The sequence below is a fragment of the Mchenga conophoros genome, linkage group LG11, assembly GCF_057382185.1.
Source record: "Mchenga conophoros isolate Kocher_MC1m ecotype Shallow Benthic linkage group LG11, M_conophoros_male_GT1.1, whole genome shotgun sequence".
NCBI lineage: Eukaryota > Metazoa > Chordata > Actinopteri > Cichliformes > Cichlidae > Mchenga > Mchenga conophoros.
This window is the reverse complement of record NC_140536.1, coordinates 14,949,734-15,520,703: the sequence shown is the minus strand read 5'-3', so window position 1 is coordinate 15,520,703 and position 570,970 is coordinate 14,949,734. Positions and strand designations below refer to the sequence as shown.

The 570,970-nt window shown below is 39.4% G+C and overlaps 13 protein-coding genes and 1 non-coding gene across 25 annotated transcripts; 6 read left to right on the top strand and 8 right to left on the bottom strand.

Annotated features, from left to right (window-relative positions):
• Positions 1–69,460: 69,460 nt before the first annotated feature.
• Positions 69,461–71,107, top strand: LOC146563800 (uncharacterized). The gene is made up of 4 exons (XM_085291116.1): positions 69,461–69,860; positions 69,968–70,554; positions 70,654–70,983; positions 71,072–71,107. The coding sequence occupies exons 1-4, from the start codon at positions 69,461–69,463 to the stop codon at positions 71,105–71,107; spliced, it is 1,353 nt and encodes a 450-aa protein (XP_085147242.1).
• Positions 71,108–162,280: 91,173 nt separating this feature from the next.
• Positions 162,281–215,226, top strand: adamts16 (ADAM metallopeptidase with thrombospondin type 1 motif, 16). The gene is made up of 24 exons (XM_085291108.1): positions 162,281–162,565; positions 162,674–162,764; positions 165,768–166,126; positions 177,296–177,653; positions 180,247–180,449; positions 181,868–181,951; positions 182,608–182,767; positions 185,605–185,710; positions 185,906–186,043; positions 189,817–189,970; positions 192,239–192,334; positions 194,751–194,899; positions 196,351–196,523; positions 196,627–196,757; positions 197,096–197,219; positions 197,439–197,683; positions 197,782–197,923; positions 199,021–199,147; positions 210,084–210,288; positions 211,243–211,437; positions 211,538–211,594; positions 211,804–212,010; positions 212,124–212,271; positions 212,354–215,226. The coding sequence occupies exons 1-24, from the start codon at positions 162,479–162,481 to the stop codon at positions 212,467–212,469; spliced, it is 3,855 nt and encodes a 1,284-aa protein (XP_085147234.1). The 5' UTR covers positions 162,281–162,478; the 3' UTR covers positions 212,470–215,226.
• Positions 215,227–219,251: 4,025 nt separating this feature from the next.
• On the bottom strand, positions 219,252–219,323 carry trnae-cuc (transfer RNA glutamic acid (anticodon CUC)). The gene has a single exon. It is a non-coding gene; the product is annotated as a tRNA-Glu (tRNA).
• Positions 219,324–220,137: 814 nt separating this feature from the next.
• ice1 (KIAA0947-like (H. sapiens)) lies at positions 220,138–232,251 on the top strand. 2 transcript variants are annotated; one of them, XM_085291107.1, is made up of 20 exons: positions 220,138–220,386; positions 220,572–220,630; positions 221,695–221,806; positions 223,621–223,697; positions 223,938–223,975; positions 224,062–224,144; positions 224,279–224,355; positions 224,504–224,541; positions 224,652–224,734; positions 225,827–225,863; positions 226,004–226,060; positions 226,179–226,262; positions 226,374–226,723; positions 227,115–229,757; positions 230,062–230,224; positions 230,494–230,654; positions 230,736–230,926; positions 231,086–231,186; positions 231,282–231,380; positions 231,607–232,251. In XM_085291107.1, the coding sequence occupies exons 1-20, from the start codon at positions 220,297–220,299 to the stop codon at positions 231,786–231,788; spliced, it is 4,725 nt and encodes a 1,574-aa protein (XP_085147233.1). In that variant the 5' UTR covers positions 220,138–220,296; the 3' UTR covers positions 231,789–232,251. The 2 variants fall into 2 exon arrangements, with proteins under 2 accessions (XP_085147233.1, XP_085147232.1); XM_085291106.1 differs by lacking the exons at positions 220,138–220,386; positions 220,572–220,630 and adding exons at positions 221,138–221,175; positions 221,265–221,363.
• Positions 232,252–233,078: 827 nt separating this feature from the next.
• Positions 233,079–242,239, top strand: LOC146563796 (terminal nucleotidyltransferase 4B-like). Of its 2 annotated transcripts, none has more exons than XM_085291105.1 (12): positions 233,079–233,970; positions 234,079–234,202; positions 236,529–236,575; positions 237,312–237,432; positions 237,508–237,615; positions 237,725–237,853; positions 238,019–238,232; positions 238,547–238,673; positions 238,787–238,899; positions 239,020–239,204; positions 239,480–239,536; positions 239,674–242,239. In XM_085291105.1, the coding sequence occupies exons 1-12, from the start codon at positions 233,276–233,278 to the stop codon at positions 240,133–240,135; spliced, it is 2,382 nt and encodes a 793-aa protein (XP_085147231.1). In that variant the 5' UTR covers positions 233,079–233,275; the 3' UTR covers positions 240,136–242,239. The 2 variants fall into 2 exon arrangements, with proteins under 2 accessions (XP_085147231.1, XP_085147230.1); XM_085291104.1 differs by having other exon boundaries at positions 239,408–239,536.
• Positions 242,240–260,520: 18,281 nt separating this feature from the next.
• Positions 260,521–320,842, top strand: adcy2a (adenylate cyclase 2a). 3 transcript variants are annotated; one of them, XM_085291101.1, is made up of 26 exons: positions 260,521–260,921; positions 261,018–261,067; positions 267,200–267,397; positions 286,306–286,467; positions 298,939–299,088; positions 301,957–302,105; positions 302,278–302,389; positions 303,037–303,164; positions 303,525–303,683; positions 303,861–303,993; positions 304,089–304,265; positions 304,356–304,399; positions 304,595–304,675; positions 304,933–305,002; positions 305,135–305,232; positions 305,394–305,478; positions 307,973–308,110; positions 309,152–309,271; positions 309,379–309,563; positions 311,253–311,337; positions 314,423–314,581; positions 315,444–315,590; positions 315,761–315,871; positions 315,973–316,087; positions 317,167–317,291; positions 318,396–320,842. In XM_085291101.1, exons 1-26 carry the CDS (start codon positions 260,546–260,548, stop codon positions 318,546–318,548), a joined length of 3,510 nt encoding a protein of 1,169 aa, XP_085147227.1. In that variant the 5' UTR covers positions 260,521–260,545; the 3' UTR covers positions 318,549–320,842. The 3 variants fall into 3 exon arrangements, with proteins under 3 accessions (XP_085147227.1, XP_085147226.1, XP_085147228.1); XM_085291100.1 differs by having other exon boundaries at positions 260,521–261,067; XM_085291102.1 differs by lacking the exons at positions 314,423–314,581; positions 315,444–315,590; positions 315,761–315,871; ... (1 more) ...; positions 317,167–317,291; positions 318,396–320,842 and adding an exon at positions 312,630–314,414 and having other exon boundaries at positions 260,521–261,067.
• On the bottom strand, positions 320,835–409,304 carry dnah5 (dynein, axonemal, heavy chain 5). Its single transcript, XM_085291103.1, has 81 exons — positions 409,191–409,304; positions 408,932–409,039; positions 408,628–408,750; positions 408,304–408,519; positions 407,908–407,934; positions 407,086–407,193; positions 406,798–406,883; positions 405,893–406,100; positions 405,656–405,769; positions 404,474–404,680; positions 402,590–402,670; positions 401,537–401,627; positions 401,080–401,225; positions 400,686–400,863; positions 400,222–400,461; positions 399,910–400,106; positions 399,677–399,770; positions 399,063–399,205; positions 398,771–398,847; positions 398,565–398,689; positions 398,228–398,463; positions 397,822–398,040; positions 397,622–397,684; positions 397,080–397,318; positions 395,901–396,048; positions 395,689–395,781; positions 395,222–395,421; positions 394,923–395,076; positions 394,253–394,416; positions 393,873–394,029; positions 387,536–387,748; positions 385,752–385,976; positions 384,593–384,765; positions 383,308–383,378; positions 382,796–382,903; positions 381,780–381,967; positions 380,462–380,656; positions 380,050–380,184; positions 379,843–379,950; positions 379,115–379,268; positions 378,648–378,794; positions 377,384–377,625; positions 377,054–377,230; positions 376,551–376,755; positions 376,166–376,308; positions 373,908–374,042; positions 373,101–373,223; positions 372,779–372,992; positions 372,213–372,436; positions 371,568–371,766; positions 371,307–371,479; positions 370,839–370,969; positions 368,986–369,139; positions 364,076–364,343; positions 363,747–363,870; positions 361,794–361,901; positions 361,506–361,620; positions 360,699–360,875; positions 358,438–358,641; positions 357,781–357,960; positions 355,093–355,230; positions 353,286–353,421; positions 352,698–352,879; positions 351,359–351,493; positions 349,920–350,075; positions 348,256–348,438; positions 346,395–346,499; positions 346,015–346,153; positions 345,422–345,536; positions 344,911–345,101; positions 343,497–343,618; positions 340,068–340,217; positions 338,692–338,937; positions 338,317–338,536; positions 337,117–337,322; positions 336,680–336,883; positions 327,485–327,700; positions 326,558–326,770; positions 324,883–325,035; positions 322,615–322,846; positions 320,835–321,639 (listed from the first exon to the last, which is right to left on the bottom strand). The coding sequence occupies exons 2-81, from the start codon at positions 409,031–409,033 to the stop codon at positions 321,488–321,490; spliced, it is 12,843 nt and encodes a 4,280-aa protein (XP_085147229.1). The 5' UTR covers positions 409,034–409,039; positions 409,191–409,304; the 3' UTR covers positions 320,835–321,487.
• On the bottom strand, positions 409,057–420,358 carry LOC146563793 (dynein axonemal heavy chain 5-like). Its single transcript, XM_085291113.1, has 9 exons — positions 420,242–420,358; positions 412,447–412,581; positions 412,214–412,298; positions 411,808–411,986; positions 410,119–410,337; positions 409,819–409,956; positions 409,473–409,649; positions 409,191–409,304; positions 409,057–409,071 (listed from the first exon to the last, which is right to left on the bottom strand). Exons 1-9 carry the CDS (start codon positions 420,329–420,331, stop codon positions 409,057–409,059), a joined length of 1,152 nt encoding a protein of 383 aa, XP_085147239.1. The 5' UTR covers positions 420,332–420,358.
• Positions 420,359–430,116: 9,758 nt separating this feature from the next.
• On the top strand, positions 430,117–541,016 carry triob (trio Rho guanine nucleotide exchange factor b). Of its 7 annotated transcripts, XM_085291097.1 has the most exons (61): positions 430,118–430,417; positions 444,585–444,638; positions 471,931–472,005; positions 473,634–473,748; positions 476,180–476,372; positions 477,155–477,259; positions 477,440–477,880; positions 478,646–478,768; positions 484,579–484,770; positions 485,613–485,744; positions 486,698–486,928; positions 488,046–488,168; positions 488,425–488,616; positions 490,168–490,337; positions 490,621–490,795; positions 497,783–497,978; positions 498,332–498,498; positions 501,577–501,696; positions 502,686–502,784; positions 502,871–502,963; positions 503,252–503,401; positions 504,283–504,397; positions 505,186–505,301; positions 506,640–506,762; positions 507,091–507,285; positions 507,592–507,707; positions 508,430–508,496; positions 508,799–508,908; positions 509,050–509,119; positions 509,275–509,364; positions 509,563–509,655; positions 509,739–509,850; positions 510,107–510,297; positions 510,736–510,837; positions 512,532–512,671; positions 512,850–512,949; positions 515,515–515,767; positions 529,680–529,966; positions 530,047–530,217; positions 531,177–531,272; positions 531,600–531,748; positions 531,918–531,984; positions 532,084–532,187; positions 532,315–532,384; positions 532,481–532,570; positions 532,681–532,773; positions 532,854–532,904; positions 533,047–533,124; positions 533,383–533,574; positions 533,731–533,908; positions 534,041–534,939; positions 535,995–536,248; positions 536,371–536,500; positions 536,591–536,618; positions 536,732–536,894; positions 537,121–537,242; positions 537,372–537,450; positions 537,932–538,132; positions 538,236–538,374; positions 538,498–538,684; positions 539,372–541,016. In XM_085291097.1, the coding sequence occupies exons 1-61, from the start codon at positions 430,348–430,350 to the stop codon at positions 539,788–539,790; spliced, it is 9,456 nt and encodes a 3,151-aa protein (XP_085147223.1). In that variant the 5' UTR covers positions 430,118–430,347; the 3' UTR covers positions 539,791–541,016. The 7 variants fall into 7 exon arrangements, with proteins under 7 accessions (XP_085147217.1, XP_085147219.1, XP_085147223.1 ...); XM_085291091.1 differs by having other exon boundaries at positions 430,117–430,417; positions 536,371–536,618; XM_085291096.1 differs by lacking the exons at positions 430,118–430,417; positions 444,585–444,638 and adding an exon at positions 460,762–460,919.
• On the bottom strand, positions 481,678–482,615 carry LOC146563792 (uncharacterized). Its single transcript, XM_085290596.1, has 3 exons — positions 482,271–482,615; positions 482,109–482,189; positions 481,678–481,772 (listed from the first exon to the last, which is right to left on the bottom strand). The coding sequence occupies exons 1-3, from the start codon at positions 482,593–482,595 to the stop codon at positions 481,678–481,680; spliced, it is 501 nt and encodes a 166-aa protein (XP_085146722.1). The 5' UTR covers positions 482,596–482,615.
• A 5,333-nt stretch (positions 541,017–546,349) lies between the features above and the next one.
• On the bottom strand, positions 546,350–553,773 carry ccr8.2 (chemokine (C-C motif) receptor 8.2). Of its 2 annotated transcripts, none has more exons than XM_085291090.1 (2): positions 553,673–553,773; positions 546,350–548,679 (listed from the first exon to the last, which is right to left on the bottom strand). In XM_085291090.1, the coding sequence occupies exons 1-2, from the start codon at positions 553,699–553,701 to the stop codon at positions 547,596–547,598; spliced, it is 1,113 nt and encodes a 370-aa protein (XP_085147216.1). In that variant the 5' UTR covers positions 553,702–553,773; the 3' UTR covers positions 546,350–547,595. The 2 variants fall into 2 exon arrangements, with proteins under 2 accessions (XP_085147216.1, XP_085147215.1); XM_085291089.1 differs by lacking the exon at positions 553,673–553,773 and adding an exon at positions 550,270–550,449.
• A 771-nt stretch (positions 553,774–554,544) lies between these two features.
• LOC146563789 (C-C chemokine receptor type 2) lies at positions 554,545–558,595 on the bottom strand. Its single transcript, XM_085291088.1, has 5 exons — positions 558,442–558,595; positions 557,712–557,811; positions 556,706–556,860; positions 556,319–556,491; positions 554,545–555,622 (listed from the first exon to the last, which is right to left on the bottom strand). Exons 3-5 carry the CDS (start codon positions 556,848–556,850, stop codon positions 554,906–554,908), a joined length of 1,035 nt encoding a protein of 344 aa, XP_085147214.1. The 5' UTR covers positions 556,851–556,860; positions 557,712–557,811; positions 558,442–558,595; the 3' UTR covers positions 554,545–554,905.
• A 562-nt stretch (positions 558,596–559,157) lies between these two features.
• On the bottom strand, positions 559,158–560,851 carry LOC146563788 (C-C chemokine receptor type 2-like). The gene is made up of 2 exons (XM_085290316.1): positions 560,698–560,851; positions 559,158–560,549 (listed from the first exon to the last, which is right to left on the bottom strand). Exons 1-2 carry the CDS (start codon positions 560,825–560,827, stop codon positions 559,651–559,653), a joined length of 1,029 nt encoding a protein of 342 aa, XP_085146442.1. The 5' UTR covers positions 560,828–560,851; the 3' UTR covers positions 559,158–559,650.
• Positions 560,852–566,613: 5,762 nt separating this feature from the next.
• Positions 566,614–569,447, bottom strand: LOC146563787 (C-C chemokine receptor type 2-like). Its single transcript, XM_085290314.1, has 3 exons — positions 569,418–569,447; positions 568,288–568,437; positions 566,614–568,077 (listed from the first exon to the last, which is right to left on the bottom strand). The coding sequence occupies exons 1-3, from the start codon at positions 569,422–569,424 to the stop codon at positions 567,191–567,193; spliced, it is 1,044 nt and encodes a 347-aa protein (XP_085146440.1). The 5' UTR covers positions 569,425–569,447; the 3' UTR covers positions 566,614–567,190.
• Positions 569,448–570,970: the final 1,523 nt, after the last annotated feature.

The window sequence follows — 570,970 nt, the reverse complement described above, 5'->3', positions numbered from 1 at the left end:
TCACACAAATGAAAACCTGAACTAAACAGGGCAGGCCGGTCAAAAGCCAGACTATCTTGCAGTGATACTTTTCCCCTCTGCTTGAACTGGGGGCTCTTTCTTCATGCATACTGTTCCTCTGCATGGTAGTCAGTGTAACATGTCACGGAGTGCTAACAGAAGCTAGCTATGCCGCATAGTAACAGAAGAGTGTTAGATCAAAGTGTTTGTCATGCAAGCTATAAAAAATGACTTGAAATGAAAAATGACTCGAAATCAACCAGTTGCTGATTTTTTTATGCAGAGCTTAAAATATTATATGAATATGAGACATGTATTATAGGCAGTATCATGAACAAATGTAAAAAAAAAAAAGAAATAATAAAAAATTGCATGCGTGTATTTGTTAATCTATATGAATTTATATAATTTTTAACTGGCACTTTAAAGACTTTCTCTCTACACAGGCAAGCTTTTGAGGAAAAGTGTGGCCAAGTCAACATAGACGATGAAGTACAAAACAATGTTGGTTGGAAAATAACTAGAAACCCTTATGAACAATTTTAAAAATGCTGCTTCTGTGTGACACCCTATAATTAATTTTAAACAAGTTTGCGCATGTATTCATAAAGGAAGAATATCCCATAATCTTGTTATATCTATGATACCAACTGTCTCGACCACCAAATTGTTGTGCATGCTATTCCTTCTCTCATTCAGATATTCAATTATGCGTCCAACTGATCTTTACCAGAAAACTTATGTTGAGTAGAATACTAAATGTCCTGAGATCAACCTACACCATCACTGGGATACACACACACACACACACACACACACACACACACACACACACACACACACACACACACACACACACACACACACACACACACACACACACAAACAAAAAAAGTTCTGGATAGGCATACAATATGTATGAGCCCTGTTATTGAGACCATGCGAACCACAAGAACAAAGCGTTTTTTCATGGCAAATCATGTTCACATCAAAGTTTAAAAATACACATGCACATCTTGAGGAAATGCCATCACGTTTTCTTTGTGATCTGTCTGGGCACATCTGCAGCCAATACTGTCTAGCATGTGGTCAGCTCAGTTTTAACTGCTTTGTCTCTGCTTTAGTTCACAGGAACAATCGCTTTGGACTTTGTGCAGCAACTACACACTTGTATGCATCCATTTAGTTATGAACACAGTACAGATGCATATCACACCATTAGCTTGAGATCTGCATCTCTCCACAATCAAAACAGCACTCAGCATGCAGTCAATCTGGGTTTAAGTCTGCCGATCCATTCTACCCCCACTCATCAACAAAACTTAAAGGTACTGAAACTCCTCTACTAGAAGCAGCAATGCACCCCAGCCTGAGAGCTGGCAATACACTATTATTATTGGAAGAGAACCATGCCTTTGAAGGTGCGAATTGACAGGCCAGTCATACAGCTGAAAACTATCCCAGTGTCAGGTGGAATTCATTGCTTGATAAACCAACTTCTACACTTTATCATCTGGATAAATGAAACATGTGATCCTAATGTCATCAAACTCACCACTGTCCACCCTTTGGCTGCACCTATAAATTCTGTCCTTGAGTTATAAAAAGAATCATACCAAAGGGAAGTACTGGGTCCAAGGCACACCAGGAACAAGCCTAACTTATATTGGTGATGAAAACTAATGAATTGCTGTACAGGGACTGAATGATAATGATGGTCATGATAAAACATATTTTTGTACCACCCACACGTGACACTCCTGGTGATGTGGTCAGAATTTTAAAAGTCGTCAAAACTTGCATCAACTGGTTAGGCAAACTCCCGTGCCCACCCCACTCACTATTCTTGACAGTGAAAATCCCACAAGACAACCAAGCTCTATTTGGCCCCTACTCCAGGTTGACAGTTCTCTTTACCTGCAGTCCTTCTGAACCCAGTGATGAACCCATAAGGTCATACCTCCCAACAACTACCTTAATAAGGTGGAGTGGAACATGGCTAATATGTCTAACTGTTCTCAATCTGCCTCCAAATGTTGCCACTTGTCGCAGCGGTTGTAGCTCAAAATCACGAGGTCCAAATCTTCTGCCAAAGGCTCAAAGTATGCTCCAGCTATGCATTTATCAAACTCACCACTCAGTGGTGATCGGTTGATGGATGAATTCACAAGTGTCCAAGTCATAAAGTTGCAGATCTAATGACAAGACCACAAAATTAATTATCATTCTATTGGCTAAGGTGTCCTGGTTCCAATGGTTTTTGCAGACACCCTTATGTCAAGCATGGACATCACTATGGACAAACTGTCATTAGCATAGAAGTCCACTAATAGAACAGTCTGATTCCTATGCTGTGAGCAGCAGGCTGCTCATCCCAGTGAGAGCCCTTCTAATTTCACTGTCTGTGCTCAGATAAACTTTGTAGACCTCAAGTGGAGCAAAAAAGAATCCATCTTGGTAAATGGCCTGTATTTGTATAGTGCTTTTACTAGTCCCTAAGGACCCCAAAGCGCTTTACACATCCAGTCATCCACCCATTCACACACTGGTGATGGCAAGCTACATTGTAGCCACAGCCACCCTGGGGCGCACTGACAGAGGCGAGGCTGCCGGACACTGGCGCTCTGACCACCACCAGTAGGCAACGGGTGAATTATCTTGCCCAAGGACACAACGACCGAGACTGTCCAAGCCGGGGCTCGAACTTGCAAACTTCTGATTACAAGGCAAACTCCCAACTCTTGAGCCACGATCACCCGTACCTTCTAGCACTCTAACCATGGACTCCAAGAACTATGATGCTCTGAACAGGTGTTCATTGACCAAAAAAGAGCAAAAAAAAAAAAACAGGCAAAGCCCATCCCTCAACCTGAAAGTAGGCACAAAAGCAACCCTCATGTTCAGTGTGATGACGCCAACATTTAAGGATTCAGATCACAAGCTAGATGTTTGGCCACCAATTAGACCAATTTTTTTTCTTGTTTGTTGGTAAAAGTAGAGTTAAAACTTTGCCTTGATTCAAGATAGAGAGCAATACATATTTAATCAACATTTATTGATTAAATATTGTTTTTAACATTATGAACTGGACATACTGGCAAATATGGCTAGACACCTAACTCAGTGTTTTTATTTCATTATGACCTGTTTATGTCTGCCTATTGTTAGATCAGCAGCTGAAGCAGGTGGAGGTAGAATTGAACTGGAAAGCACAAAAGTGTGGCACTCGCAGACAGTTTGCATGGCTCACAGCCCCAAGCACAAGAAATAAATCAGTAAACAGTACAGCTTTTGGATACAGTGTATTCACTAAAATAGCAGCACTTCACAGTTTATCTAGTATACATTAGCTAGCTGGCATAAAGTTGTCGATTTTACACATGTTAATTACCTGCACAGTTGCATGTTTTTGCATCCCAACAATTTGCAGCATGGCTTGTTGGGCACCTAAGCAGGAAAATGGTGTATGTTCTTCTCTTTTTAACTAAAAGTAATACACACATGTATATATATATATATATACATATATATATGTATATATATATATATATATATATATATATATATATATATATACACACACATATATGTATGCATGTATATATATAGATATCTGATGCACTAAGTCTCTAAAATATGAATCAAAGCTGTTCAAATACCAGCAGTTGCTATGTAGGGGGCTGGAGTGGCAGTGGTTTGGATGAATGGAATTACCCTGACTTCCAAGTCCTCAGCAGGCCTCCTCCTGCCTGGTGTTGGCTAACCCGTTACTGCGATCACTGTTTTTTTTATACACAGAAAAGGGGGAAAGAGTGCAGTCAAGAACAATAGGCGAGATAGATAGGTAGAGCCACAAAGAGACAGATGGAGGCATGATAGTGTTGTGACTCTCTTGTCTTTAAGCAACGTCTGGCACTTGATTGACCAGCTAGCTTGCTCAGAATTCCTCTCTTCCTGTCTTTCTCATCTCATCTTTCTCACTTTCCTTGTGAAAGCACTTGCTGAGAAAATCTTTATGAACTCCTGGGCCTGTCGGCGTTGCTGGGGCTACTTAAAAACCTGCCAGTTTAACAGCTGTGTGCATGGGCTCGGCCCCGGATAAAGCACTTGGAAGTGGCAGGGTTTACACCATAGGGTGAGTCTTTATGAGGGGCCCTCCTGCGTGGCGGCCGCTGCTGGGGCTGTTAATTGGCACACTCTGAAGTGCTGTACAGTATTTCTGCCCTTCATAATACAGACACAGGTGGAGGCAGCTGGGAAAACCAAACGTTTATCCAGCGCTAAAGCCTCAAGCTCACTCTCCTCTCCTTCAACATGAGAAGTAATTTCTACATTATATAAATACATGACTTGAACATGTTTGAATTGACCTTAAACCAAATAACTAAGAAATAGGGCATTATTTTTCAACATCTGTACTGACACATCTACAAGGTTAGATCAAAAATATTTAGTCAACTGATGAAAGAGGTCAGGAAAAGCTCCTTTCCGGAAACTTAAAGACTATGTGCAGTTTGTTAAACTTTTTTGTCTTTTTAGGGTTGTATTTGAAGAGATATAATTTTGGTTAGTCCTTGCCCAGAATCTTTAGTTCTGAACAAAGAGAAAGACTTTTTAAAAACACTACAAACTTAGAGGGGGAAAAGACCATATTTTTATGAGTTTAGTCTGAATCCCAGTTCTTTGAAGCAATGAACAGATGAATATGCCTTCTCATGCATTCTTACTTCCCAGCAAACCATTTTAGTGTTTCTGCTTTTGTTTCTTTTCAGTTTCATGTTTGTTAACCTCCATTCACGTATATGAATTCACACACGTTTTCACATGTAATTTTTTAGGGAGCAGGCTTCATTGGAAATATTTTCAGGAAGCCCTGCTCTCTGCAGTAGACACTTCAGATAACTATCTTACAGCATTTTCTGCATATTGCACACTGTGCACTGATGCAAAGAGTCATTTTGCATGATTGGTGTCTCCTTTTTCAGTTGGGAAATCTTTCAATTTGGAAGGAATTACTTAATATCACCCCACTCGTGTATTTCTTCTGGAAGTGATCGGTGCCAATTCATACATTTACGTCACTAAAGTTAAATTTGTTACGTCAGTGTGGCATTACCTTAATGTGGCTTGTGTAATGTGATGATCTTTAATGAAAACAGGACACGATGTGTTTTAAGCTGTTAAATTATCAGCATCGGTAATATTTTTTTTTATTTTAACACAAACATTGCAAAAGTGGATCTCTGGAGCCATTTGGCATAAATTGAGACTGTCATGGGAGATAAGACAGAAGATGAGAAACAAAACCTGCTCGTGAACCTATGCACTCAGCAGATTTTGCTCACATGACAAACTGATTTACTTGAGCTACATCCCATTCCAGCCATTGCTACACATGATACACACATGAAAGACCTACTAAAACTCAGCCATCAGCGCATACCAGCAGATGACATGTATGACTGGAGACAGCTGATACAATGAGTGGTTTCATAAAATCAGAAAAGACATGTTGAGACTATTCAACATGGGGGGGAAAGCTGGATTAAGAAATAAACTAATGTAAAAAAAAATGTCAGAAGAAGAAGAATAAAACAGGAAAGAAGAGGAAATAAAAGTGAGAAAAAATAAGTGAGATAGAAAGACACAGGAGTAGAAGGAAGAACAGCAGCTTTAGCTTGGATGAGCAGCCCATAAGGTTGCCAGATGAGCTTCAGCTTAACCACAATCCTCAAAACGGAGACAAACATACGCCAGTGTCTCCTGTACGCCTTCCACAGACGCCCTAAATGATTGTAAACATTAGTTCTTGAGAAAAGGGAGGGTACCTCGGGGCCACTTTTCTGCATTGGATCACACTACCTCAGCAGTGGTGCTACATAATCACCAACAGATAATGTTTGGTTAGTACAGCGATTTCTGAGGACTGATTTCACTGCTGATTGTGACGGTACTGTGTTCAAAAAAAAAAAAAGACTTTGGCAAATTACAATAAATGTTTCTGCAAACCTGGAGCTCGTGTTATCCAAGTCTCATTTTGATGCTTGTGGTTTTAACTGAAGCTGAGTCAGTCATTCCTCTGTTATCACTGAGGAAAGGTTCCTACAGTCGGGCACATTTGCATAACCTGAAAATGGGCCATGTTAGGAAGACAGATTGCATGAGTACATTTTCTCAACAAAAAGATGGATATATCTATAGCTTGACTTGTCTACAAGAATATTTACGAATGGTTTTAATTTTAACAAGTCAAAAATAAAAGGTAGATATACAATGTCATTAAAAACACGATTTTTTCAATTTAAAAGCACATTTATGTTTTCAGTGTATATTGGATAATTTATTTTCTAAAATTAAATATGAATTAAAAACACATACACATAAAAACAGAAACAAAATAATAACAATCAATTTTAACTAATAAGGAAAAAACCTGGCTCTGCAACTTCACCACATCTTGCATCATTTTCCACCATTCTTTACTCCTAGTCAGTGGCCTAGTGTTTATACATTTTATGCTATTCTGGTCTTGGGGTTAGGTTTCTGAAGAACACCACATTGCTCTGAATCAGCTAATTATTTTCTAGATCTGACACCAAACAAATCTACCCTCCACGAGTTTACATTAAACAGGCCACGGCTCTCTGGCGTTTTTCACAGATGAAACATTGTGGGTGTCACACAAAGTGCGTCTCCCTTTGTGCCTTGTTTTTACCCTTCGAGGACTACTTCACTTTGTTTGAAGTCTCATTTATTTTACCTACATATCAGCTTCACAATTGATTAAGCTCTTTCAACACATACCCACCACGTGGTGTTAGTTTTATGTGGACATTTGGGGGCGAGCTTCTCCTCACATGAGCCATTAACGACACAGCACGTCCTGACATTATTACCATTTCCAAGCTTCCCCAAAGGGATGCGAAAGGAAGCAAAATGTAAACAGATGAGACATCTGAAAGGAGATATTTGATTCAAACTTTCACATCCTCTTTTCTTAGGTTGCTTGAAAATGGAAACCTGGAGTTTGTTTAGTTTTGATCCCCCTGAGACTGCTAACATTTGGCCTCTAAGTATTAATTGAAGAACTGGCAGAATCTCCACAGCTGCTTAAGGTCTCCGTAGAAATTCAACAATCTCTCAAATAAAATGTCGAAAACACAGTGGACAGTTGCATTTTAGGGCTTATCCTGACTCTAGACTTTAACATGAACTGCACATATGTCTTTGAAGATCTTTATGATGCTTTGAAAAGCAGCCAGGCCCCAGAAATGACCTTCTGACTTGCTGTGTGATTAAAATCCCTCCTCTGTAGACAAGTAGAGATACTTGAATTAAACAACCATCTAATTAGATTACACCCTTTATGTGTGACGCTGAACAGAATCTCTCATGTATTATTCTTGTTCCCATTTATATTATTTAGAGGTCTGATTTATTGTGCTTGGCAAAATGTTCATGGATAGTGGGATCAAGTTTAACGGTAGAATTTGTCACATATATTTACAAAAATAATGGCACTTGTTATTAGGTCACGTTTAGTAACCTTGTGGAAGGGAATTAATATCATAAAGTATTCAGCAACGTCAACAACTCAAGATTCAGACCGTCTGGAACGGCGGCCTATCTAAACAATGAGAACATTGTTATTTTCGTAAACCTGTTGACACAAGTCATTGAGTACCGTATTATATGGCAGACAGCTGTTTCGACATAAACTCAAGGGTAAAGACTGAAAAGAAAAAAAAAGAAGAAATGAACATGTAAAACCCTGACTGCATGATTACATTATCCAGTATCCCAGGCAGCATACTGTAATCAAACAATTACAGGGAAGCTATTTACTGGTTGACTACTGCTGCACCCAGTCAGCTGCAGTGTCAAAGCCACTCATATGTGATCTAAACAGAACAATTACCATTATTAGAAGATATGATCAAGTTTCACGGTGTGACCCATAAACATGAACAGAGGAGAGCATTTTCACAAGATCTGAGTATTATTTCTAAAGTGGAAGATTCCCAGGGGCCGATCTAGCTTATTAACCACAGCGGGGCAGGGCTGTAGGGAAGGGGGCAATCAGTGTGTAATCAGTTTGGGTATGAGGCCGTGTGGCAAATTTGTATTTTTGCACGAGCGTAATTAAACTGTATGGAGACTCCTTTCCTACTGCATAGCTTTCAGGCCGACGCTGGCTTTTTTTTTTTTTCCTTTACCCAGAAACAAGGAGAGAAAAAAAGACAGGACGGGGAAGGAAGACACTGATAGAAGCTGAACAAGAACTGTAGAAAGTGGCCCTCTCTTGGCAACCCAGAGCTATCCAACAGACATGCTTTAGGGGTAGCATTGGTGGCATTCTGGTAGAGAATCGGGGTAGCATTCATTGGAGCATGCCACACAGAATCTCTGTGGCCAATCCACACTGGAGGCCCTAGGACAGGGAGTTTGTGCTGCTGAAAGCTTGGGACGACATAGTTTGACAACATCACACACACACACACACACACACAAACACACAGTGAGAGAAAAGACAGGCTGGTTTCCCACAGGGCAGGGCTGAAAGCTACACCATGTTCAGCTGGTACAACATGATGAAAGTGAACTGGAACACATTGTGCTGGACTGCCACCGAAGGGACATTGCTTCTCTGGTGATCTTTTTTAAGCATGAAGTGGTGGGTTTTTTTGTGTGTCCGTGTGTGTAAACCCTATAACGTCAAGTGGAATTGTCGCAAATTCTGTTTCCATGTAGCTATCAATCGATTAAGTGAATTAAACTAGTGAAGCAAATCCTGGGCAGTGATGGACCCCTTTAAGTTTACTGTAAGCAAGTAGCGATGCATCCTTAAATATTTAGGGGCAGGCCATTTTAGTGCAACACAGCTTTCAGCAATGCAGTTTCCAAATAAATATACATCACAGTTTATTTACTCTATAGAAGCTTTAGATATGTTAGTAAAAAATTTTACAAAGTGTAGTAGCATGTATTTTTCGAAGTATTTGTGTTACTTTGAGTCACAGTTTTTATATATTTTTGTATTATGAAAAGTAAAACCTGAACACAAAACTGATTATCAGTCTTGATGTTGAGGGAATGAAGCGTTTCAATATACTTTTTCCATGCCGAATACTTAAACAGACACTGGACAGCAGCACACATCCCTCACCCACATGGGTACACTTTGTGTCAGCCATGTTTTGATTTTGCGTTGTAGGGTCAATGGCGACCTCTTGACACACGGAGTTTATACATGCTAATGAGGCTTGCACTCTAACCTAATCGCTAAGTGCATATGGTTAGCACGGGCTCGCCTCCTTGTGTTTATGTGGGATCAGTGTGTGGATCATTGAACCGAGTAGTGGGGAGCTTTCAGTCGGAGACCCTCAAACAAAAAAGAAAGAAAGAAAAAGAGAGAAAAAAGGAGCATGATGGCAAATCTCACAGAATAAATCTCCCATTGAACAAAGTTTGGAAAGCCATAAAATGCAACCTGCAATTGTAAAATAAAATAAAAACAATACAATATGTAGCATACACATTTGAATACTTTTTAATCATGATGAATTAATCCTGCTCCCTTTAATATTTTGCAATATGTTCTAAACATCATATAATATTGTTTTTACACCCATTCAAGACGGTGAACTTTATTCATGTTTTTGAAGACATATAGTGTGCACTCACGCACCCACCCACCCACCCACAGACACAGACACACACCCACACACACAAAGAATAATCATATGCTTTGGAAAAGTTGCAGCTTTGAAAACTCACTTTTCTCAGCCAAACTTCTTATACATATTTGCAAGAAAATCAAAGCGTCTTTGTGGGGCTCGCTCTAATCCTTTCTCCAGCACATAAAGGATGTACCTTTAAACTGGCTTTCACTCCACTGACAACCATGCAAATTGGTGAGAGGTAGGATGCCATCTCATTGACATTGTTTGTTAGAATAACATAGCACAGGGGAAAGGTCCTGTCTCAGGCATTCCACTGAAGCCCTCCCCTCTGTGAAGTTTCCTGATGAATTGTCACAAGCTTGTTATTTGCCATTAGTTTCTAGCATTTCTTCCTTCTGTTGGCCAAACTAATTCAATCTTTTTGGGAGGTAATCTCATTGAATCCCCCAGGAGGTTCAGGAGAATCTTTTTTTTCCTCCTTTCTCCCCTTTTTCTCCCTCCTTCTTTTTCTCCACATAGTGTTATGACCCAGTTTATTTTACAGTTTCCTACTTAGGAAAAACGAAGAAACTATGAAATGTTTATCTCAACGGATTTTTTGTAGAGATTTTCATTGTTTTATAGCGAGGATAACTACATTTAATATATATATATATATATTTTTTTTTTACATGTGTAGTATCTGCTTTCTTCTTGCGAACAAAGTTCACGCTGTAGTTGATAACTGCTGATTCAAGAAAACTTAATTTTAGCCATAACAAACTAGCATGATAAACTGTTAGAATAAATAAGAACCCTTTTCTTTATAGTACATGTACATATTTAAAAACATACCATGTGGATCAACATAGCAATAGAAAGAAAATATTCTGAAACTAAAACCTCCTTGCTTTAATTATTTATGTTTCTATGTGGCTATACTAGACTATCAAACTGTCTAGAAATCATATCAGATCATCAAAAATACTGGAATAGGTATGTTCACTATGATACACCCTAAAAGGCATCAATCAGAAGTCACATTATTGTAAAAAAAATAAATAAATAAATAAGAAAAGAAAGGAAGAAAGAAAGAAAGAAAGAAAGAAAGAAAGAAAGAAAGAAAGAAAGAAAGAAAGAAAGAAAGAAAACAGAAAAAACCAGAAAAAACCCCAGAAAAGCTCAAGTTTGCTCAGATGTAAGCAGTGCACTTCTAACAACCATATCTTTTTGATAGTGGTGTAATGAAGAGTTTAATTTGGAAGCAGCCATCACTTCAAAGGGAGATGCGAGTATTTTCCTGCTTATTTGCACCCCCAATGGGGCCTATACATTATAGTATAACAATGTCCCGGTCCTCCACTCATGCACTAATGCCATCTTGATTGCCTAATTTCTCATGTCAGCAACTTCTTCTGGGGAGAGAGAAGAGGACAATTAGGGGACAACTGAGCATAATTGTGATGGGAATGTTCTGTGCAGCAGCAGGCAGCCCACAAGCCGCCTCGCTGTAGGCTGGTTTTGGTTAAGAAGAAGATGCAATTTTTTTTCCCTTTTGCTTTTTTCATTCCATGTTTTTCTCAAAGTTCATCCTCAGGACACATCAGGAAGCGTGTGACGGGCAGGCAGTAAGCAGTCACAGAGGGAACACAACGGCTTCTTGCTAATTAAAAACATTTAGATACTCCAGAGCAAACGGGTGGAATCATGGGTGGTTTGGTTTCTTTGACGATGCATGCGGCTTTTTTTTATGTGTGTCACACCTTGCATTTAACTTGCTTATTTTATTGTTGTTATCTTGGAGCTATGCATAAAAATGATATCTAGTGAAATCACGTATTTCTCCATCTTAGCAGCTGCTTTAAAATGCTACAATAGATTTTTGTCAAACATTTGCATTAACACTTTATGGACATAAGATTTTGAATGTGCAGCCATTTTTGGAGAATAAACATTTAAATACAGCTAAGAAAAACAGATATGTAAAAAAAAAAAAAAAGAAAGTAAGAAAGAAAGAAAGAAAGAAAGAAAGTTAAGCCAACCAATGGCGTAGCATGTGTAAAGGTTTAGCTTGTTAGCTTGTTAGGAGACAAATTTGACCCACCAAGGTTACAAGTATCTAATGTGACTGTGCTCTAATGCTTTACATGCTATGGTTACTTAAAAGCATACATGTGGCAAGGGAAAGAGCTATTTAATACAGAAACAGTTGTGTGCTGTTTCAATCAAAGCCAAATGTTGGCACATGGGTGTACACAGTCGACTAAGCCACTACCAACAACTTTAAATTTATGAAGTCAAAAATAGACTGTATGTATATGTATATGACAACTGGAATACTTTAAAGCCACAGCTTGTATAGCGGAAAGCATTTTAAAATGTCAGAAACTTCAAATATTTTCCAGACAAAAAAATGTCTCATGTTTTACGGAGACGGTATGTCCTTTAGTTCAGTGTTAAATACACCATTATGACTTCAAGAAAACACAGCATCACGGTGCACTTACAAAAGAAACAAGAAAGAAAGGGCCAATAAATTTCCATCACAGCTCAATAGTGGCATTATCTGGTTGCGGGGCCATGCATTATCTTGTGTTAGTGGACTATTTGTCATAAGAGACCACTTCCCTTTGTTCAAACAAACCAGTCAGTGTTGCAGGTCCAGAGTAGGGAGCTGAGCGAATTCTGGTTTATCTTACCTCTGGACAAATAAACTATAATGCTGACTAATAACTGGCCTGGAATGTGAAGAGAGCTTGACTCTCAACTCAGTGTGTTGTTAAGCATAATGAATATTACAGGCCCCTCTGTATACAGTGCCAAGCCTTAGTTTACTTTACTACACATGGCTGGGGCCTTTAACTGAACACTGACCTCTGAGACAAGAGAATTCACTTACGCATAAACAACTGACTGAATTAGCATAATGAAAAAGGTGACAGCTCAACTTTTCAAAGTAAAGGTGGTGGGAAAAGTCATGTTAAGCATATTTTCAGTGTAAAAATGTACATGTAGTATAGACATATTTCAGAATATTAACTGTAATTGTACGCTTTAAGAATTTTTAGGAATTATGGAGGTGTGTGTACACCACTGTGCTATGTTATGCAGAATAGCACAGATCTGTAAAAAGCTGTAAAGACTTATGTTGGGGCAAAGGATTTATTCATACTGAAAACATTGCTCTTGTATTGCAGATTCTCTTTGGCCATGCTCATAAACATATCAAAGATATTTAATTTCACTTTAACACACAAAAAAGGAATTATATCTTTAAATAAGTAGGTAAGAGGTTCATGCCACTCTGTGTTATTAGGGAAAGAATAGCAGAGTAGCACGGCTGTCCCGCCTGTCTACAGTTAACAGCAGAAGCACAGCAAGGCCACTCGGTGCCTCAGCAGGCTGTAGCTGTCAGGCTTTCCAGTGAGTCGACAACCCCAGTGATAAGACCACTTTAAAGGAGAAATACCCGCCTCTCCTCCCCTTTAAAAGGAAATCTGCTTAAAATACCATGACTGTGTTGCATGTGGCTTATGGACGGTGCTATCTCTTGTGGCTGCTTTAAGAGTAATAAACTCAATACAGTGACTGTCGGGCTTTGTTCGTGGAACAGTGACTGGCACAAGCCATCAAAAACAGAGAAGTTGTCACTGTTTCTGTCTGACTATAGCCCATATATCTGTCTTGATGTCATCGAGACTCAGTAAAGAAGAATAAGCTTTGCACTGGGACATCAACTGCTAGGGTGCCAAGTAAGCAATCGGTACACTGAATGAATATTTCGAGCCACAGATCAATGTTTCTTTACAAAGCGATAATGTCCTTCGTGGACTGTTTTTCATACACACATATACAAAAGGAGATTTTATGAATAATGACGACAAGGTCTTAAACTGACACTAAGATCAAGGTTGAGAGGATCAAAAGAATGTCAGGGGTGAAGTATGAGGGACACTAGATAGGTTACAGTCTGACAGAGCATTTCAGTCCCCTCAATGTGTGTGTGTTTTCTGTGGCAGTATACAGTTGGAGCTATAGAAACACTGCCCAACTCCCCTGAGCCCTCTGTCTCTCTCCCATCCCTCCATGACCCAATTCCCCCGAGGTTTCCAACTGCCTGTCAAAGTTTTGCACCAACTATCGAAATGGGAAGGGATCTCTGTGGTGTGAATACCCTTTACGATCAACCTAGTTGTAGGTATCTGTTTTGCTTGGAGTTGCAGAACTGAGGCAATATTCTGATGAGGACGTGTGGAGGTCAACACCTCTGTGAAAACAATGACAGATGCAGTAGCACAATATAAATTCACCATGGCATCCACCCTCAACTGTCAGCAACATCAGAGGGCATCAGGGGAGCCCTCTGCAAAAATGAGGGGGGAAAACGAGCAGTGGAGAAAGGCAGCAGAGTTTGTAACAGTGTCTATTACGCTGCCGAAGAATTTGCCTGGGAGCTCAGCTTGACAGATTAGCCCAGCGCTCAGATGGGGCAGTGCAGTGGTGAAACAAGAGCTACTTTTATGAGGTACGTAACACAAGCCTGTGGTAGCCACGGCAAGGCCAGGTAAGCGATCTCTTGATGAAAGTGAGGGCAGTGCTCCACCTTTCATGTTTCCATAGGTTTTATTTGGAGCACGCACAGACGGGGCTGCAGACAGAAATGACAGACAATTAAGATTGCACAAAGGCAAGGGAAATTCAGTATCGGGCTACATGACCCCTGCTTGCCGGCAGTATTTCAATGCATATGGCTGCCTTTTGTAATGAAATTCTTAGGGAAAACCTGTGTGTGTGTCAGTGGGAGAGACAGTAAAAAAAAAGAGGAGGGAGAGAAAAGAGGGCCTGAAGCTCAAGCAATGGGTAAAACATGCAGTTATATATACCTGGCAGATTTCAGTTTCTAAACCCACCTTCATGCATCAAAGAGCCAAAGCAATAGACGGGTGTGGGGATTAATGTGGAAATAAACCTTGGGCTTTCTACATATCAAAGACCAGATAAGCTTATGAAGTTTAATTCATATGTTTTATTCCGGTGAAAAACGGCCATTTGTGATGATGGCTGGGCTGTCCCAGCGGAATGATAGCACGCCGATAACGATCCGGCGCCAACACTTCAACTGAATCCATTTCTAAGGAGAAAGGAACAGGTCTAAAAAATATAAATTAACCTCACTTTGCTGAGAGTGAGAAAAGGGGGGGATTCTCCCATGAATGTCCACTGACAGGGATTTCTTCATCCCATAACTAAGACATCTAGTTTGAGCCAATAAGGAACGATGCAGCAGACAGGCAGGCTGTGGCTCCAGACAGAAAAGAACATTTTTTTTGGTGGCGAGAGATGTCTAAATCTGGGAATGGATTTTATATTTCCAGCATAATATCAAGGGCAAGCAGGTGAGCTTCATGGGTTTTCATTCTGCAGGCACCTAATCTTGATCTCCCTGCACATGTGAATGCGGGAATGAAGTCAGCACTGAAAATATGCCCACACTGGGTAAGAATTATGATGGACTTGGTACGTCTTTTGCTTTGTTTGTTTTTTTCTTTCTTTCTCATAAAGTTCTCAGTTAAAATTCCCCAAACTAATGAAAATATATCAGATAAGTGTAGATTATTTTAAATATATGCTTTTATACACACTTCACATCTGCCTTAAAGATGTGGAATACCAACTACAGGTGTTCCTTAGGGTCATCATTTTCACTCATGTACAGATAGTTATTTTTTTAATAACTCTGTAATTACTGTATATATTGTTTCAAATATACAACATATTTTCCTTCACATGACATTGACCTGATGTCAATTTTTATGGCATTAAACATGAAACAAAATGTATGTATATTGCACTACACAAATAAAATATTGCTGGTGCTTGCTACTGAATAAGTCACAGTTTGGGATTATCACTGTGTGGTTGTTTTGTTTTTGGAAGACCAATAATAAAGAAACAAATTTATCATGTTTGAACAATTGGGCTAAGCAATTTTTTAGACAAAGAGTAATGCTGCGGGATTAGCTACGGGTTGTTTCCCTCCAGAGCAGGCGCCGCAACTGGAAACATTTTTTTCATTGAGCATGTAAATTATTACAAAATGTTCCTCTGCAACCACTTTTCAACAGTATCCCTCAACCCTGTAAAAAATGTGTTTATTTCTTTCGTTTGCTTTTTAAAAAAAAAAAATTCGGAGAGCTTCTTCACAGTACAAATTCACCCAGGAGGTTTTACAGGATTGTTCCTTTTAATGAGGCACTGGAAAAGCTTATTTTCCCATCTGTGGCCTCTCTCATTCCCATTCAGTTAATCAAATTACACGGCATCTTTAATCTTTCCTTATGAGCCACTTTATTAACTTAAATTCTTCAAACCCTGCAGCAATGAGTGGGTGAGATTCAAAGGAGATCTATATGCAGCACAAGAATATGATGCGTTTCCGTCTCTTTGACAGTCAGGCATAGTGATGATGACACCCCTGATGAATTTTTCAACACAAACACTTCTCAATTGATATTTACTCTCAAATGTAAGAGTAAACACATTTCAAAATGACAATCTACAAATCATAAAACCAGCTTTATTAATTTTTCCAAAAACAGAGATCTGACTGTAATTACAGCATACAGTCAGGGACTACTCAAACCCTATAGGGTGGAGTTATTAATGAGTGCAACTGTTCTGCCAATCCGTTAATCGCAACCACACTGAACCACATCATATATCACACAACCTCACTGAGACAGCCAGCCAGCGAACCAATCAGTCAACCAGCCAGGCACTGGGGCAGAAAGCCAACCATCAAATAAAACACTGATCAGGCTGTAAGGCAGTTACTTAGTCAGCCAGTCAGGTGGCCATTCAGCTAGCTATGCCTAGGTTGTCAAAGGCAACAAAGTCAACCCAACAAAGCCAGCCTGTACGTGAGTTAGTCACCCAGTCTGTCTGCCAGCCAAAGCAGCCTGTCTTGGCCCAAGCCTTGGAGAAAACAAGCAGTGTGCAATCTGTACACCATAAACACAAAGTGACAGTTAGCACCGGGTTGAGCAAGATTTATCGCACACATTCTTGGCTCTGCAGTTAATATACTGCAGTCTGCTTTGACCCAACTTTCACTTCAGACTGTAAGACAGTGATTTCGTGACACCCCTGCCCCTTAACATTAACATCGCCCCATTTCACTTACCAAAATAGTTTTCAGTATGACACATAAATATCTATCCATCCATTTTCTTAACTGCGTATACAATATAGGGTCACCATGGGATTGGCGCCTTATCCAGCAGCCACTGGGTCAACAGGTTGGCAGAATAGCACAGGACTAATATATAATTATTAAAAAATGAAACAGTATTTAAAATGAAATAGATGGCATTTGCACAAATATTATCAAAGCCAGACTAAATCTCTGCAAAGCAGGACAAATTTATGGTTCTAAGTTCTTGTTATATAAAATAGTGCTTTAATAGTGCTTTAATGGGGCCCAGTGAATGTCTTAGAAGCTCGATGGATACTTTGCATTGTTAAAACAATTGTATTTCATAGCAGCAAATAAAATTGCACATTTCACTATAGATGGAAGTCTGCACTGAAAATGACAAATTTTAATGTGTTACATTGCTAAATTTTTACCAGATCCCAACATTGTTCTGAAATGCCAAATATGAGAAGGCAAAAAAGCATGGCATGTTATTGTTATTGTATTAGGGACTATTTGCTTGTTCACAGCTTGCCTAGGTTAAGGTAATCTTTGAACAAGTCTATTTTATCCAAAAAGAAAACATATGATAGGATTATACTAAGTATTTCCTCTATGCAGTAGATCTTAGCTCTGTTCCTTATTTTGAAACTGAAAAATCCATGGGGGCAGCAGTTGTGCGACAGGTTGGTGTCACATAAGTGAGAAACAGATTGGGAACACATGCTTGGAGCTTTTGCGTTCAAGAATTTGGAACACATCATAATTCAAATGCTATATATTTGCTTTTTTGGGGGAAGCTTTCCAGAATAAGAATAGTCCAAATACCCTGTCCCCTTCAATTTGCCAGCTGAATATTCCCACTTCACTTGATGTATGATGGCTGCATGCTTTAGCTGCTTCCGCAGAAATAATCTCAGTGTCCCCTAGAGATCAACTGGTCAGTGCAAACTATGAAAAAGGGATTATGAAGACAGCTGTATTCATATTCTAAATACTCTAAAACCCATAAAAGTCATACACTGTCAGGAATAACCACAAATGTTATAGTTACATTTCAATTTAAGCGAATTAGAGTAATTAGCATTACTGATAATAATAATTATAATTTGTCTGACTAATTTGTTTAATACTAAGATCTTAAAATGAAAACCAATAAAAGATCAAGCACTTGATGAGCAGTTTTACTAAACAGTTACTATTAGATCAACTAACTCACAGTAGGCATAGAAGACTGGAAAACTGGTGCCCCGCTGGTATGGAGAAGTATTTGCCCCCTTCCTAATTGTTATTTTTAACACATTCAAGTCTGGTTACTACTAGACTTGGTGAACCAAGAAATCACTTGCCTAACAGAGTGAATTAAGCTAAAAAAATATTTTCAAAAGCTAAAATAACAAAAATCTGAAGAAATGCAGGCCTTCCTTATCTCGGTTAGACCAGTGTTCATGTTTAAACACTAAGAATACCAAAAACAGCATCCATGGGTGAGTTTCAAGGAAACTACTGTTGAACAAAAAGAGCACAAAGGTTCATCTCTTTTCGACCAAAAAGCTATGTTGAAGATTCCCAAGACTTTGGGAAAAATATTCTGTGGATTGACAAGAAATTACAAAAACTGAAAAAACAAAACTTTATGACGGTTTGAGTCCTGTTACAACTGACATAAAATTAATACTGCATTTCTTAAACTAACAGCATCCCAAAAATTATACATGGCTGTATGATAGTCCGGGGCTGCTTAAGGACCTGGATGACCTGGCCACAATTGATGGAACCATGAATTCCTGAAGGAGAAGTCTGGCCATCAGTTTGTGCCTCAAACCTCAGCAGCAGGATTAGCATCTGATGCGTCAAAAACAAAACAAAATGAACATTTCAGAGTGGTAAAGACCAATCTAGTTAAAGTCCAGATTTAAATCAAATGAAGATGTTTTGGCATGACCTTATACAGGTTGTTACATACAAAATCATTATGTATACATTAAAACAGTTATACAAAGAAGAATGGGCCAAAATCCCTCCATAGCAATGTGAAAGACTCACTGCCAGTTATCGCAAATGCTTGCAGTTCAACCAGTTAACAGATTTAGAGGGTAATTACTTTTTCACATAGGGCCAGGTATGTTTGGTTGGTGTTTTCCACTTAATCAATCATAATTTTAAAAATGCATTTTGTATATAATAAAAACATTTAAAAATTTTCATGAAGTGGGGGAGAAATCTAAGGGGAAAATGCTTTATTAGAACACTGTTCATGTTTCATTATCACCAATTATCTTGTAGGAAAGGTTTTTGTTATGATGTTCTATTTGCTTTTTTGTCTATTTTTGTGTGTTTTTTGTAATAAAAAGCATTAGATTTTATTAGGGGCATTTTATTAGTGTGTGTGTGTGTGTGTGTGTGTGTGTGTGTGTGTGTGTGTGTGTGTGTGGTGATGAGCATTGGAGATATTAGGTGAGATGCATATGCTTCAAGACAGCAATATGAAAAAGACAAGGATTTCTTACAACATATGAACCAGCATAAATTTAATCCAAGAGTATTTTGTGAGATAGGACTAGTAAAAAAAAAAAACCCCAAAAAAACCTTTTTGAATAGTAGATGAAGTACAATCACTCTTTAAAAAAAAAAATAAATCAAAGTGAATACTGTGGTTAAAAAAAAAAAAGTTTGTTGTTTTAATCTCCCTGAGATCAACTCACTCCAACAATAAGAAGCATCTGTTTTACCAAAGAGGGCATTGACCTCTTGCTGCAAAGTTAAGTATATCCATCAGTTTGTCAGTGCGGGATCAAAGGGATTAAGTAGATTACTGACATCAGTTTAACAGTATCTGTTGGGGTGATATACACCAGTTAGATTTGGTCACTGTAAGTTATTTAGTTGAAATGTAGTTAAACAATGACAATCTTTTTTTCAGGAGGTACAGTAGTGAAGGAAACCACACAAGATAACAAAGGATAGCTGGTGTTTGGCATCTGTTACTTAAATTTTAAGAAACGTCTCTTATCTGTTTTGTAAATCTAATACCAAAATGCCCAACTGTGCATCAGTCAGTGGTTGCGTGTCCAAAATACATCTTAACACCAGTGTTGACCCTCGATTTGTTTCCCACAATGTCATTTGAGACCAGCATGGAAAGAGTATCACTCTGCTGTTGATATGACAAATATAGAGTTGATCCTTGAGAATGCAGCATAAAGTTCAGCCAGAATACAACCGATAAGATTGTCTACATCCAAGACCATCAAAGAGCTTTAAAGATACCAGATGGTGGTAACATGTTACCAAAGCTGTTGCTTATACAGTTAAGTTAATTCTAAGCTATTCTTTGTGGGTATTGATGACAGTTGGAATGTGATACTTTATTCCAGAGTTACGTGTTTACTTATCAGTTTTTAAAGCTCAGTAGGTCAGTTCTTGTTTGAATGACCTTTGGCAATCTCATCTTCTTGGCAATGCCATATCATTGAAACATCCCTTCAAGTACCAGCGATGTAAACTGTAATTCATCAAACTAACCACAACCACAATTTGATAGTTACAGCCTGATATGTTCCAGATTCACAATCACTATCAATTTCATTTATTGCTGGGTTGATATGTAATTAAATGTCCTAAAAATGTTTTATAAAATGTCCATTGTGTACTTTTGTCAACCAGCATGAATGACAAAATATATAGAGAAAATGTTGGTGTAAGAAAAAAAAACATAATTGTGTAATGCAATCACTCTTTTTAAAAAATGACGGGAAAAAAGAGAGAATTCCTTCTACTGGGGGTTTAGGAAAGCTAACAAAATCTTGTCCAGGCAAACATGACAAAAGAATGCCAGAAAGCATATTTAATGCTATTTGTGGCCAGAAACCTACCAAGGCATCTGATGCAAATCTGCTAAATAAATGCATTTTTCAGGTAGAAAAGCACAAAGGTATTATTTCATTCAGATGAGCCAATGTACAGTTGCAGACTTTAGTTTCATTTGTTCTTCATACAGTATGTTTGTACACAGGCTGAGTTGGTCACCTGCCCCAGAGCATTAGAATGTTAACCAGTTTACATTCTGCCCACAGCTTTTGAAATGATTCAATTTTCCTAATCTTGTTTAGCTTTAGAGTATGTGGCTTTGAGGCAATATAGCATCCTTTTTCAATCGTGCATCCTTTTAGTCCATTTGCATATCTAAATTTTGTACTGAAACTCAGGACAGGCTCTGCTTTGCGGCCCTCTCAGAAACTGCAAAGCAGTGCTGGGTTAACCTGCAGGCTCAGAATATGTTTGATGGGTAGAGATAGTGACTTGGTTTTTTTTCTTTCTCTCTCTTTTACTCCAGTTTTCTGAGAAATGCTAAGCACTTTGTTGTTACGCTGGTCGACTGTTCATCATAACTCATATCCTTGTACACCCTCCCAAATGGATAACATTAATAGTGCTCTTTCTTTTCTCTCTGCAGGTAAAATGAATGCTCAAAGTGTTAGTACAAAAAACATATTCGGTTTGCTTGTTTTCATTCTCCCTCTTTATTATGTACAACATAAGAAATAAGAGCAATACCCTATGCAAAACATTTATTATTTACTGTCAGGAATTAAAAGGAATTGTAATTTTATGTAAGCCTCTAAACTACCTAGCTCTACAGACAAATTAAAAGTATTTGAAATAATTCAAGATCGCACATCGATGCTGCAAAAAAGCACACTCCTGTCTTTCACTGGTTTGTACTCACAGATGAAGGCTGCAATTACCTGCAAGAGTTAATGTCCACTGATGTGTAAAATATTTGTGAAGTGCTGAGAGGTTTTCCATTCTAAGTGGTCCCCAATGACTTGAGTGTTAAGTCCTTATGGCAAGATGATGCAGAAGACATTTGTTACTCAGATTTAGCCAGCAGGGAAGCAGTAGACTAAATGGAACCAGATTTCCTCCTCATATATGCGCAAATGCTCGGTTTACAAAGTGAGCTGCAAGTATGAGCTGTGTCTTAAGTGATATAGATGCACTGCACTAACTGACATGAAAATGAGTACATTTTGGAATGTAGTTTTCTTTTAATGTTTTAAATTTTATTGAAAAATGCAGTTAAAAGTGATAAATTACTATCAGACGAATATAAATAATCAACACTGGTTGACATTTATTTTTTTCTCCTTTAGAGAAATACAAATTAAAGATTTACAATAGTACAATAATTTATTTAATTGATAAGCAGTAACCCTGCAAATATTCTAAAATGCAACTTGTACACAGAGCATAAACAAGTTTTTATCAGTGGGATCATAGAGCTCCTTCTTGTGTAAAAGATGCACAACACAGAATATGAATATTGTTTCAGGTGCTTTAATATATGATGTGAAAAAAAAAAAAGATTAATCTTTCTAATCCCAAAAGACCATCTTGATCTCAGAGCTTGGATGCTCACTGTGAATCGAGCAGGGGTGGGGGGAGTATTAAAAAGGGACAAATATCGCTTCTCCATTCGCCGCCAGATGTATGTGATAAAGCGAAATGTCAGCCAAAATAGTAAAGCGGTATGTCAGCAAAGCCAGCTGACAGACGGAAGGGAAGAGGTAAAAATGTTCTATCATGTCCGACAAGGTGTTCTTTTTGAGATTTAAAGATCACTGCACAACTTTAAACATGTTTGTCACTTTTTACTCTGACGCAGAGAACTATCATGGGCTTCACAAGAACTTTATCGGCTCAGGCTCAAGGTAAGGGAGAGGAGAAAAAAATGTCCATTCCCATTTATCTTAGCCAGGTTCCCTTCAAAGGCAACAAATAAATTACAGTGTACATTTGATACAAATTGATTTCTTAACTCAAATAACAATGTTGTCCCCCCGGTCAGGGCCATGTGTCACTCAGTCGCCAGTCTGAGTGAAAGCCTCAATCTGTCTCTGTGATAGAAATAGAGCTGACACATCTCCACCAAGGAATGCTAATCACGCGGGCCTGGCCTGGCCCTTTGTGGGCAGGCCATGATAAGGAAAATCAGTTTCCCCTCCTGTCAGACAGTGGGGCCTGCGCCCTGATCGCTGTCTGGGAGGAAACAAGCCATGGGTCTGGAAGTTACTGTCCTAGTTGTTTTGTTGTCTCGGTGTAGCTACATGACGGTGGATAGAGCAGGAGAGAGAGGCGGAGAGTCGGATAGACGAAGAGGTGCAGTGAGAGGAAAAAAAAGTGAGGGAAATGGAACGAAGACAGGAAAAGGCAGAGGTGACAGGTAGATAGTGAGGAGCTGGGTAAAAGACAGAATGAGAAGGTAAGAGAATGAAAGAAAGAGAGAGGAGGGAGAGATAGAGATGCACAGCAAGAGGGAGAGAGAGCGAAAGCTCGGGACAGATGCTATGGTTTTAAAGTCTTGGTGGCAGCTGCAGCATCAGAGATGGAGCTGAAGTTAACCCCACTGAATATCTTGAGCCGATCTTATCAGCGCCTGGGAGAAATGAGATATTGGCAGGAGCTGTTGAGTGCTCTCACAGCTGAGCAGGTTAATAGGGTTGGAAGGCAGGCCACAGGCTAATTGGATTTGCCGTGGCTTGATAAACAGTGGCAAGCCTTTTTTTGCCAGCCAAACATACAGGTCGACTTCGCCACCCTGCTTTAGCCCCCCCCCTGACTCCCCACAGCCCGCATCACTTCCAAACCCTGTTGTAACCACAACAAGGGAAGGAGAGCAGGGTAGAGCAGAATGAAGGCTATTTTCTTCTTCTTATTCCCAAGAGACCATGCTAGGAGGGTCCGTTTGTGTATCTGTGCTTATGTGCCTGTGTGTGTCTGTATGTGTACATGTGTGAAAGACAGAGAGAGAGTGTGTTGGCCATCTACTGATTTTAATCAAATACCATTTAACCTGTCTGACCTCTAAGAGTCATCACACATGGCCAGATCAAGCTGCTTGTTCTTCTCGCTTGCTCGGCATTAGAGCTGCGGGTGTAAAGAGGTCGTCTGTGTGGACTGTTATTTCAACAGCTTTCTGTTTAGAAGAAATCCTAGTTTCCACGTCATCACCCTTTTCAATCTCAGACCAAAACAAGTGGTATTTGTGTGATAAGACCCAATCAAAGCATGGGGTTGGGTATTTGTGGATTCAAGAAAGATCACAGGCTGTTCTCAAAGCTCTGTGTAAACCTCAATATTTTAATCTAATCTAATATAATCAGTCATACTCATACAATGACACATTCATATTACTTATGTGCACAAAAAGCTCACATTTAAAACTACACTTCCCACTCTTCCAGCTAACGGGCATCCGTTAATTGGTCATCACCAGAACAAAATGCACACACGTTTACCAAGGTTCCTTATACTAATTTATATTCTCATACTTTTGACTGTGTTGATCATATCTAAATAGGTAGCCAGGGTTTCATTCTGAATCTTTGTTTTGCCAGAATGCTGTGTACACATACGCTAAAGTGAGTAGTATTTGTACTTTGAGTATGAGGGCAAGGAGGAAAGCGTGTCCATCAAAATCTATTTACAAGGCGAGGGACTCAGAGGAGCAAGTGACACAGACAGATTTAATTTTTTTTCTTCTTTTTTTGAAGGAATAGTACCCAGTGTGAAACACCCTGGGGTGTCACACTGTCCTCATTTATATAAACAGCCCCGACCGGTGGATAACTCCTCTGCATGCTTGGGTGTAGCCAGATTGGCTTAGTTAGTGAGCACCCCACACAAGACAACCCAAGGAAAAAGTGTTTGGAAATAGAGGGGGAGAAAAAGAGGACAGTACACCAGGCTGCCTCTGGATATCCATTTGCAAAAGCAAAAACATCAAGGACTCAGACAGCTTTGAAAGGAGAAACTAAAACGGTGATTGATGTGGAAAAGGATGTTGGATGTCGACTGTTGGACAGACTGCATTTGGTAAAAGTTCACAAATTTGCAGATAAGCTCCAATGTAAACGCAGAAAGAACCAGCCAAAAGAATGATAATGGCCTTTAGGGACAGACAGCCTACTATCTGTTTGAAAAGTCCATCTGGGTAAAGGTTGGTAACATTATACGAATAAGGCCAATCTAGACGTCCATGCGTATTCTGAGGAAGACATACTATTGGCACTTTCAGGGGGTTACAAGCACCGCAAACAAATCCCCATTTGCTCCTCGGGGTCCTTCTAAATGGACACAATCTTTACATTATCAGGAAAAGCAATTACAGTAGAAAGTATGTAGATGGAAAATTAGATTTAAAAAAAAGAAAGACCAAAAGGAGATGAAAACTAAAGAAAAGACAGAGACAATTTCTTCATCTTTTTATTTCAAGCATTGCAGGAGATGGCAAGGTTGAGGGAGCAGGAAGTTTGGCATGAGCCATCCAGCAGACTGAATTCATCAACCACCATAACTTCAACTTGCCCATAAAGAATTTATGAACCTTCTGATAGTAATCGGCTGCATCCATTTCCTGAAGAAGAAAGGACAACTGATGTATGTTAAACAGCCCAGAGGGACTGGCCTCCACAGAAAGAAGGCATACACACACACACACACACACACACACACACACACACGCACACACACACACACACACACACACACACACACACACACACACACACACACACAGGGATGTAAGCAGATATTGTATGAACAGAATGTGCACATACTCACATTCTGTATACACATACAGGGATACAGATACACACTCCAGAGCGAGGCAAAAAATAGTTGCACTCATTAAACTTTTGAAGCACTAATGATAACAAACGTTACTTTTCTTCTATGTGCAACAAAGTACTTGTAAAAAACAATACCTGACTTTAAAATGTTATTGATAGCAAACACAGATATGTAGTTTTGAAAATATTATGCTTTATGCATCCCTTATGTGATTAATTACTCTTTAGTTAATCAAAAAAGGAATGCATATTTTTTTAATTATCATTTTTTTCCCTGAATAGTCAAAAGGGGTAAATTTCAAGACATCGAAATAGTTAGTGTATAATAGAAACAATGTGCTCTCTCTGTGCTATCAGGAATGCTCCATAAATCTCATCAAAAAAAACCCTTCATATTAAAAATAAGAATATAGCATATCACATCAGACAACAACAGAAGTCGGAACAAGCAAAGAATTCTTCCACTTATTTTACTATTATCAGTGCTGTGTGAAGTGATTGATCTTCAACAGTACTAAGCTACATCTCTATCTTTTTTTCAGTTTGATTTTCCATTTGATTTTCTCTCATTAATTTGAATGTAATTTTTTCCAATTTTACAGTTTTATTCTACAGTGATCTTTTTTGATCAAGGATCATGGTAGACACAATCCTAGCTAAAGGGGGCTTTAAAATTTTCCTTCTTCTTTCCTGTGGTAACCGAACAATACGGCTTGAGAACCTCAGCAGTTCACTGTAGTAAATTGACCTTTCATAAAGTAATCAAGTAAAAAAGGGACAAAGAGAAGAGTAAGTAAATGAGCAAATAAATTGTTTCCAATACTTGTCCATTGTGTTTTACAGTTAATTATTGGTGATGGATTTCATGGATATGCCACTGAGAAAAAAATGTTGGGCTTAGTTTCCAGTATATCAATATATTAAGACATTTTGTTTCATTATTGTGGCAATTTAGCTTCCTTTCATACAGTTATCCACATGTCATATAAGCAATTATTTACACAAATCTATGTCCTATTATCTATGTCCTATCACTTTAGTATGATACATTGTTGATCCTTAGAGTTGTTGTTTATTCAGGGGTCATTCTCTGATGTAAAGATCAGATCACCCCATCCTGTAAATCTGGGTTTTAAATGTCCACTATCACTTATTCCACCCTTAGAACCACAGTGCTTGTAAAAAGTAGACAGCGTATTAATGAATAGTGCAAATAAAAGGCTAGTCCATTGGGTTAAAAACTTTTTCAGCAGTCACTGACAATATGACACATGGAGATCCATCAATGATTATACAGTTTGCATTAAAAGTTAGACTTACTCACAGCTACACATAGAAACATTTTCTTTGTCTTTTTGTTTTTGTCTCTTTCTCCCTTTGTCGGCACAAGTAAGTAGCAGATAATTAGCACCTTAAGTTGTTCTGGGCCCTATTCATGCTTCCAGGCTTGGGATCTGGCTGTATATAAAGCGGGCAGAACTCAAGCACCTTATCTGGTATTGCCTGTGTTTTCACAGCTGACCATTCCCGTCTTTTTTCCTGACTATCATCTTTCAGGTTGTGCTCAAATTCCATTCCTCACACATCAGAATGGGGACATCCATCTTAACGATGACATCTGTGGTGAATTTCTCAATAATTTAATAGTCATTTCGACACAGGAGGGGCTAAAGGAAAAGGTTTTAAAATGTAAGGAACAGGGGATTATAACTTATAAAATACTAAAACCTCAATAGGTGGGTGTGGGGTGGTTGTGTATAAAGTTCAGATTTGGTAATTCAAGTTAATGTGGTTTGGGATTCTCCAGAGACTGGACCATAATCCATGGCATGATACACTGAAGCCCAGTTTTACCAAGGCCATAGGTTTCACATAATATTATTATCTTGGAGTTACAAGAATATGGAGTCGAACTAAGTGTTTACTTTTCTCTCAAGAAAAGGCTGTTAAAGCCAAGAGTAACACCACATTTTACAGTGTTGGAACACATGTCATGCAATGAAATGCTTATGTTGGTCTTACTACCATGGTAACAGAATGGATTGGATTTCTTCTCTATTCTCATGCCAGACCCTTAGATCAGTTTTTATTCTTATTGTTTTAAATCGACCATTCCCAAATAGAAAACAAATTTACAAATCCGTATTATATGAGGCTGTTAAAAGAGCCCACTCTGACACATTTTCAAACAACAGTGTTTTATGAGAATTATCATCTGCCCAAACCACTATATACGATTTGTTTCTGCCATGGTACATATGGTGTGGATGATGTGCTTTAACAGGCCCATCAGTCAGTTAATCTTAAAGAAAATAGCAGCAGCAGATATCTCCGTCTCTTTGAGGCAAACCAAAGAAAAAGCAAAGGACAGAAGGGGATTCAAAGGAGAGCAAAATCAGGTCCTCTCAGAGATGGAGAGGTTGGTTTAGAGGGGGGATTAAGGCACTCTCTCACTGTGGAGCCTCCTTTTATAAGGTACATCATATTACTTCAGCTTCACACTTTCATAGATATACCATCATCTGCCTCCCACCAAAGTCAGGCCGTTATGCCTGCATAGTCTGTCTCAAACAAGATTAATACTTATACACTTGGCGTGTAAGAAAACACAGTGACAGTAAGCTGACAGTACTTACGGTATGTAAAGCTTACACTCAATTCGATATCTTGGTTAATGTGTAACCCTGCAGAGATCATACCCTAATGCACTTGTATAAAGTCCAGTATAAAAAACATATAATACAAGAAAATCTTGTTTATTTCAGATGTTCTCTTTACTCATAGCGTTCTAGCATAATGCAATCATTTGTTACATACGCCGATTAACTAGGACATGGACCAAGGCAAAGATCAAGCTGTTTCGGGTTGTTTGTTTTTTTTACTTCAGTTCCTGGGCATGAAATGTTTTTTATAACCACTAGTTTGCACAAGGTGTTGTTTGGCTTTCGGCCCGCAATGCATGAAACGTGGAATAATTTTCTACTGTAAATTGTAACGCATAGACATGTTGTACGCAGGTTTATTAGAAGCCAAACCAAACTCTGTGACTGACAAACAATACACTTCATCACTCAGAAAAGATTGGATGATCTTAGCATCTAATATTGTTGCAGCCAGTGCATCATATGACCAGTGTGCATATCTCTTAGAGGCAAGCAGGGTTCATGGTTCTTGAAATCAATCCAGCAATTTATGTAAAGCACGCTGAACAATGAAGAATAAGACACAAGACTTCCGAGACTTTTCTGCTTTTGACTTGACTTTATCTCCCAATAAACTGGGGAAGACTGCTCTTGATTTTGTACCAATTTTAAAACAAGAAACCAGACAAAGGTAAAATGTGAAATAAAAATTAGATATATACTCTTTCATCTCAAGTCAGTGTCCTAGAGTAAGATTAGGGCTGCTGTGAACATGTTTGACTAGTCAGTTCATTGCCTGGGGAGAGTCCCCAGGCAAAATCCATACTCCGAGTGCAGGGCTGCCTTTAGAAGTAAGCCATGGAAATGATTAGTGCTGCTCAACTGAGAGGCACAAAGGGGCCCGTTGGCTGGCCATAAAGTTTCAAAGTGAAACCAGTACACCTTGTGTCTGTGTTAATTGATCACAGAACCATTATCTTGCCTGTTCAAGGCTTAATTTGCCCTCTGAATCAACACCTTTTGTCGACTACTGCAGTCATTTGTTGGAAGGGGAAAAAAAGAATCACTACAGCTTAATCATTCCAAGCAGGTGTGAGTCCTGGCCAATTTTGTGCTCCCTTTTATCATTTACTTTTTTTCATAGATTTTGTGTTACTTTCCATAGAATACTGTTTACAGGATTTTGCAGTGTTAGCGTGAATATTTCAAAAAACAAAACCCTTTAATTTACATATATAACAGGCACACATACACATATTTGTATGAGTGGTGTTAAAAAAAGATAAAAACAAATAAAGCAATATTTTCTGCACAAAAATAAAGTACAATACAATCAGCACTTTTAGTTATTGTAATTTATTCCAGGCTTTTGACAATTCAAGCATCAGTGTTTAAGAAGATCAGGAATCCATGAATACATAAAGTCGGAAAAATAATATGAAAAAGAGTATTGTATCTTAAGAATAAATCTCATCGCTCATGTACCCCACTGCCAACCATAATACGTTTATACATTATTTGCAGCAATACATCCTCAACCTATTTTACTTTCAAGCCATAACAATGTCAAATGATGGTACATGATGCATGTTTTTCAAAGCTTTGTCAAATGGATATGGCTTGTTTTTATTCAGGCTGAAATAATATTGTCACCCTCATGGTTTTCAAAGTGTGGGGCAGCTCCCATTGGTGGAGAACAGTTCCACTGATGAACAGTTCCAGGTGATGAACATGATGTTTCGTTGGCAAACTAACCTAGAAAGAAAAAAAATGCTCTTTTTTTTTTTTTGCTCATTTCACATAAACTCAGCTTACTTTTTTAAAAAATTGACCTTTATCCTTCTATTTTCTTAATTCAATCGCAACTACATGTCATTTCTATAATAAACCACAACTCCCATACAAGTATATCTTATTTTATTAACCACATATATTTTCCCCCTAACACTCACTAGGTGTTTGACAAGGTGTTAAATGACGTTTGAAAAAGTGACTCATACCCTGATGTTATATGACATGGTTGACTTACAACAGTTGACAACTCGCCATGCATTTGCTTTGAGATAAAACCGCTATCAGCACCCCGGTGTCTGTGCAATGAGGGTGATTAGAAGACATATAGTACAAACACTTCCATTTTGACTTCAGAAACCGTACCTTCACCCATTTGTCGCTCCTGAAATCTATCATAGGAGAGGATCAGTTGAGGGAAATGTGTATTTCATTTCAGTTGCTGTCCCCATTCTTAATGGGTAGCCATCCAGAGAGAATGAAATGATTGATTTTTGTCACCCTGAATGAGGATAAATGAATGGAAGCTAAATCTTCCATGAGGAGGAGGTGGAAAAGGAGTTGAAGGAGATGGGGGGCTTAGCTTTCCTTGCATGTCGGCTAGACAGAAATTCAGCAAACCTGCATGGCTGTAACAGGGGAAAAAGACTAATGTGTGTGTGTGTGTGTGTGACTGAGAATTACAGCTTGTGTGTGTGTATATGTGTGTGTGTGTGCATGGACACTCGTGCCTGTGCGTGTTCACTTACACTTTGCTTCTAAGGTTACCTAATGAAATATTGATGGGAGATGTGGGAAGTGCGGGGGCTGGGTTGGCTGGGGGTTGGTGGTGTTGGAACTGTAACTGCTGCTTCCTGTAGCTTGGGACATCTCTGTCACTCTGGATCTCAGCGAGACAGCCCTGCCCTAATTTAATCTGACTTTGAATGAGTCTGTATCACAAGAGGTAAAAAAGGTGAACTTACTGCAACTCAAAAGGGTAATAGGGAGAGAGTGAAAAATTGCAAGACAAAGAAATGTTATGTTAAAACGTGCGGCCAAACATTTAAAACGCCTTATAATCATTTGAGAACAAACAATTGTGTGTCAAAAATGTCAAATATACACTTTTTAAATGTGATCTAACAAAAGGCTTGCCAGGTACAAATAAAGGACACAACAATGCTGAGGTTATTGTAATGGTTGCCTGGTGTTGTACGGCAAGCTAATGGTCTGAGCAGCATCTTGGGATTTATTTCACGATTAGATGCAGCTTAGCTAGGAGTTTACAGCAAAAGAAAGGAAACTGTGAACTGTGTGACGGTGACAAGCTGCTCTACAAAGCAACTGCTATATAATTAGCTGCCTCTGACACCATTAAGTATGACCATTTCACCACAAAAGCTGAGGCAGTGGTACTTTCAGTACATCATTGTTTGAATCTATGTCATTTTTTTCTTTACTTTGTGGTGTAAGACAACAAAGGCAGTAAGTTTTCTTAAAACTTAAATTTAAATTCATCTGTGCCCATGAAGGTACATTATGAATAAGTCACTCGAGACCTAATTATTTAGAGCTACATGAGTCTTTTTTTAATCTTTCAGATAATGTAATATAGCCACCTAAAGATAAATCACTTAGCTCAGGATTAGACCAAAATTGCTAGTACTGGCTTCAAAATCCAGTTTTCCAGTTCTCCGTGTTTTTAGGTAAATTATTTTATCCCACTGTATCTGGAAAAATGAGAGCACATGTGCCAATAGTTGACGAGTTCCCAAGTAGAGCTGGGAGTAACTAATGCAGCTCCTGTGAGTTCAACGAAAGGATATTAAGACATTTTAATAGGCTGAAAATGTAGCAAATGCAGTGCGCCACTGAAATAAGATATTATTGACCCGCCAAAAGCTATTCTGAATGAAATCCACAATAATTACACACCAAGTCATATGCAACTGCCAAACTAAATGAGACACATGCTTGCAAAATGTGAACAGGGTATTTTGATTTGTTTGGCACACACAAATGCCAAAAAGTCATCTCAGTGCTCATCTTTGCAGTTGAAATATCTAAATGTGCCAACCTGAGCAAAATTAGCTCTGTAGGGAATGAGAATGATTTTTATATAATATCCATCATTTTGTATGTAGCAAGCATTTGGAACAATCTGTTAAAAATCTACCAGCACAGAGATTTGTTGCATTGTATTCTCAAGTACTTCTCTATCTCAGCATGCCAATTTTAAAGGCTTTTAAGCTTCTTTTCAGAATAAACACATCTAACTTATCCGTTTTCACTCACACATCTTTTTTTCCTATCCAATACCCAAGAAAAACATAAATAATAAGTCAGATTTTCATTGACCATCTTATCAGACTGCTGAAATGTATTCAACAAGAGTAAACACTGTTTTCTCCTTGCTATCTCTGCTAATATGATGACGGCTAGCGTGCACTAATCTTGTAAAGCCAATCTTTTAAAAGGAAAGAGGAGGTGGATGGAGGTGGAAGAAAAAGGGCTGGACAGACAGCTATGTACAGGATTGTATCCGCACTAGGAGCTGCCCCTGTCCATATCCAATGTAAGGTTATAGGAATATCATAATCCCTCCTCTGAGCTCCTTTGCGCGGAAGATGATGACTAAATTTCCAGTGTCTTATCACACACTCCCAGACTGGAACTAGTACAAGGGGTTCTGAGGGAGGAACCCAGCATGAAAAGTGCTGGGGATGAGATGATCAGATTAGTAGTGACTATTGGATTTGTTTGTGGTGGCTGCAATCGTAGCGAAGCAGGCGTTGTTCAAAATGCCCATGGAGATGCAAAGCCTCCACCGATCCTTTCACCCATAAAAAAAATAAATAAATACTCTTCTTGGGGGTTTTTAGGAGTGTAATGTGGGGTGCTCCTGCAGGGCTAGGTGGGGGTTGAGTTGGGGGAAACAAATTTAACACTTCAGGGGCTTGGAGAGGAAGGGAGGAGTTGTGTATTTTATCAGGTGGGTGGATGCTGGACTACTTCACGCAGTGAGACAAGTGGGATTGACTGGCGGTATTCAGCAGAACGCAGGCTGGTTGAGTGCTGATGGCTGCCTGCAAGGCGGAGGCTGTTGTGGTAGACTCTTCTGAAACCTCACCTGAGGCACAGTGAGGCATTGTGGATTCAGAAACCTCTCCTATGCCATGCATGCCATGTGCATTGCTGGATTGGGGAGGAGACAACAGGAAGCTCTGGAGATGCCTTGGAGGGAGGCAGAAAGGAAGGGGGAGTGAAGCAGTGTGGACTGAAAGGATGAGCATCCCAAAACCAAGATAACAGAACCCAAGAAAGTGTGTCATTGTTCAAATAGACAGGAGGGAGATCTAAGTAAAGGGATATTACATAAAGAATATATGTCTTTAAGGTTTCGATGGAAGTATCAATCACTGTAATGACTGTGTGATAGACCCTTAATAATGATGAAGTAAATACTCTACACTGTACTGAGGAACTGTGGCTATTTTAAAAGACATTGTGGGACTCCCGGGAGAGGACTTAGTGGCGAAGAGCAAACAAATCTCGTGGTAGGCATGTATAATTTGGTAAATATATAACTTTATGTTCATCTATATGTTTTACTTTTTGGTAATTCTGAGGAATACATTTCTTGCTTGTATCACAGAAAAAGAAAGTTGCATCACCATGGTATAAAACAAGGCTGTTAAGCACTCAGTGTCAAATCACATATCTGCTAGAATTAAATGCATGACTCCTATAAGAACTCCAGTCCTGCAAGCTATTTTCCCACATATTTAATTTTGTTAAGTGATGCAAAAGGATGTCAATACTGGTCTGCACCACTTACCTTGAATGCCTTGTGTGGACAGCAGACAAAGACATGGCTCTGCTTATATGACATAATACAGTGGTGCACTTTGTACCCTTAAACCAGGTCATTTCAATAGAGAAAAAGCCACTGAGTCAGCTTGGCGAGACAATGTCGATAAGGTAATGGCACAGATCAATACCAAAGATTTGAGCCAGATCTTAATTAAAGAAACAGCTGCTGATACAAATGATGTTTTCAATGTATTGATATTGTGGGGGGCAAAGGGTGGTTTAGCTGTAGCGGGGCACTTGATCAATGTACTTAACATTAGCATTCCTTTTCATCATGTACCAAGATCACTTAATTCTCCCTCTCTTCTTGTTCTTTTACTCGATCTTTTTCTCTCTCTTCCCAAATGCCTTTTCAGTATCATCTGAGGCGACTCACATCCCCTCCCCCGCTTTACAAGGTGAACTTGAAGGTCTACAAGGTTGTGCTTTTATGTGCCCAAACTTCCTGTGGTCAATGTGTGTTAAACCAGAGAAAAATCAAAGACACTCTTAAGCACCACACCACACTGCTCGCAACGAGTCTATGAAAATCAATTGTCTCTCACAGGGAAAAAGATAGTTTCAGTTATTTAATGTTTATTTGTACAAGCCACCCATCTCTATTTAATGTACAGGTTAATCATGTCAAAAATGATGACATATAAAGATTATTTCTGGATTATTTTTATGGAATTTTGAGTTTATATTTAATCATAGTATTGCATTTATTTATTTATTTTGTAATGCTCCTTTATCTATTGTTGATTGGAAGAACAAGTTGAAAAGGAGGATCCTGTCATGGCATTGAAGCACTGAAAAATGAACAAGGAGAAATTTCCACACTCAAATTCCTTATGCAGAAACAAAGACAATATTTTCTGCTGTCAACGGGCAACAGTTTAAAAAAAAAAGTGCTTTGCTGAAACCTCCTGTGAATGGTAAAACAATAATTATTAAAAGGGAAGCAGAATTGATGGATCCCATTAAAGCTAACACAAAGTCTCCAGAGGCCTTGCAGCACAAACAGTCCAAAGTCAATAGTGTGATTCCCCAGGTATCTCTGACCAGTACCCAGTTTAAAGAGACATCAATCTAGCATGTCAGTTCCCAGCTAATAAAGCTACAGACGATCAATATTCAGGATCTTACTACTACTTTAAATGAAGTACTAATGCTTGTAGAGATTACACCATTTGGGTTCACACACTGAGAAGTCTTCTCTGAAGTTGCTAGAGACATGTCATAAAATTGTGAATTCCTCAGCTGTTAAGTAGAGTAAAGGTAATTTTGAAGGTATAAAAAGATTTTTTAACTTATAAATATTTCTACCTACTTATGCTATCAACAAAAAACTATACAAAAGTGGTAAGCAAATGAATAATGTAAAATGGAAAGCCTAGTTATCCCTTGGTGGCATACACCTTCTGCCCAAAAAACTATCTTTTTTTATTCAACCCTTTTCTCTTTCTTTTACTTTATGCATCACATGTTAATGCTACTGAAAGTTTTATTATTCCCTTCCATTATCCTAATGCATGTGATATGGGACTGCTCTTTAAATCATGTATTAGGGCATTGTGCTATGTAAAACAGACTGTGAATTAAACTATATTGGGGGATAACAAGGGCACTTGCCTTTGAACTTGGATGTTTTTCAAAAAAAGATTTTTTTTTTCATATAAATATACACAATCATTTCCCTTCAAACTCAATATCCTGCACCAAAAGAGAAAGATTAAAGCATCCACAACCTTTGTGAAATCAAATGCACTGCACATTCAGACAATGAAGGCAGTGTAGCAGATGTAGTAGCTTAGTTTTTACCAGTTAATAAGGGGACTAGGTGTGGTAGAGGATTGACTGACATCATAATACTGAAATAATTTCCACATTCTCACCGCCTCCATCTCACTAGCAGGGAATTATTATTATCACATCAAAGGCTTCCTTTAAAATTGGTATAAAAATCATTTAAACAGAGAATGGCAGTGATTATTCAAACTAGGTTATTTGCCAGAGTGTGTATGCAATATGGCATTGTCGTCAAGACAACTTCATTTCCTGCTAAATTGCTGTCTGTCACCAGAATAAGTAAATTTGCCACTGTTTTATCAGCATCATTGTGTCAAGTTAGGGGAATACATCAAACAGTCAATCTGATCAACAGGAAATGAACACACAGTGAATAATGCAATGACTGAAAGGAGCGAGGATTGGTCTGTTGGTGTGCCAGATGTAAATATACCCTGCTGTTTTTCACTATTACCATATTGTTTTTACGAAATAAAAGGAATGGAAAAAAAGCCCAGATGTTAGCTTACCACAGTGACTTTAAGACTGTATTTATTACCTGTTACCTTAATAGGCTGACATATACATTTAATGTATAAAATGATTATGAACCAAAACTATAGACATTCACACAATACAGACACGAATAGACTGAAGGACGGTTAAGATTCACGGAATCAAAGTCAATGACAACGTTAAAAGATAGTTTCAGTTACTTTTGCTATTCTTATTTCAAGCTAAGCATTCAATATACACAGTAAAAACAGAAAAGGCTGAAAAAATGCAAAATATCAAGGCAACATGACTCAATACCATTTTGAATTTTTTTCAACTTTTGACAAGAGCGCTGACAAAAGGAATTTTCTTTATCAACTAATGACTGTGTGAAGCACCAGTAGTATGTTTCCATTTAAGGAATACTAAATAAAAAAGTGAAATGTAGTTTTATTAAAAGCTGAAACATTGTTTATACTGTAAAAAAACTGTCTAGATTTTAAAAAATATGTGTTATACAACATTTTTAATCAGTTGTTGGATATCCTTAAACTGCTTCACCAAAAGAATTTAAATAAAAAACATTTTTGCATTTTTAGCAGCAATTAGCATTTGAAGTAAAGAATAAAAAAAAAATCAAAGCAACAGTTACCAGTTCACAGCAATGCATACATTGTAACAATTTTGAAACCAAAATGTCCTCAGTTTGTTCCATTATCCAAACCCAGGACACCCACATGGAGCTGTATTCTTTGCAGGTAACAAGTGAACTGGAAATATATAAAAAATAATGGAGTTCATTTTTTTTGTTGATGTTACTATCACGAATAAGTGACTATTAAGTGGAAAATAATAATAATTTCCTGTTTATACTGTACTATCCACTGTTTGAACCATTGTGTAAATCAGTACACAATTGTTTTTCAATGACAACGAATACATGCATACTGAAAATCAAAGTGTCTGGGCATGTGAACAATAAACAAGTCCTTTTATATTTATTCAGCGCTTCAAGTTTTATTACCAGTCAGTTAGGTCGGGCAGTGCTAAGGCAAGTGCAAACCACATGTGCACACACTCACAAAGATGAACACATGCATGATTCTGATTTCTTTGGGGTTGAGTCCTGAGAATATTAGTCTGTGGTAGCTGACACTCAAAAATCCTTCTACTGCAGTTTGAAAAAAACCTTGTTACACTTTTACAGTAACAGTAGGATGAAATCTGTTGGACTTGTAAGTTTTTGCTTTTTGCAACTGGCAAATCTTTAATTCAGACTCAGCTAAATTTAAAATGTTTACTGAGGTAAACAACTGCCAGTTCTCCTTTTACAGTGTGTATATATGACCTCAGTGTGATCATGTAAATACAAGATTCCAATACGCTGAAATTACCTTTTTTTTTTAACTCAAGAGGGAACGGTGATATTCTCCAAAAGATTGGACAAGAGAAGAGGAAGAAAAAGGCATAGACAGAAAAAAAAAGAAAACCATAATGGAGTTTGGAGGTCTTTTGTGGAGCTGATATTGTCTCTTAGTTTGATGTTTGCCTTCAGGATAAAAAGAGCTCCTTTGGAGTAACAATATACACCAAAATAAAGAATTGAGTTTGAAAGAAAAAGGGACAACAGCAATAACAGAACAATGGTGCACAATGGCAGGTATTTAACTGCCCTAGGAGAAGAAGGATGGGTTTACGGTCATGTCTCCAAGAATAACGCCTCACAACTAAGGTCACAAGTAATGTTTCCTGGCTTTTCAAAACCTGCCCGGATTCATTATATTTTGAGGGGATCAGGTCAGAGATTCATGAACAGTGGTTTAACCCCCCCAATTAGTCAAAGTCCCTCTGAGGCATTTTCTAGCTTGTGTTGATACATGAGGCTACGGTGACAAACCTACCCTGGGGTTAGGTGATTCAACTCCAAAGTGAGTTCAAAGGACTCTTGTTAAACTTGGAACACAATACTGTGTTGCCGTAGGTATAGGTACACCCTGAACAGGCAGCGATAGCCAGACGTGGTATTATAACACCTCAAAACTATGGAAGGACATGGATGATGGCGTCATCATTGTACTCAATTTTTGATTGACACCAATGCCTTTATGAATGCCATTAGACAAGAGAGGTAAATCCTAAGTCATAATAAAGTCTCTTTTGTCTTGTCATAGTTTTGAGGCTAATCTTTACAACCACTAGCAGACGAGATTTAGGGAGTATTTGCTTTGCTGACTTGTGCTCATTAGGTTAGCAAAGGACAATAATACAGTTCTAAATATGCAGCCATAGAACTTGGCTCGGTTTAAAATCTCTGTGTTAATTCATTATATAACCTTACATGAACCTCATGAGCTTCATGTATGTACGTTAATTATCCAGGTTAACTTTAACATTCTCAATGTTTTGTTTTTTTCATTGTTGCTCTAAAACTACATTTATACATTTTTGATTAAGCACATTACCAGTTCAGTATGTTGTTATGTAATTATAGCAGTCTGCTAAAAAAAAAAAAAACTACCAAAATTAAACACATTCAGATTTATCTCTATAATTTTGCTGAATCTGACAAATACCTTAACAACAGTTTATGACAAGCTTTAAAATGTACATAATACATTTATATTATCCTGTTTCTACACATCTTCCAAATTGTGACATAACAACACAATACTTGTTGTCTACTTTGAAAATAAGAAATATTGTGAAATTCTTAAAACAAAGTGGAAAAAGTATTGTTTCTATATTGCAGACACTGGAGTGACATTCTTCTATTTTTACAAGCATTCTTGCTAAGCATTTCTTATTTTTGTCTAGATCTAACAGTATATGAGTTTTTACGTGGCAGCTTAAAATGACTTGTTTTGTTATTTAGGAAAGAAGACCTTGATATAAAATCATGTAAGCTAATATATGGCCATTTTTCTCTCGTCTCTTCTTACCAGAAAGATTAAAAAAAAATTTAGTTTCAGAGAGAATGAATCAAATCCAACCCCATTTTTTTCTTCCTCGTGATTCTGTAATAGAGTTGTCAGGAAGCTGGAGATTTTTGCCATTCAAAAGTGCTTTTTTGGTTATCTAAATCTCAAAAGCTTTCTAGTCATCAGAGTAATTTCAAACTGTTTCAAGATGATAGGTGAGTGAATAAGAAACATTGCCTACAGCACATAAGGAAAGTGGTGGAAAGAGAAAGTAGAATATATCTATATATATTTATATATAAGGGGGAGCAGTGAAGAATGCAAGGAAGATAAATAAGACAGATACTTTGTTTCATTGTCAGTGGCACTCCGGGGTTATTTGAAGCACTTATTTATGCACTGTAAGCAGAACAATACCGGCAAGCAGAAATGATTAAATACAGACTCTTCAAGCAATAGACATCTCATTGTGGTGGGCCCTGGCTTGCCACTGGGCCAGCTTGATAAAAGCACTATGAGCTGATAGCTGATACAATTTGCCGGCGATTTGAATGGGAGAGGCTGGAAGGAAGGGTCTGCGGCTCAGTTGGTCTCTCGCTGACAGCCTGTATAAGCTATAATAAAATCATTAGAATGTAAATGCTTTATTGCAAAATAAGAGCCTCAAGCTAGGGTGACATTATCTGCCGCCACCCGAATGAAAGCGCCGATTAGCATTCCCTGATTCAATGATAGAAGCAACTTATCTTTATTAAAATTTTTCAAATCGAGTCTTCATTTTTCATGATTGAGTTTTAAGCAAATGTAATATCCAGTTCAGTTTGTGTATGAAATCGGTGAAGGGAGGGAGCAAGATGCCCCAGAAATAATTAGTGTACACATTTCTTCCCTACATGTGTTTCATAACCAACAAATTGGATTTCATATTTGACGTGTCACTATCTAATACATTTGCATGAAAATATGGGGCCGAGTTTACAGAATAATTACTGAAAGTGTACACCTCTTTAACATGTGTCTCATAAGAATGAAATTTGATTTGTTTGAATGTGACTATCATGGTGTTGCCAAATAATTGTTGCGGAATATGAGGGTTAGGCTCTGACTTGATTTAGATGTTCATATTCATGGCGCACACACATTTTTAGCTGAGTCTTTAAGCGGGCCATTGCTTAGTAGGCAGACAGTCAATTCTTATGCAAATAGCCCGGTACTGAGTGTGGGATATAATATGCTGTAGATCAAATGTCACACTGGGAGTAAAAGTCTGTGTGATATAAAAATGGCTGACTTATATAATGTTCTTATATATGCTTCCTCATTTGATATTGCTGTTTTATCTTTTTTAATGCAATCCTTCCAAGTGTACAGCCATATAGGAAAAAAGGGTGATGCAAAAGATAGTCGTTGAGTTGCTCGTGACACTTTTGAACAGCTAATAGCTGGTAAGAGTGATTATGATGAAACATGTCAGCGCTCTGACAAATGTTTTTGGTGTCATTCTGATCTATTACACATCTATTGTCCCTGGCTTATCTTCTTGTTCATTTCTAGATATTTTTGGTAGCAAGTAAAGTAACATGAAACAACCTCACATGACATGTTTTCATCTTGAAGGAAAATAATTGCACATATAGATAATGATGAAAAAAACTGACCTTGAAGAGACAATAAAGAAATAACTTGCATTAATCAGATAGGGATAAAAATAAAAGTGAGCAGATATCTTTAATTTTCAGCTCTTCTCACCACCAACCTGTTCAACTAAGTTGCCCTACTGTATGCATAAGATGTGCAATAAACTACCTCAATAAACCAGTGAGGAAGAAAAACAAAAATTGTGTATATAAAATTTTTACTGAGGTTTGTACAATATATATAAGCATATATATTGTACTCCAGTATATATAGCAATATATACTGGAGCTCTTTAACAACCTTTAACCATCTTCAACCACCTGCATTTCTCTGAAGAGTACCAATAGAATTCTTACAGATGCAACAAGGGGCCTTCCACACTGACAAGACAACACATTGCTTTCAGTTACACTCAGTGTCAAGGTTTTCACACAGAACATCCAAGATGCCTGCTTTAGAGTGGTATTGTTAGGAGCTTAGGGTAGTCTGACACAATGCACTTGTTATGGTGCACCCAGAGGATTTGCTGCAGAGTTCATGTGCGTCCTCTTATAGCAATCACTAGGTCATATATCTTGAGGAGTAAATTCAAAATCCCAGACCTCTGCCCCATTCATTGAAGACAAAAGGGGGGACACAAATTGGTCCGAAAACACAGTGTAAAAAGAAAAGCTTACATTAAGCTCAAGGGGGCTCAAGGGACCCAGGCCAATCATTGTATGCGAAGAAGAATGGTGCTGGAGTTAGGGACCGGGCACCACTAGATAAATCACTGCCATCATGCAGATTTACTGTGTTGGAGTGAAAAGATAAATGTGTGAAAGGGGTGTGTGTCAGAACCTGCGGTGCAGGGCCACACGGTAATGCTGTGTCAGTAATTGAACTTTGCTATAATTATCCTGAGGAGATAATATTAACTTATAGTCTTTGCGTGAGAAAGAAGCCGGTCCATAATTCATTTGTTGGATAGGGTGATGGTGCTGGATGGCACTCTCTCACTGTCTCTCTCTCTTTCCTTTCGCCTGCATTGTCCTACTGAAATATGACGGCTCCATTTTTATCCTGTCACAATGGCAACTGATGGGCTTATTTTCCTGTGGCCCCGGGGAATGATGAAATAGTAAGCAAACATTCTTTCTCAGGAGGAGAAGGGTGCTCCATCATAGTGGCTGGGGCTCCACCGCCGCTTGTGCTGTGTGGCAATAACAGGAGGTTATGGGATACAATACACTTGGCCTCCTCCTCCTCTCAATACAGCAGGCCTATACGCTGTCGCTCTGTCCCAGTTTCTTTAGATTCTTTCACCAACCTTGTGTCGTAAACAGCTCTCTTTTGGGTGAGTTAAAAGTCTTTTCTTAAAATTTCACACCACATTTGTCTGCAGACTGGATTTTCGTTACCTTTTCTGTAATGTCATTATTAGCATTTGTGGAGATCAGTTTTATTGGTGCTTTAGAGGAATTGGCAACTTTTAAGAATTCTACATAATTCTCACTCATTTACTCTTTTAAATGTAACAAACTTACTGAAAATTAGTCAGGGGTCAACGTTCCATGCTCAAATTGATGTCATGGCTGAGCTAGGCTGATTTATAGAGAAGCATCGTGTAAAAACCTGACACCCAAGGGCCCATTATTTACAGCAGGCATCACACAAGAGCCACTCTAAACAAAGGTAGGTTAAGGTTGTGACATCTGCAATAGGTCAAAAAAGCAATGCCACTTGGCTCTGGCAGTCTGATAATATTCCATTCATCTCATTTGAATAATGAGGGATATTGATAGACATTAGCTAAGGGAATGAGGCTGCATGCACCTAAGGGGGCTGAATGCTGTCAGCTCTTATTTTCCCATCCAGTTTATTAAGCAAGTGTGTAAAGCAGTGGCAATAAAAGCGATAAGAGCATTCCTGCAGCCACACTGCTGCTGCTCTAGAGTAAACACAATCAGACCCCAGTTTATCACCATGCTAACTGGATTTAGAAAAAGAGTGACAAAGGCAGCTTGAGCAGATATCCAATGACAACAATCAAACATTATAACAGCTCTCGTTGTCTGTGCAGTCATTTCCATTATTGATATTCAAAGGAGTTATTTTGAAGTATAAATACACAGCTCTAATCCTCATTACTCCATCTTTCTGTTGGTGGAATATAACTGCCTGCTGGAACACCCACCTTGGTGTCTTGTCAAGTCGCAGCCAGCGGGGGCTTTTGTCTCCTTGGTGTAAAGAGAAATGACAGTGTAATGTGATTTACAGGCGATCGCTTCAGCTCAATTAAATTAAGTCCCCAATAATCCATGATGAATGCACACCTACGCCAGTCATTAGGATTCAAAACAAAATATGGGCTTATCGTATCACAGCACCATGGAGGGAACACACCCTTTAATAGATGTGCTGATTCATTTAGTCATTTAAGTCACAGTGTGTAATGCATTCACTGTCTGTTGGCTGCTAATGACTAGTAAGCCTCTCAACACGTCTGTTTCACAAATCCTGGAAAAAAAAGGAGGAAAAAAACTGACTGGAAGGCAAGCCACCAACACACAGACAAAACATATCAAAAGCAATATTACTTAAAGGAATCTGCGATTTTAAACAACATTTTTGGGAGCAGTTTGGGAGCAGTTTAAACATACACATTGATCTCTCTGAATAAATAAAAAGCTGAAAATAACAATGATCAACGTAGCATCTTTTCTTCTGGGTGAATTGTGCATGAACTATTAAAAGCAGAAAAACAGGGCAGTGAGAGAACGCTTGGCCACTACACTTTGATTGACAGTGTCATATTTTTAAGAGGGTTATGAACCACAAAACAAGGGTTAAAGGGAAATTGACCCAGCAGTTGACAGGTGACTGATACACTGAACTGGTGGTCTTTAATCTTGCCGCTGAGCTTACATGAAGCTTATATAACAAATTACAATGCCTACAGGGTAATATATCACCTGATGCACTCCTGCTTTTCTGTCTCCTATCCTTCTCCTTCTCTGCCCATGAGAGACGTGATAGATTCACTGGAATATGAGTATGTGGGAATATACAGTGTTCACTGAATATCATCAAGATGGATGGATCTGTCAATAGGTACTAAAGTATAAAACAATGCATAGAGCTCATTTTTTAAATTTACTTCTATGAGACTTGGAGAATGCGTTAAAATGTGCTGGTTTGATATAGTGAAGCATATTTGACTGACTTTGAGTGACTGGAAATCTGAGGTTTTTACCCCACAAAATATATTGATCAACACTTTCCCTCCGCTGCTGTTGATGCTTGATGTTTTCTGATGTATTTACAGTCTTTGAAATTGTAACAGGTTCTATTTTCTGTCTTTTTGCACTGAAAACCCCTTTGTAGTCATCTTTAAATATAGTTTTATACGTTTAGCTCTGGTTGTACAATTTATTATCATACATCCAGGTTTAGCTTGTTGCTGAATCTGCTCTGAAAACCTCCAAAATAATTACCATTAATCTCTGCTTTATAGATTTTGACTAAACTGCCGATGTAATACTCATTTTTACTTGATTTTCAACCAAACAACAAGACTTTACATTATCCATCACACCAAGTTCCAGCGCCGTCATTTCCCCTCTGAATCCCTGGCATCAGACACCGAGATATATTCGTTCGATAAGAAAGACTCTGTCTGCCTTAAACCATGTCCTGGCTGCACCTGGTGAATGATAAAACGTATGACTTCTTAGATAAGCCCACAAGTAGAACAACACTGTCCAGGTGCAGATTATTGGTGAAGTATAAGCCCTGTCTTGGTATGCAGAAGGAGGCAGATTCTTCCGATAGCTCGGGAAAAGGGATTCAACTTCAGCACCCCAGCTTTAGATGTATTCAGCTGTTCTGATCTTCTCAGACTAGTGTTAGGTCAGAGGTCATCATGAGTGCTCGCTGCCGTTCAGAGAGCGATATACTGTCAGGATGTCAAGTTTTGATCATTGTTAATGCAGGTTTTCTCAAATATCGCAAATGTCTATGCACTCTGAAACTCTATAATTATAAACATCTCTACACCCTGCTCACAGAGTACAGGCTTCACAGTTATTACACCTTTTAAAAAAGGTTGGATCACACATTTTACAAGTCACGAGTTTAACTCTGTTCACAGCTCAACAAAGGTTGTAAAGTTACCTGTGAATGTAGCGAGCTGTCACAATCCGTACGCCCAAAGCATATTTAAGCATGACTACTGATCTCGGATCATAACCTCTCATACATTAATTGGTGGTCCTGTTTCAGGGCCATGCAGTAAGCACTTCTACCAGCGAATAAAGCTGTCTAAAGCTGTTCTGGGAGGCTAGCTAATCAGGCGTTACCCACAGCCAATTTAAGCGCATCTCAAAGTGGATGACAGACGCATCTTAAGTTTCTATAACCTGGGAATGAAAGCAATCAATTTAAAACAGTGGTTTTAACTTAGTGAATCTGCAGCTGTAATTTATTTTTTAAAAAGTGATAGAACTAAGAAAAATTTGTGGTGGTTAAAGTCTCAGTTTCCTCAGCGTCCATATTCATGCTCTGTGGTTTGTGGTTCTGTTTGAAAAAATAAACAAATAAAACATTTTAAGAAGCTATAAGAAAAAGTAGAAATAAAATAGAAATGAAAGAAAAACCTAATCAAACAGGATATGTGTTGCTTTAATGTGGCTGAATGTTGTGCTACAAAATTATTTTGGTCTGCAGACAAAGCCCCACATCTCTTGAAACCAAATCCCCCTCCCACCCAAGCACACAGATGCCCGAGACTGTCTCCTTTACCCCCGTCTCTCAACAGCTTTTGAGAGGTCTAAGTATAAAATAGCGAGGTGCACTAACAGTATCTGTCCATTGCAGGATACATATAGAGGGTACGTGAGGAGGCTCAGGTAAGAACTTGCATCAATCTGTCACTCGCTTCCCTCTGGGTGATAAGAGAAATTCCAACAGAGAGATAACGCTGGACATTCAACTTAATTCTGAAGGAAGAACTTTTCATCAGTGGGTCACATATTAGCTTTCAGAAAAACTGAGTGCTGTGATTTTTTTTTTCTTCTTCTTCTCCTTCTTTCCTGGTTTGGTCACATTGCACTGACCAAGTATGAGGATGACGTATGAGGATGATGTGAACCTGGTTGCTTACAATTCCAAACATGCAGTTTAGAAAACAGTTTTTTTTTTCATTATTTTCTATCACCATGTTTTCACACTTGAAATAAACTTGCTAGATAAGACGGTGATCAGACCCTTGGTAGTATCTCATATGCTCTAGTCCAAAACATAAAAACAAACTGTGTAAGAACTTTTGAGGTCAACCAAAGTCTCCTGTGTGTTTTTCTTGGTTTTCTGTTGGGATGAGTCTGTTTGAAAAACTAAAATCATTGCATTTCAGAACCAGGAGTTCCTTTGATTGTCATATATATATGTGATATATATTTATTTGCTCAAGTAAACCCGTGTCATTTTGAAGCTGTGGGAGCTAAGGCGTGGTTTTGTTTTTTTCTGTAAAAACCAAACCCAGATTTCTAAAAAAGCAGTTGAATTACAGAAAGCACAAAGGAGAGCATAGCGGCTCCCTAATTTGAGCATACATAGCTTTGGTTAAAGTTCAAAATGTCAACTAATTTGATTTCATGAGGCGCAGATGGCAACAAATGGAATGCTAATCATTCACAGATCTCTCTCAGTCATGCACATTATCCTTAAAACATGGCAGAGCACGCAGCTGAATGGCTGCCTTAATTTGTTTGTTTCCTTTTAATAACTTTCCTCTTCTTACTAAAATAGCTATGGTTTAGAGCCAGTTGTGTAAACACAGAGACAGAAGGGGGAAAAAAGTGCTCCGATATACATGTACTTTATAGCAATGATTTGTATTATATGCATCAGCACAAATACCAAAACGCCAACCAGCCCACCACCTGGGTATCATCATGATGCATTTTGCTAAAGTAAGATTCCACAATGGAAAAAAGGACAGTAAGAAAACACTGACATTGTGATGTGGGAGACAAGTCGTTTCATACAGAGACAATTGATTAGCTTTGTGGCGCAGCAATAGCCCTTACTCAGCTGGGGTGGTGTGTAAGTGCTAGTCTGGCTGTTTTTTCAGAAGGATTATATGGATCAATACGACATGGCACATTTAGGAGACCCCAACACCATACCCTGGGACATGAGAGGCAAGAATGGAGCCCCTCATTGCACAGTCCCACCACCACCACCCTTTTCTTTTGCTAGTTGGAAGGGGGTTGGGATGGTGACAGTATTAGCTAGCCCAATACCCCCATACCCTTGTTCAAGTGCATGGCCAACTTAAAGGATCTTTGATTGTGAATCTTTTATTTGGTATTTTTTACACGAGACTTGTCTCTCAGGTTTACAAAGAGGAAGTTTATTGAGGTAGTAAGTAAAATATGAATGTTGACCTGTGGTTTAATAGCTGTTTTTGTTAGTTTTCTTACAATCAAGATGTCCTCCTACAAACAAAGACTTGGGCAGGTGGAGAGGCGAGATAAGCAATTAAAAGTAAGCAGAGAAAAATACTCTGGTTGTTCAATATTATTGGGACTATTGTAGAAAAAGCACCCACGGCGGTTTCAAAAGAGAAAAATGACATAGACTGCAAGCTTGACTTTTGGAAACATAATGATTCAAATATATTCCCCAGATGACGGAGTTATTAATATTAACATAACAGTAGTGCCAAGAAGAGTGTTACTTATTTTTAAAAGATCAACAAAAAATAATTCGACTTTTTTTTTCTTTATAAAGACACTTTAATATAATAAGCACTGTGCTCCTCATGCTTGGCATCAGAGGCCGTACAAATGTATTGCTTTATCTTTTGAACAGTGTTAAAACCAGCTGTTTGGGTCTGTAGTAGATAATTCAAGTAGCTGGGGTTTTTCTTGTCTATGTGGGCTTGCAAGGAGACAATAGAGACCCATCGATTGGAAGGGAGCTCAACATCCTGGCTTCTTGTCAGCTGAATAAAAAGACCATTACCCCTTCAGCTCTGGTTTGAAATACACCGCAAAGAAGAAAGAATAAGGACTTTTACTCCAGTCTCATGAACCCATATCTTTTTTTTCCCTCCTTTTCTTTTTTTGTCTCGTTTTCTTCAGTTTGCCCTGTAATCATTGCAATCTTTTCTACATTACCCGGTTGAGTTTGTGAAACAATAGAGGGAGGCTAATAACTTTTCCTGGAGCTGCTCTTTCTTTTTTTTTGCCAAGGGGAAGAAAAGGGGAAGGACTGAGATGATAAAAGGACAGTGGCCTTGGTCAAAGGTCAGCCACTGTGATCTCATTGTTGTTCCTTTTGGCCCTTTCAAGAAGAGAATTTTGTATTTCATTACCTTGGGATGGAATTTAACCTTTTTCTTTGACAGCTTTCACAGAAGTAATGGGTGTTAAAAACACAGTTTTTTCACTTCATATACAGCGCATTTTATTCTAATGTCATTAACAATAAGTTAGTCATAAAACAAGCAGATTTTTATATATATATATATATATATATATATATATATATATATATGTGTGTGTATATATATATATGTGTATATATGTGTGTTTTTTTAACAAAATATAAACTGTAAAGTTTAACAATATTCATTCAAGCTTAACCATGATTATCATATTTTTTGACAAACAAAATAAAGATATTTTTATAATATTCATTTTAAAATATTTGGCTAATTCTGTTGATACTTGCAAACTTTATATGATTTAAGTCTGTCGTACAGATTCTAATATCATGTATATCCAGTTTTTACACTGGCTAAATCAGGTATGTTGCAGTTTGACTTCTGCCAAAGTGTAAATTACAGAAAAAGAGGCAAATTTAAATTAAAATTGCAAGTGAGACAAAAAGTGTAAATCAGTGGTGTACTCTGTTTTGGATCAATAGAAATACCTTGTAATGTTATTTAAGGATCGCGTTGTACGTCAAAACACAGAATGAGACCCCTACTTGGATACAGATTAAGTCTCAGACTTAAGTTCATCGCCATTTTGATTAATGCTCTCCAATTTTCGGAGAGATAGTTTTCTTACATAGAAGAGATCTATTTCGCCCGCAAGATCGAAAGTTAGAAGCCGCAGCATAATTGATGACCTCCCGGAACAAACGCTCTCATATTTATCACCACCTGACCTTTCCTCCAATCTCATCCATCATAAATTAAAGTTGTACAGCGGTGGCGTGGCCCTCTCTCCTCGCTTAGCACAACCTTTTGTCCAGAGGTCCCCTCCTTCGCTTCATTTGGAGCTGTTGGAAGGAGCAGCTTTAAAACCTGCAGTTCAGCACCTCTGCTGTTCAGGGCAGATGGTCATCACCGCAAGCATCTGTCAAACTCAGGCCCCCTTGCTAGTGGCCAACCAACATCCTCTTCCTTCTTTACCTTTTCTTCATCTGTCTTATTTTGTCATTTCTCTTCTATTCCTTTATCATCTTGCTGTTTATCCAGCTATTACAGCCTAGACCTTTATTCTTTCCTTTTTGCATGTGTTTAGCTCCTGGTATGCTTTCCCCTATTGTTTTTCTCAGGTTCATGTTCATGTTAGAGTTGCATGAAATTATGCACTGCTAATTTACATCTGTCACAGTCACCAGTTAATTGCCCCGTTTTCAAGCAAACACGGAGAGATTAAAAAAAATTGAGGAAGAAAAAAAATAATCAAGATGGCAAAAAAATTAAAGTGTGACATTTTACAAATAAAAGCACAGGATGACCAGCAGAAATGGTACTTCTTAAGGAAGTATCTTAACCCGTAACAGTTCAGCTGTTTTGTTTTGTTTTTTTAAATCACCAGTCGGAATCATGTGTCTCTCTCACGTCACCCTTTCTCCCTCTAAAGACCCCCCCCCCCCCCCCCCCCCCACACACACACACACACACTCCATCCCCTTACTAAAGGCTCCTTTTAATATTAATGAGAGGTAAGGCATTAATGTTAAAATTGAGCTTTGGGGCCAAGCCCTTATGACTCCACAGTAGTGATTAACACAAAGCAATGGAATAATTTATCATTTGTGCCATATTACCTGGGCAGATTTTCAAAATCTCCAATGAAAGGAGGTCGGTAATTATGGGCTAATATCTCTGCCAATTATGGATTTTATATGTCCAGCTTAATGAGGGGTAAAATCAGTATTGTATAGATGTAGAAAACATGCATTTTAACCATCTTGTCAGATCAACGGGTCCCATCAATAAATTACTCTTTCCGTATTGTTACTCTCTTGTGTTTATATTACAGCCTCTAGATCCCGAATAGAACATTTTCTAGCCAAATAAAGCGTTCTCACTTTATACGTGACCAAATGCAAAAGATGTAGCAACAATATTTTACAATTTAATAGTCCATTTTCTCTAAATTTTCGCTTCAAAGTTCCCACTCTTAGTGTCTTTCTCTGACCCAACTTAATTATTTCTGAGATGTTAAAGGATGTATCCTCTGCAAATTAAGATAAACCCTACAAACTTGCAAAGCTGCTCTTCAACAGCTCCTGAAGGGGAGCAACTGAGTCCGAGCAATTCATATGTTTATGCATTGTCATTCAGTGCATGACTACCCCGCACTCCCACCAGAGGCAGCCTACAAGTGACCCCTGAAAAGAGGGGGTCAGGGAGTAGGTCGTGCGGAATGGCCCGGCTGTTGGCTCTGACATTCTCTGACAGCTTTAAGTAGATCTCTTTTTAGCCATTTATTTGCAGCGTCTAGAGGGAGGGAGAGAGAGCAGCATGAACAAGAGCAGAGCATGACTTCCTCTTTAAAGGGGAAACTGAGACTATGATGGTGAAGTGAACTTTCCTTGAATGCCAGAACAGAATCCCGGAGTGAAGAGATTTGCACTTCCGTATCATTTTAACAACTCTACTGTTAAACACCAGCACTTGAATTTACTGTACTTATCAAACCTTAACTACTGTAGTTGTGTAACAATTCATCCATCAGTGTGACTCGAGCATACAGCAGCTAAAGCTAGCGGTTGCTACTCTAAAGAGATGCAATGACGTATTGAAAAAAGACTGTGGAAGACAGTGTGCACATATAATACTGACATTTTGCAAAAAGCATTTTCTTTAATTACAGACAAAGTGTAAAGTAAAAGTGACTTTAGTAGACATGGTAAGTGCATTTAGTATAACTGCTGTTCGAGAGACATTGCTTCAAGAATTAGTATTAGCATTCAATCATTCATAAATTTAAGTTAATAAAATAACTGTAAAACAGTCTGAGCACAGTATGAGCCTGCTTTGTGTAGTCACTGATCCGCCGTCCCTACACGTGTTTCTCCGCTACCTGCAACAACATGCGTGTTCATATATACACAAGTCACATTCTCTGATGTACAGGTGACGCCATTAATCTGCTAACTAGACTCAGCTCAGTAGAAGCTTAGGTTCATCCGTGTGTTAATCACTATTGTCTTATACAAAACCTCGTTCTTGGATTCCTTATCCATGCTCACAGATTTGTAAATTGTGGTCATGCATTTTCAAACAAACCTTTATTTGAAAGATTTTTCTGTTGCCCACAAACTACAAGGTTTTGGATTAAAAGGTTGACAAAAATACAACATTTTACAGCTGTCAAACGCTGGAAAATACAATAATGTGTGAGGAATACCAGATTTCTGTTCATTTGAATAGATCAGTTTCTAATCAAACCCTGTCTACCCTGTTAAATTAATTGTTTTTCTATTACAATGCAGTATTAATCCAGAACAGCAGTAACCCCGAAGAGCCTTCACCAGTGAGTGTAACAAAAACTCTTCAGGGCTTTAAGAATAAACTCTGTACAGAGATTAATAACTGACGTATTTGTGGCTGGATTCAACTTTTGTTAAAATGCAACTCTATCACACAGTATGTAGCCGGAGTGTGCTTTTAAAAGGAGTTAGATTTTTTCCCAAGGCTACTGTGAGTATATTTGCCCCCTATAGCTCTGCAGTACTTGTACTCACTCAGAAGACTCCAGTCCAATACTCACTGTCTTGCAGTGTATAATGCATTTTTTATCTCCACTGAACCAACAGGCCATAGATTAGCATTATAGATTCTAATTTAAAGTCTTGTCACTGCTTTCCTTGTCTAGAATTGTAAGTGCAAGGTCTGCCATCTGCTTGCAATAATGAGCCTGACAACCCTAGTAAATGTGCTTTTTACAATCATAATGGCTGGCGTATTGATCTTAATGGACGTAGCGTTGGCTTGTTCTATCAGTCAGAAGGAAACAGTGGGGCACGGTGAGCAACACTATCCGCATCTAACAGATTACTTGCTCCTAGGCAGCCCTCATGGCCACTTCATTGATATCATTAAGTCGCCATATGTTTTGCTAATGTACCGCAGTTTTCAGAGGCCATGCATATTAAGACACGCTCACCGTAAAGTTGCTTCTGACACTGTGACAGGCCGTAAAGAATTCTTACTTTCTCCTCTTTCTGCTCTTGTGATTGTGTGTGTGTGTGTGTGTGTGTGTGTGTGTGTGTGTGTGTGTGTGTGTGTGTGTGTGTGTTTAGGTGTGCGCAGATGTGTATATCTGGGTGTCAAAGGTAAAGATCCTATTCCTTTTCAGTGTCTCTTTTGCTTCATGTGATTGCATTTCCACTTTAGTAAACGCTCCCAGTTGTCATCCGTATTCATTGCTAATTAGAGTTTTAAAGAGAAGAGTTAGTGTAACTTTTTTTTAAAAAGTTTTTTCTGGTTGTTCACACTGAATTACGTATTATTAATCAACAACTTTTAATTTAGACAATGCATCACACTTTCTGCAGTGCCAGTAATTTCTCAATATCCAATCAGAAAAAAAAGAAAGACTGTGCATCATTTGTAAGCTTACGATGGGAAAAGATTTATCACATAGTCTCATTTGTAGCATAATTGACACGACAATAATGATCCTTTGGCAGTACAGAGTAATGGGTGGCTCTACCCTTTAACCTCACCGAATGAACACGTTTAGTTGTGGCTAAGGCTCAGTGATTTATTTCTGACAATATTACAGCTTCTGAAGTTGCAGAGCTGGACACCCAGCACACTGAATGGGACATTTATTAACTAGGCAGAGCACAGTTCACTTTTACTCTCATTCCATTCTGTGAAGGCATTTCGAATTTATTTGCCCTTCTGATTTCTACTGTTTAATGGAGTGAAACAAACGGTGCCAGATCATGTGTTCACAGCCAAAAGCGGAAAGTTATTTATTAATAATATATTAAACAGGTTCTTATCACTTCAGAAATAAGCTTATCAAGTTTTATAATACTAATTAGCTGTCAGATATAAAAGTACCACACCTTCTTTAAGCGCATATATCTGTGTTAATAGACATATTAACTCAAATACTGCTGATAAGTGGAGGAAGCCCATGATTTTGTTCTTCAAGAAGAATTTATTTACTTCCTTGAATTCCCAGATGGTATAAACGATTTATATACGTACAATCCTTCCAGCACTAGGTGTACAATATCGTGTGGCCCTGAGGCCGAGTTTGTGTCTCCTCCTGGTCTAAAACCAGCTAATCTTCCCCATGTAAGGTAAATGCATTAAACACTACACCACAGAGTTGATTATTTTGAAGACAGTGATTGTAACTGATGGCGTAAACAGTCACTGATAAACAGCTTTTATTTTATGCACAGAGAGGAGTTGAATGGTTGGAGAGAGTAGGAGAGGTTAGATAGAAGGGGGAAAAAAGTCATTTTGCAGACACAAAGAAGCATGGACAGACTCTAAGAAAGAGGACAGAGAGAAAGAACAGAGAATGGAATTAGGCTTCTATAAACAAATCAACACATCTATCACCCTGGGCCTCCTGTAAGGGCCATCGGGTCACTGGTGTGTTTGCACCAATCCCATCACTCACTCAGAGTCGACAGGCTGGCCAACCACAGTCTGCTTTTCCAATCCAGTCAACAAAGCCCAGGCCCTGGCACTGTCTGTTTAGCTAGAGGGGAAAACTGTCAGGAAAAGTAAGACGAATGAGCTGCTCTGATTGACTATTTCCTTAGATACTGAATCAATGGGCTTATTATCACCACCAATTACAGTACTAATACAAACAGATGCTTGGGGAAAGACATCTGCTTAGAGAGATGAGACAACTAGATTTTCAGTCAATAGAGTGAAGAAAGCTCTTCTCTCACTGACCCTCAACAGAGGTATTTGTATTCATGTGAGACCTAGAAGCAAATACACACCGGTGGAAAAGGACACACGAAACGCACACAAACAGTAATGATTTAGGAGATTTATTGCCGCTAGAGAAATAGTTTGTTTGAAATAATATGGTTTAATCACAGAGGACAACAAAGCCATCCTCCACCCCCATCTATTTTAAACATTATTGCTATTTCTAAAAATATGTTTCTTAACTGAAAAGAGTGTTTGCTGAATTTACAGTCAACAATATAGTTGTGTAAATTCAGTAAATTCAGTGTTATACAATGAATTAGCTTTAAATTTAAACTAATAGGTTAAAGCAGTGGTAGTTAATCAGATATAATATATATAACTGTAATTCTTATTTGCGTTGCTTTAATATTTTATTAATTTTATTGCTTTATCCTGTATTTCTCTTTACAAATCTCACATGTTCATTGGCTTCACTTCCTCAGATGACCTCTTTGTTTCAGCTTATTTGACCACAAGACCAAAACATGGCTGCCATGTAATGCCTTGTTGAAGGAGAATAAAAAAGGGACCTGCTCCGCTTCACTTCCTTATTATGATGTGATTCAGTCCACAGATCTCTCCACTGAGCCCCAACAGAGGCTCAATCATTTTTAACACTTTCCTCTCCCTCCTATTATCTGTCTCTAACAATAGCTGCGACTCAACACCTCTTCTTCCATTGCTCTGACACTGAAACCAACCATTGGAGTTTCAGAGGGGAGTGAGGCATATCATTGGAGCTCAGTCCATGCAACAGCAAGAGGGCCCTTTCAGAATGGGCTCTGATGGACGTGGTGCCACTTGAAGAGGACATGCCTGACTTGCCTGTCCCTGACAACCGTCTGTGTTTGCTAGGTGGAGCATTGAGAGGCTGTGCAGTCGTTTTTGTCACGGTCTGCTCCGTTACCGTTTCCACGCTGCAGGGCTCATGGCGTATACCACCATGGCTAGCTTGGTCACTAGCTCTACGCCTGAGCAGGTAGCCTCAGGAAGGTAGCCGTGCATAAAGGTCCATCCCCTTTCTCTCTTTCTATGCTGTTTCTCACATTTAATTATCTGATTTCTTCTCCTCCCGTGACTGAGAGGAGACAGGAATTGCTCCTCACGCTTTCTTGCTGTGGAGAGCTGTTGATTGTTCTCAAGAAAGCCCACAGTGGTGTGAATGAAAGGCCACCTTCTTGTTTCACATCAAATATTAGACCTTTTCACCCATGCCCAAGTGTTCGTGAGCACTGGACCTGTCTTCAGAGTCAATAAGGACAGCATTTCATCTAGGTCACCGCAGAGTTTCCAAAAGGGAAGGAAATCTTTATTTAAGATTTCTGGAAACTAGGCGTTACCGCCTCCTTTCTCTCTATTGAGGTATACATTGAACTGTGATACTGTTCTCTGTGAAACTGGATATCCTTTCTATTCATTTTTCTCTCCACTGTAATTGGGGATAAATTCTTAGTTTTATAGTGAGTATACACAAGGGATTCTTGCTTTGACTGGAGGCACATAATGCTGACAGATCACAAGAATTATATTCTATAACATATACCCACATAAATGTATTTTTACCCAGTTAAAGCACCAGATGACTAGCGTCTTTGTACATTTGACAGTTTAGTCTTGTTGTCACAAATCCCACCAAACAAGTCAGATCACTGCATTAGTGATATGACTTATAAAATCTTCTTAAATATCTTTATATGGGGGTTCAAGAAATGTCATACTATTATGAAAACACCAGAACTCAAATAAATAGTCCTTTTCGCCAACAACAGGCAAACTCAGTATTTAACCGTTTGCTTGGGCTTTGATAAAACAAGACAAACCCTCATATAAAACTAGAGGCTACTTGTCCTTATGTCTTCTTTATTTTGTTTAAAGGTACATTTATTCACAAAGTCTCAGACACAGTTCAACATGAACAAACAAGCAGCACATTTGTTAACATTTAGTGAATTTGACTAATGGTGAATTCCAAAAAGCTGTTTGCAACGTTTTACAGTTTTGGTGTTTTGCGAAAGACTTTCAGGCTTTCTTTAGGTTTAAAAAATCACATAAACAGTATTTCACAATCCTAAGTTTAATATTCATGGTTTAAAGTAACATACTGGCTGCTGAGCTTTTACTTCCACAGCACTATGGTCTGAAGGGCATATAACTGTGAAATCATAGTTGAGTATAGTAATGTTAAAGCAGCATTCTGTTATGTTATGCTGATTTGGTGTCATGCAACCTCCTTTAGTCTATTTCTGAACCAACACTGGTGGAAGTAGTGAACGAAAAACCAGCAAATCAGATGAATGGGCCGGGAGGAAAATTAACCCCCTGCTTATGTGGCGATTCCATTTGAAAATCACCTAATTACGTGATTATATCATTAGGAATGGGGGAGCGGGCATTTCAAAAGCCCCCAGTGAGTCTGTCTGTGAAATAAAAGACACAAAAGGACCTTAAAGGTAATTAATCCATTTAACTCCCCAGCTCAAACTCCACATGCCACAGTAGACAACACAGCGGTCCCACAGAACAGACCAAGGAGGGGAGGAATGCTAGTGGATTGCTTTACAGGAGTAGCCCTTTGAAATATATATACATAAATGACAAACGTACCATTCTCCTGAAGCATGAGACACAATGTGAAAGTCCATTTCGCCATCTCCATCTCTCTCTTGTGGGAATAGCTTTGCGACAGCAATTATAGGTTTATGTACTGTACAGGGAATTCTCTTTAACAAGTGACTGTACAATGGTTAATGACTGCACAGTTACTGTATTGTAGCTCGGGAATTCAAATTGTTGGTTTTTCAAGCTGACTGTAAGTTAGAATATTTAATCTCCAAATAATGTTTGTGGTCCCTCTTGAGGGATAAAATTATTCCTGTGGATATAGATTTCACATTAGAAGATGGCCTAACGCCACTATATTAAGTAGCTAAGCATTATACTGTAAGTGGATGTAAGAGACTGTGAGACTATTACACTCTTTATTGACTACTATATCTACATATTTAAAAGGCATGTACATTCATTAATAAAATTTTGTAAAAAGTGTTTTGTAGCCTTACATAATGCTATAATTTATGCAGCGTGAATTAAAAGGTATATTAGTAGCACTTTCTATTACACCTCAATAATAGAGCGGTAATAGTGGGGTAACAAAGCAGAGACAGGAATGTAATAATATAGAATTTCTAAGTTGCTACAACTCAATTACTAAAGCAATAACTAGTTAATATCCATGAAAAATCATGGTAACAAAAGTGGTTAAAATTAATACAGTAATATTACACTGAAATTTATGTAACTGGATAATAAGGGCCCCAAACCCAAACTTCTTTCACAGCATATCTGGATGACAATACATAACACTGTAAAAATATGTCATGGTAGGAAAGAAAGTGCTCATGGAATACATATTTAAAATTTCAACACACAAAAATTAGTTGTCATCCATGTTGTCCCACTTATCCAATTTAGGGTTTGGGGTGGGTGTGGGTGTCACCACATTCATCACTGATTGACCTCTAATCATCCAAAGATCCAGCCTCTCCTGCAGCAAGTAGCACCAAGCCGCCCACTTGCATACTAAAAGATTCAAAGTTATGAATGAAGAAGTGTTAAAGGAAGCATGACATAACTGACAGTCTTTGAGCAACAATTTCACAGATATTCCTTGTCTTATTTTTTTAAATCCACCAATTTAATTTGTGTATACAGTAAAATAATGAATTAATCTCTTTAATTTTCTTCCCAAAATAGCAAATTGGAGCACACTGGAATATTTAATGTCTATGATTAGAAATAAACCACTACAAAATTCACTGGGGGTGGACAGTTATATTCTGATTCTGATTCCTCGCCTAAACTGTTAAAACTGTAGTGCAAAGAGGAATCTAAAGTAGGATGACTTCAAGCATTATAGTAATACTATCCAAATGTGTTAAAACATCAGCCAAGATCACTGTGTTATTATGAGATTACACTTTATAAAAATGTGAAAATTCAAACTCGCAGACACTACCTTCTCAAGGTATAACGCTACCATTACTAATTGGTTTTGCCTCATGGGAAAGTCTTTATTGCCACATTATTACCCCCATGTTTGGGGACCTTATTATCCAATTACATAAAAATTACTGCAATATTACTCAACTGTAGCCACTGTTGCTACCATGCTACTTGGATATTAACTGGTTATTACTGTGGTAATTGAGTGATAATAACATAGAAATGACTATAGTATTACATTCCTGTTTCTGCCTTGTTACCCCACTATTACCACTTATTACTGAGCTGTAATAGAAAGTGCTACCAGTATATTTATATAGTACATGTTAATAAAGTATTATTATCTGTATAATTCTCAGTGTGCACTCCACTGCTTTGCACTAATACAAGCAACAGCAACATATTTCCTATTGAATGTAACTGGAATTTCAGTAACTTGCATAGATATTCAATATCTAATTCTCCAAATGCAACTGGTAGTTAGTATCCAGCATAGTTAATTAAACAGAGCTGATTTATAGAAGGTCAGACAACAGAATTGTGCCCTGTAAGGAAAATAACGATATAAGACTCATAATAAACTACAAACAGTTATATATTGCCACCATCGATAGGATTTATGATACAGGTTGCAATAAAATGGTGGTGGCTGATAAATTTTAATGGTGCTTGTTCCTAATAAGGCCTTGGGGGAGGAGGGGGCATTGTGTACAGTGGGATAATGTGTCACGAGTAAGTACTGTGGCTGCAAAACTAAAGTGCAGCAGCATATGATTGATTATTTAAGAAAGTATTTTTTGGACCGCTTTAATAAATTAAATGGATATAACAACAATGTTATGGTGACTGCCTAGGTTGTTGTATAAAAAATATTTTTGCCCTGTTAACGTACTGCTGCTTGCACTTAATGCAGCAGTATCCTGATACAATTTACAGTGAAGCCAAGTTTCCACTGAAGCCTACTTCCTGTGTACTGTAATAATTCACTGAGGCTGTCCTTGTCAAACCACCTAGCTCGCATAAATATGTCATTCTTTATGGCCCCCATCAAAGACCTGAACAGATTCATTTGAGAATAAAAACAGCATTCCTGCTCCTAGTAAATCCATCACGGTGATGAACAATCATTTAAAGTGAGTGCACAGTTCTTGACATTTGACTTTATGTGTTCAGCAATTCTGTTTGACATGGCCCTCACTGTAAGTCCAATACTTTCTGTTGCATCCCGAAAGTGGACTGAGCACTTTCAATCATTTCGCAATTGCAGACAATTGCAAGTGGAATTTCCACAATGAGTCTTCACCAAGTAGGTTCACGGAGTGGTTTATCTACTCAGGTACGAATCATAGAAATAAGAATGATGAAAATGTGGCTTGCCAAAATCTAGGTTTGAAATCTATTGGTGGAATGATAAAGCACCCCACCAACGGCCTGAGGATGTCCGCAGATGCATTTTAGAGCCAAACTCCAACAGATTGGCAGAACAGTGTGGTGTAGGCCATTTGGCACGGCATACAGTTCACTTGCTGCTCCATAGGGAGACACACCCTGACCTTAGTCTCACTCAAATCTCCAGATCTTTGCTTCTCTACTTGCATTAATTATAGAATTAATCCAAAGAAGAAGTAATAAATATTTTCTTTTTATTTCAATGTTGTCAGATTTTTGGAAACAGAAACCACACAGGCCATATGGGTGAAGACTTTTCAGAGCTTTACAGTAAAACCTATTAAAACTTTGGCTATGAATCTCAACAGGCTGCAAACTGGCAGGGGTGGTGCTGTTCTAATAAAAAATGATGCAGCATTCACCACATAGGAAGAACAAGCCACGAACCAAATGACTATGAGAGGAGGACAGGGTCATTCAAAATTACAGGTAGACAAAATAAAAGGCCTTAGTAATTAAAAGTATTTGACTGTCGTTTACTTATTTTTATTAACTTGTGCAGTGTCTCCATGAAAACCTGAGCAGTATGTGGACATAATGCTTCCTAACTTGTTAAGCATGACACCAGGACATAGGGCATGCCATGGATGTTGGAAATAATTTCTCAAACCTTTTTGAAATGCTGCGTTTTCCTTCTTATCTTCCTGCCTATTACTATTTCATATATGTTCATCAGTGCGCGAAAAAGGCTACAGATGGTTATTTTTTTTAAAAACAATGAAAAAAGTTAAAGAGAAGTGGAGAGGGGAGAAAAGAGGACTGGTGGATGAGTGGGTGAATGGTTGGATGGCACCAAATAGGGCCGGCACATTGGTGTGTGTGTAGTGTGTAAGAAAAGTAAGTATACTATTCTTACCCATCCCTCTCACCTTGCAGTCTCTTTTTATCACTAAATCGTTCTCTATCTCTTTCTAACTCTCTCTTTAACTCCTTTTCACTCACGTTCACCCTCCTGTCAATTCTGGCCCTACTTCAATCTCCTCAACCTCTCTCTCTCTCTCTCTCTTGCTCTCTAATACTCTGAAAACTACTCACTCTGCACCTCATTCTCTCCCTGAACACTTTCTCTTGCATTTACCAGGCAACCTTACTGACTGCTGGGCTGTAAAATGGCCATATGAGAGAGAAAGAGTAGGAGAGAAAGAGACTGAGAGAGAGGTGTTAGATTCTTGACAGCAGGGTCTCCCATTATCTCTGTAATCTGGTGATAATTAGAATTAGTGCTTCGGCACCCCCAGGGTGAGACTTTTAGTGCCTCACAATGTCTCTAAAGGACCTAAAGGTATACACCCACACATACACACACACACACAGCAATACACACACGCACACCAAATCCTTGACCTAACCTAACACTAGCCCTCAAACCTTTTCTTTCTTAGTTCCAACTATTAAAACAATATCAAATACCCTCACATACCATGTTCACCTTCAACCCCTAAATGAACATGGCCAAAGCCTCAATTCATGCACATACACACTCCATTCCCAAACCGCAACCCCCATTTCACCCCTCTTCTTCGCCCCTGGGCGGTGCACAGCTGAGGGTAACAGTGGGTCGCTGGTGTTGGTGGTGTGAAGCTGAGCCTTCACTGCCCATTAATCTGCTGCTAATTAGAAAGCTCAATAGACCCCTAAAATAGATGTTAGCTGTCTAATTATACTATCAGCCTGCTACCTCACTACTAAAGGGGATTGATATGAGTGGATAGGAGGCAATGAAAACTTGAGGCAGAGAGAACCTAAGCAGAGCGCGAGCGTCTTTGCGCTTTGCCCTGCCCTGTGGCTGCTGCTTAGGAAAAGACCGTTTAGTTAAAAGGTGATTTTGAAAATGGCGTGTCACCATTGTGTTCTACTGAGGGCATGTTTTTTGTTTTTGGCAAAACTGTAGCGCATTATCAGATTTCCACAGAAAAACAAACAACTTTACGATAGTGCCCTCATTTTCCAATCAACACAGGATTCCTTTTTTACAGTATATATAATATTGTTTTGTCCTTGAGAGATGACGAGTTTTTTGCAGCATACACCATGCAGCACAGATGGATAATATTAGCTATTTACATTTTAAACCTTTTTTTGGAACAAATGAACATGGGTAAAATGATGACAATCAGTTTTGTTCCACAGAGAAATAGCAGTAGTGCCCAATTTCAAGTGATTTACCTTAAGAAGGAATAGTTGGTGCTACTCAAGGTGTGGTCAGCCTGGCCACAGCCTTTAACCAGTGTCGTCTGCCATGAAATGTTGTTTTGGTGTCACTCACAGCCACTGTGACCCCTGCTGCATCAACACAATACCTCCAGTACACCCCAGCCCAGTGTGCAGCTCATTCAACCAGCATCAACGTGCATTCCAACCATTCACTTCCCCTGGAGACTCTCTTTTCCGCTCTCTCTCGCTCTCTCTCTTTCACCCCTTCCTTCGCTTTTGCATTCTTTCACTCGGTGTCCCTTATTCTCTCTTTCCTTGTCATACAATGATTCAGAAAAGTACGACGTACAAAGTGGCACCGAAGATCACATCAGGGTAGTGGAATAAAAGAAGAAAGACAACAAATCACAAGAAACACTGATGCTTTAAACAAACCTTGTTTGTTGTAAGACTTGTAAAATACTGATGTATGAAACATCGAAATAGAAAGGTTAAAAAAATTGAAAAAGCCATCCAAAAAGGAGTTATTGCTAATTTTATTTATCTGTTAATTGATTTAGTTTAAAGTTGAATTAAATGACTTGAAAACATTAAAAAAAAATTTGCTTACAAAATCCAGGAGTGGACTGAATTAGTAGTGTAACTATGACTTAAAAAATGTCAGTGTATTTAACTAAAACTCCTTCATAGCTACATTAATACACCTGCAATCATGCAAAACCAACATGAAACCAACATGAAAGTTCTTGCACTGTACAGTGGGCCAGCATATTGAGAGCGCTCATCTGTGTTTTGACATAAGAAAAAAAAATCTATTGCTTGTGTGTTATTCAAAATCTAATGCAATCAATACAAACCAGGTTTGTAAAGAGGACCATTAAAGCAATTTTCAGTGTCCGACAGACAATCAATTTACATGTTTGAAGAATCAAGTGCTGACCTAAACTAAAGTATGTCCAGGGAAGAGCAGGTTACTATTGATTTACTCCAAGATGAGCATGATGCCTTGTATATTTCTCTATGTGGCTTGTGTATAATGTGGACTCAAATTGACAAAACAGCCATTTAGTTAGAGGAGGCAGCGCTTTCTTTATGTTAATTGTGCATTAAACTCAAAAATGGAAAAGATTAAGTGCACACTGAGCTGAAGCAGCAGTATTCATTGTCTCAGTCTGAGTTAGTGCACATGTAGTATATCTATGTTGCGTTTGTGTGTGGTTAATAAATATTAAAAGAAAGAGGCATGTAAGTAAACAAAAACATAAAAAACAAATTTATATATTTAAGATTTTCTCTTTAATAGGTAAAAAATAAAGGCATTAATTTGAAACCTGTACATGTTAACTAACAGTGTATTCTAATACTTGCAAAAGTAAGTAAAAAAATATTACAAGGTTATATTTAACAATAGTGATGAAGAGAAAACAAAAACCTTCACCCACTGTCCATTTAGAAACATGCTTTCGCAGTCTTTCGCTCTCTTCCTGTGTGTCTCTCTCTTGCTGTTGTTTGGAGATCGATAGAGTCACCTTGGTTAGCTATTTGTAGCCTCATGGTTGGTGGGGTTATATGTGTGTGGGAGAGTGCGCTCCTGTGCGAGACATGGGGTGGGGTGCATTTGTGTGCCTGTGTGCATGAATGTACAGGAGCGAGAGCACACGGGGTGTGAGGAAAGCCATGGGGATCAGCATTAGCTACAGAGCCCTTTTTGCTCCTCTTTAAACTTGATCAAAGGCAATAGTAGTTGAAGCCTATTAAGCACGTCCCTCTCAAGTGTGGGATAAGAACACCACATATTCAGAGGGGGCCCATATTTTAATACTGCAGCCGCTGAAAGAGAAATGTAACGGGGTTTTTTTTAAATAGTAATGCCTAATAGTAAAAAAGAAGAAAAGAAAAGAAAGTGAATTGGAAAATAAAGAAGAAAGTTTTCTGAAGGGGTAAAGGCCTAAATTCAAAGCTACACCTTTGAAATCTTGAATGGCTTGATCCACACTTGCTAACTGGTTTATCAAAATCACCACAGCTATTTGCCGTGGTTGTCTGAGCTTATAAAAATACAATTTCAACTTGAGGGAAATGTTTTTGATGGCTTTTCAGTCACATTTTTATACAGTCCACCAGACACAATAAGTTATTTTCAGAGAGCTTTTGTCCCCTTTTCATCACCTTATATTATTGAAACTCAATCACATATCAATGTTTTCTTTCTGGGGGGGGGGGGTTTGCTGTTGAACAAATACACTGAAAAATACTGAAATATTGTTGAACAAATAGAAAAATTATGTAATGACAGAAAGACTAAATAACTGACTTTAAAAGCATCTTCAGTTTTCTTATTAAACTAAAATAATCTGTGCAGACAGCGGTGGTTTGTGGATGAAACAGATACATCTATTATGACTTAAATGACAGATTATGAATAGGCAAGCAGATGTTATGTGGAAAACTAAACAGTGTGTGAAGAAGTGAGGGGAGGTCCTCATGCCACTTATAAGTGGTGTGCCCGGTGCTTGGTTTCTTTGTATTTTCTGCAGTCCTCTAGAGGAATGAATTAGAATAAACATATATAATCAGATAATTAGGCATTCACCATAGAGCTCCCCACACAGAAGCACACATTTAGTTGCACGCCTCAGGCTTGGAAAGCCAATGAAAGCAGATTAGCAGCTGTTTAAAAGCATTAGTTATTGTTGGGGCTTGTGTGATTATTTTTGTGTAATGATCAATTTAACATTTAAGTCTTCTTACTTTTCAAGGGTGTAATTTAAGTGATGCACATGATTTTCATAATCATCTATCTATCTATCTATCTATCTATCTATCTATCTATCTATCTATCTATCTATCTATCTATCTATCTATCTATCTATCTATCTATCTATCTATCTATCTATCTATCTATCTATCTATCTATCTATCTATCTATCTATTCTCAAAAAATAACAAAATAAATAGCTGGTGGTATTTAAAGCAAGATTGAGTTGTTTTAGTACACTGCAAATTATGAATGTCAGCTACTTGTTCATTTTGAGAGGAACTCTAATCGAGACAGAGGCCATGCTTTCATCAGTAGTGGGTAGTGTTGCCCTTGCTCATCCCACCCTGTCAAATTAATTAGTACCCATCATTAATTTGGCACCGAAACTGGCTGTGACCTGCAAATCCAGCTCTGCATTGGTATCAAATCAGCCGTGTATACCTGTCAGATAAATTCTCATATCCTGTCCCATTTCTTATTCAGGAAATCTGTCAAAGTTACCTCAGCCTTACCCCTTCTTCCCACAATGAAAACAATCAACCAGGGAGGATTTGCATTTGACAGTTATGGTAAAGCACAGGGGGGCTGTTCTCTTTCAAGGTGGAATGACTGCACCCCCTAAAGGTCTTTGGAGGAATTTCACAATAGCTTCCCTACACCTCCAACGCCTGTCCACCCCACCTCCACCGCCAAGCGACCAGACAGTCACACAGAAAGGAAGAGGAAGAGTGAGGATGAGGAAGAAGACAGAAGGATGTTCATGCCACCAACATCATCCTCTTTCCACCATCCTCCTCTCATCTGCCGGGGTGCTTATGATCTATTTTCCCCCAGATATGAGAAAGTTGCTGCTCAGAGGAAGAAAGCAGTCAATCAATGCTACTGAAATAGCCCTACTCCATTAGCAGGAGGTAACAGGAGCTGTGCCCTTGCTTAGGGGACTTTGGTTGAAGCGGCTCCAGTCCCCCAGTCTCTCTTTCCTCTGTCTTTGACTTACTGACTCTCTCCCTCTCCTTTGCCTCCCCCATCTCTCTCCAGCCTCCTAAACTAAAACCAGATCCAGATAGTTTTACAGAGATTATGGAATATCATCCAACGGCTCTCTCATTTCCACCTCTTTATTTTCTCTTACCTCAACACCTGCCACGACATTGCACTTTGTATCATTTTAAAAGCTTGTTTGTGCCCGTCTAAACATCTTTGTCTTTATCTTGCCAAGTCAGCCCAGCAGTCAGTCAGTCAGTTAGTGCCCTGTTTTCCTGCTTAGCCCTGCTGCCTGTTTCTAAAGACCTCTAATTGTATTAAAAGTACTCTCCTCTGCAGGCCCTTACACCCCAATCTTTGTGTCACCGAAAGCTGATACCTCAAAGCTCCTTTTGTTTTATACAAGGAAATCGTTTGGGAGTGGACCCCAGGATCTCCACCTGGCGTGCATGCCTCTCTCAACTGCAGATTATTACAAGGAACATCTGCTCAGGGGTCACAAACAGTGTCAGCTGGCATAGAAAGATAGGCAGCATGGGTCATCCTCACTTAAGCCCTGTTTGGACTGTACAGGACAAATGGTTTTATCCCGAGGAGTAAAAAGGAGAAAGTTTGAATGTGTTATGAAAAGTTATATAGGATGAGATTAATTAGAGGTGGATTAGGGTTAATCCTCTAACAAAGATATATGGCTAGTGTGAAGGATATGGTATGGACAGAAACTGAAGAACTGAAAGTGTATATTATCATTTTGAAATGTTAAAAGAGGCCAAAGTGTGATAAAAGTCTGTGGTGAAATGTTTGCTGTTATTGCATGTAACAACAAAAATATGAATTAAGACTTATAAGAGCATTTTTATTTAAACTATTTATATAGTTTAAATGCAATACGCTGCCTTTCTTAAGCCACATAAACCCCACCCAAACCCCTGTCTTCTTCATCCCCCACCTCGCCAGTCCTATCCTAACCCAAACTCAGCTGGGTGGCACATAGATTGTAACTGTGTGTAACGCCATGTCAGGTGCTATTAGAGGCTGTTAGGTGGCAGCCTCCATCACTGTCTGCCTCTCTGTGTCCACTCCAGGGGTGAGGCAGTGCAATTGCCTTACATACACGCACACCACAGTGCAGTGACAGGAAGGCCTGATTGGCAGTGACATGACCATGTTGCAGTGGGATGGTGCAGGAAAAGAGAGAAAAAGCGAGAGAGAGTGGGACCCAGGTGGCACTGGAGCAGCTCCGCGGGGTGTTATTCTATCCAACAGGACCTGATGGGAGAATCTGTGTGTGTGTTTGTGTGTCCCAGGTCTTAGCATGGTCAGTTCCCCAGGTGCTCTGTTGGGACATATTACATATACTGTACAATGACAGAGATGGCCCTGGATGAGACCTGGTGTAAAACATGTGACATAGTGAAGAATGTACTTGTCTGCTTTAACAGAAATCTCTACACAACATGTAGATCATGAATTATTGTTTCAGAAATGTTATGGTTGTAAATTAAGGCTGAATATGTCCAGCCTGCACCACAGTGAGCACTGTAAATAATGGTTTTATTGCTCAAAATATTAAGGTAACACTCAAACATTTTTACATTGATTTTAGCTGCAATTTGGATTCTCAGCAAATTATACCATAAATGACAGTAATGAATATTGTCATTCATCAAGATCTGATGCGTGATTCAAGTATCGCCTTAATATTTTTTGAGCAGTATATATTAGCATACTGAACAGTTCCAGTGGACTCTTTAGATTTTACTCGCTAAGTGCTGTGACTTATATTACAGTGGAATAAACAAGCCTGTGCATGACAGAGACCAACACTCCCTGCTTTGTTATGGAGAGAAATGAAAGGTTCAAGATCGGAGTGAGCATTAGGCCCCCTGTGGGGTTGCCCTTGTCTTGCCTGATCCAGTGTGTTGAAAAGTGACGGCAGCTCTCTGGCAAGATGTCTCTCGTTTGTTTCAGCTGTTGCTCTCTTTACATATTGCCTCCATCTGCTCCACGTCCCCACCTTGAACTTCCTGTAACATTATTAAACAAATGCATACTGTTGATTTTCTGGGCCATTTGATATCTCTATATCAGGTCTTGGAAATGTATTACTAGTCGTCATTTTTCATTGTTTAATTATCCAAAATGTTATGATTAATTAAAGGTTGTTAAAGTATACTGAAACCGAATCACCATGATTCACTTTAATTCAGATTCATTTATATGGCTCCAATTTAACAACAGTTGCCTTAAGCCATTTCACATTGTAGGATAAAGACCCTGCAAAATTAGACAGAAAACCTCAACAAAAAGACTCCTATGAACAAGCACTTGCTGACAGTGGGAAGGAAAAACTTCCTTTAAAGACATAGAAACCTCAATGAGAGGCAGCCATCTGCAAAAGAAGGAGAAGAAAGCAGAGGGTGTCAAGATAAAAGATACACTATAGGAAAAAAGAGTCAGAGTTTAACAATAATGATTAACAGTTGTAGTGGTGTATAAACACAAAGAGACTGACAAGAGATGAGTAAAGAAAAATTGCTTTAAAGCCGTTTTGCGTAACTATTTTAAATCCCTGTAGAACCGGAACCGCATAAGCTAGCGCAATAATTTTTTTTGCATATGAAACCAGAGGAGTTGTACTTACATCTTATGCCATCAGCTTTGCAAATATTGCATAAAAAGCGCTTGCAGGAACAAAAACATAATATTCCAGAAACACGCTTTGCCAATCCGATCAGCTGTTCGTAACACTTCCCACATTGAAACAGACGAACGATCGCATGTCCGCCATTACCTGCCCGAAACCGGAAGTGACTTAATTTTCGCGGAAAATGTAGTTTTTTACTTGTATGCCTTAAAAGCCTATACTGGTGTTTTTATAAGTCATGTTTGACTTTATGCTTTTCTGAATAGTTGCTGGGATGCTTAGAACTCAAATTGCACTGCTTAAAATAGTTTATTTTGATGTACATGCTGTTTTCTTTGCAAATTTGCATCATATGATTGTTTTTCGTTTTTCCTGCAGTATATAAAAATTGGTGTATCTCAAAAATAAAACTATGAAGACACTCAAAATAAATTTCCCAGTTGTTGTAAACTATTTTTTTCAACTTTTTTGTATTTAAAGTTTTGAGGGATAAACCTCTTAAATTTCTATTGCACTTTTTTGCAATTTATGTAGTTACTATGGACTTAATGCATACATATTATTAAAATATGGGCTATAACAGTTGTATTGATGTATAGCAACCTGAAATGCTCCCAGAAATGGCACTACAGCATGCAAAAATATAAAGTAAGCTCTGACGGCCTTGGTTCTATGGTAGGTCTTAAAGGGTTAAGTGATGATGTATGAACCCTGCTTCTGCATCACAACTACTCTGGGTTTATTAAGGCTGTTCTATTTTTAACATGTTTTAATGCTTTGTATCTTTTTCTATTTAATCTGAACAAGCCCCTAAAAATGGCAGTGGTCACTGCCGGCCTCTCTCGGTTTTTATTATTACCACTATTCATTTTAAAGTTTCGTTTTAATGATGTAACTACAGCCCAGCCCGTGCAGCAGTATATTAACGACTAACCTCGTATTGTGGATGGATTATCTCAGTTTTTCTCTTGACTGAAGTTTGGTCCATTTACAGCATCCTGGAATGCAATCGCATCGGGAACCTGTTAGGATGCCTGGGTCATCGACCCAGGGTTTTTGAGTTTATGATATTATTTATACTGTCTAGTTTTTGGTTTCTTTGAGTTCTGTCTTATGGCTTAGGTCTCTGTCTTCTTTAGTTGCCCTGTCTCCCCTATCACCTGCATCCCCTTGTCTAGTTCGCGTCTATGTGTATCTTAAGTTCCTATATCCCCGTGTTCAGTCAGTGTTTGTGTCTGCCCTGTTCCCACGTCTCTGTTCCCTTTGTAGTGCCTGCATGTGAGTCTGTGTCTTTGTTCAGTCTGTGTTATGTGTTTCCTGTTTTACTTTGAAGGTCTCCGTCTTTTCTCAGTGTGTTCAGTTTACGCTTCTTTGGTCTCGTCAGTTCTGATTTGCCCCAGCTGTGTTTCCCTCCTGTTACTCATTCCCTGATTGCTCCCTCTGTGTATTTAAGCCCAGTGTTTCTCTGTGTCTGTGTCGCGATCTACTGTTTTCCTAGCTGTGTGTTCTGTCATTTCTCTAGTTTAAGTTTTTTTTTGAGTTTTTTCAGTTATGTTATATTTTGAGTATTAAATTAAAGCCTTTTTTGAGTTCACGTCTGTCTCCGGAGTCTGCACCTTGGGTCCTATTCCTGCCTGCACACAGCCTAAACCTAACAGAAGATCACGACCATACTATGGACCCAGCAGACTTTGAACTCCAGGAGCGACGCCGAGCAGCCTTTGCCCAGCTGGAGGAGGAACTCCGCTGGAAGCCATGGCTCACCCCTGACGTCGGGCGCATTTTCCATGGCACTCGGCTGGCTCTCGGCGGTCCCCGGAGCTGCCAGAAGTCTCCACCTGTTGCTCCGCTAGCACGCAAGATGCGGCCGTTTCAGTTGGGAGTCCTCCGCGTGGCTTCAGGCACTCACGCTCCGGCCTCAGAGTCACCATTCTGTGCACCGGAGGCTCAGTTGCTCACGCCGCCAGCTACCTCTGCCCGAAGGAAACGGCGCTCACGTCGCCGTCATATGGACACGTCTGAGCAACCTCAGGTGGTGGTCAAAAGGACTACACTTTCCAAACTCCACCTGAGCCGTTGAACAGTAAAGACTATGAACTCACCTCAGACACTTTTGGGATTTCTTTTCTCGACGAGGATTTGGATTGGGAGGCCAGTTTTGGTTTGAATCTTCCCACACTAGTTCATCGCAATAAGCATTCGTCTGAGATTTTTAGTTTGAGGTCTGCTCGTTGGGGTGGGAACAAATTAAAACCTGAGTTTGCCGAGTCTGTTTTTTCTGAGACTGTGAACACTGCTAAATCTAAGACTGTACAGACTGTTAAACGTGGTGGGGAAGGGTCGTCACCTGTTTTTGATGAGCCAGTTTTCAGTGAGCCTGCTCCTTTGCCTTCCGGTGCTCCTTTGCCCAGGGCAACTGCGGTCCAGCCATCTCCTGCACCTGTATCAGTTCCTCAGGTGAGGGGGGCTAGGGCCCAGTTTGTCCCTGCTCCAGTTTCCAGGCCAGCTGAGGCTCCGCTAGTCTCTGCGCCCGTGCCTATTCCGCGGGTGGGAGCGGCTACTGCCCAGCAGGCCACTGCACCGGTTTCTGTCCTCGCTGGAGGCTCGGGTGAGCCCGTCCAGCAGTTTTCCGTAGGCTCTGAAGACATAGCTCAGCTTAGTGCTCATCCACCACCTCACCCACCATTACTACCATCTTTACAACAGTCGATACATATTAGACTTCTCTCCATAGCTCAGACATTAGCTCACCTATCGGCTCAGTCACCTGTCTCTGCTGGAGGGTCCGAGGGGCCCGTTCAGCCACCTGTCTCCGCTGGAGGGTCCGAGGGGCCCGTTCAGCCTCCTGTCTCCGCTGGAGGGTCCGAGGAACCGCTTCAGCCACCCGTCTCCGCTGGAGGGTCCGAGGAATCGCTTCAGCCACCCGTCTCCGCTGGAGGGTCCGAGGAATCGCTTCAGCCGTCTCTTCCTGCTGGAGGATCCGAGGGGCCAGTTCAGCCTCCTGTCTCTGCTGGAGGATCCGAGGGGCCAGTTCAGCCTCCTGTCTCTGCTGGAGGGTCCGAGGGGCCCGTTCAGCCGCCTGTCTCCGCTGGAGGGTCCGAGGGGCCCGTTCAGCCGCCTGTCTCCGCTGGAGGGTCCGAGGGGCCCTTTCAGCCGCCTGTCTCCGCTGGAGGGTCCGAGGGGCCCTTTCAGCCGCCTGTCTCCGCTGGAGGGTCCGAGGGGCCCTTTCAGCCACCTGTCTCCGCTGGAGGGTCCGAGGGGCCCATTCAGCCTCGTGCCTCATCAGCTGGGGGTCCGGGAGGACCCAGCCAGCACGTCCTAGTGTCTGCTGATGGTTCTGGCGAGGCCGTTCAGCCACCACCGGCTCCACCGCCTGGTCCGGCCCCCGAGTCTGCAGCTCCGCCTGGTCCGGCCCCCGAGTCTGCAGCTCTCCCTGATCCGACCTCAGCCTCTGTAGCTCCGCCTGCCCGGCCTACACATCCTGCACGGCCTGCACGGCCTGCACGTCCTGTCCGGCCTGCACGTCCTGTCCGGCCTGCTCGTCCTGCACGTCCTGTCCGGCCGATGACTGGACGTCATTGCCGTCATGGACGGCCCCCTGAACTACGTCGCCGTCGGTGCCTCCCGCCTGGCCGGCCTCCTGAACTGTTTTCTGGGCTCTTGGACCATCAGCCTCCGGGCCGCCCCCCTGAACTGCCCGGGTTTGGACTATCGTGCTGTCAGCCTCCGGGCCGGCCCCCTGAACTTTTTTGAGACTATTGCCTGGGCCTCTGCGCTTTTCGTGAGCTCTTTTGTTTGTTTGCTTTTGGACTATGCCTGGGCCTTGTTGCTGTTGTTTTGGACTTTGTTCCTGTGTTTTCTTCTGTTGCTTTCCAGGCTCCGTTGTTTGTTCTTTCTTTTTTTGTTTTGGCTCCTTGTTTTGTTTCGAGCCCTCCATCCTGTTTCCCCCGCCGCCCACCCTGGTTGGGTTGTTTTTGTTTTTTTGATTTTGATGTTTTGGTTTGGGCTGTCTGGAAGCCAGCCCTTAAGGGGGGGGAGGGGGGGGTACTGTTAGGATGCCTGGGTCATCGACCCAGGGTTTTTGAGTTTATGATATTATTTATACTGTCTAGTTTTTGGTTTCTTTGAGTTCTGTCTTATGGCTTAGGTCTCTGTCTTCTTTAGTTGCCCTATCACCTGCATCCCCTTGTCTAGTTCGCGTCTATGTGTATCTTAAGTTCCTATATCCCCGTGTTCAGTCAGTGTTTGTGTCTGCCCTGTTCCCACGTCTCTGTTCCCTTTGTAGTGCCTGCATGTGAGTCTGTGTCTTTGTTCAGTCTGTGTTATGTGTTTCCTGTTTTACTTTGAAGGTCTCCGTCTTTTCTCAGTGTGTTCAGTTTACGCTTCTTTGGTCTCGTCAGTTCTGATTTGCCCCAGCTGTGTTTCCCTCCTGTTACTCGTTCCCTGATTGCTCCCTCTGTGTATTTAAGCCCAGTGTTTCTCTGTGTCTGTGTCGCGATCTACTGTTTTCCTAGCTGTGTGTTCTGTCATTTCTCTAGTTTAAGTTTGTTTTGAGTTTTTTCAGTTATGTTATATTTTGAGTATTAAATTAAAGCCTTTTTTGAGTTCACGTCTGTCTCCGGAGTCTGCACCTTGGGTCCTATTCCTGCCTGCACACAGCCTTAACCTAACAGAACCCTCACGTTAACTGTTATCGAGTGGAAAAAAGTTAGGGCTTTCCTCCAGCTTCACTGCGCTAATGTGTTTATATTATGCTAACCACAGTTGCGTAGCTAGCCGTCACATAGCACATCATTAAATAGCAGCTAGCCCAACTTCAGTAACCATACAAACGTCACTGCTGTTTAGTTTTCTGCCTTTATTTATGTCGGAAGTGACAGCAGAGCTTTAAGTTTTAATTTTTTTCAGAAATCCCTGAGTCAAAACATGGTATATTATGTTTAGGTGGAAACTAGCGAGCTAACTCGCTGCTAACTTCTAATTCCGTTAAATTTGATAAATTCTGTTTTCATGGATGCCTGGATTTTAAACTTAATTGTTACACCTGGTAGAGCAGCCACGCTGATCATTTTATGAAGGATGAAAGAATTTAGACAGTTCGTGACTCTCAGTGATGCCGCAGTATTCGTTTGGCTTTAGGACCTGTAGTGGAGTTTGGACCCGGGAAACAGCTAATGACGTCAGACTTAAAGACTGGATTGTAGCATAACTAATGGATGGTTCATGGTCACCTGATCCAGCCCTAACTCTAAGTTTACCAAAAAAGAAAAGTTTTAAATCCAATCTTAACAGTAGAAAGAGTACCCAGTTAGGGAACTGGTCTCACAGGTCAGGAGCCTGATAACTGAAAAATCAGCCTCAAATTTCCCTTATAGGACAAGGAAGTAAGCAAGTCTCAGAGCAAAATTTTGTGTTGGTACAAAATTCTAGCATGACCGCTTTAAGTTATGACTGGACCTGGTCATTCAAGATATTTTATATGAAGAAAGTGATTTTAAGTTCAGCTCTGGACTTAACAGGAACCCAATGCAGAGAAGCTAATATGGGAGAAATATAATCTCTCTTTAAGGGTTCCTGTGAAAATGCTAAAGGGGACCACAGATTAGCACTGAAGGATTTTTTGGGTATTAGGACAACTTGATAATAATGAATAACAATAGTCCAGCCTAGAGGTAATAAATGCATGACCTAATTTTTGAACATCACAAGACAGGATATTTCCAATTTTACCAATATTGTGCAAATGAATGAAAGTAGTCCTTTATATTTGTTGTTCCATTGACGGACATTATCTGGTCAAAAATGACTCCAAGATTCCTCACTCTGCTACTTGAGAACAAGATAATCCCGTCCAGAGCAAGTATCTGGTTAGTGTTTCTGAGGTTTTTAGGGCCAATTACAATAATTAAAAGTTGCCAGAAATTAAAGGTCATCCTGGGCTATATGGCTTGCCTGCTATATGCCTGCAGTTTCATCATTTTATTTTTGTCATTTGGTATGAATAAATAAATAAAACTGGTATTGCCTCTATAGTAATAACATGTTTGCAATGTTTTTTTGTTAGTTTGTTTTTAAATATTGCCTATGGAAAGCTTGTATAATGTAAATAGTCTTGGTCCCAGCACAGAACCCTGTGGATCTCCATGACTAACTTTATAGTATGTAAAGAAGATTTCCCATTTACATGAACAAACTGGATTATATCAGACAGATATAATTCATACCAGTGCAGCACAACTTCTTTAACGTCGAACACTGCACTGAGGTCTAATATGACAAGAGGCCAAAAGAAGGTCATTCGTAACCTTCACTAGATTCTGTGTGCTGTTTCTTTGTTATGATGAACTCTAAATCCTGAGTAAAACTCTTCAAAATAATGTCCAATGATCATCCAGCTGTTTGACAACTACTAATTCTTTTTCTGTATAAGGATATATAGCTCTGTCTCTTTGCCAGCCTAGCCACAGTGCTGAAAAGAAACCTTGTAGTTCCTGTTTTACGTGATCAGTGACAGTGTGCTAGCTTTACGGAGGGCTTTTTTTTTAAACAAGCATGCAAAGGTCTTTAAAATTAATAAAACAATTCACCATCGTATGAGTTGTCTACTTTAAGGTGTGTGCATCTCTTATTTGACACTTTGAGTTGTATGCAGTGAGGATGTAACAACAAAACAATCGACTTCTCTGGTAGTGAGGTTTAGCTAGCTACTCTGCATTGTGTTCTCTCACATAGTTTTCAGCATCTTGGTGGACGTTAAAATCACCTACAATAATCAGCTAGAAATGCTGTGTAAAGGCCAGACGGACTATTTTATCATTTTGCAATTTTTAATTTGGATTTTTTTTTTTAAACCAAACTGCACTATGGATACATACATTTCACAAAAACACTGTTTTACCAGTGTATGCACTAGCTTTCACGGACATGGTATATTGTACTCCATGTTTCACAGGTCACCAACAAATAGGATCCATCACACAATAATACCAACACAAGTAATTGCCTTTCTTCAGGCTATAAGGCCCCGAGGTCCTCTTGTCCAGTGAAAGCTTTGCTCATAAACTCCTGATTCTAAAATTTGATATTGTGGAAGCCCCGCTATTGTTGTTCCTACCAAAGCCTGGCTGATACTGTGTTAGTGCCAGGACTAAATCTCATGTTCTTCACATTGTATCTCATAACCCAGTTAGCTTTTCAAAAACACAAGATGTTTCCACAACGCTTAGAGGGAAATGACTAATATATCAACACTGACATGAGAAAAACTACAATTATGACATGAACAACTTGTGAATCATTTTATACTACAACAGCACAGTCATTTGGATACTAATGTGTTCCTTCCACCATTTCTAAATTATTTACCTGACCCAATTATCTTTACTTTTCCTGGCTCAAATTATCAACAAAACCAAAAATGCTTTGGGCCATCAACAACAACTACTTTACTGCCCCCGCTTACAAAAAAAAAAAAATGTCCCAATGACAAAGAAGGAACTCCAGCAAACAATAAAGACAATTTAACAGTAATGCTCAGTGTAATTTTTAGAATCAGACAGTGTGGTTTGTCATTTCTTATTTGATTCAGTCTCAGTAAACAACATTACAACCTTTGCTTATGTTGCTTTGTTGCCTTTGGCTATCTGCCAAATGCACCCAACAAATCAGGGCTTATTTCGTAAATGCATTTCTCCAGCTTATTGCATCGGACACAGGGAGATCAGATTTATTTAGGTATATGTGTACTACTCACTCATGACCGATGGTCATACAATATCAGTTATGTTATCACTAACACTCTGCTGATACCTGTCAGAAGAAATTATTTTGTCCCAGAACTGCAAACATTTAAAACTTTAATTTCAATATTGATATTTATTAAAGCATGTTGATTAAGAATAGACAAACAGGCAATTAAGAATACTTTCCTCTTAATATATACGGCCCAGCCTCACCAATTGGCCCTTATACCTAGTAGGGAGCTGTAGAATATGTTCTCTTTGAAAAGGGACAGATCTTATTAGCATTTGTTTGTCCTTTGCATTGAAAATGACAAGGGAGTTCATTTTCTAACATCTTTGAGCAGAACATGAAAGAAACTTTTTGTTAATTGGTATATAGTGATTAATGGTTGTCAGCAGCATAGCTTCTTAGGCTTTAATAAACACACACCTAAAAATACACCCTGTGTGTGAGAGAGAGATGGTCTTTCCACTTCCGCATTACTTTGTAGCTGCTTCAGGAGTGTAGAGCCTTCTTAAATTACTGACTACATGTGCATACTATATTTATCATTTATCTCAAGCTGTAATACACATCCATAAAGAATGCCATCCTCACATTCAAATATCAGTGTATTTTAAATAAGGTAAAGGAGTATACTAGTACTAGACTTTACGGTATACCGTACATCACTTAAAACGGTAGAGAGAACGTGTTTATTCATTCTTAAATTCAAATTGCTATCATTAATATTATATGTCCAGTAGTGTCTTTGTAGTTAAGACTTTCAAACAAAACTCATTTGGCAAATAGGAAAACATAAACAAATCCATGCTGGTTGGAGAAAATGGCACAAACACATATGCAATCGCACACAATGCATTAGCCCAAAAATCATTGCTAATTATTTCAAGAAACACAAAGATCAATCCTTCATAACATAACATCATTCCACATGTAGGTTCTGGGCTGCAATATATTTCTGGTAATGTTTTTAAGGCTCATATGTCTTTAGCATTTCTATTGGCTTTATGGATTTTATAGCATTGACAAAGAATAGCAATGCAATTCTGTTCTCAAGGAGTTTATCATAACCCATCTGAGTAGATTGGCAAAATATTCAATTGGATGCTTGTTAAAAATAATCTAATAAGAAGCCATGCAATGTTAAGCAAACTAGGTCTATTGTTGAGTCAAACAGTACATCACTCGATGATGTTTAGGCTTTTTTAGTTAAATCATATTTTTCAATTCTAAAAGAAAAATTGAATCAGTTTCTTTAGTTATATTTTGATGAGATTTTCCAGGAAAGCGCAGGTACAGTTAATAACATCTCTTGAAAATGTGCACTTGTGCACATTTATGAACTCCGATGCTTCTTCCAGCCTGGATTTCTCAGAGGTGAAAGGTTCCAAATCCCTCTTTAGATGGGTTGATCTTCTCAGGCCCATTATGCCCCTTCACTGTGACAGCCTGGAAACCGAGAGGCAGTCCACGAAGAACAAAGATAAAAGAAGGATTAAAGATGAAAACCGAACTCAACTTCAGCATTTGTATAACTTACCCTGTCTTACACCTGAGCATTAGCACAGTTCAGTTTGTATTCCTTCCTTAATGCCTTGTTTCCCATCATCCTACAAACTGCACTAAACCAGCTGACTATGAAATGTCAGGAACATTCAGGAACGGGAGACAAAAGTTTTAGCAGACTTAGAGAAGTGAATAATTCTTCAATGACACGATCCTCTCATGTTACAGTTCTTCCATAATGAACTACAAGACAAATTTGTGGAAAAACACATCAATTGTGACTTTCAAAAGCACTTTTAACACACTTATTAGGTGCAATATTTACATTATAGTATTGCTATCACTTTGTAAACATTTCATAACACTGCCAATAGAGCATTCATATTATTTTAATTTTTCATTTCTAATGCTATTATAGAATCACTGCAGGGCACTTGTCTTGGCTTGAGTAAGAGTATCTCATGACCGTAAGTTGACTGAGCTGAGGGCATCAGCTAAGTCTCCAAAGAAAAACCTGAGATTGACTGTTGGGAAACCTGGGACCCAACTCATCCCCTGAAGCAGTTGATCATGACACAAATGACAAATAATTGACTGGATGATGGATGATGAGATTAGATTTATGGGTTTAAACAAGGTCAAACATCTCACTCCCACCTGCTAAACCAGAACCCGGCTCCAACTGATGGAATCAGAGTTATGGCTATGTGCATGATAATTTTCCTATCCTTGGGAAGGTTGTTTAGGACTTGTGTAATATCCAGTAGGTGATGGGTTTAATAGCTGACCCTACTGGGTCAAGACATAAGGTCAAAGAAAAAATGACAGGTATCCATTTACTGCTAAGTATTTTAGCCTATTTTTCTGTGATATTCCCCAACAAATGAACGCGTACAACAATATTGACAGAAGCGCCCAGTGACCCTAAGATGAATCCCCACTAGTTAAATTAATTAAGCGAATAATGATGCATGGCATGCCCAATTTAAAATGATAGTCACAAACGTGCATGACAAAACATACATGAAAATTAAAATGTGAATTCATAAGAGGGGTTTTACATTTCTCTTCACCAACTATTCAAATTCATTTAAAGGTTTAATCTGACGATACTGGGTTTTAGTACATGTATTAGTTATTCAGGGCTCTCATCACAAAGGTACATTGAGTTTGTATTATATGAAAACATTTGAGATGAAACTCCTATAAGCAATTTATGAATACATGTCTGAGGTCTAGTCAGAGGCCCTGAATGATTTTGCATTTTAAAATGTGAAGGGATATCTCCATTTCATTTATTTATAAAGGCAATTTTCACTGCTGATTTAAAACCCTCACTTAAACTTTGCAGTGTTTACCATAAATCCCCTTTCTCTGATTAGATCAATCATTTGGTCATGAACTCTACACTTGAGTCACAGAATGAAGGCCACCTTCGCTTATATGGAGTATTTTTTTAAGACAAAATGGAGCTTGCGCTGCTGTTTACTTTGCCGTTAACTCGTGAGGAATAAATTACCCACTTTAAAGGTTTCCAGCTTCACTATCCGTGTAAAAAACAGCAGGAAAGTTTACTATTTATAGAAGGTAAGTGGTTAACTTTTATATGCACTTTGGTAGTTTTTCCACAGTTCGTCTCCTTCATCCTCCATGGCTCGAGGACAAGAGAGCTGTTAGCGGTTGAGCCAATAAAATTGTTATTGCTGCTATCTTTAACATGCTGTGAATGAGGTGGGCCTTAAACAAACTACACACTGCAGTGGACGAATGATTAACTCTTGTATTTATAATGTTCACTGTGTAAGGCAGCCAACCATATTTTCCAAATGGCTGGATTTTATTAATAAGACATAAATATTCTGAATCCTGCCAATACATTTTCAGTCAGCTGAAGGATGAGATAGCTAATGTGTCCCCCTTTTTTTTAAAACCGATCTCAAGTGAAACATCACTTTATCATGAGGACTTAAGAAACCCCTTTTGCTTATTAGAATAATAAAGACTTGAAATCACAAATTGGAGAACACAATGTTTGTGTAATAGTGAAAATGTTTTTGGTAATATGTATTTGTAATTGTCTGGTAAATAAATAAGTATGTATCATAAAACCAGTGGATGAGAATCACTACAATGAGCCTTAATGTGTCCATATTTTCTAACCATTGTACAAACTGCACATTTTTTATTCATTTACCTATTCCAATGTGCAGAATTGTTTTAGCCACATTTTTCATTCCACCAGTGGTGAAAATCCTGCATTATCTAATATGTAAAATTGTATTGCTAGAGTAAGCAAAGCAAAAGAAATTCACTTAATAGACTTACAGCAAGCCATCCATATGGATACGATACGTTATGTTTATGAGTACCGAGTGAATACTTTGCTGAAGACAGGTCATTACTTAAGTAGCCATTGAACACACTTTTTTTATTTATTTATTTTTTCATAATAATTTATCTGCGAGCAAAATAAATCAATGCATATTTACAGAACATATGTTACTAGTTTTGGACAAGCTGCAAAGCCCAGTTCCATTAATAAATTGAGAATGTGAGGATTCATTACCGTATGGGTTTTGAGAGCATACCCATGCAAATGGCAAAGAAATGCAAATGCATAAGCATCATCAAGCAGAGTGCTTTAAACAGATTGCCACAAGGTAATCACAGGGCACAGCACAAACATTTCCACCGGACTATGCTGGTCTATCAATTCCAAAATCACAATGTCCAATGTCTTAAACATGGGCATACATTATGTCATGGAATATCTATTTGATTTACTTGTTGATCTAGCACTAGAGCGTTACAGACTACATGCTTTCTCTGACAAATGGCATTTTAACTTCTAAGTGAAGATGTGAAATTGCTCTCCTTAATTGCCCTTTATGACTGCAGCACCAATTATTAATCAATGGGTGTCAAGGCAGCCAGGCCCTCTCTGTATTTAAAGCAATAAATTGCTGAATTATATTCATATTTATTCTAAGTAGGTCTTCATTGTAATTGGCATGTTATTAGGCAGAGGGCTTTTAGTCTGTATCAAAGTAATTCAATTAAAAAGTGAAATATAGATCTGTCTGGGATAAACAAACAAGCCAGCTGTAATATGACAGAAATGCGGTGAACAGTCTGGTTAAGTAGCTCATTATTTTTGCCCTTCCTTGAGGAAAATAGCTGCTTCAGGAGTGTAGAGCCTGTTTCCATTGCAGCAGCCAGGGACTATGGAAGCACCTCATCAATCCACTTATCCCAGTTCCGTTGGTTGGATAATCTGAGTGTCTGACACTAATGGTGAGGTTGCCTCAAGACTGAGAAAATATACAGAGGAGCCAGCTGAAACCCCTCCTCAGTTCTCTTCCTCTCGCGTCTTTAGACACATTCTCCTTTCTTCTCTTGCACACACAAACACACACACACGCACACACATTTGGACAAACATGTAGTGCGTACTCTGTCTCACCCACTCTTTTCCAATGTTCAGTCAAGAGGGTAATCCTAAGCTCCTTTACTTATCTTAGGGAAGAATTTCCAGCATTAGTCATGATAAGACACAGGTCCTACTGATAAAGCGAAGGAAAAGCTCTCCAAAGCTAACTAAGGTGGAGATACTTATGGAATGCAGTTTCTGTAAGAATCCCAGTGGATGTGGATGGAAGGCTGGTGTATATTGCTTTGCGTCTGTAAGGACCATCATATAATGTTAGCATATATAATGTTTTTACTAAAGAAATGAATCATTGTACATAAAAGTGTCACGCCATCACTACTGACAACTACTGAGAGGCTGGTTAGGACCTAGCTATGATATGGCACATGGCACCATATCATTCCAGGACTTTTGCTGAACTATTATTAAAATATTAGTTGCATTGCCATTCAGCTGTGTAACTTGAGCATATAGCGGAATCAGACATCATGATTCACACTTACGATATTAGGCAGCTATCAGCCGCCTGTCTGCTAAAACAGTGGCGTTTACTTTGGTGAAGAATTGCAATAAGTTATGTTTTGCTACACAGTGTTGAGGGGGTTTTACAGGTCAAAGTGATTTACACCTTTGGAGAGAGTCTGGCTTATGTGTGGGTGAGGTGGAGCTGTGGGGAGGAGGGACTGTGGGATGTAAAGATTTATCATTTCTATGAACTTTTCACAGGCCTCATGCCTTACCCAGAAACAACAACACAGGTATTTAACCTGTTCCTTGTCAAGCCCTGCCTGGAAAACCTCCATTCTTCTTTAGGGAGTACATGGACATTTGTTTATTTTAAACTTTGGCTAATTGACCAAACTATCTCTACAATTTTCCAGTTGCAGCAATATAACTACATGACTGAAATGTACTTTCTACTTCACAGAAACAGCATCTGATAAATGGTGCGGGTTCAAATGGAGGTTAGGGCCTACAAGCGTGGAGAAACTAAAACAGCCCCCCTCCCCTCCACTTCTGCACCCTGGATCCTGCGTTAAAGAAAGTGGCTCTGTCACATTCATCTTAGAAGCAAACTTGCAAAGCAATTTGTTGAAGGTCAGCAGAATATGTGATAAAAGTGTAGTCTTGTTAAGCATCCATCAAAGGCTGATTCGGATTTTGAGCAAAGATGTAGTGACAAAAATACACAATAGGTTCAGGGTAATGGGTTTAGGCAGGGATATTGGTTTGGGTAATAGAGTTAATAGGTCCTTGGATCTGGGGGCTCTTTTAGGCAGATATGAGAAGCATCACCGGCTGTCATATTCTCCGATGAGAGTATGCATTAGAGCAAACTCTATTTAGTAAAAGACAATTCAATTAGGGACTATTCAGAGACCCCGGATTATTTCCCTACGGGCATCCGCTCATTCGAGGCAATATTCAGATTTCATTGTGTTTTCAAAGTGGAGAAATGTCAACGGCTGGCTCCTGCAGTGGTCGGGGGGCCTGTATGGACATTTATATTTCGACGGTCAAACAAATGAAGACAAAATTTTCTCAATACAGCCCTAATATACAGTAGCAATATTTTATGGATTGAGTGGCCGCATTCATCATACGACACATCTCTATGCTATCTATAGCATAGAGAGTTTTCTACCTTTGTGCATTCTCCATTGAGGATAAATAATAACCCTGGTAGCTTAATTGTTCTGTATATATAGTGGTAATACTAACAATGTAGTTTAACATTTTTGCAAAATAAAAAATGACAACATATCTGCCATCTGAATTAGTTCATCAATAGCTACACAGAGAAAAATGGAGAATTTAACATGTATATACTCGAAGTTTACACTTCTCGTGACATGTTACGATTTTACACACCACATATGCTGTACACATTGTGTCAGGTGTGATCATATAGCTGGAGATATTCTGTATCTTCAATCATCAAGCATGAAACTTTCTTTCTATATCATACACACATATGTTACACATATCGTGTGTGTCAGCAAAGGGGCTATATACTTTAACATTCTACTATGACAGTACAAAAAGGCATATGTCTACAATGTACACACATGTGTTACACATATCATCAGACGTTGAGACTACACCTGTCTTACATGAAACCAGAGACCCGTGCCTGCATCCAGGGGCTATGCAGCACAGTGACAATGCAACTGGGTCACAGATAGTCATAAATCCAACCTCCTAAGGTTATTACACAAGAAACTGAGATGCCGGCAAATCAATTCACATTTTGGCACTGCGCTCATAAAGCGTCTTTACCAGCTCAACTAGATCCAATCAGCATGTTTCCTATGTAAACAGAGACGTACAGTATTTCATGCAAAGGGGCTTCCTGGAGATGACATTGCAGCAGGGATGTGTCGCATAAACAAGCAGGCCATTGTTGAACATTAGCAAATGTTAATCTAATCATTTCATTGTGTTCATTGGTGCTAAGAGGCGAGTCTGCTGTTTTGTTTTGACAGTTTCTAACTTTATTTTTACCAAATACTGGCAGATCAGGGGGAGCATTGGAGACCTGACAACTCCTTGGAAGACATAAAACTTCACAATGTCGGCGCAATTAATGAAGCGCTAGAAGAGCTCTTCCTAGAGCGAAGAAAGGCCAGACAATTTTAACATTCGAAACAAAGCAAGAGAGATGTCTTAGTAGATTAATTCCTTGTAGTCACAACAGTGTTATTACCGGGAACAGCTCCAGGATTTTTCTTTCATCATGAGGTTGTGTTGATGAAGTGCTCAGAGCTCAGGACATGAATCTGCCCGTACAAAACAAGTTGGGCAGATTTTTAACTGTGTACATTAGATATCTCCTGTGCCGACATATTGAATGACAAAAGACACGACATGATAGTGGCAGGCTACTAAGATTTATTTTGAAATCCAACCGTATCACATATCTGCTTCGAGAACAGTAAACTAAGTTCCTGACTCCAGCTGACATTCATTTTAATCCACACTGAATCATGTCCTTCCTGCAGCTCTGCTGCACAGATACAAAAAAAATGCAATGCATGCATTTTAACATCAGGTCAAATAACATTTGGCTTTATATTTTCCCTTTATTTATTTATTTTTTGATATTGTACACGTGCAAGTTTAATTGTTATCAGCTAACTTGTGACTGTCCGTCTGCGTGATGTACGGTGTTAAAATATGCTGGCGCTTCCATTCTTAAACTCTCAATGACAGAAGGACCTTGGTGATGAAGAGCGAATGTCCAGATTCACATGTAGAACAAAGGAGCTTGATATCAGCACAATGCTTAGCCAGTATTTCCACCACCACTGTTTGTCCCAGTGGGGTTAGCATTTCACCGTCAACCGATTGGCCGGTCACTGCCCCTCTCTCTGATTATATAGGCATTACTCTAACTTGTCAGCGGGAAAGGAGAAGAACTTTAGCAGTGTCCTTTCTTTTTTCCACTTGCCACAAAGATCTTTGCTTTGCCTTGGCAAAGTTTGACTGAACCCTTTGTCTGGGGGAGTTGGGAAGAGAGAGAAGAGAGAGAGAAGGAGAGAAGAAGGGGGGAAAGGGGACACAACAGCGACCATATGTTCAATGTGACCCTCATTATTCTCAATTAGGGCAGCCATCCATGGAATGGTCTTGCTGATAACAGCCCATAACACCTTCAGTGGAATGAAGCACAATCTTCCAGTGGCACGATGGACAAGCAGGGTTTCAAGCAGGCATGTGGATTCCTATGTCTGTGTGCGTCTGTAAATTTGTGTTCCTCAAGTAACTGTTAACATATTTCTTCTTTAATTTTGCTTTGCGTGTATCCAATCTTTGTCGTGTATAAATTTGTGTGTGTTTGTTCAAGTATGCGGAAAAGATTTTTTGCATGTGTTTGGTTTTCAATGTGCATATTTGAGAGACCCCGTGGGGTGGTTGGGCAAGCAGGCAGGCCCTGCCAGCTTCTGGAGAGCTTACAAGGGTTGTCCAGGGCCACAGCTCAGGTCCCCAGGATGTCTGCATGGATAAGTTGATGGAGAGTAATGGGGTCACATTGAGCATATGATGTAATGGCTATCCTTATGCCTAACCGTTAATGGCATTATGAATCTGGTCCCATAATTCCTCTTTGCCACTTAACGTATAACAAGAACAATATTTAGACTGGGGGAGGATGGTGAGGGAGATACATGCTGGTCTAATCTCTTTGTTCTTCATCCCTTACTCTCTGTCTTTCTCTGAAGCCATTATTAGAGCAAAGCTGAGCTGAAGGTGACCCCCACAAGGAGTGAAGTCAGTAAGAGAGTTTTATAGGCTCACGCTGGTCTCATAATTGAAAAGAAATGGCATATTTGTCATACATATTTCGTGACCAAAAGTGCATGTGTTTGCAATAAACTGCATCTTATAAATAATATGAATGTCTTTTTAAGTTTACACTCAAAGTAAATGAACTTTCCTCGCTAAGGTAGATAAATGAGGCTCATACTAGTCATCTGCGACTATTTCCCCTGGCCTTCTTCCAAAGCTCTTACTGTAACCCAAGGAAACGGTGACATCACTCATTACTCCTTCCACTGAATTAAAAATGGCCCAGGTGATTAAGTTCCCGATAAAGTGATGTGAGTCAGTGCGAGGCTGCGGCATTGAGCAGGCTCATTGATTAAAACCAAACAAGAGCCCTCAGCACTCCGCAGTGGCAGTAACAGCACAACTCAGAGTAAGTGGTCCACATTATTTGTCTTTGATCTCGTCATCCTTCGACTATTGTCTCTATTGGTCCAATTTTCTGCGCCAGCTGATATGTGCACACTAGTCCTCACATTACAAAAGACAACAAAAGTATTATGACTCCTAAACCCGAATCTGATCATCTCATCTTGAAGAGATTTCTAGACACAATGAGAAAGAGAAATGTGACTTATGATGAAGCACTTTCAGGTATTTCCTGCACTAATTAAGTTACTGTTTTAATATCACACTTTTTTGTTAGAAATGACATATACAAACTGCATGCATGCTCTGAAATTAAAAGACAAAATTGGGATGAGGTGCAAATCAGGGTAGGTGGACTAAAATTAACTCTACTAATTAACCTACTATTTTAAAAGCACAACATAAACCAAGCCTAAAAATTTAAGAGAAAAAAAGTCTCTGAAAGCATGTAGTGCTTCTGTTAAACCTTTTCAAAAGACAGAAGAAAAAACAGCATTAATCGTAATTAGGAAGAAACCTAATCAGTGAATTAGTGTGTGCCTATTCCCTTTAATTCCATCTATAGTCTATATTGTACTGGACTACATTTAGATATTGCAAAATGAAATCAAAATGCCATATACCCAGCCATAATCAAACTGCAACCTTCTCCTCCTGTGTATCTAAAACTGAACAAGCCCATACAAGTTTGAAATTGATGAGTGCACCACTACAAGTTCATGACTTTGACCTCCAGGGTATTTGATCTCTTGACACAGAGTTTATTTTTCTAAAGCTACAGCTTGATATTCTAGCACTTAATTTAAGAGTGCAGTTAAATCACAGAAGCCATAATATGTCAGGCGATCCCACTACTGGGGGTAAAAAGAGAGTGAAAACGTGGAGGGGGAGGGAGGGAAAACAGTAAGTAATGAAAAAGCTATGATTGCTTTTCTGTCCCTCCAAATGACAGTTAGCACCTCAATGACCTGCTCGGGGCAGGGCCATCTAGAAATGACACGCTAAGGCACAACGTCATCTAACAGGGTAGTTACAAAAATCAATACAAAACCCATTTCAAAGATGCTCAGTGTGTGTGTGTGTGTGTGTGTGTGTGTGTGTGTGTGTGTGTGTGTGTGTGTGTGTGTGTGTGTGTGTGTGTGTGTGTGTGACAGAGCAGGAGAGAGAAGGACCCGCTGTTATGTTCATTTATTGAGTAGGCCTGAGGGGCAGAAAACAAACTTTTCTGATATACACATTACCTCGTAAGCAAAGGAATTCTGAAGGCTAAGCAATAACTGCATTCCCAGTCTATTACTTAAGTCATGAAGAGCCTTCTCCACAGAAAGGGGTCTTTCATTGCATGTCAAGTATGGCTTAATTCTAAGCTCACTGCCCACAGCCCTCTTTATTGTCACACTTTTAACTAAACTAGGTATTGGCCACCAGAAGAAGAATGAGTCTTTGTGAGCTGGGAAATCGATATGCAGTCTCTCTGATATTCACAGAGAACACATGTAAACCAGCCAGGCGGCCGTGCAACTATCTTGTCTTGTTGAGACACTGGCAAACATCACCATATATTATCCCCTTTGATTTGTTGTCAATACCCAATCACGCTGAAGAGGTGCAGGTCTAGCGGACCACAAAGACACTAAGGAGTGTAAAACAGACAAATGGGCAAGGGTAACATCAATCCGAAGGGCACGTCAGGCCGGCCCCTGATGAAATAGGGCTCCATGTCGACGGCTAAAATTTATAGACAGTAACATGTGAAAGCGTTCACTCCTCACAGCCTCAAGAGAGGTCAATAGCTTGATGCCTCTGTCCAAATGGGTTTCTCATTAAGCCGATTCATTCAGTGAGTTTTTCCTCTCTTTTTTTATACAACTGGAAAGAATGGTTGTAGTTCAGGACACGTTACACTTACCAGCCTTTATCTTTCAAAAGTTTGACGTGGAAAGCAAATTAATGAGTATTGTTGTTTGTTTTAGACACTTGATTCCTTCTTTATCCTGTCTCCAGACTGTTCACCTACATTTGCTGTTTAACTGTCAAAGGTCTTCCTATAAAAGTTAAACAGGTCATGTTAGGTAATCAGACAGTTCTGATAGTTTGACTTTGCTGTCAGGGAAAAAAAGATGAAAAATCAAAGAATTAATTTGCAGAAATATGTGGAAAACCTACTAGTCTTAAATTCTGAGGGGGCACACCACAACATCTGACTGAGAGGTAGGACTTGGGGTCAGCGGTGTGCTGGATTCAACAAGGATATTCCTTTAGAAACACAATCAAACAGAGTTTTCACTTTGTGTCAGCTACATTTCCTGTGAGAACCAACAGTGCTCCAGAGATCTGATCAGTGTTCCTGCAGTTCTGCTGCTACTATATGTGGTTCCAGTAAATTACATACGATATGAAAGGCCTTGGCTCTTGCTGATGGACCTCAAGCAATCTAAGAGAAAACACTGGTACATTGTCCAGTCGCATACACTCACACACATATGTACACAGAAAATAAATTTAATGTTGTCACTTTCTTCAAAGCCATCAATGTCAAGAGAGGCTACTGGCGATTCATTGTAATCTGGAAGCCCGGGAACAAAAATAAATTCGGGGCTTGACACGCTGTCGGAAAAGAATGGCAATCAGCACATTTTATGCATTTCTGATGTATATTTAAGGCTCTGACACTAGGCCACAGATGTACATGTGTTGCGTTTCTATTTTGCAAAAGATATGGTCGGTGATAACCTATTATTGGACATCGTCAGCCTCCCCTCTGCCTCAGCCGCGGATAGGAAAAATTCCATCACTTGCTCTGTCCGGGAGATGTAATATCGAAACAAATTATAGCTGGAATTGAAAAGTCACAAGCTTATTCTGTCTTGATCAAACCACTGCCAAGAGCCTAAGTGCGGAAGTGCAGATACCCCCCAAAATGCTTTTTATTGCATTATCATCAGTGACATCTACGGCACTCCCAGTTCTCAGCTTCGGCAGTGAATATAAATATATATGTTTCAAGCTGTAATCCAACACAGAGATGCCCTGAGAAGTGATAAAAACCAGCATTAGCAATTAGATTGTTTTACTAAAATGCCAAAAAAGCACTATTATTTATAATTCCATATAGGGCAGCCTTCATTGTGTCTAATTTTTTAAAACATTAGTTTTGTTATAAGGTTCATACATTAATATGGAATACAAAGAGTATTTAAAGATTTCAAAAAATAACAATGTCATACTCTTAGCAATGCAACTCTAAGTACTGCCTCTGCTATCAGTCAGTGATACGATGTCTGGAGTCAGACCCAACAAGGAAACAAGCCATTAATGTGACCCCGCCGCACAGACAAATCTTATTTGGTGGAACATCGTTTGTAAAATGTAATGATCACATCTCAAAGTACATAACATTGATTGGATGGCAGGAGTTTGTTCTGGCGGCAGCAATAATAAAAGAAGTCTCATCTTGGTTTTATGGCGGAGCATATTGAACCATCTGAGTGCTGCCTTGCTCTACGGTGGCCTGGAGGCGCTAATTCTTTTCAGCAGTGATCAGTCCTGACACACAAGAGGTCTGCTGAGACCCAGTTAAAGATTTCTATTATCATATCAAATCGCACACCAGTGCTTTCATTATAATTGACACATCTCGAACAGTGAATCAAGGCTGCTCTACATAATACATAATTTGAAAGTTTTTTGATTTTTTTTTGCATATGGTAATGTAATAGCTGATGTTAAAGAGAATAGCCTTAGCGGGACATTAAAAGATATCATAGAAGTTGGAAGATTATGGTCGGGTACATTGACCTCCTGACCCGGCCGGATCCCTCTAGATGGCGGAGCTGCAGCGAAGCTGGGGGCCGGCAAAGTGAGGAGCCGATTTCCCCCGTCCTTGCCGAGACCTCGTTAACGACTTAGAAGGCCCATCAATATTTAACAACTCCATGATTGAAATTTCAAATTCATCTCCTCAATGGTAAATCACAAAGGAGAGGGAGATGGGAGCAGGAGAAGGCGCGAGAAGAGAGAGTATAGAGTGAGAGACTCATTTTATCGGCGCTGTTTTAAATAAAGACTATGATTTAGTGAGGCCAAACCAAGTCAATTAGGGGCAGAATATCTGAGCTCTGTTTAAATAGTTACTGAATCACCATATTGGATCTGACTGTCTAACAATCATTCTGATGTGAAAACATACCACTCCCGCAGCTGGGGACGAAGGGCGTACGCGTATGAGTGATTTTCTCCCCTCGCCTCTCTACATTTGCTCATTCCTCCCCTCACCTCTCTACATTTGCTCATTCCTCCCCCTTTGCTCCATCTCTCCACTCCTCTTCCTTGATTCCACTTCTTTTATGCATTTCTCAACCCTTGTGCCCTCTCCTGTTCACTCGACAGACTTGAGTCAGAGAGCAAGAGATAGTTTTATTATTTTATGAGGGGCTGAGGTTTCTCGGCAGTGTCAGACTTTTCTGTGTCCGACAAAGTCCGCTTGCTTGTGAAAAGGTACTGAGAGACTGAAGTCACATGTTAAAAATAACTAATAATAGTTGTAGAATGCATGTTGTGTGCTAGGTCCTCTTAAATCCATGGATTATGTATCTTGTTAGCAACAGTTTGAAAAAGATTGCGAATTAGCATTAGGGAAAAAATGTTAGGAAAACTTTGGAAATGTTTTGTTTTACTTTCACTAACATGCCTTTTCTTTAAAAATCAAAATAAATAAAAGAAGAAGGAGGAAAGAAAAAGAAAGAAAAAAGAAGGTTCACAAGTGCACTAAATACATTCCTAAATATCAGGTGGGGAAGAATATAGTATTTCCTTAAGCAACTGTTATCTTCTCTCAGTTTGTGCATTAGTCATCTTATTTCTAAGAGCTAAACAGAGCAACAGCGAAAGCAGAAGCATCGGCACTGTGATGCAGCCCAGTCATCTTCCTATGTGTATCAAAGACCAGTTTTGTGGGAGTGCCTCTGCCTACGCCTCTCATCCCTCCCCAGCTGTGTGTGGCTTCTGGTTCACTGGAGGTCAGGACAATCATTCACCCCAAGGCCTGAGGGTGCCCATATACTCTCCCCTTTATGACCACATAAAGAAAGCCAAGTGCTCAGGCGTGCCTGATTAGCTGCCCTAATATGCTATTTGTGACTAATTTCAGAGGCGCTAAGTCACAGGTGATGGTCCCAGGCTGTAAATCTAACTCGGCCAACCTTTGACAGAGTGTGCAAGTGTGTGTTTGTGCACTTGTGTGTGTCCTCTCCCTCAGGATGCACAAGTAGGTCCCGTGGTGAATATGCAGAGGCCATTTAGGTGAAAGGCAGGACATAAAAGTAATGGATGGTAGATAAAGCCATCTCGAGCTGACAAGTCAACGTATGCAGGGAGGAAGTGTGTGTGTGTGTGTGTGTGTGTGTGTGTGTGTGTGTGTGTGTGTGTGTGTGTGTGTGTGTGTGCGCGTGTGCGTGTTTGTGTGCTTGTTCGTATGTAAAAATGTGCTGGACTGAAGTTGTTTTGTTTTCCACAATCATTACTCTTTGCCTCCAGCACTGATACACGTTCACTGCTGAAATTTGGTGGTGTTACATTTGTACATTTTATGTGCTGTACTGATTGACTAGTTCACACGATGCAAACGAGAATAGTTAAAAATTAATCACTCAGTGTCCTTTGGTTATACTAGAATGGAACGAACTGTTACACAATGAAATGCTCTCAGTCGTTCGTGTAAAACAATATGAGGAATTTTTGGTAAGCTGTGACTGTAAACTGTTGATAATTGTCAAGTATTTCTGTTGATGTATGACCTACAGGCATTTAGTGTGAAAAGTACATAGCATAAAAGATCTTCACGCTTTGGACCTTCCCTTTACCTTCTCATAAAGTGTCATCAGTTCCCTGTTCCCCGGTGTTTTTGTATTATCTTTGCGATTGCTGCATTTCTGACCCCAAGAGGAGTTTTGACAGGTCAAGGGAGGAGAGGGGACATGAGCGTGTGTGTGTGTGTGTGTGTGTGTGTGTGTGTGTGTGTGTGTGTGTGTGTGTGTGTGTGTGTGAGAGAGAGAGAGAGAGAGAGAGAGAGAGAGAGAGAGAGAGAGAGAGAGAGAGAGAGAGAGAGAGAGAAAGAGCAAAATACAGACAGAGAGAGAGAGGAGACAGAATGACAGTGTGTATATGGAGGAGAGAAAGGGACACTGACAGTATGTATGCAGAGCTGCATTAGTCCATTTGTGCTTGTGTGTGTGTGTGTGTGTGTGTGTGGGGGGTGTGTGTGTGTGTGTGTGTGTGTACACACAATGTGTATGTGCTCCAGTGACCTCTGCGCTGGCTGTGCTGTGTCCTCCAAGCTGACAGAGTCCTCTCTTCCAGCTCCTCAGTGTTAAACACCTAGGGTCTGTTCCCAGATGGGCAACCTTAAACACCCCATGCTTGATACACACATACAAACACACGTGCACACACACACACACCTTTAGCAGCGTGAGGGCTCCCACTCTGTGCCCTAACATCGCTCGAGCTCCCAAGAGGTGGAAGCTATGGGTGGGGGGTTGAGAGAATGAGCGACACTCACCTCAAAGCCACATAACCAAGAGGTTAACAGATTTGCCAGATGTGGGGTCACTACCAGTAAAGAATCACATTATTTCTATATGAATGAAAATGTACAGCCTTGAGACATTTAGACTTGTATTTATTCAACAGAGCTGACAGAATATGGCACCCGAGACATTTCCTGATGAATTGCTGAGATATGCAGCAACAGGGCTGAGACGTTTTTAATCCGTTTGTATTCATGAGAAATGAATGACAATAGATTGTGAGGCATTTTGGGTAAGGACAATTATAGCTCAGCCACTCAGCGGGATATTGGTGTTTTCTTTTTTTCAGAAATTAAAAAAAAAATCAGTTGAATGTTCCAATAAAAGACGTTTTGTGGTATTATTTTTTTTCTAATCAGTCTGGGAAGTTTATGTTTCTTCACAATAGGCGGCACAATTTATTAAAAAGATAATAATTAATTATCACTGGAAGTTTTAAAATAAATGTAAACCACTATTAATAATAAATACATATTTATGTATATTTTAAACCATTAATTTCTTTAAAAAAATTTTTTTTAGAAGCCCTATCCTTGTCTCCCTCACACCCCTGGGAAACCTTACCCATGCAGGTCATAAACATCCCAGTCTCACACAGTTTAACAGCCAAGGTTAAAGAATATTCCAAATAATAAGATGCAAGCTTCCAAGTCTGGTAAATGAGTTTAAAAAAAAATCTTCCCTGCAGCCAAAATACTTCAACCTCCTGTCCCTGTTTTGAAATCATAAACAGCTCACCAGTGGTAATGAAATGCAAAACAGTGTGTAAGAAAATATCAAAACCTGCCTCAGCTCTGTGCCCCTTCATCGAAAACATTTCAGAAAAAAAAAAGCAGGCACTATCACATAGCACAAATGTGGATTCTGTCACAGCCAAATTAGGGACATTAAAAATCACAGGCTGAGAACTTGCTAATTATTACACCCCCTTACAAACAGAGACAGTCAGGCTAAACAATGATCCACTGGCTGACTCCCAATGTCACTTTGTCCAGGAAACAAATATCCAAAGGTCAAAGTGTGTTTCTGGGGAATAGGGAAAAGCTCGGTGGGGCTAAGTGGTGTGTGCATGTGCTTTTTTTGTGTATCTTTGAAGTAATCTAGCCTCTTTTGTCCTTTAAGACTATGCTGCCACCTGCAGCTCTGGGTACGAACAAAGACACTGGGGCAGCTAAGCAAAACAGGCACATACAGTCATTAACAGTTAATATGAAAATGTGATGACAGTTTTTTCAGATAAGCTTCTCAAATAAAAAAGAGACGTTTATTTATTTATTTATTTTGATATTGCCTGCATTTCAATCTGCTGTTGTTAGACAGTTTTTATACCTTAAAATTTCATTTCAGCAATCTTGCTAAAGTCGACTGAATATTTCTTTAAAAAAAGATGATAACTCCGTAGCTCATTACAAAATTATTAGTACGAAGATGCACCCTCTTACCTGGTAGGAATTCAATCACCGTGCCTCAGCTCTATTGCAGTCCTCGTGGGTGAACTTGCATGCAGTGAAAAATCCCTCCCCAAACACCTGCTTATTGTTTCACAACCCATTTATTTGCGAAAGACAGCAAGATGTATGACCCAAGAGTGATTAAAATATTAGATATCAAAGTATCAATGGCCAGGGACTGTTAAAGAAATGTGATATTGAGGATGAGTAATGACAGCACACATGACTTGTCACAAATAGAAAAAAAAACGTGAATGGTGGGGATGGCCTGAAATGCAAGAATTCTGTATAACAATATTCTGTTGCCTAACAATGAGAACAAAACATATTTTTTGAGGAACCCTCTTCCACAAAGAGCGCTGAACTTTGGACTGACACTTGTACAGACGTGGTAAGGCTAGAAGCCATGCTGTAATTAAAGCACTCACCCTGGGAAAAAAGGTGCGATCTTCTGTCATCTTTTGACAAGTCTCCGAGCAAACCAGGCAAAGCAATATAGTTACATGCTTGGTAGCAGCTGGAAAGAAGAATGACCGCGTGTTTGATTGCCTGATAGCCAGACTGTATCTCCAAGCTATTGTTTTTGGTGATAACGATCAAAGTTGTGTGTGCATTATGTGTCTGCGTGTCTCAGTAGACATGTGTGTTGTTTCCGCATGAAGTGAAAATTTATTAGCACCTCTGTAGCCTGTAAAAAAAAAAAGGCAAAAAAAAACAAACAATATACGTATGTTTCTCATTTGAATAAAGGGACAATAAAGGACATTTCGTGATGAGACATATTCTAAACCATAGAAAACCATATTGATATTTGATGTGCAGCATTGTAACCAAATCCCTATTTTAAGTCAATGAGCATTTCAGTAAATGTATCTTGACTTCGCTTCATTTTCCTTTAGAAACCTGAGACAGACACCATATATGCTCTGTCAGAATCATTAAGTCAACATGCCATCAGGTTCAGCTCACAGTCTCTCCTCAGAATTTGAGAATGATACAGCCTGACGCAGCTTGAACTTTACGTCTGCCAGGAGGGGCTATTCTCCGTCGACTTTGCCATTCTCCCATGGCTTTAAATATTGTAGGCATCTTGGGGATGTGGAGACACATTTGTCATCCTTGTTTGACAGGCTTGATGAAGGGGTTGTCTGTCAGTGTTTCACAAATCCGACCAGACCGCAAACCCGCTGGTGGCACATAGACAGTCACGAGCGCCGGGGAGTTCCCTCTCCTCTTGGCTTACAGGGTAATTGTGATAATACTGAGATGGAAAATTATAGAGGGGTGAGTTAAAGAGATACTTGAGTTAAATGCAGAGGCTTGACATGGTGAGGAGAGTGTGGGTGGTCTGAGCCTGTGAGGGCAAGTTGTTACAGTTCACTCTTAAATGCTAAGTTAGTTGTAGCATTTACTTGTACACTGGCATTAAATGTAATAAGGCAAACTTCTTACTTTTTTGGTTACTAGCAAAGGTGGTGAAAACTTCTCAAATTTTTCAAACACGGCGCTAAGTTGTTTCAACTGGAAAGCTTAAAGTGTCATTTCTTTATGCTACCTGTAAATGTCAGCCAGGTCATAGCCCCTGGGATTTGTAGGCTTTGCAGTGACTACTTTAAAAATAGTACACTTTCCAAGCTTTTGCAAAAAACACTGAGATGATCTAGTCAGCAAACAGTGTAACAGTCCTATAAACTAACTTCAGCTGGAAAGACACAACAGACACTTTCTTTCTATTTCTTTCCATCGCTATCGCTCCCTCTATCTCGCTCTGACATCAGGGTCAACCTAGCATATAATAGACAAACTTGGCAGTAATCTGGGGACTCTGAGAGAGGTCCGGGAGATTTATCAATCAACTGGCCACATTAAACGGATTTCCTAATGAAGTGAAGTCTTTACAGGGATTAATCCTCTACCACCTGCGAGGAGCCACCTGCTCGACTGCCATAATTGGCATGGATGGCACCGCCACGATCAGCAGAAAGAGGAGAGGCACAGAGAGAGAAAAAGAGGGGGAGTGAGAGAGAAAGAGAGTGAGAGAGAAAGGGGAAGAGAGACACCAGAGATGAACGAAGGGAGGGGGGGAGGAGAGAAAGAAGGAGACGGACAGAGAGGAAACAAGTTGGAGAGAGGACAAAGAAGCCAGACATTGGGGTGTCAAACTCATGCAAATGATGACACTCCGTGTGTTGCAACGACACAACGAGGGAGGAAAATAAATAAAATATTTTTAAAAAAGAGACGAGACAGCACCAGGTCTCTTATGACATGGCGATGAGCATCCAACCCTTAGTTTGTGCCAGTCTTGCAGCAATCCAAGACCTTGACAGCAGCTCCTCGCTACATCTTCCAGCTGTGTCAAATCTGCCTATGTGCTAATGAACGTGTCAGCACCCCAATCGTGCCATTGCTGTGTGTGTTTCTATTCACCTCTGAGCTGTGAAATTCCACCTGAGGTGCAGCTTACACAATACATTTACCCAAAAGTATTTCGGCATGAATAATTACATAGTCCTAACCATGAAGTTAGAATCCAAACCAGTGCTGTGCTTAAACCAATCTTTTTGTTTATTGTGGTGCTGATTTCATTCACTTGACTCATGCTGCACGTGCCATGTGGACACATATTTATAAAGTCCATCACAAGATTGATTATTCCAATAGCTTTATTATTCTGTTTGGCACATTTGATTGATTAAAGAGAGACACTTGTTAGCACAAATAAAAGTGTATTATAAAATGAATGTCTTACTCAGTAACTTAACAACAAGCGTGCACTAAGTGCACAAGCATATATTGTATACGTGCAGCTGTTGGATTAGCACAGATTTTAAAAAAAGTGGGTTGTTTTGCTCAAGTATTATAAAAGAAAATCAAGTCAAATCTTTTATGAAATGTGTGTGTTATATGTAGCATACTCACAGAAATTGCAAAATTACATTCACAACATTCCAACAATTAGATCTGTCTGAGTAATGGTAGACATACAGTTACAGTGTATCACCAATGACAACAGGCTCTATTCATGCTGACTGTATATGTTTTCACATCAATTGTAGACTAGATTGTAAAAGTCTTTTCTAACTGAGACAGGCTTTTCTGATAATAAAACAGCAACATCTTAGGTCACCAAATCATTTCCACTTCATTGCTGCTCCATCAGGATATTATATGAATATTCCTGTAATTCGAAAAATTGGAACATGAAGCAACTTAGAAGCTGTTTGAATTAATTTTTGTGTTAATAAATATTTGTGAGTCAGAACTGCTGTCTTTAGAAGTATGATTAACAAGATTTAACAAGGTTTTGGATCATGCAGTCACCTGATGGATCGTAGCTGCCCTTTGCACAGATTCAGGATGGAATTTGAATTTATGTAAGCATTGTAAAACCATTTATTTATGAAATTAATTTTCTGTCTTAAACTATATTTGAACTTGTAGTGTGTGTCTTTAATATGTTAGACCACAGTCAAGGAACCGAATAAGAAACTGTGCAACTGATGTTTTAATAAACTGCTTTTCTGTCGTTGTTGTTGTTGCTTTTTAAATGTATTTTGATGTTGTTACAATTTTTTTTTGACAAGATTTGAACCACATGTGAAACAAATACTTACTTAAAACTAAGAATGTTGAAATGTCTGCAAATACTTAATGTGTGCTGAAAATAGGAGTCCTGTTGTTCTGTCCAAAGTAATACAATTTTAGGTGTTGCAGCCCACTGTCATTTTCAGAAAACCCTTGTTTTTCTTTTGGTTTTTTTTTTGTTTTTTTAAATTTGGCATCTGTACTGTGACATACCAGGTTTAGGCAACAGTGAGAAGGCTCTCTAACCACCAACAAAGGTTCTTTTGGCATCATATTAAATGCACTGGGTAAACGTCATTTTTCAGTGTGCAGGGTTAATCTGGTGGGCACATTTCACCATCATTGATTCCTAAAGAAATACAAACTTTTGCCTTCTTTTTAATTTTAACAAAAACAGCTACTTTCACTTGCTTCCCTATCTGCCAAGGAGACAGCGAATGGATACACACATTTACCTGACACAGCCCTTCCATTTAATTGAGCTTGAGACCACTACTAGGAATACACTAGCTAGTTACCCACTAAGTGTCCTCCTTAAGAAAAAAAAACTGTGATTTTTCACATATAAAGCACATGTGTTAATATGTTAACCAATATGCCATGGAGCCACTTCATTTTAAGAAAAACGTATCATTAAATTTCCTTTATTTTTATTATTTTATTATTATTTTTAAGAAAACTACTATTAAAACTTAAGTTCAGGTGTAGTATTATATTAAAGAAATCCATTGTTTTATAAGGTTATCATGAACATTTTATAATGATGTTCCTTTTGAGTATAAACTGACTCTTCAGTGTTGGACAAATAGTTGTATAGAATACAGAAAAATGGCAAATGAGAAACACTTATGAATCCAGTGTTTGATTTACTAAATCAGATTACAACAAGGCAACAGTGTGAAGGCTGTCTTTGTGTGTGTATGCACACACACACACGTATATAATATTTTACAATATTTTTAGCACACTTCCCTTCTTGCAGTCATAACGTTGTTGAAACAGCACCATTTAGTATATCATGCCATTTGACAGTTTGTATCAGTGATAACCAAACATATCCTGTCTATCTGTACGGCTATCTCCATCTATCATTCTCACTCTTCCTGTATCCTGTGTCTATTTTTCTCTGTGTTTGTTGCATACACCACACTGAAGACCAATCTCCTCTGTTGCGCTTTTTTAAAAATAAAACTACCCGAGTAAACAGGACATTCAATTACTTCTGTTTGCCTTTTTTAATTCATAAACATTTGTACTTTTATATGGAAAAATAGTAAGTTACAACTGTATCACTAATGCAAAAAAGTACCCCATCCCCTATTTGCATCTGACTTGTTAATATAAAACTCAACTGGAAATTAACACCACTTAAATAAAATTTTTAAGGATTGTTAGAGAGAACTTATTATATGTTTCTTTTTTCCTGTCATATGTATATTTTTATGGTACATGCTCTTCTTAAACACGGGCAGTTTAAATAAATAATGAGGTCAGTGTAGGTACAAATAATCGCTGTGAGTCAAGAGGTCAGGTTTCAGACTGCTCTAAACACTTGGTTCTGGGTCATTTTGTCTACAATAGGAGCTGTATAATGTCAAAGAGAGGCAATATCCTTAATACCTTCACGTGACAAAGAAGGTTGTCAACACAGCCATCTTGATATTATTGCTTGTGAGGTACAGCCAATCAGAAGAAAGTAGACCAAGAAGGACGGTAGCACGCAACAGACAAAGTAAAAGTAGAAGGATTATTTTGAACTGTTGATCATGCAAAACAACTCCAGAAAATGTGTTGGGAAAGCATAACAGTTTTTCTTTAAGTTGCCCTCAATGTCTTACCAAGACCTTGTCTTGTTAAAAAAACAAGAAAGACTATCACTGAACTGTATCTTCTGACTCACTCCACCTCCACCCCTCCAACCTCCTAACTTAACAGATTTGTTTTTATTATTTTTACCTTGCTGTAAATGGCACCGAGGCTTATAAAAATCAGTTACACAATGTCTTAAGAACATGCAATTAAAGTAAGAACCGCGACCTGATTAAAAACTGAGTAACCTTAAAGTTGGCTTGGAGCTTGGAGCGACTTGTCATACTAGGTCAACACGGTCACATTAGCCACAACCTGACTCGTATTTGATGAGTGTGTGTCTGTGTTTCTGTGATTCCTGACTAATGATCGACTCTCACGAGTCACAACTCCTGGGAAGAAAAGATGATTTTGTGGAGTCTGCCAATGGACTGAGATTATTGGCACAGCCATGGTGTCCCTCATTTGTTGTGGAGCCATATCGCTACCTTGCCAAAAGAGGTGCCAGGCCAAGGACAAAGTACGTGTGAATGTGGGTGTGTTTGTGCCTGATTATGTGTGTCTGTGTGCGTGCGAATGGACTGACCCCATCCCCACAGTAAAACCTTGGTGACAAGCCATACTGGCATCTAAAAATATTCTAATGGAGCTATAAAGTGAGAATAGGCAAGGTTCTTGTGTTTGTTGTCAAAGACAAACAGAACTCCTGATACTGTTCTTTAATTAGGTGATACATACTAATGGAACGACTCCATTCTGGTGTGTTTTTATCTGATTTACTTGCCTGTTCATTGCCACAGGCCAATTTAACTCACTGAACTTGTCCAACTTCTCTGTATTTGGTAAACTAAAATAGGATGCGTAACCTACTTAGAGGAGCATAGGGTGTAGTCTTACTTCGAGGGAAACTATTTTTAGATTTGATGGGACAGGGCCTCGAAAACAAGCAAGCCCTGTTTGCTGACAGCTCCTGTATCATCCAGTCATTTTTGGCAAAGAAAAAAAATCACAAAGGGCAAGGTAAAGATATATTTGTGAGTGCGGTATAAGTGCTTACCTCTCAAACACAAACACAAGTAGAGCTTCACCCACCTCCCCATCTAACTCTTCAAGCTGTGTTGTTTTGAGTGAAAGAAGAACCATCCCTAATCCACTTCACGGATCAGTTTCACAGAGACTGTAAAGCCATTCTCCCTCCAAGCTAAAGCAATTCAGATCAGACACCTTGATGTCTCAAAGAGCACACAGTGAGCTCTTGTTTTCTGTTTTGACTGCTGGGAATCCATGCCAGACAGCACCCCCTGATTCCAGCTCAAAGATAAAACTAATGAGGTTTTCATTCAAGTCAGTTTTATAACAAAAACAGAGTCATCAGCAGACGTGGCTGTTTTCACTAGTGCCTGAGACTCTATGATCCCATAATCCAGGATTTGGGGGAGTTGGATTTCTAAAACTGAAGGTGAATGTTGTGCAGCATCTCAATGTAGTTGTTATTTCCTTTTTCTTTCATCATTACTTTTAAATGCTCTACACCAAATTCACCTGCACCATGAGAAAACTATGATTTTGAGTTCATTTGCAGCTAATCACTTTGCAGCTAATAATAGGTGGGTAATTATAGGGATCAGCTATCTGACGTATGCCTCGATACCTACCTGACACCTGAGAAACGTGTGGACACGCCCACTGCAGCTATCTAGCCCAAATATTCCCACAACCCCTCAGGTTTGTGCTGCACCAGGAGGTGACACTAGCATTAGTAGCTGACATAAACATCAAAGAGAAAGCCTTAATCCTTTAACAATAAGCCTGTATGTCCCTACAAAGACATTGTTTATATAGACATCTCAGGTCAGACACCTCTTCTAAACTTGCAGCAGATGCCTTGAGGTGACACTACTATGAGAATTCCTAAGACTACAGGTTTTCTCAGTGTTTTCGCATGCCAACCGAGAAACAGGGATTCAAAGAAGGTACTAAAGTCTCGGATAATTTCTAAAGTCCACACGGTGTCATCCAAACACTGGCCCTCCCATTCCCACCCAGACTTTCTGGGGTGGGCTGTTAGGAAGTGATGATTCCGCTCAAACGAGCAGCCCCTCTAGCTGTGCTGTTCATATCTTTTCTCTGTGACATCATGGTTAAAGGTAAACACTACAAAAGGAAAAAATGGCTCTACAATGTAACAAATGAGAGAAAAACTTTTATCCATAAAAAGCTGATGACACCATTTAGAAAAGAAATGTGTTTACCTTTCCTCTGTCCAGAGGCCTAATAACTTCTGTGAACTAAGAACCCATCCCCTGGCCACAGGGTCACCAGTAAACATAAATAACAGATTGTAGAGCTACTCGCAAGTGTTGGCAGGAGCTTAGATTGGCTAGATAAAGCAAAACTATAATATATAATACACAACTGGCAAAACAAAAAAGAGATTTGAACTCCTCTAATAGGATAATCAGCCATGTATTCTTTCACAGGTACTGTGACACAGTCCATCTTTTTCCACTAATGTGTTTCCCAGGAGGTGTGGATGCCCTAATAGACCCACCATAGACATTTGTGAAATTGCAGTTGATATTGTGGGCACTCAGCTTTTTTCTCCCACTCATCCCCACAGTATGCAGAACTTCCACACAATTGTGAGTACATCAGCAAGATGCCAGCAGCATTGTCTCACACAACACTTTAAGTAAAGATGGTGATATCGTGAAAGAAATGTCTGAAAACTCGATTAGGCACACTTGGCCTCAGACACTGCCGTGCACAGGTTTGAAGATCAAACTCCAGGCGTGACGGGCCTTTCCTGCGATGATGTCATCACATCAGTTTATAAGATGCCAGTCGACGTTTTTTTGCCCTAAACTGAATTCCTATCTATTTCTGCTGCAAGATACAGTGACAATGTATTCAATCACAGATGTGCAAGGAAAATTAATCAGTTAGTCCAAAGTCATGATAACGTCATTTCAGAGGAAAGCTCGTAATTATCAAATTAATCTTTTTTTTTCTTCAGTCGGTTTGTGCAGTACCATTGCACCATTGGTGTCGTTCCACTATTCTCATGTTACGTTAACGTTTCAAAGTAAAAATTCACCCTGTGCCCCAAATCAGAGGCTCAGTTAGCACTGACTTAAGTCTTATGTAACTCTGGGCTTTTGACAGGCAGACACCTCTACTGACTACAGATAGGTAATTTGTTTTGATCTGTGATTGTACCCCTCGTGTTCAGAGAAAGATGTAAACCCTCTTGTGAAGCTGTTAGGCAAATCCTCACAATGTGAGGAGAAATGCCCTTGGGGGTCTCAAGTTTTCACCCTCCTTCTTTGTCTTCTTCTTTTTTTCTCCGTCTTTCTTTCTTTCTCCTTTTCTTTTTTCATCTCGTATGAGAGACAAAGCCTCCTGCCAAACACCAAAGCCCCCCAGGAGCTCATCATACAGAAAACTGGAGCTCCTTGGAGAACACGGAGAACGGGCGAGGAGGCGTAAAGGAGGAGGGCAGAGAGGGATGAAGTGAAGACAAGGGTGTGTGTAAAGGTGGGAAAAGGATGTTTGCATATTTGTGTCTATAGTCTGTCTACGATGTTAGAGATTGTAAAGTGTCTTTCAAAGTCGTAGGGTATTTTGCACATCCTGCACGTCTCGCTCCTTTGACACACTCCCTGCTATTTTTCTTAACCTCTTTTGTGGCTTGCGCCAGAAGTACCTCCAAAATTATCTACTAATTATCTGCTAAATATGTTTGTTCATGTTGGTTGAACAGCTTACTTAATTGAAGGGGTGCTCTACCTTCCTTCTGTTCCCCTCCTTCATGCTCTCCACGTACGGGAGGTGGGGGGCATTGCAGGCTTAGGAGAGTGGCTTATCTCCAAGAGCTCGTTATATTAATGCCAGTAATTATGTGTTTTGCTTACTTTTGATGTGCCCCTGTTCAAACGGGGAGAGTTAATAAGAGGATGATGGCAAATATGTCGGGGGGCCCTCTGTGTTGTCTTTGGGCTCTGGAAATTCCTGTGTGTACTCGTGAAGGTTTAGAACGAGTGTGTGCGCGTGTGCTTGGGGAGGATATGAAGGGGTGGCATCTGACTCATAAGAATGTCAGTACACAGGTAATGGCAGGAGCTTATGATCAAATCTGGACTTCATTTTTATACTAGTGTTCTTCTCAGGAAAACACACACACGCACAGCTACCACCTTTACTCCGGAAACTAAAAAGGGCGGGGCGGTGCGAAGGGGTTCCACAGAGGGGAGTATTTTTTAGAGGCTTCGAAAGATAGCCGCTTGTGCCAAGACGAGCAAAGGGTCTCTCTGCCCTCCCTGAGGAAAATGTTGGCATGAAGAGGCACTTTCAAATGGACAGAAACCATCGCTAATGAGGGAAGAAAAAAAAACAAGTTCATATGATAGAGGAGGAGTGTAGAGGTAGAAGGGACAGTGGGAAGAACAAATAGTGTAAAGTTAAATTTGAATGATAAGCACATATGAACACAGTACAGACCCATGCATGCACTCAGTGGTGTTTAGCTGTCATTGCTAATAAGAGTGTCTTTGATGTAAGGATAAGAGCTTGCTGATGGAGATTCAGACAGACAGAATCACATTTTCATCTCCCCCTTATTGTTTATTGTTTGTGTTTATTCCTTTGTTTCCTCCTTTGTTTTAGTACGACGATTAATATGCTGAACATAACAACCTTTCTATTTTCTACCCTTTCTTCTTTGTTTGTCACAACCATTTGTAATGCAAGTGTGTGTTATTTAAAATAAAATCCACCAACGGATTGACAAAAATGAAAATGAAATAGAATAGATGGAAAAGTATGCTTCTTTAATTTTCAATAAAATATTACAGTGTAATTTTCATATGTATTAAATGAGTAAAAGTGATATTTCAGGGCTTGTTCACATCAAATCTGTGTGTAAATAGCAAATTCTCCTGAAAGCATCAAAATCTAGTCACACAAAATCACAGCACTTTCAATTAGTAGTGGTTGCATTTTTTTTTTTTTTGACTTGGTCTGCCTCTGCATTGGATTCTGCTAAATTTTTGAGACCCGGAAAGAAGAAAATCTTCAGCACTCCATACACATCCTGTTCTATCTCTGTGTGTCTTTTCTCTTTTCATCTCTTTGTACCTGTCTACGTCCTCTTGTTTCTCTGAGAGGCTCACTGCTTTGCGAATTCGCTCCCTGGGACTGTAAAGGCGGAGACAGAGACTGGTTGAAACACACTGCGGTTTGAACATTCACATTCCACCTGTGTTTTGACAACACGTCTCACAAGAGAGATCTGAAGTGGTTTTAGAGTTTCTCTCTTTGCCATTTGATATCAAAGAGTGATCCCTGCGATGGCAGAACACGCAGGACTCCATGGGAGGGATTAACTCAACATTAAAAGTAATCCCCAGAGGCAGACAGTACTTCCCTACCAAAAGAAAGAAACAAAGAGACGACGGCACTGGATGTCTTTATCGGAGCGGCGATAGTTCCCAGGTGTTACCAGGAACAGGAATGTCTTCCTCTATGAAATGTTTACACTGGTAATATTAAATAGGTTGACACTAGTGATGACAAGAGTAATAATTATCATTATTCGCATGACTGCAAGCTACCTCAAAGCTGAACATGAGATTAAGCAGGCAGTGATTACTGTCTTAGTTACACCAGTGTGCTCTCACAGCAATGGCATTTCTTAAAGAAGAAAAAGCTACTTCAAAAGTGTTGCTATTAATAGCTCATTAGCATGTTTTGAGACAGGAGGTCATGCCTAGCTCGTCAGCGTTTTGAAGGTATTATCTATGGGAAATGTCTCCTCAAGGACATGTATTTATTTTCCATAAAAAAGGAACTGCTAATGTGATAAGGAGCATGCATTTAGCAAATTAATTAATCATATATATATATAGATATATATATATTTATATATATGGACATTTTCTTAATATGATATATTTCAGAAAGTCTCCCATTGATGGAGTACAATGCAGACAAAGTGATAATCATTGCAGATGAAGATTGGAGTATATTACAAATTTCCCCACCATACAGGGCACTAAAGCCATGTACAGCAAGAAAAGAACTGCAAGTAAGTTAACAAAGGCCTACACCAAGTACCAGCATGCTCTGATCAAGGGAAATACTTTTACACAAGTTTCTAGCCTGAGATATGGCATTTCCCTTCTGCTTTCTGCTGATTAGCATATAATTCAGGATTATTTTCCTGTATGCTGATGACGGAACACTCTCTTCAAAACCCATTGCCCTCTTTTCTGTTAACCTCTCCCTGATACCACTCTGACTTTTAACACTGCCCCCTTTCTACACCAGCTAATGATGTAACAGTCTCCTTAAATATGTAAAGTAAAAGATTTAATAAAAACCCGGCCCAGTGTGATTATATATTAACTCTAAAACCCTACTCCTGGATATGCAGTTCTACAAGGTGATCCATTTTAAATCAGTCTCTTATCCACTGGAACAAGGGGAAGAAAGTTCATGTATAAATTACAGAAGTCGGTGTGGGGGAAGTTTTTCAATAAAAGAGTGCCCACACTCATAGTTTCTCAACTTTAATGTTGAGATATCAAACGCTCATTAAAAAGAAGGTGAAAAAAGGAAATGTCACAGGTGTCAAAAAGCAATTAGTCTCCCCGTGCTATCGCAATGTTAATCAGAGTGATGAAAACGGTGATATGAAGGTCATTATCATGTATTCAATAGCAGATACTCCTTTCATGCGTAATGACACAATGGATGAATAAAAGAAATAAGAGGAAATCCTGAGACTGTTATGTATCAGAGTCACTTTCAGTTGATTTTGGAGATGAAACCAGTGTTATGCTCCTTGAGGTCTGATTAAACAAGTACGTTTTAATTGGCAGTTAGACTTTTCTTCAAGTCAGGTAGCTTTATATGTGAAACAGTACACTCTGAACGCATCTGTTTTTTATGATTTTAGGAACAAAAAAAAAAGAATTTCTAACCTTAAGCTGATTAGTTTAAATTATAAGTGATACGATTGTGAAAACAAGCTGGATTGAGCAAAATGGAAACACTTTTGTGGAGGTATTTGAAAAAAAATCAGCTGTCACATGAACAATACTTGTAGAAAGATGGGCGTACGTTTTATTTACTCAGCTTAAAGTGTTTTCTGTTTGTAAGACTTCAACACTGATTCCATTCTGTGCCAGAGTCACTACAAATACAAACTGTAAGTCTGACCCCAGATACAGTGAGATAAGTCACCATATAAGTCAGCAGGGGTAGAAACCGAATTAGTTCAAACTTTTGCCGTGTTTAGAATTCATATTATAATTATACAAAAATTAGCCATTATACAAAAATTAAAACTAGTGTGTTTGTGTAGTAAAAGAATCAGCATTGTGTAAACATGCTTTCTCTCAATCAGTTAATGCACAAGTTTTGTTTCCTATGAACTTTATATGACTTGAGTTTAAGTTCAGTGTTGATTTAAGTTGGTTTAACCATGAATTAAAATCATACATATATCTACATTAGGTGAACTAAAAAAAGATGAGTTGCTTTACCCAGATCCATCTATGACTTTATACAGCGTACAAGCAGAGATCCAAAAATAATAATCTCACTTTTCGGCACTTATTTGGTCACAGCAAGCAAAGACAGATCTCATTATCTCTGTTTGGAAAAAAAATGAAACGTTATCTTGAAACAACAGACAAACTGAGATGAGCCACTCTTTCAATTTGAGTGCTTTTATGCCAAAACATAAACAGGGAAGAGGCAGTGGAAGCGCGAGACAGATAGAGATAGAGATGGGAGGAAAACAGACCAAGAATAAGAGGAAGCAAGAGGAGGAAAGCATAGCTAATGACATTGGTATCAGATTTATTCCGAAGAGGCAGCAGCAGAAGGAGGCAGCGAGGAAGGCTGGATGATTTCTTCGCCCCGTCTTCCCCTTTTCCTGATTATGAAAGGAGACATGGCGCGAGGTCGAGGGTCAAGCCAAAAGGAGACAGCATTGTGTAGAAACTGTCACGCACCGCCACCTATTTTGACATGCACAGGCCCGTTTGTTGTCTGTCGAACATGCAAATTGGCGAGTCCAGGCTGTCATATAAAGGCAGGCAGATATGTGCTGGTCGGGAAAATGAGAGACCACCTGTAACCAAGAGAATGGGGAGTGATGGACAAGCATTCAGTCAGCCTGCTCGTCATTTCCAGGCCCGCCATTCACCCATCAGTGGAGTATCCCCCAGCGCCCTCCTCCTCCTTCTTCTCAATCCTATCCCCAGCGCACACATATACATGTAAAAATCTATTCTTAATATTCAGAAGCAGGAAGTGAAGGGAAATAAATATATACAACTGACGGAGATTGGAGGGGGTCTGTGGTGGGGATTTCAACCTGCTGACTGCCTAATAGGATCCTGCATGGAGACAGCTGAGGGTCAGGCCCAGATAATTAGTTGTCCACTGAGGAAACATCACTCTTCCACAAGGAGTGGACAGGAGGGGGACCCTGTAAGGTGGCCTTAATGTTGTGAATCTTAAAAGAAGTCCAGGATGTGTCAGGTAATCAACATTTGATTTTGTCCCAGTTCTGTATGCTATAGAATAACAGGGACCGGCCACCGAGGCTGGACATTCACTTTATTATACCAAAACACATGACAGTGTCATGCAAGGTTGATGCTCCTGTGTAAATTATGTAAGGCTGACCAATAATTAGCTGTCCAAAGCAAAGAGGTAAGACAGAAAGCAATGAAAGAAGTGAACAGACATTTCAAATCAAGAGACGGCTATTAGTAGTAGTAGTAGTATTTAAAAGCTTAATATTAATTAATTAATTAATATAAATATTAAAAACATGTACACAAAATAATTTTAATATTCACAAAACTGACCCGATGAAGTACTTTTAACTCCCTAGACATGTTTTTGTCCTGTGTGTGTTTGTGGATGTGTTTGTTTTTTAACTTGTGATAAATTATTAACTTTTCAGGGTTAGAATTAGGCAAGTATGAGTTGACATAAGAGTAAATTTCCACAACATTAAGTCAGCCTAATGTCCTCAGAAATAGTGGAAACAAAGCTTTGTCTTCTGTAGTTCAGGTCACTTATTAACGTTAATCAGCAGCATCCTCTGCACATAGATTTAAATACAAATACTTTGTCCACAATACCACAGGTGGATGGGTACACATTCAAAAACACAGAGGCAAAACATTAAGATTTCAGTGACTCAGGCACTATGATGTGTGGTCTTGTGTTGTTTATTATGTTTTCAACCGAAAAGTTTAAAAGAATTATTTTATCCCCGTTATCCAAACCATTTGTGAACCAAGTCATCAAAACAAAAGGTTATCAAACATGTATTTTTCCCCTTACCGCTGAATTTAGGCAATACATCATTACTCATGTAGCATTAAGTTAATGACTACTGTCTGTTGTCAGTTCACCAGGCAAAACATTTTTTTTTCTTTAGCCAAATGAACCATTAATATTGAAGGATTAGGGTCTCTTTTCTGGTATGATATAGGGCAGAAACTGTCCTCATTATATGATTTAGTCCAGTCAAATGTATTCAAATGCCACCTTTATTACCCTGGAGGTGCTTTGCATAAATTGAATAAATCCAACGGATACTCTGCGAGAATCAAACATATCAAAGGTTTCCTGTCTTTGAAGTGGGGGTAGCTTCTAATTCCAAAACAGATTTTCATGATAAATAAATACATTATTTATGAAATATGGGGTAGTGGCGGTATAAGAAGACCAAGAAGAAGACCAAGAAGAACAGGGGAAAATAAAAACAACGATAAAAATGCATAAAACATTTTACTCTGCGGAAATGTCAAGAGACATTAAATGACATACAGAGTGGCGCGTGCAGACCAACTGGCTGCCTGATAAACAAACTGATTAGCATATGCACATTGGAGCATATGTTGTGCTCATTTGCTTACACAAAGTCTCAATCAGAATAAAACACTGCACTCGACGCATGTCATAAAAGTCTAGAAATATGTTGATGGGAATGATGAAGATGGAAACATTTCAATTATTTCATCTCTGACAATTACACCGACGATGTGACAACCTCGACAACCACCATGCAGCACGGTGCCTAATTGCCTACAGGAAATTTATGGAAAAGGGAAATAAATACAAATAAACTAAACTAACATGTTGACCAACTGCATCCGAATGTTGAAATGTTGTCATAACATTTGCACATAATTTTATAACTTGTAACATGAAATGGATTTTGTAAATGTGCAAAAAATAAATGTATTATTACACAGTTAGTCTGGAAAAAAACTGTAACCACATGCATATAAGTTTCTTGTTATGTTATTCTCCACAATTGCTTATGGCCAGAAGACATGGTGCACCAAGTATATACGAAGATGAACCTCTTCAAAGTGTCAGGGTGGATGTCATCATACTATAGCAGCAGGTTTAGGGTTGAGGTAGGACTCGGGCGGGGCAACTAGCCAAATTACTAACCTGCCTGAAAAATGAATAAGCTTTTAACCTCATACAAACATGACAGAATCATAGGCATGTATGATTCTTTGAAGTGTGCTCTAAGATTCAGATAGGAAAGCGAAAATAAATTATTTGAATAATTACACTTTAGCATATCTAAAACAGACATTCAGGATGGTCTTAGCACAAAAGATGGTCCTTAATAGACTTCAAAATATACCTGAGTAGATGGTTTCTCTTCACTGATGTATAAAATAAATAAGGGTTTTTTTTGCATTGCACATAATGAGGTTGCTTTTTTTGTTTTGTTTTTTTTACAGATATATTTTAAGATTGACCAGTTACATTAGCTCAGACAATTTGTTTTCTTATGTGAATAATTTTGAAATTTTAAAAAACATTTTATATTTGAATTTATGTATACAGAATATAGGCCCTACGCTGCGCATGATGCATTAGGGATTTAGTACAAAAGAAAAACATTCATTAAGGTGGACTTGTTTTAAAAATTTTCTTCAGTTGGTTGTTGTTTTTTTCCACAAGAAAATGTAAATTAGAAATATTACAAGAAAACTATATTGAACAAAGTGGGGTATTAATCAATTAAATCTTTGAATAAATAAGCACAAAGGGGAGACCATCGGGGGTAAATAATGGAGGTTCTGCACCTACGCAAACGTTCATTTAACCTGTGAACCACAAGGTTATTTCTGTTAGAAATGACATTAACACACACTTACACACACACATATATACACACCAGCCTGGAGGAGGGATGATTTATGTGGAAAGATCCATCTTCATCATCTTGCCTCTCACCTTGGTCTCCATCAGTGTTAATTAAAGGAAGGTCAGTGTCACCCTCCTTGCTCCCCCCAAACCAACCCTCTTTTACATAATAAATCACTCCAGACACACAAAGGGGGCTGTTGACACAAACAGAATGCTCATAGCTAACTAGCTAACTGCAGTTCGTTGGGTTGAGGAGTCAATTCAAAGTGTGCCATAAATAATACTGAATGTCACAGTGCTGTGTCTTTGTCTGGAAACAAAGCGTAGAAGACAAGGACAGGTTGTACTGGGACAAAATTAATTTGTGATGCACACAATATGTACAATATAAAACATACATATCCCAAAATGAAATACAAAGAAGCAACAATAAATTGCAAGTGATTTTTCAATTATTGCGCTATACAGCATAATACAACTGCTTTTAATGAAATCATTTTCATGTTAAACTCTTTAGTTTTTCAGATTTTTCCTACTGGTTAGCCAGAAGTCATATCTGGAAATCTGTTTAAGACTTTGTGGTAGGTTTTAACATTATGTCAACAAGTTTATGTAAAATCATCCATGACCGAAAACAATAAAACCCCAGAGTAGTTATTATGTGGGTTACTTGCTGCATTTGCTTCCTTTCTTTATCCTCCCAGAAAAAGAATGTCCATGTGAGGATAACTCACAAGAAATAGCCATTGCAATGAATACACTAAAACAGCACATCAGTTTGTGACAGAGCTTTGGTCAGCCTCACATTGTCTACACCATTACTTTCTTGAATCAATTTTCCTCCCCAAAAGAAACAAGAAACATATGCTTTGTATTGTGTACAATTTCCTAGGTTTTCTAGGTTACTGTCAGACTTGCATAATGAGGGCCATGGTGCTGCAGAGTTCCCCTCTTATCACAAACTAGCATGCATGGCCCTGCTGCTCTCTCCTCAGTCATCAAGCAATTGATGTAATTGAACCAGCCCTTTGCTGTCAAGCAAGCAGCGCAGCTCAATAGCATATGCTCCGAACACTCTGGACAATGAGAGCCACGCAGCCGGGCAGGAAGGCAGACTGGGTTGCTGCTGTTCTGTCAATAAATTTCAATTCCACTAATTGTCCAGAATTCATTAACAGAGCCTTTGAGACAACATGGTTCTATGGAAAACAACACCGCAATACGAGAGAAAAAGACGGGTATTCTGTGCATTTATATTGTGAATTGCTGTTTTTGCATTCACTGGCTGGTGTCTGAGTAGATGAAGTAAACAATGAGAATATGATGGGTATACTTTACATATAAATACAACTGGCAAGTTAATTAGGGAGTGACAGTGGAAGAGAAATGGTGAAGAAAGAAATTAATGGATAATAGAGTAGTAAATTATTATTATTATCATTATTGTTCTGTTTTAGAGAAAAATAACAGGTTGGGAAGTTTCTGCTGTGTACATTATTTTAGCTCTGATTGTTTCATTATGTAACCGTGTTTCTATAAATATAAATCACATAATTGCCTTCAACAATATTTCCTACAATTTTTTTAAAACTGCTTCTGAGAAGTAGTGTATCTATGATAGTGTCCAGTGGATTTTACACACACTTTTGGCACTTTTTACATTTTGTCTTTCAGTGCTATTTTATTCCTTTGTTTTGAAGTATGAGTTCAGTATAATAATCTAAACTGTTATTTTACTACAGTATTGCTTCCTTTGGGTAAAAACTCTGTAGCTTGATTTGCATTTATACTAACCTGTGTTTGTTAGTCTTGCTAGGTTCCAACATTTCACTTATGGTTGCATACTGACTATACAAAAGTGGAGCGATGGGAGAACGCTCCCGACACCATCTGAAGTCACAATAACAACAACAATAACTTATTTCTCCTCCTCTGTTTTCCCCTTCCTCTGAAATGGGCTGGCCTTGGTCTCTCAGAGTCCTTGTCGTCCTCCAACAAAGCCCTCAACGTCCCATGTACCTGCTTAAGTGACCAGCAAGAGTTCAAGGGTCACCAGGAGCTGCCACTTCCCCTGTCACAGGAAACAAGCAGCAGGAAGGAGAAAGGAGAAAGATTGGTGGGGAGGGAGGGAAAGGTGGAGAAGAAGGAGGGAGGTGGTATTAAAAGCAGAACAATGACAAGGAGGTGCCTGGAATTAGTGGTCTTTTTCTGTCTCTTACACACTTACACATGCACATACACACACATACACACTCGGTGTAGGGCAGAGGTTTAAGGTGGATAATAGCAGTGACAGGGAAATGGCTTAAAAGCCGTTCATTAAATTATGTAGGTTTGAAATTAAAGGGCCTTAGAAAAATTACAGTTTTTAGAGATATTGTACCAGTATAATGTGTAGTCAGAATTCCACAAAATGCAATATTATGAGCAACTGCCTCTCATGGAAATGCACACACACACTTCTTCACACACATATAAGGTCCCAGTGAGAGCAGGGTTATGGTCGAGTAAGCATGGAGCCTTTGCTGCTGTTGAGCCCTGCACTGCGCTGCTACTCAGGAGGGATCGCTAGATCACATTATCAATCATATAGTGCTGTACAATCAAACAAGCAGTATATTGTGTGTGCGTGTGTTTCTGTGTATTACAGTCACTCTTCCTCATTCTTTGGCTTGTAATGTGTGTTTATTTTCATGTGTTTCAGGATTTCTTCCAGTAAACCCCCAAATACTCCACATGCGCTTCAAGACGCTAAATCATTTGCAGGGTACGCATTATGTGCTATTGTTATGTACATTTAATTTTAATGGCGAGAATGTGACTGCAGTAAAAACTGTATTTAATATAAGACAGCACATAAACCATCTTCCAGTTTTTCAAACACGTGTGCACTGTGGTGCAGCAGCGGGGCAGTTACCATGTAAAAAACTTTAAACTCGGTGCAATGGCTTTTTCCGCAGAACCACTGATTCTTTTAGTGGGTACCAAAACACCACTTAGAGTGGCAACACTGTCATCTCTTTATTCACAAAAGAGCATAAGCGCGGTTCCATGAAATGAAAATAACTATTATCAAGACGCTTCCGCATGTGCAGGTTGCCACAGCAAAAAATGGTCCTTTGTGAGAGCAGGAGCTGACACACACATACTGTATATGAGTGCAGTTATAAAAGTTCTTCAAAATGCTATATACCTAGTTATTTTGAAGGCCGTCCTGTCATTATGTTTGATGTTGGTGCACGCTCCTCTTTTACCCGTCAAGCCTATTTGCCTTTGTTTCACGCAGAGCAAGCAAGCGAGTGCCTAGGCCAAGGAGGCACGGATATAAAGAGAAAGATAGAGTTTGAATGTGCGGCCTCACAGAGTCAGAAGGTTTTCCTTAATTGAGGGTAATTTAAAATAAAGAACATCTTGTAATGATAAAATGTACCCACTCTCCACATGTGCGCACAATATCCCAATAAATTACATCCTTGGAAATCCCTTTGAGGAAACCGTACACACAATGTTAAATATAACAGGCAATCAAGCCAAGAATAATATTTGTTTTTAGGACAGCCTGCAGTTGGAGTTGCACATATACAAAAGATATTTTTAATGTTTTAATACCATATAAAAAATGATATATTTCTAATGAATATAAAATTTGATATTTAATTTGTAATAATTACAAAAATATTAAAGAAATATTCTCAAGATTTGAAGTTAATGCACTTTATCTAAGTATGTAATAAGTATGTAAGACATTACTAAAAGAAATGAAAATTAGTGTTAGCTAAATGTTTTTTGATAGAAATCCATACATTCTTCTACATTTTTCTACACTCTACTTTCCCTGATTATATTTTGTTATATCATTTAATTAATTTGATACTACTCCTTTATAAGTACTGTAAATTGTAAATTAACTGTAAACAATTCCACATCAAGTGTGCCTATCAACCATACATTGTGTGCATATATGGCTGGTGATTTACACTACTGAAAGCATTTAAATAAGGGTTTGCTTTTATCCCCTGCAGAAAAACAAACAGAGTAACTAATTGATTAGTTCATACAAACAATAACACAAACCTGCTGTTCAGACACTGTGGTACAGAAAAAGTACATCAGCCTCTAAATTCCAATTTAGAGGCTGTTACCGTCCCTTTTTCTTTAACAAACCTCCTTTTAAAACTATAGATTCTACAGAAGAAGGTAAGGCAAAACTTTTACATCGTTCTCTTTGTTAAACCTGCCCAAAACATGCGCCAGGCACGTGTGTTTACCCAAAACCTTGAGACTGCACTGCCCTCAAATGGCACAATGAGGTCAATGCACACGACTCCTTCATCCCACTTCTCTCTCGCTCTCGCTCTCTTCTTATAACTGCTGCAGGACAAAGGAGCATTAATTAAGAAGCAACCATGAGCAGCCAAGGAGTCTAATGCACACAGATGAAACACACTTGTACGCACACATCCATGCACACACACATGCAAACACACTGCAGTGACTCACAGCTATTCTTCCCTATTCTCCACAGCTTCTGATAACTGTGAAATTCACTCCCTGCGCACAAAGACCGGGGAGGAAAATAATTTCAGTAATCGAGCTAATGGGTTTAAGTGAGACTGAAGAGCAGCCAAGAGCAGCTAAAGAGGAGAAGAAGGAGGGGAAGAGTCAGGGGCACGAAAAAGGCATGGTTGTGTGCACAGGCTTGAAGAAAAGAAGACAGTGAGTGGAAGAAAGCAAAAGAAATGCAGAGTGTCTTTTGCATTGTTCATGATTAGATTGCTGAAGAAGAGAAGGGGATGCTCATTTTCTCCTCACTGCCATGATACAGTAGCTGATAAGAGTCACTCTGTGTGCACAATGGGAGGATTTGAAATGGTGGTTAATTTAATTGATAAAGCCAAACAATGGCATAATGCTTGCAGACCGATTACTTTTCTGTTTGTGTAATCACCACAAAGGAAGTTAAACAAAAGAAAAGCGAGGCATCCCAGGCAATCTCTGACCATTGTGAATTCACGAATAAATACGCACACATAAACACAAATCTGCACGTAGAACAAATGGACACTTAGTACAGCAGGAGAAATGCCGGTCTCTCCTATTCACACAGCACTGTTATTTACACCAGAGCATATGAAGTGTTTTATGACTTTTCATACAGTCAATATTGAAATGATACGTATTTTATGGAAATAAAAGGAAAAGCTGATTTCGAAAGTTGAAAATAAGAAACTTTTACTTGACAAACATATAACAGACTTGTGTGGCTTTACTGACATAAGTATCCAGGGATAAATTAGGCAAGTTATCTTGTATGTTTTTGTTATTAATGACTAACAAATTATGTTAGTCATTAACCTTAATGATTTGAATACGTAGCAATGCTTTATTGTCAAAAGGTTACGTTTTCATGGTAAAGACAAGTTTAAAAACAATCATTAGGGTAATGCAAAGCCAGTGGTCCTACTTTATTATTTGACAGTTTCCTCTCTTTTTTCATTGTAATGCAATATTATCTGAAAGCCAGCATAACCCCCAAATGAGTTTTAGGCACTGACGGTAACTATTTGGAGATATTGACTCAGGATCTATTAGTTTACGTTGTGTCACAAGGAAGAAAAACCATGTGCTCCTCGGGCCTCCCAGCTTCTAGCCTCACTTAACTGTGCACTTCATTCTCTTTATTAAAAAAAGCATCACTAACAGTCAGTATACGTGTATTCATCTTTCATCGTTCATGCTTTATACAGTGACTGGAAAGAATTATGACTTTACGATATCGTCCCTATTATATAGATAACTCATCAAAAACAGAGGGGCACATTACTCCACAGAGTTTTTCTTTGCTCTTTGCGATGCACTGTCTCTCCCAAGCAATGTAACTTTTGACACATTTAAGGTGAACAGGAAAGTAGCTGCTAAAGTAAAACAAATCCACTTGTGATGATGGATGTTACAATTAAGCTAACTGCTGTGCAAAATAGCTATATCATCTCTGTTACTGGCTTAAACTGCTCTTAATGTAATTGCTTTTGATGCCATGTTTTCATTACACAAAGAGCCTGTGTAGAAAGGAGTTAGCCGATAGCTGCTGACTGCTAGATCAAGAATTAACTGTCATGTCCTCAGCAGAGGCTGAGAGAGGGCTAGATGAACCCCTTCTCCTCCCTGTTCTTCCCCTCTCCTTTCCATCCTACCAGCCAACCATCCCAGTATTAAGTGAGGCGAGCGACAGAGATATGAATGTGATATTCCCTCTGGTATTTTTAACCGCCGTATTGAATTCGTATAAAACACTTAAGGCTCCTCAGCTTCTGCCTGATGGGAGCCTCTCATAGGGCTATCTTCGAGTCTCTAGAGAGAGCTTCTCTCCTGCCACGAAAAATTCCAGTTTTCTCTCTTGCACATCTATCCCTCCGTAACACCATCCTAGCCCTCCGTCCTTTGCACTTTGATGCATGTGGGGACTTCACGAGGAGCCTCCCCACCCGCCCTCACTCATAAAAACCTAATGAAGTTAGAAGGAAAAGTGCATAAAAATCTCATTAGGAGTTCACCTCTTGATATTGGATACAAATCAAACTTAGAAGCCCTCTTGAGGATTGGCATGATAAGTAGTGATAAGTGCTGTGTCTTTGGGGGAAATAAAGTCTTGCCATTCCATGACCTATGCAAACAGGATGTTTGGTTAAAAGGCAGCGAGTCTTTGCAGTGCATTTAAGTAGCATAAGTGAAGACATATTGCACAGATAATTAAGACTATATACAATGAGGCAGGCTTGCATCAGTTAAAACAAATACGTTTTTTTTTATCTGAAGTTAAGTGTACAAAAATGTTAATAATTTGACTTGAACAATCTTCATATTTACAGTACCAATCGCGTGGTCAACCATCGTCTCTGAAACGAACCATTAAAAAAGAGACCATTAATGACACACTCAAAAGGAGGAAGTACACAGCATATTAGGCTATGTAATGAATAAAACAGCACCCTGAGAGACGCCTACACTGATCGAACATAACCTTATAAATTATACTGTGATGGGTTTTCATATTTATTTCTAGGCCTCGGCTATTTCTCATGCTTGAGTGAGCCTTATCACTTAACGATCAATTATTAACATGTGTCAGAATAAGGAGTGCTATTACAGGGATTGAGACGCATGTTGTACTGTACACCGGCCAGAACTGACAACACTTCTTGTCCTCTCACTCCCCTGTCTATTTGGGAAGCTTGATTTTAAGGTGAAAGTGAAATTTCTGGCTCTTAATTTGTGAATAATGCATCAACCGGAATATGCATTATACCCAAAATGTAAGAATAAGTGCAAGAGTACATTAGAAAGGTTTCTTACTCTACATGCTTGCTTTTTGCTATCATTTGCTGGAATATAACTAGATTTGATCGATATAGACAGTAATTATTCTGTTCTTCAACTGAGAAAAGTTGAAAGTTCCCTGTCTGTCAGGATGATTAAACACAGCATATGATGTAAACAGTATTTTAAAGGGTAAACAAGATAACCCATTCAAGGTTTAGCAATGTGCAGAATATAGTTGTTTTTTTATTGCATTAATTCTAAGCTCATGTAAAAAAGTATCCGACTGCTTTTCTTGATTAAGGTTAAAACAGCATGCAACCCCACCCCACCACCACTAATATTAATAAGGCATTCAAGTCAGTCAAAAATATCATCATCACATCCGCTTGTCCATCAAGCAGTAGTACAGATGTAAGCAATGGTAAACCTGATGGCCGTAAAACAAAGACCACATTCATTATGCAGACAGATCATCACTCCATATTCTGTTCATTTGCATATATCACAATCTCATCTATTTGTATGATAATATGATGGTTAATGAAAAGTATGCGTGTTTTGATTAGAACTGCAAAATGAACATGCAATATTGAGAAAAAATGTGGGAGTCTTAATGCAGGTTTTGAATATGCAATGTGTGTCTGACCTCACAGGGTACAGAAAAGGAGGCATGTAAGATTTATGAGTCGTCTGCAGCCCCTGATTGACTAAAACACAAGGGATCATTTAGATAGTGTATCTCTGCTCCTAACAACTGCTTAGGGTCAAAAAGTAAAAGAAGTCTGCTTTGACTAATACACCAATAGCAATCCAATATTTAAATAGAAATTTAACCGCTAAACATACAGTATAGAACAATACAGACAGGCACACACGCACACACATATATATATAGTTATTTTCCCTGTTTCCACATGTGATGCAATTGTTTACTTTTGGTTGGTTTGTGCATGATCTGATGTCATATTTTCTACGTGTGACCTGAATCTCAAGAAGGGGGAGGAAGCGGGAGGAACTTTACCTTACCCTTTTTTGCAATGGCAATCTGGGTATGGGAGATAACAGAGTGAAAAATGTTGGAAGCAATCCACTCTGCCTTGGAGTAAGACCTTTACGATTTCACCACTTCATTAGGAAGTGGCTAATCTCTCCACTCGAGAAGCCTGATAAGGACTCTGCGCTAATGCAGGGGGAGTCAAAGTTCAAACAGCCTTCGATGTTTTGATGCTTAACTTACTAAAGTTCCTGTATGTTCATTAGACAGCTTTATCTGGAAACTCTTCTTACATTCCCCAATATCCATCAAGATTGGAAGAGGTGGTGGTGGTGATGGTGGATGGGGAGGGGACAAGGTGGAGAGCGGCACAGTCTGCAGTTGTGTGGAGATAAGAGATAGCAGGGATAGGCTCTTGTAGAAGGAAAGATGGAGGGATGAAGTGGAGAGAGAAAGGGAGACGGCTGGTCAGGCCATCTTCTCTTCTCCTCTAGAGCACTCTATATCTCGATTAAGCCTTAAGCCCTGACTGGAGTGTAAGTGTAAAGCCAATAGAGAGTGCGTGTTTGCCCTCATCTATGTGTGGTTGTGTGTATACTTGCACATTTTTTGTGTTCTTGTGTCCTGGCCACATTTTCACCCATCTGTATAGATATAGTGTGTGTGTGTGTGTGTGTGTGTGTGTGTGTGTGTGTGTGTGTGTGGGTGTGTGTGTGTGTACATGTTTAGACATCTTTGTGAGGACAGACAGTCACTTATGGGGACAAAATTCCCATCCCCGCGAGTTTGAAGGCATTTTTGAGGCTCAAAATGTGGTTTCAGTGTCAGGATTACAATTCATTTTTGATGGTTAGGGTTAGGGTAAACGGCTAGGGAGAGCATAATGTCAATTAGAGGTCCTCACTAAGATATGAAAATGTGTGTGTGTGTGTGTGTGTGTGTGTGTGTGTGTGTGTGTGTGTGTGTGTGTGTGTGTGTGTGTGTGTGTGTGTGTGTGTGCGCATGAGCATGTCTGTGTGTTTTTCAGGCCTTGATGTCCTTATGCAGTCACATCTCCATCCATGCGACAACAGCCCAGGCCCCACCACTCATCAATTTTGCATTGCCATTTAAAAAAGCCTATCACAAACTCCCCATCAGTTTCACATCGGCCCCTGGTGCACATGAAAAGGCCTATTTATACTGATCCCCTCTCCCTGAAATTGTTTTTCAAAGGGAAGATATTATTTTGTGCCCTTCTAGTATCAAAGGCTCGTCAGACCTCCAGAGAGTCAACCAATATGAAAGTAACAGGAGCAAGAGGACACATCGAAGAGAGCAAACACACACACACACACACGCATGCCCACACACACACTCACATTTAGCCTGAACTACTTTGGGATGTTTGGATGCTCTTATTTTTGTTTACTGAATCTCAATTCTGTCACTTTGTGTCAGGCGACATGTTCGGTGCCTTTTAATTGGGTCTGACATGTTTCTCATCTTAGACTAACTTTACCAGTGTACAAACATGGTGTTCATCCTTCACAGAGGAAGTTGTGAAAAATATAGAGTACAAACTCCAGAGACTGACAAAATCAAAGGTTACAAAATGTTCAGACATAGTAAAGTGGTATCATGTGTTTGAGTGCACTTGATATATGGTTGTTGTAGTAAAAACTAACTCCTGAGGACAGGTGCATTTCATCAGAGTCATGGTACTAAGTCCTTTCGAAATGTCTCACATAGTGGATCCCATCCTTGACAGGTAACAGTAGGCATAGTAGATTGGATATGCAGTCTTTTGAATAGCAAATGTAGTAATCATTAGACACTGTAACATTACAGTGTCTATGGAGTGGGTACATTTTATCATTACTAACATTAACTAGGAGTCCCACAAGGATCAATTCTTGGTACTGTAACCTTTAACCCATGCGTGTTTAATTGTATTCTCCAAGTGTAGGAAGCTTTTTGGTTATACAGCTGATACCTAATTAGCCTGCCTAAATTACTATGATTTCATATCATTTCTATGCTTTCAGAATGTAAGCAACAGAATGCCACAAAACATCCTTAATCAAAAAATAGATAACAAATAATTACTTCTGTCACTGAAGGAAAACAAACAGTGTTTTCCTTTAGTGCTTCCTCCTTATGTCTAGAACCTTGGCATACTCACTGATGATGATTTAAATTTTGGTGGCTACATCAAAGCAGTAACAGAAACAGAGCTAAAATGACTGTATCGGGGGAAAAAATGGCAAATAAAATCAAAATGCTCCTCTTGAAAAAAAAACAACACTGAAAATATTACGTGTTCTTCAGAAATTCATTCATATTTTCCAAGTTACAGGCCTTCAAACTAAAAAAACAAACAAAAAAAACACTCAGGCTCTTAAAACTTAAAAGAGAAAGAGAGAGAAACTACAATCAACAGTACAAAAACAGTAAGTTTAAGTAAATAAGTGTAACAAATATGTAAGTCAAAATCATGTTTTTGATCAGCTTGATTATTTTTATAACCAACTTTGTGGATCACTTTCATTTTCACAATAGCAAGACTGCACCAAGTTCAGCACAGTTTTACCTGAATGTTTTCAAAAAAGTTGATTTTGCAAATCTTTTAACACTTTTAAACCAGGAGGGAGAGGTGACTCATCAAATGTAGCATATAAAAAGTCTTGTTTCTTAGCAGGTTTATAGCTTCAGAGCTTGCAATTCTGATTTGGAGAAATAACAGTGGTGATCACATGTTCCACGCAAATAATTTAGACTTATCAAATTGATCAGAGAACTTTAAATACTAAATAGAAGAAGTTTATCAAAATCCTTGCAATTTGAGCACACAAAAGGGCCTGGATCTCAGCATTAATGAATCTTCTTTTAACAGTTTGTTGCCTCATTGTCTGTTTAGCTAATGGCAATTTTCATTTGACATGAAATGGTACCTCCTTTTTGCTCATTTTACTACACCTCAGAGAGAAATGTGCAATTGTTGTGACACTTGTGTTCAGTGTGGTCTGCTAGATCTGTCACGGTCCGCTATGGCAGACCGTGTGGAGAGTGTGTGGAGGACTCAGGTGCAGACACAAGTGAGGATATGGGAGTGAACTTAAACAAAAGCGAGCCTTTTATTGTGGCTGATGATCATAAAAGAAACAAACAAGAATGAGAGCAGCACAAGAGCAGTAACTAAACAGAAACCTAAACTGGGAACAAACTATGGTAAGGCTATGGCTGGGAATACAAAAGACTGGGCATGGAAACACGGAGGGTGGGAACACAGACGACGCGACACAGACTACATGAAACACAGAGACTAAATACACATGAGGGATGATCAGGGGAAGTGGCCACACATGGGAGCACAGCTGACACACATGAACCTAATGACAGGACAGGTGAAACTAAATACACTGACATTGAATACAGACTTTCAAAGTAAAACAGGAAACATGGAGACTAGACATGAACCAAACATAACCACAGACATGACGCATGACCCAGGGAGACTTAGTACAGGGGGAGATGACATAAACAACTAAGAAACAGGACTACACAGTAATCTAGAAATTAACTAGGTGAACTAAGCTAAGGCACAAATAAATACAAAAGATACATAAACTCAAACACTGGGTCGCTCGACCCAGGACCATGACAAGATCATACTGAGATACTCAGATCATTACATATATAACCTAATCTGCATCAACTACAAATAACAGGTAGTTACATTATGTCATAAGTTACTTATATCAATATCAACTTAAGTGAATAAAATATCACTGTATTTGTAATAGCATTGTTTTCATCGCTGCACATTTACCTTGCTGGCATGCATTAAAATATGAAGCCGGTACTAGCACCTGACAGGCTACTGCTACTATTTCTGTGGCTGTTCCATCTAAGTACAGATGGTGGTTTTGTTGGCCTTTATTACTTCACAGACACCCAGGCATCACATATAATAATAAAGAGAAGAAGTGAATATGTCCAAGATGTTTTATTCTGACATTTTCCTCTACCTACACAGACTATACCTCAGTGTATCTGTGAGTAGATAACAAATGAGGGTGCCAACTGGGCCGCAAAATGCCGCAGAGATAATCTGCTATCAGTGAGCCTCACTGATCCCAGGGAAAAGAAATAGGGCTTAGAGGGCAAAGTGTCAACACCTTAGATGTCTGTACATACTTAGCCCTGGAATCAAAGCTATGGTGGCAGGGGCTGCTCACTACTTAGCCTCATATCTCTGCAATAGTGACATCTCTGCACTACAAACCAAAGTGTCTTTTGACTTTGCGCCCTGCCAAGGCAGTGAATATGATTTATGATTCAGAGGTGTTTTTGAGACAGACTGTATTCCCTTCAGTTCCCCACAAAAATCTGTTCCTTGTTTATGATTTGATTTTTATTAATGCTTAGTGACTGTGACCACGCTGACACTGTTGTACAGATGGACATTTTGCACTTAAATCTTGCTTGTAAAAACATAAATACATTCCATAACTGCTTTTTAATTATGCAGTGTTTGCTGAAGTGCCTCAAAACACCCAGAAAAAATAAATTAAAGCAAAATAGTTTGGCCATTTAACGCAAACATCTTCTGTTATGAAGTCTAGAGAGGTTCAAATTTTCTGCAGATCACATAGCTTTACATTTTATCTGAACATTTTTGGTAATCTGCCCAGAACATAGCATGCCTCTCAAGCTATTACAGCTAGGATAAGCGCTGAATTTTGAAGCCTCAAACTTGGAATTGGAGGGTAGAAGTGACCATACTTTTACAATATACCTTTTATCTGTGACTAAGATCATTAGTGTTGAGTAACATTCAAGTAAAATACCAGAATTTCATTCAACAAAAACTTGAGTACAAATGTTTTGGGCTGTATCGCACATCACTTCAGATCCAAAGGAGTGAGTTCCTACTTCCTCTCAACCATAAACACATTCTCACTATATAGTTACATAGAATACAGAAATAAAGACACTCAAGCCTTCACTTATACAATACATATGCCAAAAAGTTTTTGGTTTATGATTGTAATACACGTAATAACTCATGTACATTTTCCTACTCGCAGACAGCATAAATAAACTGCCACCTCTACACACATCCACCAATTCCAAATCACACCACAGCAGCTTGATCTTTAAAAGTCCTCTTAATCAAAGTGCAGTTGTGAGGCTAATCAAAGGGCTCTAAATAACTCCATCTCCCAACACAGGCCATAGGAGGATTAAAAAATCCACTAGCCAGAACTGGGTTTCTTCGATCTGGGGGCCGCTAACGCCTAATGAGAACTCCCCAAAGCCCCAGATCACAGCTGAGCTGCTGGGCGCTGCAAGTTAGGCCTCTCTTTAAATCCTAAAGAGATCCTATCAGGACAAGATGAAAATAGATACTGCCCTCTCTGGGTGTCAGATGATTAAAAGAATGGCAAAGGATTATAGAGTCCAGTTTGGATGTTAGTTCTGTGAGTGTAAAAAGGAAACTCAGAGTGTTCCTGTACTCGTGTGTGTCTTTTGCATGGCATTAAGGACCTAACAGAGAACAGTAGCGCAAGACCAAAGATGAATGTAAAGGCATCACTTCATTGTGCAGACTTAGAAGACCTACAGTTTCTTTACTTGGATCTTAAAGGGATTAGAGAACTGTTTGTTTTGACTCATTAAACGCCTGGGCATTCTGTCCTTGTATGAGGCTTGTTAACAGCTCAAGTATTCTCATCTTTATAGCACTGCTATCTTTATATGATAACAGTTTGCCCTACACATCTGATAACTGGGTTATCATACTGGTTTGCAATGGACTTTGTTATGATTTGTGGATGATGCTTGATTTTGTTAAATGTGTGCTTAAAAATGTTTAAAAATTGAAAAGTAAGCCAACAGTGGTGGCGATGCCTTTTTCACAAAAATGGTAAAATAATAAAACAGATTCAGATGACCTCTGTTTTCTATTCGTCAGATATAGATGAATCTAAATGATGAACCTCATTCACATTTATTTTCTTATTGATAAATACTGTCAACATCGTATATGTACTTGCATTGTAAATAAATGTTTCAGATCCTTAAAGAAAGATCTTACCTACATGTATCCATGCATGCCCACATTTTGCATTACTAGAAAACACAATTAGTCAGCCTTTTCCTTCTCTGTACAGTGAAACACATACCAGCAATCCATCCACCTGTCTGTCTTTTTAGAGTAGAGGATCTTTATGCTCTAACTAGACAAACACAGATCTGACAAGGTTGTGTGCACCTGTCATGTCCCTCTCTCTTATAACTTTAACATGTTCATGTCTGGGCATGGCAGGTCATTATAATAAATGAGGTGGGCTCAGTGGACAGCCTTGGCTCGTTCCTTTTCCCTAATGGGAGTGGAGAAATCTGCAAACCAGTACTTTACATTGACTGATGCTGAAATCTCAAAGAAATTCGTTAAAGTGGACAATTACGGGGAGGGGAGGGCGGGGGGGTAGGGGTATGTCTCCCTGCCCAATCACATGAAATGTCCCTTGTTATTTTAATAATTCAGACAGCAGCTAATTTCTACAGCCCAACTGTGTCAAGGTAATGTGCAGCTCACATGTCCTAGATGTGTCACTTTGAACTTGGTCACTGCAGCTTCTTAAGTACGCCAGACAGGTTCCTAGTAGGGGGAATGGCGTGTGTTTTCAATTAAATCAAGTATGGGGGACAACATTTAGAGAGAAGCAATGTGAGGGGAAGATCTCAAACCTTTTTTATGGTGTGGTATAACATCTGTGATGGTGCTTTTCTGTCTGCATTGTATATGCAAAGAGGTTTGTATCGCTTTCTCGATTTGACAGCAACCGTATTCTGTGCTCAGCACTGCGGCTGCCATTCACTGACAGTATGTTGAATTGAACACAGAGAAGGCATAACTTGTATGAAAATTTCTCCCCCCTTCTGGGGCACATTCTGCCCTCAGTGCTTACACAGCTCAACAACAGACCTACACACATACCTTGATGCTCAAGTCTAAGGCTGTTAGACCCTCCACTCACATCTGAAGTGGCTTAGCACAAGTGCAAATCTCTCCAAACCAGACCCTGAGGACTCTATTTCATACTCCTAGCCCTTTTCTGCCTCTTCCTCTCCAATATGCCTGACCTAGACGTCTGCGCTCCTTTCATCCACATTCCCATGGAAACTCATTTAGCCTAGCTAGAGGGAGAAGGCAGCCCAGGGTTCAATTGGCTGGATTTACACTTGAGATATTATTCATTACATTAGCTGCCATGCTGATCTCTTGCTCGGTTGTTCTCTCTCTGCCTCTCTCTCACTTTCTATCTCTCTCTCATTGTCTGGTGCCAGGCTCCTCAATATATTCCCTGTCTTAAAATTCATGGACTTCTCCTCAATACATACCTGTATTCAGTTTTCTTCTATTGTTACCCACCCTGTCTCATTGCCACATGGAAATTGCATTCTTGAATGTCAAGAGCAATATTTTCAAGGACAAATTAAAGCGATGGCACCAAACTGCTGCATAACAAAGTAAACTTGTCTTAGATTTATCAGAAACGATGCCAGCGATTGTAACAATATGCAAATGCAGAGATAGCGCCTCCTGTTTCAAAAAAAAAAAAGAAAAGAAAAAAACAAATAAATAATCAAATAAGAATAACTGAATTGTCTATGCTTGTTAAAACAATTCAACATGGTGTCTAGACAATGTAACAGTAAGAGATTTTTTTTATCATCAAAAGCCAGTGTGTGGCTATCAGTACCGAGGGATGTAATGGCTAATTGTCCTTGCTGCTCGAGATTTTATGGTCCTTAAGCTTATTATATAATTGCTTGCCAGAGCCTCTTTCCTGCAGTGAACGGAACGATAATGAGTGTGCATGTGTGTTTGCATATCAAAGGTATGTATGAGTCTTCTAATTCACATTTGTACTTAATCCTTATCTACCATCCTTTCCTCTGTCTCTGTTAGCAGTATATTTAATTATATTCTGAGTCTGTTGTTTGTCACCTGTAAGGATGTGGTGTTGTAGCAAATTAATACACATTTTAAAGCTGGAAGCAAGCCCATTATTTCAAAATAAACATTAATATCTTGAGTTGCAAACAGCATTACTACCAGTGACAAATAATCAGGCTCTGGCTCTTTGAGTTGCAGTTGGCTTCATGTATCTTGGACTACCTGTCTGTCTTTGTTTGTAGATTGTGAATGTGGCTGTACATGGCAATAAGGGAGCATTTGATGCCTAAAAATGAACTGGTCTTTTGTACACATAGGGGCACAGCATCCTGGGCACAGTAAACATGGTGTTTCCTCAGCTTCATCACTCCTGGCAAAGTAACCCACCAAGTACAATATGTGCAAGCGACACCTACAAGAACACTTTTCTACTTCGTCTTTCTTTTCGGCTTGTGAAAGTCGTAGCGTGCTCACTCAGGTCCTCTTGCAGGACTCTTTTAGGACAAAAACACTTTTACTTGTGTGCTTGAGGATTGGAGAAAGTTCCTTATTATAGAAAGCTTTGTGTCTATTATGTGTACTTTTGTTTACTTGTGCAAATAATTATGTGTATCATTTGTTTGTTATTTTATTCTTTTTGTTAAGTTTTACACTTATTTTTATTGTGTGTGTTGTCTTTTGTTATGATCATCTATAATTTTTTTAAAGTGATGTAATACACAACTATTTGATTTCACTCATTATCTGATTATTTTCTACTTTAATCTATATTTTCAATGTCTGTATGTAAAACTACACCTTACGTGCGTATACTTCTCGGTGGGTGTGTCAGTGTACTGTATCCATATTTTTGTTTTATCTGAGGTTATTGTGTTGAAAACCCTACTTCGAAACCGACTCTCAAGCATTCAGGTGAACCTGCTTTTGCTGGTTTTATGTGTTTTATATGGGCTCGTGTGTGAGAGTGCACATTCATACACCGTGTACGCACACACACACACGCTCTGTGAAAGAGAGGGGGGTGTATCCATCTTTTCCCAGTCCATCTTTTGGAGATAATGACGACCATTTCTTCTTCTTCAGTGACTGATGACAGGCAGAACTAACCACTAATGGCGTGCCAGTGGTGGAGCGCGCCACTTATGTTATTTTTCCTGACAAGGCTCAGGGGAAGACTTCATTTTTTTGACACTTGACCATGCAAATTCACTCCTGCTACATTATTCCACATTTACATCCATCTCTCACCCCCCCACCTCCTCATCTGTCTACATCCAACCAACCCCACCCATCGCTTTCCTTCAGAATTGGCTAGTGGTTGCAGACAGCAAAAGCAAATAAAGTGCCATGAATAAAACGACTTAAAAAGCTACACAAATGGAATTTTGAATAAAAATGCCAGACTCTCTTCTATTCTGGATATTTCGACTATAGAAATATTTTACAAAGCAAATGAAGTGGTCAAATGAGGAAACTGGTAAAGAAATGTGGTAAATATGAGCTGTGCTAAGTGCAGCGAATATGAATACAGGAGCCAACAAATATTTCATTGATATGGGAAATTCTTTGTGTACTTCTTTATTTTGTGAGGGGGGGTCTTAAAGTTATTACAAAGCCCATGTTGTAAAAAACGATTTTACAATCTAGATCTCAGACAATTTCAAAGATTACGCTTAAAGATTTCAGAAAGGGCTTAATGATGAAGACACCTCGCTTGAAGGAACTTGCCATTGGGCAATTAGATTCAAAAGATTACATGTAAGTAAAAATAATCATATGTGTACGTACATATTGACAGGCAGAAGCAGAGAAAACTTATAGAGAATTCTTTTCTTAATTATTTTTTCTTCCCATTTTTCTTTTCTAAAAGTGACTTAAAACCAGTTAAGGTTATTATTAAGATTATTATTTGTTTGTTCACAAACATGAGCTCCGTCCAGACATTCATGAGTAAGCTGCTCCTTGGTTTTAATGATATTAGGCTCCCTGATGAAAACAACAACTTCAGTTCCTTTCAGTTGATTTCAAGAGTTATTTTTTCTCAAAGGCGGTATTAGTTTGTGTGTATGTGTTTGTGTGTGTACAACCATTTCCATATAGGTCCGTTATACGGTATACAGTGAGACATTTTGTGTTTCTTTGTGCTGCCCAAGCTGAAATGTGAGTCTGTGCGTGTGGGTGTGTGTGGGTGCGAGAGAGAGAAAGAGTGTGAGGGATGCAGGGGGTTGATGGTGGGTCAGCACACCTGCTGCGGCTACAAGCACTCTGGGACAGCTAATGTTCTCTGAGCTGACAGGAATCTCCCCCACCACTCCGATGCCCAGCCCTCCTCCTCTCTCCTTCCCCTTTAGCTTAGGCTTAGAGAGATTGCCCTTGTAAAAGAGGCTAATAATGTGCCACAGAAGGCTTTTTAATGGGAGGACTTTGATAGGTTTTCCAGGACACAGGAAAAAGCCACACCAAGGAAGACGTATGCATGGCATGTGCGCGACGGCAAGAATGGACACACACATCGACGCACACGTGCATGCCTGTGAACTTGCAAACTTAAACAAATGTGTATGTGCACACACATCAATGCGCACACCCACACGCTATCTACCTGTCGGCTTGTTCTACCACATTATTATGGCTGGCAGGGGGTCTCTGGCCCTCTGCTGTTCTCCAAAGGCAGCCTGTAATGTGTCAAGAGAGAGAAAATGAGGGAGGAGGGGAAAGAGGAAGGAAAAGAAAGAGGAAAAGGAGGTGGAGGTAGACTGCCAGCTGACAATGAAATAAAGCCCATTAGAAAGAAGTAAAACAACACAGGGAAGGAAGTGACAGCAGGCCTGTTACACATACAGCTTTACTGTCTTTAACTACTGTCAGCCCCACTAGGTGACAGCAGCTGCCATCTCTCACACACATAAAAGAGGCATATACACATGCACAAAGGCATAAAAACACAAGCACACACACAAATATAGGCTTGCAACCACACATTCCCTACTTGTAATCATGGGCATGCAGGCCCAACAAAAAAAGGGGGCGTGGGGGAGGCAAACATATATTTTAGGTATAGGAACAGCATGTACATCAGCGACAGCACAGGAATGCACTCTGCATGTCATGCCATATTTAAAAGACCTGTTTTCAGAATTTTAAAAGTGGAATTTATTTGACTTTTTTTTAAATTGTCAGCGTGTCCCCAGCTCAAGAAAATGACATGACTTTCGACATCGTCTATTTGGCTGTTCAATAACCTCCACGGATTCAATCACGGTACATTTTGGGGTCACTGCTTAATGCAGATGCTTAATTTTTTTGGGCGAATTCAAAACAAAGAGGATTGATCCACATAAAATATTTCATTAATATTTTTTAATGAGGTCTACTTAGATTTACTTTACAAGAACCACCTGTTGTCAGCAATCATCCACATTAATGAAGAAAAAAAAGGAAGAACTGGATTACGGGGTAACAAGTGATCCCTTTCTTCCCATTTAATTTAATAGTCTAACTATAATAGCCTGAAAGATTGCTGCTTGTAGACCCGATGACACGTACTGTCATTCTTGTATAGTTGTTATATTAACAGTAAAAGTTAAAATTTTATAAAGGTTTGCCGTAATGCAAACCCAAAATTACAATATTTGCTCTCCACATTTGCACAGCTAACAATTGGATTGGAAAACAAATACTACACCCACTAAAACCATTAGTCTAAGTAGATATTTCCCTTTTGATGTGTTGAATTTCTCTAAATAGAAGCAAAGTAAGTGTCTGGGCTACTATTTAAATCTCTAAAGTAATATTAGGAGGGCCTTTTGGGCATAAAGCAGATGTCATCTAAAGGCAGATTTCAGATCAGTAAAAATGGACTTTAAATGGTATAGACAGGAGACTTGTAAAGCCAGGTCTCACTAATATTTTAAAATATTAATGTGTATCTCCATCAATACATGAATGAGGGATATTCTAATAGATGCTCCATTATTCATATCCATAAATAAAACCTGCTTACCTATTAGGCCTTAAAACCCCTAGCATGACAGTTCATGAGGACAATCTGATAATGATGAATGTATGCATGGTTTTTTGATGTGCAGCTGTACCTGCACAATAGGTCCATCCCACATTCTGAGACAGATAGCTGTCACCACTAAACCCGTGGCCATCATTAGCTCAGCTACCTTGTAAAATGCCCTATATATACTGAATATAGGGGAAAGGTGACTTGTCAGACTGTTAAATCAAAGGTATAGCATCACGCATGTAGAAGTTTGCAAGCACTGTAATGACAATATTCTCTATCCATTTTTTGTACAGTGAATATTAGTAGTGTTTAATGCAACAGCCAGTAGCAAAGATCATGAAATTAATATTTACTGCTCTAGGTTCAAATGCGCACAATAAGTTAATATAATAATATGTGAAAAGTGCTATGGACAGGTCATATAAGGGTGATATAAACTAAAACTATTCATATCTAAATTCCCTTGATTAAATGAACAATAAAGACCATCTCTTGTAGAAATAATGTTGAACTATGTACATGAGGAAGTGATCCGTGCAGAAAATTATAACCTTGTTTCAACAACCACTTATTTTTCTCTCTTTTTTTTTATTAATATTATTATTTTTTATTTGTATTTTTGGCTGTGTTATATTCTGCAGATCTCTGAGACCACTTGTGAGAGACAATTAACTGCTAATCAGTTTTAGTTGCAGGCTGTTAATATTTAATTGAATAAATAAACAGACACAAACAACTTAATAGGGAGTGTTATAATAATGTGTTGCATATTGCCTTACTTAAAATTCTGTCATGAAAAAATGTCACAGTTTGATGAGAATCCCATCATAATTATGCAGTGACAGAAGGAACGAGTTGTGGAAGTGGGGTAAACATAACTAAAGTTATTCTATAAGCTTTTGCAGATTTAAGTATATTTAAGGACGCGGTTAAATTGCCGTCTTCAACAACAATGGTCTTTTTTGTTTGTTTGTTTTTTTAACCAGGGAAAAATGTGCAGCAATAAAATGATAATATCTTACAATCGAGATTACAAATGAGTACAGAAACACTGCTGCAGTCTTTTTATTTGCTTCGAAATAAACAGAATGATACGGTTCCCTACCTTTTCTGGATTATGCACGCATGCAGTTTTAAGGCCACATATATATAGAAAACATTTATTTTCTAATGAAGTGTCTTCATGTGACAGCATCAATGCACATGCACTGATGGCAGCACCGGGCAGTCAATTAAACTGGATGCTCTAATGATCCGTGATCACTAAGAAAGAAAACAGCATTATTGAATAAGTGGTGAGTGGTTAAAGACTCCTGATGAGACGAGCCCAGTAAGCCTGTGGAGAGTCTGAGAGGCAGGCTACACAGATAATGAAGTCTTCAGCCGTGAATGTGTGTGTGTGTGTGTGTGTGTGTGTGTGTGTGTGTGTGTGTGTGTGTGTGTGTGTGTGTGTGTGTGTGTGCACATATGCGTGCAGACATGTGTGCATCTCTGAATAACAATCCCAAATTGTGTAATTAATTATAAACACATCTAATTGAGGAGAGATTTCAACAAAGGCTTGAGATACATGCTGAATGAGAGGGAGAGAAGGAGAAAAGAGAAAGATATACAGATCATTCCTCCTTTTGAGCCGTTTCCATCTTAATAAAGCAGAAGAGTAGAGATGAGCCTGCTGTGCCCTCCTGTGGCCACTATAGTGAAATATTGCCTGTCCCAGTTCTCTGCCTACGACTAATTGCAGTCACTCTGAATTCTATTATCCTGCCACAGTAGTGCACCATGGAGTGTGGATTTAATTACAATTTGAAAAGAGAAGCTCTTTTTATGTCAGCGTAAAGGTGGATTAAAAACAAGAAGGAGAATCTCCAACAGGTCTGTAGGAAATGAAGCGTTATTTCATCAAGCATTTGGATTATAATGTAACATTTGGCAGGATGAAAAATGACTAATGTATATTGTAACTCTTATTTTATGATGAATGATTGCTTACCAGCTGTTTAAATAACAGGTAAAAGTAAAATAAAGTATATAAGATGCTCAATAGACATTTTGTACTGAAAAAAAATTAATATTTATTTACAGTGCATAATTCAGCTATATTGTATATACTGTATTCTGCAGATACAAGGCAAAAAATCCCACTGGGCATTGCTGAATAAACAGGAACTCATTTAGGAAAGGATATATCCTTGTTTTTTCAAGTTAACCTAATTATTTTACCCATCATTAAAAAGAAATAATGCAGCTGCGGTTTATAAATCATTACCAGTGTTCAGCCTGCCTTTTTAAATGCACTTAAGTAATAACTAGTAACTACTCAGATCATTTGCTGTTGCCTTTCCTGTTTTGTTTGGTTATTAGCAAGCACGCAAGCCACCTACCAAGTCAGTTTTAGAGTTTGAGAGGCAATCAACCACCAGTCTAGCCAGACAGTTGGTCTAAAAGCAAACAAGCATCTCAGCAGTCAGTCAGCCCAGAGTGACAGTCAGTCCACGAACAAGTCAGTCAGACGGTCAGCTAATCCTTTACTCAGTCAGCTATCCAGTCAGTCTGCCACTCATCAGGTTAGCCACTCAAACATGCCGGCACGTCTACCAGTCATTTAATTTGCTCCCACACAGCCACCAAACCGGCAGCCAGCACAAGGTTAAAAAACCTAGTCAGTCACTCAGTCTGCCAGACAGGGAACCAGTTAACCTCTGACAATGAGTCAACTACTCCATCAGTATAACCAATACCCTGCCTTTCAGTTTAGCACTGTATATATTAAGCAGGGCTAGAGAGCACACATGACCTTTCTTGCTTCCTGTTTGAGGAGCCAAATCATTAAAATTACTATGGTAACCACAGGCAAGAGGCACAAAGTTGGGACACATAAAGACTGGACCATTTAAGGATGACCTCCTCGCACAAACATGTGCATATACATAAGGACAAACACACACAGACACACAATACATGACATGTGCCCATCTCCTCTGTTCTGCCCTTGGAGAATCTAAATGCTAAATGTATGTGCATATTTTTTCATAGCAAGAGACATATTAGAATTTTTCCAGCGACCCCACTACCCCCCATCCACATCAGCCATCTCCCATACGGAGGACATGAAAGAGTCTGAAGCGCATAATGCTGGAGGAATTAAGGGATTCCTTGGTGGCCCTGAGTACCAGGGGCCACCATAATGACGAGAAGGCTTAAGCGCTTTGTATCCTCCCTTTTACCCCACTCTGTCTCTGCCTCTATTGCAGGTTTCATTTTTCATATTTTTGAGGGCGTATCATTAAATATTCATCATGAGGTAAAGTAATGGTGATCTGCTTTTATTGAAAGAGGCACATATATTAGAGCACAGAGGCGATAGATTTGTTCTCTTGTTTGGAAAAGGAAGAGACAAAGCAAAGAAAGGAGGAGGAAAATGTCCTTGTCTGCGGCCATGCATGTGCTTACTGTATGTGTTTGTACATTTTCAGCTAAAGAACATCCCCTGAAATAGAATGAAAATGAGTTTTGGGTTTGTTTTATATTTAATATAAAATCAACTGCCATATGCAAAAAAAAAAGGCAACTGTCAAAACACACATTTTCCCCTGTGAGTTGAAATGATCTCACTCTTCTCTTTTATCTCTTTTTTCTCCAAAGATGGCTATTGATCTGGGTCAAAGGGAGCAGAGACAAATTGATTGAGAAATTCTAGCATGGCCAAAGAGGAAAGATTCCCACTAGACCTTCTGATTGCTGTTTTCCTCATATAGATCTCTCTCTCCATGAGGGGCCACTTACTGTCTCACCACCACTGTCAAACATTATATTTGAAACAGACGGATGCTCTTGCTCTCATTTCTGAGCAATGTGAGGCCATCGATTTAGCTATTTAAACTTAAATAAGTAACTGCGATAAAGGAGATGTCATAGATTTTCAAGTGTTTGGGCGTTTGACTGGTGATGTTTGCAAGTTATTTTGTGAAGTTCATGGTAAAAAAAAAAAAAAAGTTGTGAAATTATCTGAAATTCAGTTTGAAATCAGTTCTTTTAATCAGGAACTCTTGTCAGTAAGATCCATGAAAGATGTTCACTGATATTTGTTGCTGATGATCTTTGATAGTCTTTGATGATTTGTAGAAGTTGTTGTTGTAAAGCCATTAATAACAAATATCCACTAGAGGGAGACATTTGGCTCGTTACAGTATACGGCCACAAGTGCACAAGTAGGCTAGTATGGCAAACTCCGTCAGTCAGTTAACTTGATGCAAGAAATGCAGTTTTTATGAGTTTCATTAACTGGTAACAGGGTTTTCACCCTCAAGACACAATTTCACTCACTGGTCATTTAATTAGGTGCATATTTTCAACTTGTCATCTGCGCATTTAGTCATAATATCAAGGTGATTTGTTGAAGTTGAAACTAAGCATTAGAAACGGAAAGAAGGGCAACAGTAAGTCAAATAAAAACTTGTTACAATCAAGGCATGCAGAAAAGCATCTCTGAATGCACAATATATCAAACTTTGAAGTGGATCGGTTAGATGTCAGCTACAAGGAGGAAACTGAGGCTCACCAAAACTGGATGGCAAAAAAATGGAAAAATGTTGACTGGTCTCAATTTCTGCTATGACATTCAGATTCCATCCTATCTTGTATTAATGGTTCAGGCTGGTGGTGGTGATGTAATATTGTATGGGATATTTTTTGGGCACACTTTGAACTCCTTAATACCCAATATACAAGATTTTTAACCCCACAGGCAATCTGAGCGTTGTTGCTGACTATATCTATGACCACAGTGTGCCCATCCATTGATGGCTGCTTTCAGCAGTTAAAGAAACCCCACAAAGCTTAACTCATCATTTCATGGGAGATTTGCATCATGGATGTGCATCTGATAAATCTGCAGCAGGTGTGTGATGCTGTCATGTCAATAGAGACCAAAATCTCAGAGGAATGTTTCCAGCACATTGGTGAATTTGTGCCATGAAGAGTCCTCATAAAGTAATGTATGCAAACCCCATGTAGTTGAACTAGTTTTTTATATGCGGTCTGTTTGAATTTGATTTGAGTAGCACAAAAACAATGTGACAGATTTGATTTTCAGTCATGCGTAAATAAATTCTCAGTATTCTCTGAATCTTTTAATGATATAATTTATAATATAATATATTTTATTTATAATATATTTTAATATATACTAGATATTTTTTTAGATCACTACCGTGGGAAACATTCTGAAATTGTTGGACTATTAGAGAATGCATTGCTACATGTGATTTTAAAGAGCTTCACAGTTTCCAACCATGCACACGACTAGTTACCAGTGATAACAAGTAGACTTACTGCAGTGTAGCCCCACACAGTAAAAGTCGGTGTAAAAACAAGAGTGTATACAAAAAGACAGACACAAACATTATGCAAACTAAGCTATAGACAACACAGTTACCACATGCAAGACAACCACACACTGTTGAATCCAAAAAAGCATAAAATGACCGACGAATTCCTAAACACTATGTACAGTTTGAGTTTACATCCTAAAATAACCAGGCCTAGCAGAATTACACCACATTGTGCCACCTTACTTGACAATATTTTCACTAACAATATGGAAAACAACATTGTGAGCGGAATATTAATTAATGACATCAGTGATCACCTACCAGTTTTTGCAGTTTATGACACTAATTATAAGAAAAATCAGCATGAAGAACAACTGAGATACAGACGTGTAAGGACAGAAGAAACTATGACTGCATTTAAGAACGATCTATTAAATCAGGACTGGGACAAGGTGTACAAAGAAGCTGATATTGATATTGCATATGGCATATTTTTAAGAATATTCATGGAGTTGTACGATAAAAACTGTCCAACAATAAAATACAACAGAAAGCACAAATATTCAGATAGACCATGGCTCACTAAGGGTTTACAAAATGCATGTAAAAAGAAAAATACACTCTATAGGGAATACCTAAAACAAAGAACAAAAGAAGCTGAAAATAAATATAAAAAATACAAAAATAAGTTGACCAATATTATACGTGTATGTAGAAAGGAGTATTATAGTAAAATATTGAACAACAATAAACATAATATGAAAGGAATATGGGATGTTTTAAACGGTATCATTAAAAATAATTCTGGACAACAAAGTTATCCACAATACTTTATCGATAATGGCAATATTATGGAAAACACTGCTGATAAGGTCAACAGCTTTAATCATTATTTTGTAAATATTGGACCAAAACTGGCAGAACAAATTCCTGAGTCACTGCCATCAGTAGAATGTAGTGAAAACCTGATTGATAGGAACCCTAACTCAATGTTCCTCACATCAGTGGAGGAAAAAGAAATAATTGACATTGTACACATGTGTAAATATAAAACATCCACTGATTGTAATGATATTGACATGAAAATCGTCAAGAAGGTCATTGAAGGAATTGTAGGACCTCTAACATATATTTGCAACTTATCATTTCAGACGGGAAAAGTGCCAAACAAAATGAAAATAGCTAAAGTTGTGCCGCTGTATAAAACCGGGGATAGACGCCACTTCACAAATTACAGGCCTGTTTCTTTACTACCACAATTCTCCAAAATCCTAGAAAACCTGTTTAATAAACGATTAGACAAATTCTTAGATAAATATAAATTACTCTCTGACAGTCAATGTGGATTCAGATCAAAAAGATCAACATCTCTGGCATTAATCGAATCAATTGAGGAGATTACGAATGCTATAGATCAGAAACAGTATGCAGCTGGAGTATTTCTGGATCTCAAGAAAGCATTCGACACAATCAATCATGACATATTAATTAATAAACTGGAACGGTATGGGATTAGGGGGGTTGTACTGCAATGGGTGAAAAATTATTTAAGTGACCGGAAACAATTTGTGAAGCTGGGTGTCCATTCCTCATCATGCTTGGACATTGCTTGTGGTGTTCCACAAGGCTCTGTACTGGGTCCAAAATTATTTATTATTTATATAAATGATATTTGTAAGGCATCTGATATATTAAAATTAGTATTATTTGCAGATGACACAAATATTTTTTGTTCTGGGGGGAATCTAAAGGAGCTGCTGGATACAATTACTTCAGAAATGTGCAAAATTAAAAAATGGTTTAACAGGAACAAACTATCGCTAAATCTAAGTAAAACTAAAATTATCTTATTTGGGAATTCCCTTAGAAATGCACAAGTGCAGATTCATGTAGATGGTGTGGAAATTGAAAGAGGTTAAAAGTGGTTACAGAGATCATACAAATCCACTATTCTTAAAATCAAAAATTCTAAAATTCACAGATCTGGTTCATTTTCTCACAGCACAAATTATATATAAAGCAATAAATAACCTGCTTCCTGACAATATTCTAAAAATGTTTTCTAAAAGGGAACGGGGATACAATTTGAGGGGGGAATTAAATTTAAAACATCCTCGTATCCGTACAACATTAAAAAGTTTTTGCATCTCTGTGTGTGGAGTGAAGCTGTGGAACAGACTAAGTAAAGATATGAAGCAATGTCCAAGCATGGCGCAGTTTAAAAAGCGGTTTAAGGATATGATTTTTACAGGGTACAGGGAAAAGGTAGAGATTTGATAGGGTGTTCTTGTCTAATATTTTCATGTGTGTGTATATATGTGGTATGGGTATATATGTATGTGTATATGTATGTATGTATGTATGTATATATATATATGTGTATATGTATGTGTATATATATATATATATATATATATATGTATATATATATATGTGTATGTGTGTGTATGTATGTGTGTATATATATATATATATATATATATATATATATATATATATATATATATATATATATATATATATATATAATATATATAAAATTGTAGGTTGTGTATCCTTCAGGTGTTAATGGGGTTATTGAAAATGTGTATATGTGCGTATGTGTGTATATACGTAGGTATGGATAGATAGAAACATATATGTGTATATATTAAAAAATAAAAAATAAAATAAAAAATTACACATAACATATAATGTAATTACAAGGAGGTATTTCTGTAGTCTATTGATACTAGATAGTGGAAAAGGGGTGGGATTAAATAAGCTTATGCTTCTTCCTGCTCCTTTTTGAACATGGACGTTATTTGGAGTTGTGGTTGCTCGTTTTCCTTTTGTTTGCTTTGTTCATTTGTCTCTTTTAATTCTATTTTTCTTTTTTTTTATACTTTTTCAACATGTTCAAAATAAAGATTCAATCAATCAATCAATCAATCAATCAATCTGCTTCTTAAGCCTGACGTCATTTGCAAAACTCGTTTTCAGTTCCCAAACTCAAACAAACACTATGGCACCACTGAGAGTTAAAACAGTTTGAATTATTATTCATCTTCAATAATGTGTGGCTCCCAGGTTTTACAATGAAAGCTTAACATCGAGGCATCCATGAAAAAAAAGGTTTACAATGTTTAACAGGTTTAGGAATTAGCAGGAAGTTAGCTCGCTAGTTTCCATCTAAAGATGATATACCATGTTTTAATTGAGAGACTGCCAAAAACTAAACTGTACAGTTCACTAACACATAGGGTTGCCAACTCCCTGAAAAATAAATAAGGGACACCTCGTGGCCAGGGCCGGGCGACCCAGTTGTCTTCACCCTTCCCAGTGTGGTGAATTTTCTAGCTCTTTTTTTGTGTGTGAAATTATTTTTTTAACCATTTGACTTGAAGTTGATTTAAGTAGATGCATATTCTATTCTTTGTGATATGAACACATGTGAAACAAATGATCATTTAGCCATTTATTTTTAGCTCAAAATGACAACATTAACACAGTAAAACAGGTCTCTTTCTTAAACAGAAGCCTGTCATGCTTAACTTTTGAAAATATAAGTAAATCTTTCTTTAAAAGCACTCTGTCCTGCTTAACTTAAAATAATAGAAAACAATAGAAAGAAAAATATTCTTGTAACAGTGCACATTTAGTGCATTTAGTACAATTGGCTTCAGCTGAGGTATTATTTCAGCTTTTCTAATGCTAATCAGCTGCTCCTGTTTGTAAACCCGCTTGTTCCCATGATTACGCATCATAACTCATCATCATTATTCATCTATGTATTACTTTTATGTATTAGTCATCTATTTGTTGTAATCATCTATCCTTGCAGTTGTTTATTACACAAAATAAATTATATTATCACACTTCTGGCCACATAGCGCTGATATTCACTGCACATGCCCATATTAACGTTTTCCAGCCAGGTGTTTTCCTTTTCCCATTCTTCCCTTTCTCTGAGGGGAACAAACATTGCTGCTCTAATGCTGGGCTCACACTGTGCGGTTTTAGGTGATTAACACCTCACGACCAGCTCCCGATCATCAATCTCGTGAGGGTGTCACCACAGGCGCTCACACTGCTCACGCGCAAACGTAAACGTTGGTGAAAAAGACGGAGCAGCACGGCTGTGCAGCGTGTGATCTGGACACAAGCGATGGAGGCACAACTTGTAGAACTTTGGAAAGCTCATCCGAGCCTTTTCGATGTGGCATCACAAAATTATCACGACCACAACAACCGTGAAAACAGTTGGATCTACATCGCTGCTCAATCACAGCTGCCTGATCAATGTTTTTCATTAGCAATTTAGCAAAGTTGATGGTAGTGGTGTGTCTGTGTGAGTGTAAGACGGAGAGAGAGAGCGACAGATTTTCTGTTATAACCTTCATGTTATGGAGGCACAGTGTGAGCTCTCAGGTCGCATCAGAGCATCGGGCGGTATAGTGTGAGAGTACATCGTGACATACGAACTTCTAACCCCTGCGAGTCAATCGTGCAGTTTGAGCAGGAGCTGAATAACGCGACTGAAAAAATCGCACAGTGTCTGCCCAGCTTTAGGTTTACTGTCATCCGAGACTTGCACCGCAGTGACGGCGTTTGTTCCCCTGTTGGCCATGCTTCTTGTTGTGGTCATCTGTTGTCTTCCGGTATTTTCTCCGCAAGCGACCTTTCCTCGACCAATGAGATGAGCGGTAATCTGAATTGTCATACTCGAATTGTCATAAGTGTGCTGTCAGCTCATTGGTCACAAAGCAGGAGAGGGGCTGGGAATTATGTTTTCAAACAAAGTGTTAATTCCATAAACATTTATAGACTACTTTTGATTCTCACTGTATTACGGGACAAAGTGCGTCCCTTATTAGCTCAATACGGGACGTGTGCTTTTGTTTCGAAATACGGGACGATTCCGTATTTTAAGGGACGGTTGGCAACCCTACTAACACATAAGTGAAGACAGAAAAGCAATGTTTGTCAGGTTTTTGAATTCAGGCTAGCTGACATATAATTGGTGCTACCCACAGAGCTATGGTTCAGATGACTCACAATGAAAAATTCCTGATGCTAAGTTTCATGTATCCACTGAAATCTTAGTTAGCCTCATATATGTGGTGTCTGACAGTCCTTGGAGAGTAGTTGCATTATAAGGTTTTAAAACCTGAGCTTTAAAATGTGCCGCACATGAATAGTGTTTATAAAAAGCCAGAGAGGCTGACAATGACCACTCAATACTTTTAGGTGCTTGTTCATATTAAAAAGACAAAAAAAGGACGACAGCCTTAATGACCGTAGTAGGAGCTTGGATCCAGAAGAAGGCTTGATGTGTCATCAAGTAACACACACTTGTGAAAATACACATTCATGATTCATGAATATAATTGTAGGTGGGAGTAGGATGGGTGAGAGACCTAAATAAATACCTTTTTGGAGTGGAAAAAAGAAAGGAAAACTGGGGGGAAGCCTCTCCTAAGAATGTTAATCCTTTTTGTTGTTATCAGTGTTAATTGAAAGAAGGCGCTCTATGATACGGTCCCCAGCTGGGCGATTACTAAACAAAGAATATGCACCAACAGAGAGAGTGAGAAAATGGGAGAAAACAGAGAAAAGAGAGGAAACAACGAGACTTACCTCTTTCTAGGATTGACCCGTACTGTTATTGGCTTCAAGGTCAAGTAGAGTTCAGTGAAAGTTCAGTGCCAGGTGACCCTTAAAGTCCTCTCTGTAATTTCTTTAGTCCTAAGATCTTCTCAAGTCTAGTGAGAAACATGGCACTCCATCAAGAGCAATGCAAGCACAGCAGTAAGTCCAACACATGCTTGATTTGCACAAGTGTGTGTGTGTGTTTGTGTATCTGTGTGTGTGTGTCTGCATCTTCCTGAGTATTAGTCTAAAGGTTAAAATGCTTGAATCAGAGAAAATAAAACATATTTTGCAGTAAACTTTGGTTTTTAAAGTGCACCAGAAAAATAGAACTTGCAATTTAACAATGTATGGGCCCTCTGGTAAAATTATGATTATTTCCATCAGCACTTACAAGTTTTTGAATTCCAAACCCATTTGCCACATCACAGACTCTCATTCTTCTTTACACGAGTCATCCTAGCATGTGATAATTGCACAAAGATGGCAGCGCAATTGTCTGCATAGTTTAACTTTAATGACCTACACTGATATCCGTACTAAGGCTTGTATTTCTGTGGGTGCAGCTTAATGCACATCCGCATGGATACTTATTTGGCTCTGGGGGGCTCTCAGTGTAAGAGCAGCTCTGACCAGCTGTTCACAGGTTCTGCAGCAGAAATGGAAGGCATCTTCTGCTGCAATTTTCACCTCATGGGCCAACCAAGTGTCACATGTAGGGAAACTGGCACAGGGATTTTCCGCCCATTAAGCTTATATTGTTTTCACAATTTCCTGTGTGCGTGTGCATGTGTATCACATGTCAAACTACCCTCAAGTAATATCAAGTTAAATGTTTTTTTTTATTTGTTTGTGTGGGGTGTTTTTTTGTAAAAAATGTAACAGCAAATGTTAAAGCTTATCGCTTGAATAAACCATTCTCAGCATTATCTGTAGTGTTTACTCCCTCTTGTGGTCAGAGGGTGTACAGTTTGAGGGCTGCAATGATTCTCAAGCCATCACCGATAAACACACATAAACACATGGTATATTACGTGCAGACGGAAACTGCTAATGTATGCCTGATGATCAGCAGTCAGTGGCAGGTCTCGACTTGCCGTTTGGCTCAGATATCAAAACCTCATCAATTTCTGCATGTTCAACATTTAAATGCCAAAGGGGAAATGTTTTAAGTGATAAGTTTACACCGAGGACACGTATCATGCATTATCACTAATCGCTAAATTGCACGCGCAAATACTACGCGCACATTGTGCAAGCATGCATAACATCTAAGCAGGTGCCTGTCATTCATCTTGTCAGCCTTTTTTGAGTACAGCAGCTCTAATTATACTACAATCACAGAATAATATTTTCTCCTTTGAAAACAAAATTACAGCCTCTGTTATTCACTCAGTGAGGAATGTGGCCTTAGCTCTAAGTGTGTGTGTATCTACGTGCACGCATGAATATTTGTGCATGGAAGCTGGTATGCATGTATTAGTGCCTTATGCTGTAAAACCAAGCACAGAGAGAAAGCCTGTCAGTCTTCAAACATTTGGCACAGACCCTAGATGTGTTTGCATCCTAATTAGGTTGATTGAAAAGCAGTCTTGGATTATCACGTAAAGGTTTCCACTCATTAGACAGAGGTTGTTTGTCACAGAATAAAAAGAATGAATTCAGTTCTGTTATGTCTAATTATCATTTGAAGCAGGCGAAGTACTTACGTTTTCATGAAAAACAGAGGCACAGGTGTATTTTTACTAGATGATGATCTACTCAAAATACCTGATAATATAATTTATTTATTGTATAGTTCCAAAAGATTTGTTTGAACAATTCGATCAGTGCAATAAGCATGCATTCGTGTAAAACAGAATTTTCTACTTGTTAGAATGAATGTTAGAGTTAGAGTGTAAACAAACTCTCACCACTACATAGAAAACAGATTATAGATTGAAACCACTAAACTCATTTTTAGCCACTGCAAACTGCTGTCAGTTGGCATTACTTTTTTTTTTTTTATAATTCAAGTATTTATTAGATTTTGCATTTTATAACAGCAAATACAAAGATGCAGCAACCAAAAGCAAGAAGCAAACAAACAAAAACAAACAAACAAAAAACAAAACAAAAACAAAACAAGAAAAAACAAAAACAGTGAGGTTTTAACATATGTTGTATTAAGCTCAAATGTCCCAGTCAGGTAGATATGTAGGTACAAAAATTGTCCCACTGTTCCACCGCAGCTTCCGTCACATGATGTATTTTTCCCAGCATCTTTTTCCACGCAACATTCCCAATCATTCTTTCTTTCCACATTTTAAGCGTTGGAATATGGGAGTCCTTCCAGTGTTCCAAAATGACACGGGCACATGTTACCAATGCAGTACTTAACACTCTAAACTGGTGTTTATTTAATTGCGGCACCTCTCCTTTGTCTTCTAGTAGACATAATTTAGGTGATCTGGGTAGGTTACAAAGTGTCCACCCCTGCAAATAATTCAGTACAGTGTTCCAAACAGGAAAAAACAGCGGGCATTCCTAGAGGGCATGTATCAGAGTACCTTTGGCTTGTTGGCATTTCCAACACAAGTCATCTCTACCAATCCCCATTCTATACAGCCTTGAAGGAGTATAATGGTATCTGTTAAGAATTTTGTATTGAATAAATTTCCCCCTGGCTTCCCAAATGTATAATCCATTGTTCGACAATATAGAATCCCATGTACCTTCATCCATTGTATGCCCTAGATCCCTTTCCCATATTTTTTTCAGGCTCTTATTTATATTATTTTAATCCATGGGCAAATATTATACCATTTCGCAGCTGTGCACAAAAATGGGGGTAGCATAAAATTCTCTATTGGGTTACTTTCACGTGTTATTGTAAGTCCTCCTTTTAAACAGTTTCTTATTTGCAAATACTTCCAGAAATGACTGTTACCCTCTAAACGAAACTTATTTTTAATATCCTCATACAACATGAAAACACCCCCTTCAAATAGGTCACTAACAGTTCTGATACCTCTTCTCAGCCATTGTGTCCAGTAAACTGTCTGCTTACCTATTTTAATTTTAGAATTATACCACAAAGGGGGAATATTTCTGTACATATGGCACAAGTTTATATTTCTTATGCACCTCCAACCATACCATTTTCGAAAATTTCAAAATAGGGTTTTGCGTCTTACCGTGATTATTCACTTTTTGTGATAAAATATCAATTGGTGTAAATGGATATGCAAGCTCTTGTTCTATTAAAATCCAATCTATATTGTTTTTCCCTGCCCAATGTTTGCCTAATCTAGCCATTTCAAAAGAGATGCTATAATACTGTATATTGGGCAGGGCTAGCCCCCCTTCTTTCTTAGGTTGGGACAGTCGATTTATGTTAATACGGGGTTTACCACCCTTCCAAAGAAAATCTTTTATCTGGTGAGGAGGATGCAACCTATGAATTCAGACACCCCTTAAAACACACTTACTGTACCTAGCATCTTTTGGTTCCTGCAACTGGTCCGTTGGATTATTGTCTCCCCAGAAACACTTCCCTTGTGCTTTTGGAAATCTGTTTTTTCCTATTTCAGTTTTCGTTTTTCCTATTTCTGTTTTCTTTTTTCCTATTTCCGTTTGTTTTTCCTATTTCCGTTGTGTTTTGTGTGCTTTTGCAGCGTTTTTCATATTGCTGGTGTCCGTTGCTGTCCGTTTGGCCTCTCAGGGCCGCCCTACTAAACATAATATCAGGAATCATTTTTATATTTTTCCATGTGATCTGACTTCAGATCAGAGGCTTGATGTGACGATGAAGAGGATGAGATTTTATCCATATTATCCACACGATTATGCATTACAGCAATGTCCAACCTGCCCATTGAATTCTAGATAATGGAGCAAAATGGTGGTTCCCACAAACTGGCTTCTGCTACTTTAACTTTTAATGGATTACGTCTAAGTTTGTGATTATGCATCGATTTGCTGGAAAATGTAATTGTAGACAAATCAATTTTTAGGAGAACAATATTATTTTTCCTCATTAAATAAGAAAATTTTGACTGAACCACTGTGAGTAATCCATTGTGACATTCCTCTGTGCAATAACTGTGCAATAACTATACTGACAACACCTTGAATATAGGATATATTGAGACAAAGGATTTCACCATGGAGAGTGTCTGAGTCTGAAGTAGACTTTTGCTCAATTTTATTCAGACATTCGTTTTAATCATTTGTAATCGGCTTAGTTTAACAATGTTTTCAATCTAACAACTAAAGACATAGCAGCTCTTGATGTCACTGATTGATGTGTCTGAGGGGGTAGCTCTTGAAGAATGTAAGGCTGATTGGCAAGATCTTTGAATAATGTTTGAGTGAAGTTGGTTTTCAGAATGTATTCCCTATTCCCATTCTCTCCCTCTAGGTCATTAAATTCATGGGGTTCTCAGCTACTGACTGACAATGCTGACAGCTTTTCAATCCGTGCTTGGTTTTACAACATAAGGCATTAGTTAAAACATGCATAATTTTCACACAACACCCCTTTCTACTCATAAAGGAGCTATTAACACCAAAACTCCAAACATTAACACCAAATCACACACACAGTTACACACACACACACATACATACACATATATATATATATATATATATATATATATATATATGTATTTTTTTTTTCATATATATATATATATATATATATATATATATATATACATTACTTCCAGTCTCATATCCACATGGCATATCCTAGCAACAAAGGTGGACCCAAATGCAGGACTGTAAATAAAGGTTGCCAGGTTCATTTACAACAGATGTGTTTGCAGGTACAGAGCAAAAGGTTGGCTTTGTGAGGTCCAAAGCCAAGCGAACAGGTAATTCCATAGAATTTCCTGTCCACAGAATTCTTTCCCAGCTATCTCTACAGGTTTTCCACCCCACGACTTTTGCACAGAACAAAAAAAAGGTGAGTACAAAGTAAGCAGGCACACACAGAGCACACAAAGTGCATGAAAACTAAGGTGGTTAGTTCAGCGATCAGGCATTAACCAGAGGAATTCCTTAATCTAAAATAGCAAATGGTGACGAATGACTGCAGACGAGTGAGCTCATAATCTCCAGGTGCACAGACCTGGAAAGGTCCCGCCCCTGAAACATAAGAACTGAGGTTAACTTACACCCGCACACACATCAACAGATAAGAGAGGGAGAGAGAATTAACTAGAGGACAAGAAAGATAAAAAATTATTAGCCAGCACAGGAGGACTAAAGGGAGCAAGACAGGGAGAAAGTAATTTGTTACACTACTCGTTACATTACTCTCTTCTCGTTACATTACATTTGCATTATTCTATAGCATGAACTAAAATACACTGTCACATAATTGCTAGATAATAATATAAACTTCAGGCTACAGCCTCACACATGACAGACATTACAATCCTAATGAGGACACACTATAATATAAGTGTTTAAGTATAAACACAAAACCGGCAACACAAAGCAAAGATGAAAAACAGTCCAAAACTATCAACACAGTGATTCTACTACAGAGAATGTACAGGTAGAAATGTTTTATATTTATTTTTCCTTTCTATTCATTTGGCTTGCAGGTAAATGGTAAATGGTAAATGGCCTGTATTTGTATAGCGCTTTTCTAGTCCCTAAGGACCCCAAAGCGCTTTACACAACCTGTCATCCACCCATTCACACAGGTAATTCAAGAGCCTGCGTGTAACTTTAATGTGATTACTGAGTTTAGAGCAGTAAGATGTTACATTATTGTGTCACTTAAAAAATGTAATGTGATTACAGTAACACGTTACCTATGTGTTTTTGTGATAAGTGACACACACGTTTCAATAAAGGAACCTAAATCTGAGAGTGAGCACACTACCAGGACTTAGATGTGTTGGCTTTCATCCCATCTAGGACTGAACTGGTAATCTGGCATACTAGGCATCTGACCACTGGGCAATGCACTTTTGGCCCTTTTTTTTTTCTTTGTTGATATAATTATACAGGCTACGGGCCAGCTTAAAGGGACCTGCAGACTGGAAATACACGCACTGACAGCAGCCCATTTGTTCATTTTATTTACTGACACAATCAAATCGCTTAACGCCACTGGCCCTTACCCTACCTGCCCTGTGTGATCATACACCTTGTTGAATAGACATTAGCCTGGAAGAAGGGGTTGATAAATGTGGAGCTAAAAAGCTAAGAGGGAAGAAGAAACTAGGATTAGATGCAGCAAAATGTTTAAGTGAACCAACAAGCTAGCTATCGGGGCTGCTGCTGCACTATCGACAATAGTACCAATAACAACTATTACAATTAGTGAAACTATTCCTAATAATGCATGTTTTTAACAGAGAGTAACTATGTGACTAATTATTTTGCATGCACTACTCAGCTTTACAATTGCTTTGGGGAAGTGCACAAATACAGTATCTGCACATGTTTAACTAGACCATCAGTGCTGTTTTGACTGATCCTGGTGAGCCACCTGGACCCAAAATGTCAGGGAAAATTATTGCCCGTCTGCCCCAGTCCAGATCCCATCTGCTTCACACACAGCTGGAAACCTACAAACTGTTCCAGTGTAAGCTGAAGGCTGATGAAACCAACAAAACCCCATCATCTGCAAAAAATCTGAGATAAAATCCTACGACCAATCACGCCAACACTGTCCACTACATGGCTGCACCTAGACATTCTGTCCGTTGCTGGCAACATGAACCAAGCTATTGCTACAGTTATACCATAAAGCATGCCACAACAAGCCAGAAGGAACGACGGATACTCTGAACTACCACTCCGTGCCTCCTCACCTGGAGGTATGGCGTAACAGCCATCTTGTCAACTGGGAAATACCCCAACATTCAGGCACCAACCTTGTTGTATATAAATATTCCCACCCCAGCCACCCGTCTCTCACTGAGGGCATATCTAGAATGAAATACAGTCCAGCCTCCCTCCAGGAGACTGGTTCCAGAAGCCAAGCTGTGCATTGAGGCAAGCTCAACTACATCTAACCCACATCTCTGGGCCTTACACACCAGCTCAGGTTCATTCCCCACCAGAGAGGTGACATTCCATCGGCAGCTGTTACCAGAGAAGGCTAGTTTCTAAGAGAGGTTAGTAAAAGCCAGCTGTAATTCAAAAGAATGAGAGACATGAAAGCAAAATGACATACGCACACATAAAAATGCAGATACTCATAACATCACGCACGCTGGTACCATGAAACAAGAGCACAGTTTTCCATGAGGCAGCATTCAATAACACTTGGATTTTTTTCCCTCACTACAGAAAAGTGTTGTAGTGTCCAGTGTGAATTAACAGTTTTTGTTCAGTTATTCATTCAAAATCATTCACTGTGGCTAAATTCTGAGATATTATGTGATAAAATTGCAGCAACCAGTCATTTAAATGAACAATGCGCCTATAGATTCCACAGTGCACTCGAGAATTTTGCCATTTTTCCGATTTAAAGACAAGACACATTTATTCTCAGGGTCTTATTTCCCCTCCCAAAGAGCTCTTTTTATGAACGATGTTAAAGGTCTCATTTTCCCCCGTTCTGAATCTGCATACTTCCTTTTCACAGGATCTGTGGTGAAAGGCTTTTGCCAGGAGACTAATGGTCTGCCATTACAGATAAAGGGCTTTTAGTTTTCTCTGTAATATGGAGAAAGTGACAATGTGGGAATGCCCACACAAAAAATACATTGCTTTTCACACAAGGACAGTTTTGTGGAAGAGCAAAGGGATTAAAAGTGGTTAAAATGACTGGTTCTCTCTGTGTTGTCGCTTTAATTACTGTTATTGATATTTACTCTGTGTTACTGTTTTATAAATAGATTGTAGCAGCAGTAATCTACTGAGCACAGGCCTGATTTTTGAATCTTGATGAAATGATGAAGATTGTTGTTCATACAAGGCTTGACAAGAGTAAAAATGATAATAATACTATTAAGAAGAAGAAGAATGTTTTTGTTTTTGTTAAAGCATAACAAAAAAGACCCCACAACTGAATTAAGGGCTTGAACAGAAAGATTAAAGAAATCAGTGAAAACAGCTTGTTAAACTTAGTTGATTAAAAAAAGATGTCTTACATCACATACGTTGGCCAAGTGGTTAGTAATAGAAAACTTATGCTAAGATAATAATTCAAAAAAGTTCATTTACTTGCTAATTTTACCTCCGTTTCCACAAAAAGCGCAGATGTTCTGAAAGCCCTGAAACACAGCCAGTTGCAGCTTGTCTGACATGCTTATCTCCCATCTTCATCCCATCCAGGACCAGTAGCTTATCCAAAATGCACATTAACAAATAACCAGCAGAAGCTGATGGCGTCACAGCTTGACAAGCTGAAGTCTTTGTAAACAGGACACAGACAAGCCCATCAAAACTGGAGATGTCATAGATTTGAGTGGATTCTGGGGCAATTAGAATTAAACCTGTTCCCAGAGCAGCCACAAGATGGCAGAACGTTTGAATGATGGTGCAAACAGGCAATGAGAGAAGTCTATGAGACAGAAGGCCATTTGAGATGTATAAATTGTTTTCACTTTGGTTTTATTTGATGTCTATTTTCAGATTTCACTGAACAAGCAGTGCTTGCCTTGCTTACTCTGGTGGGACTCCACTGACATACCACCATTATAATAAGTCAGTTTGGGGAATTTCTTTCCTTCTACATAATCCATGATCAACTGTAAGTAATATTACTACAAACTGGTAGCAATAAGGAACTACAAAAACAGAAAGACCACACAAAGTTACAAAGTGGGGTCATGAAGTCGTGTGTCACGTAGTGCATAAAAGTTGCTCTCCTGACCCAACAACTGATGGCCCACATCTTCTCTGGTATTAACATCAGCAGAAAAACTGTGCAGAGGAAGCTTCATGGCTGGTTTCCATGGCTGAGCAGCTCCTGTAGAGGTGATGTGTATCGAGCATAGTTCAGTTCTTGGTCCAGGTCTTGGAGGCACCATTCTAAGCAGAGACACTAAGATCTCCTTCTTCCCTGCTACCAACTCTTGTGACAGAGGTGGCCAAGGCTTTCCTAAAGTACTTAAGAAACATAATCTTTACATCGTGTCCTGGGTCTACCCTGAGGTCTTTTTCCAGTTGGACATGTACAAACCAACTCACCTAGAAGGCCACCAGGCATCTATATGTATACAGTTTCATTTTTTCAGGCACTACCTCTACAGTAATTCTGCATTATTTTTTAGCATGACTGCTATTTTTAGATCTCTCGGTCAACGTCCCTTTCTGTTTCATTTAATATATACATTTGCACTGAATCAGCTTCTATGTGTCAAAGGAAATCCTTCAGCTTGAATGGACAAATTGGTATGGAGGCAAATCTAATAAGTGGAGCAAATAGTGAGCAAAGACTGTGTTCTGGTAGCTCCAATAGAACACTTCCATGGACCATAGTTCAGATGGCTTCCCTGACTTTTCTCTTAGATGGTTTAGGATGTCACAGTATTTTATTCATTTATTTATTTATAAAGCACATTTAATAACAACAGAGAGTTGACCAAAGTGCTGTACAAAGTAATAATTGAACAATGACATTAAAATCAACAACAGGTAAGAAAATTAAAAAAAAATTTAGGATAAAACTCTCATGCAGTATTGAAAGCCAAAAAAAATATGTTTTAAGATGGGATTTAAAAAGAGTGACAGTTGGGGCCTTTCTAATGTGGAGAGGTAGATCGTTCCACATTTCCGGCGCCACAACCACAAACGCCCGATCCCCTCTATGAACCGTCCTAGACTTGTGTAAGGTAAGGAGTAAATGATCACTTGATCAAAGGGCTCTAGAGGGCTTATAAAGCTGCAAAAGGTCAGACAAATAGTCTGGTGCCTGGCCATTTAGCACTTTATAAGTCAAAAGTAATCAGAATATCACAATACTAATCCCGAAGGAAATTATACTTATATTATTATATAAGTAAGATTTTAAATTTAATTCTAAAACGCATTGGAAGCCAATGAAGGGAAGCAAGCACCGGAGTAATATGTTGGTGTCTCGTCACACGAGTCAAAAGGCGGGCTGCAGCATTCTGTACAAGTTGGAGCCGTGCCAAGCTGGACTGGCTGACACCAACGTATAGTGAATTACAGTAATCCAGTTGAGTTAAGACGAATGCATGGATTACTCGTTCCAAGTTTTTAAAGGATAAAAATTATCTCACCTTGGATAGGAGCCTTAATTTAAACTTAACCCGATTTATGTTAAAGAGAAAAATCTAATCAAAGTCGAAACCTAATCTAATCAAACTTCTGTTTTCTGCACAAGGTCCAATGTGAAAATGTAGGATGCACAGTGTGAGTGAAAACCACGGAGTGATCCAAAAGTCACACCAGGGCTGAATTCTTGCAGACTGTTTGTTTTAAAATCCAGCGTGGTAATATACAGAAGTAGGTGCAATCATGTCTTTGTCCGACAAATAATGAACCTAACTGTCTGTAGAGAGTTATACAAATATTGTACTGTTTTAAATGCCTATAAAAATTTCAACATTGGCTAATTATGCTGTTGACAAACAGCAACATTGTGGAAACCATATGAAATGTTCCACTTGTATAAAATCGTATACAATCGTAAACATATATACTATACATCCATTTTCTCCCACTCAATCTGGACCCCATCCAGTAGACAGATCGCCAATCTGTCGCAGTGCTAACACAAAGAGACCAACAACCACTAGCCCTCCCATTCACACCCATAGGTAATTTAGATTCACCAATTAACCTAACCTACTAAGTTCATGGGGGAGGAAGCCTGAGTACCCGGAGAGAACCCACACAAAAACAAGGAGAACACGCAAACCACACAAAAAAGGGCCCAGCCAGATGGTGAAGTCGGACTCAGAACTTTCTTGCTGTGAGGCAGCAGTGCTAACCACTGCACCACTCTGTTGCCCCATATACATATATATATGGAATATATTTATAAAAGATTCCCTGCCATTGAATATTAGCATTATGATCGTATTGTTTTAAACAAAAAAGGAAATGTTGTATATGTAAGTGTTGTCATCTTTAATCTGTGGATTTTAGTGTGCCTAAAATAGTTGGTGACAGATTCTTACCTTAATTTTCATCAGTTTCAGTGGCTTCACTCCACATGAGGATTTGATGGTGTTATTTTAAAAAAGACGGCACAGCTGTAGTTAACAACACAGGTTAAAACAGTTTCCAACTCTTCTAGTGCCACTGCTTGTCTCCTTTAATCTCCTCCATGCTCTTGAGACTGTACTAGGAAGCACAGTGAACCTTCTGCCAAAGTTATGTATTGATTTGCCTGTGCAACCTCTGAAGGATCCAGGTTTTTGCCTCATGCTCTCTCTTGCTGACACTGAGCCTAGCCAAATGTAAAGCTAAAACAGAAATGAGTTTTGTTTTGTCTTGTTTTTTTTTACACAATACATATTTTAAAAAGGCGAGGCTCTTAATTTTGCAAACAGCCACAGCAGATTGTTCTTAGTGCGATCAGATTTACATTGACAGACTAAGAAAGCCATGTATGCAAATGATAACTGTTATCACTCAATGAAATCAACAGCCATCTTTATCAATGTGTTTGGGTGTTCCACGCAGAGACTGTTGGGAAATGAAAATAATGTTTGATGATTAAAATTGACAAAAAGTTCTAATAATACAAACCCTTCCAGAGATGCTCTTTCTGCCCCTAATAATTACAAAGGGCCAGATTAAGTAGGAACAGATCATAAGTCAGTGTGATAGCTTACTTGACATCTGTATGCGATCATGTCTGGTTACATTTTATTGTAATTTTATTTTACTTATTTGTATTTTTGTCTCAGCCTTCCAAAACACAAGAACAAAAAAATTCTCTAAATGTCAGTCTCGCTTGCCAGCATCAAACCTCTGACGTCTTTCATCTTTGACCCAGATCAAAGGTAGGAATGTGGTTTTCACTAGCAAAGACATGGATATGTAAACTCCCTCCACTATGGGGTCAGGGGGCACACCACATTCCAAAGGAGGCCCTTTTTTGAAAGTCACAACAGTGACAGCAGAATTAGACAGTTTATGGACGATGGTTTTATCAGCCATTGTCACAAAACCCAGCAAATCAAACACTTGGAGAAGGAATTGGAGGGGGATTTTTTGTTATTCTTCTTAAAGAGATAGAAACATGCATATGATGAACTGTCGAATCAATGTAGAATGTGGTGTCAAAGACTGAGATCAAGTGTAAATGATTCAGGTGCTTCCATTGTTTCACACATTTTTACGGCCATGGGTCTCTATCAGTGTTTGATGTTTCTAAAAACAGACATTTTCAGGTTCACTGAAGTAGCTACTAAGTCAGCCATGACAGCTTGAGCTTACATCTAAGGACCTTTGAACATAAACACCAACACAGTGCTTTATTTCTGCTATGGACGGTCATCTGTTCACCTAACTGATGATGTGGGACACATGCTAACGAAAGTGATGACCTGACTGTCTGTTCCTTGGAGAGGAGTGCATCTTATTTAGATGTGTATATTTGTAATTTCAGGGAAGATGATTATTATTACTGTTATTTATTAGTAGTAGTATCATCATTACTAGCACTTGTAGCAATAATAATAGACTTGTCAAGCACCAAAACAAAACAAAAGATCCTCAAAATTTCTTTTTTCATGGCCATGTATTCATGGATGTATTAGTTCTTCTCTCTGAGTAAACCATAACTCGAATGGCCATTAGTATGATACATCTTTTTAGCTTGTCTGCACTTTCAACATATTAAGCTAATACTAATGGAACAAAGCAGGCCTTCATAGTGGAAGGTAAAGGGTTTCTGCAACCGCACACGATGTTCTATTCACCATGAGTGAAATCTGTTGTGGATGGGAGTCATGGCAGGAGAGTTCAAAGATACAAGTGTTATTATCCAGGTGGAGAGTAATTTCTTTGTTAAGTTACGCTACTGTGCCACCTGGCAAAACGTTTTTACCTACACAGTGCATCTTAGTAATAGTGAGATGATATTTCAGCGTTGAGCTTTTGCAAATTTCACAGGACTTTGTGGGAAAAAAAACTTCAGTGACTTCTGAACAGCACACATGCACGCGTCTGTGTATTCCTGGGTGGTCTGAACTTTCCACAGTTTGGTTATCATCGGGGGTGGGAGTGTCGGGCTTTGGTTTGGTGACTGGTAGTGAATTGGAATTTGCTGGCACTTTTTGCCAACAAGGGAACTTCTAATCCATACCATCTAATTCACACAATGTGGGTTTGACTAGCACTTTGGTGTAACTGATTTGTTTGAATTTATGGTGCAAAAGCACTTTAATTGAAAGCATGTGACTAACAGGTCTGCATGCAATGATCCATTTAACATTTTAAATGTAACTGACTCATCAAATTCAGAACTAGTATCAGTAAACTAACATCTGCAAGATCCGAGCAGCTACACTTACTCCAACTAATAAAAAAGGCTAAGTATTTTCTTTTGGAGTCTTTCAAACTAATTTTGTGTCTCAAAAAAGAGCATCATTCCAAACATTATCCTGACTAAGCTATTTCATCTAATTCAGTTAAAAACTTCAGTTTGGTTGACTTACACTGGTACCTGGAAACTCCTGAGGTTTAATGAATGGTGCTATGGTAGCAACTAAATAAGCTGACACAGGCTGTATCTCGGTAGGAGCAAGATATTTAGCACGCTCTGTAAAAATGAAGAGTGAAGTAGTCGTGTCTGTCAAGACAGTAAGAATACTTATCTGAAAGGCTATGTTATACCCATTAAAATAGAAACGCTGGACCTCTTCATTGCATGATCTACAACATAAAAACAGCTATATTGGCAGGTTTTGTGAATTCTGCTCCACTCTGTAAGCATTTCACACACATGAAGTTTGAGCTAAATGAAGACATTTGTTCTTTTTCTCATCTTCTTGCCAGCAGGTCAAGTTCCACACCACTCTGGACACTGGCGAGGTTGTGTGGCACAGAAACTCTTGCCCAGACATCAGTTCCCACAGGATGAAACCCCGCCACTAGTTTGCAGACATGCAAATGTTTGAGTGAGAGAGACACTTTCCTTTGGGTCTGGCACTGTAAAATGGAGCTACTGTAGTGCAGTGCCGAAGGTGAGACTCACTGTGTGCTCCTGAAACAGGCATCGCATTTATTTTGCATTTTATGCAAGAATCGAGCAATTCAGAGAATAATGGCTTTCAATGGAAATGGCTAAGGCTAGTATATTACTCCTTTTGTACACATGCATAGCATCACCTCTGATAGAGCCCTGCAAACAGGCTAGCTTTCATCTGCCATTGCTGATAGTAAGTGTAGAAATCTTTTTTTCATCCCAGCATGAAAGCAGTTTCATAGAGCAGGGGTGCTTACACAACACAGAGGTGATGAACCTTAGCAGGCTCTCACCCCTGCAGAGTGTCATAAGACTGGCTACTTTGTTTTTATGTTTCACCCTTCCAGAGATGCTCTTTCTGCCCCACTGATCACATACAGCATACTACCAATAATTAGTGCAATTCATTGGCCCTTCATTTTTATCTTGGACTCTTAATACCAGTGAGAGAAACAGGAGGATGTAGGTGACCGACATGAAGTTTCCCTTTTTTTTTTTTGAAAATATGAACTAAAAAAATATCAGCAAGAGGTAATATAGCTCAAGAAGCACCTTTTAAAAAGAGTTGAGGTCTTTAAAAAAAGGTCTGTGCATGCTGTAAGTTGCTGCTGTGCACCTCAGATGTTTATCTTGTTTATGCCCAGCAGTTGTCTTCATTACTTACATACTAGAGTGGGAAACTGTGACTCCAACCATTAACTCTGCTAGTGGTGTAATTAAAGTGCTCAGAGCATAACCATTATTTTAATAGGACACTTGTTGCAGATGAAAATGTGCAGCTGATTGGATTAATAACCTACGCTACTCCTTGATAGCAATAGATCAACATGATGATTGCTACTATAAATCTGATTAATCAAGAACATGTCAGCTCCGTCCAGGATCATGATCCGGCGTGAACTGTAGCTGCTCACATGATCAAACATGGTCAGAGCAGGACCTCCCATGCTGCAAAACTTCTAGGGCCAACTGATGTAAAGCAATGACAGCACAATAACTACACTAATCAGTGGTTATTATGAAGACTAATTCCTGAGTCACTCAGCCATGTCCCATACATTATCTAGTTCAGTGGAAGCTTATGAAGAGGGTAAGAGGTTGGAAAAGTACATTAACATATCCCAAGTGCAACTTTCCACCGGAGTGCTGCTGAGTCTAATAGTGCTGCACGGCACTTTAAACGAATGCTGCTGTTGCAAACATAAAATATGGAGAAATGTGCATGGACTGTTTTTAGTCTATTTTTTATAGTGAGTAAGACTGTTGTAAAGAAGTATGGCAAAACATGTTGCTTTCCTAAAATAGTGCAGAGGACGGCACACACTGTATACTGCCGCTGATGTGAAAACAGATATTTTATCATGGTATGATTTTTAAACGGTTTTAAACGGTTTATAAGTAGTTAAATTCAAGAGAAAGCATATGGGGCTATCATTGCAGCTGAATGTTGGAATCTAATGTGTTGATAAATTACATTGCACAGCATTATTTAAAGAACTTGTAAGATTCAGTATGACTGAAACAACCGTAAGACAAAACTGTGGCATGAAAATGTACCTCACATGTCTGCACAACGTAGCCAAACTGGCATTTCGTCTTAATTGAACTCCTCAAAAAAATTAGGGGAACATTTTTCAATCAGAGTACAGCATCTAGTTAGTTAAACTTCTCAGATATTATCTGGTCAGTTAAGTAGCAGAGGGGGGTTCAATCTACTTCAGCTGTTTTGGTGTTCATGAAATTAACAACAGGAGCACTAGAGGGGCAACAATGAGAAACAGGAATGGTTTTACAGGTGGAGGCCACTGACATTTTTTCCCCAACCTCATCTTTTCTGACTGTTTTTTCACTAGGTTTGCATTTGGGTAGGGTGAGTGACACTACTAGCACATACCTGGACTCTCGAGAGGTTACAAAGGTACTCCAACTCTTCCAGGACAGTACATCAATACGTGCCATTGCCGGAAGGTTTGCTGTGTTTGGTCTCTCTTAAGCATGGAGGAGAATCAGAGAGGTGGCAGTTACTCTAGGAGAGCTAGACAGGGTCATAGAAGTTCCTTAATCCATCAGCAGTACCAGCATCTGCTCCTTTTTGCAAGCAGGAACAGGAAAAACACTGCCAGATCTACAAAATAACCTCCAGCAGGCCACTGGTGTGAGTGTCTCTGACCAAGCAATCAGAAAGAGACTTCATAAGGGTGGCCTGAGGAGTCGGCATCCTCTAGTGAGCCAAGTGCTCACTGCCCGGCACCGTGGAGCCCGGGTGGCATTTTCCAGAATTGGCAGGCCCACCACGGGCGCCCTGTGTTTTTCACAGAGGATGGTACGTTCACCCCGAGTGACAAACAGGAAAGGGTCTGGAGAAGCTGTGGAGAACGTTATCAAATCAAATCAAATCAAATCACTTTTTATTGTCACATCACATGTGCAGGCACACTGGCACAGCACATGCGAGTGAAATTCTTGTGTGCGAGCCCCACAAGCAACAGAGATGTGCAAACACAACAACACAAACGAGCAAAATACAAGAATGGCCAACCTGAAACTAATAAATATATGTACAATATATAATAGTGTATGTTGCCTGTAACATCATTCACTGATCTACCACCAACATTGGTGAATCAGTGATGGTCTGAAGAGGCATATCTATAGAGGGACACCAGACCTCTAGGGGCTAGTCAGCATTTAGACAACCTTTTGCACTCACATTTACACTCATGTGTAATTTAGAATCACCAATTTACCTTAGCCCTCTAACTGCATGTCTTTGGGAGGAAGCTAGGGTACCCAGAAAGAACCCACGCAAGCACAGGAAGAACACACAGAAAGCCCCCAGCCTGACGGGGGAGTCAAACTCAGGACTGTGCTGCCGAGCTGTTAGTCCAGAACAAAAAAAGTAGCAAACCTATGATTACCAGGCTCGATACAGAATTTTCTTTGTATTTTTGCCCTTGATGGGTTGAACCACAACAAATAGCAATAGCATACATGTGGTGTGTGTATGCTTTTATGACCCCAGTGATTTTCCTGTCAGTTGAAGTCTTGTGTGATCTTGTTTTGTGAGTCGAAGCAACTAACCACTCATGCTAGATTGTATCACGTCATCTCAACAACAATAAATTAACTTGTTGAATTTCATGCATTGATATTGAGAATGACTGTTTTTCTAGGTGAAATCTGATGGGTTTTGTAGTGTTGCTTTATGTTTTTAAGCAGTGTATATTATTCTCACTTCTTATAAAAGGTGTAGTTTAAAAAAAAGAACTATTTTTGCTTTTAAAATATACAAAAAGAAGATCGGTGAGGTTCAGCAGTGAATCCAAAACCAAAAACAGGCTGTAGTATCCATCTGCAAATATTTAGGGGAAACAGTGTTTCACACTGAGGTGATACATCCAAGGTGTTTGGATTGTACTAGACAATGTCAGGACAATAGCAGTAAAGACGTCGGTATTCTTCGACAGCGGTGCAGAGTTTTTGCAAATTCTGACTAACCCTTCAATCATCTACACTGCCTGGCAACCACCGTCTCCCATTGCTCCGCTCCACCTTCATCTCCGTTTCCCACCTCCCTTTACTCTTGCTCCGTGTCAGTTGCCATCAGTCTACCCCTCTGTGATGCGCTGAGAGGAATTCTACAGCTGCTGTCAGCTTATTGTGCACGCAAACACACAAAGACCCAAACACATAAGTACATCCATACATGCGTGAACAGATTCACACTAACGTACAAAGACACATATGCACATAAATCACACGAGAGCATGCACACAAAATCACATATGCTTACCACAAGCGTAGTCTGCTCTCACCAGACACGCACGCAGACCTTGATGACAGCTGCTATCTGCTTTAGCTGTTGAAATGATCGATCCTTAGGAGGAGAGTAGGTGTTTAGTTATTTTGGGGTGTTTTTGGTTTACTTTTGATGATGTGCTAATCCTACCTGGCATGATTGTCTGCCAGTGATATTTTTTCCAAGTAGGAAGTAGACAAACAAATGAGAGGAACTGATGGCTGATGCTCAGTGGTCTCAGACATCTTCTGGAAATTCTATTCATTCTGTGTTGCTGAAGCAGTAAAGATGCTCTTTGGGATTGTTAAAAATAAATTTTCGTACATATTTTAGGCAGTTAATGTCTTCTTTTCGGGCTCTTTCGGTGTCCCTTGTTCACATATAACCTTCAAAGAAGTCTAAAACAAGCTGTGCATCTGGAATGCGGCTGTTGTTTGATCAGCATCTTTCTGCAATTTGACTTTCTTCTGTATTCAGCCTCACCAAGTTCAGAAAACTTTGGAGAAAGTTTGTCCATCTTGCAATTCAAATATTTTTCCTCTTTGTATCTAGATGCACTTACACAGGTAAACAAGTGTGACTAGACCTCAGATACTAAAATTACGTGTCACAACATAAGCACGACATAAAAAAAAGGTTGCCTTTGGTCTCACTGAACAACTTTGATCACAATTTAGATCATCTGTCGAAGGCCAAGGTATTTCAAATGGCCGGGTTTTTGCTACAGGCAAACTTTAGATTTCCTCTAATTTTCTCTTTTGGACAGCAAAGACTTTTTCCTGGCAAACATCCCACACGGGTCAAATTTTTAAAATCTTTTTCTAACTGTACATGCATGCACTTTGATGCTAACACTTGTAAGATTGTTAAAAATCCTGTAATGAAATTTGGGGTGGGGGAGTCTGGAGACTTCTTGTGGGTTCTAAGCCACCTACTGCTAGACTGAAGCTTTAATCACTGGCATTTAATCTGGATTAAATCGTGGATTTGAAGGCATTGTATGTATGTGAAAGTATTCTTATATTTAACCTGTGATTAACCTGTTTTTCTTTACTTCAATAATGTGCAAAATGTTAATTTCCAACAATAACCATGATTGATGTTCTTGTTTTTCACTGCACTGTATATTTTAGACTATGTGCTGGAGTGAGTTCCCTTTATGTGTCAGTTCTCTGCCTTTGTACATCCACAGATGTTATTGAAGACAGACAGTAGGGCTTTAAGCCAAGCTGATTGAGACAGGAAGACAGAAGAACAAGCACTCAGACGTGCAGGCAGACTGAGAGGCCTACAGGAGCTCACAGGTTCGGGGGTCAAAACACTCACAGCACTTGGTGTATGTACAGGAGCTTTCTTTTTTCAGTTCCTTCAAACAATACAAACAACAAACAATTATTTCTCAGTCTGCCAGTTTGATCTGCCCACCCGCGCATCCCACAGTGAAGCATCCTGCCGTACATCCCAACAAAAGGCTGTCAGACGCCTTCGGGGGCCAAAGGTGTGGCAACTTTCCAGTCAGCTGTGAAGATCTGCACTTGCTGAACAAATATCAATCATTTGCTCACACAGATGTATAAGAGCAGCACATTTTCCATACATTCACATGATGCCAGACACACAGATGCAGAGTGAGTATTGGATTGCTGCGAGTGCACACATGTGTCTGAGCAAGGGGTCTGTGTAATAATGTAGAAGGGGGAGGAGGAGGACGAGGAGGGGTGCTTGCAGTGTCAGCTGCTGTTGTAAAGCACAGATTTCCTGAACCTCCAAACATATGGTAAGAATTGTATTCATGACGGCATTTTATCACTGATTAAACCCAGGATTGGCAAACAGAGGCAGAAATCTGGAAGTGGGTACTGTATATGTATCGGTTTTATAGGCTTATAACATATTACTCTCAGAATGAAAATGTTCTTGCGTTTGCTTATCCTGCTTCCTATCTGTAGGGGACTATGGTTCAGGAGAAAGTTAGTTTTTGGTCACTGATTTCTAACTCACTGATTAACGTTCTGACGTTCAGAACAAATTAATCTGTCATACATGACAGCTATCACTAATGCAACATGACACAGGCCATCTGGAAGATTCATCAAACACTTTGCATTCCAGAGGGAAACAAATCCACAAGACCTGGTGTCATAGAGAGCTGAGTTCACTATTGGGTTAGCTTCTGTTCTTCTCTTCCTACCAATTTACCAAAGTAAACTTTCTATCTAGTGTGCTCTGCACCTGAACATCAAATCTATATGAGCTTTTAGATGCCAGTGTTTCTGTTACGAAAACCCATGCTATATGTAGTTAAATGCTTCTAAATATAAAGTCATCAAAATATGCCACCGTCTGATCTTTCTGCTTTGTAGAAATTAGAAACCATATGCAAAAATACATTTCATCCTCTGTGGACTCTATAAACCCTCTGGCTTGAAGATCACCTTTAATGACTTTCACTCTGATTCAGATGTTTTTTGACTCGGTGCCACAAAGATCACTCTGTAAACACCACACATTTATTTCCCCTGCCGTACAGCAGAGATCTCATCTGTTTTTTTCTTTTAGGATGATAAAATACTTCAGAATATGAAACAAGTGCTCCCGATGCGTTGGCTCCCACACTCCTGAGCACTTCTATGAATGACTGCAGGGAGTTCAGAAATGTTGGCACGCTGCCTATCAGTGCAGCTGTGGAATATTGGAGAGATGGGAGAACGGCAAGCGGATTAAACGGGGTCAGTGGTTAAATTTCAGACTGTAAACCATCACAAATTACTGATTACCTGCTCCGGGGTGTAATCTCTGAATCGCGTTTGGACCACTAGATCCACATGACTGGATTCATATATTCGAACCTGACCTTATGGGGGACATAAAGAAAACCATTTTTTTGTGTGTTTGTTAAATATCATAGCGACCATGTAAGCTGAGAAGTAGAACATCTCTCAAAGCAGGTGCCAAATGTGATTGGCTACAGGCTGTAGCCTGCTTAGGGTAAGCCCCCCTACACCAGAAAACACTCACACAGAGTATTGTGCGCAGAGCTCCCTCGTCGGGCTCCCAAGAGAAACATATTCGGACTCTGTGCGATTTTTACAGGAGTCTGCCATTGCCAAGATGAGATGCGGCCTATTTAAGACAATCACATAATTTCGTTGGGAGTCAAAAGGATCCGTGGTGGTCACTGGGTAGAGAGAGAGGGGGAGAGAGCGGCCGAGTGAGCGTAGCTATGAGGGAGGGAGGGAGAGGGGGGGGGGGAGGTTGTAGGGCTGTCTGAGTGGAAAGAAAGAAAATGACTTGCCGGGAGAGAGGACTGGAGTTCAAGCAGTTTACCGCGATTGGAACTCCGCATGGAAATAAATGGAGACCAAAGTGGTTAAACTGAAGCCTGCATGCGAATCTCTTTGATGCTTCATTCATCTAAAGCAGAAGTGCTGCCTCTGCTGCTGCTGTTGAATTGTTTTATTTAAGATATCGATACTGCTGGGAGGTGTGTTAAAAGTGATCCACGGACATGAATTTCTTGCGTTTGTCTTGCGCAGCGTGCAGAAACTGGAGACCGTCGTTTTTCCACCTGCTGTGGTTTCTCACCCTGGGCAACGTAAGTCTGCGTGCATGCTGCTCATAAAGTTTTCAGGAACTCAAATAAGCAAGTGCTTTCTGCATAATTACTCAAACAAGTTCATTTGCACTTCTTCTTCTCGCGCAGAGCGTTCTTATGAATGCTGGTGCTGACAGTGCCGAATGTGATCAAGGCGCATCTATTCTGCTACGGTCTCTCAATTTACCTCAAAACACAGGTAGGCTTTAAACAAGAAAAACAGAGGGGGGAAGTGTTGATGTGTTTTTGCCACTGTAATGATGTTTTTGTGGGTTGCTGGTCTGTTTTATGCTTTTCAGCTGAATTAAGACAATAAATACTTCTCGCTCGCTCACCCATAAAGCGGTCAGCAGCATCAAACGGCGCTCACCTGCGTTGTGCGTTACCGCCATTCACCGCTGGGGGGCAACCTGTACCCTGACTCGGAGTCACTAGTTGGTGCATGCTGCAGAGGATCTCAAACTGTGGTCTACAGCAAAATAAGGAATTCTTTCATTCTGTAAAAGTCGTTTCACTTATTTCACGTTACATGAAAGGAATTATTTATTAACGTGTCAAGTCAACAAAAAAACACACACACACAATAAAAATGGCTCCCAGAGCAATCTAGCTGGGACAGTGACCAAACTCTTCCTTGAGGATGCAGTGATGCCTGCTTTGTCAATTATTAGTGCCAGCAGTTAAGAGCGAGGCTTTCATCTGTTCTTGTTTTTGTGGATCTAACCCCATGTGGTGTGATGACTCAGCAACTTCTTTGCAGTTCTCTACCAGATCTTTTGTTGTTGTTGTTGTTGTTGTTACCATGAAAGTGCATAAATATGTCTGCATAAATGAACTCTCTGTGAGCACATGTGCGGATGATCTGAAACAGAAAGGAATGGGAAAGCCCTCGCTTGTGTTTTGAGTTAGTGTCATAGGCAGCGCTTCAACAATTACTTCTCCTTGTTAATGTGTCAACATTCATATGTTAGAACGAGTTCATATGCAGAATTCATATTTTCATTCCTTTATCATCTTTAAGCCAAGGTGCCCACTGGCTGAAGACTTCATCAGTGCTAATGGCACTCAGGAGCCACTAAACCAACAAACCAACAACTGCAGGATCTTGTCTCAGCCTTGTCTGTCTCTCTCTTTCTGTGTGCATGTGTGTGTGTCTGTGCGTGTGTGTGTATGTGTACTCTGTTCTCGCGGACTCTTTGTTTGTATACTGTCAGACATGGGTCGCCGCAGCTGTTTTTTGTGTGAGGGTGGGACAAGCAGTTAACTGGAAGCAACTGTGTGTCTATGCATTCGGGGGATGTGGACAGAGGCAAAGACAGAGAGGACCATTTTCTGGGTTTGCTTAAGAGCTTTGCTTTCCGCATAGAAAATGCTTGAGACTTGGGGCATGTGTTTGCTCTTTGCAGTCCTGTAACTCTGAGATAGATAAGACTGGTGACATGTCAAGGCTTTGCTTCCTGCCTTAGCTGCCCATGCTAAAACTTATGCAGTCGTAGCAAATCAACGTGCTTTAAATAATTCACCCGCTGCTGAGGACAGGGTGCTGTGTGTAGATACACTGAATGACCAAGATGCACCAAAAAGCAGGCATTGGCACAGGCAGGGATGACACACAGTCTGCCACCCTGCATGTTTTTCCCACTGCCAGAACCTGTCTGTCTCAGTGCTATATATACTCATTGTTAGGTCTTGCTAAAGCAGGTCAGCCTGTACGGTAACTGGGACATGCCCTTATTGACTGTCCAATGTTGTTGTTATTTCTGTGCACTTTAACCTGAAAAAAGTGACACCGTATCACTTTTGCATGGCTAAACACATTTACAGTGGCCATTCCAGTACTGTGCCAAAATCAGCCATGATGCTCTTATGTCTGTTTGCTGCCAGATTACTCTTAAAGCATCAACTGTAAAATGTTTTAAGCTGTGTGACTTAAAACACGACAGCATCGAGTGTCCCTTTTAACTAAGTTCCCAGGACAGTAACAAAAGTTATGGTAAAAATGAATAAATAAATAAATAATTTAAAATGAGAGCAATCATGCACATTTAACACAGAGCAGTGCATTGGTTAGTGCAGTCACTTCACAGAAAGCAAGTCCTCTGTTTGAATCCAGTGTGTGTGGAGTTTGCATGTTCTCCTCGTGTCTGCGTAGGTTCCCGTAAGTTCAACTTCCTGCCACAATCCAAAAGTAATCTTAATTGTCCTTTCTTAACTGGTTATATCTGTGAATATCCATGTGAATGGTTGTCTGTCTCTGTGTGTCAGCCCTGTGACAGAGTGGTGACCTGTCCAGGATGTACCCTGTATGGATGGATGGATGGATGGATAGATGGCTGGCCATCATGCACCTTTTCTATATATATTTCAAGTATATGCAAGAGTGAATATGTTCATTTCTTATAAAAGATGTCCCTTAGTCTGTTCTGCCATTCTTACTCCTCAGATGACCTTAAGCAATATTCTCTGTCACATGATTTTTCCTCAAAATGAAACTTGGACCAAGGCAGGGAGTCAGTATAAAATCAGCTACTTTTGATTTGACCTTTTGAGGAAAGCCCGTTAATTCTTATGATCACAGCATGATTAGACTTTTAACTGGACTACAACACAAGGGCTGACAATGACATTCAACCATCTCCCTTTATGACTTGCTGTTATCCAGTTTGAGCTATATAAAAGAAATAAAGTACTTGGTCAAACATGATTCACTCTCTACTAAAAGGCCTGGAATTGTCTAGAAAGCTTCCTTTTCTCGTAATCCTCTTTTGACCCCGTCAGCAAAAGTAAATGAGGCAGGCAGAGGAGAGCTAACAAAGAAAAGCAAAAAGCTGTAGTTTTAGACCGTGTTGTAACCAAGGCAGCAGCTGACACAATGTGCAGCAATTCACAATTAATTATGTTGACACAACAAATTAGTATAGATTTACCATGAGGCTAAACATTTATTTTTTGTATCTGTAAAAATATAGTCTTCTCTCATCACAGTTAAAACCTCTCAGCAGGCTTTCAGTTGCATAGTTCCAAGTTAAGAAATGTCTTTATATTTAATATGTCCACATTAAAAGACTAGATATAGTTGCTTTTTGTGGCTGCCTTTTTTGTGGGTGTTGTGATTGCAATTTTCACTCAGTGTTTCATTTGTCTTTTCACATTTCCTGTCCCTTTCCTTGCCTCTTCTTCCTTCAACATCCTTTATCTCCAGAATATGAGATTGTATCTCCATATGAGGTCGACCACCAAGGCGCTTACGTCTCTCATGAAATTGCCCACCACCAGCGCAAAAGGCAGCGCAGATCCCTCGCTTCAGACGCAGACTCATCTGTCGCTGAAAGCATCAGCGAAACAGTCCACTTCCGACTCAGAGGCTTGGGGCAGGACTTCCACATGGAGCTGAGGGACGCCTCGGAAAGCCTGATTGCACCTGGCTTCACCATCCAGGTCCTGGGAAAGAATGGCACCAAGAGCCTGAGGGCCTACCATCAGGATGACCTCTGCTTTTACCAAGGGTCACTGAGGTCAAGGGTCAACTCCTCTGTGGCACTATCCACATGCATGGGGATGGTGAGTCAAAACAAAGATGGGCTGCAGGATGGGTTCTGAAGATAAGAAAGGAAAGTCAGTAAATAGTTCAGATAAAGGGTGTGTGTGCATCTGTATCAGTCAAAAAGACTTCACGGTAAATTCATCATAAAAGTGCATCTCAGGGACATTTTTATATTGCTTAAGTTTTGGCAGCATGTAGGTTTAGCAGTGAGTTCTCTAATTGCACTCAATGACCGAGAAAAAAAAACGAGCTTGGGAGCCAAAGAAATTTGGCTCATCCTGGGACCGCTGATACTATAAACACTGAGTGTCAGAGTTCTTGTCATGGCAAAACCAGGGAGGCAGAAAGAGAGAGGTTATTGACCTTTTTTGGATTTCAACACAAAGTTTGGAATATAGTAACTTAACACCCCGAGACAAAAGACAGACAGTAAATTCAATTCAATTGCAATTCTTTCATTGTGAGACGCCATACTTTTTGATGAAACATTATGACTCTCGACAGTATGCTTCTATGGCTGTCTTTCACACAGTTCTTGAGTCAGTCCATTGTCTGTCTGATGTGCAGAGAAAATTGACTTAAATTGACTTAAAAACCCACCGAATAAGTTGGCAAAACATACACAGGAGGTTCTCGTTCCAGCGTGTCATGCATTATTAGTTGTAAGTCGGCTAATGAATAACTAATGGATGGAAAAGCTAAGCTTCATGTTCACATCATGCTTGCTACAAGCCAGGAAAATTCTAAAAATACACATGGGCCAAATATGCCATGACAATGTTTTGATGGTATTTTATCTTTACGTTTAGCACATGGCGTTTACTACACGGATATAAAAATATTTTGAATATTCCTCCAACAACGAGAAGCACCTTTGCATCATCTTGAAGGCCGCAACATTTGCAGCTGTCACTGCTTAAAGAGGATTGAAATGGGTGCAAATCCAATCCAGGTGAAATTAAACTCTGAGCACTCTAAAAGCTACACAGACAGTAAGTGGATATCCACATGCGAACCTGAGCAGATTTATTGGTGTTTAAATGATCAGCTGTATTTGTGTCTTTGGTCAGAGTGAAGCTCGGTATCTGCTCTAGCAGTGTTTGGAAGCAATTTTATTTTTCTTTCTACTCGTTAATGTATAATAAGTCCATCTTTTTTAGGCATAAAAGTCATTATTATGCAGTTTGGGCTAAAAATGCTGACTGAATCAATCTGAATTAAATCCTCTGGACTAGTTTACATTCTGTTTAGATTTACTGGCTAAATTCCAGTTCTCGCCTTGGTGGTCCTCCTGTGCTGCATGAACATAAAGAAGAAATTACTGCAATAAGCTCAAGTGAGGTAGTGCCACGCTAAGACCCCAAGTGTTATATTAACCCTCTTAGCAGTCTGGACTAGAGAACAAAGGACTTAATTAATACAAAAACTTACCTACACACTTTTTCGTTTTGAAGTCAGCATGTTCTTTACGCTGGCTGCCAGTAGAGTTTAAAATGACCGTATGTACACACACAGAGCACTAAATCACCAGGCTCGAGATTATTTCTTACAAAATAGACTGCTGCTTGCAGTCTTCGTTCACAGGCTCAGCATGTGTTAGTTGTTTCACACATTTGACTGTAGACTAGTGGAGACAGAGCCTTTCAGCCTGTGGCACTTGTGGCACAAGGCATTGGAACGGTCTACCATTACAGCTATGTTTAGTTGACTCAAACCTTTTTTGTTCAACCAGACTTTCTGTTGAGAATTTTATTGATTTGTTTGGTCTTATTGTTTCTTTTTATTTGCTATTATGCCACTTAATTTCATTATACATTCTACTCTTTTTCTGTTGTACAGCTGAAGCTTGGTAAAAAGAAGAGAAGTTCTCAAGTGTTCCTCATTTTGTTCTTCAACATCAGTGGAATGCTTCATTTGTCAGTTGACATCCGTTAGTGAATGCATTCAGGCCAGTGGGATATAAGCTTTCATCTGAAAAAGAAATATTGTTTGAACTTGTTTCTTTTCACAGTTTTACCAAAAGCAAATTCCCCTAAAAACCAGTTTGACCACATTTCACTTAAGCATGGCTTTTAGTGTTTTTAATTAGGCTAAAATAAATTCCATGTTGGTTTACTGTTTATATTTCATTGTAAGGGACCACTGCTGTGTCTGAGAATTGCCCTCTAAAACTACAGGCAGAGAATGGCACATTTCCAGGGATGCTTCTCTTCTTCTGTGTGTGTGTGTGTGTGTGTGTGTGTGTGTGTGTGTGTGTGTCTACATTTCAGAGCAGATCCCAATAAAAGATCCAGCCAAAAGGTCCAGGGTTGCAGAGACTGTAAATGTTGTTCTCACGGCTGAGGCGGGCTAGGACAGACTGGGTCAGGGCATCATTGGGAATTTGGCTTTTTCTGATGTGAAGTTGGGAAGTGCAAAGCAATATCAGCAGGCAAAAGTATTTAGATTCTAGGGAAAAGATCAAGCTGGTTACTGATTTTCAAAAAAAGGGAAGAATGCATTTTATTAAGCGCTAAACTGCATATAAGAATTTTTCTGCATACGTTTTAATATTTAACTTCACCACTGTCACACAGTCAGTGTTGATACATAAGATGAGTTTTTGCACTAAAGACCTACATACCTATAGGGTTAAACTGGCTGTGCATAGTGCCAGTCTTTTAGGGACTTAAGCCATTTACATTGTTACGTTGTGGTGTCAACGTACATGATACCTCAACGGATTTTAAAATGAAGATGTTTAGATTGATTTAACGTTAATATAAGCTTTGGTTAAGGTTCAAAGTTCTTGGACAAGTGTTCAAGTCCAGCCAGTTAATCTAAGTGTGTGTGCGTGCTACAGATGTTGCATACAACTGGTCAAAACGTCATAACAGAGTTCACTGTACTTGAAAGCATATGGGAGACCTTGCACTTTGGCCAATTTGCTTTAGGAAGGAACAGGTAAATATTGACCGGAGCAGCACTGCACCTGGACTCCAAATGCGCAGTGATACAACTTAGATTAGACTCTTTCATCACATTTGTTTGCGCTGTCATTCTTAAAAAATAAATTAAAATTAACACCATCCATCTGTGTTTAGAGTAAGCTGCAGGGTTAGGCAGTGTAACATTGTTAAAGCCTATTTATAATTTGCCTTTTCAACTCTCATCTTCTGGCAGCCCATGCAGTTGATGACAGGAGGGTGATCAGCCGTAAAAATCTCTGACTTACAAGCAATGAATTGATGGAATAAAAGTTTCAGGCCAATCCCACTGATCACCTGCCAAAGGGTTTCTTACACCAGCACACACACATGGAACAGCCCATCATAAAACAGTTCCTTCTCTGTGTCGACTTTATGCTGCAGCATGATATGCTTTAGTCCTGCTTTTATGGATATGAGGCTATTGAGGAGTGATATGCAGAAATTGTTCCAATCTGGTAACTTTCTTTTCATCCCTATGCCTACATATGGCATCTTGTGCAATTTTTGGTCCAAACAAAGGGGAAAAAAGATGTTATTCCTGAGATCTTGAAACAGAAGACAACTGGAGTTCTTTAGGTTTGTGATGACATTTTACCTCTCATCCAAGGTTTCACAGGGATTTCATCCTTAACCCACAGGTGATGGTAATGACCCATGCCTTATTTCACACCTTGAGATAACTCACATGATCAATAGTAGGTCAGTGACCTCAAGACCACTTCCAAAGGGGACAACCCCTTACTAGGGGTAAATAGCCATTTTAGACCTGTAAAAGCATCCTGGATAAGAGGTGAAACATCTTCATACACCTAAAGAACTCCAGTTGCCTTCTTTTTCAAGCTTTGTTGAAAAACCTACTCAGACACAAGATGTTTAGCATGCCGAACTAATATGTTGAACATCGTTATTGTCATCCAGCCTACCTAACAGCAGCTAGTTGACATTGTGAACTCACCAGCATGGTGGCAAAATGTAAAAGAATGTTGTAAGCCTCACAGAGCTGCAAGCATGATTTTTATCTGTAAATATGTTAACTTTGAGACTTGGCTGTCTGCAAACCCCATGCTGGAACCTGCTAGCTTAAATTATTGAGTTATTATGATTCATTTTCTCAAATATTTTTCTGTATGCAGCATAGCAGCAGCACTGTACTACCAAAGTAACAATTTGGTCTTATTGTGCCTTTTTGTATGCTATTTAATCTCCTGCTAATTTGCATCCATGAACATTACACAAAGGTATGCATAATAACCTTTTTTCAACTAGTAACTACTAATAAGCAACTGCTTACTCTCTATACAGTATGTCCTTTTTTCACATCTGTACTTTAACCCTGTGCTTCACCTACATCTGTATCAGTTTGGCTAATTTTACTCAGACTTGTAAAGCACACCTTCCTTTTGTATCAAAGGGAAATTCTTAATGTCCTGCCACTACAAATCACTTGGAAGGTATGTGTTTTCCACTTGTAAAAGGATGGGTGTGTTTCTTGCCTCGGGGCACGCAATCATGGTAATAATAGAATGCTGCACATTTCTTCCACCTCTGGGATTTCCAAGCGAATATGAGGGATGGGTCTACTGATGTTAGTGAAGCTTTGAAAAGCACATAGTGTGGTCTTGGCAGGTTGCTATCACCATTTCTCAGTAGATACTGTGCACCCAATGATGTGAGAACAGTTTTATCAAGGCTTCATCATTCATGGTTTCCTCCACCATACCACGGAGATTAAGTAATGAGGACCTCCAGTTTGTGTAATCCGTGCTGGATATTTTGGATACAGTGGGAATCTCTAATTCGTAAAGAAATGCGCATTAAACTAAAATATGACCCGAGAGAGCAATTCACAGTTGTTCAGTTAACTCTGTCAACGCAAAGCTCACAATCTGAATCCTTGTCTTCGGCTGCTGGAAGTGTAGCCATCGTGGAATCAGTGTGGATGACAAATAAAGCATTGCAGCATCATCTCTTGAAGCACTTTGTTCTGTCAAAAGACGGATTGTTTGGAAATGTGAAGCCTTGTGTTTGAGATGCCAAAGTTGCCACGTATTTTTGTCGAGGACAGCGAGGAGGGGTAGAGATAAATAACGACAGAAACATATACAGCCTACAGTCAGGTGCATCTTGTAATGCACTGAGCGCTTCCCTGCCTCATTTCCGTTTTCCTTCTGTTTCTTGCCCGCCTACTCCCCCCCCCCGTTCTTGTTGCTGCTTGTCTGGATGAGTCTGACACAGAGTCCAGCTGTCTGCGCCCTCCCAAGTAGTATTTCAGCATTTTATGACTGCTATTTGCACTTCATACTGCGTACTGTGTAATCCGATGACTTTGGCTATTTAGGAAAGGGACCAGTGTGACCTAATCTCTTAACATAGCAGCCTGCACACACACGCTCACGTACGTATTAAATTAAAGAAAGTGCATGTATGTTGTTTGTGCTCAACTCAAAAACTGCATAAAAAAAGATAATCTGTTTTTGTCTGTAACGACATCCTTTAGCTTTGTTTAAATTCATTGCACACACAGTACAACACCTCTGCGTGTCTAGTTTTCTGTCACTGAAACTTGATGTATTCAGTAATAGAACACTTAAAATGAAATCAGCATATTTTAGAAGAGCTCACAGCCAACAGTTAAATACTGTGGTATCAACATCTGGATTGGATATCTGAAGCACAGGACAAAATACATTGACAGCATTTGTAAAACAATTAGATGCATTGATCTATCCTTCCAGAGAAACAGTCCTTTCAGTCTATGTGACAAAATGCAGATGAGAGGAAACAGGATAATATGTGGAGGAGTGACTCATGGTCCTTTTTATGATGGAGCTCCAGACACAAGCATATTAGCTGCTCATCCCTAACTTGGCTTTGCGATGCTTTTGAAAGAGCTTTTCATGCGCTCATTTAAAATATTAAAGCGACACTGATGATTTGACCCAGGGAAAAAAGTGAAGTTGCATAGACAAAATATTGAAATGCCATGACATGGCAGTAAGCTACCATGGTCAGCTCCAAAAATCACTTCGTATATGTGTAGACAGATATCAGAATCAGAATCAGAATCAGAATCAGAATGGGTTTATTGCCAGATGTTGAGGTTTACAACATTAGGAAATTGCTGCGGTGCTTCAGTGCAGACAATAAGAATTAAAGTGCTATGTAGAAAGAAAGATATGTGCATGAGATATACATGAGATATATACATGAGAATAAGAATTATGAGTGCTACGTAGAAAGATATATACATGAGTGCAGGTGGTGATCAGTGCCAGACATGAAATGATGCAGTGACACAGCGTAGGGTCATGTGTTGGTGGCGGGGACAGTCATGTGGTTATTGTTCATGTGTCCAACAGCAGAGGGGAAGAAACTGTTCTTGTGGCGAGAGGTTCTGGTGCGAATGGACCGGAGCCTCCTGCCTGAGGGGAGCAGGTCAAACAGACTGTGTCCAGGGTGAGAAGGGTCAGCTGAGATCCGGGCTGCACGCCGCAGTGTCCTGGAGGTGTACAGGTCCTGCAGAGATGGGAGTCTGCAGCCAATCACCTTCTCAGCAGAGCGCACAACACGCTGCAGTCTCTGTTTGTCCCTGATAGTGGCTCCAGCGTACCACACGGTGATGGAGGAGGTGAGGATGGACTCGATGATTGCAGTGTAGAATTGCATCATCGTCCGTGTTGGCAGGTTGAATTTCTTCAGCTGCCTCAGGAAGTACATCCTCTGCTGGGCTTTCTTGATGACGGAGGTGATGGTGGGCTCCCACTTCAGGTCCTGGGTGATGGTGGTACCCAGGAAGCGGAATGAGTCCACAGAGGTGATGGGGGTGTCAGTCAGGATGATGGGGGGGAGTGGGGCTGTGTGCTTCCTGAAGTCCACAATAATCTCCACTGTCTTCTGGGCATTCAGCACCAGGTTGTTGTGGCTGCACCAAGACACCAGACGTTCAACCTCCCTCCTGTAGGCAGACTCATCCCCGTCAGAGATGAGCCCAATGACGGTGGTGTCATCTGCGAACTTGATTAGCTTGACAGACTGGTGGGTGGAGGTGCAGCAGTTGGTGTACAGGGAGAAGAGCAGAGGAGAAAGAACACAGCCCTGAGGGGAGCCGGTGCTGATGGTCCGGGAGTCCGAGACATTCTTCCCCAGCCTCACGTGCTGCTTCCTGTCCGTCAGGAAGTCAGTGATCCACCGGCAGATGGGATCAGGCACATTCATCTGGGAAAGCTTGCCTCGGAGATGGTCTGGAAGGATGGTGTTGAAGGCAGAGCTGAAGTCCACAAACAGGATCCTGGCGTAGGTTCCTGGGGAGTCCAGATGCTGCAGGATGAAGTGTAGGGCCATGTTGATGGCGTCGTCTACGGACCTGTTGGCTCTATATGCAAACTGCAGGGGGTCCAGGAGGGAACTGCTGTGTTACAGCAATGCTGAAAAGACAAAGCAGCCAGTATACACAAACTGTAAGATACTTTAGTAAAAGAGTAAAAGAGTGAACACTGTCACTTTGAAATGTGGCCATAGCTATCTTGTTGTTCATGCTTGCTGACATGTCTCCAGTGGAAAGCCTTTGGCTTCGGTTGAAATGGCGAACCACTTGCTCTTGACCTGTTTGCTTCATGTATTGTACTGTAAATGCTGTTGCAGCGAAGTATCATATGCAAATGTAAACAAAAGTGGAAATTAAAGGTTTTTTCTAACCACATGACTTATAAAGTTGGCAACATACAGCTGCAAATAAGTCAAATTTAAATAGTGCAGCTCTGAAAATATCTTCTCTGTAGATACAGTTCTTTTTGAGACTGAATGTCAGCCAGATTTCCCTGCGCTGTCTAAACTACTGCTATTAGCTATCAAAAGATGTCTGTTTCTATAACAACCGCAAGCTAAACAGTCAGTACACATGCTGCAGGTTTAAATCCTATGGTTGATGTTCTCTCACTCAATAGGTTTCCTTTCTTGACTGTCTTGTTCATTGCAATGGATTGACTAAAAATAACCACATACAACAACAAAAAAAATGATGAAAAGGGATTTTTTTTAAATGTTCTTGGCAGTCTTTCCCCTGTAGAGCTGCTTTACCATATCACCACACTAATGCCCCAGTGTTCAATCCCTGAACCACCCACACAGAAAAAATAAATACTTAGCATGTGAAGTTCTGATGGTTGGCGGCAGCACAGTTCAGGTCAGAGGCCTCATCGTGACTTGGAACCAATTGTTGACAATTGTCTGTGATTACACAGCGCCGGGGCGGGTGCCATGTGGAATCACGCACCGGTTGTCACATGTGATATAAGCAACAATCCTGGCTGGGGTATTTCTTGACCGTTGGCGGGCCAGCAATGGTGGAAGGTGGTAACGTTTTAGTAAGCCTCTTTCTCACTTCTTTCTTTCCCTCAATAACTGATCACGCACCCTCATCTTTCTGGCATGGAATGTTTTGCTGATGTTAATTCCAGAGAAGGTTTGCAACTTTGCAGTTATTGAGTCACCAGAGCGTTGGCGACTGTTGCGCATTTTCCGCTTCAGCATTCAACAACTTTACGTGGTCTGGCTCTTTGCGGCTGTTGCTGTGGTTCCTAAACGCTTCCACTTTGCAAAAATACCACTTAAAGTTGATTGTGGAATATCTAGAAAGGAAGACGTTTTACAGACTGACTTCTTGCAATGGTGGCTTCCTATTATAGTACCATGCTCGAATTCAGTGAGCTCTTTAAAACGAGCCACAATTTTTTTTGTAAAAGAAGATTGCATGGTTAAGTGCTTGACTTTTACACTCGTGGCAATGGGACTGAAAACAGCTGAATTCAAAGACTAAGCAGTCTAGGCCTACATTTGTGTCCATATAGTGTTGCTGTTTGTAGGTAGCTTTCATCTGTGAAACACCAGTTACTGTATAGTGGGAAATGATCATTATCTGAATATGGGACATCTGTAAATAACAACTGCTCTCCTCTGGCTTGAGCATACAACTTGACAGTAGGATTTGAAAAGTACCCCAGCAGCCTGCCCCTCCACCCCATTTTACCATTAATGTCACACTCTAGGAATCATGTGGTCAGTTGGATATATAATTCTTTCATTTACCTGTGTTAATATTCATAATTTGATAATATTGCAAGGAATACGCCATTCTGACAGCTGTAGAACCAATCATGCTAATTACTTCATAAATGCACAGTACTGACAATAGCTTTTTTTACTACAGTATGTGATTAAAGCTGTAAACTGCATGGTCATTGTGGTCATAGCTGACACATCTGTATCGACCTCATAGTTTTCACATGCAAAGCTCAACGCGGTACTTTCCATAGACTCTGCTTCGCTAGTTCTCTGACCTGTATGAAGGGTAAACGGCCCAGGTTGATGAGTGATGATGAAAAAATTGGTTCTGAAGACCTTGTCAGCATGAAAGACATCACTGTTTGAAATTTGCTCCTGCGAGTCTAACTTATTGCTACCAGAGATTCCCCTACTTAGAGATATGGAAACATCTGCAGACATCCACACATGCAGACTTTTGAGTTTCACATTTATGAGCCCTGATTTTCCAGCTGTCTCTCCCACTGTTTTGTCTCACACACAAACTTCCACTTTGTACTGTGTAAGGACTGACTTATGCACATACACACACAAAGACACATTAATACACACTCACTACCTCACCACTGCAACTGTGTCACTGTGTCTCTGTTAGCCAGCATCTGACTGCAGGGATGAAGGGCCTCATACTCCACTCACAGTGAAACAAAATGAAAGAAAAAAAGCAGTGGCGACTGTAGTCATTTAAACATATTTTAGGGAAATGGTTGTAACTGCCAAGTGCAGTTAAAGTACAAACACTACATGCCAATTGACTGTCATCACAAATGTGGTGCATGTTTAGAGAGACTGAGAGTGAAAAAGAGAAGAAGAGAGCAAGGGAAACCATCTCCAACTGTCTGAATCTGTTGTGTTGATAGAAGTTTATTGAAAAGCTGAATATGAAAGCTGAAATGTCTCTTTGACACAGACAGGGATAGAGGGAAAAATAAAGCGAGAATAACGTCAGCTTAAAAAAATATTGTGAATAATTGTCACTGTAAAATGTAGAGATTCAAAAAGGCTTTTGACTCAGTTTATCCACTGAGATTAATAACAACATGCCACTGCTACAATTCAGACTGACCCAGTTAGAACATTTATAAATTAAAATTGCTGTGTCCTTAAATATGTGCAGATATATTGACAGTCATGTGAAAAATAAGCATTTCACAAGATTCTATGCAATTCTTGAAGAACTAAGTACACCCCATTATTAAGTAGCGTGCATAATGACCTTTGGCAGCGTTAACCTGAAGTAATTCTTTAAGACTTTTGTGGAGGAAATTTGGCCCTCTTCTTTACAACTTTATGGGCATTCATTTATCCGCAGCTTTCTTAAGGTCCTGCCAAAGGATTTAAAACCTTGTTGGGGTCTGGACTTTAACTGTACAACTGCAACACCTTGATTCATCCCTACTCCGACACAGCTGAATCAAATGGTTTGATCTCTTCAGCATGCCATCATGTTTGGCAAAGGCCTGATAACAAGCCATTCATGTGATTCAGGTGTGTGGGAACAAGGATGCATCTAAAAGCTGCAGGACGGTAGCTCTCGAGGACCGGGATTGGGCACCCCTGCTATACAGCATATATCATGTTTATGCCACCAGCCCATTGGGTTTAAAATCATTCTGTCTGACCAAGTTTGGTTTAAATTTAGGTGAGATAACGGTTGACCCTGAACAGTAAAACAGATGTTAAACATGATGAAACGTGGCCAGTGACCTAAAGAGGTTTAAGGGAGGCGGGTTCAGAGCGACTAAGGGTCAAACCTTGACTAATTGCTAAAAGAGGCAGACTGGGTAGCTAAATGAAAAGCTGGCGAGAGTAATTATCGTAACGTTATCATTAAAATATATGACTGCAGCCCTTTGGGCCTTTTTCAGTGGAAAAGAATTTGTGAACTTTTGAGGTTTTAGCAAACAATATTTCATTATTGGGTCACGTTTAAATATTTTTTCACAAAAAAGTTGGGAAGAGACCCTCTTTTTTCAAGATTGTTTGGCCTGAGAAAGATTTTTTTGAGGGTTTTCCACATGGCTTGAGTGTAGACAACATGGGTGCAACAGTAGATTAGTGCAGCCTAGGTAACAGGTTGTGCTGTAAAGCTAATCAAACTCTCTGTTTTGCCTCTAGTCAGGTTTGATCCAAACACAGGATGCAGAATATTTCTTGAGACCCGTGTCACACGGCTTGGCGCAGATGGAGAACTTCACAGCGCCCTTCGGTCATCAGCCACACATCCTCTATAAGAGAGAAAGGGACTCCCAAACACAGCGGCAACATGTGCTTCAAAAGAGATCCGCTGACAACACAGTGTTTGAACATCAATACAAGGGACTGCAAAAACAGCATGACAACAATAACAGCAACACTCAAGCTGACCTGATAAAACATCATGGAAGTGGCCAACAGCACAATGACCATCGCCATGACAGCGACTACAGACATGGGGAGAAGCAGAAGCAACACTTCTGTGGGAGAAGGAAGAAATGTATGTAAGGGCAATTTCTCCTTCTAATGCTAATGTAACATTGTAGTATTCCTCTTAAGATTTACATACATTATTGATTCCTGCACCTTCCTATTTGCTTGTTATAATACTTTTAAACCTCTAATAATTTGGTTTACATAGTGTTTATTAAAATCAATTTCACCTTAACCCGGAAACTTGCAAAAGAATTTGCAAGCACTGCTAACCTAACAATGTCTCTTGACTATAGGGGTCATAGATCATTATGTGTCAACTAGCCAAATCTCACTGGTATTTGGGTTTTCACGGTCAAACAGAAAGTAACAGCACCACTAAACTTTCATTTTAAGTGCTTAATCTGGCCGGCTAGGTAAAGTTTTTAACAACGAGGTGGCTCTTATTGCCAACTAAAGTCAGCCTCATAAATCCTCTTCTTCATGGATGGCTAGGCACTGCTAGATTGTAATAGATAGAGTAACAGCTGTACCAAACAAACTACTGAAGGGGTTTTTTGTTTGGTTCGGGTTATTTTTAACTCTCCTTTGTTGCTTTGTCTTAGTTTTTTGGCAAGAAGAAGAATTTGGACTGGAAATATCAAGAATTTGAATTGGTAATTCAAGATTCTGCTTTTAAAGCAATTATCAATCTTGGTAATTGCTTTAAAAGCAGTATTAAATAACGAAGAATGCAAAGAACATTTAGATTAGTAAAATGGGAAAAAATAATATACAAAATTTTTCTGGATTGGTGACATCCTAAGTGTTTAAGAACCAAACAATGTTATTTTATTTTGAGGTCAGCCTTACTCACATATTCTCCGATTTAGGGTGGATTTGATATTGGATCACTTTTTACTAATTTAATTATAAAAAAAAAAGCCATGAAGTCATTTTTGCCCTTTTCAGATTTTCATATGAAAACACTTAACACTTACTAAATAACCTTCTTATCCTTCGATAATATTACATGTGTTTACATTTGTGGTTTACTCTGTTTGTAACAGCTTCACGAGGGTGGCTGGTGGAAGCATCAAATTGCTATTTAATGATGGTAATATCATCATATTTGTGCAGCAAACATTCACAAATACTTGTGAAAATTGGACAGCAGCTGTGTCTCATTTTAAATTGTAACACAAGATTAAAGACAACACATTCTATGTTGACTTGGGTTTCACATATTGTTAAGACATTAGCTCCTTTTTATGTAAAGGAGACAATCAGCAGTGTGTTGTCACTTACACAACATGGGGATTGTAAATGTTGTAAAGCAGATTGTCTTAGACTGAAAATCTTTAAACACAATAACACTCATTCATGATTAGCTGATTCCTCGAACAATCATCATTTTCATGTATTTATTTAGACATTTGTGGTTGATTTTATAAGTAAAGGTTAATTCTTATAATTTCTGTTTACTTTGCACTATGACAAATGTTTGCTCTCAAGAAATTACCACAAGATCCGTTAACATTGCTTGCATCACGGGGGTCTTTCAAACGAGAGCAGCTGTATGTCCCTATGAAAACACAATGATGTTTGCATTTTTATAAGATGATATCACCGAACACCTGCGTTGTGTGTTCGTCGAAGGGCACTTTGGTCATTCACCTGCTTTCCGCCTGTATAAGCAAACTTTCTAGCCTTTATAGATTATCTAAGCCAGCGATGAGCAGGTCAAAATTTTGATAACCTATCAAAACACTGAAAATAAGACTTAAGAAGATAACGTTACAAGATACTATGGTTGCATGCTGTGCTTTTGCACTAACAGGTGTTCTACTTTATGTCATAGTTCAAATCTGAATGTTCGAAGGTGCTTTTACTCCCAGATTCACATAGCAAGCTTCAATTCATCAAAAGTTACAAAATCTTTTTCATAATACAGCCTTTCATTAGTACTAAATAAACAAATAAACAAAAAAAACATCATTTTGGGACAAAAATACACTATATTTATGTTACATGTCTATAGAATATGAAACAGCTCTGGAAGCACATACATTTCAGATGAATGTGTGTGCTTTCAACATGTAAATATTTCATATAGTTGATTGTTTTAAATATTGTTACTTTATGTAACTGTAGCTACTGCAAGGCAGAACACATACTAGGATTTCACACTTAATGGTAGCATAACATTGAGACTGCCAGAGTCAACAACAGTAAAAAAAAAAAAAAAAAAAAAAGCACAGTTGGCAGTTTATCCATGACATCAGGTCACAAAAGTAAGAGCACGGTTAATCATCCAGAGCTGTTGCCAGCTATTTGCCAGAATCGCTGGTTAGCACACATAAGCAAAGGTAAACATTTGGCCAGTGGCTACAAATGTATTTCAAATCACTTGCAAATGTAATCAGCAATGGAAAGGAAGGCTTGCATTTGTCATGGACATTATGGCTGCAATTAAGGCGCTATTATATACGCTATTGTTTGGGCTTTCATCAGTCACTCGGAAGCTTCCATACAGTAGTTCATCATGTTAACTGTGCAGCCATAGATCACTGAGTAATGCTCCATTCAGGTTGTTCAGCTGTTACTACATCATTTTGCTTCAGACCAGTTTATTACTTAATGAATTCTTACTCTATATCTTTTTCCATCTGTTTTCACAGACATGCCGAAACCTCCAGAAGAGGATATTTTTATCCTTCCAGATGAATACAAGTTTATCCCCAGGAATAAAAGGGCAGTGCTGATGAAGAACAAGGCCAACCAGGGACTCAATGTGGAGACACTTGTGGTGGTGGACAGAAAGATGATGGACAACCATGGCCATGAGAACATAACTACATATGTTCTTACTGTGCTTAACATGGTGAGACAAATTTAGTCTTTACCACTGTGTTTGATGTGCACTCTGCCTATAGGCTAGCATGGGCGCAGCACACATTCAAGACAGGAGTTACATAAATCAACCTTAAGGCTGACTCGTTTTTTTAAGAATACCAAATATGATGTCTTGTAACTTTATGGGAAAGTTGTTTTGTATTTTTACAAGTGGCTTTAACAGCAGAACCACAAAGCCTGGTGTAACTTTGCAGTCACATCATCAAATGAAGTTTTAGGATGCTGTGCTTTTTTTTGCTATTATACACCATAACATCAGCTGATGAAAGAGGAAGCCATGCAATTTATTTGAAGTAAGGATTTAGTTACTTGACAATCCTGTCTGCTAGACTAACTTATCAGAGATCTTAAAACAGGAAACTGATATCTGGGTGAGATCATCTCCACAACGCTTGCAGTGTCCCCCTCCATTCCTCTCAGCTTATCTGTAAGCGAATACCGTCACACTTGTTTTGCTACTTAATGACTGACTGACAAATCCAAAGATAATCCATCTATTTTGAAAACATAGTTCCCTGTAGTAAAAACAAAGTCAGAGCAGTCACCGGCCTCATAGGAGTCACCTAAATACTATATGGGGTTTCACAGAAAATACCCAACGCTTCACACCACCTGCCAGCCCTCATGGGGCTTACAAAAGTCATTTAATATTTGTTGGAAAGGAAATCTAATAAGCTCTTTAGCTTTGTATAGAATTATGCTTTCACAGTGACAGTGGAAAGACAAAAAAAATCATAGTTACTTATTTAAAAAAACATGCAGTGCACTATGCATCACAAAACACTACAGATCTGTGGAAACAGGTGTGATACATTATTCCTATATGTAAAAACATATAGGGATTCATTGCTCTAATCAATTCAGAAATCTGACAGCCTGCCAAACACTCAGCTTTCAGCATAGCTTAGTTTAAGTGAGCTCTTTGATGACCTCCCTGACCTTTCTGCAACAAACCACGGCCATGTGTCTTCCTGTGAGTCAGCGCAAAGCAGGACGAAAAGAGGGAAATGAATGAGTTTTCCTAAAGATGTATTCGCGAGGTCTTAGAGAAAGGCATACAGCGAACCCTCATAGTCATATTATGGGAGTGGTGCATAAATATAAGTTAAGGACATTTTAACACATCAGCCTAGATTGTACTAATCAGATCCTCTTCGAGTACCAGTAACAGTTTTTAATGACAGATCCTGCATTTGTATAAACAGGCGAGTACTTCAGATGTCACTTTGATGGTCACGTTCAAGCCACTTTAAACTTTGTAAAATTACTCATGCACATGTAGTTTATGTCTCAAATTACATGAGTTTGAAACATTACTTGAGATGGATTAGACAAATGCCAGATGCTCTAGTAATACGTCATAATGATTGTCTGTTTGCCTTTTAGGTCTCAAGTCTGTTCAAAGATGGCACAATAGGGGGAAATATCAACATAGTGATTGTGGGTCTCGTCCTCCTGGATGAAGAACAGGTGAGCGTGTCAGTTTTTAGTCAGAATCATCATTCACCCAGACAACTCAACCCTATACACTAACAATATGTTACCATGTTCTTTAGCTGTACATACCAAGGGGCAAAAAAAAAAAAGCAAAAAAGGATCATTTGTATGTTTATTTGTTTGTTTTGCCTGAGGTTCCAGATCTTTTTGGTCCTTCCAAAATCTTCCTGGGGCTGTTGTAACAACTAGGGGCTTTTACAGTTTAAATAGAGCATGTATTTCCCTGGATCTGTGCCACAGGGGAAATTCTCATGGAGTCTAGGAGTAAATGAGCGACACAGACAGAGAGAGACAAACTGTTGGGGTACAGTTGGGAAAAGTAAAGCAGCTTGAGAACAATGGCTTAGACTTGCCAGCCACTTCATAGATTTTAAAATTAAGTATTTATAAGCAGGAGGAATGGTGAAAATACAAAAATGTTCACAGACGTTTTCCTTTGTACACAAAAGAAAATCTGTAAGCCTTTATGTTGTTATCAACATGCATGCTATATGTCTAAGGGATCTTGGTTATTGATTATAAAGACCCAGAGAGAATCTGTAAGTTGGCAGTAAATATATGGATAATAATGCTTTACCTCAATGAAGTTAATACTGTCATCATATCTTTTTATGTGTTTTATGTCACAGAATGGCTTAGTAATCAACCACCATGCAGACCACACACTGAACAGCTTTTGCCACTGGCAGTCCACCCTGGGAGGTAGAGAGGGCCGGCACCATGACCACGCCATCCTCCTCACGGGACTCGACATCTGCTCTTGGAAGAATGAACCCTGTGATACTCTTGGTATGACTTTAAAAACCTCTTTGTTGCTCTATTGCTTGTAAATCACAAGAGAGCAGATTCTGCAACAACCAAATGCCAGAAGGCCTCATTTGAGGCAATAAACAATCCTGTCAATACACCGATCCATCATATTTGCTCAGCGTACCTTAACCTGGAAAGAAAAATCTATCATCTTCTTTATTTTTATGTTTAGTTTTTAACTTTATGTTGAATCCAGATTTATTATAAATGTATTACCAGTTATCAGTATCCGATCAAAAAACAATAACAACAATTTTAGGCTGTTTGGGGTACTTTGTATTTCTGGTGATTTGGTACCATGTTTTCATTACTGATCAAATATTGTTGGTAAGGTACGCTGCCATTGTTTCTGTCTACTTTTAGACTTCTCACAGCTTTAATTAGGGACTTTACAAGAAACAAATAATTGCGAAATCCTCTTAAATTAATAAATAAACACTGTTATACAGGCACAAGTGATTTTGCCGCCTAGCTCCAATAATAGCCATAGCTGCTAGCTGCTACCTTAATGATCATTAAGAGACAGCTAATGCGGCTATAAGTTAAATGTGTGTGCTGGCCAGGCTGACATTTGTGCTACCTGTTTAGAGCTTAATTATTGTTGAAAAAGGGGGCTTTACTCACCTCTTGAAATTGTTCATAAAGTGTTGTTCACTGCTGTGGCGCTATTTTTGTGCCACTATTCTGAGCGCAGGTGCAGGTGCAAGTGTTGCATTTTGAGGAGAAATTTATTTTGAGCGAAGAAAAGCTAAATTTGAGTGAACAAAATTCATGCAAATATGTGATGTCTTGATAAATCGAGCAGATATTTGAAGTTCACACAGCACCATTCTCGCATGAAAATATCTTAAAAGTTTATTTTGTGACCCAGAGTAATATTTCAAACTCCGCCACTCTGTGTTCCTCCGCCACTGCCTCGTTTGAGTTCTGGACGAAATGGATTCTGGGATATTGCATTTCGTCATTTCGAGCTGATTGGAGACCAAAACAGCCAGTCAGATTTTTTTGCATCCAAGTCTGTGATTGGCTGGTTTTGTGGCACAAATATAACGGTGTAGAGAAAGAGTTGAGCGCGCACGGGTAGAAATGTTGAGAGCGCAGCAACACATTGCGTGCAAGCGCAAATGCAAAAACTGAGCGAGAGGGGCTGCTATTGTGTGTGTGTGTGTGTGTGTGTGTGTATGGATAATAACAAACACTGAAATACATTTTTTGCACGCAGCAACGAATTTTGTTCACTCAAATTTAGCTTTTCTTCGCTCAAAATAAATTTCTCCTCAAAATGCAACACTTGCACCTGCATTTTTTTTTACGTGCGCTCAGAATAGTGGCACAAAAATAACGCCATATTCAGCTGCTAGTAAAGCAGCAACATGCCTTCAGCATGTTGTGTGAAGTTGTGTGTTAGCTAGGTGAAACAAAGATAACACTGTTGATATCAGTGCTATATCATGCCGCAGTTCATCTGATGCAATAGTAATTAAGTATTTAGTGATAATTAGTATCCGAATATTTATTTTTTTTACTTTTTTTTTTTTTGCCAACCGTATTTAACAGAGATAAGAGAAAAACCAGATAGAAATTCAGAAAGTGGACACATTATCAGGTTTTCATTTAGTTTAGAGTGCTTAGTGTTTTTCTACATAGACTAAGCTCAGCTGGCTTGAGCATTCAGACACACGCTGTCTCTGTGAGTGTGCATCACCTAGCACAATAACAGAAGCTTATTTGGGGTAATGACCGTGCAAACACATTCTTATCTTCCACACTGTGAGAAAAAAACTCCCCTTTTTTGCACCAGAAAAACACAAGAGTGTAACTTCCCCAGACCTAAGATTTTACAATAAAGTGTCAAAACAGGCACTAACCTCATCCATACAGCTGTGCAAGCTTAGATAAAAGGTGTGTGTGTGTGTGTGTGTGTGTGTGTGTGTGTGTGTGTGTGTGTGTGTGTGTGTGTGTGTGTGTGTGTGTGTGTGTGTGTGTTTGTGTGTCTGTCCAGTCAAAATAAGAATCAGTGCTTTCTAATTCCCAGAAGTACGATGTAAAATAGGCATTAGCACAACCATTCACTGTTTATTTGGATTACTATTAGAGCCCTATTCTTCAATGTTTTTATTCATATTTCAAAACTGTCATATAATATCAATGACCTACCTCTTTCCTAACACAAAAAAGAAATAAATGGTAGTTCTCACAGTTAATCTCCCTTGTTATATTTAATATCATTGCTCACATTAGTTATATACATGAGCCACTCTGTGGCAAAGACTTAGAGATGTAAATCAAACAACATTTAAGGCCAAATTCGCCATGAAACTCTAAGGAAAAAACGTTAAGGGAGGCTCTCGTGTGGATTAGCCTTTTTGATTCAGAGCCAGAGGTTGCTGTAAATGTGAGCGACAGGAGGAGAGAGGACAGAGAGAGGCATAAAGGGAGCTGAATACTATAAAAGAGTTTAACTGAGAATGAGAGATATGAGAAATATGTGAAGATAGGGAAAGAATGTTTTAAAGTGAAGTAAAAGGTAGCATATGTGACTATATAGAGCACCATATGTTATCATATGGAAGGATTTGAATTCACTGATGTTGTTTGATATTTCCGACATGTGCCCTCCACAAATTCACACCAGTGCGTATCGTTTGAGAAATTTCTCTTGCAATGTAGAGTTAAAAAGCTGAGAAGAAACAACTTGACAGCAGTTATTTTAACTAACCAATTACAGTTATTTTTGGAATGGCTTTTTTAAACTAATAAAGAATAAAACTTGTATTAAAGATTGCAAAAACAAAAATCTATCACTGCTTTTGCAGGGTTTGCGCCAATTAGCGGGATGTGTAGCAAATACCGCAGCTGTACCATTAATGAGGACACTGGCCTGGGTTTGGCATTCACCATCGCCCATGAATCAGGACACAAGTAAGGGTTTCCAAAGTACATTCAGCCTCGTTCAACCTTGTTCGACAATGAAATGAAAAATGTACCAAAATTTGTTTTAATTCATGTAAAAATAAATAATCTATTAGAATGACAACTTCTGCATTTGTTACATGTGAAGTAGATGATTATGTCACCTGAATTTGTAGATAAAAATCTCTTTTTTTAACTCTCCAGTTTTGGAATGGTCCATGATGGTGAAGGGAATGTTTGTAAAAAGTCAGAAGGCAACATCATGTCTCCCACATTAGCTGGTCACAACGGTGTCTTCTCCTGGTCTGCTTGCAGCCGTCAGTACCTCAGCCGCTTCCTCAAGTAAGCAATTGGGGTTTTTTTTTTTACTTTCATTGTGTTGACTAAAAGAAATTAAACTAGTGTTTTTAAGAATTTTCATGTCTGCCTTTTTGTTAGAGTTCACACAACAAACACAACAACTACATTTTTCAAACTGGCCACTTAATTAATTCATGCATTCATTGTGTTTTTTATTTTTAATGTGTCAAGTGAAAAATTGTACTTTTACCTATATAAAACCTGTAAAAGATTTTATATTTCAAAAGCAATTTTAAAGCTTTGAATGAACAAGAGGCTACATGCAATTAAGTAAAGAATGTAGTTACCATAGCAGCTAATTTAAGTGAAATATGGTCCTACATTTCTCTTAGTGCTCTTTTACAAAATGCACTTTTATTGTGCATCAAGATGCATGCTTGTAAAAGCCGTAAGTTTGCATGGCAGTTGGTTTGTGCACTGTTCTGCTTATAGCCTGCTCTCCCAAGCGGGAAAACAGCCATCACAGACAACGCGCCCATGTGTCTGGACATGTTTCTATTTGTCTGTGGATGTAGGTGTGTGTGTCTGTGTGCGTGTATACTTGAAACTAGATAGCTCAGAGTCAGTGCCCACCACTAAATTTACCCGTGTGTTAGCTGAACTGTCAGGTCTCCCCTCTCAGAGTGGCGGAGACAGACAGTGTATTTCCTCGCTGAGTTATTAGAGCTGGGATGACCTCAACCTCGTTAGAGCTGTCAGTTTTATATTAAACTCCCATCACCTCTTGAGGTCACATGGAGGAGAGCGCTGAAACATTAAACCATCAAGGAGTCGTCATCTTGCATTATTACTGAATGATATTATTGCTGAAATGTTGTATGTTTTCCTAGCTGCAATCATGAGACTCCACAGTGTCTCCTTCATCTGCTATGGAGAGAAGCGTTATGTCAGCCAGCAGAGTTTATATTACACTCACTCTAGATCTACTTCTCTTCAGTCAGCCATGACAGACAGGCCGGACTGTACGCATGGTCAGATGCTTTATCCCTCCATGCCTAACATGGATGGATAATCTTCACGTCAGTGAAAGCAAATTCCTTAAAAGCCAGTTGAAGTTGTTTTTGTTGTTGAAGCTTCAAGATCCCCTTCTCTCTCAGACTCCTCTGAGAAATGTGCTTATTTAGCTCCTTGCTGAGAGTTTAAGGAAGGAGTGAAGCATTTGTAGCAACTGATTAGGCAGAGAAATCAAGCTGGAAAGGATGTGTAGCAGGTCTAAAGAGTACTTTGAGGAGCTGAGGAGTGAAGAAAATGAGAGGGCAGGAATGGATGGATGGAGCACAGGTAGTGAAGTGCAGTAGGGACTAAGTGAGGGAAGCTATGAAGAGGATGAAGAGCACAAGGAGAGGTAGTCCAAATGGCATACCTGTTGAGGTATAGAGATGTTTAGGAGAAAGGGCTGTGGAGTTTTTAACCACATTGTTTAGCACAAGCCTGGGGAGTGAGAGGATGTGTAAGGAATCGAGAAGAAGTGTACTGTGCCAGTTTGCAGGAACAAGGGTGATGTGCAAAGCTGTAGTAGGTCCAGTGGGATAAAGCTGATAAGGCATACCATGAAGCTCTAGGAAAGAGTTGTTGAAGCTAGGCTGAGAAGAGAGGTGATGATTAGTGAGCAGCAGCATGGCAGAGAAGTGCACTACAGATGTGATGTTTGCTTTGAGAGTGTTGATGGAAAAGTTGAGTTGCACTGTCTTTGTAGATCTAGAGAAACCATATGATACAATGCCAAGAGAGGAGTTGTGGTATTATACGAGGATGTTGGGAGTAGCAGTGAAGTATGTGAGGGTGATGCAGGACATGTACTGAAGGTGGACGAGTCAGCCATCTAAAGCATCGGACAGTGCACAAGAGAGGTGAAGAATAGAGTGCAGGCAGGGTGTAGTGGCTGGAGTATCAGGGGTGATTTTCGACAGAAGGATAATAGCAAAAGTGTAAGGACAAGTTTATAAGACGGTAGTGAGACCTGCTATGATGTCTGGTTTGGAGACAGTAGCACAAAAAAAGACGAGAAGCCAACCAGAAGTGGTAGAGTTGAACATGCTAATATTTTCACTAGGAGTGACGAGGATGGACCAGATTAGAAATGAGTATATTAGATGGACTGCTCAGGATTTGCAGTTTGGAAAGAAAGTTTTAGAGTGGAAGGCTGAAATGGTTTGGGCATGTGCAAAGAAGAGAAACTTGGTACATTAAACAGGGGGAGCTGAATATGGACTTGCCATGCAGGAGGGAAAGAGGAAGAGCACAGGAAAGATTTCTGGACAAAGAGAGGACATGCAGAGGAGACAGAGGACAGAGGAGGATACTAAAGATAGGGTGAGATGCAAGCCACTGCAGCAACCCCTAATGGGAGCAGCTGAATGAAGAAGAAGCTCCATCAGAGTTGCAGAAAAAGTCTCTACATGGTTTGCAGATTGTGACCATTTCTAGTTAGCTTATCTTAATTTAGCATAGCATATCTCAGCCTAAAAACTAGGACAGGGAAACTGCTTGGCCGGCTATGCTAAAGTAATAAAACCAATCATTTCCATCTGTAAAACAGATATACTACATTATATCTTGTCAGTCATAATAATCAAATGACAAACAGCATGCAAAATGTTTCCGTTTTAGAAATGCAGTTAGTGAGACTTTGTTACTTACGGACTTAATTTAAAATTAAGCTAATAGGAAGTTTGCAAGCAGCGAACATACTGTAAACATAAAATGTGTTTACAGTATGTTTGTTGGACGCTGGTTTGTTTGATATGTTTGGTTGACACTCAGCAATGTTAATCAAAAAGTCTTGCAGATAAATGTTCTTCAGCTATGAGTCTGCTTGTGACCAGTCTTATCTAAACCTTTTATGATTTTTTTTTCAGCAGTTTGCTGTCTGTGTTTTATGTGCCAACAAAAAAATAGATAGATATAAATAGCCCTCGGTCTGGATGGGGTGAGCCTGTAGATCCTGAGGGAATCATAGAAAAGAAAGGATGCTTTTTTATCTTTAGCTGATGAGAATCTTGTGTACATTTTTTAGGGAGGGGGTAAATTTTGTCTTAAGCCTCTTGCCCTCAAGAGATCCTACAAATCATTTTGTAATTTTACTTGTGAATTACATTAAGTCCTCCCAATCTTTACTTGAGTCCTTGCTGATATGTGTAATTACACAGTACTGTAAATGTAATGTATTTTTCAGAAACCATATTATGTGAATAATGTAGAATACCAGAATATTGCACTTGTAGAACAGACATTGTTCTCTTTAGACACACAGGGCCCATAAAGCAATGGAAGATCTCACATATACACACACAGACACTCATACACTCTGCTAAAGCAATCAGGACCACTCACTAACACAATGAACCATTCCAGCATATTTTGCCTTTTCATGCTCTTTCCACCATATTCTTGTATTATATTCCCCGACTGCAGCGTTTAAGCTGTAAAACATCGCTGTATAGTAACCAGTGATATCAGTTAACATTGGAAACCCCCTGCTGGTGTTAGGATATGAGCGATATGGGCAAGGACTTTTTATGTCTGTCATAATTGAGTGTCTGATGCATTAAAACATTACCCACAGGTTTTGAGTTTGCCAACTTGTTATGTTACCATAGCTACACTTTACAGTTGTCACTGTGCTGGGAACAATGGAACACGTGGAGTGATGCTCGCTTTTGGAATTTCTATGTGCACAGCAGGCAGTCTCATATGCCAGCTACTTAACTCTTTTTTGTGCTTTTCCTTTGCTATCTCCCTATCAAATTCCCCAGTTCTGCCCAGGCTTTGTGCCTATCAGATGAACCAAGAGCAATCACAGAGTATCAATACCCTGAGAAGCTGCCTGGCGAGCTGTACGATGCAGACACACAATGCAAATGGCAGTTTGGGGAGAAGGCCAAACTCTGCACCCTTGATTTTAAGAAGGTAATAAAACTGATTTGGACTCTCTTATGCCATCTAATGCTAATTTAAAAACAGGTTTATAATCCCAGTCAGGGATTTTATCACCACATCTACTGGAACGTGAGCATTTGATACGTTTTTTTAACAATCATGTGTTGCTAGTTAGGGGGAAAAAAGTCAAAGAATGCAAGAGTGGGATGGGATGAATGAGGTAGAGGAAAAATCAAATAAAAAGAGGAAGGAAAAGAGAAACTGATCCGGGTTACATGCCCTTGTGCATGTACACACATATGCATCCACACACAAAGACTGAGACTCGAAGACTGCCCATGATATACTGTACTCACTGGGATAGATGACTAAATATACACTGGAGCATTGCCAGTGGGAATCTCTGCTCGTTGCTCTCCCATTGTTTCATTGCTGCTGATCTTACTGTTAGAAATACTCTCCCAGATAATCCGAATAGGGCTTTAAATACTTGTTAAATGTAATCAGTCTTAAAATATAGTATCCCACCTGAACCTCAGTTGAGCCAAAGCTGCACCTGTATTGTTTAAACCATTCAGGCAAGGATGTTCTCAGTGTTTAGATGAAATACAAAGCTCTCTGAAGAAACAAACAAGGTTAAACCATCCATCTACCCCACAGACCCTTAGCAGCCAATAGTTCATTTTTGTCACAGACCCTCTAACAGATTATTGTGACCTTTTTTGTATACTACAATGGCGCACATATTTGCAGCACCATAGCATTTAGTCACACACAGGATAAAGGTTTCTATTTTTTGCAGTCAAGTGGACCATTATAAAAATCTGATAATATATGTACTGCAATTTTGTGCTTTGTATTCATTTATTTTAACATTTTATTTTAACCTGTCTTGTTCCTTTATCATTTTCTGTGTAGCAAATTTTCTTCATCTGGAAGATATCATTACCAAAAATGATCAACGATAAAGCAAGATGGATATTTAATGCTTTGTAATAAAGTTACTGCAGTATGTATCAAATATGTTATGTCTGCAGTATGGGACTTGAAGCAAGTGACTTTTTTAATTTATGCTCTAAGAAATGCCAGTGCCAGTAGTAGCTGGTTTGAATCCTAGGTCTTCTGCACATGCTGTCCTTCTTTGTGTGCTTATATAAACGTCTGAATATCCGTGGATTATTACATTTATAACATACGCTTGTGCACCTGGTAGCAGCAAGGTGCTCTGGACTGATAAATCTCCAAGCAGCCATTACACTCACTGTCTTTCTGAGCACTTGTTACTCATAAAAAATAAAACAGCCCACAAGAATCGGCCTCAGCGGCGCAGTTCATGGTGTAATGAATTCTTTTTTCACTAAACTTTTTGGCAGCTGTTGTCAAGATAAGGTACCACTGGAGGGAACAAATGATACTCTCTGTGGTTAGATAGGGATGGGCTATTCTATAGGAAAAATTGAATAATGTTAATGGGCGTTTTTCTTTCTTTCTCAGCCTCTGACACACTATCCATCATTTCTCTCTGTCTCTCCTCCCATCGCTAACCGCTCTCTGCCATTATTTTACTGCTACAAACGGCCCGAGCAAGCGAAACAGATGGACAAATAGTCCTTGGGATGAATTCCATGGTGGCTTTTGGCAGCAGCAAGCTGAGGCTGAGGTGTCTGTCAGCATCTGCACTAAGTTGTCAAAATCTGATATAGTCATTCAAATAGCAACAGAGTAGACATGTTAAAAAGCAGCAGGCTGTGTTTCTCAGGCAATGCGAGCAGGGAAACAGGCCGGTGCTCCCAGCTGAATCTTTAATGACTGAGTAACACAGCCATTACATCATGTAAGTTTGGTAAAACAGTTGTGCCCTGTTAATACTTCGTCCTAATCTTCATGTTCTGTGTTACTTCTTCACTTTGGTGTTTCACTTCCTCAAAGCTGAAGATCGCTACGTCGATCCGCAACAGAGATGATGTTGGAACCACTTAGACCAGATTTTATGTATCGATGCTGATGTCTTTACCGTAGCTACTGAAGCATAAATATTTTGGAGATTCACATTTGCTGCACACGGGAAGCTCTCCAGAAAATAATTATTCAGACAGTTGCAGATTCAGCAAGATTCCTTCAACATGTTTTATTAGCTCTCAAGAGGCAAAATCAAAATGCTATTACAAGTGATCATTTTTCCCCACTGCAAGCTTTGTTTACAGCTATTGTGAGGAGGATCGTGATGATCCAGTTTCTGGAATCTGGAGCAAGAAGTAAGTTAAGGTTTCCATGTTTCTTTCTCTTATGTTGTTCCAGGATATCTGCAAGGCTCTGTGGTGCCACCGTGTTGGGAGGAAGTGTGAGACCAAATTCATGCCAGCTGCTGAGGGCTCTGCTTGCGGCCCCGATATGGTGACTTAACACATGATGTAGTGCGTGTGTGCGCATGTGTGGGTATGGCGATGTGTTTGGTTAAAGGGGTTGACACTCACAGGCTTTTTTACCTCAAGAGTGGCATCACATGAGTGGCATGGGAGCCGCTGACTTCTACTGGAATCTTTTATCCATTTCCTTAGAGGCATTTGAAGCGGAAGACAGTTCCAACCGCTAGCAGGAAAATGAAGATACCTTCTTCAAAATGTCATTTGTACACTGGAAAAAAAGTCCACAATCTATTCAGGGCATAGAGTTAGCTTTTAGTCATATCACCAATAAGATAACCTTTGTTTCTTGATAGCCAAAGGAGCCAAAATGTTCCTCCAATTGATATGGCATTTAGCAAACATTGCCTTTATTCTTTAGGACAGCCTAAACAAGAGCCCCACACACATTTCCTCTCAGTTTTGGTGAGAAAAATACCATCCAACAGAGTAACACAACTCAGTAAGAGAGTTTTACTCTGTTATGTGTGCTAACTTAAGAAAAGTGGATTTAAACACGTCTATTGAAAAATGACTTCACTCTCAGGGCAAATTCTCCTTCCTGCATATCAGTTGCCCTAGCAGTGTTTTGGCAGTGTGCTTCTTTACATTACCAAGCGTGTAAAAGTATAAGCGGGGGAAAGCTTGTAAAAATGGGAAACACATTCTTTGACTTAGGGATACCACAGACCTTTAAGTCAGTAAGCTGCAAAGGACAATAAGCCATAGCTATGAATACACTGAAAAGGCAACAATGATGTGCATAGCCTTATAAAAGTAACATTTATTGAGTGTTTTATTGTTATGTAGTGTTAAGTCCAGCTATTTGAAAGCAAATGGCTTGAACTGAGTGATACTACACTTCTTTTAACTGCTTTTTGCTTACATAGCAATGGCCTCATATCCCAGCACAGACTATTTAAGTTATTTTCAAGCCAAATCAGCAACTTTACTTTGATTTAGTACATTTGAGGGTAGTGTAAATGAAAACTCCTTTTTTTTCTTTTGCTCTAGGTACCACTCTGTCCTTCCTTCTTTTACCTCAGGGAGCAGCTGCAGTTCGTTTGTTGCTGATGTGGCAGAAATATGCAATTGGCTTGGATCCAAAAAGCAATCTGCGCTCTTTATTTATTCTTTGTTTTCTTTTTCATTCTTCTTTTCAAGATGATTCCCCCCCGAGGCTTGCTCTTTCTCTTACCCTCACTCCCCTGACAGCTTCTCATCAACGTTTGCATCTCAATATATTAAACTTGATGGTTTAATCTCGCGCTCCCCCTCCACGGGAAAATTAACCGAGCACAAACACTGACTGCCTCACATAGGAATCTGCGGCACTCAGCCGCAGGGGGAAAACTGAGGGGAAATCAGCTGTTCTAGTTCTTAGTCAAGGACCATGAGATTAGTTGGTAAGGTGTGCATGAGTCTGCATATGCTGGCGTGTGGGTCTGTGCTCTCTTGTGTAGTTATTGTTCACATAGTGAGAACAAGAACAGCTGCATATGTTCGATGTATGGACATAGCACAGCTTATGCAATACCAGTGTGTGTGGAATTCTGGGAGAAGAAGTACACTGAAGCTGATTAATGATTCGGCCTTTGATGTATGTACTCGATTGTGGCTTTGAGTTTTCCCTGTACGATAACCATCATTGCATGCAGTCCAAAGAAGTGCAGAAACATATTTAAAGATTTTTATTTTTTTTTATCTACTATCGTGTAATCTTCGGTTTTGCCTGCTGCCTTAAGGGACACATTTGGCAGTGTTCACTGCTCGAAAGCTGCTTGGTCAGAAGCAGCTAGTAACACTATATGCACATGGCTTTTCAGTCCACCAGAGATCAGAATGAAAGAGAAATTGGTCTTTGAAAATTGAAAGAGCATGAGATGACCTTGAAAAGGTTTTACTGGTAGACTGTGAACATGTAACCAGGACTGGGCCACAGTTAAAAAAAAACACAAAACAAAACAGTACAGTAAGCACAGTAAGTCATGTCTTGACGTGGCAGAGGTGAACATAATAAGGCACATTTGCAGTGCAATCAAATCAAGTATTAAACAGATTTTAACCTCACTGCTCTTCTCTACAAAATCTCTGTTAAGTCCAGTCCCACAGACTTGCACGGATGTTAGAATAGCACTTGCCAGTGAGTTTGCAGCCAGCATGTTCAGTGATCCTATTAATGACCACAGCACACTCTACCTAGAACAGAGCGTTCCCCATAATGAGAAATGCATGCCACATGCTACATATGAGAAACGGTAAAGATGGACGATGCTGCAGTCTGATTGTGTGTGAGTTCACTCGTGATTAAGATAAAAACGGGTCTAGTTTTGACAGTTTCTATTTGAACCCCCATTCTGCTGCAGCTTTCTCTTTCCCATATATCAATGCTCTTTTGTTCCCTTCAGTGGTGTCGTCGGGGCCAGTGTGTGAAACAGGGTGATGAGGGTCCAAGGCCTCAGCATGGCCACTGGTCAGAGTGGTCCACCTGGTCTACATGCTCTAGAAGCTGTGAGAGCGGCGTTACATATCGTGAGAGGCAATGCAACAACCCCAGGTAGGGAAAGACAAAGCAATGGCCTCTGACATTATATTTACATAGAATCTTACATAGCATTAGAAAAACATAAATGTACAAGTGACTACAAACTTTACTCAAAACCTCTTCTGTCTGTATTGCTAGCTGACAGTTAACACAAAAACTGAAGCGGCACCTAGTTTTCTCTATATTTAAAAGTCCTCACATCCACTTGTCCTTAGTATCCTTTTAAAAACTTTTAATGATTTTTAAGCCAGACTAAAATAATTTTTGGATTTTAAATTAACTTAGGAGCGTCCTGGAATGGGAGTCTTATCATTGATATTGTTTTAAGTATCACAAATAAGTGTTTGTGTTCTAATTAAACAATTAAGATAAGAATTAAGAATAATGATATACTGAATGATTATTGAGCTTTAGATGTGTTTCTAGACCGACTCAGGACAAACCTTGTTAGCTGTTAATCCTCGTATCCAGTCTTTATGCTAAGCTATATGCTAACTATCATACTGCTGCCAGATAATACCACACTAACACATGTCCTCACAGCAAGTGTTACTTTGAACTACTACTGAATACACTACGAACAGTTCTACTAAATGGTGTTAAAAGTCTACTAAAAGTCATCATCTGTCAAAGTATAGTTTTCTAGTTGTATAATTTCTTACTATAACATGCAGAAGACTTGGATGGCCTGTGGTACCTCTGATTGTTTGACTAAGGGCCAACAGTATATTAAGAATTGTGATTAAGTCACACAAGTCTGTCACTTATCTGCTAATTTAGCCCCCAACTCATCAGTCACTCATGATTATTGCCACTGTCAGTCAGTCAGGGGCCCCTATTCCAAATGCTGGGACTTCCTTTTTATCATGTCATGCCAAGATCCTGACAAGTGGTGGGCTAAATTAGACAGAGAGTGAGGAGGAGAAAGAAAGACAAGGAAAGGAAAGCTGGTGGTGAAGGGTTAGAAGGACAAAGACAGGCAAGTGGAATAAAGTGGGAGGAGGAGGGGGGGATGACAGAAAAGGGATTAAAAAGGTGAAAGATGAAATGCAGAGATATCAAACGAAAGAACACAACACAGAGAGAGTGGTTGGAGAGTTTGCAGCTGTTTTTGTCCCATCCAAGAGATTTTTAGGAACATAACCCGAGGATATACACCTGTGATTTCACAAGCCTTCACAAAGGCACACTTATACACACATATGGAGTGAAACATGCTCATGGATCAACACAATCAGAATTTCACAGACTCTACAGATAAAAACTATCTTAAATGTTTTATTACCATTAACATTATTTCAATACTTTGCACTCTACTGTCACCCATGTTTGGGGTTTCAACACGAACATACAGTCACAGATAGAAGATGAAGAAAGAAGATCCATAAAATACTGGAAGCATGTTATTATGTGTTTCGTGCAGAAAAACCTTGAATTCTACACGTTTAAATCCATCTCTTTAGACCGGCATACGGAGGGAAGTTCTGCGAGGGTTCCTCCAGGTCATACAAACTTTGCAATACTGAAGACTGTCCCAGGAACACCATTGACTATAGAGCACAACAGTGTGCTGAGTTCAACGGCAAACAGTTCAGAGGCTGGTACTACACTTGGAGACCATACACTAGAGTGGATGGTGAGAAAGCTTTCCTCTTAAATTAAAAAAAAAAACTCGTAACTAAAGATTATTTGAAATGATAAAAGAGGCCTTTTTTATGGCCATTTTCTTTTTCTTCCAGATCAAGATCTATGCAAGCTCTACTGCTTTGCTGAAGGTTATGATTTCTTTTTTGCCTTGGCCAGCAAAGTTAAGGATGGGACACTCTGCTCACTAGACAGCTCTAATGTCTGCATTGATGGACTGTGTGAGGTAATGTTAAATGTTAAGTTGGAAAGTAACATGATGTGACCAAACATTGATGTCAAAGTGCTACATTTATGTATATGGCGTTTGAGGTCTTTCAAAGTGGCTTCATGAAGTTTGACAATGGATGTAAGCAGTAAAGAACATCAATAGACTCTTTTATTTCTCCTGCTGTCTGCTACTTTAGATGTAATGAATAGTAAAATATTGACCTGTCACCACGTACATAATAAATGTTGGAATTTTGTAAATGTTGTAATCGAATGCGTACTGTGACGCAGTCTTGTGTTTTTATGTGTGTGAGCTACACTGTCATCAAAAGCGCTGATGGTTTTCTTCCACAGAGAGTTGGCTGTGACCGTGTTTTAGGCTCCACAGCTGTGCCCGATGCTTGTGGGGTGTGTAAAGGAGACAACTCCACCTGCAAGATTTACAAAGGACAGTACACAAAACAGCATTTTACTAACCGTACGTCACAAATGAATTATTCACTTCATTGGTTTTTAGCGATTTTATTGGAAATGCTTTAAAACCTAATATTTGTTTTCATGTCCCACAAACTTTGTATGGTGCAGTCCTCACCATAAAATCTGTGTAGCCTAATATCATATTATTAACATTTTGTTTTGTTTGCTGGAGTTTTATGTCACTTTTAATGCTTATTTAAGATCTTCTAATATTTCTCAGAGTACTATGCAGTGATAACCGTCCCAGCTGGAGCTCGGAGCATCCGTGTGATTGAACTGAATTCCTCCACCTCCTACTTGGCTGTCAGGGACACACATAGACGCTACTACCTTAATGGCCACTGGACCGTGGACTGGCCTGGCCGACACCCCGTTGCTGGAGCAATTTTCGAGTACAAAAGACCATATAACAGACCAGAGAGTCTCATATCAGCCGGTCCCACCAATGAGACTCTAGTAATAGAGGTAGTAGGTCATTGGTCTCAGTAACATGATTAAGACCTACTTTCCTTCTCCTTTTTCTTTGTGACTTACTTGCCTGTTTATTACCTTTTTTCCTTTAGGTGCTGTTGCAGGGCTGGAATCCTGGTGTGCATTGGGAATATACTCTAAAGAAAGCTGATGAGAAACTGATGAAGAACCGCATCAAGCACAATTATACATGGGCTATCATACGCTCCCAGTGCTCAGCCACTTGTGCTGGAGGTACGAGCAAACATTTAAAAAATGCAATGTCTTTGTTTTTAATTTTTATTTTTTTGGATTTATGTTTGTTTTTTCATAGATGCAACTTTTTAAGAAGCAATTTAAAATCTGTTGCACTGATGAAAAAGCACGCATCACCTCTAATCTTGATCTAAAACCGTAAATGAGGAGGACAATTTGTAGATCAGTAGACTAAGCCTAAAGCTTAGTTCTTGCCTCTCTGACCTTTAATCAGTCTTTTAGCTCCAGGTTAAATGGAGACGAGCGTGTTCCCATCATTACTGAGGGGACATTAGAGGCTCTTGGTTCAAACTGGTGGGACCTCTCCTTATTCAGCTGGAGACTTGCTATTACAAACACACACACACATTGCAAGCACACACATGCCTGCCTGCGACCAGTGGCCTTTGTCCCCTGGGCAGGTAATTTGTGGCCAGAGGTTGAGGAACAAGGGTGCATTGTGTAGGCATGGCTATATTTGTGCATGTGCGCTTGCTTAGCGTCATCACTGTGAACAAAGCTCTTAGTGTAGAATTCCTATTGATTGACCCTTGAGGTTAAAGTTGTCCACCCCGGTCTGCTGCAGTACCCCCTAGCCACCTCCACCTCAATGAATACTGATTGCAGGTTGTGATGAGTTGAGAGTCTTTTGCTTTATTAAAGAGTATGACTGACTAAGTGACCTATATTAGCTCAGATGTACTGACTGACTCTGCCTAAGTTAAAATAATAATCAAAGTAGTCTTAAAACCTGATTTAAGGTTTACTTAGATTAATCAACACAATATGCAATTGTGCAAGAAGTCACTGATGCTAAAGCCACTTCAGTCAAACATGAATATTAGTTTAAGTTTATTAAAGATGAAAGGACAATCTGGTGATAAACTAGTAAAGTTAATTGAATCAAATTAAGTTTTTTGCACACATGTGAGACAAAAACATTTATTTGAATAACATATGTAGAAGTGGTGAACGTGTGGTTCCATCTCCCATCATGCAGTTTTGTTGATTTTATAGTAGTTAAATAGCAGATTGACGCAAAATGACAACTGTATTCTTTAAACATTTCTATGTTTACTGATCTATACCCTATGCAGGCCAAATGAACACCAAGTCAGCATGCTACAAAGACTTGAAAGTGCAGGTGAATGTGTCGTACTGCAATCCCAGATCAAGACCAGCTACTGGATTGATGCCCTGCAACACCCAACCGTGTCCTCCCAGGTCAGACCCTCAGCATTTTCATATGTATTTGTTATGTTTGCTGATCATCCCCACTAGTCATCATGTATTATAAATTGTGTTAATTAATTTGAGTAGGTTTTCTAACATGTATAATTTTTTTTTTCTCGTTTGGCTAACTGCATATCTGTTGGTCTACCGGTCCAACGTTGATTGATTGATTGATTGATTGATTGATTGATTGAATCTTTATTTTGAACATGTTGAAAAAGTATAAAAAAAATAGAATTAAAAGAGACAAATGAACAAAGCAAACAAAAGGAAAACGAGCAACCACAACTCCAAATAACGTCCATGTTCAAAAAGGAGCAGGAAGAAGCATAAGCTTATTTAATCCCACCCCTTTTCCACTATCTAGTATCAATAGACTACAGAAATACCTCCTTGCAATTACATTATATGTTATGTGTAAAAAAAATTTTTTTTAATATATACACATATATGTTTCTATCTATCCATACATACGTATATACACACATACGCACATATACACATTTTCAATAACCCCATTAACACCTCAAGGATACACAACCTACAATTATTTATATATATATATATATATATATATATATATATATATATATATATATATATATATATATATATATATATATATATATATACCCATACCAACAAACCCGTGCATGCTCACACACATGAAAATATTAGACAAGAACACCCTATCAAATCTCTACCTTTTCCCTGTACCCTGTAAAAACCATATCCTTAAACCGCTTTTTAAACTGTGCCATGCTCGGTTTTCATCTAAAATAAAAAAATCTGTGTTACGACTGGATGGGGCGGTTAAATGGTCCATTGGTCGTCACTGTCATGTCACAGCAAGAAGGGTGTGGTTGTACTGGTGTGACTGGGGCATAAATTTTAAGTTAACTGGCAAAATATTCTAAATTGGACATAAGTGTGAGTGTGATTGACCGTTTTTTTTTCTCTGTTTTAGCTCATATCTCGTAGAAATCAGCTTGGTTCATCTCCTTTCTGATTTCATGTTCACCCATATATCACAGGTAGCCATGCAACTCTGTACAGACAGTCACTGCATCCAGGAAATAAATCCCAGTGACTTCTGATTGTCATTAAATGGGTTACAGACATTCATGTTTAAATGCAGTCGCTTTCTTATTTTCCTAACTTTCCATCTGGCACCACCATTAGATTGAGACAAAACTATGGTCATATGCAGACTTCTGTTGTTAAGATGACTTTATGTAGTTACAACATCACAACTCATGCAAGTCAAACGAAATAATTTGTGACTTTTAAAAAAAATTGTGAATGACCTCATCAATATATCGGCGCTCTGGTTTTAGATGGCTCTCAGTCTGGACATTATTAAAAATGGTATTTGAATTGTGCAGACCTTTCCTCATATTTTCCAGATACATATTTTGGATGGAAAACAGCACAATGTTTGGCCCTTCAAGACTTCAGGCTTTGTCAATTATTCAGTTGTTCAGTTGACATATCCTGGAAGGGCCAGCGTCTACTTCTGGCTACGGGACAAAATGTGTTCAGTTGTAAATGGTGAACATTTTCTACATGCGTGCAATTCATGTTTGCACCTTAGGTAGCTAGAGGATCAGCTTTAGGGCCTCCAGCCAAGTATACTCACATCTAGTTATTGAAGGTAAAAACATGGCAGCGAATAGTATTCTGTCTACTTTGTTCTGGTGTTCTTACTCTCTCCCATCCTGCTATCTTCCTAGCTTCTCTCCTTTTCACCTTCTCTCTCCTTCACTCTTTCTCACTGCCACGTGTTGCTGGTCTGCAACACCTACACATCTGTTCTGCAATTTCTGTCAGAAGAGCTGTTTATTACTTGAGTAATTTCTTCCAAAGTTCCCACACTATCTCCTCATAGTAAAGCCAATGAAGAGTGTCAGGCAGGACTGACTATATGTTTTACCCTTTTCCAACCCGTTAAAGCACCTGCTTTGTGATGATGACATTATCCTCACTTCAAAATGAAAAATAACTTACATTTTGGCCAGAACATGCGTGTGAGACACAGGGAAGAAGGAGAAGTTCCACTGGATATTCTGTTCATGTCTTTATCCAGTTCAGCATGAAAACCCCACCAACTGTCAGGAATGGTTAGCTTCTGTGTTTGTTTAATGCAGCAGGCCGAGAACTTGTAAACCTATTCACATGGATCATCACTTTGGGACCTAAGCTCTTTGGCCATATCAGGATCCACCTAGAACTTTTTTTCTTTTAGATGTCCAGCGCATTGGGGTATGCAAAATGCACTGCCAGTTTCTTTGGTGGGACATGCTGGTTCACTTCCAAACTCTGCTGATCAGAGCATATTTTTCCCACAAGGCTATACCAGGATGCTGGCCCAAGACTAATTGGGAAGTAGGAAATGTTATCATAAGCTGAGATGCACTTCCAGATTGCTGTGGTTAAGCAGGCTTTCCCAGTTGTTGTAAAATGTCAGCGGGGTCACCTTGAGTGGCACAAACATATTGAGGGAAAGTGGGAGTGAGACCCACTCCTGATTTTGTGGTTTTAGGGTGTAGTTCTGTAGGATCTTGGCTACGTTTAGGTGGTTTGGTCACTGTCTGTATCCCTGATGCTAAGAGCCAACAAAGAGGAACAAAGATCAGTCAACATGGCCTGATGCTGTGGACATCATCGGAAGTGGTTCACCCGTTGACAGGCAAGATATATATGAACACACACAGGGGAAATGTCCCTCCCTTGTCTGCACTGCTCTGGTCAGTGTCATGTTGTGTAAAGTCCTGGCCAGAAGATGTGTGAGTGTAAGGCATTCTTAGGACAGCAGTGGTTTCAAATAACAGGAGAATTTGCGATTGCGTTGATGGTTTAAAATGGTTTCGAATATATAGATATGTTTTTTAAGACTGGATATTTACATACAGGGTGGGGCAAAGCATTTAAATATCACTAAATATCACCAAATGTCACTAAAACTGCAGGGACCAACTGATTATATTATTTCCAGTGCTCATTGTGAAAAGCATTGTCAGACTTTAATGAGGTCTGCAAAAAATAAATAAATAAGATAGTAAAAACTTTATTTTCGATTAAAAGCAGACAGGCTTTCCGTGCCTAAATGTTGTTTCTATTAAGGCAGAATGCTGAACTTTGTTACACTGTATCATGCAAACTGAAAACTGGCACTCAAACGTTTTGTGAATGAAAAGATCATTTTAGCTAGCAGAGATAAAAGCATGTCTGTCTTAAAATCAATACCGAAAGAATTTACCTAGAGGCTTTGTTAGGCTTTTGCTGAGGCATCCATTTCTCTGTGCCCCTATTGTGAGCATTTCCATGAACACTCTTAGCTCTTGAAATATCAGCCAAGTTCTTGCAAACGAAGGGGACGCTGCTGACAAGCTGTGCATTGATTCATGAGCAGAGAGGGATTTAGCTGGGACACTGACCTCATCTTGGTCAGGGTTGCATGTGCACGTGCAGCAAAATTCTCTTGTTGTATGTGCAATTGTGACTTTGTCCGCCACATTTATAAAAATGTCATGCAGTAGCCAAACCAAACCATCAAAAAAAACCTTACGAGAACTCTCCATAAAGTTCTTGAACTAGAAGAACTAGAAGGTCAGTTGGGCACAATAAGGCCTTGTTGCAGTCATGCTTGCTTTCTGTAATAATATTTAGTATTTCTATGAAATGTAATATAATGTGACAGGAGCCTCAAAGTTAATACATTTCATAGAAAGTTTTAAAAGCAAAGTCAACAAAATTGTCGTGGTGCTGCCGCTAATGCATTGCCTGCAATGTGTTTCTCAAGGGGCGGTGTGTCTGCGCTTGTGTGCCTAAAATGTGATGCAACATATACAGCAACATCTTGCATGCAATCATGCTGCATGATGCTGTTGTTGTTTTTGCCAAAAGCAGAATGAGTGGCCATCAGCTGCTGCCTGGCTTGCTTGCACAGAAGACATGGCAGGGCAGCAGAAGGTGGTGACTTCAGTTACTTCTGAAGCTCTTTTCCACCCACACTTTCTCACCCTCTCATTAAGACAAATTTCAGTGTCCCTACTCCAACCCCACCTCAAAATCAGAGCCGCCAGCAGTCTTAAACTGCAGCAGTCTGTTAGCTCATATTCTTTCTACTAGCCCCATCTCCCGTCTTCTCAGTGCTTTTCACTGGAACCCGTCTTGCTTGTGAAGTCATCACTCTCATTCTGCATTTTCACGGGCGTTTACCAAGTATGCTTAAAAAATTATCAAGGCAGAAGAAAATGTGGATACAGTATTAAACAGCGCATCGATATTATGTAATCCACTCTGAAATCATGGAATCCCAATTATGTTAGCGTTTATCTCGTGTTTTATAGTAACCAGCAGCTGTTCAAAAGGGGATTTTTCCTCTGCATAGCTCTGCCATTGCCTGAATATTTTCCTCTCGCTCAGCTTGTATTTGTCTCCATTTTGGAACAGGTAACCTGGGAAAATGCTACAAGATGACCACAAAACTGTCTCGTATTCACTCGCATAAAGCAGTGATGGCGCTGACAATATGTATAAGTCTTCAGAAAAGGAACACATGTCCCCCCAGAGCTTTGTTATTTCAGCCTTTTTTAGTATCTTTGTGGTTTATTGTATCATCATGTGTAGTAATGTGCTGTATTTTATTTAGTCATTTTTACTTTGTTTTCACTATTCAGGGGAAAAAATGGTGCTATGATGACAGCACACCGCTGCCAGCTGTGCAGACGATTCCCAGCCAGGATAAAAAATGTCTTTACTCATAGACACGCGGGGCGTTTTAAATAAAGGTTTACCAAAATTTAAGATAGGAGGGCCACCTCTGTACTCCACCTGGGGTTTTCTGTCATTACTGTTACCGAGTATTTTTTTAATGCCTGACAAATGTGTTTTTGTTATTTAATTATGTGCATTTTAAGCTCAGCATGGTAAGAAAAACAGTCTCAACGAGGTCAAGCTTGGTTAGTCTTTAAAGCATTTAACCACATCTTACGGCCTCCATTAAAGAGGGAGAGCCACATTTTCGTGGGGATGGTTTATTCGTTGTTGTGTGAAAGCAGTCAAAATCTTAAAACTGTGACATGCTTGACAATTTAAATGCAACACAGATGGCGGTACCAAAACTGTCTTTATGCTTTTGCGCTGTTTATAAATGATTCACTTCATATGCATTGAACAGGCCTAGCTGACAACAGACACGATGACCTCTCAGTTAAGTGGAACCAATAACATTTTTAATGCTGCATTGAATTGCATTACATAGTAGGTTGAAGCCATTATTAATGTTCCTCAGCTCCAGCTCATGTCTGCTCGGAAAGAAAGGTCTGTGAAGTCCATTCATGGCTTTACTGTTCGTGGAGGGTTTGAATCCACGTGGGACCATAGTAATGTCTAAAGCCACTTTCCTATGCTACACGGCTTTGACTCTTTGATCTTGTCACCTCATTGCTGTCTGCCAGAGCCTTCAACATCCTTCATCTCTTAGATTTGTCATTGTTTAGCACCGACACTAGTATCTGAAAGCCATGTGCCACCAATCATTTCTTTTGATTATTCTTCCAAGGAGCCAAACATTGTTGTAATTTTTTAAAGTAGTCTTGAGCCATAGTTCTCCCTGCTTTTTGTTGGTCTTTCACATTTTTTTAGCTGCTTTTTCACTTATTTTTCTTGCAGGCCTCAAGCCACTTAACACTGACCTGTGAACGACTCAAGCATAAAAAAGGCCCCTAACTCAAAGGATAAAGTGGTGTTGTATCTACACATAACAGACAACATAGCAAAGAACAATTTTAAATTGTATCTTTAGATACTTGGTTAGTAGCAGCCTGTCACAAAAACACATAATCATTTAGTTGATTCTATTAGAAAATGTCAAAGATAACACAGATTGACAGGAATAAGGTAGTTCTTGCACCAACAAGGCGATTCCCAAAGAGCAATCAGCCAACAACTGTCATATCTCAGCATGGTGAGCAGTGTGTCCTCATAAAATCTGAGGAAACTGGACAAGTAGAGGACAAAAGAAGGAAGTATCAGGTCTAAAAAGCATCTACACCAGATGAACAGCATCTCAAAGTTATGTCTTTAAGAAACGGGGGGGAAAAATCCATCAAAGAAAAGAGCGATGCATCTTGCACTTCAGATGATCCATTGCTGTTTACTGAAGCCTCATAAGAAATGGTCTCAGTGGAGGGATGGCTGTCAAGAAGCCATTTTTAGGGAAGGGAAACAGGGAGAAAAGGCTGAGATATGCCAAATTACACAAGAACTGGACTGAAAATCAGTGGCAACATGTCTTGCAGAGTATTAATCCAAACTTTGAAATTTGGATGTGAAAATGATAGGTATCAGCATGCGATACCATCTGGAAAGCGTCTCGTTGGCAACAGCTTCATTTTTCAGCATAACAATGATCACACATTGTCAAAAATTATACCTGCACAGAAACACACAAAGGAACACTATCAGTCATGGAAACGACTCCTTTTTGTGAAGTAGCTTAAACATAAGACCTTGCAAGTTGTTCTGGGTCACCTTTCCAAATGCATCCCGCTGTGTCTGCGAGCTCATTGTATATCAGAATGCAGACACACAACACTACAGCAAGCTTTCAAACAGTACTTTAAGCAGTTTTTTTTAAAGGAAAAAGGAAACAAAAAGTACTTCAACATTAATTTGTTAGGTTTATATTTAGTACACACAACTGAAACCAATAACAAACGTGCTAAAAAGAAACATGCCTCTTTTTCAATACAAAAATTTCAATCAAAGTGGACGTGTTGGTTTGATAAATATACAATCAATTTACAACCCAAAGCACAACATATGTGGAATCCACTGTGAAATGGCAACAATCTATGTAAAACTTTGGGGACTGTAGAAATTGATGAATATATGGAATATTTGCTATAACAATGTTATGCCAAGCTTGACTAATTCATTTATTTCTAGTTTATATTGATACAATAATCACTGAGTGGTCTAAATTACGTTCCCCAATGATTTCCTGTATTCCCTTTGCACAGAAATAACACAACTGAAATGGAAGTATTTCTGATAACTGTATAGACATGATGGAAATCCAGGTAGGGTATTATGTTTCTATACCATACTTAAAGTGGAAAATCTAATTATATTTCTCTTGGTAAATAGGTCATAATGGCATCACGAAACTAGATGTTTCTGGAACGAGGGGGAAATAAATCCCTTTTGAGACCTCTCTTCCACTTCTAATGCATCCACATACAAAGACTGCTTTAAGACGCTGTCTGCAGTGTCCATCACTTATGTTTCTTCAGGCTTGGCCATAACCGTAAATCTAATAGGTTGGATACGTTAATATGGATACCTTTTTTCCCTTTCTCCATCACCTTTCCCATCCTATCCAAGCAATCGCCCACACATACACACCAAAAAAAAAAAAATAACCCCACACTGGTACAACCAAGCAGTCAGCCAAGGATAGCTGTCATTCAGTCAAAGTTGTGCTCAGGCCACAGCACTTCCAATCTCTCAACGGGGATTTGTGAGACTGTGACTGCATGACAACCACTCTCCACGCTGTCTGTCTGCTCCTCTGTCTCTCTGCCGTCTGTATCTTTTAAAAGTCGTTTATAAATATGTTCAGATTCACATTTGCCCTCTCTCTCTCGCACTTCTTTACTCACTCGTGGTAGATGTGCATGCTCCTCTGACATAATCTATTTCTCCTTTGCTTGCTTTGTACTGTTTAGCCACTAATGGACCTGCCTGTGTACACTGAGCTGAGGAAGCAGTGATAATAAAGGCTGTAAAGTAATCTCACAACAGTTTACACCCGTCTCTTAGGATTATCTCGTTCATTATCTAAAGCTGGAGCTTCTGGTCTGCATGTGTATGCGTGTTTATATGTGTGTGCATGGGAACCATGTGTTGGTAAGACACATACAGCAACATCTGACAGATTTTCACTGTTCTGAGCAAAACCCAACATTTCTTGATGTATAAACGACTTCAGATAACAATAAGGACTCTAAAAATGAGAGCTCTCTTGTGGCTGCAAAATATTTTCAACTTAATAAGATTAGATAGGCTTTACAGTATTTTTCCTGTTGGTTACGGTGTAACCTGCTCTGCATTCCTGTGCATTTACATCCTCCATAGACCTTCTTATGCCATTGCCGTCCATACAATGCTCAGATTTCCTGTTAAACATCCATAACATGTATAGGATATAGTTGCCTGATTAATGTGTTGTACTATATCAAAGTTCTGTTTCATGCTTTATTCAAGCTAAACTAGTTTCAGGTATACTTTTGTCAAATATCCAGTCTAGTATTAAGCATTTTTGTTAAAAATTGTAAATGTGCGTGTGCTTCTTTTATTCAAGTTATCAAAGTGCATGAGTCTTTTACAGTTTGTGGGCCCTCGCCATGCATGAACTGAATCTGAAGCAGAACACATGCTGGACCGACCGAAACACGCACAACTTGGATGCAAGTGTAGACCAGCAGGCTGTGGTCACCAGTCTATCTCTACATGTCATCCTATTCTAAGGCCATGCAGTTATTTAATTTTGCTGTGTCTGCAACCAGTGATTTGGACCGAACAAGCATTACATCATGGAAAAAGGTTTCCGATGCCCACTCACATTTAGAGCATGATATCACTCTGTCTCACACTGCTGGTGTACACTGAAAAAAAAAACCCACACAGTGATATATACATGTAAAAGTCCAAGCAGACACGCACAGTGGCAAAGCTATAAACACTGGTCAGAGGTTATTTAATGCACTAGTGTGTATTTAGACAGCGTCATTTAGACCTCAAAGGCTATCTGACACACCACAGGACACCTGAGCTCTTGTGCTTCTGTCCAGGGAGCATGATGCTTACTCATCCTTCAACCACAGTTACTCATACCAGCCGAGGCAAAGATCACAAGGTGTTCTATAACTTGATCCAGCATTAAACAGTATATTATTTCGATGGCCGTTCCTGTGAAGTGATTGTGTTGATATTTACATGGTAAAAGTAAATACCCTGGAGTATGAAATAAAGTTTTAATTTGCACTTTATCATATATATACATTCAAATATTTTGCCAACTGTATGCCAGATGGCTATATTTTACTTTCCTGTGCAGGAAGGGATATCTAAGAAGGGGTAAGAGAGCCAAGATAATATGTCATAATAAGTGATTTTATGTCATCATAACTTTTCTTAAATGTTAAATGAGTGACATCAGCTACTATACTACAAATTAGCATGCTGTGACATAGGAATCTTGTGCATATTAGGAATTGAAGTATTTATGGAAATATATTTATAAAAAATACAATATTCTGAATTTTGTACCTTGTGAAACTAAAAATAAAAATGAAACAAACCCCAAAAAAGTCCCTGCTCTTGAAGGGTGTGTTGCACTTAGGCTTCGGTTGGCGTTCCGCTTGCATTTATTTATGTGTTTAATGACGCCATCAAAGTTCAGCTCACATTTCTTTGCCAAAGGTTAATAAATATTATGTCAACATGTTAAATGTATTACATATATGTGTTGATTACTTGGTCGGTTTTTTAAAATAAACAAGCGAATTGAAACTTTCATCTCTACATGCCGCTTTCGCTCCCCCTGAACCACCATTTGCTATTACCGCAGTGTGTATCTTCCTCATGACATGTCAAAACACCAGATAGATTTTCTACTTCTGCCTTTATTTACATTTGATAGTGCACATATGATGCCCTTTGGAGCTTTTCTCACTGACCTTCTGCAGCATTCCAAGCAAGTGATGCACCAAATTACTGCAAATAAAGTTTAGACTGTTAATATACACAGCTCAGTGTGCTGACAGCAATGTTTTGGGTTGTTTGGGGTAAATCGTAGGAGGCTGGGTGGGTATACTGGGGCGAAGTTAGAGAAAGGATAACAGAGTGTGTGTTGAGCGATTGAGCTGCCTGTGCCCTTAGTTTGGGGTCATTTGGAAGCGATGCAACAAAACTTTAAGAAAGTGCGAAGGCTTGAGGATTAGGCAACTTAACACATTTTACTGAGGCGCAGTCTTGGAAGAAAAATGCACTAAAATAGTATAAACTGAACTGTGTTATGTACAAAAGAAATAGGTGGTGATGTTTAGTTTTAGTCATGATTCAGCTTAGCCAGGCGAGGGGGGTTAAAATATTGCAGAGGTTTAACTTACAGCTTAAAGCCCCCGGCCGTTCTGGTTGTACATGATATTTAGAATATTGACAAATAAGCCATATTAACCATAATGACGTGCACAATATAAAATTTATATCATATTTAGTTTAAATTTAGTTTAGATTTATTTTGAAACATTGCATGTCTGCAATGTCTTAGATTCGACAATCTTCTGCAGACGCTATTATATGAATGGATGATCTTTATTGTCATTATACATAGCACAGTGAAATTCTGTGTGGCTTTCTCTTAAGCTAAAAATTATTTTAAAAATAAAATAATAAAAAAAAATGGTAAGTTATTAAAGATAAAAATACACTTAGCACTGACAGAGCAGGAAAACAGCAGCATTATACACAATTTAGCCAGTTTCAGTATCGTTAGCTAATTAAAATGTCCTCCCTGCCATATGTATGTGTTTGTGTTGAAACGCGTGAATATTTCTGTGCCGTGTTTACACTCTAGTGTGGACTATGGTGGAAATTAGGGTGGTGGAAATCACCACTCAAGGGTAAATCTGTTCCTGTTCCTGAGCCTGTTCTTGTGTTTTTTTGCCCAACTGCTTTTTTGCTGGCAAACACACAGATTGTATACTGGTAACATAGATGGATTCCATAATACACCAGTGATTATCACAATAACAATACCACAATAACAATAATTATCATTAATTCCTGTACACTTGTCTAACTGATCGAGAAACTGTGCGTATTGACTCTATGGGTTTGCGTTGTGTTGTCCCAGCTGGTCTGTAGGAGAGTGGGGGGTGTGCAGCCGAAGCTGTGGAGGAGGGGAGCAGACTCGGCAGGTCCAGTGTGTCCAGAGAACCAGCCAGACTGACGTGGACACCCTGGCTGACTCTCGTTGTGCCCAGCCGTCCCCGGTCAGGAAGCAGACCTGCAACACACACAGCTGTCCACCGGTTTGGACAACTGGGTCGTGGTCGCAGGTGAGAGTGTGAAACTTTAATGCTGTTTGTTTACGCTGCTGGCACGTTGCTGCTGAAGAACACAGCTTGAAAAACCCCTTTGAAGTCATACGCTCGCCCAGTAAGCCCTAAAGAGCTCTGCACATTGTGTTGTGAAGTTCGCCCTGGCTTTAATGGCTTCACCACATTTTATGACAGTGATCTCAGTGGCTTTAAACTATGAATGTGCCCGCTGAGACCTCCAGTGTTTTGTTCTCTGTCCAAATCCTATACATTCTGTGTGGTGACTTGTCTCAGTGTAACATTTTAACTGCCGTTTTACACCAAATATCGTCAACGACATGGCACAAGTGGTGTCCAGTTCGCTCTCCCCCTGGTAGCTTGTGGCACAGTGTAGTGCGTCACAGCCCCGTGTTTATTGGCTGTAGTGAATCACTTCAAGATTTAGATTGTCCCATTAGCTGTTTCTAGAATAAAAAAAGGATATTGAGGGAATTGCTGGAGTACCTCAAAGGAATTATTAAGGCAGTAAAGCACAGTAATCCATTGTGTGGTGACTATGCTGTATAGCAGCTTTTCTGAAATGCTATTTGTGCATAGCTGGCCTGTTAAGATGTTTAGCATGTGACATTTCCAGCCAGGTAATAGCTAAATTAAATATGTCAAACTCTCAATTAATTTTGATAAATTTGTTCCTTCTGCTTAAAAGAAGGTGGGAAAAAAATGGAAAGAAATTCTCAAAAAAACAGTTTAGTCTACATTTTTATGTCTTTGTTAATGGATGATAAAAATGTGTGTAACACATAACAAGGCTTTGACAATGCTGGAATATAACATGACAGTTTGGACCTAACTATGATAACAAAGATTGTTAATACTGTAGAATTTAAACCAACTGATCAGCCATTAATTAAGAGAAAGCTTTGCTCCAATACCTAAATGCAATCAGATATCATGTTTGTTTTTATTTGGCAGTGTTCGCGTAAGTGTGGCAATGGTTTGAAGAAGAGGACTGTGCTGTGTGTGAGCTCTAACCCGGGTGCCCAGGCACACACGCTGCCCAACAGCAAGTGCGCAGGCCTGCCAAAACCTGCTGGTCAGGATTCCTGCTTCATCAGACGCTGCCAGAAACAACGCAAGGTCCAGTGGTTTGTCTCCACATGGCAAGAGGTATGAAATTAAAATGAATAAAACAGCACTTATGCAGTATTTAAATGTATTTTTAGCTAATGTGAATAAGCTCTCTGTCTCTGCTCTGTTCCACATCCAGTGTTCAGTAACATGTGGTCGTGGCTATCAGGCACGCTTCATCAAGTGTGCAGAGAAGGTGTGTATTGTGTGTGTGTTTGATCAGACACAGCAAAAGGTCATTTTTCAGTGTCATAATAATTCGCTGCATTTAAATTCTCTTTAAATTCCAATTTGTTAATATTATTTTAATTATTTGCTTTTGTGTTTCTAAATTGATTTTTTGGAGGTTCTTTATTATATAATGGCATCTATAGCTTTAGTGAATTTCTCTATTTCATAATAAAGGACACTGCAGGAAAATACAGAGAGCTTGCTCCCAAGAAGTGCCACCATGTTCCCAAACCCATAGTAGAGCTTCAGAAGCCCTGCATCCTGGCTGAATGCCCTGTCCGCACAACACAATCAGTGCACTACCAATGGAAGACGCATCATCGGAGCTATCCAGCCCACCCTCCACCTCGGCCAGAATGGCGCTCGTCTCCTTGGTCTCAGGTATCAGCAGAATTTCCACTTTGGTAATATAAACAAGAGGAGGGAGCGAATGTGTCGCACAAAGGAGATTCACAGTATCTATAATCCGTTCCTTGTTGCTTCGCTCTCCGCAGTGCACGGTGACATGTGGAGGAGGAGTGCAGGCCAGGGCGGTCCAGTGTCTGGCGGAAGAGAAACCTTCCACCGGCTGTGCCGTCCATCTCAAACCTGCAGTGTCCCAGGCCTGCAATACCAACTTCTGTCCACAACCTGAGAAGAAAGGTACCAGTGCTCTTATTCTCTCAAAAGATCTCCCAAAAAAGAAAAAGAATTTCACTTTTTTTTTTCTCTTCTTTTTACACAGAACTTGCATGTAAGGATTACTTCAGCTGGTGTTACCTGGTGCCCCAACATGGAGTCTGCAACCACAAGTTCTATGGCAAGCAGTGCTGCCAGTCATGTTCAAATTCAAACCTATAATCCTAGGACGTGACTCAGTCCGCTGTACAGGCAGATAGGTAGTTAGTCAAAAGACTGCAAAACATGGTTGTGGTTTTAAGCATGTGGCGAGCACTGAAATACAAAGCCTTTTCTTTGGAAGTGCTCTTCATTTTCTCTCTGCGATGCCGGACATCTGGATACAAGAACTTGATGTTGACAGCACTACACAGGAATGTGATCGGGAAAAAACAAATAAAGACAAGAATTATGTGGAGGAACTAACAAAATAGTAATCGTGATTAAAGCAAATAGGATGGACATGTCTAAAAGAAACTGAAAAATCCCAGCTTTGTTTATATACTGTAGCTGAAAAGATCTGTACTCAGGACACTCAGCATCTCTCAGTCAACCAAAGGCCAACGATGGCAAACCAACAAAGAAAGACGTCTTCAAGCGCTGCCACGCAACATGTGATATGCCCTGGTCTGCGCTGCAGACCCTGATGAATTGACAATCTGTGGTTTCTTAATGAAAAGGGACGTTTCAAAGAGACGATAAAGGTATAAATAAATTTTGCCTTGAGCTTAATTTTTTTTAATTAAAAAAAAGAGAACAAAAATGACATGCTAATCAATGTGTATTTCTTTAATAGCTGGGCAGTTGCCATGGAAGTTGTCATGTAAAAGTAAAAAAAGAACAGAGCACAAATCAACTGCATCATCAGATGCATATGTTTTCTGTGACAGGATAAGTCTGCGCGATGTGGCTTTCCTTCCAAGTGGTGCTACAACTTTGTCACATTGAATTCATGAAATCAGTGTGAAATGTTCAAGCTTCAGGAAATAACAAATGAATTGTGTGACCCGTGTACAGTATTATTTGTTTTATTTATTGGCTTTGCAATGCAGTGTTTCTGGAAAACTGTATGATTAAGCATTATAAATGTGTCCTTGTATTACTCTACCCTAAGCCCATTACCTTAATATGTGTTATTAATTTTCATTACATGCTGTCAAACTGCACCTTTTTATGCAAAACCTTTATTTTATTTTTTAAAAGAAAGCAGCTGTCAAGTGAAATCACTAACAAGCCATATCAGTGTGTTGTTTAATGTGTCCTACATTATTATACATGACATTAGCATGCATTTATATGGCACAAAAATGCGTTACATATCAATTACATTTTAAAAGCACTGATGGATGATAGGTAATACTATTACAATATGATTTTTTTTTACGGTGGTAATGAAATAAGATAAACAAAATGTGTAACTACAGGAACATGAGCCCCGATTTCATCATTTTTAGCTTTAAGTTGGACAGAGTATCTTTCAGGGGGGGATAAACTTGAAACTCTAAAAGGACTCCTGGAGAAAAGCAGAAAAACAAATATTCAGGATGGAAACTTGATCGCTTGACTCATACAACTTTGGCTACAGTCTTCAACTGGGCATGGCGCTGTCATCATGCCTTTACAGAGGATTAGGATTGCACCAAATCACTGACATCACTGTCATCATTGTTCCACTCTGCCATAGCGGGGGCTAGTACGTCTTTTGCATTTCTCTGGCTTCAAAATACAGATTTATAACTTTTACTTGTAACAGCTGTAATGTATATATGTACATTTAAACATCTTAACTCCAGTCTTTGCTTCTATTTATTATTTTCCTTCCAACATAAGTAAGATTACATGGTAGTTCACTGCTTTACCTACCTACTCAACTTTGATGGAATGTCTTTTCAGTACAGTTAGTTCAGTTCAATGCACTAAGCTACTAAATTACTTTTTGGACAAAGCAATTGTATTGCTTTTGCTTTACTCCACAAAATGACCTGAAACACATTGTCACTTAATTATCAGTCAGAAATAAAAACTTTAGGCTACAGACCCGCACAATGACTCAAATTCCTATCCTAATTTTTATCCATATCCCGATGTCATCTTTGTTTTAGTTTTTATTTATGAACACAAAGCCGGCAACACAAAGCAAAGATGAAACCTGGCCCAAAGTATGGTGGCCCTGAGAAGTCAAACACACTGTGACTCAAGAAAACATCAGCAAATATAAAAATGCTGTAAGAGCTCGCAATACCCAATGGAAGTTGAATAAAACAAGTAAGAAAAACAAAACAAAAAAACTCAAATAATACAAAACACAACTCAAGTGTTTTTTGGAGATAATAACTTGACGGAACAGCTGTGGAAGAGATAGAAACCACAAAGGTTTGCACTGAGACGCTTAAAAGAAGAGATGGTTTCATCTGTGTTGTGAGTGAGGAAAAACATGCAGGTAATGTGTGTTTTAGTTGCATTTTTCATATAACAATGTGGATACATGTTTGCTATAAGCTGTTCGGTTTCGTATCTGGTCCGTCACATTATTGTCTCCCCCAAAAAGACTTCTGCAGTTTTTTTGTGAAGGTTTTGGACAGCATATTTTTCTATTTGCTGGTGTTTTCTAAATTTACGGTGCATTTGACCTCCTTCTAAAGAGACTTTAAAGCGAACGCCAGGGTGATATGTACGTGTAGAAATGGAGGTTTCAGTGCTACAAGTCTAAGTGCCTTTTTTTCTGCTGAAAATCTGCCCCTGGCTGCTGGGCTGGAAGGCTTAGCCTTGACATGTTTCTGGTTTCTTGCCTAGCTATGTGTTAGCATACTGTCTGTGCAGATGCTTTTGCACAATATTAATAAAAATCATTTTCACAAGCACACAAAGTGAAATCAGCTGATTGCAGGACTGTGTGTAACTTTTACTGAAAATGTAACGCCATTACAGTAACACATTAATTTGCACCCAAAACGTTTTTAATGTTTGGTTTCATATTTTCTTTAAATACATTTTTTTAAATAATTTTTAATATTACTTTGTTCTACTCAATTGATCCGATCTGACTTATGTCTCCCATAATGAAGTAGATCTTGAAACAGAGCCAAGGGGAGGTCCTTCCCCAAGCTACCGGTATATAGGAGATATAGCTGGATATATAGCTATATAGGATGGCCTAATCCGGCTTAAGTTACATTGTCAATAGCACAAATATGGCTCCGCTCCAGAGTGTTATGTGTATTCATCCTGTTTCACATGCACTGTTTGAAAATGTAGCTATTACCATAATAGCAGTGAGTCTTCATTTGTAGCTTTACTATCTATGTCTGTCCCTTTAAATATAGTTGGTGGACTCAATATTGTAATCTGAAGTTTTGCTAACACAATTTGAAGCAGATAAGAGCTAGCCTTGTATTTCATATCCCATATGTAACTAGTATGTCTAATATGCTGTTATGTTCCTTCAGTGTGTACAGCTGACATCATATTATATCATTAAAGTTGTATGGTTGAAACTGTGGCGGTAACCCTAGGAAGTTGATTGTGTTCATCTGGACGTTGGGTTTTCGGTGGTTGCTGATCCAAGTGACGTCTTCAGTCTCAGAGGTAATTGTGTAGAGGTATCTTTTTTCCTTAGTCATAATGCAACTCTTCATGTAATTTACCTGTGCTGACCAATGACTGTAGAAAACAGGTGTGACGTTCATAACACAAGGAACAACTCACTGAACTAATACGAACTAAAATAGTTCATATTATGTTCTGTTATTTTAGGCACATAAGTGCCCCATTATAATAGGCCTGATGGCATTATTGTATGAACCTAGATCCCATATATCATTTTTGTTTGTTTGTTTATTTATATTTCTAGGTAACAAGTATAATTTGTAGTTAGGCAATGGTGTGAAGTTTAAAAAACAGATTTGATTTTATTACTAAACATGCTGAAGTGAGAGGTCTGACCTGCTCAGCATGCTTCATGCTTTTGAACCAATGTCTAAACCACTTATGTGACAGACTAACACATCAGAACCTCTGGCTGTGCAGCTGGTGAAGACCAACTATAATTTCTAAATCAAAATGTAGTGATTCCTTGTTCTTCTGAGGTCACTCTTGCAGTTATGTGCAGGTCTTCCTTGAGCCTTTATTACAGCATTATTTTGATACAAAATAGATTTATTGAGCTGTTCATTGGTAGCCCAAAAAGTTGATTCTATTCAAGTACAGTTTTGTTGTTGTTGTTGTTGTTGTTGTTTTACGTGCTTTGAATGTGTACTTGTGTCTGTGTAGTCATAGCTGAGGCCACTTCAGCTGCTAGTACTTGTATCTTCACTTACTACATTAAAGAAAGTGAATGGAAAAATATCCTGTACCTTTTTAATACCTCCTCTCTTTAGCCTAAAAAGATTTACTTATTACTGCATGTACTACAATATAGCTTACACCTTCAGTCTGTATTACCATCAAGCTGTAATTCCATGCAGAGTCAAGAAATGTTAAGTATAAAAAACTGCAATTCAATATCGGACTATCTTTGCATCGTTTATTTTAAAATACCTAAAAATCTGATTTTTTTTCTAGCTCCTGGAGGTTGTAGATATCTAGGATAATTGGCTCATAGGAAGATTGCTGCTATAGACAAGAATTCAATTCATGTTTATCTATTACATCACAACACAGATCACCTCTTTTGCTGTGTCACACTGCAGGTATTTATTAAAGTCAAAGGACTCCATTTGAAACACAGCCAGGTGTGGACATTAAACTATAGGAAAATTATGTGTATTATCCTTAAGATTGTTCATTTCTCTGCTGATTACAGACACCAAAAAATAGACTTAAACACTGGAACACTTAAACTAAAAAGTAATAATCCAGCCTTCATCTTTGGATGGCTCTAGCTATGGTGAAGGTGGGACTCTACAAAATAATAATGCAGTAAAAAAAAAAGATTAGCTTGATATGCACAAAGCACATCAAACTGATTTTAATAGAACTTTAATGAACTATATTTAATTATTTACAACTATTTACTTTACTTTTACTTTTACATGCCAGTAAGTTCAAATTCAATGGACTGGCTACAGAAAACATTTTAATTTTCAGTTACTGGATATTCTTTTAATGCTAATGCTATCTGTAACTATCCTTCCTGGGCTTATTAAAATCATCTAGAAATAAATGAAAGTATTACTCTTGTCAGTACAGTATTGCTAATTTACAGTTTATTCATATAATACTCCAAGATAAGGTCTTGCTAACGCCCTACCTTGCATTTCCTAACAGCAGGCGATGAGGGTATAACTGGGCATCCATCTGTTGACTCTGTGACTGCTTGATATTTAGGAGTTCTTTTGAACCCTTTTCAACAGATTATGTACTATAACAACGCTCAAAAGAAATATTGCATGATTAGATTTATAGAACAGCAAGCAGAGAGCTAATCCTGAGATCTAGTTCTCAGGATTCAACAGAGTGCTGCATGTAAGCCAGAACACAGGCTAACAGTAATGCCAATGTGGTATTAGCCATTTCAACACCTATGACATACTGTATCTGGGCTTTGCTCTTTTCTCATTTCTCAACAAGTCAAGGAGACACAGATGCCCAAAACAAAATAACCATTGTCATAATCCCTGGGGCACCGTTACAAGGACCTTCAGCTGGACAGTGAAGAAGGAAATATGAAGAGTGTTAAAAGTAGGAAGAAATCATGTAGAAAGTAAAGAGTCATTTTTTAAAGTCATTGGCTCGCTCCAGGCAAAGAAAATGTGTGCCTAGACACTGAAATACTAAATAAATATAGACCATAGTTTCAGTGGGCCTTTTTTTCACAGGCAAATGTCTGCAAGGTTTTATGTGATGCAGAACCGTTTTATTGGTGCATGCCAATGTGAAGAAAAGAGACACAAGTGAGATCGGATCTTTAACTCACATAACTGCTTTACTGTTGAAGGACCTTTAACTTAACTTAGTAATTAGGTTACCAAAAATATTTGTGTCCTCAGTGCAAAAATATGTATTTCCATTTACATCAACCGCAGCAACTTCAGAGGAAAAAAAATAAAAGGACAAAATTCAACCTCACAAGTAGGAAGGGATTAAGACGATGGAGCAGTTTTGTTTTGTTTTGTGTATTCAAGATAGGGTTCAGACAGCTTCCTGTGGATTTAAACAAGAGTTGACTGAGACAAATTTATTAACAGCAGAGATTGTATGTCATAGACAGTCACTGTCTCTGTTTGACTGCATCTGTTTGAAGAGTGTGGCTCCTTTGCCTTGAGGCAACTCAGAAGGTTCAGTCAGAGGGTCTTTCCATCATGATGGCATTTACAACGGTGTCTTCAGGTGTTTCTTCTTATGTTGAAATTGATAGAACTTTCAAGAAGGAGAACACCAACTAGAAATCTTCATTTATTAAAACATATGACATTAACACTGAACTCCAAAGTGGTATTTTTTTTAAAAAAACTTGAAATTATGATACCTAACAAAAGTACTGGTTTAGTGTGTGGGTTTGAGAAGGAGCGAGAGCAGTGCGACAACTGTTATTAGTACAATAGCACCCTCTGCTGACTATATCTGCTAACTAATAATAATATAATGTCAAAATATGTGATATATGGTGCTTGACATTGGTGGGTAACATGCATTTTTTATGTTGCAACTTTGTATTTGTAAATGAAAATGGAGTGAGTGCAACGTTCTGTGTCAGTAAATGGGTTTGGGGTATTGATTAATATTTTAATATGACGCTAAATATTCTTTATATTAGATTTTTGAAGAATAGGCAACTATTTAGCTGAAGTACTGTTAGCAGAGTAACAGTGCTCTTGGACTTGGTAGGAAATGGGAAATGGAGTAAATCCCAGCTTCTCTGTGTTATAACTTGACAACCAGTCAACTCCTTGTTCTTTACTGTAAGTGTAGTTTAATGTGTTGCAACGATTTTGGGAAGCTATACAGGGACGAAAGAAAAAGCTGAGTTCCCTGACCGGGAATCGAACCCGGGCCGCGGCGGTGAGAGCGCCGAATCCTAACCACTAGACCACCAGGGAGTGATATCAACGTTGAGAACCTGAATAATGAAATAGCTTTACATCCCCCCTCAATTGTTATAAAGGTTTACTGTTATGTGTTTTGTAGGACTTTGAAGACAAAACAGTCTGACTACCTAACAAATTACAGTTCTTCCACCTTAATAACATTCAGAGTCAACACGTGGACATTACGCAGGAAAAAAAAATCACGTGACCAATATTCCGTGACATTATTATCATGAAAACGGAATTCAATACGCAGGCTGTGAACTATATTTTAAGTAGCTCAGTAGTTACACGGATAATTCATGGAAAAATATACACATAATAAACATACACGTAAATATTGAGTGTTAACTTCTTTTTCAAATTTAAACACACGAAGCCAATATGTAGAATTTGTCCAGCAGATGTCGCCACTTTATTGACAGTGGGTTTGACAGAGTGAAAATAGTTTTTTCGGGCTTCGCAAATCTTGGCAAACACTACAACAACAAAAAACATTTAAAACAGACTATATCATGTTATATAACTATATCATGTTAAAACTACAGGAAACGGTTACTCTGGCCTCGTTCGTTCCTGATACTTACACAAACAAATTTATTTTGACGAAAACGAGACTGAAATGCCTGAAGAAAAAACTTGAGCAACAGGAGGCATCACGGTAAGGAAGCGGTAAAAATTATTTTAATTTCGTACGTACGCGTTACCGATATTCAATTCAATACGTAACTTATGAATATAATATGATTATGCTCTGAACTTATTAGTTAGAAATCTTATATTTCACGGCGACAGGCATTTTGCAAAGCTACCGCTAAAGGGGTCCTTCGCTTGGGTCCTTGGTCAACGTGGGAGACGCGAAAATGTGAAGTTGTTTTGAATATAGAGGAGCCTTCGTGGAATTTGTGACACTAAGATATGAAAGTTTTCCGTTTTCAGAATAAAACGTAAAGGCTGCCTGGGTATCGGTGGGATTTTTCTTACTATGATGCCAGGGGAGAATCAGTCCAAAGCGTTGGCAATCGCCGCGGACGCGACGACTGGAAACTGTCAAAACTGCTCTGTTTTGCAGCAGGTCGGTGATGTTTTGGGGGGCTTTTTTGTTACCGAGAAATCAGTTACAGTGCTTTACATCATCTTTTCGATCCAGATCTTAAACATTATGGAGCGATTTAATGTGTTTTTATCTTGTGGAGTTAACGTGTTGATAAGTATTTACTAACTGTGATGTCCCCTGTTTGTTTTGTTGTCTTTCGTCAGAGTCTGGCTGAATATGTGTCTTCATTCCTGGCACTAAAACAGAAGATAGCGGTTTCAGAGTAAGTACCAACGGACGGTTATTGCCTTGGTAATATGTCTTACGTTGAGACGTGAACAGGTCGTAGTTGCGGTATTCAGCATACAAGCAAAACTCGTGTGTTTTGATTTGCTCTGAAACATGGCGGCTGTCATCAGCTACAAGCAAACTAGCTGAAATTACAATAATTTGTCCAAAGTTTCTCCCTATGTGCTTTCTAATGGAACTGATGTTCGTAAGTGACTATACATTTACTTGATTTTTTTAAAATAAGTTTTAAAGCCATTTCGCAAAGCATTGTTTGTTTGTGAATATAGGATGGAGAGAAGAGGAATGAAAGTCTGTACAAATAAAGTAGAATACATTTGTGTGAATGAGAGACATTGAGAGAAACTGCAAGGAGTAGACTAGGAAAAAGGATGAGTTTTAATGTTTGATGTCAATCATCCAAAGCAACAGACAATGAAGAAGAGAATGCAGGCAGGATTGAGTGGGTGGAGATGACAGAATGATCGCAGCTAGAATGAAAGGAGGTATTTGCAATATGGTAGTGAGATCTGCTATAAGGTATGACTGGCACTGCTGATGATGCAAAGACATGGAAAAGAGAGAGAGTGGATATATTAGACAAAGAATGTTGAAGATGAAGTTTCCAGGCAGGTGGAAAAGAGCAAGACCGCAACAAAGTTTGCTGGATGTAGTGATCGAGGACATGAAGTGGTTTGGTGTGACAGAGGAGGATGCTATGGAAGCAGGTGATCATCTGTGGCAACTGCTAAAGAGAGAAGCCAAAAAAAGATGAAGTCTCGGTTTAAGTAAAACTTTCTATGCCCGTGTTACTCAGATAATTAAGACGGTGATCCTCTCACTTAGACACCTTGATAAATGGTGTGACTGTATATAAAAACTTCTTATCTTTGAACTAAGCTTTCATGAACAATATCCATTCACTTTCAGGACATTGTTACTTTATGAAAATTTGTAGACTTAATAAAACATAAAATGTTTTTGGGGTTGTTTTTTGTTCTTTTGCTACATTCAATTGGTTTAACACATGGATCCATGTTCTCAACTTGTTATGTGCAGTGACACAATCAGGCTTCAGCAGCAGCTGGAAGAGCTTCAGATCCGACTGGTTACTCTGGAGAAAAAGACGGCTGATTATGAATCGGTGCAAGCAGAACTGGAAGAAAAGAAAGTAAGCGGTTACACTTTACAATCTTATGAAATGTCCTAACCTGTAATCATATGTCTGACTCTTAATACTGTTTTCACACCAATAGGGCTGCTCGATTATGGCAAAAATGATAATCACAATTATTTTCACTGAAATTGAGATCTTGATTATTTGACGATATTTATTTAACCCTTTAAGACCTACTATAGAACCAAGTCCGCCAGAGCTTATATTATTTTTTTACATGTTGTAGTGCCATTTGTGGGAGCATTTCAAGTTGCTATACAACTGTTATAGCCCATATTTTAATAATATGTATGTATTAAGTCCATAGTAACTACATTAATTGCAAAAAAAGTGCAATAAACTACAAAAAAATTGAAAATCATTTTTGTTTTTTTTTTACATATATTTCTACTTGGAGAAATTTAAGAGGTTTATCCCTCAAAACTTTAAATACAAAAAAATTGCAAAAAATAGTTTACAACAACAGGAAATTTATTTTGAGTGTCTTCATAGTTTTATTTTGGAGATACACCAATTTTTATATACTGCAGGAAAAACAAAAAAACAATCCTATGATGCAAATTTGCAAAGAAAACAGCAGGTGCATCAAAATAAAGTATTTCCAGCAGTGCAATTAGAGTTCTAAGCATCCCAGAAACTATTCAGAAAAGTCAAACATGACTTATAAAAACACCAGTATAGGCTTTTAAGGCCTACAAGTAAAAAACTACATTTTCCGCGAAAATGACGTCACTTCCGGTTTCGGGCAGGAAATGGCGGACATGCGATAGTTCGCGCTGACGTCTGTTTCACTGTGGGAAGTGGTATGAACAGGTAATCGGATCAGCAAAGCGTGTTTCTGGAATATTATGTTTTTGTTGCTGCAAGCGCTTTTTATGCAGTTTTTGCAAAGCTTTATGTGGAAGGAAACCGTGACCGAGGACAAGCTGATGGCATAAGTTGTAAGTACAACTCCTCTGGTTTCATATGCAAAAAAAAATATTGCGCTAGCTTACGTGGTTCAGGTTCTACAGGGATTTAAAAATAGTTACACAAAACGGAACGTGCGGCTCTGACCGGCTTTAAAGGGTTAACAATAACAATGTATTGAATAATGACTTTAAAAAATAATATAAAATAGTGTGCAACACCACTGAAGTTTTTTTTTTTACCTCTCTTTTCAACCAACGGCAGTCACTCTCCTCTCCAAATAACTTCTGCTTAGCTTTCTGAGCTTCCCTCGGGTCCTCTTAATCAGCGGTCTCCAACCTTTTTTGCGCCACAGACCGGTTTATGCCCGACAATATTTTCACGGACCGGCCTTTAAGGTGTCGCGGATAAATGCAACAAAATAAAACTAGTACCGGTACCGAAAAAAAGATTTATTCATAACACACGTGAAAAGACCCAGGAAAACAGAGTTAACAATCAAAACGATAACAAAATAACGCTGAAAACCGATAAAAACCCTGAAAACCACACATTTCACACCTGAGCCTCAACTCTCGCGGCCCGGTACCAAACGACTCACGGACCGGTACCGGTCCAAGGCCCGGGGGTTGGGGACCGCTGCTCTTAATTGTTGTGACGCGTGTTCGAAATCAGAGAGGTGCGCTGGATTTGCCACACGGAGCAGCGCGAGAGTAAAGCATGAGGGAGGGGCTAATAATCGGCTCAGTCATTTTTAATGATGGTTGAAAGCCCAGATCGTAATCGTGATTAAAATTCGATTAATTGAACAGCCCTACACACCAAATAATTCACACTCATAATATTTCATTAGTTTCTGGCCTTTGCTGATTATTCACAAATTATTTATTTTTTTACAGAGTGCTCTTAAGGTGTATGAACAACTATCTGAAGAGGTGGAAAAACTGAAGGTGGAAAAAAGCGAGACAATAGCAGAGTATGTACTGGATCCAGTCTTGGTCATAACAGTACAAATAATGTTTTTTGCTTTGGAATTGTTAGTTTTTATTAATCTTCTTTCATTTTGAAGGGATTTTTTTTCTTTGTTTATTTTTGTTTTGTTTTTTGGTAAAGCACTTTGTGACACTGGATTTGATAAGCGCTACAACAGTATTATCATTATTATTAATGTTGTTATCATTCTAAAATGCTAACTGGCATTTTCCATTTTCATCAGGAACAAAAAGCTTGAAGACCAGCTAAAAAATGTTAAAGGTACTTTGCATTTGCATGGTGTGATTTGTACCAGGGAAGACTTGTAATTGTAATTGATTGAATTTGTCCTAAATTGTCTTTCTTAGATTTGGCAGACAAACAAACACTTGAAAATGCACAGCTGAAAAGAGAAAAGGCTGTGGTGGAAAACGATTTGCTGATATCTCAGGTAAACTAAAGGAATGCTCTCCAAATGAATTGTTTGACCTTAGTTTAATATCATAATTTACAAAAATGCAGCTAGCATTCACAGTAGCTTTACATAAATCTGCTAAAACTCATAAAAAAATGTCACTTGTTTAGACATCCTTGCAGAAGTCTCAGGCACAAGCAGAGCAAGCTGAAAAACTCATGGATGAAAACGCCAAGATGACAAGCACGTAAGAATTTGCACGAGCTGTTGAAATATATGATTAGTCACAGTTTGAGGTTCATCTTCTTCTTCTTCTTTTTTTTCTTTTTTTTTGAGCAAAGCTTTTAAAATGAATTGCACTGAAAAAAGGTTCCATGTTGTTTTCTCATCAACAGAAAGGACAGCCTTGAAAGTAAAATCAGAATTCTTGAAGGTATTTAAAATCAAATTTTACTAAATATTTTGTTGCTGTTAATAAGTTCTGAGTCTTTTATGTGTTTGTTTGCTATCTAAGCTGTGATTTCTTTGATATTTTTTTTTTAGATTCAGTTTGCCAACAGAAGCATAAAATTTCCCAACTGACCAAAGAGAAGACCATACTAGAGAAAAGTATCAACGATCTACAGGTGCAGTAAAGCCCTTTACAAATGTTATGGAGTAAAATATTTTCTAGTATGATAGACCAGAGTACAGGTTCGACAGCTCTGAGTTTTCAATTTTCATGAACATATACAATACAATACGATACAATACAATTTTATTTATATAGCACATTTAAAAAACCACAGGTATGCCAAAGTGCTTCACAGAATGAGTTAAGAGCAATAATAAATACAAATATAAAGCACAAAATACAAATAAAATATACTAACAGGCGGGTGACATAACTAACCAATAATACACCAGGCATAGTAGGCACCAGTAAAGTCCACACACAATGCTGAAGGTTAAAACATTATAAACATTAACAAAGTGATAAAGATAAGTTCCAGTACAGTAAAAATGTGGGCTCTAGGAGACGGGGAAAGCAAGGCTAAACAAATAAGTTTTTAATTGAGATTTAAAAGATTGAATTGAATCAGACGCCCGAATAGCTAGGGGGAGGTTATTCCAGAGGTAGGGTGCGACAGCGGCGAATGCGCTCTGGTCTTGGTCTTGGTCTCTGCGGTCACCTCTGGTCTTGAGCCGAGATCTAGGTCGCACCAGGAGCATATGTCAATGCCGACCATGATGGTTATCCACATAGCCAAAACTCTGGAGCAGACACAGCTGCATTACTGCATTAGATTACGGCAATATGTCTCTGAAGGTTCTCTGTCATCCAGGTCATCCTGCTGCATTAGAGCCACACAGTGGATGGAGACTACATTTTATTCTGAGCTGATTATAAATCAGTGATATAATTGCTGTCTCCATCCTTGTATATGGAAGACTGGATGATTGTAAAAGCGCTCATATTAAGTACAGTGTTCTGTGCTTTGAAATGAATCAGGGTGTTAGTCAGCTGGTTCAGACGCAGCAGGAAAAGGAGAGTCAAAGAGAAATCAGAGTTTGCTATAGAAAACCTGCCAGCAGCAGGTTAAGTTCAGTCTGTTACCCTGGTAAGAGTTGAAGTTCACTGGCTTTCTGGATCAGAATACTCAAGTTTGCTAGCTAAGCCTGCTTTCTGGAATAGGATCCGACCATTATCTGTGTATAATTTCGTTTCTGTTTTGTAGGTGAGACTGATGAAACTGGAAAGGGAAAGGAACAAAGGTAAAAATCAACAATGAAAATTATTAACGATAATATTTTCAGCATTAAAGGAAACAATAATATTGTCTGTTTAATTTTTAACAGCATCCATTTCCTGACTTAAAATCTGTTTTTAAACAATATCTGAATTATCTCTCAAGAATACAGGAGCACAACAACTCAAGCAAGTGCGCCTGCAGAGCCTAAAATTGACAAAGGTATGCAGCTGTTTACAGATTTTGTGATTTCATTTGAAAAGCTGCGTGCATACACCAACCCCCAAAGCGGCCTGATTTTTACATTGTAATTGCAATTATGTTTTATCGTGTGTTGCAGAAAAGTTCTGGATGTTGCTAGAGAACTTGTGGGCATGTGTAGACCCAGAGCAGGAGTCGTCTGTAAACCAGTTGCACTTTCACGGTATTGTTTGTAACATAACAGCATATACGGTCTTTTCAGTTTGTTTTTCTTTTATTTAACAATTCTACACCTCTACATACACAATATCTTCTTTTATTCTTTTAATTTCAGAGTCCAGAGTTCCTCCTTCCTCTCCACAAGCCACACTGCACTCTCATTTGAGTAAAATGTCCCCGTTTGGTTCTCCGAAGATCAGTGAACCCCACAGTTTCCACATTCCAGCGAAAGCAACTTGTACGCCATTAAACCAGTCTCCTCGCGCACAGGATGCCATCAAGCACAAAGCATCTCTTCAGTGCTCTGGTGAAAGAAAGCAGGCAGGCACTCCAAAAACGAGCAAGCGATCACCTAAGGCACGCAAAACTGCTGAGTCATCTACGGAGATGGACACATTATCTGTTGAAGAGATTATCAGATTGTTTAAGCCCATGCCTCCCAGTATTTCACCACTTCCAGATTTGGTGAGAATTTGGTTAGATCTAATATGAACGGCTTTTGTTGTTGCTTGTTGATCAAAGTGCTGATTTTCCTGTTTATGGCTTTACACAGTGTTCTGTTTACTGCAGTAGTTTAAAGGAAAGTCTTTAATATAATGTGAAAGTTTGTTTTTGAGAAACGTGTGTATGGTCAGACACTAGTTGAAGTCCTTCTTGGTATCTTAAAAGGTTTCAAAGCTGTAGTGGCTGCACATACCTTTTAATTAGAATTGTCATCAGCTGATAAAACCTGTAAGATTAACTATTTAAAATCAAATACCTTAGAAAGATTACTCTTTGATAAACCTTGTTATTCTTAGGTCATGATAAATATAATATCTTTTAAATTACATTCTTGCTTTCTTGTTTCCTTCAGAACACTGAGGTGGAATCCATGAAAATGGAGGTTCGAGAAAATGAAAGTCATTCTAAACCCTGTGAGGACCGGCCTGCTCTTAAACAAGAGCAGACCTTACACATTGCAACCTCACCATCAAGTCAAAGGAATCCAAAATCAGCTGCACTTCAAATGGAGGAGAATGCAGACTTGTCGGTAGTCGCAGACGAGCGAGAGGGGGAAATTTCCAATGAAAAGGACTTTGAACCAACCAAGTTTGGTGACATTCCTAAAGTTATTGACAAAATCGCTACAGATGTGAGAGGAATACGTCCTCAAAACGACATGCTGATTGAACAGGAGCCATCATCTGCACAGTTATCACCACCATCATCGTCGTTTTCCACATCAAGTTTTACAGGATTGATTGAGGCTGTGCCATTACCTACTGAAAGTACACTTCTATCCTGTAATCCTGGCATCAGTAGAATCTCTAAAAATGAAAATGCCTTAGAAGATGCAAATAGTGATCTCTCAGAGACTGTAACAAGCATGGATGTTGACATGAGCCCTAGTGACATTACTGATAACAAAACAGTTGCTCCTGATGGTGGAGAGTCAGCCCTAATAAGTGACTCTATGGAAGGCATCGTGGCTGCAGCTACACAAAATAGTTCAGACATTGAAAAAAATACTCTGGATTCTTTTAAACTTCAGGACAGTACACGGTCTGGCTGCAAGGACTCTGATATACCTGAACATACTCAAAGTTCATCAGGCAGCAGTGACAGCATCACTGCTGTCTCTAATGAACATCTTGAAGAGAAATTGGAAGTTGATGAAAGCATCAAACTTCTTGGGAAGGAGGATGGGAATGCACAGAGGACTGCAGAAGATGATGTGGCAGCTTTGCCTGCATCATCAACCTGTAATAATATACCTCCACCCCCTACATCTGCGTTGTTAAAGAAGGAAAACGACCAGTCCGGTGCTGATCAGGAATCTGGCCACGCAAATGTTGAACCTTTTAGAAAAAAGGATGCTGACATAGAAATAGTTACCAGCTTCCAAGAAACAAATACTATAAACTGTGAAACTTTGAAAGAAAGTGCACATTCTCTTTGCAAGCGAGTGAGTCCTTCCTGCCTTTTAGCCTCTATAAAGCTGCAGGCTTTGGATAGTCATCCTGGAAAATTGAACGTTGATGTTAACATAGACCATGTCTCAACAAACAAACCAATTCCTTTTCCATATTTAGAGAAAGAATGTGACATTGAAAAAGCTACTGTTGAAGATCTTCCTCAGCACAAAGTACACACCAGTAGTAGTACGTCATTGGAGACGATGCCTGATTCCCCAGAGACAAATACTGTAAACTGTAAAGCTTCAAAAGAAGATAGACATTCTCTTTGCAGGCAGTTGAGTCCCTCATGTCTTTTGCCCACTGTAAAGCTGGCATCTTTGGACACTCAGCCAAACCCAGGAATATTGGATGCTGATGTTCAGACAGAAATTATTTCAACAAACATACAATCGCCTTCTTTCAGTTTAGAGGAACAAGGTGTCACCAAAAGTGCTACTAATGAAGACCAGGCTCAGGATGAAATGAATGGAGGTGATACTACTCCATTAATTCAGAATCCTGCCACAGAAGGAAAAGATAAATCTTTGGACTTGCAAACGGTAGAGCCTGAAAATCTAATAAGAGAGGAAAAAACTACCTCAGGAGAAAGTTCAGCTGAAGCTCAGGCTCCAGAGTGCATAAGCAATGTTCGCGGCGAAATGGGTCCTCCACTTCCTCGTCTCCTTACCCCTTTGAAGACTCCTCCGAAGGCGAACAGATCTATCAACCCAAGGCAGGCTATTGGGAAACTATTATTTCCTTCACCCATGGATGGAATTGAATCTCCTACTTCACCTACTCAGACTAACAGAACACCGAACCGTCATCAGCTGAGTTCTTTATCCACAAACAGCCCACTCCCTCTAAATGGAGTCCCCTCATCACCACTTCAGTTCGGCTCTGCCACGCCTAAACATGCTGTGCCAGTCCCTGGTCGCCTGCCTTTGACAGCAGTGAGTTCTTCTCCTTCATCATCCTCAACGACGCCATCTCAGGAGAATTCCATGAGATTTCTCGACACCATGTATCCAGAGCTCTCTGCCCGGGCTCGTACTCTGAGCATTCTTAGAGGCAATGTCAATCTCAACATTTGCTCATCCGAGGGCAGAACATTACCGACAACCGACAGTCAGAAGTCTAGCTTTAAAACTATAAACTCCACTTCAACGGCCTTCACAAAGACTGAAGTGAGGGGAGAAAAAAGGCCTGCCATCGGTATGCTGCAGCCTAAAAGCAGTAAATGTCTCAGGCTTGATCAGGCTGCTGGTGTGACTCGCAATCAGGTGCTTGCCTCCTCTTCAAAAAGTGGAGACGACACCTCATCAGCCCAGAATCCGACACTAGAACAGCCGAAAACTGAGACAACCTCTTCACCCCTGAAATCTGTAGAACATCCACAGAAAAATCTTATAGTTAACTCTTTAAGGAAAATTGAAGACCAGTGCTTTGATCTGCTGCCTGTGATCCGGAGCCATCTGCATGTTGGTAACCTTCCCAAAAAGCCTGTCTTAAGAGATGAGGAGAAGGAGGTCATCGCTGAAGTTTGCCAGAGCAACTCAGTTAGTAGACTGTTTATTGTTCTTACATTTTTTTATCTTTTAATTTCTGGTTGGAGGATCTACTGGGCTGAAAATAAAACAATCGCACTCTACTGCTACAATGCTTTTTAATAACCCTTTTGTCAGTAAATGTATTACCTCCTTCCTGTTTGTAAATTTTGCCACATACGAGTATGAAGGTAGTTTCATGTCAGCAAAATTAAGCAATTAGTTCACATCTGCCTCTCATCAAAATGTCTGACTAGTAAGAAGGTTCTTTGTGTGTAATTTGACATTTTTCTGTCTCTCTTGGTTTACACTTTAGGCAGATGACATGATTGTGGCCATCCTGAACAAACTGAAAGCTGGGAAAATGGACCTGAGTCGAAACTATGTGCAGGCCCTCTGCAGAGTCTACACTGGGCTCTGTAGGCAGAGGAGAGATGTGGAAAAGGCTCGTGTCCTGGCCTACAGCCTCCTAATAGAAAGTGAGCATTTTATGTTGTTCCATATTTATAAAAGCTTTACACAGCTTTTCTACACTAACATGGTTTTATTTAAAAATAATTCTAATGACAGTTTAAGAGAACTTGTATACGTGATAGCTAATTTGATTTTTGGTGTTGTTTAACTGGAAAACATAGTGACGGCATGGAAAGCTAAAGTTAAAGAACTACCTCTACTCGTTGTGATGTATTACTTAAGCTTATTTGTAGTCAATATTGCTATTATTTTCTTTATTTCATCCTTTTTGCAGATTTTCCAGATTCTGCGAAGCTGATTTTATTTATGGTGACAACATGGCCCAACCTTCTCACACACACCAGTTCTCTGTCCCAGGCCATTCATGCCGTCACCAAACTAAGAGCATCAGAAGAGCTTCTCAGCTGCCTTTTAGCATTTCTTGGCTGGAACAAGGTATTTTTTGATTACGAGTATGCATTCTTTAAATCAAGTAGTGTGTGCCCTCTTAAACTTATTCTTCCCATATCACTACAGACTCCTCCCTGTGACATTGACGAGCTGATCTCCAGAACACTTTCTGAGATCAGATCGGGATCAAATTTGTCCTTCACAAAACACAGTCGGTACGGGGAGGACCTTGGAGCCGAGGCTTGGGAACACGTCTATGCACTGCACCTGCTTTGTACAAACAAGAAGTGGAAGTGGACCTATGATAATTTACTAGGGTATGTTATTTTGTTTTTCTGTCTTGTAGTAATAATAATAATGTGAGGGTTTTATTTTTTGTTTTTTATGTGACTTGCAAATAAGATGTAAAAAGCCATGTCCAACATGGCTCCTGAAGGCACATAGCTTCTGCTTAACTTGTTCATTTTCTTTGACAGCAAGGAGTTGTGGCCACTGATGAACAGTTGGGTAACACAGCCAAGACAGCAACAACAGCCCATCTCTGATGTGGCTGTTGCTACTGTGCTCAGACTCATAGGTCAGATGTTTCCTAAATTTATTTGGTTATCAAGCTTTAAGCTGGAGGGATTTGTTGGAAATTACATTAAATGAATTAAATTGTTTTTGTAATAGGATGCCTTGGTCAGCTGGGGCTGAAGGAGAAGTGTAATTCTACTGTGGTCACTATTGCCAATGTCATCAATACATTTGGTAGGCACGGACCAACTGAAGGTAGGACATAATTGCATACTGAAGGGAATACAATGTTTTTGTTAACATGGTATCTCTTTAATTTGTGTAGTGTTGATTTAAGCAAGATTTATATTTCTCTGTCTCAGACATGTTAAAGCACATTTGCCTATCTGTATTTTCTGTGCCATTAAGCACATGCTGATTTGCCGCTAAAAGGAAGGGTTTCATGTAACAGTTCTAATTATATTATGTCACATGTGTGCAGGTGTGCCATGGGAGGTGCAATTAGCAGCCATCTACTGCATCTATGACCTGTCTCCATGCAACCCCAAACAAGCCCTGGAAGCTCTTGCAGAATGGAGAGGAGAAACATCTCAAAGTGTCCCTCCTGCTGTCACTAGCTGCATTAACCAGCTAGCCTCTATTTGCAGACAAGCCAACAGCTAAAGTGCACAAATCCACAGACATGACAGTCTGTCCCCTTTTTTTTGGAAACAGACGCATAAATTGGCGCTGATTTAAACTTACTGGGTGACTCACAAGCAGTTATAAATTGGTGGTTCTAAAATTTTAAAACGTCCAGCAGACTGCTTTTTGTTTTAATTTTTTTATGTGCACTTCTACTCTAAAATTATATAAAAATGTTTATATTTCTGAATTTTGTAGCAGTTTTTGTTTTTTAAATTGAAACTTTGCCTGTAGCAAATGTACTGGTATAACTTCTGTTATACTCAGATTAATGCTGTAAAGTACTGTACAGTGTGTATATGTGTGGTGTTGCTGTGTATGTTTTTCTGCTGAAGTTTACAGTTGTAGCATCAGTGTCTGTATTCATGAAAAATAGGATTGCCAAAGTAAATATGTTGTACAGTTAAATGCTTGAGAGATTATTTAATTGTTTTTTTTTGGGGGGGGGGGGGTTTCAAATTAAAATGTCCGAATTTGGATCCAAGTTGTGTTCATTTGCTGCAGTCTCTGTTAACCTAGGTCTTCTCAGTGATGTGTACATACTTCAAAACTATTGGGAATGCTGCATACTATCGGATCAGCTTGTTATTTTTATAAAAAATTATCTTGAAACTAAAAAAGTAAAACGTTCACAGTTTGATGAACAGTGAGGTTTATTTTGCAAACGTCAGGACTCATTAAAATAGAGTAATACCCGAGGACTACTAAACCACTACAACAATCATGTTTTATCTTACCCGGTGTTTAGATTTATCAAATGTGGAAATTTTGTAAGAGCTGCCATTTCCGGGGCTGCCTATCAAAATAAAATCTACAATCGCTCGATAGCTACATTCATCATAACGTTCAAGCTCATACGAATTAGGACTTCTTTTTTTAACCTCCATACAATTTGTTATGATAGGAGCAGATAATCGTAGAAGTTTTATAAATCAAAACTATTTTAGTCGTTGATAGTGGGAAATATTTTAATAGAAACAAAAGCATGCTTTGTGCCAAATCTAAGAATAGCAACAACAGAAAGAACGCCTTAACTGGAAATAATAATGAAAATAATAATTAGCTCATATTATTTTCTTTCTTTTTCATTTACTTTTAGTGCGTCAAAATAAAATAATTACATTTAGTAAAATTTCAAGGGACCAGCTTCCGTTCTGTGAGGCTTGTATATTGTTAGCTTTACCGCTCTCTCGGGGCTGAGGGGTGTGTTCAAAGATTTAAATCCCTCAGACATGCGTAGATGCTGAATGCTACTGGGTGCGCCATATTGCTGTTTTACTAGGGTAGTGGAGTTAGCGAAGCCGCTTGGAAAACCAAACCCGTTTCCGGACATGAAACCCTGAGAGGATAATAAGTGAATAAGCGCGGTAGGATTTATTAGTTTGCTTGACTGCAGTGTGTTTCATTTGTTACATTGCTTGCCATTTTAAGAAGAGAAGAGGGGTTCCCGTTAAACTCTGAGTCCAATGGATCCCAGGACCGCTTGGATCCAGCCGGAGCAGAAGGTACCTGCCAGTACCCTGTGGATGCACATTTGGCGAACCCCTCAGGAATTCGGAGCAGGCTCCGGTATCGACAGCCGCCTTCAACACCAACGTAACTTTGCAGCGCAGAGCGCAAACTCCACGGACTCACGCGGTGAGTATTGCAGAAATGTAGCACCGCCACCGATGGTAGTGTTGGGGAACCTGTCGAAGCGAGACGGCAGCGGGGAGAGGGGAAGTGTCCGGAGGAAGGGCTCGTTGTCGCCGTCCTCCTCCTCTTTGGACTCGGAGGCCGAGAGTTCCTCGCCCTCTGGTTCCTGCCTGCACATCGACAATTTGAGCGTTACAGAAGAGGCTAACCAGTTCTTGCACTACGGCAAGCAGGAGTTGAAGGAGAACAGTCTCCGACAGCAATACCCTCTAACCCCTTTTCACACTGTTCAGCAACACTGGCGCAGCATGCCACAATCTACCGACCACACCCCCCCTGGGATAAGAAATCAGCATGGGAACAAGCACCACTATCAGACACATTCATCCAGCCGCAGGAAGCACCTGAACAGGGCCAACACTTTCCACGGCATCAACCCCCTCCTGTGCTTCGACTCCAATGGACATCATCCAGACTCTGATTGTAGCCCGTGGAAAACCAGGCGCTACAGCCAGGGCATCAATGGGTAAGGAAAAGGAGGGAGGAGGGGGTATGGACAAACTTTTCTTTTATCCAAATGCAGTGTTTCACCATAGATGTGCTTCTGGTTTACACTTTATTTCCGTCTTTTTAGTCTTCACGAAGAGATTATGGACTTCTTCAGCTTCATGTCACCAAAACCAGAAGAAGAGTCAATGAGAAGGGATGTAGTGAACAGAATAGAGGGGATTATCAAAGATTTGTGGCCCACAGTACAGGTGAGTGTCACCAGCATAGATGTTTACCTGTGCACACCTTTTGGACAGGTAACTATGGGGTGGGGGTTTGGATGCTCAGTTTTACATACTTTTGTTTTTGTGATGTGCTGCCAACCCTCTCATAAGCCAAGTATGTTGACTTATGAGTATCAGAGTAGCTTCTTAAAGTTAATCAAGAGACAAGCTGATGTTAGATTCTTGTTAAATTCAGGAGTACTCCTCCCTGCTTCCAGAGTAACACTGAACACACGAGTCGGATATATTTGGAAAAAACTAACCTTTACTCCCACTCTTTGTCTGGCATCCAAATGTTCGGACACATGCTAGAACAGAAGGGATATTTCAAACGTAGGTACTTGTAAGCCTGAGGAAATACAGCGATGACCCCAATCAAGCGTTTTTTACTGCCTTGGTCACAAAGGGCATCTTTTTGCCCTGCACTTAACTTTATGAGAATCCAATTTCTTTTTTCTTTGCTGTTGGTGTATTCAGTAATTTTATTTTATTTTTTTATGGTTATAATTATGCAGCTTGTTTTTGTTTGTGATGCCCTGCATAAATCAGGCCTATGATTTTCATGGTTTCAGCAGTCATTACGTTTGGCACTTTACTACATTTGTGTGTCCTGCTTTATGCAGAAGGCAGTCAGCAGCATCGTTTACGCTATATGTCCAAACAGACTTGGCCAGATGTAATCATTCATTCATATTGCCTGCATTCCCAAAGTAACATTAGTAAATTATTTTCCGTTGTATACTGCCAACAGAGTGCACTCTGAACCCCACCCCCTCAAAAAAAGAGCCATTTGTTACACATTATAAACATTTTGAACTAATCCTGGCCCACAGAAATCCCACTGGGCCTCACTGTGAATTGGATTCTTTTCCTTTCTTTTCTCTGAAGATCATTCTGTGTTACTCCTCCTATCCCTGGTGGTGATTTTATTTTATTTTTTTCTTTTCTAGAAACCAGACATTTACAGAGGCAATAGTTTTATTGCACATCTTGACTAATACATAAAATTAGTGTATTTTGACCATACACTGTATGTAGAACAGTAGAAAGCCTGGTCAACAAGCTGGATACATAAACTGTGGATGCAGCACAGATACAGATATCTGCGAATCAGTGCTATGTAAAAGACTCAGAAATATTAGAGTTCTGCTCAAGTAAGACTGGAGTTAAACCTTCTTGGATGTGCTGCCCCACATAGCAGTGCAGCTGGCTTGGCCTTTACTTTTTTACTGAGTTTTATTGTTTTTACTAAGTCAAGAATTGGCCATATTTGCAGAATGGTAGAGCACAAAGTTGTCACCTAATGCTAGCAGGCTTGGATGGCAAGCTGTGTCCAGACTGTATTGTTGCACACTCAGAGACACCTGCTAAGTAATGAATATTTATTTATCCAAATGGCTTAAAACTACACAAAAAGATTGCAAGGTCAAATTTAGTTTGCAAATCTTTTTTTTTTTTTTTTCTCCAAAATTATAAATAACAGCTTGCTAAACGGGAACTTCTGCTACTTCTGTCAGCAGTTAAATCATCCGTAAACACTAGTGACAGTTCCATTGGCAGCCATACATGCTGGTGCCATGATGATGCTTCCACCATGCTTGTGAGCTGATGTGTTATGCTTCAGTTTGCCCTTCTGCATACGGTACTTTTCTCTTCCAATCTTTCTATACAAGTTAATCGTGAATTAATTTTTCCTGAAGTGAGCAGCCTTTTTTTTTTTTTTTTTCTTTAGATATTGTCTGGTCAAGTCTAATTTTGCCATGTTATCGAGTGTATGATTTGAGCCTTGTTCCATACCCTCTGTATTCATGAAGGTCTCTCTTGATTGTTGACCTTGTCAGTTGATAGACTTGCCTCCTCGAGAGGACTCAGATGTTGTGAAGTTGTTTTTTTTTATTTTATTTTTTTATCTTAACCATCAAACTCTGTCATCCCCAGCCTGCGCTGGTCTTTCTTTTTGAATGACGTGCTTGACTGTTGATTCGGCCTCTTCTAAACTTTTTGCCATCTCTCTGATGTGTTGATTTTGGTTTGTCAGTTTAATGATGTTCACATTCAATGACCAGCTACCAATTAAGTTCAGCACTTGAAATAAATAAACTAAACAAAAATTACTTTTTTATTTTTAATAACCCACTGTGGTGGTGTATAAAGGGAAAAACAGCCATGTATGGCCTTAATTGTAACTACACTGAAGTCTTTATTTTATTTTTTAAGGTTCCACATTGTCAGCTCAAAATCAAGGTCAAGCTAGCAAATACCTCAGATATGCTTATGGCTCTTGAAACCAAACCTATGTTGTCCTCTGCAGGTGGAGATATTTGGCAGCTTCAGCACTGGAGTTTATCTTCCAACAAGGTAACATTTGTTGCATTACCGTTGCCGTACACTCTCACCTTACACGGGCTACTTGTAAAATGCGCTGCTTTTTAGGAAGTAGGAGCACCATTTTTTTTGTCAGTATTAAAATGCCACACTGCATTCAGTGTTCATTCTGCTAGAATTTACACTGAACTAGATGCTGTTTATTATAGTTTTTTATGTATGCATTGTATTTCTCAAGGTCTTGTCCTGAGAGTTGAGTTACAGAAATGAAGAGTGTTGAGGGGGAGTGACATTTCAGCAAATATGCAGGAGTTTAAAATATTCAGCAGCCTTATTTGGAAACATTGTATCGCATTAGCAAATGAAGTGATTTTTGGAGTGAGTACATACAGCATCTGTTTTGTGCAATGGTTGTTTTCATTGGATTCACATAATACTCGCTCAGCAATGAAAATTAAACTGCCTGAACAATTAAATATTGGTTATGAAATAAAACTGTCTTTCTAACATGTGTACACAAACCAACAGGCAGAGATCACTGCTGCTTTCTTTATTATTTGTACATATGTTATGTAGTCAAAAGCCTTTTTGTTGTGCAGATAAGATTGAAGTTTTATGACTAGAACATGGTTACAGTAACTTCTCTTTTGTCTTGTTGTAGCTATTTTTTTTTTTTTTTTTTTTTTTTTTAAACCATTTGGTGTGTGTCTGAGAGACGTGTAAAGAAACCGTTTGAAATTGTGTTGCTTTCATTCTGCTGCGTCCTTAGTGACATTGACCTGGTGGTGTTCGGAAAGTGGGACCGTCCTCCACTGCAAGAACTGGAGCAAGCCTTGAAAAAACACAATGTGTCCGGCTCACATCCCATCAAACTCCTTGACAAAGCTACAGTAAGTCGAGAGAGAATCCTGGCTTTTTAATTTTGGCATTGCCAAATTGTGAACTAATTCTTGACATTTCCTTAGGTGCCAATCATCAAGCTTACAGACTGTGAAACACGGGTCAAAGTGGACATCAGCTTTAATGTAGAGACTGCAGTCAAAGCAGCACAGTTCATCAAAAGCTACCTTAAAGTAAGCCTTTAACGACGGACTTTTTTCCCTTTTTAAAAAAATGAGTTTGTGTAAATGATCGTTTTGTTTTTCTGCTAATTTGTTTTATTTTTATTTTTTTTTCTTGTAGAAGTACCCCGTTCTGCCACCCTTAATCTTCGTTTTGAAGCAGTTCCTGTTGCAGAGAGAATTGAATGAAGTCTTCACTGGAGGCATTAGCTCATACAGTCTTATACTAATGGCCATCAGCTTCCTGCAGGTACACAGTGATGCTCATCAGCAAAGTGATTAGTTCCAGAGTTGATAATAACTACACTCTGGTTTATTTAAAATAAAAACATTTTGTAAAAGTTGACCAAAAAGTTGTTAAAATGTAACGTGTTACACAGCAAAGGTAATAAGTTCTTTATGTCCTGCTAATCAGCTACACCCTCGGATAGACACGAGCCGTCCCAACATTAACCTGGGCATCCTGCTGATTGAATTTTTTGCACTGTACGGCCGTGATTTCGACTACATTAAGACCGCCATCAGAGTGAAAAATGGAGGAGCCTACCTGTGCAAGGAGGAAATGCTCAAAGAAATGGAGAATGGAAACAGACCATCATTGCTCTGCATAGAAGATCCAGTCCAACCAGGTCAGACTAAAATAAAGAAAATGTTCAAATGTGTATAGAATTTGTACAAGACATTACTGCAAAAGCAAAAAAACACAGGTATTTATTGGCTGCTGGAAGGGCAATCCAAAGTGAAGGGAAATAAAAATGTTAAAGAGCTTCAGTATAATCACCTGTGGGTTCAGTAACAATAAAAGTTGTGCAGAGGAGGCAAATGATTGCTGTACATCCCAAAACATTTGATATATGAACGCCAAAATGTGTCATGCTGTCAGAGTCCGTCTTGTAATGCTCAACTAATCGAGTGTGTGCGTGTGTGTCTGTGATCTTCACAGGCAACGACGTGGGCAGAAGTTCATATGGGGTTCTGCAAGTCAAGCAGGTTTTTGACTTTGCCTACATGGTACTAAACCATAGTGTTTCTCCACTTTCACGTGCATACCCTAACAAAGACTGTGACAGGTTTGTGCCAACCCACCCCCTCCTAATCATAAGGAAAGTGTAACCTTTCCTTATGAGTTTAATCTTTACAGTGTTTCTCTAAGTAGTCATATTTTACTTTCTCTATGTTGCAGTACTCTGGGAAGACTCATCAAAGTCAGCCAAGAGGTCCTGAAATACAGGGACTGGACAATCCAGAAGTGGGGTGCCAAGCTGGGAAACCACAGAATGTTGTCTTCAACTTCTGGTTAGTGCCTGCTTCGCGTAACATGAACTGGAGTTCAGTTTCAATAACTGATGTTGCTGAAAAGAGGAAAATGTGTCAAATATACCCAATGCAGTCTAACCGTAATCTGTTTGGTCCTAGATGTTGAGGCTTGTGAACAGGATCTGGCCAGGCTGATGCTGGGTGGAGATCAAAGAGACTCATCCTCCCCGCTCAGTGCCGACTCCCCGTCACCATCTCCAGTTTTCGTTAACAGCCCCCATCACCGTTTGTCGTCATCCTCTGCTTGCTCGCTCTCCTCTTCTTCCTCTTCGGGAAGTGACATAGTAAGGGCAAATATTCTTTTCTTCATTTTACCAAATTATTTGACAACCACTTTGGCACACAAGGTGGCAATTCAAAATATGTAAAGATAAAGCACATAGACAAAGCAGCTATAATGTTCCATCACAACTTGATCATAGTCCAAATGTTTAAGGTTTTTCTCTTGTCAGTCTGGCTTTCTTAACTTGTATATGGACATTCCTAGGAATCTGAATCCCCTCACGGCACCAATACTACTGTCCAATTCCATCCCCTGACCTTCCAGTCAATGTTTCAGATGACTACTAACCTGAGGACTGCGCATCCAGCAGGCTTTATTCACACAATGCATCAGGTCGGTCTGTTTCTTCATACTGACATTTATATTTCAAAAGGCAAAGTCCAATTTTTTTTTTTTTTTTCCAAATGCCCTTTAATGCTTTAAAAGAATCCCAAATTCAATCTTTTTCTTTTTTCCCCACAATTTTTCAGATCCAGATGTCCCTCCCAGAAAACATAGCCATGCCCCATCTCTCCGATTGCCGCTTCTACCACGAGACTCCTCCTTCCATCGGCGTTGTGCACCGTCATTCGCCACAAGTCGCACCACAAACCCCTCAAATCTCACAATACATGAACTCTACCAGCCCTCTCCTAAGTCCCCACCACCACCAACAACAACTTCACCACCCTCAGGTAGGAGGACTGCAAAGCCGCTCTTATGCCATGGGATCCAATTCCCACGGTTCACTGGAGCATCCCAAACTTGTCTTCAAGCACAATCAGTGCAGTAACCTCCAAGGCCAAAGTCACGTTAACTTCAGTCCTCAGCGCAGATTTGTTCCCCAAGTTCATAACGCTACATCGGGTTTCAGGAACCAGCAGCAGTACGGCCGTAACGCCTGTCGACGCAAAAAGAAGGACAATTTTCCTGCCTTGAACCAAATCAGATGAAAGAATACACCTACAGTATTTGTCCCAACTGGTTTCTGAAGGCCTCTCTACAACCATCAAAGTGATCATGTGATGATACTTTTCTTTTTTTGAAATCTTGATATGGGAGGCTGTCAAAAATGCACCTTATCGTGCTAGCATTCCCAAGTCAGTTTACTATGCCACACACTTCCTGTCCGAAAACTGAATTTAAATCCATGACTGAACTCATTTTGTTACATCTGTCTGAAGTCAGAAGCCCCTCTCTCAATGTGACGCACACCAGCACAGACTTGATTGAGGATTTTCCAGACTTCACCTTCTCATCAGTGTTACTTCCTAGTTTATTGAGCAGCTCAAGTCAAGTAGAGTTTCCATGGAACTCGGACCTTTTTGAACATCGTGTGCCATTTTACTGAACTGGTTCATCGAGCCTGGCATCTCTTGAACTTTTGACTCTTGTCGGGGCCCATCTCATCAGGTTTGGGGGCTCATTTGATCTTGTGAATGCAACACCCTATTAGCTGAACTCTTCATGAAGAGCCCCTACAGCTAGGGCTATTACTACAACTTGTACTCTGGATCAAAGCACTACCTTTCTACCTATGCAGCTCAACGCTGACAGTGTTTTTGGTGTGACGGCACAAAAATGGACCTTATCGCAAGTGCTCAAACTGTGATGACTTGTTTGAATGTACGAAGTGTTTTGTGTGTGTGTTGGGCATCATCCGTTGTCTGCTTCCCTTTTTTTTTTTTTTTTTTTTTTTTTTTTTTTTTTTAAATTGGGTGGTTGTTGTGTTTTAAAAACTTTTCCCCTCACTAATGTCTCCTCCCCCCACACACATTAGCACCTCTGTTTTGTTCTGTACTGTAAACATTGCCACCTTATATTATGTCTGTTGCATTTCTGTGCAATATTGACCAGTTTTTAATTTATTCCACTTTTTTTTTTTTTTTTTAAATAAGGGAGTTCTCGCCACTATAAGGTTGCTTTTTATATTAGCCTACATTGATCTGTGCAATAGGATTTGAGGGCCTAGGACTGTCTGTTTACAGCTTTCCAACACAAGAGGGAGCTATGGTGTAATGTGAGAAATGTGCCAAAAATCCCATGATGCCAACACATAACTATTGTCATTTACCATTGATTTATGACCACTTGAAATTTTCCCAACTGTCCAAATATAGCTCCTCCCACCACTGGTTCTCATTTTAAACATATCACTTAATTTGGGGGGTTTTTTTTTGCTTTCTTCATTAGTATTTCCTCTTGATGGGCTGTGTTGGGGAAATGCACCTTTTTAGCAGTGTTATATCTTGTTAGTTCAAGAAAAGTTGGTGCTATTTATTACCAGCAAAGTGCTTGTTTTCTTGCCTTATATCTTTTTTGATTCTGTTAAAGCAACAATGTAACTGCCTTTCTAAATGACCAAATCTGACCCTCCTCCGTTACATAGTCAGAGCCTTTTGTGTTTTGTCAGTGGCAACAAAACTGTTGGACTTTTATTTTTGCCATACAGCTTGTAGATGTAAGCTCTGAGAGCAGACTCCGATCACAGTCAGTGATTGTTAGCATGAGCAGCATGTGCGTGAGGTGTGTGTGGGTTTTGGTTTTTTTTTTTTTTTTTCCCCTAAATTGATAAGAATAGTTGATTTGTGCAAGAGGGCCTTGTATTTTTTCCAGAGGTTTTCCTCTGCCATCTTTAAAGTCAGTATTTCAAAGACAGTTTCACAGCTAAAGTTTACATAGCGACTTGTTCTTGGCAAACCAGAGATTTATTGTTACAAGACTTTTGGCTGAGGCAAGAGTAAAAATCACTTAAAGTCTCGTGTTTCGAAAGTCAGATTATTGTAACATGCCGTGTACCAAACTGATGGACACATGATGCTGTCAGCTTTTTTTTTTTTTTTTTTTTTTTTCCTCCCCCCAGTGCAGCTTTTTAGCAATATGTTTAAACGATAATCTAGGTTGTTACATGAACCAAATCTCCCCCCAGCTCATTCCTTCCTGTACATTTAATGGCTGGTTGTATTGTGTAAGCAACTGACTTTTATTTTATTTTATTTTTTTTTTAAATACAAGTTTTCTATTTTTTTAATAAACATTTTAAAATTCCAAAAGTCATTTGTGTGTGAGAGAGAGAATTTGTGGACTATACTCAAAAAGTGACTGTGTCCAAGGAAACACACTAATTTAGTTTTTCTCTCAATTGCTTTGATGCAATTTTTCCTGCAGAAGTAATTCTCACTACTCTTCATGTAGTTGAGGCATTTTTCATAACACAGTCACCTGTGCAAAAGATACTACAACAATCAAAACCTTTTTCATAGTTTCAATATCATGTAAGTATATTGTAATCCCACAAAGTCTCTCATGGGGGCACTGCTGGATCATTTGCTTGGTGTAGCTGCTCCAGAGTCATTAGCTTTCAGATTGTCAGCAGGGAAATGGGAAGAAGGGGCTTCAATGAAGTGGTTCATCTAAAGGTTTAATCACTAGAGGGTTAGTGGCTGAAACTGTCATTTTATTTCAATTAAAGCAATGGAAAAGGGGGCAACGAGGATGCCCCCTTTTAGTCTTTCATTTAAAAAAGCTGACTAAGACACTAGGAAATTAGACTTTAAATCTACGGCTTGTAATGATTACTTTGGCACAGCTACAGTTCATAATATTGTTAAAAGTTGGTTCTTTGTTCCTGATAGATCTATTTACTAGATTAGATCATAGGGCTCATGGGATCTGGCCTATGCACTGATGAGAAATTCAGCTGCCTTTCCACACAGTGGTTGTTCACACAGTTTGTGCTGCTACATGGTTTGCCTAAAAGCATGTCAGTCCTTAGGGGAAACAGAAGGCGCCTCCAGTTAGCATTCACCTGTTGAGATCTGCATGCAGTAAAGGGGGCACTTGTCTTTATGTAATGCTCGCAAAGAGTGAATATCTTTCTCTAGATAAGAGCGCATTTCAAAAAAATAAATACATTTATACTACGTTAAGAATGACAACTTTGCTGTGCTCAACATGTCAAGAAAATAGCTTTCCAGTGGGAATAAACAAGCCTTTTTCACGTATAAATCAGTACAATCTCATTGTGTGCTAACCAGTCAAACTGAAATGGCTAAAGAAGGTTCTTTAAAAGAGCTTCCTTTCAACCTCTACTGGAATTAAATATAGCTTATGCCTCCAGGCTGTCTGAAAGCACCGTGACTGTAGTTTAAAATTTGGTGTCGATACATAGTATCAGGGTATAAGGGACATTTTGGTCCAGAGAACAATTATTACAATATTATTTTCGCTTGTAATGGTTGTTGGTCTGACTCATAAAATAACACCCAGGTAAAGTAGGTAAAATATGGAGACATAAATCATATATACATCAGATTTTTGCCATACACATTTTCAAATGATATAGCTGTTATCTCCTCAATGCCACCCAATAGTGCTCAGTTTTTTGTTTGTGGGTTTTTTTTTAAGAAGTGTTAGAAGTGACATTGACAAGTCTTTTTTTCTGTTTTTCTGCCAATTATTCTTCCTTTGTGTCTTTCTGAAATACAGAGAAAATGTGATCAAAGGCTCAGCCTTAACTACTGACTGGTTCTTTTTGTCATGCTTTCAAGATATATGGAAGAGACTTTTCTACCATTATGCTATTTACAGCATGGAGCCATGTAGACGCAGATGATGCGAGCACAGAGTGTGCATAACAGAGACGAAAATGACAGTGATGGTGTTGTTTTAGTGCAATGGAAAGGGAAGTCAAGAAATAAAAAGTCTCACGGACTTTTTACTTTTGCACCTGTAAATGGATCTCTAAGTGAAAGATGACGTCCATCTGAAGTTCTGTACGACTGTAAAATCGTAAATGTACTGACATCGGTCTCACTTCACTTTTCACTTTCTATTATGCCTTTCTTAGTTCAGCCTCTTAGAGGAGAAAAAACCTTTAAACATGGTGGTCTTCGAATTCTACACACTCTTATTTTTATGTATTTATATATTTATTGTAAATTTGTTTTAGAATAATGTATTATAACAATAATAATGGTCTAAATGTCGACCATCAAAGCCCCCTGAATATGCCACTGATAGCTAAAACTAAACATTCAGATTGAGTTTCCACACTATAGCTATATAAAATGTGTCTAAAATCAGATCCCATTAATTGTGGCCTATGTGCACCCACCATGTTCATTCATCTTTCGTTTACGTAGGACCTGTTAAATAGCTTATCTCCCTTTTGTGTTTCCAAAGTCAAAGTATAATACTCTTAGCTAACAAGCATAGCCTCTTGGCCTAGATATCTCCACTTACCTTGATTTCATGCTCATTCGTGGTTAGTCCAATGTGCTCACTTGAGATATCTTTTCTTCTTTGGCTCAAAGAGGCCTGATGGATTCTGTATTCTGCCTGATAAAATGGCTCCATTCAGCCTCTCTCTAGTCTAAAGCTCACTAATGACCCATACACACCAGTATTCATTTTCTTCCCACAAAACCAATTTTTCTCTGAATAATGGAGCTTTTTTGGCAGTTTTAAGAAACATACTTCTCTAAAGACCCTGACAGAGGAATGGAACAGACCCTAGTTACATCTATATCTTTCAGATCATTAGTTCCATTTTTTGGAGATTTCTTTAGAAGGCAGTGTTAATTTTTCTTATTCAACAGGCGGCTGTCAACAAACATTGCATAACAAAACTGAGGTACAAATCTCATCAACCAGCACAGCTGCTGACGGATGTTGGTCCGAAATTTTCTAAAGGTGTAGAAACTCAAAAGGTTTCATTTATCTAAATCAAACCATACATTCAGTTCAGATTTGATTTCATTTCAAAACATTTATGGTTACACACCCAGAATTTCAATAATAAAAGACTAACTTCGCATAATGCAAATAAATTTGTCACAGATAAAAATGGCTAGCACCTCATTTGATAAATGCTCCATATTCTCCTCCAGCTAGTTGCTTACTTTGCCTGTTTGTTGCTTGTTCTTGGCAAAGTTTCCACAGTGAGTTTTTTTATTTAAATCAGAGTACAGGAGAGCTGTGAGACTGAATCAAAATGTCTAATTGTAAAACTAAAACAATGAGCTGAATGCCATTATAATCTTCAACAGAGCCAACAGCAACTGCAGAATATAGATAAGTTGATGTCAGTTTATCATTTCAAGCCTTCCACATTATCATGCCAATTCCATCTGGTGTTAAATATTTGACTAATCCAAATTACTTTGGGTGTAGATTATGAATAGCAAATAGCAAATAACAAATAAAATTACGGTGCATAACATACATAAAATGAAACCTACAAATCATAAAAATATACGATGTAGGTTCTTTGAAAGTTAACACCAAGAATAAACTTAGAGAGCGAATGCATGTTTCCATGATTAAATGATGACTGCATTATTTTTATATTCAGCATGCTCGGTTTTGAGGTTGTATTTATACAGAAAAACACATTTACAAACCGGGTGCCTTCCATCACTTTATCTTTTCTCTGTAGCTTGCACCCTGCTGAAGAGTTATTTAGATGACTCAGCCTATTACTGCGTACTGTATGTATCTCTTCAGATGTTGATAGCTAGCTTGCTTGATGATTTGGGTTTATGCAACACAACACACCGCAGAATGCAGCATGACCCCATTTATGCACTGTGTTTTTGTTGCGCTTGTGTGTTTGAACTCGAAGGGAGAAAAAGAAAATAGAAAATTACTTTTATTCATCTTCGTCTCGGGCTCCTTTGTTTACTCTTGTTCTCTCAGGGTATATGAAAATGTAAAGGAAAGTGACTGGTTCCACTTATTGCATTAGGCTTATATGTTGGAGTATCATGATACTGCAGCTTTCTGAATACTGTGTTTGCACTTCTAAGAATTTAAGGGATCAACATATCATCATATCAGTGTTGCAGCCATTATTTGCAGTTTCTGCCACAAGAAAGATAGCACACTGTCCCTGATTTTAACGCTGTCAAACACAATCAGACAAACTTGATTATGGATAAATCTATATAAAAATATCTTTCTGAGATGTTGCAGCAAGCATTTGTTGCAGAGTTGCGATGAAAATGGATACATCTGCAGTATTTATGCAAAATTTAGGCTGTCTGTGTGAGGGTTGGGGTTCTGTGGACTCTGAACCTGGAATCTTCGTTGCCTTGGTATATATCATCTATTTGTCAATGAGAGCTTAGTAATAGGGTCATAAATACTAGTATTTATACAACACCAGATCACAATAGTCACCTCAAGGTGCTGTAAGCTAAAGACCCTACAATAATACAGAGAAAAGCCCAACACTCAGTTGACCCCCCTATGAGCAAGCACTTGGCGACAGTGGGAAGGAAAAGTCCTTTTTAACAGGAAGAAACCTTTTTATCTCTGGCACAATAGTTCTTATTATTTTCTAGAAAATCCCAATAAAATTTCCAGAAAGGCTCCATCACTCCATCCATCGATTCAGCCACACTTACAACCTCGACAGTAGCAAAATGGGTGAGTTATTTAAAAAAAATAAATACAATAAAATGAAATGAAAGTTACCCCGCTCAGTCATTATGAAGGAAAAATTCTGAAGATTGAAAATGTTTTTGTGCCAGGCTGTAATCATGTTATTTTATGATTGAAGAAAAGCATGCTTTCCCTCTGGGAATGCCATGCTTTTGAAGCAAGCCTTAAGCGGCTATTAGTGTTACTGCATTTTTGGCATTTACATGTTGTCTTGATTTTTTTTTTTTATCCCTGAAGATTGCAAATTTAGCAGCAATATAAACCAAAACTTCAAAGTAAAATAGATAAAATATCAGGGTGTCATCTGGACCATCATTTCCACTAAAATAAAGGTTTGCTGTATGTTATCCTTAAACAAATCGTTTTGATAGGCCAGTTGTGTTGCCCTTCTGGCTCGCCAAATGAACCGTGAGGCAGGCAAGCTTTGATATCCCACTCTGGATGGCATTAATAGAAATAAAGGTACTCAGATGTTCCTCTTCCAACAACAACAAAAAACATCAGAACTAAGGAAAATCAGAATCACAGAAATCTGTCTGTAGTCGCCTAGCAAGTTCAGGGATGCACAAACCCGAAAAATAGCACACATTTTCCCTTTCTTTTCTTTTTTTTTTTTTTTTAAATTGGCAGACATGCATTGGAGGGCATCTGTCAACAAACAGCTTACACCGACAACAAATGGCAGACAATCTGTTCTTGAGTAAATTGCAAGCAGTTTTTGCAGTAACGAGCTTTAACTGTTGCTCTGGAACAGACTGCCAGTGATCCTCCCCTTGTTCCTGTCCACTTGTAGAAACAGAAATTCAAGAGGTTTGTCTCGATAGTCACTCTGACAGTCGGCAGTATCAGCATTTTAGATCGAAAATTAAAACTGCGAAGGGAATTAAATATTGATTTCTTTGGCAGGAGACAAGTAGTCATCCATCTGTAAACGTATACGTGCAGTGAGTTTTCCACTTTGCATCTCCCCCAGTTCTATTGTGCCCTTTTGCAGCTTCAACTAACTGTTTTATCTTTCATCTGCAGCTTCATTGCTTTGATCAGCTCTTACTGCTCTCATTAGCATCATTTTGAAATGAAAACGTTTGAAGCTACTTTGTTAATATACCTGCAGTTTTTAGTAATATTATAATGCAACAACCTAATCAGTCTTGCTGACCTATACAAGAGTTGTACATAACAGCAGATATGCTAATTGTGTAAATGGTAGAAGAATGTCTGCCTATCACAGCCACCTCTGACTTGATCAAAATGACATGACATAAAAAACAGACAGAGATAAAGAAATAAAGCATATTGTGGAATATAAGCGGGTCTGAGACGATATTTCAGTAGCTGGGGTGAAAACAGCCCGCAGTGTTGGGACACTGAAGGAGTGACAGGCAAATTGCCTGCTGGATGATGAAATTTTCCTGGCACAGATCCAGGTCATCCTCAAGTGTCACTGGAAAATAGTTTTTATGACAGCAGTTAACGTCCTTTAATTGCTTAATTTTCATTCCCGCCCAGCTCACTACAAGGAAATAGATTAAAAGATAATATAAAATATGGAAAGGCTCATCAAAATTCTGACTCTTAGTGATAAGAGAGCACAGCTTTTAATATCTGGAAATCTGGGTATGGCATGGAGTTTAACTGCAAAATTATATATACTTCAGGTTACTTATAATAATTGTGCTTAAAATAAATTATAGACACACAATGAAAATAATGATTGCAGTATACTGCCACTGTCTCATCTAATTACTTCTTATGGAAACAATTATATTTGGTATTCAGCTTTTGGCATTATGGACGCCTACATTACAAAAAAGAAGAGCAAATGATGAAGAAATGAAAACAAGTATTTAAGTAGTAAGATTAATTGGCTAGAATAATGACAAGTCATGATCTGACTTAAACTCCTGTGCTTCAGCTCCTGTTTAAAACTATCACGAGGCCTAAAGTTTTTCTGAACTCAGCCTCACATCTCAGCCTGGCTGTCATGTGTCTCAGCATAACGTAAGCAGCCGTGTCAGATCACAAGGCTTTAATTACAGACCTCGTTCATTAACACATCCTGCTTTGCAGTATTTTAGGACATGTCAAACTGTGTGCGCATGTGTTACTTTTCTGTCACACTTCTTGATTCACGTATTCTTTATATATCCATTTTAATAAGGACATAATAAAACGATCGTCCACCTGTTTGGTGAAAGTGCCATTTCTCTTATGCCCATGCGTTGAAATCCTTTAATGTATAAAGGAACCTCTAAATAGATGTTGTTATCTATTGATATAATGAACCCACATGATGCTGCTTATTCATAGACTTTTTTTATTTTTAAATCCCAGGTTTAACAGACTTGTTTGCAATGCAATGCAATATGCTCGGCAACATGGGAGCCCCAGCATTCTGCAGCACAGCATCGTAGTCCTGTCACTAATAATCAGCCCTCTATAACTTACTGGATGCTGTAAAACACCGCTCAAATGAGCTGTACACGAGCAAAGCTTTAATTCAAATATAATCCGGTTACATCATAATCAATTTCATTTTAAGTCTAGGTGCTTAAATTCATAAAATTTAATTCATAAATTATTTAAATTCATCACACCAGAAATAATTCTGGTGTGATGAATTATAGTGTGTCCTCGGACACTGTGAAAGACACCAATAAAAACAGCCAGTTATTATCAGTATTATTTTGATCACAAAGGCTAAAATCCTATTTTGATGACGCAGTCTTGTCCCTGAGTGAATAATCATTGAAGGATTGTGCTCCGTTCTGGAAAAGTTAGAAATGGCTAATTCAATATACTGCAGTACAGCTCATCTTTACCTGGTCTAATACCTGCAGCAAACATCACAAACAAGAAAACGAAGAGCTCATCTGAGCAGTGTCCTCCTACTGAAGGCTGATAATAATGGAGGCTTACACAAAGACATGTGAGGATCACACAACTGAACTGAGCTCTGCTAGCACACTAATTTATTATCGCTAAAGCTTATTTTCATCCCAGAGGACACCTGGACAATAATGCTCAGAGGTTCTGTTGTTCAATAGGGTTTATATGCTGTTTTGGAGGTTATTCCCTGACATGTGTTTTACTGATGTAGAAATGACACGAACAACGTGTCTCAGAGACCCTTGGTTTAGTGATATTTTTTCTAATGCAAAACTCTCTGTGATCCCTTGTTGTCGGTTGGCAAAATCATTTGCTGCTGGGACATTAGTCACAACTGTCAATCTAGCATTGAAAATAAAGTGTCCAGAGCTAATGGCGGGAAAAACAGAAATATATGAAAACACCTGGTTTGCACCATTCCATCAGTTTCATACAGCAATACTTGTGTCACGTCTGTGAGAAATGAAAGAAATATGAATACATTTCAGTGGCGGGCAATTTAATTCACAAGATTCTGAGAAATGTTTATTAAGATCTGAAGTTGATTGTATTTAAAATAGATTAAATAACAGTGAAATGTCGTAGAGAAGTAGTGAAGAACCCGCAGACAAGATTTTTTTAGCACTGTAGTTTGAATTTTCCAGCCACAAGCCTTGATCTTTCAGCAACACCATCTTAACTATATGCTACATAGCCAGACTTTATAGAGATCCATATTGGAGTTAATGAATTCAAATCTATAGGCTGTGTTAATAGTAAACTGTTCGTCTTGTGAACTGTGTGGCAATGATAGAGAATGTAAAAGTTGCATTAATAGCTAGCTGCACCTCCTCCCAAGAGGATGATAAATCCATCAATCAGTGCAGGTTACAAACACAAACTGTACTAAACAGACTGAAAAATGCAGACTTGAAGGGCGCATTAACATGCCATTAATTTCAAATGATACCGAAGCCATTATTACAGCACTTTTACATTTTGTCCAACCTTTAATGTGGAAAATATTACTAACGGAAGACCCTTTATCCACTTTAATGGTTTTGATGTTGATGCTAATTTTCAATTCAAATATAGTTATGCTGTAGCTCAGTGAAGATGCATTGAATGTGGTCTCAGACTGGCCACATGGGAATAAATGGAGGTCATTAAAAAATAAATAAATAAAGGATAGAACATAATCTGTGAAAAAAACAAAACTTGTGGTATACACAACTTAGATGCCAACGTTTCATAGTTTGGGTACAAATCACACTGAATAGTTCAACTAATGGATGAAACTGAGCAGCAAATATTTGTAAAGCCTGACAGTCTTTATAATCTCTGTCTATAAGCTATAAATCCTTATAGCTACAGTGTGTCTCCTTTCTGTGAACATCTCAATACGTACAAACAAAAAGTGAATTTTTGTGCTTCATTAAATAGATCTGTGCCTGGCCTTCTGATAGGTTTGTCTTCTTTATTTTATTTTTATATAAAGAATATTTCAGGAATGTGACAGAAATAACCTCCTCCTAAACATCAGCAAGACTAAGGAGCTGATCGTGGACTTCACTACAAAGCAGGCGAGGAATTACAAATCCTTCATCATCAGTGGCACGCCAGTGGAGAGAGTGGACAGTTTCCGATACCTGGGTGTCCACATCACTCAGGACCTGTCATGGTCCTGACACATCAACTCCCTGGTTAAGAAAGCCCGTCAGCGTCTCTTCTTCCTCAGAAGACTTAGAGACTTCCAACTGCCACTGAAGGTGCTCAAGAACTTCTACTCCTGCACCATCAAGAGCGTCCTGATGGCAAACATCTGCACCTGGTTTGGGAACAGCACCAAGCAGGACAGACGAGATCTGCAAAGAGTGGTGCGCTCAGCCGAACGCATCATTCAATCAGAGCTCCCTGACCTGCTGTCCATCTACACCAAGCGGTGCAAGTCCAAAGCTAGGAAGATTATGATGGACCTCTCCCATCCCAACAATGGACTCTTCTCACTGTTGAGGTCTGGGAAGCGCTTCCGCTCCCTTACGGCCAAAACAGAGAGAATGAGGAGGAGCTTCTTCCCCCAGGCTATTCGGGCCCTGAACCAGGTGTAGGACTGGACTCTCCCACACACGTCACTATAAGACTGGACTCTCACACACATCACCACACGCACCACCACACATTTCCTATAATCCTATAATTCCTATAATTTATAATCTTTATAATCTCTTCTGCTATTTGCACATTCTTTACTGTAAATTCCTAAGTTAATTTGTAAATTTTGTAGTAAACTGTAAATTGTAAATATTGTAAAACTTTTCTTCTGTCATTTAATGGTCGGGCATTGTACAGCTACAAGCATTTCACCCCCATGTCGTATTGTGTATGGTTGTGTGTGTGTGACAAATAAAATTTGAATTTGAATTTGAAAAAAAAAAAAAAAAGTATCTTCAGTTTACCATATTTCTTCTTTTTTCTTTACTGTATGCTTAGAAGCTATGAAATAAACATAAAAGGTAAGTATTAGCATAATATTATGTTGGAAAGTCATTTTGTCTAAGCAATGATGGATTTAGGCTTATTAATATACTCTTGATGCAGTTGTGAGAACCCTATACATGAAAAAAATACCATAAATGTCTGCTGTTTTTAGTCTTTTCAGCCTTGATGACTCAGATAAACATTTTTTTCTTTTAAAAGTTAACTACATACCAAAAAATTATGTTTATTTGTTCAGTTACGTCTACACTTCAAGTATTTTTTGTGAGGTGAGTTGATGTGTAGTATTCCCATTTGATAATAAATCAGACATGAAGAAAGACAAGGAGACTAACAAAACTGAGAAAAAATAAAGATGAGAAAAGTTTAACCGAAGAGAAATTAGGGGAAAAGGTAATTAGTGGAGCAGTTGGTGGTTTATCTAAGAAATAGTGAAAGTCTAACTGTTCTCACTCTCTCCAGGGACAAACAGACAGGCTCTGGTTGCTGTCCCCCTCTTCCCATTTCACTGTCAAAGTGACAATGACTTATTTCCTCACACGTTTTCTTTATACTTCACACATTTACATCTAGTTTTTATCCATATTCATTAACGTTTCATCATTTTGTGACTAATGTCAAGGTTAAACTCACCAAAGGGTAGGGCAATCAAAATTCTCCAGGAACTCAGCTGGAGGAAAATAGAGCCGCTGATTAGTTGTTAAGGGTAAAGTGGAGAGTAGAAAATGGATTAGTGTGCAGTTAGAATATGTCGCACTTCATGAAGTGTGAATGAAGGATGTTTTCCCCATCTGGGGTTATGGAGAAACTGTGAATGACTGAAGACACTTTTAAAAACAAGCAGCGCAAAAAATAAAAGCGGGGTGGAAAAAAAAAGTCCTCCTCAAGAGACCTTTTTTGATTTGCTCTCCTTCTCCTCAATTTAAATACTTTGGATATATTTTCTTTTCACACAGTAAATATTATATAAGGCAAGACACATGAAATGCCTTTAGATACTTTTGGAAAGTAAGCACAAGCTCCCGGGTATGTGCTCCTTCAAAGGGTTGCTTGAAGGGTAAAACTTGCTTTTGGATTGGGATGCAGTTAAAGGTCGGAGTCAGACATGGCAGGTGGGATGGTTTACAAAGTGTATGCAAAGAGTATTATAAATTAAAATCTCACAAATGAAGTAATTCATATGCTCTTGTATTGGTATATGTGCTAGTGCAGTACATTCTGTGATACTTAATATTGAGTCATTCTATCAACCTAAATTCAAAACATCCATGGTGCTTTTAAGCATTTAATTGTGCATCAGAGTTATTAGTACAATCATCACCAAGGTTACCAAGAGAATATGAAGGTTAAGGTTGCTGGGAGGCTCTCAGTTAGACACACTTATGGGTTAAGTGGCAAATTTCTTTGCCCAGATAATGAAGGGTTACAGTTAAATACTCTAGTGCCTTAAAATATCCAGGTCTTCTTTGATATCTAGGTTAAATCAAATGAGAAGTGGAGACAGCCAGGGAAAAGAGACAATCTATACTTTAGTACATTTATGTCTAGCATATCATTGTATCATATGTGGATAGAACAACAATTAAGATGTGTTGTTTGGGGACCAAAAAAAACTGCTTGTCCAATACAAAATCCCCTTAAAAACCTAGTGTTGTAGGATATAGTAAGCCAATGTCTTCACTATGGGTTTACTGCCAGTTTAGTATTCCCTGTCACATCTTCTAAAATATTTAAGAGATGGCCTGTTTCCCCTTGTTAAAAGAATAAGATATCTTGTTCGCACTATAATACATTTGACCATGAGTAAAAACGAATAAAATTTTAATGTAAAACTGCAAAATCCAGACTTATTTTTGTTTTTGTCTTCCCTTATTGGCAAAAATAAAAACCTACTGATTGGACGGAAATGGCCAATCACTTCCGGTATTTTGGAGCAGGCGCCCTCTGCTGGACTGGTGCGAAACAATTTCCAGATCAAATGGGAGCAAACGAGGAGTTTGCGTTAAAGTAAGTTATCGAACATTTCAAGACGATAACATTTTAAAGAGAATAGGTATGGTATTTAAAATCTAAAAATATTTGCCAGTTGTTTACTTGCTTCGTCCTTGTTGTGACATTAGCACAGCTGCCATCTAATTACACTTACCAATAACAGCTCACTTTTACTCTTTTCCTAAAAAAGAAACCCCAAAGTGTGAAGTTTTTGACGTGATTAAAAAGATAAGACCATTATTTTATTCGCACTTTTTGTGGCATATTACATTAGGTGACAGTAAACTGAGTTCAGTGTTCCGCTGTGAAAATACACGGGTAATTGCCTTGGCTGACAAAGTGAGAGCTCCAGCGCAGCGTGCTGAAAGTTTTTGTATGAGAATTGTTACCACATGTGATTTTTGAAAGTCATTGAGAACAAGCATGCTCTATTTAATTTTTTAAACGTCATATGTTTTTCATTGCTCATTTTATGTTAATTTCATAGTGACATCTTGACCTAGCAGTCTTCTTGTAAGTGTTGTTGCTATTGTGTCAGCTTTCTTCTGCTTTGCACCATGGGCTGCTTACCTCCACCACATTAGCAGATACTTTCTCTCAACACAGCTGCTTCTGGTTCAGCTCCAGCTCTCGTTTGAAGCTTCTTTTAGGCCAGGATCTTTGGTTTCCCACAGTCTTTTAATCATGCTTGCCACAGTGTTAACATTAGGAAACTTCTCCTGACAGATAACACCCTCAGGGTTAGCACTGTTGACATCCCTGATGCATCTAAAGCTTTAAGACGGGTGGCTCTCTTTAAACTGTCTATAGAGAGATTTGTTTTCCTCTCTGTTGGTCTTCTACACAAATATTACTGTCCTCCTCAAGGCCTTTTGATGTGTCACCTCTGGTAACGCCCACCATCCATGTGCAAATCTTGTGCAAATAGAATGACTTACCCTGTGACTGATATATTTTTGGTGTGTTTTTTTTGTTTGTGTTTTTTTTTTTTGTTTTTTTTTGCTTGTTTTTGACTGAAGTATTTTTGGAGTATAGATTTTAGTATTATTGCACACAATATGTTGACACAACAAACTAACTATTTAGATACAAAATCCCAGCACACAATTTGGAAACCACTGATGTTGAATTTGATCCCAGAAAGGCAGATTGTAACTCTTATTTTGAAAGTGTAACAATATGAGTTTAGGATGCCTACCTAAAATAATGATTTGTGATGTTTAAATGCCATTTATATGTCCAGACAAAAATGAGAAATAGCCTCATAAACGATTTTGTCTTTTTCAAACCTTGTTACAAAGAGCAGAGGTAATCGTAAGGTGTTATTTAACACTATTAGTAATATTGTTACTCTTGCTCCACCTGCTGTCCCTATTTTTTCACATGACGTGAAATAATACTTGTCCATCAGCATCTTCATTGTGTGTTCCTGCATCAGCTCGGCGTGCTATTTCAGAAAGTTTTCACCTGTTTCTTTACTGAAGATGGTAAAATTGGTTGACTCACTGAAAGATTCCTCCTCTTCTCTCTCCTGTTTCAGTCTATTGGTCTTTGAGTGCTCACTATGATCAACACATTACTGGTTCATTCTACAGAAACTGCTCTTCTTAGTGTGTCCAGTGGCATTTTGTTGTAAAGTGATGCAGGAGAATGTTTCGTTTTGCTGATGTTAGACCTTACCTCTGCTTTTGATATTGTTCATATTTTGCTGAAGAGGCTCAGATATTGGGTGGGTGTCTGGTTCTCCTTTGCATCATTTCTACCTGAATGATGCTTTTCTGTGGCTGTTTCTAAGTACAGCTCCTTTGCCACTTCTCTTACATACAGTGTGCCACAAGATTCTGTTTTGGGGCCTTCTATTCACTCTGTAGCACATTTTGAGCACCTTTAAGGAATTATTTTATTACTGCTATGCAGATGACATTCAGTTATATATCTGAGGTTCTTAGTAGGAAATTTGTCAGAAGCACAAACAGGGACTTCATTTTTTCTTGAACTCAATGAAAAAGCTGAAGTCCTTGTTGGTGCCCCTGACAGATTTTCTGCCTAAAGGCCCCTTGCCTCATCTTAAACTGTCAGAGCAACTGGTGTATCTCTACAAAAACTAAATAGAAAAAAAGGAAACTCAATATTTTGACCACCCTTTTGCTTGACATGAACTGGAGTTAAGGATTTGGTTGCCAATCGATATTTAATGTCATTGTAATTCAGGTCCCAAAGTCAAACGAATACTGAGAGTGAAAAACGGTCTAAATTCTTTCATCTTTAATGAAATCATCAGCGTTGCTGCTTTAGCAGGTGTAACAATTAAGTTTAACATCCAGGCATCCATGAAAACAGAATTTATTAAATTTAACGGAGTTAGAAGTTAACAGGAAGTTAGCTCGCTAGTTTCCACCTAAACATTTCATACCATGTTCTGGCTGAGAGATTTTTGAAACTAATTAAAACGTACAGCTCTGCTACCACTTCCAAAATAATGAAGACAGAAAACTAAACAGCAGTGGCGTTTGCAGGGTTACTGAAGTTGGACTACCTGGTATATAATGTTGTGCTACGTGATTGCTAGCAACACAGCTATGTTAGCATAACATTAGCACAGTGAAGCTGGCGGATGAACGCCAACTTTTTTTCCACTCGATAAAAGTTAACGTGAGGGATTCTGGTGGTTAAAGGCAAATGCAATCGCATAGCAGTATGCTATACACGGGCCAAACTTCAGTCAGGAGAACAACTGAGATTATTCAACCACAATACAAGGTTAGTTATTAATATACTGCAACATAGAGCAGCTGCGAGAGAATTCAACATTAATGAATCAGTGTTACGGAAGCGCAGTTTTTGGCTTTCCCCATATTTCAAAAGTGCTTCATCTCTTTGCTATGACTCGCGGCATAATTGTTGTAGCCACTGCGACGCTTTCGACCAAAACAGGCGTAGCTTGATGACATCATCAACATGCGCTATCGCGATAGAGCGGTATAGTCAAAATCTCTATCGTTGGCCAAATTTATATCGTTTCTATCGTATATCGTTTATATCGCCCACCCCTAAAATTGTCATGCAGGCAGAATGGTCACTGTCCTCTTTAGTTTAAGATGCAGACCATGTTTTCCAAAAACAATTTCAAATTTTGATTCATCTGAGCACAGAACAGCTTTCCACTTTGCTTCAGTCCATTTTAACTATGTTTTTTTGGCCAGTGAAGATGGTGAAATTTCTGGATCATGTTGAGATATGGCTTCTTTTTTATATTATAGAGCTTTAAAATGCATCGGCTGTAAAAACAAGAACTGTTTCCAGATACTGATTTCTACAAGTGTTTCTGAGCCCATGCATTCATTGACATGACCAAATCATGCCCATTTTTAATGCAGTGGTGCCTCAGGGCCTGAAAATCATGAGCATTCAATATTGATTTTCAGCCTTGTGCCGTGCACAGATTCTGTAGTACTTATCATCTTCTTTTGATTGTATGTACTGTAGATGATGAGTACCCAAAGATCTTTGGGATTTAATGTCAGAAGATTTTTCTGAAATTGTTTCACAATTTGGAAATGCAGGTTTTTGCAGGTTAGTGAATCTGCAGATTATGACTCACTTTTGTTGATGCCATCAAGTTAAAAATGAGGAAATGTTTTTTCCTAAAATCGTATGTTTACTCATTTTAAAAACTTTGTTTTTTAAATATATATATTCCACTGTGAATAACATGGATTCATGAGCCTCGCATTGATTTTTTTTTTTTTTAACACTTTATACATTGTCCCAATTTCTGCAGAATTGAGTTTATAAAACAACAGGATAGTTTTCTTTGACCAAAACAATCATCTTTCCTACATAAGCTGCCAGTGTCACCTACAGCACATGGCCATATCAAACTATAATAATGTTACTGAGAAAAGATGAGTGAAAGAAGAGACGGGACGTAAGATGGTAGCAGAAAGTAGGTCAAGATAGAATGAGCTCACCAACTGGAGGCATGATGGGGGGGAAGAGGGAAGAAAGGGAAAATAAAAGGCATGTGAAAAGGGAACCTGAATTGTGATGTGAAAAAAAAAAATGAAGGGATAGGAAAATATTGGATGAAGTAGGGGAACAGAAGTTGAAGCTCACAAAATGGATATCCTTTTTTATACCCTGAAAAAGGATAGAAATATGAATTTGAAGGAGAGAATATATAAGGATTTCTTTGGGACATGATGGGGAGAGGATGAAAGGTGCGAGATGGAAGAAGGGATTGGAATGCAGGAGCAGAGACAGCGTACTTGTGGAAAATGAGCTGGGAAAATACCTGGGTATGAAATAAGAGGTGAAGGCAGAGATGAAAGCTAAGAGAAAATGGGTGAATAAAATGATGCTATGATGTGCAGGTACTGATCAAGACGAGCGAAAAGAATAGTTAGCAAAGAAAAGCAGGGTGGCTGTGGTTCAGGACAAATCAAAGCTCCATGTTGCAGGCAGGATACTAGTGCCAGATATTTAACTCCACGCTGAGCACTGTAAAAATGTGAATTTGTTTTATAAAAGCTCTTTGAGGGATACATTCCTGTCCATTTATGAGGGAGGTGTAGCTACATTTTTTTTAACTACTGCCCACAAATATTCTCAGCTTCATTTGGAATGAATAAGTATCATGTTTTCCCGTCTGCACATTATCTCTAAATTAGCTTAATTGGTCACATTGCACTCTATCCTTATAACAATATTAAAATAAATTATTTATAAGGAAGCAGGAAAAAATCTTTCATTTGCAGCATATTAAATCATCAATTAATAACTGATTTATTGTTATGTTTAGGTGATATCCAAACATGGAACTACAGTGCAAGAAATATTCAGATTTTCTGTATTGATGACGGCTGGCAGATACTGTGGCCCTCAAAGCCGTGCCTGGATGTGCCTGAAATTCTTAAACGGTTAAATCAGATAAACTGAAATTTGCCAGTTCTGATGTGTTCACACTCAAAGCTTCAAGCCTTAAATATGGAAGTTGGTGGAACATCTTGACAGGTTAACCTACCATTTAAAGATTATGTGGCATGCTGGTTGTTCAGCAATGATACAAATAGTCAAATCCTTTTTCTAACAATAGAATGCAGATACAGCTTTGATACTCTGTGATTTTTTTTTTTCCTTTTTCCCAGTTGGAGCTGAGCTTTGTACAATAAAAATATATCATCAGTACGGCTTCGCAGTCTCCATTTGGTCAGGCAGTCCCAGAGTTGATAAAAATGTGAGCTGAACTCTCTTCAAACATAAATGTTAAATTGTTGATATTGGAAAACTTTACGAGTAGCTCACATATAATTCTTTAGTAATGATAATTTATTTTAGGGCTCCTCAATCAAATCCAAATAATTTTAAATCACATCACCCATTTCATCTCCAAGTCCAAATGTTTTCATTATTTTCTGTTTTGCAGTTGAAAAATGTTACAGTCACATGCTAAACCCTTCAGCATTCCATAGGGTATATTTGTAGTTTTAATATAGAAATTATATATTTGTTGTTTATTATTGTTTTTTCAGTAATATGTCGTTTTGCTGTGCAAACTCAGCCCACAAATGAGGTTGTTCAGGTTTTAGGGGATTAGAGGAACCTGTCATGATTTACTCATCTTTGTAATGACAGTGGTTTGGCCAGCACCACCTTTCGGTTGCCCCCTGTGTGTGTGCGTGTGTGTGTGTGTGTCTGTGTGTTCCTGTCTAGCTATCTTTGTACTATATATGTGAGAACCAGCAGTCACTTGTAAGGACACACAACCCGGTCCTCACATTTTTGAATTTTTTGAGGCTCAAAATGTGGTTTTAGTGTCAGGGTTACAATTAGGTTATGGTTAGGGTAAGGGGCTAGGGAAACCATTGTGTCAATGAGGGTCCTCACTAAGATAGCTGAACGGGGTTGTGTGTGTGTGTTGGCATTTGTGCATGTGCATCATTGCAGGAGTACACACACAGGATTTGAGGAGATGCCATGTATGTACAAGTGTGCCAGTTTTCAGTTTTTCTGGGCAGGCACATCATTGCTCATACTCGTAACGTCCTACTATACATTGATAACAAATTTATTTGGATATTTTTTAACCTCAACTGAGGTTCTGTTTTGTAATCTGCAGTTGGGGGAAAAAATGCAAATATGCATGTTTTGACAAATGTGTTATTTGCTTGGCTATTTATTAAGTAAGAGAGGCAAAGGGGATAACTGAAAAAGAATTGATTTAATGATATGGTTTATCGCTGCTCTGAAAATCATCATCATCTGGGTTACAGCTCTAGGACTGGGCTCAAACCCATGTTATTACAAATAATACCACATAATGCATTCTCCATAAATGTCAGTTTCTTTGCTCCTTTCATTTTTCTACTCTTTCATTCACTTGCTGACTTTTCCCTGCTGCTGCACCTTCTTTTTCTTTCTCCCCTCCCCCTTAGCCCTCTCTCCCTCCTCTTTCCCTCCACTTCCCTCCCACTTTTCTCTCTCTCACTCTAAAGAGCACTCACTGCCTGCACTTCTCTTCATTTTCCACCCCAACATGTTGGCAGGAGGAGAAAGAGGAGGATGTTGCGCTCTACCCTTGGTGCGTTTTTGCCACCACTCCGGCCAGCGCACACTGCCTCTGACTCAGACTCAGCCTCAGCTTTCAGCCGTCCCTGCCTGAAAGACTTGAGAGGGGAGGTGGAGAAGGACTCGAAGACTAAGCTGGAGCTTAGGAGCTCTCACTTCAGGGTCCTCAACAGGAACAACAACAGCAGAAGAACAGAAAAGAGCAACTGCTCTTCATCTGTGGTGGAAACTACTCATACCTCAGCAGTGACCACCTCCTCTTTTTCCTCCCTCTCAGCTCCAAGATCCATGTGGCAGGAGGCTATAAGGAGAAAGCGGTATCTCCTTGACCGGACAGGGGAGTCTGAAGTAAACAGAAGAGGAGGTGGTGGTGAAGTGAAGAGAAACAAGTCCCCAGACTGGCTGTATGAATCATACTACTGTATGAGCCAGCAGCATCCTCTGATTGTCTTTTTGCTCCTCATAGTGATGGGTGCCTGCCTGGCTCTGCTGACTGTGTTCTTTGCTTCAGGACTGGTAAGCTGCTCATTCAAAACACACAGAAACAAACACACACATGCAGACTTATGTGTGTGTAGGAAATGAATATTAAACAGTTGCATTTATTGAAGTGGATGCAAGCCACATACTGTATAATGTATATATTATATAATGTATAGTGTACATCCTATAAGTATTCATGCAAATGGGGTCACCGAAACTGACTACACACAGTTTGTTTGTACATACATGCTTAGGTTGTCACAGCATGTCTTTATTGCAAAACTAATGTGAGGAGAAGGGTGAGATAAAGGTGAGAGGGGATGCAAGGGTCTTAGTTATTTTATGAGCTCATAGCTGCAGAAAGATCTGTTTCCTTTTTTCACTATTTTCATGGAGTATGTTTTCCGGAAAAATCTGAAAATTCATAAAGTGAAAAAAGGCTCTAAAATAGCACAATATAAGTGCTTATGGTCATTGGCTCTGCTTCCATTTTAGACTGTCCTTCATTAGCTTCCTACTTTCATACTGTTATATAACTAAGAAAACAAGAACTCTTTAGACATTGGCCGAATCTAGAAAAGTGTCTCTCTCCTACTGTCTCTGCTGTGTCTGTTGTTTTGAAGTGATCAGTCTAAAACATACAAAGACACAGTATTGCATAGAAAGCACTGGCTCACAGAGCACATATCACATAATATTTAGAAAATCTTGCATAGTAACCTGATGAGCTCACTAACATGTGGTTGGAAAGTCAGCTGTTGCAGTTCCTTGCATGGACAATCAGTTAGAACGAAACAAAATCATAAATGTCTGATTAGGTAACAAATGACACATCAAAAAGGCTGAAATCTTATGAGCGAGCATATCATAATCTGGAAACTTTCAAATTTTTAGTTAAGAATGTTTTAATAATGTTACATACATTTTTAATTGTTGCATATTATAATATTAGTGGTATCCACGGGGTGGGATGAGGTGAATGTGCGTCCTAACATGACAAAAATGATCTTTTTTTTTTTTTTTTTCAAAAATTAGTTTTTATTCAACTGTGAGTAGATATTGAAGCATGTAGATATTGTGCAGTTCACATATCATCACTATTTTATAGTTCAGGTGTTAGGACCAGGTTGAAACCAGGTGGTAGCTTTCAGTGGGGTCTCATACCTAATTACTGAAACAATAACAATAGCAGATTACCAAGATTCAGCACTATCAACTAAGACTGGCTGACACTGCAGCACGGTGTAAAGGTTCAACCAGCTCTGATGGGATGATAATGGCTCTGCCTTTACGTTATTAAAAAGACCTGTGCTCATACTGCTTTTCTTACTGTGCTAAAGTTACAGCAAAAACACAGTCACTCTTTTTTCAACTTTTACTGTACTCCAGTACAGTTAAAAGCAAAAAAAGCACAATAAAATATAAAAAAAACATATAAAAGCATTTATCCAGTGATGATAAGTTAGGTTTATTACTAAAATAGGCAGTACATTGTGTTTGGAAATGAGAACTGCAACAAAATACTTGTTTAAAAGCCGTGCAAAAGTCATTCAGAAATAAAGATAGGTAGGGATTTACTACTCTGTGAGAAACTGCTTTACATTAATTTAATGGTACAATAATTCCAATGGGGGATAATATACTTGCAAACAAAAGGTCTGAACAGCACTATGACTTACAGATGACTACAATAAGCAGTTTCCTATGGTTAGTTGGTGTGTTATCTGAAATTTAAAAAATGTAAGATTTCGTTCAAAAACCATGGATGGCTCTTTCTCTATGCTATAGAGAATGAAGACTGTCTGGCTTGTTCTCAGGTCAAAGTTCAAAGGTCAGTTCCTTGATGGTAGCATTACTGCTCATTTAGTAATTTTTGGAGAACATCTTGCTTATTTCAGCAAGAAAAACAGCATTTCACATTTTCCATCAGCGTGATTGTGTAGTAGGCGAACTGGTGCTAAACTATACTGTCTACAGTGCAGCTTGTATTGAAAACACTCATACCATTATGCAATGAAAAGAATGGCAAATATCAAGCAATAATATGGGAATATTATGCTTTCATAACAGCATTTGGTCCCCTCAGTACCCAAACACTTAGCAAGGTGCTGTTAAAACAAGAGGTGATGCAGCACTGTGGGGAAATAAGCCTCTGTCTCAGGTTTTTAAAACATGTTGCTGGCATCAAATTCAAAAACAACATTGGATATATTATAGTTGTACTGTTTTCAGTTAAATATATGCTTCGAAATTATGTCTGAACTTCAGAAAGGTCGTGCAGGTCATTGCTTTGACACTAGTACTGGGAGTCAGCAGTTAAATAGTGCCCTCTTTCTTTTATCAAATCAAGAATAATTTTAGAATAATAGAATATTTTCTTCTTCCTGCTCCTTTTCACACATGGTTGTAGTGCTTTATTGATAGAAAGTGTGGTTGGTTTGTTTGATCTGTTGTACCAAGTGTGAAATAAATAAAGAAATGAAATGAAAGAATAATAGATTTATAGTTTGAATTTCTAACCACTATTGAAACAAATCATGATACAAGTTTTCCAAACTAGATTATAAATATCATGGATACACTCTCTTGTAATAGTGATGTTATGGGTTTCCACATGGAGAGATAAGATAGTTGGTCATTCTTAAGATTTGACACCTTAGTCTCAGCCTGAAGGATAACTTCATCTTGACCTTATTATTTAACACAAATGTTTAACTAGATCAAAATATAGAAGTATTTTTAACCCCAAGGTAAAAGCGCCTAAAACCATTAATAATTAACATAAAGCAAGAAGCATAAACCAGAACCAACCAAGAGTCTTTTGAAACTGTAGTTTTAGGAAAACAGTTCTATTAAATAAAAATATAAACAAAAACATTAACAAATATCTTTTTAATGTTTTTGTTGGTACACAGTGAATAAATCTTTTCCTGCCCACTGCTCAGACTATCTGTTTCAACATCTTCTGCCTTCTGTTTTTTATTTTTATGTATTTATTTATATATATATATTTTTCCTCTATCCCTGTGCTGGATATGCATGAATTTTCTGATTGCTATTTTTTTTTCTCCATCATCCCATTCTTATGCCATCTATCACCTCCTCATATTTCTGTCTCTCTTTTTATTCATATCCCATCATCCCTCCATCCTCCTAGCTGGCTGACCTAAATCCTGTGCTGTTTTGGAGCTCTGCTCTGGGCGAGACAAACTCTATGTGGCTTTCTGCAGCCACACACATCCTCTCATGTCCCAGTGCATTGACTGCGCATGAGAAAAAGACAGAGGATAGGTGGGGGGTGGGGGGGCTAAATAAGGAGAAGGAGAACTAGAAAAAGGATAAATGCAAAGAGAAACATTGTTAAGCTAGCAGAATTACAGGTCACTTTTGAAAGAGTTGATTGAAAGAATAAAAATCGTTTTAGTAATTACGCTGCAGTGAATGAGAAGTACACATTTTCAATTAACTATATGCATGACTATGCATGACTACTATTTTTACGCACTAGTTGAAATGAGAATTTAAACAGTCTTAATTGTTGCTGTCAGTCTGGATTATGTTTTGCTTCGTATAGTGGATATTTTTAATTTTTAAACGTGACAATCACGTGCATGGATGTGGAAGCTATTTTATGAGGCTCTCTTAATATCATCACGTCTGTGAATCACGTATGTTTTTAAATTAATATATACTGAACCAGCATTGAAAACCGTTATTCATAGAACTGATTGATTTATCTCAAATGTTGGAAATTTTTTACAGATTTCATTTCCTCCAAAGGAAAATATGATATGATATGAGACATCAGCCTCCATGTCCCTGTCCTGACCCTTTTCCATCCCCCATCATACCACTGTGAAACCACTGATGGGGTGAAGCCTGGCAAAGCCTGGCAGCTCGTGTCTCACTTTAACATCCTATACCTTGGAGAAGCTCTTGAATATTTTATCAGAACTTGCATATCAAAGTGTATTTAAGAAATTAAACATGCCTATAATGAATACTTCAGCTAATTACTAATTAACGACTTTTGTATCTGTTTTTGTTTTGGACCGTGTAACATCCTGTCACTTTAATTTATTCTATCATTGCACACTGAGAAGAGGATATGACAGGACATGGATACATGTATTGTTATTGAACAGCTTATTATCTATAATATAATAACACAGTCCTGTGAAAATCAAAGTAGACCCTTACTGCTTCCATAGGAATCATGAAAGTACATAGTAGTCAGGCGCTGCTAGTCAAATGTACTGTTTTCCTCCTCATGACCACCTCTATAAAGTTTTGGAAATTGGTGTGCATTGCCACAATCTTCCCAGGAGTTAATCTCCCAGAAAATACATCCCAAAGTCAGACTGTGCAATGCTCAAAGAAACTACAAAAAATTCAAGAACAACATCTCAGCCTCTACAGGCTCAGTTTGCATGTTAAATGTTAAAGTTCATAAAAAATAAGACTGAACAAGTATGGCTTATTTGTAAGAGTCCCAAAAAAAGCCCCTTCTTTCTCTAGTAGCACAGCTTAGGATAGCAAAAGTGCCTCTGAACAAACCACAAGATTTATTGAACAAGTTATTTCTGGTGAAAACCAAACACAGCATTCCAGCACAAATACACCAGCTGCCAAGCACGGTGGTGGAGGGCTGATGATTTGGACTTGTTTGCAGCCCCAAGACCTGGACAGGTTCCACTCATTCAGTTAGTTATGAACACCTCTTTATAGCAAAGCATTTTGGAGTGAAATGTGATGCCATCTGTGCAATGGCTAATGCTTGACCAGAAGGGACTGCAAAAGGACAATGATCCTATGCATGTCACCAAGGACGGTTTAATACAGGTTCTACTTTAAAAAGGGGAACCTTCTTAAACGGGAATAGCAATATTGGAGCCAGAAACAATAGGACATTTTAAAAATATAATTTATTTTGCACATAAACAGTAAAATACCCTGGGCAGGGACAACAATTATTAAAATAGAATAAAAGAGCAATACACGTGTCAGGTGTCTCGCCCCTCACCGACATCCGGCGTACTTCTGCCCGTCCCGCAGCTGCGAATCTCCCACACCGCTGCAGAATATTCCCAGTTGCTCCTCTGCAGCCCACTCGCCAGCACCTCCAACGCTATTGCTGTCGCCAGTTAAGCTTCTCTCGAGAATGTCCTCTGACCTGCGACCTCCTCAGTTGCCGCTTCCGCCCACTACTTCGCCATCTCTGCTGCCCTCCTTCTCCTGACCTGCAAGGCCCTCTTATTGGGCCTCTGTGACCTCCCAGGTGTGCCAAGTTAGTAATCAGGGAGGGGCGGAGTCTCTCCATGACAAGTCAACAAGAAATACAATCAAAAACATGCAATAATACAAGAAAACTGTACAATATTAAAAATAGTAAAACACAGCACTCATGCAAGATGAAAAACCCAGTTAACTTGTCCATTTCCACCCTGTGACATGCACTGCAGCAAATCTATAACAGAATGGCTGAAAAAGAAAAGAATTGAGGTGTTGCAATGGCCGAGTCAAAGTATAGAGCTCAATTCAATGGAATTGCTGCAGAGAGCTGTGAATGAACAATACTGTAGGTTTTTGCTGCCAAAGGTGGTTCTGCAATTCACTGAATCATGGGGTGCACTAAGTTCCCACAGGACTTCATAGGAACTTGTGAACTCATGATTTATCCTTTGGGAGCAGTTTTACCCCTTTTTTTTTTTTCTTTTTTTTTTTTTTTAGGTTATTTGCATTTTGTTTGGTTTGTTTTTTTTCTCAATCTTATGCAAACAAAATTGTAAATATGGAGATTGGTTAAATTCGGTTTACCAGGAGCTGTGATACAGTGTTTTCTTTGTAAGTGTTCATTTATATCCACAGTCCCTAGTTAGTTTTTATGGCAGGTGTGTACATTTGCATGCACACATCTGCCTCGGTTACTCTATTTTTAGAATATTAAAGCAGAAAGAGACAGGGAAATGGCTTTTTCTTACAAAGGTTGTTTTGTGTCCTCTCGAGAAATCTGCCCTTTGAATTTGTAGGAAAGGGTATTTTACTCAGATTATTCTTCAGTCGTCTGATAAATTCCCTTCCCTCTTAAAATGTCCATCTACATGTCTCACTTTTTTCTCACCTTTCTGATGCTCAATTTTTTTTTTTTGTTCTGTCCTTTTCCAGAACATTGCGGACCATGTGGCCTTTGTAATCACTGTACCCACAGCACTGGCCATATTCCTGGCTGTATTTGTGCTTGTCTGCATTGAGTCTGTCTTCAAGAAGCTTTTACGTGTTTTCTCCCTGGTCATCTGGGCTTGTTTGGTTGCCATGGGTTACCTTTTTATGTTTTCTGGAGGGATCATCTGTCCGTGGGATCAGGTAAGACAAGCGATGAAATTTCTGGTACATTTATTTGTTGTAGAGCATGTTACATGTGTGTTTAAATGAAGTGATTTATTTGTGTTTTATAGATACTCCTGTGATTTGGTTTAGATAAAAACTGATACAGAGACAATAAAAAGTATGATGGAACTTGAGCTCAACATCATACGTATACCTAAGTCTCTCCTTTTTACTCTCTGCTGATGTGGAGTGTGGTTAGAATGTGGAGCTATGTGAAATGTGACACAGGAATGTAATTGGCCTGGTTTAAAAAAAATCTTAATCTTTTATTTTATCTGATGTGATTTCTGACCTACATTCTGAGACAGTCTGCCTTTGAAGTTTTACATTCATACATGCATGTTCTTCAGCGCTTTCTGCTATTTAATCATGTTTTGTTGCTTTTTAGTTTTACTTTTGTCTTAATGAGTTTAGCTGATAGACTGAAGTTCTAATACAAAGAGAAAGAGAAATTATATTAGAATGATATTAATACAAGAAAATTACATTAAAGTCTAATCATCTGTTAGAAAAAATATAATTATTGAACCTTTGATTGGAAAACCACACTAACTTTCACCAGAGATTAGGGTTGTTGTTTTTTTTATAGATTGCTACTGTAAATGGTATTCAAGGGAGTTTCTATACAGCTTACACAAACTACACTGATCTAGAAACCTGCAATATTATTACTCGACTAAGGTTATAGAGAGAAGATTATATAAGTTTAGAGCTTATAACAAGAGAATTATCCAATTTCTCAGAAATATCCAAAGCCATAGCTGAGCCGTCAGGATCATCTTCTTGTGCATGACTAGCTGGTCTAAGTCTGGTTGATATCTTTAGATTGATTGGTCGCATTCTGTCTGCTTGCGCTTGCTCTTTACTGATATGCACTGGCTCTCTTTCACTGTGCTAAAATGACAGTCCTTCAAATTATGTTTTTAATTTTGTGAAGAGAAGTAGCGAAAATCCATACTTAACCTCCTAAGACCCGAACTCTTCCTTGGCATGCATTTTTAATTTCTCTGTGATATTTGGGCATATTGGGACCTGATGAATGTAAAAATAAAGAACTACCTGTTATTTTTTTACCTAATTTTTATTTCTAAGAAAAATGAGAGCCACATATGAGATATTCATTTAAAATTTCGATAGAACAGTTGTAGTATAATGTCCTCATAAGTGGATATCAAAATGTGATGTCCACATATGTGGACGCCAGGTCCTAGGAGGTTAATGTGCTACCTTTAGGCTTGGAAACTGTGGACTCTTGGACCAAAAACTGTTTAAAACTGCTATGTCATAGCCAGAGATCTAGTTCTTGTCACCAGCTGTGATCCTTCACGTGAAATTTGGGTCCTTTTGAAATCATAGATGAACAAGTCTAAGTGGTCATATCACTGCTTCAAGGGACTGATCTAAAAATAGCAGCGGCGCTAAAAGTATCCTGAAGATACATCAAAAGATATCTAACCTGCCAAATTCAATTCCAGTGTGGATTCAGATTTTTACAGAACAACTCTCTGAACTTATTCGTTACACCTTATATAGTAGTGTGACTTTGATGCAAAATGCTTGGCAGGTGTCTTGTGTGAAACCTGTCTCTTCTGATCATCCAGCCATTCATACGTGCGGAAAAGCCACAGTTGCCCTTTAAACTAACTATATGTATGCTATATACACCACTCAAAAATAACAGAGGAACACTTTGTAATCACAGTATAGAATCAAGTCAGTTAGACCTCTGGGATTAATGTGGTCAGATAAGTAGCAGAGAGGCTGTTTTGATATCAATAAAATTGCCAAGAGTGCAAGAGAGGGTTTTCAGTTTTTCTGGTCCCTACAGAGGTTTCAAAGGTTGTCCTATTCCTCCAAGACGGCACATCAGTTCATGCTATTGCCAGATGGTTTGCTGTGTCTCCCAGCACAGTCTCAAGAGCATGGAGGAGATTCTAGGAGATAGGCAATTGCTCTATGAAAGCTGGACAGGACTAACAGCAGGACCGGTATCTACTCCTTTGTGCAACGAGAAACAGGATGAGCACTGCAGAACTACTAAATGACATCCAGCAGCCCACTGGTGTGAGTGTCTCTGACCAAACAATCAGAAACAGACTTCATGAATGTGTCTTGAGGGCCCAACATCCTCGAATGACCGCTGTGTTCACTGCCTGGCACTGTAGAGCCTAATTGTGCTTTTCACATATGAGAGCTTTTCACATCTGAGTCCATATGAAAGACATGAAAAGGTCTGTTATGCTGCCTGTAACATCATTTAGGATGAACGGTTTCGTAGTTGGTCAGTGATGGTCTGGGGAGGCATATCAATTGACAGACAGACCTCCAAAGGCTAGACAATGGCACTCTGACTGCCATTAGTAATTGGGATGAAATCCTATGACTCATTGTAAGACTCTACACTGGTGCAGTGGGGCCTGGGTTCCTGCTGGTGCATGACAATCCCTGGCCTGACTTTTTTAAACTTTGATTTGAGGAGGTGTCTTTGAGTTCAGTCCTCTCTAATTTTAATTATCAATTCAATTCAATTTTATTTATACAGCACCAAATCGCAACAACAGTTGCCTCATACAGAGGAAAAACCCAACAATCATATGACCCCTTATGAGCATTGGGAAAGAAAAACTCCCTTTTAACAGTCTTACAACCCGTCTAGGGGCCAGGTCATAACATGAGTGAAGCACTCGTCCCAACTCATCACAATGTGATAAAAAGAGGAACAACAAAACGGGAATGTTAACACTTCAGGGTGAGCCAAGGCCAAAATAATAAACAGAAGAATCTAAATTGATTCCCACATACCTAACCTTCCCAAAACCAGAGCCAAAAATAAAGACTGTGTCTGACCTCCTAAACTTACTCAAAAACAGGAGAAAATAGGTGATCAAAAGGAACGGCAGCTCACCCCTACCCACTCCACTTCCTCAACTGTTGCAGAGAAACTGCAGCCAGCAGCTGTCATGGGGTTCTGCTTGGACATTGGGAGAAACGCAAGAACCTCTCGCGGCGCTCCAGCCTTCATTTAATGGGCGGGTCCCCCAGCTTGAACCAGTTACTCCAGAGCTGTATATCCACGCGCCAATCACAGCCAGGCCCATGGACAGCTGAATCATCCTTTTGTCACTAACACATTACACAGTCCTTATCAGTATAGATATAGATGATTTTATCCCATTGAGATCTGATGTGTTTATAAAGTGTTCCTTTCATTTTTGTGAGAAATGCATCTATGCATACTGAGGTCAGACACAAGGTAAAAAATGCCAGCCAAATGCACAGTGATTCTTCATTGTTACTGCCATATGCAGCCTACGAAAGGGTTCCATGAATGCGGCACAGAACTTTAAGTCTTTGTCACTGGAAAGCTGCACACATTCAAGTGTAATGGCAAGACAGATGTCTAGTGTAGACTCAGAGAGGTAGCTTAAGTTGGCCTGATTCACACACCACTCCATTCATGCTTTTCTTCTGTTCACTGAAATTTTCAGCGATTATGACATTACTGCTCTCTCACTGCTGCATCTTAGCCATGTTAATTAAAATGTATTGAAAAACACATTATTTTTGAGAAGCGCTGCTGTCTGTGCATTTTTGTTGCTTGTTGCCAATTAAGCTAATGACTCATTAGTGTTCTCACACAGCGTCATCTTTGTATACAGTTTTCAGTTTACTCATTTACGCCCGGGGTGACCAGAAAACTTACTTCATGTATTAGTGAAATGAATGTGAGTCATATCTATTTATGTAGTCAGTAAGGAAAAAGCATGTGAATAATACATATGTGCTAATTTTTAGACTAGATGTTCTAGTCAGAATAATAAATGAATAGTTCTTGATATCACTCAGATTGAGAGGACAGGGCAAGCCAAAACATCTGATGGCTATATGAAATTCTTTTGACATTCAGCTTTGGAAGTAAATATGTTTAAATAACAATTGGAGTTGCTGGCTTCTAAGGCTGATACACTCTTTGCCAGGCATATTGCATATAAATGACTGAAATCAGTTCAGAGCACAGTATAGCAATGAGCAGGCGCCATTCGAAACACATCTTGGCTCTGAGAGATTTGTAGTGCCGAAAGCAAGAAGGTGGTCAAAAGAGTTACAGATGAAGTTAGTATCAATACTAAACTAGTTGTTATTTACTTTGTAATCACCAAGTGTTTTGAAAAGAACACTTTACTAATGCTGAGTGAGGCGTCTGTTTGCTTTTGCATTGCTTTAAAATGTGGCGTCTGGTTTGTGGCCCTCACAGTTTCCACAGCTACACATTTCAGGTACAAATTTCTGATGAATTTACTTCAGATCTGGTGAACATTGCAATCATTATTCTCTCCATTACATCAGTTTGAGCTAACCTTTGTGGTGTGGTCATTCTCATGCTGAAAATAGCAAATATAGAAGATATTAAGAGTTGCTTAAAGCAATTCTAAATCAGGTCATCAAACAGTGACTGATTGGTAATAAAGTTTGTAGTGTGATGAAAACATTGCCCATAGCATTACACTACAACCGCCGGTCTAGATTCTTCCTGCTGATGCCAAATGTATTATTTAACTGACTTTTGTGCTTGTCTGACACAATTAAAACCTATAATTGCTGTTATTAATCCCTCCATCCATTTTCTCCCAACTCTTTAAATATGAAAATCTTATGAGATCAGTAACTCCACAATCTCATATACAAAATAAAGCCAATTATATATGTCAATGTGAACATGACCTAAAAGCTGATTGGATAATTGTATTAATAAGCATGTCCAGAGGGGATCTTTAATTTTTTATTTATTTATTTTTCAAGTATTTCACTTTAATCATGAATTTGGAGCATGCTGCGCAATTGCATCATAGTCAATTATATTAACAACCAATCTTTGAAACTGTGGTTACCCCGGTGTTACTGTCCAGTTGCTAAGTGTATATCTGCTGCAGAGGAGAAACTAGGGAATTCAAAGTAAAAGACAGAGTCAATTATAGCTTCCTATGCTGTAGCAAAGTGGTAGACATGAGAAGTAAGGGAACAAAATACTGATTAGAGCATCGGCTTCATCCTCTCTAATTGCTTCACCTGTCATGTACAGCCCTAAGGTCATTTAGATGACTTTTCCCATGTCTTTCATGCAGTGTAGCCCTCGCTAGTAAGTAGATGAAAATGTTGTTGCCAGTTGTCACAATCAAAAATTCAATATGTAATATAAGCAAGTTGTCCTCGAAGAACATTTCCTCAGACACCAGCATGCACACTAAAAAAGGCCAACACCAACATTATTTTACATGTATTTCTTTAAAATATTGACATGTTTTTTTTTTTTTTTATTAAGATGAAGCCTTTTTTACCTTAGCTATCAAGGTTCCCTTTTATACTAGCTGCAACATTTCTTTATTATATAGTAACAGTTTATTGAAAATTGCTCCATACACTGAAAATGACAATAAGATGAACAGTTTCGGAGAGTCAGAAAACTATGGAACTCCAAAGTGTTCAAAATTAAATAAATAAATAGGTCAAGATGAAATAAATAACTATGTGAATAAATAAGACACATATGTAATGTGAGAATGATATTGTGAAATCATGGAACACATTTTGAAAACAATGCTCATTATTGTGAAATATATTGCATTCTGCTATATAAATTTACTTATTATTGTGAAATATTATTTCATGGTCATTATTTTTCACAATAACAGAGATTATTCCTGAGGCATTTTATTTATTTCCAGCCGTTTTTAGTCCAAAATGACCTTTTTTCAAAGTCAGTCTTTATTTCAAAATCCCGTTTTTCCCGATGGCCTATTTATTTCATAATGCGACTTTTCAGCAGAATGACTTTGTCTGTCAATCAATGTAAGTGGGCTGGACCTTTGCACCTATTGGCTTATCGTTTACCATCGACTAGTTTTCCTGGATACCGGCTCCGCGGACGGCTGCTACAGCTAGCAACAGCAAAAGTCACGGAGGATGGCGGACTGGTGTGAACTTCAGCCAGTTCTGCTCATTTAAGCAAATCAGAGAGGGATCATTTACCTGTAGATACTGTTTTGAGTCGTTTAGATGATGTTTCTGAAATGTCTGGATGATAATTGCTCTTCAAAATCTTAGCATCGATGACAGCATTGTCGAAGGTTTAAGAGCAATTCAGCACCGTGTTCGTTTGGAATACGCCGAGGAAGAACAGTCTTCAAATGTTGGCCGTCCACGTCTAGAAATCCCGGTGCAGCACTCAGGACTTTAGTGCTGTCCGGGATAACCATCGGGGTAATTGCCGATACGTTTTCTGTGTCTCCGAGCACAATTAGGAGGGAAATGACGGAGGAAGGTCTAAGGTAAGTTTATGCCGTAATTGAGCACCTGTGTGATTCTGTACACAGCATTGTTTAGATGTTGACCTTAATTATGACGTTTGACAATGAATTATTATCGCTTACTTTTTTTTGTTACTGTCTAAAGTGGGGCAGCTACGGCTAAAGCTATCGGCGCCATCTCGGCGTTGAGACACGTTTAGCAGTGTTAGCTGTTAGTGTGTTAACTCGGAGACTGGGGTCAGTGGAGCCTGTAGGAACCTTTTACACAGAGAGTAGACCCACCAGCTTTCCACAGTCTACTTACTTATCACATCTTGTTAGACAACAGGGTCATTAGTGCTTTAAATAGTACATAGTTGAATGTTTCATTGCTGTTTGCAGTTGATTGTTCTCTGATAACGCATAACAAGGTTGATGTTAAATAGCGAGTTTATTGAAATGGTTTTGTCTATTTCAGCAGCATTATAGATCTCATACTTTCTCTGGTGTCTTCGGCAAAGCTAAAACAAGAATACATTTACATCCTTGGTTCTTTCAGCATTAATTGGAAAACTTTGAGATTTGCTGTGTGTCTCCCAAGCCATTCTTTTTTATCCCACCTGTCAGGTATAGATGGCAATACTTTAAACAAAGTTAAATTTGTTATACCTGAAGAGAACCAATCCTGACCTAGAATGGGTGAATGAATAATTAGTTGGTAGCCAATGCCTAAGCAACTCACATAGGCCCTGGCAGACTCAATAAGTCCATCTAGGAACAGCTGCAGGAAACACCTCTTCAGTTTAGATTTAAAACATGTGCATGCTCTTTCAGGTTGATGAGGATTATGGTGTGGACTGGACAGGACAACATAATCGCCGCCCATCAAATGAGATCACCATTCCTGAGATTCAGCTCCCAGATGCACTGAATGAACAAGACCCTGCTGTGCTACCAATACTTCAGAATCACTTGTAGAAAGACATTATTACATTTAATCAGTTTCTATGTCAGGAGGATTTTTTTTTTTTTTTTTTTTTACAGCTTTGTAGCTAATACTGACTCAAAACAGCATAACCAATTTCATTTTCAACAAAACAGTGAGTGGCTATAAAACAGGATTTGTTTTATACAGCTGTCACTTTAATGATATTCATTTCTTGGTTGGATATACAGTACATGTCAACTCTGAGCAGATTTAATACAATGAACACAGTACAGTAGTGTAACATCTTAATTCAAATAATTTTTTCTAGAAATTTTTTTTGTATCAGTAGTAGAATACAAAACATATTGTGTAATTTATAATGTACAGTGAACAACTGATTTTGATATCTGAACTCTTCATCAGTTTATATTAAAAAAGCCATAAATGCACACCTGTACTCTGTATTTTTCACTGTCAAGTGTATTAAAAAGAACTAGAACTCACTAGATTGTCCGTTTCTTTGAACACTGAGTACAGTAATGTGATGCAAGAAATAAGAAATGGTCTAATTTTACCATGTGGTTATGGAATCAATCGTAAACCAGACCAAAACCTGAGTCAGAGTTGAGACACACCTGAATGTCCATTAGAAATGACTCATAGGTACAGTAGTGTGCAGGAAGACGTAGTACTTCAAAACCGGTGGAAGACTTTGGAAGATTGCTGTTGACCACTTCCACAGTCATTTCTCGGCAAGACTTCCCATCCTGTCCAAAACTTGATGAGGGCTTTTTGTTGTGCACAAGATGCTGCAACAGAAGATTGTTTTAAACTATAATGACATCCTATATTCATTATTTTGAATCTTTTATAGAGAAATACCATAAAAGATGACCACTTACATACAGGGCACCAGACATTTTTGCCCCACTCAAATTGCTGTTGTAGCTTTTATAGATATTTTTATGTTAACAAAGCTAAAAGTAGTCTACATACAATTCTAGTGCAACTGATAATGCCACCACTTATGTATTGCATGGAGCAAATAACAAAACAAAATTATACTATAGTGTAGAACTGGGCGATAGAACGATAACGATATGTATTGCGAAATAACTTTTTCTCAATAGAAAAATTAAACTATTGTGATAGACCTCACCGCTCTTGTCCTTTTATAAAAAAAATATATATATCGTGATATGAAAAAATCTCATATCGCCCAGCTCTATTATAGTGTACTGTATGTAATTTACCAAAGTATAATCAGAGAAAACCAATGGCAAAATACCTATCGCAGCAGACTTACCATTTTCAATGAAGGACCGAAGGTAACCTGCCACTCTGCATTTATCCTCGAGAGCATTCCTCTTCTTCCTCATCTTCATCTTCTGTGGCAGGCCACAGTCATTTTATAGCTTTACTTATCTTGTAGTCTTAAGAGCATCAGCAACATTAGGTGTATTTTTATTAAATGTAACCCAGCTGTTCAACTAACCCAAGCATACAAAACAGTATATTGGTGTTTTGTGTCAACAATTAATGTTCATCCTTCATAAATTAACCAAATAGCTTTACTATTCAGATGTTAAAAGATGTGACCTGACCTTACCTCACAACAGGGAGCAGTCTCTGATTCCCTTGGTAAGAAAAGAGGAATGATGTCTGATCTTTCTGCCAGAAGCGGTTTCCTTAAGCCCTTTCCTCAGCTACTTGACGACTTGTTTGTGTTATGACCTACAACGGTGAGACCAAACCAAAACTGAAGTTGGAGTCTGTAAAGTGACACACACTTTAAATGTTAAATATTTAAAGAACATCCACTATACTAGTAAAAGCATTTTCAAATTATACCCACTTACAAAATCACTACGTTGAACTAAAATTGCTTTCTTTTCTTTCACATAGATTACTTGTCTTCCATATTAGCACAGAAGATAAGCCACTTTAAAACAGTCATGAATAACTATTACCTACAACAATGTAAATAGTAATACAGACATTAACCCAGAAGACAATTATTTTCTCTTACCTAATTTATAGAATTCTTTGCTATGATAAAAAACAGTATTAAAAAAAATCTGTGACTAAACTGTTTAAAAAGCTCATATTTGGCAGACAGACAGACTAACCAAGCAATAATAACATATCGTTACTTACCCTGAACAGCGTTTCGTGGAGTGGAGCTAGCTGTGATAGCGTTAGCATTTGCTAACGTTAACCCTGTGCGGTTGTGATGAGAACTTGGACCAGGGACCACTTCATCTCCAGTACACTGCTGCAATACGCAGACTGAGGTGAAGACGTTCAATCTAAGCGGTTAGCAAGTTCTTTGAGTAACTCAGAAACGGACTTGTTTCCTGCAGCCATGCCCTTCACAAGAATTGATACACCTGTAACGTTATTCGCGCCCAGTGTTTTGCATTTGTCGGTGCCTTAAGTTTATTTTGAGCTGCATACTGCCGCCAGCTGCATAGGAGACGCATTGCACCATTAAACCTAAATCGACAATTCATGTGCTATTACTTATGTCTGAGTAAAGGAGCAACCAATCACACAACTGGCTCCGCCCTGTCTCTCTTGATTGACAGACAAAGTCATTCTGCTGAAAAGTCGCATTATGAAATAAATAGACCATCGGGAAAAACGGGATTTTGAAATAAAGACTGACTTTGAAAAAAGGTCATTTTGGACTAAAAACGGCTGGAAATAAATAAAATGCCTCAGGAATAATCTCTGTTATTGTGAAAAATAATGACCATGAAATAATATTTCACAATAAGTAAATTTATATAGCAGAATGTAATATATTTCACAATAATGAGCATTGTTTTCAAAATGTGTTCCATGATTTCACAATATCATTCTCACATTACATATCTGTGTCTTATTTATTCACATAGTTATTTATTTCATCTTGACCTATTTATTTATTTAATTTTGAACACTTTGGAGTTCCATAGAAAACATGCTGAACAGCGAAGTCCTGTGAAAAAGTAGAATGGTTGTGGTTGGTTGTTGTAGAATCATCTTTAGCAGCAGTAACATTAAGTAATCATTTTATGAGTGTCTTTATCAGTCTCTAAAACCATTATCAAGGAATTTTGGCAAACTCTTCATTACAACATTACTTTAAGTTATTAAAGTTTGCAAATATTTATTTATGGAAAGCTCTCTCAACATCTTGATGCAACAACTCAGCTGGACTGAGGTCTGGACTTTGACTGAACCATTGCAACACTTTGATTCTTTATTTTTTGACCCATTATGCTACAAATTTGCTGGTGTACTTGGGATCATTGTACTGTTGTATAATCCAGTTTCAGGCAGGTTTTTCTGTCAGATTGATGGTTTCACATTTCATTTATTATGAGAAGGTTGACTCAATAATTACAAGGTGCCCAGGCTTCAAAAGAAGTCCAAATTATTCGGTATGAAGTGTTTGTCCTGATGTGCTGTATTTTTTTTTTTTTGCCAGGAAAAAAAAAAAAAAATACGGTGGCCCCTAGAGACAAAGCACGTACAAAATCCAAAACAGTGAGATGACTTTAGTCTCATGAACAACATTAGTTAGTAAATAACAATTAGCTAATCTTAAAATGACTGCTCAGTACAGTAATGAAGCCCAACAATCATTTTGTTACAGTCCCGTGGTCTCATTTGAGGGCCGCATTTCGAGCAGTCTTTGGTAGTTACTAGGTAACAAAAGCTCAACACTGCCCCTAGCGTCCTGGAGCACTTCCATTGTGTTTTGGGGTTTGCATGTGTTTTGGAGTTTGTACGTGTTTTGGATTTTGTAAGTGCTTTGTCTCTAGGGGCCACCATAAAAAAAGGCTATGCCTACCTAGTCTTTTTCTACAGTCTTCTTGTGATTGTGCTGTCATTATCATAAACATTTAACTCATAACTGTAGTCTGAGATAAGTAGTCAGTTGTTCTAAGCATTGCATGGTCTGACATTGGGGTGAATTTGCTGGGATGTCCTGGTAGGAAAACGTGCACCCAGCTACCAAAACTCTCATTTTTATAGAGGTGAAAGCCTGTGAAACAATCTGGTAACCTTTACTGAAGTTATTTTATTAAGTCGAGACTGTTTGAGAGCCTCGTCATAATTTGTGGAAGTAAAGATTAGCCCCCCTCCCAGTATAGACACTGGTGGTAGAGGCGAAGCAGGTGGAAACTTGGACAACTGGGCAAGATGAGGTGGAAGCAGTGAGTTGCACGAATGAAGAAAAGCACCGAGATTTAAAGCATGCAGAGCAGTGGCTGATTGGTTCACAGAAGGTGGGCAACAAAAGATTGGGTCAGGGTGATGATAACAGAATCACGTTCAATAGTGAAGAGCTGGAAGTGTAGAAAAGGCTAGCCTGAAAGCCCAGGAATAAGGCCAGATGAGTGAATACAAATTGTCCTTTGGGAAATTACACATAAGCTTAAGAAGTTTGTAACATCTGGGATAGAGTCTACATCTTTTATGTCATCTACACCAACTGAAAGCTTCCATTCCTTATATGATAAAGCATTGAAAGCACCAACCAGTCCAGACTGGCACACCCACTATCATAACTTGATCAGATCATGTGTGTACTGGAAGCATGTATTGATAAAGTAAGTGCATTTTTGCTTATTTCAGCATCACTGGCTATTTTATATACGGCAACATCTGTAAGCTTACACTGTACACTAAATACCATACTCTGAGTTTGATACCAGTAGATGAAATATTTGTGAAAAATGTTTGGCATGTCTTGGCCTTTGGACCATCCTAGAATTCCCAAACACAACATTTATTCTAATTTATGACAGCAATACATTTTTTGTGGTACCGATACCCAATTTCAAAAGCAACTTCCATTTGTTACTGCAGCTAAGCTTTAAAAGACTAAAGTTACACATACTACAAACACATTGTAAAATGGCTTGGATATGCTTTAGTTATCCACAAGAAGAGGGCTGTCTGGTGACAAAGTAGGTGAAAATTCAAAATATAGTGTACACTTAGCTCTTAAATTCAAGTGTCTTTTCCATTCTTTTACTCTTTTTTTTAATCTCACTACATATGACCTTTTAAGCCTAAAGCTTAAAAAGTAACTGGACTTATTCATTTAAGGAAATAACATGACTTGTTTTTGATCTTTATCAGAATCAGAATCAGAATCAGAATGGGTTTATTGCCAGATGTTGAGGTTTACAACATTAGGAAATTGCTGCGGTGCTTCAGTGCACTCTGATGGCACTCTGAATTGAATATTTTCCAGTTGCATTTCTGCTCATGTGTTGACAAAACTAGATGATTTCCCTTTTGTCCTGATTACATTTTTTAAACCCACTGAAAAGAGAGAACCTGCCCACCCAAGGGAAACGGACTAGCCTGGGAACCTGTGTTATCTCTTGCAGAATTTGCAAAGCTTTCTCCCATTAGATTTCTGCTGTTTATCCAGTATATTGTGGATTAAATAAAACGAGTGACATCTCCATATGTACTTTTATGGTGACTTCCTCTGAGAGATAATGTGATGGTAAGAGAGCAAAATATAGTCATACTAAAAGCTGCACTGTCAGTACAGTTAATATCATGTAAAAGAAGCATTGCATTGTTGATGGTTAAAAAATTCTTATGTGTTGTTGTGCTCACCATTCCTGCTCTCTCAGATTTAGTTATTATGGAGTGCACTTTCCATTTTCAAACCTGAAATCAATTGGATGCTTATCCTTTTCCCACAAAGCCCTCTCTATTTGCTGGTGGTAGGAAAAAAGGCTTATCTGTGTGGTCCAGCCTCTACCCCTCACTGAGAGATGTCTGGACTATGCCTCCTCTCCTCCTTTCCTTCTCCCTGTCTCTCAGACACACATGCCAGATGCACGAAAAGAGGGAAGATGGCAATAGAACAGGAACTACTGATAGGAAAGACAGGCAAATGGTGGCAGAAGAGACAGGGACAGATGCATTTCAGTGTAACGAGAAGTAATTGTTTTTTTTTTCTCCTTTACCGGTTTAATTTATCTTAGTGATCAAGGTCAACATACCCAGACAGATTACATAAATTGCAAACCAAGCACTTGGCTAATTGCCTCTTATGCACTCCATTTAATTTTGCATCTTTACTTCAAATCAATAAATTTTTTCTTTACTCAATTTTAATAAGTGTAGCCAGAAATGAAATGAGTATATGTCATCTCTGACTATAAATAGCTGACACACATGGACAGCAACGCGCACATATCCCATGTAGTAAATCTAACCTGTACACTAATCTCAGCCACTGACTGTGGACTAAAAGGCTGATGTAATGTGACACTCCATCTCTATAATTTGTTTTATGAACCCTCACCAGTGTAATTATCAAGGGATAGATTCATGGAGAGAAGCAAAGTTGACTTAGCATGATGAACCAACAAAAAGCTTGGGCCGCAGTTTTTAGATAACAAAGCCTGTAATACGGCTGGGCTCCATTTGAATGATCCAGTAATAAACCATAAAAAATAGACATCTGTTTTCCTTATGTATTCCATTTTCTTTTGATTTTCTGAAGCTTTAACCCAGTTTGCTGGACACTTTTGCACTTTTGATTCATCACAGAGTGAGGTCCATCCAATTCTAGTGAACCAGCATCAGTTGAATCAGTTTGATCTGTGTCTACTGAAGCCAATGAAAGAACTAAGAAGAGATATCTGGTGGCATTTTGGATTTAATAACTATGAAAACAGGATGGGGCGGGAGCAAAGCCATTAATATGATGTCTTTCACATGTATGCAAAACACAGGTGAAATAATGTGAAAATCAACCCATCATTTTTGAAAATGTGTCTTTATTGCATATCAGAGCCTTTTTTATTTCTGAGTCTATGTTTACTTGTACTTGAAGTAATATACGGCTGTTTGAGTGCTTTGTTCATTCTATCTTCTGAAGCTTCAGGCTTGTTTAATTTATTGTGTATCCTGACTATTTGATTGCTGTAATTATCTCATAAAGCTTTTGTGCAAAATGTATGTACTCACTCGTACTGGTGATGTTTACATTATGTAAGCTTTATTTACAATGAGTACTAGATGATTTGATTTAGGATCAAAAGTTGCACAGAAGATATGGATAAATGTTAACAATATTGAAATATATTGTTAATTGACATTTCAGACCTTGTCTTGAAATTTAAGTTATTCAAGAAATCAAGTTCAACATCCATCCTTTGCCCTTATGTGCTTCCTGTAACCAGAATGCAGGATTCCCTGCACTCTTAATACTACATCGTGTATCAACTGTGTAGGAGAACTTAGCAGGTGTCTTCACTCCTGCAGCCTCTCCATTATACTGGGTACAATTTTGTGATTGAGTTAGCGGCATTAAATTTCAGAGAATTAATTTAGGGAAAGGCTTTCTGTACCCTAAGCAAATTATGTTACTGTGCTAGATGGTGCTTGGCAGCATTAGCGGCTCTCTCCTGTATTAGGAAGTAAGTTAATACTTTCTTATTCCCCTTCTGCCATATTAAAATGAATAATTATTGTCTGTATAATCTTGGGGCCTAATGTTTAATTTCTAATGTTTATGCACATGGACCATAACATACATTTGCTATCATGGGGCACTGAAGGGATAAAAACTTAATTTCCACTGGGGGACTTTTGTGAAGAACTAAATTTCTCCTCGCCTTCATCTGCAGTCTCTGTCTAGATCAGATCTAGATCAAATTTAAGAAGTCCAGTTAGAGTAAATTCCCTCAAATAAAAGTCCAAATTTTCAAAAAGTTGCATCATAATTCAATGCAGTATATTTGAAAGTAGCCCAACTACATACTGTATATTCAAAAACTGGCTATCATATAAGACAAAGTACTATTCAGCAGTATTCCAACAATGTTGAATTAATTTTCACAAATTAAGTGGATGGTACTTTAATAATAATTTTTAAAAAAAAGTAAAAAATGTTCTATTTTCATTTAAGAGAATTTAAGATCAGCAGTCAAAAATAAAATACAGCTTTTGAAAAAGACTTCAGATCAATGTTTAAAATAAAAAGCCATAGTTTAAGTTTTTCCTTTCCTATGTTTCACATATAGACCGTCTCAGCTTTAAACCTGATTTTGCATCTAATCTCACCGTGGAAGCACTTTCCTGTCTTACTTCTCTCTCCCCAACCAGATGGCCCCGCCCCTCCCCGAGCCTGGTTCTGCCAGAGGTTTCTTCCTGTTTAAAGGGAGTTTTTCCTTCCCACTGTCGCCAAAGTGTTTGCTCATAGGAGGTCATATGATTGCTGGGTTTTTCTCTGTATGTATTACCTTACAATATAAAGCGCCTTGAGACCACTGTCGTTGTGATTTGGCGCTATATAAATAAAAGAAATTCGTAAAATTCGTATTCTGAATGAAGGCTTTGATTGACTAGCATCACATGAAATGAGTTACGAAGCGTGTGCCGTGTACCTACATTGGCCAAGACAAACAAAAATGCTCAAGATTAAAACTACCATCAATTATGTGAGCTCTCTCATCATTTAAATGACCCTTACCTTTCTACTAGTCACCCTGCTCTTGTTTTCTCCTCTGTACTCATCAAATTTCATATTTCTCCACAGTCATCTTATTTTGTCAGCATTTCCGCACAATAAACAGGTGACTACTTGCTCTCCCTTCTTGCCAAAATATATAACAATGCTTTCCTGCCATTTCTGCCTCCTTTCCCATTCCAGCATTGCTTCCCAATAGATGGCCTCTAAAGCTTCTCAGTGCTGCATTCATGCTTGGATCCTAACTATTATTGCCAGCACAACTGAACCATGACAAAAAGAGACTGCACCCAATTAAAGCTCCGTCAGGCATTGGCACAAAGAGATTAAAAAACATATCTCCCCTGGGACCAAAATGAAGGAAAACAAGATGCATGCAAATTTATAAACTTTAAATTTACTTTGTCTTCCAGAGATATTATCAGCTAAATGTTGATGTTCTTTTGTAGTGCTCTATATCTTAACAGTTTCAGGCCTGGACCCTAGCTATGCATTTGATAGAAATGGGGATCACGCAGCATTAGATATTTTGTTGGTTCTTTGCACTTTCTCCTGCATCTTTTGAAAATCATTTTCTCTCCACACACTCAATATAACATTTTCTGTCAGTAATTTATGCAGTGGGGATTATTATGGTAATTGTTAGTTTATACATGTGTAATGACTTGGATAAAATGGAAAATGGAAATGCCAGACTGCATATCTAAAAAGATGAGCTCCACTGATTTAGAAAAAGACACAGTTGCTATGAAGGTCAAGCAGCTGCAGATGTTGGTGTTCGTGACTATACACTGTCTCTACAAAGAGGGAGGTGTAGAACTTCTGTAGGTAATAAAAACAAACCACTGCAAGGCTTCACCATGCATGAAGCAAAATATACACTTCAACTGCTACCTGTTGCTTTTGCTTGAATTTGTATATTCAAACACTCTTAAATGTTATATGCATCTTAGAGCAATGTGAACATTTATTAGTAGGAGGTTGTGGAATTTTATATTGAGCGTAATTCAGGTGCTTGGCCTTTGTGTCAGTCACTTCGCTGAAAATGATTAATTTCTTCTCACTCTCGAAACACTGCAGGAAACCACCATTATTATGCTCATAATAACAGGAAATAATTGTAAATGCATTTGATTGTCAGTAACAGATGGTAGTAATCTGATGTTCATTGTAATGATATGTCAGGCAGAATTTTCAAGGCTCTTTATGTTCAGTAAGATGCTCTGCAACTATTGAGAAATGCACAGAGACGCTGCATCATCCCAGCAGCCTTTCGAACATTTTTTTTTGAGGAGTCAGCACTTCAACAAGTTTTTTTTTTTTTTAAATAAAATGAAATATAATCAATGCATAGTGTATACTGTCAGTATCATCTTCAATTAAAAATCATTGTTGCTCTATTTCATATTGGTTTGACTTTTCAAATATTTAAACTTCATCAGTACTTCCAAGCACTTTGATGTCTTATTATGTTAAGTGCTTTACTCAGTTGATTGCCAAATATTAATGTAGCAGTTTTTCGCATTTTCGATCAAAATCTATCAAGAAAGCCAATATTTGATAGTTGATGATATAGCAGATAGTGGCTGATACCTTACCCCATCTTTTTTTACATGTGTGTACTGGGTAGGAGTTGCTGTTGATCTTAAACTAATCGTACATGTGCACAGTGACAATAAAATGCATTCTTTTCTATTTTTCTATTTTTCTTACGTTATCTTTTGTGTGGATACAGTTTGTTATTCTTGGACTGAATAAGTGAAATTCTTTTTTTAATAGATATCTGGATGGGTGTCTGCTCTTGCTCTACTGGGGGGCTTTTTAATAACACCACACTCTTATCAGGAACATATTGGGTTCTTTTACATTATTCTTAAAGTAGATGACATTTATCATCTAAGGCTGCTGTTTGAACTTTTAGTTTGAGGTAGTGTTTGTATGTTATGATGATCTCCATTTGTTCATATCCATTTGTTTCTGCTCTTGTAATTGCAGAACTCATGGTCTACTACACTAGTGGTTACAGCATCCAGCAAATTTACAGCAAAAAGCTGTAAATTACTGTGGTGGTTTTTTTTTAATTCTGAAGTTATAGATGGGAGTTATATTACTTGGCCTATCACTTTTGGTTAATTTTTTTTATTCAGATGTGAACATCAGTGTCTTGTCTTTAATGGACCAGACAAAACTTTAATATTTACTTATGTTTAGGTTCATAAGTGTAGTTAAATATTATTTTCACACATGAATAAGAGCTTAGAGGAGCTGTAAGTGAGAACTCAAGTATTCAAATCAATTGGATCTGAGCACAGACAGGAGAGAATAAAGCAAGTAATTGTCAGGTCATTCACAATTAATGCAATTCATTTCAAATTAGTTTCATTTATATAGCGCCAAATCACATTAACAGTTACCTCAAGGTGCTTTATATTGTAATGTAGGCCCAACAGTAATACCACATGGTGGATGTCTCTGTTTTATCCAAGTGCATAAAAAAACGGAATATATCTAGTGCTGAGAACACATCTGACATGCAAAATCTATTGTTTGCTACATTTGATTAAGAGCAGCTTCAGAAGTTGTCATGCGTCAAAGACATTTATGTTAGTCATGCTTTAATAGACGCATTACTGTTTTAGTCACGCACTGTCCTTTGGCTGCATTTTCTCTCCTCTTTGCATCTTGCTGCACCCTAACACAACATTCCCACAAGTCCTGCAAATAAACCAAGGATGGTTAACCAGATCCGGGCTACAGGCAGGAAGAAGACGGAATCCTTTCTATTCAGGCAGGGGAACAGCCAAGAAGCTTTAACCCTGCAGCAGAAAGTGAATTAAAGAAGTGTTTGTGTGTGAGAACCTATGTGTGTGTATATATTTGTGTGTTTATACAATTGTATGTGTGTTAAAACTGGATAAAAAAAAAAAGGGAGCCACTGCTTGTGCTACATTAGAGATGTCAGATTTGAAGTGTATGGGCTGATTGTCCCCCTTAAGTAAGCTGAAGGCACTAATATGACCTGGCTATTTAGTCCAGAAAACTGAAATCTCAAATTACCACATTTTTGCATCTATATTTTCCTTTCTTCTGCATGCATTTCTTCTGCTCCTTTTATTTTCTCCTTTCCATTTCTCTTTGCAAATGTTATATGACTGTCTGACTTTCTCCGCAGGTGTCATTCTTCCTGTTCATCGTGTTTGTGGTTTACACCATGTTGCCATTCTCCATGCGGGACGCCGTCATCGCCAGTGTTCTAACCTCTGCCTCTCACACCGTCGTGCTGAGCGTCTGCCTGTCCATCACAGCTGATCACGTCGAGCCAGTAGTGTGGCAGGTAAGGCAGTCAAATTTTAGCGTGAGTTAACAGTTGCGAGCACATGAATGCACATGTACCTGCGCAGAGATCATCAGCAGCCTCCTTAGATTGATATGCATACGGGGAAACCTGTTCAAAAGGTAAATCGCCCCTAACTAGCAACCACCTACATCTGAAGGTCACTAAATAAATACTGCGCTGTTCTTCATTTAAGGTAATTTATTATTACCATCTAGATCAAATAATAAAACAAAGTTGTTTTGTGACATTTAATTTGTTTCTTCATCAGGCTCAATATACAGGTTGTATTTATAGCAAACAAACAATTGTAACCTTTAAACAAAAACTAATTTAGGATATCAGCTGAGTGACAGAAATTCTAATGTATTTTTTTTATCCTTCATTAAAAGGTCACCTCTCTTTCTAGCACTACTGCTTCTTGTGTGCTAACTGTTCAGGCATATTCCATATGGTGATAAAGACAAAGCAAAAGCAATATCAGATAACTGTCTAGCTAATACTTTAATCAATTAGTGCCTAATTAAACCTGATTTCAGCAGTCAATAATTTTCAATACACTGGGGACTAATTTCTTCCAATCCATAAAGTAAACAGGATTAATTTAATAAGCATGTCACAAAAGCTCTTCCTCACTGACAACCTGAGACTTTGAAGAATTTCAGAGCCAGACACAACAAACATTTATAGCACACGAAAAATAAGTCTGATGATGATCATTAGTCCACCAACAAAAGCCTTTTGTTACATAAAAATGATTGAGCTGAATATCATTGAAACTTGAAAGATGTGGCGCTTGGGTTCAGCAAGAGCCCAAGAAAAATGTAATCTTTTTTTTTTTTAACAGAAATAGCGCACTGGCCCTGGTGGAGAACATACTAACCGAGTACCTTTCTAGTTTTACCAGATGCTCACTTCAATGGCTTCCAACATGTACAGTCACTTCAGAAATTATTCAGACCATTTTCTGGATAAAATTAGCATTTCCCGTGTGTATAGTCAATAAACTTCAAGTGACATCAGATGAAATAGGACAGCACTTTGTAACACATCACTTGATTTTACCCTGACATCAAAGGACTATAGATTAAAAGGAAAGTCTGGTGAATAAACTCAATGTGTAATATAGTATGTGCTACTTATATTCATTCAGCGTGCCAGCGGGCAGCAGTTGGCTACTTTGGTGTGAAAACTACAGCTAGCTAAACAGTGCTGGGATGTATTACGTGTTTCATTTCTTTAAGTACTGTGTTATGTTGCTCAATAGCTTCCTGGAGTGGAGTAAGTCATTTGGTACACTACTTGTTAGAGGACTGACATTGAAGTAGCTCCCTTTTTTGGCACTAAATGGCCATCTGAGGCTGGCATACAGCTGTCAGACATACCTAGACTTTGTACAAGAAAATGTAAACTGATTTTCTATTGCAAAAATATTTTGCTAAAGCAACAGTATAGCGATGTGGCATTCTAAATGACATAGTCATGTCATATTTTAGCTTCTGTGAAGGGCTGATACAGAGGAATCACTCTGCTGTGTGAAAAGATCAATCCTAACCTGACTGTTATCATGACATGAATCACAAGTTAGAACTCGTGGTTCATGGTGCTTTAAAAGATGTTACAAAAGTTAATCATTTACAGATATTGACACTCTGCTCAAAAGCCTGTTGGTTAAATCAGTAAATGGGCAAGACGTTGTCTCCTTTCCTGAAAAGATGTGGGGAAAAGTAGTGTGACATGCCCATTTTTCTGCTTTCCTGTGCAGTTAAAAAAGAAGCTTGTCATCCATGGAGACTGTTTTCTTAGTTTGGCAAGTAGAAATATACTTGAGTCTACCTACTTTGTTTTACACTATGATTCTCCATTTTAACAGTGTTTTAAAATTCAAATTTGAAATCAAGTTGTTTGCCAGGTCAAATTGTGCTATGTGAAAGGGGTTTTTAATTCTGGCATATTAAAATGTCAATTAACGTTGTGTTTTGTTGTTTAACGGCATGCTTTGTTTTTGCAAGAGGAAGGAACAAGACCTTTTCCCCTGAAATCATCATTGCATTTTGTATTTACTTGAGTTATATTTGTTAATATTAAAACATTTAATCAGGATGAGGGTAAATACTTTTTACTGTGCTGTGTGTCAGCTTATATTGTGGATCTTCCCTCTGTCTTCCTCAGGCAGTAGCCATGGTTTTGTCAATCTTTTGTGTTGGGACAGAGTGTGGCTTATGTCCTTTTTTTTTTTTTAGATAAGAGCAGTGAGTCAGTGTGACAGGATGCTCTCAGGCTTATGTGTGAAAGAATAACTACTTGAGAGCAGCTATTAAAAACCTCTGCTGAGGTGACGTTGATGGATTTTGTAGTACAACAACATCCTCTTTAGTCTAGTTTGGTTAAGATGTCCCAAATATATTTAACATATATTGCTAAGAAAGGATTTAATGGGTCAGAAGGAGCATTTGAGATATTGGGGTGCTGTAACTTAATAGTTAATAAAAGGAAATTGTGAATATACACTATCAAAAAATGCTTGACTAAAGCTGCTCAAAAATTGCTACTGTGAATACCTAACTGAGCTCAGAGCTTTAGGATGAAATATTGTTTTCAAAATTTTAAGTAAGATTGTGTTTTGTTTTGTTTTGTTTTAGCTCTAGTGTGAAAATAGAAACGTTTGCCCCCCCCCCCAAAAAAAAAGCTGCTGTAATGTAATTAGGAAAACTGCTTGTGTTGTCGCTAGAATTGTTCTTCATAAACACCTTAATCAGCTGCTGGTACGATCAGCATCCCAGGTTCATCTCAGCAAACTGAAGAAGAAACAACATGGTAATTTACTTTATGAATGCAGATAATTAAGAACACTGAATGCATCTTTTCAGTGTTAATGACCAGGTATGCCCACCAGTGCGTCATATAGTTGAAACTGTTCAAACCTTTACTGTGTTTGTGTGTTGGTGCAGCATCGTGCTTTTACGGATTGGCTGATGGCTTTTTCAGGGCAACCGCCATCTGTTCAGTCCTTCTCAAATCTTATAAGATGAGCTACATCCTCAATATGTGTATTATGATTCTATATCCTTTAAGTAATGCACACAAACACACAAAAGCAAATAGAGATTAACATATAAACATGTGGGTTATTTATGTATAATCCAAATATACTGTATATATTATAATGTATATAAATATGCTATAAATATTTATGCACAGCTAAAGTAATTGGCTGTGACTATATATAGACTTGAAGGATATATGGGCAGAAATCTGTGCCATCAGAAACTGAATTTGAATAAGTTCAATTTGAATTGCTCAGATTGAATCTGAATTGTAACTTGAATAAATGCTTTGGACTGGAGTTTGAGACCCCTGTCATATGGAATATGACAGGTGTGGTTGAACTGCATGAAGACTCTGAAGTTTCTCTTCTCTTCTGGCAGGACAGGAATGTGGCCTTGTCCTGTGAGCCACTGTAAGGATGTACTTAGAGTAGAACTGGACTGTCACCAGCCTCAGGCTCTTCACCCTTTTCAAAGACAAAGCAGTCATTTAGATAAAATATTAGATATTGTTTACCTGTAAATGCACAAAGTAAATTTAGAAATGTAATTATTGTCAAGAGTGAACAAGCACTGATAGTGTAATCTACAGCTGTGGCCAAACGTTTAGAGAATGAGAAGTGTTGTTTGCTTATTTACAAAGTTTGCTGTTTTAGTGATAGTTGTACATCACATTATATCACTTCAAACAGAGGTGATCCAGTAATGCTGCACTAATGAATTAGACTAACTATTCACTTTAGCTAAAGTTATTAAGTTAGCTAAAGAGTTGGGATGCTGTGTAAGACATAAATAAAGCTAAAATACAAAGGTTTGGACACCGTTTTGCATGTTTCCCTACTGTAGGGTCTCTGCAAGCATACAGAGGGGGTACTCTGAGAGGGTACAAGATGAAAACTTTGGAATTCTACTAGAAACAGTCGATCATATTTGTTTGTCAATTAGCATTTTTAGCTAACAGCTACAATAAGCATAACAGTTACTGTACGGCTATCTTTTGTTAACATGACGCTTGTTCTTATACATGTAATACATTTATTACCAACCTGAGAGTTTATCCGCTGGTCATTCGACATGACCAATGACTTCTGAAGTCTTAATTCAGCTCAAGACGCTGTAGATTCCCGTCAGTAACACTTTCGGTCCGCTAGTAAAACGTAGTTCTATTAATCTGCGCTTGAACCGGAACCGGATGTAAGTTCCAAAAAACTGAATTTTGGAACTGAAATTGAATTGTAGAACTGAAACTGAATGGTGAGAAGTGAAACTGAAATTATTCGAGAGCTGAATGTTTAAAGGATAAAATGCAGCTTCAAAGCAAATCAATTCATTTTCAAAATATAAAATTCAATTTCAATTTAGTGATCATCATTTTCAAATCATAAATTCAATTTCAAATTAGACTAATTCAAATTCAGTTTTCAAAAGCATTTATTCAAGTTACAATTCAGATTCAATCTGAGCAATTCAAATTCAAATTGAACTTATTCAAATTCAGTTTCTGATGGCACAGATTTCTGCCCATAGTTATCAGTTTTCACACTTGAATTAGTAAGAAAATGTATGTGAGTTTTTCCAAAACATCAAAAATAATTCTTTAAAGCCACACACACACACACACACACACACACACACACACACACACACACACACACACACACACTCAGCCACACTCAATCAAAAGAGTATTAATTTTTTAAAGAGAGAGAGAGAGATAGAAAACTTAAAACATGTTTTCATGAAAATCTCTACGTCTACACAATGTTAATGTTTGAAATTCAGTAGGATGACATTTACACTTTTTCTGTTTCTACCCGCTTATTTCAAATCCCATTATTTACAAATCAGTATCCAGATTTTTTTAGACTAGATAGATTTTTGTTATTTCAGAAATGTTTAATATTGCATTCAGCAGTTTTTGGGGGAAAAAACAGTCAATCAAATCAGTCTGTTCCTCCAGACATTTGTAAATGTCAGCTGTTAAGTGCCTACACACTCGTGAGAGACTGCCCAGGGGGTATTAAGTGAGAAGCAACCATGCCAACATCTTGACTTTGTCAGGTCTATTAAACTTTACAGTGTTGGCTCATTGGTGTTTTAATGAAGCGGCTTATTTATTGAACAGGAAATAGCACTTTGTTGGATCCACATTTACTTGTGGGTAATATTTAGAAGCAATAATAATGAAGCATTAGCATTTTCATCTTTTGCAAATATAATTATCTGTTTCTGGTCCTTAGAGGTGCAAAGATTACTCAGGTAGCTCAGTGTAAAAATATTCTTATTTCTTTTAGTAGTTCTCATATGCCTCAACCTTATGGGAGATTAGATACTGTAGTTATCTATTGGTAGACGTACAGAGAAAGCTACTAACTAAATCTATCATTAGAGCTATTAAAACATTATTTTTTAAAACGATGCTCTTATTTCAATATTAGTGACTTCTTTGATTTTTGGGGGTACTAACGTTAATGCAATGCAGACTTTGATGTAATTAGGTCCTGTGCAACACTGAAAGTGTTCGTGTAAGCTGACCACTGTGTTTTTGTATCAAAGCTTCTCCCTTCAGACTAGGAGCAAACTTCTGATGCGCACTTTCTTAATTATTTTTGAGTACTTAAGTCATCAATAATTCATCACAGTGTTCACACTCCATTTAAGCTTTAGCTGACAGAATTTCACATAAACTACTGCGGTAGTAGCTGTTGAATATTGCATGCATTACCTGTTTTTGGAGGATGTTTTGAAGGACGGGGGGCTTCATTTGAATTCAGATAAGGGTTTTTGCCTTTGTTAAAGATATATTACATACTTAAGTGTGTTTGTGAGGTCTAAACTGTGAGACTGGTATTTCTTGAATTCTTGAATTTCTTTGTCTCATCCTTTCAGATTGAATCATATTAAAGTTTTATGTCAGTAATACGAACCAAAAATGCAATTCTTGAGTATTTCTGTCTGTACTCAGATCATCCAGGTCTCAACGGTGTTGCATTTCACTGGATGTGATTTTCATATTGCCAAAAAAAGAAACCTTCTTTATGGTTCAATTGTGTGATTTACCTGCATTCCTGTATTTAAATTCCTGTTGACTGAGAAAAGGAGTTGAGCAGCAGTTGAGCAAAGTCAATGATCTCTCATTTGAGCCATATTCACACACGCAGTGCATCTCTGAACTTATCTCCCCCAAAATTAGCCGACAGAGAGGCATGTAAGATGCAGATATCCAGACAACAACATGTCTCCAACTTTTTATATCCTTAAAGAAAGGTCGGTTTGTGGCATGGTGAGAAAAGTGCTTGCAATAGCCCAGTGAATTCACAATCACACACTTGCCTCAGGTTTGCTGCCTCCAGCTATTTTTAAGATTTTATTGTGGGTGTTCTACTAAAAAAACGTTCATTTTTTATGTTCTTGTTTGATATTTGTGGTTGCTTTTTTGATCCTTTGTATCCTTGTTTGCTAATCATTGTGAAGACATTTGGATTGTTTACAGTGCAAGCTAAGTGAGTTATCTATTGGCACTTGTCTACACAATGACATTTATGTAAAAGAATTTTAACATCTCTAATTAGAAGTAGGCAGCCCGCACCATGGCCCTTACCATCTCACTTAAATGGAAATCTGTGAAATCACATCCATTTTCAATGCATTTTGAATTAATTTTGACACACCAACTAGGCCAGTATTTGTCTTTCTCAAGCATAGAGAAAACTCTGCATGTGTTTTGTGGATTTGGTCTAATATATGGGACCTTGTGTAATACACCGACACGAGGGTTCTTCGGAATTATGAAGAATTTGGCCCAATAGAACAACCAATGAATTTATAATACAAATGGAGTGTGATCTTGGTTCTTATTACCTGCAGTATTTCCGACTTCTTCTGCATATTTGAGTTCCTTCAGCAAGACTTTTTTTAAAAATTTATTTTCAGCTAATTATTTACAGGGCACTACGGAGTAGACAGAAAAGTGGGGAGGAGCTACAAGGGTCTAAGGCTGGGATCTCAAACTCCAGTCTTAGAGGGCTGGTGTCCTGTGTCCCTGTTGCAACCACCTGAATACAATTAGTAGGTCATTATCAGTACTCTATAGAACTTGACTGCATGCCATTTGATTCATGTTACAGCAGCTCATGAGTGAATGAACATGTTGCAGTAAAAGTACTTTTAGAAGTAAATTTTTCCAAACACTTAGATTTACTTAAATTTACTTGAGTGGGGTTAGGGGTTGCCACTTCAGCATGCAGTCAAGTTCTCTACTAATCTTATTCAGGTGTGTTGAAACAGGGACACATGGAAAAGTTTCAGGACAGTGGCCCTCGAGGACTGGAGTTTGAGACCCCTGGTCTAAGGAGTGTCTTGTTTGGTGGACTTGGAATCATGTTCGCTTTTTTGCAGATGATGTTGTTCTGTTGATTTTATCCAAACACAACTTCCAGTTCACAGTGGGATGGATTATAGTGTGAAGCAGCTGGGATGAAGGTCTTGGTTCGTCAGCTGGAAAAGAGTAGATTGCCTGTTCCCATGAGGTGCTCACAGATCTTTTTTCCTGTTTTTGTGCCTTTGTCACTGGCAGTTATTTTGTTTGTTTGTTTTTTGGTATTTGGATATTGCCTACCACCATGACTCATTTTAGGTAAATTTTAACAGTGTACAGAGCTAAAATGCTTGTGGACCTTACTGTAGTTTGATATATCCTTTCAATTCTAAGTTACTGTTTGTCATTTGTGCTTGTGGTCACTACTATTGAGGGTCTACTGAAGACAGGACCGGTGGACATCTGTCACTGATGTACAATAAAAACAAGATTCATCTGCACACTAATGTCTTTCTCTATCCACATGTCAGTAACATGGCAGAAATATAACATTCAGAAAGTGAAGTTTCCTGGTTTTAGATAATCCCAGCAGGAGTCACAGCTCTTGAGATGTGATACTCACCTAACCCTGCTGTTATCTGTAATTGGGTACCACTGAGGTACAAATGACTCGCACCACCAGCCTTTATACACAGCTGATATTTCAATGCAGTTTCACGGAAAAACGTGTAATGGACACGCCGGTCAGCCGTGTCCATTTCGCGCTTTGCCTCTCCAAATTGAGAATAGACACCCATGCAGAATTTGCAGTAAGTTGCAATAATCTGCAGGAACAGCAGAGGGAAATATTTTATTTCAACTCAACATGAAAATAATCATGGAAAAGTGTTTAAACAGACATTATTAACACAATACATATTAGCCACCAAGGTACTTCATACCTTTTTTGCTCACTACTGACTTTGTAGCTTTTAATATATTATCTCCCATTGCTGGTAATAAAATTTCTACATGCAGTAATGCAATTTCAGCATGTGTGGCTATTTCATGTTTTGGAGAGGCAAAGTGTGAAGTCGAAACGGTGGACTGATGTGTGTATTACAAGGCTTGCTGTGATGTTGGGTTGGATATTTGAGATGGGTTGTAAGTAGTCAGTGTGAGAGTCGGGTTATAGAGTAATATTTATGTTAACTTAATGTGATCTGTTGAGCACATATTACAGTTGAGTACATATTGGTAAAATATCACATACCTGCATAAAAGGATAAACTCAAATGCAAATTAAATGCACCCAGTCTTCTTTGCATTTAGATTTCAAGTATAGTTAAAGGAAATTTAACTTTACTGACATTGCGCCTGAAAATATTCTTTTTAGTCTTCAAAGAGTACACGCCATTTGAATATATCGACCTCAGCTACACACAATAGGAAGTAATTTGCATTTAACATCAGATGCAGGTTTTGCATACTGAAAATTTCTCTGAAGTGACTTCTGGGGTTTTTTCAGGCTCTGGTGCAGCAAAGTTTATATTAACCAGCCACTAAAGATGTGCCTGAATAGATTATTTGTTAAATATGCTGGTATGATAAGGGAATTTTAAACTTGGATTTTAACCCTTCCATGCATGAATTATGACAACCTCAATCAGGATTTTTTCTTAAGTATTTTTGATGAATAAAAATACTTAAGAAAAAAAACCCCGATTGAGGTTGTCATAATTCATGCATGACAGGGTTAAATAATAATAGTTACAATGAAACACACCACACATCTGCAGTAACATTAAACGCACAGTGGGTGGCAGGGTATGGAGTGACACATCAGTGACAAGTGTAGAGGTTTATGTACAAGTATAACGTCAACACTGACACAAATACAAGAAAACAGCCTTTGAATAGCTGTCCACCGTAGTGACCACTATGCGTGAAAGGGTTAAAATATTATATACAGTCTATGGGTTAAAGCGCTTCTATAAACCACCGTACAAAAGCCCCTGTCCATCTTTTTGTGGCTTTCTTCAGTCATTCAGTGATCTACCCTATAAAACTGTTCTACAGTACCAGATTCTGGCTGTTTTGTCAGTTTTCCCACTGACAATGGATGATGATCAACAAAGCCAAGCTTGTCCATACTATATCGTTTAGAAGAACGATATATAGAGAAAAAAATGGGTTTTTTTTCTGTTCTTTCAGTATTTTTTAATGTGCAGAAAAAAGGCCTGGCAGAGAGGAAGAGGGATGTCTTTTTGAAATACACTGAATAGATGTGAAAGTAAATCCAGACAGCAGGTCACCTCATGTACTTGGCTACTGGCCTCAATGTTTGCTTTTGTTAAATATAGAGATATGGTACATTTCTGGTGTAGTCACATAAACATTTAAGGAAGCAGCTTTCTCAATAAGGAGACAATATCTGCATAGTTTATACTATTTTCACCTCAGTATGATTCACTGCAATATTTCTTTATTGGCTCTCACTAGTTTTATAGGTATTGCTTGCCTTGGACCCTGGTTAAGAAAATGTTGATGGGGAGTCTTTTTGTGATGGATAAGTAGGAAGAGTCTGCTGCAGGTGGTTACAATTGCTTTATACTTGTGTGTGCAGCTGCCTCGTCTGCCTTTAAGCTGTCAAATAAAATACTGAATAATTTAGCATTGTAAAAAGGGTACATAGGTTTTTTTTTGCTTTTGTTTGGAAAATAACTTTAAATTCAGTTTCAGCTGTTTACTAGAAGCAAAGTACAGATGTCTGCAAGCTATAAAATTCATGAGCTTTAGTTTTTGTGGTTTTTAGACATTTTTGTTTTCTTCTTGTCTGACTATTATTACTAAAATAAAACGTCCTTTTTGCAAAGGTCACCAGCTTCTACTTGTGCTGTGATGTAAGTCTGTTGGGCATATTTATGTCCAAAAAGAGAGAACAATGGTCACTGTGACAGTAAGGTCAACATTATGCAGGAGAGAAAAGACACAAAGATGGAGAATAGAAGTGAAAGAGAAATAGCGAGAATGAGACAAGGCATGCAAGAGTGTGAAGGAGAGGGAGATTTCTTTTCAAGCAATGGGGAAGAACCATTAAATTATCCATTTGCTGTATAGCTGGGAAATATTAAACTCGAGGTTACCAGAGCTCCAGGGTCTTTACACATCCAAATCTTTAAACATCCAAATTGTTCCTGTAATGGGGCTTCGTGTTTAGTGCAGCCCTGCATTTTGCCTGAAATGTGCAGAGAAATAAAGTCTTAATTCTGAGGACAGACTGCAATTTGCACTCCATGCTTATAGTGGAGAGCATCTATCCCTGTGTGTCATGGTTTGTATTGTGTGACTCTGAAGTAGGACATGCTCTATAAAAGACTTTCTTTTAAGATTTTGTTTTGTTTTGTGGTGTTTATATGTATGAAAAATTAAGACATCATTTCCAGTCTCATTAAAAGTAGCAGCGTAGTAAATGTCAATTCTGACTTGAGACAATTTGTCACAGTCAAAAAGGTGAAAGTTTTCTCCACAAGTTTGGCTTAACTTTGCCATACTATGTCATTTATCTGCTGAATACAAAATGCACTCACATTGTTGAGTGAGAAAGAAAGATGTATCCAAAATATTGAAATGTTAGGCATTAAAAACGCTTTAAAGCCAGGACTTAAATTGGTTTTGAGGTAGTCTGTCAGTTATGAACTTTCATGTGTAGCACTTGATGAAATGACAATGCATTTATTCAAAATTGTAGTCTGTGTCACAGCAGCACTGTGGACTGATAAACAGAACGTGCTCCATACCAGCGGTCCCCAACCTTTTTTGCGGCACAGACCGGTTTATATCCGACAATATTTTCATGGACCGGCCTTTAAGGTATCGCGGATAAATACAAAAAAATAAAACCAGTACCAAAGAAAAGAAGATTTATTCATAACACATGGGAAAAGACCCAGGGAAACTGAGTTAAAGATAAAAATGATATAAACAAAAATAACGACAAAAAACGATAAAAACCATGAAAACCATAAATTTCACACCCAAGCCTCAACTCTCGCGGCCCGGTACCAAACGACTCCGGGGGTTGGGGACCGCTGCTCCATACCACATCCCAGCAGTCAATCTGCAGCTGATATAAAGATGAACAAATACAAATGGGAGACTGTTAAGATCTTCTTTGCTATGACTTTAGTATCAGTGTATTTAAAAATAAGATGAATTCTTTGGTTAGCGCAAAGTAGTGGACACTAAAGACATTTCTGGCATAAATGCATATTAGTACATAATATGTACTAATAATACTGATTGGCCATCTTATTAAGGATTTTACTAAATACACTTTCAATTCAATAAAACTTTATTGATCTTGAAGGTTGACCCCGAAGGAAATTGGGTTGTAAAATGTATGGGTGTAAAGATTTTGGCTTCTCATTATTGGAATAAACAAATCTAATTAAGCTTTATTGTGCTCAAAACAATCCATGTTTTAGAGCAGTTGTCTCAACTGAGCCCACCATTTGTCAAATAGTGCTTGTAGTGGCATGTGATGTTTGCTGCAACAATGCTAATTAAGTTAGAGCTTTTTGTGTGCGATCAACCTGAACTCAGGGGAGAGTCTATTTATATAGACGGGATGTAGTCACATAGGTTGCCCTTATTTGTGTTTCTTACAGGGTAGAGGCTGGGTTGCCATTGTAAAACTGAAGTGAGAGAAAATAAACAACCGAGCAGGGGCAGTATAGCGGTGTCAAATTTATCCAATGCCATTATTATCTGATTGTATTGTATTTTTCTATTTAATGTCATCAGCAGCCACAGGATGTTTCATTAAATAACTGGAAATGAAAGATGTGTATTTATATGCCACATTACCCTTGAATACAATGTAGTGCTGCCTATTGATGTCACTGCAAGATCTCACCATAGGATCAGGAACCATTGAGGAAAATATTTACTTTAGGTTGATTTTTACTTTCTTTGCTAGGCCTTCCTATAACAGGAACTATTTAATGGACTGATTCTAAATATGAGTTTAAATTCTTTATATTGTATTGTAACCACTATTTTATATATATATATAGTAAAGCTTAACAACACTTTTTATTGTTATTGTTCTCTGTTCCTACCCAGATTCTGGCCAATGTTATCATTTTCATGTGTGGCAACATGGCTGGAGCGTACCATAAGCACCTGATGGAGCTGGCACTCAAACAGACCTACCAGGACACCTGCAACTGCATCAAGTCCCCAATTAAACTGGAGTTTGAGAAGAGACAGCAGGTAACGTGGTTAATAACACTTAATTAAAACACTGAAACAATGAACACCAGGCAATAAAATATTTATGATGTTGCTGTTCATTACAATAATTGTTACAGCAATGACTTTCAGATTTTAAACATTACCTCTAATTATCATTTGCTAATTTAGTAATATAGTGTAGTACAATGGCATGGGGAAATGTTGGAGCCTTGTTAGAATGACTTATCTTATAATGTAGTCTGAATATTTATATCATGCACTCGAGTCAAACATCCCACTGCTACTTAACTCATCTTTCCTCTATTGTTCTTTTGTTTCCTATGTATTTTTATGTCATACGTACATGCTATACTTAGCGGTTCCATAGAGTATTTGAGTGTTTTACACATTTGCCTAACAAGTGAAAGATCCCCAATTTGATCCCAAGAGGAGACACAAATCCCAATGAGTTTGTGTCAGGAAAGATATGTGGTGTAAAAAAAATCTGCCATATAAAACATGCAGAGCTACCATGTGAATATGGGAACAGCTGAAAGTAGCACTTGTGTCCTGTGCTTAAAATGTCACTCTTCATATTAACACTCAAATTATTGAAATCAATCGGCTCTGGATAAATGGATTCCTTCTTATAGCACTTTTCTATTCCACCTGAGCACTCAAAGCGCGTCATTGACCCGTTCATACAATCAGTTTTATTATGCTTAAGTGCTTTCTGTTAGTATTTGAGTATCTTTGGCATGCAGACCTGAACAGCCAGGGATTGAACCATCAACCGTCCAGCTACTAGATGAACTGCTCTATCTTCTGAGTTACAACGACAGAGAACTTTGTCAGGGCTACACTGTGCAGAATGTGGGAATTGTTAATGATGTCAGTGTGTGATTATCTCAGCCTATATTGCTATAGTTGTTTTTTTTATGACAATTATCCTCATTGAGGATTAATGGTAATATTTTCTATGATTTCTTTTAAAGTGAACACACATCACTCACATTTTGGATCGTGCTAGTTGTTTTCTATTATTGATATTGTACCGGCTTGCATTGTCTTTCTCTGCATCTACCTGCAAAGTTGGAAGCGTTGAAATATAATAATGCTAATTTGTTATTAATACTTTCAAGTGGTGCAGCATCCTGTGAGATAGTATTAGCAAAGTGTTGATTAAAGCACTCTGATGTGCGACTCTGGGATCTGGCTAGCTTTTTACTACAGCTTTTGGTGAGTTATTTAGTGAGATGATGTGAATCCAGCTGCTGTTGTGAAAGCCCAGGCTTAGGGTTGAGCTGGTTTTTCATATGGTAAATGCAGGTTGTGGTGTTAGAAGTGCCACGAGGAAAGCTGAAAATGTCTAGGGTGGAGCATTTCGCAGTAGCCCTGGAGTGCTGCTGCTGCCTGTGACAGATGGTAGTAACTGTGCAGAGACACATTCCTCCTGGGCGCTCATTGCACTCATAATATATGCTGTTTGCTGCACTGCATGCTTTTATCCAAAGTGCTTTGCAGTACAGTGAGTGCATACATTTTCACTATGAGTGGTCCAAGTGGACTATGGGGATTCATCATACACCAAACTCACTGGCGGTATTCACAAGAAAAATTTCCCTCTCTTCCACATAAAATCCTCTGAGCGTGAAAAAAAGATGATGATCATTGGTTGTCACGTTTGGGCTGATATTGGATTAATTAAGCATTTCCACCCAGCTTCTCTTCACCCTAAAGGTGAATTGCTTGCTGAGACACCTGAGAAAATAAAGGAGAAAGAAGTGAATAAATGCTGAATTTAAATTGTAAGGGCTTGCAAGAAAGTAATGAATACTTGCAATCAATTCATTTTCTGTGCCAGCAACCTAATGCATGCACTCTAGTTTAACTTTGAACCTATACATGAAATTTCATTTAGTTTATACACCTCATAGAAATTAAGTATAGTTAACACAAAGTGAGTTAAACTTAAGGAATATCAATGTGTCCAGCTAGGAAGCATCAACCATTGTGAATGCTCTGGTCTGTGAGCACAGATTCCACTGAAGGACCTCATCCCACCTTCATGTAGTCTTTGGGCAAAAACATACATGAAAGGTTCACTAAAGGTCATCATGGGGGCTCTGTCAGTGTTCCTCCTGTTTCTCCTTTCACAAAGGAGCAGATACTGGTCAATCATTACCCGTCTCCTGGTTTCTCAGCCATACTTTTGAAACTTTGCTGGGAGACATAGCAGACCTTACCGTCTTTTAACGATTGTATGGATGCGCCACGTTGTAGAAGCTGGCCTACCTATACAACCTGAGAGGGCTGCAGATATTGTGTCATACTCCCAGTAGTGAAAAGGACGCGACCAAAAAAAGCAAAACTAGCAAAAAATCAGCAAGGAAGGAGAAGGAGAGAGCACCAGCATCTTGCAGTCACTACCTGCTAAAGCATTCCCTTTCTGGGAGTTGTCTTTTTGTTGCAGGTGAAAGTGATTCACAGTGGCATATGTTTGCTAACTGGAGTGAGTGATATTGCTGAAGTTTAACTGACTTTGCTGTTCATTTTCTAAACCTAAAATGCATGTATATTTCATGTGACCATCTGCTATCTGCTTATTCTTAGTTACAGGTGTGGGGCAATGAATCAATGTGGCCCTGAGGCAATAGACTCCACAGTTAACAGAAATAGGTTATGTTTGTGCATATGTCATATTTGCTTTGTGATTTAACCAACTACTGTACATGACCTGAATTTAACTATTTAATTTCCTCGTCACTTTGTCACATACATTTAAGTGCTTCATGGTAAAAATAAATAAAAAAGTTAATTACATAATGATCAGCTTTTTTTTCTTGATGTTTCTGACTGTCCCTGCATTACTGCTACTTCTTTTTTTCCTTTGTTTTCTGCCATTAGGAGCGTCTCCTACTGTCTCTGCTGCCAGCTCACATTGCCCGTGTAATGAAAGCCGAGATCATCCAGAGATTAAAGGGTCCAAATTTTGGCCAGATTGAAAACACAAACAATTTTCACAACCTCTATGTCCAGAGGCACACTAATGTCAGGCATGTATCTTTTTTAAATCAAATGTATTGTAGCCAAGTGGTTCTGTATTTAGGTCAAATTTACATACAGAGTAGGTACATACTAATGCATATTTTCAAATCAGATGTTTTCTAAACTGTAAAATCCATAAAATCATTAAAGTGTATCCATTACTGTTTTTTATATATCTAGCATACTTTATGCTGATATAGTAGGATTCACACGACTGGCCAGTGACTGCTCACCTGGAGAACTTGTGCACATGCTGAATGAACTGTTTGGCAAATTTGACCAAATAGCTAAGGTAAACTTTTGCCTGCTCTGCTCTTGTAATGAATTACTGTCCTAACACATGCTGATCTTCTTTAGATTAACAGAGCTTACCTCTCAAACTGCTTTACTGGAAAGTATTTTACTCGCTAGGAAATTTGTGAAGTGTGGAATTCACAAATTCTTATTCACATGTTAGAAATTCTTAAAATTTCATGTATGTCCCTGCACCCTTGAATCATCCATGCCAGTCAAACAAATGTCTTTGAATGAAAATATTGCATGCTAAAATTAGCCCTGCAGCATTCAATGAGGCGTAACACTGATTATAACCAGCTTTTAATGCAATGTCATGCAAAATGGTTACATTTAGTTTTCTCTAATGTTTTTTCAAATTCCTGCAAACACCTTGTACTCAGTTATTTGATGGTTAGACACCATACAGTTTGTGCTGAAAGTGTCCTAGATAGAAGATAGATCTCAGTAGTTTTCACTTTCACTGTATACATAAGTTTCTGTCACTGATATTTATCAAACAAACTGATTTCAAAAAGTAAAAAGATTGTTTTTATTTATAATTCACACCGTGTTCTAGCTTTTGGAAGCAGGGTTGTAAATGAACATTTTGATATTTACCTGACCTTTTGTAGCAGAGACTATATTTCACCTTTCTATATGCAGGAAAATGAATGTATGCGGATCAAAATCCTTGGTGACTGTTACTACTGTGTGTCCGGCCTGCCAGAGTCACTGCCGAACCACGCCAAAAACTGTGTAAAAATGGGTCTAGACATGTGTGAGGCCATTAAGTAAGTGCTGCCATGGAGTAAAATTGTTTTTCCAATTTCATTTACTAGAGTTCAGCCTGGTGAATGAATCACTGATGTCAAAAACATGTTGTGACGATCTTCAGATTGTTAGTGTGGTTACTGGAAAACAGAAATAAGTATTAACATACTGATTAGCAGACCTGCAATGAAAACAAAGGACTAATTGTTGTTGCTGTTTTCCGCTTTTTTTAAGTACTTTTCACTGTTTAGTTTTAGTTTTTTTTAAGCAGCATATATTGTATGTCACAGAGTTAGGCTTGTTTTCTGACAGGCTAGATGGCATGCATTGTTTTTTTCCTGCTCCACATTAACAAAACACAACTTTTTGATGTATGACAGGAAAGTACGGGACGCCACAGGGGTTGATATCAACATGCGTGTTGGTGTGCATTCTGGGAATGTCTTGTGTGGTGTCATTGGACTTCAAAAATGGCAGTATGATGTCTGGTCACATGATGTCACACTGGCCAATCACATGGAGGCAGGTGGTGTACCAGGGTAAGTGAGAAGCATATAAAAACATACTGTAAGGCATTTGAATTTCAAAACAGGAAATTATGTCGCTAATTCATATTTTGCCTGGACCAGTGTTGTCTGGCTTGTTGTTTGCTAAATGTCCAGATATATTGTTAATATACACAGGAAACCATTCTTTTATCAAATGTTCCCTTTAAGGCGAGTCCACATCACTTCAGTGACACTGGAACACCTAAATGGTGCCTATAAGGTGGAAGATGGGGATGGACAAGAAAGAGATCCTTACCTGAAGGAACATGGAGTCATCACATATCTGGTCATTAACCCAAAGGTATCACACACATGTCAGATCCAGTAAACGAGAATATTGGACACAGAAGAAAACGCATCAGCATGAGAATTCAAACACGAAACATGTTTGTCCAGGTCGAGCGGCGGAGCCCACAGCATCATTACCGACCCAGAAACACTCTAGATGGAGCCAAGATGAGAGCCTCTGTCAGGATGACCCGCTATCTGGAGTCATGGGGAGCAGCGAAGCCCTTTGCCAACCTGCACCACAGAGACAGCATGACTAATGAGAATGGGAAGATCAATACTGCTGTGTGTAATTTCTTTCTGGACATGTTTTTTCTTGTTTGTCAGTTAATCTGTAGCTGCTAACTTGTCTCTCTTCTCTTGCACTGTGTTTAGGACGTGAAGATGGGGCAGTATCACTTCCAGAGAAGATCAGAAAGGCAAATTACTCATATTATAGCTCCGCACGATTTCGTTTGACAGGATTATCCTCATCTCTTTTTATATTATAAGGACAGCCAAGAAAATGTTTTGATAACATTTTTTTTTTTTGCTTTAAGCTTTAAAGTGTGAGTCACTAATGCTATGTGAAAATAACAGATATCTTGTCTCTTACATTTTGTTATCCATTAAAGGACCAAGTCTCAGAAAAAACGGTTTGAGGAGGAGCTCAACGAGAGGATGATCAGGACTTTTGATGGGATAACGTCACAAAAGTATTATTACATACATATAAACATGTATTACTCGTGTTAATATACTCTAAGAACAGACTAGCATATTGTAGATTATCCTACTGCAGATAAGGTCGTGTTTTCTAATAGTACAACTCAATGAACGTGGCTGTGTTAAAACACAATATGTTAATTTATTCATGCCTATATTCTTACTACTTTAATCTTAATTTAGTTTTCATTTACTTAATGTTCTTTTCTTTTAAATCCACTCTATAACACTGCGTTTATGCTTCCAGACAGTGGCTGAAGTCTGAGGACATTCAAAGAATATCGCTGTTCTTTCACAACAAATCCTTAGAGAAAGAGGTAAGAGGCTTTAGAAGCTGTAAATCTTGTAAGTTACATAAATATGTCATGTCTAAGTTGAGAAATTTCTTGGAGTAGGATTTAAACGTCTTTTTTATAATGCCTAACCATTTTTTTTCTTAATCTTTTCAGTACAGAGCAACAAACTTGCCGGCCTTTAAATACTATGTCACCTGCGCCTGTTTGATCTTTTTCTGCATTTTCATTGTGCAGATTCTGGTCTTGCCTAAGTATGTGCATTTTATATTTCTTTATATTAGAACTGAAAACATTTTAAATCAATGAGATGGTTTCAGTATGGCGGGTTTGTGTGGTCATTTTGGGGACAACTTTGTTTGGTGGAACAGATTAAACTTCGTTTCAGAGTTTAAACATTCAACTTTTTTTGCAGGACAACAGTCTTGGGAATATCCTTTGGAATGGCTTTTCTCATCCTTTCCCTTATCCTCTTTATATGTTTCATTGGACACCTCCTGGTGAGTAGTGTCTTTATGCAAAGTCAATTCCTCCAGGCATCTTTGTACTTGGTCTTTTCACATCAGCGGATAGGCCTGCTGTTTAATGTAGCCCTTGTGTTCTTAATGTTTATCCTAATGTCATTCCAAAGGCACACGAGTGATCCAAGCGCCTCTCTGGTCAGCTTAACAGCCCATTAAGTGACCCTTAAGTCAACACAAGTGCCACTTTGGTGTAGCTTTGGGGCAATGGTCCAGAGCACACCGGTTATTCTGTATTATTTCCCAGGTGCCATTTACATGCACAGATGCAATCATCAAATTTTACGCCACACATTGTCATCATCCTGTTTCTAGTGGAATGATTTGTTTCAGGAAATCATTACAGAAAATTTGCACTTTGCAATCACAGAAAATACACCGGTGGGAGTGTGAAAGTTCTAGAAATCACTAACAAAAGTAAAGTAATGTAAGTGCATGTTTAATACATTTGTTCCTGTCTTGAAAACAACATAAAAATATAAGGCAGCTGTTCTCAGGATAAATCTACCGTTTCGGTGGAGTGAAGGGCTAGATTATCACAAACTTTTCCACTGTATAAAAACTGTACAGCTGACCTGTATAATGTGTAGACCCCCCCGCCCCCAAAACAAAGCATTACTGTATTCATCAGGAGATCCTTATTTTGTCTTCTGTGTGAGGCTGCGGATATTTATTAAAGTCAGTATTACGCTGGTCTGTTTCATTTACATTAATACTTGTGTTTTCACAGGCATTTTAATATGACATGTAATGAAATGACATAAAAAACTGAAGGTACTATAAAATTTTATAGGCCACGGGTCCATGCAACCTCACTCATTCTTTGATGGCTTTAATTCTTAGTAAGTGTGCATCAGCTGCTGGTTCTGACCTCGGCTCCCCGTGGATGTCGCTGAACTCTTTAAAGACAAAACTAGAAAAACACTTTATAAACAACCTGTTGCCTTTATATCGGAATTGTTTGGCATTGCTGGTTCGTGCTCTGTTTCATGTTGTGTCATGAAAATGTTTGCGTATTGGGAAATTTGCAGTATCTCAGGAAGATGCTTGCAGGGCTACTGTGTAATAACACAGAATCAGCCTACGGTAAATTTTATGATTCCTTTTGTCAGACCACATGTCAAATACCTCATGTGAGTTAGATAAACTAAATATGATACAATTCCACATTTAAATAATACTTATTTATAATTTCTTTCCTGGATTGGAAGCACTGAACATCTTTGACCAGTCAGTTTTTGTTTTTTTACCTATTTAGACTTAGCCTTTTTTAGTCGCTGAAAATAGCTTCTGTTTATTTAGAAAATTAAATATATATATATATATAAAAACAGAAATACAAAAAAGGGAGACCTCTTTGCTTTAAGAAATCTTTGCCGCAGAGTCTTTTATCTTAAGTAGCAAAGTTATTTAAAAGTGACTAATTGAATCTTATGTAAGCACTCACGTCTCTTACATTGATCAACTTGAAATGCTTTCATTTCACTTCATTCATCATTTACATTTAGGTTCTAGGCATCCAAATAGCTGTTCTAACAAAATGGTCCACAAATATCTTGATTTCAGACCAAAATGATTGCCTCACTAACTCTACATTTCCAATTTTCCCTGTGGTATAAAATAGTCTGCCATCCTTAGTATATTGCAATTTACATCTCTGAGCTATTTAAATGTGACATCCACTCAGCCCTAGTGATGCTCCGATATTTGCTCTGAGATAATCAAGTAAACGATTTGGGTTCTCGCTCTCATTGCTTCACAATGGAACAAACTGTCTGTAACTGACCTGGCACAGGAAGATTTCAATAAATCTTTGATAATAAACAGTAAACATTAAGTATAAAGTGGCTATGTTGTGCTGCCGGGGTTAGACATGAGGTGCATGATTGCACAGTCTCTGTTGCTCTAAAGTGACTCTAAATAATATTAATTTCCTTTTTGAACCAGGGTTTGAATCTAGTTAATATCCCATTTTGTCATTATTTAATTATAATAATAACAAAAGAAACACAGGTACTATTACAAGTAGTTTCTAATAAAAATGATTATTGTTGATCATTTCTAAACAGTGTTGTTCATGATAAAGTCACTTAAAGTTGTAATTTTGCAGCTCTGTTATTTCATTTGTGTTGAAATTAAAATGTTGGAATTAATTGCTATGAACTTAAGTGGAACCCTCTCCATCATTATATGGCTCTCGGAATTTTTCCTTTGCCCTGCTGAGGAAATACAGGTTAATCAGAAAGTGTTGCTTCTGCGTCTGAACTTATGTTTAGTTTAGTTTGTGTCACACTAGTTATCTTTAGTCAACAAAAGCAATGAATTTGCTCTTTAGCACTTGGTTGTTGAGATTATTGTAACTAGCTTGTCCATCGTTGTGGCTTCCTTTGCGTGTGACATATTTGTGACATTATATCCGAGCTCTTTCATACCTTATTGCATTTGTGTGTTGTGTGTCTACGTGTTCCTGCAGCACTGCAGTAAAAGCACCTCCACTTCTTGGATGTGGTTGCTGAGGTCATCAGTTATTATTGCCAACAAACCATGGCCCCGCATCACTCTCACCATGACAACCACAGCTCTAATACTTATAATGGCAGTCTTCAACATGGTAAGCTTTTTCTATGTGCAGGTACTACACTGAGGGAGTGGGACCACACCTTTCAGGCTTTACGAGGAATATATATAGCAGTCCTTCTGATAACACATCTCCTATTTGTAACTGCAGCATAATTAGAAAGTAAAATGCGGCATGTTATCTCACAAAAATAAATGGGCTTCTTTAAAATTATATTCTTAACAACCTTGCAGAATACAAATGAATAATATAAAAATGATATCTTCATTTACTGCAGCAAGAAGCAAGTCAGTCATCATGTTTAGAGCCTGTGGAAAATATTATGTAGCATTCATTAATATGCCCTTCCCCTCCCCTCTTCCTTTTTTCTTTTTTTTCTTGCTTGTAAATTAAGCCTGAAAAATATTTAACTACAGAGCAAATATCTTGCATTGTTTCTTTGCAGTGAGTCTATCAATTGGCTCCTAAGACCAGAAGATTGTTTACCCAGCATTTCATAAAAGTGCCAAGACAATTTGCGTGCAGTGATGACTGAATGCTGTATTTAACATTTACATCGCTGCTTTGATTTTCTATATTTATTTTCCGATTTATCTGATTGAGGTTTATTTTTGTAGACAAGGAAGCCCATCAAAACATAAAGCCTCAGACAAAGGTGGGATGGAAGCCTGGGGCTTGAAAGGAAGCTGCGTGATAAAGCACAATGTCAGGACCCTGGTTTAGACCTTCACACAAATCGATTCCAGAGATTATAATCGTATTTTGCGTCTGACTTGGGTCAGTCGCTCAGGGCGTATGAACCAAATTAACCTGGCTTTGCTCAGCGGGGCAGCCAATCCTCATTTTATCCTGCAGGTTCACTTTAAACGACGTTGTTGAATGCTTGTCACTATTGGCCTCTTATCTAACAAGATTCTATTTTCCTCCTGCAAGTCTAATGCAGACTACTTCATCTTGTCCCATGCTGATGTGCAAAGAGGCAGGCAGAGAAAGCGTATTTATAATTTGCATGACAATTCCCTGGATTGTTTTCTGTGGTCCTGAATTTCTGTTGACTTTGTGTTTTTCTTCTAGTTCTTTTTGGAAGACAGCGTGCTGCCTCCAGTTCCTAATTACAATTCATCCAATGAAACACTGTTTTACAATAAAGAGGAACTAATCACCCTCTCTGGGAAAAACAATTTCTACCTTCCTGTAAGACAAACATCGTCATCATCATCATACTTTATTCAGAAATTTGTTACTTTAGGTTTTTGTTTTTCTACAAATTTTCAGTTACTCCTCCTCCTCCTTCTGTATAGTATTTAATTTACAGTTGCATCCTGGGCCTGATCTCCTGCTCAGTGTTTCTGAGGATAAACTACGAGCTGAAGATGATTATCATGTTGACAGCAGTTGTGGTCTACAATGTCATTATCCTACAAACACATGCCTCCCTGCTGGACGAATACAGCAGATTTCTGTACGAGACCGAAAGCCTTGACAGGTAGGCTTAAAGTGAAAAACAGGAACACTTCGGGGGGAGCATGAGATGGATGAAAACAGTCAAAGAGGGTTAGGAGACTGTGATGGTAGCCCGAGGAGGAAGTTCTGAGCAAACTGAGAAATGGTAAATTATATTTTTTTGCAGCTATAAGGCATGCTACGATAAAAGAGGAGGTGAATGGGTTAGCTTAAGATTTTATAGCAGTAAAATGTTAATGCACCACTTATTCACTAGGGAAGTAGACAACTGCTTTAGAGTTAAAATCTATATTTAAAAAGTCAGAGACCAAGCTTCATTGAATAGTTTCCCTATGTGCCATGATGCACCCACCCATGCAGAAAGAAAAGGAAAAAGCTAATCATGCTATGATAGGAAGTGCCAAACTTTATAAGAACGAGTGTCTATATATAGATAGTATATAAGAATCAATTAAACATGATGTAGTATGAGAAATATGTTTTATGAGTTACTGTTACTTCTTGTAAAATAAATGGCACCAAAATGTTTCTGCTTGTTTCTATGTCTACTCATGTTAATTTGAGACATCACAAGGCATCAGAGGCGCTCCCATCTTTCAGGATGTCACCCAGTATTTGATGAACTCAGACTTGCCATCATAGTATTAAATGGCTGTTATTATTTAACTCATGCAAAGGAAGTTTTTGCTCTGTCCCCCAAGTCACAGCTGAGCTGAGCTGCTAAGAGAGACTATAGAGATGTTGGGACATTAAGAGACAAATCTTCCCCCATAGATGAGCATAACTGAATTAACCCTTACAGATTATGACATCAATTGTAATTTCACTAGAAAATATGGATTTCGTCTGAGCTGGAAGACAGGTTTTTGAATGTAATTTCTAACAAAATTTTTTGACGTCTAAAGCATCATTAGCTTCTTCTTTGTGAGCAAATAAATGTCAGCAGATGTCTAAATTGTCTGATTTCCCACCAAGGACGGCACTTTTCTGTCTTGTTATGGGCGTTACTGTCCCGGACTGTAAAACTGATAAATCTGAAAAGTTTTGATAATTTTTCTAGTTGGAAAAATCTTAACAGCTGTTATTTCTTTAATTAAAAGAAGAAGAAGAATCACAGCTGCAGTGCGTCTACTTTTCATCTCCAGTTTTTACTGGAGATAAGATTAAGAGTAAAAATGTAAAATGTGCTTCCTTATATTAGAATGCAGGTCTTTTGACAGTTTAAATGTTTTTAGCATCAGCTTTCATCCAATATGCTTTGGGCTTGGACTGTGTGGGAGTCTACGTTGATAAAACCTTGCTTTTTATGATAGTGGAAGACTGAAGTTTTATATTCAAGAGTTTGTGCAGAGCTGTATCTCTGAGGATCATGAACACTTGCTTTTTTTTTTCCTTCTTGAGAAATGTCTCTAGTCGATACACCCTTGCAGGAGGGCTAACCCCCCTCCGAAACGCATCCAGTAAACAAGCTCTTGTCACAGCAAAGCAGAAGCGACAGTCTTAATTAAGTGACAGGTTGGAATAAAACGCTCTGCTAGACATCTCTACTGACTGCAGTCAAAAATCCCCTTTCTCATCTATAACTTTTAGTTTTCTAGCCCTCTTTTGCTGTTCTATCTTTTTTTTGTTGTTGTTGTTCAGTCGCATTTTATTTCTGTCTTTATCTTTTTCTTATCTTACAAAAACATTTGTCTATTTTTTTCCTGCCCAGACCAGGAGTTCTCAAAGACCTGAAGACTATGGGCTCTATATCCCTCTTTATCTTCTTCATCACTCTGCTTGTGCTTGCCAGGCAGGTAAGTCTAAGCTGTAAGAGTCTGAATGGCGTTGTCATCGGTCTCCTGCTGCACAGTTTATCGCTAAAAGAAAAGTAGTTTTCGTCTGTGTGCCATTATTACACCATCATTGGACTTTTTCCATTCTTTTTAGCTGCGGGTTTTGGATGTTGATGGAAAGTTATTTTTACTGTATTTGCAAAATGTAAAAAACCAAAAAAAATCCTCTGATTTAGAAATTTTCCCATGTGATGTGTTCTTACCAGCTGCTAGCTTAGTCTTTTGAAGCATGTTGAGAGCATTGCTAAGCTTTAGCCTTATCTTTTACCTACCTTCCTTTAGATTCTTTGACCCTTAATGGTCTCTCATAGATTAACACATTTTAATGCCACTAATGTTTTACGTGACTCATTTCTTATATGTCACAACGGCGATGCTTTGGATGATTATAAATGCAGACAAATTTGTAGCTCTGATGCTGCTGGTTCTGCCTCTCTCTCTGTATCTCTTTATTATCTCAGAGCTTTGTGAGGAAAAAACAGTGGCTCTCATTTATCTTCTAAGTGAAAATCAATCAGTGAACTTGGTAGAAATGGTTAAGCTTTTTGGCTGCTGTGACACACTGAAAGAGAGGCATCTTTAGACCAATTTGTGTAACCTCCCTCAGTCACTCAGGGGCAGCGATTTACATCAGCAAGTCTGCTGTTACTCAGATGTAATTTGAGATTTAGTAGTGAGAGAGAAACCAGAGGCTGGAGAGTAACATGTTCTTCTGACTTGTTTGGGGGTTCTGCTGAATTGTTCGTACTAGAATTGGAGCATCGTATTTGTACAGCCCGAGGCCTGTACTATATGACGAAGGATTTTTTGCTTAGGGAGGTAACCTATACACTTAAAGTGCAATGGAGCAGGTTATGTTTAAGATGAACAAATAAACAGCTACATCATTACTTCCTATTGACCACCGAGACCTTGATGCTAAAAGCGTCTAAAGAGTGTTTTTTCACCAGTATTTTGCGTAAGAAATGCAGATTCTTTTTTTTGTTATACATGTACACAGTATATCATAAATAAAGTATATTACTTTGCATAGGTTAGAATAGTGTCACATTCAGGATTTTGTCACTCAGGGAGAGTAGGCATGGTCAAAGGAATATTGCTGTTTCATTTTTAAATGGGATGGAGCTGATCACCTGGGCTCTACTGTGTACTGTCAGCAAGGCTGCTGGAAATGGTTTTCACTGTGGATGCTGTGGATGTCCTGAAAAGCTACGACAGAACTGGATACTGACACTTAATCAATTTTCCTGTAGACTCCTGTTGGTGGCCGCAACAACACCACGCCAACGGACTCTGTTCTGGACCGTTCTCTTCAGCTGGGTCCACGTCTTTCCGGCGCCCTTCACTTCGCTCTCGACAGATCTTCTCCATGTCTGTTTGGGTCTCCCCACTCTCCTTTTCCCTTGAAGGTTCCAGTCCAGTGCTTGCCTTGTGACGTTGTCTAGTGGTTTTCGAAGTATGTGGCCTATCCAGCCCCATTTTCTCTTCTTGATGTCTTGATCAACTGGGTTCTGGCTGGTTCCCTTCCACAGATCTGTGTTTGAGATCTTCTCAGGCCATCTGATGTTGACGATGTGTCGCAAGCACTTGTTGATGAAAATCTGTATCTTGCTGGTAGTGGTGTTGGTCACTCGCCACGTCTCGGACCCATACAGGAGGACTGCTTTCACGTTTCTGTTGAAGATGCAGATCTTGCTGCGCTGAGATAAGGCTTTGGAGTTCCAGATGGGTCGCAGGGTGTTGAATGCAAGCCTTGCTTTGTTGATCCGGCTCCTAACGTCTTCATCTGTGCCGCCATCACTGTTGACTATGCTTTCTAGGTAGACAAAGCGGTTGGTTTCCACCAAGTCTTGTCCCTGTAGCTGCAGTGGATGTTCTTGTCGGTTGTTCAACCGCATCACCTCCGTTTTTCTGACATTGATCTTCAGGCCGGTCTTTTCTGCCTCCTCAGCGAGCCGTGTAAGCTTGGACTGTGCATGTTGCTGCTTATGGGACAGAAGGCTGATATCGTCTGCAAAATCCAGGTCCTCCAGCTGTTTGGTGAGGGTCCACTGGATGCCGGTGTTGCTGCTCTCTGTGGTTCTTCTCATGATCCAGCCCATGACGATCAGGAAGATTGTTGGTGACAGCATGCAGCCTTGCCTCAGTCCAGTTTTCACTGCGCAGGGGTTGGTCATTTTTCCATTGTGGATGATCCGGCAGGACGAGTCTTCATAAAGCTGTTGGATGATGTTGATGAGCTTCTGCGGGATTCTGTAGTACTGCATCAGTTTCCACATGGTCGTCCCTTTAGCTAAATGCGCTTTTCAGAGAGAGTTAAATGTATTTGAAGAATACAAATTACTGAAGTAGTTGTCTCTACCATAAGGTGTAATTATATCTGCACCATAAATAATAAATTCTATTTATTAATATCTAAAGTGTTACATGCGCTTCTGATTTGTGTACACACAGTTTTTAAATTACTGCCTCTATTTTTGTTGCTGGCTGTAACATGTGGTAATATCTGTGCTGTCCAATCCGGTCATCTGCAGTGCTTGATCATAATTGTCCCGTCCTGCGAGCACGTTTTTCCTTGGTTGGTCATTTTTATTTACCAGATCAGTTCACTGCATATGACAATTAAACAGGATTGACTAGAGTTGCCATCACAGACTACCTGAGGTGTGAGTGCTGAAGAAAAGGAAAAAAAATAATCAATCCCATCAGAGCCTTTAATTCTACCTGATCCTGGAACATTTTATTCCACTTGTCCTTCCTGATCTTGGGCTCTGAAGAAGGCCTTGTTATTACACTGGTGAAGTAACTACATCATTTAAGCAAAGCTGCAAAAATCACTGGGTCAGTCTTGTCTGCCTTGACCAAAAGTCATACTGTATGAGGTTTTTGTAAATGTGCCTAAATTCTTGCATTTTTGTACATTTCATGTCCTAAGGCTTGTTGGTGTCCATATTTGTGGCTGTTTCTGTTTTTCTCTGTGACTTCTTGGAAGAAAGCTGTACAGCTATACCTTCAGTCTCTTTACCTCTGTGTCCTCTTGTAACAGAATGAATATTACTGTAGGTTAGACTTTCTCTGGAAGAACAAGTTCAAGAAGGAGTGTGAGGAGATTGAAACCATGGAGAACCTCAACCGCGTTTTGCTGGAGAATGTCCTGCCCGCGCATGTCGCAGAGCACTTCCTGGCCCGTAACTGGAAGAATGAGGTAGGAATTTATAATCTGTGGTGTTTTTTATAATAATAACTAATGTAAATGTAACATTATCCAGATTTTATTTTCACAATAGCTACAGGACTAATGAATGTAGAATTACACAGAGGACTTCAAAGTGCTTGTTTATGTGCAAAGTTCTTTTGCGTTCATTCGCTGATGCATCAGAAAAGAAGGATGTTTAATTCAGGATATCAAGACACAATTGTCAAATGCAAAATATTGAATACACTGTTTTAAAATGTGTGATTAATTTAAACTGAAATATTCATTGGTTGTTTATTAAAATAATAAGGGCTAAAGCTCAGATTTTTATTTTGAAAGTGCAAACTTTAAATGAACCTGACACTTGTTTTGTAGTGTGACAGTATGATGCCTCGCATGACTCATTCATCGCTGTAAATCCTGTTACATCCCCTGAAGTTTTAGATCTGAGGGAGTTCAGAGAATGTGGCATCCTGGAGGTCATGTAAGATTAAACAGGAGAGCAGCATCTGCTGCAGAAATCCTGAGTGACGAGTCAGCAGTTGACTTCATTTCTGTTCTTGAACAGGGTCCAAGAACAAGATGCTCTAATGAGATTTAAAGCAACTGTTTGTTGTTTTTTTGGATGGTGGTTTGGGTGATTTGCCTCCTTTAATTTGTCAATTATGTTTCATGTGCTGCCCAGTGATTGATTTTTACTTGTTTTGAATAAAACACAGAAAACCCCCAATATGCGGTGCAGATCCCATATTTGTCTTTCAAAATCTCTTCATCTGTAATTTATCAGTTTCATAACAAATTTTACAGCATTGTTTTGCACCTGCACAAGCTAACGACTCCACTCTGTCTTCTGCTTCTCTTTGTCATGCAGGATCTGTACCACCAGTCCTACGACCTGGTGTGTGTCATGTTTGCCTCTATCCCAGACTTTAAAGAGTTCTACACTGAGTCTGACGTCAACAAAGAAGGATTAGAGTGCCTCAGGCTCCTCAACGAAATCATTGCTGACTTTGATGAGGTAAATACCCAGATCACCACAAAAACAGACAGAAACCGTGATACCATTGCACTGCTTGACTCAGTGAAGAGCATTGCTTTTTACAGATTCATACAATTAGGTTTTATTGTCTGTGCTGCTATAAATTTGGGTTTTATTCAGTTGAGCTGTGTTTGTATTTCCATGTGTAGTTGCTTTCCAAACCGAAGTTCAGCGGTGTGGAAAAGATCAAGACCATTGGCAGCACTTATATGGCTGCTACTGGGCTGAACACATCGCCAGGGCCTGAATACACATCACAGGTAGGCCCATTACAAAGACATCATCATTTTTGTGTGACTGCCATATGCACATTATGCAAGAACCTAATGTGTTTCTAGTTGTGCTTTTTTATGTTTCCCAGGAACATGACAGGCAGTATATGCACATAGGGACCATGGTAGAGTTTGCATTTGCCTTGATGGGAAAACTGGATCTTATCAACAAACACTCGTTCAATGACTTCAAACTCAGAGTTGGTGAGTTATGCAGAGAAGCTGAAATTAAATACAAAGTAATGTATATAATATTTTATATATACAGGACTACACTGTAATCGTTCACATATTTAAGTGTACTGACCTCACATGAGAATTGAAAATGAGTGGTTTAAACTGATTAATTAAATTCCACAGCTCGTTTCAGGTAAATGACATGATGTAACAAGATACTATCACTGCAGTGGGAGTTTCATTCCTTGTTGCCGCCTTCTCGTTATGATATTTTCTGGAATCCCACTTCTAGAGTTTTGTATGAAAAGCAGGAATCAGCTTGACTGCAATACATCCAAAATTGCACTGTCATGGAGCCTCTATGCATCCCTTGTTTGTGTAGAGTTCCTGTAAGATGTAGAGTGCACAGATGTCTGAAAAAAACAAGACTAACGCTTATTTATGCAGTAAGACTAAAATAAGAGGTAGAACAGCAGGAAGGCATACTCCAGCTCCCTCTGTGCAATAAGAGTCAGAGTTCGATACCTTCAACCTGTGTCTTAAGATCTCAGCATGGGATGCACCATTAACTCAGCAGTGTGCGTGAGTGACTGTACATCCCTGCTGCTTCCAGATGGGGCTGAAAATGCTCCATGAGAGAGCCGTACACACCCTCACCCACTGGGACTGGACCGAACCAGTAGCTGTGAGATTGTATGCGCCTCCTGCACACTTGAGCAGATTGCAATTTCCAACAATCTGGAGACTGAGTCAGAAGCTCAGTCAAAGAGAGGCCCAGTGTCATCTCAGTGCTGCGAACAGCCTCCAGACTGCTGGGGATTAAGAGTTGAGCTGCATTTAGCTCGCCCTCTGTTTCATGTTCTGATGAAATCTTGTGAAAAGCTTTGTTCGTTCTCAAAGCAGTAGGGTTCCTGCTCAAGTCGGCTTTGAGCAGCACTCAATAGTTAATCAGTGGCATCAACATTTGATTTTGATACATTTTCAACAAGTAGGAAATCTAAAAAAGCAGTTTATATTTGTAACTATAAAATAATAAGGTAATTCCAAATGAATGGCAGCAATAGGGACACTGTCTGAAAGGTTTACTAAAATGTTTCCTTTGTCAGGTATTAACCATGGTCCAGTGATAGCTGGAGTCATTGGGGCCCAGAAACCCCAGTATGATATCTGGGGAAACACTGTGAATGTAGCCAGCAGAATGGACAGCACCGGAGTCCTGGGGAAAATACAGGTAAATGATTTGGGGAACGTTTGAGTTTAATGGTAAATGGCCTGCATTTGTATAGCGCTTTTCTAGTCCATAGGACCCCAAAGCGCTTTACACTACATTCAGTCATCCACCCATTCACACACACATTCACACACTAAATTAAAGACATAAATAAAATTTAAAAAAAACCCCACTTACCCTGCCTATTCACTGCAATACTAAATGTTAAGACAGCTGTCAAACATCAGCTGGTATTTTATTCTGATAGTTTCTTTCAAAGGACCAGCAGACCTCCTTCTTCATACTGCAGACATTTAAATGGCAATACGGATGCTTAAAAAGATAAAACTCTTCTTTCTTATGTGCCATTTATTACAGCAAGGACATCTCATCTTCTTGACATCACATGGCATCGTCAAATCCTATCTTATGTCATGTCTGAGCACTGATAAGACAGAATGGTTTTTCAGCTGCTGCATGGCATGTGGCTGTGGCAATCATTCAGTCTTCAGAGGGCTGTATTACATTTCGCGGCCTGTACACATTTGATAGAGCCATCTGCTGTGCAGTGCGGCACAACTACAGGGCTCGCAATTGCATTCCATGATTTCCGGTTGATATTTTAAGACAGATAGAAGGCAGAAATAAGACAATTTCTTTTAAAGTAGCATTGATATTGCCTACCAGAATGTCACTTTTACTCATGGTAAAATTCCCAGGCTTTCAATGTTGTTTGCTTGTTGTTCACACAGTATTTCATCTTTGTGCTTTGGGAGTACTCTCTCGCTTTAACTTACACATTGAATTTTTATGTTTTTGTTTTCTTCATCTATTAACGACTGAATCCAAATATGCACCAGTGTTGGCAACTCTGCTTGACTCACACATTTTGCTGTTAGGGCTAAAAATGAACGTAAATGTTAGACTTTAAACAAGAGGTATCCAACCGCAATCCTGCTGTCAGTGGATTTTAATGAAGCACTGCATCGAAGAAGAACCGTTTACTGATGAGTTAATGGTCAGCAGAATTTTCCCGTGGACAGCTGAGTATTTTTGCCTGTAGGAATTTAATTCAGTCATGTAAGATGAGCAAAATGGTCATCACCCATCTGGTTCTCCCTGCAGGTGACGGAGGAGACGAGTGACATCCTTCTAACCTTGGGGTACATGTGCTCTTGTAGAGGCATCATCAATGTCAAGGGCAAAGGAGAGCTTAGGACCTTCTTTGTGCACACGGAGATGACTCGGTCCCTGTCACAGGGGAACGTAATGCCCTGAGCCTGATTTACACAGGCACGAAGACTTTTGTTTCAGATTGAAGAGGTTTGAATTTCTCAGTGCTGCTTTTATAAAGTGTGGGGCATAAAGGGACCTGATCTACAAGGAGGTAAAAATCGGATTTACTGTTGCGTTACAAATTACCTATGCCACAGCTGTAGTATACATTTTGTCACTTATGTAACTGTAAGTGTAGCATGTACAGGAGATAGGCAGTAACACCTAAAAATATACTGTAATGTGAATGTGGGAGCTGGAAAAAACACAGTTGCACAAGTCAGTCTGATGTAATAATGTACAAGTTCAATGAGAGTGAAAATCTCCAATGGGCTGAATTAATATTCTGCCTCAGTTCTGGGAGGCTTGTGGTAGTTGCTTTATCATAGAAACCCCTTATCAGCAAGGTGCATCAAAACCTATCTCACCCTACAGGATACAGTTTGGATGCCAAATAACTTTTGACTCTGCATGCCCCTAACATGGCAGCATTTCCAGAGTTAGGAAGACAGTTTCTTGTCTTTGTACTTTTATCTGCTTTAATCGCACCATTTACCAACTCTTGGCACCAAACATTTTCATTGTTCTACCATTTTTTTTGTGTACAGACGCCAACAACTACGTCACAGTTTTGGCTGGATTTGTTGAGCTGCTGTTCTCACTTGAAGGGGATTTATGTGCGTTCTTCGTTTGGGAACTCGTTGTTTGTGTTATTTCAGCACCATATGAATGCAGAAGAATAACTGCATGGCAACAATTTTCAGCAGAGTCTTATAAAGACTTTGGCGCCCCAAAGATAACAGAGGGTATGAATTAACCACTAACTTTTACCTGCTTCCCGAACTCAAGCAAAGTCCTAGGGTAACACAAAAGGCCAGAAATGAAAAATCTGATATTAAAATGAAAGCAAAGGTCAAACCAATACAAGTGAAAATGTCACAGCCACTGTTGCAAAGGTAAAATGTGTCTTGTTAAGAAGAAGAAAAAAACCAGCCAGAAAACAAGGTGTACCATGTGTACATAAGTCCATCGACCTTGTTAGAAGCACCAAGTCTTAGATGTATTTTACAAACAGGAAAAACAAATGAAAAGTAGAATCTATGAATATATTCTGATATTCATGCAGGGTGGTGTTTTCCAAAACAGTCTTTCCAGTTTCTCCTTGGCTGCATTGACTGACGTGATTAGGACATTGATCAGATTTGTCAGTGCTTGCTGAAAATGGAAAATCTGGGGCCAGTTGCATAAATGACTTGAGATGTGTACAAACACATTGCTTTCATGCAATTTATAACAGGATGTGCCGTAACAATGGACACCCTTTGCACACTTAAAAACAGGTGTACATAGTTGGGGGTGGTTTTTTTAGAGCCACAAGCAGAATAAATAAGAGATTAAAACGAAAACATGAATGATAAACCTTTCTGTAAAATCATGCGTCTTTTTCTTCCAAGTTTTCTTGGATGATCTAATTAGGAAAAAAATCCTCAACGGTGACTTCGTAATGTTATTTTCAGCAGTTAAATATGTAGTCTGATTCAGTGTGAGTTAAAATGACCAAAAAACCGTGACAAACACACATTATGAAGGTTACAATTTTGCCATCATTCATCCAGATTAACTGTAAGGTCTGTATGTTACAGTAGAAAGCACCTTGTTGTTGTGATTTGGCACTGTAAGCCTAAACTGAATTCATGTGACGGATTGTCATTTAAATACAGTTTACCCAGCCTTTAAGTTAAAATAAACAGCATACATTAAAGCTTCTCTAAGGTCCTGCACTAAAGTAAATTCCTTCAATGTTAAAGTGTTAAACTGTTATTTCATCTTTGGATCCAGTTTGCATCTGCACATGAGCTCATCTCTCTTTTTTGTAAATAAAAGCTGATTTGAATGTGGGAAGGCGGGACAAAGGTTAAAATGGCATCCAGACACACATAACATGACACATTTGGTGACTCTACAAACTGTGCTATAAAATGTTTTATCTTAGCATGCACTTTATATTGCGACCCTGACAGAAAGAATGCAGACTTTTGTTTGTGGGTACACAGTTTTATATGCACCTGGCCCCGGTGAGCCACAAAGATTTACAAAACAGGTTCAATTAAAAAACTACAAACATTTAAGACTTTCTTGGGAAATCCATGCCTGACCTGTGTACAGGGTAGCTTTAGATCACATATGATATGGTGGTTTTGTAAGAAAAGAAAATACTACCAAAAAAGTGTTTTGATGTTTTGATGATGCAAGTTGTTTTTTGTAAAAACTTAATTAAAATTTCTATGTATTTCAGTGCTACAGTGCCTTTATTTACCCTCAGGATTCTTCGAATATGACAAGCTCAGTTCATTAACATGTCAGGATTTGTAATGAAAAGCCGTACAGTACGTGCTGAACTGATATTATTCGTCAAATGAAACTGGACTGTGTGAGTAATCAAATGAGCTGACGATGTCACTATAATACATACATCATAACTAGAATAAAGGTCTTTGGTTTACCTTTAGAATACTGTACAGACTTGACACTGGGTGAGCATGCAGATGGCTACGATATGTCTGGACTTTAGGGTGTAAATTATTTCAAAAACAGATCATTTTGGTCCAACTAGTCTGAATGAAAAGAGGAAACCCAAAGAGACAGGGGGCTTCATACCAGAGTATTCGAACATTTACACAGGACCTTTAGCAGCCACACTACAGACCTGACTGCACAGAAACACCCAGTATCTATCCACAATTCCTGACACTGACTGTAAAAATTTGTTAGTCACTTTGTTTGTTCCTTTACTATGGAGCTGCATATTTCCCTAATACAGAAATGATGCTAAAAATAGATTTAACCTTGATGAGAGCTTTTTAATCCTGCACACTTAACCATCCCTATAACTGAGGGAAAATGAATAATGGCTGTATGTGTCAGTGTTCAATATGAAACAGTCATTTGACGTCACAAAGGAGCGCCACTCCACGCAGGATCCAGTATTCTGGAGGAAGGGAGGTTTTCAGGTCTACAGCTGCGATGTAGTTTACATCTGTCCTGGTGGGCTTCTTGTAGATTGGACAGGAATAGAGGCGGGAGTCTTTTACACCTGCAACACAGAAAAGAAACACGGCATTTGCTGCAGAAAGTGGAAAGAGAAAAATCAAAAATGGCATTTTTCATGAAAACTAATGAGAGAGAGCAGCAGCTGCCAAACTGTGCCTTAATTGTGTTTCTAACTAGAATCATTTCAATTCAATGAAATATTTACATCAGTGCAGAGATGCCACTGGGACACCCAGCTGTGCTCAAAAGAAACATTGTTTTTATGTAGTTAGGAATCAGCTCGAATTAGGAGAGCACGCTTATTACCCAGTACTCCCTCAGCACCATTTTATAGTTCTTTAGCCAGTCTGCTGCTTGTTTTGCTGTTAGTCTGCCAGTAGAATAGCAACAGCAGTGCTCCTTGCTCATGCATCAGCAGGGAAAAAACTAAAAATTATTTTCTCAGAGCAAACAAACAGGCTTGTTGTGTCTTTACAAATGACACTGTATGTGGACAAGGATGGAACTAATCCCTTTGCATGAGTGAAAATTAAGTAGAGCAGCTTTCCAACCTCTTGTACCTCATGCCTACACACGTGCACGGCACACACACCAAGCACTTGTCTACTGAAGCATCCCTTTAGCAGTCTCCTTTGCACTGACACACTCAAACGTAGCAGGCTGCCTTCGTATGGGAAATGCTGGGAGGGGAGGTGGTGTAAACAAACTGCATTATGCGTATCATTGGATCATTAGTTCATTTCCCAGGAAGCCTTGCTCGCAGGCATCCATGGGGGTCTGTGTCTGTCTGAATATACGTTGGCCTTATCCAGAACAAACACTGTGCCACATACTGCTGGTAATCTATTCCCAGACAAAATAAATAACACTTATTCTGCTTGACATTTAAATGTTACATCCAAGGAGTGACTGTGTGGGATGCAAACATTGAGAAGACAGGTAGGATATAAAGCTGCTCCACCAAAAGATTAGTTTTTTTTATTTCCCCTCCACACTGTTCCTAAATAATATAACTCACCATTATTCTCAGCATACATCCTGATCACTGGCATCATCTCAAAGAGAACTTTGGGTTTGGAGTCAATAAGTTTGCAGTTGCGGCGGTCCCAGCCAGCTCCCTCCAGGTAAAGACCATAGACGTACACTCCCTCTGTGGGCGGCTGGTTGATGTCATCCTTCATCCACTTCGTCACCTCGTTGCACAGCACCATGCGGTCCAGGGCCCAACCCTTGTTCGCCCGAGTGATCTCCTGCGAGTACATGTGAATGGCACATAAATGACAGAAGTGACATTTTGAAATGGTTTTCCCACATGAAAATCAATTTTGATAAAAGGTCTGTAACAATAGGAACACCAAAATACACTACTGGGAGATAAGTGAACTCCATCACAAGAGTTGTTTTGTGAGATGATGTTGCAAAAGGAAAAAAAAATAACTCCAGTATGACAAATTAAGTGAAATGTGAGTATTTTATGGCCTCAGTCATTTTATTCTCATTTTCAAGTTTAAAAGAAGAAATCCTTAGTGGGCAAACTTGGGAGAGACAGAGACTGATAACAAATGACAAAGGCAGGCACATACCCATCTCAGCTAAAACAAGCTAGCAACTTCAGGCACATTACACAGAATCAGAGAACAATGTAGGTAGTTTGTGATGCCTGTGGGATAATAAAAGTACATCTCCTGAGACGCTCAGTGGTAGGACTGAGGGCTATATTTGGTATCTATCAGTAGTCAAACAAATCTCTTCTTAGTAAAATACAGAAATCTACATCCTCAATATTTCCTTTATCCGGGTGAAAGATCCAGGCTCTTCAAAATATTCACTTGGAAGTAGAATCCTTTACTCAGTGCATACTGCAACTCTCAGGTCTACACTTCAGTTCATTTTCACTGTTACTGTATGTAATACGACTCCTGTTTACCACCAAATTCAGTTAAAAACACACTGATTTAAGCCACCAATCAAAGTATATGTTCAGCAAACTATTAGATTCAAACCCCCAAGATAAAAGTTCAGTAGCATGGAGGAATTGTTTACCTTACAATGGTAAATGGCCTGTATTTATATAGCGCTTTACTAGTCCCTAAGGACCCCAAAGCGCTTTACATATCCAGTCATCCACCCATTCACACACACTGGTGATGGCAAGCTACATTGTAGCCACAGCCACCCTGGGGCGCACTGACAGAGGCGAGGATGCCGGACACTGGCGCCACCAGGCCCTCTGACCACCACCAGTAGGCAACAGGTGAAGTGTCTTGCCCAAGGACACAACGACCGAGACTGTCCAAGCCGGGGCTCGAACCGGCAACCTTCCGATTACAAGGCGAACACCCAACTCTTGAGCCACGATCGCCCCAATCGTGGCTTGTATCATTACAAGAGCAATGATACAAGCTTGAGCCTGCACTCAATTATCTTCATATACATGAGCTCTTTAAATATTTGTTGTATTGCTCCTGTCCTGTTTCCCCTCCCTGAGCCTGGTTCTGCTGGAGGTGTCTTCTTGTTAAAAGGGAGTTTTGTCTCCCCACTGTCACCAATTGTTTTCTCAAAGATGGGTTGTCTGATTTTGGGTTTTTTTTGTTTCTATATTATTGTAGGGTTTTTACCTTACAATGTGAAGCACCTTGAGGTGACTGTTGTTGTGATTTGGAGCTATATAAATACAATTGAATTGAATTAAACATTACAGCCTTTCAAAACTGATAAATCACTGGATTTGCTAAATAAATTATTTAACATTCAAAATCTCTTCAAGTTGTAGATCCCATCTGCTCTCACTTTTCCAGAAAACTTTAAACATACATTTGCTGTCATGTACTTGTGATGCAAAATTGGAACCACAGATGGCAGGAGTAAAGTACAGGTATAATACAGATGTTGTTCCCCCATAAAACTATTCCCACTTTCTGCCAATCTACCAGTATTGGCCAGATCAGAGCACACAAATGGCACCAATAGATAGAAATGGTCAGAGAGGAAGACTAGGAACGGCAATTTCATACAAAAATTGCCATTTACCATGCTTGTGCCTGCAGAATTCACAACAGGGATAGGATTTAAAGACAAATTCAGCATATTGTCTGAATGCAAAATGAATTTCATGCATTGTAAAAAAATAACTACTGCTACTTGCAGGTCCCTGTGTATGTGTTTGTGTCTGTGCATGTTTGCATGCGTGTGTAAATGTGGCTGTGTGCCTGCTTCTCCCTCTGCGTGCCATCTGGTCTTTTCCCTTGCTGTGGGTAAATGGTAGGTAGCCTGATGTCGTGCGTACCTGTCTCATGGCTGTCAGGAAGCCCTGCGGGTTGAAGAAACCTGTCATCCAGAAGCAGTTGGGTCTCCCTTCAAAGATCCAGGCCTGGAACTGACGGTTCCGCTCAAGCAGCTCCGTGAACCAGAACCCCAGGGTGCTGGAGGCCCACGATGACTGAAAACAACAAGGAGACAGACAAACAATAACATGAGCAAAAGAGTACAATAAAACGCTGAAACATGTCATCCAGGTGGCTCTGAGAAGAAAAGGGGAGATAAGACATGGATTATGAAACATGGTGTGGGCAAGTGAAAAAAAGAGACTTGACACAATGGGAAAAAAAAAATACAACAGAACACAATAGACTGGAGGCAAATGATTCAGAAAAAGGATAAAACTGCAGGTAAAAGAAGTCGGCATTGCAGCCAGGAATCCCATTCCAGTCTGAATTATTCTAACAATGCTGTGTTTGTGAATGCAGCCTGACTGTCAGCTAAATAATTCTAAAAAAAACAAAAAGCCCTAAAAAAAGTCCTAGCTTTTTATTGTTTGCTTTAGTATGGCATCAGAACAAAGTTTCTTATTTCCATTTCCTTTATCACTGAGATGGATTTGTGTGCTGTGTATACAATTATAACAATGAGTACATTAATAAAAAAGGAGCACGAACACGGCCCAAACGACAAACAAGTTAGAGTTTGGTCTGATAATGACAATGTCCCTTGTAAGAGCATCAATTATCCCGTGTGCTACAACTAAACCTCAAGGACACTAAATAACAAAGCTGATAGCACTAAAATCTGATCTGAGGTATTAATTTGTGCCTCTGGGCCATCTAGTACTCTGTATTGAATAGTTGTTAGAAGCTTTCACCGGAGATAAAATGATCACCTTTCATAGGACTGTTCAATATAACGATATATATCGGATGAAGATATAAAAACGTCTATAATTTCATTTTACGCTATCGTTTGTTTCGTAGTGTCGCAAAATAAACTGTTTACAGCAATATTTTTTCATCGTTTTGATGGTCACTGTAGTGGCTATATTCATTTCTTAAATTTCTCTCTTTCTCTTATATTTAATATAACCACACTACGGATGGACAAGCACCTGTTTGTATGCGTTGTCGTTAGCAACAACGACGGTAAAACCATCGCGTGTCCGCTTGTTTATTTTCCACATATAAATTTTTTTTTTTTTCCACAATAAAGCTCAAGATCCTATTGAGACTTTCCAAAATAAACTGAATCATGTGAAAGAGTATGCAGTGTTTATGGATGAGAAGCAAAAAAGAGCCGTCAGGTGCTAAAAAATAAACCTTAGACTCAAACGTTAGAACAGGCTTTTCCCCGCAGCACGCCGTGTAATAAATACTCACAAAAAAAAAAAAAACGGCGGCCGTTACAACTTATGTCTAAAAATGTATAGTTTCATGCATCGGTTAAAACACTGGACTGCAGGTACACGGTGCCCAGCTGGAAACACTTCAGGCAAGTTGAGCTGCCCGAGATTCACAGAATTTACAGAAAATGCTACATTCTTTTTACACATACAAATCTTTTTTACACACACACAAATTATTTTTACACATACAAATCCTGATTTACAAGTACACAACTCATTTACAAGTACAAAATATTTATGACCACAATTTGAGCCCATACATAAACTCACAGTGATTCTCTCAACTGACCTTCTTCCAGCGTGCAGGAATTCGTGCATCGTACATGCAGTCCAAGGCATCCCGCAGGTTCTCACTCATGATGATGGTTCCATCAATAGCCAGCTTCAGGTCTGTCAAGGTGTTTCGGACAAGAACTATGATCCTCTGCATCCGATCGACCTCCTGACGCAGAAAGATGTTCATAGGCTGGAAAGGACCCATCTTCTGAAGATGCTCTCTCACCTGGTTTTATTAAGGCAGAAAAGATTATATCAACAGAGATGTGTAAAAACACACCATCTCATTATGTGGAAATGTACCTGGGATCACTAAAGTTTAATATCTACTCTGGAAAAACTGTATTTAAAGTGGAGCTTTATGCTGCATTTTTCATGTTCGTAGCTACTACTGTTGTTAGTATTGGTGAATTCATGTTTGCTTCACTGAAAATGAAACAAATATAGGAATGAAGATATTCTGTATTTCTGACGGGCCTTTCTGCTCCACATGCAGGCTGTATTCATTTTAAAACATCTTTTAAAAAAAAAACATTTTTTCCTATTTTGGAGGCCTTTATGCGCTGTGTGAAGAGACAGTCACGCAAGCAGCAGTGAAAGCGGCATTCGCGGGGTGAGTTGTGAGGTGACAGTTTTCCATGATGAGCTTTGCACCTCGCCTCAGAAAAGTCACACTCTCACCTCATTTTTTTCTTAGCGACAAAAAAAAAAAAAAAAAAAAGCGGCGACACAGCCACCAAAATAAAACAAGATCCAGCTGCATTCACACACACTCCTTTCTATTTCTGGTCTTCTTTACACTCTACTGTCAAAAACACTACACCCCACCTCTCCGCCTGCACCAGCCACAAGGAGCACACAGCACACAAGGTGAGTGGAGTGACATTGCACATGTTGCTTTGCACACTTCGCTCTGCAAAGCAAATACACATAGGCTTACTTCAAAAGGTACGTAGTCAGGAGGCAGTTTTTCCAGCATGTCGTCAGCCAGCCTGGACACTACAGATTCTCTGGTTTCTCCTCCGCCTGATGAGCTGTCTTTTGGCTGAATGCTGAGGATGGTATCCAGTACGTCCTTAGCCAGTTTACTCTGGAAGGTTATGTCTGCGTTTGGGTGCAGCCCAAACACCTCAGGAGTGTCGTAGGCTGGGAGACCCTGAGAAAGAGGAACAGTGATGGTTAGCGAGGTTGGTTGCATCACTGAGACAAATCTATTCAGACAGGGAATGTCCATGGTGCATTCTCTTTACTTTCACAGTAAGCACTGTGAAAGCGTCCCATGGAGCATCTTTTCATTCCTGCAATAGCGGAAACCTATCCTATACAATATGGAACGGTTGAACTACTACCTGCTTTTTGGTTTAATTTTGTTTTTTTCCCTGGTTTTCAAACTGCTACTTCATTGGACTGCAGTTTGTGTCACTGCTAAGCTCGTTGTTGGCTAAGTTGGAGGAACAAAAAGCAAGCATCTCCACTGGAACACGTGGAGTTACCAGCTGCTTCTTTTCACCCGTTAAAATGACTGTGGGGGGTGTGACACAGAGGGGATTCATACTAGTTCTAGTAAAAGGCCGTTGGCCAGCTACTATAAAGTGAGTGCAGTGAAAAGATCACCCACAAGCTTCCCACAAACACAGCTAAATGTATTCACTGGGCACATTAAAGAGTCACTACTCTGTGGTGATGGTTAGCTCTGCTTTCTGTGTTGCTGCATGTGAACATGGACAATGACGACAAGAAACTTGACAAGTTTAAAATCCTTTCTTTGTCTTTTTGTCAACAAATGTGTATGTGCTGAAATTTTTCTATCAGTCCTTCACAAAGAGAGGACAGACTGTCTATTCTCTCCAACTCGTAGCTGACTGCTGGCTCTTCTTCCCCACGCTGCTGCGTTTGTACTGGTGCATCATCAGGAGTGGAAAGGCTCTGTCCCATCATTTTTCCCTCAAAGACACCACAGATGATTTTACCAGCGAATGCCATCACAGATAAAATGGATGAAACAATGTATTTGATAAGGAAATACCCATTTGGAAAAGTAAATGAATTAAAAGTGCTGATTAATAAATACATTTACATGTCTTGGTGACTGCAGCTGGAAACTGGGCAAAAGATATGTGTGTATGTGTGTGTGTGGAATGCTAGCTACCAGCATTCATAATATAATAGTTACAATAGCAACAGTAACCAGGGGGGTGGGGCTTAAATGACAGAACAAAGACAGGCTACCATGATGTCACATGCCAGGCCACCATGATGTCACATGCCAGGCCATAAAAATCTATAAATAGGGGTGCCTCGACACACAGTTGTAGAATTCCCTTGCAGGTGAATTTAAGCTAGCGATTGAATTGTGTTTTCAGATGAAAGCGCTTATAACCTTCTCCCAAAGTAGAGTACTCTTCCTCCACCCAAACCTAAAATGTATATTTCTAAATACAGGGAAGCAATTGTATTAGAAAATAAATATAAAAATGAACACAGGACCATGGTGCCAAGAACAGTTAAGGCGCCATCTCATCGCGAAATGTGCCCACAGAGGCCAGAAGGCGAAAAACCTGAACACACATTCAGGAAAAAACCAGAACACACAGGCATGAAGAAAGTCATGGCTCAACCTGCTTGTGTGGATACACGCAAAGGGGACAAGCAGCTCCTTGAGAAATCTGGACTTGTCCCCTTTTATTTACAGAAAGACGATTACAGAATCGTTCCAGGCTACCTGCGTAGAAGAAAGGCAGAGAAAGAAAAGGCTAAGCAGGACAATGATGCCTGGTTAACAAAACAACAGGAAACAGTTAAACCACTGGCCGAACAGGAGAAACAAAACATTCTCCAGGGCCTAAAGAGGAGGTTTAATGAGCTAAACTTTGAATATCAATCCCTCCCTTTTACTATCTCCCCTTCACAGCACAAAAAATACAATTACAAAATGTTTCTCGAAGAGGCAATGAGTCAAGTTGAAAAAGACATTGCCCTTTTTGAGGAACATAAATACATTTACGTAGGCAGGGAAGATGCATCTGACGAACAACAGTTACAGCGGACTCCACTGCCACCCATTAGACCGAAAAAGACAAAGTTGACACCCGCTCCTCAAGTCACACAACCAACGAAAAAGGAAACTTTCTCGACCGACAACCTACCACCTTTTCGTAGGATGTGTGTTCCACCTATATCCAGAAGTGGAAAGCAACCTATTCCCATGACTGAGAACCTTCACAGACAACCTATTCCCACCCAACTAGTTATAATTCCACGACCTAGTCCTGTCCCTCTGCCACCTATTTGTAAAAAAGCTGAATCTACACCCCGACCACCTGTAAGACCTCCAATGAAACGAGGTGTAACACCCATCCTTCCACCCATTTCCACCAAAAAGCTGTAGTGCTGTACCGTTAGAGTAGTTTTTTAACTACCTAACCCCCAACCGGTCTTGACAGAAGCCGCACCATCTGAGCCTGGTTCTGTCGAAGGTTTCTTCTTTTTAAGACAAAGGAGTTTTTCCTTCCCACCGTCGCCCAGTGCTTGCTCAGATGGGATCATTTGATTGTTGGGCTTTTCTTAAACATAAATTGGCCTATTGAAAAAATGTAGTGGTTCTTACTACATTTTATTTTCAATAGACCAATTTATGTTCAAAAAAAAAAAAATTACAGCAGAAAAGAAAGCATGGGAGACATCTGATGCATTTCATTGCTTTTTAAAAAATAATTTATAATTTATCTGGAACAAATAAAAGAAAGTAAAAATAATCTTTTGTGGATTCTTTTTCTTCAATAAGTAGTAGAATAGGCAGTTCTTTATACATAAAGCGTAGTGTTTTGTTAAAAAATAAAGTGGCACAGCGGCACTGTGTTAAAGGCCTGTGTTTTTACCATCAGCGTGACAGCACCGTGCCGCCTTTGCAGTTTTAAGGCCCAGGGAAACAAGCCTGCCAGCGCTCTGTAGCGGCTGTGACCGCTGCCGATAAGGAAAGGCTGCTCTTCATAGAGGACTCAAGCTCGGGGAAACGTTTTCTGGTCGACTCTGGCTCCCAGAAGAGCCTCTGGAACTCTTGTGTCGTCTTTACAATGGTATATTATTTAATCTCAAAAAAAACAAAATAAAAAAAAATTGGAGATTTCCCGTATCACATAACATGTGCAGGTACACTGGTACAGCACATGTGAGCGAAATTCTTATGTGTGTGCAACAGAGGTGTGCAAAATACAATAACATAAGAACAAGCAAAATATACGAATGGGTAAATCTGAGAATTATAAGAATAAATATATGTACAAATATAAGAGTGTATGTTAGGGCTGTTCGATATAACGATATATATCAAATGACGATATAAAAATGTCTATCGTTTCCTATTACGCTATCGTTTGTTTCGTGATGTCGTAAAATAAACTGTTTACAGCAGTATTTTTCATCGTTTTGACGGTCACCTTAGTGGCTATATTAATTTCTTAAAGTTCTCTCTTTCTCTTATATTTAATATAACCACACTATGGGCGGGCAAGTGCCTGTTTTTACGTGTTTTCGTTAGCAACAATGACGGTAAAACCATCGCGTGGTTCCGCTGTACGCCTGTTTGTTTTCCACGTAAACCTTTCACAATAAAGCTCAAGATCCTGTTGAGACTTTTCAAAACAAACTGAATCACATGAGAGAGTATGCAGAGTTTACAGATGAGAAGCAAACAAAGAGCCGTCAGACTCAAACTATATGTATACACCTGCCCGCCTTCGTAAACAACTAAATGCTATGTTGCCCTATCATTTTTTGATTGGTCCACATGGTATATTTTTTCACCAATAGGAAAGGCTGGGGGAGTTGGGAGGGGGACTGAGTGCTTTCTAGTGTTTTTCCTTATAAAAACCGTTTCTTCCCGCAGTAAATATAAACAACGATAGTATTCAGGAAGAAAACCTGCATATATTATACTGAACATAAAGTTGTTTGCAAAACTTGTGCATAATTTTTACAAATGTACAACTTCTATTCGCATTTCAAGTTATGAAAACAATTCCTTAAACATGTTTGTGGCTTTTACAGTAAAAATGACAAGTATTTTCTACTCGGATTTTGAATTTTTTTTTGTCTGAATTTAGATCTATTGTGCAAATATAGTATAAATGAAAAATTAACTCAAATTTCAGATATTTGAGGTTGTGCCAAAAAAAAAAAGAAGAAGATTTTTTTAAAGGTGAAATATAGAGGTAAAATCTAAAGTAGTCAAAAACGGCCAATTATACTCTGGACCCCAGAGGGTTACTAAATACATTTACATGTCTTGGTGACTGCAGCTGGAACCTTGGCAAAAAGTGTATGTGTGTGTGTGGAATGCTAGCTACCAGCATTCATAATATAATAGTTACAATAGCAACAGTAACCAGGGGGGTGGGGCTTAAATGACAGAACAAAGACAGGCTACCATGATGTCACATGCCAGGCCACTATGATGTCACATGCCAGGCCACCATGATGTCACATGCCAGGCCATAAAAATCTATAAATAGGGGTGCCTCGACACACAGTTGTAGAATTCCCTTGCAGGTGAATTTAAGCTAGCGATTGAATTGTGTTTTCAGATGAAAGCGCTTATAACCTTCTCCCAAAGTAGAGTACTCTTCCTCCACCCAAACCTAAAATGTATATTTCTAAATACAGGGAAGCAATTGTATTAGAAAATAAATATAAAAATGAACACAGGACCATGGTGCCAAGAACAGTTAAGGCGCCATCTCATCGCGAAATGTGCCCACAGAGGCCAGAAGGCGAAAAACCTGAACACACATTCAGGAAAAAACCAGAACACACAGGCATGAAGAAAGTCATGGCTCAACCTGCTTGTGTGGATACACGCAAAGGGGACAAGCAGCTCCTTGAGAAATCTGGACTTGTCCCCTTTTATTTACAGAAAAACGATTACAGAATCGTTCCAGGCTACCTGCGTAGAAGAAAGGCAGAGAAAGAAAAGGCTAAGCAGGACAATGATGCCTGGTTAACAAAACAACAGGAAACAGTTAAACCACTGGCCGAACAGGAGAAACAAAACATTCTCCAGGGCCTAAAGAGGAGGTTTAATGAGCTAAACTTTGAATATCAATCCCTCCCTTTTACTATCTCCCCTTCACAGCACAAAAAATACAATTACAAAATGTTTCTCGAAGAGGCAATGAGTCAAGTTGAAAAAGACATTGCCCTTTTTGAGGAACATAAATACATTTACGTAGGCAGGGAAGATGCATCTGACGAACAACAGTTACAGCGGACTCCACTGCCACCCATTAGACCGAAAAAGACAAAGTTGACACCCGCTCCTCAAGTCACACAACCAACGAAAAAGGAAACTTTCTCGACCGACAACCTACCACCTTTTCGTAGGATGTGTGTTCCACCTATATCCAGAAGTGGAAAGCAACCTATTCCCATGACTGAGAACCTTCACAGACAACCTATTCCCACCCAACTAGTTATAATTCCACGACCTAGTCCTGTCCCTCTGCCACCTATTTGTAAAAAAGCTGAATCTACACCCCGACCACCTGTAAGACCTCCAATGAAACGAGGTGTAACACCCATCCTTCCACCCATTTCCACCAAAAAGCTGTAGTGCTGTACCGTTAGAGTAGTTTTTTAACTACCTAACCCCCAACCGGTCTTGACAGAAGCCGCACCATCTGAGCCTGGTTCTGTCGAAGGTTTCTTCTTTTTAAGACAAAGGAGTTTTTCCTTCCCACCGTCGCCCAGTGCTTGCTCAGATGGGATCATTTGATTGTTGGGGTTTTCTTAAACATAAATTGGCCTATTGAAAAAATGTAGTGGTTCTTACTACATTTTATTTTCAATAGACCAATTTATGTTCAAAAAAAAAAAAATTACAGCAGAAAAGAAAGCATGGGAGACATCTGATGCATTTCATTGCTTTTTAAAAAATAATTTATAATTTATCTGGAACAAATAAAAGAAAGTAAAAATAATCTTTTGTGGATTCTTTTTCTTCAATAAGTAGTAGAATAGGCAGTTCTTTATACATAAAGCGTAGTGTTTTGTTAAAAAATAAAGTGGCACAGCGGCACTGTGTTAAAGGCCTGTGTTTTTACCATCAGCGTGACAGCGTTGTGTTGTTTTTAAGTACTGTATAATACTTAAATATGATCAGTTAGACAAAACCAGCTGATGACAAATGTTTTGTCTTGCTTTGTTTTATATTTGGGACAGTTCTTAACCCAGTTTACAGCATGATTTAGCAGATATACATTTGCCCTTCTAAACAGAGAATGTTTCAATTTCACAGGTTTCACCTCAATTCTTTTATCTGCTGAACTAGAACACTTCAAAATGTGTGACAGTACCAGTAGATAACCACATTTCTGCAAGTTTGTTTTTTGCTTGTTCAGCAACTTCAGCAAGTGGTTATTGATGTATCATACTTTCTTCAGTCGTGATGGATTCTGTTTTCAGACAGGGTAAAACATCAGGATGGTGGCTAATACGGAAAGAAAAATGGATGGTGACAGAAAAACAGAGATAGCTTATACTAGACAGAATGGCCTGCATCCCTTGCTGTGTTCTTTTAATTCTTCAGCAAGGCATTTGATGATGACTATGGGTTCTGGACTTCATGTAAATAATTTTCATCCAAATACTAAAAACAATCCTTATGCAACTTTGTCCAATTCATAACTGGGTACTAAAAGGGCTTCAATTCATGAACAGATGATGCAAGACTTCTGTTTAACATCTTTAATAAAAGCTACGAGTGGAAACTTTCATTTAACATCAAGTCTTGGCAGCATACAGAAGTAAAATATGTAAAAAAAATTGAAATTGCCCAACATTTACAGATTTAATGTGCTATATGTGCATGCCGTTGAATGCATATGTATAGGTTTGTGCATGAGTTTTCTAAGGCTGTGTTGTCATTCTCAGTTTAAGAAGCAGCACAAATACAATGGGCCTGCTGAGCCTGACAGCCATAAGCATCCGTCATAATGAAACTACCTTTAATGAAACAAGCTCAGGAACTGCCCCTAGACACACACACACCTACAAGTTAAGCACACTAATAACTCATATATATAATCTGTGAAATCTCACATAGAGTGCATTTTGGATGTAACAAGAGCACATCACAAGAAAGCAACAACAAATAAATAAATAAATAAATGACACCCCGCTAAACAATAAATATATCACCAGTGTTGGGACTAACGCGTTATTAAGTAACGCATTACAGTAACTACGTTATTATTGTGGTAACGAGCACGGTAACTAGTTATTATGCCAAAACCAGGAACGCGTTACTCGTTACTGGGATTTAGATAGGCTCGTTATTCGTTACTTCGTGTGGTGGCTATCGCGGAGCTTCCACAGATTCAATAACATTAGCAAGTGGTGGAAGCCAGCAGGTGGATGAGAGAAAGGGAGGCAAGAGGAGAGACCCGAAGCGGCCGCCGGTCCCAGTGTCAGGTGAACTGAACTTCAGGTAAGAAGTTATAACCTGCAGTCCATCTGGGTCAGATATGAACCAAGTTTAGGTGGAGTTTATTTTCGTTATGCTGACTTTTTTGTACTGCGTGCTAGCTAGCATGACGGAGTTTCTATACAGCTGGGTGGGTGCTATGTTACTGATGTTGAACTTTATTTTGTTCATAAGGTTAATTATTAGAGTTGCCAACCGTCCCGTAAAAAACAGAATCGTCTGGTATTCAGAGAAAATATTACGCGTTTCTTATTGAGGTGAAAAGGAACAGTTTGTCCCGGACTTCAGCTACAATGAAAAAGACACAAAGCTGGAGTTATTCTGTGTTTACGCTGCACAGCTGCCTCTTCTTCTCTCATCCTCTCACCCTCCCTCTCCTGTTTCTACTTCAATCATGAAACTGATCAATGATCAGCTGATCGGCTTTTCTCTCTTGTTTATTTATCGCCCACTTTGCGCCAGAAAGAGGAAACCAACGGATGTCGCGGTAAACAACAGCAGCACTTTTAAGCTTGATCAGCTGTTGTTAGAATTTATTTAATATTAATTTCTAGTATCAGCTGATGTTTGCTGGAGCCACAGCTGTAAAGCTGCTGGTCATGATGTCGGTTTGGATATGTGGTGAGTGGGAAACATGAAGATGAAACCAGGAGATGTCCTTACTGAATCATCAGAGCTGTGATGGAGGAACAGGTTTACCTTTTAGTTAACATGAATGAGTTGAAGGGAAGTTATGAACTGTTTCTGAGAGACAAATAACACCAGGATCCTTTTCTATGTAGCTGACAGCTGGTAACTGTGCAGGGGCGGGTCTAGCAAAGTGTTGCCAGGGGTCCATGTAGGGAATTAAAAGGGAAAGGGGGGCACAAGGAAATACTTTCTTATTCTCATTTAAAATGTCTCACTTTTAAAAAAATAATTATCTGAGTCTTACAACAAACAATTGATAGATTGATACATATATACCATCAGAACAGTGTACATCACTGTCACAACAGTATTTATTTTCATTCAAAGGCTTTATGATTTTTCCTATAATGGTGGGCCGGTCTCTAGTCAAAATGCCCGGGACGATTTTTTTGTCCCAGTCCAGACCTGTATGCAGCTCATCTGCAGTCTGGTGTTACCTACATCTTCCTATTCAGAAGGCAGAATTTCCAAGTTCTGAGTACAATCGAAAGCACCACGACTGCAGTTTTTGTGTTGGATGTAAAAAGCAGGCTAGGATAGAATCAGGCGTGGGATTTCTCTCGTGGAAATGTGCACATTATTTTTTCCTTTCTATTGGTAGGTGGCACAGTGCACTTGTGGTAAGTAAGCAAGCTAGAAGAAGAATCTTGCTGGGTATCCAGTTACGGAAGCAACACATTAACAAGAGAATTCTGAGTAAAACCAAAGTTACTTTCCCTAGTAACTAGTTACTCTGAAAGTAACGAGTAACTTGAAGTAACTGAGTTACTTTTGATAGAAGTAACTAGTAATGTAACTAAGTTACTCATTTAAAGTAACTTACCCAACATTGTATATCACAGAACTTAACTTTGAGTGAGAAAAAAAGAGAAATAGTCTGGAAACAGATGAATTTTCAGTCACTGACACAGTGTGAGTTCTGGCAGACACGTTGCACTAAGAAATGTCTTATTTTTAGAGACTGACCTGAATGTATGTTAGATACTGGTCAACACTGGAGCACTTTGGGATGCTGTAGCCCTTGTAGAAGCTAAATGCAGGTCCAAACATTTCCTCACTGAACCACACCTTGGCAAAGGTGTTGAGGAGGCGCTTGTCATAGTCGTCGGTCACACGACCACCGTATTGAATCTCTCCAATCATGTATCGAACTGTGTTCCAGGACACACCCTAAGGAGATGATAAAACAGTGATAAAGGATGACAAAAAAAATTTTCATGAATGTGCAATATAATTTGTGAGCAGACTGAATACATACACAGTCAGAAAGCTCTAAAACTCCCAGCAGATGGCTGTTGTTGATAAGTATTTACAATATCCTTTCTTTAAATCTCAACCCTTTTAACATTTTTTTATGGTCAAGAGTCCTAATCACACAGAATAATAAGCATTACTCTACCTACCTTCTTAATATCCATGTCATCAAGATGGTTTTGAACAAACTGGACAGTGGCATTAAAATCAGCCTGGTTGAACTCATAGGGAATATTCCATCCCAGGGGGCCATATTTCCTTCTCTCCTGAACTGTGCTGTGAAGAAAGGCTACTGCATACAGCATCGGCCTCCACTGCGCCATGTTACTGACATCCAAAAGGTCCTGGTTTATACCTGGTCAGGGACATGCAGGTCAAAAAGATGTACTGCATGCCCAAAAGGAGGCTAAGTGTAACATCTACAGAAATGTATTGAAATAATCCATAACTGAATAAAGTCAGTTACTTCTAAAACCAAGCATTGCACAAACATGCACACACAGATTTCCTTTTTAGCGAACAGTTAGGATTTGTTGCGTAAATGTGGGAGAAAAGATAGTGAACTGAATATGTCAGTCAAAATAATACCTTCTTTCTGATATAATACCAAACTGCAATTACTAATCGAAATCAGAATTCCCTAGCAGATCATTACATGGAGAAACCTTTGGAATGCAAGCGCGCGGATCCACACAGGTATGCACACGGGTGTTCACTGCTCGTAGACCCAAATTACACCTTTCTTGGCTGCTACTTCGACGCACATCTGTCCTGCGTGCTGCACAACAACATTGAATATTTAGTATTTACTGCTGTTTACACTTAGCTAGATTAATGCGATGGTGTTGTGTTTAGTATGTTGCTTTGTTTTTTTTTTCTGCTTGTTTTCTATAAAAAAATAAAAAAAAATTCAAGCTGTAGATACGATCTCAATTCCCCTCCAGGAACCATGTCATCTGAGCCAGGAAAAGACAGCTGGTTTCTACATTTTAAAGATTCTTTTCTTTCTTCACCCTTGTTTTGGACCAAAACACAGACTAGATAACTCAGACTTGTTTAAAATTTTACTAACCTTGGGTAACATGGGTAAAAAACAAAAAACAATAAATATAGCATCAAACAGGTGTTTCTCCCACATTTCCATCTTTTTATTCACTTACTTATTCCTATCATGGATATCACGAAGTAGAGGTGTTTTGTATATCTGCATCTCCAAATGTACACATCAATATTGGAATATATTTCATTCTCTTAGGTCCTCTTTCTTTATCACATAGATAAATTGGATCTATTAAACTGGCTAGTATTTCTGGACTTCTTTAATGTGAGCTTAAGTGAGCCAAACCTACCGCCATATGTCCTCTTAAGCCCTGCCTTGAGGCCCTGTGGTGGTTCATTGGTGAACTTGATGGACATCTGGAGAAGTGTGATAGGAAAGTGTCTGTGGACCTCAGTGGTCATCCAAAGGCGGAAGCTGTTGTTGACAAAGTCTGTCTCTGTCACAGTGTCCATGAGCTCATCCATGAAGTCCAAACCCAGGTGGCAATTCTGGAGTAAGGCCCAGCCACCCTGGGGACAAACACAGTAGTATGCCTATCATCCATGACGAAGACTATAAATGAGGAGTTCAAGAAAACCCTAAATAATTTCTATAAATTCCAAACCACATTTTTAGAGACAGAACATCTGTATTGCTAAAACAGCAGTAATATCTCACCACTCACATTAGCCATAGTTTGCTGCAGAAGCTTGCGTGCGTGGACCTCTTGTCCTTGACCCATGGATACATAACGGGTCTCGATTTTCAGCTTCTTCCCGAGTGCTATAATGGAGTCAGTTGGATCTGAGCCCATTGAAAGGAAGCAGATGAGAGGTGTTCGTGGGTCCGACTCCTCCCACATCTTCTCTAAATCAAGAATCACCCCTTCAGTGTATTTCTCCCCTACTGCGTCCATTATGTATTTACGGGCCTAAAGGAAAGAATATGATGCAAAGCAGATGTAATTTTTTAAATGCTTTGTAATGCAAAGAGTTGAGCAAAGTAGTCCAATAGTATATATTGGAATAAATTTACTTTCTAGAAAGCTGAGAACTGAGATAATTCTTCAAAGCATTTTCTTTACTGGCTAACTCTTTTTACCCTTAAGGCTAGGGCAACTGTGGACTGGACTGTGAGTTTAACTAAATAAATTGGACTCCAGGCTTGTCTTCAGTGGGCCAGAAAGTTATCCATCAGTAAAACTGAATATCTTTTAGCCACTGTAAATATTCAGGCACAGCAGGCTGGAGGGTGAAAGCTGTATAACAACAAGTTACACAAGCTGCTTCTTATCTCAAGAAGAGCTTTGACCAAGCAGCTTTCAGTGAAGATTAAGAGATTATACATTCTTGTTTTGTGGTCCGTGTCTCATTTATGTAGCTGTATTTTTAAGTCAGGAGGTATCGCTTCCCAAGCTTTAAGCCATTAACTCTCAGATTAGCAACTTTAAGCCTTTTCTCTTTCTTTAGTGGTAATTATTAATTTTAATTGCAGTCTACAGTATACTATTGAAAATGCACTATGATAGAAATGAGAAAAGTAGATTTACATTGCCTGTTCTACTTGTTGTGTTGTATATTATAAAGTAGGCAAAAGCATGACCAAAAAACAGACCAGACAACCAATGTTTGGCTTTCTAATTAAAGAAAATGGATTGGGTGACCCTTAGCCATCCTATGCTGCTATAGGCTGGTTAGACTCTTCTGATGCTTTTAAAGTTTACACTGCGATATTCATACTGTTAATATTTCCCTTCTCACTCCTGTAGTTTATGTTTTGTCCTTGGTCTCTCTATGTTCTCCTTTTCTCTCTCCTCTTTACCCCTCACCAGTCGCAGTAGATGGCCTCCCTTTCTGAACCTAAACCAGCTTCTGCCAAGGACCCGATCATTAATTCTGGAGCACCGTCACCAAAGGCTTGTTCACAGGGGAACTTATAACAGTTATTACAATATTAATGTTCCAAGGAACTTTTTGTTTTGAATTGGCATTATATAAAGAAAACTGAATTTAATCATTGTATCTGTCCTCTATAGCCATGCATAAACATGTCTCTCCTTACTTGTGCGATGGTCCTGTCAGGACACCAGCAGCGTATGAGGAGCAGCCGTCTAAAACAGTCAAGAGACTGGTCATAGGAGTTTGGGACTACTTCCTCTTCTGGGGCCTCCTTGTCAAACCAAGCCTTCCACTGTTTCTCGTTACGACTTATCTGTAAGAAGACTTATCTGTGACAAAAAGCTCTGACGTGGGAAACAAATATAAAACAGGGCAAAACTTGAACTGCATTACAGCACATCAAAATCTGCAGAAAAGATAAAAGAATACTGTGAACACTTCAAACATATTTAGACACAAAGTGATCTTCAAAGTGGCCAACAAAAGAAAGCTAATAAGTAACAACAAAAAAAGACAAAAGAAGGATGAAATGTACCCTGTTTGACTATGTGCACTCCCTCGCTCTCTCTCTGTGTCTCGTCTCCCTTAACTGTTTCCGTGTCCCCCTCGTTGTCTCCTCCCGTTATCTCCCTGGTCCGTCTCACCTCCCTGAATTTTCTTTCCTCCCAGCTCCCGTGTCAAGTTGTGTGACTTGGTCTCTGTCTTAGTGATTCCTGGTTTACTTTGATAGTCTTCTGTCTGGTGTGCATCATGTTCAGTTTTGTGTCCCCGTGTCTCGTTAGTTAGATCACGTTCGGCTGGGTCCCCTCCAGTAGTTTGTTCCCTCGTTTGCCCTGGTGTGTATTTATGTCTGCGTCTCCCTCTGTCCTGTGTCGTGATCTCCCTCATTTCCCCGCTGTGTGCTCTGCCTGCCTGTGTAGTTCATGTGTATTCCCAGTTTAATAAGTTTTGTATTCCTGGCGTCCAGCAATAAAGCTGTTCTGAGTGTGAGTCTGCATTTCTGTCCTATCCTGCCTGCTTCACACAGCAATTCATGACAATATAGCTGAGGTCTCATGCATGGAAGAAGTCTTATTTATGGCACTTCATTTTATAACGAGCACAGACAGACACAACATGTAATGCGTGACCTAACTAGATGATTATGCAATAACAGGAGGCCATGAATTGACACTGCTGTAAACACCATGTGCTTCCAAGATGCGATCTGCATGTGTGATAGCACAAAATATGCCAACAGATTGTGCTAATATTGTTATGTTTATCACAACGAAGCACAAAGGAAACTAGACTAGCAGAAGTGGCATGGCAATGGCACGGCAATAACCTTTTAACTGTATAACAGTGGATACAGCTCATCAATATAGCTTTAAACTCTCACATACTTTAGGATCAAATTTAGAAAAAAAAAATTGAGGATATACCCAAGACAGTTTAGCAGTCAGTCATAAGGTAACACATACATAGTGGAGGGACCAATTATTTGATCCCCTGCTGAATTTGTAAGTTGCCAATTTGTAAGTTTCACTTCCAATGAAATGAAAAACAGTCTCTATTTTTAATGGTTGTTTCATTTCAATTTAGAAAGACAGAACATCAACCAAAAATCCAGAAGAAACACATTACATAAAAGTTACAAATTGATTCACCTATCATTGTGAGAAATAAGTATTTGATCCCCAAGCAAAACATGACTTAGTTCTTAGATGCCCTTTTTGGCAGCCCAAATTACTGTCTACAGTTCAATCCACAAGATCATTTCTGAAGCAGTAGTAATTGTACTGTGCCCCGTTCTAATGCCAGACTGAAATTCACTTAACACATTAACAAGTAAAGACTGTTTTTGCTCCAAATTTATCGGAGATTCGATAATTTGAGACTGAGGGCAAGTGTTACTCTTCTAAAGGCTCACTTTTACATAACAGGTGAAATAGGCAGTTTTCCATTTTTTTTCTTGGAACAAAAACATAAAGGAAGCAAAAATTCAGTTTAATCCAATTCAATTTGATTTTAATTAAGGTTTATTTTTATTGCTAACTATAGGCTTTATAAAAAAGGAACGTTTTATTTATCTTAAAACAGAGGAAGTGGATAATTTTTTGAAATAAGATGGTTGCAATATGGTCTATAATTAGATGAGACACTTAGATCAAGCAAGGAATTTAAGAAGTAATTTAATGACAGAAACCTTAAAAGCCTGTGTTATGTATCCTGTTAATAGTGACAAATAAATTATAATTAAAATTGTAGTATCACCCTGGCTACAGCGATGAAAAGGAAGTGTGTACAAAGTCAAGACGTAGAAGAAGATAACTGAACATTTTCAAACATCATCACTAAATGCTTGACTAAACCTCAAAACTTCTGTTGAATAACTTAAACTTCTGAATAACATCGAAAGTCAGACCTGTCGTCACAATAATACTGCAAGAAAACTAGCCCATTCGCTTATACCATTGGTGTGTATCTTATGAAGAAATACACAAAGCCAACTTCAATGTCACTTTGCTAAAAGCAGAACAGTTAGAAAGTCCACCACCTCCTCCTTGTCTTTTTTTTTTTCACCACCTCTCTAATCCAGAGCGTTTCACTTTAATTTGCTACACAGCTACAACATCCAGGGGGACCTCAACCAGTCCAGCTTCAGTCCAGGGCTAATCCAATAACATCTAGCAAAAACGTTCCCCACCTGTGGGTGGATGTTGTTCTTGGAAAACTGCTTATTTAGGCCCAAATTATAAACTATCACCATTGCAAAAACTTCAGGCACCGACACATATGGTGGTCAAGTCAGAATCATAAATCACCTTAAACACGCATGTTTTTATCTTTTGTAACAACAGCAATGCCATGGATAACTGTGTGTAATCGAACAAAATTAGAAAAAATTAGGCAGGTTTCCTAATAAAGCTGTATTAACAACATCTTAACAACTAGTTTCTTTAAGAAATCAAGTCACTTCAAAGGGATAAAGCAAGCCCTGCTTCTAAATCTCAATAAAAATGTACCTTTAAAATATTGCTCATATTTAGGCATGTGTGTAATCTTGAAAAAGAGTATGCCCTTTAACGACTACTTACTGCAGTCAAAAAGCTACCTGCTGCTACTTAACACACACACACACACACACACACACACACACACACACACACACACACACACACGCTCAGCCAAAAGTATTTGACTGGAAGTTTCTCCAACTAAGCTCATTTCACAGAGCACTGAGTTTTGACTCCACGGGGACCACAGTGCTGTCATTCATCCACAAGGGTGTGTGTATTTAAGTGTGAGTGACAGTCCATCATGATGAGTGTGTGTCTATGTACAAGAGGGAAATGAAGTGAGCCATGATGAGACTGATATTGACATGCTTACTAGAGCAAAGAAGAGCTGTGAAAAGTATTTAATAAGCACCTTGAGACAACTGCTGTGTATGTGAGTGTGTGAGTGTGCAGGTGTGTATGTGATAGATTAGAACTGCTATCTGAAGACTTAAAAGATAAAAGTCCAAGTGGGTAGATTTTCTGTAGGCTAAAGGACACTATCATACAGCTGTCAAGGCATGTCTAAATTGATCAAGTGTATGTTGTACCTGATCCAGTATATCAGCGAACTGCCAAAGTTTGCTGAGCTCTACAAGATTTAGCCAGGTCATGTCAAGGATCCATTTAGCTGGTTTCTGGGGGCAAGCCTTCAGATCCAAGGATGCACCTCCTGAATAATATGAACATGAACAATTACAGATATAGACACCTGCAAGTATAACTGGAGGATCCAATGCAAAAAATTCAATTTTAAACTCCCAAAATACATAACAAATGTAAAAATGTAAACCCAATCTTCAAAAACACAGAAAAAGTCATCAGAATTGTAATTTGTTGTTTATCAGGCCGGAGCTGACAGATGGTGAAGCTGCGTGCGTGCACCAGACTGTGGCTGTTCTGGTTCTGCCAGTTGCCATTGCTGGGTTTTATCCCCACAGTGAGGAGCACTCCATATCATATTCAGTGAACTGCTACAGTGTCAATATGTTCAAATTCTGCATAGTTTCTGTCATGAGGTTTAAAACCTGTCTACTCCTTGAAATAAACAATAAATATGGTTAAAGAAAAGAATAACAAACAGCAGAAACAGATGGCAATTTTAACAAACCTTCAGGCTGTTTTGATGTGAATGATAGCTTTACAGAAACCCTTGTATTTTCATTTTTATTTCAAAATGGTGTTTTAAAATAAATCTTAAGAAAAAGTAGGGAAAAACAGTTTTTGTCCAGATGAATATGTTTCAGAAAATCTGTCTGTTCATTCTAACAAGCCGTAAGAAATATCATAATCATGTTTACAACCATGTGATCGATCAAACAGGAAGTAGAGTGTTGTTAGCTAAATGATCTATTCGTTAGCTGTAGAATCTTTGGTTCTGGACAATTTGTGAGTCAGCACAGCACTGGCAGCCTTCATGCACTATGTGTCTCAGTATTCAGTGATCCCGCCCTGTAACTTTACATGGTCTAACACTTTGTAGTTTAGCTGATGGTGGAATATCTAGGAGTGAAGAAATTTCCCAAACTCACTTGTTGCAACGGTGGGATGTTGTTAAATTCTTAGTACTAAGAATCTTTGTCAATACAAGCCATGTTTTTTCATAGCTCAGAGCAGATGTGTTGAAACTCATAATTTTGGGTCTTAGCATTTTTATCTTTTATTTGTTTTCCTGCGTTACTGAATAGATTTCATTTGGCGTATTTTAGTAGATCATAGAAATATTGTTGCATTGTTTGATGTTATTTCATGTAACGAAAATTCTATTCTTTATATTTGTAATATGCAGTTAAATACCTAATAAATAAAGAATACTTATGCACATCTAAATGCCAGTAATCAACATGAGTTATGACCCCACTGAAACGTTCCAAATATTCAAACTAACCCATGGTTGCATGTGCTCACAAAAACAACAATTTACCCGTACAAACAAAACCTTCAGTGTTTGCATCTGCCTCTTACCTTTGATGAGTGTGAGGAACTCCTCGTGTTTGACCTTGTTGCTCTGCATGTCTATCTTCAGCGTCATCAGCAAAGTGAAAAGAAACTTGTGGTCCTCATACAGGCCCCGTGCTGCGTACTTATAAACTTCAAAGGTCATGAACTCTATGATGTTGGCGATCCGTTTACTTGTGATAGGGCTTTTAGAAGACCTTTTCAGGGAAATAAACAGGTCTTCTAAATAACATAGCAACTTGAAGATTCTGTTGCTATGTCATAAAATTATACTTGCCAGTAGTAAGAGTGAGAACTTCTCTAAAATCAAATATAAACTACTAGTAATGATTGCACAACTTCATGAAGTAATAACTTGCAGGTTTTTACATTAGAAAGGTATGGTGGTTTAAATGCACAATAGTTCCTTGATTTGAAGTTTGCAAAGACTTTCCAATATACATATAAACACACAACAAATTACTATGGGCAAACCAATTCATTAAGCAGGAAATGGTAAATATCAGCGTATCCTCACCTGGCCAGAGAAAGGTCAAAAAGTCCCAGGAACTGTCTAAGAGACGTCTGATACATGACATTCACCATACTCATCTCTGTAATCAGGAAGTACAGGATGCTGCCCCTGGTGGCCACTGGAATCACACAGGGAAACACAAAAGCACAAACTCCAACAAAACAAGTAATATCGTTCATGAGGACATTTTTAAACAGGTTTTTGAAAGAATGTTCTGTTAACTGTAGCCTCCATCCATCCATCCATTCGCGTCCGCTTATCCTGTTCAGGGTCGCGGGGGGCGCTGGAGCCTATCCCAGCTGTCATAGGGCGAAAGGCGGGGTACACCCTGGACAGATCGCCAGTCTGTCGCAGGGCCAACACACAGAGACAGACAACCATTCGCACTCACATTCACTCGCACATTCACACCTATGGGCAATTTGGATTAACCAATTAACCTATCCCCACTAACTGTAGCCTGTATTTTTTAAATTAAAACCAATATGTCTCACATTTGTGTAACTGAAGGCTGACTGACACTTTGCAGGCTTACTTAGAAAAACACACAAAAAAAGAGGGAACTTTGTTTTTAAATCATTTTCATTTTCACTTACCTGGCCGGTACTCCTCTCTGGCTGCGTTGATCTGGATCTCAGTCTCTGCGGCAATCTGTAACTTCTGAGTGACTTCTTCAGCCGTACACTTCGTGTTGCTAAGGACAAGAATCAGACTCTCATCATCAACCAAGGAACCCTAAAAAACACACAAACAATTTTTTTTTTTTTAAAAAACGATTATTTTTCACAATTTATATCTTATAAAGCAAAAGAGAAAAAGAAGGCTGCAAACTATTTCTAGTTTTAATTAAAAAACGAGAATGCACAAAACTTGGCCCCAACCTCACCCATGCAAATGAATAAAACATTTTCTCACTGGTGGCAATGTAGTTAACCATTTCTAAAAAGAACATTTCTGACACATTGCGGTTTCTTGCCTGTGTGCTTGTCAGTCGGTAGAGAAGACTGTCTTCTAGTTCCTTCATCTTTCTCTTGTTAGATGTCACATCTTCCAAGAGGTCTGTCCTCTCCTTCTCCAATTCCTGGTGTCATAAAAGCAAAGAAAACACAACCACATGAGCAGATATAGCTGCAGGATGGTGCTAGAGAAAGCCTGTCATTAAAATCAAAGGTCTTTGATTCTGCATTGCTCTGATGAGTTGATTCTGTCTGTGGCTTTAGACTCTTCTCCGGTGCCTGTCTATCATGGTGGCCTCTGGTAGCTGTCTATATTATTCTTACTAATATCTGCAGCCGGGTGAAGGTCAAGAAGCTGAGATTTTGGCAAAAAAAATTAATAAATACCTTATCTAAATGAACAGATGAGCAGAATCCTTATGAAGAATAAAAACGCCCCTAGAGGAGAGATAGCCTCAGGGTGATGATAAGACCTGTAAAGCTATGTTGTCGCCCTTTTCTCCGTAGTCCTAAGTAAGCCCCAGCAAATGACTCCAGCTTACCTCTTCTAAGTGTCCAAAAGTGTTATTTCTGCACTGGGGAAAGCAGGTCTTATCAAAATTTACACCACAGTCTTGCCTGCTGGGAGCATAAATTTGACCAGCATGCTAAATCCCTTTTAGAGTATGAGAGACAATAATTGTGATATTTTGTTTTGAGAGTGCGAGAGATTAAACTAAAACAAAATTTGTCTTGTTATCTAAGTCAAATTTAATGGTGGCTCATAAGTAGGCCGACTATCCACATCCCATTAAACTGACTGCCTTTAAGCGGGTATAAAAAAAACTTCTAAGTGGCAGGTGTGTTTTAAATCAATTAGATTGCTATTTTGATTGTAGATTACAAGCATATTTTCCTAAGAACTGCTGTGTTGGACACTATCACAGCAGGTTGTTATCAATGATAAATGCTCTTTACATATAATGTAATATAATATAATATAATATGAATACACAAATATTTATGAAAATGCTTTTTTTTTTACATTTCCTATAATTTTACTTTTACTATGAGAATTATTATGGTCAAGACAGCAGGCTGGTTTGAAACCAGTGGGTCTGAGAGGACAGAATTAGTATTCATACCCTTTCTATTACTGCATATGAATGATTTCAATAGCTTACAAAGACAGATGTAAGTCATACTGGAGCTGAAAGCTGTGCGTAGAATTGAAGTTTGACTGAAAGTAAAAAGAAACGATTCAACAGTGATGTTGGGTTTGTGAAAACTGCACAAATTGTAAAGACAAGAAGCAGGGCTTACAGCTGAGGTAGTAGTTTTAGCTCTTATTTGATTAAATCCAAATTTAGTACACAGATACAGTAACAAGCCTCTTCCCATCTGGAATAAATCTTTCATTTCATGACCAGCTATCAGCAGAGGGAAAATTGCTTTTCTGTAACAGGACCAGCCTTTTCAGAGTGACAATCAATGAGTCCTGCATTTGGTGCATTTATAATTCACTAATCTATTCCCCAGTGAGACTGACGTCACTTGTCTGTGTCTTTGTGCGTATGCTTGGTACCGATACACGTGAGCACTATTTCTGGGTTACTTTTATTCCCCACTCACACTGTGTTTGACCAAAGCAGGGCGGTTGCAATTGTTTGTATTCAAATGGCGTTCTGATGTCACAGTACAGAGAAAATGAGATTGGGAAAGATGTAGAGAGTCTGCATTTAAATGTTGTTCAAGATTTATTTCAGGTTCTACAAGGATGCACATAAGCAGTATTAATGCAGGGGTACAGTCTAATAGTACATTATGCTAACCTAATTTAAATATGTTCCTTAATTATGTATCGTCTGGCTTTAGTGGCTACCATTTTGAGTACTTGTATACCTGCTTTTCAGTGAGGATGACTCTGCCCAGCAGCTGGTCCTCCAGTCCTCTCATGGTGACAGTGAAGTCAATGATGGAGGTGCGAGCACTTATTTCAGGAGTGTAAGCCGGGTTAGGCAGCTTGGTGGTCATATACAACCTGAAGCCCTTCATCACATCCACTTCTTTGTCACCAAGCTTCACCTGCAAGAGGGTGTATGTGTGTTATTGTTTAGAATATTAAGTCTTACAAATAACATAATAAAGAGCTCAGAGTTGGAATTACTGGTTGGAGTTCTGGTTTTCCATTGGAAATTAATGTGGGTGTATTTGGATGCTAAAAGTTCATATTTTTAGCATCCAAAAGTGCAGAATTAATTTAGAGTGTTCTCATTTGTGTTTTCAGGAAATTGGAATTGTTCAAATCTTTATTAGCAACACAGAAAAGACATTTGCGCACAATATAAATGTTTTTTCTCCAAAAGCGCAAACCATTTTTTCCATTAAAAACATATGAATGTCCTGTTGTACCCAGAGTCTACTTCCAAAGCTTAATTTGGGGTCGTCATTTAGGCTAATGAAACCAAAACCACTCAAACTGTGATCTGCAATTTTCCCAACTACAATTATCTTCAACATTACATAAAACTGAAGCTGCAATAGAGTCAAAATCGGTGCATTTCGCATCTCAGGAACAGGAAGCACTCTGCAAAAGTATGCTGCAATTTCAGCCTTCATCCTGTAAAATCATTTGATTTTTTTATTTTTGTTTTTTTACTAACATGCCCCCAAACACCCACAACTCACGCAACAGCATCAGGTAGCTCCAGTTTGTTTATTTCGCCCCCCAAAAAATAATATTCATTCAAATCAACCAACATCCCATCTGCACTGGCTCAATGCTCCACAGCCTGAACTCCTTTGCATTAGAATGTGAGCTAATACAGGATACCGAATGCACTTTGTGTACTGTATTTAATTTGATGTTACTTTAACAACTGATTGAGTTCGATTTATGTGGTGAATTTAACTTGTTTGGCATCAACAAAAATTATGGAAATAAAAAAGAAAAGGAAGTTTCATTATGCAACAGAAGTCTGTTAAAGTATCGACACTTGCCCTTGTTCTAAGTGGTGACATATTGAATGTTTGTTTCCCTGAGTATGTCTTAAAATTTTATATTTTATTGTATTTTTTGTTAATGTAGCTTTCAAAACTGTCTGAACACCCAAAGCAGAGTCAAGAGAACCAACTGTGCCTTTTTGACAAGATCTAATGATGCCGACCTTCTATAAAAAACAGCAAAATAAAGGAGGAAATAGTACAATGTACACTGCACAGTGTAAACCCTTTTCCCAGACTTACCAAGTACATTTTAATCTGTCTCAAAAGAATTAATATGATCTAGGAAATGTGGTCTGGCTGCCAATGATACTCATACTTAAAACTCTCTTCTAGTCGACACTACCTGTGCAGTGTCAGCGAGAGAGCTTGTTTTTCTCTGTCTGAGCTAATCAAGCTCTATCAGTCCAGGTGTGACAGCTGGCGTGCCAAGGAGAAGCTGGCAAAGTCTCATCATACTGACCACTAGTCTTTGAACATGCCTGCCAATTTCATACCCTTCTAACTAAAAGTAAAATCTAACACATGGATCTAAGTAGGATTATTTCGTTCTGTGTTGTTACCTTGTAAGTGGAGCCGGTTTTGATGAAGTTTTTCTCAAGTATGTTGTCAAGCGCAGGGTCCAACTCCTCCCCCACATCCTCAATCAAAAGGGGTCGACCAAGAGACAAACTGTCCTCTAGGTGGTTCTTGAAGTACTTGTGATTCAGTGAGGTGATCTGAGATCAGACAAGAAAACACATTTTAAAATGGTAATTGTCTGATTTCAATGTGCAGTTTGGATGACCACCACCACAGAGCCTGATATTGTCCTGAGGATATGAAATAAATGGGCTAAATGTGAGAAGATTTTACAAAACAGACAAAAATACTGATTTTACTGTACGATACAATAACCTTCCTATGTGACCACAGCAGCAATAATATTTGTCTCCAACAGGAGTAGGAGACACATGTGTGGTTTCCTCACTTTTCCTTCAAAGCTACAAAGGTCAGCCTCTATGTGCGGATTCTGACTGTTCAAGCTAACAAAGAATTACTTTTCAAGTGAGCCATTTTTAGAAAAAAAAAAATAAACTTTTTCTAATGATGTGACCTGAAGAAAGGGTTGAAACCTACCGCTGGAGGAAATGTGTCTCCAGGATGCTCATAATGGGATTTCAGAATGCATTCACTCGGCTTAGAGATTGCCCCTAACAGGGTCAGCGACTTTTGCTTAGCTTATTATGTCTGCAGAATTGGTGGTAGTTTTTTTGTGGGGGGTTTTGACATTGTGCTCTGTATACTGGATAGCAGGAAGGACCAAGGGCATTAAAGAATTTAGGACCACAGTTACTAACAAGCAATGATGATCCACAAGGCCAGTAACATTGTGGGGATGGAGCTGCACTCTCTAAATGTGGTGTCAGAGAGAAGGATGTTTTCCAAGATAAGGACAATGCTGGACAATACCTCCCACCCAGTCACAGGAGCACGTTCAGTGAGAGACTGAGATTACCCAAATGCACCACTGAATGACACAGGAAATAATTCCTGCCGGTGGCTCTCTCTCTGTAAAATTCATGAATCTAAACCACCAGTACACACTGCAGTAGTTGCACACACTTATGATCTGCACATCCTATACAGGAATATAAGGGCACTGCAATTTCAGCTTTGTCTATATTCAGTGTTGTCTAATATATTGGGATATTTATAATTGGAGCTATTTTCGTTTATTAGAGCTGTTTTGTTCTATTTTTAAATTAGTATTATTTCATTGGTACTTTAACTTGGTAGTAACTGTTCTTACTTGGAACTGTGAACACACAATTTCCTCTAGGATTCTGATTCTGATATTAGAGGCCACTAAAAATCAAAATGGGCACAGGACATTTGGACTGGTGAAGAAGACTAGGTATAATGCAAAAGGCTGCATGACGGATGGATGAATGGATGCATTCATTTAACTTTTATATGCTTCAGACATTGAAACGAAATTGTAGAAGATAGTTTTGCAAACCTGTAGCTCATTCTTGGCTTCTTTGTTCTTGATCCAGATTTTTCCCTGTGTCTGTGGGTCAATAAGGAGGGGGAAGCGGGCAGCTTTGGTTACAATAATGCCATTGTGAATGGACAGGTCATCATTTGGCAAACCCTGTAAGACACAACATGAATAAATGGTGAGGGTCAATCTTGATGCTTAACAGTATCTCCACCAATGATAAATGGTCCAGCAATCAATGTTTCCTGGGATCCTCGTTTAAAGATAAATAAAAGATATTAGCAGCTACCAGTGCTACCCATCAGCGTTTTAGTAGCACCTATGGTATCAGTTTAAAAATCCTAAATTGTCTGGTTTTCAAGTTATCTGATTTACAAACTGGGCGTCCACACCACCCGGTTGGCGACCCAGCAGACTGACAACAACACCATATCAGCTTTTTACTGCTGAGGGGTAAAAAAAAATATGACTGTTAACATAAACTAACATTTACACAAACGTTAAAACAACTTAAGCTAACAAAAATGTTAGCAATTCTAGTTAGATTCCCATATATTCACAAAACTTCTTTCAACTACTAACTACTACATTACTGTTACTACAACCAACAATAATAATAATGACGCTATCAGTTAATTTTTAATTAACCTAATTACCTTATTTTCCGCAGGATTTTAAGGTGCACATAAAATCCTTTAATTTTCTCAAAATCGACAGTGAGCCTTATGTATGAATTCTGGTTGTGCCGATTTTATGTGGTACACAGCACTCAAAAATCTGTCAAAACATGTTTTAGTACAACTATGTTTTGGTAAGCTACGAAGAATTGATTGTCAGAGCGTTATGACAACCGTAGTCAAGAGCCTTGCGGAACAATCTGGGTCCAAAACTCCGTCAGTTTCAGGACAGGTCCCAAAGTCGAACAAACAGTGCGACATCACAGAGAGTTAACTGTCTAAATTCTTTCACATTTAATAAAATGATCAGCGTTGCTGATTTACCAGGTGTAACGATTACGTTTAACATACAGGCATCCATGAAAACAGAATTTATAAGATTATAGTTATAGGTTAGATTAGAGTTATAGGTTAGCAGGAAGTTAGCTCGCTAGTTTCCGTCTAAACATGATATACCATGTTATGACTGAGAGATTTCTGAAAAAAATTAAAACATACAGCTCTGCTATGGCTTCCAGCATAAATGAAGACAGAAAACTAAACAGCAGTGATGCTTGTAGGGTTACTGGGTTGGGCTAGCTGGTATATTGGGTTGGGCTAGCTGGTATATAATGCTGTGCTACATTACATGTGGCATTAATATGTAAAAACATCTTTAATTAGCAAAATAGATCACTGACCTGAAGGTTCCATTCACTAACTGTGGGCGCATCAATGAGCAGTTCAGTCAGATTGAGGTTGTTACCAAACGGGATGTAACGTTGCTTCAGCTCTCGCTGCCAGTCGTTCAGCAGAAGGTTACGAAACTCCTGATTGAAAGGTCCTGAGTAAGAAAGAAAGGCTGTGGCCAGAAGAACATCACCTGGAACAGGAACAAGCGTTGTTACGTGTACATACTTATCAGTACACATCAGTGTATCAGTTACATATTAATCAGATGTGGCACTGCCTATGCACTGAAATGAGAACATGCCTAAATATTAGTGGGGTAATTTTAAAAGTGCAAGAAATTCCATGTCAAACAGTAGCATCACGACCATCCCGCTGATAAATTAAAAACATTAGCATACAATAACGACATGACAGATTAAGGTTATAACTCCAAGTATAACTGCATCATCAGACAGAGATTTTTCACTTCACTGCACACTATTTATCCACAGAACATTTCCCATATCACACAAAGAACTTCATATTATTATGATAGATATTTGTTATTATGTTGCAGAGGCTAACTCTATGTTTTTGAAACCTGCTGTGAAACCCACCCACGAGCCGTTTGGTTTGGACAGCAAACTCTTTGCTCTGTTCCGTCCATCTCTCCTTCTCGCCAGCGAGACCGCTGATGAGACTGGACGCTGTCTGCATCTTGTGTCTGCAGCGCTCAGCATCCTCCAGCAGCGTCTGATGGGAAAGGGGCCCGCAAACAGGTCAGTAGGTTGATGTGTCTATTTAGCCTTGTGTGTCTGTCCAAGTGTGTCTGCCTCTATCCAAGTCTTATTCCACCATCTGCACATTCGTGGATTAAACCCCTAAAAGCTCATCTCTGTTCATCAGAATTACATACCCATCATCATTATCTAACTTAGTACGCATGAATCTAAGAATATTTGCCTCTTCCCTCAGCTGCTCACCAGCGAACTGCCCCTCACTGCATGCGCAAGCCACACTTTAGGTTTTTTTGCTTGACAGAGAGGGACACAGTGCCCTTCCACACTGCTGAAGTGTGTGCTTTGTTAAGCAGGAGAGAAAAACCGAGGGCTTCTTCTGTAAATCAAGAGGACTATAAAGGAGAGGTGGTGCTGTTCCAACAGGTCACAGGAGAGAAGAAGTAGTGTGATGTGTCAGGAACACAGTGACTTGGGCAAAATAAAGAAAATGCTGGGTGTTAAATCTGTGATTACAAACAAAGCATACAAATGCAGACAGATTAACACGTCCTGGGAAGCTTGTATTGCCCCAAGCTATTGTTGTTAATGTTATCTTCACTTTATCTGTCTTCTTTTGCTTTCCAGGACTCATTTTTAAAAAAATATATTTTACCACTTTATAAAGGGGAAATATTGAAAAAGGCATGTGGCCTGTGCTATGAAGCAGAATTTCATCTTATCCTGGTACTTTCAGGGCTAACCCTGAGTTTTTTGTATTATGAAGGTGGTTTACTTCTTACCGAGTTATATCACCATGGTAAATTATGCTGCAAATCTAACTTGCCTTTTAAACATAATTGAATTAAACACTTGATTACAGTCCATCAGATTCTGTTTAGATCATCAGTATCTTAATGACTGAGCTATGATATTTTTAAGCATGTCTGTTTCCTTCCCATGAGCCTAGTGTTCCCAGTCTTCATCCAGAGAGCCATCTAGATTTCCAGTTCTTTTTCTGTTTTTTGCCTTTTATTGTTTAGTTATGGACTTCGACTGCATTCCTAATAAAGCTTGCTTTCTGTTTTACATCGAGACTTTGGTCTTCACTTGGAGCCACTCCTGTCCATCATCAACACCAAATGCCTTTGCAACGAGCCTTTCAGTCTCACTTTTAGCCCTGGAAGATGAACAGTCTCTGCATCTTAATCATGACATTATAACCTGTTCCCGTCCTGGTCTCTTAATCAGGGAGTCTTGATTCACTTGCTGTTCCATTAAGATGTTACATTTCACATCACAAAGTGTACTGAACATGGGAAAACACAGACCAGATGCTCTCACAGACCTCCACAGAGGATTAACCGGTGTTACTCAGTCACTTCAGTAACTAAGGTTCAGTCCTTTTTTTCCTTTTAGCCAGGCTGTCACAGATCTTATGGTACATTTGTCATACTGTACATACTGCAGTTTATAATAATATTGTTATTACATCAGTGCCACATTGATATTCTCAAAAAACATTTTGCTTTCTTGAAGAACGTGGGAAAAAATATCATGTAACAAATAATAAACACAGTTTATCCCCTATAGTAATTGTTGCACTTTCAAATAAAAGATAAAAGGTATTAAATTCCTATATCAGGAGCAACACACAGGTTTTGTGTACTGAACTAAATTACAGTTGTGTTTTGATGAAGTTGCTGACCTGTTTCTCCATCATTGCTTTCTCATATTCCCCCTGTACCACATCAAGCTCTGCCTGCTTGGCGTCTAGCTCAGCCTGAGCTTTCTGAAGGTCCGCATTAGCTATGGTCAGACGATTCTCCTGCACGGCCAAGTTAGCCTAGAAAAAACAGAGAAAAACAATGAAAGAGTGTGGAGGGGAGAGCTGTGATGGTTTGTTTGCTTTGTTTTTTGCACATTAAAAGCTTCAGGTAAAAAACAGAGAAAAAGTCATTAAATAGTTAAATGGTTAGTGGGATGCCAGTTTATCTCACAGCATGCGCAACCCACAAAGATTAAATGCAGCAGCCAGCGTTCAACTCTAACCCATGGCCTCAGTTACCAGTGTGCTATCTAATAGAGGCAGAAATGTCTGAAAATGGTTAGTAAGATATTTTAGAAGAATGGACATAAACACTGAAAGAAAGAGTTTGAAGATGACAGAAGTAAGCAAAAAGATAGTTTGTGTATAGAGCTAGGGTTGTAGAGAAAACACTGAAGCTCAAAAGCTTTGGAGAAAACTTGAGAGTGTGCTTGGTGTGGGATAAGGAAAAAACATAGCTATTTAATATTAATTGACATCTGAGGGGAACATCCCGTCTCATCTTTCTGCATGTCTGTCCATTCGACTGTATCTCTGTATCCAGCTTAAAGGGAAAACACCACTGGGCTCGAAACCAGAAAATCTGTTTTGTAGGCTGTGCTCCACAAAAGGTCAAAATAAAACAACAGTGCCGAGGGATGTGTATATATGTAGCTGTGTGTGAGTGTGTTTGGAGGGGGATTAGGGAAACAAAGTGGAAAGGAGGAAAAAGAAATTGGTGGCTAGAGCAAAAAGAATAGAATGCAGTTAAGAAAAGAGAGAGGTGTTGAATGAGAACTAACAAGGGTGACAGCAACAGATGTCATCATCAGGCAACATTTCCAAAAGCATAAATGTACACTGTAAATGCCTTTAAATGACTATGACCCATCAGACATTCACAGCAGCTTGTATTTACTTGTAGTTAACCGAGTGGGTGATTCTTCAGAAGAATTTTGCCTTTTGTGTTGGTGAAAGCACATGTTACAGCCATGGGTCACTTCGCTCCTTCATCTGGCGTGATTAGCCCTGTCTGTTTTGTATGCTTATTAGCATGTGCAAGCCCCTGTTAATGATTGGTGCCTGGACTTGTCTCTCATCCTGCCTCCTGGCCTGCACTGCGTTCTCTCACGAATGACTGGACAGTTGCCCCGGTGCAGTGGTTCAACTGGAATACAGCACTAATCACAGCAGCCGCTTTAAAAGAGCTGCCACTTTGCTATTCAGGACAGTGTGAACAACGTGCCATGCTGTGTTTCCTGATTGGCATGAACTAAAGGTTGCTTGTTAGCTAGTTTTGTATTGTTTGTAGCTAACAAGCTTCTGCAAGCAACTCTGTGTAGTGCTTCTCATGATTCTGTAACCTCTTCCGTTGACCAAGCTCGGCACACTCATCCAACTAGAGACACTCAGTTTAGAGGGTGACTAGTTAAGTAAGTTTGTCCCTTTAAAAAATGATAAGTAAAAGAGAGATTAGTTGAAGTAAAGTTCAGTTGCTTCTGGTTAGAAAGCGGTCATTGGCACTGTCTGGCATCTTTATATCCACTTTTCCATTGTGCTTAGACTACATTATCTCTAAACATATTTTCTAAATTTCTATATTTTTTTGACCAAATAATTTTCTGTTTTGGAAGAATTAACTGCTGAATAAGGTAAGGCTGAATATTAACACTTTAGAAACGTTCTAACATTGAAAATGTTAGCTCTGTATTCTCTACTAAGTCATAAGTCCTTTTTCCCCAAAAACAGCCACAGATCAAGAAAATGTTTGATTTAAAGGTCAATCATGGATGCAATACACCGTTTTTCTTTTTGTTAAACACTTTACTTTGCCTTTAGTGGCTGATTTTGCTGATCCATTTAGTTGTCAAAAATGGCACACACAAAAAAATGACAAAAATAAAGATTTAGTATGTTTGTGTTTTATCTCTGGGGTAAGCATGGAGGTGAGAGAAGGCTCAGCTGGTAAGCTTTTAGCTTACACAACTTGTGATGCTGTGCAGTAATAATCAAGACTTTGCACATATTTTCTGCAGATATCAGATCTGGGTGTGTGGATTTAATAATTCATAATTAATAATTGAATAATTCACAGGGATTCCAGTGACATAAAGCGAATAAATAGTGCAGCCTGCTGCATAAATAAGCAGTCTTTGAGCACAAGGAGTCTGAGGAAATCCATTTTCAGGCTTGTATCACAAGATTAAAAACGTAAGCCTTGAAAATATGAGATGCACCCAATGTTTATAATCAGTGGATAAATACTTCTGAATTTTGCTGCACTTCAAACTTCTACCATCAGCAAATTATTGCTGCTGCAGTGTGGAAATGTGCCTTTTTGTGCTTTTGTGGCTTGTGGTTTTTCTACAGAATGAAATGTTTCATATTCATCAGATTGGGAGAATAGTCCAAAAAGTGTGTGTGTGTCCCTAATGTTACACATTTTAGGAGGTGTTTCATAATACATATTTGTAAGGGTGAGTTTAACTTACAGATGCCAATTGGTAGTCAGTGGAATAGTAGATTATTCAGTTCACTTTCTGCTTTTCTGAGGAAGCACTCTACTAGATCTGCAATAATGTTTGTTACCTTCAAGGGCAAGACCTCCTTGTTGATGGAAAAGAAGGAAGCCATGGCTTTGGTCCAGGATGCTATGCCAGCTACATTGCCACACACCCTCTTGGCTGTTTCGATGTTGTAGTCAGGCATTTCGAAATAAGGCTGCAGGAGCTCCACAGTTTCCCTATTAATGCTGTCCTTGGGGAATTGCTTCAGGAGGGGAAAAGAGGCAGAAAAAACAGAATGAGTATGCGGCGGTTTAATCTGGGACTTATTTCAGCCTTTGCATTTAGACAAATGCTGAAAATGCAAAGCTATACAAAACCAGAGAAAATGAAAAAATACATACTGAAAGGGACAAAGACAGAAAATAGAGCATGTACTCAATTGAGACCAAAATTGCATCAGGATGAAAAAAAAAACTATTTAAATCAGGGCATCAATGGGTTATGTTTAAAATAAAAGGTGTTTACAAATAAATATTTTAATAAGACATGAACCACTTTTATGGAAGTGCAGAGACTAAACTCTTAGAGTCTAAGTTTAGCCCTTTCTATTATGTAGAATGTAGCTTTCATTCATGTTAAACATGGCAAATAACACAAAGCATAAATCCTGAATCATGTGTTGAGATAATATGAGCACTTCAGTCTTAACTATATACAAATTAAATAAATGTTACTGCACCTGCAGACTGCCCAGGAAGTTTCCAGCAGTCATGAGTTTTAATGACTCCTGCCATGAAGGAGTGTTGCAGTTCTTCTCTGGGTCAACTTTCACAGGGTTGACCTTCCTCTGGAAGAGCAGCAGCACGCAGTCCATGATCCGCATGATGAGGTGAGGGGGGCGACCGAGTGTCCGTACTGTGGCAATATCCGACGGTTTAATTGTCTATGTGGGCAAAGAGGACAAACGGAGAGCGGGAGAATTTAGAACAGTCATTTACTGTATGGCATGACCCCGATGGGAGAGCTGGAAACATGTGACAAGTAAGTCGAGTAAGGATTTGACGCCAGCAAACTGGACAAACGCAGAGCATGTTAGGAGACGATTAGAGCAGCGCGTTACTATGACGAGAACAAAGGATAAATCATTTGTTTCTCATTACCGTGTTCAAAGAAGAGACAGATACATTAATGAGGATTATACCTAATTCTCCAGTTTCAGAATATAAAAGCAGAGGAGGTGTGCAGAGGGAAACAACACGACGACTGTAAGTATAAACTGTGGCAGAATGAGAGGAGTTCAGGAGAGGGTGACACAGGATTTCCTCCAGGGACTGATTAAAACAAGAGACAGCAGACCAGTAAAGAAAATGTTCCTGTGAGAACTGTTCGGCTGCTTTACTCTCTTCTTATCTTTTCTTTTTTTGCACTTCCCATTTCTGTTCTCTCCTCCTTGCTCCATTTCCACTCAGTGCAAGCCTGAATTTCCCACTAGAGTGTCAGCCACCAGACAGTCTGGGTTATCATGTACTTCTACTTTCACTAGCCTATATCCTCTATTCTCCTACAGCTTCTTATGAAAATCTCTCACTAAGCCCATTGTTACAAAATAAAATCATCACTCCAGTTCAGCAAGAACTACAAAAACTAAACCATTTTATGCTTTACTGTCATCATTAATCCACTGTAACTATTAGCAAATCAGCTCCTTTTGTATGACAAGGAAATGTTATAGAATGGTACCGTTACCTTGAGTTTGCACACACACAAACTCGGTCCTTTTAAAGGCTGGGTGAATATCCAAATTAATCAGGAAACAGAACCGGTCTGTGAATATTTTAATGTGACAGTGTGGTATGAAAAGCCTGAAGAAAGGAAACATGAATTCCTTCAACTCCTCTGCCACTAAAACTGATGTTCTTGAATAAGTTAGAAAATATCTTTTACTTTAATCTCGCTATACTGCAGAACACCAGCAACATTAGGAAGAGTCTTGGGTTGTCTGTTTAGAAATCCGAGGTTTCTATATGCAGTTGCACGATAACATTTTTTTAATGAGGGAATTGCCACAGGAGCTCTGCATGCAACCATCTACCCAGGAGGACAGCTTTAATTACAATGCAGCTAGAGGCACCAGACGACCATACTAAGTTTAGACACACCAGGACAGTAAAGCTGCAGGCAGAAACATTCATACAGCTTCACACATTAAGTCACAGAGGGCTTTAAGTGGCACCCTGAAGCAATACATAGTAAAAGAGCAGGAGAAATCTAAATTGGGTAAATGTAAGTCACACATTAAAGCACAAAAAGACTGCCCTCACTTTTTTAAATATTCAAGTTATATTGTAGGGTTAGATCATGAAGGCAAAAGCAAATATGCTTTGCTTTACTGGATCAAACATGCTTACATTCACCCCCCTAAAGCTGTGACACAGGAAAAACTCTGCTTATGAGTGAAATAATCTAATAGCTACAAGACTCGTGGTGTCTACAAGATGAACTTTGATGACTCTGGTGATCTCCCGCCTTTTTTCACTGGCACTAACATTAGGGTGACATTTGGCTCATGAAAGCCAGTTCAGACAACGATGTCACGTTGCTGTTGAATGATTAATTGCAATCATTTTTCCAGCACATTTTGTAATCTTCAGATCATTTTAATTTGTCTCGTTAAGTGATTTATGATCAACTACCTGCAAAACTAATTATCCTATAATACACCCCCCGGTCCAACACACACACGCACACACACACACTCACACTCACCGCCAATGTGGTACTCAAAAAAAAATACTCAGGTTTAACATTTAAACTGAAATGGTTCGTATAGCATGTTGTGAATCTCTAGCATGGCTATAGGCTCTGAGTGATTTAAAAGAAAACAAACAAACAAACAAACAAAAAAGACGTCTGAACGTAGATATGTCTACCTGAGAAATTTAAGTCTGGAGGGAAGCCTTGGAGGCATGTATTCAACATTGCTGTTTCAACATCCCATACCTGCAGCGCAGCCTCTGCCTCCTCGAGAGCTGGCCGGGCAGCTTCGAGTTTCTCCTCAGCGATGGCCTTGTCAGCTGAAATGCTGTCCACAATGGCCTGCGCCTTGTCCTTCACCTTTTGTACCTCTACCTTCACTCGCTCTGCTGCCTGGGCTTTTACTGTCACCTCCTTCAACACCTGCACAAGAAAACAAACACACATTATAAGTGACAGAGAAATGATTTGAAGCTGGGAGACTTTTTCCGCTGAGAAAAGATCGTAAGTGTGGTTAAGTAGAAAACAGAATGCTCAATCCAATGGGAGATGGCAGATCTGAGCATTTGTAACACTGAAGAGGCTCTACCTGATATAGAGGTCTCTGTATAACAAGAGTGAGTGTTCACGAATGGAGGGAAAAAAAGAGACGGCTTAAACTGCTTCACTTATGCTGAAGCATGACTGTAAAAAATACACATTCGTCCCATTAAACATCTATTTGTCTTATTTCTCTCACTGCAAGAGGGTAATTTTACGCAACAATACAATATTCCCCAAACAATCACTGGAAAGCCTGATTCCCAGCAACGGACACAATAAACACTTCATCTCTTCATTCTGTGTTCACTTTCTTATTAATGCATGAAACTTTATATTAGTGTCTAATACAAACTAGCATGTATCCATTCAATTCTGTTGATTAGTTCATAGACCGTGTTGCTGTTTTAATAAAAATGCAACTAAAAAGCCAGCTGAAGCATTCTGTATGCTTGTTGAACCTTAAACCCACACACATACAAATAAAAATCCCCTCCCTGCCTACAAACGTACCATATCAGCCTTGTCATTGGCAATCTGTAGCTCCTTCTCTTTCACCTCCAGTTCTTTGCTGAGAGCTGCCACTGACACCGATGCCTCCTTCAGCTTTTGGAGACCAGTATTCATCCTGAAGAGGAGAAATTTTGAATACAGTTGATCAAGTCAAATATGATTACAGCAAACTTGTTGCTTCTGTGTACTGTCTGTCTACTATCTGGGTTTCTGTTTGCTTAAATGGCAACACAACTTGCATATGTTATCATTTGCACAACATTGTTGAACTCATTTTGAACAATTTACCTGTTGGCCAAAGTCTGAACTTCAGACCTCTTTTCTTTATAGATGGTTTTGTAGCCTTGAATGAAGGATAAATAAGACTTGGGTGTGACATGGGTGGAGCGTCGGTATCTAAATTCAAACAAATTGGGTTACATTAATACTGCAACATGCTAAATATTATGACAATCATCATGCGTTGCAGACACACATAAAACAATCTTCACATATATGCATATAATCTTCAAACACACATATATATATATATACATATATATTAGGGGTGCAACGATATTCGTATCGATATTGAACCGTTCGATACAGTGCTTTCGGTTCGGTACGCATATGTATCGAACAATACAACATTTGTAATTTATTTTATCAACTTTCCTTCTGACAATGCTGTCTGTGTGGAGCGCTCAGTGAATCTGCGTTCGACTACTCCGCCTAGGCTGCACTGTCGAGCGCAGATCCACTGAGCGCTCCACACAGACAGCATTGTCAGAAGGAAGAGCGCAGGGCAAGCTAGCGAGACAGAAGTTAAGCTCTCCTTGCAACATGGCAAATTGAACCTCCCCCACCCTCATTCAGATCTGGCGTTTGGAATTATTTTGGTTTTCATGTGACGTATGACCCTGAAGGTAAGCGCGTCATGGACTAAAGTAAAACAGTATGTTGGATGTGCCACGCAATGCTCAATTACATGGGTGGGAGCTAGTGTGTTAGCGCAGTTAGTTCGTTAACGTGTTGGCCGTCTAGCCCCATGCACGGGGCGATCAGGGGTAGCTCGTTAACGGAGATTTGCCGTGTTGTGGCGTTAAGGTCATTTTAACGAGATTAACCTGAAAGCACTAGTGGGAACACAACGAATATGACTGCACATTTACGCCGACATCATCCTAGTGCAAAGACAAATACAACAAGCATGCTACTAACTTTAGCCGAGTCATTTAGACAGCTGTTAGCACATGATTCTCCTTATGCTGCTGAGAATATAGCCCAGAAGAAGCGGATAGTATAGCTTTTATTTTGGAAAGAGGCATTTCTCTGTAATAAACTCTCTTTTCCAAAGATGAGTGATTCCTCAATCAGATACAGGGCTCGCAAAATCGCTAGCCCGACGTCCTGGGGCTAGCGATTTTTTTCAGACGGGCTACCAAAATCTATCTCTGCCCTGCCCGTCGGGCTATTGTAGGAAGGAAAAATATATGTCAATGCTTTTGCATTCTTTCAGAAATGTAGCTGGGTAATTATGTCATTGGCATCGGTGAGCCACTGTCAATATGTGACATATTGAAATCGCGTTTGAATTTGCGCTTGTTTTTTTGCTTTCACTTTGCAATCTTGCGAACTGTGTATAGAGAGCGACAGCACTGATCTGTGAGTGATGATAATTTGTGCACCAATTCCTCTGACATCGTCTTATTAATCGTTAGCTTACTATGCAAACATGACAAGTGAAATCTCCCGCAGCTTAAACATGTGAGAGGTTGATCGCGCAGAGAATCGCTGAGCGTTATGTGAGCGTGTGTGTAAAAGCAGCAGGATATATATTTCAGTTCTGCTGAGCCAAATAAGACAGGTCGGGGTGAAGAAGTGACAGCCAAAGAAAAGCTTACCACAAAACGGAGAAGTTATGACAAATGAGACTATAAGGCAAAAAGAAAGTGCAGCTTTATGGTTTCATGGACAAAATAATTTCTGTGGCTGCAATATGACGAGCTAAATAACCAGGGCTGCACATAAGTGGTCCGCAGGTGCGCATTCGCTGTCAAAATAAAAAACACGCACAAGGGTTAGGGTTAAATTTAAAAACTGTACTTTTGAGTTAAAATATATATTTATAATTTTAATAAATGACAAATTAAAAAGGCATGAACATTTTTTTTGTATCGAAAAAACATCGAACCGTGACACCAAAGTATCGAACCGAACCGTGAATTTTGTGTATCGTTGCACCCCTAATATGTACTGTACCTCTGGAAGTAGTCCACACATTTCTCCGCTACACCATCCTGGAAGGAGCCCATGCACTGAACTACCTCACATTTAACCTGGGCTGAGCAGTCTATGTCATAAACAGACAGGAAGTGCTCTGAAACTGAAGGACAGGAAGAAACGAGACAGGACATTATTAACTGAAGAAAAACCTCAGAGAGCGCAAAGAAAGTCGATATCTTGTATTCATATAACACCATCCACTTTGAAATAAACAGAGTATAACATGTACCGCATACATTTTTGAAAAGAAATGCGAGCACCAGACAGGTCACATTTGTGAAAATAAAACTGTGTGTTAAAAATACCTGCAACCAGTGCATCTTTGGGCCAGCGGCTGAACCAGTCCATGGTGCAACCAGAGATCAGCGCCGGAAACTTCAACGCTCGGTTCCGGAACTTCTCCCCAACAGGGGAAAAGCACAGAATGACGTGGAGATTATGTCGAACTCGTGACATGAAGTAATCGTACAGGTTTCCGTTGGTTGGAGGTCGCCGGGGAAACTCTCGCTTCATGACAGGGATGAGATCATTGAGGATATCATCTATTTCGTCACGGGCAAACAAGTTGGACACCTGAAGGCAGAAACATGCAGTTGTGTCTCTGATATCACAATACTGACGGACCTAACCATAGTTCGCTCGTTTAACACTTTTCTTAATTTCGGCTGTCGTCTCTTACAACTCATGGTCGCAGCGTTTTTTAGCTGCGTCCAACAACTGCCAGGTCCCGGCATACTTTTTTTAACAGGGGGGTGTGATGAGCTGATGGAGCTCCGATGTGTCTCATCCTCCCCTGCAGCCATTCCCAAGCCACACCCCGCCACAATCCATGTACCTGTACTGCTGTGTATTTTAAAGCTCAAACATTTCTACTCCGATAATAGTGCCAACCAAATCTTTTACAGAGTAATTTTTCAATCTGATCTGATCAAAGATTTCCCATACAGAGATCTAGCAGTTGCAGCTTTTAAATGCAGTGATTAGCACTGTCACCTCACAGGAAGGCTGTGGGTGCAAACCTTGGACGTTCTCTTCAAATACAATGGCTTCCTCCCACAGTCCAAAGACATGAATGTTAGAAACATTCATGTATTTCCCTACACAATGCTGTGTTTTATTGACCATTTTTTAACATTATTTTAATTGGATCTTCTTCTTCCTCACACTTCACAATAGTTGTCACTTCTTCTTACCTCAACCTCTTTCCTTAGCAATTTCAGTAGAAGTGTATATTGGTTGGCTGATGAACTAAATGTATGTGACTGCTGGCAAAAAATCTTGAAATGGTGAGTTTTAAAACAGCTTGCTGGGTGGGTACAAGTTTAACCAAGTGGATGAAGGTACGAGATTCACTGTTTAAATGTTTTAAGCTGAGTCATTTCTCCAAATCCCCAGTTTCCATTAGAGAGAACATGTAACTCAGATTTAAGAAAGTGAAACAGTGTCATGGGGGACTATGTGGTGTTGTGGTAAGTGTCCCTAACCATCTGTTACTCTCACACAAAAAAACAATATCACGATAACAGCTTGCTTTTCCTTTTTGTTTCTCATCTCTGTCACTTTCTCTCACACAGTAAAGAAAAGAAGACAAAAAGATGGGAAAAATAAATAATTGAAAGAAGGGAAAACAAGTGGGAAACTAACAGGGGAAAAAGCAACTGCATGGCTCTTATCATGGTGTTCCCATAGTGTTAAATGTCAAATCCAATGATATCCACTGACTTCGAACAGTGTAAGAGCTTCAGCTTGGTGAGTGCTGGTAAACCTCACTGGAAGCTTAATACTTGTCACATGAATTGATCTGACTTCTGACCTCTTTTATTAAGTGACTTCCCGAATAACAAAATGTAAATATACGGAGTTCAAAATAAGGGCTTTGAAAGTTGTCTAAATATCCCGTGGTGGCAAAAATTCATACAACCCCTCCCAACTGTGTAAACAAACATGGAGAGGAGGAGAAAAGATGAGAAGGAAAGGGAAGAGAAAATATAACCATCGAGTAGAGAGAAGACAGTAAGAAATGTGCATAAGAACTAGCGGGGAAAAAATCAAAGGGCAGGACAAAGATGAAAACAAAATTCTGGGAGTGGAGAAAGAGTCTTTCAGCAGATGTAATGAAGAATGCTGTAGTACACAGAGGTGTACTTGTATGTGATTGTCCATTATAGTTTCATTTCATTACAAATATCAAAGAGAAAATAACTGCAACTCGGTCATAATGGTGAGGAAAATACACTTTTAAAATTGCACTGAACTGATACGACTCGTGCTCTCTTAAGATTGCATTCATGAAATGTTTACTGCACTCAAAGAGGAATGCAGTGCTAAAACAAAATGTTGTCTTCTAACATGCTTCTTTATCCTGCTCTTTTCCTTATCTTCTCACACAGGCCTCAAAGGTTTTTCATGTTTTTTTTTTTTTTTTGTTTGTTTTTTTTTCTTTTTTCTTGTTTTTAAATGACATCAGAAACAGCAGTATGCGACATTACGTGATGGCAGAGCTTCAGTTCATCCTTTGTCATTCATTTTTTTTTTTTTTTTTTTTTTTAAATAAATAGGACAGGGGGAATGAATGAGAGAAAGAGGGGGAGAGAAAGAAAGAAAACCAAAGGGGAGAAGAGATGGTGAGAAGGGGGGGGAAGAGAGAGAGAAAAAAAAAAAAAGAACTCCTGGGTCACCTGTATGGAGAAAAAAAACAAACAAACAAAAAAAAAACAAACAGAGGAGACAGCAAACAACAAAGAGCAACATAATAATAGAGAAAACAAAGCACCATCACAATAAACTAGCTAGCCATAGATATCAATATTTACTAAATAATAAACGATATTGTGCAGCACGCAAGATAGACAGCGCACAGTGTGCTTTGAGGTAGCAGCCAAGAAAGCTTTAGTCCGCGTCTGTGAATACCCATGTGTGCATACCTGTGTGGATCAGCATGCTTGCATTCCAAAGGTTTCTCCATGTTTTTCATGTTAAAATAGAGTCCTTTCTCCCAAATGTCACCAAGTAATTGCTTGTTGAGGACTATTGGGATTCTCTTTAATATTTTAAGGGTTTGACCTCACAATTTGAAGCACTTTGAGTAGACTTGTGTTGTAAACTGATGATTTTTAAACAAAACTAAATTAAGCTGACTTGAAGTGAATATACACAGCTATCTGAGCGAGTACAACAGTTTGTAGGTTTTCCAAAACTATGTGTGACTGTTAAATAGCTGGTGCCAGTGCTTTCATAAAAAGATAATATGTGAATCAGACAATTATAGTTGTGCCAAAGAATTCATAAATTGTACAGTTTTCTAATAAACACCACCTCTAAGTCCACCTCTCCAGTAACTATAAAGCAATTCAAAGGCAAATTACAAAAATATAAATATAAAATGCATGCAATATAAAACATTAAGTTTGTAAAGCATGCAAAGAAAAGCTGCAGAACAAAGACACCAATGGATTGAAAACTTGCTTAAGGAAGCACCAAGTAGCTTTCTGTACTGTAGTGCCTTACAGACCAATTACAGTAACATTATCTAATATAAAATATCAGTATGAGTCATTCAGATGGACTATCAGACAATGAGACTCCAACCTCTTACTTAAACTTGGAACCATATATTTTTCAACACCAACACTAACTGAGCTCTGTAAACAGTTTTATAAACAGTTAAAGTTTTATGGCAGGCTTACATTTCAGACTTTATGATATAATTTTAGGGGATGAACACAAAACTTGCATTAAGTGTTGAGGAATTTTAGCCATTTAGCAGAAAAGTCAATGAAAAGTCAGTCAGTCTTTGTCCAAACCCATCTAGAAAAGCAAGAGTAGCTTTGGAAAAAAACATTTTAGAGAATATATAACTATGGTAAACCTGTATAATAAAGACAGGAAATAAAAGGTATGGATAACATTTTGAATGCCTTATGAACAGAGACTGAAGTGGCCCAGAATAATCTAAAAGGCCATTTCAGCACCTTCAGCTAATGAGCAATAAAATTTAACAGAATGCGTATTGGTGTCGCTTCCAGTGACGGCATGATACGGCTCAGTACATAATAAGAATAATTACATTTTCTGCTTAAGCTCTCAGCACATTCCATATTTCATTCTTGACCCTGTGATGGCTTTATGGTGCTGATATTATTAAAGTTACTAGCGCTAGCTAGAGGCTGTACTTTAGCCTGTTGTGCTACAGAACAGGAGTTTGAATAAATAGAGTAACTCGTTTTGTTTTGTCTTTTTTTTTTTTTTTAAATAAAGGTGGGTAATTTCGAGTAACTTTTCACATAATTCAACAAATATCAGAAAACACACAAACTATGTCTGCGCATTTTGCCCCAAAATTCATTTTAGAGTTTTTAAATCAGACATGATGAGTTGCTGACTTGTGTTTTTGGTGAAACATCTTGCAAAACAAACTGAAGTATTCTCCTTTATATTATTCAAAAGTTCCATATAAATACTGCACTAGGCAGTTTGGTACAGTTTAGTGCAGGCTATGCCAGTTACTTTCAAACACTGTGTTGAAGTTAATAGTGACACACTAAGTTGGACTGGTACGGAGCAAGCTGTAGTGTTCATGGTCAATATTAGGCTGCGTCAAGTGTAGCATACATGAATTTCTATTTAAGAAGATGATGAAGATTAGATTCATCTCCCCAAATTCCATCTTTTATACTACCTTTAAAATATCTTGGGGTTAGAAATCGGCCATATAGCTTGTGAAACATGTGCTTATATCTTGTTGACTTCACTTAGCTAAATCCACAAAGAGAAATGGATATCATGGTAGCAACATCACATGGCAGCTTATCAAATAAGACTCTACTAGTGGCTCAAAACAAGTTAGAATGCAACTTATATCTAAGTAACTGTTTCCCCAAGCTATAACTCCTGATTACAAACCATAGGATATACTGTAATATCACCTGAAAAACAACAACAGAGCCAATGCAGTCCATGCACATGCACAGCACTGGATCACTACTGTCTATTAATGATATAAAAGAAGTAGAAACAACCAGATGCCTTTTTAAAGATACCTTAACCTCTCATTGATTATTTAATTTAAAACTATACAACTTTCAAACACTGCACACTGCATATTCTCTTGTTGTTCTGGTCTCACAGCCTTAACTGTGACCCACATTAAGTAGAGGATTACATTACTATGAATACGGATTATTTGGAATCTTTTCTCCTTGTGTGTGCTGCTGACCTCTCCAGATGACAGCACATTATTCATGTACTCCAAGAAGGACTCGTCTTTTATTTCGTTGTCAGTAAAGATGAAGCTGATGCCTTTTCCATGCTGGCCAGCTGTTCTGTACAAACTCTTCAGGTCATCCATCAGGTTGGATGTATTGTATGAGCTGGAAAAGAAAAGCATAAAATAAATATGCACACCCTTTCTTCACTAATAACTAATTTTACAGCTTCTAAAAATCATCCATACGTAGTTAAATGCAATCAAAAAGTGCAGCAGCAGAAAACTAGATCGCACAAAAACTTTAATTCATCTATTTATGTGCCAATTTGCATGAAATTTCTCATGAGATTGAAGCTCAAACTACATTTATTGGTGAGAGCGGTTTAAAAAAAAAAGTGCCGGCGCCCCAGTTTGAGGCTTGGACGATGAAAGTGAAGCACATCTTAGCTTGAAAGTTCACCTGCTTTAGTGTGTGAATGTCAAATTTATTGAATTATAAAGAGGCAGATGAAAAATAAGTTAGAGGGAAAATGGAAGAAGCTGCAAATTGGAGATATTAACTGCATAAACAACATGAGAGAGAAACCACAGATTACTTTCATCTGGTTCTTTAATGATTATCAGTGAGATGAGATACTCCATCCTGTAGTTAATAAGAAATTATAACAACAGCCCTAAGTGGCTGGGAGTTACGCTGTGACTGCCAGACTAGATACGCATTGCTGGTTATTAAAAATAAACACACCTGTTCCCAACTCAACCCAGCAAAAGTGATGAGTTGACCAGTTTGTAAAAGAAGAAATAATATTTGAGGACAAAATAATGGCAGTTTGAGAACAATGAAGCTAGTTAAGCAAGATACAGGTAAAGAGTAACCTCTCTACTCAAGGGAGAAAAGCTGCTTAAGTGAAAAGTAACATTGTGTCAGCCATAAGGATAAAGAGCCCGGACACAGACAGCATGACTACTAGCCACTCAGGGCTGCTGTGATGATAGAAATGCTTCTTTATATGCAGTCTAGTGTGCTTCTAAGAATCCACTGCAGCATATATACCAAAATAAATGCTTTTAAAAAATCTCTAGTAGGAATAATAGTGTTAGGATAACAAAGTTTAAAAGAAATTGTGTACATTAAAGCAACAAGAAAGTCTAAGTTACTGTACAGACAGAGGGAGAGAAAGAGAGTAAATTGAGTTTGCATGAAATAAGAGAACTATCTGTACTGGATGTGCATCTGAAAATCAGTTTTATGTGTGTATCAGAGAGAGCAGATGAAAAAGAAGGAAGGGGACACACAATAGAGGTATCCGTTTTCACCAGGGATAGCTGTGAAGCTAAGAGGACAAACATGTGGTTCATTAATATTAATAGGAAACATTAAAATCTGTTTGGCGAACAAACCGGTGGAAAGTGTGACAATAAATGAATGTAGGGACTGAAGGAGGAAACTACTTGACAGGTTTGGAAGCACGAGTTAGTGATGGTGAGTTAGTATGTTAGTGAAGCCAGAGCTTCTGAGATATCATATAATTAGTATGATATCTGTACCTCTAATGAGAATATACTAGCTGCTGGGCCTGAGAGCTGATAATGCAGAATGTTTCTCATCAGTGACAAAGGTTCTGAGTTTAATGGTTTGATTATAGATGATTATATGATTAATGATTAGATTATAACTAAATCTAACGATTATAAAACAACTTTAGTTTGACATGTTTTGTGAAGGAATTACTCAGAAAAGGAAATCTGACAATGAAAGGTGTTACTACCACTCCACAATCCAATCCTTAGGAGGTTTACAACTTACACCACCCTACCTACATCATTAATAATATTAATATTAATTTTTGCCAGCACACTACCGTGTGAGCGTGATCTGGAAGATCTTGTATCCAGCTATGAACGAGGCCAATCTGGTCAGGCTCTGTTTGCCAGAACCCCCAACCCCCACCAGCAGGGCATTACCTCCCGGTGTTCGGATTATCCTCGACACCTACAAATACACACAGAGCTAGAGTCAAATAAGCATGTTTAGATTTGCAGTAAGTTGTAGGCAACAAAAGAAAATAGCAAGCAAAGTAGGAATACATTAAAAAGATAAAGTAGGAATCTGTGTCTGAGTGCAAATGTCTGGGAGTGAGCAACTGTTTGTGAACGCTCCACAATTTATACTCCTTGAAGTAAAACTGTTAGGATATTCCTTGGGCTTTAAGGTGGTCTGAAAACATTAATGGAGGACTTTGAAATGTAAAAACCCTGACTGATGAAAACGTTAGGAAGTGTAGATTATTTTGGTTGGCACAAACACGACAAAAAACTCTTTAGAGTACCTTGACCAAATGTATCATAGCATCCTGAAAGAAGACCATATCCATGCCAGTACCCCTAATACTTTCATTGTAATGGCTTAGGAACATGTTCAGACGGTCCTTTAAAGCCTCAAATGATTCAATAGGCTCGTACACTTTGGGCAAATCAAAGTCTGAGTCTTCTGGTTCTTCCCCTGTGAGGAAAAAAATGAAAGCAGGTCACAAAACTGAGAAAATCTCTTAAATATATATATATTTCAATATAGTCAGACTCAGTAGTACCTGTGGCCTCAGGGGCATCTCGCAAGAAGTCAACAAAATATCTTTCTGCTACATAGTCCACCATATTCTTGTGCTCTTCACCAAGATGTTCTTCCACCAGCTTTGCCAGAGCCTGGTCAAACCACTCCACATCATCAGGCATCGTGAATCGATCCGCTATCACACGCTTGCACTCATGTTTCCAAAGTGCCATCAACGTCTGGAAAATATATGTTACGTTATTTTTCTGTTAGACAGAAGGTAATTAGCTACATGGAATAAAGTAATAATAATAAGTAATAACAAAGTAATGACTGGTAATAGGTAAAAGCACTGGGGTAGCTTAGTTACTGCAAAACTGTATTACTAGTGTATTATTTGACTTAGGATTTTTAATGTGAAGTCAGACTGTCAGCCGATATTTTTAACCTAGTTATTTTTGACCTCAGCAAGCCTCCTGTGACAGCTCTTGCCACTCAGTTTCATACTGCTGCCACTTCCCCTGTTTGTCACTTACTCAGTCATGCATATTTGTCCTTGGAAAAATCCTGCATGTGTGACCAAAAAAAATGTTTCTCCAGTGGAAATCTCAACATGTTCTCAAGTTTTTCTTAACTACTTGTCATGTTAGAAATGAGGTAATTAAGCATGCAAAATACATCTCACCTGGACAGAGGTGACAACTTCAGCATTGGTGCTGAGCATGCCTTGCCAGATCCTGGAGAGATCCCTCAGGTTAAAGATGTAGTGGAACTTTGCAGGAGTCGGAAGCATCTTGACCTTAGTCAGCTGCCAGAGACGACGCGTGAGGGAAACCAAACGAGGTACAGTGCTCTGGACCTCCTCGCTAAAACCACGTCCTGTGTAAAAGTGGCCCTCACCGATCACGCCTGTGTCATAAAGTCGATGTTTAGAAAAGTTATATATTTTTTTCCAAAGTAAAGGATACAGTGTGTTTCGTGAAATCACTGTATGGTGGCATTTATTAGTACTTAGTTCATCCCTCTAACTTGCTGTGATATATATATGATTGGCAACTATATTACAAGCACACAACACCTACACAACTGTCTGGAAATGGTAAAATAAGAACAAATAAAATAATGTATGTCTCTCAGGACATACATTATACATTATGCCTTAGACCTTGTCATGTATGAACATGTAATGCGAAGTAATCCCCAAAATATAAATGACTGCAGAAAAATGACTTCTTGCAGTGTTTTACCCACCAAATATCTTGTCTATCGAAGCATTGGAGGGCAGCGTGCAGTTAAAGATTGAGAACTGCCTTTTCAGTCTCTGTGGTATGTCATTACGGCCCCCTCCAGGATGAATCATTGCTGCCAGGAACTGAACATCCACAATATTTGTGAACTCTCCAGGTTTTTCCAGATTGAAGAAACCATTCTGTTCCATCAGCTGCCTGACAATCTCATTAGTCACCTGTGATTGAAAGCAAGAAGCTTAAATCAAGAAAAGTTTTGTTTTTCATTTATTTATCATTAACCAGTATTATGAATGAAAAAACACCAGTAGAAATGTTATAATGACCTGGTCTCCCCACTCATTGATGACAGGCATGTTGATGTCATCTATAAAAATTGACATTTTCTTCCCAGCAGGCGGTCCATAAGTGGTCCCCATCCTCTTATCAACATAGCTCTCAACTGACCTCTAAAAAAAAGGAAAAAAGGGAGGGATGAGGCAAGAAAAAGTACAGCGAGATAAAGAAAGAGATCTTTTAATTTCAACTGAAATGTAATTCATCACAGATCATCAATATCACACATGTTCATATTCTTTAATGGCAAATGAACACAGTCATGGTGTTGGTTTTCATTATAGACCTGCTCTGTGCATAAGGCATTGCCAGGTTGGCAATGCCTTATACAACTGCCCCCTGCCTTGCATTGAAACGATTACTTTCTTCCTGTCTTTGGCTGTGTGACTGCTGTCTACTCTTACTACTTCAGCTGTATCTCATCACTCGATCGGTCCCTGAGTGTGCGCAGTAAGGAGCCTATAATATGCCTTGTTACTCAGCTGTATTCCGCCCTCTTTCCTAGTTTGTGTCTATTTTGGTTTCACTGTACTTTGCATCCATCCTTCATATCTTTTGTTTTTGGTTTTACTACTATTTGTATAAGCCTTCAGCTAATTCCTGTGTTTGATCTCTTGGTGTTACGTTCTGTTGCATCAGCTTTCATTTTTAAAGTTTGCTCTTTATTCTTGTTTACCTGCCTGTGGTGTTCTCCCCTCTTTAACTGAACGCTCCTTTTAAGTTAAAAATTCACAGAGTGACACACTTCTGTTTCTTCTAAATTAAGAGAAATGTAGGCAGGTGACCTGCTGCTTTACCTGGAACATTAGTGGTGTAGTAGCAGAAGAGAAGTTGAGACTCTTGCCTATGTGGGTCTCAGGGTCATACTTTGACATGTAGCTCTTGATGATAACAGTCTTGGCTGTTCCTTGCTCTCCAATTAGCAAAACAGCCTATAACAAACATATTTAGATTTGCCATCAGTCCAAATTATCCCAACTAACTTCCACGTTATAGGATAACATGAGAAGGACGACAGTAGAACAAGACCGCGAACAGTTAACTGTGTCCTCCAATGCAAGAGAGGCACGTCTACGGCATATTCTATGAGGAAAGATCAAAGGGAAAGTAAGAGCATATCCTCTGCGTCTGCTGAGCATAAACACATGATGCTGGTTTTGTAGTTACATTTAAATGTTTATCCAAAGTTTACTTCAGGTTGTCTCTCTGGAGAAAGTACATGACTCATTGTCAAAGTCTAAAAACAGATGAGACCTTCATAAATGTAAATATAACACATCAGAGCTGCTTTTCCACCATCCCTGGACTCGCACCAGTTTGCATACAGGGAGAACCGGTCAACCGAGGATGCGATCGCCACAGTGCTGCACACATTACTGAAGCACTTGGAACACAGGAACACCTATGCACGGCTCCTCTTTGTAGACTACAGCTCGGCTTTTAATACCATCCGGCCATACAAACTCCGTCCCAAACTCCACCAACTGGGACTTAACTCTTCTCTGTGCAACTGGATTGTGGACTTCCTCACTAACCGTAGACAGAGTGTCAGAGTGGGTAAGAACACCTCTTCCACCCTTGTGGTCAACACCGGTGCCCCTCGGGGGTGTGTTCTGAGCCCTCTGCTATACACTCTCTTCACCCATGACTGTATTTCCTCCTGCGCGTCCAATCTCATTGTTAAGTTTGCAGATGACACTACAGTGCTCGGACTTATATCCAACAATGATGAGACAAACTATAGGACAGAAGTGCAACAACTAGAGTCATGGTGCCACGACAATAACTTGGTCTTAAACACCAAAAAGACCAAGGAGATCATTGTAGATTTCCGGAAGAGGGGTCATAACAACCATCTGCCTCTCTTCATTGGCAGTGAGGCGGTGGAGAGGGTGAGCAGTTTTAAATTCTTGGGGGTAACTGTGACCGAGGACCTGTCCTGGGGCAACCATATCACCTCAGTTGTACGGAAGGCCCAACAGCGCCTCTACTACCTGAGGAGACTGCGGAGCGCACACATTCCAAGATCTCTGATGTTGAACTTCTACAACTGTGCCATCAGCAGCGTTCTGACGTATGGATTTCTAGTGTGGTTCCCCAGCTGCACCAAGACCGATCAGCAAGCACTCCAGCGGGTGGTGAAAGAAGCTGGCAGAATTATTGGAACAAGTCTGCCAGAGATCAGTAATATCTTCCCCACTCGCTGTCTGAGGAGGGTGCACAGTATCCTGCGGGACCAACATCACCCTGCGCGCCACCTTTTCCATCTGCTGCCCTCAGGGAGAAGGTACAGGTCTATACAGGCCAGAACATCCAGACCGGCCAACAGCCTGTATCCACAGGCTGTGAGGCTCCTGAACTCTCTGCCCCCCTCTCACGGACAATAACCATATCCAACTTCTTAATAGCAATGAACTGGTCTGCATTGGTGCATCATATCTTTATTCTCTTCCCCCTCCTGCCCCCCCCCCCCCCCCCCCCCCCTCTTTCTTAAACAGATAACTATCATATCTGATATCATATCTCACAGTACAATAATATTGAATGGGTTGCATTGTTGTATTTTGTCATGTTTCTCAGGTCTTTGTCTGAATTTCTACGAACATTATTGCTAAGGATTGTCTTATTGCATTGGAGTCACACTGGGTTAAATATGTACACTTGGGTTTTAAGGGGTATTTATTATTTTCTTCTTTTTTTTGGGTTGTATGGAAGCCCCAAACGCAATTTCATTGTTCTTGACAATGACAATAAATAAATACTATAGAGGATTTAGAAAAGACACAAAACACTCAAGAACAGGAAGGTCAGATTAGACTTTGAAAACAGAAAACAGCTAAAAAGAGCCTTGCACAATTATCCAAAAACTAAAACTAAGATTGCTTGTGCCAGAATGATGGGAAAAGAAAAGTATGTGGAACATCATCACATTGTCTATCAAACATGGAGAAGGCAGTTTAACACTACGCGTTAAAGCATGCGCGTGTAGGCTGTCACTGGAAGCGGGTCACTAGTGTTTGCTGATGATGGAAATTACTCTAACTGGTAACCATACCTTGCCTTGCTTTGCAATAGTCTGGGTTAGGAAGTCTGTTCTAACGTTGTCCACATTGGGGACCAAAATTGAGCTGTACTCTGGTGTGAATTCAGATGGATAAATGTATTCCTCCACTCTGGTGTTCCAATGGACCCAATGACCTGGAAAAATATTTAATTTAATTTTAATAAGATAAAGCTTGTTGTAGAGATCAACACAAAATATGAAAAAAAAAAAAAATTCAAAATAATATTAATCCAAGGATATTAATTTAGTTTATCACTAAAAATAATTTTATATACACATATGTACTTTCCATAAGTACAACATGAGACATAATGTCTCTGCCTACCCAGTAACTAAACAACGCCATCTGACTGAAAGTTAATGAAGCCATGCTTACCATCTGCTGTGACATAGTAGTCAAACATGGTGTCCTCACTGTCAGGAGGAATGTCTGGCAAGTTTAGATGAATACTCTTGTTTCCTCTAAGCCAGATTTCCATCTTCCTCCGATCATCCAGTTCAAGTACGGCCCCAGCGCTCCACATTAGTGCAAAGACATAAAGCCGCTCCAAGAACTCTCTGGATAAATCGCCACACTGCTCCTGTAAATTGATATCCATTTTAAGATGAGGAAATTCAGGGATCATTAAAAGAACCCAAAAAGGAGATGAGCACTTCATAAGTTAGGCCAAGTCTATGAAACTGAACATACAAAATATATGGACAAAACTATGAGTCCCAGTCTGTATAATGGGTATAAATGTGCTTAAAAAGGTTTTGAAAACATAAATACAAGTTGGTCTCACTATAAATTTCCACTTCTACTTCAAGAGTCACTTATCAATGAAATATTCATTAGCTGCTGTTCGTGTGCATGTCCAGTGGATGGGAATACCTCACCTTAGGTGGTATGAGTCCCTGTAGCATGTTTATGCATTGCATGATTACAAAGGCCTCTAGCATGTCCATTTTGAACTCTAGTGACTGCACGCAGAAGCGGTAGAGCTCGGAGAAAGACGAAGAGAAGAGCTTTCTCAGTATCTCTGCCTCATGTGGGGACCGTTTCTTCAACCAGCCCTAGAAGCAGCAACAGCATGACTCTATTTAGTCAAAACTACATGCAGTGCACAGGTTTTAAATTATATAATTCACAAGTAAATATTGCCTTAATATACCTTGATTTCAAACTTTTACGAAATGAAACAAAAATAATTACAACCGGTTTTTCACCTCTAGTATGGGGATCCAGGTGAGCACAGAGGAGCTCATGAACACCATGCCATTGCGTGAGACGGTGGCTGGAGAGGCATTGTCGATGTTATGCGGCTCAAATACCACCTTGCAGTTGGGAGCCATTGGTATTCGGTCTCCATTTGCGAGTGTAAGAGTTCTGTTGTCATCCAAAACTGAATTTAGGTTTTCAATCCAGATGGCGTCAACTGGCCCATCCAGCACTATCCAGATGTGCTCTCCTGTGAGGGAAACAAAGTGTTTGTTTACATGATTACGAAAATGAGGTGGTATGAAGACCTTGTGCTGTCACCCTCAAGCAAAAATGAGCTACATTTCTGAATATGAATTTAGTGCAGACAAAAGAGTTCAAAATGTTTTCTTGGCTAACCAGCAATCATGAGCTATCAGTTTGCAAGAAAAACAACAACTGAGTCATTTATTTTGTGGAATTTTAAATATGAACAAAGAAATCCGTTTCTCCTCGCTCTCCTCCCAGTTGGAAAACATCCAAAAACAGAAACACAAAAGACAAATTGCGTCTGAAACAAGCAAAAGGCTGACGTTGTCTGACGTTCAGGCAATATCGCACGATAAAGCTGCTGTTTGAATGTGGTTTACACTCTAAATGCTGAGAAATCAGTTCCTTTGAATATGACTACTACATGAGCACGTGTTTTACACAGAAGTTACCAGATGATACACACAAGGCTGTTTCTGCATCAGTTAAAACACAATGAGCGTGGACAGCACACAGCTGTTTTCACAAAGTACTTCTTTTCTTTGAGGAATATCTACTTGACCCAGGAGCTGCTGCCCTGTCACATTGCCACATCTACTTTTCTACACTGGAATTCACTCTGTCCAAAGTAGCAAGCTCTGCAAATGAACAGGAAGTAGCAGCAGGAAAATAATGCAAATACGCAGAGAACACCCCACTCATAGATATGCAAAACACCATCAGAACAAGTAATTAATAGATGAGATGTGTACTTAGACGCATAAAAGCAAACATGGAATGCATACGCAATTGCCCGCAGACATTTTTAATTATCCGTGTAAGCTTAGAACTAAATAGGAAGATTAAACAGAGCTTTGTTTCCTTTGAACCTTCCAACGTTGTCCCAACGTATTAATACTTAATTGCAATAACCTACTTGAACTGGTTTGTCAAAGTTCTCATGGAAAACAATGTTTACCAATGATTTTTTGCTTTATTAATACCCAAGTGTGACATATGTGCACAATAAGAAACTTTTTGGACCTTTCTTTGCTCTCAGTGTTTTCCTCCACAGTGTAGAGAAGATGCCATCAGTCCAGTCATTTGTGGCCACATCTAGTCTGCCAAACATCTGAGGTGCAGTAATGGCTTTGGGGTTCATGCGCATCTCTCTGTGAGAATGACCACATTCTGGAAGAAAATTAGATATTAGCAGAAACATGTTCTGTTTTCCTAAAGTTAATATAATGGATAATATAATACTTTAATGGAGCAATAATTATATTAAACACATGACAAGGTCACAAAAGTAACAATATTACCCTAAAAATATGTAGATTTAATAAGATACCCCATAAATTAAATAGATATCTCGTCCCAGTATGAGTATATTTCTTCGGTTATTCTGTTCACATATTCGTGTCTACAGTACAATAGATTCAAAACAAGCTTACCACAAGTTGGTGTCTTTTTCTTTAAGCTCACATGCGACAAAATACACTAAATCCTACCTGTCATAGCTTTCATAAGCGTGTGTATACAAGTTGTCTTTCCAGCCCCACTGGGCCCCAGGGCCATCATGCCATGTCGGACTCTTTGAGTCTCGTACAGCTGGATGACCTTTAGCTTCCAAGGAGGATGGTTGATTAGGCCTGCATCCTCCACCTGAAGAAACAAAGTAGTTACAATTCCAGCTATTTTTGTAACAATAATGCTTTTACTGTATTTACAAGTATAATAACTTACAGTCGTGGTAAAAAGAAAGCACACCTTCAGTCAATTTTAAGGTTTCACACATCAAAACATCTTTTTTTTTTAAATTAAAAAAATGAAGCCAAAATGCAGAAGCAATATATGAAAAACTAAACTAATACTATCAAATGCACTTGCTTAACTGATCAGCAACAAAACAGCATAAAATCTAAAAGTTCCAACTTTTAATTGCATCTCTCCCTTCCTGCACTGTTTTTCACAAGTCCTCGGGTTAGGTCCTTTACAAATAATAAATGCCACTATTTGTATCCTTCTCGATGTCCTGTCCTGAGGTCTGACATGACAAATACGGCGGCCTCACTCTCCATTAGGCTTTTGGACCGTCTTACTCAGCCTTCGCATTTCTCTTTCTGCCTCTTTCCATTGTTTCCCCTTCCTGTTGCCCCCATCTTGCAAACTTGGTGTTACTGTGGATTTTCACTCTCCTCGTCAATAACAGATAAATCCATTCTCCAAACTCTCCTACCTGTTTGTCAATGGCAGCTTCTAGTTCAGGGTAGCCCGCTTTGTCAAGTTGGATGCCCGGGAAGAGGTCTTCAATCAAGCTCAGAAAAAGTGGCTCATCCTCATCGATCTAAACGCATGTGCACACAAATTTGCAAAACCCAGTGAAAACATGAAATATCAGCATGGTTATCTTTTTGATGCCCTATTGTGTACATTGTAGACTTACCAGTTTTGAAAGGTTCATGTCCCTTAGAACCCTCATGACAATGGTAGACTCTGTATCACTGGGGTTGGCTCGCTTGGCTGCTCCCAGAGTTCGCAGAACTGACAGAATGTTGCGCAGGCCAAAATCATAGTGAACCTGAACATTCATAAATATCATTTTAGTTTCATTTACATTAATGGAAACCCGTGCAACCTTGTTGTTAAGTCATGTGACAATGATACCTCCTCCAAACTAACTCCTTTTCTGACCCCATTCCTACAAGCATCACACTCTATTTTCAGCAGCCTGTGTGTCAGTAAGACTTTTTATGCATTTTTAGCTGCAGCTTGTTTATGCTCCCACACTCAGTGCAAGTTCTACCACTTTCCACTTGTTACTGCAAGGTTAAAAGGAAGATCTTCAATTTTTATACCTGCTTGGACAGTTGCTCCTCGCACAGCTTGTAAAGCGTGAAGAATTTGCGTGCAAGCTCCATGTTGTCGATAAACCCACAACTGGCCAGTTTTACCCTAATAATGATTTGACGGTCTGGAACCATCATGGCCACGGAGCGGAAGTTGATCTTCAGGTTTTCAGGAAGCTCCTGACGACCTGCATAACCTGGATTCTGATTACATGGAGAATAACAAAAAAAATATATTAATGGAGTAAAACAGAAATAAAACATTTAATGATAATTAGGAGTAAATGCTACATTGCCCATTCTACTGCATTAGAAATTTAGATCAGTGGTCCCCGGGCCTCGGACCGGTACCGGTCCATGAGTCGTTTGGTACCGGGCCGCGAGAGTTGAGGCTCAGGTGTGAAATGTATGGTTTTCAGGGTTTTTATCGGTTTTCTGCGTTATTTTGTCATCGTTTTTATCGTTAACTCAGTTTTCCTGGGTCTTTTCACGTGTGTTATGAATAACTCTTCTATTTTTCAGTAGCGGTACTAGTTTTATTTTGTTGTATTTTTAAAGGCCGGTCCGTGAAAATATTGTTGGGCATAAACCAGTCCGTGGCGCAAAAAAGGTTGGAGACCGCTGATTTAGATGACAGACTAGAATGCAACAACAATGAAACTAAATGGATGAAGTTTATACTGGAATGTAGTTCATCTTCATCACAAACGCTATCCTTCAACTTCAGCAGACACAGCCTACAGACACAGCCTGTTTCACAAAGCTTGTCTATACTAATGTACACACACACACACACACACACACACACACACACACACACACACAGAATAAAAAAGAGGAAAATGATCTCTGACCCCTCTCGCCACAGGGAGGAATTATTCCACTGTTATGTTTAATGACTTGCCTCAGGACAGCAAATGAGGCAAGGAGATAAAGCGATTTAACTATTACTCTAAGAAATAAATCACATGAAATAGCAGGCAGAGCCCAAAGTTTAATTCAAAAACTGACTTATAAAATATTACATGTTAGAGTTCAATTCCATTTTAGTGTTATTTGTGATTCATTTCAGTTTTCAAGATTAAAAATTTTGCTTTAAAAAAAAAGGAATCATTATGCGATAAATCTAACAGCCAAGAGTAAATATTGATGTCCATGCATGCACAGCATGTCCAGGCACCATCTGAAACAGATACAGTTCATACACTTCAATATTCATTCTGTTAACTAAGGTGTCATTTACTGATGTTAAGAACTGCCTCCTTTAGATATTTCCTCTGACCAGTCAAATAGATATTAGCAGTCTTGTTCTACTTCCATCACTAACCATGGTAAGGAAGATGCCAAACTCTGGGTTCATGTCCACATTGTCTCCATCTGTGAAGACAAAATTTTTGCGACGTTCCTTCTTGCAGGTGAGAACTATCGCGATCTGCTGGGCTGCCACAGAAAGAACTGGGAGGTCGATGCGGTTGAACTCGTCAAAACAGCCCCACGAACCAGACTGAGCCAGACCTGGTAAATCACATAAACACAGAGCTATGGTCCGTCCGCTGCAAACAAATAAGATATCTGACATTACATATTGTGTGATTGTTGTTTTTTTTTATCTGTATTGTTATGATTTATTAGCAAAAAAAAACCCCACAGGCCTATAACCTGATAACTCAAACCCTTAAACTTCTTTCTGGGTATATATTTATTGTCACGGTCCTGGGTCGGTGACCCAGTGTTTTGAGTTTTGTTGTGTTTTTGATCTTTGAGTTCATCATGGTTATCACTGTTAGTGTTTTGGTTTCTGTCTCAGTATTTCTAGCTCTCTAGTTTGTTGCTCTGTGATTTCTAGTTCTTGTTCCCGTGTCCCTATGTTCAGTGTCAAGTCTGTGTCTCTGTGCCTGTTGTGCTTCCAGTGTGTCTGGTTTTGCTTCACCTTGTCTCGTTAGCTCTGATTTCTCCCCGAGCTGTGTTTCCCTCCTGTCTCCCGTTCCCTGATTGCTCCAGTCCTGTGTTTTCCTTGCTCTGTGTCATGTCGTACCCTCACCATGCTGTCTGTTTTTTCCCCTCCGAATTCCTGAGGAAATTCTAGTTCCCAGTCCTGGTTTGTTTTCCTAGTTTGTGCTTCTTAGTTTTTAGACTCAAGTGTCCAGTTTAGTTTCGAGTTTTCTAGTTTGGGGTTTTGGTTTGTTTTTTGTGAAGTTTAATCTTTATGTAAAGCCTCCCAGCAATAAACGCTGCCTCTTTAAGTTGATTCTGTCTCATGAGTTCTGCAATTGGTACGTACTTCCTGCTTGCCACACAGTCTATCATGACACTTATAGCATGACTTTACTTAGTGATTCTCACCTTTAAATATTCTCCCCAAGCCTCTGAAGTCCATCTGGTCAGAGCAGTTGAAGACCACAACGTACTTTCCCAAACAGCGACCCATGTCTTTTATGGTCTCGGTCTTTCCTGATAACAAAAGGCAACATTTTCACAGCCTAAACTGAAATGCAACCATTTGTATGCTGATAGAAAACCTGACAACAAATGATCTCATAATAGAAACTATCAAAGCTAACTCTGTAATGAAGCCGTTCCCGACTGAGATAGCTGTGTTGTTTGATTCTTCATTTAAATGACCTGAGTTGTATAGAGTCTAGAAGGGTAAATTATCTATATTTAAAATGGTTAAATTCAATTACTTTAACACTTGGCAAACCTTGGAACAGCTTTTTAACATGTCTGTCCCATTCCGAAATCATAAGTTTTGCATACCAGTTCTAGGTTTTCATTCCTATAAAATGTTGCATTTTCTTTTTGATTCAATGTAATTTCCAAAAAATAGATAGATACTGTGTGACTAATTTTCATACCTGTTCCAGCTGGACCAGCAGGTGCTCCACCCATACTCATACCAAGAGCTTGGGCTAAAGTGATGTAACACCTGTCCAATTGTAGACACACAAACATAATAACAATCTAATTTCATAAATCATGAATCATTTCATAAATTCATAAGCTAATAATATCCATACTCAAAATGACCACAAATGAACGTGATCTCATTCTCCACAAGGTTCAAGGATTAAGCTTTAGAACCCTGCCCCTGAAGCTGATGGGGATTCAGCGATTTGCTCAAGGACACATCAGCAATCAGGATGACTGACAACAGGACCTAGCCCTCTGGTCACTGGTCTCCATCTTCATTACAATGACTGACCTCGGGGTAAAAATCATGGTAAAGCTGGGATACTGACATATTTTCTCTCCTTCAGCAGATACAGATTAATTCTGACCACTCCGTAACCAGATTTACTTTTTTCATCCCAACATCTTTTTTGCCACAATTTAGGACCACTTGCACCTTTCCCTTTTTTAACGTGATGTGGTGGCAGCGAGGAGGTAGGACAATGATAGCAAGCAAAACAAAGAAGAAAGACAGCATGAGAAAATGATGGAAAAGCAGAGCTGTCTTGGCGCCTCTAGCCATAAGGCCAGCATGCCACTTTTTTGGAGAGCTGCTGTCTGATGTTAGATGGTAACTCCCTCCCTAGTGCTGTCCTCTCACATCTCCTCCTTGTCTCTCCTCATCTTTTTTTCCCTCCTTGTCTCTTCTCATATTTTACCCTCTGTGTCTGTTACTAAGACACTTCTTGTTGTTGGACTGCTGTCTCCCTCACTCTGTCTGATCCTCTTTCCTTTTCTTTCTGTCATTCATATCGCCTGTTAGTTACAGATGTGATGATCGCTGTGTAAGACTGCTTCATCCTGCTTCATCCTGCTTTCTAATTTCTCATCCTCACAGTCCCCGAGTTGTCTTTTTTTCTTTGCTTTACAAATCCAGTCATTAGTCAACCACAGAAAGTTTAATCCATTTCATGAAACTTGACATTACAACGAACAATCACGGTCAAGTTTTCAGCATAAATCTAGAGTGGGTTCCTAAAATAACTGATGCATGATGCAGCATGCATTTCTGACTTAGTTACAAAGGCAGGGTCACGTTTTCTGTACAGTCACTCCAAGGTTACACTGTCTTTGTTTAAACTGCAAAAAAGAAAAGTTATACTGCTGTTTTTTTCCTTTATTTTCTTATTAGTGTGTGTGCATATGACTTTTGCCATTATGATACATTTTACTGACGTATGTCTGCTTTACCTGTCCGTCAAAGGTGTAATGACAAGCCTTTCGGTACACCCCAAGAATTCATTCTGGTAGACAAAGCCCACATCTGTAATGTTGATGATCATCTTGTCTGAGTCCTCATTGAAGTAGAAACGGCACTGCTTCAGCCATTCAAAGTCACTGGAGCTTTTGACATGCAACCGGCACTAGGTGGAGAAAGGGTAGCGATAAGAGACAGGGAAAGAGGGAAAGAGAGGGCAGAAGGAGACAAGGGGATGGAAACAGAAGTGAAGGGAGAAGGGAGATGGCATGTGAAGAATAAGAAATTGAAGGGCACCACTCAGAAGATTATTTGAAAAGAGAGATGAAAGCCAGATAAAAGAGGGGAAGAAAGGTGGAAGGGCGGGATGTGTGAGGAGGGATTTCGGTGACAGGAGGGTAACATTAAAAGGGTGGAAAGAGAAGAGAAGCAAGAAAGTGGAGGATGAACGAAGAGGTCATGAAGTGAAATGGGAAGAAAGGAAGGTAAAGGATAGGGGAGAGTGAAAAGGAGGGAAGAGAAAAGTCCAGCAAGTTAAAATGATGCAAATGGGAAAAAGTACAAAATGAATTAGAATAGTAATGAATAGAAGAGATAAAAAGCAGAATATGTGTGAGAAAAAATACAGTGGGGGTAGAAAAGTAGCAGTGTGATATATTATTGGAGAGGAAATAAGGTGAGGCAAAAATGTGTTTAGAAACAAACAGGACAAAGGAACATGAGCAGGACAAATTAATGGTATGAGCTAAATAAATACAAATGATTTTAGAAAGAACTGAAAAAACACATCCAAATAAAGTTTCTTCAAACTGCTTCTATTAACCTTGGGGTTCAGCAACATGCTTATTCTGCCTTAAGTGGAGATTCAAACACAGTCGTGACTTTAAATATTACTTGACTGCCATTAAAACCCCTCTGACTACTTTCGACAGAATTTACTCGCTGCAGTAAACAACATTTTGTATTCTGACATGGCAGCCCTTGGGAGTCTGAATATCAAACACAGTTTACAGAGTGGTTGCTATTTTGAGCCGGAGATTCTAATCTTGAACAGAAATTGCAAAGCGTTCATGTGCACAGTTCAGCGTCAGTCTAACTGATCCCAGCTCGGATGTCTCTGGCCTCTTTTCACCGAATGATCAACATACTCACCAGTTCATCAAATATGTCCCTCTGGTGGACATGAATAGTGATGAGGGTCTCATACTTGGTCCTCTCCACAGCCTCCAAGTCTCTTGTGGTCATGTCAATCAGGGTGTTAAGGAGATCCAGGAAGAACTGGTTGGTTTTGGACATGATGCGACGATCGTATCGGGCATTGGTCAGAGCTTCTTCTGAGTCCCTTGTCCAAATCATCTGAATACCCAGTAACCCCACCTACATTAATGTGCAAAAAACAAAACACATCAAAATGGTCAAATGTACCGATGACCTTAGAAATCTAACTATTGTTTTGATGAAGGAATACTATAGCAGTTTAGTACCACACCCCAAGATTTACAGAGAAAATAACAGCCCCAATTCCCAAAAGTTGGGATGCTGAGTACAATATAAATAAAAACAGAACGCAATGATTTGCAAATCTCAATAACCCATATTTTAGTCACAACAGAACATAGAAACAATAACAAATACTTATAGAAAACACACCCTTTTAAGAAAAAAAAATACTTGTTCACTTTTAACAACAGTCAGTAAACATCTGGGAACTGGGGAGACCAGCAACTGTACGTGGGTAAGGAATATTGCCCAGTTCTATTCTGACACAGGATGTTTCCAGGTGGTGAACAGTCTGGACTGATGAAAGGCAGTTAAAAACCCAGAGTATCCTTCTACAAAGTATGCGATTTAGCTGAAATATGCAGGTTGTTCCCTGAAAAAGACAGGGACATGACTGGATTGGAGCATATTTTGCTCTAAAACATTTAGATACTTTTCAGCAATGGTGGTATCTATCCAGATGTGGAAGCTGCCAGTTTCATAGGCACTAATGCACCCCCATACCATGAGAGAGAGCAGAAAAAGACAGATTGCGTGAGGATGTGGTCTCCATGTTGTATAAAAAGTTTTCCACATTGGCTCAGTCAGTGTTAAATGACCTCTGGTCCAGAGAATATAACGGTGATTCTGAATCATGTTCACACATGGCTTTTTCTTTGCAGCATAGAGCTTTAGCCTGTACAGCAAACTGTGCTCCCACACATTGATTTTCTGGAGGTGTTCCTGAGCCCATGCAGTGATTTCCATGACAGAATCAGGTCTGTTTGTAATGCAGTGCTGCCTGAGGGTCTGAAGCTCGCAGGCATCCAATATTGATTTTCAGCCTTGCACACAGAGATTTCTCCAGATACTTGAAATCTTTTGATATCACGTAACGTAGATGACGGGAAATTCATATTTGCAATTTTACACTAAAGAACATCATTCTGTAATTGTTCTACAATTTTAGTTTTTTGCAGATTAGTGAAACTCAGCCCAATTCTTTCGTCTAACATGCTCTATTTATATCCACTCATATTACTGAGCTGTTGCCAGATATCCTAATTAGTTGCAAAATGTTCCAGCTGTTTTTTTTACTACCACTAATTTATCCAGACTCTTGTTGGCTGTCGTTGTAGTCATTAAATTCAAAATGAGCCAATATTTTATCTCAAAATAGTTTTCTCAGTTTTAAACATTTGCTAGATTTATTATATGGGTTTATAAGACTTGCGAATCATTGCATCCTATTTTAACTTACATTTTGGAGCATCCCAACTTTCTTTAGAATTTATTTTGGAGTTTATTACAATGTTCATAGTAGATTGCCTCTTTAGGCTACACAGGTTTCTGTTTTTGAGCAGCGCCATCCTTGCTCCACAAGGATAGCCAGTTGTGGTCGAATCAATGTTTTAAAACGTTTGCGGATTAGTTCCTGGATTTGGACAATGACTTACTTGAGATGGGAAGGAGTTGAGGAAGTCAATTAGCTGGAAGCCAGAGTCCTGGATAGCCAGAGCAGCTTGTCTGATCACAAGGTGCAAAGACCTCTGGGATTCTTTCAGCAGAGCATTGAGCCACACCTCCACGTTCCCTTCAGCTGTGACGGGACGATCCAGCTCCACAGTCTCTCCCTCGCGTGATGACACGGCCAGAATGCGGTCATATATCTGTGAAAGGCAACACTGATTAGATCGATTATTATAACTACAATGATGAAGTTATTTTTCTTATAAAAAGTATATATATATATATATATATATATATATATATATATATTTTTTTTTTTTTTTTTTCTTTTTCTAAATGACATCAGAAACAGCAGTATGCGACATTACGTGATGGCAGAGCTTCAGTTCATCCTTTGTCATTTTTTTTTTTTTTTTTTTTTTTTTTTTTAAATAAATAGGACAGGGGGAATGAATGAGAGAAAGAGGGGGAGAGAAAGAAAGAAAACCAAAGGGGAGAAGAGACGGTGAGAAGGGGGGGGAAGAGAGAGAAAAAAAAAAAAAGAACTCCTGGGTCACCTGTATGGAGAAAAAAAAAAAAACAAACAAAAAAAACAAACAGAGGAGACAGCAAACAACAAAGAGCAACATAATAATAGAGAAAACAAAGCACCATCACAATAAACTAGCTAGTCATAGATATCAATATTTACTAAATAATAAACGATATTGTGCAGCACGCAAGATAGACAGCGCACAGTGTGCTTTGAGGCAGCAGCCAAGAAAGCTTTAGTCCGCGTCTGTGAATACCCATGTGTGCATACCTGTGTGGATCAGCATGCTTGCATTCCAAAGGTTTCTCCATGTAATGATCTGCTAGGGAGTGTGGGGGGGCCACAGCCCCGTCCTCCAGGGTGTGAAGCGGGTATGGAGGAGATCAAAACTCCAGACATCCAGAGGCCCCCAGAACACAAGAGACCATGGAAGACCAACAGAGGGGCAGCCGCGCCACTGTTCCAGTAAGAGCTGAGGAGAGTCCCAGATGAGGGCTCGCCCAGCAGCCGCGGAGCAGAAGTCAGGGGGAGTTGCAGTGACGCGCCTGTGAGCTCCGCCGGCCCCCAGCTGCGCCTGAGTGACCGAGCCCCAGGCCGAGAGGCCGGGGGCACCCCACCTCCAAAGGGGCCCGAGCGAGCCCCAGGCCCCAGGCCCCGACAAGCGGCCGCCAAGGAGTGAGCCGGTGTGTACCCGGACGCCCACCCCCAGACACAAAGAACCACCAACACACCGACACCTGAGGGAGTCCGCCACCGGCAGGGGAAGTGGTGGTGGGTGGAGATAGGCCTCCAAACCTTGGAGGGCCTGAGGTGTCCCCAGAGAGGTGGCGTCTGATACCCAACCTGACATATAGACACAGACATACAGGCACACACAGACACAAACATCCATTCCCACCCTCATGCTCTCATATGCACTCACTCCACACTCAACCAACGTGGAGACAGACATAAAGAGACGCTGTACACACAATCACACTCCCCAAGCGTACTCTACAAACCGGGTCTAGGTACCCTTGCCCCTGGAGGGGGGAATTGCACCCAGACCCAGGTGGTGTTACCCTTTTCCCTGCGGTGGGGAGAGGCAGACCACCCCGACTCCGCAGCAGCAGGGAGGCCCCACACCCCAGACCGCAGTCGGACGGCCAACTCCTCCTACTAGCCCTCCCGCTCCAGCAGGCCGCAGAGAATGGGGGTGGGAGAAGACTCCAAACCTCCCTCCACCCGCTCATTTTAGTGTTGATGCATATGTGTTCTAAGGTGCAATTAAAACCCAGGAGGGCATGGAGCTACCTGCCAAGGAGCAGCAGGTAAGCGCATAGTCCCTCCTGCTAGCCCTCAATGACTAAGTGTATTTAAAATTGAGAGGTGGGCAACGACGTCAGGGGTGAGGTATACACCCTGATGGTAATTTGGACTCCGTGATTGTGCCCACCCCCAAGATCCTATATGTATGTGTAATGAGAGTGTGAATAATGTGAATGTCTAAGTTGTGGGATAAAATTGAGGCAGAGGCAGCCAGAAGGGGACGGGGGGGGGGGGGGGGGGGTAGCCTCCTCTGCACCCTGGTGACATACCCCCACTCCAAGGCCCTGCATGTGTGGGTGGTTGTGCAGGAGCGGGAAGAGGGAGGCAGCTGGAGATGGGGAGGGAAGGAAGGGAGGGGCAGGTAACCCCTCCCTGGGGCCAGCTCCCCTGCTGACCCCAGTAGGCACTCCCACCCTTCGCGACCCGCCAGGGAAGGGGGGCCCAGGCCCATCAGACCGGGGCCCAGTGCAGTAGCGCCCTCCGGCTCCACAGAGCCCTGGACAGTCCACCCAACCCCACCACAGAGAAAACTGCACCCACCCCACCATCCACACATCTTCCAGACTACATAAGACGGTAAACGCCCAGGCTGAGATCTTCCTCCACCTCTCCTGTATCTCCCCCTCCTGCAGAGAGTTCCTGAAGAGAAGAAAGCTCCTGCAAGATGTGACCATCCCTCCCACCAGTTGAAGAGCCCCCCAGGCGGCTCGACGCACCGGCGGCACCCTGCTCCAGGGCCGGGCCCCCATGCACCCACCCGCCCACAACCCCGGCAACACACCAACCAGGACCCAAGCCCCCGAGGCCCGGCCCGGGCCCCAGCCCAGAGACGGAGCGCCCCCAGAACCTCACGCCCATCCCGGACCCACCCAGGGGCAGCCAGGTTGCCAGGTCAGTAACCCACGTCCGTCAGCACAGACCCTCCCCTAGCCCCGCTGCACGCAGCCGCGAGGAAACAGTCACCTGAGAGCCAACAGAGCCCCCAACCGGACGTGACCGCTACCCCGGGTTGAGCCCCCCAAGGAAGATGCCTCCGGGGAACCCCCCGACGCCCTAAGCCTGTCCCTACCCCCTCACCAATCACAACAGTGAAGGCGGGACCAAACTATGACCCCCCACCCCCACTAGGTGATGGAGCTGATAAAAGGGGCCCAGAGCAATTGATCTAATGTGGTGGCAGAGGCTGTGTCAAGACTAATGTAATCTAATAGATAATTTCTATATTGGTTAGAATTAAGATTATTTTTATTTTTCCAGTTCATGAGGACTGTTTTCTTGGCTATGCATAGGGCAGTGAAGATCATATGGGCTATATTCTTTTCTGAAGTGACATTATCTAAGCTGCCCAGTAGACACACTAAGGGGGAAGTTGGAATGTTACATTTCAGACACTTTGATAAGTCTTCACATATCTCGCACCAAAACTTTTGCACTGGTGGACAGAACCAAAGAGCGTGGATGTAATTGTCTGGTGTATTGCCTTGACAGTGTGAGCAGTTGTTGGAAGATGTAAAGCCCATCTTGAACATCCGATGACCTGTATAGTGCACTCTATGAAGTATTTTGTATTGTATTAATTGCAGACTGGGATTTTTAATTAATTCAAAAGTTTTTAAGCAAATCTGAGACCAGAAGTTTTGGTCTAGGTTGACTGATAAATCTGCTTCCCACTTTGCAGTAGGAAGGGATATTGATTCATCTAATTTAGAAAGTGTTCTGTATATTTTAGATAATAATTTGGGGGATTTAAGAGTAAGAAAATGTGCCGCACTTAGTGGTGTTTGTAATTCAACTTGACTGAGGTTAAATTTCTTTTTTACTATGGATTTAATTTGTTGATATTCTAAAAACCTTGTCTTGTTGATCCCATATTGTTCAACTAGTCTGTCAAATGGAATAAATTCTGTTCCCTCTAATATATGTTCTAAGTATTTAATTCCTTTACAACTCCATTCTGGGAAATTAATCATATTATTGTTTTGTAATATGTCAGGGTTATTCCAGATAGGTGTACGTTTGCATGGGATTAATGAAGACTCCGTTATTTTTAGAAACTCCCACCATGCTGTTAGAGAAAAGCTGATGTTGATACTTTTAAAGCATTCATGTCTTTTGATGTTTGAGCTAATAAATGGTAGGTCTGAAATCTCTAGATCCTTGCATAGTGCCTGTTCAACATCTAGCCAGGGCTCAACTAAGAAGGTATGTTTTAACCATTCTGAGATGAACTGAAGCCTGTTGGCTAAGAAGTATTGGTGAAAATTAGGCAGATCTAATCCTCCTCTATCCTTGGTTCTTTGTAGCGTTTTTAAGCTGATACGCGGGGGTTTATCTTTCCAAAGAAATTTGGAAATATATGAATCCAGAGATCTGAACCAATCTTGTGATGGTTTGTTAGGGATCATCAAAAATAAGTAATTTATTTTTGGCAAGATCATCATTTTTATAGTGGCGACCCTTCCCATGAGTGATATGGGTAAAGATTTCCATCTAGTCAGATCGCCTTCTACTTTCTTTAGAAGTGGGATGTGGTTTAGTTTAGTTAAGTCTGAAAGCTTAGGAGAGACATTAATACCTAAATATTTAATATTTCCGGATTGCAGTGGGGCAGAGGAAGAATTATGGAAGGAGCAGTTAATGGGGAGAACTGTAGATTTTGGCCAGTTAATTGAATAATCTGAAACTCTTGAAAACCAGTTTATTAAAGTAATTACCTCAGAGAGGTTGGTTTGTGTGTTTTGCAGAAAAAGCAACACATCATCCGCATAGAGACTGATTTTATGTTCTATGTTCTTACATTTTATGCCCTTAATTGTTGTAGCCTGTCTAAATGCTGCTGCTAGAGGTTCGATAAAAATTGCAAAAAGTGAAGGGGAGAGTGGGCATCCCTGTCTGGTGCCCCTCAGGAGACAGAAGCTGGAGGATGTCTGGTCATTTGTTCTGATACGAGCCGTTGGGGAATTGTATAATATTCTTATCCAGTTTATGAAAGAGTTTCCAAAACCAAATTTGTGTAAAGTTGCGAATAAAAATTTCCAATTAACTCTGTCAAATGCTTTTTCTGCATCTAGAGATAATATTATGGTTTCGATGTTTTTATTGTAGTCAATTAAATTAAGTAATCTACGAGTGTTTGTTGAGGAGTGCCGACCTTTTATGAAACCAGTTTGGTCAGGATGAATTAAGAGGGGGGTCATTTTCTCTAATCTCTTTGAGAGAGCTTTGCAGATTATTTTAAGGTCTACATTCAAAAGAGAAATTGGACGATAGCTTGAGGGAAATAAAGGGTCTTTGCCTGGTTTTAGCAGGAGACTAATGTTGGCAGAATTCATATTTGGTGGTAGTCTGCCATTTTCCTCGATTTCCTGCAACATGCTGTGGAATACTGGTGCCAAAATTGTCCAGAATTCTTTGTAGAATTCTGCAGGGAAGCCGTCTGGACCTGGAGCCTTATTATTGGGCATACTTATCAGGGCTTCCTGGAGTTCACTTGGCGTCAGTGGCGAATCCAGTTCCATTGCTTGACTGTCTAGTAATTTTGGAAGAGTTACGTTGTCAAGAAACAGATCAATTTCATTTTTAGATGGGTTTATTTGTGGTGAGTATAAAGTTTCATAGAAATCCCTAAAAATGTTGTTTATTCTTCCAGGATCATATATTGTGTTCCCCGATAAATCTTTAGCAGCACATATAGTTATTTTTTCTTTATTTATTTTTAGCTGGTTAGCTAGAAATCGACCTGATTTGTTACTGTGTTCAAAATTCTGCAAGCGAAGTCTTTGTATAAGGAATTGTGTTTTTTTATTAATAGTTTCATTTAATTCTAGTTTTGTTTTGCATATTTTGTTCAATGTTTCCTGATCTTGGTGGGACGCGTAGGCTTCTTCTAGTGATTTGATGTTTTTTTCTAATTCCTGAATATTTTTGTTTTCTTCTTTCTTTTTGTGTGATGAGAAAGAAATTATTTTACCTCTCATCACAGCTTTCCCTGCTTCCCATAGAACAGAAGCAGATATTCCGGGAGTGTCATTAAAGTCTAAATATGAAGTCCATTCCTTTTTAAAGTATTTAATAAAGTCTTCATCTTTAAGTAGTGATATATTAAATCTCCAGTTTTTACTTGGCGTAGTATTATTCTTGTGCATTAGTGTTAAAGATACAGGAGCATGATCGCTGACAGCTATAGGATGAATCTCAGTGTCTGAAATGTCACACAGCAGTGAGCTGCTGACCAAAAAATAATCCAGACGAGAGTAAGAGTGATGAACATGCGAGAAAAAAGTATATTCCTTACTGGTGGGGTGAAGAGAGCGCCATGCATCGCAAAGACCAAAGTATATTTTTCAAATTCTACATTACTCTGATTAGTTCATTCAATTTGACATTAAAGCAGCTATTATATTTTATTACTTTCATGTTACAATCACATATTTTTCAGAAGGTTAAGTGTTTAAGATAAACAACAAAAAAAGAACATAATCCACCTTTTCATGAAACTGGACACACTTGATATTGTCAAAGACATTGAGAAGGTGGGCCTGGATGGTGTGGGAGTCAGAGGCCTGGCCCAGGATCTCCAGCAGGGCAGGATCAGAGACAAAGAAGAAACGAGGAAACAGCAGACGCTTCTTCTCCAGATAACTGTTTGACCACATAATTTAAAAAAAATCAATACAAAGTATCATCTGACAGACAATACAATAAACCAGATAGTTAACTGTACAGCATAAAAAAGGAAATCAGTCACTTCACTTACCCTCACTACTGATTATCGTTTAAAATCTTCTACCTTTCTTTTGGTGGTTAAGTTCATTAGAACCTAAAAATAAGGGCCATGGTGGTGTTTTAAGTTTTTTCTACTCACCCTGTTAGAGACTTCTGACAGATCTCCAGCTGTTCGAGGAGATGTGGAAGCAGCTGTCCCATGGTCTCATCCCCCACGCATGACTGTACCACATTGGGCATTTCATGGGCTCGCATCATGATCTTCACCCATGACTTATCAATGTTAGAGAAACGCTTTGCTTCCTAAAAAGATTGAGTTAGTCAATTATCTCATGATCAGACTGTTTTATTATTTTATTTTGTATTTGGTTATTTCTTTTAAATGCTTGGACGCTGTTTGGCGCTGATTTTAGAATTAAGCTCGTAAAACAATCTTACAAAGGCAACATTTCACTATTATTTCTCCTTCTTTTAAATGTCAAAACACTGTGGCCTGAAAACATTGCCTGGACCAGTGATTTATTTTGCTCAAGAGACTGTGAAATATAATTTTTGAAAATGAAAATAAAAGAAACTCAACGCCTGGCACATTAATGCACTACTGCACCTAAACACCCAGAATATTGTCCAGAAATCTGATAATGATGTAAAGATAGAATTTTTTTATGTAAATTGTGTAACTGCAAATGAGTAATTTCAGTTCAGTTCACTTGTTTGCCTTTTAAACTGAAATTGCCTTTTAAACTGCATTTGGAGTCCATGTTTAAGCCTGATAACCAATATGAATCACATCCTGAAATGTTGTTCACCTTAGGCAACTGTTTGGCGATATCTCCACCCACAAACACAGCCTCCAGATAGATCCACAGGTTCTGGACAGTCATCCAGTGCTCGATAATATCAGTGGTGTTGGAGAGATTCTGAACCCACTTCTGAATCTGGGCTTTAAATGGGGTGTTGTACCTGAAAAAGAAGGTAAATCTTCACGTTCGCCTTACTTAGGGACGCACACCTGTGTGTGGCTCGTCTAATGTCTAGATTTCCCACAGCTGTGGAAGAAGATCATCACTACCGACACTAATGATAATGACACTCAACACTGCCGTACCGGTTGCTCATAAGGGATCCCAAGATCATTAGGCTATCCTCCATGCTGGCAATGATCTCTGATGTGCTGTCTCCTCTCAGCAGCAACTCCCCACGGGTCTTAAAACTGGCAAATGTAAAAGTCTTGTTGTCCCACTCAGCGATCACTTGCTTCAGCTTTTGTTCAATATCACGCTCTTTCACAGCACTGATGCAGATATCCTGCACAAGAATCCCGCCCCCCAAATGTTTTTAAATGTTAGCAATAAAAATGCTGATGGCAAACAGATGCATATGCACTGAAAAAACAGGATTGGTGTTTGCACTGAACAGGACCACCTATCAGTTAATTCAATATATTACTCTTTAAACTTTTTAAATGTTTTCATTTCCTCCAAACAATTTTCCAAACTTGTATTTTATTTGGAATTTATTATATCAAATAAAAAAGAAAACACCTTGAATTAGCAGCTAATGATTCGTTTGTACCTCAATCTCTTCTTTATACTTGAGTAGAGGAGCCTCCATTATGTTACGCAGCTTGAATGTATCAGTTTCCACCTCAAAGGTATGGCCAGTCACCTGGATACAAAACAGGACAAATTACAGCTCTTATCATTATCATTAGGTTCTGGTGATGACTTGATTTCAGTCAATAACATTCAGTTGCAGTGCTACACCAGTGGCCATGTTTCACTAACCTCCGTTATCCTCTTCCAGTGCCGGGCCATCATTGCTTTGTTAGTCATGAGTTCCAGCAGGGGGCAGCACTCACTGAATTCATCAATCGTTTTCTTCAGATCCTGAAAGGCCTGCCACTCTTTCAGAGCACGAGGCAGTTTTCGACACCTGGTAGTTCACAGGACGTGACAGTCAAACTCATATTTATTGTCTTCTTTCTAAACTACACTTTAGCTCTGCTGAAGTCAAGTAAAGTTGATATGAACTAGATTAGATGTATAGTTGACATTTTGTTTGTTAAAGGAAAAGTATTACAACACACTTCAAGTTTGGTATTAACGCTACAAGAGTCATTGGATTGGACAACTTGTTGAGTATCCTTCCTTACTAGCACAGAGCAAAAGTTCATGCATCAGTGTCTGTTCATAGCTTCACTCAACCAAATCAACACCTCCACAACAGATAGCTGACATTTCTGCCAGAGGAAACAAATATCCTCTCTTCTTCAGCTCTGACTATAGCTCTATATTTTCCTTCTGACTGCTTCTATTTTTTATCTAGATTTTCATTGTCAAGTAATCCCTTCCAGCTATATTAAAACTTGTTCTTAATTTCTTTAGGTAAAATAAACTAGCCTGTAGCCTATTAGCCTCTTTCCCCTTCAGTGTCCATTTGACACATGCTGGACAAATGTGACCACATAAAGGGCAAAGATTAGCTTTGCATTGTGAGACTGAAATATTAATGCAGTGTTGATGAAGAACAGGAAGCTTTGTTTCTGCCACTAGAAAAAAAACAACTTTTTTTGTTGTTATGTAAAACTTTTGGGTTAGTATTTCGAAATTATAACATCTCGAAACAAGTTTCCATATTGTAGCAAGTGAAAGGAAGCAGTTTCTTTAATGCCTGAAAATAAGAGTGATGTTTATGGATGGACTAATGAAAATCATTTAATTTAATTCTGCTTTTTTTTCTTTCTCTTTGTGATGTCACCAATTCCTGCAGTAATGAGAGGGCTTGATTACACAGTATGAGAAGGTTATTTTCTCACATAGTCAGTTTTGTTTGTTTCCAGTTCAGCTTCTTTCCTGAAAACGTCTCCTTCTTCATTAACATATTTTAAGCTCATGTTACTACATCTACAGTTAAAAGAGTTCAACAGTTGCTTGAATAAAAAACAAACAAATAAATTGCCAAACCTCGTCTGAAAGTCGAGCAGCTCATTATTAATCTTCTCGATGCAGATGTCAGCCCAGAGGATATCATAGTAGCCATTAACTGTATCGATGACATTGTTGTAAAGGCTGTACAACTTCTGCAGCAGAGCCAGTTGCTTCCTAATCTCCAATAGCTGAGGATGCTGGGTAACAGGAAGTCCAAAGAGCTCTTCGCCTCCCGTGTAAGTGATGTACTTCCTGAACAGGTTGTCAAATCGATTCTGAAGAGGAGAAGAGCTACGATTAGGTACAGCTTACGCTCTGATGGACTTTAAAACATTACACATTTGAGGTAAAACATTTGCAATTATCTGAGTATAATTTATACAGAATAAAAAAATCTGTCTTTTGCTAACCATGAAATAGAAACTGTAATAGTATAATAATAGTAATAATAATAATAAAAATATAATAGCTCTTTTAACATCAGTTTCAAGTAACTACTTTTCTGAGGCATCAGGTCAATGCAGGATCTAAATATTTACTAACTGACAGAGAGACAAAATAATTAATCACTAACCAACCTGGAACATGATCAGCCGGTCACTGGCATCTTGGGGTGCAAGTCCCACAACCATGGGACCATCCTTAAACAGAGAGGGAAAAGTGTCATTTTAGTAGCTATTATTAAAACTAACCTTAATTGTAATTAACTGAGCATTTATTTGTTGAATTAAAATAAAAAGTTTAATTGAAACAGAGCAAACAGCCATAGATACTTTACCTTTTCATAATCTTGATAAAAGTGTTGGCAGTCTTCCAGAAAGGTCTCCACATTGCTGACCAGTTCTTCTCTGAAGTTTGGCTGCAAGGCGACCAGCTCGTTCTGCACCTCTGTGCTCCGGGACAAGAGCTTTTCCCAAGTGTAGCGCAGAGTATCTACTTTTTCAGCCTCCTCTTTAGCCACTGACAGTTCATACTTATGGAGCATGGCATAGGACTCCTGTGAGGAAAAATAAGATACTAAGTCTTCCACCTGACAAAAACTAGAATGTGCAAATGTGTAATTATTTCTTTCTGAGCTTCTTGTACAGACTCATAAAGTCAAACAGCTAAAAATGTCTCTTTCCCACTGTGTGTATTTGTGTGTATAAAAAGAGCTTCGATAAATATGTGATGCTGTGGTTTACCTCTATGGGCCCAACTTGAAAATCAATAGATATCTGGTGCTCTCTGATCTCCTTCAGTGCGGCCATGGCAATACGAATATCATCCAGGTCTTTGATCTGTCGATTCAGTTTCTTTCCTGCTTCATCTACAAAAGCAAAAATGTGCTCCATCTCTGAGCGACATTTCCTGTTACAGTAAAGTCCGTAGTCCACCATCCAATTCTTGATTTCAGCAGAGAGGGACATCTTTAAGGGTGCTGGCAGGAAGTAATATGAGCATGCAGAGAGCATCATTTAACTTGCTGAAAATCTCAAAAATCTCATTCATGCCGGTTTTAAATTTGTAACTTAATAAGACCTGTGAATAGCGCCAAGGCTCCTACAGCAATATACTCTGGTTCAGAGTTTACTTCCAGCTCTAGATCTCGATAGAAAAGAATCTGGCTCTCAAACTCCGATAACAAGGGACTCCCCTCGATAAATCTGTTCAAAACACAAACAAAAATAGCACTAGTGCGATGTCAGATAAGCAGATTTATATAGAAACCATACATTTCAACGTACTTCCTCATGGTCTCTTCACGGTCTTTCCTCCAGATGTGATGGTAACGGCTAAAGTGATGTAGAGCGGTCACCACTTCCTGCACATTAATATCAACAGGAGAATATGAAATGAAGTGCACTTATAGAAAAATAAAAGACATTTATATTCATTAAATATACAGAAATATAGATGAAAATATCTGTTGTAAATGTGGGATAAAGAAATATAAAAAGTGTATGGCATGATTTAATAAAAGACAGCTAAGTTTGGATTAGTTTCATATAAAAAATAGCTTAATTAAGTGCCATGTACCTTTTTACTGGAGGTGATAGAGGTGCTAAGTACAGAGATTAGCTTGGCTATTTCCTTGTTCTCAGACACACTCTTGTAGTAATTTCTGGCTTGGAACGGGATGGCCTGGATCACAGAAGCTGACATGTCTGAGGTACTGCCATCTGAAAATGACAGAATTTCACAGAAAACACATTGAGCAGAAATGATGGACATTATTCTTCCAAATATTAACTTCTGGGCTTTTAAAATAATTATATGTTACAGGTCTTTTTACAAGAGAACATGTTAATAATGGAATTACTTCCATTTAGTTTTTCTCTCTCTGTATATATAATTTCTAAAAGTAAAATGTGCTTTTCATAGTGGAAATTGATTATCCCTGCCGCTTTCTAATTAAATATGTATTTAATTTGCATTAAATATGAAATTCTTGAATATTTTCCTCCCCAAGCAATATTATGTGTTTCTGCCCCTGGTCAGATATTTGCTTGCTCTGCTGAGCTGTAAAATCGAGTTGTAATTGTATGCTGAAAACAGCAAATCTTAAAATTTTAAAAATGAGTGAGCTGACACAGTTGGGAGCTGTTGAAGGTCTGAGGTTAAGCTATGAAAGTGATAATGTTCTCTATTACCAGCCAAGCTTCTGTATGTTGTTGCTCCGTCCTCTGTTTCGCTCTCAGAGCTGTCTTGTTTCAGTGCTGCCATTCGCCTTTCATTCATTTGTCTCTGGAAAGGGGAATGTAAAACCTCCGGGTTTATTTAGTACACTGCTGGACCACGACAATATTAGTTTAAAAAGAGCAGTTCTAACAGTTTATTACAGTTATCAAGCTAAATGTCACAAATTGATTTTTCCTTTATTCACCTTAGATATCCTTTCTTTGCTCCACTGGCTGACTCCTTTGCTGACACTGACTACACACTCTACAGCGCGGTTTAGAGCCTGTTGAACCTCCTCCAAAGCTGGAACCATGACAATGTTAGGGATGGAAAGGGTCATGTTTACTCTGAAGATTGCATGGTGATCGCTGCTTTTGCCATGGCTGGTTGGGTCACTTGCAGCTTCAGAGGGAGAGAAGGGTAACACACATAAAGTATTGGAATAGACATTTTATGAGCTTATTTTAAATATTTTAGGCCTTTACAGAAATATAGCAAACAATTAAACAAGATGCACCAGAGAAGTGTATGAGCGAGGACGTATGTATGCGCTTGCGCAACATCTCAAGGGTGTTGCGTGTCACTTTGAGCAAGGCATCCACATTACGGTGGTTGAAGTAGGACAGCAGCTCCTGGGCTTCCTGCTCCATCACTTCCATCAAGTCCCTCTTCTTCTTCCTCCTCACCAACGGAGAAGAAGGACCAACACTAGCAGAACGTAGCAGCGTGTTTCTGGAGAAGAGACGCTCGTCATCACCTAAGAAGGTGACACGTTTACAGTCAATACGAACACCTTCAGCAACACTTCACCTTGAATAAATCAGCATTATAATAAAAGTAAAAACAACAAGGTCCTAAAAAAGGTAATCCCCTTTCCTTTAAAAACCTTTGAACTGCCTTTTTTAACTTGTCTCTTACAGCATTGAATCATAATTATCACACTGTATTGTGTTTGATCGTGAAAGGAAACTGTCAGCATACCTTCACTGTCATTGTGGTCTATGGTCTTGCTCTCTGTGCAGCTTTCTTCCTCAAACTTCTCCACCTCCTCTCTCTGATTGTGGTCAAACTCTAGCAGCATGTTGATCAGTTCATTAGCTGCCTCCTCCACCAGTGAGCTCTTCATGTTCACTTTCTGGGCTTGTCTTATGCAAAGGTCCTAGACACATGCAGATATACAGTTCAGTTCAATGTAATTAATCTTTAGAATAAGAAATAATGTTTAAATACAGAAAAAAGTATTTTAAATGTGTGAGAATTACCAAAACCACGTAATAAATATTGATAGCATCTTTCAGATGTCTGCATAGTTACACAGACTTAGTAGAGCAACAATAACCCAGCGGATACTTTTATTTTATTTGTCTTCGTTTACCCTGGTGGTTTGAACAAACTCCTCACAGGTCACAGGCTCATCCTCTGGCAGGACACACAGGTTGGATATGCTCATCTCCTGCAGTACTGCTTCTATTCTAAACTCCACCAGGTCATTCACTCTGTCCATCAGCAACTCAAGATCAGCTAAACAGACAAAAAAAACCACACAAAAGAGAAAGGGAGGGACACAAACCCACCAAAAATAAGGGAAAGAGGGAAAAATCAAGGGGAACTTGTTATGCGTTTGAACAAAGGAGAGAACAGTGATAAACAGACAATTCAGTATAAAAAAAGACAATGTGTAGAGAGAGAAAGAATCTATTGAATATATGAGTGTTACTTGTGAGAAAGCCACCTATGCAATAAATCCATTAATCACACGCAGCCAGTGCTGAGTTGCAGGAATGTCTCGTGTCAGCGTGTACAGGATCGATCTCGTTACATTTTTTGCTTACCCAACACTTTGTCGATGCGGTCGAGATACTTGTCAATATTCAGAGATGTCCAGTTGAGGGAGGTCAAACCCGGTTGTATAGCCTCATCCACCTGTCAAGTAAGTCATGTATGGTATGATGATGGTGATGCACTTTGTAAGCAACCTGCTGTGACAGTCAGTCTCATACCTGTCACCAGTTTAATGCTTAGAAAAGATTCATGACGAAACCAAGCAACAATAAAAAAGGATCTAACATTTTTTTGTGTGTTCTTCTGACTTACTAGAGACAACTGAAAATAAAAACATAAAATCAAATGAAATCAAATAAAATGAGTCCTATTTTGAACTTTTATGTAATCACATGACGCTCGATCATGGGATGCTGGGTTGGACTGAAATGCAGGACTTTGCAGAGAAATATAAAATCAAAACAAAGCTTTATTAGCTAGCACTGGCAAACATAATTTAGCTAACTGGAGCGCGCACAACATGAAGGATTTGACATCGACATGATAAAGAACAGAGGGAAACCATCCATCCTTAGACTACGATGACTGAGAACCTTCACAGACACATCCATCCATCCATTTTCTTACCCTTATCCGGGGCTGGGTCTTGGGGCAGCAGCCTAAGTAGAGAAGCTGAGACCTCCCTCTCCCCAGTCACCTCCTCCACTACCCAAAGCTCATGACCACAGGTGAGGGTAGGGACAAAAACTAACTTTGAGTCAAGCTCAGTTGCTTTGATCTCTTGCCCAAGATGTTGATTTTTTTTATTTTTACCAAAGTTCATTTTTTGGGTTAAATAAAAAACACTTTTTTGGACTTTAACCTGTGCCTGACTGTCCTTTACTGTTCGGTCAATCACTCTAGGATTCCCAATCCCAGCCGGCCACCTCGCACCAAGGGCGCGTCTCCAGGAGACTAGTTCCAGAGCCCAAGCCATTCACATCCACCATATCTAGCCGCTACCTCTCAACACTCACACACTAACTCAGGCTCCTTCTCCATGAGAGAGGTGACATTCCATGTCCCAATTGCTAGTTTTGGTAGCCGAGGGTCGGTCCACTTACCTTAGCTACATGTGGCATGGCCAGCTGTTCAAAGACACTCTGAATCTTGGCACGCACTCTAGTGTTCTCGCTCAACATCAGCTGAAATGAGATAGATGCATGTTGGAGCATTTTTGCAATCACACAAAAGGGATGAACTGAATTTTTCAGTTGACAATAAAATGGGTTTTTGTCGATTTTAGTCATTTTTAAAAATCTGTGTGGAATTTAAACACAATTCCAGGATGTTTTATACTCCTACAGGGAGTGCAGAATTATTAGGCAAGTTGTATTTTTGAGGAATAATTTTATTATTGAACAACAACCATGTTCTCAATGAACCCAAAAAACTCATTAATATCAAAGCTGAATGTTTTTGGAAGTAATTTTTAGTTTGTTTTTAGTTTTAGCTATTTTAGGGGGATATCTGTGTGTGCAGGTGACTATTACTGTGCATAATTATTAGGCAACTTAACAAAAAACAAATATATACCCATTTCAATTATTTATTTTTACCAGTGAAACCAATATAACATCTCCACATTCACAAATATACATTTCTGACATTCAAAAACAAAACAAAAACAAATCAGCGACCAATATAGCCACCTTTCTTTGCAAGGACACTCAAAAGCCTGCCATCCATGGATTCTGTCAGTGTTTTGATCTGTTCACCATCAACATTGCGTGCAGCAGCAACCACAGCCTCCCAGACACTGTTCAGAGAGGTGTACTGTTTTCCCTCCTTGTAAATCTTACATTTGATGATGGACCACAGGTTCTCAATGGGGTTCAGATCAGGTGAACAAGGTGGCCATGTCATTAGTTTTTCTTCTTTTATACCCTTTCTTGCCAGCCACGCTGTGGAGTACTTGGACGCGTGTGATGGAGCATTGTCCTGCATGAACATCATGTTTTTCTTGAAGGATGCAGACTTCTTCCTGTACCACTGCTTGAAGAAGGTGTCTTCCAGAAACTGGCAGTAGGACTGGGAGTTGAGCTTGACTCCATCCTCAACCCGAAAAGGCCCCACAAGCTCATCTTTGATGATACCAGCCCAAACCAGTACTCCACCTCCACCTTGCTGGCGTCTGAGTCGGACTGGAGCTCTCTGCCCTTTACCAATCCAGCCACGGGCCCATCCATCTGGCCCATCAAGACTCACTCTCATTTCATCAGTCCATAAAACCTTAGAAAAACCAGTCTTGAGATATTTCTTGGCCCAGTCTTGACGTTTCAGCTTGTGTGTCTTGTTCAGTGGTGGTCGTCTTTCAGCCTTTCTTACCTTGGCCATGTCTCTGAGTATTGCACACCTTGTGCTTTTGGGCACTCCAGTGATGTTGCAGCTCTGAAATATGGCCAAACTGGTGGCAAGTGGCATCTTGGCAGCTGCACGCTTGACTTTTCTCAGTTCATGGGCAGTTATTTTGCGCCTTGGTTTTTCCACACGCTTCTTGCGACCCTGTTGACTATTTTGAATGAAACGCTCGATTGTTCGATGATCACGCTTCAGAAGCTTTGCAATTTTGAGACTGCTGCATCCCTCTGCAAGATATCTCACTATTTTTGACTTTTCTGAGCCTGTCAAGTCCTTCTTTTGACCCATTTTGCCAAAGGAAAGGAAGTTGCCTAATAATTATGCACACCTGATATAGGGTGTTGATGTCATTAGACCACACCCCTTCTCATTACAGGGATGCACATCACCTAATATGCTTAACTGGTAGTAGGCTTTCGAGCCTATACAGCTTGGAGTAAGACAACATGCATGAAGAGGATGATGTGGACAAAATACTAATTTGCTTAATAATTCTGCACTCCCTGTAGTTACATGCAGCTTTGATCATTTGGTTGTTCACTGTATGCATTTTTGAAATTTTAGCTACAACTGTGTGCTATGCTCACCTGTATTCTATTGTAGTGTTTCTTAAAGACGTCCTGTTTTTGCAGCAGTAGAAGAGCAAAGGGAGGGATTGCCAAATTCATCTTTGTCATGCAGTTCACCTCTCTGATCTGCGTCAGAATCTCTGGGTCAAAGTTCACAAATAACTCGCCAGTTTCTGGAGATCTGACCAGAAGAGAGGCTTGCAGGCCAACTTTGGCATCCTCCATCTGCGTTGAGGTGTTTAGTGAGGTTTATGTGAAGAGATGCAGGGAAAATGTGTGAATAAGAGGGGAGAAAAGATGTTCATTCAGTTTGTGTTTCAGATCCTCAAACTAATTTTAATATTAGACAAAGATAACCCAAGTATGGACAAAATGTAGTTTTTTCCAGCAAGAACTGCAATGATTCTTTTATCTCACTGTAGAAGAACTTTGCCTCTTTCTTGTTTACAGAATTGTTTTAATTCAGCCACACTAGAAGGTTTTCAAGGACAAGTCATGGCAAAACACCTCAATCTGATTTAACTCCAGACTTTGACCGGGCCACTCCAAACCCTTCATTTTGTTTATTTATTTATTTGTCATTTCCACTTTATTTGTCAGTGACCAAGCAAAAACAGAACCTCTGTAGAGAAAGGATGCATTGTACCAGATTTAGCTGCTAGCTTGTTTTCATCTGCAGCTCCTGAGACGTTGAGACATTCATAGGTGGACTTCCTGGTGTTTTTCACATCTGTTGTCCTGCTACATAACCCAATTACACTTCAGTTTGTGCCACTTCAAGGCACAAACTGATGGCCAGACATTGTCCTTCAGGAGCTGGTGTGATATTGCTTTTATGAAATGCTGCATTAGTTTTGTGCTGGATGTCACTCTCATCAGTCCACAAAATATATCGGGGAGCATTAAGATGTTTTTTGGCAGATCTGAGAGGAGCCTTGGTGTCCTTTTTAGTCATCCATCATTTTCACCAAATTACTTGTTTACACAGTGCCAGATATAATTAGATAGCTTTCTCCTTTTTAAATTGATCAACTTTGTCTAGTATTAAAATGTGTTTGATGATCTCAAACATGTAAGTGTTAACATATATGCAGCAAACGAAATCACAACACTATATAAAGGAATTAACGATACATATTGTATATAAATGCTCCTCTGTCAGATTTCTTGTTTGTATTATACATTTTACAGTTCGTTAACCTTTTTCATCCAGCTGTGATGGTAGATCATCTCAAACTCCAACAACGCTCTTGCTACACGGTTAAAGTTCTTGATGATCCTTTTTGCCTCTGATGTGGAAAGAACTCCTGGATGCTAATTAGAGTAATAAACAAAACAAACAAACATGATGCATTACATGGATGGGAAATGCCAAACAATTTTATCATTAATCTGCTAGAACCAGCCAAACCTAAACTGAAAGTCAGGCAATATCACCTGCTGAAAGAGATCCATGGGTCCCTGTATACGGCTGTACAGCTGCCGAGCCCACATGATCCGACCGGCCACTGGGGGCAAGTCCCTGCCAATGGGGGGGTCAAGTTTCTGCTTCATGTAGATGCGGAAAACCATTTCAATGTCCCGGCCATAATTTTGTAAAATTTGCTGATACTTCTCATCAATCCCAAGATCTGGGATGCCCAGTCTGTTTTTGGGAAAACCAAAGATACAAGTGGTTCAGCAGAACTCAAACCCAGCAGCAATAAAAATATTTAAATACAGCAATAAACACATAGCAGTACCAGCACCAGTAATGACAAGGACTCTATTTTGTTTGGATGTGCTGGTAAATGTTTTGAGCTAAAATGTGCAAAGGACCCTGTAACTAGCAAACCTACTTGTACATTAAAGCACACTTGTTATTGTCATGAAACGGCTGTGGCAGGCAGGAGGAAGGACCCAAACGCAGAACTCAAAACAAGGGAATGAACTAAAGGAGACTGCTTTATTGCAGTGGCACAACTTCCACAAAAGACACTTAAAAAACCAAAGCAAAACCTAGAAACGGGAGACTAATAACAAAACACTAGGGACGGCAATTTCAGGGGACACAACAAGAGAAACACCTAAACACTTGAAGAAAAATAACAAAAAACAGAAAACTCGAAAAAATTAATAAACACAAAACATAAAGAGACTCTGGACCATGACAGTTATAGTTTACCTCGGTGTTTATTTCAATGAAATAGCTACTCTGAGTTTTTTTTTTATTTTTGATTGCAGAATAGTTTAAAAGTTCAGAGATTAAATGAAGCAGTATGTCACATGAAGCGGCATTGGCAAGATTAGGGAAATTGCGGTAAATATTTCAGAATGATGCTAATTAGTTACCAATGAAATACCTTTGAAAGGTCTTCAGCACATTTAGAGCCCTTTCTGTATTTTCAATTTTTTCAAAGGTGCTATCCATGAAACTCTTCAGTTGATTCTGGAAAGGAAAACACAGACAACAATAATATTCACAACAACGACAGCGCAATGAAATTAATTTTAAATGAAACTCCACCTAATGAATCCTTAATCACCAGCAAATGAACTTGGCTAACCCGCATTACAAAACAGATGTCTAGTCAGTTTGCATTAACTTTATTTGCACAAAACAGGGCAAATGCACTGTCTAATTAACTTACGTGGAGTTCAGAAGTGCTTTTGCAGAATTCCTCATAGTCAACATCAAAGTCACTTCTCCTCTGGTCTAGAAAACTGTAATGTTTTTTCTTCATGTTTAACACAATAGCCTAAGAAAAAAATATCCAGACATCCACAAACACACATTTTAGAAAACATCTTTAGCTCTAAATAAAATGCTCTGTTTTCTTCTGAAGGTATTATTATTAAATGCATAATTAAATGCATACGTTTTGGAACTTGTAGTGTATTAGTCTAGTAGAAATGTAACAGTGCAACTGTGTCTTACTGCAAGCTATGGATGTTCTGCAAAGCTAACTATCAAGTTATACCAAAACAAAGTTTGCAATCTCATCTTCTAGCTCAGTTTGGTTACTTCGAGCATGCATGTAAAACATTTTGTTAAGTTTTTATTCATTCAGGAAGTTTCACAAACTTTAGATAAATATTTTACAAGTGAAACATGAGAATGAATTGCCTGTACACTAAAATGAACACCATTGCACACACTTTTCTTGTGTGAAAAAGTATTAATCTAAACAGAAAACTCAGAAGCTCCCCATGAACTGGCGAAAGGTTTGGGATACAAGTTTATAGTATTAACAAATGGTCATCGCAGGGCTGAGTTTAGAAAGTATTACTATGGCTCTAATAATGAAAAAAAAAAAGAGAGAAAGTAAGGAGTTGGTTTTAATCTCCATGCAATTAGTAGCTATTTTGTTATTAAGGCATATGTATGGCAAAACATTGCACAACAATATTCCACCACTGCATGCTGTCTGCAAGAAAAATGCTAGAAGTTGAAAACTGCAGTGAGACGTTACCTCCCATTTTCCCTGCATTTCTGCAGTCTGTGTAGCCCAAGAAGCAAGAACACAAACACATGGTTCACATCAACAGACTCTCAAAGTATTATGTACTAAAACCTTAAGCATCACAGTTTGATGATGTAAAAAAATGAATTGTTTGCGCAACAGGAAACCACAGAAAAAAATCAGCAGCCTGCCACTGGCATTGTAAGTGTGCAGCCTGAAATTCTGTTCGACAATACAGAGAAACTTTCCATTTACCATAATGACAACACACTCAACATCTGAAGATGCCAGGAGAAATACAGACACGGCTCCCTGACAGTGACATTTAATCAGTTAATGCAATGCCTCCCTGCACATGTCTTATTAACAGGATTTGACCACAGTCTGATATCACAGTATACTCACTTGAAACCTGGTGGCCATCGTCTCCAGCCCTTCTATCTTCGAGTCCTTTAGAACGGAGTAGGTGGAAATGGTGGCGAACATTTCGAGGATCTTGTTCAGTCTTCGCTGGAATGTGTCAAACTTTCCAAAGATGTACATCTCGCTGAAGTCAAACTGTCTTTCTGAAGGAGTCTGCTCCAGCTTCTCCTTGGTTCTGTGGAAACATCGCTGGTATTCCTGGGAAACACATTATGATACAAAACCACATTTTGACTGATAAAAAACTGACAGAGGTGCATTTTGCTACAAAACACATTTTGTTTTCCTTTAAAAATGATCCATTACCTGGTTTAGGCGAATGGCAGCTTTGATTTTCTCAATAATGACTTGCTGAGGTTGGTCCCATATTGAGTTTGTGCCATTATCAGTGATATAGGCCTTACAAGCTGTGATCATCTGGTTTGTCACCTGGAGATGAGGATAAAAAAATGGAAACTATGAATCATATAAATCATCATATAAATTTGTACTTTTTTGTTGTCTTAATGTAAAAGTGTCCTAAAAATGCTTCAGTATCAATCATTTATAAAAAAAAAAATGTAGGATCCCATTGTTCATCATAACAAAAGTCTGTTGATCTGCACAATACCTTTACAAAAAGTGATGTAATCTTTTCAGATGTGTTGTAGTAGCGGGAAATACTGTGAATCATCCTGATGGCATTGATCAGACCTGGGATTGCATCCACCATTGATACCTTGGAGGAAACAGAAATTATTGCTTGTATTTCTTTGTACATCCAAATATAACACACATCCAGCACATTTGTACTGTCTTCACCATGAATGCAGTTGATTTGGTTTATTTTTTAAAATGCACCAGAGTGTGATAAAATATTCTTTTCTCACAGGGTCACTGTTGTAGAGCGGGTCGCAAAACTTCTCCAAGCTGTAGAGATACTTGACGTTGTCTTTGGCCTCATTAACTCCATCTGTGATCCTTGCATCCAGTTCCCGCCATGACTAGACCATTACAGACCGTTACTTAATTAAGGTGTGCACCGTTTTCAAAAAAACCAAACATAATCTCACAATAAACCACTGAAATAAAAGAGAGAGAAGCAATATCCAAGAACGAGAGCATGTGGTACAGCCACTTAAAATCAGCAGTATATGACAGTCACATCTGACCTTTATGAGCTTAGATTTAGCCAGCAAGACCACACCCAGAGCAACTTTGACATCAGGGCTCTTCAGCTGGTCCAGAAGGTAGTTGAAGCGAGTCATCCGTTTCTTCCAGTGCTCCAGCTCGGCCCGAGGGCCAAGATCATCAGCCTCCTTTCTAAGCTGGTCACTCTCAGCTAAAACCTGCAGAATAGAGGCATTCGATATCACTGCTGAAACTTCAGGCCTGCAGTTTATCCTTCATCTGATACAAGCACATTCAAATAAAATGGCAGAAACCTTGGAATAAATGAATGAGAATACTTTTTCTGTATCAAGTTTGAGGAGAAACACGATGAGAGTCTCTTCTCACCTGTTCTATTTGTTTGATCCAGACTTTCATGCAGGCCTCTATCTTCTCTATGGTCTCTGTGCTGCTGGCAGCTGCCACGTAGTCCGACGGGCCCTTCAGTACCTTCAAGTCAAAGGTGTCGCACTCTTTCAAGGTAACCTGAAAGCAAAGTTGTGCTGTGTTGCTTTATTTGCTACTATAATGCAAGTGTATGTAATGTTTAAACTGTGTTTATTTATCTATGTTAATCTAACCTACTATGTATTTAATTTAGTTTTTGGTAATATGGTGCTTTTATTAGTGACATTGTCTGTCCCCTACCTTTTCCTGAAGGCTCTCCTGTGCTCCAACCAACACAGACACAAAGCTTTCCAATGAAGATATGAAGTCCTGTTTGACGACCAGGGTCTGAGGACTTGTCCCGTCTCCCCAGCCGTGGTTCATCTTCCTCAGTGTGGGAATGAAGATCTCAGAAAGCAGCTGCTCCACACTTTTTAAAAGACCACCTTCCGTTGTATCCAACATATTGAAATTCACATCCTAGAAAATAGTAAAAAAAGATAATAAAAATCTTAGCATTCATATATTAAACATGCCTCAAAAGAGACCGTCCTAGCTTACTAGCTGGCAAAGAAAACCTTTTGGCTTTTGGCAGAAGTCTCCCTGGGTTACTGTAGTGTAGACACTATAATAGACCAACTATGCATGTGTCCTTCAAGTGAGTCTGGGAAGCTATTAAAAATCTGCTGTAATACTTTGAAAAAGCATTAAAAAAGTTACTATACTGCTAGCAAAAAGGACATAATGTTTTCCAATCATAGCTATAATATTACATTTGTTAGATTAGATTTCATTAGTTTGTGTGGTTGTACTGTATCACATCTGATAAGAGAGAACCAGCACATATGTGACTAAATTAAAAATATACGACTCCCTTTTAAATGATTGTCAGATGTTATTGTGGTTTTCTAAGGGTTTAATCACGGAACCATCCATGGGTCCCAAAGGCCTACTTATAATTTTTTGAACCAAGTGTTGTAAACTTCATGATATAAATTCCAATAATATTTATAAATCGGCTATAACTTTAACATAACCGTTTGGGTCATGCTGACGGACTGGTTTTCAAATGAATTAAAAAATATGATTATTAAACATTGTTAATAATAATCATTAATCATTTATTACTGTACTATACTACTTTAACCCTTCAAAGGTGTGGCACAGTCATCTAGAGAATACAATGTATCCACTAACCCCGTGGCTGCTAGTTAACTGACTTGATTTTAATTAACTAGCAACTCACCAGTCCTCATGAACAATTTGCCAGCAACACATAATTGTGAATCTTTGGTGAACAGCTTCTCTCAGCCATGAGCTGGACACCTCCCTTTTAATAATAACTCCTCTAACTTCATCCACCCAAATGTCAAGTAACACCCGAACACCTGATGTGCCCTTGAATTTTTTTGAAGCGACTAATTAGGAAATTTAGCAAGAGAAGTGCACACAAGTGCTCTCTCTCATTCTCATTACATGAATACACAGACACACACATACACACAGAATCCTGTTTTCCTCTGTCTCCAGCCGAGGGTGTTTTGTAGCAAACAGGACCTGTTATCAGTGGTGGTGATTAACTTTGCTGCAGATAGCAGGTGTTCAGTAGGAATCAATAGCCAGAACCAGCTGTGCTATCACAGCGCCATTACTGAGCTCCCCCAGTGCCTCACTACCTCTGGGTGTAAGAAGCTTTTTTTAGTTAATTGGATATCATGCATGATAAGAACAAGTAAAATAAAAAAAATCGGAACATTTGTCTCGTGACACTCAGTGCCTATCATTAATTACGTTTCACTTCCCGTAGTGCTCACAACCACAACACAGTCATGGTTAAATTTGTGTTTCTCCACTTGCATGGTTTTAATTGACTTTAAATCCTTTAAATCCCTCCTCTTTCGCAAAGAAATGAATAACTTAGAAATCCCAAAACAATACAAACTGACTCACTCTGTGTATGTTCTCAGAGGTGACTGCCTTTGAAGTATTGGCTCTGGTGAAGAAGACACACACTCCGGTCAGTGCCACATCCCTCCCATCTGTTACAAACACTTTGGACTTCTTGCTGTGACCAGGCTGCTGGGCAACAGACTGGGCGGGCATAGAGGCTGTAGCTGCTGGTGCTGGTGCTGCTCGCATAAAGGATTGGAAACAACAAAAGGTGTCATGGTAACCAACTTTGACTTCCTATTCTGATTTTAATATTGTGGCATTTACTTGAGAATGGATTACTTTTATGATCTCTATTAGTGACAGAGACAGTTTCATATGAGATAGACGTAGAGCTTCTGTACTGCAAAGTTACACAATATAACTTACACACACTTTTTTAAAAGACTCTAGAGTTTCATGGTACCTGCTACAGTTGGTTCAGTGTCCTGATAGTAGAACATTAGGTGTGGAAGACCGTCAGCCATGAAAAATTGCTCCATGCGGTCAATCTGACAAAGATGAAAACAAAACCTCAGCACTGTTCAGTCCCATTGTAGATGCACCACATTTTTTTGCTTGCTTGTTTCTGTCTTTTAAGGCCTGTAAAGTTGTCCAATAAAACAATATAATCTGTTTGAACATTTATGTGCAAAGTACCTGATTCCCCTCCAATATGGCATCTTCCACATCTGCTTTCTCCAGCCCCAAGCATGAAGCCACAATACTGAGGATATAGTCATGTCTTCCATCCAGCTGAGCCCGCTTGGCTTCACGCTCCTCTTTCAACTTTTGCTTAAAAAAGTTCCAAAATTTTCAATTACTAAATACCAAGTTCAATTCAATAAAAAAAATGTAACCTGTGTAATTTTTCAAAGATTTTGAATGGACAGTTCAGTCATCACATGACCATCTTTCAACTGACTGAAGCTTAGGCATTGTTTACAGGACCCAAAGAACACAACAATTTTTAAAGAAAGTTGGATACATTTCAGTTAACTGTGAATAATGCTGTTCTGCAACATCCTAATCTGATGTTACTAAACACTTGAGCTTCATATATAAAAGATTCACTGCCACCCTTTTACTTGAGACTCTGCTGCTTGCGTGCAGTGGCTTGTGTTTAGGTCTGGGGAGCAAAATCAGCCACAATGGGTTGCCAGGTCGTGCTGCTTAGTAACACAGGAACAAGGTCAGCCAACAAACAGATTACATGAAACCTGGTGCTGTATGAAGCCGTTGCAGTAGGGTGTATCTAAAATCACTCATTTGCCTTTCATCTGTATAGAAACTGTTTTTTAACCAAACAGGAGACAATAGGAATATTTGTTCCTGGCTTGAAATATTTTTACATTGAAAAGCCCACTTCTAGCATCCTATTGTGAACAGCTATACCAAAATTACTCTTGAGAGCTTCTGCTTTTATACAGCAGTCTGTTTAGACAATGTGAAACAGTTGGATTAAACTTTAACACTGAGTATCGCATAATAAGTGATGTATTTTCTTTGTCTTGCCTCTCTTTTCCTTGTGTGCACATTCATGTGGTTGCCTTGTAGTAAACAGTGATTTTTAACTATATGCTGTCTTATTCTCAAATAACAGTTTCAAGAATACTGTAAATGTCTGCAGTGCTCAATGGTGTAAAGAAACCAATTGGCAACCCCGATGAGACTTTAGAGGTTGAGAACTGAGACTTAAATTAAAACAATGTGGAAAAAAATCAAATCCAAAAGACTGAATTGATATCAAGCAACAGCATTGAAAACAGGGATGAGGAATGTGGCTCTCAACGGTAGAGCTAAAGAAGGGATTAAAATGATTGAATACCAAAAAGGTGAAAGGGAAGAATATAAATTATATGATAGAGGAGTAAAGGAAAGAGAAGAAAAAATGGGATGAGGTGAAAAAAAGTTTTAGAGAAAAGAAATAGATTGAGGAAAGAATTTGTGTGTAACGGAGGACATAAATGCTTGGACATAAACAAAGGACAACTCTATATATACCAAAAATCATAGTGGTCAAGCTATGTTGTCTGTTAGGGCTAAGGGGAGTTGGACATATGAAGCCCAAGACTGTAGTGTAAAAAGAAAAAAAAGACTAAAAGAACTAAAATGCTGTCTAACTACAGCAGCTGCAAAATCTGCATAATTATTCACTTCACAGAAATCCTGGTAGAAATGTTAACAATTAGGATTTTCTTCCAAATCTTTCACTGGCACATTGCTTGCATTTCCTTGCTTAAAAGGTCACTTCAAAAGATAACAGTGTTTTTAGAAAGCACAACAAAACTCTGCACAGTTCAGATGGTTAACCCATGAGCACTTTTTGAATTATAGTATACAAGGCAAAAAACTGAGTTTGGGCAATTATAATGGGTTTTATAGTCAATATCTGCAGTGACCAGCACAATTACGTGAATTTTATTAACATATCAAAGTTTTTTTTAAGACTACCACTCGTTTTTTGTCCTCCACTTGTTCATTTTACTTATATTTTCTAAGGGCACAAAATAGCCAAAGTGAATGTGAAGTTATGTGAAGACACAACAGTGGCAAATCCCTTGAGTTAGGTATCTTTTTGGATGTTTTGATTATTCATAGGTCAGTGTTAAGTGGCTTTACATTCAAACACAATTAGCATTTCTTTGAAAATGGACGGGTACAAAGACTGCACTGAATGTAAATGAAAAAAACCTCAATCCAAAGAAAAACCTTTAAAGACCTTCAGAAAGCCTGGAGAACTACTAAACTCTAGATCCTTGAAAATCCTTGAAAAATGCAAGAATGTCTTGCTCCTTGGAAGCAAACTGGGTGGCTTAAGACAGTATGGACACTTATTATTAATGCAGTGTATGGCTATCCTGTCGTAAAGAATATATCACAAACAAAAGAACGAGCTATCGATCAGTGTTAATCAAGCGCACTCAGTCTTGATTCAAAAATATTAATTATATTTTCAATATGATCTTTTCTTGCTAGAAAAAATAAATGTAACACCCATCTGTTTAAAGCATTACAGAAACTCTCTGGACACACACACACACACACACACACATAAACACACACTAACATCATGGACTGACTGTAAAAAAAAAAAAGGATACCAAGCCAACCGTTGCCAGGCGACCAGCCATTTCACACACCTTCTCTCTGCCCTTATTTCAAATTGGATGAACAGCCAAGTCTCAGTCTTCAGGGTAGACACAAACAATACAGGCACATTGCAGTGTGGCGCAGGTTATTCAAACAAGCAGACTAAGTCACCAGTGAATGCAATACGCAAACACAAAAAATACACTAGTCAACAAAAGCCGGCAAAACACAAAAACACAAATCCACATTTAGTTATTCCCATGACACAGACACAGAAGCCAGCGCTGAAAGACCCAAATAATAACAGATACAATGCTAATAGCTTTCAGAAGCAAACAAAGCCCCATCCTGAGATAAGCTATGGCGAGACAGAGAATCCCTATAATAAATAAACTGTGGCTTTTGGAATTAAAGAGAAAACACAAATGTGCATGGGGACAGTTTGGCATCTGATAAATTTCATCAATTTTAATCCAAATCAGCCAGGGAATAGAAAACAGCAGACACACGCTGTCAAAGTCAACTCAGTCCCTGTAGATAAAGCTTTGCCATTAGTTTTGCTCATTTCAAAGTCTAAAACGTTAGAGCCAATGGCTCGTGAAAATTATGTGAGAGCGAAAACCCTACAATAAAAACTATTCTCTTACCTGAATGACTTTGGAAACAATTTGTCTCCAGAGCTGTTTTCTATACACCTGCGACATGACAACTCCTCGTCTCTTCAAGCCAACCCGTGTATACCTTCTCTAAAACCTGCTATCACGTTCTCATCAGTATGTACACAGGGGAGACATATACTCTCACCCTCGAAGGCTTAGCACTATCAAGTTGTCAGTGGTGAGCGCTCAGCTAGCAGAGTTTGGGCTATACTTTTGTTGTGTACATGTATAATGTCCACTGCCATCAGAAGTGTATGACTTTCCACAGCTAGGTGATGTCAGGGTAGACACGATCCCTTAAGAACAGTAAAACGCCTGCTTTATTCTGACATTCTAGTTCAAGCAATATGTCAAAAATGTTAAGAGGCACTCGACTTAAAAGCACAGGCAATTTGAGAGCTTTATGAGATGGGGCTTCATACCCTCGCTTTTAGGCTGAAATCCCCATAGACGGAGTGATGCTCAGAAAGGAAAAACTCACAGCTCTGTCTGCACATGTGTAGTGTACGCTAATGAACTACCATAAAGGAATGCAAACACAGATACACAAGTGTCAAACACTGAGGTAATCGCTGGCTCACAGGATTAGCAGCACACCAGAACAAAGCTGTCAGCATTCACTATAATGTAACAGTGCAAATAAGTGCTTGGCAGTGAATTCTGTGTTAAGCTCATGGACATTCTCACCAAATCGCATAGATGAATTAAAGATTCTGAGCTCCAGATGAAATTTTGACAAAAAGTAGCAGTATAGATTACAGGGACAACTAATTCAGTGGATTTTAAAAGGTAAGTTTTTTTTTTTTTTTACAGCAACAGTCACAAAAAGTCTTCAGTTTCCGTCCAGTTTGCCGCAGCAAACCTTTCTGCTTGCTTGGATGCAATTTTTGTACTAATTTCAAAAACAGATCAGCTTTGTTTGTCCAAATTTTATATATGTTTTATTTGTATAATCAGCTACCTAACACCCAATCATGTTAAAAGTTAAAAATAAATAAATAAAAATATGTGATGTGGCATTATGATTTTGATCATTTCCACTTAGTGAACGCATTTTTTTTTTGTCTGTATATCTGCAGTGTCGTGTTAACGGCTTCTTTGGATGCTAACACGGGTGTTAAAATTGGGATTTATCATTGCAACATCATGACATTTTAAATAAATGTAATCTTGTGTCCAGCAGTTTGTGTTGTGTTTTTTCTGACACAGAATTACTTCTACACTTGTTTTATCATTTTATGACACATTTGCCAAACTTATTTTAGGCTTTCTGCCATATAAAACCAGGCCTTCCTGAACAGAAACCCACTAAAATGCCTTTAAAATTGCTTTCACAACTGCATGGTTTTGTGTCACTTAAGCTTTCCACCACATACACGCTCCAAACACATCAGCTGTTTACTAAATGCCGACACATTAATGATGAATTGCATTTGGCCAAAGTTGATAGTCAAGAAGCTCAAGTCATCTGTAACTTCAGAACTCTTGGGTCACCTTACCTTGTTTTGATAGTCTGGCTTGAAATGCAGCATAGTTGCTGTCGGCCTTTCACGCTGACACTTCTTTTCAAGTCATTCCACCCTCTTACTTGTCTGCTTTTTTCATGACATCAGAGAGTTAAAGCTTCCAACAAAGAAGACAAGACAGCGAACAAGTGGCTGCGCTACACTATGTGAGCAATCAGCCTTCCTGTTTGTCATGTGACAAAGGTTGCTGCCCTGAAATTATCAGACTGTTTCTCCTAAAAGGGTACTGCTAACTAGATAATGCGGTGTTGGATGACCTCCTGTCAGCAGGGTAATTATCAAGGTCCAACTCTCACCTTACAAGTCTGTTACAACAATAGGATGAAAGATGGAGGGTGGTGGGTGGGGGGTGGAATGAAAAGGTTGCATAATACATCATTAGAGGGAGATAGTATCAGCTACAACCTTTTAAAAAAAATACAGAAACAAAAGTGAGTAAAAAATAAATGTTGCATCATTGTAGTACAAATGGCTCTATTAGAGAATGTGTTACGCTCCTCTTAAAGGAAAAAATGTGGCAAGTCATTCGATATAGCCAGTAGTGTAATTTAACAGGCAATGGCACCTTGCTTTGAAAGCAAGTGCTACAAAACACTAGAAATTAAATTAACATGGAAATTCAGTTTAAGCAAGAGTAAAACTTGATGCTTATAGGAAAGGAAGCCGATGCAAGGTCATCACCTGGATCAGCACTTTAACAGTATAGGATTGAACTCAATACCATGTCCGCTGTGTGAAGCAGTAAGCGTAACATGATTATCATTAAGTTGCCTAACAGATTTATTGGTTGACTCATTGTGCCTGATATGTGGCAGTGTGATGCTTAAAAAAAATCTGCTATTCAATCAGTTGTTATGTTAGCAGATCCCTTGAACTCCATTGTCTAAGTCTGCTTGGAGCGGCACTGATCAGGCAGTTATGAGGTGAGCAGGAATCCCCATGCTAGAGAGATTTCTTTTTAAAACATTTTCTTGTTCTTGCTTCTGAAATGTGAGATTGTGCTGCTTCTTTCCATGTCACTGCAAACTTAAATAGCTTTTGTGACATTTTACAATTCACTGAATAATCAGGAAAAACAATAGATTAGAACCTAATGAGATTAAGCATGCACTACCCCTGGGGTAATCCTAATTATTTACCTAGAGAGCACATATGCATGTGCACAAGTGCATACACAACCCCACCGTCGCCACCAATTAATATTCAGTATCGTTGCTTTTTACAGTCGCATCTTGCCGATGACAGGCACATCCCTCTCCATGAGGATTTGACTGTGAGTCAGATAGTGAAGAAATGGTTGCAAAGCTTTGCATTACAGAGTCGGTCGGTCATCAATTTTTCACTATTCCATGGCTGATTTTCTGTGTGGAACTGCCTGGTTGTGAGTGGCTATGAAACATGAGAGTGACTGTAAATTATAAATGAGGAGGTGGTGAGATCTGAAGACACAGACAGACAAGAGTTCACAGTTTTTCACAGCGACTGCTCACACTGACAGAAGCACAGACAGCTTAAGCAAATGTTTAAGAAAGATGTGGCTCATAAATGTCATGCCTAATATACTTTATTCTCCTTTCGTGGACCATGGTGTCTTCTTGCATTTGGTTCGCTGGGTCCAATGCCGAAAACTGACTCTAATGAACTGACATTGCTTCATCTGGCCTGTGTTTTCGCACAATGCAGGAATGCCTCAGCCAATTCTATTTCATTACGGTCAGTATCGTAGAAAAATAAGCAAGAAACTGGAGTATTTTGCATGAAGGCAGTGGGTCTGACACACAGACAGAGTGCAGGGGGCTTTAGTCTTATTGCTCATGTCTATTGCATACTAATTAAACATGTACTTGGTTTAAAGTGCCATATTTAGTGCATAGCTATTTAACATTTCTAAAATGTGTGAAAGGCTGTGCTTTGACTAAAGGCAGAGAACCAATTAACATGGAAAGGGGTTGTGTAGATTAAAGTTTAAAAGTTTATAAAACTAACTAATAAAATGAACTATTATAACTTCCATCCTGGCCTAATCTGACTTTCTTAGCACCTACAAGCAAAAGGAGATTTTTAAAAGTAATGTGTCACAGACCCCACAAAGACCAGTCACTGTAATAATGACAGAGTTCCACATGAATGACAGAAGCTGGATACTCACTGCTCATTTCAAGTTTACTGTTCAGCTGTCTTTGGGCAACATCATCCAGCCTCCTGCAGCAAAGCCAATAAGACAGCAACACCCCGCCATCTGGTGGGCTGGGGCTGACAATACAATCAACCACACATTACAGTAGGTTGTGCCACAGCTATCTTTGCCTGCTGTTAGGCCAGAGAATCTAATAGTGTAGTGAGTCTCCGAGCAATTTTCCGAAGGGCTTAGAGAGCTCCTGAGGTGAAAATGAAGTGCAAATTAATCCCATCATTGTCTTTTTTTCTCCCCTCTCTCACAAGAGAACGACATTTCTGGTGTTACACTCTTGCAGCTCATTATCTTGCTGGGTTAGCTACATCTTCCTGTGCTCAATTACTGCAGTATTATATCAACGCTCACTTTTCAATTAATTACAGAATAAAATTGAAAAATAATCATATATTGAAAATATGGTAATGAAATCCCATTAGATAATCTCTTGCACTGACAGATTTCCCTTTAGGGCAAAGTTAAAGTGTTGCTGGGTACTGAAATGAAATTTAAAAATCTCTTTGATTCGTGACAATATCGGATATTTTGCAATATATAGCAACTACACAAGATGTAAAATAAATAAAATGCATATCTGCATATGCATAATACAAAACAAAACAGGTTACCAAAAGTGGAAAGGAAAAATTGGTGTCCTGATTCTAGGATACAAGCTGCATGAAGGCAAAATCGTCTTACTTACCGGAGTAAGAATCCAGAGATAGTGAAGACATAATTTACAAAACAAAAAGTCTAAAGAATCAACAACATATATTTTATAGTTTAAAAAAAATAAACTATTGTTTTTGTATAATTTACCTGTTTATAATACAATTAATTGTGCAACACGCAAACCAAAAAATAAACCCACACATATAAATAACAATGGTGGCTTTAAGAAACACAGAACATTAAGGGCAACTAGTAGACTTAGCTCACAGAACTATAAATAAATACAAAAGAAAAAGTGTTGTAGACACTTTTGAGAGCATTTGGGATCAAACCTGCATTTCCTTGAGTGACTCCACAGCCACGGAAGACTGGGTGGGTCTGTTCCTGTAGCTCACTTTAGCGATCCTGGCGCTGAAGGACATGGCTCCAGCATTCCTTCACGGACAGGCCTCCTCAGTAACTGCGTTTTATATCAAAAGCTTCATTTGGACCAAAGCAAAGGCGTTTTACTCCATTATGTTTTGGTGTATCATTTCTAGTGATTTAGTTGACGCTCTCACTTTCCAGGAAGGCCCCTCGTGTTGTTACTGGTTTCCAAGGTAACGAGGTATTTGTAAAAGGGGGCAAAGGGAGAGAGGGCTGGTCTTTAAAAAAATGTGGGCCACTTATTGGCTATTTTGTTGCAGGTGTTTCACATTACAGCCAGCAGTGGATCAAAGGGGCCATGGAATTATCTAGTGGACTTCCTGTCACGGGGTAACCACGCAGATATAAACATGCATTACATGAGCCAAAGTAGAGGGCCACCTACAAACTGATAGGAACTGCCTCCTCTGGTATTAACATAAAACTGTTTGGAAATCTGCAGTTACTGAGTCAGCAGTGTGGGACACTTTTACGCACAAAACATTGAAGATTTAAAAGCAGATTTTAAAATGAAAGAGAAAATCTTCTCATGTATAATGCTGTGTTATTGCTGATAAGCAGGTTGATCTGAAGTGCCCCTCTTATAAATTCAGCAGGCTGATTCATGCATTCCAGTGATTGAGAAGCAGTTGTCCAATGCATGGGCTGCTGTGCGTTTGGATCTCAGGTCATTTTTTTTATGTAGCATTACCACCTGCTGTTCAATCCAGTGAACAGCAACGTGAGGTTGAAAACTCTCCCTCTTTCACTAATAAGCATTATGCGTTCACTGGCCTATGTGCTTTTAATTTTTTTAATGACATGATCGAAAATCATTCCCAGTCTGACCATGTAGTCTTCAGACTATGGCAAACCAACACAACAATACAGATGATTTAAGATGCCAGATTTAAATAGTTTCCTCCATTCAACACTACTTACCCAACTGTGCCACTTAACATCGGTATTTAATATGGAATAATTACAAAATGCAACAGCAGAAAATCTGATCAGTTTAAACAAACAATTACTAAATATTTCCATACAGTAGGTTCCTAAGAAAATGTCTGTTTTGATGACTGTTTTTTTTTTCCTTCCTTCCAGCGTGTTGCCCCTCTTTTATCCACATTTGCAAATCTCTGAAGAGGAGGGGAGACAGTCCTCTTTCATTTACTGAGATCAACAGCAGGCTTTTTGGAGTTTAAGAGTAAGTTGTTCTACAGTTTCATGGGCTCCTGAAAAATGAAAGTACTGAGCCATAGCACAATCCACTGCTGTGCAATGATATGCTTTAACTTTGCGATGCTCAAAGCCTTTAAAATCAAGTTAAAACTGAAAGTTGTCTTCCAATTTACTCACAGCATAAATACTTCAGCGTGGGTTTGAGCTGTCTTTCGAGGAAGCATCATGCCAAAAACAAAAGAAATCAGTTTAGACTTGAGGAAAAGAATTGCTTATGCTCACAAAGCAGGAGTTGGATGTACAAAGTTATCACAGGATTTCCAAATGTCAAGAACTGGAGTGGGAAGTATCATCAAGAAATTTAAAGAGGGCCCCACAGTACAGAACAAGCCTGGCAGAGGCAAGAAGTAAAAGATTTCCAAGACTCCGTGAAGAAAACTAATGAGAAATATGTCTAAGCAGGGCTCTAGAGTGCGACCAATTTGGTCGCAAATGCGACCAAATTTTTCAGTGGTGCGACTAAAAATAAATATTTGGTCGCACAGGTGCGACCAACTGTTCCGGTAACAAAAAAAAAATCTCTGTAACTCTCCGTGTGGTCAACAACAGACACACATTATGCCCCTATCGTGGACTAAACCAATCAGAGATAGTCAGGGGCGGGACCTCTCTGATTGGCCGTGGTCCAGTTGAAAGTGCAGGTGGAAGAGAGAGGTGAGTAGCTTGAATAAAGCGATATCAATTCATTAACGGATTCCACACAAAGACCTAAACACGGAGCGGACCCAACACATCAGAATCAGCTTCGTCTTTCTCGGCTTTCTCACCCGACGGCCTGAACACGGACACGCTGTCGGAGCTTAGCGATTCTTCGGGTCCGCGCTGTGTTTACGTCTTTTTGCGCTGATTCTGAGCTGCAGGTTTTGCCTCTCTCCAACCAAAATTCACCGAGCCTGCAGCAAAAGAAGCAGCAAACTGCGCTTCACATTTGATCAATGTCGTCATGAATTCCCTCTGACTTTTGCTGTTTTGCTTCCACCACGATAAAAATCACACTTCCTGCACAGCTCTCTCTCTCTCTGTACTTCAGGAACAGTTTCCCGTCTCAAATCTGTTTTCTGCATTATTCATTCGCTTATTACCCACCAGTCTACCGTTGTTTACAGCGCTTTTTCTTTTTTCACTTAAATGACCTCGGACAAGAAAGCCTAATTTCTGCTGTTCAATACTGAAGAAATTTAAATTTCTTAAAATTATGCAAAATTGCAGAATATTTTTAAGGTTATCTGCTATAAAAAGCCAGACCAGGAAAATCTCCTTCATGTTTTCCTGTGTTTTATTCTCAGTTACTTTCACACAAAGGCATCTGCTGTGATTTTCACAATTCTGATGAAGTCTCATGTGTATCAGTACTGATAAATGATGAGAATTATAATATTTCTGACTGTCTGAGGCTAAATTGAATCAAATCAGGACTTTGAGAACCGGAATTGAATGGATTATAGAAATCAGTGATGATACTCAGCCCTAGTGAGCAGCCTAGGCCTGAGAGAAGTGGATGTAGCTGTGGGTAATAAGAAAAGATGAAAAGAACTATTGATAACTTTTTTGTTAAGTTAAGGCCTGATCTGTCTGAAATTCATAGCCAGTGCTCTGACACGGTGCCATCAATATTTGAATGCTGAAAAAGCACAGTGTATCCAGAAAACACATTATATGCTGCAGTAAATGCAGTGCCCAAGTGTCCCCTCTCCCCACGGCCTTTCAGCAGCAGACAGCAGCAAACAGGTCGTCAGAGGAGGCCAAGATGATGATTAAGTTTTTAACATTTTCTACAATATTGACAAAGCACTTTAAGCACAAGTTTGTTAGTTAATAATTTAGAAATTAATATTGTCTGTATGGACTTCCCCCCCCAAAGAAAGTGCACATGTAAAACTGCGGTGTTAAGCGATGCGGTTGAAAAATTTGAGTGCGCCTAACTTTTGTGCCGGTACGCCTAAATTTTTAAAGTTAGGCGTACCGGTGCGCCCATGTCAAAAAGTTAGTCTAGAGCCCTGCTAAGGCGTCTAAATGTCTCTAATGAGAATAACTGCAAAGACACCAGTCAATGACTTAGTCACATCCGGAATTTTAGTCTCAGAGAAGAAAACCACTGCACAGGAATTGACTGTGAGATTGCAGACCAAGAAAATCTCCACTTCTGCAGACATCTTTAAGCCAGACTGGTGTGTGCTAAGGACAAACTGGAGAAAGAGTATGCATACTGGAATTCTGTCCTTTGGTCAGATGAGACCAAACTAGAGCTCTTTGGCTTATGATGCTGCATATGTTTGGTGAAAGAAGGGAGAGAACACCACCCCCACTGTAAAACACAGTGGTGGGAGTATTTACCTTACATATTAAGTGTCCTGAGGTGACTGTTGTTGTGATGTGATCCAGTATAAATAAAACTGAATTGAATTGTGGGGATGCTTCAGTGCACCAGGAACTGGAAATCTCATTAAAAGTGGAAGAAACCATGAAGAAAGAAGGACAGCTGGAAAGAAAACTTCAAGCAGTCATCAACAAAGCTCAGTCTGGGTCTTCCCTTTGTCTTCCAACACGAAAACGATTTAAAACATAATTCGATCCTGGTGAAGAACTTACCTCCAAAGCGACCAAAGTGAACGTTACTGACTAGTCTACACCAAGCCCTGGTTTTGATCCCATTAAAATGGGTGGGGTGAACTGAAAACCAAGGTCCATGTTGGAAGAACATCACATCTGGAAAAGCTTTAGAGATTTGCCAAAGAAGAATGGGCCAGCATTGCTCGGGACACGTGTGTGAGATAACGACACCAAAAAACTGCAGGCTTTTATCCAGAATGCACAATTTTCTATTAGCATCAGGAGAATTAATAATTTTGACTGTGGTAGTTTTTGTTTTTTTGTGAAATAATTTAGTTTCTTTGTTTCTTTCTTTATTTTATCCTCATTTGTAGATGATCAGACATGTGTTTGACACTAAACAGGCTCCAGTAAAATCTGATGCTCTGAATCCTTTTCATTCCTCTTTTGTTTAGTGAGACGTACTTTTGAGGTTGAAATAGAAACACTTTAATATCATGCCCCCTTTGCAGTGTCATCTGTACTTTTTCAGGATTTACTGCTAAGAACCAGTGTGTGTGTGTGTGTGTGTGTGTGTGTGTGCATGCGTGCCTGTATATTTGAGTGCCTGCCTCTTTTTACTGTCCCTCCAAAGTGTTGATTTGTCAACTTTCCTCACTTTTGTAACTGATCTTATGGATTTCCCACCCATTAAATCAATGACTGCTCTCTCCATTACTTCAAGGGATGTTGAGCCCCAGGCTGTCTTCCTTTTGTAGTTTCTTGTCCTGATAGCTTTTCTGCAATGTCTAACATGTTAAACCATCAAAGACTACAAGTAGAAATATATATATATGATTATAATCTGCTGTAAAGCATCTTCTGGTTCCCATCGCAGAATGATTTGGTGTATTTGCTCAGTACCCTAGTCAGGTCTTCGCTAGTATAAAATGTATACACGTCTGAATATTTAAATAATAAATGATGCACTGATGTGTCAAAGTGCTGTGAAGTAATCATTCATAATAGAACCATTCTTAATCATTTTCAGCAGAGGTGTGATGATTCTAATCATACATCTTTTACTTCCAGATGAAAATGTCATGATTTCTAAAGCCATCTATGATGCAGCATGAAATTTCTGACAGCATGTTAACCTGCAAGGTAAATGCAGTGCAATCAAAGATAAGATAAGATAAGATAACCTTTATTAGTCCCACATGTGGGAAATTTGTGGGAAAAAAGGGAGGGATGAACAGCTGCAGAAAGACAAGGTTTTCTTTCCACTTGATCAAAAACAAAGGTCAGCAGTTTCTTTCCTGTACTGTGCTTACGACTCTTATTTTGTAGTCTTTATTATCAAAACTGAAAGATACTGTAGCGGTGATGCATGGATGGTCATAAAAATATACTTGGTCTTATGCACTACAACTTTAATGTAACTGACACTGTTCACATCTCCAGTGTTTTAAGAACTTTAATCTCTCTATAATGCCAGACATGTTAAAACCAATCATCAATTGGGAGTGATCACTCCATGAAACAGGTTATTGTGTATCTTGTCATACCTGAGCCTTTTCTTTCCGTTTGCCTTCCTTAAGCATGGTTTCTTTGACAGCCATCCTTCCACTGAAAACATTTCTGATGAGGCTTCTGTGAACAGTAGATGGATCAACTTTGCTGGACACAAGATTGGATCATCCCTTGAGTTAGCTGCCTCGTTATGCTTGAGTAATTTATAGGCCAGTGTTAAGTAGTTCAACAAACAAACAAAACAATAAAGAAGAAACAACATCAAGCACAAAGAATGGATTTAAAAAGGAAGTCATTGTCCAAAGAAAACTTTGAAAACCATTCCTAATGCCCGGAAAACTATTTCTCAAAATCATTTTAAAAATCACATTAAATGACTGGCTTCTTGAAAGCAAAATATAACGAAAGACAAAGTGGGTGTTTCTCTGCAGTCCAGCTTTGTCCAGCTACCGGTAGGATTTCTAGATATCAGCCACTTCCTCTATCTGCCGGTGGTACATACCATGGAGGGGCCTGACCTTCCATGATGGCTCCTAATCTTGGTCTTCTTTCTTGAGTTTCTGCTACCTGAGATATTCACTGAGCGTGTCGTGGCCATCTTCCTGACGTACTCGTGAATGTTCGTTGTCTCATCCAGGACTGTGGTACTGTGTGTTGTACTCATATCCCCATCGAGAACCTGAACCTGGGACGCTTTGGTTTCAGAACTGAAGAAGCCTCTTGGATGAGAGGTGCAATGTCACTTTCTTTCCAAGCTCTTTGACCTGGATGACTGAGAACCTTGACAGACAACATACAGGAACTTGCACCAAGATGTAAGTGATCTGGATGAGTACCAAGACCAGCAAGTCTAGCATAGAAATTAGTGTAATCTTTGCTCCATTTCTGGCCTCCAGAGAAGGACTTACACTTGTAGATCAACTGTTTTATTGTAATGTGTGATATTTTTTAATGTCATTGTCTGTAGGCTCTCCAGTTGTGCACAAAAGGTGGAAGGATGTGCTTGTTGTTCTGCCTTTTCCGGTGTGTACGTGTGCTTGTGTGTGTGCCAAGTAACATACTCCAGGGATTCACTCTCCCACAGATTGACACTGGTCTGCAGTGTAAGCAGAGAGAAGAAATCAATAATATCAGTTATACTCTTGGTATAGGTCAATGTCCTAGACATGACCGCACAGTACAATATTTGTATTCCTTGAGTTTTGATAGATAGATAGATAGATAGATAGATAGATAGTAGGGGTGCAACGATACACAAAATTCACGGTTCGGTTCGGTTCGATACTTTGGTGTCACGGTTCGATATTTTTTCGATACAAAAAAAATGTTCATGCCTTTTTAATTTGTCATTTATTCAAATTATAAATATATATTTTAACTCAAAAGTACAGTTTTTAAATTTAACCCTAACCCTTGTGCGTGTTTTTTATTTTGACAGCGAATGCGCACCTGCGGACCACTTATGTGCAGCCCTGGTTATTTAGCTCGTCATATTGCAGCCACAGAAATTATTTTGTCCATGAAACCATAAAGCTGCACTTTCTTTTTGCCTTATAGTCTGATTTGTCATAACTTCTCCGTTTTGTGGTAAGCTTTTCTTTGGCTGTCACTTCTTCACCCTGACCTGTCTTATTTGGCTCAGCAGAACTAAAATATATATCTGTCTGTGAAGGTCATCGTAGTCAAATATATATCCTGCTGCTTTTACACACGCACTCACATAAGCTCAGCGATTCTCTGCGCGATCAACCTCTCACATGTTTAAGCTTGCTGCGGGAGATTTCACTTGTCATGTTTGCATAGTAAGCTACCAATTAATAAGACGATGTCAGAGGAATTGGTGCACAAATTATCATCACTCACAGATCAGTGCTGTCATTGCAAAGTGAAAGCAAAAAAGCAAGCGCAAATTCAAACGCGATTTCAATATGTCACATATTGACAGTGGCTCACTGATGCCAATGACATAATTACCCAGCTACATTTCTGAAAGAATGCAAAAGCATTGACATATATTTTTCCTTCCTACAATAGCCCGACGGGCAGGGCAGAGATAGATTTTGGTAGCCCGACTGAAAAGATCGCTAGCCCCGGGATGTCGGGCTAGCGATATTGCGAGCCCTGTATCTGATTGAGGAATCACTCATCTTTGGAAAAGAGAGCTTATTACAGAGAAATGGCTCTTTCCAAAATAAAAGCTATACTATCCGCTTCTTCTGGGCTATATTCTCAGCAGCATATTAAACATATAAGGAGAATCATGTGCTAACAGCTGTCTAAATGACTCGGCTAAAGTTAGTAGCATGCTTGCTTGTTTTTTTTCTGCTTCCACTTGTCTTTGCACTAGGATGATGTCGGCGTAAATGTGCAGTCATATTCGTTGTGTTCCCACTAGTGCTTTCAGGTTAATCTCGTTGAAATGACCTTAACGCCACAACACGGCAAATCTCCGTTAACGAGCTACCGCCGATCGCCCCGTGCATGGGGCTGGACGGCTAACACGTTAACAAGCTAACTGCGCTAACACACTAGTTCCCACCCATGTAATTGAGCATTGCATGGCACATCCAACATACTGTTTTACTTTAGTGCATGACTTGCTTACCTTCAGGGTCATACGTCACATGAAAACCAAAATAATTCCAAATCTGAATGAGGGTGCGGGAGGTCCATGTTGCAAGGAGAGCTTAACTTCTGTCTCGCTAGCTTGCCCTGCGCTCTTCCTTCTGACGATGCTGTCTGTGTTGAGCGCTCAGTGAATCTGCGTTTGACTACTCCGCCTAGGCTGCACTGTCGAGCCTAGGCGGAGTAGTCGAACGCAGATTCACTGAGCGCTCAACACAGACAGCATCGTCAGAAGGAAAGTTGATAAAATAAATTAAAAATTTTGTATTGTTCGATACATATGTGTACCGAACCGAAAGCACTGTATCGAACGGTTCAATATCGATACGAATATCGTTGCACCCCTAATAGATAGATAGATAGATAGATAGATTATACAAACTCTGTATCATTTAAAGTATTGCCATGTATAGTTGCACACGGCTCAATAAATTTCTGCACCTATTTTCTATCTTTCGAGGAAAATGTAAAGAAATGAGTGGTGGCTCAACACATTTGCACTGTACTGAATTTAACTATATAGTCTCTTAGCTTTCAGCTACTTGAACCATTTCTTAATTTGTTGACCTTATACTGTTTATTCTCAGCTGTTGTATTCAGTTAAACATTTATCAGTTATGGTTAATTTCACAACTTTCATCTCTCCCACCTTCTCCAACCATTCTCTGGCCTACTATCACAGATAACTTGCTAACATGGGTGGTTCTTCAGCTAATAGGCCACCTTGACCTTGCAGGCTATAAAAGTTACCCCAGATGACCTGCCTGATGTATAAGATTCTTGTTATCGACTTCAAGTCATTTGATGACACACTTACTACTAGTTAATTCACTACTTTGAGCTTCTATTCAATTTTAAATGTTTAGGAAGCCGTTTTTAATGCTATTACCTTCCATACCTTTTTATTTCTACTTAACTAGATTTTCTTTCCTTCCTTTCTTTTTATTTATATGTCCAAGTAGGTGACCTAATTGTTCTACTGAAAGTGTAAAAGCACCCCGTTTAGTTCCTGGACTCCTGGGTGAGAGTCACTGGCTTAGTCAATATGCTTACTTTTACAAACAGCGCCAACTGCTGGAGGTAATAAAGTCAATTTCTATTCACAAACATCTCCACCGTGCAGCGCTGCTGACCTCCCGAGGCAATATGTGACGACAACCCCTAGATGGCAGCAGCGTCCTGTTCCTCCAGGACTGAGCTGCAGCTGTCCTGTTGAACTGGGTTAGATTTGTGGGGCAAATGACCTCATGCCGTAGCATCCTCTTCATCACAGAGGAGATGAAGAGAGGATGATGATGTCATTCTCTGCCACGGTCGTTTTCACCCTGTTATAACTAAAAGCGTGGGTGGATTGGCATCACTGAGAGAAGACACGCGACACCTCGCAGCAGCTAAAAGCAAACCGGGAACTAAATGATGCAACACCAGAACTCAGTGACCCTCGTGGACATGTGAAATCGTGTTTTCCTTCGTAAGAATTTCGTTAGAAAGGCCTGGACTATATGAGAAAGTCAGATATGTGAATACAACTTCACTGTGCCGACATGGACATCTGTGCCTTTCCATATCACATCTGATGTCATATCTGAGCTTGAAGCAATTAAAGCATAAATTTCTATGGTATGACTCCCACGCAACCCGCATCAGCACCGCATTAAGTGACGCCTGGGACTGCTGATGTGCTGTGGCGCACACTAAATTTGGGTGGCGCACACTGCACCAAAACCCCCCGAAACGGAATCCCAGGATATCCCACCCCCACCCACCCCTCGAATCGGAATAGCCCTCGTTCCTCAGTCCTCCTATTCCCCTCCTCTTTTACCTCCGCCTTCTCTCATTATCACCCCCTTCCTCCTCCTCCTCCTCCCCGGCTGTCGGCCTCACGTCCCCAACTCGGGAGCGCCGCCGATCGGTCGCCAGGATTTTCCCTTCTCGGCCAAAATGGAGGAGAAGGTCTCTCGCTTAATGAAGAGAGCACCGACTATATGAGCGGATCTGCTTCAATGATCGGCATCAGGACCCGCTTTTGCTGATATAATAGTTCTTGCAGCAACCTAACACTTTGAGGATATCTATCGCTATTTCCGCACAAGCGAGCGCAGCCATGAGCGCAGGAGAGGGGCTAGATGAGGCTGGGAAGGACGCGGCAGACATAGCGGCGTTTTTCAAATCCGGTAAGTCAGAGAAGGGGCGAGTCTCCCTCTAGGAGACCCTGAGCTATCGGCGTGTTCACTGGTGGTCTGCCACATTGTTGCCAAATATGACAAAAAGCAGTGATGGGCGAGATGCAGAGTGCGCGTCGGACGTGCTGGAGAGATGCTCACAGTTTTGTAGTTATTTACCACATTGTAGTCAACCACTCAGTTGTCATGTCGCACCTTTTTTAATGACAACCACCAATCATACCTCCTGAAATATGGGATTTGATTATTATGCAGTGACCCCATTTTGGGTTGGACCAAGCAGCCTAGGCTACAACAAGGTGTGGATGTGATAGAACTAGACCGTGGTCTCCTCGGGCTGAAGGAGTGTTTTGATGCTATACACACACTATCCATCACAAACCCCACCAGATGTGACTCGATCCTTTTGTAAAATGTATTTTCCATGTCTTCAAATAGAGAGAAACACGGGAAGCCAGTAGATGGGGATCTTAGCGAACCTCTCTCATCATCTTATGCACTCATAGGCTAGGCCATAGATGCATGTATGGGCAATAGGTTGCACTCTACAGCGTAGAGCCTCCCTGATATGATGGCATCATCACAACAAACAAGGATTTGCCTGCCAGCCTTATCCCTCACCATGGAAATAATGTAAACACTATTTATAGGTCCTAGAGGGCTTTAAGCCTCCTTGATATCAGCCATGCATTAAGATTTAGGTGTCTGTGGCAAACATTTTTTTTAATCCGTTTTTGATCTGTCATTTCAGATAACTGGAGTGTCCTTACTCCAGTGATAATAATTCCTTATGTGTTCCACTCTATAGGAAGATCTGTTTTAATCTGTATCTTAAACAGACTTAACACATTCATGATTAAATGTTTTCTTTTTATCCTATTCAGTCTTTATAGCATACCTCTTTAATCGAATCTGACAATCATTAGGCTGACAGTCCAGTATTGGGAGCACCTCTGATACACAACAGCACAAGCAGCTGTCTCTCTCTCTCAGCTGTTTCTCTCTCTGACACCTGGTGCCTTGGGGTCTGCTGTCCACCACATCCACTTGTAGGAACACACACGCTCACACACACTTACACCACTTAAGTGAAAATTATTTGATAAAATGCAGCAGCCTTGCGCTTGCACGTGCGCACTTTTTAAACAGCCGATATAAACCCCATACCTTCTCCTGAATATTGCCTTCCCTGCCAGTCAGACAGTAAGGAATGTTGTCAAAATGGATTGTATTCAAATCCGTTGTTACGGTTGGTTGGATGCCTGCCAATGTATTTTCCTATAGCTGTGTTGTATCAGGCTGGAAAGTTGGCTCAGAGTGAAGTTGGGCTGCTTGGTTGTTTATATAGCAGCAAATGCAGTTCATACAGTATTCATGATGGAGACAGAAATAGGTTATGCCCTCAAGAAACTTTTACGAGAGCCTATTATGAAGAGAAAGTATGGAAAAAGAAGGTTCTGGGAAAACAACAAAATGCATTGTGAATACTGTCGGACAGTTCAAAGGTGAAAGTTACGCTTTTCTTTGCTTTTTGAGACTTTGAAAAATATGCCCAAAAGCACAAAATCATGTGCACTCAAATACATTAATAACCTGAAATCAATCTGACATTGAAAGTGATATATTTTTACCATTTAGCAGTTTCCTCCTTTCAACACTCTTATATTAATTTCTATGTACATCTCCTTAAAGCTGATTGATTCATTCATCAATTTCCCTGACCTTTCTTTTTATGTTCTATTTCTATACCTTTTTACTCTCAGCCCAATGCAAACATGTCAATTAATTAATTTGTTCCTGCATGCATAGCTTGAATCCATGCCAGCCCGTTCCATGTTGAAATATTGCCAAACAGCTGCCCATCCTAGTTGATTCTGAATACCTATTTTGGGAATTTGTGTGTGTGAGTGTGTGTCAGTGGGTGCACTGTGGTGCCCTAGTTAGTCAGTGAAGGAAAACAAAAGGTAGCAGATTCTTTTACTGAACCAACACTAAAGTGATCGATGGGCTACCTGAACAGCTTGGTCACTGACTAAGAGTCTGACTTAGAGAAAGACTAACGTCTTTACGATCTGGATAACTATTTAAGCTTGTACATTATGTATAAAGCTGGTGGACTATTTGGATTGAAAGTGATTTGAGTTTCATCAACACATTTACATCCACATCCAGCCCTGGTGTTTAATTCGCCTCACCTGAACGGATAATATTCTCACTGGTCCTCGAAAATACTCAGTGTTCATCTCCGCGTGATTATTTTCAGTGAGCAGATGGTGCTCCATCTCTGAGTCCCACACTGTTGCTGTGGATCACAGCTCAGCCGCTGAGTCACTCTCCGAGGTTTCTTGTGCCATGACTTAGACTCTAATCTCGAAAATGTTGCAACTGGTCAAAGATGAGACATATTCAGCTGCTCAGCTGTTCGAGCATCCGTCAAGATTTTCACCTAACTGCAGAGAAAACCTCATAAGGCATGGCAGTACAATAACACTCCTCATAGTTATATTTAGTTGTTCCCTATCCTTTATATAAATAGCACAATCAGTTGACTATCAGATCAAGAATATGTATTAATACTCCTTTGTTTCCAGTTTGAATTTTGGATTGGACCAATTATTTGAAGTAAGGCATCATGGTGCAACAGCTGATTACTCGAAAACGTAACTGTGAAAATATTAGGTCATTTGTGATCAAGGCAAGTTGCTCATAACTAAAGATTTCCCTAGATATAGAAGTCAGGAACTGTTCCATATCTTTATCTGTCTAAATGAGCATGAAAGTTGTATGGATGAGATCTTAGTTTTGAACATGTAACTAATGTAAATAAAGATAAAAAAGCCCAAGAAACATTAAATAAAAGAAAGCCATCATATTAATGTGAAAAAACCATGTCAGTCAAACTCAATAGACTGAAATCCTATAAAATATCAACCATTTCCTGTTTGAAAATGAGTGGGTGGAGCAAATGCTTATTCATTCCCTATTTAACTCATTATATGTCTGTTCTTGGTTATACAGTCTAATATATACATATACACTATATGTAAATAAATAGAGCTATGTAATACACAGTCCCTCATTGCAATAATATATGTGTAACTGTGCACTGATCTATAATAAGTTACCTACGCCTATCTAAATATATAGTTTTTTGTAATATATCATTATTAGGGCTGGGCCATATCATACCATTCACGGTAATACCGGTATAATGTTGGGCAACGATAAGAAAATGAAATATCGCGATAGAATATGGGTAAAATGCGCATGCGCAGTGCCTTTGTTTACATATGCACATGGCGGAAAAAGCATGGCGGCGATGGAGAATGAGAAGGGCGAAAGCGGATCGTTGAATGAAACGGATGAACCAGAATTGGTTTGTAAAAATGCTGCAACTTCAGTGGTGTGGAACTGGTTTAGCTTTCATCTGTCAGATACACAACAAATCACTATTTTTGCTAGAGCATGCTAGCGGGCCGTCGTTATCACCGTATTTTTTTTCAAAATACGGCACACTTAAAATTAATCCTTTGATTTTTCTGAAAATCAACAGTGCCCCTTAATGATTTTATGTGGTACACGGCGCTCGAAAATCTGTCAAATGTTTTAGTACGACTTTGCTAAGCTACGAAGCCGCACTGCTTGATGGATTGTCGGAGCATTACGGCTACCGTAGGCAGGAGCCTCGCGAAGTGATACATACTGTGCTTCAACATAATATTACCGTATTGTGTGTGTATAACCTCTTTTTAACTTGTGGATATTATACATGGTTATGCTGAGGATATGTCGGTCAATTTCCACTGGAAATGCCTTTTGGTTAAACTGTCAGCAAGGAATTTGCTTTTGCACTGTTAAATTTTTATATAACTTTAATGCACATCAAAAACAGCTGCTTGTTTAAGTAAAAATACATTGATAGGGTTTTTTTTGCACTAATAAAGTTGTCGAGTTGTAAAGTATTTTGTCTAGTGTCAATTATATCGTCAGTTATATCGTTATCGCAAATTTTCAAATGCATATTGTGATAAATATTTTGGTCATATCGCCCTGCTCTAATTATTATATACAATTATCCTTATTTAATGTGCAATACAACCATTAGTTTGCAACCTAAAAATCCACTCATTGTCAAAATGAGTAAACTTGAAGTGTAGGTCTGTCAAAGAACAGCACTCTTTGTCATGTATATAGTTATTTTCCTGGGTTTGCTGTTAATAATGTAAGAGTGCGTGAGTAAAGTTGGGATTTTAAACTTCTGTTCATTCATTCATTCAGACAATTATAGAACTGGGGTTGCAGTGCTCTGAGTTTGCAGTTTGCAGTGAGTATTGCATGTTCTACATTACAAGTTGTGCAAAATGCAAATCATTATCCAGTTTGACTTCTACAAATATTGACCAATAAGTGTTATTTCATGCTTAAATGACTCTATTCCATGTAATGTCATACATACAGCATGTCTGTCATTAAGATGTGCAGCCAATTTCTAATTTGGCAGATTGCTGAATAGAGTCTTCTGTATTCCATATGGCCAGTGATGTGACACTTGCATCACTAGCAATATGAGCCAACAAATCAGATTATGTTGCAACCCATCATATCTTCTGATTAACCGCTTTCAAATACATTAAGGCGCTTTGGGGCAAGCCTTACTGGCAAGACAAAAAAATAAAACTGGGATGATGGTATATTATAAAAGGCATTAATTCATATAGTCTTTTGAGTGATGCTAAATGAAGTTACTGGCCCTGCGCAATACTATTATTGTACAGAGCTGCACTGTGAAACTCAATTGGCGTAAAAGCAACCAGATGTATGTTGGAAGAAGGTCCAATAACTGTCAAAACATCTTGCATTAGAGCCATATTCCCAGTCTGCAGTCAACTACATTGGTCATAGGACTGGCATCTTTAGTCATAATATCAATAAACTATAGGGTTTAGTACGGTAGGGCAATATGGCCAAAAATATTTATCATGATATATATTTGAAAATTTGCGATAACGATATAACTGACGATATAATTGATGTGAAACAAAATACTTTACAACTCGACAACTTTATCAGCGCAAAAAACCCCATCAGTTTTATTTCACTTAAACAAGCAGCTGTTTTTTATGTGCATTAAAGCTATATAAAAAATTGCATTTGCAAGGAATTTGCATTCCTTGCAAAGTTTAACCAAAAGGCATTTCCAGTGAAAATGGGCGGAAATATCCTCAGCATAACCATGTATAATATCCACAAAAGTTAAAAAGAGGTGCTTAGCAACATGAAACTGCAGTGTGCCAAATAAATAAGTCAAATACGTATTTTTCTGGCGCATTAAGTGAAACAAAACAGTCAGATTAGTCAAACCATACTCAACTCATTCTTCTTGCTTCTTCCACTTCCATACCATTGATTCATTAATTCTGAATTCTGTCACAGCTGCTCTATTCCCATGTTCTACTGCACGACTGAGTTTAAAATCCGCTTCATACGCATGTCTCTTAACAGGTGCCATTTTGGGATCCTTATACACACACAATACGGTAATATTAGGTTGAAGCACAGTACGTATTACTCCAAGTGGCTCCTGACTATGGTAGACATAATGCAAAGTCGTACTAAAACATTTTTTGACAGATTTTTGAGCGCCATGTACAAAAAAATGTGCTTTGGTGGCTATATGACGGACAAAAACCAAAGCAGTTCCACATCACTGAAGCTGCACCATTTTTACAAACCAATTCTGGTTCATCTGTTTCATTCAATGATCTGCTTTTGCCCTACTCATTCTCCATAGCCACCATGCCTTTTCCGTCATGTGCATATGAAAACAAAGGCACTGCGCATGCGCGTTTTACTCATATTCTATCGCGATATTTCATTTTCTTATCATTGCCCAACATTATAACAGTATTACCGTGATATGGCCCAGCCCTAGGGTTTAGGTTTTTTGCAAAGATCTACTTTTTATGGCATGAACAACTATTTGCAGTTGTTGTGCTTGTACTGTTAAAAACATATAGTAAGCATAATAAATGTTGTCTTTGTTAATACTATATACAAGACATACATATATTATCAAGTTAGGTTTGCTGTCAGCCAAATTTAGGTAACTCATTTTGGTTTGCTAGCTAACCCTTTGGCTAATGCTAACATAATAGTATGGCAACTTCACTGGCCAGTTGCAATGCTGATTCCAGACCACGATTATTATCATGATGTAGGAACAACACCAACATTGGGATATCAGATCTTGGACTATTAGGGACTATTATGACAACCTTGTACTGCATAGACAAGTTTACAGAATCGTACCAGCGACTGACTAACAGTGATACTTACTGAGGCTCCGTCCATGTTGCTTTTAATGGCTTGTCCCTCAGTAATTCTTGCATTAAGACTCGAATCAAAATGCTTCAATCATTATTACCAGAGTCAGTCTGACATTAAAGTGAGACATTTCTCTCCGTGCCCAAAGTGAACCCAGTGACCTCTGCCAGTTGCAGGCTGCAATAGCAGCCAGATCACTAAGCAGTGATTCTTTATTTTCGTTGAGCACACTCGCAATCGATGGAAGCATAACGACCTAGCGTTGCCTTGCAGACTCAAGCGTAAATCTTATATAATCATTTAGATGAGGAAGAGAACTTCAACAGACAGTGCAGTATGCATCTTAAAACATGCAGTGTGTACTGAGAGAAACGGCAGAGTGAAGGCAAAGAGAAACAGATTGAAGAAAGTGAATGTAAATGTGGGATTGAGGGGAACTGGAGTGAGATCCAGAAAGAGAGGACATGACATACTTAGAGGGACAAAAAAACCCTTCAGTCATCAAATTATAGATCTGAGGCTTGGGTGGAGTACACCCTGCAAAATGTAGGCTACTCTGGTCTTGAGGCTGAGACCTTACGGTCGCTTCTCGGAGCAGCTTAATTGGCAGTTGGTCAGAGTTAAAGACTGTAAGCTTAGATTGGCAGTGCCTGTGCTGCTAAATCAGCCGGCACTGCTTAAAGAGTCTGTTAGGTAAACTTCCACAGAAAAACAGGACTAGTTTGAAAAACATAGATATCCCTATGCTTTTTGTAAAATGCTAGTTACAGAAGGACAAAATAACAATCTCTTTCATGGCAGCATTTGTGTGTGCAATCACAAGAAACAGGCTGATAAGTAGCTTTGCCTTCCTTAACGCTGGGATATATGAGTGTATTTAAGTGTTGCACAGAGTAACAACATGAACCAACATTTTTATATGTGAAACGTTACTTTAGAACTAGGGGTTTAGAGTAATTGACTAGTGGTAAACATTGGTAACACTTTTGTCTGCCTTGCAAATGTGATAAAAATAAAGCATCCTCATTCTGTGTCACTGTATACAAATACATTTTTAAAAAAACCTAAATTATAGTGCTGTCAGCATTAATCTTGTCAAAATGACGTTAACGCCATAAACACATTAATGCCACAAATCGAGTTAGCGAGTTAACGCAGAGCTCCCCGTGCGTGGGGCTGCACAGCATCAATGCATTAGCGCGGTTAGCTCGTTAACGCTTTGGCGCGGTTAGCTCGTTAATGCCTTAGCGCCGTGCAGCCCCACGTAAGGGGCGATCCGCATTAACTCGCTAACGGAGATTTGTGGCGTTAATGCGGTTATGGAGTTTACGTCATTTTTACAAGATTAATGCTGACAGCACTACTAAATAATCATTTTTCTTTTATTTTAACTCTTCTTTATTAGCCATCATCAGCTGATTATACCGTCCAATGCCAAATAAGGCAGTGGTCAAGAATTAGTACCTTGGTAATAGTTAAAAATCAGTAAAAGAAGCCAAAATGACAACAACCAATAAACTATTTGTTAAATAAGTGTGACGCAGCAGAGAAAACCAGAGTAAAGTCCAAGATTGACTTGTAGCATGTTTGCAGATCAAAGTTTTAACTCCACTGGCTTTACAAGCAACTGTCGATCAATCATAATCCACATAGTGCCACAGGCTAAAGATGGAGAAGCTGTCAGCAAAACGGGGGGAAATTTTGCTGGTTGAATGACTGGCCAGGTCGCAGCCCAAGGTTTGTGTGGCTGCACTCATCAGGGTGTTTTCCTCCTAGCCGACCTCCTTGTGGGACAAAGATTTGGAGTAAAACTGTGTGTTATTTAGACTTCATGCATCAGAAAACTATTCAGTAAACTGCATTTTTTGGCATAGTTTTAAGACATATTTTCAAAAAGTCTTAAGATAGCAAACATTCGAAATATTGGAAAGTCCAGTTATTCTTCATTGCGTCATTGCTTGGCTGTTTTTATTCACAGTAGAGATTCTCCGTATCTTTGGCCGACGTGTACATTTTTACTCGTGTGCTCGTCAGAAATGTTAGAACCTTTGCTCTAAAGCCAACAGTTAAGACGCTGTCCACAAAACATGCAGATTATGTATATTAAATGCCAACATCTCGAAGCCAGGAAATGTTTTAGGCTGTTTTCAGAGCGCTTGCTTGAAAACAAAGTGATACAAACTGGACCAAAAGGAGTGCTTATGAACTTGAGTTCTCTCAAATTGGTCATTTAATACTGTATACTTTCGGTTTTTGTACCATAAGTAATAAATATTTGCACATTCATGCTGAGCCTTACAGTAAGTTTTTAACCATTTATGCTTGTTTATCATCTGCTGAATGTCCAAATCTTCCTTCAAAATCCAATTATCTTTCACAGGTGTGCAAGCAACAGCGTATTCCAAAATTAATTCTCCATGTAAGAGAGAGATAACAGACCCATAAATCAGTTGTGCACAGCCAGTAAGCAAAAACTGGCCCACCATAGGGTCCGATCTAACCCACTGAGTAGCTTTACAGTGTGTTTAAGGCATTAATAATTCCTAATTTCAATTTAAAGCATTGGCAGTGTGGTGAGACTTATATAGGAGTCAAACTGTATGGAAAGTATTTAATCCCTGATATTAGCAAATTGAATTTAAACAGATGTACTAATTTTCCCCCTTAAACATATATGTTGCAGTGGAGTGGCATTTATGTTCCATCCCACTTGTGATCAAATTGAGCAAGTATGTGCAATAAACAGACCAGATGCTGGTGCCTGTGTGCCTGAAATACCCTCACAAAGTTGCTGATATGGCTAATAAAGAGTTAATCCTCCACTTACTGTGAATTTATATAAAAAGCCTACTGTACACTGTATTATAAGGGCCAGATATCGGGATCCATTTCTAAGAGTTTTATGGCAAAGACAATCAAGAAGGGTGCACAGTGAGGCAATTACCTGTTACACCAGCCAGACCATGCTGATCGATCTCATCAAAGGCTCTCGACCTTTTTGAGAGTCGTAATACACTCCATCACGCCAAGTTATTGATTGTTGTAAAATGTCACGTACATCTGTGGAGTCGCTTTGAAGACACACCGACATGGCCTGGGCCATTACGTTAACACAGGAAATGTGGAAGTACGTGCCGCGGTTGTTTCAGCTTTAATGAAGCCAATCAAACTTTTCAGTTTGCCATTTATTTTCTTGAGTTAATTTGAGTTAAGGTCTTGAGTGAAACTACGCTGCCTTATTTTGCACCGTGACAGAGATCACATTCGTTCATTTAAAGTGGTTAACAGGAAAATTATCCAGAAAGATCAGCTGAGTATTTGTGCACATATGTGAATGGCATCGGTTACTAGTGTCAAGTCAATTACCAGGAATTCCAGTACGTTCGTCTTGTGTTCTAACACATGCACATTCATATACATATGACACACACGTGCACATAGGTATAAATCACTACATCCCACCCACGTCGCCCCGGGCTTATGAAGCACAGGGGGGGTTGGGTGGATGAAGGAGGATTGCAGGTCATAAAAATAAGCTGTGGGTTCGTCTCTGTGTCTTCTGCAAATCCCCCATCTGATAAGAGCGAAGCCTATCACTCAACTGCAGTCTCCCACTCGTTCTGTCCTTTTTCATTCCTTTCCTCGCCTCCTCCACTTCTCTCCCACACAGCCTTCCATCATTACTTCAGACCTCGCTTCTGCTCAGGGTTGTAATATATCCAAGTAATGATCTTTTATTGTAATATTCAGATCTTCTGTTTGCAAGTCCCACCACATCTAATTCCATTCTTTTCTTGTACCTTCAGTAACCGAGACACCAATGCAGAGATTATAAAATGCTTTACATCGTCATATGAAGTTCCGTATGTTCATAAACGAAAATATGATTCTTCCTTTCTCAAGCTTTCTGCTTATAGCCTCCCTTATCTCGTCTCTCTTTCAGGCAAAGGTAGTATCTGAATGTGGAGTCTTTTAAGTCAGGAGCATCATGCAATGCTTTGTGTCTCAGTTTTACTTTCACCAAAAGCACTTTGAAAAAAAAAAACCACGAGCAATGACTCATGAGGCCAGTGCTCTGCTTGAGTTCTGGGGCTATTTTTTTAAATACTTTTTGAGAGAAAGGTTGCATGTCAAGTGTCAGGCAGTGTGCTATTTTTTTCCATTCATAAAACCAGTTAGCGAGAGTACCAGTTGCTTTTCCTGCGTAGAGTTAGAAAGAAAAGGAGGCCTCATTCTTGCACTGTGCACTCTAGTTTCTTGCTTTTAAAAAAATTACAGCTCCTAATTCAAGTCTTTCTGTTGAATTTTATATGAGGCTGATGGCAGTAACTTTAAATGATATTCTGTCACACACACAGAAGCACACATGCAAAAGCTGCATTCATGAAACTTCATATACTGTTACCGCGGTGATCACATTGACAAAAAAAACCCTCGGACTTCATTAAAAACACAGAAACCCTCTAGAAGAAGGGCCAAAGCCATCTGTATTCTCAGAGACTACTGAGGTCCTTTGATATATGCCGGATGATGCTCAGGAAGTTTTATGAGTCTGTGGTGGCCAGTGCCATTGTCTGCGCTGTGGTGCAACGGATAGCAACAGACTCAATAAACTGACCTACAAGGTCAGTGATGCTGTGGGTGTGGAGCTCGACTCTCTGACAGCGGTTTCAGAAAGGAGGATGCTGTCCAAGTTACGGACAGTATTTAACGATCTATTACATCTTCTCTGTGAAGGTTCTCAGTCATCCAGGTCATCGTAGTCTAAGGAGCTTGGAAAGAAAAGCGTCTGGACGTCTTTAAGTTGCTTGAAGACGTTTCACCTCTCATCCGAGAAGCTTCTTCAGTTCTAAGGTCAAATGATGGAGAGTCCCAGATTTAAGCCCTGTGGGAGTATCCCCCCCAAGGGGGACAATGGACCCCCTAATGATCCTCTACCTAATCACATGAGCCAAGGTGTGAAAACGGGTGTAGGTCACAATCAGACAGGGTTTCTGGTGAGCTCATTGTGAAACCTTGCCCCCACCCTATCATGTGATTTCCTGAGGTCAGATGGCCCAGGATGTGAGTGGGTGTTAAGGCGTCTGTGAAGGGATCTCAAAACTGGATTATAGATGGCAGACAGTTGGTGTCACCATTTGACCCTAGAACTGAAGAAGCTTCTCGGATGAGAGGTGAAACGTTTTCAAGCAACTTAAAGAAGTCCAGACACTTTTCTTTCCAAGCTTCTTAGTTTACACCCTCTCCATCTTCTGCTGGAAAGCCACAGTAGCACGGTCAGCAAAAGACTCATTCTACCACGATGTACCGCAGAACAGCACAGGAAAGCATTCCTACCTACTGCAATTAAACTTTACATCTCCTCCTTATGACATCTGGACTATTTTTCACTTGTAATATCTTGCTTATATTGTACATAGTGTTGTTAACTTTGGAATATTTAATTTAACACTTTTCCTATTTATGCTTAAGCTGATTCTGATAATATACCCGTTCTCTTTACTGCTCTTCTCTGCATGTTTTACTTTCTTTAGCAGGCAAGTCAAGGACGCTCTTTAGTCAGCATGAAAACAACAAATCGGACTAAAGTGCATCATGGGCTCAGCTTTGGTAAAATCAAAGCACAGCTTGCAGAGTGTGTTTGCATACATGTGTGAGCTTGTGTGCTGCCCGTGACTGCTTGTCTTCTGCCAACAGCTGTACTTACTCTGTCCAGCAGGAACTGTGTAGTCTCTCTTCCCTTCACAAACAGACTGACTCTGCATCATTCACCCTTGCTTTGAAGGCAGCAGCAGGCTCTGATCTGTGTTGCGTGAACAGTGCCAGCCCAGTGCTCCTCGGACTTAGCCGACAAAGCCTCTCTGCCTTTATATAAAATGGGTTGAGGATCAAACTAACATACCATCCTAATGTATAGGCTTGCAGAAGTACTGGTTCTTGCTTCTGCTGTTGTCGAATTTACACATGCACTCAAATGAATTTGATTGGTCACACTTAGTGGTGCATGATTTCACTTTTTTCCCCTCTCTCTTTCCTACACAATCACAAAAACAGGCACAGGATTTAGGTTAACATCTTTCTATATCATCGTTGCTCTAAAAGGGTTTTCCTCTGTTTTCCCTTTTGTAAACATGACATTTCTCTTATATTAATTCTCTTACATTAAATAATCTGCATTATTTATTCTCTAGAAGTTCATTTGTGCAGATTTTGGAGAAATCTGGATAGTTCCTACTTACTTTAAAACCTCCTAACAGCTTGACCTTGTCCTCAGGTACAAGTAAAGATTCTTTCAATTATTTTTAACCTAGTGGTTTGTTTATTTCACAGTATTTGGTAGACGGTTACCTTCTGTTTTGTGTTCCCTTTGGCGTCTCCGACTGCCTGTCTGTCTCTCGCAGGCTGCTGTGCATGCATGTATATATAAGCTCTTGAAAATTCTGTTAGTGCTTTTCACTGGACCAAAAACTTTATCTACACTGTACAAAATGAAGCGTACTGTGCGTGAACAGGTGCTTACTGTAATCCTGGCTAGGCGACAGCATATGCCAGGCTGTTCTTTTCATAAAGGAGTCCAGGAAAAGTTAGAGTGAAGGACTAAGCTGCCCCTCTTCTCTCCTCTCTGTTATCTTTTGCCACTATAGTGTACAACTAGTGAGCGACCCAGAAAGAGTTTCTCAGTCTTCTACAGGCTACAAGATGATTTGGTCATTTGGTCCAGCTGTTACCTGCACTGACTTCTGGGAAACTTCTATTACAGTCTGGAGTCATTTCATTCATTTTTATTTATTTTCAAGGGTTTATGTCATCGGCATGGAATGTCTCTCACATCAGTGTTCCCTTTGAAGTAATGTTGCCTTATTTATTTATGTATGAATTTGGCAAAATTTGATTTGTGTGCTGGATGTGTGGACTAGGAGAGGATCCATTATGAATGAGTCATTATTGATTATTTTATCCTGAATTAATTGAGGTGCTCAAACTGACATTATTGATTCCAGCTTAGCAGTTTGGGCAGACCAAATTTGTCTCAACTGTAGTGTTACACGCTTAGCATAGAAATTGCCAAGCACGCAGCTTTGCTTTTTCACATATCTGGTTGAATAATTTTATCTCCTTAAAGATGGTTTCTCAGGTAGTAGATACTATGGTATCAGCTGTACTTGGTATCTTTTAAAAGTTAATTCACTTATCAGTGCTGGGTGTCCTACATGTGTGTGAGAGTATGTCTAAGCGTGTGTTTAAGAGCACAGAAAAACCTATATTCTTGATAAATACAGATAACACATATAGTAGCACATTTATAAATCTATGTAAACGTGCACGCCTGTGTGTGTTTGTTTACATATCTTTGTGGGGAACAAAAACTGGGATGTTACTATACTTGTGGGACCAACAGCCGTTATGGGGACAAAATACCTGTCTGCATGAGTTTGAAGACATTTTTGAGACTCAAAATATTTTTTTTAGTATCAGGGTTACAATTAGGTTATGTTTAGGGTATGTGATTAGGGAAAGCATTATGTCAGGTAGATGTCCCCACTAAGATATGAAAACACAACTCTGTGTGTGTGTGTGTGTGTGTGTGTGTGTGTGTGTGTGTGTAGAACTGCGTACAAAATGTCTGATGGCGTTTAATCTCAGGGTGGGTCTGTCCAGATATGCAGATCAAAGGGCTCCTCTCGAATTGCTCACTCGCTCTCATTTGTAATCCCAAGGCTTTATGAAGGTCATGCTGCTGCTTTAGTGGGTCACTGGGCAGTCCTTTAGCTCTATATTTCCTTTCTTAAAATTTCTCTCTCCCTCTCTCATTTTTATCTCTGTCTCTTTTTAGATTGCTCTCTTCCAAAATGTGAATCCAAACTGGATGGCCCCGGTCAAACTTCAGGTAGGTCACGAGGGATTAATCAGAAATCCCTTTACAGAGGGGAATAGATGCACATGATCCCTTAACGTCCCGTGAATCTCGCAGTTAGCGATCACAAAATAAGTTATACATAATCTCATTTGTCCCACATCAAACAGAATTCCACGAAAGCCTCAGAGGTCTGTAAAATGCACATTTGTGTTTGTTAAGACTTCTATAGCCAAAGAAGGAAGGCTCACACTTAAAATGCTCTCCAGTTTAGCATGGCTGGGACAGCATAGTTTTATAGTATATGTATTTGTGTGAGTAGAAGAGAGGCAGTGTTGAAACCCCCAAAACATGGCTGACACCATATACTATGTCCACTTTAAATAAAATGTTGTCTTCCATCAAAGCTCTCTGTGTCCAATCCCATTACACTCATATTCCTCTGTGCATCAGATAGCAACCATGACCTTGTTGCTTCTCAGCCCAATACCCCCAGGACACACATACTAAAAATATATCAAGTCACACTTGCCAGGGTGATTTGTTTTGCAGTATAAGCAGGTCAGTTAAATGGCCCATATTAGTGTATGCACTTAGATCATAGATTATACCATATAAATGTGGGCCTGACACAGTTTTGACCTGATGTTTTCCAACTGGGTCATCCAGGGATGAAAAGAAGACTGCTTTTCAATTGACCGTTTGGGCTATTATTCCCTGTTGCCAGAATCTGAATGGGTGTTAATGTGAAAATGATTGGAACAAACCAGCTAAATCCTGTGAACTTTGAACTTCATTCCTGAAGCTGACACGAAAAAAATTAGAGCTGCTTTGGTGTCTTTGTGTTTCTGTGAAAATCGGGCAGAAATTAAGAAATTGAGCTGCTCACGGCGAATCAAAGGTAATCAGATTGTATTGGCCGCTTATGGCTGATTGTTCATTGTTCATTCTCAATTACTGTGAAGAAAATCATCTTGCTGTTGAATTAAGTGTCAGGTTAGCAAATTGCCTGTAGCAATCTATTACACTGTAACATGAAATTGCAGGTGTCCTTGTGGAAAAGCTTTTGTGCTGATGTGGTGCATTTTAAACATGTATTGTGAATGTTAATGAAGAATACAAGCTTTTACCCTTTACCTGAGTATGTCTGCAGCCCTGTTAGAAAGTGCAAGAGGGTTAAGAATTGTTTAAGCCCGTGTGTGTATATCAGCGTTGGTCAAGTTACTTGAAAACAGTAATTAGTAATTAATTACTGATTACTTTGCCAAAAAAGTAATCCCGTTACGTTACTGATTACTTATTTTCTAAAGTAATTAGTTACTTAGTTACTTTTTAAAAACACGATACACGACCTGAATACGTAATAACACAATAGACCTTTCAGCCCAATTCTATTTTTTATGCATAATCCGTCATATTAAATTGAATCAAATGGAAAGCCTCTTTTTAAAAATTGTATTATGAGTTTTAATCTTTTAATTTTATACACATTGCATTAAGCAAAAAATTAAATTACATGCAACAGTCTTTGACTTGAAGAAATTCTTTAACATTTAAACCCATTTTCTGCATATTGCAGCATATAAAATAAAATAATGTTTTGGGTTTACACTCACTCTTTCAAATAGATGCAAGTAAAACACAGCAAAAGATCAATAAAATCAAAGATTCAGCAGCACTAAGTCCTGCCGCTCTTAAATCTACAGTGGCTTGCAAAAGTATTCGGCCCCCTTGAACTTTTCCACATTTTGTCACATTACAGCCACAAACATAAATCAATTTTAGTGGAATTCCACGTGAAAGACCAACACAAGGTGGTGTACACGTGAGAAGTGGAACGTAAATCATACATGATTCCAACCTTTTTTTTACAAATAAATAACTGAAAAGTAGGACTTAGTCCGCTGAGTCAATACTTTGTAGAACCACCTTTTGCTGCAATTACAGCTGCCAGTCTTTTAGGGTCTGTCTCTACCAGCTTTGCACATCTACAGACTGAAATCCTTGCCCATTCTTCTTTGCAAAACAGCTCCAGCTCAGTCAGATTAGATGGCGTTTGTGAACAGCAGTTTTTTTAGATCTTGCCACAGATTCTCGGTTGGATTTAGACACCAGACAGGTCAGGGTTAAAGTTATTGAAATTTAAATTTAAAGCAGGCTTAGGCTACAAAAAGATTTCCCAAGCCTTGAACATCCCACGGAGCGCTGTTCAAGCGATCATTCAGAAATGGAAGGAGTACGGCACAACTATAAACCTACCAAGACAAGGCCATCCACCTAAACTCACAGGCCGAACAAGGAGAGCACTGATCAGAAATGCAGCCAAGAGGCCCATGGTGACTCTGGACGAGCTGCAGAGATCTACAGCTCAGGTGGGGGAATCTGTCCATAGGACAACTATTAGTCTTTAGAACTTTTTGGCTAAAATACAAAACGCTATGTGTGGCGGAAAACTAACACTGCACATCACTCTGAACACACCATCCCCACTGTCAAATATGTTGGTGGCAGCATCATGTTCTGGGAGTGCTTCTCTTCAACAGGGACAGGGAAGCTGGTCAGAGTTGATGGGAAGATGGATGGAGCCAAATACAGGGCAATCTTGGAAGAAAACCTTTTGGAGTCAGCAAAAGACTTGAGACTGGGGCGGAGGTTCACCTTCCAGCAGGACAACGACCCTAAACATAAAGCCAGGGTTTAAAACAAAACATATCCATGTGTTAGACTGGCCCAGTCAAAGTCCAGATCTAAATCCAATCGAGAATCTGTGGCAAGATCTGAAAACTGCTGTTCATTAATGCTGTCCATCTAATCTGACTGAGCTGGAGCTCAGCTGAGCTGGATACTTTTGCAAGCCACTGTATTTTCACCTGTTTAGCAGGAGTGGGGATATTGGAGGTTTGCTCGGTGCCGCAGCGGTCATGTCAGTGGGAGGATCCTGAGGTTTCTCTGTAAATTTCACATTCCTGTGGCGGCTTCCTAGAAATAAGTTTTATTCCCACGCAGAGTGTACAGTGGACGCTAATGTTTTTGTCACTTTTTACAGAATAAAACTTAAAGTAATGTCAGCACATCCACGCTTTAAACGCTGCATGGTCGCACTCTCTCCCACACTCCATATTTTCCATTGTTGATCTGCGCACATCTGTTGCTGCCACGGGCGTCACATGCTTGTACGGCATCGTCATGAGACACTATCACAAACAAAATCACGACGGTTTAGATGGTTTTTGCAAATTAAAATCCACAAAGGTAAACTTTGTGAATATCTGTTTTAGTTCTCAGTCCATTCCTTTTACTTCACTCATTTTGTTTAAGATAAAATGGGATTGTCAAGCAGGCAGACTGATCAACACTATCACTATGACCGATCATAAGTATTACAAGCACCTGATAAACTCTTTGTGTTACAGTCTAGTCCAACTTCATTGGATGCAAAGAATGCAAGTGCATGTGGACTACCTTACTATTGGAGATATTTTTGAACATAAGACAGCAGTAGCCATTCCTCTGTGAGATAATGAGCTGATGGTCACATGAATTATTGGCCCGTGATGCCCACATGTTGTAAGTTACAACAATGTAGCCCTTTCTGCTGTAGCTTTCCTCATTGTTACAATTTACTTCTCCGTAGAGCCTGGGTACAGCAGTTTTCATGAAAAAATAAAATGTTGTGAGGATATAACAAAAGCTGTGGTTTTCCCACATCTTTGTATGGATGCAGATCTTTCCAAATAAAAATATATAGAGAGAAAACCTAATGTTTTATGTTAGCATTGGCGTATGAAATGGCATCCTAATGAAGAAAAATACTGGATGAAGTCGCTCAATGAAGATATTTGCAGTATCGTGTAGGCCAAGCAGTGGTTCAGAGAAGGGATTCCATTATTAGAATCACACTTATAGCCAAAAAACAGAGCCATGTTAGGTAATATTACATAATCTGCATACAGCTATTTTTGAACAACAATAACAGCCTGTTTCATTCATTGGGAAAGATGCTGCACATTTCATAGAAAGAGAAGATCGATCAGTTATGTTATCATTTAGGTTTAAAAGTGTAAATAATGCTGGGAATTGGTAGATTTTTAGGTCTTGCTTTAGTGGTGAGTGATGTTTCTGCATCCCACAAACTCATGCTAACTTCAACCTTTCTTCAACATCAACCTGCCTCGTCTGTCTGATCTGCCAGCACTCATCTGTTCCACTGGTAGCACGCAGTGCCACACAGGGGCAGGGATCCATCCCGCATCTAAACATTGGTGCTTTTATTCTGCACATACTGTGGAAGTTTACTTCCTTGCTTATATGATCACTTTTCTGTTTTATTTAATTTTTATGCATTGATTTATGCATTAACAGGATTGAGCGTTACAAATTCATTTCAATTTGTCATAGAAGAGGAGATTTAAAAAAAATGCATTACTTACAGCCGAGTTTGTAGAAGACACTTAACCACAAAATCACAAGTGTCCCCAAAACACTGTTGCATGCATATGGATTTACAGACTAAGCATGCTTAGAGTAAAGTGTTGGACTATTCCCCAGATATGCTGAGGCTCATTCCAAAATAATCATCTGCAACAGTAGCCAACTGCCAGTTTAGTCAGGATGATTTTCATCTCTTTTTCTGGCCTAATAATTTCTAGCGCAGACAGTCAACAGTGAATTAGATGAGAGCGATTTTCAGTCTTATACTTGTTGACTGAAAAAAAAAAACCAACCCTCCACTCCTCCATTCCTCTCCTCTGATTTCCTCCATATGTTTCTGTTCAGTTTAATTCAGCTGTGAGCTCAGTCTCCCATTCTGCCCATACTGGGCTCACTGTGTGGTTCCTATTGAACTAGGCTTTGAATGCTAACCATGTGCACCACGGGTAAGACGGGCAGGCAGGCTCACTCAGACACACACACGCACACACACACACACAAACTTCTAAGCAAAGAGGAAGTGGTTTTCTCTGGAGTTCATTGGATCTTTTTTTTCTCCCCTGCAAAGTCCAGGATTGGAAACACTAAACTCTGGAGTGTAGAGTGTGTGTGTGTTTGACTGTTTGATTGTTTACTTGCTCTTTTTTCTATCTGGTATCTAAATGAAGCTTTAGCTTCATTTGTAATTAACTTCAACTTAAATGCAGAGAACAGACCAAAAGGGTGAAACAAAAGGTCATGAAAGCTCTAATAAAACAGGCGGCATGAGGAGACAAATGGAAGGCAGCTATACTGTAACCTAAGTTAAGTCTGTAAGTTCACAGATGTACTTCCACAGCACACAATGTGTGTGTTTAATATTGTGGTTTAAAGAAGGGGCTCTCTGAACCTAATTTGAACTATCGTAAAAGCAGATGACTAATTAATCTCACATCTATTGTGTATTCAACAGTGTGCCATAACATTTTATATTTGTCAGTGTAGCTTATGCTATAGCCTAAAAAGTGTGCATAGTGTGGTTAACATCTATGTGTGTAACAGCTACGGCATGCTTACTGTTTAGTATGGCAGGTAGACCTTATACATACACTACTATGGAACAGGGACTTTGCAAAGTGTTCACTGGAATGTGTAATGAATCACAGCCTCTCAATAATATCGTGGTTTAGAGTTAACTGACTCCCGTGCCGCTACATAGTTATTAGAGTTAAAATGACCAAATTCTTCCTGACAGTTACACACACACACACACACACACACACACACACACACACACACACACACACACACACACACACACACACACACACACACACACAAACTCGTGAGATATGATAAGAGAGAGGAAAGCCAGTTAGACTCCCTGTGGTGTCTTACACAGAGACAGCTGGACTCTGCACTCTGCAGTGTGTCTTTGTGAACCTTCTGTGGATTTCTGCATGTGGATGTGTGCATCCTGACCTCTTTTGTACGTGTGCGTATGTGTTTGCGCAGACGACCTTAATTGGATCATGCTGTAGAACACTGGCTGTCTTTCTTTTCTTTTTTTTAAGCGCACAGCTTGCATCCTTCTGTGACAGGATATCAACATAATGATATCTGTTTGGCCGTGCCGCATTTCCGATGGCTGCAAATAATAAGACAATCGAATCCAAAAAGTTTCTTTTTCCAAACCACACTCTGGCTTGTTTAAGCTGGAGCCTATTAGTGAAATGTAGTCTTGTTCTTATTTAATCCATGCACACTGTAGAGTAGATGTCTTTGTCAGTTGATAATGAATTTTGAGCATAGCTTTAAATATCTGTATTACTACTCTTAAAAAGAGTTGGACAGGTTTACTGGAGTTATTAGTTGCTGTCAAAAAAGCTGTCATTATTTGAATAAAAGGATGATGATTAAACTGATTGAAAATGTGCATGTTTTAATGGGTCCAATAGTGTCTGAGATTTAATTTAAAACGTAATAACCACGTAAATTGTAGGAAGTAAATGTGATTGTTTTCTTTATGCAATCTTTCTTTATACAGTACTCGTTGCCATCATAGAAAGGCAATGATGTAGGTAGGTACCATGTAAAAATAACCCACATTACATCTGGAAATTTACCACCTGACCATTTACTTTTAGAGTTACCCTATATGTTTGAATGTGTTGCTCTAAGGCAGCTGTCCCCAACATTTTTTGTGCCAAGGACCGGTTTATTCCGACAATATTTTCACGGACCGGCCTTTAAGGTGTCGCAGATAAATACAACAAAATAAAACCAGTACCTGTACCAAAATAAAAGATTTATTCATAACACGTGGGAAAAGACCCAGGGAAACTAAGTTAACGATAAAAACGATAAAACAAAACAAAAAACGCTAAAATCACTGAAAACCATAAATTTCACACCCAAGCCTCAACTCTCGCGGTCCGGCACCAAATGACTCACGGACAGGTACGGGTCCGTGGTCCGGGGCATGGGGACCGCTGCTTTAAGGGATTTCAGAGCCATCGTGTGGGTGGTGCAGTGGTTATCACTGTCACCAGGAACTTTTCTGCTTGTACCTCTAGGTCAGCTTGAGCCTTTCTGTGCATATTCTCCCTCTCTTAAAGTCCAAAGAGAGGCATGTCAGGTTATTTGGTGGTTCTAAATTGGTTGTAGGATGTCAGAGTGTGCATGGTGCACCTTGCTTTTAACTCTGTCAGCTGGGATCAGCTACCGCTCCCTCTCCACAACCTATGGACATTCAGACACCTCCAGCTACATCCCAACACTATGACCAATATTCCCTTGAGGATTAGGTCATTCATAGCTTTATCAATATTTGTTTTCCTTATTACCATGCGCTGCTGATCGGGTTTTTCCTGACACATACAAACACGCATGTTAAATGCAGAAATTTACACCGCTGTGCTGTCTGCTAATTGGTTCCATCTGTTGTGAACTGTATCTGGCCTGACGTTCAGGCAGTGAGTTCCTCTGCACTTTTTTTCCCCCTGCACCGTTAACGTCAGGTCCACTCTTTTCATCAGAATCCTCTGTCTGCAAAACTTCATGTTAATAGTAATAAAATACAGATGTATTCCAGACAGTATTTCATTAGAATTTAGATGATGCAGCTCATCTTTAGCAGCTTATATCCCACCGCGCCTCCTCCCTGTCCTCCACACCATCATATCATTCTTACTTCTCACATCATTATCATCTTGTCCTCTGTCACTTAGCCGGCCTTTTCCTGGAGAGCACTGAAGCATAGGAAGTCAGGGTTTCCATTCTTAACACCCATCCACTCGCCATCAACCTCTTCCCCCTGCGCATCAGCCAATTGCTTGCTGGAAATAGCCATCTCGGGGGAGGGGCTGAACAGGAAGGGGGTGGGGGGTGTATACGTGTGCTTGCTGGTTGCTGCTTGATTCCAGGGATATAAAGGATGCTTGGCTGCTCCGAGGACAGAGGAATATCATTGCAACGCCTGCTCCATCCTTTTCAAAAGGACCATAATTTCACTTTTTGATGCTTGAGCTGCTGCAGGAGCAGTGCTGATCTATGATTTATGACAAAACATCTGATTTCCTGTTCTAAAATTTCTCTTCATTCATTCAAGTGAGCAGTGGGAGCATGGTGTTGGATTTGTTGATAGTAGTTGCATCTGTGCAGTGAACTGGATCATTTTCATGCTGGAATACTGTAGTCAAAGGTTTGTTGCACTGCAGAAATGTGGCAGTTGGACTATTATAGTGATTCCACAGTTCAGTTCAGGCATTTAAGCACATGCAGCAGAACTAATAACGACAGTTTCTCATGAATTAGATTGGTTTATACCCTGCAGGTTTATACTAATATGGAGTCAACACAAGATAAGAGTTGACACTCAGTAGAGCAGTGTTTATAATGGAGAGAAACCCAGGTGGTAACGGCTTTAGTTGTTGAAACTTGAAACTTTTTTTTTAAATGAGAGAGGCTATACAATCTACTATCCTCTGGCTGGAATCCCTCCTGCGCTGGCATGCTGCTTGCTTTGTTGGTCAGCTGACTGACCATCTGGATCATGTCTGTAAAAGCTTGTAAGTATGATATGATAAAACAAAGCTAGACTGACTTGTTTCAAACACAGCAAAGAAAAGTACAGGCTTTGAAATGTTCATCTATTGTTATGTTTGTTTTTTTGCCGATTAATCCAAAACATATGCCTAATGCCCATTAAAAAAATGCATTATTTCCATTGGCAGCGTTTGGATTCTATTAAACTCTGCTGAGCTATGCTTAGAGCTACTTCTCAGCAGTGTCACAACCACCTATTTTTGGTCTGCTGGGTAACTAATGAATGCATGTGAGTCACGAGGCCTTGCCTATCCTCTTGCAAAGGGTTATGTTTACATAGAAAGGGGTGTGGCCACCAGCAAGACCATATATAAAATCTATAAAGGTGTAGCATATCACTTTGCCAGCAGTTCTCAACATAAAAGACAAGTAATAGAGCTGAACCAACTTCAAAGTGAAGATATGAACTTTGAGCGAGCAGCTGGAGTCCACGGTGGTGATTAAATTAAATTTTTTTTAGGTTTTTAGTTAAAGAGTGGCAACTTAGAGGATACCGGTGAATGTTTACCAGGGGTGCAAGTACAAAAGAGTACTCAAGGTGGTCAAGTTATCAGCCAATGATTTATGCTCAAAGTTTGCCAACAGTGGCTAATATTAGCCACCAAAAACTTCTGCTTGCACCTGAACAAGTTAGCCTGTAGCTGCTCGGCATATCAAATAACCTGTTCATATTACTCATTGATCAAAACATGAGCAGACAGCGAGCTGTGACCTTCTTGGCAGTGGGGAAAGAAAAAGGGTTTAGTGACCTGTAAGCTTTTAATATGTAAGCTGCTTGTCAATACAGTTTTATACGGCTGGATTATGGGAATATTAGGGCCATTAATGCTGGGAATGCCTGCTTTATTGGTTTCCTGTTACTCATTTAAATTTTGGGAAGAAGCGTTTTTAAGTCGCACTGTGCTAACTGAAGACAGAAACGCCTGATTTTCAAAGCAGAAAGCCACATAATCAAATAATTTTTTCCATTTTCTCCCCCCTCTCGACATGGCTGCTGATGCACGTATTCTGTGACAGAGTAATAAGTTGTCAGCACTGTCGACGTAATTTGCCGAACCCAAGACTGATGATATTCCTTTCTTCCAGCGTTAAATGAAAATGTGTTTTTTGAATGACGTCCAGAAATCAAACGCCGTAGCTGAATACTAAAGCTCAAGACGAAAGCGCTCAGCCACTCGCAGTTTTTCCCTGAGGATGCTGCGTTCCACGTTAAAATGTATACTTTAAGGGCGAATATTTTATTCATCATGGCATCTTGGTACAAAAGCCTTTCAGCTTAGAGATGGAAAAAAGAGCAAGATGCCAGCCAGAGTGTAGGCCCAGGATGTTAAAGAAATCATGCAAATAAAATAATTAACTTGCCCACTGTAATTAGTGGCTTTAGGCGGATTAAGACTAATCAGTTAACAATTCCAATTCATGGCTTTCATGTTGAAAAGATGTTGGAGCTTAAAAAGTGATATATCTCTTTGTTTTTTGCTGGTAAGGAGTTTCCTCCCAGAAACTAATTGGATAAATGCTATCTTCTCAGTTTTAAAATATGTTTATTCCTACCAATGAATAACTGATAAATGCATCTAGTGACCCTTACTGTGTGAGTGTAAAGAGTGCAGGGACTTGTGTTTGTCCGTCCCCATCTCGTTCTCTCTTTTTCTCTCGCAGTAATACTGTCATTTTATGTGTTATTTGCGTGTAATTCTGTGTATCTGCTCCGTGTTAAGTTCATAGGTGTGGTTTGTGTTTGTGTTTACTATGGAGAAGTTGCGCTGCTAAAAACAGAAAGCATGTACATGATTGTGTGTTGCATCCTATCTATATGTAGTCAGGGTGGAGTCTGGATGCAGATGTGGTTCTGAGTTGAGCATGAATTTGAGGCCCCCAAAGTCATAAAAGACCAAAAATGAAATGGCTAGAAGAGAGCAAATTATGAGGAGGCACAAACAAATCCTGAAGTCTTCTTCTGTCTTTTCTCTTATCGTCCCCTACTCCTCGCACCCTTACTTTCTCACCCCCCCTTTCCTCTCAGAGGATGGTTACAAACTGAGACAGTCAGGAGCCTGAACAAACCCTGGAAACATCTAGATGAGATTAGATTTGGGACTGCTCAACTGTCTGAATTGATGTGAAATTTTTCCCTCGGTAGAAACACTGTTGTAAATCAATTGGCATGTTGCAAATATACTCCCACCAGTAAGTGCTGCTTATTCGCTGCATGCGGGTATTTTTTTCACTGCAAAATGTAGCTTTGTGCTCATGCAAAAGAGTGTTTTTTGGTGTTTTTTTATATCATTTATCTGAAGTAGAGAGCAAACATGTCACTTTTCTCCTCCTGGTGACTATTGACCACTCTGTTGTGGGGAATCTGTGCATCACTTGAGTATCCATGCGTGTACAATAAGTCAGATGTTCCATAAGATAGTGCGGTGGCGCCTGTTTTTCTAAGCCAGTTGTTTTTCAGGGCTGTGATAACACTGGATAACCATGGGACCCGGTCGGGGCCTCCTGCTGTAGCCCCGTAGTTCCGTGTTTGCTGTGTGTGTACTCAACAGGACACTGGTCTTTGTTGAGGACAAGTCTAGTGAAAATCTACTTACTGGGGGATAGGGTTAGAGGCGATGGGGAGAGGGAGGGTATGATTGGAAATGACTGGGAGAGACTGTTTTGGATTGGGGAAAAAAAGGCAAGGAAGGGCGACGGTGCGATAGGAGAGGGGTAACAGAGAGGGGATGTGCTTAGGAAGTTGGCTGCAGAGGAGCGAAGGATGACAGGAGAAGAGAAAGTGATGCATCTGTGCAACAGGAGCTCATAAACAGTCCACGCAAACTCCCCCTGGACTACATTGACACACGCACACAGATATACATTAGTAACAGTAATGTGCACACACGTGTCTTTCTGTGTCTTCCTCTGGGAGCAGACTCTGACTGCCGAGCTTGTAAACAGGAACTATCCTGCTTTTAGCAAACTGGAGCCCTGCAGGTGCTTACACACGTCATCAAAAAAAAAAAAAAAGCTGGATTCGCCTATGATAGTTTTTATCTGTTTTGCTGGATTTGTTGAGACACAAATTGCAGGACCGGATTCTCTGTTTATCATTCGGCGCTCTGTTAGAGGTTTTCATTACAGATACTGTTTACAGAAAGAAATTACCAGTTGGCGAGCTCTCAGCAGCACTTCATTTCACATTTTGTCTGTTGTTTTTTTACTTTCCAAAAGCAGCTACCAAGGGAAAGACTGGACAGTAAGCCACTACTGGATTCTTTTAAGCATTCCTTTATTTATTTTTTTAGCTTGTTTACTAAAAAATGTTTTGCCGAGAGTCACGTTCACAGCTTTATGTCAGCGAAGTGTGCCAGACGTCTCCGGTGCAGAGTCGAGCGTCATCACGGTGCTCGCGCTAATGACTAGCTTTTAAAGCTCATCACGTGTTAATTGTTAGTTTTGTCCCTGAGGTTTGTAGGAGTAATTAATCCTATTATCAGAGCTCAGCTGTCGCTCTGTTAGTGCTGCTGTCAGCCCAGGTCGTGAGTCGGCTGATCTGATAGTTCTTCTTTCTGTGCCGTTCCATACAAGAATGCACTTATTGCCTACTGTGTGTGTGCATTACGCGTGTCCAGTATTTTGTATTGAGATAAATCATCATCAGTTTACAAATTCTGAGCACATTTTAATGAACACACTTTTACTTTCCACACCCCCCCCCCACTTTTCAGCGTGTTTTTAAAAACCTGGGATGTAAACACACCTGTCTCTTTAAATCAAGGGTAAGTGTCTGTTGTTGAAATGTGATATTGGATGTAAATAAAATAGATGTGACAGTCAGCACAAAAAAGATTTTTCATAGTTCGTGTTTGAAATCGATTTTTTTACATTTTCAAATGAAAATAATTGAATACAATTCAGTTGGCTACATACTGACATTAGAGGACAAAGTACTGATCCCATCATGCTAGTATCAATCAAATACCAACATGGATCTGCATGGATCACATGGTTTTATCAGATAAATATGTAGGTGGCGATCATGTGACGGCCCACTTTTGCTCTCCTACACTTTAGCAACCCACATTTGTACACTTGCACTATTAAAGTATTTTCAAGCATCAGATTTGGAAGAGCTTAGAAAAACAAGTGCCTTCCCCATCTCTCTCTTTCTCTCTCTCTCTCTTCCGCTCCTCACCTCTCTCTCCCACCGTCTGACATCATCGTTTCAAGTCCCATCTGCTTCAGGCCACAACTGTCTTGATGAATGAGGGACAGCTGACACGGTGTTGTCTCGAGCACTTTCTTTCTATCTTTCTCTTTCTCCTCCTCTTTCTCTTTTCTGCCCCCCTTTCTTCTGAGGCAGTTAGTGACACATCAGACCACAGCGGCGCTAGCTCTCTCCACTCGTCCCTCTCGCTCTCTCCCTCCTGCGCCCTGCTTGTCGAGTGTTATTTGGTCTGCTGTGTTTTATTGGCCTGTTTTCTGTTGTGCAGCGGGACAATCGGGTGGTTTGGTTAGAGGAAACTGATGAATGGCGCATCCAGAGCTGTACAAAGCGTCCTCCTCCCCGCTTCATTGATGTGTTGATGCGGCTCAGCTGGCTGCCCAGTGAGTTCGTACTGTGTACTGTTGTGGGTTTGCAAGCAGACAGATGCACATGGGCGCTCAGCACTGAAAAGGACATTCAATCTTCTTTATAGTCCCTCTCCCAGTGACTGCTTCTCTTGTGGTCTTTCTGTTCTCCTTTGCCCTCCCTCTCCCTCTCTCTGCTACAGTAGCTGTGTAGCATGTAACATGGAGTCTGTTTGGAGGTCACAGAGACGCAGTTTAAAGGCTACAGGAAGCTACCACGAATAGTTCTTTTGGTGAACACATTCCTATGAATGAAATTCTACTCTAAGTGACAACTTATTAACATAGATCACAATTAGCTTTGGATGGCTAGTCTTGGTATAGTATCCTAATATGGCAGATATGACTGATATATCAAGTATGCATCTTTTACAGCCCGACAGATAAACATCCGCTGATATTTTTTTTTGTCTTTCAAACACATGTATTTCCTAATGTTTGTAAAGTGTACGTATTTATGAGCCCTTTTTAAGATTAAGACAGTTTAAAAATATTCTTGTTTTAATATCACAACAATTCACGGATTTCTCATTTATCATCTGCTTGCGGTGTTCGTGGTCTCTTTTTGAGATGTGTTGCCAACAAAGACGTAGCAGAACGCCCTTGAAGGATGGTTGAAGGATGTTTCTCCCGTCTCTTCTTTACCTTTTACATTGTCATTTATCTGAGATTATAAATGTCAATACTGATAAATTGGGAAATAACTAATACTGGTTGATATATTGGTTGGGCTTGAGTCGCTTTTAATTATTATTTTTTAATTATTTATTATTTTTAAACATAACCAAAGCTGACCCAAAGTGCTTTCCCATTGTAGTGATCCACGTGGGCCAAGAATACACACAATATGTAGTCCAAACACAGAATAGGGTGCACACAGGACTAGGAATGAAATTTCAAATATGAAAGCTGCATTAAAGTTAATACAACTATAGAATAAATAGATGAAATAAAAGATACAAATATATATCACTTCCTCTTAACAACCATTAATTATTCCAGTAGGACCAAATAAGGATAGTTTGATTAAAGCACAAAGGAGTTCTGGACGGATTTACCTCCCTGTTTGACACACTGCTTGTCACAGTCGTTGCTTATCAAACGAGTGAGGGAAGAAGAATGAACCAAGTTGTGAAGAAAAGGAAACTGACAGGATAAAAACAAAAGGGCAAAGAGAGCTAATTAACTAAAGTGATACAGTGAAAAAATTACATTCAAAATGTTAATACAGACACAAAATGCGTGTGCAGCAATTAAATTCATAACTGCTGCTTTTCTGTATTCCCTCTGCTTGAAACGCATGAAATGTGATCCATAAGAAATACAAAAACTGCAGTTGGAAACAATCTGAATGAGAGACCTTATCTAATAACCGTCTTCAAATAATTTACTTTTTGTATTCAGTTATCTGTTAAAGTGTAACAACACAATTAATATTGACCTAATATACTGACATATACACATTTCATTGTAATTAGCATACTTATAGAAAGGCGACGCAGTCCATGTCTAGAAGGTAATGTTATTGGCTGTTAGGTTGTTGTATATCTACAGCTTGAAAAGCCTGACCTATTACACACACTCATCTGTCAGCATGTCACTGACTCCCTCACCGAGAGGTGACAATCCCTCTCAGTTATTTATTCCAACAGGATCAGTCACATATATGTGACCTGGCCTTCTTGCTTTCACATGCAGCAGGGACAGACCTCTCTTTCAGCTCATAGAGACAAGACGCTGTGAGCTTTCACGCTCTAAGATAATACTTGAAGATCTAAACCAAAACAAAGCACAGTTAACCCTCAGGTTCTGTGCGCTTAGATAACTATTTAATTCAAAACCTCAGAGAACACATTCAGCACCTCAGAGGGTATAAATTCCCCACAAGTTAGAGGAAACCGAAAGGATCGCTGCCTTTCGAAGCTCCTATGAGACCCCGGGTTGTTATCTGTGACTCTGGATATGGCTAGTCTGACCGTGTTATTCCGGTTGCACTACATGGGCTTTCTCAGGGACAGGAAAGGTCGGCTGACAGCGGAACCGCATCAGGCAGCTAACAGAGTCGGTAGGTGCACCCAGAAAGTGCTGCTGAAAGAATACTAAAGATGTGAATGTTAGTATTCACATTTCTTGTCTTTTTTATGGCTTTTGTGTCAAAAATGTCTGCACATGCTAAATTTCAGTGTCATGCTTTATGTCTAGATAAAGTCTTTGCTGCGGCTTGAATGCTGATGCACGCTAAGCACACTTTTGGTTGCTGGTTCATGTGTTTTTGAGCCTCTTATTTTTCAGTCTTATCTAAACTTTCTTTATAATTTGTAAAAAAAATAGAAAATGCAACAGTTTGGATGGATATCAATACAATTCATCCCGATAGAATAGGAAAACAGCAAGCTAATTACTTTATGCATCAATGTTGCTTCAGTTATTTTGAGGTTTATTAACATGACGCAAGGGCTAAAATATAAAAGCTTTTCACACAAATGAACAAACTGATTATTAGTGTGTGTGCATGCTTCATCAATCAATTTTAAAGACTAACTGCATCAGGTGAAGAAGATCCAAGTCCCAGCAGACACACTGTATGTAAATACACTTGAAGAGATGACAAGAAGGACATTATTTACATTAAGGGCCCTGAGGTGGCCACTGCTAAAGCTCATAGCAACAGATTCTGAGTATTAGTCAGAGAGCAGATTACAACCAATCATTATTAAAGCCTATTTCACTCACAAATCCACCAGCTACAACTGTTTGGCTGGCTTAACCCTAGCCAGGCACACAGGGTGGGGAGAAACTATTAAATGCAAAGCAGCACTTGTTACTAAATCTTGTTTTGGGGAGGGGTTAGTGACATGTGGGGAGACATAGTGAAGAAAAGCCAGTTGGTGAAGGCAAAAAGGAGCTGGCAGTGTCTTTGGCTTTCTGCAGCTCAGTGGGTGGCGGGGCGTTGACCAATATATGGCACGGCTGTTTAGTTGCCTCCTCACCATGCCACAGTGGTATAATCAGAAAGCTAGAATGGGTAGGGGCGATAGCCACTGTAAATTTTGATAGGATGTTGTGTAGGACTATATAGATTGGAATGGTTTGCTGCTGGATTTAGTTTACCCATGGCAGTGCTGGATAACCACAGCTGGCAGTACGCCCAGGCTGGAAAAACCCTGATCAGGCTATCAGGTAGAGTATTGTTTATTATAAATGTATTTTGTTATGCTTATCCAAAATCCTGTGATGAGACAGGGTGTGTGGTTAAAAAATAATAATGTCCACGAAGAGATATTTACCAAAATTCATTCCGATCTCTAGAGATGTATTTATTTTCCCTCCTTATTTAATGTTCGTGATCAGGAGCCTCATTAGGCCTCACAATGCTTTGTCAGTTGTGATGTTTGTGTCCCATGATTAGTGCAGAATGGCTTTAATGCAATACAGCTGTATCAAAGCTTATCCCAAGAGAAATAAGTAATAGGAATGCATAGCAAACCAGTTCAAAAAATGCACACTAAATGATACTATTGTGAAGATTTTAATTTAGATTTTTTTTTTTTACTTTTTTTTAACTGAGGTTATGTTTTTAAGCCTGTGGTTGTATTGAGCTGTGTTGCTCTTTAGGTCGCAGGAGCCAAGATGTAGGGGTTTGTGTTTTGATGTTTATGGCAGTCGGAGGGACAAGAGAGTCTATGTGTACATTGTCGGATGCTTGAAAAGGTTATCATTTTCCTGTTAAGTAGGTAGCAAGAGTGATTGAGACTAAGAACTGTAAGTTATATTACCATATAAATAGGAAGAAAATGAAAATACTATCTTATATTTGTTTATTGGGTGTTAAGGGTGCATTATGAAAATCAAGACCATACCTAAATAGTCAGTCTGCACAGCCACAGTGGGTCAGTGCCATGTGTTGAAACAGATTGACCAGTACAGCTGGTCTTGATGGAAAGATTCACATATTGTGCATAGCTTTGGGATGGTTTTAGTTCCTTAATATATTCCTCTAATGCCACTAGAAGAAATGACAGCTACCCATCTTTTAGTAGTAAAAACCATCTTTTCTTCCTCCATACTAGTTTAATCACAAGACTGAGTACCTGTAGGGGTAATGAATGCAGGTGTCTGAGTAGATGACTTCTGAGGCGATTAGGAGAAGTGGTGCGATTTGTCACGATGGGTACACAGCAGAGTGAGATCCAAACAGAGCCTGCTGAGGGAGGATATATGAAGCCGCTGGCATAGTTTAATTTAAAATACATACACTAAGGCAACGCTCGGATCAATCTTTGCACCTGAGACTGAGTGAGCTTTTGTTTTGTATGGTAAAGCGCACTGACCTAGTCTTTTGGCCCGATGATCAACAGTACTGTAAAAGCATGAGTATGTGTGCACTGTGATGTTCTGATGAATGTTATTGAGGGAAATTAAATGCTGCAGCACTTTAGATGTCTCATTTATATATTCTGCTATGGCTCTCCTGCCCTATAAAAGCTGGATAGATGCAAAATGCTGAGCGCTTCCAATCGAAAGGCCGTCCTCTGTTGCTGACATCGCCTGGATCAAAAACCTGATGCTGTCGTCCTGCATCATTTATTTCAGCAGCAACTTTGCCCACACCCCAAGATTTAAGACTAAACTAAGTAATGCCAAACAGAAACAAACCGAAACAGTGGGTTACTAGTAGTGAGGCAGAGGGGAATGCCAAGTATGTCAGAAGCAAATACAGTCAAACTGCAGAGGGAGGTGAGAATGGAGACAGGCAGAGTGAAAGGACGTCACACAAGAGATGAAAAGTGCAAAGAACAAAGCAAGGAGGAGACATAAACACTGTGGTTGTTATTCAGACTCAGTGAGCTGTGAACAGAACAGAGAAACAGCTGTAGCATCTTAATAAGAACACATAAAGGACTTATAATCTCTCAAGGTGTATTCTAACCGGATCGCGAATGAAACAGCTGCACATACAAACAGACAGCCGCGCACGTTGTCTCATGACCGCAGGCTCACTCCCAAGTTCTGCAGACCTCGTATATATATCGCTGCAAAGTGCTACACTTGCAAGATAATTCCAGGAGTGTGCATGCAAGTGTTTTGCGTAGCGATGCACTATTATGAGGGCACAGATGTGACCACAGTAGTTCATTATCCAGCATTGAAACTTTGATTGTACCCTTCGTGCTGCTGACCATTGTTTATCTTTGCACTGCCCCTCAACTGCTCACACACTCTGCTAAATAAGAGTTATAATTAGGGGTCGAGTTGTATTTGTTGTATTGTTTGACTTGGACATGATTTTACAGAGCTGTTAGTCCCGCGGTTTGTTCTGGACGATGACTCGTTCATTCAGCGGGACTTTTTAATCTTTAACATATATTTAGTTTCAGTCTGTCATCTCTTAGGTTTTCCTGTGATAATCCCCATAATAACTTATTTACGCAAGTGACATTGTGTTGAAAGGTTGCATTTAAGTTTTCATTCAGCTTGTTTTAAACATTGTGCTGTTTGTAGTAATGTGCCGAGCAGCATTTAAAAAATTTATGAGAAAAAAAAAGAAGAATCCATGATAGCCGTGTTTTATCTGAAGGAGCGACATTGCAGATTTGAGATTTAAGCACAGTGTGAGAGCCACAGCGTGGTATTAGTTTTTTGTATTCTACCTTTCCAGTTTGTTATGATTTATTCATGGCCTCTTTCTGTTGGGTTTAGGGGTTATATCCCGGTCGAGGGGTTGCGGTTGGAGCAAAGTGTTATTTTTGCTGTAAGCCACACTGTAACAACAATATGAGAAACCCGATGAAAGTTGAGCTCGCCACAGTCCCCAGGCCCCTTGCCAGCTCCCGATGAAGGTCGCAGAATTAGAGTGGAGTGGGGCAGGGGCTGCTAGAAGTGGCTTTGTATGTGAGGAAGACGTGTGAATGAAAGCGGCAAAAATAAATAAATGCAGGTGATTTACAGCTGAAGAACCTAGAAAGAGAATCAGAGGGAGAGGAGCAGAACAAGAGAGAGCGCGATGAGAGAGTTTGCTGTTTTTTATCTTGTCACCCTGTTGCACGGAGCAACACTCACTTCCTAGTCCTGGTTGTCACACCAGGGACATGATGACTGCCCTGCTTGTCATAGAGACCAGGCCAAACATTCATACATGAAGGGAAAGGTAGCTTGATCTCCACTACACACTAGGGGGATGAGCAGAAATAGAGCGCGACACGACAACTTCATATGGCAGACACATGACAAATCTAGGTGATGTGTGAATGGATGTGCTAACTGAGCTTAAAGATGCTTTTCTAAGCCTGTTGTAAAAGATTGCAAAAATACCTGCAATAGTTCAGTATTGAATTGTATAAGCTGCGTGTTGAAGATTTTGTTGTTGTTGTTATTGTGGAGTTATTGTGCTTTTTTAATTTTCTGCCTTACTTTTGCGCTAGTGGTGCAATGGTGGATGCTCATGTTAAACACTATACATTATCTCTACTCTTAGATCTGTATGATGTCATAGATATATCTTTATTTCCAACTTACAGCTCTGTCTGTAAGCCCAGCAGAACCACTCACTGGCATTTCAGACTGAGAGGCAGCCAGTTAGAAGAAAGCTTGTTTAAAGTGACAGGACCTGGAGCAGCGTTTGTCAGACAGCGGATGAACTGATGGTTTGTGCTAGCGTCCAGTATAGGCTAAGCAAGAGCTATTTTGAACCGTGAATCATGCAAAGCAACTCTGATTCAAAAATAAAAATTTGGAGCTTATTGAGCTTAAAACAAATGGCATACCTAGTGTCACAATTACACAATTAGCTCAAAGTAAGCCAGAATACTGGCTGGAACAGTTTTGGCTAAATACATCAAAAATACTGCAAAAACCTCCAAAACTTGATTGTATGCATTCAGAGAGAGAAGGTTCCAGAAGGATGCTGATGTATAGCTTGTCTGCCAGGTCTCACTTACACTGTTTCACTGTGCTGGACCTCTTGGACATGTTTATGCTGTCAGTGCATGTTACAACATTTTTAATGACATTATCTAACAAATACTATGGCTTGCTGTGTGGTACATCCCTTCCAAGATGAATGTGTTTCGGTATTGGTGACCAATGGTCTGTTGAAGTTTGCTAGTGTTGTATTGATATTAATCTCCACTGACTAGCAAATACGTGTTTGTGCAACATTTATGGATACAGCTTGCTAACCAGGGATGCTAGTGTTAACTAATAGTGTAACAGCTCGCCCTCTCTCCCAAACTTTCTTAAAGAGCTAATATAATGGCATACAAAATCCTAAGGTTAAGGTTTCCAAGACTAGTGGGTGGCAACACAGTGACTATTTCCATCCTTTATGTACAGTTTATGGAGTGTCTGTGGCCTGTGCCCTGCTTTTTGCCAAAGTTCTCTTTACTTTTATCCAAAAAGCTTATAAATTGGCACATCCGTCCCTCTGAGGGAGCACTATTCTGAGAGGCTCACAAAGGATGTCAGTCACACTGCTGCACCGTGAAGCACCAGCCAGAACAGCACCAGCACACATCCGTACACATACAGAACCTTTAAAGCTACAAGTGTGCCTTTCTGTATATGTAACAATGACAGGGTTAGATATATGTCAGGCAGTTTCCAAAGCTTCTGGACTGTCCAACAAGCTGTTCTGACAGGGTATATTGGCCCCATAAATGAATCCGCTCCCACACTTCCTCAGTGTCTGCGCTGTTCCCTAAAAGCTGCATATATACTAAGCCAAACCATGCTGAGCAGTGCAACAAATGACTCCCAGTTCTCTCTTTTAGCACTAACACATAGTGAGGGTCACATACTGGGCTCTGACCCAGAACTGAAGTATGGAAGAAGCATATGAACTGCACTGCAGTTCATGTTGCTCTTGCATTATAAATCTTCATACGTAGTCACCACTTAATTTTAAAGAGTCTTTCATTCTTACAGCTGTAATTTGTTAGATTTGTCCGGTAAAATATTGTTGTATGAAAAAATGCTGGGTGCACATTTTTAGTATGAAATTCATTTCATAGCAAGTGCTGCTCTAAATCTCTGAATCTCACCACAGTTATCCTCGCTGGCAGCTGGAATGCACGTTATCAAATTTTTGCTGGGATGGTCACGATATCAGCCAGTGGAATTGTACTGTAGCATTTCTGCAGCATTATGCTGCATGCCTGATCTGTTCCACTGCACTACATTTAGCCTGGCTTGTAATTGGTCTGAGTTTGAGGTTACGAGGTTATGAGCCAGAGGATTGGCATCATGTGGCATGGCAGGCTGCACAGATGCACCGTGTTCAGTCTAGCCTGTGGTCTGACGCATTGGAATCAAAGGGATTGGCCCTGTGCATCGAGGCTGTGATTTCCAACTTTCTGTGGAAAGACGACGCACATATGCTCATTTTGGATTATGAGATGTTGTTACAGCGCTTGTAGGTGAAGCAATTGCTTGCAATTATCTCTGCATGTGTTGCAATTTTGGTTGGGGGTTCGTAGAATTTCTACATTACTGTCTAAACTTACTGCATTCATTCCCCCATTACATCTCAATAAAGCCTTCTAAAAACTAGCCTGTAACCCAGATTGGAAACGATGTAAGATGTTCTCAGTCTGTGCTGTGAAGAATTAGTACAACACTGAAGACAATCTGTTCTCCAGTAGTGTATTCAGATTAGTATGTGAGTCTTTCCAGCCCAGAGTTAGGAGGGCAAAGGGAAAAGGATTGGCATGCTTCTGCTACATGACTACGCGAATTGATGGATTTAGGGCAGAATCCTTTTGGAGTTAGAAAGACAAAAAAAAGGGCTGAACAGAGTGAATCTGTGTCATCACCTCTTGCTCCGACTCTGCTTTCTAAATTCATGCAGAGCAACAGTAACAGATTGAAAACGCAATGTTCTTTGTGGAATTTTGGAATCACAGAAACATTACAGTTTCGAAACCATGCATGAAGCTCTTTACTCCCACGTACAGGCTCAGTTAAGATCTCACGTGAAGTTAAATGCAAGCTGCAATTTTCTGTCTTAAGCTCAACTAAACTGTAAGGGTTGACTGACCCTCGGGCAACATGAAAACACAAGTTTTGCCAAGTTGCTGCCACTACTAAACATACAGCAGTTTGCATTATTATACAAATGAGCAAACTGTACGAGATCATCTTTGCTTTTTGCTTGTTATTGATTGCAAGAAAGAGAGAAAAATCATTCACCTCTGACCTTTTCTTCTATTCAATTCAATTATTTTTACTTTTATTCCACTAGCTGGGCCCACGTCCTCATTGTAGGTTTGACAGCGTTTTAGTAGGTAAAGGTGAATGCTTGGACATGAATTGAGCTGCGGTTTGGGGAAGGCCTCGAAGGGGACTGGCGACAGCTCCTGGGCCTGACAGATCCCCATGTACTAAATAGGAGTGAAGAAGTTAAAGAATTGAGAACAAGGAGGGAGGGAGGGTGGGGCACGTAAACAAGAATGAACAGTTTGCAGAACTGGGGGGAACCTATATAGATGAAGGAGAAGGAGGCGTGGTCCCGCTTCTGAAATTCCGATACACAATCTCCAATTATATAGCGCAAAAGCATTGTAAGGTAAAGACCCTCCAATATTACAGGGAAACCCCAACAATCAGAGAACAGCCAATCAGTAAGCACTTGGCGAAAGTGGAAAGGAAGAAACCTCCAGCAGAACCAGGCTCAGGGCAGGATAGCCATTTGCGATGACTTGTTGGGATCGTGAATATTACATGGTTTTGAACCACACTGAATATCCATTAATTTTAAAAAAATTAAATAAAGTAAAACAATATCAGAGTATAGTGCACGACCTAAATATGTAGTGGAAATGCAAATTGCTACAAAGAGCACGCCTCGCAACCCAGAGAATTGTCTTATTTCACACATTATGTGTTATTTGCACCTTTGATGGATGTCTGCACAATGTCTCCATAAACAAACGCGCAAAGAGACAGAGAGTGTTTAAGTGCATATGTCGCTGCCCACATTTCTGCCTGTAATGAATGAGAAACTGTTATGCATTGCATATGTCTAGATGATCTGTCATGTCTGTCATCCTCTGTTTCGCATTCATCACCTGGCATATCCTGATACTTTCTAGATTTGAGGAGAGATATGTTGCTAAGGCCCTTTGTCTTTATTTCCTGTTTAAATTGTTGTAATATGTTATAATAATAAAAAGCTTACTATAAAGGGCATATTTTGTGGACAAGCATTATTCATATTACAGGGTGCTGAATGCACGCCACCAGTAAAATGGATTGTACTCATTATGAGACCGCTATGAACAAAGAATCTTTGATTGAAAAGCTTTATTTCATGCTCAGTAGACTTGTAAATGAAGGGTCGCATGTAGTGAAAGGAGGAGGTTGTTGTGTGTGTGCTTCTTTTGTTTTAATACAGTGCTATGCAAAAGCCTCGAGCCACCCCCCATTTCTTTATATTTCGCTAGGAAAATTGGAAATGTGTACAAATGGGTGCAGGAAGTTATTGAAAAATGTGTAAACATAACTTGAAATACAGTACTTAAGGGAAAAACGGCATTTGCACAATTGTAACAAGCTTGAAAGTCAATATTTGGTGTGACCACCTTTATTCTTCAACACAGCTTTAAGTAATTTCTTTCTTCATTAGTCTTCAGGAATAGTTCTCCAGGCTTCTTGGTTTCCATTCAAAGATGAGCCCACGTTGGGCTCTTGGGAGGCTATGTTGTGTTTTTGACCAACAAGATATGCCTTTTAATATTTTAGCAATTGTTGTGTTACAAAATGAAGTCATTTCACCAATGAGATTTTTTCCTCATAGTATTGCATGGTGGATCGAAGTTTGATGGTACTTTTCTGAGTTTATAATTCCATTCCATCAATTCCACCATGACATGATGATGTAGACATTCACTGTTGTACCTCACTGCTGATCTCCTGTGCACATACCAATGACCATTTGAACCAAAAAATTTATCTTGGATTCATTACTGTCACTGATTTTCAGTCAAATGTAATTTGACAGCCTCCCTTCCAATGATGAACTTCGGTCAACAGTAGAAAGATCAACTGATGGGCCAGCTGCTTTTTTCAGTTCGTGTGTCAGGTCAAGGATTTATTCCTGTTTCATAAGGACGTGACTTACAGATGCTGTTCATTTGCTGAAATGTTTTTTCTTAGGCCTGGCACACCTTTTGTCCAACACTTGTCCAGTTTCCTCAGATTTTTTTAAAGTCATACTGCACACATGCTGAGATATAAGTTTTGGCTAACAGCGGTTTAAGACTCAACTTGTTGGTTGAAAAAATGCTTGGACTGTGTTGTCTTTGACATTTTTCATAGATTCTTTTGAAGAAATGGAAACAAATGATGTGTTTTTGCAATACAATTTAAAACTGTTTCTTTCCTAAGTTTTCTGTTATGTGTAGACACAACACTGGTTAATCCCTTGATTTAGTTACCTTTTTTATGCTTGAATGATTCACAGTTCAGTGTGAAGTGGTTTGGTCAGGTATAAGGACTGGATTGAAAATGAGTGAAAATGTCCAAAGAAAAACTTGAAACACCCCTAGAAAGCCTGAAGAACTACACAACAGTGTGTGTGTGGCAAGAGGCGGTGATGGGATGTTATGAATCACAGTGTGTAGGGTAGTACTTACTGTTTACTAAAATTAGGAGAGGCTCTGATGTCATAAGTAATAGGCCATCATACTGTGAAACTTTCTCTTTACTGCCAGCTGCTCTCGATTTTTTTTTTTAAGCAATGCAGCATTTATGTTAAATTCACCACCGAATTTTGAAAAATCAGTATTTAGGCATTAAAATATACAACTGCAGATCTGTTTAGCTTAGCACAGTCCTCAACATAAAGCTTAAGTGCATATATGCCCAGCTTTCTGCTGACCTGGTCTGATCTGTGGTGTTTGAGAAAGGTGCGTAGCTTGAGTTTTAGCGGGGAAAGCAGGAGTGTAACAGAGGTCAGTGCTGGCTGCGTGCCAGAGTCAGTATCTTACATAAACTACCACTGAGAGGAATGTGTCTGGGGCACACTTCACAGGAAAGGCACACATGTGCTAACACAAAAACCTGCTAGAGGTGTATTGTTTCTTTTTGCCTTTGCTCTGTATAGTGCTGATTTTCAGTGAATGCAGTCCCAGCAACAAAGCACTATTCTAAAGACACACAATGAAGTCTCTCTGTTAACTCTTTCCATGATTATTACTATGGGGTTTTTAAAAAAATCTGCAAGTCAAGAGAAGACACACAGGTGTAGGAGGACATGAAGCATGGAGGCTTAAAATATGTGGGTTTCCCTATCCTCTTACCAATGGAAAGACAATAAAAAGCCATTGATGCTACGTCAGTCCCATTTTCTGTCAGCTGGTTGTGACATTATCCTTGAATCAGTCCAGTCGCTTCCTACAGAGAGGTGACGTGATACCGCTCAGGCCTGACTTCAAACCGTGGCTGAAATCAATATTACAGGAGCTGTTTAAACCTGCAGGAGCTATTTAGTTGTTTTCTCTTTGCTTTTCTGCAGTCCTGTGTGTGTGCTGTCACAGCTGGTCGTTCTGTCCTCATATTCTTCTCTATGCTTTCACAAATCCGACTTGGCTTCTCTATTCCTGTGATGTCATACTGCACATTTAAAAGATAGCCTGTTTCTTGTTTCTTCATATCTTCAGCTTATAACTCACTAACAACTTAGGAGACGCAATCACAGGTTTAATGGCACTCGTGTTGAAATATATCTACATTACAGCATGTCACTCAGTGTCTGAATTGTGCCATCAAGCCATCACTTTTTTTAGAGTAATATTAAGTCACTACCTCCTGCTGGAGATATTGGCTTGTACTTGTCACGACTGACTTTTATTGAAGGGAATTTGGCATGATTCAGCACTCAGTAGACTGGCCTCTCTGATTAGTTGGTTTCTGTTGGTAGTCAGTATGATAAAGTGCTTATATTAGAAATGCCAAAGCAGCACCGTGTTTGTGCAAAGTTGTTACTATATATTTCTTTTTTTGACCCCCTAGGCTCTGTTTATCAGAACTTAGCCCCCCAAACGGCGTCTTATTGAAGCGTTTTATGCAAAGCAGGACTGTTATTTTTCAGCGCCATCCTGGATGTGATAGTCTGTGCCCTCAGTTCTAATAGCATTATCACGCCTTGAGTCAGTTGTAGTTCAGGTGATAGCGGTGATTTATGTGGTGGCGGGACTTAAGATAATGAACTGCATCGGTTACATTTCTTATGTGTTTGTGTGAGAGAGATGACTAAGAGCTACGTGAGGAATATCTGATGACATCACTAGCAAACTGAAAGTGCAGGCAGAGCCCCCTCCCTACCCGCCAGCTCCTTACTCATATATTCACAAGCCTGAAATGTCAATATCATCATGGCTGATGTATATTTTCTTTTACTAACTATGGCATGATTGCGTTCAGCTATGCATTATTGCCCTTTTCAGTCCTCATAATGAAATTTCCTGAAGAATAAATATGCTTATCAGTTATCACCAAATACCAAAATACTGCCTTCAGTAAACGTGCTGTTTTCATGTGAAGGAGAAAGAGAGACTGAGGGTGTGTGTGTGTGTGTGTGTGTGTGTGTGTGTGTGTGTGTGTGTGTGTGTGTGTGTGTGTGTACATAAATGCTCCATCTTCCTGGTATTAACCATGTGCCATCTGTTGAGGAGGCGAGGCAAAGGGGATGACATTTCAGCAACATAGTGTAACACACTGACTATTGTGGGAATTCCTGAGTAAACCTAAGTAGGCTGAACATTCAGTGCTAAAGCAATGGACTATTTCAAAAATAATGCAAATGTAATACCTTGCAAGATACAAGAAGCAGATAGTTAAAACAGAGATTTTCTTGGCAACTAGTTAGATCTGCAGCCAGTCTTAACTTCCTCAGAATTGCTACTAGTAACAACATCAACCTTAACTCTAACCAGTTCCATAGAGCCACTTCTGCTGTGTCTGTGGTCATTGATATGAACAAAGTTACATTATAATGTACATTTATGTTGTTTTTTGCGTGCTGTGCTATAAAGTGGGTTACCTTATTTAAGTGTTTCGTCTTTTTTGGTGTGCTGCAGGGTCATGTATTCTCTACGTGGGTGTAAAGGTTGAATGAACTTGGTCTAATTGCTGTCTCTGCGTTAAATATTTTGATTTTAAATATTCTATTCTGCTTATTTTTTCTGTGTTTCAGGGTTTCATCGTAATGAGGATATGAAGGCCATTGATGTGCTTCCAATCCTCAAGGAGAAGGTTGCCTTTCTCTCAGGTCAGTGTCATTTTTATGTGCTGTAATTGTAAATATCTGTTTCAACTTTAAGCTCACTGAAACTTCCATCCATCCTTTTTCAGTGAAGAAGTCAGTCTAGTTACTTCTGACATTCAGCAAAATTGTGCTCTTATTTTAAGGAGCCATTGTATCACTATATTGCTGTAGAGTCCTTACAGTGCTCTATGTTTGGTGTCATTCCCTGTATTTTAGTGTTTGCAAGGCAGGCTGGAGTAAAGCCACTTTAGCATTTAGACAAACCTGAGAATATGCTTTGCTCTAATTCTACTTTCTTAGACTGTCAGCCATTTAGAAAATCCCTTTGTTTCTATCAAATAATGTATTCTGTGAAACCTGTCAAACATTTTTTGCTCATCCGGCTTAAAGACCAGTGAGCTTAGTCCATGGTGAGTTTTCTGCCCAACCGAGAATTGATACTTCCCCCTGAGTATTGGTCGTTGTTTAGTGAATCTCGCCGATTCTTGCAGCCAGATGACCTAAATTATCGCATTTATTGTCTAGTTTAATATCTTAATCTGTTTCCTCGGTATCTCTCATTTTCTTCCAAATCATGTTATTTTTCTGATTTATATTTCTGTGGTTGACCTTTCTCATTAATCTGTATTAATTAACATAAACCATTATCCACAATATTAAATATAATTTCCTCATCAGAGTTTTATAGGAGTACACTTTTCTAATCACATGGATACTTTTTGATGTCTCATTTTTTGTCACCTGCTTCTTCTCTCGCTTGTGTAGGCTAGGTCACTTATCCAAATAGCTACTGTGATGACACCAAACTCATAGTTTATCTAGATTAACCAATCTTGAAAGCTTCAAAAAATGTTGCATATGATCACTGACGCCTCATCATTTTCACTTGGCTTAAGCTAACTATACAGATGCTGCCTATGTTGCTAGCCTACTAGCTAGTCATGAGTTCGGTTAGACACTTTCCCTATTCACATTTCTAATCTATTTATTTAGTGAAACATGCACAACTGAAACTCTAGGAACCAAAGCTTGAGCAGTATTTTCTGTAGTACTTTAAGCCAACTATGTAGTGTGCTTATCTGCAGCAGGAGTCTCTATCTTTTTGACTGTATTATAAACCATTAGGGGCTAATTGTCTAATTTTGTGGCAGGTGTTCAATTTGCTAGCTTAATAGGTTGATAACATGGGCACATTTTTGGCTTTAAAGGTGAGAGGTCAGTGACATCAAGTGTGAAATTTTCACATGGAAATGGAGACTGGTCTTGGGTATAGTTGTTGGCTCCCCTGTTGCATTTGGTATGTGTAGCTAATTTATTAGCATTCACTTATTTCTCTGAACTGTGAATTTGACACAGCATGGTTTTGATCTGACTTTTACATCATTTGTGTTAACTGTATTGGCATAGTTGTGAGTAATTTAAGATGGTTTTTTCTGTCAGATTAGTAGTTGGTGTGGTTTGTTATAGCTCTGTGACTGGAACTCCATTACCACTCTTGTAACTGTGATTTGACCTGTCTTTCTATCAGAACCAGCTATCTCTACTCACTAGTTATCTCTGACAATTGTAAAAAGAAAATATCTTCATAATTTAAATAGGTTTTCTTTGTGTCATTGTATTTCTATGCGAAGGTGGCAGAGACAGACGTGGAGGTCCGATTCTCACCTTTCCAGCACGGAGCAACCATGACAGAATACGACCCGAAGACCTGCGCAGGCTCATAGCATACTTGGCCACAATCCCAAGGTAAGGATAGTGGAACACACACCCAACTATGGACGTGCGTAGACGCTCAAATATAACCTCTGCTATAGCTTGCTATTGATGTTTCCCACGTGACATCGAGAGTTGTTTGCAATAACTGGACATGATACAACTGACAACTGCTAGATGAAAATGTGTGTTCCCCAACTGGTTTGCAGTGGTTTCTGGAGGCTGTTACTGGGTAAAATTAGTTTTAAAGAAGATGCTGCTCCAGAAACCTTTTGGTGATTGCTTTGGTTTTTAGCAGGTTGCCTGTAGTTGCCTGTAGGTGAGCAGTAGTACTTTTCACAGTTTTGCTACAGCTTAGAGAGTAGCCAGCCAATCTTTGTAGACAAGTCCATCAGCTCCATTCAGTCTACCACCATGGCAATACGCTAACAACCAATGTAGTCACAAGGACATTTTGGGGGAATGCACTTTTCTCCCAGCCAAAAGGTAGCTGCCAGGGGGTCGCTGACTGGCTTAAGTAAAGCTCTCAGCGACTTCCATCAACCTGCACTTACAACTCGCTCAGGAAATACTCATCTTTCCTTCATGACCATTGATTGCCAGATGGTTGTGCGCTCTAGGCCTGTATGACTGGGACCTTATTCACTTGATCCTACATTGTCACCATGATTGTCCCACATCCAAAATGTCAAACAAGTTAACATCAGATGGTTAGCGGTCATGTATCCACAAAGCCTGAAGACAGACAAAGTATACTCATTGTTTGGTTTGTGTTTGACTTTCCCACATTTCTTAATTTAAAAAAAAAACTGGGCTGTTTTTATTTTGGATTCTCTGTAAAGTGTCTAAGGGTGTATTGCCAATTGTTGACCCCCCACCTCACCTCTCATTCCTGCATTTGATGTGTTGTCATGCTAGACTAGAGTCTGCTGCACACTCAAAACGTGTTGCCACAGGAAGCATTTCCAAAGTTGCTCCCTGTAGTTGTGTGCAGGCTGATCTTCAAATCTAGAAGCACTTTTAATACGTAGCTCTGGGCGTTTACCTGTTTGGAGTCAGTTGTCATTAGCTTAGAGGGAAGTTTGCACTTTTCTTCTCTGCTGCGTCTGATCTCCCCTGTGCTATGCTTACTAGTGCTTTGCAGGTTGACTGCTTTAAAGTCTTTTTCACGGTGGAGTTTGGAGATTTGTCTTGAGGCAAGAAGTGGTCCAGATCAGTTACTGAAAAAAAAGATGGAGTGCAGATTCACTGATCTTTTAGTTCATCTGTGGGATGTCAGAGGCTGAATGAGGCATTTTCAGTTCCTGCATAAATTTCAGTAGCAGCAGCAGAATCAAGTTTAACTGTTGGGTTCACAGCTTTACTTTGTTTACTCCCTATAGATTATGTGCGTAGTTATCATCCCACAGAATATATTCTCAGATCAAATGCCTTAAAACCCAAAAAGAGGGTGAATGAAGTCTAAATTATGCACGCAAGGAGTTTATGTTTTATGTCAAAGTGCCTGTTATTTTAAGTTTGGAGAGCAGTCTGTGTTGGATAAAAAGTTTATGTTAAAATCATTATCTGAAGGCAGATCATTTTGCCAATCTGATCTCTTTATTAAAAGTGTTGCAATAATTTTCTCTAAAGTATTTTTTAGGGCTGAGAGGTAAAAAAAAACAAGTATCTACCTCTAACTAAAGCCGTAGAAGCCGATACAGCTGGTGTGCAAAGACTTACAGGCTTCCAAACTGCTCAGCTCTTTAGAAAGAGGTAAGACTGGAGAGGATAAAAGATTAGTCAGAGGTGGCCAGTCATCCAGTCGGAAGGCCGAGGAGTGTCATAAGTCAGGAGGAGGCCAGCTTCTTTTCCTCAGCTTAATTTCTCTTCCTCCTGTCTAAATATTTCTGCTGCCTTACCCCCTTTTTTTTCTTTACCCTCCTTCCAGTCTCAGTATCTCTCTTTCTCACTCGCTCTCCTCTCTATCGGCTCTGCTCTGTTTTTTTTTTTCTCTATCCATTTGGCTGCCGATCTGTTTTCATAGAGTGTGGTCAGAGTGAGATAGAGCAGGAGGCCCTGCGTCTATTTCTGTGTCCTAGCTACACATTCAGATTAAAGCCTTTAATACTGAGAAACAACCTTTTATGGAAGTGTACGGCAGCAGGACTCCTGGTAAGCGGCGGTGGAAACTTCAACGCTTGAATGTTTTAACTGTTTTCTTTCCTCTCCAGATGCTGTGGAGATTGGATACTTCAGTTACAGCAGTTCCTTTAGAAAAGGGCTGTGTAATGTTATGTTACGACTCGAGGCAGTGACGTCAAATTTTGTCCTTTCGTTGCCAGCAAGTTTTTTTTTCTCTAACCTGGCTTTAATGGTTCTATGTTAGCATTATAAATGTTAAACGTACTGCATCTTTTTCTTTGTGAATTAGCCCTTTATCCTGGGATATGACCTCTTTTATTTATTTCCTTTTTTTCTGCAGTGAGGAGGTGGCCAGACATGGCTTCACAGTCATTGTGGACATGCGTGGTTCTAAGTGGGACAGCATCAAACCTCTGCTAAAGATCCTTCAGGAATCGTTCCCTTCTTGTATTCACGTTGCTCTTATCATCAAGCCAGACAACTTCTGGCAGAAGCAGAGGACCAACTTTGGCAGCTCCAAGTTTGAATTTGAGGTAGGCGATGCTCGAACGCGCTTTAAATAGTTCAACATAAAAAGGTAATCATTTTAACCCCTCCACCTTGTTTTTTTTTGTAATTTTTGGTTTTTGGTTTGATTTTCTTCTCTTTTCGATAATGATTAATGCATTTTGTTTTGTTGTCTCGTCATGTCAGTGTACCGTATGCTCAGATGAGCAAATTGTTGTAAACTGTTAGTTAGTTTTGCATACCCACTGGCCTTTTTTACCAGCTCTAATTGGACTGTGCTTTGTGTCAGTGGCACGATTCTGTCCCGTGTGGGCATGTTGAGGTGGTATATTTAGTTCTGACCCAGTTACTATGGAAACAGGATATATAGGACATGGCAAAGAGTTTATTCCTAACTTTAGTGCATTTGGCTTTGGACAAGCAACTTGTTGTATTTTTGTTGTTTTTTTTCTTTTTGTGTATGACGTCAAACGTACTATTTTTGGGTGCACATCAAGTGCCGTAGAGTTTTACTTATCAGGCAGATCACAGTGATAGAAGCATTCGTATGAGAGATAACTCAGTCTTTCTTGTCACCTCACCACACCCATTCTAACAGTGGGTGTACAGTGCTTACTGATTGCACATTATCTTTAGAGTCAAGTTTTTACAGTAAGAAATATTTTAGAAACTTAACAGTTGACTAGTCTGGAATATGGTGGTGATTATATTAGTGTAAACTGTGCTTATTTTTCCTCTTTCGCCCTTTCATCTATTTGTAATTCTTTTTTATTTTCTTGTGTGTCCCAAATCTGCCTTCCCGCACCAGACGGTGATGGTCTCCTTAGAGGGTTTAACCAAGATTGTGGACCCTTCCCAGCTGACAGCCGACTTCGAGGGCAGCCTAGAATACAACCATGATGAATGGATTGAGGTTTTGATTCTTTTCTTTTGTTTACATCTGTTCCTTCATAAGATGGTTTTTAATTTAAATCTTTTGTGCGCTTACTTAAGAAAACATCAGTCAAAGACCAGTCTTATTTCAGATCTTTTTAAAAATTCAATTCCGTATCCTCATTGGGGAAAAAAAGTTGACTTTTAACTTTCCTTTCAGGTGCGGCTCTCTTATGAGACGTTTGCCAGTGATGCAGCGCGGGCTTTATCACGCCTTGAAGAACTCCAGGAAACCTTGTCCCAGCGTGATCTCCCACGGGATCTGGAAGGGGCTCGGCGGTTAATGGAAGAACATGCTGCACTGAAGAAAAGGGCCACCAAAGCATCGGTAGAGGAGCTCGACGCACAGGGACGGAGGCTGCTCCAAAGGCTACAGTCACAGACTGCAGGGGTTGGGAGTGTTGGAGCTAGCGGAGATTCTAACGACCACCATCACGGGTTTCACGTGCACGCGGACGCGCACAATCTGGTGGCTAAAGTGACGGGTGTGTTGGATAAGCTGCACGGGATGCGGCAGAATCTGCAGCAGTTGTGGCACATGAGGAAACTGAAGCTGGACCAGTGTTTCCAACTGCGGCTGTTTGAGCAAGATGCTGAGAAGGTCAGAGAACTAATCATTCTAATCACAAATGAACTAATCACAAAGTTAATTGTGTTGTCAGTTCTGCAGTATGCCTGATGTTAAATATGCCACTACAGCGGTTTAACTTTTTGGACATGCAGTCATTCCTGACTAATCTTTTGCATGAGCATACTTACCAATTCTATTCAGGCATAAAAGAATATAACATGATCATCATCATTACCATGTAAGCCAGATAATTGAGGCTCAATATGGTTGTAAAGGTTTAATAAAGCTGACTGATGGCAGGTGTTGAATATTAATTTTCTTTTCCTTCTAAATGAATGGATGACATAATACGTCATCTTTACACTTACAGTGGAAATTGCTTATATTCTTTAAATATATATTTAGATTTCTGGTTGCCCATTGAGTTTACAAGCTTTTAAATGCCCTTTGGAAATATATAATTGAGTTTTTCATATTCTAAGTAATGTGTGAGTGTGTGCTAATGGAAACTGTAGCCCTATACACTTTTCAGGGTTTTTGGCAAGTACCTTTATTTAACAGACATTTGTCATATTCTTACCTCAATAGAGGGTGAACAACAGCGGTCTTTTAGTTTTTTAGTTTTCCTATCAGAGGAGCTTGGAGATGACCTTTGCCTTCTTCAGCGGTTGTGGTTAATTAGCAATCAACAAGGCCTCTCACTCCTGCTGCTATGAGTTACCACAAGATGGGCAGCTTTTCATTTGATGTGCTTTTTGTAAAGCTAACTGTGTTTTCTCCACCTACTCTCTGTAGATGTTTGATTGGATAATGCACAACAAGGGGCTTTTCCTGACCAGTTACACAGAGATCGGAGGGAACCACCAGCATGCTGTGGAGTTGCAGACGCAGCACAACCACTTCGCTATGAACTGCATGGTAAGACCCTATCGTTAGCTGTCACGCACATACAAATGCACAGAAACAGGTAATGCAATCGTAAACTGCCGTCATTCCTCTCATCCACACTAAATGCTTTTTTTCCCCACCCTTCATCCCAAACCACCCTCTCCCTATATGGGGAAACTGATGTCTTCTGTCTTGCCATGCTCTTTTTCTCATATTCATCTTTTTTTTACTCTGCTTCAACTCTGCCCCAGTTTGTCATGTCTTGTCATGGTGCTGTTCCCATAATTGACCCGCATTGCCTTTGTGCCCCTCCCACCGCTGTGTGCTGCCCTTTGCTGCTCTGCTCCACCCTCCTCCCTGCGACATCATAGCTCACTCTAGTCCTTAGAGCTCTGCTGTTGGCTAATAGATTTAGCTGAGGATATAGTATTGTGTCACTGCACCCACCACACTATGCACTCTGCCCTAACTTTGTTTTCCTTTGTCACAGTTTGACTGGTAAGCTTTGCAAGGTTTCTGTTTCATCCTTTTTGTCAATCCTTTGCAGTGCACTTTCTTCTTACATCCCTCATAACTTATAATGGTGTGTTATTCCTGCTTGTCATATATCATCAAGCAAGTAAACCAAGCTTGTTCCAGGCTTCGTGGGATGCATTTAAATTAGTAGATTTATTTTAGACTAAAAACAGCTTCAAAATAATCTGAGAAACAATAAGGATGTAGCCCACTACCTCTGATTTGAACAGCAAACTAGCCTGCCATTTTTCCGTGCTACTTTCTAAAAGTAATTATTTTTAGTGCAAAAGTGAAACCAATGGAGAGCAGGGCAACTGGCCTAAATCTTCTTATAGAGTCACTGGTGTTACAGATCATTTGCAACATTCAGCCCAGAGAGGGCGGTTTCAGTGACCTCCCACAGCCGGATGTTTCAACTGTACTGGCTGAGGTGAGCCAAAAAGCAACTGAGACAGCTGAGAAGACAGATAGACCTACACTGTATACTCAGGCCCATATTGACAGGGTAGACCAGTGGTAGGCAACGCCAGGCTTCGAGTGCCGGTGTCCTGCAGGTTTTAGATCTCAGCCTGGGTCAACACACCTGAATCAAATGATTAGTTCATTACCAGCCCCCTGGAGAACTTCAAGACATGTTGAGGAGGTAATTTAGCCATTTAAATCAGCTGTGATGGATCAAGGACACATCTAAAACCTGCAGGACACCGGCACTCGAGGCCTGGAGTTGCCTACCCCTGGGGTAGACAAACATATACAAACATGCATACAGATGGTTTAACAGTGAAAGACCACCGCCCCCTCCACCTATTCTTCCACAGGAAGCGGTGTTTCCCCTTCCTGTTGCCTGCACAGCACAATGGAAACACACAGTGTCAGTAGGTGTGTTTATACTGCCTGTTCTCCTGTTTGTGTGTCCGCGTTCTCCGACTGTGTCAACATTGTAGCAAGAGTAAAACCAAGGTGAAACAACGCAATTACTCGTTTGCCAGTTTCCAGCGACTAAACAAAAAAAAACCCCACCAGCATGTGTTTACTGTATTGTGTCAGGCAGTCATCAGTGATGGGAGTGTCATGTGTAAGTGAAGGTTTGGACCAAATGCTGATGGTGACTCTTTGTTGTTATGTGAGAGATAATGTGTCACGTTGCAAAATACAACCCCTAGGGTTATGATACTGTTACTCCCCCTATGGGAGGTACTTAAAAATTCACTTTAGGAGTCAAGGAGCTTTTTTTTAAACACTTTTAATAGAGCCGTCATTTTACACATGTAGCATATGATGCCTTTTTTCCCAACTACTACAGGTTTTAAAACTCTTAATATCACAAAATGAATTCAGAGAGTTCAGATTGTTTGGCTTGTTTTGTTAACTAACACAGTTTTGCTGAAGATTTTAACAGTTTGATGATGCGACACATTCAGATGTTTGATGTAGATGCCAAAGAAGCAAGTCAACAGTAATGATCTCAAAGAAGCAATTGTTGCTAACCATCAATCGTTAGGACATTTCCAAACTTATTCTGTAATTCTACAATTTTCACAATTGGGAAAAAAATCAAGACAGTTGAAAGTTTTGCAAGGAGTGGACATCCCAACAAATTAAGCTAAAGGTCATAGAAATGCTAAGATCCAACTACAAGAATCCACGGGCCTCAGGTGACGGAGGGGATGGTGGGATTGTGTTGAAGCCACAGGACTTGGGTATCTTGTAATGATTAAATTTAATAAGCATTGCTAGTAGATTTGTTTGAACTGTCATGCGTGGAGTCGAAATGTTTCTAGTCATATTTGTTGAGAAGGAAACACATGATGTATGTTATGCAGCAAATATAACAACTGTCCAAAAAATATTGCAATATAAGCCCGAAATCAGACTGTAGAAATGCCATGATCTGTACAAGCAGTCGTTTTGTATATTTGCTGCAGTCTCAGAGAAAGGTACGTGCACACCTCCAAGAAAATGTGCTATTGCAGCCTTTACCATCCATGCTGACTTTGCGCAGATAGAAGTAGCACTCTGTCATGATATCCTGCATTAAAGATAAATGAAGCTGTTACGTTTGAGCATAATGTTTGATACCCATAACATTCATATACACACGCACACATAGAGATACAGGGAAAGAGCTTTCTTACATCAAGTACTTCATAATTAAGTACAAAGAATGTTCTTCCAGAGAGGCAGGCAGGGTAAGCATCACTGGAAACATCATATGCTGCTGTGGAAACGTTTCTTAAATTATCTGTAAATACAGAAACAGGTTTTTTCAAAAAAGTACACTTTCAAATAAATATATATTTATATATCTAAGAAACTGTTTGCTCAAGGATTTAGACTGGACATAATTTTGTGTTTTTTGCACTCTGTTGTGATGAAGTTGTGCTGAATTTCGAAGATGTTAATGCTGATTTTGTGTTTATTGACTACGTGCCTAGTTGATTCGTCAACTCATTGTTTTTTCCGCGTAGCTTGTTGTTTTCTTCAGTCAACTTCATCTGATGCCCAGCCAAAGTGGCACCTATTATGAAAGGAATGATACGTTTATGAGTTCATGTACAACTGAAGCTCACATACAGACGTAATTCTTTACAAAGGACAGCAATGCAAAGAAGATTTATTCCACGCTCATGGTCCTATGGACAGTTAAAGTAACATGACTAAGTGATAAATGAGCTAATATATTCACTGAAGATGAGGATAAAACTTTCAGTCATTGTAAGTATCACTATTTTTAAATGTAGTCTGTTAGATCTGGTGTAGTGGCTTAAAAATGTCTTCCATACATCAGTGCGTAGATCAGTGTATACACATGGTGATAACATTATGATTTCACGAAAGTGAAGTTCACACTCACAAGCGATGCTCACACAGATGAGTACGCTGATTAACAGAATACACAGAACCACCAGACACACTGTAGCATGCCTGAAAAAAACTAATGAGAAAATAATGTTAATAGTTTTGTGTGTTTGTATTTAATGTGTTTGTATCGTCTGAATTTGAATATTTGTCTTACCTAACTCAGGAGGTTGCTTTCTTCCATTGTTGGAATTGAACGCTGGCCATCTGATAGTCATGTACCTAAGAGAGGGGGGGCGGTTGGTGGCTGCGCTTTGGTTTCCGATGTTTGGCAGTGTTGCGTTTGTCGCAGCTCTCTGATTTTTCAGCTCCTCTCTGTTCTTACCATTGAACACAGGGTTTGGTTGCTGTTCTCTTGAGTCCCTCGTTGCCTTGTAATCTATACCGAGTGTGTCTGCAACTTCATAAGTATTGTCGTCTTCTGACCACAGGTCAGCATCCATTGTCATGTAATCTTCGTTTTCTGCTGCCGGCTCCGCCATTGCTGAGTGGTGTCTTTGGTTGTTAGTGACTGTGTGATGTGTTTTTCTAAAATGCCTTACAGATTTTTATGGATGCAAATGACTTGGTAGGAGGGGCCAATGTAAAAAGGTTTCACTGGAAGCATCGGGCAGCAACTTTTTACATCTGGAATATAACAGCATATATTATATAAAAATGTAAAAAAAGAAAAGAAGAATGAATGTTTACAAAAAAAGAATCTGAATTCCAAAGGATTCGGGAGGGATTTTGATACTGTATCTTGTTCAGTGGACTAAAAAATGGAAAACCCAGAAAAATTCCTAAAGGCAAATAAATGATTTGCCTTTAGTTTGTATACAAAGAGATGGTTCACAGAGATTAGGAGTAGTTCCTGTGAAAACTGGAAAGCAGGAGCACAGGGTGTTGGGAAAGTGAACTGTGAGATAACCCAGTTATTCAAAACTGGGTTTACATTGTTTGAGTAAAGGAATCTTACAAATGACTCTTTGGGTTTACTAGTGTTTCATGTTACAAAGCCAGTCATCTCCATACAGCTACCTTGCTGACTGAATTAGGATCCTGTCCAATATGACTGCTTTGTTCATTCATACTGTTCATGGTTAGCATAAATTCACACGTCCTGCAAAGTTACATTTATATTAACCTATAGCTAGCTGAAGAATTGCACATTGTAGAGATATTTTTATATTGCTTGACATCCCTATATTACCCATGAATTTTTCACTTCAGTAAATATTGTAACTAAAGCAGCGAGTCTGGTTACTGGTCATTTTAGAAACAGGAAGTATTTAAAGCTTTAAGGTTTTGGGAGTTTTTACTGTTTCTTGTGCTTCCTTTACAGGATAGACACTGTCTATTTCTACAGATTGATTCATTTCTGGGACCTGTCCTCTTTTCCATTTTCCGTATTTCTGTCTGTTTTCTCTCCCACAGCCACTCTCATTCCCTATGGCACCATCAGTTTTAAATTAAGAAGACTTTTTAAATTTATATTCTCCCAACTCCTCCTCCCTTCTCTCCTTCAGCCATCAGTTTTAGATTACCACCCGAAGTAGTCCAACATGTCTGCATTTCCTCTCTTCCCCTGAATGATTGTGTGATTTGGAGGTCCCCCCCAAAATCCCAATAGTCCCTAATACCACATAAAACCTCAGAGACAGTTCTTCCTGTGACATTTGATGTGTAAGATTTATTATGGGATTATAGTAGTTCTAGTCCTAACCGCCATGCTTTTATTTATGACAACTTAACTTCTGCTGTGTATTCAAAAGCTGAACTCGTGTTAGCCGTGCTGTTTAGCTCACCACTGTCGCTCTTATCCTTGAACCAACATCAGATTGTATCGAGCACGTTTCAGTGTTGATTCTGCACAGTATGGATTGTTCTTCTACAGTACACGCAAATGCAGAGCTGTTTAAAATCTCTCTAAACCCTAATATAAAAACAGACAAACTCAAAGCTTCCTGAGTTGAACAAAGTAAATCCAGTGTCCACAGCTTTGATGAAAACTGCTTTAAGGGTCGTAGCTGGTGTTTGGTTCATCTTTCCTTCCCATTGTGATTGAAACAAGCTAGCTAAGAGCCATAATAGGCTCCAGGAGCAGTAATTGAATAGAATAATAACACACTGTTAACACAGTTGTTAATTAGCGTTTGCTGATCCATGCCTATCTACACAAAACAGCTTGGGGCCCATATATTAAAAAAGACTGAAAGATTAAGAGGCAAATGGGCTTTTTTATTATTCACATGGGGGTATGTCTCCCGTGTGTGTGTGTGTGTGTGTGTGTGTGTGTGTGTGGTGGTGAATATTTGGACTGAAGATGTCCAAATATTAACGATAAGAGCACTCTTTATATAAATGTAGCTTTTCTTTTCTTTTGTATAGAACTGAAATTAATTAAAAGAGTAAAACCATATTAAATAATTTTTAATATGTTTTGGGGTTTTTTTTCTCTGTATCTGTTTCTCTCTGAAAAACAGAATGTGTATGTGAACATCAATCGAATCATGTCTGTTGGAAATCGGCTCCTGGAGTCCAGCCACTATGCCTCTCAGCAGATCCAGCAGATCTCAAGCCAGCTGGAGCAAGAGTGGAAGGCCTTTGCTGCAGCACTGGACGAACGCAGCACCTTGCTGGAGATGTCTGCCAGCTTCCACCAGAAAGCAGATCAGGTACTGGGATGCAAAAAATTAATTACACTTCTGATATTATAGTAATACATGTGTGCATAATAGATGCACATTTCTTCTTTTCTATATGTGCAAAAAGACTTTTTTTGGCAGACGTAAATGCGCTGTTGGCAGCTCTGCTTGAAAGCATCAGAATATCTGCATGTATTTATAAAGTTGTGAGTTCTTACATTCATTTAGTACATGCTGTGCAAACAATAATTGGAGCATGCAGCATATGATCTGTTATGTAATGATGTGTTTTTGTCATCTAAACCATATTACAGCTTTGTGTAATTTTCTACTCTTACTTGTACTCTTACTTATACATTTAGATTAAAAAAAAACTTTCCAATTTAAAGCCCCTGAGGTTACTGTGGAACCTTGCCAATGAGAGACCATTTAAATGATCAATACTACTTTAAACTGTTGTGCTTACGGATGCAGTAGCAGAACATTAGTTGTTGACAACTGTTGTTTGCTGAGTGGCTCTTTTTCTGTGTGGTCTTTCATGCCCAAGACTTCCTTGTAAGTGACATATAAGATCAAAATCCATCAGTTGTTCACAGTTTTGTGAATAAATACCATCACTCTGTCTTTCTTTTTCCAAGTGATGTCTTACTTTTCTCTTTTTGACTGTGTTGGTCCTCCCATAGAAATTCTCATATGCACCACCATCTGGATAGAAAACTTCAGGGTTATTATTTGTGTGCAAAAATGACTTTCGAAGGCATATTAAAGCTATTGTAATCTTTAACTGACCTGCTTGTTCGGTCTTAATAGCATTTGTATGATGCTGTACTTGTGTTTCTATACAAATACTGTATATCTGTCTTTTTTCGCAGTACATGAGTAAAGTAGAGCCGTGGTGTAAGGCATGTGGTGAGGGAGAGCTGCCCTCTGAACTCCAGGATCTGGAAGACACAATCCATCATCACCAGGGGCTGTATGAGCACATCACCACAGCATACTCTGAGGTCAGTAGAAACAGGCACATTTGCGGAGACAGTGCGTCCGAACCATAAGTGCGCGACACAAATAAGCATGCAAACACACAGAGTATACAAATATATATACAAATATCATTGTGACTCTATGGAATACAAACAATAGATGTGATGATTATGCAAATCGTGCATTCAAAATATTCACACATGCCTTCAGCAACAATGGAAACTTTCTCCATCGATACATCTCTTTGGGTTTTAGTTAGTTTCACAACTTAAAATAAAGCAAATAACACAAATTAAACAATGTTTGAAATTTAGTTTGAAATTGGTAGATTCACTGCCTCCAGCTAAGAAATCTAAAACAATATTCAGTTAAAAACATACATTAGGGGTGTTATGTTATCTACTGGTATTTAGTAGTGGTTGGTCCACTGTGTGCTATAGTAGTCGCCTCCCATGAGATTTTAGAGCACTTCCTGCTTCAGTCTGTTGACAAACCTTATGGAGATGCTTAGCATCTTCCCAGAGTGGTAAAACTACTTCTAAATGGTTTGCTGACCATGTTACTGGTACGCTTGACTAGCCAGCCAACTCCACAGAGAATCTATGCGATATTGTCAAGAGGAAGCCCAAAAATTCCAGAAATTCCACATTTCTACATTAGAAATCCTGTTTTTATTCATCTTAGGAAATATTCTAATAATATGAGATCTTAGACTCTGATTTTCATGAGCCATAGCCCATCATTTTCAAAATTACATAAAATGCCTTGAAATGTTTCTATACAGCATGTAAATGAATATAGATTACGTAATAGTTTTAACTTTTTGAATTAAATTATAAAGAACATATATTATACATATATAATATTCAAATTATTTTAGTTTTGTATTAATATTAATATTCTAAGTCTACTTACAGCATCAAACGCATCAGATCCACCCAGTACTAAATGTCACACTGCCCATCAACTTTCAAAGGTAAGCCAGGATGGCAAGTCTCTGTTGGACAAACTGCAGCGACCCTTGACCCCAGGAAGTGCAGATTCGTTGATGGCATCAGCTAACTACTCCAAGGCTGTGCATCATGTTTTGGATATCATCCATGAGGTGTTGCATCATCAAAGGCAACTGGAAAACATCTGGCAGCATCGCAAAGTCCGTCTGCATCAGCGCCTGCAGCTGTGTGTCTTTCAGCAGGATGTACAGCAAGTAAGAAATGTGTGCAAACATCCACAGCAAAACCTGGCTTTGCTGAGACTCTCAACGCCCACACAACGACAGTACAGTAGGAATTGCATAAAGTGCTGTCCCATCTTGCCCTTATGTCTGAATTAGTTTCCCTGTAGACTTAAATTGTCTGTACTCTGGCTACTTAACTATCCAATCCAGGAATCCGTCCACTTAAGCATTTTTTACTCTGAGAGCTTGAGAGGATGTCAATGAAGAGCGATTTCCTAGGCTTGTCATTATATGTCAATTTTAGGGTTATTGAATCTTATAAATATTTGTATTTTCCAGTTCAAACTGGAAATTGAATTTAAAAAATGAGGGGGTGATATTAAGAATACGATATAATAATCTCCAGTTATTTCAGTAGCTTTTTTTAAGTTCCTCTGGGGATTTTTTTTAATTTCTTTTGAGTGAGCGTCTCTATGTGTGGCTGTGGTGGGATCAAGTTCTTAGATCAAAGTTCTGAGTTGGTGTATTTCTGTCCTCTGGGCAGGAACCCCTCTTCCACCTCTCCTTCTCTCTCACTCATTCTTGCTGTACATCTATGCTTCTGTCTTCCCCATCTCTTCTTTATCACCTTTTTCTCTTGGTAGTGGTTTCCATGGTGATGCAATTTACTGTCACATAATGTGTCGAGGGCATTGTGTGCATGTTCATATGTGTTTGTCTCATCAAAATATTCTCTCAGAGATGTTGAAAATCCCTTTCACAACCCCACATAGAAACAGATGGAGTTAGGCCATCTGTTTAATAAATAATAAGGTTATTAATAAGTACAAAGACTTATATCTGTTCACAGCCACAATGGGAATGCTGACTCTTTACACTGCTTTGGATTTACACTGAAGCAAAACCCAGTCACCCAGGCTGTAATTTAAACATGACAGACTGCATATGGAGGAAAGGAGTAAAGAAAAGGGGGTGGGGAGAAGCAGAGAGATGACATCTATAGACTGCTGTAATTAATGTGGTCTAAATGCAGGCGATTGTACCCCCTACTGCTGGGAAATACGTACTGCATCCTCAAATGCACTGCTTATTTTTACCTGTTTAAATGTGCTTGTGTGTCTGCATGTGTTTGTGTGTGTTTTTAAAGGTGCTGGACTGGATAGAAAATCACGGTGAGGCCTTCCTTAGCAAACATACAGGTGTTGGAAAGTCTTTGCACAGAGCCAGGGCTTTACAGAAAAGGCATGAAGACTTTGAAGAGGTTGCACAGGTGAGCAAAGCAAACACTTTTTGTTCTGTGACGTACTTTTTCCCATCAATTTATTATTTTTGCAACAACCTGAAAACAGTATTTCACTGTGTAGACTTGACAAAAAACAACCCAAAACAAAGCAAAATGTTGAGTTGGTACGTTCAGTTTAATAAGTTGTGACAAAAATGACAAGAGAAAGTAAGTAAAGTTCTTCTTGTAAAGGTCACTTGGAAGAGATAGAATATTCCCATTTTAAATGTATTTAATCTTTCAGAACACCTACACCAATGCTGACAAGTTACTAGAGGCTGCAGAGCAGCTGGCCCAGACCGGAGAGTGCGACCCAGAGGAAATTTACCAGGCCGCCCACCAGCTTGAAGACCGCATCCAGGATTTTGTGCGACGTGTCGAGCAACGTAAAGTGCTGCTGGACATGTCTGTTGCCTTCCACACACATGTCAAAGAGGTGTGTGTCCCTCTCCCTGCTTCAACTTGTCCTGTTTGCAGCATTGATTTCACTCCTCCGTTTTGCTTATTGCTAGAATTTAATGCGACTAATACAGTAAGAGGACAGCGTGTATAAAAATGATGCAATGATGTTTATTCTGTATTAAGAAACATATTTTAAACTGAGTTACCTGTCTTCATATTTTTGTTGCAGCTCCAGCTGAAATGCAATAAACTCCGCAGGCTAACTTTGCTCTGGCATTTTCACATGCAGGCTATGTTGAATAGCCGTAGCAATTTATGTAAAGTGTGTTTGTATAAATGCATCAGATTGGTTCCAGATGTGTTCCTGCAACAATCATTATGCTGTTTGTAAAAAACAAAGAGTATAATTTTCTTTTGCCTCTGTAGTAACCATTCACACGCCATACAAAGGTAATCTGACCTCATCTGCCTTCTCCTTGACTTTGATTAAGGCAGGCGGGTCTTTAGGTTGTCTTCTTAAGCCTTTAGGGAGCTGTAAAAATGCATTTGTGCTAAGCACTCCTTGAAATAACTCTTTTGTGCATCTTTGACTGTCAAAATTAACCTTCCCAGACGGAAAGGCAGTGCTCTCTGCATGTGTTAACCCTACATCCTGTTTACATAGACTCATAGACAGTAAGAGCCTAGGTATTATTAATGAAGCTAGTCTTTAATGCCCATATGGACTAATCTCCTTCATCCCATCTGTCAGCTCACAATGATAGCAGTACGCTATCTGTGTGAGCGCACGTGCATTTCTGAGCATGTGTGTTTGTGTTTGTGCCACTATGATTCTTTTCTCTGCATGCATATGTTTGTACAAGTGAATGTTTCCAACTCTGCTGCCCATCACTTCTTCAAGTGCTGCAGAATCCTTTGGATGCAGTCCAGTGTGATAGAGGGCAAATTTACTGTGATGACAGGGCATGAACTACATTGTATAAGAAGCAGTTTACCTGTTTTCCACGAAGCTAACTGATCAGAAGGCTCGGACTAATAAAAGTAGCCATCTTTATTTAATCAGAAATTCTCAGACAAGGGCTTTGACAAAGAGAGAAGCATTTGTTCTGAAAAATTAGTCGCTCACTTGATTTCACTTTTCACACATTTTTAATGGTCTGTGTCAGTATGGAAACCATGTAATATATAACATAGTTAACGCAGTGAACAATATCAAAAGTAGGCATGTTTTTGTGTTGGCAGCGTGGGTGTTAGACAAACAATGGGTGCCAGGGTCTCTCCCCTGCAGCCTGGACCGTATGCCAGGGCTTCAGTACACTGAGCCAATTCACCCAGATGGCTAATCTGTTACAAAGATGACCATTCACAAAACACCAGCTTTGAAAAGAACTGGTTGGATTTGATTTGTTGTTGATTTCTGTCTCATATCTCTTGTCTATCCATTTGGCAGCTCGTCTGTTTATTCTTAGATTTCTGTTTAACTCACACCACTATATGCACCACCCTCAAACATGTGTCTGCAGATTATTGTGCTGTTTTTCTCTACATTTGAACTGGCTTTTTTTTCTTTGTCGATCACACTTAGCTGTGGACATGGCTGGAGGAGCTTCAGAAAGAACTGCTGGATGATGTTTACGCAGAGTCAGTCGAGGCAGTCCAGGATCTGATCAAGCGATTCGGCCAGCAGCAGCAGACCACCCTGCAGGCAACAGTCAATGTTATAAAGGAAGGAGAGGACCTCATACAACAGCTCAGGTGATCATTTATTAGTATTATTACATTTTTAAATGCCTCACTAAAGTCTGAATATTGTAATATTCAATGTTCATCTGATCATCTGTCACATTTGCCATCTGGAGATGGCCTTGGGTTACACATATTTTCCAATTATTCAACAATCATGTGTTCATGAGATAAAAGGAAAACAAGAAGCGCTGATAGAAGAATACACTGGGAAAAATGGGTGAGGGTGATTTCTAACAGAATGACTTGACAAAAATTGGGAACAAAGTCCTCTCCATTTAACCCCTGCTTACAGAGACTCTGCCATCTCGAGCAACAAGACTCCGCACAACAGCTCCATGGCCCACATTGAGAGCGTGCTGCAGCAGCTGGACGAGGCCCAGGGCCAGATGGAGGAGTTGTTCCAGGAAAGGAAGATCAAACTTGAGCTCTTCCTCCAGCTCCGCATCTTTGAAAGGGACGCAATTGACGTAAGTAGGCGGAAAATAGAGGGTTGGTGTATGATGCATATTTATTTTTAAAGTGAGAGTGAGGAAGACAGAACAAGAAACACCAGAATAGTAGAACTCGTGATCTTTAGATGTAAAAGCGAAGACAGAATGTTTCAAATATCCACACCGCAGGAAGGTGTTTTCAATGAAAAGGGAGAAATTAAGGTGTACAGCAGGGACCAAAAAGACTAAAAGTTTGGACATGAAAAACAAAGTGCTACACATGTGATACGCTAAGAAAGAAATAACAGAATGTATCATATCAGCCAATTTGTTTTTTCTTATTGGCTGTTGAAAAGATCAATTACATGTGACAGCGGGCTTACTGGCAAACCAAAATGACTGTGACTGTGAGCTGATGGACCATTACAGCGTGAAAGGAAGATTCAGTCCTGGAGTGAGGATTCCAGCTGGTTTAAATCTCGGCTAAATTCACAGTCATACTCACACGTGCGCTACATTAAAAAAGTGTTTAGTTCCACTCGATGAATCTCATCCACTGACTCGCTCCAGTTATGTCTCCCCCTCCCCAGTTAGCAGTTTGCTAATTCCTTAGCATCTTGCTGTGAGAGTGAACGCTCAGAAATGAGCGCTGCTCTTAAAAAAAACAGAAAGAAAGAAAGAAGGAAGGAAGGAAGGAAGGAAGGAAGGAAGGAAGGAAGGAAGGAAGGAAGGAAGGAAGGAAGGAAGGAAGGAAGGAAGGAAGGAAGGAAGGAAGGAAAGAAAGAAAGAAAGAAAGAAAGAAAGAGAGAAAGCATTGCTTTTATTTTTATCATGGCTATCAAATTAGATTTGTTGAGCCATACTGTGCTGACAGAAGAATTACACTCTGGCACTTTAGAAGCAAACGCACTGAAAAGAGATGCAGGCTTGTATTAATAAGAATCATGTAAGTAAGAAGAAGAGATGTGGAAAGTCATTATTGAGGACATAATGAATATATTAATCTTGGAAAATGGTTTTCAATTATAAACTCATCACTTGTGGTTTCTGTGGGTGGTAAGTTTAGTGTTTTTGGTCCAGAATAAAAATAGCTTAAACAGCTACTCCATAGAGCACCAGCACTCATGGTAAGTGGATGACTGTAACTTGGTTTGGTGATCCTGCGATGATGATGATGATGATGATGATGATGATGGTAAATGGAAAGCCCACAGAATGAGTCTCCTGATTATCTCTTGGCTTTACTTTACACTCATCAGCCACCTTGTTAGGTACAACCTACTAGTACTGGATTAGACTTACTTTTGCTTCCTTAATTCTTTGTGGCATTGATTCAACAAAGGTGTTAGAAACATTCATCAGAGATTTTGCTGCACATTGACATGATAGCATCACACAGTTGCTGCAGATTTGTTGGCTGTGCATCCATGATGTGAATCTCTCTTTTCACCACATGCCAAAGTTGCTCTGGGATCTATGGCTGTCTATGCCATTTGAATACAGTCAGCTCATTGTCTTGTTCAAGAAACCAGTTTGAGATAATTTCAGCTTTGTGAAGGGATGAAAATGGTCAGCAACAAAACTCAGGCAGACTGCAGTGTTTAAATGCTCAGTTGATACTAAGGGCCCCAAAGTGTGGCATGAAAATATCGGTCACGCATATTTTCCCACCATTGGCTCTAAACGTTAATACAATACAAGATAGGACTGTGTTTTTATGCTATTTACAGAAAATTGTGGCCCAACCATGTGAATGTCACAGCAGAAATCGAGACTCATGAGACCAGAAAACGTTTATCAAATCTTCTATTCTCTAAATTTAGTGAGCTCGTGTGAACTGCAGCCTCAGTTTCCCGTTCTTAGCTGGCATGAGCAGAATCTGTGGTGGTCGTCTGCTGCTGTAGCTCATCTGCTTCGAGGTTTGCCACACTGCATGTCCAGAAATGCTGATCTACACAGCTTGGTTGTAACAAGTGGTTATTTGAGTTACTGTTGTCTTCCTATCAGCTTGAAACTATCTGGTCATTCGCTCTAATCAATAACGCACCCAGAGAACTCACACTCACTGATTTTCCCTTATTCAGACCATTCTCTTTAAACTCTAGAGACATCAGTGTGGGAAAATTTTCCCCCACTCTGACGTTTAGCTTGAGTTTGAACAGGATGTCTCAAGACCATGTTGACATGCGTAAATGTCGCTGGCTGTGTTTGGCTAATCGGATATTTTCATTCACGAGCAGTCAAACAGGTGAACCCCACAAAGTGTCTGGTGAGCGCGTTAATGAAGATATGATTATGTAATTATCTAATAATAAGCGTCTTTTGTCATCTTTTAGCATAATAAAGCATAGTACAGCATAACATAGCAAATGTTAATAAATGTAATAGCTGCAAAAATGCATACTTGACTGCAAATAAATGTATAACAAAAATGTATCCTATAAAACTAAAAAAGTTCATTTGTTAACAGTTACCCAACTGATAAATGACTCAGACTCACATATGTTTGTGAATATTATGAAGAACTGTAAGAATCGCAAGGCTTTTATTAGCGTCTCTAACAGTCTATAAACAGTCAATGGGTACGTTTCTATTAATATCCTTAAAATAAACCTGGTTGTAATGTTATTAGTAGCAAATGATAAATATGTTAAAAATGCTCGTCACATATCAGCTAGCATGTTAAGTGTTGAGTTGTCTGCTCTCTTCATCTGAACAAAAATATCGTTAACTTAAGAAGAATCTACGAACCATAAGTATTGTGGAGATACAGAAATTATTTTATTGCTGCCATATAATCTGCATCATTATAATTGCATTAATAACATTCTTTACAGCATTATTTCATGTAATAATATTTCTCACAGTATTGATACTGCATTACAGTTGTTTATTGAAGATGTCCATTTGAGGATCCTTCCATTATGTTAACTTTTATTACAGGTACAGTCAGAAGTATTTCATACACATTGCATATCTGTGCTTATTTTGAGTTGATGTTCGGTTCATTGAGGGTCTTAAGCTTCACTGGCGTGACTGTCCAGGTGATACATGCTGAGGGAAACTAGAACATAGAAGGATAACTGCAATGCATGCTTACAGTACATATAATACATATAATCTAGGAATGTGTCCGGCCTGAGGCCTCAACTCATTTGGTGTCTTACTATATTTTATTCTACTTGGTAACAGACGATCAGAGTCAATAATTAGCTCCAGAGACCCTGAGGGCTTGAAGTTTATTACCTTGTATGGAAGGTGTTATAGAAAAGAGAAGTTCTATGTCTGCTTATAGCTATTAAAGATGTACGATTAACTGTGACGAATCAGAATCAGAATCAGAATCAGAATACTTTATTGATCCCTGGGGGAAATTATTTTTTGTTACAGTGCTCCATTTTAAACCAACATTAAGACAAGACAGACAATACGCTAACTAAGAATAGTACAATATATACATATATATACATACATACATACATACATACATACATACATACATACATACATAAGTCACTTATAAATAAATATTTGGAAAAGAAACATGTGTAGTTGTAGCAGCAAACAGTGTGTTAAGTGGATGCGTTGTACAGGGAGATGGCCACAGGCAGGAATGATTTCCTGTGTCGTTCAGTGGTGCTTTTCGGTAATCTCAGTCTCTCACTGAACGAGCTCCTGTGACTGACCAACATGTTATGGAGTGGGTGGGAGGTGTTATCCAACATTGTCATTGACGCCATGGGGGGGGGGGGGCGTGTACCCCACTGCTTTATAAGTATCCAAAACATGTATTTTGGTCAGAAGACATATATTGATGTTTTCTCCGGGCGGACTTTTCTGGGGCCTCCGTGGTTTGTGACACTGCTCTACATTGATTGATTTCGCGACAGCTTTGGTGGAGGATGCGGGCAATTGTAGAGTGCTAATGGGGTTACTTCCACGGTGGTCGAGCAGGATTTAGTGGTCAGACGGGCAGACGTCTCGGGTGATTTCTTGACTACTGTGGGCCCACATAAAAAGGTGAGCACAAACCTCTTAAACCTCTTAAATATAATGTAGAGTCAAAACATTACAATATGTAAAGCTTTTAAAATTTAGTATTATATGAAGGGGTGTATATTACATGTGCGTGTCAGGTCAGGTACACCCACTCTTGCACACAGGATTAACAGAGGGACTTTGAGGAATATGATGAGTGGAAAAGGCATTCCTGCCACTCCACACACGCGCAGTTGCACAACGACACTCCCTCCTGGCTTAACTTGGGGGGGTGTGTATGTTAGATGAGGGCACTGGTTGAGGTGAGACGCACACTCCTCCCTCAGTGCTTTATTGCCTGACAAAAGCTGTGTATGAGTGCATAGCACCAAGACCAAAACAGTCAGAGGGGACACTTCTCCTCCATTAGTTAGTCATTTCAGACTTTGTAGATTAAGGAAATGGTCTTTTTGTACTCAGAGGGCATTTTACTCAACTGTAAGAGGAGAGGAGAGCAGAGTCTAAATGAGCGCTTGGTAAGTTTGTTAAAACTTTGTTGCCAGATTTGTAAAAATCATCATATTGGTTTAAGAAGGTATTATCTGTTATTGTCTTATGGAAGCTTGATAAGATTATCCTGTGTGTTAACTGAAAGAAAAATTGTGTCTCTGTACAGAGCAGATTTTATTCTATTAATCCAAACTCCTACAGCACAGCGCAGAAAGCAGAGGCACTTTTTCATTTGGAGACAGGGTAATGTTCTCTGTTGTAGAAGTGGTCTATCTCGCCTTTTGTATACTTATTCAATAGTTACAATTAGGACCTTCCTGTGAAGTAGACTTTCATGCATGCATTGCTTTGAATAATTACAATATATCAGTTTTAAACTTTGTGAATCTTTTTTTTCCCCTTGGTTCAATTCTCATCTGAGTCTGCTTTTGTCATGAGGTGAAAAAGGAGAAAGAAATCAGGAAGCTGAAGACTGATACCTCCCAAAATATGAATATACCTCCACAGAATATGTATTTATTCATAGAAACTCTTGAAACACAACGTTTTTCTTGTTGCTGGAATTTGTGGCTTGTTTTCTGTATCTCGGGGGAATATTTAAAGCTCTCAGCTGTCTCACACTTACTAGACGAACCTCTCTGAGAACACCAGTAACAATCTTAAGCATTGCAAAATGTATAATTACACGTTATGTAGAAGCTGTAGTAAATTACATTTTTAGCAGTGTACAGTGTAACTGCATTATGAATAAAATAACTGTCTCTGGCAATCTGGATCAGGGGATGTACCTGAGGGACAGATTAAATTAAGCACAGTACTGGCTGAGGAGGTTTAACTTATTCACGTATGATTAGGAACGTGATGCCATCAATGCTGTTCTCCTTTTTTCAACATCTATTTTCTGTATGACTGTCTCCCGATTTTTATTTTTCTGCCTTATATTGAAACTCACTGGCCTGGCTGTTAGCAGTTGGCTTATTTTTCCTCGCTGTGTTGGAGGTTTTCTGGGTAACTGTCATGTGTGAGACTCGGAGACAGATTCAGAACTCGCACACAGGACACAGAGGGAACAGAGGGACCAGATAGGGACTGAGGAAAGATAGAAGATAGAAGACTGAGGAAAAAGTCCAATAAAGATGGAGACACGACAGATTACACAGGGAGACACAAATAACTAACACGGGTACACAGAGGGAAGACTGGACATGAAAAGGGAACTAAATGAAACTAAACAAGGAACAGAGAATTAACCAAACTAAGAAACAGAAGGAAATTATACTCAGGAAATAACACATTATCTTAAACCTCATTCCAGAAATACCTAACAATTCAAGACAAGCACAAACTACTTGGTCACAAACCCAGGACCATGACAGTAACAGGATAACAGGATAACTGTTTATAATTTGAAGAGGACAGCTTTGATTTTCAAGGAAAATGTTTAATTCTTATCTGGACTTTTGATTTTTAGGGCACGGTGACTCAAGTTACCCAAAGGTAACTTTAAATTCTTTACATGCATTTGTTGGGTTACACTAGGACAGAGACTAGGGTCAGACCTCGAAAGAAACTTCAGGATTTTGCTCATATTACTAAAACAGCACAAAGCATGGATATTGAAATCTGATAAGTTGATTTTGTGCCGATGCAGCAATGTAAATATCACCCTCTAAAGCTCAGATCTGACATTAAGATGTGATTCCCCAGCATACCTGTGTGCTTAAAGTGCTTTTGGAATGTGTAAAGTCAAGTTTAGTTAAAAAAAAGTTTGCTTGTAATAACAGTATTCATAAAACGTGATTCTCTCTCTTGATACAATAAGTAAAGACTGCAGAGCAAGAGGTGAATACCTTCTAGAAAACAACAAAACTATAACTCACGGTTTGAAAACAAGAAAGACAAAAAAGATCGAGACAGCATGGAGACAGAGCTGAATGGTGCCAGGATCAAGGTGCTCCTGGTATCATGATTCAGTCTGTGTGGGCAGTCAGAGACAAGCGCTGACATCTCGGTACATCTGCTCCACCAGCCGTTTATTACCATTTGTAATATATTATCCATTATTGTGGAAGCCAGCGCGCTGCTGGCTTACAGCTCTTAAAGTGCTTGAGTTGCTAATTGAAGATGAAACAGCTGTCATATTTTTAAATGCAATTCTTTCCCTCTTTCTTCTTCTTTTGTTTTTTTGTCAGACATCTGTCTTTGAATTAGCAGGATAATATTTAAACATAGAAACCCTGATTTTTTTTTGAATTCATAGTCATTTGGTATATATTTTCCCCCTTTTTCAACACCAAATGAACATACATTTAAAATGATTTCAACTAACCAAAAATACACATATATATCTAGATCGAGGGGTAACTGTGGTGTAGAAGACAAATTGCTGGGATTAAGTAGCGCACAGCTGTTGGTGCAAATGTTTCTTCATTGTCACTGTCCTTTTTGGAAATAATAATACAAAAAGGAAACGTTCTCCCATTTTATGTGCATGTTAGCCCTTCTTCCTGCCTTAACCCTCTCTGCCCCTCTCAGATCATCTCAGACCTGGAGTCATGGAATGAGGAACTGTCACAGCAGATGAGCGACTTTGACACGGAGGATCTCACACTGGCTGAGCAGAGGCTGCAGCATCATGCGGACAAAGCTCTTACCATGAACAACCTCACCTTTGATGTCATCCACCAGGGACAAGAGCTGCTGCAGTATGTCACGGAGGTCCAGGCGTCTGGTGAGTTAGGGAATATAAATACATTTAAACCTTGAGTATTTATTCAAGGGGGCGACCCAGTGCCAGTCGTTAGGGGAAATTCTGCACGGGCTAAAATACCCTCGGGAGCTCAGTCCCTTATTTGACTTCTGGTAGGCCAAACCTTTGCTACTGTCATTTCCCAGCTCATTCCTCTACTCGTGCCTTCCATGAATAATTTGTAGAGTGTAAAAATAGGAAGCCATCCAGCTGTGGCTGCTGCTGTTGTATGGATGCTGGGAAATATAGTATAGTATGTATAGTATAACCATCCTGATTATGTTAGAAAACCTTTTTCAGTGTTGGTAACACAACAGAATGTCCACTTTCTGCAGGTGTGGAGCTGTTATGCGACCGAGACGTGGACATGGCCACACGGGTTCAGGACCTGCTGGAGTTTCTCCACGAGAAGCAGCAGGAGTTGGATCTCGCCGCAGAACAGCACAGGAGACACTTGGAGCAGTGTGTCCAGTTAAGGCATCTGCAGGCTGAAGTCAAACAGGTATGTATGTGACTCAGGGGAGACAAAGATGCAACACTAAAGCAGCGATTAAGGTTTGACTTGGGTTTCAAAAGCTCTCTAAAAGCTAGAAAAAGAACAATGACTGCTTACAAAGCCTGAAACTGTTTTCTGACATCTGGTAACTCATAATATATTTATATATTATGAACTGCATATATGTGTCCCATACATATAGTCACACATGAATATTCACATGAATCTTCTTTTTTCCTGTAGTCACGCTGCTGAATGGAAATCCGTTCTGGCAGTTCAGTGCTAACATACTGAGAATCTGCAGCAGAGAGTGATAGTTCGGCCTTTTAGCACATACTATGTTGTGTCTGTACATGACCATGGGTAGATGACTCATCCTGTGTCAACAATTTCTCTCTGTCTCTCTCACTCGTTCTTAACTGTATTCATTCTGCTTCTCCCAAAAATATTCAGTAATGAGCAAATTTAGTTTGCAGTGCAATAATTGATCCATCATTCAATTTTCATCAGAATACTAAATATGAATTTCTTTGACTCCACTTTGATCTGTCCAGGTGCATGGCATCATGCATTATGACGGATAGAGATTTTCTCACAAGAGTGCTGTGAAAAATGAAGTACACTTTTACTGCTTCCTTAGGAATTAAAAGTGCAAGTGGGAGCCAGTTGCTGCTAATCAAATGCACTTGATTAACTGTTATCAGCAAGTGTGAGCACCTCTATAAAAGCAGACGTTTTGGCAGTTTGCTGGTTTTCAGCATTCAGGTCTTATCTTAGACTATAAAAGGCTCAGTGAGCATGTTAAAGTTCATAACAGTACAATTAGAAAAATACTGAACAAGTATGGCTTGTTTGGAAGAGTTGCGAGGAGAAAGCCTCCTCTCTTTGAAAACAAAATAGCAGTGCAGCTTAGATTTGCTAAGTTATATCTGAACAAACCGCAAACTTCTGAAATAATGTCCTTTTGACAGACAAGACCAAAGTGGAGCTGTTTGCCACATTTGGTGAAAACCACCGAGTAAAAACACCTCCTAACTACTATCATGCGCGATGGTAGAGGGGTAATTATTTGGGCTTGTTATGAATCTGAATGCTTTTGTCAGCTATGAACTCCTCTGTACACCAAAGGATTCAAATGTGACGTCATGTCTCAGCTACATCTCAAGATGCAACAATAATCCCGAGCACGCCAGCAAATCTGCAACAGAATGGCTGAAAAAGAGCTGAATCCTGTGCTGTAACGACACAGTCAGAGCCCAGACCTCAGCGCTGTAATGACTGTAAGACTTTAAGAGAGCTGTGCTAAAATGAATGCCAACAAACCTCAATGAACTTAAACAAGATTGTAAAGAAGAATGAACCAAAATCCCTCCATAATGATCTGTTTTAATGACGTTTTTCTCATCACTGTATATTACCCACAAATGTCTTTCAATGTAGCTAGAAAAGTAGCAACTTTGAAATTTGGTGTAGTGTCCACTAATTTATTGTACATTTAATGCACAGAGCATTAAGAAAAATCTATTCCTATTTGTTCAAATACTTGAATAAACAGCAATGTTACAAAGAAACACAAGAAAAACCAATAATCCAGACAAAAACAGATGTGGTTTCTTTCCTATTGTTTTGCATGTCATCTAGTTATTCCCTAACAGTATCTATTCAGTAGTGGAACACAATTACAGCAAGACAATCATGTGGAGCAATCTTTCCTGCTGCTATCTGAAACCCAAACATCAACAAACACGGAGGCAATTTTCACAACAAGGACTCTTATTGTGGTGATGCAGCCAAACAACAACAGTCTTAGGCTTGAACTTGAACTAAAACTAATGAAAAAAAATTTGGTTGCTGGAAAAGAAAATGATATTGATACTCGAGGAGGGCCGCGTCAAAACATTTCAAACGCACTGCCGTCACAATGATACGACAGCTGACAGAATGATGATAGCGTGTTAGCATGGAGTTAGTTTTCATTCAGTTACTGAATGCAGTTGCTCATCATTCATAGAGAAAGGTTGCTGCAGGTGCGGCTCTTTTACAGAGCGTGATAATTGTTTATTCAGCTCAGAAAATCTGAATTGGGATGGAGATCGTCAGTGTGGTTAGTGCGTATTATTTCAGGAATTCGGTGTAAAATACACTTCAACAGCTTTTGCCATCCACTCTCTTACACGGGGGAGCTTAGCTATTACACAACCTGCTCTGAATCCTCTAACTGCACCCTTTTACAGTAAAGCCGGGAACAACAGTAATCTTGTAATTGTAGCTTGTGTGTTTATGCTGCTGAACTATCTCTAAATATTGCTGTGCTAAATTTACCAGTGTAAGTTTGTGTGTTTGTTTTTTTAACCCAAACCCAGAAGTAGTTTCTTATTAGGTCTGCTGGAGGCCTTATAATAGAAAAGCGGGAGCTCAAACGAAATAAAAGGATTGTAAATAGATAAAGCTGTGTTTTTATGCCATGGTTTGATAAAATATTGAGCTATATTATAAAAGGGTTTAGTGTTCATTCACACATCTGTGTTAAGCCACATGTCCCCACAGCTCCTCTGAGATTAAAAAGCTAACCTCATACCTGCCCCGCCCCAGGTCGTTGCAAGTGCAATGGAAACACTGACCCTGTTAAAACTTCTCAAAAACAGGTGTCAGTGTTGTGTAGCGTCATTCATTTTCTGGCCAGGCTTCATATGCAGTTCTGCTACCACCCACTCAGCAGGCGTGCATGCTGAGTCAGAGAGAGTGAGCGAGGTGTCTTCGAGAGACTAACCTTTGGCTAGAATTAGGCCAGTGAAAAACAAAAGCAAATGTGATTTTTGGGCGCTGCAGGCAGCGTGTATGCAAGGCGGGGTAGAGAAGGTGGTTTGGGAAATGTGCGCAGGGTATAATTTCAAGATCAAAAAGTTGGAAATGAGCATTTCTGTCACAGAGTACCGACAGTAAAATATAGCAGAATAGAGAAGTAGCTAAAAAATAAACGACCAGTCCACTTTTTTTTGTTTTTCAGTTGTTTTTAAAATGTCATAATAAATTTAATCCCACTCTTTTCGAAGATAAATTTCGAAGCTTTCTGTTGTGCTGTAGGTGCTGGGTTGGATCCGTAATGGTGAGTCGATGCTGAACGCAGGTCTGATCACAGCCAGTTCCTTACAAGAGGCCGAACAGCTGCAAAAGGAGCACGAACAATTTCAACATGCAATAGAGGTACAAGAAACTCAGCTGCCTCATTTTTTTGCTTCTGTGTTTTTTGTAAAAACTTAATTCCCCGCCCTTCCCCCTTTCACCAGGTTTACCTTGATTCATTTTTAAAGGTCTAGTTGCCTTTTCCATCCTCGCTTCTGCTCCCGTGTCGCTTTCTTGCCCTTCATCTTCCAACCTTTTGCTTTTCTAAAACTCTTTTTAAGGCTGATATCGCTGCACACGGCCTCTCCGTCTGATCACAAGTCAGCCATGAAATGGAATTATGAATAACCGGCATCTATACCCCTCTCTTTCTTCTCTCGCTGCTTTTACCTTTCCCCCTTATTTTCCTTCTCCTCTTTACCCCTGATTATTCGGGGTGCATTGGTTCATTTTAATGCAGGCCTGTGCCTGACCTACTTCTACGACGCTGACATACATGCAACAATTCACACATAGAAGAACATTGTTTTTTATTGTTGTGTAAGTCAGAGTGGAATTTTAACACATGCTGCACACACCTGATTCCCACCCCAGCACTAGTGAAGGGAAAAAAGTAATATCTTTCTTAATTGTACACAGCAGATGCTTCGGACTTAAGACTTATCCCACAAAAATATTATCAAGGCTAGCAAGATATCGTTAATTTTTTTCTTTTGTTTATCCTCGACGGCCCCGAGTCCAGCAGGAAGCAAAAGCCTTACTCTCGGGCTATGCACTTTAACTCAAACATCACCAGATACTGTTTTTTTTTTTTTTTTGTTACCCTCGATCTCATTTCCTCTCCGAAATGCTCACTCTAGGACAACCTTTATGGCACAGCTATAATCAGACACAGCTTTTGTTTATATTGCCTTTACTTTGTTGCTTCCCAGTTCACAGATCTCTACCAAAGTGCCCCGTGGGGCCAAGAGGAAGCTGAGGTCGAATTTTCAAAGCAATCGTTGTGATATACAGATTCATGTACCACCTGAAATTCATTGTTTTTCATATCACCCTTCCCCTGCGTGCAGAAAACCCATCAGAGCGCGCTGCAGGTACAGCAGAAAGCTGAGGCTCTACTCCAGGCAAACCACTATGACATGGATATGATCAGAGACTGTGCAGAAAAGGTATTGTTGCTTTGTGTTGTCTCTGAGGGAAAATAGTGCGGGCAGTGCAGTGGCTGGTAAACTGATTTATTTTGTTTGACTTGAAGGTGGCAGACCACTGGCAGCAGCTGATGCTAAAGATGGAGGACAGACTTAAGCTGGTTAATGCTTCTGTGGCTTTCTACAAGACCTCTGAACAGGTATTATTGTTTGTGCACGTGAATGCATATGAGTGTGGGAGTGGGTGCCACCAAAGTAATATCTGATCTTAGTGTATGAGTAATTTTAGTATAAATTTAAGTTTAAAAACATTCTCTTTCCCTGGTAAGCATCAGTCCCCAAAGTTAGTGCCTGCAGACTTACATTCGGATAAGAAAATTGCTTCCAGCAGCCCGAATTTGCACAGGTTGCATGAAAGTGTAGACCAGGAGTGGATTACTGAAGAGCAGTTTTTTTTTACAAACTGCACTGTGTCATCTGTGTCGTAGGTGTGCAGTGTGCTAGAAAGCCTCGAGCAGGAGTATAAGAGAGAAGAAGACTGGTGCGGTGGTGCTGATAAACTGGGCCCTAACAGTGAATCAGACCATGTCACTCCCATGGTCAGCAAACATCTGGAGCAGAAAGAGGCCTTCCTCAAGGTGAGAACGATGATTTTATTGCAAATACGAAAATAAACGTCAGCATTTTAGGGGGGTTAATGTGGCCTGGACTGATCCAGAATGGCATTCCTGCACAGTAATTAAATCTGACAGGCAGTTTAATGCAAAATAAGATCAAGTGAGTTCATTATTAATGTGCTGCCGCTTGTTGTTGCTAACAGCTGCTACTGCTGAGAAAGTAATGTTAGCCTTTATCCCATCTGCACAGTCTACACACATTTTATTTACTTTTTGTCCTCGTCAAGCGTACGCAAGCGTCAGTAAATGTTGGGCTCTTGGTATTTCAGCATCTAGCTATCAAGCCATCCATTTTTTTGCCACTTATGTGGGGCAGGGTTACAGAGGCAGCACCCCAAGCAGAGAAGCCCAGACTTCCCTCTTCCCAGCCAACTCCTCCAGCTCATCTGGTGGAACGAAGCATTCAAAAGGCAGACAAAAGACGTAACCCAGGACACCCACTCTAGCTACCGTGACAAAAAAGGAGCGAGAGTATTAGCAGTTACATTTTGAAGTAGCACATGTTAGTTAAAGGTAGTGTTTCCATGTTTGCAGGGAGAAAAAAAGAGCTAATGTGTGAGAAGTTCACTCAGAGATAGAGAAAGATGTACAAAAGAAAGATGAGAGACTGTTTTCAAAGGTAAAGACTGCTCAACAAGTGATGTTTGATAAATATAAATACATTTGGTAGCAAAAGGAAAAGTCCAACGTTGTACTGTCTAGGGCTTGTGAAACAGGCATGCTCGCCGCTGCGCTTCTACCCTGGATCTTAGGGTTCCAATTCCCATTGCAACCTCTGATTATAAGGATATGAATGTGTTGACCCGCTGAGTAACATTCGGGTTCTTTCTGCACAATTACAGGCTTGTACGCTAGCCAGACGCAACGCTGATGTTTTCTTGAAGTACCTGCACAGAAACAGCGTCAACATGCCTGGCATGCTGTCCCACGTCAAAGCTCCAGAGACTCAGGTTAAGAGTAAGTAAACACCTCAGAGATAACTGTCATCCTTTCTGGATCTCATTATTACAGTTTACAGGAATCATTACAAATGTTTTTTACACAGTTGGTATAAACCTAAGCCCCTTTCAGACATGCACTCATTGCCGTTAACTCGATGGCATCTTAACATCTCTTCATGTCTGATTGGAAAGTTCCCCAGAGCTTTTAAATAAAAGTCAGGGCAGTGGTCCTTCATATGTCACTTTCAAAAGAAAACAAGTCTGAATGCATGCAGTCACAGTGATAGATGTGTTCACTGAAAATTACAGCTGCACAATTCTCTCATCTAGGTTTATTGAAGCAGTAAACACATTTACATAATAGCATTTTGTCTCAACAACACTGCTGCTAATTTGCAATAAGATAAAAGACTGTGATGGACTTTTGCTATTCCCAGTCTGGGGGAGATCGCCCACTTCCTGAGTATTTGTGGGAGGGTTATAGCAATTTCTCACCTCTCTTTGATTACTGCACGTATACAGTGTTACACTAAACTAGAGTTTATGCTGACAGTGGCATAAATCCATCAGTGCTTTTGCATGTAAGGCTAATAACAAATGCACGAACATAAACATTAATATTAACAGATGTGTGAACTATTCCATGATTAAAAGGGCTTTTTTTTAACTTTCCTTGCACCATTTTAATAATTCTGCGAAGTTTTGATTTCATGCGTTCAATTTTTTTTTCCTGCGTTTGTTTGCGTGTTAAGCAGAAATTCGTAACCGACTCGAATAAACAAAGTGCTTGTGTCGATTCATCAGATATCTTGAATGAGCTGCTGCAGAGAGAAAACAGAGTGCTTCACTTCTGGACCATGAGGAAGCGGAGACTGGACCAGTGCCAGCAATATGTAGTGTTTGAACGCAGCGCCAAACAGGTGTGTGCTTGTTTATATGTGCAGTGGGAATAAGCACAATCTGATCATGAGGCTCAGCAGATAACTGCATTGTGGTGTTTGATTTACTGCAGACTGAGAAGTAGAAATAAGCCTCGTGTTTGGAGTGGGAGTATATCAGCATATTCGTTTTGTTGGCGAGCAGCTGCAACTTCCATCTTGTTTTGTCTCTCTTTTTGAATTAAACAATGAGTTAGTGTTTCTTTATAATGGCACATTCAACTGGAAGTGCTGCAAACAGGCAGTGATATGTATAAATGTCTTAAGGATGGCTACCATTATGTGGCACAGGACATATAAAGGTTAGAGTTACTGGAAAGCATTTCCAAAGCATCTCTTCAACTCTTTTCCCCCCCCCTACATGTCAACCTGACCTTGGGAAGCTTTTCTGTGAAGAATAAGAGAACTGAGCTAGACCACAGTTCCAAAGAACACTCAATATTTCCCATTCAAACATGTCTCACTTTGAGAAAAGTTTGGTTAATATTGTTTGCAGTAGCAGGCGGGATGCCCTTACACTCTACAAACTGAGCTCATAACTGGAATGCTTTATTTAAACATGGCATGAGAGAGCCAAAGCAAGTTTGAATCTGCACTCTATTTTCCTGTACTAGGATGCCTTAGGTTGTTTAATATAAGCCACTTGGCTCCCTCTTGTGGTGTTCGGGTGTATGCACGGACCAATTCTCTTAGCCAATAAAGCCAGATGACATCGAGCGTGTTTCTAGGACATGGCTATTCTAGGCTGGTCCAGGTTTTATCCCCAGGGCCCAGGGCTTGTTTCTGGTCTCACAGTTTAACTGGACCAGTTCTGCCATCACTGGTTGGGAGGTAGACCCAGTTTTAAAGTACGCAAACACTAATAAGGATAGAAATTAAATAGGACATATTTTAAGTGAATGCTAGAAATTTAGGAACTAACTAATTATTTTAATACGTGTTAAATGATTGGATCTGGAGGGAAACCAAAAAACATAAAATGATGCATAATATTTCCATGTCTTGTTATTTTCACAAGGTCATACTGATGTCAACTTTCCTCATCCAGAAGTCCCATGAATGTGATCGTAGGGAATTATAAAGGGAGTCTTAGAGGCAATCTGTATGGCAGAAAATACTACTGAGAGACCACAATCAGTTTAAACACAAGAGTTATTGTTAGTTTAAATATACATATACATACTACATAATACACTAAGGGTTTATTTTTATATTTTTTTGTAGTTTTAAGTGCATTAGGTCCTCAGATTTGGGTAGTCTGTGTTAAACTAAAATCCCTTCACTGTATACATACTCATTTGTGATTGGCTGTTTCCTCAGGCCCTGGAGTGGATCCATGACACTGGGGAGTTTTACCTGTCCACTCACACATCCACCGGGTCGAGCATTCACCACACACAGGAGCTACTGAAGGAACATGAAGATTTCCAGATCACAGCAAAGGTATGTGTGTGTACATTTATGTCTGTTTATTTATCCATAAAAGAAGGAGGACGAGCCTGTTTGCAGTTTTTTTCCTACCTGCTACTTACTGGTTGCGTTGCGTGTATATTTGCACAGTCTCACCCTCTGCTGTGAGGCCCTTTCCCAGGGCGGCATATTGTCCTGTTTCCTCTTTACTGTGTCGCTGTTATTATGTTAGGGAGCAGTCTATTGTGTCCATCAGGCAACACACTGTTTCCTAACACTCTCTTTCTTTTTCTCTGCCATCTACCTTTCCTCTGTATGGCCATCCCTCTCCACTCTGTGCCCCCTCCCTCTCTATTGACAGCAAACCAAAGAACGGGTAAAGCTGTTGATCCAGCTGGCGGATGGGTTTTGTGACAAGGGCCACGCCCATGCCTCGGAAATAAAGAAATGGGTGTCCTCGGTGGACAAGCGCTACAGGGACTTCTCTCTCCGCATGGACAAATACCGAACCTGCCTGGAATCAGCGCTTGGCATTTCTTCCGACTCAAACAAAGCCGTGAGTGCCCATCGCTGATAACACCATATCTGATCTTTCAAGCAGCTTTAAAAATGAAATTGCACGCATATATGTGTATTTGCGAGATATAACTATGCATTATGACCGTTTGCTTCGACTTTCAGCTTTTCAAAAATCATTTTGTGCTTGATGGGATTAACATTGATATAGCCCAAATAAACTACACCTGGGCTGAATCCTGTTTGTTTAACTGCTGATAAATCACCCACTGGTGTGTGGAACTGCTGAGTGACTGATGTGGCCTGTTGTGCACCACATAATAGCCCTTGGCTCCTGTGTTCTCAGAGTAAAGAGTTGCAACTGGACATCATTCCAGCCAGTGCTCCAGGGTCAGAGGTCAAGTTGCGGGACGCTGCCCATGAACTCAATGAGGAGAAGAGGAAATCAGCACGAAGGAAAGAGTAAGGGCAGCAGACGGGTTGATTTTCCACTTATTTCCCGGGCCATAGGTTTCAGGCACATCATTTCCAGCTAACATATAAAAACATTTTCAGTTTTTTCAGTGCTGTTGACAATATCTAGCTTGAGGTTAGCTTTCATTTTATATTTACTGTTAAGTAATGTGTAAATTCATGTTAAATAACCCAAACTTCATGTAAATATCATCCTGATTACCTCAGATTCATTCAAGTGTGTACAAAAACAGTTTATAGTGCACAACGACACAGAGTTATGAGCTTTAATGGCACAACTTTGTGTTGCTGATGCTGTAAAAAATATCTGTTGTAACTACTCATAAGCAGCTATAAGCAAGGGGAATTATAATGCTTCCACATAGAGCTGTTCTATGTGTCTTTCCTTGTTAACCAATTTTTTTGTAATATTTACACACACACGGATTACTTCTATCATACCGATTGGTTTGTTTAACTCATTGACGTCATGAAGTCATCTTTAAGAAACAAAAAGGTACAGGTTTTACAAGCACATCTGTGGATAAATTGTTCATAAAATCCTTTAATTTCTTCTTCTTCGTTTCTTCTAAAGTGTTGATCTAAATTGCAATCTTTAATCTCTTTAGAAATCCTTTTGTTTTTGAGTTATATTTACTTGCATTTTGTCAGTCACAGCAGTGTGCCGTGTGCATCACTTTCTGTATTTCCCAATATTTATATCGTTTCAGATTTATAATGGCAGAGCTGATTCAAACAGAGAAAGCCTATGTACGAGACCTACGGGAGTGTATGGATGTAAGTATTGTAACAGACGCGAGTCTTCACTAAACAGCTGAAAACGCATCTTTTTAAACTTTCTCATAGGTAGCTTTTTGTTCATACTTTTTACTCTTTTTGTTGTGAAGCACTTTGATGTTTATCTTGAAAGGTGCAATACAAATAAAACTTTACGCATTTCATTCTTTGTTCTTGAATTATGACGATATTTTTCTTTAAAATGATTTCCATTTGGTTACACTGCCAGTTTACTTTTTCTTTAAGCTAGACACAAGTCTAGGTGATGAATTAATTATTCTGTGGCGTGCGCGTCTGTGCAGACCTACCTGTGGGAAATGACCAGCGGCGTGGAGGAAATTCCTCCTGGTATTGTCAACAAGGAACACATCATTTTTGGGAACATGCAGGACCTCTATGAGTTTCATCACAAGTCAGTAGTGCATTATTTTGTGACACTTTGTTTTCCTTACCATCAATATCGGTTGATTTAAAAAAAAATCATTGTTAGGTGCAGTGAATCCACAGTTTGACCCTGAAATTTGACCGTCTACCTTTTCCTCTTTCTGTACAGTATTTTCCTGAAGGAGTTAGAAAAGTACGAGCAGCTTCCAGAAGATGTCGGCCATTGTTTTGTAACCTGGGTAAGAGATAAACTTGCACCTTAGTAATTTGTTTCTTTCTACACTATGTTAAATGCTAAAACATGACATAGTACAATAGTCCATTTCTTCTAAAAAGGTTTATGTTTTATCCATATCTCTGGTGAATAAATACTGCTGTTATTTTTCCTGCTAAGGCTGATAAGTTTCAGATGTATGTGAACTACTGTAAGAACAAGCCAGATTCAACTCAGCTCATCGTGGAACATGCTGGACCCTACTTTGATGTAAGATATTACCAACAGCATTAATCTTTTCTGTTCATCCTCGGGGAGTAGAAATACTAAATTTGCATTTTATATCTGAAATTGACTCACTTCGAATCATAATTAATTTAACTCTCATGGTTCCTCTGTGTGCTGCATGATTTAGAATGAATGAAGCACTTTCCTGTAAAAGTGTCTCTTTCCTTTTTCAATTTACAGGAAATTCAGCAAAGACATCGTCTCGCAAACTCTATCTCCTCTTACCTGATCAAGCCAGTCCAAAGAATCACAAAATACCAGTTGCTTCTAAAGGTAGAGCATACATTTAAATGAATCTTAAGAAGGTTTTGTATTTAAATGCCACTGGATTGACACGTTTGTGTGCTCCACTGTAGGAACTGTTAACATGCTGTGAGGAAGGAAAAGGGGAGATCAAGGATGGCCTGGAAGTGATGCTCAGTGTCCCCAAGAGAGCCAACGATGCCATGCACCTCTCTATGCTGGAGGGTGGGTATACATATGTGTACATCTGCTAGTATGTTTTTCTTTGCTTGTCTGTAGCCAGTGACTGAACTGTCACTTTGCTATTTTGAGAGAAAATGAAATATGTTGCTCACTTTTATAGTCAGTTGTATTTCTGACCCAGCTGTGAGTCAGAAGTAAATTTTTTCAACTTGCCTCCTACAAACATATTTGCATTTACTGCAGAAACAAGAAAGCCCCCTTAGGTGATTCTTCCCTGATTTTCCTTTCACTACCTCAGGATTTGATGGAAACATCGACTCCCAGGGAGAGCTGATACTCCAGGAGTCCTTCCAGGTCTGGGATCCTAAGACTCTTATCCGGAAGGGTCGGGATCGACACCTCTTCCTCTTTGAGATGTCTCTGGTCTTCAGCAAAGAAGTGAAAGACTCTAATGGGCGCAGCAAATACCTCTACAAGAGCAAGCTCTTTGTAAGAATTGTTTTATCCGGCTGTACTGAGTGGATCCACGCCAGGTCCTTTGAGACACCTGTTGTTTTTATCTGGGTTACAAGGCTGTTATCACATATTTTTATGCCTCTGTGATGGCAACGGTTGTGGCTGGAGACAGAATGCTTCTCAGTTGCCCCTACTTCTATGAGTCAGCCTGTTTGTCCGCCGCTCCCATTTTGAACTTGATATCTCTCGATCACCTCGAGGGAATTCTTTCAAATCGTACCATTCACTGTGACCTTGGCCATAACGCTGAATATGTCTAAATTAGACACAACTGCATAAAAAAATAATATGAAGTAATGATAAAGATGTTAAGTCTTAAAAAACTTAGCAGAAGAATGCAACTGTAGGATGGTAGATCTGAGATATTTTTATATTTCGTCTAATTTATTTGCACATTTTTCATCTCATCAGACGTCAGAGCTTGGAGTGACAGAACATGTGGAGGGAGATCCTTGCAAGTTTGCCCTCTGGTTGGGGAGGACCCCAACCTCAGACAACAAGATTGTTCTGAAGGTATGAAGATGTTGACTTCGATGGGTTATGGAAAGAGTCATTGCATTCATATTTATTTTAACAGTATTTTAAGATTAACCAACAGATTTACTGAAAGCCTTGAATATTATAACAGATCTGATGTAATCATTTTAGAAGTAATCCTCTTGCAAAAAAGCTTTTCTAGCATTGTTACTATAAAGTTGTGTGAAGAAAGTTTTCATAGGGCTCTATATGCAGTACAGTGAAAAACTAAGTACACCCTTACTGCTTCCATGGGAAATAAGAGAGTAAAAAGCAGCCAAGTGCTGCTAATCACAAGTACTTGATTAAATGACCAGTGAATGTGAGCACTTCCATAAAACCAGCTGTTTGAGTGTTGAAGTGTGTGTTAATGCAATCTTCCCAAGAGTGTGGCTATCCCAGCAAATTCAAACTAAGGTCAGATTATGCTCAAACTTAAAGTTCAACTGGAAAATAGCTGAACAAGTGTGGCTTGTGCTGAAGCATTGCCAGGAGAAAACCTCTTCTCTCTAAAAAGAGCATGGCTGCAGAGCTTAGGTTTGCAAAAGTTGCATCTGAACAAACTACAAGACGTCTGGAACAACGTCCTTTGAAAATGGAATGAATCAAGGTGTTTCAGTGGCTCAGTCAAAGTCCAGATGCCAAACTAACTGAAATGCCGTGGCAAGACCTTAGGAGAGCTATACATAAACACATAAACCTCAATGAAGTGAAGCTACATTGTAAAAAAGACTGGGGCAGATTTCCTCCGCAATTATGTGTGAGACTGAAGAAGTCAAACAGTTCAAGTTATTGGTGTTAAAAGTGGTTCTACAAGCCGCTGAATCTTGGGTGTGCTGTGTTTCTCAGAGGAATGCATAAAGTCCTGTGAAAACGCTCTTTTTCATATGGACGTACTTCTCATATGATCACAGGAAGTGGTAAGGTTTTTGATACATGAAGAAGTGTTACTTCATGTCTATAGTTCATCCTCACTAAATCCTCCCTGGCTCCTTTTGTTCAGCCAACAAAGTTCAGTCCCTTTAAGGGGGTGGAGTGTTACTTTCTGCTGCTTCTTCACTCATCACATTAGCATAGCAGTTGATGGGTCATAATCCAAACCTCACAAGCGACTTGGTAATTCTCACGCAGTGAGTCAGAAACAATGTTTTATGCATGTTGTGTGTGTGTAGATATGCGTTTGCTTTTTGAGACTGACACAGAGAAAGGCTCCCGGGGTGTGTTACGATTTGGCAATGTGTGCTGTACAGCTTTCTGTCTTATTACATAACTTCTGATGATCATCTTAAACTGTATCTTATATAACTCGGCTCCATGGAAGTCATGGTCCTGGTTGCTAAGTGAAAAAGGAAGGGAAGACTCAAATGAGGGTGGTTATAGGATGAAAGCTGCATCTACACATTGAATCTGTGACGTAAATAAACACAGTAATAGACCGTGGTTGCTTTTTGGGGCTCTGAGTGAATATGTGCTCATCATATAGACATGTGAGTCAAGTTAAAGACTGCAGGGCTTAAGCACACTGTGGGAAGAGAGAGAATTAAAATAACTAAATTAGGCCTTATTTGTAGACCTGTGTTTTTCTTGCTATTAATGCTGTCATTGTATTTAAAAAAGAGAAAACAGTACTGTGCACTTAAGAAACCTTGAAATCTAACATATATCTAACCCAGTTATCTGTTATGCACCAGGCTTCAAGTATTGAGAATAAGCAGGACTGGATCAAACACATTCGGGAAGTCATACAGGAGCGAACAATCCACCTGCGTGGAGCTCTGAAGGAACCCATCCACATCCCTAAAGCCACCACAACTAAACACAAAGGCAGAAGGTGAGCTAAAAGTAGATTACTGTCAGGCAAAAAAAAGAAAAGAAATCAGTTTCATGATAATGCCTAGAAGCATTTCAGCCGAACAAAACTATATGGCGTGAAGATAGCCCTATAGGGTAAATGTCATGTTTATTGGTCATAGTAATTATGGGTCTGCTGTAATGATGCCTGCCTGCAGGGATGGAGAGGAGCTGGACAGCCAGGGAGACGCCAGCAGCCAACCTGATACCATCTCTATTGCCTCACGTACGTCCCAGAACACACTGGACAGCGATAAGGTAAAAACACAACTCACGCGGACGTTCGTCATAACCAGTATGTAAGGGAAGCACTTTAGCCACATTAAAAATAGTCAAGTTTTCAGTGCTATTTATTTCTTTTTTTTGTTTTTATTTTGTCCTGTCTTACTGTGCAGTTCATGCAGTCACATTGCAGCTCTGCTGTCGATTAATGCTGTCACTCAGTAATACGATTGTAAAAAAAAAAAACCACAAAACAAATGTGCAAAATGCTTAGATGCAGTCGACTGTCCTCAAGTCGTTTCCTGTGAAATTGTTTGATTGTGTTAGGAGGAAGAAACAGCCCGACTCTCAGAGCTTTAAAGCGGCATGTGTGTGTTTGTTTTTTCGTGTGTATTTGCGCTTGTGGCTGTGGTTATATCTGGTAATAGCACCACAGAAGGCTTGTCCTCCTACGCTCAGTATGATCAACTGTAAAGCTAAAAAACATGCAGCACACACACACACAGATAAAATAGCCTCCCCGTACGTTTATCTCATACTAATTATAAACTGATCACTGGACTCCTGCATCGGTTCCTTATTTTCACGCTTGAGTTGCAGTCGTTTCACATGACCCAAATGTGAAATTTTAATGGTCGAGGGGGTGAGGAGCATCCGCTGAAGTCTAAACTATCACAGACACTGATTAATTAGTCACAGTGCCTCAGTTTAGGCAGCAGTCACATGCATACACATTTGAAACACAGTAACACCTGCAAATTCAAATTAGCATCTCATTCTCACTTTTTGAATGCATCTCTTTATCTCTCGCTTTGTGCGGACTCCATGAGACGTTTCATTCAAGGGGAAGTGACAGTGGCGTGTTTGTGTTGCCGTGTGTGTGCGCGCTCGTGTTCCTGTGTGCTTTTCAGCTTTAGTGACTGACTTGTTGTGTGTCAGCAGCTTCAGCCTCCCACGCTCACTTCACAGAGGATGCTCGTCTGTATGCCAGACAGGAGAGCACAGTTTTAAGTCCTCACAGCTATCGATCTTACTCTTTGCTTCAAAATACAGGCTACCAGAATGTTTTTACCGCTAATTTTCCCGGTGTGTGTGTTTTGTTTTTCTTGATGAAAGGTTCAGTGTGAAAGTAATTGTTAAAAGACACGGGTGGATTAATTGCGCCGCTTCTGGAAAGTGACACAAGAGAAGGAATCATTTAATCTTCAATAGTCTGATTGTAAGGACCCACAGAGGAGTGTAATTACAGTGGACAGCAGGAAGTTTTCTACTGGCTTTGGAATGTTGGGATCAGGAATTTTAATACTAATTGAAAATGAATGATTATTCCTCTTTTTTAACTTCTACTTACCTGCTTCCCTGCATTCCCTTAGTGTGATTCGAACTTTAGTGGACTGAGACACAGATAACTCTGCTCTGTAGAGTTTTTCTATCTTTTTTTGGAACTTTTCTTGCAATGAGGGAGTGGAAAACAATGGACAGGTTTGGAGAAAGGAGCTCACATCCCATTTCTCAGCTCCTAAGCTCTCTGGCTTTGCCCCACTACCAAAGGGTATGTTTCAGATAATCTGCTTTGCTTTGCCGTGACAATTAATGCAGTGCAGTGTGCTGTGAATAAAATATTGAGCAATAATATATGCTTTGAAAGACTCAAATGGAAGCGCACACAAGCAGTTAGAGCAGTGGTAAGTATCGGAAAACATGGGACGTTTTTACAGTATTTACAGAGTTTTACAGAGTATTTACACTGCAGAGTGTGTAGCTAATGACTGCTGCATGGCTTCACTCCATTTCCAAGACTGTTCATCTGTTGCTAATAATTTTTATGTTTAACATAAATAAACACAAGTTTTCCTTCTTGAAAACGTGTCATTCAAAGATGACAATTATACTCCCAGTGATTACTGAACTACAGCATTAAAAACAGAGAATGTCCATTGCAACAATTATAGTATTAATATATTAAATGTTTTCAGGTCCGTATTTCCCAGAATTGTAATTGCATAAAACATTTTAAATGTTCTATCTTTTCTGCTCTTGTGTTTGCAGAATAGCCACATTTGCTCACCCTCTGTGCCTCCACAACAGATCAAAGCATCATTAGCGACTAGCAGCTGCTTTTTCACTCACATGTTAAAAGGACAAACCTTTTAAAATAACCAGTGAGAAAAATGACTAATCCCGACTCGCTCCACCTCTACCTAAAATTGCCTTTCCTTTCATAGACGATCACGTCGTCAGAATGACGTTTTATTCGGTTGAGCTTGGATGAGTCACCGGTTCATTCTTACACTGTACAGAGCTTCTTGAGTCCCTGTGCTGTTAGCACATGATATTGTGTGGGCACATCTGCTTTACAGTTATTAATTAATTGCCAGGGAAAGTTTTATTGCAGGGTTATTATTTAACATCGAGCAAGTGTTGGTGATAAGATTAATAAAATGCAGAAAACTACTCAGAAATGTTTATGTATATTCTAAGGGAACACAATGAGGCAATAATGGATTGTTTGGAAATTTTTCTACACACTAGCCTAACACCTATTAATATGGAGGTTATCCTCTTGAAAAAACATTCAGAGTACTGTTGTTTCCCTTCCAGCTCTCTGGTGGCTGTGAACTCACAGTGGTCATACACGACTTTGTGGCCAGTAACGGCGGAAGCAACGGGGAGCTGACAGTCCGCCGCGGCCAGACTGTTGAGGTTTTGGAGCGACTGCACGACAAGCCGGACTGGTGCTTGGTCCGGACCACGGATCGCTCGCCAGCCCAGGAGGGCATTGTGCCCTGCTCCATGCTCTGCATCGCTCACTCCAGGTCCTCCATGGAGATGGAGGGCCTCTTCAACCACAAAGGTAGGAGGAGAATAATTTCTTGGCTTATTACAGGTGCACTGAATGATGTTTTTTGATGTTTGTTTTTTCACGAAGCACATCTGAACACTTAAAAACAGCTGCTCGTTGCATACATGCACGAGCATGGACATATCGGATTCGGTTCCTGTTTGCAAATACAACATCGATGACCCGTAGAGCCTTCACTTTCCATTAAACAGCTGCTTCGGGGAACACAGACATGTATTTCTAGGTGTTGCTATGCAACTGTGGAAGGCCCACTTGAAGCACAGCAGTTTTTTTTTCATTAGACTCTTTTTTTAAACTTTTTTCATTAACAATTTTACCATTGACAGATGTTATTACTGTCAGAAAACCTGATTTTGTCCTTGTGTTGGTGCCTTTGCTCTTATACCTGACATATTTTGGCAGAAAAAAAACACATTTCAAATGGATTTTCTCAATCTGTATGTATTAACACCAAAGCCCTTCTCAAACTAAGTCTAGTCATTCAGCACTCGCCATGTAAGACTTCCAGGAACTTATTTGGGTTGTTATTTGAAGCATTATCTAACACGTGAAGTTGGGCAAAGGACATAAAAACTCGAAGTCTCAACACTGATGAGGGATTGTGCAGGCACACAGAGAAGGAGGTACTTCCTCTGAAGGTATTAGATCCAAAAATACACCTATAGCCAGATGGTTCTAAAATAAAATATTTTTTTCCTGAAGTAGGGGCTTGTAGGTCTGCAGCAAAAAATGACACACACAATGAATCCCACTATCCTTACAAGTTATTAATATTTAATTATACTTGTAGCACCAAAAAAGAAGTGCTCATCAATTGGAGTGGCCCTACTCTTACCTTAGCATAAATTACATTTTGCTGTTGGCAAAAGTGGCACTAATTCAGAGTTTTCGATACTACCATATAGCCTAAAGGAAAGCAGAACATATTCCTCAGAACTGTACTGTAGCACATAATTTTGCTTAAGGACTTTCCACCAATGCTAATGCTGCATTGCTGTAAAACATGCATGCTTTTAGTTTAATTAGTCACACAGTGACTTGTAGCTGGCTTAGCTAGATGCTTTATATTCATTTTTTTTCTTATGTGAATATATCATAGGGTTGTCTAGTTATTGCTGTGAACTGTTGTTCTATTGACCAAAACACTCATAATCCAAGCTGTGATCAAATTTCACGTAGCCAGTTGGAGTTATGAGCTGCTGTCATCATGTCTTGAGAGAAGTTTCTGCTTGTGCCTTTCTCTTTTTAATCTGGAAGAGTGGGTGAGAGGTGGACTGCTTGTTTCTATGGTGATATAGCATACAAATATTTTGCTGGCAGCGTCTTTGTAGTCAGTACGAGAAAGGTCTGCATTTAAAATTAAAGAATGCTTGGATGGTGAATACAGGAACTAACAATTTTGGCATTAGCTGAATGATTTACTAGACCGCCACGAGAAGAAAGCTACAATTTTCCAACCAATTATTTTACGCTTTCAACTCCAGCTCTTTGTTTGTCATCCTTACTTCGTTTACTGGGACTCGTGTTTCTTGTCCGTTTGTCACTGTGTGTTTGTGCGGTCAGAGGGGGTGATGAAAAGGAGCCTTTCTCTGCAGGGGTTACTCTCGTCAGAAAGGCTGCTGCTCAAGAGGAGGGAGACAAGGATGACAAAAAAGGGGGGAAAAAGCTTTTTGTGCAGTTTTTGTCAGCCTTTTTTTATTTACAGACCAACCGTGGATGCCGCTTTGTCCAAAGTGGTGGAAGGGTGAAAGTTTAGGGGATTAGGGTGGTCGTCCAGGAAATCTCCCATTTTTCTTGTCATGTCTCACAATCATAGACTGTACGTTAAAGGTAAAAATGTGTATAGATATTCACCCTGACATTTCATCCAGTGTTCTTTGGAGGCATTTTATTTAATCATCAGCTTATGCTCGTCGAAACCTTGAGTTTTCAAGACTATTTTGAGCAGGAATGTCAAACACATTTTACATCGTGGGCCTCCTACACTCCACTTTGAGCTTAAGTAAAAAGTCAAAGAAGCATAACTCTCTGTTAAAACTTTAATTTAGAAATTAAAAAAGAAATCCGTCAACATGACTCTTTGGGTCTTAAGTGTGTAAAATTTCTGGTAGCACATTGAAATCCTAAAATTTCTATAGTATATATTGAAAAAATGGAACATTTTCAGTCATTTAATTGCTTTTCTATTACGTAATGACTTCGGTGTACTATGAATGATGGTGGGAGAGGTGTTTGCTTGTAGTAAAAGTCCAAAATCTGTGTCCTCCTTCACACTTTTCAAAGCCGGTTACGGGGCCAGAATAGAGTCTTTGCAAGGCCGATTTTGGCCCTCAGGCTTTGGGGTTATTTTTGACACCCCTGATTCAGTCTTTTTAAGGTTTCAGTTAATTCTAGCAAGGTAGTAAGCCATATCATTTTTCAGGAAAAATGCCATTATAAATCCTCCAAAAGAAACAAACAGTTCAGTGACAAAAATAAACTGAGGTGAAGCCTCGCAGACAACCAGTGACTACAGCTGCAATTTCTCACCACTAAGAATTCCTGGCAGTTTGAGGCATCTGAGGGGACAGAGTACCATAGAAGGCTTCACATGCAGATGAATTAAGCCACAAAATGTACACTTGGCAGTTTCAGTTATTCAGATTTATGATATGTTTCTTTTGTTTTTCTGGCTCTGATCCAATTGCTGACAGTTGCACAAGCCTGCGCGTCCCTGCTATGTAATATCACAGATTTGTCAGACATGCAGGTGGACTGCACTGCCCCTCGCGATGGAATAAATACAAAAGTACCCACTTAATGAAACTTAATTTGATTGAATAAGCACTCGGAGTGCCTGTGTATGCCTGTGTGTGCCTGTGTGTGCCCTAACAGCAGAGAGTGTGTTTAAAGCCCAAAGAGATACACATAAACACACACTCATAGTTAAACAGGCAGGTCTTTGTGCGACTAGCTTGCATAACTGCTCAAGGCTGCACAGAGCACAGTTTCAGATGAAGACGCTCCAAAAACAGAGTTATGTGTTGGATAAATAGTCAGTAGTGCCATTCAGAAACTAAATAAATGTAAAAAGAAAATCTGAAATGTGCGCGCAACACTTTTGATGAACAACTTAATAGAAAACATATTCCTTTTTTAAACCAAGCTTTATGCTGTTCATTTGTGTTCGATTTTATAACCAAATCTATATTTGTTCCAAGCATACTGCACAAGTTGTATGCGACCTAATGCCTGTAAAATATGCACCCGCCCACACAAACTGAGTGGGTGCTTCTACAAAGGGTAATACGGTAGAAATGCTGCCTGTTTCCAGACGTCCCCTTGGAACGAGAGAGGCACAGTGGAGGTTTGCCCAATATCCTCACAGCAGCCCACTCGTGAGGGAGGGAGAGAGGGAGGGATGGAGATACAAAGAAAGAGAGAGAAAACATCCTACTCTCTAATGCTGCATTTGACTTTTGCTTTTCTCTCACACTGGACTTCACACTTTCCCTGGAATTTCAGCGACGTAGTTACTGCAGGTTTATTGTTATTTATAAAGATTCTGGGATTTTTTCAAAGGATCTTAAAGCCATTTGGCATACCTTTGGAGATGCTCTAAGGAAATATTTCAAGTCAGAGTTTTATATTCCGCTAGCATGGCCCGTGGAATTGAATCTTTAGTGTCTTTGAACCCTTTTTACTCTGTGGATTCGGCGCAGGGAGAACACTCTGACAACTGCAAGTTCTGGCTGTTGGATCTGGGTAGGTGCCATGTGTAGGACAAAAGTAAATTGCTTCCTCTTATCCTGTTAATGCTAGATTTGCTTCTTATGCAGTGTGCTTGGGAAAACACAAATGATAAGTTGCGCTAAGTTGTTCTGGTTTAGCGGCTTGCTGCTATTGTTTGTTCCTCTGGTGAAAATGTAACGAAAGCATAACATTAGGATCTCAATTAGACTATGCTTCTGGTCTTATGACATTAAAACGGGTCTTTTTTTGCTCTAAAGTGCGACATTGAAGCTCCAGCTGTGCAAGAAACAACTGCAACTCTACATTTGTCGTTTTGACAGCTTGTCCTTATTTGCTGGGTTTGCATCAGCTATTTTTGTACGGGCTTTGTGCTGCAATTTCACAGTTCATCTGTCGATCATGTGGTGGCATTATAGCTGCAAAAGTAATTTGGTGAATTCATCGTTACATAATGAAATATTAAAATTCACTAAAATCACCAGGATAAGATTATGTCTTCGTTCCTGTTGAAATCCAGGTTGGGCTCACAGATGGACAGAGGGTGTTGTTGAGGTCAAACTGACGAGAAGGGGAGAATGAGGACTCTTAAACAATGGAATCCCTTTCCTTTTTAATGTTTTCACAGGTGTCTGCTAGATACAGTGTGATAAACCATTACAAATCACCCAAATATGCACTAGTTCTGCCAGAATGTGCACTGGGTGGTCTCTCATCCCATTACCACTCCCTTCCCTAAATGTGGCTGTTGGTGGCAAGCCCTCTCTAGCGTTGTACACATTTTTTCAGATCATCTACCAAAATCCCCTGGAGCTCTCCCCACACGCTGCACCTCCGCCCCTAAAAGCACGTTCCCAGCCACACCAACTGATGTTTATGGCTTTGTGTGTTTGTTTTGGTTCTTCTTGGCAAGATTAGGGCACATGAAAGATGCTCCCCTGGTGACACCTCTGGAATCCCAGGCATGCTTCTGTTGAACAGCGCTTTTTTGGATCACTGCAGTTGTACAAAAGCCCCTCCACCTACCCCACTTTTATTCTTAGAGACACAAGAACACACATAAAGTTGTAAATCTAGCATGTTCTTTGCAGCAGCGTAAAGGAGCATCGACTGAGTTGTCACATTGTGTCGGAAGCTTGCTGATAAATCACATAATGCTTAAGTAGTATTAGAACATCTGGTGGGTTCTTCTGAAGGACATTAGCCCACAAAGTTAAAGTGAATAGGAGTATTGAGAAGTCTATCACAAGTACTGTTGTTTTGTATGTTTAGCCAGAATTATGAAGAAAGTAGAATACATTTTAAGTTTTTCTCATCTATGTACGTATACTTCCTAACCAATTTATTAGACCACCTGCAAAAAAAAATTATTATATATTATTATGTTATTTATTAGGCAAATAAGAAACTGAATTCCTGTTTCTGTATCTAAGGATGAGCCTGCAGGCTGGACTGTTCTCAGTGCGCCCCAGGGTGGCTGTGGCTACAATGTAGCTTGCCATCACCAGTGTGTGAATGTGTGTGTGAATGGGTGGATGACTGGATATGTAAAGCGCTTTGGGGTCCTTAGGGACTAGTAGAGCGCTATACAAATACAGGCCATTTACTGTTCTAAGAAGTCAGCAATTAATCAAACTTGTAACTGCTAAACCAGATTTTTTTTCAGCTTTTTTTGTAAAAGAGTACGTTTTAAAATCCAAAAATAAAATTAATGATAATACAATAAAGAAAAAATATCTAAATGTAAGTTATAGAAAAACTCAAACTTCTTTAAAGCGGACACTGTTGCTCCCGCTGCCAGTAGAACATTCTGTGTTATTTTTAGCAGCAAAATTGAAAGGTCTTCAAGGATGATGCCTATAATACAGTTCATGCAGTTATAGCTCATTTGAACAAAAAACATGATTTATTTCTGTGATTTAAATATATATATAGGCACGGTGGTTAGCACTGTTGCCGCACAGCAAGAAGGTCCTGAGTTCAATTCCACCATCAGGCCGGGGTCTTTCTGTGTGGAGCATGTTCTCCCCGTGTCTTTGTGGGTTCCCTCCGGGTACTCCGGCTTCCTCCCACCTTCCAAAGACATGCAGTTTGTGGGGGTAGGTTAATTGGATAATCCAAATTGCCACTAGGTGTGAATGTGCGAGTGAATGTGAGTGCGAATGGTTGTCTGTCCCTGTGTGTTGGCCCTGCGACAGACTGGCGACCTGTCCAGAGTGTACCCCGCCTCTCGCCCTATGACAGCTGGGATAGGCTCCAGCGCCCCCCGCGACACTGAAAAAGGAGAAGCGGAAGCGAATGGATGGATGGATGGATTTAAATATAATTGCCAGTAAAAGAATAAAATTAAAAAGAAGGCTTCAAACAAATTGCCACTTCCCTCTGTTTGTTTCCCCACGAGCGAGAGGCTGACCAGCTGTTCGAGAGGTGTCTCACACTTTCATTTACACTCCTGTTAGATCAACATCTTCAGTTTGCCACTTAACACTTATCAAGCCAAAGCTTGAAGATTTTTAAGCATGAGACAGGTGGGACTAGTGAAAAATCAACAGCGTCACACTTACTACTTATGTAAACAATATCTTGCACACTGTATATCTGCATATTGATCACAATAAATAACCAGCACATTCCATTCTCTGCTTATGTATATGCAAACCTATAAAATTCCAGTGCAGTTATGAAGACAGTTTTACCTCACTGCTACTGTTTTATAAAGTAGTATTTTTTGCTATTATTTGAATTACATCAAGGTGAGGCTATGAAACAAGTAGCTGTACCTCATGCTTGTTAACCACCGCATGTCTGCAGGAACCACAGTCCATTTGCTCTTCCTGAGAAGTCCTCACTGGGCAACCGTGGCTCAGGGGGTTGGGAATCGCATCTGTAACCGGAAGGTCGCCGGTTCGATCCCTGGGCTCTCTGTCCTGGTCGTTGTGTCCCAGTAGGCAAGTAGGGTAAAGACACTTTACCCTACTTGCCTACTGGTGTTGGCCAGAGGGGCCGATGGCGCGAAATGGCAGCCTCGCTTCTGTCAGTCTGTGGTTACAACTGTAGCTGCCTCCACCAGTGTATGAATGTGAGAGTGAATGAATAGTGGTATTGTAAAGCGCTTTGGGTGCCTTGAAAAGCGCTATATAAATCCAATCCATTATTATTATTCTCTGTGCTTTCCTAGTGAAAGCAGCAGTTTTCACCTAAGTGCTGGAGCTGATCAGTGTGGTCTCTCAGTTCAGTGATCATTTTAGCGGTTACCTTAATCACTTTAGCTTGGGTTAAATTTGATTTAACTGCTACAGTTTATCAGTCTGGGTGAACATGTATCAAAGACTCATCTGGTTCCCATTAGTGAACAACAGTTGTCTAATGCAGGTATTTACCTACACTCTTCCTGATATTAAACACTAATAAATCAAAGGTCTAGTCAGCACCTGTAGTTTTAACGTTTAGCATGAATAGTGGATAAAATGTAAACATGATTTGGGGAAGGATTCAGAACTCATAAGTGAGGGATTTGGAATCCTCGGAGACCAACAAAGGTATTCTGAGTCATCAGAATTACAGCCTTAAACAGGATCTGTGAATGCACCCGTGACTAAAAAATTCCAGGGTAGTACTGTAACCAGCAATTGTGACTGGTTTTCATTTAGTACTGCAGGGGATCTGTTAGAGGAGAGCATTTTACAAAGCTCCCCCACAAATCTGCTCTAACCAGCGAGGTTGCACGTAAAACTTTTGAGCCAACAAAAGCGATGAAGTTGCCCTCAAGCAAAACACACAAATCTTCGACACCCCCTGTTGTCTTTAAATAGAGTGTTTGGGTGGAAAATATTGATTTGCAAAGCGTCCCAAGTTTCCCCTTCCCATCCCTTCAAGATGTTTGAACAGAATGAAAGCAACCTGTAAAAAACATGTGTTCTCATTTCTGTGCCATCAAAGTGCACCATATTGAAAGATTTTTACCGTGAGAAGAAGATGGTGCGAGGAATCTTAGTAAAGATGGATTTAAAGCCTTTGCAGTGCCTGATGTGGGAGATTCTTGTTGTTGAGGAACCGAGCTGTCTTCATTCCTTTGCATGTGACGTAAGAACACATTCTATAAGTAAGAAGAAAAGTCTTCTGGAGGCTTAATGACGGCCACACATTCACATGTTGCTGCATTAAGTCAGGCTGGGTGAAATCGTCCAATGAAGAACGGCAGAAATTCCACACCTGCTATTCATAAAAGCCGTTCGGCTCAGACGTGTGCCTTAATCTTTTGCAGCTGCACCTTTTTAAATGCTCTAATGACTGAATTTGAGTATTTTAAACCTTGCCTTTAGTCTAGCTGTAAAACCTAGATAACTTCTAAAAGATGAAAAACATCTCTCTGTTCTCCTTTCTGGATGTTTGTTTTCAAGCTCATCGTGTTTTCATGCAAACAATTTAAAGCAGAGTGATGTAGGAGGAGAGTGTGTTGTCCTGACTCATCGCCCCTGTATGAATAAACATATTTTTGCAGTCACTTCCTCACTGGAAGTCGTGTCCACAATGAAAAGGTCATCACCGCCTGTATCAAGAAACGGCCTTTAATTTAACTCGCTGTATTAACAGCAAGGATCTTTAAGCTGGAGCTGGAGCGAGGAGAGCGGATCACCGGAGGCGATTCAAACCATCAATCCCGACAGTGATCATGGGCAACGTGAACTCGCTACAGAATAAGATTGACGAACTGTGCGCTCTGAACAACCACAGACTATACCGTGAGTGCAGCTTGTTTATCTTCACGGAGACGTGGCTAACCGAGCTAACGCCGCAGGCTAACGTAGACCTATGCGGTTTCACATCCGTGAGAGCCGATAGGGACACGCAGGCCAGCGGAAAAAGCAGAGGTCGGGGACTCATTGTCTACGTTAACAACAGATACTGTAACCCTGGACACGTCTCCGTTAAAGTTTCGGTATGCCGTCCGGACCTGGAGCTGCAAGCTGTTAGCTTGCAGCCATATTATCTACCTCGGGAGTTCAGTCATGTGATCTGTGTGTGTGTTTACATCCCTCCGACACACTGTCTTACAGACTATCTCAACTTTTGTGTGGACACGGTCGCCCCTGCTAAGACGGTACGGTGTTATCCTAATAACAAACCGTGGGTAACACAGGAAGTCAAAGCTGTCCTCAACATGAAGAAGAAGGCTTTCAGGAGCTGAAGGAGGAGATGAAAGCAGCACAGCGGGAGGTGAAACGCTGCCTGAGGGAAGCAAAGGACACCTACAGGAGGAAGGTGGAGCAGAAGTTGGAGAGGAACAATATGAGGGAGGTCTGGAATGGTGTGAAAACCATCACAGGCCACAACACCAAGAAAAGCACAGTGGGGGGGACTGTGGAGAAGGCAAACGAACTCAACAACTTCTTCAACAGGTTTGACCAGCCCACAACCCCCCCACCCTCACCCTCACCCTCACCTTCACTACAGAGTCCAATCCCCACTCTCCTACCTCCCTCGCTTCCCCCCCTTCCTGACACCATGACACCCCCCTCCTCCAATCCCTCTCTCAGCAGCAAGACATCTCCCCCCCTCCCCTCCTCCCAAACATCTCCCAGTGTCACAGTGGATCAGGTCAGGAGACAACTGAGGAAGCTTCGCCCCAGAAAGGCAGCAGGCCCAGACAAGGTGTGTCCTAGGATGCTTAAGGCGTGTGGTGCTGAACTTGGGGAGCCGATACAACAAGTCTTCAACCTCAGTCTGCGACTGGGGAGAGTGCCCGCCCTATGGAAGACATCCTGCATCGTCCCGGTCCCCAAAAAGAACCGGCCCAATGAGTTGAATGACTTCCGACCGGTGGCACTGACGTCACATCTTATGAAGACCCTAGAGCGGCTCTTCCTCAACCTCCTCCGACCACAGGTACAACATGCTCAGGACCCACTACAGTTTGCATACAAGGCGGGTGTCGGAGTGGAGGATGCCATCCTGTACCTCCTACACAGAGCCCACTCACACCTGGATGGGGGAAAAGGCACGGTCAGGATCCTGTTTCTTGACTTTTCCAGTGCCTTTAATACCATCCGGCCCTGTATGCTTCAGGAAAAACTGAACAGGATGGAGGTGGACCCCTGCCTGGTCGCTTGGATCTCCGACTACTTCACCGACAGACCACAGTACGTCAGGCTGAAGGACATCACGTCTGACACAGTGGTCAGCAGCACAGGAGCACCACAGGGAACTGTGCTGTCCCCTCTTCTCTTCACCCTGTACACCTCTGACTTCTGCTACAACTCTGAATTATGCCACATTCAGAAGTTTGCAGACGACACGGCCATCATGGGGTGTATCTGGGATGATCAGGAAGAGGAGTACAGAAGTCTGGTGAGGAACTTTGTCGCATGGAGTCACACAAACCACCTGCAACTCAACACCTCAAAGACTAAGGAACTGGTTGTGGACTTCGGGAGGTCTAGAGCAGGTCCACTGCCGGTTCAGATAGAGGGGGAGGAGGTGGAGGTGGTCAACAAGTACAAATACCTCGGGCTGTGGGTGGACAATAAACTGGACTGGTCATGCAACACAGAGCACCTGTATAAAAAAGCCCAAAGCCGACTGTACTTCCTCAGGAGGCTGAGGTCTTTTAACATCTGCAGGAAGCTCCTGAGGATGTTTTACCAGTCGGTGGTTGCTGGAGTACTTTTCTATGCTGTGGTGTGCTGGGGGAGCAGCACAGCAAAGAGGGACTCATCCAGGCTGGAGAAACTGATCAGGAAGGCTAGCTCTGTGGTCGGCATGAAGCTGGACACTCTGGTGACAGTGGCAGAGAAAAGGACATTAAAGAAACTGATGGACATTATGGACAATGCCAGGCATCCTCTGCACACGGCCATTAACAACCAGAAGAGTCTGTTCAGTGACAGGTTGCTTCTCCCAAAGACAAGAACTAACAGACTTAAAAACTCCTTTGTCCCACACGCCATCAGACTGTTTAACTCCTCTCTGGAGGGGAGAGGGAGGGGAAACAGGAGGACAAAGGAGGGGGGAACAACTAAGCTGTAGTGCCTCTTCACCTCACTGTGCAATACCTTTTGTGCAATACTTTTGTAAATAGTCAACAGTGCAATAGACTCAATACTTGAAATGTGCAATTCACTTGTATTTTTATTTTTTATTCCTATTTATTCTATTTATCCCCTTCGTATATTTTATTTATATTGTCTCTGTATTTATATATATATATATATATATATATATATATATATATATATATATATATATATATATATATATATATATATATATATATATATAATATTCTGTAACTCTGTAACTTCTGTCGGTGCTGTGCTTTTTTGGAAATCGAATTTCCCAGAGGAACCCACCCGAGGGATTAATAAAGTTCTATCTAATCTCTCTAATCTAAAGAAATCAGTGTAATAAAAACAGAGGGCAAAATAGGATTTAAAACAAAGACTTTAACATGAATAAAACTATGGGTATAATATAACAAGCGCTTCATTTAACAGACCGGTGTTAAATTGTTTTTTGAAATATACTGAAAGCCTGTATGAGGGGTTAAATCAGTAGGTGGTTTCACTGCTGAAAAGCAGTGATGGACCAGCAGTGATCTGGCTGAAACATAAAAGGAAATGAAGTCTCTCATGTAGAGGGGAACGAAACAAACGGGTTCTATAAGGTACAGAGAGCCAGTGCAGTGTCACTGTAGTTCATTTTGTTTGTTCGTTTGTTTGCTTGTTTTCTAAATTCAACAAAAAAAAGAATAAGTGCTGTTTATTAGTCTAAATTGGCAGTGATAAAAGCATGAAGAAATGAGGCATTGTTCTGTAGAGGTGGGAATCAGCATACAACTCGCGATACGATATTATCAGAATACTTAACGCACAATACGATATTATTGCGATTTTTTAAAATATTTTGCGATATTTAAATTCTGCACATAAAGGTAAAGTTTATCAATATTCATTTTATCTAATATCAAAGTCTCACACTCAGTCTTTCTCTCATTTCAGTCAGTTTTATTGTTGACAAACTTGAACGGTTTGTATTACAGTCTAGTCCAACTTAACTGAATGCAACCATCTGGTACAATTATAGCTATTCTGAACTATGCAATTTATGAAAACTATGCAGCCCATTCAGCAACTGAAGAATTTGAAAGTAAATTTAAAAAAACTATAATTTTACATTAAATAAAAAAGTTTTAAACTTAATTAAAATTAAACATGTCTTAAATTAAAATAAGTAAACTGTCATGTTTATTGCTGCCAAAAAAAAAAGTTAAACACATTTGGACAGTGAAGGAATGTCAGGGTTCTTGCTCAGAAAAAGGATCAACATGCTCTGAAGTCAACATGCTCTGAAGTCAACATGCTCTGACTCCAGAGCATGTTGACTTCAGAGAAAAAATTGTTTGTAACAAAATATCGATTTCTGCTGTCCCTGTATCGATACATTATTAGCAAACAAAATATCACGATACTACACAGTATCGATTTTTTCCCCCACCCCTATTGTTCTGAAAGGTCAGACTTTGAAAATGGAAACAGGTTTTGGGTCCCACACTCTCGTAATCTTTGAATTCAGGTCTTTTCTGTCCCTTTACCGCACATATGTGAACAAATGGGTCATTCTAAAGAGCTCAGTGAATTGTGGTACAGAAAGAGGATGCGACAAGAAGTCACTCTTTTGTCCTAGATCAGCTTGTAAAGCGGAAACATTTAGAAGCCACAGCAGCTTAACCACAAAGTGTCAGATCGCAGTCATTAAGTGCTGAGGCGCATAGTGTGTAAAAGCCTCTATCAGTCACTTATTGCTGACTCAATAACTAAGTTTGAAGCCTCCTCTGGCATTAACATCAGCAGAGAAATTGCACCGGGAGCTTCTTGGCATGGCTGAACAGCTCCTGTAGGTGTGATGTGTTGTGGCCCCAGTACTTTTGTCCATTTAGATTATTTCTAAGATTAAAAAAAACAGTATCGTTTAAAATCCCTAATTTTATGTTATTATTATACGATGTTTGCATGCACTGGGGATGCTTTCATAATTTTTCTATAACTACAGCTCTCCGTCGTGCATAAAAATTGTAGCTGACATGGTGATTGATAATAATTTGGCCAAATAGAGAAAAAAAAACATAGTATAAAACAATCTTGGGATGAAAGTGTGTCCAACAGTACATGTCCACCGTGGCTGACAAACTGTGCAGCAGTGTAATTAATTTCAATTAATTAACATAATGTATTCTGTGGTATCCACTGCTTGTGGTTTTTGTTTTTCTTTCTCTCATGAAATGAGCAGATCGAGAAAAACTTTTAAATCAGGTTGTTACCCTCGGTTGAACTGCTTGAGGATATCCACCCTCATCCTGAGATTGCTCAGAGATTGTCAGAAGCTTGTTTAGTTGTCAGACTTGTGAGTCTCCCATCAGCGTTTTCAGCGAGAGCAAAGGAAGCTAAAGAGGAGGATGGTAGTGCAGTGAATGATAAAGGGTGATACAAGGGCAAACAAATTAAGCTTAGAGGGAGATAAGTAAGAGTAAATGAGCAGAGACAGGTGAGACAGACAGATGGCTGTATGTTTGAAGTACTCAGACAAAGCCTCAAGCATCCCTTTATACTGCGTTATTTTCTCACCGCTCCATTTCTAGTCGAAGAAAAAGAGCTTTCCTCCTACAGATTCCCCGAGGAACCGTCATCACTGTGAGAGGGGGAGGAGGCCATCCTGCCTCCTGCACAGAGCACAAACAAACACATCCACAGTTATCTTTAACATATATTGACTTTATTTTTTTCTTCTCTCTGCCTCTAGGCTATGTTACATATGCATAGAGTTTTGTTTAATGCAGAAATAGATGAGTTGGTGACACTTAACATCTTAACATGAATATGTATGATTTTTGCAATGAGCAATAAATTCGACAGATTTGATTTGGGTCATACTTGCATATTCCAGGACGAGTTTGTGCCAGTGTAAAAGCATGTGTGATGTAAACAAACCTTCACAACAGCACAATCAGATAGCATTAATCACATGGATTAGCTGTCCATTGTTAGTCCCTGATTTGAAAGATCTGCCAGTCAGTGTAAAACTGAAAAAAGTTTGTTTTTTTCTTTAATGGTTGCATGTTCTTTGCGTTTCGTTTGAGTAACACTGGATGTGCTTCGTTCTCTTTCCTCTGTCCATTCAGACACCTTGTCCGTATCCAGCAATGACGCCCTGCAGCCCGGCTCCAGCCAAACGCTGGGTCCTCACAGCTCCCCAGGTCCCAAACGTCCTGGAAACACACTAAGGAAGTGGCTGACGAGTCCGGTTCGGCGGCTCAGCTCCGGTAAAGCCGACGGCCACGTCAAAAAGCTCGCCCACAAGCATAAGAAGAACCGCGATGGCACGAGGAAGAACATGGACGCGATGCCCGGCTCGCAGAAGGACTCTGACGACAGCGCCGCCACTCCACAAGATGAGACCCTGGAAGAAGTAAGACGACGCACCGTAATGCTGAATAACTGTGACCATGTCTGACTCTGAACTACCACTTGTTCTTTATTTCTCTCCAGCGTATGCGCAATGAGGGGCTGAGCAGCGGCACCCTGTCCAAGTCTTCCTCATCGGGCATGCAGAGCTGCGGTGAGGAGGAAGGAGAAGAGGGGGCGGACGCTGTCCCGCTGCCTCCCCCAATGGCCATTCAGCAACACAGCCTGCTTCAGCCCGACTCTCAGGATGACAAGGTGGGGACATGCAGAGCAATCGAGACGCAGTCATAAATATATGATGTACACACAACAGCTCATCATGTGCATCAGCAAGAGAGACAGTAAGATAGATTGAACAGCATAAAGTGGACAAATATTTGAGCTTTTTCTTTGTTTATTTCTGTTTGTATTTGTTCTGTTATTAATCCACATGACTCATAGGCAGCAAGATTTTTAACTTGCTCCTCCACTCACAGCTTAAAATAACAGCTTAACTTTATTTTGGCACTAATAACTCTGCCTGTTTTCTCCTATTTTCTTAATGGTTGCATGTTCCCTCCTTCAGCATTATGTTGATTTCTGTTCTGCTTCTCTTCTGTCCCAGTTTCCCTATCTGTCCATGTGAAACCCTCTAAATGATCCTATCTAGATTTTTCCTTTCTTTCCTTTCTGTCTAATTAAATTCCCTCTGCATGTTTTTTCTTCTTTTTTTTCTTCTTTTTTTGCTGAAGTGAATCCATTTACATGTCTTTGCAGTAGCAAAATGTCTGTGACATTAAATGGTTGTGCATTGTGGATCGTTTAAATCTCGCCCTGCCCTTTGTGCCTCCGACTAAGCTCTGTAGCAGAGGCAAACTTTCCGTCCAATGGAGTATTTTTTCGACCAATTATGGCGCGTGTGCTTGAAGAGCACTCCAATCACAGTTTCCCCCTGACCTAAACCCACCTCATAACCCCTGTTTTCCCAAGAATATAGTCTGTGATTGGCTCCAAGTTGGCTCCCAATTAACCCTTTTATTAGGGAGATCACACAAACCAAGTCTTTATTTGGACATGTGGAATATCGAGGTCCAAATCACGACAATGGTGAGCTCAAGTCTCTAAGAATGTATGACTCCTGTATGCATGCAACACCTAAAAGTTCTCCATTCACAGTGTCTTGAAGATTAACCGTTAGTTTTCTTTATTCCTTCCATTTCTTCTCTCTCTTTCAGTCTGCATCTCGGCTGTCTGGCCGTCCCAGTAGCTCAGAGACACCCAGTGCGGCTGAACTGGTCAGTGCCATCGAAGAACTGGTGAAGAGCAAGATGGTGAGATGGATTTCATAAACACTCACAAATACTTGCAAATGAGGCCCACTTGCACACAGAACAATTTTAATAGATGTAGATACAAGCGCACGCTTTCTTTCTGGTGTTAGTGACAGAGAATGGCATCATTGCCAGCAAGTCATCTGTCAAAACTGTGACTAACTATCCCAGCTGTCCTCTGTTCCAACAAATGGGCACTGCACGCTGGCGAATATCCCCAGTATACTCATGCAGACTGGCCTCCACGTATATTATGCTTCATTTCGATAAAGATAAGTAAGTGGAACATATTTTTCTGCCTCTTAATTTCTTAATTCTTTAATTCAGTCACTGGAAGACCGTCCCAGTTCTCTGTTGGTGGAGCAAGGTGACAGCAGCTCTCCCTCTCTCAATCCCTCCGACAACTCCCTCCTCTCCTCCTCCTCACCCATCGATGAGGTGGACGAGCGCAAATCTGGCTTCCTCAAGAGAAGACAGTGAGTTATAAGTCCTGTTGGTGTTTTTATAAATAAAAGCTGCTTGAACCCAGACAGTAAATGATGTTTGTCCTCATTCGTGTGCTTATATGGAGCATTTCTGATATTCATCCACAGCTGAGCGTTGCATTCGTCTTACGTGACAATTTCTGTGTGTTCTTTCTCTCAGTTATGTACTTCTGGAGCTGGTGGAGACTGAGAGAGACTATGTCAGAGACCTGGGATCAGTGGTGGAGGTAAGAAAAGAAGACAATCTGGATAAATAAATTTTCGGACATAGTTGTTGGTCAGCGTTTGCTTGTGCTTCTTACACTTTGGGTGGCTCTTTCTTTCAGGGCTACATGAGCAGAATGAAAGAGGAAGGAGTTCCAGATGACATGAAAGGAAAAGACAAGATTGTTTTTGGAAACATCCATCAGATCTATGACTGGCACAAAGAGTACGCTGGCAAAATCCTTCAGCTGTAGTACCTGCCCCTGCTTCAGGGCATATGCAGCATTATACAAAGAAAATGTCAACATGCTGTTTCTTGGCAGGTTAAATCACATGTCTGTATCCATTCACAGTTTTTTCCTGGGAGAACTTGAAAAGTGTTTGGAGGATCCTGACCGGCTGGGACCGTTATTTGTCAAACAAGTAAGAAATGCACTAGTTTTGCAGCATGATTTTGTTAAAGAGGGTATTACATGTTCTTATCTGTAATATTCTTTTCTGTTTTTGTTGCAAATACAGGAACGGAGACTGCACATGTATATTGTGTACTGCCAAAACAAGCCTAAGTCTGAGCACATCGTGTCGGAGTATATTGATACGTACTTTGAGGTAAGATTGTTTAATCATTTTGCACCTCATAGCCACAGCATGCTATCTGTATTGTATTGTCCGTGTCATGAGTCAGGTCCCGGACATGATAGATTTTTATTTTTCTTCAGGACCTGAAGCAGCGACTGGGACACAGACTGCAACTCACTGACTTACTCATCAAACCTGTCCAGCGCATAATGAAGTACCAACTGCTACTGAAGGTAAATCTTTTTCTGTACAACATAAATTATGATCAACGCAGTCTGAATTTCTCTCCTTACCTCTGTTAACTTCTTCACAGGATCTTCTTAAAATTTCTAAGAAGGCTGGAGTGGATGCCACAGAGCTGGAGGTACAATCGAGAAAAAGCCCAGGATTCAGCACAAAACTAATGAAGCAATAATAATCTGTTGTGTTTTCCAATGAATGCTGTGAAAGTATCATAACTAGATAAGTAGTTTTTAACTTTTTTTTTCTCTCGTGTTCTTCCACAGAAAGCTGTAGAAGTGATGTGCGTGGTCCCAAAACGCTGCAATGACATGATGAATGTTGGGCGCCTTCAAGGCTTTGATGTAAGTCTCCCTTTGGTACCTCTGATAGTGTGTGAATGTTTCCAAAATACATAATACAATAGAGTAAATGCTTCACATTTTTTGTCTTGCTTCAGGCAACTGCCACTAGGTGTCAGTGTGCGCTTGTTTTTGCAGCTCTAGTTTGTTGTCGGATTTTGTGTGTTTTCATTTTTTCTAATAACTTATCCAAAATAAAACTATTTAAGAAAACTCCTTCACCATCTAGAACTTTCTTTGGATTGCCTGTTTGTTTCTCAGGGTAAAATTGTGGCTCAGGGCAGATTGCTTCTCCAAGACACTTTCATGGTTTCAGACCAGGACGGAGGGCTCCTATCCAGGATGAAAGAGAGGAGAGTGTTTCTGTTTGAGCAGATAGTTATCTTCAGTGAACCCCTGGACAAAAAGAAGGGCTTCTCTACTCCTGGCTACCTCTTCAAGAACAGCATTAAGGTGAATACAGCTCACTTAAATAGCTTTGAGACCAACTGTGGACTTACTTTGGATTGTCCCTATTGATCATGAAGCTAAACCTGCTCTATTTTATTTCATATCTATATATTTTTTCTTATCTTTGTCTCTTTACCCTTGCCTGCCACATAACTTCAGGTGAGCTGGTTGGGTCTAGAAGAAAATGCTGATGACCCCTGCAAGTTCACACTGACCTCCAGGTCATCTAGTGGCAACCTGGAGAGGTACACTTTCCATTCACCAAGTCCTGGAGTCAGTCAAGTCTGGATCCATCAGGTCAGCCAGATCCTGGAGAATCAGAGAAATTTCCTCAATGGTAAGAAATTGTTGTGAATACTGTAACACACAAAATTACATTTTTACATAAAACATTTTGACACTCTTGGTCCTTTTAGTTTAAGAGGGCTATTAAGTTGTTAAAAAAAAAACCTCTTGTCTGCTCCCACAGCTTTGACGTCACCTATAGAGTATCAGAGGAACCATGTGGGAGGTGGTGGGCCAAGCGGTCCACCTAGCAGCAGCAGTACTGCAGGTCTACCAGGAGGCAGCAGCTCCAACAGTACCTGCAATATGGGGGGAGGAGGTGGCGGCGAAGGCAGCTCTGGAGGATCAGGGGGTAGCGCCTCCTCCCTGTGCGGCCCGCGCTCCCGACCATCTCGCATCCCCCAGCCGTCCTCACGCCTCCCCCAGCCTGTTCACCACCATCACCCCCCGGGCCCCGAGGGTCCCGACAGATCAGCAGGTATGTGGTCACTCTGCCACCCACAGCCGCTTCAGTCCCTCTCCTCTAACCCCCGTTCAGGCAACACAGCTAATGGAGAGCTGTTAGCCTCAGAGGTCCCTAAGATGAGGATGCTGGATAGTCCTCATGGAAGTAACAGTAATAACAGTAACAGGCCATCAGGTAGTATGGACAGCAGTGTCAGACAGGTTCTCGGAGGCTCAGAGGAAATGCCGAAGCATCAAATGGCCAGCAGACCACAGATGCCAGTAGCTCCTCTGAATTTTCATCTCAAAAGCCCTCGAGTTGGGACAGTTTCACCTCTGATATTACCTCAAACTCCCGGAGGAGGAGGAGGAAAGGAAGCGTTCGTCCCCACCAGCCCAGCTCATAAAGGCAACGCTTTCTGGGCCATAGTCCCCGCTCTGCCTCCCTCTCCTGCCAGCAGGCCAGGTTCCTTCTCCTACCCCAGTGACAATGGTGGCAGTGGAGGCGACTCTCTGGGCAGAGGAAGTTACGGGACTCCCTCTCATCACCGCCACTCCAGCCACAGTAAGGACATAGATCGCATGAGCACCTGCTCCTCCACCAGCGAGCACTCCATACACTCCACCCAGAGCAACGGGGTAAGATGCCAAGTCGAGGCCCAGGCTTCAGCGAGGCCTAGAGTACTTACTAGTCACTAACCTCACCCTTAGTGGCTGCCTGTCTGCCAGTCAGTCAACCTGCCGCTGGCTCTGAGAATGGCTTTTAAATTCAACAACTACTACTGCTGCTGAAACACTTGAATGACTGAAGAATAACACCTATCTGAGTGCACTAACTTCACCGACAGTGTGTGTGAGGGAGATTTTTTGCCTTTCCGGAAACTACTAACAGTGTGGATCTGAGTCACAGAGAAACTTGTATCTGCTTTTCAAGACTCTCTCTGAGCTTCAGTACGCATTTGCTTTCCAACTGTAGCTACTAAACATTAACAAGTGCCATTTCAAAAACATGTTATCTCTTTTTTCCGTTAGGTGATAACTTCCAATCTCCTTTCAAAAGCTATGGGACGTTTTTTTTTTTCTTTGGTTTTTGAAAACATTAGCACATTTCAAAAAAGCCGTTTCTTTTCTGGTAAGATGGTTTCTCACTTCACAGAGATTAACCTTATGATTGCACAAACAGCGTTTTGTTTTCCGCAACCTGCCTTGTTTGTTTGACAGTACCAACAGAATTTCTTTTTGAAATGGCTTTTTATCTGGTGAGATGGTTTCTCACCTCACAAAGGCTAAAAGCTTGTTTGCACAACCTGCCCTGTTTGTTTCAAAGTGTCTTCAGCACCTCTTCTTGAAAACTCGTCTTTGTCTTTGAAAACATAAAGTTCCTCATTTCATCATCCCTGCCCGGGGGGATCATAAGCTCTGTGCTTTTGTAACTTCTCAGTCTAACTTGTCAGCCCGTTGCTCTAAATACAAACAAGTGCTTTTTCAAAAAAAGAAGAAAAAAAAAAAGCATTTTGCACTGCATGCGTTCAACATATTCTCAATTTCATTTTTATACATGTTCCCTGCAATCAAACTATCCATTTGATTGGTGTGAAGTAACATTTCCCTTTTAGACATATGTGCATTTATGTATTTTCATGTGTGTTAATGTGTGCAGTAACTCATGATTTAATGTGTTCTCCTCCTGACAGAGTGAAAGCAGTAGTAGCAGCAGCAGCGTGTCCACCATGCTGGTGACTCAGGATTATGTGGCAGTGAAGGAGGATGAGATCAGTGTGGTGCAGGGTGAGGTGGTCCAAATGCTAGCAAGCAACCAGCAGAACATGTTCCTGGTGTACCGGGCAGCCAATGAGCACTGCCCTGCGGCTGAGGGCTGGATCCCTGGCTACGTGTTAGGACACACTTCATCCTCAGTCACACCCGAGCTCTCCGAAGGCACCATAAAGTAAGCATAAGCAGCCTTCCTTCCTTTTTAGGTTGCCACAGAAAACACGACAGTCATAGTGATTACGATTATGCAAACGTGAAACCTGAAACTTCTCGATTTTTGTCCTTGCGTTTGTTTAGAAAGTCATTATCGTGGCACACAGCACTGCGCATTCGCCGGAAGTCTGAGAAAAGAGACAAGGAGGGCAGGAAAATTGAGAACGGCTACCGAAAGTCTCAGGACAGCCTGGCCAATAAAGTCTCTGTCAAGGTAGAAAAGTGTCACGTTAAACGCCACCCCACCGACATCCACTGCAATTTGTGCAAGAAATCTAATTATGCCTTCAAATTGTCATTTCAGCTTCTGAATCCCAACTTTATCTATGAAGGTACGTGCACGTTGTTGCTTCAGCCAAGGAGCAAATCTTTCCTTGCATTTGGAATAAAAATTCAAAAAGATAAACAATAAGCTTCACTGGGTTTTTGTTGTTGTTGTTTTTAGGTCCCCCAGAGTTCCTCATTCCAGTTAGTGATGCAACATGTGAGAGTGGCGATGCAGTTACTCTGAGGTGTAAAGTTTGCGGTCGCCCCCGACCAACCATCACTTGGCGTGGCCCTGACAACAACTCTCTGAGCAACAACGGACAATACAGCATGACCTACAGGTGTGGGGGGGCTCACTTGAATTTCTTTTATTGATTTTTAGCTAGAAAAATCCAAATCTTACATTAGCCTGTGACGTAAAGGTGCAGATGTGCTGCTAACAAACTCAGTTAACACATTCATGTTGTTAAAAAAGAATATGAAGTCATAATAACTCTGTGCAAATTACAGTATCAGTTTGTGAATTTCACTTAATGCTTTGTTTCCTTTTATTCTCCATTTCTGCAGTGAGACCGGAGAGGCGTCCCTGTGCATCACGGACGCGTCTGTAGAGGACAGCGGCGTGTATACCTGTGTTGCTACAAACATAGCAGGCGCTGTCACCTCTTCTGCCAGTCTTAGAGTGTCAGGTCAGAGTCCTGTCATTGTGTATGTCTCTTGATATTATGCCACGCAGGTGTTTGAAACATTTAAAACATTGATTTTATAATTTTTACATTTGATACTTGAATCATTGTGAATTCACTGTGTTGTCTCAGGAACCCCTGACGATGGCAGCGAACTCCTCTGGAAAAACGGCTTTGAGTCCCAGTACACAGAGATTACTGAACTAGGAAGGTGTGTTTTCCTGTCACGCAGTGCTTCTCGACCACATCAAAGCTAATAAATTAGGAGCAGCACTCATATATATAGTAGTAGTAGTAATAGCAGTAGCGACAGATGATACAAGTGAAGGTATTTAAATGAGGAATGAGTTGCTTATTCCTCAGTAGCTGGTTAGAGAATGCAGCAATATTCAAATCATTTAACACAATTTGTGACTGCATTCACAAATACAAGTTCAAACTTTACTAAGCAATGAGAAACGACATTTTCAGAAAGTGTCACAAGCTTTTTTGGAAATGAGGTTGTACATTGGACAAGCTGATATAGATAATCAACAAAGAAGTAGATTGACATTATACATTCAAGTCCACCAGTCATGATTGGGCGTTATAGTTTATAAATTTGATGTAGGATATTTTTAAAAAGTGAGTCACAAATGAAATGTCTTATTCCTCAAGTTTCAGTTTACTAACTACTAATTTTTGCCTTGCAGGGGTCGGTTCTCAGTGACTAAGCGATGCGACCAGAGAGGGAGTAAACGCACAGTTGCAGCAAAGCATGTTAACAAGAAGCTGTTGCGTCGAGAACAGGTCCTGCAGGAGATCAGACTCCTCCAGAATCTAGACCATCCCAATCTGGTCAAGCTGCTAGACACGTATGAGACAGCCAGCAGCTACGTACTGGTACTAGAGATGTAAGTAAAACGACTGTGACATCTGATCTGTTTGAAAAACATACTTAGATTTGTCTCTAAAAAAAATAAATAAATAAAATGCATGTTGTGTTTGTGTTATCAGGGCAGACCAGGGGCGATTCCTGGACTACATCGTGAGCTGGGGCAACCTGACGGAGGAGAAAGTTGCTTTATACCTCAGAGATATTCTTGAAGCTCTCCATTACCTGCACAGCTGGAGGATAGCACATCTTGACCTCAAAGTAAACAGTTCAACAAACAAAGCATTACAATCTAAATCTTTTTTTGGGGAAGCTGTTGCACTGCTGTTGTGCTTCTCTAGGTCTGATGATTGTGTCCTATATCCTCCTATCCTGCTCCTACAGCCTGAAAACATTGTGGTGGAACATGCGTCCTCCCAGCCAGTGATCAAGCTGACAGACTTTGGTGATGCTGTTCAACTGAACCCCCCCTCCTCTTACATCCATCCTCTTCTGGGAAGCCCAGAGTTCTCTGCTCCTGAACTGATCCTGGGTCAGCCCGTCTCACTGACGTCTGACCTCTGGAGCTTAGGTCTGTAGAGAAATTGTATCTTGCTGATTTTTGCATTAGAGAACCCTTTATGTACTCGAATACACAATCACAGCAGCAGAAACCCACTGTAATAGTATTAAATACACATTCCTTTGTTCTTATTTGTCAGTATGTGCAAAAGGCTGCTTATTGATATTTGACTAAGACACAAAAATAGACAGAAATACTCCCATGCGATACTATCATCTCAATCTCTAAGCCAGGTGCGTTAACACAAGTGTTTCCTCTGCAGTGCAGTCAGTCAGTCTCTCTGGGGATGCAAAGTTCAGTGATTTAAATTCAAGTGATATTTTACTGCTATGTATGTAGATGATGAGTTTCATCAGAAAAATGTATATATTAGTACAGCGTAAGGGAGTGCAGTGTAAAATGAATGATTCAGTTCAGTTTTGTTTATATGGCATTTATAGGCTTTTTTGTGTTGTAAGGTAAAGACCCTACAATAATGCAGTGAAAGCCTCAACAAGCAGGCAAATTATCTAACAGAGGATTGTTATTGTTGTAGTCTTGGTGCTATAATATTTTAGCAGCTGCAGAAGCTGCTTTTGTGCATGATTGTTTAATATAAAGCTATATTAATTATCAAAGGGGATTTAAAAGTGAGCTGAATGAGTTAATTTAATTTGGCTAAATAACCTGTTGATTGACCAACTGGTTGATTTACAGGGGTGGTGACCTATGTGGTTCTGAGCGGCGCCTCTCCATTCCTGGACGAGAGCCTTGAGGAGACGTGTCTGAACATCTGTCGCCTGGACTTTAGCTTCCCTCAGGATTACTTCCAGGGTGTGAGCCCAGCTGCCAGAGACTTCATCTGCCTGCTGCTCCGGGGCGAGCCAGAGCGACGGCCCCCTGCTGCGTCCTGCCTGGAGGAGCCCTGGCTCCAGCCTCGAGGTTTATCAAGCAGTGACTCAACCTTAAATCCCACACAGCCACCAGCACTGTCACCATCTCGGAATCATTGCGGCACACATCTGGACACATCCAGGCTCATTTCTTTCATCGAGAGACGAAAACACCAGAATGATGTCCGGCCCATAGGCACCATTAAGGCCTTCCTTCACAGCCGCCTGCTCAGCCAGACCTGACAGTAGGTCACCAGGTAAACACGACCAGAAGGAATTACTTCCACTACTGCTCTTCATTCACTTGATCCTTGTTAGAAGCCTACTGAGAGCACCACCAGCGACACGCCTGCTACAATCCCCTTTTCCCTCACAAAGCCACAAAAGTCCTGCTGCTGCTGCTGCTGCTGCTGCCGACTGACTAACCTCTGCCGATTAAACCCTTCGAACCCCCAAGCCCTTCCCCTCCTTAAACCTGGCATACCGTCACTATGCCTGCACAACAAGCAAACTCTTGGAATCCATTTGAGATTTCAAAACCTTGACTCAGCAGGGAGAAAACCAAGCTTTCTCAACAAGCCAGCGTGAGCAAGTCTTGCGTTTCGGACAGTGTTAAACAAAGAAAAAAAAAAGAAGAATACTGTACAATAGGAATATTTCAGGCTGCTTTCGGTTGAACACAAGAAAATGTTTTTTGTAACGAGAGATTACTTTTTGTAAATGAAACAAAATGTACAGCGAGGAGACGGAGAACTGTCTTTATTCATAACCTTTTGGAAAACAAAGGGTAGTTGGCGAGTAGAAAAAGTAAAAAACGAAAAGAAAAAAAAAAAGGGAAGTGAGATTTGCGTGGTGAAGTGGCACCCATCAGCAGGGTCCTCTTATTCTGGAACAAGATGTAACTACCAAAACCACGTTTTGCAGAAACTTACATTCAGTGCAATAGTTTGCTTTTCTTAACTCTCCCCCGCTTCAGTTTCAAAGGTTAAATCACTTCTGTTTGTGACACTAAGAGAAACTAACTTGAACAAAGCATTAAAACAACTCAGCAAAAAAGAATATCCCGATAGAGCTTCTCAGATTTTTACCTGCATCCGCCTTATATGTAAATAACGTTTTTCCCGCTTTTCGTTCTCATTTTGACGGATTTATCTCTCGACGAACAAAAACGATTCCATCTGCTGAGTTTTAGTGAGTCCCTGCGGACGGACGGATCAAACCGCTACTAGGTTCCCACGTGCAATGTCGCAGCTTTAACATTTATGCAACTATTTATGAAAACTTGTGTTGTAGCCGTATTCTTAAAAAGGCATGTACGTACCTGGTACTGCAATAGATGTATGTATTGTGTTAACTCTTATGTATTAAGTTCAGTATTAATATCCTGCAAAAAAAACAAACAAAAAAACAACAACAACAACAACAACCCTGCAACAAAAGGAGAGTTTTTCCAAAATAATGTATAAAAATGTGTATCTATGAAATATAGGCACTTATGCTTTTATGTCGTCCTTGTTTCGCTTTTGTTTTTTTGTAACAATACCAAAGTTGGCTCTGCTTTGTTCTCCTGCTAATATGTTTGTTTGCTTATTTAATGACTTGTCATGTTGAGTCATAACAGACCACACTGAGCAGAGGCATATGAGCGTTTACAAAGGTTCCTTGTGGTTTTATTTATTCTTATTGTAATAAGAAGATTGTTTGGTGGTTTATTGCTGAAAAAAATTATATTGACTTGTCTTTTTTTATTATTATTTCTTTTCTTTTTTGTTTTTTTTCAAGCCGTGCACAAAGTTATTTGCCGTCTGAGTTTGTTTGGCTCTTGTAGGTAGATACTAGTGTATGTTGCTAGACCGTATTGGTTTATATCTTCACCAAGCAATAGGTCTGGGGTGAAAAAGTCACCATGGACTGCACTGATGAAAGAATCATACCTTCTGGCAGATAATAACAACCCCTGAACCACAGTTTTTTCTGATTAGCATTAACAGGTATCTCCCGTGAAAAAGGTCTGCCAGTTGTTTTCATTTAAATACGATGACGTCTTTAGGTTAAAAAGTTGCTTAAAAACTTCTTTAAAGTGCCAGTCCAGTGAATTAAGTTCGAGAGGTTGGTAAAAATGAAAAACTCGCGTCGCTTCTCGTTTTATTTGAAGGTTGTCAGTTGCTGTCGATAACATGTTGAGTTTATTGACTTGTCTCTCTGGTCTGTAAAGTCTCCGTCTTTCATTTTGTGTCATTTTTATTTATTAATGTGGATAAGGGTTTCCCTGAAACTATCCTGATCATCGCTTTGTCAGGTTACGATCGAAGAGAAACGGTTTCTTGGGAAACCCGCCTGCTCACGATGTAAAGATGTACAGAGAAGGGTCGGGCAGTTCGCCCACACCCGGGATGTAAACCTCACAACTGTCATATTTTAAATACACCTAAAACAAGACTGCAGAAATGTCATCTTGAATGTCTTAGTATGACTTATTTTTACTTTTGCATGTATATTTCTTTGTACAGAAGATTGTGTTTACATGTTACTACGTGTTGTAAATAACTTATTTTGTCCTCTGTTATTTTGCCATTAAACGTACAAGGCACAGTCAGCGTTACTGAAACTTTTGTGCGCATATATTCATTCATCTCCACCCCCATGAGAATGTCTGTTATTATTATTCATTCATGATTTCCCATAAGCTTTTGAGGGCTGGAGGGTGAGATAAATCTGTATTCCCGGCATGATTAGAAAGCAGGGGAAAACCCTTAATTCACATGGCTGCAATCAGTCATTCATTAAAATTATTAAACACAAGAAACCCAACTAACACAGCAGCCATGTTAAGCCTTGCATTAGAGGGGATTGTTGTTTGCGATAGCGTAACACCCTTGACACGTTTTTCTTTACTTTTTATTTTCATATGAAGAGTGACATTTGGAAGCACTGCGGGGAAACAATGAAAAGCAAAGTGAGAATATTAAAATCAGGAGGAATATACGTGTACAGTAATAGTGAACGAATGTCATTACTGTGATGAAGATCAGTTCGAGAGATAAACTATGAGAAGGTATCAGGAAGGGGACTGTTGCTGATCTTATCAGTCCGGAGCAGATGCCGCTGCTGTTTTTGAATCAGTGCAAGCAGTGTGTGTTGCATCACTGCACAAAGAACGCACGATTTTACCTCCCACTCAACCCACGTCCGCTACAATAGTTACTCACTGAGGTCTGCTAGAGAACATTTTTGCAGCATTTTAAACCCTGGTATCTACGCATGAGCGTTATCAGCCTGGAGTATTTGTCATCTAAGCCCCATTCGAGGTTATTTACTTCACCTGACGCACCTGTGTCTCTGTTCTGAAAGCGGCACTTTCACCCAGTGCCTGAAAGGTGCCTGTGCACTTATCGAGTGTGAAATCTATTTCGTCTTTCTTAGCAACAGGTTTTGTTTTTATTTTTTGCATGAAACCACAGAAGGGGTATCTTTACAATCTTTACACAAAATCTTGTGATCAAAATCTCACGCAAGAGCTGTGAAGTGTGAAGGTGATGCACGCCAGCGCAGTTTTTTTTTTTCTGTTCTACAAACTTGATTTGACCTGTGACCAAATACTGTGTTGTTTATTCATTTTAATTATTCGGGTACTGCTTTACTTTAAGCCCACACGTTTAACTCGACACAAATACCTAATATGCGATTATGCGCATTTCTTGACAGCCCGATATTTCCCAGTTTTGCGCCTTCTCATCCACTGTTGCTTCTGGGCATTTTCCACCCACTGAATTCAGCATTCACTCATATGGGGAGAGTCCTGTCTGGCTGTAGTTTAAAACCAAAAGCAAACGTGAGTCAGAGAAAGAGATATCAAATACTTAGAAAGTTCACACTGATGAGGAGAATAATGACGTGATTGTGGCCCACACACTAACGGGACGGGACGCGAGTTGCAAGCCTGTAAACAAGAACACTCCTACTATCTAACCACAATCAGGAGACAAGAGACCACTAGATGGCATCGGAGAACTTGGTTTCAAGAAAGTGCCGATAGCGGAACACATCGTGTGCAAAACAACCTGCAGAGCATCAACTTACAGACGTTATTAAAGAACCACCGGCAAATTTGATTGGCCAAGCTCGAAACAGAAAGTACTGCAGCCTGGAGAAGAACAACAGAAACAGCACGTAGTGTTGAAAGGGGTTTGAAGGAGATAACAGAACTGTGTGTTATTAAAAGGTTAAATGTGCAATGCACTGCTGAAACACTGTTGAACCTACAGAGGGTAAATTCCCTCTGTAGGTTCACTAGAGTTTTGTGTGTTTAGCAGAGGTGGTTCCCATGTAGTGAGAATTGGGCAGTTGAGTCACGCTCTCTGCTACAGGCCAGGCAGTTCACATGAAACTCGCTGGCCCAGTTTCCACATTTAAAGTGGTGAGAGCAAAAACAGGCGAATGTGAAAATATGAGTTTTATATCATATGTTATATCGTACTGGTATTTCACGCTGCGTGGCAACCAGTAGGAACAAGTACTGACATCACAGCCCCAACTCTCACATATCTGTTTACCATCTTTCTCACTTGACCCTTTGTCCTTTTTTTGTAACTGTACTGTGAGAACATGACGATAAGGGGAAAACACATGACACATCACAAAGTCTCCCTAAGTCCACTGTTTTTGGAATTTGACTTTCATTTTGATGTCTTTAATAGATGGCATCAAATCATTGGACTTCTTTCATGGCTGTGATGCTTCCACATTGATAAAAATCTGCCAGCAAACCTGCAGACCTGCCACTGAACCTTTTTACACTAGAGGTCTCCACAAGTGTATTTTAGTTTGACGCCCCCTCCCCCGACACACACACATGCTAAGAGGAAGGGGGGAGGAGAGAGATCATAACTTGAACTCACCCAATCAGGGTTAAGAACACATAACTTGTCAATACATTAAAAATGGATGCAACACAAATGCAACAACAACAACAACAGCTTTTTCAAGTTTTTCAAGTCATGAGCGCCAAGCTGAAGTAAAGTCGAGTCATTTATCAGTTAAGCCCACAGATCAGTATCTGAAGTCTGGCATGAGTCAATCCACGTGAGCGGTTGAGTTATAGAGTGAAAGGAAGACTTCACTTTTAATCATTTCAGCATTGCAGGGAAAGCATTTTCCGAGTAGTTAGTGTGAAACTTTCCCCCAGAGCTTGTCAGAGCTGCTGCTTTATCGCTGCATTCTCCAGACTTGTGTACAACAAGAAGTAGTTCAGCTGTTGACATCTGGAATGCATTTAAGACACGCTTTCAGTCCTCTGCTGTACTAACCTGGGTTATTTGGGGGGGGCTAATAATGTTTTTTATGTTTGCTTGTTTCTTCTTTCTCATTAGTACTGCAGTGGGAATAATTGTTCAGCTTTTGTGTTTTTATATCGCAGACAGTTGTCAGACTGTTTACTTGCAGGTTGTTTTTCCGTTTCCTTGCCTAAACAGCCTTATCTGGTGAGATGCTTCTGTACTGCCTCAGCAGTTCTTTGACCACAGAAACCAAATGTTTGTGCCAACCCTAAAACTGCTTACAGCCGTGCAGCACCTTCAGATCATGCTTTACAGCTCTGTAGGATGCTGTAACATCCATTAACTCCTTACACTCCCGTTTAGTTAGATCACAGTATATATAGTTTGTTTTACAGGGGCTTTTCCTGATGGTAGATACACGTCAAAGTGGTCTTCAGGAAGGTCAGTAACTACAATTTTGGATTCATCCACCCAGAACAAAAAGCCCCAATTTGTGCCAGTAATCGTCTTTTTGCACAGCAAATGTTTCTCCCTGGCACGCTTTTGATTCAGACCAAATTTGTGCTTTCTGAAAATAAACACGTTCACTTTGACTCTTTTTGCTTCAGATGTTTTCTTCCTGGGCTGGAATTTTTTCATTTGAAATCTACATGTTGATGATGATAATGATGATGATGAAGATGATGCTCGCCATTGTTTTGAGCATCTTAAGAACTCCATTGTCTTGGGACTTAAACAGCAGACACTAAATGTCAGCGGTCTAAATAAGGCAGGTTTCACCTAACACTTTCTGAGGAAGCAGTAATCATCAATCTACATCTATAGACAGGGTCAAGCCTGCCCCTCCTCTCAGTTTAGGGTTTCCACTTCCTCAGTACACTGTGTTCTCAGTAGTTTAAGAGCAAGCTCTTTAAAAAAAAAAAAAAAAACAGAAGCAGATTGTGTTATTAAGGGATGGGCGTATTCTGTCACTTTCCTCAAGAGTCGACATAACTGGGTTTCCCAAGAATGGACTCAGTGCTCCACTCTGACTTTCTGCTAGACTAACAGAAATGATGTTTTAGCTCATATCTCTCCACATAGACAATGGTATAATGCACAAAAAAGGATTTTTTTAGATTTAAAAAAAGGTATATGATGGGTAGCTGCATGCTTCTTTTCAAAATATAGTAAAATTGAATATATATGTAAATCAACGAAAGAAAATGATGACGCCAGGAAGTTACAAGAAATGTGTGGCTAATTTATCAGATGAAAAACTTGAGTGCCTGTAAAGCAAACAGCTTCACTGACCGAAACCAGATGAATCGTACAGTTTATTACAGGAACAATAACACCTCTCTACTCTACAGTAACATGCATATCAAAGTTGGTTTGTTAGTCAGTGCAGATACTCCTTATTTTGTGGAAGCACTTAAAGCAAAAGGTAAAAATAGTGAAAAGAGGCAACTGCGGTTAGATTGGATCTGTCACACCTTTTCACCATACACACTCATTCGTGTCACAGGGATGCCGCACTTACCATAGAAATATAACACCTTTATTCTGTATTGTCAGCTGATTACAAACACCTTTTTTAAACAGGAATGAGAAAATACAACACAAAGACTGATCAAACATTTAAATTACCCCAAAAACCGAATCGGAATTCTTGTGGCCCCAATGACTGGATCCATTTGACAGAAACCAGAAATGTTTATGTTACAAAAACTATCAAAAAACTGGAAACTGAAGCAAATATGGAAAAAAAAACATCAGCGGAATTATAGGTGAAAAGATAGAACCAAGCTTTATCAGACAATTCAGGGACTCCTTATGACTGTTTTTCTGGAAAAGGGGGGTGGGGGTAATAATATCATAATAGTAATAATGATATCAATTCATATGAGAACAACTTTCTATTGATTCAGAGCTCCCCTTCTCTTAGAGGATCCAGTAAAATGCAGCCTGGAATTTTTGCGATTTTTCCTGTAATTTGTCATCCATCCGGGCATTGAAACAAAGAAGCTGAAAGAGGAACTGTCTGCATGCCCATCGATAAACTCTTGTAAAAAGGGACTTCTTTCTTGCAATCCTGATTAATATCACGAGAAAAACCAGCAGAACTATGAAGTCACTTGATAACAAACGGCTCGGATGTGCACAAAGACTGCAAAGGTTAAACTAACAGCTTGGTTTCATGCTTCCTCTTTCAGGTTGTGGTTTTCTCTGTGTTGGGTAAAGTGCAAATGTTCTGCTAATGATGCTAGGCAACCTACACTGCTGAATCTGCAAAGTTGCACTGAACACGATTTCCTGTGCGCAGACTGATGCAACGGGTACAACTGTGAGGGGGGTCATCGTGTTTGGATAAAAATGTAGGCTACTATGACATGTAACTTTTCATGGTGGTGCGTTTCCCCACTTAAACTGGATGACGTTGCCGTAGCTGCTGACAGATGTTGTAGTTGACACAGTTTCGTGCTAAGTAAAGAGCCAGCGGCAAAACAAACTGCAACAAGTCTAACTGTGACTCATCGTCCCAGGTGAAGATACACCAAAGTATTCAAAATCAGATTTATAATGGAATTGCATACATTTTGGTCATAACTCATAGAAGTACAAAAACAGAGTAAAAATACATATCTGTGGTACATTATATTAATATACAGTCACATGCATACATTCACAAGTGCCAAACCTTAACACTCTAGAAGTGACAATAAGCCACAGTGATCTATTTTTACTGGACATGAAAAAATGAAAAGAAGCACATCCCCCAACTGTAGTTCACTACATAGCAGTGCTCCTCTCATCCACGCTGGTAGTTTGTGAGTAGACTGATGTAGAAATTCTGTCCTGTGGTATGAAGACCTTGATCAGCTGGCACAGTCTGCAGGGAGATCTGTTTATCATCCGCAACAGGTGCCTCCTGAACTTCTCCCCGACAAACACATACAGGATGGGGTTGAGGCAACTGTGAGAGTAAGCAATGGCCTCTGTGATTTGTAAAGCCAGTCTGACGGCTTTGCTGTGCCCACAATCTAAAAACTGGTGCTTTAGCTCCAGTGCTCGGGCAAGTGACGCAATGTTGTAGGGAATCCAGCAACAGAAGAAAATAGCTACCACTATGACAACAAGGCGGATAGCTTGTTTCTTGGATGACTGGCTGTTCAGTAACCTCCAGATGATCTGTGAGTAGCAGAAACCCAGAATGATGATCGGAATGAGCAGGCCTACAATGTTCATTTTAGCGATGCTGAAGACCTGCCAAAAATGAAGACTGGAACTCACGTCTGGAAATCCAGGATAGCAAGTGTGCTGTCCCGACACATTTCTTTGCTCTTGGAGGAAGATCAGGTCAGGAAAAGAAGCCAGAAATCCCGCTCCCCATGTAACAGCAGCTGCAATCATTCCAAAGGAGCGTGTACGTGCTCTCATAGCACAAACAGCATGCACTATAGCCAAGTACCGATCAATGCTCATTAGAGTGATAAAAAATATCCCACAGTAAAAGACGATATGATAAATGCCCAAGACTATTTTGCACATAGCATCCCCAAACACCCACTGGTCCCAGGCTTGGTGGGCTAGGAAGGGCAGGCAACACACCAAAAGGAGGTCAGCAATGGCCAAGTTTAACAAGCACACGTCGGTCATGGTGCGGAGTCGCGCTCCACAAGTAATGACCCAGAAAACCAGAGAGTTACCCAGAACGCCCAGCAGGAAGAAAATGATGTAGATGGCAGGAAGAAAAGTTGCTCCGTGTCGCGTATATACACATGGTCCAAATCCATCCATGTCGGGGTCATAGTAATAGTCAGTAGTATATTCAGAACTATATGCAGGACTATTTTCAGTTGGAGGCGTGCTGAAGCTGGAAAGAAACAGAGGCACAAAAACAAATGATTAGATTTACTCATTATGCCTTACTTATTTTCAACAACTTTGTCTATCACAGATTAAAGTATGCATCTATATAAAACAACACATTTATAAACAGTTTAACTCAGCGATGATCTGCAGGCTTCAAACTGTGTGGCAGCTCATTTAAACAGTATCGGAAAGCATTTCTTCACTTTCAGGACTGGCACGAGGAACTTTCAAAACCAGTCACTCACATGATCAGCGGTTTTGGTACTATGTCTGACCTTGACCAAAGCTGTTCAAAATGTTGGAAGTCTAAACAGAAACAATTTATATAAAGCAGCGTATTTATCAGAATACTGGGATCAGCTAAATCAAAGCAGGGGATAAAGAAGTTGTTTAGCGGTCAGCTGCTCAGGTAAAAGTTGATTAACAGGAGCACTGAGGAGATTTTCTTCACTTTAAATGCACTGATACATTTAAAGTGAAGCCGCTGAGAACGTGTAAGTTTGTGTGTGATAGTACCGATAGATACTTTCATCTGAGTCATCTGAATAGCAGCACCACAGCTGTGACACTGCACAGCATACAGAATACAATAATTAATTAATAGCAACATTTTAACTAAATGAGAGTATAGTGCAAAACCAACATATACAATGATGAAACTAAGATTACATTTGATAATTTATCGTGTTATGTATTTATTATAGAAACTTTAACTTACAAAATAAAACACCTTGAGGCACCTTGCTGAGATTTGGACGTACACAAATAAAAATGAATTTAACTGAATGTAATCAATTTATAATATGGTGTCAGCCAGCCAAAGTCCTTCTATCAAAGAGTTTCTCAATGCGTTCATCAGGTTTTGCAACCATCTTAAAATGCCTCCTGGCACTCTTAAACGCAGGCAATCGGACACTGTGTGACCACAGTTTTTCAATCTGTAAGTACAATTAACATTTATTTTATGATATATATATAATCTAAAGAATATTCATAACATTCTGTTTATTTAGTTCAGTTGAATTTCAGTCTTACAGCTCAGCAGGAAGTCAAATTTTATTATGAAGTGCTGCGGTTGTAAATAAAATAAGCGGTTAGTGAAGCAGCACGGTTGTTTTGGTGCAGATAAGAACTGTAGCAAAGTAAGAGAACCACTGCACGAGCTCACGTGGCAGTGAGGTAAGCTTTATCAGGCTTCTTTTTTAAACTTCCTACGAGACAGACCGTCTGTGACTGCTGCTGCTCTGTTGGAAGGAAGGGCAGGGGGCCAGCAACTGTGAAAACAAACAGCTGGCGATTGTTTACAAGCGAGCAAATCACAAGTATTTGGCGACAAATGACGAAGTGCTTGAAGATTTTGAATCCCTCGCAGTTCATGAGAAAGTGACACAAACTGTCCAAACGCAGGCCAACGCTAAAACAATAACTAGGAATGCGTCGCCTGGAAGGAAAAATGAAAGGAAGGTGAAAACCGCGAAGATTCAAAAAGACGGGGGAGTGGATAGTAATGATATTAAAAAGCTTAAAATAGTCTCACGATGAGCAATAAATGAAGAAAATGCCGATAGATGTTTGTTATAGCTGATCTTACCCTTGGAAAAGTGAAGATTCAGTAAGATTCAAACTGAAAGTAAAGTCAGTTTCGGTGGTCTCGTCCATGATCAGCTGCTTTAAAAAAGAAAAAGAAAGAAGCCAAAGAACTGAAATCCCGTCCTACCTCCTAAAGTGGCAGGGGTGGGGATACTGTATTTTAACTCTATACTGTAAAGGAGTGAAATAAATCTCTAGTTTTCACTCGTTAGCAAAAAATCAGCCCTACTTATATGGTAAAAAAGGATGTAAATTAGTTTAATCATTAAATTGCATGTAAATGTTCTATGCAATTTTGATACATAACTCAAATGTTAAATCTTAAACTGAGTTAAATCTGGGCAAATTAAATGTGCGTGTAAGTATATGCACACACAGGGACAGGTTCAGCACCAGGCCATGTGAACTGGATGGGCAAGCAGCTTTGATGGGGGGATTTGGCTCAATTCACTTTGCTATTACATGAATTAGAATACAAAATGTGATTGCACTCACACATACCCTGCATAAATGCACCCGTACACGCATGATAATGTCATAGAGGAATGTAGCCACAGATACAAAAGTGGGAAAATACATGTGTTTGAAAGCAGACGCACCGCCACACACAGTGGGAGAGCTGACTGTGAGCACGCATTTATTTTCAACGCAGTTCTGTTTGTTTTGAAGGTTTTGAGTAGGGTTGTGCTTTAAAACTGACCACACATACTGATGAGTGACCTGATTTTAGTTACAAATATATATGAGGGTTACCTCTCAACGCTGTGCCTCACAGGCATGCTGCTTACCTCGATCGCAGCAGAAGTATTTGTGGTTAACCAAATGTTAATGATTCTATACTGCTGTTAATCTAATAATTAAACCCAGCTTGCAAGCTTATCTGCAAGTTCATTTATCTGTATAAATCAGTGTAACTTATAGTTGACATATATTCACAGAATTCAGCTGAGGGGGGCACAGGGGCTTTATTGGGCCAATTCTTGACGTGAAGTCGTCATATAGATCATATTTTTGAATTACATTTATTAGGCAACTTCTTTGTATATGAGTGGATCTGCAAAAATATAAGTAACAAAAGTGTTCAAAGAAATGGGATAAATTAGAAGGCCCATTATGGTGCAGAAGTGGAAATAAACATCACATGAATAATCCGATAAAGTAAGATATCCAAAGTAGAGATGATTGGCCATGAAGCCAAACATGCTCTACGTTCAGTGAAAACCAAGCACAGCATGTCAGTACAAAAACCACATACCAAGTGTCAAACACAATGGTGAGGAAAGGCGAGGATATAGGGTTTTTTTGCAGCCACAGGATCTGTGCACCTTGCAATCATTAAGTCAACCATGCTCTCTTGTGTATACCAAAATACTCTAGAATCAAATGTCAAATGCCACCTGTCTGACAGCTCAAGCCTGACCCAGTTTGATCAATGATGACAGTGACAGTGATCCCTAACACAAAAGAATGGCTGAAAAAGAAGAGGATCAAGTCCAGACGTTAGGCTGATTGAAATGCTGTGGCTGGCCCTTGAGAGGTGTGCATGAACAAATTCCTGAATATCACAATGAATTGAAGCGAGGTTGTACAGAGGAGTGGGGAAAAACACTACACGTCTATAGCTAGCCAAGTCAAATCTGCTCCGTGCGCAATCGGAACTAATTTGAGAACTGATTGCTGTTAATTTTGGGATTATTTTACCAATCAATCTAATGCTCTTTAGTCTTTAACTGCTTTATTATGAAATAATATGAAACTTTGTGACTGGTTACATGTTTTATAAAGTGCTATATAAATAAGTTTTACATACTTGCAACATTTTTTAAAGATCTCACTGCTTCTAGTTGCTGATGACTTACATGCTTGTGGTCATTCCATGTATTGAGGGGAGGGTGACCCACATTTGCTCCTGCTATGGTTTGTGGCAACAGATTTCTTTTGTATGCCCTTTTAACTTCATAGCACTTTTGGTTTATTACATTTCACACAGGTGGATTAGAATCAGTGCACTGCATCAGTCTGTGGTAGGCTTCCCCAGCAGTGGTTTTGTCATCTCTTCCCTCTACCTCTCCACTTTTGATTCAAATTTTGGTAAATTTAATCTAATAAAGGATCTGTTACAGCAGCACACTGACTGTTGTAGCTTCTTCAGTGATGTGCCTATAACACATTTTCAGCAGCTGTGTGCAAAAAACAAAATACTACAAATAAATAAATCTATGAAAAGTAATGTTAGAGGAGAATATCCCCCTAAAGTTGATTATGTCATGATTACTATCAGAACCTGAGTTGGCATAGGATTTGTGTACATCACTCAGCAGTAAGTATCGGCAGCTTGTTTACACAATATTATAATGCTGATAATAATAATAGTAATAATAATAATAGCTTAGCTTTATTTGATATCTTTCATGGAACTCAAGATCACTTTAAACATTAAAGTATTAAAAAAGGAAGCCAAATAAGGTATAGACTATAAAGTAAAAATCCTGGCCACAGAAGAAGACATCTCCATTGTAAGTGGTTTATTTACTTAAGACTGAAAAAATAACTGTCTTGAATTGTGAGGACTTTGCAGTTAGTGCGCTGCACTATATTTAAAATGCTTTGTGATTAGCGTCAGTCTAATTGACGATTGATGATAGCTACTACTGTTTTTCAAGAATTAAGATAAGTTTTTTTAACACGTTCCATTAATTTAAAAAAACACACACAAAAAGACAAATAAACAAAACAAGGCAAAAAAAAAAAGTAGAAAACTACTTGGATAACTTGGATATTATCAAAGGATATTGCATTTTATATTCAAAAGTGTTACGAATGAGATGAGGATGTAATTTCCTCTTCCACTGACCTAAATTTAACACATGCAAAAGAGAAAATGCCCTGTCACTGTCAGCAGATAGACAGATACAGAAAATGCACCTTGGTGCTTGTCTCTATTATCACTTACAAAAAGAAAAAAAGAAAAAAAGGCAGCATTACTGTCATTAATTAAATAATGCATAGATAACACATTCCTCACTGTGCCCCAGTTCACTATTCTTCACTCAGATTGCCCTGCGCCACAACAGGTAAAAGATGAACTGATAAAGATCTTGCGTCTAAGATATGGATCAATGAGCTAAATCCAAAACATTTTGAGCATTATAATTGAACTTTTAATGAGAAATGACAGTCATTACACTGACCTTCCTCTTTTTGCTTTATACTTTTGTCCATTTAGTTATGATTATAGATGCTTTCCATTAAAGAAAAAAAACATTTCAATTGTTACAGGCTGAAGATAAATAAGTGTGCGTCATTGTTTTCTTCCCACTTGCAGAACTGTAAAGGCGTGCAGCAATACTGCTGACATGTTAGCCTGAATCATTCTGCATATAAAGTGGGAAAAATATTTTTACCTTTCCATGGTGCTGATGGTGGAATTCATTGTGGATCGCAGGATAGAGAGATGGCTTGTCTAATCAAACAAGTTATCCACTTTGCATTAAGATGTGTGAAGTGAGAAATGGTTTGCACACACATGAAAAAAAATTGAAGGTGTTGCTTTTTTTTTAAAAGTACAACCTTCCTCAAAACCAAGTTAACTGGGTGGGCTTGCGGGTTCCGATGTGAGATGTATGGTTTAATAGTTTCCTGAGACTGTTTTCGAAACACGCAGTGCAAAAGCCCACAGTCTGTGCAGCTATAGAACCACAAGTCCATATATGCAAACTTTTAAATATGCAAGGTGACTCTGACCAGACCTGCAGGCGCACACAGCTGGAGGCTTGCATGTGGGTTTTTTGTTTTTTTTGCCTGACAGAAGTGATACTACCGCCACAGCCAGCAGTGCACCCTGTACAGACAATGGTTTCAGAATAGCATCGTGTCTGCTAAATGCATTTCTTTCTTTGAGTTAGGGGTAGACTTCTGACTAAAATTTAAAGAGGAAACCTTCTGTGTGACTTGTGTGTTTACCAGATCTTAATATTGTTGTGCATCATTTAAATTCACCTCGTAGGCCCCAACAATGCCTTGTGTTACTCAGACATGTTGTTGTTAGATGACACATGAACTCAGATCTGAACACTTCTTTTCAAGTAATAATAACCTTCTGACAGGAATTACAGCAGTGAAAGTGGTTTTGCCGCTTCCATCATAAAGGGTTGCTATGCGTCTATCTTACCCTGCAAAAACACACTGTTGGTAACACCCTTTAACACACTTCAGAGACTTTTTTCCTCTTACTGTAAAAGGAAAGAAGAATGACGAAAGGGTTTTTTTTGTTCAATAATTTTATTTTTTCAAAAATAAGATTGTGTTACAAACTGTGAATAAACACGACATTTATGTTTTGATGCATGTGTTTTGTTTTAAGCAGTTTCAAAACTGAATGCTTGTAACTGCAAATTGGTTTTGAGAATTGTTTTACACCACTCAGAAGTACTAACCACAGACATGCGTTCACACACACGTGCGCTCACACACACACACACACACACACACACACACACACACACACACACACACACACACACACACACACACACACACAATTTGTGATCTTTGTAGTCTCTCAGTTTCAAATAAAAAAAAAAAAATCCAGTGCTGCGGAAACAGTTACACCCATCAGCAAAGCACATAACCCATTTTTAATACTCTGATCTTACAGGTGTGTTGGAGGTTTCTTTGTCTGTGGTATCTCTGTGGCTGTAAGGACCACTGCTTGGGTAACTCCAACCAAAGTATTTAGCCATCACCTTGTTCAATGACTTCCTAAACTTCTCTCCTACAAATGCGTAGATCACTGGATTTACACAGCAGTGGGACAGCGCGATAATCTCAGCAATGCTCATGGCAGTGTTGAGGGCTGTTGAACTCACACAGGGGTTGGGTCCCAGGTTTATGTCAAACACCTCCAGTGTTTCGAAAAAAACTGCAACATTATAGGGAACCCAGCACACCACAAACACACACACAATGATGAAAATCAGCTTCACAGCCTTGTTCCTATTAGAGTTCCTGGACTTTGACAGCACAATGAGGATTTTCACATAGCAGAAAATCATGATGGGAAGGCACAGAAAAAGGCCCACTGTGTTCTCACTGAAGTTGCGCTGCAACTTCCAGAAATGCTCTGTGTCTTCTGGGTAGATGGGCTGGCACTCTGAGACGTTATCATCAGACTCCAAGGAGGCAAATACTACCCGAGGGGTTGCCATAGTGACAGATATCGCCCAAATAATGATGCTGGCTGTGATGCCGTAGCGACGTGTCCGGGCTCGAATGGCTGCCACGGCATGGACGATGGCCAGGTAGCGGTCCACGCTCATGAAGGTCACGAACAAGGTCCCACTGTAGAAGCCTAACTGTTGGGTGGAAGAAGAGAGGAAGTAAAATTAGAACAGGATGTGACATGAGATGAGGAAACCTTTGATGAGGCTTTAAATGCGTCAGTGAGGTTCTTCACAAATCTGACATTACCCAGCAGTTGCTTCACGCATCACCTGAGCTTTAGAGAATCGAACAACTACACAGGTGTAATTGTTTGGGAATTTTGCATTCAGAAAACAGAAATCATTTCTTTTGACTAAAATATGAAGTAATTAATGTGAGTAAACTGGTTAAACTTTCACTTATTTAAAAAAAAAAGTAACATAAAAAAATTTTCATCTTGACAAAGGAGCCCATTCGGATTACTTCGTTTATATATAAACTTTACTTTTTGGTAGTACATATGATTCAATACAACCGAAAACTATTGATTTTGATGAGCCTAAGAATAATCATCTCTTTGTCTTCGCCAGCGACATGGCAAAGCCATGAGGAAGTTGCAGTTCGTCAGTCATAGTTGCAACATTTCAAATTCAACAGACTCCAGATTATCTGTTTTGTAAATCTCGTGGACCGCAGCCTTGGCTCTGAAGAAGGCACGGTATCGACGTGTCAATCATGAAAGTTGAAGTGCTTCAGTTGTTCCAATAATGAATATGCATTCCATGTGTTATTATGGTACACATGAGGTTTTCCATTTAGAGAAAGAAAGTGAGAAAGAAAATAACTACCTGATAAACTCCTGTTTTTATTTTGCATAAGCCGAGGTTCTGGGAACTGTGGGCCCAGAGGGGCAGTGATACAGCCACTAAGAGGTCTGACAGAGTCAGGTTGAGAAGACATACATCAGTCATAGTTCTGAGCTTAACATGTCGCAGGAGGACCCACAGGACTGTGCTGTTTCCTGTGAAATAAATTCAGATATTAATCTTAGAACAGAACGTATGTGAAAGTCTGATGCATGCATGAACTTTATTGATGAGTTCTGTGCTTCAGTATACAGAGTTGAGTCTTGGGCTATCGTACAAGCTATGTCTGTGTATTCAAAAAGCCTTATCGGGGCTGGTTTGTAAATGCTGTGTTACATAGAATTGGTATGGAAAAAAAAAGATACATACCTAGAATACCAACACAAAACAGCACATAGCAAAGCACTGTTAAGACCATGGATCCAATGAAATCCGAACTTGAATCCGGATTGCAGGTATCATTGTAATCATAGTCATAAATTTCTAAGTAGTTAAAGGTCCCGTTATCTGACATGGTGGTACAGCTGTGAGACAGAAAAGGAAATTGGGTCAATGTAGTACAACAGTCATGCAAAAAGGTGAGAATGTCACCATCACGTTTAAAAGCTACTGTGGTCTTTTACATAAAGAGAAAAAAAGAAAAAAACAATTACCTGAACTATTGTCAATATATTCATCTCAAGTTATTTAAATGATGTAAACAATACACAAGTAATAACAATATGGAGGCTGCCCGTTGTTACTATATAGATGTAATTGGCACCAACAATACCAAATCTGTTAAATCAGCTTGTTGGGAAATCAAATAAAAGTAGTTCGTCTGGTGTTAAAAAAGGTGCAGCTCAGTGCTTTAAAAAGCACCAGCCAAACCACTCAAGCAGCTGGACCTGTCTGATCATGTTTTCAGTTTCAAACCCAGTTCTGGATTGTTTTGGGTGAGTCTCTGACATACATGCACACATATGAAGTGTTCCAGTGTTTTCCTCCTTTTTCTTCAGCCCATCAGAAGATTAAAAAGTGGCAATACAGATAGAGAGAAATGCCCAAAAGACATAAAACTTCCTCTATTCAGTTTTTGTCCTCAAATGCCTTTTGTGTTCCCTTTCCCCAGTGCCACGCACTCTTCAGTCACTCTGCTGTCTAACAGATATCACAGATAATTTAAAGAGGTACATTTACATCTATGATCATTATAAGATTATGTTTTTTGTGCCATATTATGCCAGAACATGTCTACAAGCCATTTGTGGTAGTTACTGAATTTCTTACCAAACATTAACTTGAGTCTGTTCTCATTCTATTTTAAAGCCAAAGCACCTGAATATTTTACATATAAATATGTATGTATGTGTAAAAAGAAAAAAAGCCTACTTACTTTATGATGGCACCTTTTGGCTCCTGATTTAATTTTTCTTGTGGAAAGTCACATAAGAATTTCCTCCATAGTTTAGCTATCAGAAGTCTTTAAAGCCAGTCTTCAAGAAACAGAAAAGGAGTATGTTGTTTATTTCTTCTCTTTATTAGACACACTATTCCCCACAAGCATGATGAATGAACAGTTTGCTCATCAAATGAACATTTTAAAGTGATGATAAATTCTTCAAAGGGAAAAATTAGTTCAAACAGGGAATTGATAGAGTGGACTGGACTTTCCTGCCCTTTAAGTAGAACATTTTTGATAGAATCATCATTTAGTGAGTCATGTAAGAGAGGCTTATGTGTAAAAACCACCCAGAAGGTTAACTTCTGTTTTCAAAGTACAGGCTAAATATAATGAATGGCTGTAGATGAATGCTTATACATCCATAGATATCTCAAAACTTCCTGCCGGCGTGACCATAATCAAATTGATGTGATCTATTCAAACCGCATGTCAAACATTTTTCCTTTCACTATAAACAGATGCACAACCACCTGACTTGTTACCGTTGCCGACCCTCACTTCCTGTGGGTGACAGTGTTTATGCGCTGACACACACACACATACACACACGCATATTCCTCAACTACACAGTGGGTTAAAGGGTGTAGGAGGTGAACGAGCTGAAGTAAGTCTAGTAAGTTGAAACTAAATGTTTAGAAATCAAAAATTTGAACACGCTTACCACACTTTTGGCCAAAATCACTGCTCCTGAATGTGTATGTTCTTGTGCTGCGCGCCGAGCTTACATGTCATCCTGCCAATATGCATTGCTTGCTTTTTGTGTCAAATCCTGCAGCGGAGCTCATTTCTGGTAACGTGAACTCTGGGTTTTGCTGTTTCCTCCGCATTGTGTTAAACCTGCAAAGAGGTGTTGGTGTGGTTTTCTCAGAAATGTCCCTTTATGCGTTAACATGAGGCGGGAAAAGACAAAGGGGAAAAATATATTCAAATGAGGAGTTTCCTTTTTATTCCTTTCAAATATACCTCTTAATAATCTGATTTCTAAAAACTAAATTCAGCTTATCAGGAATGACTGAGCCTAGTTTGCACAACTTTACTTGAACTTACTCACAGTTCCTGCCTGAAATAAATCATGCTAGTGTTTACTGGTGGCTGCAACCATAAATACATTGATCTGAAACTACTTAACATGTCTTACCAAATGTACATATCTCAAATGTAATTTTGGAATCTGACAAGAATGCTCAATGACCAAGTGTATGACTGTCAAGTTCAAGATGTGCTGTATCATTTATTGTCCTAAGAAAACAGTTACACAGAAACAAGATGAGAGATAAGTACATGAAAGACTTTGATCTCTCCATTTGCAGGGTACTTACAAATACATCATGAAATCATGAAATAATAAAAGAAAGAGAAATTGCATATATTTGAAATTCAGAAAGAGATTAGCTTGAAATATATAAATGAAAGTACAGGTTTTGTACAAACATCAGAAAAAGTTTATTTTAGAATATGTTTAGAATGAAAAACAGCACACCGTATAATGTACAGAAATACAAAAGTGAGAGCATAAAATCTGGCAACACTGGAAAGTTTGTTCCACATAAACATATCAAATTCCATTATGATGTGAAATGTGGAAATTATGCTTCTAAACCTTAACTTCATAATGCGATACATTTGAATGAAACACTTTTTCCACAGCTCATTAAAAACACGTAAAAGAAGAAAGCAAACTGTTACAGGCTGCCGTGAACAGCAAGTTTCATTTGGCCTGAGCAGACGAAGGAAAAGCATTACACAGAGTTTAGAAAAGACTTGAAATTCTGTAAAGCAGGTGGCAGTGCTAAGAGGTTATACTCATTCAAATGGTCTAAACGTGTGCAGACAGGCCTTGAAGCTAAGACACCGGTGAAGAGTACTGTGGCTACAACTGACCTCCATAGATGTAAGTGGAGGTGACTTCAGTGGATCTGGACATAACTGTGCTTCTCCTGTCTGCCACATCTCTGCTGTAACCAGGCACAAACTTTTTCAGCAGCTGCAAGGCTCGTCTCATAAACTTCTCTCCCACAAAAGCATATATGATGGGGTTCAGGCAGCAGTGAGCGTAAGCTAAGGCCTGGGTCACTATTATTGATTTCATTAAATTTTTCTCCCAAGTTTCATCATGTGGGATTTTTCCTTTTTCCTGAAGAAACTTCAAGAAACGAGAAATGTTAAATGGAGCCCAGAGCAAGAAAAATGCAACCACTATGCAGATGATCAGCTTGACGATGCGGTGCTTCTTTGAGGTCCTCATGCTCACCAGTGTGGGAATGATCCTGGAGTAGCAACCTACCATCACCAACAAAGGAATCACGAGACCCAGCACATTTATGGTGAACAGGTTGTAATGAGCCCAGATTTTGCTCTCCTCGGGATAGTCACATCCAAACTTCTGGGACTCTTCTGTTTCCTGTGTGAAGATAAAATCCGGCAGAGAGACAAACAAGCTCAGCATCCAAACGAGCACGGTCAGAATGATGGCTGCCTTCTTTGTACGATAACGTGCAACCCTGTGAGCGTGCAAGATGATCATGTAGCGGTCCAGCGTCATGACAACCATGTAGAAGATGCTGCTGAAGAAGCCAATCTGGTGAGAGCCGGAGACTAAACGGCACATGAAGTCTCCAAAAGTCCACTGGCCGACCCTGGCATAGTGAGAGTAGAAAGGCAGCGTGAAGACGAAGAGGAGGTCAGAGAGAGCCAGGTTGAAGAGGCAGATGTCTGTCAGGTTGCTCTGATTGCGATGCTTCACCAGGACACACACCACTAGTCCGTTACCTTTGGGGGAAAAGACACAATAAGTGTACTTGTCACACTGTTACATGTAGAACAACATCATCTCTCTTTCTCTTACATACACACACTTTCATACATCATTTAAATACAATCCAACACCCATAATATACTCACAAGAGGACGCACCTACCTATGAAGCCCAGGATGAAAACCAAACTATAGAGAGTGGCCAGAAACACTCTGATGAAGTCCATTACGTCGCTGTAGCTGATAGGATTGTAGTTTCCATCGTCAGTAAAAAAAGTGCTGTAATCATACATTGTGGTGTATTCTGTGATGTTCTCTCCTGCAAAGGGAGAGAAAAGCTTTTAAAATGTCAACAATTACGATACAACACACATGCATCAGGATTAGAGCCTATTTATTAGGAAACACAAACACAACTGCTACTGTATACACCTGCTGCTGACTGTTGGGGATGCGACAGGAGAAGAAAGTGCTGGCTGTAGTCGCCCGATCAAAGGTTACTTTTGTGTGTATTTTTAAGGTGATTTTTCCTTTTCTGAGAAAACCACTGATAATCATTGACGGAACTGTCGTTACCTGGCATTTTGGCCCCTCAGAGATAATTGATAAATGAGGGTTTATTTTCCCACAGGTATATTTTTGGAAGTTTCTCACCCCTTCATTTCCCACTGTCATCAATCCATAAGATACCCCTGCTACACTAAAATAGGATTTGGTCTGTTAATTAAACCTGAATTATTATAACTTATTTAGTTCATATGAGTTAAATGATAGGACATTAAATGACAGGAAAATACAAAAGCCTTAAGATGAACTTTAATGACATTGTGACAATGCATAGAATTTGTATCTTTTTGCAAACAATTTTCAAAGACAACCGAATACTGAATTGCTGTTAAAATATATTCACCTTCCATGGCGATGTCTCAGTGAAGGTTCTTCCAGGTACAGCCAGGAATTCCACTTCAAGCTTCCTTTTCCCTCTTTTACTGACGTGATGCCTCTAGACATGCAGAGGTGAAGTAACCGTCTTGATGTCTGCAGTCCGATAATAAGGACCACAGAAACAGAAGTGCACATGTTGTTTCGTGTATGTGCCCTAAGTGAGATCCTTATCAGGATTCTGTTGTTAAAGATATAGCTTGACATCCAAACAGCAATACAACTTTAAAGAGAAAGACAGGACATGTGGACACAGCTTCAGAAAACGACTGTTGGACTTTGCTTAAAGCGTTAAAGGGTTTATTAATAATGTGATTTTATAAACACTGAATCATCCCAACATATGCTGCCGTCATCTAAATTCTTTATTATTTGTTGTTATTCCTCAATACCCATATCCTCTCAGACTGGGTGTCATAGAGGCACTGTTCTTCCAGCAAATCAAATGGCTAAAATAACTCTGTCTACTTTTTTTTCTCCAAGTTTTTATAAATGTATTGCTTAAATTTTTTTTCAGAAATCTCCCAAATTCCTTCCAGTTGAGTAATTGATAAGGCTACAGTGAACTAGTCAACCAGTAAAATGGAGATACAGAGAAATTCTTTAAACAATCCCACAATTTTTACTCTACAGCAAATATTCCACCATCAAATAATAAGAAAGGGGGTCTTATTTCCAATGTCTTCTCCGGGTTGATAGTAGGAAAGCATACACAAAAATCTGTAGTGTAACTTGTTGGAACTATCGTATTTTTTTAGCAGCTGGATAGAAATTTCGAGCTTGGAGAGTATAAGCCATTTTGTTTGAGGAGATGGCTAGAGCGGCACACAGACTTTAACTGCAGCTTTGCTGACATGTGCAGATATTTTACACTTGAGAGGGTGTTGTGTTTGAATACCCTCTTGTGATAGGTTAGGATAATCTCTCTCCCTCTCCATCGATCTTTGTGAGAGACCACAGATCTTCCTCTTCACTGCAAACTTCTGTCGGTGTCAGTGCCGCCACAAAACAGCACAGTAAATAAAATCGCCAACATTTTAACTTTAAGTTGAATTTAAAGTCTTTCTGGAGCCTAATCTGCTGTGCAGCTCTTTGTGAAGAGGAACTAAAGTCCTCTTTTGGTCAAAACCACCAAATTCCACAGAACAAAATGGAAAAACTGGAAAACAGATGGGTGAATGCATGAAGTCACAAAGTAACCAGTCCTCTGAGGTAATGTTAGTGCTTTTTTTTTTAAATTGGAGACTGGTGTGTTAAACAAAAACATAGCACCTCTGGTAAAATATAAAGAAGGGCATCTCTGCAAGCAACTATGAAAATATTTCATAATATAACCAAAAATAACCACAAGAACTGAAAACCCAGTGAACTAACTCAGATAATTACTTCACAAACAGGACATCCTGTTAGTGTCTAGTGGAGCTAATTGTAGCTATCAAGCTATAATTATCACATGCACACATTTAGACCTATGTGGGAAAACATAATTCTGAGGGACAACCTTGGAATGCAGAAAGGCCCATTTATAGTATTGAGTACTGAGCGTGTTTCTGTGTTTTCAGTACATATTATCTCCTTCAACTTGTTTTCTTAGCAGTTTATGTCTGTCTGCTTCTCTCCTACTGTCTGCCTTTACTTGCAGCATAGACCAGTGGTTCCCAAACCTTTTTTGCCAGGGCCCCTTTTGTTTTAAAAGAAAAAATGTTCGCCCCCCCCCCCCCCCCCCCCGCACGTGCACGCGCACGCACACACCCTCCAACCACACACACCCCTATTTTGCTCCATTGCGGTTTATTTCACACCTCAAACATTTAGTAAACAAATAAGCAAATACAAGTAATCTGCAATAAATTACAGGTAGTAATAAAATAAACTACTAACTCTTTTATGCTACACGAGTATTTTTGAAAACGCAGCTGTTTTGTCCACACGTAAACGGCGTTTCGAATCACCGAAAACGGAGATTTTTTAAAACTCCTTTTGTGTGGACGAGGAATACAGAGTTTGTCACACAACGTCAAAGGTATGCGCCTTTTTCCACGTCACGCTGTGCGCCACGTTATTGTTTACATGAGATGAATTGCAGAATAGCAGTTAGAGGCAAAATACTGTTAATCTGACTATCTTCGGTTTTTACAGGCTTACATACACACACGCAGTTACTGTCCCCACACTTTGGGAAGGTCTGCCCACATTTTAGTACTGCTAAAATTCGTCGTTGAAACATCCTTAAATACCATTTCCTTCATGAAGTTGAAGTTTAAGGTTCGGGTTGGCTCAAAATGGGTCTGCTTATCATGTTTGCAATTAACTGTAACAAAAAGTAATTACCACACTCTAACACTTTGTGACAACCAATTCCATCATGGGGCTGTTTGTCACACAGTATGGGGGTGGTTATCCCTGGTTATGTAAAAAAAAAGGCTTGATTTTATTCTATATTTTTTTCAGATAGAGACATAAACAAGTTTAGAAATAAACACTGCGTCATTTAAATACAAGTGCTTTAATAATGTAACCTTTATTAAAAATCACAAAAACAACTGAGAACAATCGGCACACTCCACCATGACTACATTTTGTACTGATGTATCATTGATATAATTTCAAAAAGGCCAAAAATATCTTTTAAAAGACAAATTGTTTTTATGCATGATAACCTGAGCAACAGTGAGCAAGTCAGTGTAAAAATCTTGATGCATGCTAGATCATCCAGATAAGGAAAGGCAGCCTATTTTTTAAGCTTGCTAGTCTTTATCTAGCAAACCTGTGCATTAGTCACACAACTCATTTATGACAAATATGCATACCGGATTGTCAGAGATATAATCTTTGAGTGATCAGTTTTTGCAGACAACACATTGAAGCCCTGCTTCGTGGGCCAGCTATTGCTATACGGCTTAATACAAGCTGCTTATCCAACAAAGGAACAAAAACACATAACTGTAAAACCATTTCTCATTCTCAGGGGCCTGGTTGTCACACAAGCTGACCTCTTGATAAGCATTTTTACCTAGCTAACACATGGTTTTAGCATCACAATGAAAAACTGATTCAAAGAAAGCTATTACCTTCAGCTTGTTAATAAGTGCATTTCTATAATAAAAAAAATGTTTGAGATTTTAACTCAAAAACAACATGAAAAATTACTCTGACCCATAAAAAATACAAAATCCCTCCTCCTCTCAATATTTTGTGTGTTTTTCACAAATTGGCCAATGCAAAATAGACAGATTGTCAAGATTAGCAACAGAACTGTGAAAAATGTATGCATTTAAAAGTAAGGTTACATCTCAGAGAGAAAGTCAGAAGCTAAAGAGTGTGTTTGTCACTTGTCATGTTGTGTACAGAACAAGTTACTCCAGTTGGGTCCTTCTGTGCTACTTACAAACCTCTTGTTTAAAGGGACAGGTGCAGCAGCCTTCCAGCTTTGATTTCTGAACACAGCCTATATGTTTTTGTTATTTATTCATGAATGTCTAGTTTACACTGAAAGCTAATAGTACATCAGTTTTTCGAGTTACTGTATTATAGGCGTTAGCCGTTCTGGCTAGCTCTCATCCATTAGCAGCTCATTCATTTGCACTGCCAAACATTTATGGAGTGAAGTGCCACTGGGATTGCATCTTCGATGGTTCAGTGGAGAACATCTGGGTTCTCTACTGGCTTCTGTCTCTCTGGTGTACCTCTTCAAGCAGCTAGCCAATGCTTTGAGTCTTGCTTGGGAGCTCCTAGGGCATGAGCTATTGGCAGCTAGTTGCACTTCTTAGTACATCCCTTTCTTTATTGCATCTTTCTGCCACACACATAAGCCACTCTTAGAATTGGCTAACCTCCCTCTGTGCTGCCTTGATCTTTACCTCCAATCTCTTTCTTTTTCATAAAGAGCACTGCTCTATGTGGCTGTTCATCTTGTAGCTAACATCTCAAGGATCATTGTTGCCATTGTGTCGTTCAGCTGCTTGTTTTCAGTGATGGTCGCAGTAGGGATTGTCCAAAATGCTACATTCACATCTCTTTTAGCAGACTTTCAGGTGTACTTAATGTAATCTTGGTAATCGACCATGAAGTGTCCAGGTTTCCACCTTAGCTATGAGCCTGTCTCTCAGGTAAGCTGCTCTTGTATTCAATGCCTTTAATGCACTAATTGTTCTTGGGGCTCGGTGGCCAATCTTTGAGGGTGGGGTGATGATATCTCCCTCCTGACCTGATATGCTAGCACCCCTTGCCGTATCATTTGTGTTGTAACTCATCAATCTCTAGTTGTGATAGCAGTTGCCAATTAAGGATATTTAAACACATAGCTGTCAGATATTTTGCCATTACTTTATATATTGGGTGTAGTAGCATTCCAACATCTATTCTCAGTGCTTGTCCACTTATGCCTTGATACTTCAGTAGCCCACTTCTCATCAGTGTGTCCTGGTTCCTCAACACAAGATGCGACGTCCGAGGCAGTAAGGTTTCAGCTATGTGTCTCTTGCTCATTTTCCAGGGCAGGCTTGGGTAGCATAGTGGGCCTAGCCTGCGGAGCCTTATGTTACCTCTTTATCTCTTGCAGTGTTGTGTCAATGCACGGGATAAAAAAATAAAGTCTTTCTCTTGCTGAAGTGAAATGTATAAGGTAGGATAAGCTAAAAGTATAAGGTAAGTTTATGCAAATATGTGTACTTGTGCTTCCCTGCAACTTCATTTCTCTCACACAAAGTTGTTGGTGTACGTTTTCAACAATTGTCCCTTCGTGCGTGATCATTAGATTTAAATAGGAAAGGGAAAATGTATTCAAATGAAAATAATTTGATTCTGTGTTAATAGAAGCTCATCAGTAACTACAAAGCTTTCATGATAGTGAACAATTACTTGTCTAATAAATTAATCTGGGACAAATGAATTTGATCATTTCACACTTCATGATTGGATGCAGAATTTTCTCAGTTAAATATTGTAGGAACTGAAATTTGCTTAACTTGAGATAAAAGCATATAGAATGAATGTGACCACTTCAAGCTGCTCTTCAATGTACATCCCCGATGTCACAGGGTCAATTAAGAACCCAGTGTGATTTTTATTTTGAGTAAATTCAAGATCTGCAGTAAAATGTTTTGATTTAAGAAAATTCTGATACAAAATACAAAATTTTCTGATACAAAATGAGGACAAGAACTAAGTGGATGCCAGCCTTGATTCATGAACAGTCCAAGTACAGGTACAAGTGTCATACAAAACAGAAGTGTGCATAAGATCAATACCTGGAAAACAGTACAGTATGCACGCAGAGTAAAAAAAAGAGCAAAAACAAAAACCCATCTGAAATGGGAGTCAAAGTTATTGAGGCAAAAGAAAAGAATTTATTTACAATGTAAAAGTAAAAAGTAGTAAAAGTAGGTCAGACCACTGTATATTATATATAAATTTAAAAAGTGAGAAAAAAATCGACACTGGAAAGTTTCTTTAACATCAAATTCCCAACTTCAGAATGCCATACATTTGAATAAACCACTTTTCACAATCATTTATAACACCTTTGAAATCTTATGGCCATAACAACATTAGCAGGATCTAAAGGTGTACAGACAAACTTTAAAGGAGAGACACTGGTGAAAAACACTGGTGCTATGTGGCAAAGTGACAAACAAACAAAACTAACAGGAAAAACACTGAAACTGAACACTAAAACATTCATGACAAAAACAATTACAACTGCCCTCCACCTTCTATAGTTTAAAAGAAGCAGAGGTGACTTCAGAGCCCCTGGACATAACTGAGCTCCTCCTGAATGAGCTGTCTGACAAATATCTTCCATAAAAAGGCACAAACTTTTTCAGCAGCTGCAAGGCTCGTCTCATAAACTTCTCTCCCACAAAAGCATAAATGATGGGATTCAGACAGCAGTGAGTGTAAGCTAAGGCCTCGGTCACTGTTTTTGACAGCCTTATATTTTTGAACCAGGTTATATTATTGTGGACTATTCCTCTTTTCTGAAGAAACTCCAGGAAAAGGGAAATGTTATATGGAGCCCATAGTAAGAAAAATGCAACCACTATGCAGATGATCAGCTTGACGATGCGGTGCTTCTTTGCGGTCCTCATGCTCACCAGCGTGGGAATGATTCTGGAGTAGCAACCTACCATCACCAACAAGGGAATGATGAGACCCAGCACATTTATGGTGAACAGGCTGTAACGCTCCCAGACTTTGCTCTCCTCGGGATAGTCACACTCCTGTTCTATTGCCTTCATGAAGATAAAATCCGGCAGAGAGACAAACAAGCTCAGCATCCAAACGAGCACGGTCAGAATGATGGCTGCCTTCTTTGTGCGATAACGTGCAACTCTGTGAGCGTGCACGATGATCATGTAGCGGTCCAGCGTCATGACAACCATGAAGAAGATGCTGCTGAAGAAGCCAATGTGGTGAGACCCGGAGATCAAACGGCACATGAAGTCTCCAAAAGCCCACTGACCGACCATGGCGTTGTGAGAGTAGAAAGGCAGCGTGAAGACGAAGAGGAGGTCAGAGAGAGCCAGGTTGAAGAGGCAGATGTCTGTCAGGTTGCTCTGATTGCGATGCTTCACCAGGACACACACCACTAGCCCGTTACCTTTGGAAGAAAAGACACAATAAGTGTACCTGTCACACTGTTACATGTTGAACAGCATTCTCTCTCTTTTGCATTTCATCTGTGTCTCACATACACACACCTACATGCATAGGTAAAGATTCTCAAGTTGGAAATTCCCAGAAAAGGAGGTCTGTGCAATGTGTAGAAACTCATAATCTCCACAGCATACACACAAGAGGACACACCTACCTATGAAGCCCATGATGAAAACCAAACTGTAGAGAGTGGTGAGAAACACTTTGTTAAAGTCCTTTACATCACCCATGTAGGTAGGAGAAGGGTCTGTGTCGTTAGGAAACTCATAGTAAAATGAATAATCATAGGCTGTGGTGTTTTCTCCTGCAGAAAGAGAGAGAAAGATTTGTTATTAACATTATTATTTATATTAATTTCAGCACAGGCTACAACAAATAAGATGCAGTATATCAAAGACTTCTTTACTGCTGTAAACACATGCTGCCGTTGGAGGTTAACTGGATTTATTTTTGAATGCTCATTGCATCAAAGTGTTAGGTTTGGTTTCGTAATGCCGTTTCAACCCTTATCAAGTGCAGCCTGAATTTCCAACCTATTGCTGATGACATGTTTCTGTTTTAAAGGAGGTTTTCCTTTGCTATGAGCACCACAAATAATCCATTCACATCTGCTGGTTTGGCCCCCCAGGCAGTTGACAGTGGGGGTGATTTTGCCACCTATTGGTGCTCATTGGTACTCCCTCTTGGGAACATCGTTAATCCATAAAATGCTTCTTTTTAAAAAATAGGATTAAAATCTTCTTCACAAAGTCTATGATTTAAACCTGCACCATTATTGTAACAAATCTGATAACTGGTTTTGTTGGGATTAAAATTATTAGACGAGGATGGTATTCCATAATAAACCTACGATCAACTATTGGGTTTGTTTATCTGTGTTATTGTAATTTTTAATGTAAGCATTGTTTTGGATGTGATGAAAGGTTTTAACACTATTACAATGATTTTACAATATTACCATTATTATTCTGAAAATAACAGATACATGGATGGAGATAACAGCACTTGTAAAAGTTGTATTAAGGCATTGTGGCAGTGTTGTGTTGTTTTTAACTACTATTAAAAAAACAACAGTAAAAATAAGATCTCTAGATTAAAGATGAAATTAGAAATCATGAAGTAGCTTTGACATAGTTTCAGTCACAGTATTTGGTTTTAGATCTCTGTGACAATGCGTGCAGCTTTGAACACTACACTTTATAACCCAAGTAAATTTCCAAGAGCTCTGTAAAACATGACACTTTAAATAGTCTAAATTGTGGATTAATGTTGAAAGATAATTACCTGACATTGTGATATCTCAGTGAAGGCTCTTCCAACCAGGTCAAGTCAGGAATTACACTTCAAGGCTCCCTTTCCCCGTTTACTGATGTGATCCCTTTAGATGTGCAGAAATGAACTAACTATCAAAAGTTCTGCAGTCCGCTAATGATGAGAACAGAAAGAGAAAAAAAAGGTGCTGCTTCCTGTACGTCCCCAAGTCTGATCTTTATCAGGAGTCTGCTTGAAATCTAGACTGCCAGAAAATGGTTCAAAGCACAACACAGCAAATGGTGACAGAAATTTCTACTTTGACTAAATGACTGCTGGTTTTTGCCAAAAGTGACAGAAAGTTTATTTTTATTGTTATTGTTACTATTTTTATTTGTTTTTCTTCTTGGACTCATTAATGTACACCACTGCTACATATTATATACTTTGTACTAACAGGAGACTTTAGCCATTATGCCTCACTAATACTGTGTTGGACCCACTTTAACTTTCAACAGGTGCTGCAAACACTCCTCAGTTATTTTGGTTCATGTTGATGTGATAGCATCGTGCAGCTGCTGTAGATTTGGTGGCTGCACATTCATTTTCTTTAAAGAATAATTATATTGGGTCCTTTTTTGATAGATATAGTGAAGAGTGACACGAAAGGGGGGGCGGGGGGACTTTTGGATGACATGTATACCTATATAACCATATGCACTATATATCTGTCTGCACTGAACATATATGCAGTAACTTTCACACAGACTCTTAAGCACAAGATGTTTTTCCTCAACATGGTTTATTAAGGTGGTACAGTAGCAGAGCAGTTAATGCTGGGGAGAGTTCTCCTGAATAACTCACTTTCCAGCTCCGGTAGCGGAGCACAGTATGAATGTGCTCCGGTGGCAGCACATTCATAAAGACAAACCTCCAGTTCAGCCACATCCCAAAGCTGGTCTGGTGGATTTAGGCTGTGGTGGCTGTGGAAGCCATTTGAGCACAGTGAACTTGTCATGTAAAAATAACAGTGTGTGGTGATTTGAACTCTATGACATGGTGGGTGCTCCTGCTGGAATCAGCCATCAGAAGATGGAAACTCTACAGTGATGCACATAGTCAAAAGCAATACTCAGGATGCGCAGTTGGTGCTGAGGGTCACAAACTTTGCCACGAAAATATCCCCCACACCATTACACCACCAACAGCACCATGAACTGTTGATACAAGGAAGGATCAATCCATCCTTTCATGTTGTCTACACCAAATTCTAACATCTGGCATCATGTCCCTGCCATCCAAGTATGGCAGCTGAAAGAAATCTCCGTCCCGGGTCATCCGTGGATCGGTTTTCCTCCGAGGCGTGGGCACCTATAAGCAGAGTTTTGTCTTTACCCTATAAGATTCAAAATTATTCAAAGTAACACTCAGGTATGCCGTTCAGCAGGTTAGTTACGACGTCGGGAGTAGCTTGGGAGAACAAGGAAACACAGACTGCTTCAGGTTGCCTTCCCAAACCAACTCAAAGGTTTATTCATCATACAACAGTTTATATAGAGGAAAAAGGTTCGTGTGTCAGCAGATTC

What these genes read in the sequence shown, in the direction of transcription:
- LOC146563800 (XM_085291116.1), top strand. Translation starts at nt 69,461, where the DNA reads ATGGACCCAGCAGACTTTGAACTCCAGGAGCGACGCCGAGCAGCCTTT. An exon ending in TTCCAAACTCCACCTGAGCC is followed by an intron (nt 69,861 to 69,967) that starts GTTGAACAGTAA and finishes TTCCCACACTAG; the next exon opens with TTCATCGCAATAAGCATTCG. An exon ending in AGGGGCCCTTTCAGCCGCCT is followed by an intron (nt 70,984 to 71,071) that starts GTCTCCGCTGGA and finishes GTGCCTCATCAG; the next exon opens with CTGGGGGTCCGGGAGGACCC.
- adamts16 (XM_085291108.1), top strand. Translation starts at nt 162,479, where the DNA reads ATGAATTTCTTGCGTTTGTCTTGCGCAGCGTGCAGAAACTGGAGACCG. An exon ending in GGTTTCTCACCCTGGGCAAC is followed by an intron (nt 162,566 to 162,673) that starts GTAAGTCTGCGT and finishes CTTCTCGCGCAG; the next exon opens with AGCGTTCTTATGAATGCTGG. An exon ending in GCATTGATGGACTGTGTGAG is followed by an intron (nt 196,758 to 197,095) that starts GTAATGTTAAAT and finishes TTTCTTCCACAG; the next exon opens with AGAGTTGGCTGTGACCGTGT.
- ice1 (XM_085291107.1), top strand. Translation starts at nt 220,297, where the DNA reads ATGATGCCAGGGGAGAATCAGTCCAAAGCGTTGGCAATCGCCGCGGAC. An exon ending in AAAGTATCAACGATCTACAG is followed by an intron (nt 224,735 to 225,826) that starts GTGCAGTAAAGC and finishes TCTGTTTTGTAG; the next exon opens with GTGAGACTGATGAAACTGGA. An exon ending in CTACAGCCTCCTAATAGAAA is followed by an intron (nt 230,225 to 230,493) that starts GTGAGCATTTTA and finishes TCCTTTTTGCAG; the next exon opens with ATTTTCCAGATTCTGCGAAG.
- LOC146563796 (XM_085291104.1), top strand. Translation starts at nt 233,276, where the DNA reads ATGGATCCCAGGACCGCTTGGATCCAGCCGGAGCAGAAGGTACCTGCC. An exon ending in AACTCCTTGACAAAGCTACA is followed by an intron (nt 237,433 to 237,507) that starts GTAAGTCGAGAG and finishes ACATTTCCTTAG; the next exon opens with GTGCCAATCATCAAGCTTAC. An exon ending in CCTAACAAAGACTGTGACAG is followed by an intron (nt 238,674 to 238,786) that starts GTTTGTGCCAAC and finishes TCTATGTTGCAG; the next exon opens with TACTCTGGGAAGACTCATCA.
- adcy2a (XM_085291100.1), top strand. Translation starts at nt 260,546, where the DNA reads ATGTTGCGCTCTACCCTTGGTGCGTTTTTGCCACCACTCCGGCCAGCG. An exon ending in AATTTGACCAAATAGCTAAG is followed by an intron (nt 302,390 to 303,036) that starts GTAAACTTTTGC and finishes TTCTATATGCAG; the next exon opens with GAAAATGAATGTATGCGGAT. An exon ending in GATGGGATAACGTCACAAAA is followed by an intron (nt 304,676 to 304,932) that starts GTATTATTACAT and finishes TTATGCTTCCAG; the next exon opens with ACAGTGGCTGAAGTCTGAGG.
- dnah5 (XM_085291103.1), bottom strand. Translation starts at nt 409,033, where the DNA reads ATGGTGGATGCAATCCCAGGTCTGATCAATGCCATCAGGATGATTCAC. An exon ending in AGATGCCCCTGAGGCCACAG is followed by an intron (nt 371,480 to 371,567) that starts GTACTACTGAGT and finishes TTTTCCTCACAG; the next exon opens with GGGAAGAACCAGAAGACTCA. An exon ending in AAACCGGCTCCACTTACAAG is followed by an intron (nt 348,439 to 349,919) that starts GTAACAACACAG and finishes ACCCTCTTGCAG; the next exon opens with GTGAAGCTTGGTGACAAAGA.
- LOC146563793 (XM_085291113.1), bottom strand. Translation starts at nt 420,331, where the DNA reads ATGTCCTTCAGCGCCAGGATCGCTAAAGTGAGCTACAGGAACAGACCC. An exon ending in CCTCTGAGAACATACACAGA is followed by an intron (nt 410,338 to 411,807) that starts GTGAGTCAGTTT and finishes ACTATTTTCTAG; the next exon opens with GATGTGAATTTCAATATGTT. An exon ending in AGGAGAGCCTTCAGGAAAAG is followed by an intron (nt 409,957 to 410,118) that starts GTAGGGGACAGA and finishes CTTTGCTTTCAG; the next exon opens with GTTACCTTGAAAGAGTGCGA.
- triob (XM_085291091.1), top strand. Translation starts at nt 430,348, where the DNA reads ATGAGCGCAGGAGAGGGGCTAGATGAGGCTGGGAAGGACGCGGCAGAC. An exon ending in TCCAGAGACTCAGGTTAAGA is followed by an intron (nt 504,398 to 505,185) that starts GTAAGTAAACAC and finishes TCGATTCATCAG; the next exon opens with ATATCTTGAATGAGCTGCTG. An exon ending in TCAGAGAAATTTCCTCAATG is followed by an intron (nt 533,909 to 534,040) that starts GTAAGAAATTGT and finishes CTGCTCCCACAG; the next exon opens with CTTTGACGTCACCTATAGAG.
- LOC146563792 (XM_085290596.1), bottom strand. Translation starts at nt 482,595, where the DNA reads ATGGCGGAGCCGGCAGCAGAAAACGAAGATTACATGACAATGGATGCT. An exon ending in AAAGCAACCTCCTGAGTTAG is followed by an intron (nt 482,190 to 482,270) that starts GTAAGACAAATA and finishes TTTTCTCATTAG; the next exon opens with TTTTTTTCAGGCATGCTACA. An exon ending in CATCTGTGTGAGCATCGCTT is followed by an intron (nt 481,773 to 482,108) that starts GTGAGTGTGAAC and finishes CTTTCATAATAG; the next exon opens with GTGCCACTTTGGCTGGGCAT.
- ccr8.2 (XM_085291089.1), bottom strand. Translation starts at nt 550,337, where the DNA reads ATGGACGAGACCACCGAAACTGACTTTACTTTCAGTTTGAATCTTACT. An exon ending in GAATCTTCACTTTTCCAAGG is followed by an intron (nt 548,680 to 550,269) that starts GTAAGATCAGCT and finishes GTTTCTTTCCAG; the next exon opens with CTTCAGCACGCCTCCAACTG.
- LOC146563789 (XM_085291088.1), bottom strand. Translation starts at nt 556,850, where the DNA reads ATGTCAGATAACGGGACCTTTAACTACTTAGAAATTTATGACTATGAT. An exon ending in GTTTTGTGTTGGTATTCTAG is followed by an intron (nt 556,492 to 556,705) that starts GTATGTATCTTT and finishes TTTATTTCACAG; the next exon opens with GAAACAGCACAGTCCTGTGG. An exon ending in TAAAAACAGGAGTTTATCAG is followed by an intron (nt 555,623 to 556,318) that starts GTAGTTATTTTC and finishes TCCACCCAACAG; the next exon opens with TTAGGCTTCTACAGTGGGAC.
- LOC146563788 (XM_085290316.1), bottom strand. Translation starts at nt 560,827, where the DNA reads ATGTATGATTACAGCACTTTTTTTACTGACGATGGAAACTACAATCCT. An exon ending in TTTCATCCTGGGCTTCATAG is followed by an intron (nt 560,550 to 560,697) that starts GTAGGTGCGTCC and finishes TTTCCCCCAAAG; the next exon opens with GTAACGGACTAGTGGTGTGT.
- LOC146563787 (XM_085290314.1), bottom strand. An exon ending in TTTCATCATGGGCTTCATAG is followed by an intron (nt 568,078 to 568,287) that starts GTAGGTGTGTCC and finishes TTTCTTCCAAAG; the next exon opens with GTAACGGGCTAGTGGTGTGT.